Source organism: Xenopus laevis, chromosome 5L (assembly GCF_017654675.1).
Source record: "Xenopus laevis strain J_2021 chromosome 5L, Xenopus_laevis_v10.1, whole genome shotgun sequence".
In the NCBI taxonomy this organism is placed as follows: domain Eukaryota; kingdom Metazoa; phylum Chordata; class Amphibia; order Anura; family Pipidae; genus Xenopus; species Xenopus laevis.
The window spans coordinates 92,267,329-92,825,553 of record NC_054379.1 but is presented as its reverse complement, the minus strand read 5'-3'; the positions used below and the strand labels follow the sequence as shown (position 1 = coordinate 92,825,553).

Below are 558,225 nucleotides of genomic sequence, written 5' to 3'. Positions count from 1 at the left end.
AAAATTAGTTACATTAGACATGTCTCACTGTTCTCATGATTAAATGAGCTTCCACAGATCTGGACAGTATAGATGAAGTGTAGAGTCTCTTTCTTAATCTTCAGGTTTCTTAGATCGGATGGCATTGTCTTAGAAATTCAATTATCAGAACAGGCAAATCTGCCCAGCATTAACAGAGATTGAGGTTGTGAAGGCTTTCATATTCGACGAAAGATGCTCTTGCATTCACAGCACATCCTTATGTATACTGAATGAACATCGCGTTCATCTAGTTATAAAAAATGTTCTTCTGCGCTGTGCGGAATAGTAAGGCATTCTTCAGATAAATCAACACAGAAGATTTGTTCTACTGTGAGAACAGTAATTGGTAAGTAACCTAAAAGGAGTTCTACTATTTCTCTTGCAAATATCAATGATCAGTGAATCATGGTTATGTAGTCGAGTTCCAGTACATCTTTACTATGTTTTGAATTATGTGTAACATAGGTCTAAAATGTTTCTTTCTTTATACTCTTGATGCTTGGAAGCCTGTTAAGACATGTGTATCTTACAAGAGACGTATTGCGTGATGGGCTGTATTTAATCCGAGCTGTTTATTATGTGTATAAGGTGATAGGAGCTACGCGCAAATACCAGAAAGCATACAATATGTCAACAATGAAGTGGCTTCTGAAGGGATGTCTTGTGCTATCTGAAATTTTAAAAATGAATTCCTTTTTCTTTACTAGGTAATAATAACGAACAGTAGCTTCGTCACTTGATGCTAGGACTAGAGGTATATATGTATTTAGGTATTTACAATGAAGCAAACCAGCTTATGGGTTTATGTTTGTGCTTACGATGATGTTTCCAAGAGTACGCATGGAACGCCCAATATTATGGATGATGGGATCGCAATTCTCTAAGGGGATAAGGATCTTATATAAGTACAGCCAAGGGATATCCTGCAGACTCCTGGATAAGAGTCTTGCTTGATAGACCTGTCTATTATAGCAGAAAGGTGCTAGAAATAAGCTTTTATCAACGTTTGTCCATAGACATTCGGATTCGCCGTCACCTCAGGCCATAAACGGCTATGGGTTTGACATAATTTCATACAATAACTTCAAACAGAGGTTCGCGTGAGAAGAAAAAGCCAATTCACTGGCGCTCCTACAGAAGTGAGTACGAGACTAGGAGCAGACTACTTGGCCGTTGTAGGTGCCAGTACGAGACATAAAGACGTAGTAGGCTGCGCTGGCGCACCGAAGTACATGTGGAATATAGAGGTAATGCATAAGGGGGGTGCGGGATGAAAGAGATAAGAAAGGGCAGGACTACCTTCACTCTTTGGTCCTGTTAAATGATTGTTAATTATCTATATCTAAGGGATAAGGGGATTCATATGGGATTGTCAGTGCTAATATATGGGTTTGTCAGAATCCTATTCAACACCTTCCTTTCTCTAAGTCGATGTTCATTTAGAAGAATTTGGGTAGGCGTGGAATTTAAAAATGGGTAGATAGTACATTAAGAACCCCCCCCTTATAATGTATAATGTATTCGAAAGAATAATTTTTTGGTTCATTAAAATTATTGACTGTGTATCCTAGTGCTTCTGCATCACGTATAAGAGTGGAAAGAGGAGAAAAACCATTCATCAGATAAGATCATGCCTCCGTGGTTCAAAGCACAATAAAAGTTCGGGTTTTAAGCATCAGAACTTTGACATTTTTGCCAAGTGGTATCAAAGTCCCATAATGCGGCCATGACGAATAGTTCATAATGTCAAGTGGAAACACATGTGATTTGGGAGACGTCAAGGGATGAAGCAAAACAGGGCTTGTAGACCATGATTTGGAGACTGCAACTTGACACAGCAGATTACGCTAAATGTGCCTAGAGATAGATAAGAAGTATGTGATTATCCTAGACGGGAAAACTTTCCAAGTGGAACTGTTCCAAAAAAGAGCTGTAACAAAGCTTAAGCGATTAGAAATGTCAAAAGAGCGTACGTACAGAATCACACTAAAATACATAATTCTCAAAGCACATTGTTACGTGGTCAGAAAAGATTCGCCAATGCAACGCTGTGTCCTATGCGCACACAGGCGATCAACGAGGAAATGAATTAAGCGGTGTGAGGTCATTTCGTTCCTTGGTATTCACGGTCTGTTCGCAGTGTCAAGGTACGCGTGATTTTCTAAGAGATATATCACACTTGAGTTGATCAACGAGATGCAGTTAGCGTCCTATGCTAGAACTTGGTCATCGACTGTTGGCCGAACTTTGTCTATCAGATCGAGGAATCGCGATAGAATGATAGAAGGAGAGGTGGCTTGTAAGTATGCTTGGTGGAGTGTCTAGAGAGAATTAATGGAGATTTGATATCAAGTGGCTGTGGATGATTTCTCAATCTAGTATTAACGAAGGCACGGACAGTAGAGAAACTGTTGGAGCAGTCAGACGAGTGGAGAGGCAGGTAAGTTGGCACGCAGGAGGACAGATGAATGACAGCAGTTACAAACTAAGTCGAGTTCTCTGAGCAGCTATGTTGAGTTTACAAACAACCGTTCTTTTTGCTGTGCTTATAGATTATGTGTACTCTTAATCTGGTATTTGGTTCCCTTTAAAACTAACATATTATTGAATCCAGTAGGAGATGTGGAGAAAAGCCTGAACCTCAATCCAGTGAAATAACATGTGGTTGAGTATCAGAGCAGGCGATGTGGAAGAATGTAAGAGTTTTCAGATTCTATTGTAACGCATATTAAAGATAGTAACATATACCCATCCGAATTAGATGTAGTTTGCAAACTTAATTGCAGACGCTTGCGAGTAATCTGCACTCAGGGTTGCTCCCAAAGATGTCACTGTAGTGGGATGTCAAGGAATGATGATTAAAGAAGAATGTAAATATGAGTCTATTTGTTCCTTGGAGTTTTAGCGTGTTTGGACCTTAAAGACAGAACAGAAAAATGCAGTGAGTGAGGATCGGAGATGATATAACTAGGTGGGCGTGCGATGTGCACTGCGGTTTCATGTGTGTGACCTTGTGCAGGATACAATTGTTTGCGATGATTTCCAAGGGATATATAGATAGTAAGTCAGCGGTTTGTGTCGGATTGTATAATACACATTTTCGTATTTATGTAGTGTCGAGATTAAATTCCTTCGATCGAAGAGCGATAGTCGAGAGGTTATTTAGGTCATTCGACCTCGATAGTACATAACACTTTCACTCATCGTATCAAGAATAAATTGTTGTTTAGGGAAGACTACTGGGGACTCATCCCCATAAGGTTATATTATGGCCTCTAGTGGGTTGTTTGCTAATGCACGGTGCGACTCGGGGTTGTTATATTTTAAACGAGGTATGGCGATTGTTAACATCGACTATCGATATGTCGATCGATCGATTTTTAATTCTAGATAGGTCGTAGTCGAGCTAGAATTCGAGGGTGCCGAAGTAGCCAAAAAATTCGAATTCGAAACTATTTTTCCCTATCTCTTCACATCCGAAGACAAAGTAAATGGGCCTCATAGTGTTTACTCACAGAACGCCTCTAAGACCATAGCCATGTGCTGCAATGTATTGTTATAGACGCCTTTATTTCCCAGGCGACAAGTAGATTGTCAGCGTGTACGTCGGCACCACAGTTGTCTAACTGTCTAACCATGAAGGAAGTGTGCCCTTGAAGCTCAGATCCACAGCAACATCTGTCTGCAGCTCCATCTTATTGGTCTGCACAAAAGGACAATTAACAGTTTGGGAAACCTTGTTGGGCTCTGTTTGCCACTATTTAAGACGTACTATAAGCTAGTACTTCTTCAGCAAATTGCTTTTTTCTTATTTAGCAAATGGTAATAAAGTTAGTTCATGATTATGGTTTGTAGCATCTGAGAGGCCATGATATTATGTGGGTAGGGTTAGTGTGTGGGGGTGCGTTGTACAAAGGGTGGTATGCTTAGTTGTTCTACAGTGGTTTCAATGTCACGTGTTTATAATTGATTTAATTTCTGTTCACGTACACTTGTGTATTTTATTAAGCAAGGAACCCCTGTTTTATAAATTATTGCGGATCATTAGAAAGTCATCTTGTGAGTCTATGCCCAGCCGTAAGTGCCTTTAATATTGGTCATCAGGAATCTCCTTCAATATATTTACAATATAGTGCTGGTACTATTTACCATAATAATATATGCTTATATATAGTGTCCTCCTATTTAGCAGGAAAAAGTGGTGATAACGAAGGGTATAAAATAGTAGGACTGCCGTCCTTCTCCCATCCTCATGATGGGTGGCAGTGATTTCGTGTTAGGGTAGGGCTTGGCGTGTGAAAACAAGGAAGCGTTGTGTCTGGTCTAATTGCTTCCAGGGCTTAAATGGGGTAAACCCTTGCAGTAAGCCCTTGCTGTTGGTGACTACGAACTAAAAAAAAGACATCGTTTCATAATGGACCTTGGCTTGCATTTAAGGTTTTCACCGGTATTCCTATAATTACGTTTACACAATACCTCATTTCGATATAAAATTATTCTCAGGATAGCAGGCGCGAGACACCCAAGTTCCTTTGTAAGAAACACTTGCTCAGTCTCTTTAAAAAGATACTAAAATGCTGACATTGGAGGTACTAGAACATTATGTAGTCTAGTCCAGTTCTGGTACTTAAGGGTTAATACCCACAAATTTATGCCTGTATATTATCCACCCTCTTTTAAGCTCTACGGTGTCTCTTACCACATTTATACTTATTTATTTATTTTAATGCTCCCTGTGTACACTGTAAGATTATAGAGCACTTAGTATCCTTGTGGCACTTTATAAATACATTTTATACATCATACATCAAATATACACATCGAACGAAAATCTGTGAAAATACAAAAACAGGGCGACATTGCATTATACGCTTTATACTGTATGTGTCAAATTGTAAAGTATATCCACTGATATGTCAATAAGGGGGAAGCCTGCTGGTGAAACACACAAGTCTTAAACAGACCCTAAGCACTTTGACATACTGTAACCCCTATGGATTCATGACAGACACAATTGCAGCCCCAACCTCACTCCACATTCTCCAGGCAGCAGTGCTTTATATAACATTACAGTCTCATCTTTGACCAAGTTTCATCTGTTGGAAGGTCACCTCAGAAATGCATTCAGACAATTGCATTAACTATAGACATTATATACATATGGGTGTTCTGAACTACATCTCTCAGAAGATGAGGGCTAAATTAGTGGAAAGCACATTGTTGAAGTGGGAGTTGAAACACTAGGGATGCAGGAGTTTTGACAGGGAGGGCTCATGTAGCACAATGCCGGAAGTTGTCCTATGATGGACACCGTACTACTACGGCCAGTCGAGATGCAGTTTATACCTAATATCTCATGCACAAGCGGCGGGCTTGATGTTTATGTCACCTCCGCTTCTATTGGCGCTATTGGCGCTTCGGATTGGTGGAGAAAGTTATCAATAGAAAGTTGTCCTATTGTTATATCGCTGCTATTAAATTAATTCAGCTCTAACTTCTGGTTTTTATGGGAAGGCATGGTGGCTGACCCGTAGCTGCAACACCAATGCTATGTCTGCATCTTGCAAGAGCCATTATAGGTGTCTAAGGGGCCAACCCCTCATGGTATCCCTGGTGATAGATATATACTGTACATAGGGCCATACACAGTATGGGTTCCCTTTTGCTTGTTTCAGTTTTAAATATGCCCTGTCTGCAAACCAACAAATATCTATAGTACATGGATATTGTTTGGCATAATGAAGCCGCCATAACTATCGATAGCAGCCCCAGCATGGCTTGCCTAGTACAGACAGGGGGCATTATTTTTTTTAAAAAAAATCACAGTTTCCCTTGAAGGAGAAGTAAACCCCTTATTAAAAAACCCTACCCTACATAGACCCCCTCTCCCTCCTCCCCTCCCCCAGCCTATCTGAAGACCTGAAGAAGAAGATGGCGCCCGTGAACTCCGATGTCGTGAATCTGCACCGAGCGGTCAGTAAAAAGTTAGGGGCATTTGCCTGGGGTAGCAGCTAGGCTGGGGGCGAGGAGGGAGGGGAGGTTTATGTAGTGTAGGAGTTTTTTATAAGGGGTTTACTTCTCCTTTAACTGGTGTGCAGGCTCTATTAGGCTGCATCTGCTGTGAGGGAAACATTTTTGGGTGACAGACACCCTTTAATTACCCCAACCCATATCCTCCTTTTTGAATTTGGCCTGATGAAGGCGCCTGTGTGCTCTGAAAGCTTGCAATTTTATTCAGTTAGCCAATGGAAAGGTATTACAAAAACTTTACATTTCTGCAAAGTATTGAAAAAGTCTTTATTTCTGGTGAACTGAAAAAGGGGTGGTTCACCTTCAAATTAACTTTTAGTGTGTTATAGAATGGTTAATTCTAAGCAACTTTTCAATTGGTTTTAATTTTTCTTTTGTATAGTTTTAAATGATTTGCCTTATTCTTCTGACTCCAGTAGCGTCACTAGAGGGGGCCGGGCCCTGGTGCGTGACGCGCAGCCGGGCCCCGCCCCCTCCGTACGGCCGCATTTGTCAGCGTGAGTGAGCTGCCGGGGAGCCCTGAGGGGGTGCGGGCCCTGGCCCACTTGCACCCCCTGCCCCCCCGGTAGTTCTGCCACTGGACTCTTTCCAAATGGGGGTCCACTGACTCCATCTAAAAAACAAATGCTCTGTAAGGCTACACATTTATAGTTATTACTACTTTTTTATTACTCATCTTTATATTAAGACCCTCTCCTAATCATATTCCAGTCTCTCATTCAGATCAATGCATGGTTTCTAGAATAATTTTGACCCTAGCAACCAGATTGCTGGACTTCAATCTGGGGAGTTCCTGAATAAAAAGCTAAATATCTCAAAAACACAAATGAAAATCCAATTGCAACTTTTCAATTGGCCTTAATTTATTTTCTTTTTATGGCTTTTGAATTATTTGCCTTCTCTTTTGACACTTTCAGATGGGGTCACTGACGCCATGTAAAAACAATGGTCTCAGAATATCACTCTCTACATCATACTAAACGTTAATTTAAAGGTGAAGTAACACGAAAAAAGTATAGGTTTATATATGGTGGGGATCAAAAACATTTGTTTAATAAATATGCAATTACAGCACAGAGGGAGCAGAGTGGGTACTTACCAGGCCAGAATTGAGGCCACAGAATCTGCTCCCCCTTGTTACAGTGATGATACAGTAATTAACATTATGTATATATTAATACAGGCAGGCAATGTTTTCTTTATTCAAAAAATCAATGACTCAGGGTAATTCACCAGAAAAGTAATGTCAGAAAAATCCAAAATAATGTAGACAGTTTATGGGTGACTGTGTGGAGATACATTATGTAATTTGCCAAAAATGCTTTAGCAGTTACACACAGCACAATGAGGACTATCATTTGTCATTATATCAGTCCTTATCATGCACTGTTCATTATAGTTATAGTGTACTTGGATACATTTCTAAAGAATTCCTTTATTGATTTGTATCTGTGAGTGACAAAACAGCACAAGTGCACATGTCCTAAAGGACATAAAAGCCTAGTGGGTATCAATTTGTTAGGCACACAAATTACATTTTCAATTTTTCTGCTGTGATTTGCTCATGAATAAATTTGACTGGCCTATGATTTTTTCTACATAAGCACAATGCTGCCATCTTACCCTGTTTTCCCAGTGATCCCTTGTACTTCAGTCAGGCTCACTAGAGTTGCACATAAGCAGTATACTAGAAGTAAAATTGGAAATGTATAGCAAGAGATGCCACATGCAGCCACATATTCTACAATGAAAACCTCATATGCATAGTGTGACTGTAAGAATGCCCTTTGGCAATGGAATTACAACGAAATTTCAAAATTTTCTTGGAAAAAAGGGTATTTATTAGCAGATTATGAATACATTGTTTGCACCAATGAATTATTTGTTTAATTTTGCATGGTTATTAAATATTTATTTAAAAAGTATTGCAGTCATGTAATTTTCCCCAAATAGTATAATTTTGCTATTAAAAAAAAAAAAATTGAGGGAATTTTACATAAACTTGAGCATGTTGTACACAAAAGTACATTTCAGTAACATATTTTTCGTTATTTTCCAACCACCCAAATTGAAATTGTAGAAGTGATTTAGATGGCAATGAAGCTATATCTTTTTTTTAATCAAATGATATTTGTTCTCCTTCTATTCTAGAATTTAGATGGGCTATTTAGTTACTGGTGAATGCTTGATGAGAAATCAAGGTTTCTAAAAAAAAAAAAAGAAAGTCAATTTGTAGATGTACTCCCCCCTTCATCTGACCTTCATGCCACATAGTCCTATGGTTTCACACTAACAGCACTGAATACTATACTATGAAATTATTTTAATATGTACTGGAGGAGAAAAAATAATTTTAATGCAATAAAAATAATAAATAAGTAGAGTACAAGTACAATGGTGGTAAAATTTGCAGAAAGCTCAATTTCTGCCCGTGCTTTAGAAAAAACAGCTTTCAGTAAGCCTTAATGTATTTTGAAGCATTTTATTCAGCTTCTGGAAAAATACAAGAAGATAAAACCCCGTGCTAACCTGTATGTGTAGTGACAAAAATGAATAAAATCCACTTGTCTCTTTTCAAACAGGGCTGTGTCTTGCTTTTCTGTCCCACGTGTCCCATTCTAACCTGTAAATTCACAAATGGGGCAGCTGCAGGCTCCCCCGTGGAACACCTGTCATAAGCCTAATTGTAAAACCAGTAATATTCCCTGCTTTTAAAGCTACAATGACTCTAAAACAGCATGTCCGATATGTGCAAGGGGTATACAATTGATTGGACCTAAGATGTTAATGCATTAAAGCTTCCATATTACTGGGGGGGGGGTCCTTCGTCTACACTCTAATATAGTAAAAGGTCCCCCAGCAGGGGCAGTAGTTTGTGCTGCTTTAAAAGACAAGAGTTTTGTGAGGAACCAGTCCTCACTGGGTTTGAAGTGTCTCAGCCAGGTGCATGTTTTGGGGCTGCATGAGAGGCCAAGCATCTGGCCCTTGGTGGTTCTGAAGAAGGCGATACAGTTGTTTCAGATGAGCAACAATGTTGTCTTTGATGTCAGGGACAGAGATTTGCAGACGGATGCTTCCACTGTCAAAGGAACGGGTGCTGTCCCCACTAAACATCTCAAGTATCATACGTGCTACAACTGGTATTATCTGTGAAGAAATATAAAAAAAAATATTTAGAATAAAGTAAGAGTTATTATGTGTGTCACTGGGACATGTAGTTGCTTCAGATTTCCCATATGCCCAGTTTAGCTCAAGAAATAACTAGATAGATGTTTTGTAATTAAAGCAATGCTAAAAGTATGTTCAGCTCAAGTCGTATTCATTGAACTTATGTTGAACATCTGGATATACTGTCACTGTTATGCATCTGGGCCCCCAAAAATTCTCCTGTTATCCTCTGCCAAAATAGCAAAATTTACATGAGATTGTATAAAATGCATGGATTCGTAAATTTAAAATACCTAATTAATTGCCCTACCACCATCTTTGCATTCAAAAGGACACATATTTAAGCATCCATTTAGGACTGCTTCCATAAGTTGCCGTTACATTACCCTGTCTAATAATGTACACGTAGTACATGTACAGTATGAACTTTTGAGTAGCACACCTGAACAATAATGAGCTTTCTTCTCTGGATTTGTCATCTGGCCACTCCTCTCCGAAGCATAAGTAGATTTCACATGGTGGCTGCTTTGTAGGAGCCCCCTCTGATGACAAATAAGTTCTACATACAAGAATAAATCAATAAAACAATTCAGTCACAAACAGAATTAGCAGATAAAACATTGTGTGTAAAAAAGATATGCTTCTGACTAAATTTTGGTTAGGCTTGGTTGCACATAAGTCCCATGCCAAGGAGGGCTTGAATACTGGGCTTGCTATGCATCTGCTATTCATTTTTCTATTTGTATGGTTCCCATTGAGACTTGTATAAGAAAAATAGAATTAGCACTTTGAAGGGAAGGAATCATTTGGGACAAACACAATTCAGTACTTTTCTTGCACCTAAATTAGCGTTGCTATAAACTAAATGCAAGTGATATTTTGTTGCGGTCATTTGTGATGTGTATATTGGCAAAAGTCAGATAATCAACTGCCACATAGAAAAGTTTTTCCAGAGGGATGAATGCTGTGACTCTGCCTCTCAGACAGTGTCTGTACCTTATTGGCCTGTGTAAGGGGGGCCTCCAAAAAGCTTGTCTTACAGACAGATTTTCAGCTGAATACTGAAAATCCCTACTGGTGATGGTTGATGAAACCTTCTCCTAAAGGGTCTCCTTAGGACGCCACTGGCCTGGGGCCCAAATGATCAAATTATCCTGATTTGGCCCAGTGTGTTGGTGGCCTAATTGTGACCTCGTCAAATGAGCGGGTCCAGTAGTGTATTGCCTTAGATTAACTCAGTTTGCACCATAAATCCTAAGGTTCAATTACTTTTTCCTTGCACCAAAGGTACAATAAAAATGTATCTCTTTTTATAGAAATAGTGGTGCACTTCTGCATATTACATAAACTTTTACAAAACACAGAGCAGAAGCCACTGTCTTGATATACACCTAAATCAGGCCAGGACTAGCAATCTGTGAGACCTGGTAAATGCCAGAGAGACTGCTGTACTATTTAGTGGGCGGGTGGGGGCTGTTTGGGCCTCTGTCTATAGTACCCACACAAACTCATGACAAAACAGTTTGTACTCAGGAAAATTAAGTATATCTATAAGCACATGGTATCATTCCAGTGCCCCAAATTATAAATTAGCTCAATACTCCATAGAGCAAATAATTCAAGTAATGCCTTTTACACTAAGTAACAGACTTTTGGTGATCTCCATTAGAAGGGAGATAGATCCGAGTTAATTTACAATTCAGTTTGTAACTAATGATAAAATGAATGGCAGGAAACATTATAAAAATAGGTAGACTTAAAAGACTGCTGAAGAATGGTATGAAAGCAGAAACGGCTGGACAGTGGGATTGAACCTGTCCTTATAGGAATTGACGAAATAAGACATGGCTATGGCTGTAATAAGTACTTACTTTTAGTAGGAATGCTTAAAAACAAATCAAACTTGGATAGGAGTATAAATGAAACTTAAATTGTTAATAATTTGACCATATCATCTTTTTTCTATCCAGAACAGGCTATACTAGACTTGCTAAACAAGAAGAAAAATACAGAATATTTATCACAAACTCTTTTAGGTCTTCACACTTGTATTGAGACAGAATACTTACCACTAAGGAAAGTCTCCAGACAGAAAAGTTTAACTCTCTTCTGCCTTTCAATAAGGTTTGGGGTAGTCGGAGATGGTGAGCAGGGCCCACTCCAGTAGACTTTACACTGACACAGTCTGATTGCATATATGGCATGCCCACTGACTTCTAATATCAGACCCCTGTCCATGACATCAAGAAGACGACTAGTAAAGAGCTTCTGTTTTTCATTTACAATTTGTTCTGTCCCAGGGAAGCGAACTTGTTCAAGGGTGATGGGTCCAAACAGCTCTTCCTATAAAACTATATAATGAAGACCATTTAAAAGTTGCTTAGATTTGCCCACTCCATAAAATACTAAAAGTTAACTTAAAGGTGAACCACCCCTTTAAATTCTCAAGCGCAACCCTCCCCCCCCCGTAACCCACACAGGGTGTAACTTCACAGTAAATACATTTTTTCCAGGCCCCATCTACACCATATGCGTACAATGCCCCCATTCTTACACACCATGCAGTGTGATCTTCCCCCATTCTTACACACCATGCAGTGTGATCTTCTTTCGGCGCATGCGCAGTTGTCGCAAGCTGGGAAATTGCTCCAACTGCGCATGCGCCACTACGCCAGTCTCATTGTCAGAATATTGAAGACCCGAAAGATGGCTGCCGTAAACGCCAATTCATGAATCTGCACTGAGGGGTAAGTAAAAAGTTAGGGGCATTTGCCCAGGGTAGCAGCTGGGGGGGGGAGGTGGGAGATAATTATTTACTACAAACCAACCACCATTTTTATTTCAGTTAAGTATATTTGGGTTACCCCAGCCAGTGGAGATTGCAGGCCTCTGGAAAAGCCTCCCACTAACATCTAGTGATACAAAACAAGATTTCACAAATTAAAAAAACATAATTATTTATAAACTTAGGATACACCTGTAGTATCACATCAGAAATGTATATTCCATTAGAAATCCAATTCTTTAAAAAGTGGACATGGGCTATAAAAAGTTCAGAGAAATGCTTTATGTGCTTCATATTTTTCCCTAATCCCCAGGTCTCCCTTTTTATTTGATAAAATTGGGGAGCCATAGTCTGTGTTCCATCAGTCCTCTCTGTCTCTTAATTTTATTTACCTTTCTTTTTCTTTTCCAGCATCCACTTTCCAGTAAATCCTTCCCCATATTGCGTTACAAACATGATTTCATTCTTATTTAAAGCAACATCAGACATAAATAATTGGCGACCATAAACCCACCAGCACTGTTTCAGTGAACTGCCAGGTGACTTCCAGCAAAAAACCTATGAAAATGGATCACTAAAACGCGACTCACATTTGCATATCGATCATTAAACATCTCAATATGAGATATTTATATTATTGAGATGTTTAATGATTGATATGCAAATGTGCATTTTAGTGATGTTGTTAACACATCAGTCTCTATGTGTTCTTTCCCACCTTGTTTGGGTATTTATGGCATTTTTACAAACAATCAAACACTTTGAGAAAGGCCTCGGAGGAGGCCGAAACATTAGTCTCGTATGTAACCATTAAACTTTTTAACTTTCTACATAAGACCTGAGAGTGCGGACCGTTCTTGCTGACTACATATTGTAATTTTGGATACTGCACCCAGGCAAGCTGAAATATATTTTCGAGAGTGCTGGCTATTTTGTGGAATAGATAGATAGATAGATAGATAGATAGATAGATAGATAGATATGTGTGTTGGAACTATACAATTGTCACTGGTGTGACCTTTTTTCTGAAAAAACATGCACATGGAAATATTTTTACGCGTTTTTCTTAAATAATCCATCATAGGCAAGAAAAAGAGTTGCACGCAATTGTCTCCATATTGATGTCTAGGTCATGCTGAAAGTTAATTTAAAAGGCGAACAGCCCCTTTAACTATCATAAAAAACACTCACACTAAAAAGTAATAATCTCATACCCTTCCAGCTTGATCCAAAGCAAAAACACTTGCAGGCTGGCCGCCATTCTCTTTAAAGGACCAGTAACATCAAAAACAAAATGTTTAAAAATTCGTTAGTGCACAACGAAAATAAACACCAAGACAAATAAATCTTTTAAAAAGCAAAGCCTTTATTAAGAAATAACTTACAGAAAATCCACTTCCTGTCCTCTTCAGAAACGGCGAAAAGACGACCATCCACACTGCAGCAATCGATTTCTCCTTCCTGGATATTCACTGACAGGCATCTTCCTCCTCCCGGCGTCCAGCAACAGCTGTGTCTCTCCTTCCCCATGGATCGACTTCCCTCCTTCGCTCTCCTCACCAGCAGCTGCAGCGCCGCCGACCCCGCCGAACGTTCTGCCCGGGCTGTTCCTGTAGCCGCTGCCGGCGACCCCACTAAGCAGAACTGCACCAAGGCTTCAGTCACAGAGGGACTCGGAGCTGCACAATGAGGAGCGCAGGTAAGTGGGAGCTACAGCCAAGGGGAAGCGGGTTAAAGCTTGGCTCCTAGGAGTTAATTCTCAGTGTGAGCGGAGGCAGGGGACGGAGCTCTTTACACATACTGTTCTTTGCCGGTATTGCTCCCATCCCAGCAGCTCCACGTATCTTTCACTGACAGCAACGAGCAGGCAACTTAGCTCAGTCTGGGGACTTTGGCAGCCGGTTTTGTATTTCTCTCTGCGGGGACCCTCAATGCGACTAATTATCCTAGAAGAAGCAGACAATCAAATACACACGCTAGGATTGTTTGCCGTTCTCCGCATTGTATGAAGCGATGGGAAGGATTTCACACGCAGACAAGTATTTTACACTGGACTGTCTGTTTCTTAGAGCTCCGTCCCTGCCTCCGCTCACACCGACTCCTACTAAATCACTACCCACTCTGTGCCCCGCAGCTGCTGGTGAGGAGAGCAAAGGAGGGAAGTCGATCCATGGGGAAGGAGAGACACAGCTGTTGCTGGACGCCGGGAGGAGGAAGATGCCTGTCAGTGAATATCCAGGAAGGAGAAATCGATTGCTTGCAGTGTGGATGGTCGCCTTTTCGCCGTTTCTGAAGAGGACAGGAAGTGGATTTTCTGTAAGTTATTTCTTAATAAAGGCTTTGCTTTTTAAAGATTTATTGTCTTGGTGTTTATTTTTCGTTGTGCACTAACGAATTTTTAAACATTTTTTTTTTGATGTTACTGGTCCTTTAAGATGCTCAGGAGCTGCCTTATGTTCCAAAAAGCCCCCTGAAACAAGAACTTTCTTCAGGTTTAGCTGTCTGCAAGACAAAAAATATAAGACACCGTTTGGGTCATGTAACAATCTGAACAAACTTTTCATGTAGAAAAAATATATATAAAAATAGGCAAGAATGTCTTGCTTTGATGCAAGCTTTTTGCACTGATACTCGGACAGAAGGTAAATATCTCCCCTTTCACTGACACAAACTGTAGCGCCATCACTTGCTGACACAAGAGTTATGTTTATATCTTTATGATGAAGTGCGGATACTTGGCGAGGACAACTTACAAATTTTTCTCCATTAGGATCTTGCAAGTATCCTACAAAGCAAGAAATTAAAAATCTCAGCATGAGCACCAAAGTTCACTATTTAATAAAATAAATGCATACGGTATGTATGACAGAGATATTAGTTAGTTAGGTTGGGGGAAAGAAAAGGTATATTTTAATACTTACTTTATACACTTTACATTTACTTTAAATGTCCATTTAAACATGTTATTCATCTTGAATAATATTGGAAGTTTTGGGGGTTATTAACTAAAATCCAAATATATCTCATAATTTAAATAAAAAAAGCTTGTCCAAACTCCCATCCTCAATTTTGCCTTATTTATGAATAAAATAACTGAAATAAAACAAATCGGTAAAAAACAAAATAAAATCGCACAAAACCCTGAATGATATGATTATTTTTCTGACTTTTTTCTCAGAATCACTTATTTCTCCGTGTTTTTGCCCCAAAACCCTGAATTTATCGGATTACCCAGAGCAAAGCTATCTTCCAATTGGGGATATGGACATTTCCCATCGACTTATACAGGACGTCAACAGGTCTGAGATAGCAGATTTTCAGATTCTGTCTTTTTACAGCATAGGGGTAAAATAAATCTTGAAAAAGTTGCGTTTTTTGCCACGAAAAAATTCAAGTTTTTGCCCCAGAAAGCCCGACCAGATAAATTTGAGGTTTAGTTAATAACCCCATTAACGTTGTGGGGGTATTAAGGGAGCCAAATCTGTGACACTAGCCTAAACCAGGACTGTTGTCTTGGAGACTAGCAGACTCTCTTGGAGACTAGCAGACTCAAGATGACCCTACCAAATGATTTCTATGGCCTCCAGGTTCGAACAAATATGAAAAACAGTTGCATCACTTGGAAATAGCAGGACAGCAGTAGTCTAATAAATGCAAAGACCTTAAGAGCGCAGTCACAAAAAAAAAAAGGGGCAACAAAAACCATGAATTTTGGAAAAGCTAATTTTAGTGCCTTGAGGGCTGCCCTACAGAGCATTGATTGGGGCATTAGGTTTTCAGCTAAAAACACAGAACAGAAATGGTTGTCCTTTAAAATGATATTAAATCATTACTGTTCTCAATTTATTCCCTTAAGGACTAAACTTAGAAGCTCTAAGAATCATCCTGTGTGGCTTAATACAGAAGTAAAGAAGTTAATGGGAAAGAAGAGAAAGGCATTTAAAAACTACAAATCTGTAGGGACAGAAGCTGCATTTAATGAATATAAACACTGTAATAAATGTTGTAAATCAGCAATCCGGAAGGCTAAGAAAAGAAACGAAGAGTTAATTGCGGTGGAGGTGAAAACTAACCCTAAAAAGTTTTTTAAATATATTAATAGTAAAAAGATGCAGGTTGAGAGTGTTGCTCCATTAAATAATGGTACCAGTATGGTTGTAACAGATACAGTTAAGGCAAATGTGTTAAATCAGTTCTTTTCTTCAGTGTATACAATAGAGGAGTCTGTGTTCACAGGCTCACTTTATAACTGCCCGAATGGTTCAGCTCAATCTAGTCAGTGGCTGACTCAGGATATGATTCAAAAAGCTTTAATACAAATTAATGTAAACAAGGCTCCAGGGCCTGATGGCATACACCCCCGGGTTCTAAGAGAGCTTAGTTCAGTTTTAGACCAGCCCTTATAGCCCTTATTTCTGATTTTCTCAGATTCACTGTCATCTGGTATGGTGCCTATGGATTGGAGAAAAGCTGATGTTATTCCAATATTTAAAAAGGGATTACGATCTCAGCCTGGCAATTATAGGCCAGTAAGCTTGACATCTGTGGTGGGCAAATTATTTGAAGGCTTGTTAAGGGATCACATTCAAAATTTTGTCCTAATGAATGGCATTATGAGCAACAATCAGCATGGCTTTATAAAGGATAGGTCATGTCAGACGAATTTGATTGCACTTTATGATGTGGTAAGTAAGATTCTGGATAGTGGGGGGGCAGTAGATGTGATCTATTTGGATTTTGCCAAAGCGTTTGATACTGTGCCCCACAAACGACTGCTTTCTAAACTAAGGTCTGTTGGGCTTAATGAAGTCGTTTGCACGTGGATAGGAAACTGGCTACAGGATCGGGTACAGAGGGTGGTTGTTAATGGGACATTCTCTACTTGGAGTAAGGTTCTTAGTGGGGTCCCCCAGGGATCAGTATTGGGTCCACTTTTATTTAACTTGTTCATTAATGACTTAGGGGAGGGTGTTGTAAGTAATGTATCAGTGTTTGCAGATGACACAAAATTATCCAACCCAATTAATTCCATCCAGGATGTGGCATCCTTGCAACAGGATCTTGACAAACTGGCAATCTGGGCAGCTAAGTGGCAAATGAGATTCAATGTTGATAAATGTAAAGTCATGCACCTGGGATGTAAAAATACCCAAGCCACTTATACCCTTAATGGGACTGCACTAGGCAAATCCATTCTGGAAAAGGACCTTGGAGTCCTTGTAGATGATAAACTTGGCTGTAGCAAGCAATGCTAGTCGGCAGCATCAAGGGCAAATAAGGTCTTGAGCTGTATTAAAAGGGGCATAGAATCACGGGAGGAGGGGGTCATTCTTCCACTGTATAGAGCACTTGTAAGGCCCCATCTAGAATATGCCGTACAGTTTTGGTCTCCATCACTCAAACAGGACATTATTGTATTAGAGAGGGTACAGAGAAGGGCAACTAAGATGGTAAAAGGTATTGAAAATCTTAGCTATGAGGAAAGACTGGCCAAATTGGGGATGTTCACGCTGGAAAAGAGGCGCTTAAGGGGTGATATGATAACTATGTATAAATATATAAGGGGATCATATAATAATCTCTCTAATGCTTTATTTACCAGTAGGTCTTTCCAGCTGACACAAGGTCACCCATTCCGATTAGAAGAAAAGAGGTTCCGCCTAAATATTCGGAAGGGGTTTTTTACAGTGAGAGCTGTGAAGATGTGGAATTCTCTCCCTGAATCAGTTGTACAGGCTGATTCATTAGATAGCTTTAAGAACGGGTTGGATGGCTTTTTAGCAAGTAAGGGAATGCAGGGTTATGGGAGATAGCTCATAGTACAAGTTGATCCAGGGACTAGTCCGATTGCCATTTTGGAGAAAGGAAGGAATTTTCCCCCCTCTAAGGCAAATTGGAGAGGCTTCAGATGGGTTTTTTTTCCTTCCTCTGGATCAACTGGCAGATAGTTAATAAAAAAAAAAAGGATGAACTCGATGGACATGTGTCTTTTTTCAACCTTACTTACTATGTTAAAAAATGAAGTGTTCTTTTGAAACTTGGGGTTTTTTATAAACAGAACAGTGTTTTATATTTAAACAGTTAATTAAAGCAAAATGTAGCACATATCAAATACCAAATCGATTTTAACATTGTGACATAGTATAAAAACCTGTAAAATAATATATTTACCTAACTGGCCACCATTCAATCCCACTGTATAAACAGCATCTTTAGTCCACAGAACTGTGGGAAACCTTCCAGCAGCGACCCCTAACACAGTCTTTCCCTTCATGGTTTTGGCCTGAATCTGCAATTAAATTAATAATACTTTAATAATCACTTGGAAGTAATCCAGACAGCAAGACACTTTAGTAGTCCCAATATTCAAACTGACTCATTCAGTTTAACGTATCACTGTAATGGAATAGTTTTATAATAAATCAATCCTAAAAGTAGCTTAGCAATACATTTAAAATGAAAAGAATTTCCTAAATGTAATCTTTTTTTTTCTTTTAAGTTTGTAGCCTGCCACACTCTTCTCTTGTACGAAAAACATAACTGGTCTTAAATGGTAACTTTTATAAAAGTATTGCAGTATTTTAAGTTATAACTGTAACTATAGAGGTCCGTGGCTCTTTATTTATTGTTTCCCTGGTCTCTCTCTCTCCCAGGCAGTAATATAGGAAGGGTTAACTATAGCAATGTGGATCAGTACATATAAAATGAAATATTTGGTCATGATATTCTTATAATTTTGAACAGGTTAGCTTTCCTTTCCTATAAGTGTCATTGGCATTTTGCTACACTATACACATATAAATAGAATTATGTACTCTTTGTCATGTGACAAGAGATTACTGAGCACTGTTTATAGGCAATAGAATCTGAAGTCAGGCAATAGGCAATGTGCGCACCATGAGGCATATAATCATCTATGAATAGCTTCCGCTTTAAGAATGTTCTCATTGCATTTGTTGCAGTCGGTGAGTGACTTCTGTAGACCTCACTCACTGGAAATGAAACCGGGTGGACTTCCATGTAATTGTGTCCGATTTGCATCAAAATTAATTTTGGTTAATTGTATGCAGTTGCACCAGGAACAGCAAAATTGCATCAGACTCATGACCCCTTTGTGACTGCAATGATGCTGAAGTTCCAGGAAAAATAATATGGGGATTGTGCTCAAAATTGCACTTTGCTCACTGCACTAGTTTATGTAAATGAGCCCTACAATCTTGCATACGTAATGCAATCTCCATATAGATTTATTTTTTTTGGAATTCTAGACAAATGTAACACTTTCTTGGATTTACTACAGGTATTGGCTCAAAAGCTTAGAAAGAAGTTTCCACAAAGGATTTTATTTCATTTCTAGGAGGAGGATTTACAGCCAAACATTTTAACAAAATATGCTAAACGAATGCAAAGTTATATATGCTTCATAATTTGGGTTAGGAAGAAAGTTGTAGCATATATAAGACCATTATAGACGTATTAATTTCACATTACCATTCACCTTACTCGTCTATTCAATATTCACATACCTGCCTTGGAACATTTGAATTTGGAGGGGGGTATTTAGTCCAAATGTGTAAACATATCCATCTTCCGTTAGAACTACTGTGTGATCCTTTGCTCCAGCGACCTGAGTACATGGATGACCACGAAGACCTTCCACCAGCCTAGGAACCTTGAAAATAAACACACATTTTGTAGCTAAAAATATTATAATTTCACATTTCAATAATGTCAGAAGCTTTTAATAAGACATGCGGCAGAAAATTAAAGGATATTTTTATAAGACTGAATATGGAACTGTATTGAAAAAAAAGAAAAACATCTCATTGGACCCAAATTACAAGAATACAATACTTTAATTGTCCAAAACAAAAATCCACCTTTGAATATTGCAGCCCTGTTACATGAGTTTCTTTAAAGGAGCTATGTATTCATCTGCAATTTTAAATGAATAGTGACAATGTTCCACATTTATCAAGAAAGCATCACTATCAATTTAATAAACTATCCAGCTGCCTCCTTGCAGACCTCTTCTCCCCCGGCTTCTTGTTATGGACTGGTGTTAATGTCGGACCCAGCTTCTGTCCACAATATCTAGTATAAGCAATACTAAAACAACTGGACTTGCTGAGTAATCACTGAAGACATTTCACTACTCATTCAAGCAGCTTCTTCAGTTCAACTGACTAGTTCTCGGCATATAAACTATTCCACTAATCCAATCACAATGGCACATTGTGACTCTTCAGAGAGGTGACATCTGAAACTGATTCTGTGGGGTTACTGTGATAGGTTTACCAAGGTATCCTAGAACAGGTGCTACTTGTAAGAGTTGCATGAATGAATGTGTGAAGTGTTCTGAAACCGCCGGGGTACAGATGTTACAACAGCATTGTATGTATCAGACAGGTGGTGTCGAAGGCCCCCTCTCTGAAGAGTTACAATGTGCCATCGTGATTGGATTAGTGGAAGAGTTTATATGCCGAGGATTTCCAACACCAGTCAGTTGAAGAAGAAGTTGCTCGGATGAGTAGTGAAACGTCTTCAATGATTACTCAGCAAGGCTAGTTGTTTTAGAATTACATATACTAGATATACCATGACCTGGATGAATGAAAATCTTCAGAGTCATTATGTCCACAATGTTTCACTAATGGACAGGAATTCCTTTTAGTGAACTGAAGGAGGTGGTGGCAGCTTTTTCAGCTAGCCCTAATAAGCAGGGCTAAAACAACTTCATGCCATAGCTTGTAAAAAAAAACATCATTCCTGAAATAAAAATAAATCCTTCAAGAGCAATGAAACACAATATTGTCAGTGTTTTGTTACGGCTAAATGCAAGAAAATACCCTGCCATAGGAAATACTGAGAATTGCCTATGTGAAAAATGCATTTGCATGCTTATTTGAGCGATAACGCGATTTGAGTGTTTTGGCAGAGTGAATTCCCAGCATTGTCTATGGCAGAATATCTTCTGGTAAGAAGTTTCTGTAACAAAATGCTGAGCGACAAATAGCACCATGTGTCATTGCCCTAAATACATTATGTCCAGAAATTCTATGTAGACCATACTGTTGATGCAGGTAAAAAATATTTAAATATTTTACTCTTCTGCAGCACTTTCATTCACAGACTGAAAATGTAAGTCATTACTTCTCCTGGGCTGGAATTTGTTAGAGCTGCCTGGCCCAGTTTGACTATGAACATGCTGGTGTGACCAAGATGAAGCAGAGCGAACATAGAAGACTGCTCACCACAGTTTTATGACAAGCCCTTTGACATCAGACTGTTAGTACCCTATGTTCTGAAGGTTTAGATTTCGTTGTATCAATATACCAGTGGAAAAACTAAAATACCGGTATGCTCTGGACCTGGAGTTTCCATAATTAGGATCTTCATGCCTTGAATCTACTAGAAATCTACTAGAAAATCATTTAAACATTAAATAAATCCAAAAGGCTGGTTTTGCTTCCAATAAGGATTAATTATATCTTAGTTGGGATCAAGTACAAGGTACTGTAATCATTTTTAAAAAATTGGATTATTTCATTATAATGGAGTCTATGGGAGCCGGCCATTCTGTAATTTGGAGTTTACTGGATAACTGGTTTCCTGATAACGGATCCCATACTGGTACTTGAAGTGAACTTTTCTTTGAAAGTGCTGTTTTTTAAAATTGTATGAAAAGACAGAAATTTCCTTTTGTTTATGAATTCTTCATAGTGCAAGGGACTTTATCCTTTCTAATGTACAACAGTCCGATACATACTTGATAAAATACAAATTTAACTGAACTTACAAGCTTGCAACCTTTATTCTGCCCTTGACAGCAAGCACATGTGCAGGACAGCATCTGGCCTGTACGATTGACAGCTATTACACGTTCATAAAGAGCAAAGGGTGAAAGTGATGCACTGATGGAGAAAACCCAGGTAATGAAGGCACTGGGAGGGTGCATTAAGAGAAGCACTGGGAGGATACATTTAGAGAAGCCCAATGCACTTATACACTTAAACAAGAGAAAAGTACTCAACTACTTACAGTACATTACTAGAGCAGGTGAAGCAGGTAAATATCACAAACATTGTGGAGCATTACCAATAATATACTATAAACTCTTCTAATCTGGTAATAATGATAAAGTCAGCATACCAAGCATGTTCATCTCCATGTCCAAGACGACCTCCTTGTCCATGTCCGCATGTGTAAACTTGTCCTTTCTGAGACAGGAAGACTGAATGAAATTTGCAAAGTACCATCTGAAAAGAAGGAATGTCACAAAAATAAATACCAAAAACATAACAGAAGGCATATGTCTAACTAGGGGTAGCAGTTTAACTGGTTGAAGTGGTTTGTCCAATTTCATTTTCTTCGACAAAAATATATTGTTTTCATATGACATTTTGCCTATTTATAAAAACTTTGCGAATTATATTTTAGCAAAATATCACCGATATCACTATGTTGGATCATAATGAAATTCCATAATTTCCAATTAAAATTTAGCATTTTCCGCTTAATTCTGTGCAGAACTGGGGCTGAATTAATCTAAACAGTTTAATATGCTTTTGGAATTATCTAAACCTATTTAACATTTTCTCATTTTTATTTCAGATTTACAGCACGTTGAATAATTTCAGTATTTAAGATGTCTGGTGCAGCCCCAATTCTTAAAGGCGTCTTAACATCATTATCAAGTAACAATGGCTTATAAGTAATTAGGGATGCACCAAATCCACTATTTTTGATTCGACCAAACCCCCGAATCTTTTGAGAAAGATTCGGACGAATAGCGGACCGAATCCTTATTTGCATACAAATTAGTGGTGGGAAGGGGAAAACATTGTTTACTTTCTTGTTTTGTGACAAAATGTCACACAATTTCCCTCCCAGCCCCTAATTTGCATATGCAAGTTAGGATTCGGTTAGGCCAGGCAGAAGGATTCGCCAAATCCGAATCCTGCTGAAAAAGGCCAAATCCTGGCTGAACCGAATGCTGGATTCGGTGCATCCCTATAAGTAAAACATCAAGCATACTGGTTGTAATTATGAATTAAAATGCAAACCACTGACATTGAAAGAACACAATTGACTTGTTTATCGGCTACAATTTTGCACCAGGGACAGGACAAAAGGCAGAAAGTGTCCAGCAGTTACTACAACTTAATGGATGTGCAAGGGAATCATTCCCATGAGAAAACTGTACATGTTTCCTAAGCAATCTTTGCTAGGCCCTTAGGAAACATTACTGAGGTCTATAGCAAGAGCTGATCTTTAAGTACCAGTGAGATTTCCCTTTCTAAGGTACAGTTGGCTCTGATAGGGCCTTGCTACTACCAAAACACAGCCCCCTTTTGAATAAGTAAAAAAAAAAAATGAATGGGCAGACAAAATGTTGAATTCAAGTGGAGTGCAAACTTATTTAAGGCACAGTACAGCACCTAGTTTTAATACGGCTCTTGCTAAACATGCTTTTTGCCTGTTTCTTTAATTAAGAAATATTAATGGTTTTTGTTATTTCTTGCACTCAACAAATCAAAATTGGATAGTGAAAATTAAATCACATTTTACTAGCAAGAGCACAATCAAATCAAGAGTCCACTGAGAAACCTCTACATAGAGCGCTTCTCTTATTACACAGCCTAATGCTGCCCAATTGCCCATAGAAGGGCCGACAAAAATTGCCAACTCGTACATGGCAGAGCAATAGTGGGAAGCACTTAGTCAACAAACAAAATGTTTGAGAGAAAGCTACTAATAGAGACCAAGGGAGGTTGGACATACGTAAATGCCATTAAGCCAAAATGTCTTTGTATCACACCATTTCAGAACTTACTCGGTTCCACACATATGTTTATATCTTTGGTTATGCTGCTCTAGTTTTGTTTGCATTTTTTATGCAAAAATAAATAACAACACACTAAGAAAATAACATCTGCTGATTCGGTCCCTCTACAATAAGTCAGCTTATTGGCCTGTGTATTGGTCCAACAGCAGATCTGTCCAAAAGAGATCAGTCTGAAAATCAGCCAGATTTCAATTTGGCAGGTGTTGATGAAGTTCTCAGATGATGGAGGTAGGCCCTCAGTGTATGATTAGCCCGAGTTGGCCCAGCATGCAGATGGCCAAATGAGCATATCTGGCTGTGTATGCCCACCTTAACAAGCTGCAGCTGGGGGATGGAGGAGTTTTGCTTATACACAGTAGTAATGTGCAGACTGACCACTGGATGGGCAGGTTTAGGTGAAATTTTGCCAACCATTGCGGGTTAGGGTTGGTTGCGGGTCAGACTGGGAAAGTACACACTGTATGTCCTTTGCTCATGAAGATTCCCTGTCTTTTAAACAGAGGTGGGCACAGACATAGCATACAAAGTACGGGTTGAGCGTGGGTAAATGGCTACAATGGCAACATTTTGCAGTTATTGTTGGGTACAGAGATTTTCCTGAGCTGCTCATCACTAATACACAGAGCTTTCTAGTGGACCGCTGATTTGTATGTACCCCTATGAGTCAGGAAGCTACTTTACTATCTATTTCAGATTTTACACTACTTAGCGCAAGAAATAACAAAACTCGTATATATTTACAAATTATAACAGGTAAAAATCATGGTCAGCAAAAGCCCTATCCAGGTTATTAATGATGAAAACAGGGTATACTAAACCTTTAGTAAAAACTAAAATCATTTACACAAACACACATACTGATAGCATGTGTTTGACCAGCATTACCTGCTTGATATACACTCCAGAACGAGGAAACATTTCCACTAGCTCGGGATGGTGCTTGCTTTGTTGAGTACCATGTCCCAAAGTGAAATTGACATTGTCCCCCCATGTATAAAGCTCAGTGGGATCTTAAACAAAAGGAATAAGAAAAGAATAATGATTTTAGATACCTTAGGAAAGATAATTATAAAATGAGATTTTGTTCTTACTGTAAAATCTTTTTTTTCTTCAGACAATTGGAGGACCCAGGAACCGCCAATGAGCAAAAAAACTGGCAGAGTGTACAGGTTTTGTTTTTACTTTATTGGCTCTACCCCTCCCAGCCACCCCTCAGTCTCAATTACAAAAATAACTCAGATAATCACAACTGAAAAAGGCAATTGATCAAAAAGAGGAATTTACTACATCAAATTTCTTACAGGATATTGGTAGACTTCTACTTACAGCTGGGGTAAAGGCAGAATGAGGGTAGAATAATTTTCTGGTTAAAGAGGAATGTCACAAGAATGTGCAGGCAGGCGCACCTATTATTTCATAGTACATGGCCTGAAATATACCCCCAAGAATATGGCCAACATATTGATAGCTGAACTGTCAGAGGTACACAGGAAAGATGGAGAGTTGGCTCTTTACCAGTGTACTGTACAATTACTTGCCAGTGTCTGGATCCTGCGGTTGGATGCTTTTCCTCTACTGATTGCTTCCGGGTCAACCCATATCCAAAGGGGGAATTCTATTTTTTCTCAGCAGGTTACATATTCACTATAACAAGGGATACAAAGACTTTCTAAACTTTTTCAACCTCAAGGTTGTTCCTGTAGCAATTGTGCTTCACTGTAGGGCTGATGGCATATCGGTTTATTCCCTATGAAGGATACTTCTGCAAAAAACAAGCTTTCCCTGCACAGGGTTTCCTCTTCCCCTGCTGTTATGTCAATCTGCTGAGCCGGGGAGGAGTGGAGCAACATCCAACAAACCCACATGTTATTAAAACTATTCAGCAGACAACAGATTACAGAAGCCTCCTGCATAGGGAGTTAAACTCTGGAGCCTAGACCTGCAGTTATCTTCGATCAGACTCTTTTTTCGCAAAAATCGATTTACTAAAATAAGTAAAAGTAAGAAACGTGATCAGTGAAGGGGTATTCGTAAAAAAAAAATGCACTGCCATGTTTCTAAACTCTCCCAGGTGTCCCTCAGCAGTTTCCGACCCTTGCGTATGCAGGAAGATTTAGGGTAATTGTACACATAACTGTTTGTGCCAAGAAGATGGTGGCAAAGTGCCTGAAAGCACCTATATTGTATTAAAATGTGATGGCCTGCCAGCAAGCAATAGTTACAGTGAGATGCAGTAGTCTGCATTTCTAGGTAACTAACGCCTGACAAGCTCCTTGCATATTCACTATAATTCAAGTCACCGTTGATTTCTGGTACAATAAAAGTGTGTTGCACCTGTAGGACCATCCAGGTGTCCCAGTTTAATGTGAATATCAAACTTGATATTTTTGTAATATAAGGAGTGCTTGGAAGTACTACACTATCATTGTTTTATTTGGGGAATACCTTTGAGGTATCTGGCAAAGTATGTTTAGAAAACTCAAAAGGAAAGCAATGTAACTTGTGTAGGGGTGCGGTGAACATGTAATGATTGGATTATTAATTATACAAGCACAAGGCACACTAGTGTTTACATCCAGCTACCTACTGAAAGTTGTACTGAGTACATCAATAAGTGAATAATATTCTGTTTTTAAACTTGGAGGTTAGGGCAAGAAAGTAGAAAAATTATAAATCGTACCACTAGTTTTGAAACAATGTGGGGAGGTCTGTCTTTCATTACCAGATCCAACGGAGTATATCCATCTTTATCTTGAATGTAAAGGTTACTGCCATGCTATGAGAATAAAGAAAAGCGACACTTAAAACCAAATTTGTTTTTATACAAGAACATGTAACATTCCGACATTCATAGATTGATATTTTTTAAAAAAAAAGTATTTGGAAATATACACAGTATTTATAATGCAATGCAAGTTGCTGTCAAACAGGAATTACTTTTATACACATGGTGTTTGTACCTGCAATGAAGGTGCTGAATGTGGAACTAACAAATTGGCATATTTAATACCTTACTGTGGCTATTAAATGCTATTAATGATACATTTTCAAATGTTCACTTTGCTCTTCATAACTTTAATTCTTTTATATACAGTCTGATGTAAGTCTCCACTATTTGAAAACTGCCTAGGTTAAAATATTAATCTTTCCCACCTATAAAACTGAAGTGCCATGCAAATCCTGATGGCCTGTTTATTCAAGTTGAAGTTAATACAAGTCAGAATATATACAACAGCAAAAAAACTTGGGTTTACCTGCTCTGCAGGGGCAAGGCTTCAAAATGCTAGTGACCCAGACTTTACCAACCTATGTATGCTATAGTGAATTTCATTAAACCTGATTTGCTAAACCGTTTAAAGGAACAGTAACATCAAAAAATGAAAGCGTTTTAAAGTAATCATAATATACTGTAATGCACTGGTAAAACTGTTCTGTTTGCTTCACAAACACTACTATAGTTCATATAAAAATACTGCTGTGTACCAATGGCAGAAATTGAAAAAAGGCTATATGGGACAGGTTAAATAGTGGATAACAGATAATGGTGGTAGAACATAATTGTGTTATCTGCTACCTGCTGTGTAACCTGAGCCTTTTGTTCTATGAATGACTGCCCCCCATTGCTTCACAGCATCTTATTTATATAAACAATAGTAGTGTTTCTGAAGCAAACACAACAGTTTTACTACTGCGGGGCAACACTGCATTATATTTGTATTACTTTAAAACACATTTTTTGATGTTACTGTTTCTTTAATTAGAACAGAAAAAGTTCCATGTGTCTAATATTACTCACCTTTAAAAGGGATAACGCACAATCGATATGTCCATAGAAAATGCTTCTGTGTAATGCTGTCCATCCTGATTCTTTGTCTTTGACAGCCAAGTCAACACCTTTTCCTGTAATTAACCAATCAAGTACATTTTTCTTCCCACAGGATGCCGCAATATGAGTAGCATTCCGCCCAAAGTCATCTTTGAGTGTAACAGCATTACAGCAATAAGAAGAAAGGAAGACCTTTATGTGTTGCTCACTTGCTCTAGTCACCACAGAAATAACATCCAAAGCATGCTGGAGAGAGCGACTACGTGTAGTGCACTCGGGCCATACTCTTTCCATTTCTTTTCAAGCTGACAATTCTTCTTGGCAAATGTCACTACAGTGGATGTGGATTCCAAAAAACAGCCCGCATACCACAGAAAACTCATACCATGATATCCATTATAGGTTTTTGTGCTATATGAATAGATTTGGCACTTCAATACACTTAATCATAATATTAGAAAATAAATCCCTTACAACCCACCTCCACGAGTTTATAAGTAAATGTTTGTGCAATATATTCTTGTTATGTTAAAGGCATAAGTCCAGCAGCAATATATAGAAGGATGTAGAGGGAGGGACAGCCCTCCACTCAAACTTCTGTCCTTTCAGATCTCCATGATTGCAAATATATCTGGGTAAAGAACAAAAAAAGAGAAACACAGCTTATATACAAGAGTATACTGCAAAAAAAAAAATTAACATAATTGTTAAAAGCCATTATTTTATTACATTCACTGCTCTAGTGTGTGGTAAAAAAAACCTCACATTTAAATGTAATCACACAATCAAGATATTGCACAGAGAGTGTGACTCCATTTTATCCAATTGATTAATTTTCTTAATTATTTCATTTTTCTCTGTAATAATAAAACAGTAGCTTGTACGTAATCCAAACTAAGATACAATGAATCATTATTGGAAGCAAAACCAGCCTATTGGGGGTATTTAATGTTTACATGATTTTCAGATAGACTTAAGGTATGAAGATCCAAGTTATGGAAAGATCCGTTATAGGGAAAATCCCAGGTCCCGAGAATTCTGGATAACAGGTCTCATACCTGTACTTAAATGGTTAAGGGAGTTGCAGTTGTTAAATGGCACACAAGCACATCTACCATAGGGACAGACACTCCTATGACAGTCCTGTGTAGCAAAGGCCAGAGAGAACAAGAGACCACAATTGGAGTTAGGGAAGCTGTGTATATCGCCTATTTATTACAGAACTAAATAAAAACATTTTTAGTGCTTTAGAAAAAATTACAGCATTTTCAAAGTAGGCTTCTTATAAAATATACATTACTAAGAAACAGCCAGCTTGTGATGATTTAACTAATTACACACAACTAAGGTGGATTAACACTGAATACCAGGACTAAGAGGATTTTGCTGAACAGCAATTTCTCCCATTAAACCGTAAGGAATGAATCAGTGTGCTATGCTTATGAATAAGAGCATGACACAAAGTTGATTTAATATGTTTATGTTCAAATAAGTATGAATTTTTACCCGATACTATGGGTGGTGATGTTAGTTAGCATATTCTTCATACACAATATCCTTCTTACAGAATATCCTTCGTAAAAAAGAATATGTTCATGTTTATATCGCTGCTCAGTTTCAGTAACATTTATACCAACGGTACTACTGTCCTGGAAGCTTATTTAGGAAATCTGAAGTTGAGATTAAATTAAGTTATAAATAATCCAAAATCAAGCTTCACCCCTAGAGTCCTGAATTGGGTATCTGTGGAATACCCACAAAGTGTTTAAGTGTTGGGCAGAAAGACTAAAGATCCCTGACCATGCTGGAGTTCCAAGAGGTACCCTGCTTTAGTACCCAGGCTGATTGCGGTATTTCATGTAGAGCAAAATGAACACCTCTTGAACACACAAAACAAATGAAAGTGTGATCTGTATGATCTAAACCATAATGCCTCAATATGATAAAAATGTATATAAAGAATAGGTACATTTCCTACAAGCCAGCGACAAACTAATCAACTCACAGGAACCCTCAAATTAGTGGTAGCAATTTTGCCCCAAGAAGACTAAACCAATTTCTAAATTAAAGGTTTACGTTACATTTAACACTGAAATACAGTAAAAAATATAGATTGTAAGTTGTCACATGTGATTCTTATAACAAATGCAGTACTATGTAACTCTACGAGGCAGATTTATTGTCTATACTGTCAAATTCAACTAGGGAATTATTCAAACTCGATTACATTTTTTTTAAAAAATTGGAAATTTAGAGATATCAAACTCTGGCCCTTTAAGAATTCAAATTTGACTATTAGTCACCTAAAACCTGCCGAATTACTGTTAAAGTCAATGGAAGAGGTCCAGGGTCAATTTGGAGATGTTTGCAGCCTTTTCGGAGAAAAAAAACTCTAATTGAGTTTAATCAAATTCGATTATTGTTTTTAAATCGTTTAAATTTATCCCAGTTTTATTAATTCGATTTTTAGAAATCAATTTCGACTACTCGAATTTCGAATTTATGGGAGTTTATGGGAGTTTTGAAAAACTCACATGAATTCAATATTCCACCCTTGATAAATGTGCCTCCCGTGTTTTATGTATATGTATCTTTGTTGATTTGTTGCAGTGATTGCCCCCCATGTCTTATATAGATACATACAGTACACACAGTTGATATGTACATATTTTTTGATTATCACCTAACACGTATCTCAAACTGTTTTGTGTTGATACCATATGAATTTCTTTCTGACTCACAGTTTGGCAGGCTGTTAGCCAAACTCTTATTCCACTGCTGCACAATTTAACTGTAGATACAGTAAAGATAAAAAAGAAAAAGAAAAAAAGACATTAGGCCATCAAGTTCAACCTATGTGAAACCTTGCTATCCATAATGATTCAGAGAAGGTTAAAAAAAAAAAACAGTCAGGAACCATCCCCAATTTGCTTCACAGAGGTAAAACCAATACCTGGATCAACTTGTATTAACCCTTTGCCTGCCAACGATACATGTGCCACATTTTATGCAAAGTAACAGGTTTAAAGTTACACTATGGGGGAAAAGGCATTGCCTAGCAACACACTTTTCCTAAACCATCCTTAACCTGGGAATCCACCGGCAGGGAAAACAGGATTTTTGATACTCACCGTTAAATCCGTTTCTCTGTAGTCAAAAGGGGGACACAGGGACGATGGGGTTAAGCTCCATCCTCCAGGAGGCAGGACACTTAAATAAAAATTAAAGGGGGCGTGCCCTATTGTGCTTAACCCTGCACACTGTGCTCTAGCCTTCAGTTTGTCCCAAAGACTTTGCAACCAGAACAATAAGAACAGTAACCATAAGCCGAGGTAAACCAGGAACTATCCTGGAACGAACAATGGTTAAGCTCGTTCTAATGGGCGGGAAGCCCTGTGTCCCCCTTTTGACTACAGAGAAACGGATTTAACGGTGAGTATCAAAAATCCTGTTTTCTCTGTCGTCTTAGGGGGACACAGGGACGATGGGGACTTAACAAAGCAGTCCCAGAACCGCAGGGTGGGAACGAGCTTAAATAGACCCAATAGTGAAAGGTAGACTGTAACACTCTTGACCGAGGGAAGCCTGGGCTGAGGAGGGAGTGTTGAGTCTGTAATCTTGCAGGTATGTACAACCAGGCAGCTGCCTTGTAGCTGTGGCCCAGTGGGTCAGAATGTATCACGCCCAAGAAGATCCCACTGCTTAAATGGGCTCGGATACCTTCTAGTAGAGACCTTAGTTCGAAAATATGTCTGATAAGCGATAATCGGATGTACTTGGCAAAGGAATCATGGAAGTTGCCTGACCTCTTCGAGGTCCCGCTGGTAAGAAGAGAGAGCGAATTGCGGAAGAACGTAACCGTTTCCTGTATCCCCGGAGTGCTCGGATTTCGTTGTTTGTAGAAGTTGGGCGCAGCGATGGCACTAAAATCTCCTGATTAATATGAGATGGAAGAATGAAGGAACTGTACGTACTATTTGCTTTATCTTTGTGAACCGGAGAAGCTGGATTATGGAACGGTGCCCTCAGCTCAGACACTCTCCTGGTTGATGAAATGTCATCAAAAATGCCACCTTGCAGATGAGCCATTTACAAAGATTGAGTTCAGATATTCAAATGCTGGGTCCAGTAAGACTTAGGTACGAGATAAGATCCTAACCTGTGGCAGGTGGGCGAAAAAGGACCGAGCTACAAGTGCTACTCCTTGCAGAAATGCACAATGCATCTTTCACCGCTAACAGAGGCTGGTGAGATAGATACCCGTAACCTTAGAGAGCTAGCTGTAAACTCCGCTGCAAAAATAATGATACCCTTGGAATGTGGAGTTCCAGGAAGGACAAGTCAGCCTCTTCACATCAGTTAATGTACAAGTGCTACATCTTGTAATAGGCTCTCGAGAAGTAGATTTGAGTGCCATGAGTATTGCATATATGAATTCTTCTGCTTGCCCTTGTCTTCACCAGCTGTACGCAGACATCCCGTCAAGGCGAATAGACCCGGAGTGAGGTACATTGGACCTTGCCACAGGAAATTCAGTACTGCCCTCTCGTCAGATAGGTTGTACCTAGGCCCGTACTGCAATCCGCAACACGTTGTGTCTGGAGCCTGTATAGAACTACTACTAATGCCGTGGAGATAACGGTCTGATTTTCTAGCGGACCCGAGGTAGTATAGTGAGAAGAGGGAGGATTGCGTTGGATCAAACTCCCCCTCGAAGTGTCATGGCATCCAATCTAGATGCCAATGTGTCTAGGCAGCCAGTGAGAATCCTGGAAGTCGTCTGTTGGCATTGAAACCCGTTAGATATATCTGAGGCTGTCCCCAGAGATTCGCAGGTTCCGTGAATGCTTCTGGGTAAAGCACCGCTTCACCTGGATATACCTGGTTTTGTCTGAGGAAGTTTGCTACAATGTCGGGCATTCGTAGCATGTGTATAGCTGATAGTCTTACAAGCTTTCTTCCACCCAAACTCAGGCTTTGTCCACTGCTGCTAGTGCTTCTCTGCTGCCCGTTTCTCCTTGTGAATTTATGTAGGCTACAATGGTGACATCTTCGCTGTAGACATACACCAGTTTTGCTTGTAACCGATGTGCCCATATGTTTAGTGCTAGTTTTACAGCTCGTAACGGCAAGGTATTGATTGTCAGCATGAGCTCGTCTGCGCGGACAGGTTGCTCTATATTGCATTCCGGTCTTGCAGACTGGCACATGTGGGTATCACATTCCATTTGAAGTCTCCCAAGACTGCCCTATGGTTAGGTTGTTTGGCTGTAACCATTACTGGAGAGCCGTCCTAGTAGAAACAGGTTGATGATTCTGGACAGAGGATCCCCTTTTTCATGGTGATTCATTTTGTCTGAAGAGGACGCAAGTGTATCTATGCGAATGGAACCGCTTCTGTGGTCAAGACCATTGGCCCCAGCTCTCTCATTACGAAGAGACTTGTTGGTCTCTGAATGGAAAAAACAGTGAAAACGATTTGACCTCTGACCCTGTCCTGTTTGTCCCATGGGAAACATAGCGACTGTGTAAATGTGTTGTGGACATGGTATCTGGGAGCTGGGTTGTAAGTTGGATTCTTTACTGCTTGATAGCCCACTGGACTTCCTGAAGTATCAGCATGGTTCGGATCCCGAGCCTTCCTGGCCTTGTCTTCCGACCTGGTCTTGAGTAAAGATCGTCCAGGTGTGGGTGACAGAACTCCCCTGCAGTCGCAAGGTTTCTGCAGATCCTGCCATCAGAATACGAAGAGAGTCAAAACTGTAGTGCTACCAACCGGTAGTGGCGATTCGCGAGGAAAATCGAATATACCTCTGGTGAGGTGGCCATATGGGAACGTGCAGATAAACCCCCTGGATGTCTACTGACATCATTAGTTGCATTGAATCAGTTATTGTAGGGTTTCCATTTTGGAACGCATGAGCTTGTTCAATTGTTTGAAGCCAAACCACAGTTGGGAACTATGAAGCGTTGGTTTTACACCACCAGATTTCTTCGGCTGTGGTACCTGTACAATAGTTCTAGACTGCTCCATCCTGGCAATAAGTTTAAAGAGGGGGTGTTGGGGTGCGATGGCCCTCCTGGCAAATGAACTTCCGGGAGGGGGTGGGGTTTAGGGATGTGACGTCTAGGAGTTATCCTTCTGTCACCCTTTGTTGACTCATGCAACCAAGGAATGAAGGCTTCGACCTTCTAGATGGTCGGTTGTTATCGAAGTAACTTGCCCCATATCTCTTCCCCCGATTTTGAAGGAGATGCCCCGTCGTGAAGTAGTCTTGTTCTCTGAGTACTTGAATGCACCTTGGCCACAACAATTTTGACGCTTAGCCGATCCTGGAAATCTGGATCTAGGTTGGGCCAGGAGGGTAGTTCGCCTGTAAATTGAGCAATGATTTTCGCAAGTTCTTCTCCACATAACCATTGCCCTAGGACTGAAAATGACAGATGTCTTTGAACGGGGGTCTGCTTGAGCAGTTTTTGATGCACAGGTTCTTCCCACAGCAACAGACAGAACCAAATGCGGGCCATTTTTGAGAAGTATCTAAGGAGGTAACACATAGATAAATCAATGCATCTGCTGTTTCCTGAGTGGCTTACAGATCACTTCTCAGTACTCCCTTCTCAGAAATCCTTCATTATCGATCCAGGTTTGAATGGCTATGGACACCCAGCAGATGCCAGACATAGTTGTAGTGCTGACACGAAGATAATTTGCTCTTAACAGCATTTTTACCGTTTAACTGCCGGGTCCCTGATGCTGCCGCCTTTAGTTATTGGCACGTGGTAATTTTGACAGTCTAGATTCCGGATTATCTATACCGAGCCTTCGTATTGCCAAGGGATCTGGCTACTTGCCTACCAGTTCCTTTGGAAATGGATATTACAACTTCATTTTAGCTCGGAATTTTCTCTCAGGAGCATTACATTCCTCTTGCAGTAGACTGTTTATGAGAGACTTAGAATCTCAAACACACCTTCCTGATTCCGTCAATTTCATATTGACTCTCTCTTTCCTTACTCGCATCATGAATTTATACTTCCCTACCAGAATTATTGGAAGGTGAAAGTTTTTCCCCCACAGGGAAAATGCCCAGTCAGGAATTGACCTGACTGATAATTACAGTGAAGTCATCCTAGGGTTAGTTCATGTGCTACCCGATGACTAATGACTGCCAGTCTTTTCCTAAATTTACAGCAAAAACAGGCAATCCTTGTCGTGATGCTAAGGAATTAGGGAGGTGACTTGCCAAAAGAATCTTATGGTGATACAACATAGCTGCCTCCCGGTTCCTGTTTATAGTCTTTAGTGGCATACCTTGATTGGTACTGCTACTGGACTGGGGTTGTTATCTGAAGCAGATTTGGCCCCTTGCCCCACTGAACAGCACCGCACATGCAATAAACCACCCGTGCTGTGGGGGGTACTCTCTCTCCTCCCCCGGCTTAGCTGTAGCCCACTGGCCTACCTGCTGTCATTTGTGGGCCCCTGCTGGTGATCATGCATGCATGAGTTGAATAACTGATGCTGGTACAGGAGAGCCTTAGGCACTGCGGATTTGACCTTTTTGCACCGCCAGAACGTGCTCGGTATCTTTGTGGCAGTAGCTGCATAGCCAAAACACCACCATGCAGCTCGCAGCCGATGTGCACCGCTAGTATTACAAAATGGCCGCTGGAACGCATTTGTGTTCCAGCAGCGCGTGCGGCAATGCAAATGGCGCCGGACTCTCAGACCCTCCAGAGTACAGGACCTCACCTCAGCCTCCTGGCGATATGAATGCTAGCAGCGCATTCGGTTACCGACCGGTAATTATGCAGGAAGCAGCCGCTCTGCGCCGCTATTATTTCAAAATGGCCGATGGAACGCATATGCGTTCCAGCGGCGCGCGGCAATGCATAATGGCGCGGGACTCTAAGTCCCTCCTGAATGAAGACGCTCACCTCTGCCTCCTCTCCTGGCGATATGAATGCTCGCAGCGCATTCGGTTACTGACCGGCATGATGCAGGAAGCCATCCAGGAGAGGTAATAGCCGGCACTGAGGGACCAATTGAGCGCTATTCCGAGGAAGGGAGGAGACAGAAATGTTGGTCCTCCGTCACCTGAAGTGAGGTTTAACCCGCAACCAGGGGAAAACTCTTCGGAGGTGGGTTAGGAGGGAGGGAATTCTGCAGCAGAATAGCACCGCTGGAGCCCTCTGCCCATAATTACTAAGGGCTACCACCGGCCAGACCCTCTACCCTCCAGTGAGGCGCAGGCAACGTCTGGATGGTCGTTATAGCCTTCAAGGCTAGGATTTGACCCCGGTGTGCTACTCCATGTTGGGGGCTTACTGTAGAAGAGACAGGTAACCCTGCTCTTAGTATCACCCCAGGTGTCAGACAGGGCTGACCGTAGAATCATATATTCCTAGATAGAGTGCGTAGTCCAACCTCCTGGTAGCAGGACACTTAAAAAACTGAAGGCTAGAGCACAGTGTGCAGGGTTAAGCCCAATAGGGCACGCCCCCTTTAATTTTTATTTAAGTGTCCTGCCTCCTGGAGGATGGAGCTTAACCCCATCGTCCCTGTGTCCCCCTAAGACGACAGAGAAAGAGATGTGTTAATTTCAGCATACTTATATTTTCTCTCTTGCAAAAAAGGCAACCAACTCTATCTTTACTCTATCTAATGAATCTGCCGGTACAACCACTTCAAGGAGAGAAGCTTCACAGCTCTCACCATAATAAGAAGGAAAAAACCTATACACACCTTGAGACATTTCTACTTGTTAATAGGGGATTCAAAACTGCTCTACATATTCTAAAGGGATTGTTTTTGATCACTAGATATTATGCTAGTTCAGAATTTCCCCACAAACTCCATAGACTTTTAAAGTTATTCAAAGTTGTAAAACAGTGCCTGGGCAAGACATTGTGAAATAATTCACATTCATTTATATGGTATTGTATTTCACTTTCTTTCAATGTGAATTGGATACAAATATCACAAGAAGAATGTGTATCACAAATATATTATGTAGAACACTACAAAGTCAAGGTGTGCCATTAAAAATACAAGTTATTTCAGCAAAAGAAAGGTAAATTAACAAAATCCTCCTTAACAGTTAACTTTTAGTATGTCCAATTCTAAAAAAAACTTTTCAATTGGACTACATTATTTATTTATAGCTTTTGAATGATTTGCCTTTTTCTAATGATTTTTTCCAGCTTTCAAAACGGGGGGTTACTGTCCTCATCTAAAAACAAATGCTCTGTAAGGCTACAAATGTATTTCTACCGTTACTTTTTATTACTCCCGTTTCTAATCAGGACCTCTCCTATTCCAGTCTCTTCACCAAATGAATGCATGGTTGTTAGGGTAATTGGACCATAGCAACCAGATAGCCAAAACTGCAAACTGGAGAGCAAATTGTCTAAGAACATCACTATCTGCATCATACTAAAAGTTAACTCTACGAAGGTAAACAATCCCTTTAAGCAGCAGAAACTCCAGAAGTTTTGAGACCTTATTTCCTATTACCATTTAGGTGTGGAAATGAATTTGTTTCAGAATATTGTAGGCCTGAACCACTGTCACAAAAAAGTTTATATCAAAAACGATATAAGTCCCAAGGCCTCTTCAAGTAAAAAATATTAATTTATTGTTATTCATATTAAAACAGTAGCTAGTACATACTACCCCACATACCCCGCGTTTCGCACCCTCCGGCGCTTAGTCATAGGATACACCTATGACTAAGCGCCGGAGGGTGCAAAACGCGTAAGGTGGGGTATGTGGGGTAGTATGTACTAGCTACTGTTTTAATATGAATAACAATAAATTAATATTTTTTACTTGAAGAGGCCTTGGGACTTATATCGTTTTTGATATAAACTTTTTTGTAGTTGAATGCCTTTCTGAACTGGGGCGAGTCCCTTGGGCCTGGCTGATTAACTATATGGACTCCCGATTTTGAATTGAAATATCTGAACCACTGTCACCCTAATCAAGACTTGGGGTTAATAGAAATCTGTGGGACACATTGTGGCAGTTTACAACACTCAATCATCCACCAGATACTCCAACATTCGGCATTACAAACAACAAGAGAGTATAGGCCTTCGAGATATGGCCAGACAAATATCACTGAACTACAGACAAATATCATTGATCTACAACTCCCATGATTAAGCCTCGAAAGCTAATGCTGGCTGCTGTACCTAGTAAAAAGCCAATCCCGTGCATATAACTCTCTCACAGACAGTTTCCATTAGATAAATGCCCATTTCTCCTGTTCAAGATGGCACACCCCCTTGACAAAGCTGCCACCCAGAATGACAGCTGCTAAGGCTCTGCTTTGTCAGCGCGAGTGAAACCCAGAATGATATAGATGCTCTCACCAGTCGCTAGTTGAAGAGACAAAAGCTTGGTTGGCACGTAAAATCTACAAAGACCACCTCGGCCATTAGGCTACAGTAAGAACATAGTAACACTGCCGGCAGTCGTAGCGTTAGCTCCGAGAGCATCTTGTCCATTGGCAGTAAGCTGCACTGTGATTGGCGGAGAACTGACAACACTACAGTGTCCATTTTAGGACATGTTCCTGCATAACTAATATGCCGCATGCGCTCTCCCTATGTCGAACCTATTGCCTGCACGTGTCCACACTCTGCGGGTTCCTATTGGCTATTACATGCTGGGGGTGCAGCCAAATAATGCAAGAGGCAAAACGGAGGAAAACAGATGAAATACACCCAGCGTTAAAGCTGCTAAGGAAAACGGATAGAACACAGTTGAGATTTTGTGGAGGAGGGTTAATGCTCTGGATTCCGCAACTGAGATGAATGACGGCTGGAGTATAGAGAAGGAGGCATGGAGTATAGTGGATGTAAGGGAGTGCATGAAGTATGTAGCAGGAGGTGATGCCATAGATGAGGGATAAATTATTGGAAAGCACGTTGTGGAAGTTGAATCATTAGGGATTAGAGATGTCGCGAACTGTTCGCCGGCGAACTTGTTCGCCGGCGAACATCGGGTGTTCGCGCTCGCCGGAAGTTCGCGAACGTCGCGCGACGTTCGCCATTTTGGGTTCGCCATTGTTGGCGCTTTTTTTTGCCCTCTCACCCCAGACCAGCAGGTACATGGCAGCCAATCAGGAAGCTCTCCCCTGGACCACTCCCCTTCCCTATAAAAACCGAAGCCCTGCAGCGTTTTTTCACTCTGCCTGTGTGTGCTGAAGAGATAGTGTAGGGAGAGAGCTGCTGCCTGTTAGTGATTTCAGGGACAGTTGAAAGTTTGCTGGCTAGTAATCGTTTTGATACTGCTCTGTTATTGGAGGGACAGAAGTCTGCAGGGGTTTGAGGGACATTTAAGCTTAGGTAGCTTTGCTGGCTAGTAATCTACCTTCTACTGCAGTGCTCTGTATGTAGCTGCTGTGGGCAGCTGTCCTGCTTCTGATCTCATCTGCTGACTGCTGCAATAACAGTAGTCCTTGTAAGGACTGCTTTTATTTATTTTTTTGTTGTTTTACTACTACTACTACTACTACTATAAGAGCCCAGTGCTATTAGTCTAGCAGTGTTGGGGAGTGGGACTGGTGTGCTAATCTGCTGCTCCTAGTAGTTCAGCAGCACCAACTTTAATTTTTTTTTTTAATATTCATTTTTTTTTTATTTTACTTTTTTTTATTTTACTACCGCTGTAGTAGTGTATAAGTTGACCTTTTAGGCATTATTTGCCCTGTAGGCATTTTTTGCCCAGTGTGTTATTCAACCAACTGCCATCTAGCTGTGTGACCTTGTTCACATTCTGTCTAAATATCCATAATATTACCGTCTCCAGAAAAAACACCGGAGTGACTTTTTTCAAGCAGCCATAATATATTTTACGTAATCCGTATCCACCGCTGTAGTAGTGTATACGTTGACCTTGTAGGCATTATTTGCACAGTGTTTTCTTCAACCCGCCATCTAGCTGTGTGAGCTTGTTCACATTTTGTCTAAATATTGATAATATTATCGTCTCTAGAAAAACCACTTGAGTTACTTTTTTTCAAGCAGCATTCATATATTTTACGTAATCCGTATCCACCGCTGTAGTAGTGTATACGTTGACCTTGTAGGCATTATTTGCACACTGTTTTCTTCAACCCGCCATCTAGCTGTGTGACCTTGTTCACATTCTGTCTAAATATCCATAATATTACCGTCTCCAGAAAAAACACCGGAGTGACTTTTTTCAAGCAGCCATAATATATTTTACGTAATCCGTATCCACCGCTGTAGTAGTGTATACGTTGACCTTGTAGGCATTATTTTCACACTGTTTTCTTCAACCCGCCATCTAGCTGTGTGAGCTTGTTCACATTTTGTCTAAATATTGATAATATTATCGTCTCTAGAAAAACCACTTGAGTTACTTTTTTTCAAGCAGCATTCATATATTTTACGTAATCCGTATCCACCGCTGTAGTAGTGTATACGTTGACCTTGTAGGCATTATTTGCACACTGTTTTCTTCAACCCGCCATCTAGCTGTGTGACCTTGTTCACATTCTGTCTAAATATCCATAATATTACCGTCTCCAGAAAAAACACCGGAGTGACTTTTTTCAAGCAGCCATAATATATTTTACGTAATCCGTATCCACCGCTGTAGTAGTGTATACGTTGACCTTGTAGGCATTATTTGCACAGTGTTTTCTTCAACCCGCCATCTAGCTGTGTGAGCTTGTTCACATTTTGTCTAAATATTGATAATATTATCGTCTCTAGAAAAACCACTTGAGTTACTTTTTTTCAAGCAGCATTCATATATTTTACGTAATCCGTATCCACCACTGTAGTAGTGTATACGTTGACCTTTTAGGCATTATTTGCACACTGTTTTCTTCAAACTGCCATCTAGCTGTGTGTATTATCGTTTCCAGAAAAACCAACTGAGTTTTTGTTGTTGTTGTTTTTTTAAAAATAATGCCAGGCAAAGGCAGGCCGCCACGCAGAGGCCGTGCTAGGGGCCGTGCTGCTATGCAATCCTGTGGCCCTAGCAAATTGCCCAGTTTTAAAAAGCCAATGACCCTGAACTCCCAAAATGCTGAAGAGGTAGTTGACTGGCTTACACAGCACACCCCATCCTCTACCGTTTCTAACTTTACCACAACATCCTCCTCATCCTCCACTGCTATGGCCACCCCACGTAACACTTCCTCCACCACCGGTGCCCCTTCTTCACTGGAGTCAGAGGAGTTATTTTCCCATGAGTTTCTTGAACTGAGTAATGCGCAACCATTATTGCCAGAAGAAGATGAAGGAGATGAGGACCTTACACCAGATTTAATTCTGGCAGAGAACACGATAGAGATGGACATAATGAGTGATGAGGAGGAGGTCCCCGCTGCTGCTTCCTTCTGTGATGTGTCAGAAGAAATTGATGCATCTGAGGAGAATGATGATGAGGAGATTGATGTTTTGTGGGTGCCTAGTAGAAGAGAGCAAGAGGAGGGTAGTTCAGATGGAGAGACGGAGAGTCAGAGAGGCAGTAGGAGAATAAGACTTAGAAGAAGCAGGGAGGACAGCCCGCAGGGATCAGTAGGGCAACAACATGTATCGGCACCTGTGTTCAGCCGGCCAACGCACCCGCCATTGCCGCCAATGCCGCCAACTTCTACTGTTACCGCCAGATCGCACACTTCCAAAAAGTCAGCAGTGTGGGATTTTTTTAATGTGTGTGCCTCTGACAAAAGCATTGTAATTTGCAATGAGTGCAGTCAGAAACTGAGCCTTGGTAAGCCCAACAGCCACATAGGTACAACTTCTATGCGAAGGCACATGAGCGGCAAGCACAAAGCACTTTGGGAGCAACACCTCAAAGGCAACAGGCAAACTAAAAGCCACACTCCTTCTGGTCCAGCATCTTACTGCTCTACCTCTGCTCTCCTTGACCCGTCTGAACCACCCTCCACTCCGCCTTCCACCTTGACCACCTGTTCCCATTCCCAGTCATCTGCCACCAGCCAAGTTTCTGTGAAGGCCATGTTTGAGCGTAAGAAGCCAATGTCTGACTGTCACCCCCTTGCCCGGCGTCTGACAGCTGGCTTGTCTGCACTCTTAGCCCGCCAGCTTTTACCATACCAGCTGGTGGACTCTGAGGCCTTCCGCAAATTTGTAGCAATTGGGACACCGCAGTGGAAGGTACCCAGCCGCAATTTTTTTTCTAAAAAGGGAATACCACACCTGTACCAACATGTGCAGAGCCAAGTTACCGCATCTCTGTCACTTAGTGTTGGGCCAAAGGTCCATATGACTACTGACGCATGGTCCTCCAAGCATGGTCAGGGCAGGTATGTCACCTACACTGCCCACTGGGTGAACTTGGTAATGGCTGGGAAGCAGGGAATGGGTAGCTCAACAACAACAGTGGAGTTGGTGTCACCGCCACGGATTGCACGCGGTTCTGCCACCACCTCTACTCCTCCATCGCTCTCTACCTCGTCTTCTTCCTCTTCTTCTTCTTACTCTGCTGCTGGGTCCTCCTTCTCCTCCTCCACACCTGTGCACCCCCAGCTCCCCCTAGGCTATTCGACGTGCCAGGTACGCCGTTGTCACGCTGTCTTGGGGATGACGTGCCTGGAAAGCAAAAACCATACCGGATCTGTACTCCTGTCATCTCTGCAGTCACAGGCCGATCGGTGGCTGACCCCACACCAACTGCAGATCGGAAAAGTGGTGTGTGACAATGGAAGCAATCTGTTGGCAGCGTTGAGACTGGGCAATTTAACACATGTGCCCTGCATGGCACATGTGTTAAATTTAATAGTCCAACGTTTTGTCTCCAAGTACCCAGGATTCCAGGACGTTCTCACCCAGTCCAGAAAGGTGTCGGCCCATTTCAGACGTTCCTACACAGCCATGGCACGCCTTGCTGACATTCAGCAGCGCTACAACATGCCAGTCAGGCGTTTGATTTCTGACAGCCAGACTCGCTGGAATTCAACGCTCCTTATGTTGGAACGTCTGCTGCAACAACAAAGGGCCGTCAACGAGTACCTTTTTGAACTGGGTGGTAGGACTGGATCTGCAGAGCTGGGGATTTTTTTCCCCCGTTACTGGGTGCTTATGCGCGATGCCTGCAGGCTCATGCGACCTTTTGAAGAGGTGACAAATATGGTCAGTCGCACCGAAGGCACCATCAGCGACCTAATACCCTTCGCTTTCTTCCTGGAGCGTGCCGTGCGACGAGTGACAGATGAGGCTGTAGACCAGCGTGACGAGGAGCTGGAAGCGCGCGATTTCTGGTCGGAATCACCAGAACGAACCCAGGCACCTGCTGCAACGCAGGGAGAGGTGCCAGAAGTGGAGTCAGAGGAGGAAGGTGGCTTTGTGGAGGAGGAGGAGGAGGACCAACAGGAGCAGGCTTCCCAGGGGGCTAGTGGTGACCTTTTGGGGACCCCTGGTCTTGTACGTGGCTGGGGGGAGGAGACCGTGGATGATGCAGTCCTTGATAATGAGGAAGCGGAGATGGATAGCTCTGCATCCAACCTTGTGAGAATGGGGTCTTTCATGCTGTCATGCCTGTTGAAGGACCCCCGTATCAAGAGGCTTAAGGAGAAGGACCTGTACTGGGTCGCAACGCTACTAGACCCTCGGTACAAGCATAAAGTGTCAGAAATGTTACCAACATACCACAAGTCCGAAAAGATGCGGCATTTACAAACCAGCCTGCAAAACATGTTGTACAATGCTTTTAAGGGTGATGTCACTTCAGGAACTCATCAACATTCCAGGGGCAGAGGTGCCAGTAATCCTGCCACGAGCGCACCTGCAAGGACAAAGCCCTTTGGCCAGTCTGTAACGTCAGACATGCAAATGTTTTTCTGTCCAAGGCAGCGCCACAACCCTTCTGGATCCACCCTCAAAGAACGCCTCGACCGGCAGGTAGCGGACTACCTGGCATTAACTGCAGATATCGACACTCTGAGGAGCGATGAACCCCTGGACTACTGGGTGTGCAGGCTTGATCTGTGGCCAGAGCTGTCACAATTTGCCATGAACCTCTTGTCTTGCCCAGCCTCAAGTGTGCTCTCAGAAAGGACCTTCAGTGCAGCAGGAGGGATTGTAACTGAGAAGAGAACTCGCCTAGGTCACAAAAGTGTCGATTACCTGACCTTTATTAAAATGAATGAGGGGTGGATCTCGGAGGGTTACTGCACGCCGGAAGACTTGTTCTGACTTCTATGCAGCTGTCCTTCTCTTCAAGCCTCATGACTCCACACACAGCTGTCCTTTAGCGTCCTCCTCCCTCCGCCACCGTTACAAACTAGGGTGCAAACCCTACTGGTTTAATTTTTTCTGGCCTCTGTGCTTCAGTGGCTGCAACCAAAAAAACTGGGCAAACAATGTCTACAAGGTCAACGTATGGCAAAAAATGACTATTTTCAGCATTTATATGGCATATTTTTTCTGGCAACTGTGCTTCAGTGGCTGCGACCAAAAAAATGCATATTTTCAGCATTTATATGGCATAATTTTTCTGGCCTCTGTGCTTCAGTGGCTGCAACCAAAAAAATTTATATTTTCAGCATTTATATGGCATAATTTTTCTGGCCTCTGTGCTTCAGTGGCTGCAACCAAAAAAATTTATATTTTCAGCATTTATATGGCATAATTTTTCTGGCAACTGTGCTTCAGTGGCTGCGACCAAAAAAATGACTATTTTCAGCATTTATATGGCATATTTTTCTGGCCTCTGTGCTTCAGTGGCTGCGGCCAAAAAAACTGGGCAAACAATGCCTACAAGGTCAACGACGTTGACCTTGTAGGCATTGTTTGCCCAGTTTTTTTGGCCGCAGCCACTGAAGCACAGAGGCCAGAAAAAATATGCCATATAAATGCTGAAAATAGTCATTTTTTGCCATACGTTGACTCAACGTATATGGCAAAAAATGACTATTTTCAGCATTTATATGGCATATTTTTTCTGGCAACTGTGCTTCAGTGGCTGCGACCAAAAAAACTGGGCAAACAATGCCTACAAGGTCAACGTATGGCAAAAAATGACTATTTTCAGCATTTATATGGCATATTTTTTCTGGCAACTGTGCTTCAGTGGCTGCAACCAAAAAAACTGGGCAAACAATGTCTACAAGGTCAACGTATGGCGAAAAATTACTATTTTCAGCATTTATATGGCATATTTTTTCTGGCAACTGTGCTTCAGTGGCTGCGTCCAAAAAAACTGGGCAAACAATGCCTACAAGGTCAACGTATGGCAGTTGTTTAAAGAGAACAGTAGATTACTAGCCAGCAAAGCTACCTAAGCTAAAATGTCCCTCAAATCCCTGCAGACTTCTGTCCCTCCAATACAGAGCAGTATCAAGCAGATTACTAGCCAGCAAACTTACTATCATCTGTCCCTGAAATCACTAACAGCTCTCCCCCTACACTATCTCTTCCAAGCACACACAGGCAGATTTTTCAGATACATTTTTGCCCTTGATCCCCCTCTGGCATGCCACTGTCCAGGTCGTTGCACCCTTTAAACAACTTTAAAATCATTTTTCTGGCCAGAAATTTTTTTTTTAGATGTTAAAGTTCGCCTTCCCATTGAAGTCTATGGGGTTCGCGAACCGTTCGCGAACCGCTCGCATTTTTGCGCAAGTTCGCGAATATGTTCGCGAACTTTTTTTCCGACGTTCGCTACATCCCTATTAGGGATGCAGGAGTTTTGACAAAGGGAGAACGCATGTAGCACAATGACGGAAGTTGTCCTACAATGGACACCGTACATTCAACCTTTGTACTGGCAACGCGCCCCTACAGGCTGCCTTATGTGCTTCAACCAGGAAATCGTCAGGCCAGTTTGGCTTCATGTTCAGACGGAGGATATTCAGGCACGCTGTGTCAGTGAGTGTGCTCTGAACAAGCATGGGGCTACACTTAACACGAGCACTCCGCAACTTTAACCTTGAAAATCGGGCTCATGGGCTTATTGGCAAGGAGAAGCCAAGGCCTGCACCCTCCCACCCGAAAACAGAGGATGCACTGAGGGCAACCAAAACACGTGAGTAATGGGGGGGGGGAGATGTTTACTCACAGCAGCCTAATATTGGCATTCTCACTGCTTTTGTGTTTTTTTTTTTTTATGAGCAGAATTTTTTTTATATTATATATTCTAAAACATTTACTAGATGGGATGTGAGAGAAATGCATGGTGGGAATTGTAGTTCTTCACTTCAGTGGTTAGAGGTCACGACTCGTGAAGCCTCTCCAATTTGCCTGAGAGGGAGAAAAAATTCCTTCCTGACTTCTAAATGGCAATCGTTTGCAAATGCAACAAATGGGATCCTTTATTGCTGATTTTTTTGAATAATATTTATTTGGGGTGCATTTCTGTTTTAATCAGATCACCCAGACATTGAAGATAAAATCCGTAACAAAGATAATCTGCTTCTGACAAGGCTGAAAGAAGTTTATGTTGACTCCAGTGACCCATCTTCTGAGGTAAAGTTATTTAAGCCTTCTTTTTTTTTTAACTCCAGCCAAAAGATGGATTTCTTTTGTTTTGTTTTACTATACTTCAGAACCAAATTCTCTTCCAATATAAAGTCCATGCTGTGTGCGTGTATATTATATATGTGCAGTATATTGTTGCTCCCTCAATTTAAATAAGGGACAGCAGCACAGAGCATGTGCAGTGAAACAGCAGAAAATAAGTTGGGGAGCAAGCGGGGCATCTTTGAATTCACAAATCTACACTGCTAAAGGGCTGGGGTTGCCTTGGGCTGGTACAGAGTTTTTAAAAAATAATGTGCAGCATTTTAGTCTACTTCTTTGTAGGACAGTGCAGTTATTTAGTAACGGCAGCACCAGACTGGGGTATCTGGAAAGTAATTATATTCACTGGAGGTGCCTAACACCCCCCCCCCATCTGAGTGATTAATCCTTTCCTTCTACTTTAAGCTTTAGTTTTTCTGTTAAAGAAGAAACATGAAGTAATAAACAGCATGTTGTACAATGTGTAAAGGAATTAGTGTAGCTATATCATTGTGATTATAATGACTTCTCAGCAAGCACCATAGAGCGAACCTCTTCTCATCAGGTAAGTCATTAGAATCACTGGGGGTGCCTAAAATTAGTAAATGGCATGTTATGAATTATGTAGAGGGATTTATGTAAGTATATCAGTTATATGCCCCTTTTAACTGTGCATTGAAAATCTGATCAGTACTTCTGATGGAACTGCCCTGAAGTAGCTGTGTGAATTTAGAAAACAAGCTCACGCCTTGAATGTATTGAGAAAAACCCTGGAACTCGAGTGTATTTGCTTGGTAAAACAAGTAAGCCAACAATTGTTACATTTATAAAGAAATGTGATATTGATATATTTTTTAACCATTTAAATAGGTACAAACCAAAGAGAGTGCATCTGCGCAAGAAGAGCTTAGACTTCCAAAACTTAATGTGAATCGAGAGTCCCTTATGGATCTGGATGTAGAGAGTATTCCTAAAGGAAAGATTTCTGTGCTTGAGGCACTGACACTTCTCAACAACTATAAAAATTCTCCAGAAACCTGGACTGCTAAGAAAATATCAGAAGACTACCACTTAGACTCCAAGAATACCCAGGCACTGCTGGAATACTTTATACCTTTCAATGTGAAAATCATTCCACCCAAAGACAAGAAGCAAATTACAGACTCCTAGAACCCTGGAACTTAATAGCAGAAGGCAATTATTTATATTTATTTGAGAACTTTGATCTGATGAATATTTTGTTTTCTTTAACCCTTCTTATCTGTGATTTCTTGCATTAAAGTCTTTGTGGTATGTGGATAGTCTGTCCCAGTGTACTCACCTTTCTGCATTCCATGCAAACTAGACTTCTTGCATCCCTTCTTATATATTTAATCTTATACTATATGACACAAAGCAAAAGAGAGATCAGTTATGTACTTGCTTACCACTTTGTACGTTGGGTCCGGGTGCTCAAGCCCCACACCTTCAACTTAGGGAGCCATACATGGAACACACAGAAAAACAGGCTGGCACTTTCCAGGCCACAAACAGGAGTAAAGTCAAAGCAGCTCAGTTGAGTGAAAAACGTACTAGTTTATTTGTATCAGTACATAATTGTAAAAAGATTTAAACATTTTGTGCCTCAGGAGCGAAATCAATCATAGGCTTATCTTATACCATCTCAAGATATTTCCCAATATTGATATTGTGGTCAATATTTTTGCGTAGATTATAGGGCTTAAGTTCCATAAACTAACAAATCAACACATTTTCAAATGTGTTCTATAGAACATGAGATCATCTGAATTGTAAGTTATCCTATCCACTGAATACGTAATAAAATATCCTACAAGAGGTTCTGTTTGGCAGTACACCTGACTTTTACTCAACCAAAAATTGTTTCCAAACCAGGAATTCAAAAATAAGCAACAACTTTGAGGCCACTGGGAGTATTCTTCAGAAGCAGGCTTCATGGCATCTGGCAAAATGCATGTGGCCACTCATATTTTATTTAGAACTGTTGTGTCCCCTTGCTTTAACCCTTTAGATCTTAATGCCCATCTGTCACTCAGGGGCTTCATTATCTTAGCTAATTCTTTACAGGTGCTCATCTTCAATGAGAAGAGACAATACTGAGCACAATTATAGAATATCTCTGAGACAGGTGCCTTACTTTCATTACTGCAATATTCATTATTAATTATATTTATTTCATATCACTGAAAAAGTTCTAAACTGTGGTATAACAGGGTTTCTTAAAGAAATTATACACTTCTCCAAATGCTACTGCTAATGAATTATTATAGATGTTACAGGTAATGGTGTTGTACCATGTTAGCTAGTCAGAGTTATCGAGTAAAAGTTTTGTATGAAACATTACAAAAGTTGTATTACGATGATATTTTCATTGGCTAACTATGATTAACAGTAGCATATGGATATTCCTTAACAGTTTTTAAACATGTCGGCACTTGGTCTGGGACAATAATTTGTAGGGATGCACCGAATCCAGGATTCGATTCGGGATTCTGCCTTTTTCAGCAGGATTTGGATTCAGCCGAATCCTTCTGCCCGCCAATCCGAATCCTAATTTGCGTATGCAAATTAGGGGTGGGGAGGGAAATCTAATGACTTTTTGTCACAAAACAAGGAAGTAAAAAATGGTTTCCCCTTCCCACCCCTAATTTGCATATGCAAATTAGGATTCGGTTCGGTATTCTGCCGAATCTTTCGTAAAGGATTCGGGGGTTCAGCCCTAATAATTTAGTTACAAGTTGCCCTACAGGAACTCTTTGTGGGTCTTGATAATAAGTCACTTCTGCTTGAAAAAAAACATATATATTTGCACTCAGATCACAGTGAAAATAATGGATAAAAATATAACACCCAGGGGACTCGGGCAAATTCATTAAGATTCGTAGTTGCGCCAGCATCCGCTTCGCTAGGCGTATTTTAGCCAGCGCTACGTTAATTCACTAAAATCCGAAGTTGCGCTCAGGGGAAGCGTAAGGTTGCGAAGTTGCGCTAGCGTTAATTCGCAAAGCAAAGTTACGCTAGCGATGCTTAATTTGCATGTGGCGCCAAATTGAAGTTATAATGGAGGTATAAGTAGCATCACTACACAAGCCTGGGAAACCTTCAAAACAGCAAATAAAATTTTTATTTTGCCCTACACATGTGCCCACTGTATATTTAAGGTGCCAAGAGTTAGGAAATGTAGGGGGGAAGGAGGGTAGCCCCAAAAAAAATTTCGATCTTTTTCAGCCTATCACCCATAGTAGTTACGTCCGTTGCGCAAATTCGCCAGACGTAATGGTGCGAAGTAACACTAGCGAATTTACGCCAGCGTCCGTTAGTGAATCGGCGAATTAACGAAAATGCGCATTCACGCTGGCGTTAGGTGCTTCGTCTTTTAGTGAATTTGCCCCTCAGTGGGAGAAAGTGCTGGCAATCTTTCTATTGAGATGCTTCTGCAGAGACGGCTAATAACAGGAGTAGCACCTTGTTACATTTTCTGATCCCTCCAAGCAGCATTGCAGTACAAAACCAAATACAATCATTTTGTTGCTTAGTTTGCAAGCACTTTCCTTTTCATAATAAAGGCTGCAAAGGATAAAATGAATATTTATTTTGTAGAGAAACTCATCACAACAGAGTAATCGTTTTAAACAAAGCTATTGTCTATTGTGGGGACCCCAACCTTTTTTACTCGTGAGCCATATTTAGATTTAAAAAGAGTTGGGGAGCAATGCATATATATATATATATATATATATATATATATATATATAGATATAGATACTGTATATAGTATGTATTATCGCTGATAAACTCTATCTCAAATTTGAAATAAATCTGCCCCCATGCCTGGCTAACTGGCTCTTATATCACACTGGTTGGAAGTACCTTTGCTTGGGTTGACTGTGACCTGCATAACTCAAATGTGTTGGGAGATCTTTATTTGGAGAAAACCTTATGGTGCACAGACATTTTGGGGCAGATTTATCAGATTTGGAAGTGCAAAAAACTTTGAAATTAGACCATCGAATAGGCTAGTTTGATATTCGAAGCAGAATTCGTAGGATTTTTAACATTGTACGATCATACTTCGAATAATACGATTTAATCGTACGATCGTACGATTTCACTTTGACTTCTAAAAACTTAGCCAAATGTTGGCTATATGTTCTAGGATGTCCCCATATGCTAACATAGCAATTCAGCAGGTTTAAGGTGGCAAAGTGTCGACATTTTTTAAAGAGACAGTACATAAAATTATCATATGGTCGAATAGATGAAGCATTTTCACTTCAAATGAAAGTCGAAGTACCCAAAAAATACTATGAAATTCAACGTTTTTCCATTCAAATATTCACTTCGAATTCACTTCGACCCTTAGTAAATCTGAGCCTTTGAATTGCACTTTTGGAGCGTTTAAGAAAAAGATAAAGAACCAGTAGTTGTAATCTGTATGTAAAAAAGTGTCTCTGTTATTTATTTATATTAAGGAATATGTTAAAATCTTTATAGCTAATCTACAAAAAATTTTTTAAAAAAAGCAAGATATCTGCCAAAGTTTCTTAATGGAATATGTTAAAAGTGTGTTTGCAAATTCTCTAATTTCCTTGCTTTTATTTTTTTGGTTTATCTTTTTGCTTCCAAATTGTTAAATTTTATATGTTATTCAGCATCAGATGTTAAACAGGAACAAGGAAAACATTACAGGCCACTTTAGTATCAAGTAATTACATTTTTATTTCAGAATGCACAAAATGCATGGTTTCATTTCTCTTTGTAGAATCAAATCTTTGCCCAAACACCATAGGCTTTACAGATGGGAAAAAGATCAAAGAAGTGAATGCAAGGGATATATTTTATTAAAAAATGTTTTTCAAACACCTTGTTTTTTTAAATAATGAAATTATACAGTATCTTGGTATTCTGCAGATCAGGGTCCCATAAATAGAAATATCAGGCTTCAGGTTTCCTACAATAGCTAAATGTGGACAGATAGAAAAAAACTCCAGTTAACATGACTGATTCCCTTTGGTACATGTAGCAATGGCATTTGTTGTCTCCTGCTGGGAACTTTTAGTACTGTCATGTGCAGTGTGACTTTTATAAAGCTGTTTAGGTACATCTTCAAATGTGCAACCTAAAAAAATTGTAGTATCATTATGTTTCAAGTTTCAAAAAATGAGTTTATTTTACAATATGAATTTGCATATTGATTGTCACTATTTGGATATGATGTTTTCTGAAATGGGGAAGTACAATATAACCTTATGAATCATTGTAATTACATATAAGGTTATGAGTGTTCCTTTTCTTTTGGAAGCATAAGGTAATAAAGCTCTTGTTTTTAAACATAAATTACCGAGTGCAGTTTTATGAGGTAATATTTTTCAGATTAAATATACATTCCTCTCAGATGTCATGTAGGACCGCTAACCTTTCCCATAAGCAGTAAAATGTGGTACTACTGGTCTGTATAATTGATTAAATCATACATTTTCAGCTTTAAAGAACATCTATTTAATATTGGTCATTTACACAGTATAGGGACGGAAAATATGCGAAATATGGATGGAAATCAACATGTTTTGTGGCCACTTGCACCCAGCCCTGCACCATTCTACATTCTCTTACAGACATGAATGTTCCATATGAATATGTCACTACCTGCATTTGGCTGTACTGTATTCATGAGTGGCAAGTGGAGGCTCTGCCAATCCCCTAACCTGGTGGGTGCAAATTTGCAAAACCCTTAGAATTGTCAGGGCCCACTTTAAACATCCCTATAATGCTTGCGTGTTAGTGATCTTAGTCACTGATCTAACCTTTATCGCCCTAGAAAAACTATGCCACTAGAGTGGTATTATTTACAACACCTTACATCTCACTCTCAGTCACTAGGGTCAAGTGGCCAGAAGGTTACCTGAATTCTTTATTCATGTCTCCACTTCCTCCTTCTAGGTAGGCAGAAATAAATAATAATGGCAGTCTGAACTGAAACCTTTTCAGAAAAGCCTGTTTATATTGAATACTAAACATAATAAAAAAAGCATTTTGTGTTCATTTGCTGACCCATAGGATTACCTGACATCTCCCTGAGAACTAAACTCAACAACACTGCCCAGTCTTCACAAGCAATTGCTGAGTTTTCTAACTCTGGATGAAAGTGAATGTTTCACCACTGCCTTCTATAGGAAATATTGTTTTCCTAATTTATTTTTCTATGATCCCATCTGATGTAGTGATATAAGATTTATCATTTTATACCAGGATCTCAGGATTAGCTGTAAACAAATAATAATAATTATTCCTCAGATATGTTTTCCTATTCTACTATGCTCTGTTAATCTGCATCTGGGCTGCAGTGTACATGTGCTGTAACATTCAGGTGCAGCAAAATGGCAGTTGGTCACATGGTATGCGCACTTCCTGTTATATACCCATCATCCCTTGCAAAGTAACAGTTGGTTGCAACGACCCTTGGTTGTCTTTGGTGCTGCACCAGCATTTGGAGATTTTGGAGATTTGAGCGACTTCCAAAGCGATTTTTTTTACAGTGAGAAGAAAAGAACTTATCCAGGATGGACTCTACAATCAATATGATCAAGCAAATAAGATCTCAGCTTGAGGAGGACAGCAGGATGGAAACACATGAGAGGGTTAAGAGAAAGAGGGAGCAAAGCCCAGAGATAAACAACAAAAGACCCCACCAAAAGACAGAGCGAGCAAGGGAGAGGAGAAGGAGGAAGAGGGAGAGGAGGAGACAGAGGCTCTTGTATGAGAAGAATGAAGAGCAAAGGTGGAAAAGACCAAGAAGCAGCGACAGGGATGAAGCAGAAGGTAAAAAGGATCAGACTATCCCATAACATAGTGTAACTGTCTCTAACTGTCTCTTCAAGCTTGTTACCTATACCCATGGCTATTAGCCACAGGACATCATATTTTGACCTCATTGGCAAAGGCAAATTCCCAGCCTGACTGTAACATGGTATTTAATGTATTAGATACAGTGACATTGGAGCACAATCACTCTAAGGGAAAGCTCTCACTGGTCCATAACTGACATAAAAAAACAGTTGCAAATGCCTAGCATTAAACCTAGCATTAAACAGTTTGCCTCCTCCAGTTATCCACTTGTGTTTGTCTGACTATATATCTATCAATACCTATTTATCACTCTAGCCAACAAATCCTGATCCTTCCTATGAATCTCTCATTCAGTCTCACTACAGTGTTGTTCCCTAAGGAGCTGCAATGCCAATTTCAGTCCTTCTAATGGTTACCATAGTGTCTAGTATAATCCTATGTATGTGCAACACTGATGGGGGAAATTAAAATGTAATATAAGCTTTATCATACTGGAATAAGAATCAATTAAATGCTGCATTGTTTCTGAAATAATTAAGTTTATATTCACTATCCCTCTCTCAGCATCTGTTTCTATTTATTCTGTCTTCATACAGCAGTTCGGTTCAGATATTCATTGACAGTTAGATCCAATATATCTTATAGGGGGGGGCTTCCTTTCCTAGCAAATGTATTAGAGCTCACTCAAATAACTGATTCCAGTACAAACACTAAAAAAATAACTGCCTTTTGCACAAATTCTGCATGTAGAGATACAGGATTTCTAGTGATTTTAATAGAGTGAGCTCTAATACATTTTCTAGGCAAAAAGGACCCCCCCCCATAAGATACGTTGGATCTAACTGAATATCTGACAACCAACTCCTGCATGAAGAAAGACTAAAGAGAAACAGATGCTGAGAGAGGGATAGTGAAGATTAACTTGATTATTAAAGAAATGGTACAGAATTTTTAATTGATTGTATTTAGAAAGTTTCTAATTTCAGTATGCTGAAGCTTGTATTAAATTTTCATTTTCACGATAGTTCCCCTTGAAGCAAACCCGTGCCTCTCCTATCATTTGTAGTATAACCCCTAGATTGTAAGCTCATATGGGCAAGATGTTCTGACCTAATGTCTCCCTTTATGCTTGTTCTATCCTTTGCCATTGCTTTTGTTATGCTGTTTGGGTTCACCTGAGCCAATAGTATGGTGGTGCCGCATATGTTGGTGCTTTATAAGTAAGTGATAATAATTATACAGATTCTGCTGGGGTTGAGCACTGTAATGGTTAAATTGAGCTCAGGAGAGGTGGGTTAGGAGAATAAAATATGATCAGCCAGCTAGAGTTTCTATGGGAACCAGCAATGCTATCTCTTCATTGGCTGTTAGACTGGAGGCTGTGTTAACTAATCTGAGCTGAGAATAAATGAGCATGCTCGTGAGCCAAATGTTAGGCACCCCCAAGTGATTGTATTGACTTACCTGACACCCCAGGCCTGTGCTCCTATCAGCAGAAAAGTGCACTGGCCCAAGGTTCTTCTAGTGAGCACCATGGAGCGATCATCTTCCTACTTCTTCACTCTTTAAATCTCCTGGTGCAGATGCATGCGCAGTAGAACAAAATAGCTGGCTTTTTTCTACTGTGCATGCGCACCTGCGAGAAGAAAGAAGAAGCCGGAAGAGGATCGTTCCATGGTGCTCGCTGGAAGAATCCCGGGCCGTTGCAGGTTTCTGCTGATAGGAGCACTGGCCCAGGGTGTCAGGTAAGTAAATACAATCACTTGGGGATTCCTAACATTTGGCACCCCCAAGTGGAATATGACATTTCTTCTCCTTTCAGTTATCACTATGTTGTATAATTTTAAATTATGACCAGACCTTTTATATACCACATCCACCTGTTCCTTGGTGAGGAAAAAGAGGCATTTGTGTATATTTCCTTAAATTTTGTTTTCAGTTTCTTATTAATAGATCCTCAGTATTATGGCCAGCGCCGGGCCAACCCGGGAAGGGGCCCTAGGCTGCCTGGCCGGGCATAACGCCCACAGACGTACAAGCGGAAAGTCCAAATGTGCGGAACCCCTACTTCCGGTTCTGATTATGGCCATAAGATACGTATTACATATTTATAATATAAATTATTAACAGAATTTCTTTTCTAACAGAAGGAGAAAGTTCCTGGAAGAGACCACACATCGACAAAGAAAGATGTGATCCACTGGACATTTCCAGCTACAATTTCCATCAGGAGCTGGGCAATGGATCATTTGGCAATGTGAGCAATACATGCATGTTTTACTTATCTGCCATTAAATAAAGTACCTATAGTTAACAGTCAAAAACAAAGGCCCAGGGTTTGATCATCTATTTTTTTCTACAAATACTAGAACTTACTTTGCCCCATAAGTCTTTAGAACCCCAAAGGGGCCTACGTTTTTAGCCTGACTGGAACCCTTCTATGTGGGTGTGCCTGTGTGTTTTTTTTAGAAATGCATCTAAGTTGCTTCCAGTTTAGTGAAACTGGTCCTTTGCCCTTTATCCATTCTTGGGTATCCCCTACCTATAAAGTGGCCTGTGATTGTGGAATTAATTTTACCCCCTTTATGGCAGCCCTGGATCTAAATCAGAAGTCAGACAGAAATGCCTATTGATAGGAACTCAGGATGGCAGGCCTTATTTATTATTTATGTGGAGCAAAGCAGTTGGCAGAGGATCTCTGTTGCTTATTGAATTAAATATTCTGTATATCATTTTTATGATATTAAATATTTTATTGTATAAAATCCGAATGTGAGAATCAAATACTTTAAATTATTTGCACATTGTGATGGTTTTCTATAATTTATCCCTTCTCTTTTTTTAGGTTATGTTAGCATCATTGCCCGACAGAAAGAAACCAGTGGCACTTAAGATCCTTAAGAAAGAGAACATCAAGCTTAAAGAAAGATATGAGACTGAAGTGAAGGTGATGAAGCTGGCTTGGAAATGTCCTTTCCTGTGCAACATTCATGCAGCATTCCAAACACAGGTACAATTAAGTGTCATATTGCAGTGAGGTGTGTTGATGTAGTGGCCTCTTGCCAAGAGAACATACAATTTGCTTTAGAGGGGAATATCCCTATGCGAGTCTCACAGGGCCCAGCAAATTTATACCTGAGTTCAGATTGAGAGGAGACATAGTTACTGCCGCAGTTGTCTTAAATGACTGTTTTTATTCGAATACATGAAAAAGAACTAAAAGTGTTTGCTGACTAGAAAATATTCTATAGTTCACCTTGGCAGTGTATCTACCGATCATTACAAATGAGGTATTGGATCTCTTATCCAAAAAAACGGTTATCCAGAAAGCGCAATATTGCAGGAACGCCATCTCCAAATAATGCATTTAAATCAAATAATTGAAAAATTAAAAAATAATTTCCTTTTTTGCTGTAATAATACAACAGTACCTTGTGCTTGATGGAAACTACGTAACATGAATCCATAGTGGTGGCAAAACAATCCTATTCGTTTTTCTTTTTAATGTTCAAGTTATTATTTAGTAGAGATAAAGAATGTTGATCCAAATTACGAAAAGATTCCTTATCTGGGAAACCCCAAGAACTATATTTGCATAATGCATCACTCCTCACACAGGAGTAGGTCCGACTTGTGGTTCCAAAGATAATTTGTCTGATTCTGTTGTACCTGCCCTATTATGGCTGAGCTACACAGCAGGGTTGGAGGTTGATCTGGTCCTGGTTCCAGGGCAAATGCTCATAGTTGGTGATCAGCACCAGGGTGCAGAATTGAAGCAGAAGAACGTTGCAGTCACCATGGTACTCAGCTATGCCTAAGGAGTATAGGGGTGAAGGGCTGCACTTGGAATGTGGTTGCAGCAGTTCAGGAGAGGGGCCTGGGGAGGGGATGTATGGTCACTAATTGAATTTAGTTTTCTTTTAATATTGTTGTGCAGTGGTACCTATGTAACATGTGCTTTCTTTTTCTAATTCTATCCAGCTGCATGCCTTCATTGTGATGGAATATGCAAGTGGAGGAAGCCTACAAGATCTTCTCAACAACAGAGGCTATCTGGACATGGACTCCGTACTGTAAGTGACATACAGCCTGGGGAGGTGCTTTTCTTCATGTAGCAGCCATACATTAAATGTGTAGTAAACACAGTATGGCAACAACATTTTGCCAGAGTGTAGCAGCAACACAAACACTGTACCAGTCCCTGACACACACACCACCTTGTCACCAGTCCAGGTAATCCTTGTGGATGCCTTGGCAGAAGCACATTCCAGAGTTAAAACTAAACTTAGATGCTAAAAGCCAAACTTTTTTCACTAATGCACATGCAAACAGCACAGGGCAGCAGCAGGGATCCCAGGGACAGAAAGCAAGATGGCAACATGACACTCACTTACATTGTCCTATGGCTGATGTGTTTTTTATTATGATCATAATTCATGATTATAATCACTGGAGGATGCTTATAAAATTGGCACCCCAGTAATTAAGCCTTTCCTTGTCCTTTAAAGGTGTAAGGTAAAGAATATATATCCACTATGTGCATTTTTTGCTAATTTTTTTCAAAGGTACTACGCAGCTGAGATGGTGTGCGGCCTGCAATTTCTGCACTCTGAAGGAATCATCCATCGGTAAGAACAGTTTTCTATATGATCTCTCTGTAATATGTTTAATAGTTGATATTATTGGGGGCCTTGTATTACAAATCCATTGCAGGATGCAAAGTGCAAAAAATCTGGTGCAATCTACAATATTTTTTGCACTTTGCATCCTGCCATAGGAGGGAGCTGTCATCCGTTTGCCCTCACGCATAACCTTTGTACATTTTGTTTCCACAAATGGCCATTAGATTTTTATTCTATGTAGAATTGAAACCGCACATGTTCTGCCATACAAACAGAATTATGCAGTGACACCTGTACTTTACTTTACAGAGACTTCAAACCGGAAAACATTCTGTTCAGCAACAAGGGACACATCAAGATTGCTGACTTTGGATTGGCTGCTGAGAACGTATTTGGCAACAAAACCATCTCAGGATCAATTGGGACATTGCACAACATGGCCCCAGAGGTGAGAGACTTATTACTGATATATGTAATGCACAAAATTTTACAGTATGGAAAGCAATGGAGGCACATTCCATATAATGTTTTTCAGTGGTCAATAATCTGCATCTTAACCTGACATATTGGAGGTCAAACATTTATTCTTCTTCAAATAATAATAATAAATAATAATTTCTTCAGCTGTTATGTATTTAAAAGTATCTCTTTGAATCCCAGCATCATTATTAACCCTTGAATCACTTGTAAAAACAAAGACTCTTAGCTAGTTGTAGCACCTATATAGTTCTACCTTTTCTGCACACTGAGAACTGAGTTTCTGTTTTTCTTGGGAGCTTGGACCACAGATTGATCACAGAACCCTTAAACGCCAAAATGTCATCAAGGCATAAACACAAACAAATGTTTGTAAACTGGAATTTCTGTATTTGATGGGGAATAATCTGTTCTTTGTATTTCAGATGGTCCAGTGTCACATCTACAATTCAGCAGTAGACTGGTGGGCTTTTGGGATTGTCTTGAGCAAAATGGCCACTGGAAGATCACCTTTTTATGAAGGCCGTAAAGCAGAGAAATGCATCCATTTTATCCTCAATTGCCAGCCCAGCTATTCAGAACAGCTCAGTACAGAACTGCAAGATCTTCTGGAAAAGGTGGGTGCCAGTGCATCTGATTAGGATATATATGGCATATATATGGACTGTAGTTTTGGTTTCTATTAGTAGCAGTAAGTCACTGTTTTTGTTCCCTTAGCTCCTAAAGAAGAAGCCATACCAGCGGCTTGGGTTCAAGGGGGATATAAGGATACACCCCTTTTTCAAATCCATCAACTGGATCAAAGTAGAAAGACAAAATGTCGAACCACCTTTCCAGCCAGAACCTGTAAGTATATGACTGAAATATTGTGAAACCATGGATTACAAGCTACACTCTTTAGTTTATCTAACAGTTCAGCACACTAAATATCCAAGAGTCTTCACTTAACCCAGCAATATTTCTGTATTAATGTGCCTGTATAACAGGAATAGCTCTAGGAGTTAACTCCTTCATGTACATTTTATGTTATAAAGACTGCAACCTCAGTGTACAGTTAGGGGCCAAGCTATGCAAAAATGCCTTATAATATCACATATCACTACATAATGCATCTAAATTCCAGGAGTATTTACAAAGCTGCATATTAATTTTAACTGACTGCAAAGCAAGGAGTAATATAAAGTGGGCATTTGGATAATTCTCTGTAAAAAACTGTGTACTCCAGAATTTCTTTCTGATGCATTTGTCTCCCTTTCATTTAAATAGGTTATAATAAATGATAGAAAAACCCACATATTAATAAATACTGTGGATAGATCTTTTCAGTTGATGATTTCAACATTCACAAAATCATATCATAAAATCAGTTGTAAGTACAAATACACAACTTATAATTATGAGATTTATTGCCTGTATTTCCAGCTTGATAAATAGGTCTCCTGATGTTATGGCAGCAGAGAGTTTTAGTGCAATATTACATGCATTCTTTAGACATGCCATTTGTTTAACATTTTCATTTTAGAACACAACATTTTGAGTAAAAAAAGGCTGAAATCCAAGAAAGTTGTTCAAAAACTCACACACTTACACAATGTACATATAGCACAGCTTCCAAGATATTCTTTTCTAATGTTAGAATACTGCACATATGCAAGCCTAAGCTTGTGCTAGAGATTCAAGGGAAATAAAAGTAAGATGCTGGCATGGTGTTTCCACAGCGTTTACTTGTTCTTCACATTAAAACATTTTAAAGGAACAGTAACTCCAAAATATTAAAGTGTATTAATGGAATGGCAATATGGGGCTGTGTTGATAAAACTGGTGTATTTATTAAAAAGACACAACTATAGTTTACATAAACAAGCTGCTGTGTAGCTATGGGGGCAGCCATTCAAGCATATGATACACAGTAGATAGAAGATAGTTACTGAAGAATCTGATTGTATACTACATAGCTTATCTGTTATCTGCTGTTTGACCTGTGCCTTATAACCTTTTTCAGTTTTGAATGGCTGCCCCTATGGCTAAAAGGCAGCATATTTATAGAAACTATAGTTGAGTATCTGAAGTAAACACACCCGTTGTACCAGTGCAGTAAAGCAATACATTATATTTTCATTGCTTTAAAACACAATTTTTTGGTGTTAATGTTCCTTTAAGAAACACAAATATTGCACAAACATCACCTTAATTTTACAAACACACAGATAGATAGATAGATAGATAGATAGATAGATAGATATACACTTATCAACTGAAGTCAAATATGTAAAAAGAAAAGTAACAGCTTTATATTTCTTTCAAGCAACCAAATCCTGATGTGAGCATTCCAGCAAGTGCCTTAGAGGTCCTCAACATTGACACCGCCTCAACTTACAGCTACAGTCTGCAGGATTTCACATATCTGAGTCGCAGCTGGCAGGCATAAGCCCACTCACTACAACTGTGGGAGAGGATACATCAACTCGAAGTTCAGTTCCCATCCAACTGGAAAACATCTTAATTTGTTCAAAAGCACACCAGTCTGCTGTATGAATTCACAGATCCATTTGCAGCTCTACCATCAGCTTCACCTGATGCATCGTTGCTACATAAAGATCAGCAGCCAACTCCACAAGTCATCAGTCCCACCATCAAATCCATCTCTGGAACTACCATCAAGTCCATCTTGCATTTCCATCAAAGCTACTTCATCACCTATACTTCCATCTCCAGGTGAAAACATTGGGTCTGGCCTACCATCAGTTGTATCTCTGTATGGACTTACTAAGCTACCCTCTCTAACCCTCATATAAATGTGTAAATGTGTAAGTATTTTTAAATGGTGGTAAGTATTTTAAATTGATTAAAAGAGCTGGGATCCTTTGGTTATATAAGTTTTGGCTAAATGATATAACTAAAGGGCTCTTATAAAACAGATAGTATCAAATCAAACTAGACTTAGGGTAATAGTAGAAATGTAAATTCAGAGGATAGTTACAAGAGGATAATAAGGTAAAACTAAGATAGGCTGGAAATATAAATAATATCAAATATATAACTAATAAGAAATAATATAAATATATCATAAATAAATATCAATACATAAATAAATATATATATATACAGTATATATATATATATATATATATATATATATATATATAATATCAAGTATAACAGTAGCAAATATATTATTAGCTAGCAGGAAATAGATTAATTAAAATAAAGATCTAACAGCAGAAAATGATACTATAATACTGAATATGATAAGATATTAGAAGATTAAATAGGATAGTTCACAAAATAAAATAAGATGTTGGAAGATCACATAAGGTATAACAAACATAATATAAAATATGGTAACACATGATAGGATAGGCTAAAGGCTTAGATGTTAGAAATTAAAATACAAGAGAAGAGGAGAAAATGCTAGACTATATAATAAGAAAGTATAGTATGATAAAATAAAAAGAATATAATAAAATTGCCTATTAGGACAAAACAGAATAGATAAACTGTCAAATATAAGAATATGCAGAAGGGTGTAAAATAACATATAATTCTTAAGAAAATAATAAAGATGTTAGAAGAAGCCATAAGATAATATGATCAAATAAACATAATATGATAGAGTTTAAAGTAGGACTAACTGTTTTATAGATTTAAATTAAAATGTTAGTGGAATACATAGGATATATAAATTGAGCAGAATTTGTTCCAGGAATAATAGGGAGGATTTTTTTCCCTGACAGAAACAAACTATTGAGTTGTTTCCATTGGGTTTTTTGCCTTCCCCTGGACCATATGTTACTAGAAGTCAGGTTAGCACAGCAGATAGTATAATAGGAAATAATAAGATGGTTAGAGTAGTTAGGGACCTGCTCAGTGAGCCTACCTTGACGTGGTGGCAGGCTTGATATCTTTTAGCCAAATCTAGTCTATGGGCTTCTTCACCTTCCAAATACTTTTTTTTTTAAAATTTTGATCTGCTTTCCAAAGAATCTGTTCCCCTTCTACTACAGAGAGCAGAATAACTGTAAGCAGAGCGAAACTAAGGGTAGGCAGAAGAGGCACACACCTTGAGGGGTACTAGGCACATACCTCAAATGCAGCCCTTGTCCCTACACCACCCGCAATTCAGATTTCCCAATCTTATCAGCAACTAATGGGCACACCCACTTGTTCATGTGCACACCAGCTTATTCACACATGTGCACATGGGGGGGGGCAAGGTGGCTGGTTGGGTTGCCTCAGGCAAATTTTTGAAGGAAACCTACAGAAATCTATATATTTAGTACTGTTCGACTGATATTTCTTTCACATCATAAACAATCAAATCCCGGTTCAGAAGCTTGCCACTCTCCAGCTGACACTGAACTATGCATGTCAGCACCATCAGATCCTGCTGTTGGTAGATGCTGAGTATTGTAGTTTAGCAAGAGGTGGTATTGATTAATGCATTACACAGAAGGCTCTCTGTTTAGCGGGAAGGCATGCCACGGTTATTATTAATAAACACTTCTTGTTCACTCTTCTCTTCCCATATATCAGCCAGGCACAACACCTGTCAGTACTGTACAGTAACAAACCTCCAGTGTCACAAACAACACCACATTCCTTCTGAAATGGCAATGAAGTGATGATTCAATTACTCCCACACCGGCCATAAATCAACATATCTGAGGAAGTTTTACAAACTGGATTATGTTAAACTATCAGATCAAGCAGCAGAACTGACACCAAAAGAGAAAATATACTTGCTGTGTTCCTGCTTGTTGAGTAATTCATTTTCCCCACTCACCAGGCTCAACACATACCTACACCTGTTAACCATAACCATTACTAGCAATTAACTACTACTGCCAGCATCTACTTACAGCCCAAGGTTTGCATGGCATTCCCATATTAAACTGCACACTATCGAATTCTTCAATGGTTCTGCATTTCTAAAATAGTTACAATTCCCGTACTACGTGGACTCCTATCAATACCAAAATGTAACTTCATTTCTGACTTTGTGCTTCACATAAATACAGATGAAATACCCTTTTTAAAGGAAAACTATACCCCCAAAATGAATACTTAAGAAACAGATAGTTTATATCAAATTGAATGACATATTAAAGAATCTTACCAAACTGGAATATATATTTACATAAATATTGCCCTTTTACATCTCTTGCCTTGAACCACCATTTCGTGACTCTATCTGTGCTGCCTCAGAGATCACCTGACCAGAAATACTACAACACTAACTGTAACAGGAAGAAGTGAGGAAGCAAAAGGCAGAACTCTGTTAATTGGCTCATGTGACCTTACATGTGGTTTGTATGTGTGCACAGTGAATCGTACGATCTCAGGGGGCGGCCCTTAGTTTTTTAAAATGGCAATTTTCTATTTATGATTACCCAATGGCACATACTACTAAAAAAGTATATTATTATGATAATGGTTCATTTACATGAAGCAGGGTTTTACACATGAGCTGTTTTACATAGTATCTTTTAATAGAGACCTACATTGTTTGGGTGGTATAGTTTTCCTTTAATAGTGTGTTGTCTTGTGAAAAAACATGTGTGCTCCATAATGGAAATCCAGCCAACTCGGCAATAGCTGAATTAATCCCAAACTCATTGTCATGTAGTTGAAAACAAAATTCCAGGAGTTGATAGGTACTGTTTGCAACAGCTGATTGATTACATGAATAACTTTTCAGCTTGTGATAACTGAATATATTTCTTTTGCATTGCCCATCGAGTCTTGTCCCTGTTACTGAATTATAACTTCCATTATTCCTAACCTCCAACAATTTCCAATCTAAAGTAGGTTGCATTCCAGAGCATATCTCTGACTCACTCCATGTTGATTTTTATCTAAATCTATCTACCCTTCCAGCCAACCCATATAGACTGTACACTATACAAGTCATTGGATCGTACTTGTGCTGCTATGCTATAAGATTACTTACTCCCTTTTGTATTTCTGCTCTGAGAAAAGGGCTACATTCATTGGTTGGTTCGACATAAATCAAAATTTGACACAATGACATTTTGAACTCTGCTGTAAAGCTGGAGCCTTCACACACTGAGGAGCATCAGACAGTTGAAGGCATGTACCATTTTGTATCACAGTAAGCTCAATTTTAGCAGGAATCTTGAATTTTATATTATATGAATAGTACATTAGAATGTCTCACTGTTCTCTGATTATGAGCTCTCCACAGGACTGGAAGTAAAAAGTGTAGTTCTTCTTAATCTTCAGGATTTCCTTCAGCAGTGGAGGCATGTCTAGAAATCAATTACAGAACAGCAATCAGCATTAACAGAGATTGTGTGTGAAGGCTTTCATATGACAAAATGCTTTTTATTACAGCACATTTCCTATCACTATGAATGGCTTTCATCTATTATAAAAATGTTCTTTCTGCTGTGCGGAATATCAGGCATTCTTCACTAAATCAACAGCATGGGATTCTACTGAGAACAGTAAGGAAGAACCTAAAAAGGCATTCTCTATTTTATTGCAAATACAAACAGGCAAATGTATCAGCAGCCAGTACATACTATGTTTTCAATATGTGTAACTTAATTCTAAAATATTTCTTCTTTATATCTTGATCTTGGAACACTGTTCAGAGATGGTACTATAGCAAGAGACATATTGCTGAACTGCATTTAACCAGCATGTTTATTTGTATAGGTATGGGATCCGTAATCCAGAAACCCATTATGCACAAAGCTCCGAGTTATAGAAAGGATGTCTTGTATATCTAAATTTTTAAAAATGACTTCCTTTTTCTCTGTAATAATAAAACAGTACCTTGTACTTGATCCAAACTAAGGTATAATTATTATATATTATTGGAAGCAAACCCAGCCTATTGGGTTTATTTTATGTTTACATGATTTTCAAGTAGACGATCCAATTTATGGAAATGACGATCCAATTTATGGAAAGATCCATTATCAGGAAAACCCTGAGCATTCTGGATAACAGGTCCCATACCTGAACTATATACGCAGAAGGTGCTAATAACTTATCCAGTTGTCCCTACTGAATTGCAGCCTCAGCCATAACACTTTGGTTGATTTTCCATGACAATAACTCCAAACAACGATTTACTGCCTCCTACCATAATACTATAGAGACTGGACAGACTGGCCCATTATGATTTACACACTATACTACCTGCATGCAGCACCAATACATGGAATATAGAGTAACAGGGGTAAAGCATAGAAAGGGCCAATACGCTTTACTTTTGGTCTTAAATGATTTAATATGTATAAAGGATAAAGGGGATTCATATGATTTTCAGCTAAAATATTGTCAGAATCCAACACCTTTCTCTAATTGATGTTCATTAGAAGAATTTGTAGTCGTATTTAAAATGTATAGTACAAGAACCCCCCTTTAATGTATAATGTATTAAAATATTTTTTGGTCAGTAAAATTATTGATTTTCCTAGTGCTTCTGATAAAGTATAAGTGGAAAGAGGAGAAAAACCATTCATCAGATAAAGAATCACTGCCCCTGGTCAAAGCACAATAAAAAGTTCTGGTTTTAAGGCTCAGACTTTGACATTTTTGCCAAGTAGGATCAAAGTCCCATAATGCAGCCTGACCAAATCATAATTCAATGGAACACACACTTGTGATTTGGAGACTTCAAAAGAATGAAGCACAACAACATTGTACCTATTTGAACACTTGACCACCTGGCATTAACCTAAATTTTGGGATAAATGAATTTCTGGAGTGGAAAACTTCCAAGTGAAACTTCCCAAAAAGAGATTGCACAAGGTCTTGCGGTGAATTCCAAAAATAGTGCCACAACCCTAAAAATACATAATTTTAAACAATGTACCTTATCAGAATAGATTCTCCCCTGCACTGTACTATGCACAGCTCAACAGGAAATAATAAGGGTATTAACGGTCTGTCTCAGATCAATACGCAGATGAATTTCTAAAATAATCAATTTTGAATCAACAGAGACACCACCTGGTCATTTTGGCCAACTGTCTACAATCAGGAACAAACTAATGATAAAAGAAAGTGGCTTTAATGTTGCTCTGCTAAGAAAATTAAGTTTGAAATCATCGGATATTTCTCTAATCAGTATTAAGCAGAGCACACATCACAACACCTTCTTTTTCTCAGATATGTTCTTTCCTGAATTTGGTTCCCTTAAAACTAACATATATTGACATTGCTAACTCACAACTCTCAAAGTGAAAAACAATGTGGTTGAGTAATCATGGCAGGTTCTGAGAATGAAGATCTTTATTCTAGAAACACATTATAAGTTAAACTGATATACCCCCAATGATGTGTTGCACTATTGCACCTCGATCATTTGACAGGGTTGATCCCAAATGCATGATGGGATGCAAGGAAAATCACAAGAAAATAAATATTTAAGCTATGTCCCTCATTTTATGTGTTTACTTTAAAACAGAACAAAAAAGCCAGTGATGAGCATGGAAAATAACTAGTCCATCTGCAGTCACTGCTTTCAATTTGACCTTTTGCAGACAAGTGTTTGGATGATTTCAAGGAATAATAGAAGGAATAATCGTTCGATCGAACGATTAAATCCTTCGGATCGAACGATTCGAAGGATTTTAATCCATCGATCGAAGTATATTCCTTCGATCAGAAAATTGTTAGGAAGCCTATGGGGACCCTCCCCATAGGCTAATATTGGCCTCAGTAGGTTTTAGGTGGCGAACTAGGGGGTTGAAGATTATTTTAAAGAGACAGTACTTCGACTATCGAATAGTCGAACGATTTTTAGTCGAAGGTCGTAGTCGAAGTAGCCCATTCGATGGTCGAAGTAGCCAAAAAAAACATTCGAAATTCAAACTATTTTTCCTCTATTCCTTCACTCGAACAAAGTAAATGGGCCCCATAGTGTTTACCACAAAATGAGACTAGCAGTCTGCATGTTTTTCCTTATTTCCAGGCGAACAATGATTTCACCGTCACACCGCAAGTTTGTACCTGTCTCACATGGAAGGAAGTGGCCCTTGAGCTCAGACACACAGCAACATCTGTCTGCAGCTCCATCTATTGGTCTGCACAAAAAGAACAATAACAGTTTTGGAAACCTTGTAGGCTCTGTTGGCCACATTTAAGACTGTAAAGACTAGTATTTCAGAAAGTTGCTTTTCTTATTTAGCTAAATGAAAAATAATAATATTAGATTACACTAGAGCCATGACTATATTGTAAATAATATCTTTACAAATTATGCTTATTGATCTCAGTTATAATCAGTGCTTAATTATGTTATTTCTGTCACGTGAAACTTGTGTATTATATTAAGCAATGAACCCCTGTTATAAAATATGCGGATATTAGAAGTCACCTTGAAGTTCTATGCCCTGTATGCCTTTATATGGTCACGGAACTCTCCTTATATTTTACATAAGTGGGTACATTATTTACCATATAATATATCTTATATAATAGTGTTCCCCCCTATACAAAAAAAAGTGGTGAACGAGCAAAAAAACTGAGCCGGCAGGGGAAAAAAATGTAGGTGCCCCCCCCTCTCCCATCCTATTAGTGCTGTTTTTGTTGGTAGGGCGTGGCGTGTCTGAAAACAAAGCAGGCTGTTGTGCTGGTCTATGCTTCCATGTCTTAATGTTTTACCTTTGCATAAGGCCTTGCACACACACACAAAAAAACGTTACATAATTGTCTTGGCTTGATTTAGGTTTTTCCACCAGATCCCTAATTAAGTTACACAATAACCCCATTTCAAAATAAATTATTCAGTAGCAGCAGAAGACCCAAGTTCCTTTGTAAGAAACACTTGCTCAGTCTCTTTAAAAAGATACTAAAATGCTGACATTGGAGGTACTAGAACATTATGTAGTCTAGTCCAGTTCTGGTACTTAAGGGTTAATACCCACAAATTTATGCCTGTATATTATCCACCCTCTTTTAAGCTCTACGGTGTCTCTTACCACATTTATACTTATTTATTTATTTTAATGCTCCCTGTGTACACTGTAAGATTATAGAGCACTTAGTATCCTTGTGGCACTTTATAAATACATTTATACATCATACATCAAATATACACATCGAACGAAAATCTGTGAAAATACAAAAACAGGGCGACATTGCATTATACGCTTTATACTGTATGTGTCAAATTGTAAAGTATATCCACTGATATGTCAATAAGGGGGGAAGCCTGCTGGTGAAACACACAAGTCTTAAACAGACCCCTAAGCACTTTGACATACTGTAACCCCTATGGATTCATGACAGACACAATTGCAGCCCCAACCTCACTCCACATTCTCCAGGCAGCAGTGCTTTATATAACATTACAGTCTCATCTTTGACCAAGTTTCATCTGTTGGAAGGTCACCTCAGAAATGCATTCAGACAATTGCATTAACTATAGACATTATATACATATGGGTGTTCTGAACTACATCTCTCAGAAGATGAGGGCTAAATTAGTGGAAAGCACATTGTTGAAGTGGGAGTTGAAACACTAGGGATGCAGGAGTTTTGACAGGGAGGGCTCATGTAGCACAATGCCGGAAGTTGTCCTATGATGGACACCGTACTACTATGGCCAGTCGAGATGCAGTTTATACCTAATATCTCACGCACAAGCGGCGGGCTTGATGTTTATGTCACCTCCGCTTCTATTGGCGCTATTGGCGCTTCGGATTGGTGGAGAAAGTTATCAATAGAAAGTTGTCCTATTGTTATATCGCTGCTATTAAATTAATTCAGCTCTAACTTCTGGGTTTTTATGGGAAGGCATGGTGGCTGACCCGTAGCCGCAACACCAATGCTATGTCTGCATCTTGCAAGAGCCATTATAGGTGTCTAAGGGGCCAACCCCTCATGGTTTCCCTGGTGATAGATATATACTGTACATAGGGCCATACACAGTATGGGTTCCCTTTTGCTTGTTTCAGTTTTAAATATGCCCTGTCTGCAAACCAACAAATATCTATAGTACATGGATATTGTTTGGCATAATGAAGCCGCCATAACTATCGATAGCAGCCCCAGCATGGCTTGCCTAGTACAGACAGGGGGCATTCTTTTTAAAAAAAAAAATCACAGTTTCCCTTGAAGGAGAAGTAAACCCCTTATTAAAAAACCCCTACCCTACATAGACCCCCTCTCCCTCCTCCCCTCCCCCAGCCTATCTGAAGACCTGAAGAAGAAGATGGCGCCCGTGAACTCCGATGTCGTGAATCTGCACCGAGCGGTCAGTAAAAAGTTAGGGGCATTTGCCCGGGGTAGCAGCTAGGCTGGGGGGCGAGGAGGGAGGGGAGGTTTATGTAGTGTAGGAGTTTTTTAATAAGGGGTTTACTTCTCCTTTAACTGGTGTGCAGGCTCTATTAGGCTGCATCTGCTGTGAGGGAAACATTTTTGGGTGACAGACACCCTTTAATTACCCCCAACCCATATCCTCCTTTTTTGAATTTGCCTGATGAAGGCGCCTGTGTGCTCTGAAAGCTTGCAATTTTTATTCAGTTAGCCAATGAAAGGTATTACAAAACTTTACATTTTCTGCAAAGTAATTGAAAAAAGTCTTTATTTCTGGTGAACTGAAAAAGGGGTGGTTCACCTTCAAATTAACTTTTAGTGTGTTATAGAATGGTTAATTCTAAGCAACTTTTCAATTGGTTTTAATTTTTTCTTTTGTATAGTTTTTAAATGATTTGCCTTATTCTTCTGACTCCAGTAGCGTCACTAGAGGGGGCGGGCCCTGGTGCGTGACGCGCAGCCGGGCCCCGCCCCCTCCGTACGGCCGCATTTGTCAGCGTGAGTGAGCTGCCGGGGAGCCCTGAGGGGGTGCGGGCCCTGGCCCACTTGCACCCTCTGCCCCCCCGGTAGTTCTGCCACTGACTCTTTCCAAATGGGGGTCACTGACTCCATCTAAAAACAAATGCTCTGTAAGGCTACACATTTATAGTTATTACTACTTTTTTATTACTCATCTTTATATTAAGACCCTCTCCTAATCATATTCCAGTCTCTCATTCAGATCAATGCATGGTTTCTAGAATAATTTGGACCCTAGCAACCAGATTGCTGGACTTCAATCTGGGGAGTTCCTGAATAAAAAGCTAAATATCTCAAAAAACACAAATGAAAATCAATTGCAACTTTTCAATTGGCCTTAATTTATTTTCTTTTTTATGGCTTTTGAATTATTTGCCTTCTTCTTTTGACACTTTCAGATGGGGTCACTGACGCCATGTAAAAACAATTGTCTCAGAATATCACTCTCTACATCATACTAAACGTTAATTTAAAGGTGAAGTAACACGAAAAAAGTATAGGTTTATATATGGTGGGGATCAAAAACATTTGTTTAATAAATATGCAATTACAGCACAGAGGGAGCAGAGTGGGTACTTACCAGGCCAGAATTGAGGCCACAGAATCTGCTCCCCCTTGTTACAGTGATGATACAGTAATTAACATTATGTATATATTAATACAGGCAGGCAATGTTTTCTTTATTCAAAAAAATCAATGACTCAGGGTAATTCACCAGAAAAGTAATGTCAGAAAAATCCAAAATAGTGTAGACAGTTATGGGTGACTGTGTGGAGATACATTATGTAATTTGCCAAAAATGCTTTAGCAGTTACACACAGCACAATGAGGACTATCATTTGTCATTATATCAGTCATTATCATGCACTGTTCATTATAGTTATAGTGTACTTGGATACATTTCTAAAGAATTCCTTTATTGATTTGTATCTGTGAGTGACAAAACAGCACAAGTGCACATGTCCTAAAGGACATAAAAGCCTAGTGGGTATCAATTTGTTAGGCACACAAATTACATTTTCAATTTTTCTGCTGTGATTTGCTCATGAATAAATTTGACTGGCCTATGATTTTTTCTACATAAGCACAATGCTGCCATCTTACCCTGTTTTCCCAGAGATCCCTTGTACTTCAGTCAGGCTCACTAGAGTTGCACATAAGCAGTATACTAGAAGTAAAATTGGAAATGAATAGCAAGAGATGCCACATGCAGCCACATATTCTACAATGAAAACCTCATATGCATAGTGTGACTGTAAGAATGCCCTTTGGCAATGGAATTACAACGAAATTTCAAAATTTTCTTGGAAAAAAGGGTATTTATTAGCAGATTATGAATACATTGTTTGCACCAATGAATTATTTGTTTAATTTTGCATGGTTATTAAATATTTATTTAAAAAGTATTGCAGTCATGTAATTTTCCCCAAATAGTATAATTTTGCTATTAAAAAAAAAAAAATTGAGGGAATTTTACATAAACTTGAGCATGTTGTACACAAAAGTACATTTCAGTAACATATTTTTCGTTATTTTCCAACCACCAAATTGAAATTGTAGAAGTGATTTAGATGGCAATGAAGCTATATCTTTTTTTTAATCAAATGATATTTGTTCTCCTTCTATTCTAGAATTTAGATGGGCTATTTAGTTACTGGTGAATGCTTGATGAGAAATCAAGGTTTCTAAAAAAAAAAAGTCAATTTGTAGATGTACTCCCCCCTTCATCTGACCTTCATGCCACATAGTCCTATGGTTTCACACTAACAGCACTGAATACTATACTATGAAATTATTTTAATATGTTACTGGAGGAGAAAAAATAATTTTAATGCAATAAAAATAATAAATAAGTAGAGTACAAGTACAATGGTGGTAAAATTTGCAGAAAGCTCAATTTCTGCCCGTGCTTTAGAAAAAACAGCGTTCAGTAAGCCTTAATGTATTTTGAAGCATTTTATTCAGCTTCTGGAAAAATACAAGAAGATAAAACCCCGTGCTAACCTGTATGTGTAGTGACAAAAATGAATAAAATCCACTTGTCTCTTTTCAAACAGGGCTGTGTCTTGCTTTTCTGTCCCACGTGTCCCATTCTAACCTGTAAATTCACAAATGGGGCAGCTGCAGGCTCCCCCGTGGAACACCTGTCATAAGCCTAATTGTAAAACCAGTAATATTCCCTGCTTTTAAAGCTACAATGACTCTAAAACAGCATGTCCGATATGTGCAAGGGGTATACAATTGATTGGACCTAAGATGTTAATGCATTAAAGCTTCCATATTACTGGGGGGGGGGTCCTTCGTCTACACTCTAATATAGTAAAAGGTCCCCCAGCAGGGGCAGTAGTTTGTGCTGCTTTAAAAAGACAAGAGTTTTGTAAGGAACCAGTCCTCACTGGGTTTGAAGTGTCTCAGCCAGGTGCATGTTTTGGGGCTGCATGAGAGGCCAAGCATCTGGCCCTTGGTGGTTCTGAAGAAGGCGATACAGTTGTTTCAGATGAGCAACAATGTTGTCTTTGATGTCAGGGACAGAGATTTGCAGACGGATGCTTCCACTGTCAAAGGAACGGGTGCTGTCCCCACTAAACATCTCAAGTATCATACGTGCTACAACTGGTATTATCTGTGAAGAAATATAAAAAAAAATATTTAGAATAAAGTAAGAGTTATTATGTGTGTCACTGGGACATGTAGTTGCTTCAGATTTCCCATATGCCCAGTTTAGCTCAAGAAATAACTAGATAGATGTTTTGTAATTAAAGCAATGCTAAAAGTATGTTCAGCTCAAGTCGTATTCATTGAACTTATGTTGAACATCTGGATATACTGTCACTGTTATGCATCTGGGCCCCCAAAAATTCTCCTGTTATCCTCTGCCAAAATAGCAAAATTTACATGAGATTGTATAAAATGCATGGATTCGTAAATTTAAAATACCTAATTAATTGCCCTACCACCATCTTTGCATTCAAAAGGACACATATTTAAGCATCCATTTAGGACTGCTTTCCATAAGTTGCCGTTACATTACCCTGTCTAATAATGTACACGTAGTACATGTACAGTATGAACTTTTGAGTAGCACACCTGAACAATGATGAGCTTTCTTTCTCTGGATTTGTCATCTGGCCACTCCTCTCCGAAGCATAAGTAGATTTCACATGGTGGCTGCTTTGTAGGAGCCCCCCTCTGATGACAAATAAGTTCTACATACAAGAATAAATCAATAAAACAATTCAGTCACAAACAGAATTAGCAGATAAAACATTGTGTGTAAAAAAGATATGCTTCTGACTAAATTTTGGTTAGGCTTGGTTGCACATAAGTCCCATGCCAAGGAGGGCTTGAATACTGGGCTTGCTATGCATCTGCTATTCATTTTTCTATTTGTATGGTTCCCATTGAGACTTGTATAAGAAAAATAGAATTAGCACTTTGAAGGGAAGGAATCATTTGGGACAAACACAATTCAGTACTTTTCTTGCACCTAAATTAGCGTTGCTATAAACTAAATGCAAGTGATATTTTGTTGCGGTCATTTGTGATGTGTATATTGGCAAAAGTCAGATAATCAACTGCCACATAGAAAAGTTTTTCCAGAGGGATGAATGCTGCGACTCTGCCTCTCCAGACAGTGTCTGTACCTTATTGGCCTGTGTAAGGGGGGCCTCCAAAAAGCTTGTCTTACAGACAGATTTTCAGCTGAATACTGAAAATCCCTACTGGTGATGGTTGATGAAACCTTCTCCTAAAGGGTCTCCTTAGGACGCCACTGGCCTGGGGCCCAAATGATCAAATTATCCTGATTTGGACCAGTGTGTTGGTGGCCTAATTGTGACCTCGTCAAATGAGCGGGTCCAGTAGTGTATTGCCTTAGATTAACTCAGTTTGCACCATAAATCCTAAGGTTCAATTACTTTTTCCTTGCACCAAAGGTACAATAAAAATGTATCTCTTTTTATAGAAATAGTGGTGCACTTCTGCATATTACATAAACTTTTACAAAACACAGAGCAGAAGCCACTGTCTTGATATACACCTAAATCAGGCCAGGACTAGCAATCTGTGAGACCTGGTAAATGCCAGAGAGACTGCTGTACTATTTAGTGGGCGGGTGGGGGCTGTTTGGGCCTCTGTCTATAGTACCCACACAAACTCATGACAAAACAGTTTGTACTCAGGAAAATTAAGTATATCTATAAGCACATGGTATCATTCCAGTGCCCCAAATTATAAATTAGCTCAATACTCCATAGAGCAAATAATTCAAGTAATGCCTTTTCCACTAAGTAACAGACTTTTGGTGATCTCCATTAGAAGGGAGATAGATCCGAGTTAATTTACAATTCAGTTTGTAACTAATGATAAAATGAATGGCAGGAAACATTATAAAAATAGGTAGACTTAAAAGACTGCTGAAGAATGGTATGAAAGCAGAAACGGCTGGACAGTGGGATTGAACCTGTCCTTATAGGAATTGACGAAATAAGACATGGCTATGGCTGTAATAAGTACTTACTTTTAGTAGGAATGCTTAAAAACAAATCAAACTTGGATATGAGTATAAATGAAACTTAAATTGTTAATAATTTGACCATATCATCTTTTTTCTATCCAGAACAGGCTATACTAGACTTGCTAAACAAGAAGAAAAATACAGAATATTTATCACAAACTCTTTTAGGTCTTTACACTTGTATTGAGACAGAATACTTACTACTAAGGAAAGTCTCCAGACAGAAAAGTTTAACTCTCTTCTGCCTTTCAATAAGGTTTGGGGTAGTCGGAGATGGTGAGCAGGGCCCACTCCAGTAGACTTTACACTGACACAGTCTGATTGCATATATGGCATGCCCACTGACTTCTAATATCAGACCCCTGTCCATGACATCAAGAAGACGACTAGTAAAGAGCTTCTGTTTTTCATTTACAATTTGTTCTGTCCCAGGGAAGCGAACTTGTTCAAGGGTGATGGGTCCAAACAGCTCTTCCTATAAAAACTATATAATGAAGACCATTTAAAAAGTTGCTTAGATTTGCCCACTCCATAAAATACTAAAAGTTAACTTAAAGGTGAACCACCCCTTTAAATTCTCAAGCGCAACCCTCCCCCCCCCCCCCGTAACCCACACAGGGTGTAACTTCACAGTAAATACATTTTTTCCAGGCCCCATCTACACCATATGCGTACAATGCCCCCATTCTTACACACCATGCAGTGTGATCTTCTTTCGGCGCATGCGCAGTTGTCGCAAGCTGGGAAATTGCTCCAACTGCGCATGCGCCACTACGCCAGTCTCATTGTCAGAATATTGAAGACCCGAAAGATGGCTGCCGTAAACGCCAATTCATGAATCTGCACTGAGGGGTAAGTAAAAAGTTAGGGGCATTTGCCCAGGGTAGCAGCTGGGGGGGGGGAGGTGGGAGATAATTATTTACTACAAACCAACCACCATTTTTATTTCAGTTAAGTATATTTGGGTTACCCCAGCCAGTGGAGATTGCAGGCCTCTGGAAAAGCCTCCCACTAACATCTAGTGATACAAAACAAGATTTCACAAATTAAAAAAACATAATTATTTATAAACTTAGGATACACCTGTAGTATCACATCAGAAATGTATATTCCATTAGAAATCCAATTCTTTAAAAAGTGGACATGGGCTATAAAAAGTTCAGAGAAATGCTTTATGTGCTTCATATTTTTCCCTAATCCCCAGGTCTCCCTTTTTATTTGATAAAATTGGGGAGCCATAGTCTGTGTTCCATCAGTCCTCTCTGTCTCTTAATTTTATTTACCTTTCTTTTTCTTTTCCAGCATCCACTTTCCAGTAAATCCTTCCCCATATTGCGTTACAAACATGATTTTATTCTTATTTAAAGCAACATCAGACATAAATAATTGGCGACCATAAACCCACCAGCACTGTTTCAGTGAACTGCCAGGTGACTTCCAGCAAAAAACCTATGAAAATGGATCACTAAAACGCGACTCACATTTGCATATCGATCATTAAACATCTCAATATGAGATATTTATATTATTGAGATGTTTAATGATTGATATGCAAATGTGCATTTTAGTGATGTTGTTAACACATCAGTCTCTATGTGTTCTTTCCCACCTTGTTTGGGTATTTATGGCATTTTTACAAACAATCAAACACTTTGAGAAAGGCCTCGGAGGAGGCCGAAACATTAGTCTCGTATGTAACCATTAAACTTTTTAACTTTCTACATAAGACCTGAGAGTGCGGACCGTTCTTGCTGACTACATATTGTAATTTTGGATACTGCACCCAGGCAAGCTGAAATATATTTTCGAGAGTGCTGGCTATTTTGTGGAATAGATAGATAGATAGATAGATAGATAGATAGATAGATAGATAGATAGATAGATAGATATGTGTGTTGGAACTATACAATTGTCACTGGTGTGACCTTTTATCTGAAAAAACATGCACATGGAAATATTTTTACGCGTTTTTCTTAAATAAGCCATCATAGGCAAGAAAAAGAGTTGCACGCAATTGTCTCCATATTGATGTCTAGGTCATGCTGAAAGTTAATTTAAAAGGCGAACAGCCCCTTTAACTATCATAAAAACCACTCACACTAAAAAGTAATAATCTCATACCCTTCCAGCTTGATCCAAAGCAAAAACACTTGCAGGCTGGCCGCCATTCTCTTTAAAGGACCAGTAACATCAAAAAAAAATGTTTAAAAATTCGTTAGTGCACAACGAAAAATAAACACCAAGACAAATAAATCTTTTAAAAAGCAAAGCCTTTATTAAGAAATAACTTACAGAAAATCCACTTCCTGTCCTCTTCAGAAACGGCGAAAAGGCGACCATCCACACTGCAGCAATCGATTTCTCCTTCCTGGATATTCACTGACAGGCATCTTCCTCCTCCCGGCGTCCAGCAACAGCTGTGTCTCTCCTTCCCCATGGATCGACTTCCCTCCTTCGCTCTCCTCACCAGCAGCTGCAGCGCCGCCGACCCCGCCGAACGTTCTGCCCGGGCTGTTCCTGTAGCCGCTGCCGGCGACCCCACTAAGCAGAACTGCACCAAGGCTTCAGTCACAGAGGGACTCGGAGCTGCACAATGAGGAGCGCAGGTAAGTGGGAGCTACAGCCAAGGGGAAGCGGGTTAAAGCTTGGCTCCTAGGAGTTAATTCTCAGTGTGAGCGGAGGCAGGGGACGGAGCTCTTTACACATACTGTTCTTTGCCGGTATTGCTCCCATCCCAGCAGCTCCACGTATCTTTCACTGACAGCAACGAGCAGGGCAACTTAGCTCAGTCTGGGGACTTTGGCAGCCGGTTTTGTATTTCTCTCTGCGGGGACCCTCAATGCGACTAATTATCCTAGAAGAAGCAGACAATCAAATACACACGCTAGGATTGTTTGCCGTTCTCCGCATTGTATGAAGCGATGGGAAGGATTTCACACGCAGACAAGTATTTTACACTGGACTGTCTGTTTCTTAGAGCTCCGTCCCTGCCTCCGCTCACAACGACTCCTACTAAATCACTACCCACTCTGTGCCCCGCAGCTGCTGGTGAGGAGAGCAAAGGAGGGAAGTCGATCCATGGGGAAGGAGAGACACAGCTGTTGCTGGACGCCGGGAGGAGGAAGATGCCTTGTCAGTGAATATCCAGGAAGGAGAAATCGATTGCTGCAGTGTGGATGGTCGCCTTTCGCCGTTTCTGAAGAGGACAGGAAGTGGATTTTCTGTAAGTTATTTCTTAATAAAGGCTTTGCTTTTTAAAAGATTTATTTGTCTTGGTGTTTATTTTCGTTGTGCACTAACGAATTTTTAAACATTTTTTTTGATGTTACTGGTCCTTTAAGATGCTCAGGAGCTGCCTTATGTTCCAAAAAGCCCCCTGAAACAAGAACTTTCTTCAGGTTTAGCTGTCTGCAAGACAAAAAATATAAGACACCGTTTGGGTCATGTAACAATCTGAACAAACTTTTCATGTAGAAAAAATATATATAAAAATAGGCAAGAATGTCTTGCTTTGATGCAAGCTTTTTGCACTGATACTCGGACAGAAGGTAAATATCTCCCCTTTCACTGACACAAACTGTAGCGCCATCACTTGCTGACACAAGAGTTATGTTTATATCTTTATGATGAAGTGCGGATACTTGGCGAGGACAACTTACAAATTTTTCTCCATTAGGATCTTGCAAGTATCCTACAAAGCAAGAAATTAAAAATCTCAGCATGAGCACCAAAGTTCACTATTTAATAAAATAAATGCATACGGTATGTATGACAGAGATATTAGTTAGTTAGGTTGGGGGAAAGAAAAGGTATATTTTAATACTTACTTTATACACTTTACATTTACTTTAAATGTCCATTTAAACATGTTATTCATCTTGAATAATATTGGAAGTTTTGGGGGTTATTAACTAAAATCCAAATATATCTCATAATTTAAATAAAAAAAGCTTGTCCAAACTCCCATCCTCAATTTTGCCTTATTTATGAATAAAATAACTGAAATAAAACAAATCGGTAAAAAACAAAATAAAATCGCACAAAACCCTGAATGATATGATTATTTTTCTGACTTTTTTTCTCAGAATCACTTATTTCTCCGTGTTTTTGCCCCAAAACCCTGAATTTATCGGATTACCCAGAGCAAAGCTATCTTCCAATTGGGATATGGACATTTCCCATCGACTTATACAGGACGTCAACAGGTCTGAGATAGCAGATTTTCAGATTCTGTCTTTTTACAGCATAGGGGTAAAATAAATCTTGAAAAAGTTGCGTTTTTTGCCACGAAAAATTCAAGTTTTTGCCCCAGAAAGCCCAACCAGATAAATTTGAGGTTTAGTTAATAACCCCATTAACGTTGTGGGGGTATTAAGGGAGCCAAATCTGTGACACTAGCCTAAACCAGGACTGTTGTCTTGGAGACTAGCAGACTCAAGATGACCCTACCAAATGATTTCTATGGCCTCCAGGTTCGAACAAATATGAAAAACAGTTGCATCACTTGGAAATAGCAGGACAGCAGTAGTCTAATAAATGCAAAGACCTTAAGAGCGCAGTCACAAAAAAAAAAAGGGGCAACAAAAACCATGAATTTTGGAAAAGCTAATTTTAGTGCCTTGAGGGCTGCCCTACAGAGCATTGATTGGGGCATTAGGTTTTCAGCTAAAAACACAGAACAGAAATGGTTGTCCTTTAAAATGATATTAAATCATTACTGTTCTCAATTTATTCCCTTAAGGACTAAACTTAGAAGCTCTAAGAATCATCCTGTGTGGCTTAATACAGAAGTAAAGAAGTTAATGGGAAAGAAGAGAAAGGCATTTAAAAACTACAAATCTGTAGGGACAGAAGCTGCATTTAATGAATATAAACACTGTAATAAATGTTGTAAATCAGCAATCCGGAAGGCTAAGAAAAGAAACGAAGAGTTAATTGCGGTGGAGGTGAAAACTAACCCTAAAAAGTTTTTTTAAATATATTAATAGTAAAAAGATGCAGGTTGAGAGTGTTTGCTCCATTAAATAATGTACCAGTATGGTTGTAACAGATACAGATAAGGCAAATGTGTTAAATCAGTTCTTTTCTTCAGTGTATACAATAGAGGAGTCTGGGTTCACAGGCTCACTTAACTGCACGAATGGTTCAGCTCAATCTAGTCAGTGGCTGACTCAGGATATGATTCAAAAAGCTTTAATACAAATTAATGTAAACAAGGCTCCAGGGCCTGATGGCATACACCCCCGGGTTCTAAGAGAGCTTAGTTCAGTTTTAGACCAGCCCTTATAGCCCTTATTTCTGATTTTCTCAGATTCACTGTCATCTGGTATGGTGCCTATGGATTGGAGAAAAGCTGATGTTATTCCAATATTTAAAAAGGGATTACGATCTCAGCCTGGCAATTATAGGCCAGTAAGCTTGACATCTGTGGTGGGCAAATTATTTGAAGGCTTGTTAAGGGATCACATTCAAAATTTTGTCCTAATGAATGGCATTATGAGCAACAATCAGCATGGCTTTATAAAGGATAGGTCATGTCAGACGAATTTGATTGCACTTTATGATGTGGTAAGTAAGATTCTGGATAGTGGGGGGGCAGTAGATGTGATCTATTGGATTTTGCCAAAGCGTTTGATACTGTGCCCCACAAACGACTGCTTTCTAAACTAAGGTCTGTTGGGCTTAATGAAGTCGTTTGCACGTGGATAGGAAACTGGCTACAGGATCGGGTACAGAGGGTGGTTGTTAATGGGACATTCTCTACTTGGAGTAAGGTTCTTAGTGGGGTCCCCCAGGGCTCAGTATTGGGTCCACTTTTATTTAACTTGTTCATTAATGACTTAGGGAGGGTGTTGTAAGTAATGTATCAGTGTTTGCAGATGACACAAAATTATCCAACCCAATTAATTCCATCCAGGATGTGGCATCCTTGCAACAGGATCTTGACAAACTGGCAATCTGGGCAGCTAAGTGGCAAATGAGATTCAATGTTGATAAATGTAAAGTCATGCACCTGGGATGTAAAAATACCCAAGCCACTTATACCCTTAATGGGACTGCACTAGGCAAATCCATTCTGGAAAAGGACCTTGGAGTCCTTGTAGATGATAAACTTGGCTGTAGCAAGCAATGCTAGTCGGCAGCATCAAGGGCAAATAAGGTCTTGAGCTGTATTAAAAGGGGCATAGAATCACGGGAGGAGGGGGTCATTCTTCCACTGTATAGAGCACTTGTAAGGCCCCATCTAGAATATGCCGTACAGTTTTGGTCTCCATCACTCAAACAGGACATTATTGTATTAGAGAGGGTACAGAGAAGGGCAACTAAGCTGGTAAAAGGTATTGAAAATCTTAGCTATGAGGAAAGACTGGCCAAATTGGGGATGTTCACGCTGGAAAAGAGGCGCTTAAGGGGTGATATGATGACTATGTATAAATATATAAGGGGATCATATAATAATCTCTCTAATGCTTTATTTACCAGTAGGTCTTTCCAGCTGACACAAGGTCACCCATTCCGATTAGAAGAAAAGAGGTTCCGCCTAAATATTCGGAAGGGGTTTTTTACAGTGAGAGCTGTGAAGATGTGGAATTCTCTCCCTGAATCAGTTGTACAGGCTGATTCATTAGATAGCTTTAAGAACGGGTTGGATGGCTTTTTAGCAAGTAAGGGAATACAGGGTTATGGGAGATAGCTCATAGTACAAGTTGATCCAGGGACTAGTCCGATTGCCATTTTGGAGAAAGGAAGGAATTTTCCCCCCTCTAAGGCAAATTGGAGAGGCTTCAGATGGGTTTTTTTTCCTTCCTCTGGATCAACTGGCAGATAGTTAATAAAAAAAAAAGGATGAACTCGATTGACATGTGTCTTTTTTCAACCTTACTTACTATGTTAAAAATGAAGTGTTCTTTTGAAACTTGGGGTTTTTTATAAACAGAACAGTGTTTTATATTTAAACAGTTAATTAAAGCAAATGTAGCGCATATCAAATACCAAATCGATTTTAACATTGTGACATAGTATAAAAACCTGTAAAATAATATATTTACCTAACTGGCCACCATTCAATCCCACTGTATAAACAGCATCTTTAGTCCACAGAACTGTGGGAAACCTTCCAGCAGCGACCCCTAACACAGTCTTTCCCTTCATGGTTTTGGCCTGAATCTGCAATTAAATTAATAATACTTTAATAATCACTTGGAAGTAATCCAGACAGCAAGACACTTTAGTAGTCCCAATATTCAAACTGACTCATTCAGTTTAACGTATCACTGTAATGGAATAGTTTTATAATAAATCAATCCTAAAAGTAGCTTAGCAATACATTTAAAATGAAAAGAATTTCCTAAATGTAATCTTTTTTTTTCTTTTAAGTTTGTAGCCTGCCACACTCTTCTCTTGTACGAAAAACATAACTGGTCTTAAATGGTAACTTTTATAAAAGTATTGCAGTATTTTAAGTTATAACTGTAACTATAGAGGTCCGTGGCTCTTTATTTATTGTTTCCCTGGTCTCTCTCTCCCAGGCAGTAATATAGGAAGGGTTAACTATAGCAATGTGGATCAGTACATATAAAATGAAATATTTGGTCATGATATTCTTATAATTTTGAACAGGTTAGCTTTCCTTTCCTATAAGTGTCATTGGCATTTTGCTACACTATACACATATAAATAGCATTATGTACTCTTTGTCATGTGACAAGAGATTACTGAGCACTATTTATAGGCAATAGAATCTGAAGTCAGGCAATAGGCAATGTTGCGCACCATGAGGCATATAATCATCTATGAATAGCTTCCGCTTTAAGAATGTTCTCATTGCATTTGTTGCAGTCGGTGAGTGACTTCTGTAGACCTCACTCACTGGAAATGAAACCGGGTGGACTTCCATGTACTTGTGTCCGATTTGCATCAAAATTAATTTTGGTTAATTATATGCAGTTGCATCAGGAACAGCAAAATTGCATCAGACTCATGACCCCTTTGTGACTGCAATGATGCTGAAGTTCCAGGAAAAAATAATATGGGGATTGTGCTCAAAATTGCCATGCTCACTGCACTAGTTTATGTAAATGAGCCCTACAATCTTGCATACGTAATGCAATCTCCATATAGATTTATTTTTTTCGGAATTCTAGACAAATGTAACACTTTCTTGGATTTACTACAGGTATTGGCTCAAAAGCTTAGAAAGAAGTTTCCACAAAGGATTTTATTTCATTTCTAGGAGGAGGATTTACAGCCAAACATTTTAACAAAATATGCTAAACGAATGCAAAGTTATATATGCTTCATAATTTGGGTTAGGAAGAAAGTTGTAGCATATATAAGACCATTATAGACGTATTAATTTCACATTACCATTCACCTTACTCGTCTATTCAATATTCACATACCTGCCTTGGAACATTTGAATTTGGAGGGGGCGGCTGAATTCCAAGTTGATTGAAATGTATTTAGTCCAAATGTGTAAACATATCCATCTTCCGTTAGAACTACTGTGTGATCCTTTGCTCCAGCGACCTGAGTACATGGATGACCACGAAGACCTTCCACCAGCCTAGGAACCTTGAAATAAACCACACATATTGTGGCTAAAAAATATTATAATTTCACATTTCAATAATGTCAGAAGCTTTTAATAAGACATGCGGCAGAAAATTAAAGGATATTTTTATAAGACTGAATATGGAACTGTATTGAAAAAAAGAAAAAACATCTCATTGGACCCAAATTAACAGAATACAATACTTTAATTGTCCAAAACAAAAATCCACCTTTGAATATTGCAGCCCTGTTACATGAGTTTCTTTAAAGGAGCTATGTATTCATCTGCAATTTTAAAATGAATAGTGACAATGTTCCACATTTATCAAGAAAGCATCACTATCAATTTAATAAACTATCCAGCTGCCTCCTTGCAGACCTCTTCTCCCCGGCTTCTTGTTATGGACTGGTGTTAATGTCGGACCCAGCTTCTGTCCACAATATCTAGTACAATACTAAAACAACTGGACTTGCTGAGTAATCATTGAAGACATTTCACTACTCATTCAAGCAGCTTCTTCAGTTCAACTGACTAGTTCCCGGCATATAAACTATTCCACTAATTCAATCACAATGGCACATTGTGACTCTTCAGAGAGGTGACATCTGAAAATGATTCTGTGGGGTTACTGTGATAGGTTTTACCAAGGTATCCTAGAACAGGTGCTACTTGTAAGAGTTGCATGAATGGATGTGTGAAGTGTTCTGAAACCGCCGGGGTACAGATGTTACAACAGCATTGTATGTAGCAGACAGGTGGTGTCGAAGGCCCCCTCTCTGAAGAGTTACAATGTGCCATCGTGATTGGATTAGTGGAAGAGTTTATATGCCGAGGATTTCCAACACCAGTCAGTTGAAGAAGAAGTTGCCGGATGAGTAGTGAAACGTCTTCAATGATTACTCAGCAAGGCTAGTTGTTTAGAATTACATATACTAGATATACCATGACCTGGATGAATGAAAATCTTCAGAGTCATTATGTCCACAATGTTCACTAATGGACAGGAATTCCTTTAAGTGAACTGAAGGAGGTGGTGGCAGGTTTTTTCAGCTAGCCCTAATAAGCAGGGCTAAAACAACTTCATGCCATAGCTTGTAAAAAAAAACATCATTCCTGAAATAAAAATAAATCCTTCAAGAGCAATGAAACACAATATTGTCAGTGTTTTGTTACGGCTAAATGCAAGAAAATACCCTGCCATAGGAAATACTGAGAATTGCCTATGTGAAAAATGCAATTTGCATGCTTATTTGAGCGATAACGCGATTTGAGTGTTTTGGCAGAGTGAATTCCCAGCATTGTCTATGGCAGAATATCTTCTGGTAAGAAGTTTCTGTAACAAAATGCTGAGCGACAAATAGCACCATGTGTCATTGCCCTAAATACATTATGTCCAGAAATTTTATGTAGACCATACTGTTGATGCAGGTAAAAAATATTTAAATATTTTTACTCTTCTGCAGCACTTTCATTCACAGACTGAAAATGTAAGTCATTACTTCTCCTGGGCTGGAATTTCTTAGAGCTGCCTGGCCCAGTTTGACTATGAACATGCTGGTGTGACCAAGATGAAGCAGAGGCGAACATAGAAGACTGCTCACCACAGTTTTATGACAAGCCCTTTGACATCAGACTGTTTAGATTTCGTTGTATCAATATACCAGTGGAAAAACTAAAATAACCGGTATGCTCTGGACCTGGAGTTTCCATAATTAGGATCTTCATGCCTTGAATCAACTAGAAATCTACTAGAAAATCATTTAACATTAAATAAATCCAAAAGGCTGGTTTTGCTTCCAATAAGGATTAATTATATCTTAGTTGGGATCAAGTGACTTAGAAAAAATTACAGCATTTTCAAAGTAGGCTTCTTATAAAATATACATTACTAAGAAACAGCCAGCTTGTGATGATTTAACTAATTACCACACAACTAAGGTGGATTAACACTGAATACCAGGACTAAGAGGATTTTGCTGAACAGCAATTTCTCCCATTAAAACGTAAGGAATGAATCAGTGTGCTATGCTTATGAATAAGAGCATGACACAAAGTTGATTTTAATATGTTTATGTCAAATAATATGAATTTTTACCCGATACTATGGTGTGATGTTAGTTAGCATATTCTTCATACACAATATCCTTCTTACAGAATATCCTTCGTAAAAAAGAATATGTTCATGTTTATATCGCTGCTCAGTTTCAGTAACATTTATACCAACGGACTACTGTCCTGGAAGCTTATTTAGGAAATCTGAAGTTGAGATTAAATTAAGTTATAAATAATCCAAAATCAAGCTTCACCCCTAGAGTCCTGAATTGGGTATCTGTGGAATACCCACAAAGTGTTTAAGTGTTGGGCAGAAAGACTAAAAGATCCCTGACCATGCTGGAGTTCCAAGAGGTACCCTGCTTTAGTACCCAGGCTGATTGCGGTATTTCATGTAGAGCAAAATGAACACCTCTTGAACACACAGAACAAATGAAAGTGTGATCTGTATGATCTAAACCATAATGCCTCAATATGATAAAAATGTATATAAAGAATAGGTACATTTCCTACAAGCCAGCGACAAAACTAATCAAACTCAACAGGAACCATCAAATTAGTGTAGCAATTTTGCCCCAAGAAGACTAAACCAATTTCTAAATTAAAGGTTTACGTTACATTTAACACTGAAATACAGTAAAAAATATAGATTGTAAGTTGTCACATGTGATTCTTATAAAAATGCGGTACTATGTAACTCTACGAGGCAGATTTATTGTCTATACTGTCAAAATTCAACTAGGGAATTATCCAAACTCGATTACATTTTTTTTTAAAAAATTGGAAATTTAGAGATATCAAACTCTGGCCCTTTAAGAATTCAAATTTGACTATTAGTCACCTAAAACCTGCCGAATTACTGTTAAAGTCAATGGAAGAGTCCAGGGTCAATTTGGAGATGTTTGCAGCCTTTCGGAGAAAAAAACTCTAATTGAGTTTAATCAAATTCGATTATTGTTTTTAAATCGTTTAAATTTATCCCAGTTTTATTAATTCGATTTTTAGAAAATCAATTTCGACTACTCGAATTTCGAATTTATGGGAGTTTATGGGAGTTCTGAAAAAACTCACATGAATTCAATATTCCACCCTTGATAAATGTGCCTCCCGTGTTTTATGTATATGTATCTTGTTGATTTGTTGCAGTGATTGCCCCCCATGTCTTATATAGATACATACAGTACACACAGTTGATATGTACATATTTTTTTGATTATCACCTAACACGTATCTCAAACTGTTTTGTGTGATACCATATGAATTTCTTTCTGACTCGCAGTTTCGCAGGCTGTTAGCCAAAACTCTTATTCCACTGCTGCACAATTAACTGTAGATACAGTAAAGATAAAAAGAAAAAAAAAAAAAGACATTAGGCCATCAAGTTCAACCTATGTGAAACCTTGCTATCCCATAATGATTCAGAGAAGGTTAAAAAAAAAAACAGTCAGGAACCATCCCCAATTTGCTTCACAGAGGTAAAACCAATACCTGGATCAACTTGTATTAACCCTTTGCCTGCCAACGATACATGTGCCACATTTTATGCAAAGTAACAGGTTTAAAGTTACACTATGGGGGAAAAGGCATTGCCTAGCAAAACACTTTTCCTAAACCATCCTTAACCTGGAATCCACCGGCAGGGAAAACAGGATTTTTGATACTCACGTTAAATCCGTTTCTCTGTAGTCAAAAGGGGGACACAGGGACGATGGGGTTAAGCTCCATCCTCCAGGAGGCAGGACACTTAAATAAAAATTAAAGGGGGCGTGCCCTATTGGGCTTAACCCTGCACACTGTGCTCTAGCCTTCAGTTTGTCCCAAAGACTTTGCAACCAGAACAATAAGAACAGTAACCATAAGCCGAGGTAAACCAGGAACTATCCTGGAACGAACAATGGTTAAGCTCGTTCTAATGGGCGGGAAGCCCTGTGTCCCCCTTTTGACTACAGAGAAACGGATTTAACGGTGAGTATCAAAAATCCTGTTTTCTCTGTCGTCTTAGGGGGACACAGGGACGATGGGGACTTAACAAAGCAGTCCCAGAACCGCAGGGTTGGAACGAGCTTAAATAGACCCAATAGTGAAAGGTAGACTGTAACACTCTTGACCGAGGGAAGCCTGGGCTGAGGAGGGAGTGTTGAGTCTGTAATCTTGCAGGTATGTACAACCAGGCAGCTGCCTTGTAGCTGTGGCCCAGTGGGTCAGAATGTATCACGCCCAAGAAGATCCCACTGCTTAAATGGGCTCGGATACCTTCTAGTAGAGACCTTAGTTCGAAAATATGTCTGATAAGCGATAATCGGATGTACTTGGCAAAGGAATCATGGAAGTTGCCTGACCTCTTCGAGGTCCCGCTGGTAAGAAGAGAGAGCGAATTGCGGAAGAACGTAACCGTTTCCTGTATCCCCGGAGTGCTCGGATTTCGTTGTTTGTAGAAGTTGGGCGCAGCGATGGCACTAAAATCTCCTGATTAATATGAGATGGAAGAATGAAGGAACTGTACGTACTATTTGCTTTATCTTTGTGAACCGGAGAAGCTGGATTATGGAACGGTGCCCTCAGCTCAGACACTCTCCTGGTTGATGAAATGTCATCAAAAATGCCACCTTGCAGATGAGCCATTTACAAAGATTGAGTTCAGATATTCAAATGCTGGGTCCAGTAAGACTTAGGTACGAGATAAGATCCTAACCTGTGGCAGGTGGGCGAAAAAGGACCGAGCTACAAGTGCTACTCCTTGCAGAAATGCACAATGCATCTTTCACCGCTAACAGAGGCTGGTGAGATAGATACCCGTAACCTTAGAGAGCTAGCTGTAAACTCCACTGCAAAAATAATGATACCCTTGGAATGTGGAGTTCCAGGAAGGACAAGTCAGCCTCTTCACATCAGTTAATGTACAAGTGCTACATCTTGTAATAGGCTCTCGAGAAGTAGATTTGAGTGCCATGAGTATTGCATATATGAATTCTTCTGCTTGCCCTTGTCTTCACCAGCTGTACGCAGACATCCCGTCAAGGCGAATAGACCCGGAGTGAGGTACATTGGACCTTGCCACAGGAAATTCAGTACTGCCCTCTCGTCAGATAGTTGTACCTAGGCCCGTACTGCAATCCGCAACACGTTGTGTCTGGAGCCTGTATAGAACTACTACTAATGCCGTGGAGATAACGGTCTGATTTTCTAGCGGACCCGAGGTAGTATAGTGAGAAGAGGAGGATTGCGTTGGATCAAACTCCCCCTCGAAGTGTCATGGCATCCAATCTAGATGCCAATGTGGGCAGCCAGTGAGAATCCTGGAAGTCGTCTGTTGGCATTGAAACCCGTTAGATATATCTGAGGCTGTCCCCAGAGATTCGCAGGTTCCGTGAATGCTTCTGGGTAAAGCACCGCTTCACCTGGATATACCTGGTTTTGTCTGAGGAAGTTTGCTACAATGTCGGGCATTCGTAGCATGTGTATAGCTGATAGTCTTACAAGCTTTCTTCCACCCAAGCTCAGGCTTTGTCCACTGCTGCTAGTGCTTCTCTGCTGCCCGTTTCTCCTTGTGAATTTATGTAGGCTACAATGGTGACGTCTTCGCTGTAGACATACACCAGTTTTGCTTGTAACCGATGTGCCCATATGTTTAGTGCTAGTTTTACAGCTCGTAACGGCAAGGTATTGATTGTCAGCATGAGCTCGTCTGCGCGGACAGGTTGCTCTATATTGCATTCCGGTCTTGCAGACTGGCACATGTGGGTATCACATTCCATTTGAAGTCTCCCAAGACTGCCCTATGGTTAGGTTGTTTGGCTGTAACCATTACTGGAGAGCCGTCCTAGTAGAAACAGGTTGATGATTCTGGACAGAGGATCCCCTTTTTCATGGTGATTCATTTTGTCTGAAGAGGACGCAAGTGTATCTATGCGAATGGAACCGCTTCTGTGGTCAAGACCATTGGCCCCAGCTCTCTCATTACGAAGAGACTTGTTGGTCTCTGAATGGAAAAAACAGTGAAAACGATTTGACCTCTGACCCTGTCCTGTTTGTCCCATGGGAAACATAGCGACTGTGTAAATGTGTTGTGGACATGGTATCTGGGAGCTGGGTTGTAAGTTGGATTCTTTACTGCTTGATAGCCCACTGGACTTCCTGAAGTATCAGCATGGTTCGGATCCCGAGCCTTCCTGGCCTTGTCTTCCGACCTGGTCTTGAGTAAAGATCGTCCAGGTGTGGGTGACAGAACTCCCCTGCAGTCGCAAGGTTTCTGCAGATCCTGCCATCAGAATACGAAGAGAGTCAAAACTGTAGCGCTACCAACCGGTAGTGGCGATTCGCGAGGAAAATCGAATATACCTCTGGTGAGGTGGCCATATGGGAACGTGCAGATAAACCCCCTGGATGTCTACTGACATCATTAGTTGCATTGAATCAGTTATTGTAGGGTTTCCATTTTGGAACGCATGAGCTTGTTCAATTGTTTGAAGCCAAACCACAGTTGGGAACTATGAAGCGTTGGTTTTACACCACCAGATTTCTTCGGCTGTGGTACCTGTACAATAGTTCTAGACTGCTCCATCCTGGCAATAAGTTTAAAAGAGGGGTGTTGGGGTGCGATGGCCCTCCTGGCAAATGAACTTCCGGGAGGGGGTGGGGTTTAGGGATGTGACGTCTAGGAGTTATCCTTCTGTCACCCTTTGTTGACTCATGCAACCAAGGAATGAAGGCTTCGACCTTCTAGATGGTCGGTTGTTATCGAAGTAACTTGCCCCATATCTCTTCCCCCGATTTTGAAGGAGATGCCCCGTCGTGAAGTAGTCTTGTTCTCTGAGTACTTGAATGCACCTTGGCCACAACAATTTTGACGCTTAGCCGATCCTGGAAATCTGGATCTAGGTTGGGCCAGGAGGGTAGTTCGCCTGTAAATTGAGCAATGATTTTCGCAAGTTCTTCTCCACATAACCATTGCCCTAGGACTGAAAATGACAGATGTCTTTGAACGGGGGTCTGCTTGAGCAGTTTTTGATGCACAGGTTCTTCCCACAGCAACAGACAGAACCAAATGCGGGCCATTTTTGAGAAGTATCTAAGGAGGTAACACATAGATAAATCAATGCATCTGCTGTTTCCTGAGTGGCTTACAGATCACTTCTCAGTACTCCCTTCTCAGAAATCCTTCATTATCGATCCAGGTTTGAATGGCTATGGACACCCAGCAGATGCCAGACATAGTTGTAGTGCTGACACGAAGATAATTTGCTCTTAACAGCATTTTTACCGTTTAACTGCCGGTCCCTGATGCTGCCGCCTTTAGTTATTGGCACGTGGTAATTTTGACAGTCTAGATTCCGGATTATCTATACCGAGCCTTCGTATTGCCAAGGGATCTGGCTACTTGCCTACCAGTTCCTTTGGAAATGGATATTACAACTTCATTTTAGCTCGGAATTTTCTCTCAGGAGCATTACATTCCTCTTGCAGTAGACTGTTTATGAGAGACTTAGAATCTCAAACACACCTTCCTGATTCCGTCAATTTCATATTGACTCTCTCTTTCCTTACTCGCATCATGAATTTATACTTCCCTACCAGAATTATTGGAAGGTGAAAGTTTTCCCCCACAGGGAAAATGCCCAGTCAGGAATTGACCTGACTGATAATTACAGTGAAGTCATCCTAGGGTTAGTTCATGTGCTACCCGATGACTAATGACTGCCAGTCTTTTCCTAAATTTACAGCAAAAAACAGGCAATCCTTGTCGTGATGCTAAGGAATTAGGGAGGTGACTTGCCAAAAGAATCTTATGGTGATACAACATAGCTGCCTCCCGGTTCCTGTTTATAGTCTTTAGTGGCATACCTTGATTGGTACTGCTACTGGACTGGGGTTGTTATCTGAAGCAGATTTGGCCCCTTGCCCCACTGAACAGCACCGCACATGCAATAAACCACCCGTGCTGTGGGGGTACTCTCTCTCCTCCCCCGGCTTAGCTGTAGCCCACTGGCCTACCTGCTGTCATTTGTGGGCCCCTGCTGGTGATCATGCATGCATGAGTTGAATAACTGATGCTGGTACAGGAGAGCCTTAGGCACTGCGGATTTGACCTTTTTGCACCGCCAGAACGTGCTCGGTATCTTTGTGGCAGTAGCTGCATAGCCAAAACACCACCATGCAGTTCACAGCCGATGTGCACCGCTAGTATTACAAAATGGCCGCTGGAACGCATTTGTGTTCCAGCAGCGCGTGCGGCAATGCAAATGGCGCCGGACTCTCAGACCCTCCAGAGTACAGGACCTCACCTCAGCCTCCTGGCGATATGAATGCTAGCAGCGCATTCGGTTACCGACCGGTAATTATGCAGGAAGCAGCCGCTCTGCGCCGCTATTATTTCAAAATGGCCGATGGAACGCATATGCGTTCCAGCGGCGCGCGGCAATGCATAATGGCGCGGGACTCTAAGTCCCTCCTGAATGAAGACGCTCACCTCTGCCTCCTCTCCTGGCGATATGAATGCTCGCAGCGCATTCGGTTACTGACCGGCATGATGCAGGAAGCCATCCAGGAGAGGTAATAGCCGGCACTGAGGGACCAATTGAGCGCTATTCCGAGGAAGGGAGGAGACAGAAATGTTGGTCCTCCGTCACCTGAAGTGAGGTTTAACCCGCAACCAGGGGAAAACTCTTCGGAGGTGGGTTAGGAGGGAGGGAATTCTGCAGCAGAATAGCACCGCTGGAGCCCTCTGCCCATAATTACTAAGGGCTACCACCGGCCAGACCCTCTACCCTCCAGTGAGGCGCAGGCAACGTCTGGATGGTCGTTATAGCCTTCAAGGCTAGGATTTGACCCCGGTGTGCTACTCCATGTTGGGGGCTTACTGTAGAAGAGACAGGTAACTCTGCTCTTAGTATCACCCCAGGTGTCAGACAGGGCTGACCGTAGAATCATATATTCCTAGATAGAGTGCGTAGTCCAACCTCCTGGTAGCAGGACACTTAAAAAACTGAAGGCTAGAGCACAGTGTGCAGGGTTAAGCCCAATAGGGCACGCCCCCTTTAATTTTTATTTAAGTGTCCTGCCTCCTGGAGGATGGAGCTTAACCCCATCGTCCCTGTGTCCCCCTAAGACGACAGAGAAAGAGATGTGTTAATTTCAGCATACTTGTATTTTCTCTCTTGCAAAAAAGGCAACCAACTCTATCTTTACTCTATCTAATGAATCTGCCGGTACAACCACTTCAAGGAGAGAAGCTTCACAGCTCTCACCATAATAAGAAGGAAAAAACCTATACACACCTTGAGACATTTCTACTTGTTAATAGGGGATTCAAAACTGCTCTACATATTCTAAAGGGATTGTTTTTGATCACTAGATATTATGCTAGTTCAGAATTTCCCCACAAACTCCATAGACTTTTAAAGTTTTCAAAGTTGTAAAATCACATGTGCACTGACATTGTGAAATTAATTCAACTTTTCAATTGGACTACATTATTTATTTATAGCTTTTGAATGATTGTAGCTTTCACTACTGTCTTCTAAAAACAAATGTGTAATTGTTCTAATCAAATTCCATCAAATGATAGTAAATAGTGCAAACTGGAGAGCAAATTGTCTAAGAACATCACTATCTGCATCATACTAAAAGTTAACTCTACGAAGGTAAACAATCCCTTTAAGCAGCAGAAACTCCAGAAGTTTTGAGACCTTATTTCCTATTACCATTTAGGTGTGGAAATGAATTTGTTTCAGAATATTGTAGGCCTGAACCACTGTCACAAAAAGTTTATATCAAAAACGATATAAGTCCCAAGGCCTCTTCAAGTAAAAAATATTAATTTATTGTTATTCATATTAAAACAGTAGCTAGTACATACTACCCCACATACCCCACCTTACGCGTTTCGCACCCTCCGGCGCTTAGTCATAGGATACACCTATGACTAAGCGCCGGAGGGTGCAAAACGCGTAAGGTGGGGTATGTGGGGTAGTATGTACTAGCTACTGTTTTAATATGAATAACAATAAATTAATATTTTTTACTTGAAGAGGCCTTGGGACTTATATCGTTTTTGATATAAACTTTTTTGTAGTTGAATGCCTTTCTGAACTGGGGCGAGTCCCTTGGGCCTGGCTGATTAACTATATGGACTCCCGATTTTGAATTGAAATATCTGAACCACTGTCACCCTAATCAAGACTTGGGGTTAATAGAAATCTGTGGGACACATTGTGGCAGTTTACAACACTCAATCATCCACCAGATACTCCAACATTCGGCATTACAAACAACAAGAGAGTATAGGCCTTCGAGATATGGCCAGACAAATATCACTGAACTACAGACAAATATCATTGATCTACAACTCCCATGATTAAGCCTCGAAAGCTAATGCTGGCTGCTGTACCTAGCAAAAAGCCAATCCCGTGCATATAACTCTCTCACAGACAGTTTCCATTAGATAAATGCCCATTTCTCCTGTTCAAGATGGCACACCCCCTTCACAAAGCTGCCACCCAGAATGACAGCTGCTACGGCTCTGCTTTGTCAGCGCGAGTGAAACCCAGAATGATATAGATGCTCTCACCAGTCGCTAGTTGAAGAGACAAAAGCTTGGTTGGCACGTAAAATCTACAAAGACCACCTCGGCCATTAGGCTACAGTAAGAACATAGTAACACTGCCGGCAGTCGTAGCGTTAGCTCCGAGAGCATCTTGTCCATTGGCAGTAAGCTGCACTGTGATTGGCGGAGAACTGACAACACTACAGTGTCCATTTTAGGACATGTTCCTGCATAACTAATATGCCGCATGCGCTCTCCCTCTGTCGAACCTATTGCCTGCACGTGTCCACACTCTGCGGATTCCTATTGGCTATTACATGCTGGGGGTGCAGCCAAATAATGCAAGAGGCAAAACTGAGGAAAACAGATGAAATACACCCAGCGTTAAAGCTGCTAAGGAAAACGGATAGAACACAGTTGAGATTTTGTGGAGGAGGGTTAATTCTCTGGATTCCGCAACTGAGATGAATGACGGCTGGAGTATAGAGAAGGAGGCATGGAGTATAGTGGATGTAAGGGAGTGCATGAAGTATGTAGCAGGAGGTGATGCCATAGATGAGGGATAAGTTATTGGAAAGCACGTTGTGGAAGTTGAATCATTAGGGATGCAGGAGTTTTGACAAAGGGAGAACGCATGTAGCACAATGACGGAAGTTGTCCTACAATGGACACCGTACATTCAACCTTTGTACTGGCAACGCGCCCCTACAGGCTGCCTTATGTGCTTCAACCAGGAAATCGTCAGGCCAGTTTGGCTTCATGTTCAGACGGAGGATATTCAGGCACGCTGTGTCAGTGAGTGTGCTCTGAACAAGCATGGGGCTACACTTAACACGAGCACTCCGCAACTTTAACCTTGAAAATCGGGCTCATGGGCTTATTGGCAAGGAGAAGCCAAGGCCTGCACCCTCCCACCCGAAAACAGAGGATGCACTGAGGGCAACCAAAACACGTGAGTAATGGGGGGGGGGAGATGTTTACTCACAGCAGCCTAATTCTGGCATTCTCACTGCTTTTGTGTTTTTTTTTTTTTTTATGAGCAGAATTTTTTTTTATATTATATATTCTAAAACATTTACTAGATGGGATGTGAGAGAAATGCATGGTGGGAATTGTAGTTCTTCACTTCAGTGGTTAGAGGTCACGACTCGTGAAGCCTCTCCAATTTGCCTGAGAGGGAGAAAAAATTCCTTCCTGACTTCTAAATGGCAATCGTTTGCAAATGCAACAAATGGGATCCTTTATTGCTGATTTTTTTGAATAATATTTATTTGGGGTGCATTTCTGTTTTAATCAGATCACCCAGACATTGAAGATAAAATCCGTAACAAAGATAATCTGCTTCTGGACAAGGCTGAAAGAAGTTTATGTTGACTCAGTGACCCATCTTCTGAGGTAAAGTTATTTAAGCCTTCTTTTTTTTTTAACATCCAGCCAAAAGATGGATTTCTTTTGTTTTGTTTTACTATACTTCAGAACCAAATTCTCTTCAATATAAAGTCCATGCTGTGTGCGTGTATATTATATATGTGCCAGTATATTGTTGCTCCCTCAATTTAATAAGGGACAGCAGCACAGAGCATGTGCAGTGAAACAGCAGAAAATAAGTTGGGGAGCAAGCGGGGCATCTTTGAATTCACAAATCTACACTGCTAAAGGGCTGGGGTTGCCTTGGGCTGGTACAGAGTTTTTAAAAATAATGGTGCAGCATTTTAGTCTACTTCTTTGTAGGACAGTGCAGTTATTTAGTAACGGCAGCACCAGACTGGGGTATCTGGAAAGTAATTATATTCACTGGAGGTGCCTAACACCCCCCCCCCCATCTGAGTGATTAATCCTTTCCTTCTACTTTAAGCTTTAGTTTTTCTGTTAAAGAAGAAACATGAAGTAATAAACAGCATGTTGTACAATGTGTAAAGGAATTAGTGTTAGCTATATCATTGTGATTATAATGAGCTTCTCAGCAAGGCACCATAGAGCGAACCTCTTCTCATCAGGTAAGTCATTAGAATCACTGGGGGTGCCTAAAATTAGTAAATGGCATGTTTATGAATTATGTAGAGGGATTTATGTAAGTATATCAGTTATATGCCCCTTTTAACTGTGCATTGAAAATCTGATCAGTACTTCTGATGGAACTGCCCTGAAGTAGCTGTGTGAATTTAGAAAACAAGCTCACGCCTTGAATGTATTGAGAAAAACCCTGGAACTCGAGTGTATTTGCTTGGTAAAACAAGTAAGCCAACAATTGTTACATTTATAAAGAAATGTGATATTGATATATTTTTAACCATTTAAATAGGTACAAACCAAGAGAGTGCATCTGCGCAAGAAGAGCTTAGACTTCCAAAAACTCACTGTGAATCGAGAGTCCCTTATGGATCTGGATGTAGAGAGTATTCCTAAAGGAAAGATTTCTGTGCTTGAGGCACTGACACTTCTCAACAACTATAAAAATTCTCCAGAAACCTGGGACTGCTAAGAAAATATCAGAAGACTACCACTTAGACTCCAAGAATACCCAGGCACTGCTGGAATACTTTATACCTTTCAATGTGAAAATCATTCCACCCAAAGACAAGAAGCAAATTACAGACTCCTAGAACCCTGGAACTTAATAGCAGAAGGCAATTTATTTATATTTATTTGAGAACTCTGATCTGATGAATATTTTGTTTTCTTTAACCCTTCTTATCTGTGATTTCTTGCATTAAAGTCTTTGTGGTATGTGGGATAGTCTGTCCCAGTGTACTCACCTTTCTGCATTCTATGCAAACTAGACTTCTTGCATCCCTTTCTTATATATTTAATCTTATACTATATGACACAAAGCAAAAGAGAGATCAGTTATGTACTTGCTTACCACTTTGTACGTTGGGTCCGGGTGCTCAAGCCCCACACCTTCAACTTAGGGAGCCATACATGGAACACACAGAAAAACAGGCTGGCACTTTCCAGGCCACAAACAGGAGTAAAGTCAAAGCAGCTCAGTTGAGTGAAAAACGTACTAGTTTATTTGTATCAGTACATAATTGTAAAAAGATTTAAACATTTTGTGCCTCAGGAGCGAAATCAATCATAGACTTATCTTATACCATCTCAAGATATTTCCCAATATTGATATTGTGGTCAATATTTTTGCGTAGATTATAGGGCTTAAGTTCCATAAACTAACAAATCAACACATTTTCAAATGTGTTCTATAGAACATGAGATCATCTGAATTGTAAGTTATCCTATCCACTGAATACGTAATAAAATATCCTACAAGAGGTTCTGTTTGGCAGTACACCTGACTTTTACTCAACCAAAAATTGTTTCCAAACCAGGAATTCAAAAATAAGCAACAACTTTGAGGCCACTGGGAGTATTCTTCAGAAGCAGGCTTCATAGCATCTGGCAAAAATGCCTGTGGCCACTCATATTTTATTTAGAACTGTTGTGTCCCCTTGCTTTAACCCTTTAGATCTTAATGCCCATCTGTCACTCAGGGGCTTCATTATCTTAGCTAATTCTTTACAGGTGCTCATCTTCAATGAGAAGAGACAATACTGAGCACAATTATAGAATATCTCTGAGGACAGGTGCCTTTACTTTCATTACTGCAATATTCATTATTAATTATATTTATTTCATATCACTGAAAAAGTTCTAAACTGTGGTATAACAGGGTTTCTTAAAGAAATTATACACTTCTCCAAATGCTACTGCTAATGAATTATTATAGATGTTACAGGTAATGGTGTTGTACCATGTTAGCTAGTCAGAGTTATCGAGTAAAAGTTTTGTATGAAACATTACAAAAGTTGTATTACGATGATATTTTCATTGGGCTAACTATGATTAACAGTAGCATATGGATATTCCTTAACAGTTTTTAAACATGTCGGCACTTGGTCTGGGACAATAATTTGTAGGGATGCACCGAATCCAGGATTCGATTCGGGATTCTGCCTTTTTCAGCAGGATTCGGATTCAGCCGAATCCTTCTGCCCGCCAATCCGAATCCTAATTTGCGTATGCAAATTAGGGGTGGGAGGGAAATCTAATGACTTTTTGTCACAAAACAAGGAAGTAAAAAAATGGTTTCCCCTTCCCACCCCTAATTTGCATATGCAAATTAGGATTCTGTTCGGTATTCTGCCGAATCTTTCGTAAAGGATTCGGGGGTTCAGCCCTAATAATTTAGTTACAAGTTGCCCTACAGGAACTCTTTGTGGGTCTTGATAATAAGTCGCTTCTGCTTGAAAAAAAACATATATATTTGCACTCAGATCACAGTGAAAATAATGGATAAAAATATAACACCCAGGGGACTCGGGCAAATTCATTAAGATTCGTAGTTGCGCCAGCATCCGCTTCGCTAGGCGTATTTTAGCCAGCGCTACGTTAATTCACTAAAATCCGAAGTTGCGCTCAGGGGAAGCGTAAGTTGCGAAGTTTGCGCTAGCGTTAATTCGCAAAGCCAAAGTTACGCTAGCGATGCTTAATTTGCATGTGGCGCCAAATTGAAGTTATAATGGAGGTATATGTAGCATCACTACACAAGCCTGGGAAACCTTCAAAACAGCAAATTAAAATTTTTATTTTGCCCTACACATGTGCCCACTGGTATATTTAAGGTGCCAAGAGTTAGGAAATGTAGGGGGGAAGGAGGGTAGCCCAAAAAAATTTCGATCTTTTTCAGCCTATCACCCATAGTAGTTACGTCCGTTGCGCAAATTCGCCAGACGTAATGGTGCGAAGTAACACTAGCGAATTTACGCCAGCGTCCGTTAGTGAATTCGGCGAATTAACGAAAATGCGCATTCACGCTGGCGTTAGGTGCTTCCGTCTTTTAGTGAATTTGCCCCTCAGTGGGAGAAAGTGCTGGCAATTCTTTCTATTGAGATGCTTCTGCACAGAACGGCTAATAACAGGAGTAGCACCTTGTTACATTTTCTGATCCCTCCAAGCAGCATTGCAGTACAAAAACAAATACAATCATTTTGTTGCTTAGTTTGCAGCACTTTCCTTTTCATAATAAAGGCTGCAAAGGATAAATGAAATATTTATTTGTAGAGAAACTCATCACAACAGAGTAATCGTTTTAAAACAAAGCTATTGTCTATTGTGGGGGAACCCAACCTTTTTTACTCGTGAGCCATATTTAGATTTAAAAAGAGTTGGGGAGGCAATGCATAATATATATAGATATAGATACTGTATATAGTATGTATTATCGCTGATAAACTCTATCTCAAATTTGAAATAAATCTGCCCCCATGCCTGGCTAACTGGCTCTTATATCACACTGGTTGGAAGTACCTTTGCTTGGGATTGACTGTTGACCTGCATAACTCAAATGTGTTGGGAGATCTTTATTTGGAGAAAACCTTATGGTGCACAGACATTTTGGGGCAGATTTATCAGATTTGGAAGTGCAAAAAACTTTGAAATTAGACCATCGAATAGGCTTGTTTGATATTCGAAGTAGAATTCGTAGGATTTTTAACATTGTACGATCATACTTCGAATAATACGATTTAATCGTGACGATCGTACGATTTCACTTTGAACTTCTAAAAACTTAGCCAAATGTTGGCTATATGTTCTAGGATGTCCCCATAGGCTAACATAGCAATTCAGCAGGTTTAAGGTGGCAAAGTGTCGACATTTTTTTAAGAGACAGTACATAAAATTATCGAATGGTCGAATAGATGAAGCATTTTTCACTTCAAATCAAAGTCGAAGTACCCAAAAAATACTATGAAATTCAACGTTTTTCCATTCAAATATTCACTTCGAATTCACTTCGACCCTTAGTAAATCTGAGCCTTTGAATTGCACTTTTGGAGCGTTTAAGAAAAAGATAAAGAACCAGTAGTTGTAATCTGTATGTAAAAAAGTGTCTCTGTTATTTATTATATTAAGGAATATGTTAAAATCTTTATAGGCTAATCTACAAAAAAAATTAAAAAAAAGCAAGATATCTGCCAAAGTTTCTTAATGGAATATGTTAAAAAGTGTGTTTGCAAATTCTCTAATTTCCTTTTATTTTTTGGTTTATCTTTTTGCTTCCAAATTGTTAAATTTGATATGTTATTCAGCATCAGATGTTAAACAGGAACAAGGAAAAACATTACAGGCCACTTTAGTATCAAGTAAATTACATTTTCATTTCAGAATGCACAAAATGCATGGTTTCATTTCTCTTTGTAGAATCAAATCTTTGCCCAAACACCATAGGCTTTACAGATGGGAAAAAGAATCAAAGAAGTGAATGCAAAGGGATATATTTTATTAAAAAATGTTTTTCAACACCTTGTTTTTTAAATAATGAAATTATACAGTATCTTGGTATTCTGCAAGATCAGGGTCCCATAAATAGAAATATCAGGCTTCAGGTTTCCTACAATAACTAAATGTGGACAGATAGAAAAAAAACTCCAGTCAACATGAACTGATTCAGCCAGAGACTAACCCCTACCCCTTTGGTACATGTAGCAATGGCATCTGTTGTCTCCTGCTGGGAACTTTTAGTACTGTCATGTGCAGTGTGACTTTTATAAAGCTGGTTTAGGTACATCTTCCAATATGCAACCTAAAAAATTGTAGTATCATTATGTTTCAGTTTCAAAAAAAATGGGTTTATTTTACAATATGAATTTGCATATTGCATTGTCACTATTTGGATATGATGTTTCTGAAATGGGGAAGTACAATATAACCTTATGAATCATTGTAATTACATATAAGGTTATGAATGTTCCTTTTCTTTTGGAAGCATTAGGTAATAAAGCTCTTGTTTTTTAAACATAAATTACCGAGTGCAGTTTTATGAGGTAATGTTTTTCAGATTAAATATACATTCCTCTCAGATGTCATGTAGGACCGCTAACCTTTCCCATAAGAAGTAAAATGTGGTACTACTGGTCTGTATAATTGATTAAATCATTACATTTTCAGCTTTAAAGAACATCTATTTAATATTGGTCATTTACACAGTATAGGGACGGAAAAATATGCAAAATATGGATGGAAATCAACATGTTTTGTGGCCACTTGCACCCAGCCCTGCACCATTCTACATTGTCTTACAGACATGAATGTTCCCTAATGAATATGTCACTACCTGCAATTTGGCTGTACTGTATTCATGAGTGGCAAGTGGGAGGCTCTGCCAATCCCCTAAACCTGGTGGGTGCAAATTTGCAAAACCCTTAGAATGTCAGGGGCCCACTTTAAACATCCTATAATGCTCGCATGTTAGTGATCTTAGTCACTGACCTAACCTTTATCGCCCTAGAAAAACTATGCCACTAGAGTGGTATTATTTACAACACCTTACATCTCACTCTCAGTCACTAGGGTCAAGTGGCCAGACAGGTTACCTGAATTCTTTATTCATGTCTCCACTTCCTCCTTCTAGGTAGGCAGAAATAAATAATAATGGCAGTCTGAACTGAAACCTTTTCAGAAAAGCCTGTTTATATTGAATACTAAACATAATAAAAAAGATTTGTGTTCATTTGCTGACCCATAGGATTACCTGACATCTCCTGAGAACTAAACTCAACAACACTGCCCAAGTCTCACAAGCAATTGCTGAGTTTTCTAACTCTGGATGAAAGTGAATGTTTCACCACTGCCTTCTATAGGAAATACTATAGGAAATATTGTTTTCCTAATTTATTTTTCTATGATCCCATCTGATGTAGTGATATAAGAATTTATCATTTTATACCAGGATCTCAGGATTAGCTGTAAACAAATAATAATAATTATTCCTCAGATATGTTTTCCTATTCTAACTATGCTCTGTTAAATCTGCATCTGGGCTGCAGTGTACATGTGCTGTAACATTCAGGTGCAGCAAAATGGCAGTTGGTCACATGGTATGCGCACTTCCTGTTATATACCCATCATCCCTTGCAAAGTAACAGTTGGTTGCAACGACCCTTGGTTGTCTTTGGTGCTGCACCAGCATTTGGAGATTTTGGAGATTTGAGCGACTTCCAAAGCGATTTTTTTTACAGTGAGAAGAAAAGAACTTATCCAGGGATGGACTCTACAATCAATATGATCAAGCAAATAAGATCTCAGCTTGAGGAGGACAGCAGGATGGAAACACGTGAGAGGGTTAAGAGAAAGAAGGGAGCAAAGCCCAGAGATAAACAACAAAAACCCCACAAAAAGACAGAGCGAGCCAAGAGAGAGGAGAAGGAGGAAGAGGGAGAGGAGGAGACAGAGGCCTCTTGTATGAGAAGAAGGAAGAGCAAAGGTGGAAAAGACCAAGAAGCAGCCGACAGGGAATGAAGCAGAAGGTAAAAAGGATCAGACTATCCCATAACAGAGTGTAACTGTCTCTAACTGTCTCTTCAAGCTTGTTACCTATACCCATGGCTATTAGCCACAGGACATCATATTTTGACCTCATTGGCAAAGGCAAATTCCCAGCCTGACTGTAACATGGTATTTAATGTATTAGATACAGTGACATTGGAGCACAATCACTCTAAGGGAAAGCTGTCACTGGTCCATAACTGACATAAAAAACAGTTGCAAATGCCTAGCATTAAACCTAGCATTAAACAGTTTGCCTCCTCCAGTTATCCACTTGTGTCTGTCTGACTATATATCTATCATACCTATTCATCACTCTAGCCAACAAATCCTGATCCTTTCCTATGAATCCCTCATTTATTCTCACTACTGTGTTGTTCCCTAAGGAGCTGTGTGCCCATTTCAGTCCTTCTAATGGTTACCATAGTGTTCTAGTAGATCCTATGTATGTCAACACTGATGGGGGAAATTAAAATGTAATTAAGCTTTATCAATACTGGAATACGAATACAATTAAATGCTGAATTGTTTCTGAAATAATTAAGTTTATATTCACTATCCTCTCTCAGCATCTGTTTCTATTTATTCTGTCTTCATACAGCAGTTCGGTTCAGATATTCATTGACAGTTAGATCCAATATATCTTATAGGGGGGGGGGCTTCCTTTCCTAGCAAATGTATTAGAGCTCACTCAAATAAACTGATTCCAGTACAAACACTAAAAAAATAACTGCCTTTGCAACAATTCTGCATGTAGAGATACAGGATTTCTAGTGATTTTAATAGAGTGAGCTCTAATACATTTTCTAGGCAAAAAGACCCCCCCCATAAGATACGTTGGATCTAACTGAATATCTGACAACCAACTCCTGCATGAAGAAAGACTAAAGGAGAAACAGATGCTGAGAGAGGGATAGTGAAGATTAACTTGATTATTAAAGAAATGGTACAGAATTTTTAATTGATTGTATTTAGAAAGTTTCTAATTTCAGTATGCTGAAGCTTGTATTAAATTTTCAATTTTCACTATAGTTCCCCTTGAAGCAAAACCCGTGCCTCTCCTATCATTTGTAGTATAACCCCTAGATTGTAAGCTCATATGGGCAAGATGTTTCTGACCTAATGTCTCCCTTTATGCTTGTTCTATCCTTTGCCATTGCTTTTGTTATGTGTTTGGGTTCACCTGAGCCAATAGTATGGTGGTGCCGCATATGTTGGTGCTTTAAAGTAAGTGATAATAATTATACAGATTCTGCTGGGTTTGAGCACTGTAATGGTTAAATTGAGCTCAGGAGAGGTGGGTTAGGAGAATAAAATATGATCAGCCAGCTAGAGTTTCTATGGGAACCAGCAATGCTATCTCTTCATTGGCTGTTAGACTGGAGCTGTGTTAAACTAATCTGAGCTGAGAATAACATGAGCATGCTCGTGAGCCAAATGTTAGGCACCCCCAAGTGATTGTATTGACTTACCTGACACCCAGGCCTGTGCTCCTATCAGCAGAAAAGTGCACTGGCCCAAGGTTCTTCTAGTGAGCACCATGGAGCGATCATCTTCCTACTTCTTCACTCTTTAAATCTCCTGGTGCAGATGCATGCGCAGTAGAACAAAATAGCTGGCTTTTTTGTTAAAGCTCAACCTTTCGATCTACTGTGCACGCGCACCTGCGAGAAGAAAGAAGAAGCCGGAAGAGGATCGTTCCATGGTGCTCGCTGGAAGAATCCCGGGCTGTTGCAGGTTTCTGCTGATAGGAGCACTGGCCCAGGGTGTCAGGTAATTAAATACAATCACTTGGGGATTCCTAACATTTGGCACCCCAAGTGGGAATATGACATTTCTTCTCCTTTCAGTTATCACTATGTTGTATAATTTTAGATTATGACCAGACCTTTTATATACCACATCCCACCTGTTCCTTGGTGAGGAAAAAGAGGCATTTGTGTATATTTCCTTAAATTTTGTTTTCAGTTTCTTATTAATAGATTCCTCAGTATTATGGCCATTTCGCCGGGCCAACGCCGGGAAGGGGCCCGTAGGCTGCCTGGCCGGGCTAACGCCCACGACCGTACGAGCGGAAAGTCCAAAATGGTGCGGAACCCTAACTTCCGGTTCCTGATTATGGCCATAAAAGATACGTATTAACAATATTTATAATATAAATTATTAACAGAATTTCTTTTTAAACAGAAGGATGAAGTTCCTGGAGAGGACCCCCACATCGACAACGAAAGATGTGATCCACTGGACATTTCCAGCTACATTTCCATCACGAGCTGGGCAATGGATCATTTGGCAATGTGAGCAATACATGCATGTTTTACTTATCTGCCATTAAATAAAGTACCTATAGTTAACAGTCAAAAACAAAGGCCCAGGGTTTGATCATCTATTTTTTTCTACAAATACTGGTGTAAAGGCCATACAGGGTTGTCACTAGAACTTACTTTGCCCCATAAGTCTTTAGAAACCCAAAGGGGCCTACGTTTTTAGCCTGACTGGAACCCTTCTATGTGGGTGTGCCTGTGTGTTTTTTTTAGAAATGCATCTAAGTTGCTTCCAGTTTAGTGAAACTGGTCTTTGTCCTTTATCCATTCTTGGGTAAGTCCTACCTCTAAAGTGGCCTGTGATTGTGGAATTAATTTTACCCCCTTTATGGCAGCCCTGGATCTAATCAGAAGTCAGACAGAAATGCCCTATTGATAGAGAACTCAGGATGGCAGGCGCCTTATTTTATTATTTATGTGGAGCAAAGCAGTTGGCAGAGGATCTCTGTTGCTTATTGAATTAAATATTCTGTATATCATTTTTATGATATTAAATATTTTATTGTATAAAATCCGAATGTGAGAATCAAATACTTTAAATTATTTGCACATTGTGATGGTTTTCTATCATTTATCCCTTCTCTTTTTTAGGTTATGTTAGCATCATTGCCCAACAGAAAGAACCAGTGGCAATTAAAATCCTTAAGAAAGAGAACATCAAGCTTAAAGAAAGATATGAGACCGAAGTGGAAGGTGATGAAGCTGGCTTGGAAATGCCCTTTCCTGTGCAACATCCATGCAGCATTCCAAACACAGGTACAATTAAGTGTTATATTGCAGTGAGGTGTGTTGATGTAGTGGCCTCTTGCCAAGAGAACATACAATTTGCTTTAGAGGGGAATATCCCTATGCGAGTCTCACAGGGCCCAGCAAATTTATACCTGAGTTCAGATTGAGAGGAGGCCTAGTTACTGCCGCAGTTGTCTTAAATTACTGTTTTTATTCGAATACATGAAAAAGAACTAAAAGTGTTTGCTGACTAGAAAATATTCTATAGTTCACCTTGGCATTGTATCCACCCATCATTACAAATGAGGTATTGGATCTCTTATCCAAAAAAACGGTTATCCAGAAAGCGGAATATTGCAGGAACGCCATCTCCAAATAATGCATTTTAATCAAATAATTGAAAAATTAAAAAATAATTTCCTTTTTTGCTGTAATCATACAACAGTACCTTGTGCTTGATGGAAACTACGTAACATAAATCCATAGTGGTGGCAAAACAATCCTATTCGTTTTTCTTTTAAATGTTCAAGTTATTATTTAGTAGAGATAAAGAATGTTGATCCAAATTACAGAAAGATTCCTTATCTGGGAAACCCCAAGAACTATATTTGCATAATGCATCACTCCTCACACAGGAGTAGGTCCGACTTGTGGTTCCACAGATAATTTGTCTGATTCTGCTGTACCTGCCCTATTATGGCTGAGCTACACAGCAGGGTTGGAGGTTGATCTGGTCCTGGTTCCAGAGCACATGCTCATAGTTGGTGATCAGCACCAAGGAGCAGAATTGAAGCAGAAGAACGTTGCAGTCACCATGGTACTCAGCTATGCCTAAGGAGTATAGGGGTGCAGGGCTGCACTTGGAATGTGGTTGCAGCAGTTCAGGAGAGGGGCCTGGGGAGGGGATGTATGGTCACTAATTGAATTCAGTTTTCTTTTAATATTGTTGTGCAGTGGTATCTATGTAACAGGAGATTTCTTTTTCTAATTCTATCCAGCTGCATGCCTTCATTGTGATGGAATATGCAAGTGGAGGAAGCCTACAAGATCTTCTAAACAACAGAGGCTATCTGGACATGGACTCCGTACTGTAAGTGACATACAGCCTGGGGAGGTGCTTTTCTTCATGTAGCAGCCATACATTAAATGTGTAGTAAACACAGTATGGCAACAACATTTTGCCAGAGTGTAGCAGCAACACAAACACTGTACCAGTCCCTGACACACACCACCTTGTCACCAGTCCAGGTAATCCTTGTGGATGCCTTGGCACATGCACATTCCAGAGTTAAAACTAAACTTAGATGCCAAACTCTTTTCACTAATGCACATGCAAACAGCACAGGGCAGCAGTAGGGATCCCCGGGACAGAAAGCAAGATGGCAACATGACACTCACTAACATTGTCCTTTGGCTGATGTGATTTTTATTATGATCATAATTCATGATTATAATCACTGGAGGATGCTTATAAAATTGGCACCCCAGTAATTAAACCTTTCCTTGTCCTTTAAAGGTGTAAGGTAAAGAATATATATCCACTATGTGCATTTTTTGCTTATTTTTTTCAAAGGTACTATGCAGCTGAGATGGTGTGCGGCCTGCAATTTCTGCACTCTGAAGGAATTATCCATCGGTAAGAAGTTACAGTTTTCTATGTGATCTTTCTGTAATATGTTTAATAGTTGATATTATTGGGGGCCTTGTATTACAAATCCATTGCAGGATGCAAAGTACAAAAAATCTGGTGCAATCTACAATATTTTTTGCACTTTGCATCCTGCCATAGGAGGGAGCTGTCATCCGTTTGCCCTCATGCATAACCTTTGTACATTTTGTTTCCACAAATGGCCATTAGATTTTTATTCTATGTAGAGTTGAAACCGCACATGTTCTGCTATACAAACAGAATTATGCAGTGACACCTGTACTTTACTTTACAGAGACTTCAAACCGGAAAACATTCTGTTCAGCAGCAAGGGACACATCAAGATTGCTGACTTTGGATTGGCTGCTGAGAACGTATTTGGCAACAAAACCATCTCAGGATCAATTGGGACATTGCACAACATGGCCCCAGAGGTGAGAGACTTATTACTGATATATGTAATGCACAGAATTTTACAGTATGGAAAGCAATGGAGGCACATTCCATATAATGTTTTTCAGTGGTCAATAATCTACATCTTAACCTGACAGATTGGAGGTCAAACATTTATTCTTCTTCAAATAATAATAATAATAATTTCTTCAGCTGTTATGTTTTTAAAAGTATCTCTTTGAATCCCAGCATCATTATTAACCCTTGAATCACTTGTAAAAACAAAGGCTCTTAGCTAGTTGTAGCACCTATATAGTTCTACCTTTTCTGCACACTGAGAACTGAGTTTCTGTTTTTCTTGGGAGAACTTGGACCACAGATTGATCACAGAACCCTTGAACGCCAAAATTTCATCAAGGCATAAACACAAACAAATGTTTGTAAACGGGAATTTCTGTATTTGATGGGGAATGATCTGTTCTTTGTATTTCAGATGATCCAGTGTCAAATCTACAATTCAGCAGTAGACTGGTGGGCTTTTGGGATTGTCTTGTGCAAAATGGCCACTGGAAGATCACCTTTTTATGAAGGCCGTAAAGCAGAGAAATGCATCCATTTTATCCTCAATTGCCAGCCCAGCTATTCAGAACAGCTCAGTAGAGAACTGCAAGATCTTCTGGAAAAGGTGGGTGCCAGTGCATCTGATTAGGATATATATATGGCATTTATATGGACTGTAGTTTTGGTTTCTATTAGTAGCAGTAAGTCACTTTTTTTGTTCCCTTAGCTCCTAAAGAAGAAGCCATACAAGCGGCTTGGGTTCAAGGGGGATATAAGGAGACACCCCTTTTTCAAATCCATCAACTGGATCAAAGTAGAAATACAAAATGTTGAACCACCTTTCCAGCCAGAACCTGTAAGTATATGACTGAAATATTGTGAAACCATGGATTACAAGCTACACTCTTTAGTTTATCTAACAGTTCAGCATACTAAATATCCAAGAGTCTTCACTTAACCCAGCAATATTTCTGTATTAATGTGCCTGTATAACAGGAATAGCTCTAGGAGTTAACTCCTTCATGTACATTTTATGTTATAAAGACTGCAACCACAGTGCACAGTTAGGGGCCAAGCTATGCAAAAATGCCTTATAATATCACATATCACTCCATAATGCATCTAAATTCCAGGAATATTTACAAAGCTGCATATTAATTTTAACTGACTGCAAAGCAAGGAGTAAAATAAAGTGGGCATTTGGATAATTCTCTGTAAAAAACTGTGTACTCCAGAATTTCTTTCTGATGCATTTGTCTCCCTTTTCATTTAAATGGGTTATAATAAATGATAGAAAAACCCACATATTTATAAATACCGTGGATAGATCTTTTCAGTTGATGATTTCAACATTCATAAAATCATACATATCATAAATCAGTTTGTAAGTACAAATACACAACTTTATAATTGGATTTATTTCCTGTATTTCATTACGCTTGATAAATAGGTTCTCCTGATGTTATGGCAGAGAGAGGTTTTAAAGGTGGCAATATTAAATGCATTCTTTTAGACATGCATTTGTTTAACATTTTCATTTTAAGAACACACTTTTTGAGTAAAAAACAGGTTGAAAATCCAAGAAAGTTGTTCAAACTCAGACACTTACACGCAATGTACATATAGCACAAGCTTCCTAAGATATTCTTTTCTAATGTTAGAATACTGCACATCTGCAAGCCCTAAGCCTGTGCTAGTAGATTTCAAGGGAAATAAAAGTAAGAATGCTGGCATCGTGTTTCCACAGCGTTTACTTTGTTCTTGGTATATACTGTGTGTACATGTCGTGTGAGATAGTGACGACAATGACTCTCTAGTTATAATGCTGATCTATGTCAGTATCGTTGGAAGTGAATGGCAAATATGGGCTCTCGCTCGATGAAGGCCATGTAGATATCGTTTTAGTAGTGTATGAGACGAACCGACAGTTTAGATATAGTGACGATGGTAGCGTTGTGTTAGACAGCTGTAAGTTGTATATCAATGATGGTAGAAGCGGATATCTCACCGACGCTCAACGATGTGATCAGTATTAACACAGTAGACCAGCAGATAGTTACTTGACTACGAATTTGATTGTGGATGATAAGTAAGCAGTATTGTTAGCTCTCCTCGTTGTTGTGTGTTATAGAGAGGGCACATATGTGATAGAGATACGTTGATTCGTCGCGATCTCTTTCTCGAGATATAAGAGAAGGTATGTACTACGCTATAGAGGAGTCTGTAGTGCGTGCGATTTGCTCTAGGTTCTGTGATTCGTTTCGTGGGATTCCAGTGCCAGCATATTTTTGGTGTTAATAGGTTAAAAATGAGCAGACGGAGGTCCCTGCCAGATGCACTCACTTAAGTTTACGCAAAGGCAGTCGTAGCTCTCTGCTACTATGTGTGTGCACTCATAGAGCAGATGGATCACTGAATTACGACTGCGTTTTATGATATCATATGAGATAGTGTGTGTAGGAGGTGATGGAGTGTGTGTGGATCGCTGTCGTCATAGCATAACTGTTTACTAGAGCAGGTCTCCAGCAGCCTTAGAGGTCTCAACATTGGGAACCCTGTAGCCTCATACGTGTAGATGTGTGGTGGCGTTAGACGCAGATTTCCATGATGACTCCTCTGCAGTCTTAGTAGTACTAGATGCGATGGGCGTACTAGATGTGGTGTGGGATGTGGTGAGATGGGTGCATATGCCCAGTGAGAGTAGTAGTTTCTCGCGATTGATATATCAGCGATTGGAAAACAATCTTAATTTGTTCAAAAGGCACACGAGCCGTCTGCTGTATGAATTCACAGATCCATTTGGCAGCTCTACGCATCAGGCTTCTACCTGATGCATCGTTGCCTACTAAAGATCAGCCGCCAACTCCAACAAGTCATGCAGTCCCAGTCGGCATCAAATCCATCTCTGGAACTACCATCAAGTCACTTGCATTTTCCAATCAAAGCTACTTCATCACTATAACTTCCGCATTCCATGGTGAAAACTTGGGTCTGAGCCTACGCATCAGTTTGTATTCTGTATGGCTTACTAGCTACACCCTGCCTACCTCATTATAAATGTGGTATAGAGGAGTGATGTAAGTATTTTAAATGGTGGTAAGGTATTTAATTTGATTAACACACACGCAGCCTGGCATCCGCTTTGGTGTATATAGGTTTTGGCTAAATGATCATAACTAAAGGGCTCTTTATAAAACAGATAGTAGACGAAATCAACTAGACTTTAGGTAAATAGTAGAGAATGTAAAGCAGAGGATAGTACAAGAGGATAATAAAGGTATAACTAAGAAATAGGCAGGAATATAGAATAATAGTATCATGTATAAACTAAATAACGAACACTCAGTAGTGATGGTCGTATAAAGTGATGCTTTAGTGTGTCATTAAAGATTGGATTAGTCAGAATACATAGAAGTACCGTAGTAGGGTATATCAAGTATAAGACAGTAGCAAAATATATTATGTAGCTTAGCGCCACGTGTGTGTGTGAAGATTGTAGTTTATAATACTGAATATGATAGGAATATTAGAAGATTAAATAGAATGTCACAAAATAAACAAGATGTTGAGATCACATAGGTATAACAACATAATAAGAAATATGGTCCACATGAAAGGATAGCTAAAGGCTTAGATGTTAGAAATTAAAATACAAGAGAAGATAGGAGAAAATGCTAGACTATATAATAAGAAAGTATAGTATGATAAGAATAAAAAGAAATTAATAATATTGTATTAGGACAAACAGAATAGATAAACTGTCAAATATAAGAATAATGCGTAGGGTGTTAATAACATATAATTCTTAAGTAAAATAATAAGATGTTAGAGAGAAGCCATAAGATAATATGATGCAAATAACATAATATGATAGAGTTTTAAATGTAGGACTAACTGTTTTATCAGATTTAAATTAAAACTGTTTAGTCGGAATACATAGGAATATAGATTGGAGCGAGTTTGTTCCAGTCAAAGAATATAGGGGAAGGAATTTTGTTCGCAGGAATAATAGGGAGGATTTTTTCCCTGACAGTTAACAAACTATTGAGTTGTTTCGGTTTTGGGTTTTTTTGCCTTCCCCTGGACATATGTTACTAGAAGTCCAGGTTAGCAGCAGCAGATAGTATAATAGGAAAATAATAAGATGGTTAGAGTAGTTAGGAGACCTGCTCAGTGAGCCTACCTTGACGTGGTGGCAGGCTTGATATCTTTTAGGGCGCAAATCTAGTCTATGGGCTTTCTTCACCTTCCAAACACTTTTTTTTTTTAAATTTTGATTTGCTTTCCAAAGAATCTGTTCCCTTCTACTATACAAGATGAGAATAACTGGTAAGCAGAGCCGAAACTAAGGGTGGCAGAAGAGGCACACACATCTGAGGGGTACTAAAGGCAACATACACTCAAATGCAGCCTTGTCCCTCAACCACTCCGCAATTCAGATTTCCAATCTTTATCAGCAATTTTATGGGCACACCATTGTTCATGTGCACACCAGCTTAATTCACACATGTGCACATGGGGGGGGGGCAAGGTGGCTGGTTGGGTTCTCAGCAAATTTTTGAAGGAAAACCTAATACTATATAGTTTAGTATGTTCGAACTGATATTTCTTTTCACACATCATAAACGACTAGGAGGTGAATCAATCTCGGTTCAGAAAGGCTTGCCACTCTCAGCTGACACATGACTATGCGCATGTCCAGCACCATCAGATCCTGCTGTTGTAGATGCTGAGTATTGTACGTTTAGGAAGAAGGTGGTATTGATTAATTGGCATTACACAGGAAGGCTCTCTGTTTAGCGGAAGGCAGCCATGGTTATTATTAATAAACACTTTTGTTCACTCTTCTCTTCCCATATATCAGCCAGGCCACACGCTGTAGTACTGTACAGTAACAAACCTCCAGTGTCCACAAACAACACCACATTCTTCTGAAATGCGCAATGAAGTTGGATCGATTCAATTACTCCACACCAGCCATACAACTCAACATATCTGAAGAAATTTTTACCATAACTGGATTATGTTAATCAGATCAAGCAGCAGAATTAAACTGCACACTATCGAAATTCTACACTGTTCTGCATTTCTTAAATATTACAATTCCGTACTACGTTGGACTCCTATCAATACAAAATGCAACTTCATTTCTGACTTTGTGGCTTCACATACACATACAGAAGAAATACCCTTTTAATAGTGGTGTTGTCTTGTGGAAAAAACATGTGTGCTCCATAATGGAAATCCAGCCAACTCAGCAATAGCTGAATTAATCCAAAGTCATTGTCGTAGTTGAAAACAATTAAATTTCCAGGAGTTGATAGGTTACTGAGTTTGCAACAGCTGATTGATTACAATGAATAACTTTCAGCTTGTGATGAACTGATATTTATTTCTTTTGCATTGCCCATCGAGTCTTTGTCCTGTTACTGGAATATAATTCCATTATTCCTAACCAACAATTTCAATCTAAAGTAGGTGCAGGTCCAGAGCATATCTCTGACTCACTCCAATGTTGAATTTTTATCTAAATCTATCTACGCTTGCCAGCCACCCATATAGACTGTACTCATACAAGTCATGGGATCGTACTTGTGGTCTGCTATGCTATAAGATCACTTACTCCCCTTTTGTATTTCTGCTCACAGAAAAGGGCTACATTCATAGTTGGTGTCACATAAATCAAAATTTGACATAATGCATATTTTGAACTCTGCGTAAAGCTGGAGCCTTCACACACGAGGAGCATCAGACACGTTGAAGGCATGTACCATTTTGTTATTCAACAGCATGCTCGATTTTAAGCAGAATCTTGAATTTATAATTATATGAATAGTGAACATTAGAATGGTCTACTGTTCTCTTTAAGTTGTGTACTACGCCCAGCCATGTGGAAACGACGTATCTGCAGGCCTCTGCGGACAAAGCCTCCCCACTAACATCAGTGAGTACAAAACAAGATTCACAAATTAAAAAAACATAATTATTTATAAACTATAGGATACCACCTGTAGTATCACATGCAGAAATGTATATTCCAGTTAGAAATCCACAATTCTTTAAAAAGTGGACATGGCTATAAAAAGTCAGAGAAATGCTTTATGTGCTTCATATTTTTCCCTCAATCCCCACGGGTCTCCCTTTTTATTTGATAAAAATTGCGGAAGCCACTTTAATAGTCTGTGTTTCCATCAGTGCAGCTCTCTGTCTCTTAATTCTTATTTACCTACTTACACTTTCTTTTTCCGAGCATATCCACTTTCCAGTAAACCTTTCCCCATATCTGCGTTTACAAACATGATTTTATTCTTATTTAACGCAGCACAACACTCAGACCATAAATTAATTGGCGACCATAAACCCACCAGACACTCAGTTTCAGTAGAACTGGGCCAGAGTGACTTCCAGCCCAAAAAAACCTATGAAAATGGATCACTAAAACGCGGACTCACATCTTGCACGTATCGATCATTAAAACATCTCAACTATGAGATATTTATTATTATGAGAGTTTAATGATGAATATGCAAAATGTGCATTTTAGTGATGTTGTAACACATCAGTCTCTATGTGTTTCTTACTCCACCTTGTTTGGGTATTTATGGCATTTTACAAACAAATCAAACACTTGAAGAAAAGGCCTCGGAGGAAAAGCGCCGCGAAAACATTAGCTCTCGCTACTCGTAACCATTAGAACTTCTCTTAACTTCTACATTAAGACCTGACGAGTGCGGACCGATTCTTGCTGACTACATATTGTAATTTTGGATACTGCACCCAGGCAAGCTGAAATATATTTCGAGAGTGCTGGCTATTTTGTGGAATAGATAGATAGATAGATAGATAGATAGATAGATAGATAGATAGATAATAGATAGATATGTGTGTTGGAACTATACAATTGTCACTGGTGTGACCTTTTTTCTGAAAAAACATGCACATGGAAATATTTTTACGCGTTTTTCTTAAATAAGCCATCATAGGCAAGAAAAAGAGTTGCACGCAATTGTCTCCATATTGATGTCTAGGTCATGCTGAAAGTTAATTTAAAAGGCGAACAGCCCCTTTAACTATCATAAAAAACACTCACACTAAAAGTAATAATCTCATACCCTTCCAGCTTGATCCAAAGCAAAAACACTTGCAGGCTGGCCGCCATTCTCTTTAAAGGACCAGTAACATCAAAAAAAAATGTTTAAAAATTCGTTAGTGCACAACGAAAAATAAACACCAAGACAAATAAATCTTTTAAAAAGCAAAGCCTTTATTAAGAAATAACTTACAGAAAATCCACTTCCTGTCCTCTCAGAAACGGCGAAAAGACGACCATCCACACTGCAGCAATCGATTTCTCCTTCCTGGATATTCACTGACAGGCATTCTCCTCCTCCCGGCGTCCAGCAACAGCTGTTGTCTCTCCTTCCCCATGGATCGACTTCCCTCCTTCGCTCTCCTCACCAGCAGCTGCAGCGCCGCCGACCCGCGAACGTTCTGCCCGGGCTGTTCCTGTAGCCGCTGCCGGCGACCCCACTAAGCAGAACTGCACCAAGGCTTCAGTCACAGAGGGACTCGGAGCTGCACAATGAGGAGCGCAGGTAAGTGGAGCTACAGCCAAGGGGAAGCGGGTTAAAGCTTGGCTCCTAGGATGTTAATTCTCAGTGTGAGCGGAGGCAGGGGACGGAGCTCTTTACACATACTGTTCTTTGCCGGTATTGCTCCCATCCCAGCAGCTCCACGTATCTTTCACTGACAGCAACGAGCAGGCAACTTAGCTCAGTCTGGGGACTTTGGCAGCCGGTTTTGTATTTCTCTCTGCGGGGACCCTCAATGCGACTAATTATCCTAGAAGAAGCAGACAATCAAATACACACGCTAGGATTGTTTGCCGTTCTCCGCATTGTATGAAGCGATGGGAAGGATTTCACACGCAGACAAGTATTTTACACTGGACTGTCTGTTTCTTAGAGCTCCGTCCCTGCCTCCGCTCACAACGACTCCTACTAAATCACTACCCACTCTGTGCCCCGCAGCTGCTGGTGAGGAGAGCAAAGGAGGGAAGTCGATCCATGGGGAAGGAGAGACACAGCTGTTGCTGGACGCCGGGAGGAGGAAGATGCCTGTCAGTGAATATCCAGGAAGGAGAAATCGATTGCTGCAGTGTGGATGGTCGCCTTTTCGCCGTTTCTGAAGAGGACAGGAAGTGGATTTTCTGTAAGTTATTTCTTAATAAAGGCTTTGCTTTTTTAAAAGATTTATTTGTCTTGGTGTTTATTTTTCGTTGTGCACTAACGAATTTTTAAACATTTTTTTTTGATGTTACTGGTCCTTTAAGATGCTCAGGAGCTGCCTTATGTTCCAAAAAGCCCCCTGAAACAAGAACTTTCTTCAGGTTTAGCTGTCTGCAAGACAAAAAATATAAGACACCGTTTGGGTCATGTAACAATCTGAACAAACTTTCATGTAGAAAAAATATATATAAAAATAGGCAAGAATGTCTTGCTTTGATGCAAGCTTTTTGCACTGATACTCGGACAGAAGGTAAATATCTCCCCTTTCACTGACACAAACTGTAGCGCCATCACTTGCTGACACAAGAGTTATGTTTATATCTTTATGATGAAGTTGCGGATACTTGGCGAGGACAACTTACAAATTTTCTCCATTAGGATCTTGCAAGTATCCTACAAAGCAAGAAATTAAAAATCTCAGCATGAGCACCAAAGTTCACTATTTAATAAAATAAATGCATACGGTATGTATGACAGAGATATTAGTTAGTTAGGTTGGGGGAAAGAAAAGGTATATTTTAATACTTACTTTATACACTTTACATTTACTTTAAATGTCCATTTAAACATGTTATTCATCTTGAATAATATTGGAAGTTTTGGGGGTTATTAACTAAAATCCAAATATATCTCATAATTAAATAAAAAAAGCTTGTCCAAACTCCCATCCTCAATTTTGCCTTATTTATGAATAAAATAACTGAAATAAAACAAATCGGTAAAAAACAAAATAAAATCGCACAAAACCCTGAATGATATGATTATTTTTCTGACTTTTTTTCTCAGAATCACTTATTTCTCCGTGTTTTTGCCCCAAAACCCTGAATTTATCGGATTACCCAGAGCAAAGCTATCTTCCAATTGGGATATGGACATTTCCCATCGACTTATACAGGACGTCAACAGGTCTGAGATAGCAGATTTTCAGATTCTGTCTTTTTACAGCATAGGGGTAAAATAAATCTTGAAAAAGTTGCGTTTTTTTGCCACGAAAAATTCAAGTTTTTGCCCCAGAAAGCCCAACCAGATAAATTTGAGTTTAGTTAATAACCCCATTAACGTTGTGGGGGTATTAAGGGAGCCCAAATCTGTGACACTAGCCTAAAACCAGGACTGTTGTCTTGGAGACTAGCAGACTCAAGATGACCCTACCAAATGATTTCTATGGCCTCCAGGTTCGAACAAATATGAAAAACAGTTGCATCACTTGGAAATAGCAGGACAGCAGTAGTCTAATAAATGCAAAGACCTTAAGAGCGCAGTCACAAAAAAAAAAGGGGCAACAAAAACCATGAATTTTGGAAAAAGCTAATTTTAGTGCCTTGAGGGCTGCCCTACAGAGCATTGATTGGGGCATTAGGTTTTCAGCTAAAAACACAGAACAGAAATGGTTGTCCTTTAAAATGATATTAAATCATTACTGTTCTCAATTTATTCCCTTAAGGACTAAACTTAGAAGCTCTAAGAATCATCCTGTGTGGCTTAATACAGAAGTAAAGAAGTTAATGGGAAAGAAGAGAAAGGCATTTAAAAACTACAAATCTGTAGGGACAGAAGCTGCATTTAATGAATATAAACACTGTAATAAATGTTGTAAATCAGCAATCCGGAAGGCTAAGAAAAGAAACGAAGAGTTAATTGCGGTGGAGGTGAAAACTAACCCTAAAAAGTTTTTTTAAATATATTAATAGTAAAAAGATGCAGGTTGAGAGTGTTGCTCCATTAAATAATGGTACCAGTATGGTTGTAACAGATACAGATAGGCAAATGTGTTAAATCAGTTCTTTTCTTCAGTGTATACAATAGAGGAGTCTGGGTTCACAGGCTCACTTAACTGCACGAATGGTTCAGCTCAATCTAGTCAGTGGCTGACTCAGGATATGATTCAAAAAGCTTTAATACAAATTAATGTAAACAAGGCTCCAGGGCCTGATGGCATACACCCCCGGGTTCTAAGAGAGCTTAGTTCAGTTTTAGACCAGCCCTTATAGCCCTTATTTCTGATTTTCTCAGATTCACTGTCATCTGGTATGGTGCCTATGGATTGGAGAAAAGCTGATGTTATTCCAATATTTAAAAAGGGATTACGATCTCAGCCTGGCAATTATAGGCCAGTAAGCTTGACATCTGTGGTGGGCAAAATTATTTGAAGGCTTGTTAAGGGATCACATTCAAAATTTTGTCCTAATGAATGGCATTATGAGCAACAATCAGCATGGCTTTATAAAGGATAGGTCATGTCAGACGAATTTGATTGCACTTTATGATGTGGTAAGTAAGATTCTGGATAGTGGGGGGCAGTAGATGTGATCTATTTGGATTTTGCCAAAGCGTTTGATACTGTGCCCCACAAACGACTGCTTTCTAAACTAAGGTCTGTTGGGCTTAATGAAGTCGTTTGCACGTGGATAGGAAACTGGCTACAGGATCGGGTACAGAGGGTGGTTGTTAATGGGACATTCTCTACTTGGAGTAAGGTTCTTAGTGGGGTCCCCCAGGGCTCAGTATTGGGTCCACTTTTATTTAACTTGTTCATTAATGACTTAGGGGAGGGTGTTGTAAGTAATGTATCAGTGTTTGCAGATGACACAAAATTATCCAACCCAATTAATTCCATCCAGGATGTGGCATCCTTGCAACAGGATCTTGACAAACTGGCAATCTGGGCAGCTAAGTGGCAAATGAGATTCAATGTTGATAAATGTAAAGTCATGCACCTGGGATGTAAAAATACCCAAGCCACTTATACCCTTAATGGGACTGCACTAGGCAAATCCATTCTGGAAAAGGACCTTGGAGTCCTTGTAGATGATAAACTTGGCTGTAGCAAGCAATGCTAGTCGGCAGCATCAAGGGCAAATAAGGTCTTGAGCTGTATTAAAAGGGGCATAGAATCACGGGAGGAGGGGGTCATTCTTCCACTGTATAGAGCACTTGTAAGGCCCCATCTAGAATATGCCGTACAGTTTTGGTCTCCATCACTCAAACAGGACATTATTGTATTAGAGAGGGTACAGAGAAGGGCAACTAAGCTGGTAAAAGGTATTGAAAATCTTAGCTATGAGGAAAGACTGGCCAAATTGGGGATGTTCACGCTGGAAAAGAGGCGCTTAAGGGGGTGATATGATGACTATGTATAAATATATAAGGGGATCATATAATAATCTCTCTAATGCTTTATTTACCAGTAGGTCTTTCCAGCTGACACAAGGTCACCCATCCGATTAGAAGAAAAGAGGTTCCGCCTAAATATTCGGAAGGGGTTTTTTACAGTGAGAGCTGTGAAGATGTGGAATTCTCTCCCTGAATCAGTTGTACAGGCTGATTCATTAGATAGCTTTAAGAACGGGTTGGATGGCTTTTTAGCAAGTAAGGGAATACAGGGTTATGGGAGATAGCTCATAGTACAAGTTGATCCAGGGACTAGTCCGATTGCCATTTTGGAGAAAGGAAGGAATTTTCCCCCCTCTAAGGCAAATTGGAGAGGCTTCAGATGGGTTTTTTTTCCTTCCTCTGGATCAACTGGCAGATAGTTAATAAAAAAAAAAAGGATGAACTCGATTGACATGTGTCTTTTTTCAACCTTACTTACTATGTTAAAAAATGAAGTGTTCTTTTGAAACTTGGGGTTTTTTATAAACAGAACAGTGTTTATATTTAAACAGTTAATTAAAGCAAAATGTAGCGCATATCAAATACCAAATCGATTTTAACATTGTGACATAGTATAAAAACCTGTAAATAATATATTTACCTAACTGGCCACCATTCAATCCCACTGTATAAACAGCATCTTTAGTCCACAGAACTGTGGGAAACCTTCCAGCAGCGACCCCTAACACAGTCTTTCCCTTCATGGTTTTGGCCTGAATCTGCAATTAAATTAATAATACTTTAATAATCACTTGGAAGTAATCCAGACAGCAAGACACTTTAGTAGTCCCAATATTCAAACTGACTCATTCAGTTAACGTATCACTGTAATGGAATAGTTTTATAATAAATCAATCCTAAAAGTAGCTTAGCAATACATTTAAAATGAAAAGAATTTCCTAAATGTAATCTTTTTTTTTCTTTTAAGTTTGTAGCCTGCCACACTCTTCTCTTGTACGAAAAACATAACTGGTCTTAAATGGTAACTTTTATAAAAGTATTGCAGTATTTTAAGTTATAACTGTAACTATAGAGGTCCGTGGCTCTTTATTTATTGTTTCCCTGGTCTCTCTCTCCCAGGCAGTAATATAGGAAGGGTTAACTATAGCAATGTGGATCAGTACATATAAAATGAAATATTTGGTCATGATATTCTTATAATTTTGAACAGGTTAGCTTTCCTTTCCTATAAGTGTCATTGGCATTTTGCTACACTATACACATATAAATAGCATTATGTACTCTTTGTCATGTGACAAGAGATTACTGAGCACTATTTATAGGCAATAGAATCTGAAGTCAGGCAATAGGCAATGTGCGCACCATGAGGCATATAATCATCTATGAATAGCTTCCGCTTTAAGAATGTTCTCATTGCATTTGTTGCAGTCGGTGAGTGACTTCTGTAGACCTCACTCACTGGAAATGAAACCGGGTGGACTTCCATGTACTTGTGTCCGATTTGCATCAAAATTAATTTTGGTTAATTATATGCAGTTGCATCAGGAACAGCAAAATTGCATCAGACTCATGACCCCTTTGTGACTGCAATGATGCTGAAGTTCCAGGAAAAATAATATGGGGATTGTGCTCAAAATTGCATGCTCACTGCACTAGTTTATGTAAATGAGCCCTACAATCTTGCATACGTAATGCAATCTCCATATAGATTTATTTTTTTCGGAATTCTAGACAAATGTAACACTTTCTTGGATTTACTACAGGTATTGGCTCAAAAGCTTAGAAAGAAGTTTCCACAAAGGATTTTATTTCATTTCTAGGAGGAGGATTTACAGCCAAACATTTTAACAAAATATGCTAAACGAATGCAAAGTTATATATGCTTCATAATTTGGGTTAGGAAGAAAGTTGTAGCATATATAAGACCATTATAGACGTATTAATTTCACATTACCATTCACCTTACTCGTCTATTCAATATTCACATACCTGCCTTGGAACATTTGAATTTGGAGGGGGCGGCTGAATTCCAAGTTGATGAAATGTATTTAGTCCAAATGTGTAAACATATCCATCTTCCGTTAGAACTACTGTGTGATCCTTTGCTCCAGCGACCTGAGTACATGGATGACCACGAAGACCTTCCACCAGCCTAGGAACCTTGAAAATAAACACACATATTGTGGCTAAAAATATTATAATTTCACATTTCAATAATGTCAGAAGCTTTTAATAAGACATGCGGCAGAAAATTAAAGGATATTTTTATAAGACTGAATATGGAACTGTATTGAAAAAAAAGAAAAACATCTCATTGGACCCAAATTACAAGAATACAATACTTTAATTGTCCAAAACAAAAATCCACCTTTGAATATTGCAGCCCTGTTACATGAGTTTCTTTAAAGGAGCTATGTATTCATCTGCAATTTTAAATGAATAGTGACAATGTTCCACATTTATCAAGAAAGCATCACTATCAATTTAATAAACTATCCAGCTGCCTCCTTGCAGACCTCTTCTCCCCGGCTTCTTGTTATGGACTGGTGTTAATGTCGGACCCAGCTTCTGTCCACAATATCTAGTACAATACTAAAACAACTGGACTTGCTGAGTAATCATTGAAGACATTTCACTACTCATTCAAGCAGCTTCTTCAGTTCAACTGACTAGTTCCCGGCATATAAACTATTCCACTAATTCAATCACAATGGCACATTGTGACTCTTCAGAGAGGTGACATCTGAAAATGATTCTGTGGGGTTACTGTGATAGGTTTACCAAGGTATCCTAGAACAGGTGCTACTTGTAAGAGTTGCATGAATGGATGTGTGAAGTGTTCTGAAACCGCCGGGGTACAGATGTTACAACAGCATTGTATGTAGCAGACAGGTGGTGTCGAAGGCCCCCTCTCTGAAGAGTTACAATGTGCCATCGTGATTGGATTAGTGGAAGAGTTTATATGCCGAGGATTTCCAACACCAGTCAGTTGAAGAAGAAGTTGCTCGGATGAGTAGTGAAACGTCTTCAATGATTACTCAGCAAGGCTAGTTGTTTTAGAATTACATATACTAGATATACCATGACCTGGATGAATGAAAATCTTCAGAGTCATTATGTCCACAATGTTTCACTAATGGACAGGAATTCCTTTAAGTGAACTGAAGGAGGTGGTGGCAGGTTTTTCAGCTAGCCCTAATAAGCAGGGCTAAAACAACTTCATGCCATAGCTTGTAAAAAAAAACATCATTCCTGAAATAAAAATAAATCCTTCAAGAGCAATGAAACACAATATTGTCAGTGTTTTGTTACGGCTAAATGCAAGAAAATACCCTGCCATAGGAAATACTGAGAATTGCCTATGTGAAAAATGCATTTGCATGCTTATTTGAGCGATAACGCGATTTGAGTGTTTTGGCAGAGTGAATTCCCAGCATTGTCTATGGCAGAATATCTTCTGGTAAGAAGTTTCTGTAACAAAATGCTGAGCGACAAATAGCACCATGTGTCATTGCCCTAAATACATTATGTCCAGAAATTCTATGTAGACCATACTGTTGATGCAGGTAAAAAATATTTAAATATTTTACTCTTCTGCAGCACTTTCATTCACAGACTGAAAATGTAAGTCATTACTTCTCCTGGGCTGGAATTTCTTAGAGCTGCCTGGCCCAGTTTGACTATGAACATGCTGGTGTGACCAAGATGAAGCAGAGCGAACATAGAAGACTGCTCACCACAGTTTTATGACAAGCCCTTTGACATCAGACTGTTTAGATTTCGTTGTATCAATATACCAGTGGAAAAACTAAAATACCGGTATGCTCTGGACCTGGAGTTTCCATAATTAGGATCTTCATGCCTTGAATCAACTAGAAATCTACTAGAAAATCATTTAAACATTAAATAAATCCAAAAGGCTGGTTTTGCTTCCAATAAGGATTAATTATATCTTAGTTGGGATCAAGTACAAGGTACTGTAATCATTTTTAAAAAATTGGATTATTTCATTATAATGGAGTCTATGGGAGCCGGCCATTCCGTAATTTGGAGCTTACTGGATAACTGGTTTCCTGATAACGGATCCCATACTGGTACTTGAAGTGAACTTTTCTTTGAAAGTGCTGTTTTTTAAAATTGTATGAAAAGACAGAAATTTCCTTTTGTTTATGAATTCTTCATAGTGCAAGGGACTTTATCCTTTCTAATGTACAACAGTCCGATACATACTTGATAAAATACAAATTTAACTGAACTTACAAGCTTGCAACCTTTATTCTGCCCTTGACATCAAGCACATGTGCAGGACAGCATCTGGCCTGTACGATTGACAGCTATTACACATTCATAAAGAGCAAAGGATGGAAGTGATGCACTGATGGAGAAAACCCAGGTGATGAAGGCACTGGGAGGGTGCATTAAGAGAAGCACTGGGAGGATACATTTAGAGAAGCCCAATGCACTTATACACTTAAACAAGAGAAAAGTACTCAACTACTTACAGTACATTACTAGAGCAGATGAAGTAGGTAAATATCACAAACATTGTGGAGCATTACCAACAATATACTATAAACTCTTCTAATCTGGTAATAATGATAAAGTCAGCATACCAAGCATGTAAATTCATCTCCATGTCCAAGACGACCTCCTTGTCCATGTCCGCATGTGTAAACTTGTCCTTTCTGAGACAGGAAGACTGAATGAAATTTGCAAAGTACCATCTGAAAAGAAGGAATGTCACAAAAATAAACACCAAAAACATAACAGAAGGCATATTTCTAACTAGGGGTAGCAGTTTAACTGGTTGAAGTGGTTTGTCCAATTTCATTTTCTTCGACAAAAATATATTGTTTTCATATGACATTTTGCCTATTTATAAAAACTTTGCGAATTATATTTTAGCAAAATATCACCGATATCACTATGTTGGATCATAATAAAATTCCATAATTTCCAATTAAAATTTAGCATTTTCCGATTAATTCTGTGCAGAACTGGGGCTGAATTAATCTAAACAGTTTAATATGCTTTTGGAATTATCTAAACCTATTTAACATTTTCTCATTTTTATTTCAGATTTACAGCACGTTGAATAATTTCAGTATTTAAGATGTCTGGTGCAGCCCCAATTCTTAAAGGCGTCTTAACATCATTATCAAGTAACAATGGCTTATAAGTAATTAGGGATGCACCAAATCCACTATTTTGGATTCGACCAAACCCCCGAATCCTTTGAGAAAGATTCGGACGAATAGCGGACCGAATCCTAATTTGCATACAAATTAGTGGTGGGAAGGGGAAAACATTGTTTACTTTCTTGTTTTGTGACAAAACAATTTCCCTCCCAGCCCCTAATTTGCATATGCAAGTTAGGATTCGGTTAGGCCAGGCAGAAGGATTCGCCAAATCCGAATCCTGCTGAAAAAGGCCAAATCCTGGCTGAACCGAATGCTGGATTCGGTGCATCCCTATAAGTAAAACATCAAGCATACTGGTTGTAATTATGAATTAAAATGCAAACCACTGACATTGAAAGAACACAATTGACTTGTTTATGGGCTACAATTTTGCACCAGGGACAGGACAAAAGGCAGAAAGTGTCCAGCAGTTACTACAACTTAATGGATGTGCAAGGGAATCATTCCCATGAGAAAACTGTACATGTTTCCTAAGCAATCTTTGCTAGGCCCTTAGGAAACATTACTGAGGTCTATAGCAAGAGCTGATCTTTAAGTACCAGTGAGATTTCCCTTTCTAAGGTACAGTTGGCTCTGATAGGGCCTTGCTACTACCAAAACACAGCCCCCTTTTGAATAAGTAAAAAAAAAAATGAATGGGCAGACAAAATGGTGAATTCAAGTGGAGTGCAAACTTATTTAAGGCACAGTACAGCACCTAGTTTTAATATGGCTCTTGCTAAACATGCTTTTGCCTGTTTCTTTAATTAAGAAATATTAATGGTTTTTGTTATTTCTTGCACTCAACAAATCAAAATTGGATAGTGAAAATTAAGTCACATTTTACTAGCAAAAGCACAATCAAATCAAGAGTCCACTGAGAAACCTCTACATAGAGCGCTTCTCTTATTACACAGCCTAATGCTGCCCATAGAAGGGCCGACAAAAATTGCCAACTCGTACATGGCAGAGCAATAGTAGGAAGCACTTAGTCAACAAACAAAATGTTTGAGAGAAAGCTACTAATAGAGACCAAGGGAGGTTGGACATACGTAAATGCCATTAAGCCCAAATGTCTTTGTATCACACCATTTCAGAACTTACTCGGTTCCACACATATGTTTATATCTTTGGTTATGCTGCTCTAGTTTTGTTTGCATTTTTATATGCAAAAATAAATAACAACACACTAAGAAAATAACATCTGCTGATTCGGTCCCTCTAGAATAAGTCAGCTTATTGGCCTGTGTATTGGTCCAACAGCAGATCTGTCCAAAAGAGATCAGTCTGAAAATCAGCCAGATTTCATTTTGGCAGGTGTTGATGAAGTTCTCAGATGATGGAGGTAGGCCCTCAGTGTATGATTAGCCCGAGTTGGCCCAGCATGCAGATGGCCAAATGAGCATATCTGGCTGTGTATGAACAAGCTGCAGCTGGGGGATGGAGGAGTTTTGCTTATACACAGTAGTAATGTGCAGACTGACCACTGGATGGGCAGGTTTAGGTGAAATTTTGCCAACCATTGCGGGTTAGGGTTGGTTGCGGGTCAGACTGGGAAAGTACACACTGTATGTCCTTTGCTCATGAAGATTCCCTGTCTTTTAAACAGAGGTGGGCACAGACATAGCATACAAAGTACGGGTTGAGCGTGGGTAAATGGCTACAATGGCAACATTTTGCAGTTATTGTTGGGGTACAGAGATTTTCCTGAGCTGCTCATCACTAATACACAGAGCTTTCTAGTGGACCGCTGATTTGTATGTACCCCTATGAGTCAGGAAGCTACTTTACTATCTATTTCAGATTTTACACTACTTAGCGCAAGAAATAACAAAACTCGTATATATTTACAAATTATAACAGGTAAAAATCATGGTCAGCAAAAGCCCTATCCTGGTTATTAATGATGAAAACAGGGTATACTAAACCTTTAGTAAAAACTAAAATCATTTACACAAACACACATACTGATAGCATGTGTTTGACCAGCATTACCTGCTTGATATACACTCCAGAACGAGGAAACATTTCCACTAGCTCGGGATGGTGCTTGCTTTGTTGAGTACCATGTCCCAAAGTGAAATTGACATTGTCCCCCCATGTATAAAGCTCAGTGGGATCTTAAACAAAAGGAATAAGAAAAGAATAATGATTTTAGATACCTTAGGAAAGACAATTATAAAATGAGATTTTGTTCTTACTGTAAAATCTTTTTTTTCTTCAGACAATTGGAGGACCCAGGAACTACCAATGAGCAAAAAAACTGGCAGAGTGTACAGGTTTTGTTTTTACTTTATTGGCTCTACCCCTCCCAGCCACCCCTCAGTCTCAATTACAAAAACAACTCAGATAATCACAACTGAAAAAGGCAATTGATCAAAAAGAGGAATTGACTACATCAAATTTCTTACAGGATATTGGTAGACTTCTACTTACAGCTGGGGTAAAGGCAGAATGAGGGTAGAATAATTTTCTGGTTAAAGAGGAATGTCACACGAATGTGCAGGCAGGCGCACCTATTATTTCATAGTACATGGCCTGAAATATACCCCCAAGAATATGGCCAACATATTGATAGCTGAACTGTCAGAGGTACACAGGAAAGATGGAGAGTTGGCTCTTTACCAGTGTACTGTACAATTACTTGCCAGTGTCTGGATCCTGCGGTTGGATGCTTTTCCTCTACTGATTGCTTCCGGGTCAACCCATATCCAAAGGGGGATTTCTATTTTGTCTTAAAACCACTAACTGGTATTGATGTGTTTGTGTATGGTTTGTTACTTACTTTCACAGTAAACTAGCTCACCATGTCATCTCCATACAGTGGCTGTCTATGTAACATATCTGAAGCAGCTCTTCTTATCTATAAATGCAAGATACTTGAGGCATATGCATTAAGATGATAAATGGTTTCTCAGCAGGTTACATATTCACTATAACAAGGGATACAAAGACTTTCTAAACTTTTTCAACCTCAAGGTTGTTCCTGTAGCAATTGTGCTTCACTGTAGGGCTGATGGCATATTGGTTTATTCCCTATGAAGGATACTTCTGCAAAAAACAAGCTTTCCCTGCACAGGGTTTCCTCTTCCCCTGCTGTTATGTCAATCTGCTGAGCAGGGGAGGAGTGGAGCAACATCCAACAAACCCACATGTTATTAAAACTATTCAGCAGACAACAGATTACAGAAGCCTCCTGCATAGGGAGTTAAACTCTGGAGCCTAGACCTGCAGTTATCTTCGATCAGACTCTTTTTTTGCAAAAATCGATTTACTAAAATAAGTAAAAGTAAGAAACGTGATCAGTGAAGGGGTATTCGTAAAAAAAAAATGCACTGCCATGTTTCTAAACTCTCCCAGGTGTCCCTCAGCAGTTTCCGACCCTTGCGTATGCAGGAAGATTTAGGGTAATTGCACACATAACTGTTTGTGCCAAGAAGATGGTGGCAAAGTGCCTGAAAGCACCTATATTGTATTAAAATGTGATGGCCTGCCAGCAAGCAATAGTTACAGTGAGATGCAGTAGTCTGCATTTCTAGGTAACTAACGCCTGACAAGCTCCTTGCATATTCACTATAATTCAAGTCACCGTTGATTTCTGGTACAATAAAAGTGTGTTGCACCGGTAGGACCATCCAGGTGTCCCAGTTTAATGTGAATATCAAACTTGATATTTTTGTAATATAAGGAGTGCTTGGAAGTACTACACTATCATTGTTTTATTTGGGGAATACCTTTGAGGTATCTGGCAAAGTATGTTTAGAAAACTCAAAAGGAAAGCAATGTAACTTGTGTAGGGGTGCGGTGAACATGTAATGATTGGATTATTAATTATACAAGCACAAGGCACACTAGTGTTTACATCCAGCTACCTACTGAAAGTTGTACTGAGTACATCAATAAGTGAATAATATTCTGTTTTTAAACTTGGAGGTTAGGGCAAGAAAGTAGAAAAATTATAAATCGTACCACTAGTTTTGAAAACAATGTGGGGAGGTCTGTCTTTCATTACCAGATCCAACGGAGTATATCCATCTTTATCTTGAATGTAAAGGTTACTGCCATGCTATGAGAATAAAGAAAAGCGACACTTAAAACCAAATTTGCTATGAGAATAAAGAAAAGCGACACTTAAAACCAAATTTGTTTTTATACAAGAAACATGTAACATTCTGACATTCATAGATTGATATTTTTTTTAAAAAAAAGTATTTGGAAATATACACAGTATTTATAATGCAATGCAAGTTGCTGTCAAACAGGAATTACTTTTATACACATGGTGTTTATACCTGCAATGAAGGTGCTGAATGTGGAACTAACAAATTGGCATATTTAATACCTTACTGTGGGCTATTAAATGCTATTAATGATACATTTTCAAATGTTCACTTTGCTCTTCATAACTTTAATTCTTTTATATACAGTCTAATGTAAGTCTCCACTATTTGAAAACTGCCTAGGTTAAAATATTAATCTTTCCCACCTATAAAACTGAAGTGCCATGCAAATCCTGATGGCCTGTTTATTCAAGTTGAAGTTAATACAAGTCAGAATATATACAACAGCAAAAAAACTTGGGTTTACCTGCTCTGCAGGGGCAAGGCTTCAAAATGCTAGTGACCCAGACTTTACCAACCTATGTATGCTATAGTGAATTTCATTAAACCTGATTTGCTAAACCGTTTAAAGGAACAGTAACATCAAAAAATGAAAGCGTTTTAAAGTAATCATAATATACTGTAATGCACTGGTAAAACTGTTCTGTTTGCTTCATAAACACTACTATAGTTCATATAAAAATACTGCTGTGTACCAATGGCAGAAATTGAAAAAAGGCTATATGGGACAGGTTAAATAGTGGATAACAGATAATGGTGGTAGAACATAATTGTGTTATCTGCTACCTGCTGTGTAACCTGAGCCTTTTGTTCTATGAATGACTGCCCCCCATTGCTTCACAGCATCTTATTTATATAAACAATAGTAGTGTTTCTGAAGCAAACACAACAGTTTTACTACTGCGGGGCAACACTGCATTATATTTGTATTACTTTAAAACACATTTTTTGATGTTACTGTTTCTTTAATTAGAACAGAAAAAGTTCCATGTGTCTAATATTACTCACCTTTAAAAGGGATAATGTACAATCGATATGTCCATAGAAAATGCTTCTGTGTAATGCTGTCCATCCTGATTCTTTGTCAAGTCAACACCTTTTCCTGTAATTAACCAATCAAGTACATTTTTCTTCCCACAGGATGCCGCAATATGAGTAGCATTCCGCCCAAAGTCATCTTTGAGTGTAATAGCATTACAGCAATAAGAAGAAAGGAAGACCTTTATGTGTTGCTCACTTGCTCTAGTCACCACAGAAATAACATCCAAAGCATGCTGGAGAGAGCGACTACGTGTAGTGCACTCGGGCCATACTCTTTCCATTTCTTTTCAAGCTGACAATTCTTCTTGGCAAATGTCACTACAGTGGATGTGGATTCCAAAAAACAGCCCGCATACCACAGAAAACTCATACCATGATATCCATTATAGGTTTTTGTGCTATATGAATAGATTTGGCACTTCAATACACTTAATCATAATATTAGAAAATAAATCCCTTACAACCCACCTCCACGAGTTTATAAGTAAATGTTTGTGCAATATATTCTTGTTATGTTAAAGGCATAAGTCCAGCAGCAATATATAGAAGGATGTAGAGGGAGGGACAGCCCTCCACTCAAACTTCTGTCCTTTCAGATCTCCATGATTGCAAATATATCTGGGTAAAGAACAAAAAAAGAGAAACACAGCTTATATACAAGAGTATACTGCAAAAAAAAAAATTAACATAATTGTTAAAAGCCATTATTTTATTACATTCACTGCTCTAGTGTGTGGTAAAAAAAACCTCACATTTAAATGTAATCACACAATCAAGATATTGCACAGAGAGTGTGACTCCATTTTATCCAATTGATTAATTTTTTTAATTATTTCATTTTTCTCTGTAATAATAAAACAGTAGCTTGTACGTAATCCAAACTAAGATACAATGAATCATTATTGGAAGCAAAACCAGCCTATTGGGGGTATTTAATGTTTACATGATTTTCAGATAGACTTAAGGTATGAAGATCCAAGTTATGGAAAGATCCGTTATAGGGAAAATCCCAGGTCCCGAGAATTCTGGATAACAGGTCTCATACCTGTACTTAAATGGTTAAGGGAGTTGCAGTTGTTAAATGGCACACAAGCACATCTACCATAGGGACAGACACTCCTATGACAGTCCTGTGTAGCAAAGGCCAGAGAGAACAAGAGACCACAATTGGAGTTAGGGAAGCTGTGTATATCACCTATTTATTACAGAACTAAATACTAAACACATTTTTAGTGCTTTAGAAAAAATTACAGCATTTTCAAAGTAGGCTTCTTATGAAATATACATTACTAAGAAACAGCCAGCTTGTGATGATTTAACTATTTACACACAACTAAGGTGGATTAACACTGAATACCAGGACTAAGAGGATTTTGCTAAACAGCAATTTCTCCCATTAAAACCGTAAGGAATGAATCAGTGTGCTATGCTTATGAATAAGAGCATGACACAAAGTTGATTTAATATGTTTATGTTCAAATAAGTATGAATTTTTACCCGATACTATGGGTGGTGATGTTAGTTAGCATATTCTTCTTACACAATATCTTTCTTACAGAATATCCTTCGTAAAAAAGAATATGTTCATGTTTATATCGCTGCTCAGTTTCAGTAACATTTATACCAACGGTACTACTGTCCTGGAAGCTTATTTAGGAAATCTGAAGTTGAGATTAAATTAAGTTATAAATAATCCAAAATCAAGCTTCACCCCTAGAGTCCTGAATTGGGTATCTGTGGAATACCCACAAAGTGTTTAAGTGTTGGGCAGAAAGACTAAAGATCCCTGACCATGCTGGAGTTCCAAGAGGTACCCTGCTTTAGTACCCAGGCTGATTGCGGTATTTCATTTAGAGCAAAATGAACACCTCTTGAACACACAAAACAAATGAAAGTGTGATCTGTATGATCTAAACCATAATGCCTCAATATGATAAAAATGTATATAAAGAATAGGTACATTTCCTACAAGCCAGCGACAAACTAATCAACTCACAGGAACCCTCAAATTAGTGGTAGCAATTTTGCCCCAAGAAGACTGAACCAATTTCTAAATTAAAGGTTTACATTACATTTAACACTGAAATACAGTAAAAAATATAGATTGTAAGTTGTCACACGTGATTCTTATAACAAATGCGGTACTATGTAACGCTACGAGGCAGATTTATTGTCTATACTGTCAAATTCAACTAGGGAATTATCCAAACTCGATTACATTTTTTTTAAAAAATTGGAAATTTAGAGATATCAAACTCTGGCCCTTTAAGAATTCAAATTCGACTATTAGTCACCTAAAACCTGCCGAATTACTGTTAAAGTCAATGGAAGAGGTCCAGGGTCAATTTGGAGATGTTTGCAGCCTTTTCGGAGAAAAAAAACTCTAATTGAGTTTAATCAAATTCGATTATTGTTTTTAAATCGTTTAAATTTATCCCAGTTTTATTAATTCGATTTTTAGAAATCAATTTCGACTACTCGAATTTCTAATTTATGGGAGTTTATGGGAGTTTTGAAAAACTCACATGAATTCAATATTCCACCCTTGATAAATGTGCCTCCCGTGTTTTATGTATATGTATCTTTGTAATTCTATATATTGATTTGTTGCAGGGATTGCCCCCAATGTCTTATATAGATACATACAGTACACACAGTTGATATGTACATATTTTTTGATTATCACCTAACACGTATCTCAAACTGTTTTGTGTTGATACCATATGAATTTCTTTCTGACTCACAGTTTGGCAGGCTGTTAGCCAAACTCTTATTCCACTGCTGCACAATTTAACTGTAGATACAGTAAAGATAAAAAAGAAAAAGAAAAAAAGACATTAGGCCATCAAGTTCAACCTATGTGAAACCTTGCTATCCATAATGATTCAGAGAAGGTTAAAAAAAAAAAACAGTCAGGAACCATCCCCAATTTGCTTCACAGAGGTAAAACCAATACCTGGATCAACTTGTATTAACCCTTTGCCTGCCAACGATACATGTGCCACATTTTATGCAAAGTAACAGGTTTAAAGTGACACTATGGGGGAAAAGGCATTGCCTAGCAACACACTTTTCCTAAACCATCCTTAACCTGGGAATCCACCGGCAGGGAAAGAGATGTGTTAATTTCAGCATACTTGTATTTTCTCTCTTGCAAAAAAGGCAACCAACTCTATCTTTACTCTATCTAATGAATCTGCCGGTACAACCACTTCAAGGAGAGAAGCTTCACAGCTCTCACCTTAATAAGAAGGAAAAAACCTATACACACCTTGAGACATTTCTACTTGTTAATAGGGGATTCAAAACTGCTCTACATATTCTAAAGGGATTGTTTTTGATCACTAGATATTATGCTAGTTCAGAATTTCCCCACAAACTCCATAGACTTTTAAAGTTATTCAAAGTTGTAAAACAGTGCCTGGGCAAGACATTGTGAAATAATTCACATTCATTTATATGGTATTGTATTTCACTTTCTTTCAATGTGAATTGGATACAAATATCACAAGAAGAATGTGTATCACAAATATATTATGTAGAACACTACAAAGTCAAGGTGTGCCATTAAAAATACAAGTTATTTCAGCAAAAGAAAGGTAAATTAACAAAATCCTCCTTAACAGTTAACTTTTAGTATGTCCAATTCTAAAAAAAACTTTTCAATTGGACTACATTATTTATTTATAGCTTTTGAATGATTTGCCTTTTTCTAATGATTTTTTCCAGCTTTCAAAACGGGGGGTTACTGTCCTCATCTAAAAACAAATGCTCTGTAAGGCTACAAATGTATTTCTACCGTTACTTTTTATTACTCCCGTTTCTAATCAGGACCTCTCCTATTCCAGTCTCTTCACCAAATGAATGCATGGTTGTTAGGGTAATTGGACCATAGCAACCAGATAGCCAAAACTGCAAACTGGAGAGCAAATTGTCTAAGAACATCACTATCTGCATCATACTAAAAGTTAACTCTACGAAGGTAAACAATCCCTTTAAGCAGCAGAAACTCCAGAAGTTTTGAGACCTTATTTCCTATTACCATTTAGGTGTGGAAATGAATTTGTTTCAGAATATTGTAGGCCTGAACCACTGTCACAAAAAAGTTTATATCAAAAACGATATAAGTCCCAAGGCCTCTTCAAGTAAAAAATATTAATTTATTGTTATTCATATTAAAACAGTAGCTAGTACATACTACCCCACATACCCCGCGTTTCGCACCCTCCGGCGCTTAGTCATAGGATACACCTATGACTAAGCGCCGGAGGGTGCAAAACGCGTAAGGTGGGGTATGTGGGGTAGTATGTACTAGCTACTGTTTTAATATGAATAACAATAAATTAATATTTTTTACTTGAAGAGGCCTTGGGACTTATATCGTTTTTGATATAAACTTTTTTGTAGTTGAATGCCTTTCTGAACTGGGGCGAGTCCCTTGGGCCTGGCTGATTAACTATATGGACTCCCGATTTTGAATTGAAATATCTGAACCACTGTCACCCTAATCAAGACTTGGGGTTAATAGAAATCTGTGGGACAGTTTACAACACTCAATCATCCACCAGATACTCCAACATTCGGCATTACAAACAACAAGAGAGTATAGGCCTTCGAGATATGGTTAGACAAATATCACTGAACTACAGACAAATATCATTGATCTACAACTCCCATGATTAAGCCTCGAAAGCTAATGCTGGCTGCTGTACCTAGTAAAAAGCCAATCCCGTGCATATAACTCTCTCACAGATAGTTTCCATTAGATAAATGCCCATTTCTCCTGTTCAAGATGGCACACCCCCTTCACAAAGCTGCCACCCAGAATGACAGCTGCTAAGGAACAGAATATGTTTCTCAAAATGAACAGAAACTTCACGTAACAGTACAAATTGTTACTAAATATAGAATTACATAACATGCTAATGATGGAAATCCTTTAACATTAAGCTACTAATAGCGTCACACCTATTTAAAGACACCAGCTGCATGAAATTACTGTTGATACACGCAGGGCATTTCCTTGACTCTACACAACCAGTTGTTGGCAACAAACTGTAGGAAAAACTGCATTACCTTAGAGAACCTGCAGCTCTACAAAGCAAAAAGCAGTTATGTGTTAATTGGTTCAAAGGGAATATGCTATACACATGAAGCCTTTTTTTTCTGTGAAAGGGGTTGTTCACTGTTAAATTAACATTTAGTAAGACGAAAAGAGTAATATTCTATGACATTTTGCAATTGGTTTTAATTTTTTTATTATTTGTGGCTTTTGAGTTATTTCGATTTTTATTCAGTGGCTGTCTAGTTTACAATTGCAGCAATCTGATTGCTAACATGCAAATTACGCTAACAACCATGCATTGCTGCAATATGAATAGGGCCGGAATAGAAAGAGGGATAATAAAAAGTAGCAGTAACAATACATTTGTAGCCTTACAGCGCATTTATTATTTAGGTGGGTCAGTGACTCCCATTTGAAAGCTAGAAAGAGTCAGAAGAAAAAGGCAAATAATTCAAAATGAAAAAAACTATAAAAAAAAATAAAATAATGAAGACCAATTGAAAAGTTGCTTAGAATTGGCCTTTCAATAACATGCTAAAAGTTAACTTACAGGTGAACCACCCCTTTGATGCAAAACGGCAATGATAAAATCAATTATTTTACAAAATGAAATGCTTAAAGCAAATTAGTGTCATAATCATCTATCTTTATTGCATAAACTAACTTTGTGATGGCTGAAATTGTACTACAGGTATGGGACCTATTATCCAGAATGCTTGGGACCTGGGGCTTTCCGGATAATGGGTCTTTCCGTAATTTGGATCTTCCCATGTAAACATTAAATACACCCAATAAGCTGGTTTTGCTTCCAATAAGGATTGAGTATATCTTAGTTGGGATCAAGTACAAGGTATTGTTTTATTATTACAGAGAAAAAGGAAATAATTTAGTAAAATTTGGATTATTTGATTATAATGTAGTCTATGGGAGACGGCCTTTCCGTAATTTGGAACTTTCTGGATAACGGTTTCCGGATAATGGATCCCATACCTGTACTTACTAAATACACACGGAAAACAATACTTCAATAAAATAAAGAGTGAGGAATCAGTGTCTTTGTTTTCTTATACTAGGGGTGTACAGAAACATTGCATGTCACTCAGCAACACATATTTAAAGATGTACAGGGAAACCTCAGCTAGGTTTTCCTGCATTTTACACTGTTTTTGTGGTCCCAACAATAAATATTGTACAATATAATGCACAATATAATTGCATTTCCATGATTTTACATATTACAACATTTGACACAATGTTGAAAAAACTTGTGGAGTGAAGGTGCAACTGTAGAACATACTCCTCCTAGCTATTGCAAATTTTAAGCAGTCCCTCAGTAAGCTATAGATGAAGGAAAGGGTTGCTTAAAACAGGAATATATTGCTAAAGCACATTTTGGAAGGTTGTGCCCTATGCCCCATTTTAAAGAATCCTTTATCATGCACTGGTACAGAGACAAGCTAACTTTTAAAGGAGAAACAAACCCTTTATTAAAACAATAACCCTACCCTACATAGACCCCACAGCCTAGCTGTTACCCCAGGCAAATGCCCCTAACTTTTTACTTACCCCCTTGGTGCAGATTCAGGGATCAGAGTTCACGACAGCCATCTTCCAGGTCTTCGTGTCTTCTTCTGACACTTCTGCAATTTCTGTAAATTTTGGCGCACAGTTGTCGCAAGCTGGGAAATTGCTCCAACTGCGCATGCGCCACTACGCCAGTCTCATTGTCAGAATACTGAAGACCCGAAAGATGGCTGCCGTAAACTCTATGCCTGAATCTGCACCGAGGGGTAAGTAAAAAGTTAGGGGTATTTGCCCAGGGTAGCAGCTGGGGGGGGGGGAGGTGGGAGATAATTATTTACTACAAACCAACCACCATTTTTATTTCAGTTAAGTATATTTGGGTTACCCCAGCCAGTGGAGATGGCATGCCTCTGGAAAAGCCTCCCACTAGCATCTAGTGATACAAAACAAGATTTTATAAATTACAATTATTTATAAACTTAGGATGCATCTGTAGTATAACATCAGAAATGTATATTCCATTAGAAATCCAATTCTTTAAAAAGTGGACATGGGCTATAAAAAGTTCAGAGAAATGCTTTATGTGCTTCATATTTTTCCCTAATCCCCAGGTCCCCCTTTTTATTTGATAAAATTGGGGAGCCATAGTCTGTGTTCCATCAGTCCTCTCTGTCTCTTAATTTTATTTACCTTTCTTTTTCTTTTCCAGCATCCACTTTCCAGTAAACCCTTCCCCATCTTGTGTTACAAACATGATTTCATTCTTATTTAAAGCAACATCAGACATAAATAATTGGCGACCATAAACCCACCAGCACTGTTTCAGTGAACTGCCAGGTGACTTCCAGCAAAAAACCTATGAAAATGGATAATAAAAGTTAGAGAATAAAACTAAATGTATCATTTACTAATACCATTTCGAGTTCCTTCACAATTGAATTCTTCGGATATATATAATAAACCACCTGTGATTTCCAGCTTTTGTTGAGTTATTTGATTGATTTACATGGTATATTTAGATATGGTCTTCTTTCAACTATATATATATATATATATATATATATATATATATATATATATATATATATATATATATATATATATATATATATATATATATATATATATATATAGTCAGCAAGAACGGTCCACACTCTCAGGTCTTATGTAGAAAGTAAAAAAGTTTTATTGTTACATACGAGACTAACGTATCGGCCTCCTCCGAGGCCTTTCTCAAAGTGTTTGATTGTTTGTAAAAATGCCATAAATACCCAAACAAGGCAGGAAAGAACAGAGACTGACAGTCTTTATGATAGTTAAAGGGGCTGTTCGCCTTTTAAATTAACTTTCAGCATGACCTAGACATCAATATGGAGACAATTGCGTGCAACTCTTTTTCTTGCCTATGATGGCTTATTTAAGAAAAACGCGTAAAAATATTTCCATGTGCATGTTTTTTCAGAAAAAAGGTCACACCAGTGACAATTGTATAGTTCCAACACACATATCTATCTATCTATCTATCTATCTATCTATCTATTCCACAAAATAGCCAGCACTCTCGAAAATATATTTCAGCTTGCCTGGGTGCAGTATCCAAAATTACAATATGTAGTCAGCAAGAACGGTCCACACTCTCAGGTCTTATGTAGAAAGTAAAAAAGTTTTATTGTTACATACGAGACTAACGTATCGGCCTCCTCCGAGGCCTTTCTCAAAGTGTTTGATTGTTTGTAAAAATGCCATAAATACCCAAACAAGGCAGGAAAGAACAGAGACTGACGTGTTAACAACATCACTAAAACGCGACTCACATTTGCATATCAATCATTAAACATCTCAATATGAGATATTTATATTATTGAGATGTTTAATGATTGATATGCAAATGTGCGTTTTATTGATTTTGTTAACACGTCAGTCTCTATGTGTTCTTTCCCGCTGAGAAAAACATGTACATGGAAATATTTTGATGCGTTTTCTTAAATAATCCATCATAGGCAAGAAAAAGAGTTGCACGCAATTGTCTCCATATTGATGTCTAGGTCATGCTTAAAGTCAATTTAAAAGGCGAACAGCCCCTTTAACTATCATAAAAAAACACTCAAACACTAAAAAGTAATAATCTCATACCCTTCCAGCTTGATCCAAAGCAAAAACACTTGCAGGCTGGCCACCATTCTCTTTAAGATGCTCAGGAGCTGCCTTATGTTCCAAAAAGCCCCCTGAAACAAGAACTTTCTTCAGGTTTAGCTGTCTGCAAGACAAAATATATAAGACACAGTTTGGGTCATGTAACAATCTAAACAAACTTTTCATGTAGAAAAAATATATATAAAAATAGGCAAGAATGTCTTACTTTGATGCAAGCTTTTTGCACTGATACTCGGACAGAAGGTAAATATCTCCCCTTTCACTGACACAAACTGTAGCGCCATCCCTTGCTGACACAAGAGTTATGTTTATATCTTTATGATGAAGTGCGGATACTTGGCGAGGACAACTTACAAATTTTTCTCCATTAGGATCTTGCAAGTATCCTGCAAAGCAAGAAATTAAAAATCTCAGCATGAGCACCAAAGTTCACTGTTTAATAAAATAAATGCATACGGTATGTATGACAGAGATATTAGTTAGTTAGGTTGGGGGAAAGAAAAGGTATTTTTTAATACCTACTTTATACACTTTACATTTACTTTAAATGTCCATTTAAACATGTTATTCATCTTGAATAATATTGGAAGTTTTGGGGGTTATTAACTAAAATCCGAATATATATCATAATTTAAATAAAAAAAGCTTGTCCAAACTCCCATCCTCAATTTTGCCTTATTTATGAATAAAATAACTGGAATAAAACAAATCGGTAAAAAACAAAATAAAATCGCACAAAACCCTGAATGATAGGATTATTTTTCTGACTTTTTTCTCAGAATCACTTATTTCTCCGTGTTTTTTCCCCAAAACCCTGAATTTATCGGATTACCCAGAGCAAAGCCATCTTCCAATTGGGATATGGACATTTCCCATCAACTTATACAGGACATCAACAGGTCTGAGATAGCAGATTTTCAGATTCTGTCTTTTTACAGCATAGGGGTAAAATAAATCTTGAAAAAGTTGCGTTTTTGCCCCAGAAAGCCCGACCAGATAAATTTGAGGTTTAGTAAATAACCCCATTAACGTTGTGGGGGTATTTAGGGAGCCAAATCTGTTACACTAGCCTAAACCAGGACTGTTGTCTTGGAGACTAGCAGACTCAAGATGACCCTACCAAATGATTTTTATGGCCTCCAGGTTCAAACAAATATGAAAAACAGTTGCATCACTTGGAAATAGCAGGACAGCAGTAGTCTAATAAATGCAAAGACCTTAAGAGCGCAGTCACAAAATGAACTGTTCTTTTGAAACTTGGGTTGCTTTATAAACAGAACAGTGTTTTATATTTAAACAGTTAATTAAAGCAAAATGTAGCGCATATCAAATACCAAATCGATTTTAACATTGTGACATAGTATAAAAACCTGTAAAATAACATATTTACCGTATATACTCGCGTATAAGCCGAGTTTTTCAGCACCCAAAACAAGCTGAAAAACGCTGCCTCGGCTTATACGCGGGTCAGTTAAAAAAACGCGATTCTGACACGTTCCTATAAAAATCATAGGAACGTGTCAGTATGAAGAAATGCTGCACATAAAATATTTCCTGCAAAGGCCCCCCCCGCAAATCCACCCCCAGCCCTGCGCACCTTTCTCAGCCGAATCGGTTCCTGCACTGACTGATCTTCCGGGTTGCTTCACTGACGCAGGGCTGGGGGCGGAGCGATCCATATCCCAATTGGAAGATAGCTTTGCTCTGGGTAATCCGATAAATTCAGGGTTTTGGGGCAAAAACACGGAGAAATAAGTGATTCTGAGAAAAAAGTCAGAAAAATATATCAGGAAATATTTTATGTGCAGCATTTTCTTCATACTGACACGCCCCCAGCCCTGCGTCAGTGAAGCAACCTGGAAGATCAGTCAGTGCAGGAACCGATTCGGCTGAGAAAGGTGCGCAGGGCTGGGGGCGGATTTGCGGGGGGGGGACCTTTGCAGGAAATATTTTATGTGCAGCATTTTCTTCATACTGACACGTTCCTATGATTTTTATAGGAACGTGTCAGAATCGCTTTAAGCATACTTAAGGGAGCCGGCAGTGGAGTCCCTTACCTGTACCTCACTAACATGGAGATCTCTGTACAGGACCTGCAGGTGAGGAGGGGGAGGGGAGTCACGTGACTCTGAGAGCTGTCACTGAAGTGTTGTTTCAGTGAGCACAGCACACAGAAGTGAGACACAGAGAGTCTTTAGCTTTATTTCTCACCCTAGGCTTATACGCGAGTCAATAAGTTTTCCCAGTTTTTGTAGGTAAAATTAGGTACCTCGGCTTATACACGGGTCGGCTTATACACGAGTATATACGGTACCTAACTGGCCACCATTCAATCCCACTGTATAAACAGCATCTTTAGTCCACAGAACTGTGTGAAACCTTCCAGCAGCAACCCCTAACACAGTCTTTCCCTTCATGGTTTTGGCCTGAATCTGCAATTAAATTAATAATACTTTAATAATCACTTGGAAGTAATCCAGACAGCAAGACACTTTAGTAGTCCCAATATTCAAACTGACTCATTCAGTTTAACGTATCACTGTAATGGAATAGTTTCATAATAATGATAATCATAATAAATCAATCCTAAAAGTAGCTTAGCAATAAAAATGAAAACCATTTCCTAAATGTAATCTTTTTTTTTTCTTTTAAGTTTATAGCCTGCCACACTCTTCTCTTGTACGAAAAACATAACTGGTCTTAAATGGTAACTTTTATAAAAGTATTTATTATTTAAAGTTATTTTAAGTTATAACTGTAACTCTTCATTTATTGTTTCCCTGGTCTCTCTCCCAGGCAGTGATATAGGAAGGGTTAACTATAGCAATGTGGAGCAGTACATATAAAATGAAATATTTGGTCATGATATTCTTATAATTTTGAACAGGTTATCTTTCCTTTCCTATAAGTGTCATTGGCATTTTGCTACACTATACACATATAAATAGAATTATGTACTCTTTGTAACACAAATTTCACTGAGTCATGTGACAAGAGATTATTGAGCACTGTTTATAGGCAATGGAATCTGAAGTTAAGGCAATGTGCGCACCATGAGGCATATAAACATTTATGAATAGCTTCCGCTTTAAGAATGTTCTCATTGCATTTATTGCAGTCGGTGAGTGACTTCTGTAGACCTCACTCACTGGAAATGAAACCGGGTGGACTTCCATGTAATTGTGTCCGATTTGCATCAAAATTAATTTTGGTTGGTTGGGGGGGCGGAGTTTGCCTGCTGAACCGGATGGACGCGTACTGCTAGTGCTCCGTCCTTGAGGAGAATGTTATAAGGGAAAAATAGCTTTCTGATTCCCCCAACAGCTGTATAACACGATCGCTTGGCTCTATGTCAATGAGGGGGACCAGACAGGCGCAAAAACAGCAGCAGAAGGCAGTTACCGCTTTCTTTACTCCAGCCGCAGTCAAGTCTCCACACGCGGCTGCAGGGCCCGGCGCCATCTTGGAACCGCTGCGCAGCAAAAAGTCTACATCGCCGTCTGCTATGTCTGCTAAACCTCCAGAGCACGCACCTGCCACGGCGGCCCAGATAAAAGAAATGCTCCTGGATATGGAGCACACGCTGCAGAGCGGCATTAAGCAGCTATCTGATGATCTCAGGAAAGAGATCAGAGACTTGGGTGATCGCACGGCGCACATGGAGGAGAAAATGGGTGAGTTTGCCGATGCCCATAATGACTTAGCAGACTCCCATACTAAAACACGCTCCGACCTTGATCGCATGTCGGATAAAGTGACTGACCTAGAAGATAGGTCCCGCAGAAATAATTTGCGCTTCAGGGGCATACCGGAAACTGTACTCCCTAGGGATTTGGAGGCCCATATCACTGAGTTACTTCGGGTGATCTTGCCAGATCTACATGCACTGGAAATGGCTATTGATCGTATCCATAGGGTTCCAAAACCCAGAACAGCCCCTGATAACGTTCCCAGGGATGTCCTTGCCAGGTTCGTGTTTTATCAGACGAAAGACAAGCTGCTTTCTCTTGCTCGGAAGAAGGAAAATTGGCCGAAGCAATACCAACATCTTGAAGTGTATATGGACTTGGCTCTTGCCACTCTGCTCAAACGCAAGGCCTTCGCAGAGATCACGAGAATTTTACGATTTTATTCACTAAATTGCAGAGGTTTGAACTCCCCTAATAAACTAAATCAGCTTTTGCACGATGCCTACAAGGCGAAGGCCGATGTTCTCTTCTGCCAAGAAACTCATTTCTGTCACTCAGCTCCCCCTAAATTCTCCTCTAAGCGTTTCCCTCATTCCTATCATGCTTACGCTAAAAATAAGTCTAAAGGGGTTTCTATTCTCATCTCATCCAAATTACCGTTCCAGTTCAGAGGTGTGCATGCTGACCCCGCGGGTAGATATTTGCTGCTGAACTGTGTAATAGGAAATACATCGTATTCATTGGTTAACATTTACGCCCCGAATGAACACCAATCCAACTTTCTAGCAAAAATTCTCCCAAAACTCCTTCAGTATAAAATTGGAAAATGTATAATTGCCGGGGACTTTAACATGGTCTCGGACCCTAACGTTGATATTGTTAAGGGTCAGAGGGGCCCTATATCTCAGACACAGAGGAAACAATGTAGAACGTTTAGCAATCTCCTACATACCCACGGCTTAATAGATGTGTGGAGAGCGAAGAACCCACTTGCTAGAGACTACACTTATTTCTCCCCTCGCTTTGGTACCCACACTAGAATAGATGCGTTCTTTGCTGACCCTCAAACCACTACGCAAATCGTAAATGCCTGGATAGGGTTGAGAACTTGGTCTGACCATGCCCCTATTGGTATGGAGATTCCTGACTCTAATTCCCCCTCCGATAAATTACCATGGCGTCTGAACGATAGTCTGCTCCTCAAAGATGACAATAAAGCTTACATTGAACAAGTTATACAGCAGTATTTCACTTTAAATTCTAACGGTGAAGTAGGCCCCCAGACAGTATGGTTGGCACATAAGGTGGTTTTGCGGGGGGAGTTTATTTCCCTTGCTAAACGACTTAGAGTGTCCAGAGACGATTCTCAGTTGCAACTTGAAACCAAATTAGCATCTCTGGAGAAGCGGACTATCCATCAGACTGGTCCCTTGCAGTCCCAAGAAATTAAGGAAATCCGACAAAAACTCAATGACATTATTGCAGCTAAAACAGCCTATCGGCTGAAATTACTCTTTTACTCCAAGGGCAATAAAGCTGATAGATTATTGGCATCGCAACTGCGGAAACAACAAGCTCAGACTAGGATAAGTCATATAACAACTCCACATGGCAAACAAACTGACCCTAAAGTTATTGCTAATGAGTTTGCCGCATATTATGCTGAACTGTATAACCTTAAAGATTCTACCACTACACCGCAACCGACCTTGAGTATTATCCGAGAATATTTAGACAGCATTAACCTCCCTCAACCCACGCCCTCTCAGCGTGATATTTTGAATTCACCAATCTCAAGTGATGAGGTAAAGGCTGTAATTAAGACCCTGAAACTGAATAAAGCCCCGGGCCCAGATGGGTTCACTAACGCCTATTACAAAATATTTTCCCCTATACTCTCCCCCTATCTGCTTCAAGTATTCCAAAATATCATGGATACGGGGGGCATAACTCCAGAATATCTCCAGGCCCATATTGTTACCATTCCTAAGCCTGGAAAGCCCCCCGATCAGTGCCAAAGCTATCGCCCTATAGCGCTCCTGAACACTGATCTTAAATTGTATGCTAAACTCCTGGCACAACGACTTAACCAGATTCTCCCCTCCCTTATCGACCCGAATCAAGTTGGGTTTGTACTTCACAGACAAGGTTCAGATAGCACACGCAGATTCCATAATATTATCCATATATTAAAACAGCAGAAAACCCCAGCGCTCTTGCTATCTCTGGATGCAGAGAAGGCGTTCGACAGGGTCAACTGGGCTTACATGGAGGAGACTCTTCGGCAATACCAGTTGGGTCCAACCTTCCTCAAAGCTGTGCTCCCCCTGTACACTACTCCTACGGCTAAGATATGCACGGCAGGGGCCCTCTCGAACGCCTTCTCTATCACCAATGGCACGAGGCAAGGCTGCCCATTGTCTCCCCTCATTTTTGCACTAATGGTAGAACCGCTTGCTCAGAGGATTAGAGAAAATGTAGACATAGCTGGAATTTCGTGTGGTATGGCCCAACATAAAATCGGACTCTTTGCAGACGACATTCTGTTAAGCCTTGGGAATGTTGCAGTGTCACTACCCAATTTGTTTAGGGAACTAGCAACTTTCCAATCTGTCTCCTGGTATAAAATCAACCAGTCCAAGACTCAGGCACTTCCCTTTCACATTCCATACCCTAGCCTACAAGGCTACAAACATTGTTACAATTTGATTGGAGAGACACATATCTTACCTATCTTGGCCTCAAAATTCCTAAAGATCCGGTAGATATCTATAAGTTGAACCATCAACCCCTGCTGAAATTGATTGAAGCAGAATGTTTCAAATGGAAGTCTGAATCTATCTCATGGATGGGACGAATAATTTCTATAAAAATGAACATTCTGCCGAAAATATTATATTTATTCAGGACGCTACACATAGTACTGCCACCTAGGTTCTGTCCGACCATACAAAACATCATAAATAAATTTATTTGGGCGAATAAGCCCTCTAGGGTAGCTTTCAGTTGTGCTCAGTTTCCCAGAAACTCGGGTGGCTTGGGATTCCCTAACATAAGAATGTATTATAATGCTACGATGTTGGAAACTGTGATTCGTTTACACTCCCCGCGCGGGGTTAGAAATTGGGTGGATATCGAGTCTAATTTTGTTGGGGATCATAATCTGTTACAACTTTTCTGGCTTCCTAAGAGACTCCGACCACTTATTACTGGCATGTTGCCGACAACTCGGACTCTGTTACATATCTGGGATACCATGACCAAAAAACTTAACCTTACCTCTTTTCCATCGCCTCTGACTCCCATTGCAGCCTTGCACCGTTTGATCCCTAACATCAACCTCCAAACATGGATCACTAACGGTATCACTGATATTGGACATTTGTACTTTGCGAACTCCTTGCGGAGATTTGAGGATTTAGCTGAAAAATACGGCTTACCACTCTCTCATTATTACACTTACCTTCAGGTAACTCATTTCCTCAAGTCTCATCTCCCGAATGTGAACATCCTACGTCCTATGACTAGAATGGAATACCTTGCAGCAAAGCATGGGACGGTAAAGCCCTTATCTCAGATTGCTACCAACAGCAGCTCCAATTACCAGATGACTTCCTCTTTCCGTATATGCAAAAGTGGGAGGATGATCTCCAAACTCACTTTGCCCCTGGTATTTGGCAGCATTCCATATCGGCCCCCAAAGGTGCGACTAACTGCACAAACCACATCGAAACACATCTGAAAGTGCGTCACCGCTGGTACCTTACTCCGCAAAAGATCGCAAAAATACATACCCAATACTCCCCTTTGTGTTGGAGGCAATGTGGGGAAGTTTGTACATATATTCATATGTGGTGGCACTGTCCGTCAGTTCAACCGTTCTGGTCTGCCGTCTTTTCCTTACTAAACAACAGATTGGGCTACACCTTGCCCTGCCTTCCCCAAATAGGGCTCCTACAAATATATCCTGTGAACCCTCCTAACCTTAACAGGAAACTCTTGTTCCACATTTTCAATACTGCAGTTACGTTAATAGCGAAATCCTGGAAACAAAAGGAGACTCCGAATATACAGCACTTACTCCAACAATTGGAATTCAGGGAACATATGGAGAGAATGATTGCAGGAACGTTAGAGTCCAAACTCAAATGTAGCAAAATTTGGGATCCGTGGCATCCTCCAAGACTCTTGTGAGGTTCTGCCCTCTGCCATTGTTACTTCTGGGGGCAGTTCGATTATGGGGATAGGGCCATGTACCCTGCTACCTTGCCTAATATGCCAAATATGCCATGTACTATCTAAGGTTTTTCTTTCATTCCATGATGCCTTATTATTGCTTTATTTTACTTTCTCTTCTTTTTACTTTTCTTTCTTCTTTCACGTACCAAACAGTTTGCATATTGCTTGTATTTCGTTGTGCTTCCATTATGTACCATCGAGTCACGTGTTTGTTCTGTACTCGTTTACTACATAATAAACATGCAAGTTTCAAAAAAAAAAAAAAATTAATTTTGGTTAATTGTATGCAGTTGCATCAGGAACAGCAAAATTGCATCAGACTCATGACCCCTTTGTGACTGCAATGATGCTGAAGTTCCAGGAAAAATAATATGGGGATTGTGCTCAAAATTGCACTTTGCTCACTGCACTAGTTTAATGTAAATGAGCCCTAAAATCTTGCATACGTAATGCAATCTCCATATAGATATATTTTTTTCGGAATTCTAGATAAATGTAACACTTTCTTGGATTTACTACAGGTATTGGCTCAAAACCTTAGAACTAAGTTTCCACAAAGGATTTTATTTAATTTCTAGGAGGAGGATTTACAGCCAAACATTTTAACAAAATATGCTAAACGAATGCAAAGTTATATATGCTTCATAATTTGGGTTAGGAAGAAAGTTGTAGTATATATAAGACCATTATAGACGTATTCATTTCACATTACCATTCAGCTTACTCGTCTATTCAATATTCACATACCTGCCTTGGAACATTTGAATTTGGAGGGGGCGGCTGAATTCCAAGTTGATGAAATGTATTTAGTCCAAATGTGTAAACATATCCATCTTCCGTTAGAACTACTGTGTGATCCTTTGCTCCAGCGACCTGAGTACATGGATGACCACGAAGACCTTCCACCAGCCTAGGAACCTTGAAAATAAACACACATTTTGTAGCTAAAAATATTATAATTTCACATTTCAATAATGTCAGAAGCTTTTAATAAGACATGTGGCAGAAAATTAAAGGATATTTTTATAAGACTGAATATGGAACTGTATTGAAAAAAAAAGAAAAACATCTCATTGAACCCAAATTACAAGAATACAATACTTTAATTGTCCAAAACAAAAATCCACCTTTGACTATTGCAGCCCTGTCACGTGAGTTTCTTTAAAGGAGCTATGTATTCAACTGCAATTTTAAATGAATAGTAACAGTGTTCCACATTTATCAAGAAAGCATCAATTTAATAAACCATCCAGCTGCCTCCTTGCAGACCTCTTCTCCCCCGGCTTCTTGTTATGGACTGGTGTTAATGTCGGACCCAGCTTCTGTCCACAATATCTAGTATAAGCAATACTAAAGCAACTGGACTTGCTGAGTTATCATTGAAGACATTTCACTACTTATTCAAGCCAGGGGTACAGATGTTACAACAGCATTGTATGTAGCACACAGGTGGTGTCGAAGGCCCCCTCTCTGAAGAGTTACAATGTGCCATCGTGATTGGATTAGTGGAAGAGTTTATATGCTGAGGATTTCCAACACAAGCCAGTTGAACAGCTGCTCGGATGAGTAGTGAAACATCTTCAATGATTACTCAGCAAGTCTAGTTGTTTTAGAATTACATATACTAAATATACCATGACCTGGATGAAGATGAATGAAAATCTTCAGAGTCATTATGTCCACAATGTTTCACTAATGGACAGGAATTCCTTTTAGTGAACTGAAGGAGGTGGTGGCAGGTTTTTCAGCTAGCCCTAATAAGCAGGGCTAAAACAACTTCATGCCATAGCTTGTAAAAAAAAAAAAAAAAAAAAACCCATCATTCCTGAAATAAAAATAAATCCTTCAAGAGCAATAACACACAATACTGTTTGTCCCTCAGTGTTTTGTTACGGCTGAATGCAAGAAAATACCCTGCCATAGGAAATACTGAGAATTGCCTATGTGAAAAATGCATTTGCATGCTTATTTGAGCGTTTTGGCAGAGTGAATTCCCAGCATTGTCTACAGCAGAATATCTTCTGGTAAGAAGTTTCTGTAACAAAATGCTGAGCGACAAATAGCACCATGTGTAATTGCCCTAAATACATTATGTCCAGTTGTGAAATTCTATGTAGACCATACTGTTGATGCAGGTAAAAAATATTTAAATATTTTACTCTTCTGCAGCACTTTCATTCACAGACTGAAAATTTAAGTCATTACTTCTCCTGGGCTGGAATTTGTTAGAGCTGCCTGGCCCAGCTTGACTATGAACATGCTGGTGTGACCAAGATGAAGCAGAGCGAACATAGAAGACTGCTCAACACAGTTTTATGACAAGCCCTTTGACATCAGAGTGTTAGTACCCTATGTTCTGAAGGTTTAGATTTCGTTGTATCAATATGTACCAGTGAAAAACTAAAATACCGGTATGCTCTGGAACTGGAGTTTCCATAATTAGGATCTTCATGCCTTGAATCTACTAGAAATCTACTAGAAAATCATTTAAACATTAAATAAATCCAAAAGGCTGGTTTTGCTTCCAATAAGGATTAATTATATCTTAGTTGGGATCAAGTACAAGGTACTGTAATCATTTTTAAAAAATTGGATTATTTCATTATAATGGAGTCTATGGGAGCCGGCCATTCCGTAATTTGGAGCTTACTGGATAACTGGTTTCCTGATAACGGATCCCATAATGGTACTTGAAGTGAACTTTAGTTTGAAAGTGCTGTTTTTTAAAATTGTATGAAAAGACAGAAATTTCCTTTTGTTTATGAATTCTTCATAGTGCAAGGGACTTTATCCTTTCTAATGTACAACAGTCCGATACATCCTTGTTAAAGTACAAATTTAACTGAACTTACAAGCTTGCAACCTTTATTCTGCCCTTGACAGCAAGCACATGTGCAGGACAGCATCTGGCCTGTACGATTGACAGCTATTACACGTTCATAAAGAGCAAAGGATGGAAGTGATGCACTGATGGAGAAAACCCAGGTGATGAAGGCACTGGGAGGGTGCATTAAGAGAAGCCCAATGCACTTATACACTTATTGTTTTGATATGACATTTTGCATATTTATAAAAACATTGGGAATTATATTTTAGCAAAATATCACCGATATCACTATGTTGGATCATAATGAAATTCCATAATTTCCTATTAAGAATGATTCATTCTGTGCAAAAGTGGGGCTGAATTAATCTAAACAGTTTAATATAAGGGATGCACCAAATCCACTATTTGGGATTCGGCCGAATCCCCGAATCCTTGGTGAAAGATTCAGCCGAATACCGAATCGAATCCTAAATTGCATATGCAAATTAGGGACAGGAAAGGAAAAAGTGTAAAAAAATTCTTCTTTTGTGTTGAAAAATCACCTGATTTCCCTACCCGTCCCTAATTTACATATGCAAATTAGGATTTGGATTGGCCAAGCACAAGGATTCGGCCGAATCCTGCTGAAAAAGGCCGAATCCCGAACCGGATCCTGGATTTGGTGCATCCCTATTTAATATGCTTTTGAAATTATCTAAACCTATTTAACATTTTCTCATTTCAGACTTAAATACTGAAATTATTCAAAGTGCTGTAAGATGTCTGGTGCAGCCCCAATTCTTAAAGTCGTCTTAACATCATTATCAAGTAACAATGGCTTATAAGTAATAAGGGATGCACCGAATCCACTATTTTGTATTCGACCGAACCACCGAATCCTTTGCGAAAGATTCGGCCGAATAGCGAACCTAATCATAATTTGCATATGCAAATTAGTGGTGGGAAGGGGAAAACATTTTTTACTTTCTTGTCTTGTGACAAAATGTCACACGATTTCTCTCCCCGCTCCTAATTTGCATATGCAAATTAAAATTTGGTTCGGCCAGGCAGAAAGATTTGCCCAAATCCGAATCCTGCTAAAAAAGGCCGAATCCTGGCTGAGACCGAATCCTGGTTTCGGTGCATCCCTATACGTAATACATCAAGCATACTGGTTGTAAGAACTGACACTGAAAGAACACAATTGACTTGTTTATGGGCTACAATTTTGCACCAGGGACAGGACAAAAGGCAAAAAGTGTTCAGCAGTTACTACAACTTTATGGATGTGCAAGGGTTTACAGAATCATTCCCATGAGAAAACTGTAAAGGTTTCCTTAGCAATCGTTGCTAGGCCCTTTTTTACATTCAGCTACCTACTGAAAGTTGTACTGAGTACATAAATAAGTGAAAAATATTCTGTTTTTAAACTTGGAGGTTAGGGCAAGAAAGTAGAGTAATAATATATCGTACCACTAGTTTTGAAAACAATGTGTGGAGGTCTGTCTTTCATTACCAGATCCAACGGAGTATATCCATCTTTATCTTGAATGTAAAGGTTACTGCCATGCTATGAGAAGAAAAGCGACACTTAAAACCAAATTTGTTTTTATACAAGAAACTGAGATGTAACATTCTGACATTTATAGATTGATATTTAAAAAAAAAAAATAAGTATTTGGAAATATACACAGTATTTATAATGCAATACAAGTTGCTGTCAAACAGGAATTACCTTTATACACAAGGTTTGTACCTGTAATGAAGGTGCTGAATGTGGAACTAAAAAATTAGCATATTTAACAGCTTACTGTGGCTATTAAATGCAAATTTCTAACGTACAAAAAAATTATACATTTTCAAATGTTCACTTCATTATACATTTTCAAATGTTCTTAGCCAAAAAACATGCTGTCCCAAGCATTCTGCACAATAGATCCAATAGTTGTATAACACCTAAATGAGAAGATCCTGGCACAATAACTTAACGAAACATAAAGCTCAAATTGGAAAAGCCCGGGCAAGACTTTGCGAAATTATTCACATTCATTTATATGGGATTGTATTTCACTTTCATTCAATGTGAATTGGATACAGATATCATAAGAAGAATGAGCATCACAAATATATTATGAAGAACACTACAAAGTCAAAGTGTGCCATTAAAAATACAAGTTATTTCAGCAAAAGAAAGGTAAATTAACAAATTTAACAGTTAACTTTTAGTATGTCCAATTCTAAAAAACCTTTCAATTGGACTACATTATTTATTTATTTTTATAGTTTTTGAATGATTTGCCTTTTTCTAATGACTTTTTCCAGATTTCAAAAAAAGGGGGGTTACTACTATCCTCATCTAAAAACAAATGCTCTGTAAGGCTACAAATGTATTTCTATTGTTACTTTTTATTACTCCCGTTTCTAATCAGGACCTCTCCTATTCCAGTCTCTTCACCAAATGAATGCATGGTTGTTAGGGTAATTGGACCATAGCAACCAGATAGCCAAAACTGCACACTGGAGAGCAAATTGTCTCAGAACTATCTGCATCATACTAAAAGTTAACTCTATGAAGGTAAACAATCCCTTTAAGCAGCAGAAACTCCATAAGTTTTGAGACCTTATTTCCTATTACCATTTAGGTGTGGAAATGAATTAGTTTCAGAACATTGTAGGCCTGAACCACTGTCACCCTAATCAAGACTTGGGGTTAATACAAATCAGTGGGACACATTGTGGCAGTTTACAACACTCAATCATCCACCAGATACCCCAACATTCGGCATTACAAACAACAAGAGAGTATAGGCCTTCGAGATATGGCCAGACAAATATCATTGAACTACAACTCCCATGATTAAGCCTCGAAAGCGAATGCTGGCTGCAGTACCTAGTAAAAAGCCAATCCCGTGCATATAACTCTCTCACAGATAGTTTCCATTAGATAAATGCCCATTTCTCCTGTTCAAGATGGCACACCCCCTTCACAAAGCTGCCACCCAGAATGACAGCTGCTAAGGCTCTGCTTTGTCAGCGCGAGTGAAACCCAGAATGATATAGATGCTCTCACCAGTCGCTAGTCGAAGAGACAAAAGCTTGGTTGGCACGTAAAATCTACAAAGACCACCTCGGCCATTAGGCTACAGTAAGAACATAGTAACACTGCCGGCAGTCGTAGCGTTAGCTCCGAGAGCAACTTGTCCATTGACATAAGCTGCACTGTGATTGGCGGAGAACTGACAACACTACAGTGTCCATTTTAGGACATGTTCCTGCATAACTAATATTCCGCATGCGCTCTCCCTCTGTCGAACCTATTGCCTGCACATGTCCACACTCTGCGGGTTCCCATTGGCTATTACATGCTGGGGGTGGAGCCAAATAATGCAAGAGGCAAAACGGAGGAACACAGATGAAATACACTCAGTGTTAAAGCTGCTAAGGAAAACGGATAGAACATAGTTGAGATTTTGTGGAGGAGGGTTAATGCTCTGGATTCCGCAACTGAGATGAATGACGGCTGGAGTATAGAGAAGGAGGCATGGAGTATAGTGGATGAAAGGGAGTGCATGAAGTATGGAGCAGGAGGTGATGCCATAGATGAGGGATAAGTTATTGGAAAGCACATTGTGGAAGTTGAAACATTAGGGATGCGGAGTTTTGATAAAGGGAGAACGCAGGTAGCGCAATGACGGAAGTTGTCCTACAATGGACACCGTACATTCAGCCTTAGTACTGGCAACGCGCCCCTACCGACTGCCTTACGTGCTTCAGACAGGAAATCGTCAGGCCAGTTTGGTTTCATGTTCTGACGGAGCATAGCCAGGCACGCTGTGTCAGTGAGTGTGCTAATTAACAAGCATGGGGCTAAACTTAACACGAGCACTACGCAACTTTAACCTTGAAAATCGGGCTCATGGGCTTATTGGCAAGGAGAAGCCAAGGCCTGCACCCTCCCACCCGAAAACAGAGGATGCACTGAGGGCAACCAAAACACGTGAGTAATGGGGGGACATGTTTACTCACAGCAGCCTAATATTGGCATTCTCACTGCTTTTGTGGTTTTTTATGAGTATAATATATATATATAAACATTTACTAGATGGGCTGCTGTTAATGTCCTCTTCCACTCTGTATGACAATGTTACCTGAAGTGTGAGAGAAATGCATGCTGGGAATTGTAGTTCTTCATTGGTTAGAGGTCACGACTCGAGGGGTTTGTTCTCTAGTGTGAAATTATTCAGGCATCTAGCAAAGTAACTTATGTTTATTATTAGTAGATCATTCCTGTTCTAAAGCTGGCGCTATTAAGCTTTCATTGCTGGTGCTATTAAGATAATTCAGATAAGGTTATGATGGGTGTCCCCGTCACCACTGTGGGCTCTATGGCCAATTGCAGCTCTTGTGTTTGTATTTGGCCAGGAAAGAGCAGTTTTAGTCCTATGCAATCTACCTGGCTGCAGATTGAGTCAAGTACAAATTGGCGCAAACGATCTCCCTGCTTATAAAAGCTTAAGCAGCCCTTTATTAGGTAATTCCATGAATAATTTAGTATTTAGCTTTTAATATGATGTAACATAGTAATTAAGTTTGAAAAAACACGTCCTTAAAGTTCAACATTTTTTTTTTAAATCTGCCTGCCAGTTGATCCAGAGGAAGGCAAAAAACCCATCTGAAGCCTCTCCAATTTGCCTCAGAGGGGAAAAAAATCCTTCCTGACTCCAAAATGGCAATCGGACTAGTCCCTGGATCAACTTGTACTATGAGCTATCTTCCATAACCCTGTATTCCCTCACTTGCTAAAAAGCCATCCAACCCCTTCTTAAAGCGATCTAATGTATCAGCCTGTACAACTGATTCAGGGAGACAATTCCACATCTTCACAGCTCTCACTGTAAAAAACCCCTTCCGAATATTTAGGCGGAACCTCTTTTCTTCTAATGGGAATGGGTGACCTCGTGTCAGATGGAAAGACCTACTGGTAAATAAAGCATTAGAGAGATTATTATATGATCCCCTTATATATTTATACATAGTTATCATATCACCCCTTAAGCGCCTCTTCTCCAGCATGAACATCCCCAATTTGGCCAGTCTATCCTCATAGCTAAGATTTTCCATAGCTGTCACCAGCTTAGTTGCCCTTCTCTGTACCCTCTCTAATACAATAATGTCCTGTTTGAGTGATGGAGAACAAAACTGTACGGCATATTCTAGATGGGGCCTTACAAGTGCTCTATACAGTGGAAGAATGACCCCCTCCTCCTGTGAATCTATGCCCCTTTTAATACAGCTCAAGATCTTATTTGCCCTTGATGCTGCTGACTGGCATTGCTTGCTACAGCCAAGTTTATCATCTACAAGGACTCCAAGGTCCTTTTCCATAATGGACTTGCTTAGTGCAGTCCCATTAAGGGTATAAGTGGCTTGGATATTTTTATATCCCAGGTGCATGACTTTACATTTATCAACATTGAATCTCATTTGCCACTTAGCTGCTCAGATTGGCAGGTTGTCAGGTTCGTGTTGCAAGGATGCCTCATCATGGATGCTATAAAATAGCATCCAGAATATGAATAAGTAGGCATTCATATTCTAACACTATTTGCAATTGGTCTTCATTTTGTATTTTAATTATTTTTATAGTTTTTTATTTTTTATCCAGCAGCCTTTCAGTATTGACAATCAGCAGCTATCTTGTTGCTACGGCCTGGTTTATCCTAGTAACCAGGCAGTGGTTTGAATAAGAGACTAGAAGAAGAATATAAAGATAAGTGTAAAGTAACAATAAAATTGTAACCTCACAGAGCTGTTAGTTTTTGGCTGCTCTGCTCGGTGATCCCCATGTGACAGCTGAAAAAGAGGATAGAGAAGACCAATAATTCATAAACTATTTTAAAATGAAGATCAGTTGAAAAGTTGCTATGAGTTTGGTATTTTATAGCATACTAAAAGTTTACCCAGTAGGTTTTGTTTCCCTTCTAATAAGACTGACACCTGCAGACATTAAGTATCGTATAAAGGGGCTCATATATTGTGCTAGTAGTGTGTTTACATATGTAACAAATGGAATCCTTTATTGCTGATTTTCTTGTATAATATTTATTTGGGGTGCATTTTTTATTTTAATCAGATCACCCAGACATTGAAGATAAAATCCGTAACAAAGATAATCTGCTTCTGACAAGGCTGAAAGAAGTTTATGTTGACTCCAGTGACCCATCTTCTGAGGTAAAGTTATTTAAGCCTTTTTTTTTTTTTTTTTTTTTAACTCCAGCCAACAGATTTTTTTTTTTTTTGTTTTGTTTAACTATACTTCAGAACAAAATTCTCTTCCAATATAAACTCCATGCTATGTGTGTGTATATTATATATGTGCAGTATATTGTTGCTCCCATAAATTTAATTAAGTGACAGCAGCACAGAGCATGTGCAGTGAATCAGCAGAACATAAGATGGGGAGCTACCGGGGCATCTTTGAATTCACAAATCTTCACTGCTAAAGGGCTGGGGTTGCCTTGGGCTGGTACAGAGTTTTCGAAAAAATAATGTGCAGCATTTTAGCCTACTTCTTTGTAGGACAGTGCAGTTATCTACGAACGGCAGCACCAGACTGGGGTATCAGGTAAGTGTTTATACTCACTGGAGATGCCTACCCCCCCCCCCCCATCTGAGTGATTAATCATTTCCTTCTACTTTGCTTTAGCTTTTCTGTTAAAGAAGAAACCTGGAGTAATAAACAGCATGTTGTACAATGTGTAAAGGAATTAGTGCAGCTACATCATTGTGATTATAATGACTTCTCAGCAAGCACCATAGAGCGATCCTCTTCTTCTGCCTCTTTCCTGAACGGCTCCTGGCCAACGTGCAGTAGAATGAAAAAGTCGACATACTGCGCATGTGCAACCACGTGATGGAGGAAGACGATAGCTCCATGGTGCTCCCTGAAAGTATCTCAAGTCATTGCAATTTACTACTAACAGAGCCCATGATATCAGGTAAGTCATTAGAATCACTGGGGGTGCCTAAAATTAGTAAATGGCATGTTATGGAATATGTAGAGGGATTTATGTAAGTATATCAGTTAAATGCCCCTTTTAACTGTGCATTGAAAATCTGATCGGTTCTTCTGATGAACTGCCCTGAAGTAGCTGTGTAAGTTCAGAAAACAAGCTCATGCCTTGAATGTTTTGAGAAAAACCCTGGAACTTGAGTGTATTTGCTTGGTAAAACATTAAGCCAACAATTGTTACATTTATAAAGAAATGTGATATTAATATATTTTTAACCATTTAAATAGGTACAAACCAAAGAGAGTGCATCTGCGCAAGAAGAGCTAAGACTTCCAAAACTCATTGTGAATCGAGAGTCCCTTATGGATCTGGATGTAGAGAGTATTCCTAAAGGAAAGATTTCTGTGCTTGAGGCACTGACACTTCTCAACAACCATAAAAATTCTCCAGAAATCTGGACTGCTAAGAAAATATCAGAAGACTACCACTTAGACTCCAAGAATACCCAGGCACTGCTGGAATACTTTATACCTTTCAACGTGAAAATCATTCCACCCAAAGACAAGAAGCAAATTACAGACTCGTAGAACACCGGAACTTAATAGCAGAAGGCAATTATTTATATTTATTTGAGAACTCTGATCTGATGAATATTTTGTTTTCTTTAACCCTTCTTATCTGTGATTTCTTGCATTAAAGTCTTTGTGGTAATTGGATAGTCTGTCCCAGTGTACTGACCTTACTGCATTCCATGCAAACTAGACTTCTTGCATCCCTTCTTATATATTTAATCTTATACCATATGACACAAACCAATAGAGAGATCCGTTATGTACTTGCTTACCACTTTGTACATTGGGTCCGGGTGCTCAAGCCCCACACCTTCAACTTCGGGAGCCATACATGGAACACAGAAAAACAGGCTGGCACTTTCCAGGCCACAAACATGAGTAAAGTCAAAGCAGCTCAGTTGAGTAAAAAACATTCTAGTTTATTTGTATCAGTACATAATTGTAAAAAGATTTAAACATTTTGTGCCTCAGCAGTGAAATTAATCATAGGCTTATCTTATACCATCTCAAGACATTTCCCAATATTGATATTCTGGTCAATATTTTTACGTAAATTATGGGGCTTAAGTTTCATAAACTAACAAATCAACACATTTTCAACTGTGTTCTGTAGAACATGAGAGATCATCTGAATTGTAAGTTATTCTATCCACTGAATACTTAATAAAATAGCCTAGAAGAGGATCTGTTTGGCAGTACACCTGACTTTTAATCAACCAAAAATTGCTTCCAAACCAGGAATTCAAAAATAAGCACCAACTTTGAGGCCACTGGGAGTATTCTTCAGAAGCAGGCTTCATAGCATCTGGCAAAATGCCTGTGGCCACTCATATTTTATTTAGAACTGTTGTGTCCCCTTGCTTTAACCCTTTAGATCTTAATGCCCATCTGTCACTCAGGGGCTTCATTATCTTAGCTAATTCTTTACAGGTGCTCATCTTCAATGAGAAGAGACAATACCGAGCACAATTATAGGATATCTCTGAGACAGGTGCCTTACTTTCATTACTGCAATATTCATTATTAATTATATTTATTTCATATGACTGAAAAAGTTCTAAACTGTGGTATAACAGGGTTTCTTAAAGAAATTATACACTTCTCCATATGCTACTGCTAATGAATTATTATAGATGTTACAGGTAATGGTGTTGTACCATGTTAGCTAGTCAGAGTTATCGAGTAAAAGTTTTGTATGAAACATTACAAAAGTTGTATTACAATGATACTTTAATTGGCTAACTATGATTAACAGTAGCATATGGATATTCCTTAACCATGTTTAAACATGTCCCAGTTGGGGCCTGTGCTAGTAATTTAATTTTCATTTCAGAATGCACAAAATGCATGGTTTCATTTCTCTTTGTAGAATCAAATCTTTGCCCAAACACCATAGGCTTTACAGACGGAAAAAGATCAAAGTGAATGCAAGGGATATATTTTATTAAAAAATGTTTTTCAAACACCTTGTTTTTTTTTCAAATTATACAGTATCTTGGTATTCTGCAGATCAGGGTCCCATAAATAGAAATATCAGGCTTCAGGTTTCCTACACTAACTAAATGTGGACAAAAAGAAAAAAACTCCAGTCAACATGACTGATTCAGCCATGTAGCAATGCCATTTGTTGTCTCCTGCTGGGAACTTTTAGTGCTGTCATGTGCCGTGTGACTTTTATAAAGCTGTTTAGGTACATCTTCAAATATGCAACCTAAAAAAATTGTAGTATCATTTTGTTTCAAAAAAACAGTTTATTGTACAATATGAATTTGCATATTGATTGTCGCTATTTGGATATGATGTTTTCTGAAATGGGGAAGTGCAATATAGCCTTATGAATCATTGTAATTACATATAAGGTTATGAATGTTCCTTTTCTTTTGGAAGCATTAGGTAATAAAGCTCTTGTTTTTAAACATAAATTACCGAGTGCAGTTTTATGAGGTAATATTTTTCAGATTAAATATACATTCCTCTCAGATGTCATGTAGGACCGCTAACCTTTCCCATAAGCAGTAAAATGTGGTACTACTGGTCTGTATAATTGATTAAAGCATACATTTTCAGCTTTAAAGAACATCTGTTTAATATTGGTCATTTACACAGTAAAAGGATGGAAAATATGCGAAATATGGACGGAAATCAACATGTTTTGTGGCCACTTGCACCCAGCCCTGCACCATTCTACATTGTCTTACAGACCTGAATGTTCCCTATGAATATGTCACTACCTGCATTTGGCTGTACTGTATTCATGAGTGGCAAGTGGAGGCTCTGCCAATCCCCTAACCTGGTGGGTGCAAATTTGCAAAACCCTTAGAATCTTCAGGGCCCACTTTAAACATCCTATAATGCTCGCGTGTTAGTGATCTTAGTAACTGACCTAACCTTTATCGCCCTAGAAAAACTTATGCCACTAGAGTGATATTATTTACAACACCTTACATCTCACTCTCAGTCACTAGGGTCAAGTGGCCAGAAGGTTACCTGAATTCTTTATTCATGTCTCCACTTCCTCCTTCTAGGTAGGCAGAAATAAATAATAATGGCAGTCTGAACTGAAACCTTTTCAGTTGCTCAGTGAACAGAAAAGCCTGTTTATATTGAATACTAAACATAATAAAAAAGCATTTTGTGTATATTTGCTGACCCATAGGATTACCTGACATCTCCCTGAGAACTAAACTCAACAACACTGCCCAGTCTTCACAAGCAATTGCTGAGTTTTCTAATTCTGGATGAAAGTGAATGTTTCACCACTGCCTACTATAGGAAATACTATAGGAAATATTGTTTTCCTAATTTATTTTTCTATGATCCCATCTGATGTAGTGATAATAATGATTTTCCTCAGATATGTTTTCCTATTATACTATGCTCTATTAATCTGCATCTGGCCTGCAGTGTACATGTGCTGTAACATTCAGGTGCAGCAAAATGGCAGTTGGTCACATGGTATGCGCACTTCCTGTTATATACCCATGATCCCTTGCAAAGTAACAGTTGGTTGCAACGACCCTTGGTTGTCTTTGGTGCTGCACCAGCATTTGGAGATTTTGGAGATTTCAGCGACTTCCAAAGCGATTTTTTTTACAGTGAGAAGAAAAGAACTTATCCAGGATGGACTCTACAATCAATATGATCAAGCAAATAAGATCTCAGCTTGAGGAGGACAGCAGGATGGAAACACATGAGAGGGTTAAGAGAAAGAGGGAGCAAAGCCCAGAGATAAACAACAAAAGACCCCACCAAAAGACAGAGCGAACAAGGGAGAGGAGAAGGAGGAAGAGGGAGAGGAGGAGACAGAGGCTCTTGTATGAGAAGAATGAAGAGCAAAGGTGGAAAAGACCAAGAAGCAGCGACAGGGATGAAGCAGAAGGTAAAAAGGATCAGACTATCCCATAACATAGTGTAACTGTCTCTAACTGTCTCTTCAAGCTTGTTACCTATACCCATGGCTATTAGCCACAGGACATCATATTTTGACCTCATTAGCAAAGGCAAATTCCCAGCCTGACTGTAACATGGTATTTAATGTATTAGATACAGTGACATTGGAGCACAATCACTCTAAGGGAAAGCTGTCACTGGTCCATAACTGACATAAAAAACAGTTGCAAATGCCTAGCATTAAACCTAGCATTAAACAGTTTGCCTCCTCCAGTTATCCACTTGTGTCTGTCTGACTATATATCTATCAATACCTATTTATCACTCTAGCCAACAAATCCTGATCCTTCCTATGAATCCCTCATTCAGTCTCACTCCTGTGTTGTTCCCTAAGGAGCTGTGATGCCCATTTCAGTCCTTCTAATGGTTACCATAGTGTCTAGTATAATCCTATGTATGTGAAGGGGGAAATTAAAATGTAATATAAGCTTTATCATACTGGAATAAGAATCAATTAAATGCTGCATTGTTTCTGAAACAATTAAGTTTATATTCACTATCCCTCTCTCAGCATATCTTTCTATTTATTCTGTCTTCATACAGCAGTTCAGTTCAGATATTCATTGACAGTTAGATCCAATATATCTTATGGGGGGGGGCTTCCTTTCCTAGCAAATGTATTAGAGTTCACTCAAATAACTGATTCCAGTACAAACACTAAAAAAATAACTGCCTTTTGCACAAATTCTGCATGTAGAGATACAGGATTTCTAGTGATTTTACTAGAATGAGCTCTAAGACATTTTCTAGGCAAAAGGAGCCCCCCCCCCGTTGGATCTAACTGAATATCTGACAACCAACTTCTGCATAAAGAAAGACTAAAGAGAAACAGATGCTGAGAGAGGGATAGTGAAGATTAACTTGATTATTAAAGAAATGGTACAGAATTTTTAATTGATTGTATTTAGAAAGTTTCTAATTTCAGTATGCTGAAGCTTGTATTAAATTTTCATTTTCACGATAGTTCCCCTTGAAGCAAACCCGTGCCTCTCCTATCATTTGTAGTATAACCTCTAGATTGTAAGCTCATATGGGCAAGATGTTCTGACCTAATGTCTCCCTTTATGCTTGTTCTATCCTTTGCCATTGCTTTTGTTATGCTGTTTGGCCAATAGTATGGTGGTACCGCATATGTTGGTGCTTTATAAGTAAGTGATAATAATTATACAGATTCTTCTGGGGTTGAGCACTGTAATGGTTAAATTGAGCTCAGGAGGTTAGGAGAATAAAATATGATCAGCCAGCTAGAGTTTCTATGGGAACCAGCAATGCTATCTCTTCATTGGCTGTTAGACTGGAGGCTGTGTTAACCAATCTGAGCTGAGAATAAATGAGCATGCTCGTGAGCCAAATGTTAGGCACCCCCAAGTGATTGTATTGACTTACCTGACACCCCAGGCCTGTGCTCCTATCAGCAGAAAACTGCACTGGCCCAAGGTTCTTCTAGTGAGCACCATGGAGCGATCATCTTCCTACTTCTTCACTCTTTAAATCTCCTGGTGCAGATGCATGTGCAGTAGAACGAAATAGCTGGCTTTTTTGTTAAAGCTCAACCTTTCGATCTACTGTGAATGCGCACCTGCGAGAAGAAGCCGGAAGAGGATTGTTCCGTGGTGCTCGCTGGAAGAATCCCGGGCCGTTGCAGGTTTCTGCTGATAGGAGCACTGGCCCAGGGTGTCAGGTAAGTAAATACAATCACTTGGGGATAACTAACATTTGGCACCCCCAAGTGGAATATGACATTTCTTCTCCTTTCAGTTATCACTATATTGTATAATTTTAAATTATGACCAGACCTTTTATAGTATATACCACATCCACCTGTTCCTTGGTGAGGAAAAAGAGGCATTTGTGTATATTTCCTTAAATTTTGTTTTCAGTTTCTTATTAATAGATCCTCAGTATTATGGCCAGCGCCAGGCCAACCCGGGAAGGGGCCCTAGGCTGCCTGGCCGGGCATAACGCCCACAGACGCACAAGCGGAAAGTCCGAATGTGCGCATGTGCGGAACCCCTACTTCCGGTTCTAATTATGGCCATAAGATACGTATTACATATTTACAATATAAATTATTAACAGAATTTCTTTTCTAACAGAAGGAGAAAGTGCCTGGAAGAGACCACACATGGATGAAGAAAGATGTGATCCACTGGACATTTCCAGCTACAATTTCCATCACGAGCTGGGCAATGGATCATTTGGCAATGTGAGCAATACATGCATGTTTTACTTATCTGCCATTAAATAAAGTACCTATAGTTAACAGTCAAAAACAAAGGCCCAGGGTTTGATCATCTATTTTTTTCTACAAATACTGGTGTAAAGGCCATACAGGGTTGTCACTAGAACTTACTTTGCCCCATAAGTCTTTAGAACCCCAAAGGGGCCTAAGTTTTTAGCCTGACTGGAACCCTTCTATGTGGGTGTGCCTGTGTGTTTTTTTTAAAAATGCATCTAAGTTGCTTCCAGTTTAGTGAAACTGGTCCTTTGCCCTTTATCCATTCTTGGGTATCCCCTACCTCTAAAGTGGCCTGTGATTGTGGAATTAATTTTACCCCCTTTATGGCAGCCCTGGATCTAAATCAGAAGTCAGACAGAAATGCCTATTGATAGGAACTCAGGATGGCAGGCCTTATTTATTATTTATGTGGAGCAAATCAGTTGGCAGAGGATCTCTGTTGCTTATTGAATTAAATATTCTGTATATCATTTTTATGATATTAAATATTTTATTGTATAAAATCCGAATGTGAGAATCAAATACTTTAAATTATTTGCACATTGTGATGGTTTTCTATCATTTATCCCTTCTCTTTTTTAGGTTATGTTAGCATCATTGCCCAACAGAAAAAAACCAGTGGCAATTAAGATCCTTAAGAAAGAGAACATCGCACTTAAAGAAAGATATGAGACTGAAGTGAAGGTGATGAAGCTGGCTTGGAAATGTCCTTTCGTGTGCAACATCCATGCAGCATTCCAAACACAGGTACAATTAAGTGTCATATTGCAGTGAGGTGTGTTGATGTAGTGGCCTCTTGCCAAGAGAACATACAATTTGCTTTAGAGGGGAATATCCCTATGCGAGTCTCACAGCAAATTTATACCTGAGTTCAGATTGAGAGGAGGCCTACTTACTGCCGCAGTTGTCTTAAATTACTGTTTTTATTCGAATACATGAAAAAGAACTAAAAGTGTTTGCTGACTAGAAAATTCAATAGTTCATCTTGGCATTGTATCTACCCATCATTACAAATGAGGTATTGGGTCTCTTATCCAAAAAAACGGTTATCCAGAAAGCACAATATTGCAGGAACGACATCTCCAAATAATGCATTTTAATCAAATAATTGAAAAATTAAAAAAGAATTTCCTTTTTTGCTGTAATAATACAACAGTACCTTGTGCTTGATGGAAACTACGTAACATGAATCCATAGTGGTGGCAAAACAATCCTATTCGTTTTTCTTTTTAATGTTCAAGTTATTATTTAGTAGAGATAAAGAATGTTGATCCAAATTACGGAAAGATTCCTTATCTGGGAAGCCCCAAGAACTATATTTGCATAATGCATCACTCCTCACACAGGAGTAGGTCCGACTTATGGTTCCAAAGATAATTTGTCTGATTCTGCTGTACCTGCCCTATTATGGCTGAGCTACACAGCAGGGTTGGAGGTTGATCTGGTCCTGGTTCCAGGGCAAATGCTCATAGTTGGTGATCAGCACCAGGGAGCAGAATTGAAGCAGAAGAACGTTACAGTCACCATGGTACTCAGCTATGCCTAAGGAGTATAGGGGTGCAGGGCTGCACTTGGAATGTGTTTGCAGCAGTGCAGGAGAGGGGCCTCGGGAGGGGATGTATGGTCACTAATTGAATTTTTTCTTTTAATATTGTTGTGCAGTGGTATCTATGTAACAGGTGCTTTCTTTTTCTAATTCTATCCAGCTGCATGCCTTCATTGTGATGGAATATGCAAGTGGAGGAAGCCTACAAGATCATCTCAACAACAGAGGCTATCTGGACATGGACTCCGTACTGTAAGTGACATACAGCCTGGGGAGGTGTTTTTCTTCATGTAGCAGCCATACATTAAATGTGTAGTAAACACAGAATGGCAACAACATTTTGCCAGAGTGTAGCAGCAACACAAACACTGTACCAGTCCCTGACACACACCACCTTGTCACCAGTCCAGGGAATCCTTGTGGATGCCTTGGCACATGCACATTCCAGAGTTAAAACTAAACTTAGACACTAAAAACCAAACTTTTTTCACTAATGCACATGCAAACAGCACAGGGCAGCAGCAGGGATCCCAGGGACAGAAAGCAAGATGGCAACATGGCACTCACTAGCATTGTCCTTTGGCTGATGTGTTTTTTATTATGTTCATAATTCATGATTATAATCACTGGAGGATGCTTATAAAATTGGCACCCCAGTAATTAAGCCTTTCCTTGTCCTTTAAAGGTGTAAGGTAAAGAATATATATCCACTATGTGCATTTTTTGCTAATTTTTTTCAAAGGTTCTACGCAGCTGAGATGGTGTGCGGCCTGCAGTTTCTGCACTCTGAAGGAACCATCCATCGGTAAGAACAGTTTTCTATGTGATCTTTCTGTAATATGTTTAATAGTTGATATTATTGGGGTCCTTGTATTGCAAATCCATTGCAGGATGCAAAGTGCAAAAAATCTGGTGCAATCTACAATGTTTTTAGCACTTTGCATCCTGCCATAGGAGGGAGCTGTCATCCGTTTGCCCTCACACAGAACCTTTTTACATTTTGTTTCCACAAATGGCCATTAGATTTTTATTCTATGTAGAATTGAAACCGCATAGGTTCTGCCATACAAACAGAATTGTGCAGTGACACCTGTACTTTACTTTACAGAGACTTCAAACCGGAAAACATTCTGTTCAGCAACAAGGGACACATCAAGATTGCTGACTTTGGATTGGCTGCTGAGAACGTATTTGGCAACAAAACCATCTCAGGATCAATTGGGACATTGCACAACATGGCCCCAGAGGTGAGAGACTTATTACTGATATATGTAATGCACAGAATTTTACAGTATGGAAAGCAGTGGAGGCACATTCCATATAATGTTTTTCAGTGGTCAATAATCTACATCTTAACCTGACAGATTGGAGGTCAAACATTTATTCTTCTTCAAATAATAATAATAAATAATAATTTCTCTTTTATCCCTTTGAATCCCAGCATCATTATTAACCCTTGAATCACTTGTAAAAACAAAGGCTCTTAGCTAGTTGTAGCACCTATATAGTTCTACCTTTTCTGCACACTGAGAACTGAGTTTCTGTTTTTCTTGGGAGAACTTGGACCACAGATTGATCACAGAACCCTTGAACGCCAAAATCTCATCAAGGCATAAACACAAACGAGTGTTTGTAAACTGGAATTTCTGTATTTGATGGGGAATGATCTGTTCTTTGTATTTCAGATGATCCAGTGTCACATCTACAATTCAGCAGTAGACTGGTGGGCTTTTGGGATTGTCTTGTGCAAAATGGCCACTGGAAGATCACCTTTTTATGAAGGCAGTAAAGCAGAGAAATGCATCCATTTTATCCTCAATTGCCAGCCCAGCTATTCAGAACAGCTCAGTACAGAACTGCAAGATCTTCTGGAAAAGGTGGGTGCCAGTGCATCTGATTAGGATATATATGGCATATATATGGACTGTAGTTTTGGTTTCTATTAGTAGCAGTAAGTCACTGTTTTTGTTCCCTTAGCTCCTAAAGAAGAAGCCATACAAGCGGCTTGGGTTCAAGGGGGATATAAGGAGACACCCCTTTTTCAAATCCATCAACTGGATCAAAGTAGAAAGACAAAATGTTGAACCACCTTTCCAGCCAGAACCTGTAAGTATATGACTGAAATATTGTGAAACCATGTATTACAAGCTACACTCTTTAGTTTATCTAACAGTTCAGCACACTAAATATCCAAGAGTCTTCACTTAACCCAGCAATATTTCTGTATTAATGTGCCTGTATAACAGGAATAGCTCTAGGAGTTAACTCATGTACATTTTATGTTATAAAGACTGCAACCTCAGTGTACAGTTAGGGGCCAAGCTATGCAAAAATGCCTTATAATATCACATATCACTACATAATGCATCTAAATTCCAGGAGTATTAACAAAGCTGCATGTTAATTTTAACTGACTGCAAAGCAAGGAGTAAAATAAAGTGGGCATTTGGATAATTCTCTGTAAAAAACTGTGTACTCCAGAATTTCTTTCTGATGCATTTGTCTCCCTTTTCATTTAAATGGGTTATAATAAATGATAGAAAAACCCACATATTTATAAATACAGTGGATAGATCTTTTAAGTTGATGATTTCAACATTCATAAAATCATATCATAAAATCAGTTGTAAGTACAAATACACAACTTATAATTATGAGATTTATTTCCTGTATTTCCATTACAGCTTGATAAATAGGTCTCCTGATGTTATGGCAGCAGAGAGTTTTAGTGCAATATTAAATGCATTCTTTAGACATGCCATTTGTTTAACATTTTCATTTTAGAACACAACATTTTGAGTAAAAAAAGGTTGAAATCCAAGAAAGTTGTTCAAAAACTCACACACTTACACAATGTACATATAGCACAGCTTCCAAGATATTCTTTTCTAATAAAAGAATACTGCACATATGCAAGCCTAAGCCTGTGCTAGAGATTCAAGGGAAATAAAAGTAAGATGCTGGCATGGTGTTTCCACAGCGTTTACTTGTTCTTCACATTAAAACACTTTAAAGGAACAGTAACTCCAAAATATTAAAGTGTATTAACGGAATGGCAATATGGGGTTGTGTTGTCCTGCACTGATAAAATTGGTGTATTTATTAAAAAGACACAACTATAGTTTACATAAACAAGCTGCTGTGTAGCTATGGGGGCAGCCATTCAAGCATACTTCATAGCTTATCTGTTATCTGCTGTTTGACCTGTGCCTTTTCTCCTTTTTCAGTTTTGAATGGCTGCCCCTATGGCTAAAAGGCAGCATATTTATAGAAACTATAGTTGAGTATCTGAAGTAAACACACCCGTTGTACCAGTGCAGTAAAGCAGTGCATTATATTTTCATTGCTTTAAAACACAATTTTTTGGTGTTAATGTTCCTTTAAGAAACACAAATATTGAAGTGCATCACCTTAATTTTACAAACACACATAGATAGATAGATAGATAGATAGATAGATAGATAGATAGATAGATAGATAGATATACACTTATCAACTGAAGTCATATATGTAAAAAGAAAAGTAACAGATTTATATTTTTTTCAAGCAACCAAATCCTGACGTGAGCATTCCAGCAAGTGCCTTAGAGGTCCTCAACATTGACAAGGCCTCAACTCACAGCTACATTCTTCAGGATTTCACATATCTGAGTCCCAGCTGGCAGGCATAAGCCCACTCACTACAACTGTGGGAGAGGATACATCAACTCGAAGTTCAGTTCCCATCCAACTGGAAAACATCTTAATTTGTTCAAAAGCACACCCGTCTGCTGTATGAATTCACAGGTCGATTTGCAGCTCTACCATCAGCTTCACCTGATGCATCGTTGCTACATAAAGATCAGCAGCCAACTCCACAAGTCATCAGTCCCACCATGAAATCCATCTTTGGAACTACCATCAAGTCCATCTTGCATTTCCATCAAAGCTACTTCATCACCTTTACTTCCATCTCCATCTGTGAAAATCACCAGAACTACCATCAGCTTCGACTGTCCCTTCAACGGATTACTGGCTCTACTTCTTCAGGTGAAAACATTGGGTCTGGCCTACCATCAGTTGTATCTCTGTATGGACTTACTAAGCTACCCTCTCTAACCCTGATATAAATGTGTAAGTATTTTTAAATGGTGGTAAGTATTTTAAATTGATTAAAAGAGCTGGGATCCTTTGGTTATATAAGTTTTGGCTAAATGATATAACTAAAGGGCTCTTATAAAACAGATAGTATAAAATCAAACTAGACTTAGGGTAATAGTAGAAATATAAATGCAGAGGATAGTTACAAAAGGATAATAAGGTAAAACTAAGGCTGGAATTTAAATAATATCAAATATATAACTAATAAGAAATAATATAAATATATCATAAATAAATATCAATACATAAATATATCAATACATAAATATATATATATATAATATCAAGTATAACCGTAGCATATATATTATTAGCAAGCAGGAAATAGATTAATTAAAATAAAAAAGATTTAAATGCAGAAAATGATACTATAATACTGAATATGATAGGATATTAGAAGATTAAATAGGATAGTTCACAAAATAAAACAAGATTTTGGAAGATCACATATGGTATAACAAACATAATATAAAATATGGTAACACATGATAGGATAGGCTAAAGGCTTAGATGTTAGCAATACAAGAGAAGAGGAGAAAATGCTAGACTATATAATAAGAAAGTATAGTATGATAAAATAAAAAGAATATAATAAAATTGCCTATTAGGACAAAACAGAATAGATAAACTGTCAAATATAAGAATATGCAGTAGGGTGTAAAATAACATATAATTCTTAAGAAAATAATAAAGATGTTAGAAGAAGCCATAAGATAATATGATCAAATAAACATAATATGATAGAGTTTAACGTAGGACTAACCGTTTAATGAATGTGAATTAAAATGTTAGTGGAATACATAGGATATATAAATTGAGCAGAATTTGTTCCAGGAATAATAGGAAGGATTTTTTTCCCTGACAGAAACAAACTATTTAGTTGTTTCCGTTGGGTTTTTTGCCTTCCCCTGGACCATATGTTACTAGAAGTCAGGTTAGCACAGCAGATAGTATAATAGGAAATAATAAGATGGTTAGAGTAGTTAGGGACCTGCTCAGTGAGCCTACCTTGACGTGGTGGCAGGCTTGATATCTTTTAGCCAAATCTAGTCTATGGGCTTCTTCACCTTCCAAACACTTTTTTTTTTTTTACATTTTGATCTGCTTTCCAGAGAATCTGTTCCCCTTCTACTACAGAGAGCAGAATTACTGTAAGCAGAGCCGAAACTAAGGGTAGGCAGAAGAGGCACACACATTGAGGGGTACTAGGCACATACCTCAAATGCAGCCCTTGTCCCTACACCACCCGCAATTCAGATTTCCCAATCTTATCAGCAACTAATGGGCACACCCACTTGTTCATGTGCACACCAGCTTATTCACACATGTGCACATGGGGGGGGCAAGGTGGCTGGTTGGGTTGCCTCAGGCAAATTTTTGAAGGAAACCTACAGAAATCTATATATTTAGTACTGTTCGACTGATATTTCTTTCACATCATAAACAATCAAATCTCGGTTCAGAAGCTTGCCACTCTCCAGCTGACACTGAACTATGCATGTCAGCACCATCAGATCCTGCTGTTGGTAGATGCTGAGTATTGTAGTTTAGCATGAGGTGGTATTGATTAATGCATTACACAGAAGGCCCTCTGTTTAGCGGGAAGGCATGCCACGGTTATTATTAATAAACACTTCTTGTTCACTCTTCTCCTCCCATATATCAGCCAGGCACAACACCTGTCACTACTGTACAGTAACAAACCTCCAGTGTCACAAACAACACCACATTCCTTCTGAAATGGCAATGAAGTGATGATTCAATTACTCCCACACCAGCCATAAATCAACATATCTGAGGAAGTTTTACAAAATAGATTATGTTAAACTATCAGATCAAGCAGCAGAACTGACACCAAAAGAGAAAATATACTTGCTGTGTTCCTGCTCGTTGAGTAATTCATTTTCCCCACTCACCAGGCTCAACACATACCTACACCTGTTAACTATTACTAGCAATTAACTACTACTGCCAGCATCTACTTACAGCCCAAGGTTTGCATGGAATTCCTAAATTAAACTGCACACTATCGAATTCTTCAATGGTTCTGCATTTCTAAAATAGTTACAATTCCCGTACTACGTGGACTCCTTTCAATACCAAAATGCAACTTCATTTCTGACTTTGTGCTTCACATAAATACAGATGAAATTCCCTTTTTAAGGGCTCTTACACACGAGCGGTTGAAGCTGCGCTCCCCTGCTTTCCGTTTTTCTGCGTTCAGCCGCAGGGGAGCACAGGAACAGACGCATTGTATTTTTTCCAATGGGGCTGTACTCACACAGGCGCGTGTAGGTGCTGAACGCAGGAAAAATGCAGCATGTTGCGTCTCAACCCGCGTTTGGCGCCTACACGCGCCTGTGTGAGTACAGCCCCATTGGAAAAATGTAATGCGTCTATTCCTGCTCTCCCCTGCGGATGAACGCAGAAAAATGGAACGCAGGGGAGCGCAGCTTCAACTGCTCGTGTGTAAGAGCCAGGGCCCGGAACTAGGGGTAGGCAGAAGAGGCACCTGCCTAGGGCGCAATGAAAGGGGGGCGCTGGGCAGGTACCTGACTTTTACCTACCCCTAGTCCATGTTCGCTGCTCCTCCCACTCCTCCCCACCTCCCTCCCCTCAAGCGCTTTACCCCATCTCCTCAGTCACTTTCCTCGCCTCTCACCACGCTTTGCTCTGCCTCCCTGCCTCCAGCGCTGTGACACTCTCCCCTCCGGCGTTGTGAGCATGTATGCGCACAATGGTTTCAGGAGCGCGCACGTCCGCGTGAGCGATCGCCGAGAGGAGCATGGAGGAGATCGTGAAGGGAAGCATGTTGGGGAGCGCGGTGGCCACCCGGGTCGCCTAGGACGCCCGGTTGGCTTGGCCCGCCACTGGTAAGAGCCCTAATAGTGTGTTGTCTTGTGAAAAAACATGTGTGTTCTATAATGGAAATCCAGGCAACTCAGCAAGGGCTGATCCTAAACTCATTGTCATGTAGTTGAAAACAAAATTCCAGGAGTTGATAGGTACTGTTTGGAACAGCTGATTGATTACATGAATAACTTTTCAGCTAAATCTATCTAAAGCTATCTACCCTTCCAGCCAACCCATATAGACTGTACTCATACAAGTCATAGGATCGTACTTGTGCTGCTATGCTATAAGATTACTTACTCCCTTTTGTATTTCTGCTCCCAGAAAAGGGCTACATTCATAGTTGGTTCCACATAAATCAAAATTTGACACAATGACATTTTGAACTCTGCTGTAAAGCTGGAGCCTTCACACACTGAGGAGCATCAGACAGTTGAAGGCATGTACCATTTTGTATCACAGCATGCTCAATTTTAGCAGGAATCTTGAATTTTATATTATATGAATAGTACATTAGAATGTCTCACTGTTCTCTGATTATGAGCTCTCCACATGACAATGTGTAGTTCTTCAGGATTTCCTTCAGCAGTGGAGGCATGTCTAGAAATCAATTACAGAACAGCAATCAGCATTAACAGAGATTGTGTGTGAAGGTTTTCATATGACAAAATGATTTTTATTACAGCACATTTCCTATCACTATGAATGGCTTTCATCTATTATAAAAATGTTCTTTCTGCTGTGCGGAATATCAGGCATTCTTCACTAAATCAACAACATGGGATTCTACTGAGAACAGTAAGTTAGAACCTAAAAAGGCATTCTCTATTTTATTGCAAATACAAACAGGCAAATGTATCAGCAGCCAGTACATACTATTTTTTCAATATGTGTAACTTAATTCTAAAATATTTCTTCTTTATATCTTGATCTTGGAACACTGTTCAGAGATGGTACTATAGCAAGAGACATATTGCTGAACTGCATTTAACCAGCATGTTTATTTGTACAGGTATAGGATCCGTAATCCAGAAACCCATTATGCACAAAGCTCCGAGTTATAGAAAGGATGTCTTGTATATTCAATTTTTTAAAAATGACTTCCTTTTTCTCTGTAATAATAAAACAGTACCTTGTACTTGATCCAAACTAAGGTATAATTATTATATATTATTGGAAGCAACCCCAGCCTATTGGGTTTATTTTATGTTTACATGATTTTCAAGTAGACTAAAGGTATGATGATCCAATTTATGGAAAGATCCGTTATCAGGAAAACCCTGAGCATTCTAGATAACAGGTCCCATACCTGTACTATATGCGCAGAAGGTGCTAATAACTGATCCAGTTGTCCCTACTGAATTGCAGCCTCAGCCATAACACTTTGGTTGACTTTCCATGACAATAACTCCAAACAATGATTTACTGCCTCCCACCATAATACTATAGAGACTGGACAGACTGGCCCATTATGATTTACACACTATACTACCTGCATGCAGCACCAATACATGGAATATAGAGTAACAGGGGTAAAGCATAGAAAGGGCCAATACGCTTTACTTTTGGTCTTAAATGATTTAATATGTATAAAGGATAAAGGGGATTCATATGATTTTCAGCTAAAATATTGTCAGAATCAGCTGATTAACAACACCTTTCTCTAATCGATGTTCATTAGAAGAATTTGTAGTCGTATTTAAAATGTATAGTACAAGAACCCCCCTTTAATGTATAATGTATTAAAATATTTTTTGGTCAGTAAAATTATTGATTTTCCTAGTGCTTCTGATAAAGTATAAGTGGAAAGAGGAGAAAAACCATTCATCAGATAAAGAATCACTGCCCCTGGTCAAAGCACAATAAAAAGTTCTGGTTTTAAGGCTCAAACTTTGAAATTTTTGCCAAGTAGGATCAAAGTCCCATAATGCAGCCTGACCAAATCATAATTCAATGGAACACACACTTGTGATTTGGAGACTTCAAAAGAATGAAGCACAACAACATTGTACCTATTTGAACACTTGACCACCTGGCATTAACCTAAATTTAGGGATAAATTAATTTCTGGAGTGAAGTGAAGGTCTTGCGGTGAATTCCAAAAATAGTGCCACAACCCTAAAAATACATAATTTTATACAATGTACCTTATCAGAATAGATTCTCCAATGCACTGTACTATGCACAGCTCAACAGGAAATAATAAGGGTATTAACGGTCTGTCTCAGATCAATACGCAGATGAATTTCAGACTATTTTAAACTAAAATAATCAATTTTGTATCAACAGAGACACCACCTGGTCATTTTGGCCAACTGTCTACAATCAGGAACAAACTAATGATAAAAGAAAGTTGCTTTAATGTTGCTCTGCTAAGAAAATTACGTTTGAAATCATCGGATATTTCTCTAATCAATATTAAGCAGAGCACACATCACAACACCTTCTTTTTCTCAGATATGTTCTTTCCTGAATTTGGTTCCCTTAAAACTAACATATATTGACATTGCTAACTCACAACTCTCAAAGTGAAAAACAATGTGGTTGAGTAATCAAGGCAGGTACTGAGAATGAAGATCTTTATTCTAGAAACACATTATAAGTTAAACTGATATACCCCCAATGATGTGTTGCACTATTGCACCTAGATCATTTGACAGGGTTGATCCCAAATGCATGATGGGATGCAAGGAAAATCACAAGAGAAGAATATATGGCTAAATGGCTATTGGCTAAATAAATATTATAGCTATGTCCCTCATTTTATGTGTTTACTTTAAAACAGAACAAAAAAGCCAGTGATGAGCATGGAAAATAACTAGTCCATCTGCAGTCACTGCTTTTATTTTGACCTTTTGCAGACATGTGTTTGGATGATTTCAAGGAATAATAGAAGGAATAATCGTTTGATCGAACGATTAAATTCTTCGAATCGAACGATTCGAAGGATTTTAATCCATCAATCGAAGGATATTCCTTCCATTAGAAAATTGTTAGGAAACCTATGGGGACCTTCCCCATAGGCTAATATTGGCCTCGGTAGGTTTTAGGTGGCGAACTAGGGGGTTGAAGAATATTTTAAAGAGACAGTACTTCGACTATTGAATGGTCGAATAGTCTAACTATTTTTAGTTCGAATCGGTCGATTCGAAGTCGAAGGTCGTAGTCGAAGTAGCCCATTCGATGGTCGAAGTAACCAAAAAAAACATTCGAAATTCAAACTATTTTTCCTCTATTCCTTCACTCGAACGAAGTAAATGGGCCCCATAGTGTTTACCACAAAATGAGACTAGCAGTCTGCATGTTTTTCCTGATTTCCAGGCGAACAATGATTTCACCGTCACACCACAAGTTTGTACCTGTCTCACATGAAGGAAGTGGCCCTTGAGCTCAGACACACAGTAACATCTGTCTGCAGCTCCATCTATTGGTCTGTACAAAAAGAAGAACAATAACAGTTTTGGAAACCTTGTAGGCTCAGTTGGCCACATTTAAGACTGTAAAGACTAGTATTTCAGAAAGTTACTTTTCTTATTTAGCTAAATGAAAAATAATAATATTAGATTACACTAGAGCCATGACTATATTGTAAATAATATCTTTACAAATTATGCTTATTGTTCTCAGTTTTAATCAGTGCTTAATTATGTTATTTCTGTCACGTGAAACTTGTGTATTATATTAAGCAATGAACCCGTTATAAAATATGCGGATATTAGAAGTCACCTTGAAGTTCTATGACCTGTATGCCTTTATATGGTCACGGAACTCTCCTTATATTTTACATAAGTGGGTACATTATTTACCATATAATATATCTTATATAATAGTGTTCCCCCCTATACAAAAAAAAGTGGTGAACGAGCAAAAAAACTGAGCCGGCAGGGGAATAAAATGTAGGTGCCTCCCCCTCTCCCATCCTAATAGTGCTGTTTTTGTTGGTAGGGCTTGGCGTGTCTGAAATCAAAGCAGGCTGTTGTGCTGGTCTATGCTTCCATGTCTTAATGTTTTACCTTTGCATAAGGCCTTGCACACACACACACACACACAAAAACGTTACATAATTGTCTTGGCTTGATTTAGGTTTTTCCACCACATCATTAATTAAGTCACACAATAACCCCATTTCAAAATAAATTATTCAGTAGCAGCAGAAGACCCAAGTTCCTTTGTAAGAAACACTTGCTCAGTCTCTTTAAAAAGATACTAAAATGCTGACATTGGAGGTACTAGAACATCATGTAGTCTAGTCCAGTTCTGGTACTTAAGGGTTAATGCCCACAAATTTATGCCTGTGTATTATCCACCCTCTTTTAAGCTCTACGGGGGAGACGCCTTTTTCCTACTGTGTCTCTTACCACATTTATACTTATTTATTTATTTTAATGTTCCCTGTGTACACTGTAAGATTATACAGCACTTAGTATCCTTGTGGCACTTTATAAATACATTTATACATCATACATCAAATATACACATCGAATGAAAATCTGTGAAAATACAAAAACAGGGCGACATTGCATTATACGCTTTATACTGTATGTGTCAAATAGTAAAGTATATCCACTGATATGTCAATAAGGGGGGAAGCCTGCTGGTGAAACACACAAGTCTTAAACAGACCCCTAAGCACTTTGACATACTGTAACCCCTATGGATTCATGACAGACACAATTGCAGCCCCAACCTCACTCCACATTCTCCAGGTCTCCAGGCAGCAGTGCTTTATATAACATTACAGTCTCATCTTTGACCAAGTTTCATCTGTTGGAAGGTCACCGCAGAAATGCATTCAGGCAATTGCATTAACTATAGACATTATATACATATGGGTGTTCTGAACTACATCTCTCAGAAGATGAGGGCTAAATTAGTGGAAAGCACATTGTTGAAGTGGGAGTTGAAACACTAGGGATGCAGGAGTTTTGACAGGGAGGGCTCATGTAGCACAATGACGGAAGTTGTCCTATGATGGACACCGTACTACTATGGCCAGTCGAGATGCAGTTTATACCTAATATCTCACGCACAAGCGGCGGGCTTGATGTTTATGTCACCTCCGCTTCTATTGGCGCTATTGGCGCTTCGGATTGGTGGAGAAAGTTATCAATAGAAAGTTGTCCTATTGTTATATCGCTGCTATTAAATTAATTCAGCTCTAACTTCTGGGTTTTTATGGGAAGGCATGGTGGCTGACCCGTAGCCGCAACACCAATGCTATGTCTGCATCTTGCAAGAGCCATTATAGGTGTGTAAGGGGCCAACCCCTCATGGTATCCATGGTGATAGATATATACTGTACATAGGGCCATACACAGCATGGGTTCCCTTTTGCTTGTTTCAGCTCATTTGTACCAACAGCCTAAAATTATGGAAAAAGGATAATGTGAAATAGACGTGCAGTTCATTCACTTCCTAATCAGCAGATGCACCATACATTGGCAGTTTACAGTTTTAAATATGCCCTGTCTGCAAACCAACAAATATCTATAGTACATGGATATTGTTTGGCATAATGAAGCCGCCATAACTATCGATAGCAGCCCCAGCATGGCTTGCCTAGTACAGACAGGGGGCAAATCACAGTTTAATTGAAGGAGAAGTAAACCCCTTATTAAAAAAAACCCTACCCTACATAGACCCCCTCTCCCTCCTCCCCTCCCCCAGCCTATCTGAAGACCTGAAGAAGAAGATGGCGCCCGTGAACTCCGATGTCGTGAATCTGCACCGAGCGGTCAGTAAAAAGTTAGGGGCATTTGCCCGGGGTAGCAGCTAGGCTGGGGGGCGAGGAGGGAGGGGAGGTTTATGTACTGTAGGAGTTTTTTAATAAGGGGTTTACTTCTCCTTTAACTGGTGTGCAGGCTCTATTAGGCTGCATCTGCTGTGGGGGAAACATTTTTGGGTGACAGATTACCCCCAACCCATATCCTCCTTTTTTGAATTTGCCTGATGAAGGCGCCTGTGTGCTCTGAAAGCTTGCAATTTTTACTTATTCAGTTAGCCAATGAAAGGTATTACAAAACTTTACATTTTCTGCAAAGTAATTGAAAAAAGTCTTTATTTCTGGTGAACTGAAAAAGGGGTGGTTCACCTTCAAATTAACTTTTAGTGTGTTATAGAATGGTTAATTCTAAGCAACTTTTCAATTGGTTTTAATTTTTTCTTTTGTATAGTTTTTAAATGATTTGCCTTATTCTTCTGACTCCAGTAGCGTCACTAGAGGGGGCGGGCCCTGGTGTGTGACGCGCAGGCCCCGCCCCCTCCGTACGGCCGCATTTGTCAGCGTGAGTGAGCTGCCGGGGAGCCCTGAGGGGGTGCAGGCCGTGGCCCGCTTGCACCCCCTGCCCCCCCCGGTAGTTCTGCCACTGTCTGACTCTTTCCAAATGGGGGTCACTGACTCCATCTAAAAACAAATGCTCTGTAAGGCTACACATTTATAGTTATTACTACTTTTTATTACTAATCTTTATATTAAGACCCTCTCCTAATCATATTCCAGTCTCTCATTCAGATCAATGCATGGTTTCTAGAATAATTTGAACCCTAGCAACTAGATTGCTGGACTTCAATCTGAATAAAATCTGAATAAAAAGCTAAATATCTCAAAAAACACAAATGAAAATCAATTGCAACTTTTCAATTGGCCTTCATTTTTTTTCTTTTTTATGGCTTTTTGAATTATTTGCCTTCTTCTTTTGACACTTTCAGATGGGGTCACTGACGCCATGTAAAAACAATTGTCTCAGAATATCACTCTCTACATCATACTAAACATTAATTTAAAGGTGAAGTAACACGAAAAAAGTATAGGTTTATATATGGTGGGGATCAAAAACATTTGTTTAATAAATATGCAATTACAGCACAGAGGGAGCAGAGTGGGTACTTACCAGGCCAGAATTGAGGCCACAGAATCTGCTCCCCCTTGTTACAGTGATGATACAGTAATTAACATTATGTATATATTAATACAGGCAGGCAATGTTTTCTTTATTCAAAAAAATCAATGACTCAGGGTAATTCACCAGAAAAGTAATGTCAGAAAAATCCAAAATAGTGTATTCTTACTATTAAAAGCAAAGACAGTTATGGGTGACTGTGTGGAGATACATTATGTAATTTGCCAAAAATGCTTTAGCAGTTACACACAGCACAATGAGGACTATCATTTGTCATTATATCAGTCCTTATCATGCACTGTTCATTATAGTTATAGTGTACTTGGATACATTTCTAAAGAATTCCTTTATTGATTTGTATCTGTGAGTGACAAAACAGCACAAGTGCACATGTCCTAAAGGACATAAAAGCCTAGTGGGTATCAATTTGTTAGGCACACAAATTACATTTTCAATTTTTCTGCTGTGATTTGCTCATGAATAAATTTGACTGGCCTATGATTTTTTCTACATAAGCACAATGCTGCCATCTTACCCTGTTTTCCAAGAGATCCCTTGTACTTCAGTCAGGCTCACTAGAGTTGCACATAAGCAGTATACTAGAAGTAAAATTGGAAATGAATAGCAAGAGATGCCACATGCAGCCACATATTCTACAATGAAAACCTCATATCCATAGTGTGACTGTAAGAATGCCCTTTGGCAATGCAATTACAATGAAATTTCAAACATTTTCTTGGAAAAAAGGGTATTTATTAGCAGATTATGAATACATTGTTTGCACCAATGAATTATTTGTTTAATTTTGCATGGTTATTAAATATTTATTTAAAAAGTATTGCAGTCATGTAATTTTCCCCAAATAGTATAATTTTGCTATTAAAAAAAAAAAATTGAGGGAATTTTACATAAACTTGAGCATGTTGTACACAAAAGTAAATTTCAGTAACATATTTTTCGTTATTTTCCAACCACCAAATTGAAATTGTAGAAGTGATTTAGATGGCAATGAAGCTATATCTTTTTTTTAATCAAATGATATTTGTTCTCCTTCTATTCTAGAATTTAGATGGGCTATTTAGTTACTGGTGAATGCTTGATGAGAAATCAAGGTTTCTAAAAAAAAAAAAAGTGAATTTGTAGATGTACTCCCCCCTTCATCTGACCTTCATGCCACATAGTCCTATGGTTTCACACTAACAGCACTGAATACTATACTATGAAATTATTTTAATATGTTACTGGAGAAGAAAAAATAAATTTAATGCAATAAAAATAATAAATAAGTAGAGTACAAGTACAATGGTGGTAAAATTTGCAGAAAGCTAAATTTCTGCTCATGCTATAGAAAAAACAGCTTTCAGTAAGCCTTAATGTATTGTGAAGCATTTTATTCAGCTTCTGGAAAAATACAAGAAGATAAAACCCCATGCTAACCTGTATGTCTAGTGACAAAAATGAATAAAATCCACTTGTCTGTTTTCAAACAGGGCTGTGTCTTGCTTTTCTGTCCCACGTGTCCCATTCTAACCTGTAAATTCACAAATGGGGCAGCTGCAGGCTCCCCTGTGGAACCAGTAATATTCGCTGCTTTTAAAGCTACAATGACTCTAAAACAGCATGTCCGATATGTGCAAGGGGTATACAATTGATTGGACCTAGGATGTTAATGCATTAAAGCTTCCATATTACTGGGGGGGTCCTTCGTCTACACTCTAATATAGTAAAAGGTCCCCCAGCAGGGGCAGTAGTTTGTGCTGCTTTAAAAAGACAAAAGTTTTGTGAGGAACCAGTCCTCACTGGGTTTGAAGTGTCTCAGCCAGGTGCATGTTTTGGGGCTGCATGAGAGGCCAAGCATCTGGCCCTTGGTGGTTCTGAAGAAGGCGATACAGTTGTTTCAGATGAGCAACAATGTTGTCTTTGATGTCAGGGACAGAGATTTGCAGACGGATGCTTCCACTGTCAAAGGAACGGGTGCTGTCCCCACTAAACATCTCAAGTATCATACGTGCTACAACTGGTATTATCTGTGAAGAAATGTAAAAAAGAAATGTAAAAAAAAAATATTTAGAATAAAGTAAGAGTTATTATGTGTCACTGGGACATGTAGTTGCTTCAGATTTCCCATTTGCCCAGTTTAGCTCAAGAAATAACTAGATAGATGTTTTGTAATTAAAGCAATGCTAAAAGTATGTTCAGCACCAGTCGTATTCATTGAACGTATGTTGAACATCTGGATATACTGTCACTGTTATGCATCTGGGCCCCCAAAAATTCTCCTGTTATCCTCTGCCAAAATAGCAAAATTTACATGAGATTGTATAAAATGCATGGATTCGTAAATTTAAAATACCTAATTTATTGCCTTACCACCATCTTGGCATTCAAAAGGACACATATTTAAGCATCCATTTAGGACTGCTTTCCATAAGTTGCCGTTACATTACCCTGTCTAATAATGTACACGTAGTACATGCACAGTATGAACTTTTGAGTAGCACACCTGAACAATAATGAGCTTTCTTTCTCTGGATTTGTCATCTGGCCACTCCTCTCCGAAGCATAAGTAGATTTCACATGGTGGCTGCTTTGTAGGAGCCCCCCTCTGATGACAAATAAGTTCTACATACAAGAATAAATCAATAAAACAATTCAGTCACAAACAGAATTAGCAGATAAAACATTGTGTGTAAAAAATATATGCTTCTGACTAAATTTTGGTTAGGCTTGGTTGCACATAAGTCCCATGCCAAGGAGGGCTTGAATACTGGGCTTGCTATGCATCACCTATTCATTTTTCTATTTGTATGGTTCCCATTGAGACTTGAACAAGAAAAATAGAATTGGCACTTTGAAGGGAAGGAATAATTTGGGACAAACACAATTCAGTACTTTTCTTGCACCTAAATTAGCGATGCTATAAACTAAATGCAAGTGATATTTTGCAGTCATTTGTGATGTGTATATTGGCAAAAGTCAGATAATCAACTGCCACATAGAAAAGTTTTTCCAGAGGGATGAATGCTGTGACTCTGCCCCTCCAGACAAATTTTCAGCTGAATACTGAAAATCCCTACTGGTGATGGTTGATGCAACCTTCTCCTAAAGGGTCTCCTTAGGACGCCACTGGCCTGGGGCCCAAATGATCAAATTATCCTGATTTGGCCCAGTGTGTTGGTGGCCTAATTGTGACCTCGTCAAATGAGCGGGTCCAGTAGTGTATTGCCTTAGATTAACTCAGTTTGCACCATAAATCCTAAGGTTCAAATACTTTTTCCTTGCACCAAAGGTACACTAAAAATGTATCTCTTTTTATAGAAATAGTGGTGCACTTCTGCATATTACATAAACTTTTTACAAAACACAGAGCAGAAGCCACTGTCTTGATATACACCTAAATCAGGCCAGGACTAGCAATCTGTGAGACCTGGCAAATGCCAGAGAGACTGCTGTACTATTTAGTGGGTGGGTGGGGTCTGTTTGGGCCTCATGACAAAACAGTTTGTACTCAGGAAAATTAAGTATATCTATAAGTACATGGTATCATTCCAGTGCCCCAAATTATAAATTATCTCAATACTCCATAGAGCAAATAATTCAAGTAATGCCTTTTCCACTAAGTAACAGACTTTTGGTGATCTCCATTAGAAGGGAGATAGATCCGAGTTAATTTACAATTCAGTTTGTAACTAATGATAAAATGAATGGCAGGAAACATTATAAAAATATGTAGACTTAAAAGACTGCTGAAGAATGGTATGAAAGCAGAAACGGCTGGACGGTGGGATTGAACCTGTCCCTATAGGAATTGACGAAATAAGACATGGCTATGGCTGTAATAAGTACTTACTTTTAGTAGGAATGCTTAAAAACAAATCAAACTTGGATATGAGTATAAATGAAACTTAAATTGTTAATAATTTGACCATATCATCTTTTTCTATCCAGAACAGGCTATACTAGATTTGGTAAACAAGAAAAAAAATACAGAATATTTATCACAAACTCTTTCAGGTCTTCACACTTGTATTGAGACAGAATACTTACCACTAAGGAAAGTCTCCAGACAGAAAAGTTTAACTCTCTTCTGCCTTTCAATAAGGTTTGGGGTAGTCGGAGATGGTGAGCAGGGCCCACTCCAGTAGACTTTACACTGGCACAGTCTGATTGCATATATGGCATGCCCACTGACTTCTAATATCAGACCCCTGTCCATGACATCAAGAAGACGACTAGTAAAGAGCTTCTGTTTATCATTTACAATTTGTTCTGTCCCAGGGAAGCGAACTTGTTCAAGGGTGATGGGTCCAAACAGCTCTTCCTGATTGGGCATTGGTCCCAGGTCGCCATAGAAAAGTCGGCAGCCTTGAGGATTACTGACTATAGTCGCCTGACCCATCTCTTTGCCCCGATAATAGAACTGGATTTCTAAGTCAGTCACTAAGCACAAAAATAAGTTTATATATCAATTAAAAATGGAATAGCAGATACATGACTATGTGCAGTGTATTTTCTTCTAAGTTTTAAAGGAGGGAGAACTATTCTACAGCTCAGAGTGTATCTAACAGCTGTAAAGGATACCTGGTTAAGCACAATTTAGACATTTTTGCTATAGACTGTAAGCATATGTAATCTTGTATTAAAAAGCAGGCTTTATCAACTTAATTTCATATAACTGGGTTTTCTACAAGCATTTTCTTGGTATTTTGTGCTGTTAAATTCTGGGTTTTAAACAATCTTATGTTCTGATCCTGGCTATATGTTTCTAAATCTTGCAAGTGTATTACACACAGACAAGCAGATCAACAAATGTGAGCACCTTAAAGGGCTGTTCACTTTTTTAGTATGATGTAGAGAGTGATATTATGAGACAATTTGCAACTGGTTTTATTTTTTTATTATTTGTGGGTATTAAGTTATTTAGCTTTATATTCAGCAGCTCTCCAGTTTGCAGTATCAGCAATCTGATTGCTAGGGTCCAAATGACCCTAGCAACCATGGACTGATTTGAATATGAGAAGGGGAGGCCTGAATAGAAAGATGAGTAATACAAAGTAGCAATAACAAATATATCTGTAGCCTTACAGGGCATTTGTCTTTAGATGGAGTCAGTGACCCCCATTTGAAAGCTGGAGTCAGAAGAAAAAGGCAAATAATTTAAAATCTATAAAAACCACCCCTCAAGCGCCCCCCCCCCGTAACCCACACAGGGTGTAACTTCACAGCAAATACATTTTTCCCAGACCCCATCTACACCATATGCGTACAATGCCCCCATTCTTACACATCATGCAGTGTGATCTTCAAGACTACCCTTTGCTTTCCTATCTTTATGCAGCGAATGTACGTATACCTAATATTTTGAGTACAAGCTATTACAACACACAATAATATTTAACGTAATAATCACTGGGTCTTTAAGTAAACCAGACCTGAAGACATCAGGCATCTATATATGTAGATTAAAACAATGTAGCTATGCTTTAAACATGACATACTTAGTAGGGAACTGATCCACATCTCGGGAGAACTGAAAAAGTCAGCAGGGCCTGATGTTGGGGGCACTTCCATCTCCTGAGGCTCAGTCTTTGGCCATGTTTGCTCAGGGGTGCAGCTGCCTGTACTAGATGATCCCATGGGTGAGTCTGCTGCAAAATATAAAATCATAGTTAAGCCATTAGCTATTTTTCACACGGAAACGTGATTTATTTTAATTAGGCTTAACAAAATGACAGTAAGGCCTGCTGGAGGGCCAATGTTAACTTATACGCCAGAATCATTCTAAGGCGCAAGGGGAAAGCCACTAGATGATGGAAAACAATTCAATTACTATGAAAATAATATTACGTATAAAGCACTAACATATACTATAGAAAATAACACTGATAAGGATCCTCTTTGTCAGAGTTTACAATAAAGAGAAGAGAGAGGGAGGCTAAATGGTTCCAATTTCTTGGCATGAAAATGCAATGGAAAATATTGTCACAAACATTTTTAAACAGGAATCTGACTTTCCAAATCCATCTGGTGATAGACTTAAGTCAAATTTGCACTAATTTTGGCCATGGCTTATAACTCAGAATTGGTGAACGTTTTAAGCAAAAAGAAAAAACCTGAGAGACCAGAAATATACTTTAGAAAGTGGCTGGAGAAACCTTTTCATGGAGCTTCACATTTTGTAAATGGAAAACACTGGGGTGATGCCATTTCTACTTGGAAATACACATTCTGCTTTAGTAAATAAGCCCCAAAAGCTTTCTAAATATTGCTATGCAATACACACTATTTATGGACTGAGTAATTAGTGCATTTACATTCAATTTATATTTAATTCATCTGCATGTATAAGCAGAACATATAACTGTACAGTTATTGCAATCATAATTACTTACCTTAAATATTGTCTTTTCTTCTTCCTGCTGGGGGCTATGCCTTGTTGCATGTTTCCATGGGATCTGGAACCTTTTTGCCTCTCTGTTCAACCAGACGAGACCAGGGTAGATTCCACTATCCACCTGGGCCACCAGCCATGGTTTTAGCCGAACGCGTCGCGGTTGCAAAGCCATGACCTACAGCAATGCAAAATGACAAATAAATCTCTCCATTTTTATCCTAAAGGACAAGGAAAGGCAAATTCACTGGTTGGTGTTTTTTCCTCGGGCCAATGCCCCTTTTCAGAAATGAATGCACTTGTCGAGGAAAACACTAACAGAGGGTCAATCCACCATTTTACTTCTAGCTCTCTTGCATCCCCTAAAAAGAGCATCATCCTTGGAAAAAATTAACAAAGCACCACACTGCCATTTTACATGTTATCCTTATCAGTAAAATGGCAGAGCATTGCTTTTGTAATTTTTTTTACCGCACATGCAATTTATTCGTTAAAGGATTACGAGCCTGGGAAAAAAGCATAGCAAAAAATCCAGCTTTCCTTTAAAGAAAACAGATGTACACCAAAGACTTACCATTATATATGTAAAGCAATACTTTTCTAATGTTCATCAGGTGCTACTTTTAGAAATATTAAAAAAATCATTACCATTCATGATTACATTTTTACTTTCTGTTCTGCATGAGGAGGGAAACCTACATTTAACAGGAACAGCCCTGTTTTATAGCCAAGAAAAGCCTATTAATAGGCTTACGCACATTTCTAGTTATCATCTTTGCAAGTTAGCATGCCTGTATTTAGTTCTGTTTTTCAGCTTTGTCATCATGTAGATATTTAGAATTCCTGAACATGGAATGACAGAGTCATTAATCAGCATAGTAGCCAACTCATCTACATAATATACAGGAGTATGCAGAGACTATTACTGTGTACAATATCTGTTTTATTACGGCTAACCTATCAAACAATATTGAATAAGATCACTGTAGATTAGTTTTTGAATGATTTCCCTTTTCTTTCTAATAATAAAACAGTACTTGATTGGAACTAAGCTGCATAAATCCTGCAGTGTGGTCTGCACCAGCTGGGTTATTTTTTTAGGAGCCCTCAGTGGCTTTCATATTTTATGTACATTAATACAGGACTCCATGTTCAAAAGTCTATGTCCACAGGATTCCCATATTAATGGAACCCACGCTCCCTTACCTATCTAGGCCTCCAGATCACCAAGGATACCTCGAACTGGGCAGAACTCAATTTGAAACAAGTGATAGGAAAGATTAAAAGAGACCTACATATGTGGAAGGATAAACCTCTATCATGGTTTGGGAGGATGAACATCGTAAAAATGAATATCATGCCTAGAATCCTATACATTTTCCAAACACTCCTATTACAAATAGGAGAATCACTATTGAACCAACTACAAAATATGATAAAACACTTTATATGGCAGGACAAAAAAGCCAGAATTAGTTACAAAACACTAACTAAATCTAAACGCCAGGGAGGTATAGCACTACCTGATTGCCGGACATATTACTATGCCTCAGTCTTGTTGAAAATAATAGACTGGTCACATTACGCAAACATAAAGCTTAAATAAGCTAAATAGAACAACAATCAGCATATACATATCTCCTACATCTACCCTGGATAGATAATATATACTGTATAGAAGACTGAAACACTCTGACCATCCACTATTATCCAACACTATTACAATATGGGATAAATGTCGCAAATAATATTCACTCTCAACTTACCCGTTGCCCTTAATCCCATTAATAAATAACCCTGCCTTTCCTCCCGGTCTACAACCCATCAACCTACATGACTGGCTAATAGAAGGGAACCTCCAACTTCTTCACTTCATGGAAAATAAATCACTCATACCTAAAGATAAAATACTAAACTTTAAGCAGATAGATCACCTAAAATTCACACAAATAGCCCACTATTTTCACAGCCTAGGAGGATCACAAACGTTAGGGCGATACCTTACCAAATTCGAACTGACGTGCACACTACCAGACCCACCAAGACATGTTGATTCCCTTTTATAGAAAATGCTCCAATTACCAACTAACTGGGAGTCAGTACCATTTATCAAGAGGTCGTCTTATGATCTAAATATTCAGTTCAAGGAGATGCAGATTGAACAAATACTCTCTAAAATGCTCAAAAGCTCGAGATGCTGCCGAATACAAGAATTAAACTATAAAATTCTCACAAGGTGGTACTATACGCCTTCCAAGTTACAACAAATATACAAAACTTCAAATGGCATTTGTTGGCGTTGTAATAGGGAAAAAGGCACCATATACCACATTTTCTGGACATGCGACCTCAAACGACCTTTCTGGGAAGAGGTATGCTCACTGTCTAGTGCAATTCTCAGAACCCCCATTCCAGCTGACCCCCAGCAAGTGCTGTTATTCCACAATCCACAGCCAGTAGCAACGTTCACCTCTAGCCTAGAACCACAATTACTAAATGCGGCAAAACTTTTAATTCCAATTCACTGGAAAACCACCTATACCCCTACCATAAAAGACTGGTTCAATAAAATTACGGAAATTTGCAAATTTGAGGACGTCATCCTCCAGCCCTGATCAGTTCGTACGTTTTACTGCTATCTGGATTCGATGGTTTTTGTTTAAAGAAACAGATGTATATAAGGAGCGAGTTCGCTGACACCCCGCTGTACCCACCTAATTCCTTTCTATCTTATTCCTCTTCACCCATCCCCACCCCTACTGAGTTCCCCACAGTATTCTAGCCCCTTACGTAGAGGTCTGAAAGAAAACTTAAATAGAATTACCTCAACATATGGTTTATTTACAGATGCAGCTATGGTAGCTGACAAATGTTTCAACCCTTTCTGTCCTTGCTTGCAGGCCTGGACTGGCAATCTGTGGGTTCTGGCAAATGCCAGAGGGGCTTTGTACTTGGAATGACAGGGCCTATTTTGACTCCCAGTCCAGGCCTGCTTGCTTGTATCTGTATTTATAGGGCATGTTAAAGTTGTTAATGAAACATGTCACAATTTCATGCATCTAAGACTTTGTATTCTTAACAGTTTACAATAAAGCTTTTTTGAAAAAAAAAAGTGTATTCATTTGAACTGATTATTATTAATTTTACCCATCTCATTAAGTCTTAATTGTTCTTTGTGTGTAAATTGCTCAGTACATAATCTGACATGTGACTAACCCCATTTTATACTTACAGGGTATCATCTTTCTATGCAGTTGATCCACATGTCAAATGATAAAACTGTTGCAACTAATAGCCACTAATGAGATACAAGAGGAGAGACGTGCAAAAGCCTCATGTGTCAGCATCTGTCCCAGGATCCAGCTATGGAGCATTTTTTATCTATTTTAGATTTCCGTGACAAAGTTTTAGGCAGAACTAATGACTGGATTTCCCTGCATCAACAGATCTTATCCAGTAAGTCCTATGTAACTGCATATATCTAAACATAATGTAACCGATTTTAAATTATGAACTATAAACTACATGAACAATTTGCTACCCAACATGAAACGTTGTCAGAAGGGGACACTTCATGTCGTGTTTCCTTCCAACAAAAGACAATTGCTTCTAATTCAAAACACTGTCGGAGGCAGACACATCAAACCACCCAAATAGATCGTATTACATTTTTCATTACATTATAAAATTTGTAAAATACGGTGCTGTTTTAGGACAAGATTTTAACAAATCTCTTATCTAATGAGAGATAAAGGAATGACCATTTTATTACAACTTATCTCAGGACTTTCCTTAAAGGGGACTTATTACGAAAATTTAAATTTAATATAAGCTTCACCATACTGAAATAAGACATTTTCTAAATACCATCAAGTAAATATTCTGCATTGTTTCTGAAATAATTAACTTTATCTTCACTATTCCTCTCTCAGCATCTGTTTCTCTTCATCCTCTCTTCATGCAGCAGTTGGGTGTCAGATATTCATGGACAGTCAGATCCAATATATCTTAAAGGGGGGCTTCCTTTCCCAGCAGATGTATTAGAGCTCATTCAAATAACTGATTCCAGTAGGAACAAAATCTAACAAAATAACTGACTTTTGCACAAATTTTGCACGTAGAGAGACATGATGTCTGGTAATTTAATAGAATGAGCTCTAATACATCTTCTAGGCAAAAGGAGCCCCCGTATAAGATATATTGGATCTAACTGTTAATAATTATCTGACACCCAACTCCTGCATGAGAGTGGAATAGTGAACATAAACTTGATTATTTCAGAAGCGGTACAGAATTTTTGATTGATTGTATTTAGAAAGTTTCTTATTTCAGTATGTTGAAGCTTATATTAAATTTAAATTTTTGCAATAGTTCCCCTTTAATTGTATATCGATGATACTTCAACTGTAGTGTAATCTGCAGAGGGATATAACACAATGTAGTACATTCCAGTAGAACAGAATATGTTTCTCAAAATGAACAGAAACTTCACGTAACAGTACAAATTGTTACCAAATATAGAATTACATAACATGCTAATGATGGAAATCCTTTAACATTAAGCTACTAATAGCGTCACACCTATTTAAAGACACCAGCTGCATGAAATTACTGTTGATACACGCAGGGCATTTCCCTGACTCTACACAACCAGTTGTTGGCAACAAACTGTAGGAAAAACTATATTACCTTAGAGAACCTGCAGCTCTACAAAGCTACAAGCAGTTATGTGTTAATTGGTTCAAAGGGAATATGCTATTCACATGAAGCCTTTTTTTTTTTCTTTGAAAGGGGTTGTTCACTTTTAAATTAACATTTAGGGGCTGATTCACTAAGCTCGAGTGAAGGATTCGAATGAAAAATACTTCGAATTTCGAAGTATTTTTTGGGTACTTCGACCATCGAATTGGTTAAATTCGTTCGAAGTCGAACGAAATCGAACGAATCGAACGAAAAATCGTTCGACTATTCGACCATTCGATAGTCGAAGTACTTCCCCTTTAAAAAAAACTTCGACCCCCTACTTCGGCAGCTAAAAGCTACCGAAGTCAATGTTAGCCTATGGGGAAGGTCCCCATAGGCTTGCCTGTGATTTTTTGATCGAAGGATTTTCCTTCGATCGTTGGATTAAAATCCTTCGAATCGTTCGATTCGAAGGATTTAATCGTTCGATCGGACGGAAAATCCTTCGATCGATCGATCGCAGGATCAGCGCTAAATCCTTCGACTTCGATATTCGAAGTCGAAGGATTTCAATCCGAGGGTCGAATTTCGAAGTATTTTTAACTTCGAAATTCGACCCTTAGTGAATCGGCCCCTTAGTAAGATGAAGAGAGTAATATTCTATGACATTTTGCAATTGGTTTTAATTTTTTATTATTTGTGGCTTTTGAGTTATTTCGATTTTTATTCAGCGGCTCTCTAGTTTACAATTGCAACAATCTGATTGCTAACATGCAAATTACCCTAACAACCATGCATTGCTGCAATATGAATAGGGCCTGAATAGAAAGAGGAATAATAAAAAGTAGCAGTAACCATACATTTGTAGCCTTGCAACGCATTTATTATTTAGGTGGGTCAGTGACTCCCATTTGAAAGCTAGAAAGAGTGAGAAGAAGAAGGCAAATAATTCAAAATGACAAAAACTATAAAAAAATAAAATAACGAAGACCAATTGAAAAGTTGCTTAGAATTGGCCATTCAATAACATGCTAAAAGTTAACTTACAGGTGAACCACCCCTTTGATGCAAAACGGCAATGATAAAATCAATTATTTTACAAAATGAAATGCTTAAAGCAAATTAGAGTCATAATCATCTATCTTTATTGCATAAACTAACTTTGTGATGGCAGAAATTGTACTACTTACTTAATACACAAGGAAAACAATACTTCAATAAAATAAAGAGTGAGGAATCAGTGTCTTTGTTTTAATTCCTACAGCAACGTTCATTCCAGTGTCCTGATACGAGGGGTGTACAGAAACATTGCATGTCACTCAGCAACACATATTTTTTTTTTTTAAATTCGGGTAGTTTATTGAGTGTATAAAAATAGCAGTTTACAAAATAGAGTCAAAACAAGGAAGAACAATGTATCACAGGTTACATGTCTTAGATAAAAAACATTGCAGAAAATATAACATCTCTACTAGGCACAACAGTTCACATCTGTATTATTACATCTGTCACCTTCCCTGAAACCTGACAGTTTAAACTGCTAGAAGTTCAGCAACACATATTTAAAGACGTACAGGGAAACCTCAACTTTAGGTTTCCCTGCATTTTACACTGTTTTTGTGGTCCCAACAATAAATAATGCACAATATAATTGCATTTCCATGATTTTACATTTTACGACATTGTTGAAAAAACTTGAGGAGTGGAGGTGCTACTGTAGAACATACTCCTCCTAGCTATTGCAAATTTTGAGCAGTCCCTCAGTAAGCTATAGATGAAGAAAAGGGTTGCTTAAAACAGGAATATATTGCTAAAGCACATTTTGGAAGGTTGTGCCCTATGCCCCATTTTAAAGAATCCTTTATCATGCACTGGTACAGAGACAAGCTACCTTTTAAAGGAGAAACAAACCTTTTATTAAAACAAAAACCCTACCCTACATAGACCCCCCCCAGCCGAGCTGTTACCCCAGGCAAATGCCCCTAACTTTTTACTTACCCCCGTGGTGCAGATTCAGGGATCAGATTTCACGACAGCCATCTTCCAGGTCTTCGTGTCTTCTTCTGGCACTTCTGCAATTTCCGTAAATTTCGGCGCATGCGCAGTTGTCGCAAGATGGGAAATTGCTCCTACTGCGCATGCGCCACTACGCAAGTCTCAGTGTCAGAATACTGAAGACCCGAAAGATGGCTGCCGTAAACTCCAATGCCTGAATCTGCACGAGGGGTAAGTAAAAAGTTAGGGGCATTTGCCCAGGGTAGCAGCTGGGGGGGGGGGAGGTGGGAGATAATTATTTACTACAAACCAACCACCATGTTTATTTCAGTTAAGTATATTTGGGTTACCCCAGCCAGTGGAGATGGCAGGCCTCTGGAAAAGCCTCCCACTAACATCTAGTGATACAAAACAAGATTTTACAAATGAAAAAAACATAATTATTTATAAACTTTTAGGATACATCTGTAGTATCACATCAGAAATGTATATTCCATTAGAAATCCAATTCTTTAAAAAGTGGACATGGGCTATAAAAATTTCAGAGAAATGCTTTATGTGCTTCATATTTTTCCCTAATCCCCAGGTCCCCCTTTTTATTTGATAAAATTGGGGAGCCATAGTCTGTGTTCCATCAGTCCTCTCTGTCTCTTAATTTTATTTACCTTTCTTTTTCTTTTCCAGCATCCACTTTCCAGTAAATCCTTCCCATCTTGTGTTACAAACATGATTTCATTCTTATTTAAAGCAACATCAGACATAAATAATTGGCGACCATAAACCCACCAGCACTGTTTCAGTGAACTGCCAGGTGACTTCCAGCAAAAAACCTATGAAAATGGATAATAAAAATTAGAGAATTAAACGAAAATGTATCATTTACGAATACCATTTTGAGTTCCTTCACAATCGAATTCTTCGGATATATATATTATTATTATTATTATTATTATTAACATGTATTTATATAGCGCCAACATATTGCGTAGCACTGTAAAGTAAATGTGATTATACAACTACATCACATGAATTACATATATAGAATATATGGAGTAACAAACATCACAGTCAATACAGGTACAAAAAGGTGAGGAAGGCCCTATGCATAGGCATACAGTCTAAAGGGAAGGGAGTAATACACAAGGTGTGGGAGTGGACAAGATCGAATTGAGTGGGTGAGAAACGTGGTATTGTATGTGGTGTTGCGTTTGGTAGTTAAGCAGAGTGAGGGTAGGCTTCTCGAAAGAAGTGCGTTTTCAGAGATTTTTTGAAAGCAGAAAGGTTGGGAGAAAGTCGGACAGACCGTGGAAGAGCGTTCCAGAGGAGGGGTGCAGCCCTTGCAAAGTCTTGAATGCGAGCATGTGAGGAGGTAATGAGAGAAGAGTTGAGTAGCAGGTCAGTAGAGGAGCGTAGTAAGCGAGTGGGTGAGTATATAGAGATGAGTTCAGAGATGTAGGGTGGAGCAGAGTTGTGAAGTGCTTTGAAAGTCAGTGTCATTAATTTGAATTTGATTCTGAAAGGTAACGGAAGCCAGTGCAGGGATTGACAGAATGGCGAGGCAGAGGATTATAAACCACCTGTAATTTCCAGCTTTTGTTGAGTTATTTGATTGATTTACATGGTATATTTAGATATGGTCTTCTTCCAACTGGCTTTTCACAACAATATTATATATATATCTTGCTATCTTGAACTAAAACGCAACTCACATTTGCATAGCAATCATTATGAGATATTTATATTATTGAGATGTTTAATGATTGATATGCAAATTTTAGTGATGTTGTTAACACGTCAGTCTCTATGTGTTCTTTCCCGCCTTGTTTGGGTATTTATGGCATTTTTACAAACAATTAGAGAAAGGTCTCGTATGTAACAATAAAACTTTTTTACTTTCTACATAAGACCTGAAAGTGCGGACCGTTCTTGCTGACTACAGGCACGCTGAAATATATTTTCGAGAGTGCTGGCTATTTTGTGGAATATGTATATATATCTATATCTATATATATCTATATCTATATCTATATATATATATATATACTAATCCAGAAAGCATGAGTGCACACTGGGATTTTAATTAAAAATCAAATATTTATTAAGTTACATTAAAACTGTTCAATGTTTCGGTCCACCTCTAGGACCATTATCAAGACACTGAACGTTTTACAATGTAAACTTTAAGTAGAAAAAAGGAAGAGACACTCCCCTTATCACAAACCCCAAATATAATCATATGTTCATAATCATATCCTTCACTGTGAAGGAAGAGACAAAAGAATAAATTATTATATAAAGTTAAAAACACATTGCAACTTAAATAGTTAATGGACTTCAGAAACTGATAACATCAGGAAACATTTCTAACAAAGTATCAATTTTAGTTCATATACTAGAACAGCAACAAGAGTAACGATTTTCAAACTCTATGTATGCACAATGGCAACCATAGAGGCTTAGCAGTAGGGCTATGTGGGGATCACCTTTGTTTTAAAAAACAGGTTAAGGGACAATTCTCATTAAGGCCAAGTGGGGACAGGGTATTTAATTTTTTAATCCAAAATACCTCCTTTTGTAGTAGAATGTTGGATCGATCACCCCCCCCCCCGCCTCAAAGGAGGAATGTGATCAATGCCTATATATTTGAAAGTAGGCAATCTGTGTCCCTGTTCAAGAAAATGTTTAGCTACTGGTTTCATGGTTCTGCCGTCGCGGAAGGCCGTGTTTATTGCGGATCGGTGTGCGTCCATCCTAAGCCTCAATGTCAAATCGGTTTTCCCTACATACGATAGGCCACATGGGCAAGTAATCAGGTAAATCACATGTGTTGTATTACAGGTAATGTGGTGTCTTATAGTAAATCGTTTACCCGTATGTGGATGTAAAAAAGACTGCCCGGGGGACATAAATCTGCAAGAGGTACACCTAGGGCATCTGTAGCATCCAGGCTTGGCGTTAGAGAGCCAGGTGCGCGTAAGATTATGATAGCAATGTACTGGGTCACTTTTAACAAGTAGATCCCTTAAATTAGTACCTCTTTTATAGCAGACTAACGGGGGGTCAGAAAAAATCCTGGCCAAATCAGCGTCAGATTGTATTATATTCCATTGTTTTTTAATAAAGTTGCCCACATTTTTGGTATGTTGATTATATTTAGTACTGAAGACCACCCCGGATTGATTCTCCCTTGTTCTCACAGGTTCAACCTGGTGTTTCCTCGCTATCGCCAGAGCCTCATTTAACACCCTATAGGAATAGCCCCTCTCTTTAAACCTATTCCACATCAGCTAACCGAGATGTGGAACCATACAATTGTCACTGGTGTGAACTTTTTTCTGAGAAAAACATGCACATGGAAATATTTTGACACGTTTTCTTAAATAAGCCATCATAGGCGAGAAAAAGAGTTGCACGCAATTGTCTCCATATTGATGTCTAGGTCATGCTTAAAGTTAATTTAAAAATTTTAACTTTCATAAAAAACACTCAAACACTAAAAAGTAATAATCTCATACCCTTCCAGCTTGATCCAAAGCAAAAACACTTGCAGGCTGGCCACCATTCTCTTTAAGATGCTCAGGTGGAGCTGCCTTGTGTTCCAAAAAGCCCCCTGAAACAAGAACTTTCTTCAGGGTTAGCTGTCTGCAAGAAAAAAAATATAAGACACAGTTTGGGTCATGTAACAATCTAAACAAACTTTCATGTAGAAAAAATATATACAAAAATAGGCATGTCTTACTTTGATGCAAGCTTTTTGCACTGATACTCGGACAGAAGGTAAATATCTCCCCTTTCACTGACACAAACTGTAGCGCCATCACTTGCTGACACAAGAGTTATGTTTATATCTTTATGATGAAGTGCGGATACTTGGCGAGGACAACTTACAAATTTTTCTCCATTAGGATCTTGCAAGTATACTACAAAGCAAGAAATTAAAAATCTCAGCATGAGCACCAAAGTTCACTATTTAATCAAATAAATGCATACGGTATGTATGACAGAGATATTAGTTAGTTAGGTTAGGGAAAGAATACTTAATACTTACTTTATACACTTTACATTTACTTTAAATGTCCATTTAAACATGTTATTCATCTTGAATAATTCTGGAAGTTTTCGGGGTTATGTACTAAAATCTGAATATATCTCATAATTTAAATAAAAAAAGCTTGTCCAAACTCCCATCCTCAATTTTGCCTTATTTACGAATAAAATAACTGGAATAAAACAAATCGGTAAAAAATACAATAAAATCGCACAAAACCCTGAATGATATGATTTTTTCGGACTTTTTTCTCAGAATCACTTATTTATCCGTTTTTTTTGCCCCAAAACCCTGAATTTATCGGATTACCCAGAGCAAAGCTATCTTCCAATTGGGATATGGACATTTCCCATCGACTTATACAGGAAGTCAACAGGTCTGAGATAGCAGATTTTCAGATTCTGTCTTTTTACAGCATAGGGGTAAAATAAATCTTGAAAAAGTCGCGTTTTTTGCCACGAAAAATGCACGTTTTTGCCCCAGAAAGCTCGACCAGATAAATTTGAGGTTTAGTAAATAACCCCATTAACGTTATGAGGGTATTTAGGGAGCCAAATCTGTTACACTAGCCTAAAGCAGGACTGTTGTCTTGGAGACTAGCTGACTCAAGATGACCCTACCAAATGATTTCTATGGCCTCCAGGTTCGAACAAATATGAAAAACAGTTGCATCACTTGGAAATAGCAGGACAGCAGTAGTCTAATAAATGCAAAGACCTTAAGAGCGCAGTCACAAAATGAAGTGTTCTTTTGAAACTTGGGTTGCTTTATAAACAGAACAGTGTTTTATATTTAAACAGTTAATTAAAGCAAAATGTAGCACATATCAAATACCAAATTGATTTTAACATTGTGACATAGTATAAAAACCTGTAAAATAATATATTTACCTAACGGGCCACCATTCAATCCCACTGTATAAACAGCATCTTTAATCCACAGAACAGTGTGAAACCTTCCAGCAGCGACCCCTAACACAGTCTTTCCCTTCATGGTTTTGGCCTGAATCTGCAATTAAATTAATAATACTTTAATAATCACTTGGAAGTAATCCAGACAGCAAGACACTTTAGTAGTCCCAATATTCAAACTGACTCATTCAGTTTAACGTATCACTGTAATGGAATAGTTTCATAATAATGATAATCATAATAAATCAATCCTAAAAGTAGCTTAGCAATACATTTAAAATGAAAAGCATTTCCTAAATGTAATCTTTTTTTTTCTTTTAAGTTTGTAGCCTGCCACACTCTTCTCTTGTACAAAAAACATAACTGGTCTTAAATGGTAACCTTTATAAAAGTATTGAAGTATTTTAAGTTATAACTGTAATTTTGAACAGGTTAGCTTTCCTTACTTATAAGTGTCATTGGCATTTTGCTACACTATACACATATAAATAGCATTATGTACTCTTTGTAACACAAATTTCACGGAGTCATGTGACAAGAGATTATTGAGCACTGTTTATAGGCAATGGAATCTGAAGTTAAGGCAATGTGCGCACCATGAGGCATATAAACATCTATGAATAGCTTCCGCTTTCAGTATGTTCTCATTGCATTTATTGCAGTGGTGAGTGACTTCTGTAGACCTCACTCACTGGAAATGAAACCGGGTGGACTTCCATGCAATTGTGTCCGATTCGCATCAAAATTAATTTTGGTTACTTATATGCAGTTGCATCAGGAACAGCAAAATTGCATCAGACTCATGACCCCTTTGTGACTGCAATGATGCTGAAGTTCCAGGGAAAAAAATATGTGGATTGTGTTCAAAATTGCACTTTGCTCACTGCACTAGTTTATGTAAATGAGCCCTAAAATCTTGCATACGTAATGAATCGAATCCTAATTTGCATATGCAAATTAGGGACAGGAAAGGAAAAAGTGTAAAAAATTCTTCTTTTCTGTTGAAAAATCACGTGATTTCCCTACCCGTCCCTAATTTACATATGCCAATTAGGATTCGGATTGGCCAAGCACAAGGATTCGGTGAATCCTGCTGAAAAAGGCCAAATCCCGAACCGGATCCTGGATTCGGTGCATCCGTATTTAATATGCTTTTGGAATTATCTAAACCTATTTAACATTTTCTCATTTCAGACTTAAATACTGAAATTCAAAGTGCTGTAAGATGTCTGGTGCAGCCCCAATTCTTAAAGTCGTCTTAACATCATTATCAAGTAACAATGGCTTATAAGTAATAAGGGATGCACCGAATCCACTATTTTGTATTCGACCGAGCCCCCTAATCCTTTGCGAAAGATTCGGCCGAATAGCGAACCTAATCATAATTTGCATATGCAAATTAGTGGTGGGAAGGGGAAAACATTTTTTACTTACGATTTCTCTCCCTGCTCCTAATTTGCATATGCAAATTAAAATATTGTTCGGCCAGGCAGAAAGATTTGCCCAAATCCGAATCCTGCTGAAAAAGGCAGAATCCTGGCTGAAACCGAATCCTGGATTCGGTGCATCCCTATACGTAATACATCAAGCATACTGGTTGTAAGAACTGACATTGAAAGAACACAATTGACTTGTTTATGGGCTACAATTTTGCACCAGGGACAGGACAAAAGGCAAAAAGTGTCCAGCAGTTACTACAACTTTATGGATGTGCAAGGGTTTACAGAATCATTCCCATGAGAAAACTGTACATGTTTCCTTAGCAATCGTTGCTAGGCCCTTTTTTACATCCAGCTACCTACTGAAAGTTTTAAGGAGTACATAAATAAGTGAATAATATTGTGTTTTTAAAATTGGAGGTTAGGGCAAGAAAGTAGAGTAATAATATATCGTACCACTAGTTTTGAAAACAATGTGGGGAGGTCTGTCTTTCATTACCAGATCCAATGGAGTATATCCATCTTTATCTTGAATGTAAAGGTTACTGCCATGCTATGCGAAGAAAAGCGACACTTAAAACCAAATTTGTTTTTATACAAGAAACTGAGATGTAACATTCTGACATTTATAGATTGATATTTAATCTATGAATGCATGGTTGTTAGGGTAATTGGACCATAGCAACCAGATAGCCAAAATTGCAAACTGGAGAGCAAATTGTCTAAGAACATCACTATCTGCATCATACTAAAAGTTAACTCTACGAAGGTAAACAATCCCTTTAAGCAGCAGAAACTCCAGAAGTTTTAAGACCTTGTTTCCTATTACCATTTAGGTGTGGAAATGAATTAGTTTCAGAACATTGTAGGCCTAAACCACTGTCACCCTAATCAAGACTTGGGGTTAATAGAAATCTGTGGGACACATTGTGGCAGTTTACAACACTCAATCATCCACCAGATACCTCAACATTCGGCATTACAAACAACAAGAGAGCATAGGCCTTCGAGATATGGCCAGACAAATATAATTGAACTACAACTCCCATGATTAAGCCTCGAAAGCGAATGCTGGCTGCTGTATGCTGTGCATATATACGGAACGCATTTTAGGACATCCTGCTGCGAAATACATCTCCTTCATGCGATGTCCTATGTTTTCGGAATGGTGCATCTGTTGCTTTTACCGTCAGTCATCGTCCAAATCTGCAATCGCACCTGCGTCCTCTACCCTTCATTCTCAGCCTTCATACGAACTGCGCCCTCAGTCTTCCCCCTCAGCCCTCCACCCTCGCTCACCACTTCAGAAAGTTATGAATAAGACTGTCGGCTGAAAAGAGAGATCTGCGGGGGAGTACTGAGCAGGGAGGGCGGAGGGACGAGGACTAAAAGGAAGAGGACTGAGGGCGGAAGGCAGAGGATTGAGGGCGGAAGGAAGAGGATTGAGGGTGGAGGATGGAGGATTGAGGGTGGAGGATGGAGGGCTGATGGCGGAGTTGGTAAGACTGAAGGTTGAGAAGGGAGGGTAGAGGACGGAGGTGCGATTGCAGATTTCAACGATGACTGACGGTAAAAGCAACCGATGCGCCATTCCAAAGACATAGGACATCGCAAGAAGGAGAAGTATTTCGCTGCAGCATGTCCTAAAATGCGTTCCGTATGAATGACGGCTGGAGTATAGAGAAGGAGGCATTGAGTATAGTGGATGAAAGGGAGTGCATGAAGTATGGAGCAGGAGGTGATGCCATAGATGAGGGATAAGTTATTGGAAAGCACATTGTGGAAGTTGAAACATTAGGGATGCAGGCGTTTTGACAAAGGGAGAACGCATTTGGCACAAAGACGGAAGTTGTCCTACAATGGACACCGTACATTCAGCCTTAGTACTGGCAACGCGCCCCTACCGGCTGCCTTACGTGCTTCAACCAGGAAATCGTCAGGCCAGTTTGGTTTCATGTTCAGACGGAGCATAGCCAGGCACGCTGTGTCAGTGAGTGTGCTAATGAACAAACATGGTGCTAAACTTAACACGGGCACTCCGCAACTTTAACCTTGAAAATCGGGCTCGTGGGCTTATTGGCAAGGAGAAGCCAAGGCCTGCACCCTCCCACCCGAAAACAGAGGATGCACTGAGGGCAACCAAAACACGTGAGTTATGGGGGGGACATGTTTACTCACAGCAGCCTAATATTGGCATTCTCACTGCTTTTGTGTTTTTTTTATTAGCAGAATTTGTTTTTCTATATTATATATTCTAAAACATTTACTAGATGGGCTGCTGCTAATGTCCTCTTCCACTCTGTATGACAATGTTACCTGAAGTGTGAGAGAAATGCATGCTGGGAATTGTAGTTCTTCATTGGTTAGAGGTCACGACTCGAGGGGTTTGTTCTCTAATGTGAAATTATTCAGGCATCTAGCAAAGTAATTTATGTTTATTATTAGTAGATCATTCCTGTTCTAAAGCTGGCGCTATTAAGCTTTCATTGCTGGTGCTATTAAGATAATTCAGATAAGGTTATGATGGGTGTCCCCGTCACCACTGTGGGCTCTATGGCCAATTGCAGCTCTTGTGTTTGTATTTGGCCAGGAAAGAGCAGTTTTAGTCCTATGCAATCTACCTGGCTGCAGATTGAGTCAAGTATCAATTGGCGTAAACAATCTCCCTGCGTATAAAAGCGTAAGCCGCCCTTTATTAGGTAATTCCATGGATAATTTACTTTTTTGTAATTAGCTTTTAGTATGATGTAATATAGTAAGTAAGGTTGAAAAAAGACACATGTCCATCAAGTTCAACCTTTTCTTTTTTTAATCTGCCTACCAGTTGATGCAGAGGAAGGCAAAAAACCCATCTGAAGCCTCTCCAATTTGCCTCAGAGGGGGGGAAAAAATTCCTTCCTGACTCCTAAATGGCAATCGTTTACAAATGTAACAAATGGGATCCTTTATTGCTGATTTTCTTGAATAATATTTATTTGGGGTGCATTTCTGTTTTAATCAGATCACCCAGACATTGAAGATAAAATCCGTAACAAAGATAATCTGCTTCTGACAAGGCTGAAAGAAGTTTATGTTGACTCCAGTGACCCATCTTCTGAGGTAAAGTTATTTAAGCCTTTTTTTTTTTTTTTTTACTCCAGCCAACAGATTTTTTTTTTTTTGTTTTGTTTAACTATACTTCAGAACCAAATTCTCTTCCAATATAAACTCCATGCTATGTGTGTGTATATTATATATGTGCAGTATATTGTTGCTCCTTAAGTTTAATTAAGTGACAGCAGCACAGAGCATGTGCAGTGAATCAGCAGAACATAAGATGGGGAGCTACCGGGGCATCTTTGAATTCACAAATCTTCACTGCTAAAGGGCTGGGGTTGCCTTGGGCTGGTACAGAGTTTTCGAAAAAATAATGTGCAGCATTTTAGCCTACTTCTTTGTAGGACAGTGCAGTTATCTACGAACGGCAGCACCAGACTGGGGTATCAGGTAAGTGTTTATACTCACTGGAGATGCCTAACACCCCCCCCCCCATCTGAGTGATTAATCATTTCCTTCTACTTTAAGCTTTAGTTTTTCTGTTAAAGAAGAAACCTGGAGTAATAAACAGCATGTTGTACAATGTGTAAAGGAATTAGTGTAGCTACATCATTGTGATTATAATGACTTCTCAGCAAGCACCATAGAGCGATCCTCTTCTTCTGCCTCTTTCCTGAACGGCCCCTGGCCAACGTGCAGTAGAGTGAAAAAGTCGACATACTGCGCATGTGCAACCACGTGATGGAGGAAGACGATGGCTCCATGGTCCTCCCTGAAAGTATCTCAAGTCATTGCAATTTACTACTAACAGAGCCCATGATATCAGGTAAGTCATTAGAATCACTGGGGGTGCCTAAAATTAGTAAATGGCATGTTATGGAATATGTAGAGGGATTTATGTAAGTATATCAGTTATATGCCCCTTTTAACTGTGCATTGAAAATCTAATCAGTACTTCTGATGGAACTGCCCTGAAGTAGCTGTGTGAGTTCAGAAAACAAGCTCACACCTTGAATGTTTTGAGAAAAACCCTGGAACTTGAGTGTATTTGCTTGGTAAAACAAGTAAGCCAACAATTGTTGCATTTATAAAGAAATGTGATAATATATTTTTAACCATTTAAATAGGTACAAACCAAAGAGAGTGCATCTGCGCAAGAAGAGCTTAGACTTCCAAAACTCACTGTGAATCGAGAGTCCCTTATGGATCTGGATGTAGAGAGTATTCCTAAAGGAAAGATTTCTGTGCTTGAGGCACTGACACTTCTCAACAACCATAAAAATTCTCCAGAAACCTGGACTGCCAGAAGACTACCACTTAGACTCCAAGAAGACCCAGGCACTGCTGGAATACTTTATACCTTTCAACGTGAAAATGATTCCACCCAAAGACAAGAAGCAAATTACAGACTCGTAGAACACCGGAACTTAATAGCTGAAGGCAATTATTTATATTTATTTGAGAACTCTAATCTGATGAATATTTTGTTTTCTTTAACCCTTCTTATCTGTGATTTCTTGCATTAAAGTCTTTGTGGTAATTGGATAGTCTGTCCCAGTGTACTCACCTTTCTGCATTCCATGCAAACTAGACTTCTTGCATCCCTTCTTATATATTTAATCTTATACTATATGACACAAACCAATAGAGAGATCAGTTATGTACTTGCTTACCACTTTGTACGTTGGGTGCTCAAGCCGCACACCTTGAACTTCGGGAGCCATACATGGAACACACAGAAAAACAGGCTGGCACTTTCCAGGCCACAAACAGGAGTAAAGTCAAAGCAGCTCAGTTGAGTGAAAAACGTACTAGTTTATTTGTATCAGTACATAATTGTAAAAAGATTTAAACATTTTGTGCCTCAGGAGCGAAATTAATCATAGGCTTATCTTATATCATCTCAAGACATTTCCCAATATTGTGGTCAATATTTTTGCGTAGATTATAGGGCTTAAGTTCCATAAACTAACAAATCAACACATTTTCAACTTTGTTCTGTAGAACATGAGAGATCATCTGAATTGTAAGTTATCCTATCCACTGAATACTTAATAAAATAGCCTACAAGAGGTTCTGTTTGGCAGTACACCTGACTTTTACTCAACCAAAAATTGTTTCCAAACCAGGAATTCAAAAATAGGCACCAGCTTTGAGGCCACTGGGAGTATTCTTCAGAAGCAGGCTTCATGGCATCTGGCAAAATGCCTGTGGACACTCATATTTTATTTAGAACTGTTGTGTCCCCTTGCTTTAACCCTTTAGATCTTAATGCCCATCTGTCACTCGGGCTTCATTATCTTAGCTAATTCTTTACAGGTGCTCATCTTCAATGAGAAGAGACAATACTGAGCACAATTATAGAATATCTCTGAGACAGGTGCCTTACTTTCATTACTGCAATATTCATTATTAATTATATTTATTTCATATCACTGAAAAAGTTCTAAACTGTGGTATAACGGGGTTTCTTAAAGAAATTATACACCTCCAAATGCTACTGCTAATGAATTATTATAGATGTTACAGGTAATAGATGTTACAGGTAATGGTGTTGTACCATGTTAGCCAGTCAGAGTTATCGAGTAAAAGTTTTGTATGAAACATTACAAAAGTTGTATTACGATGATATTTTCATTGGCTAACTATGATTAACAGTAGCATATGGATATTCCTTAACAGTTTTTATACATGTCGGCACTTGGTCTGGGACAATAATTTGTAGGGATGCACCGAATCCAGGATTCGATTCGGGATTCTGCCTTTTACAGCAGGATTCGGATTCAGCCGAATCCTAATTTGCTTATGCAAATTAGGGGTGGGGAGGGAAATCTAATGACTTTTTGTCACAAAACAAGGAAGTTAAAAATGGTTTCCCCTTCCCACCCCTAATTTGCATATGCAAATTAGGATTCGGTTCGGTATTCTGCCGAATCTTTCGTAAAGGATTCGGGGGTTCAGCCCTAATAATTTAGTTACAAGTTGCCCTACAGGAACTCTTTATGGGTCTTGATAATAAGTCACTTCTGCTTGAAAAAAAACATATATATTTGCACTCAGATCACAGTGAAAATAATGGATAAAAATATAACACCCAGGGGACTCGGGCAAATTCATTAAGATTCGTAGTTGCGCCAGGATCCGCTTCGCTGCACTTCGCTAGGCGTATTTTCGCCAGCGCTACGTTAATTCTCTAAAATCCGAAGTTGCGCTCAGGGGAAGCGTAAGGTTGCGAAGTTGCGCTAGCGTTAATTCGCAAAGCAAAGTTACGCTAGCGATGCTTAATTTGCATGTGGCGCCAAATTGAAGTTATAATGGAGGTATATGTAGCATCACTACACAAGCCTGGGAAACCTTCAAAACAGCAAATAGATTATTTATTTTGCCCTACACATGTGCCCACTGTATATTTAAGGTGCCAAGAGTTAGGAAATGTAGGGGGGAAGGAGAGTAGCCCCAAAAAAAATTTCGATCTTTTTCAGCCTATCACCCATAGTAGTTACGTCCGTTGCGCAAATTCACCGGACGTAATGGTGCGAAGTAACACTAGCAAATTTACGCCAGCGTCCGTTAACGAACGGCGAATTAACGAAAATGCGCATTCACGCTGGCGTTAGGTGCTTCGTCTTTTAGTGAATTTGCCCCTCAGTGGGAGAAAGTGCTGGCAATCTTTCTATTGAGATGCTTCTGCACAGACGGCTAATAACAGGAGTAGCACCTTGTTACATTTTCTGATCCCTCCAAGCAGCATTGCAGTACAAATACAATCATTTTGTTGCTTAGTTTGCAAGCACTTTCCTTTTCATAATAAAGGCTGCAAAGGATAAAATGAATATTTATTTTGTAGAGAAACTCATCACAACAGAGTAATCGTTTTAAACAAAGCTATTGTCTATTGTGGGGACCCCAACCTTTTTTACTCGTGAGCCATATTTAGATTTAAAAAGAGTTGGGGAGCAATGCATATATATATATATATATATATATATATATATATATATATATATATATAGATATAGATATAGATACTGTATATAGTATGTATTATCGCTGATAAACTCTATCTCAAATTTGAAATAAATCTGCCCCCATGCCTGGCTAACTGGCTCTTATATCACACTGGTTGGAAGTACCTTTGCTTGGGTTGACTGTGACCTGCATAACTCAAATGTGTTGGGAGATCTTTATTTGGAGAAAACCTTATGGTGCACAGACATTTTGGGGCAGATTTATCAGATTTGGAAGTGCAAAAAACTTTGAAATTAGACCATCGAATAGGCTTGTTTGATATTCGAAGTAGAATTCGTAGGATTTTTAACATTGTACGATCATACTTCGAATAATACGATTTAATCGTACGATCGTACGATTTCACTTTGACTTCTAAAAACTTAGCCAAATGTTGGCTATATGTTCTAGGATGTCCCCATAGGCTAACATAGCAATTCAGCAGGTTTAAGGTGGCAAAGTGTCGACATTTTTTAAAGAGACAGTACATAAAATTATCGAATGGTCGAATAGATGAAGCATTTTCACTTCAAATCAAAGTCGAAGTACCCAAAAAATACTATGAAATTCAACGTTTTTCCATTCAAATATTCACTTCGACCCTTAGTAAATCTGAGCCTTTGAATTGCACTCTTGGAGCGTTTAAGAAAAAGATAAAGAACCAGTAGTTGTAATCTGTATGTAAAAAAGTGTCTCTGTTATTTATTTATATTAAGGAATATGTTAAAATCTTTATAGCTAATCTACAAAAATTTTTTGAAAAAAAGCAAGATATCTGCCAAAGTTTCTTAATGGAATATGTTAAAAGTGTGTTTGCAAATTCTCTAATTTCCTTGCTTTTATTTTTTTGGTTTATATTTTTGCTTCCAAATTGTTAAATTTGATATGTTATTCAGCATCAGATGTTAAACAGGAACAAGGAAAACATTACAGGCCACTTTAGTATTAAGTAATTTAATTTTCATTTCAGAATGCACAAAATGCATGGTTTCATTTCTCTTTGTAGAATCAAATCTTTGCCCAAACACCATAGGCTTTACAGATGGGGAAAAAGATCAAAGAAGTGAATGCAAGGGATATATTTTATTAAAAAATGTTTTTCAAACACCTTGTTTTTTTAAATAATGAAATTATACAGTATCTTGGTATTCTGCAGATCAGGGTCCCATAAATAGAAATATCAGGCTTCAGGTTTCCTACAATAGCTAAATGTGGACAGATAGAAAAAAACTCCAGTCAACATGACTGATTCAGCCAGAGACTAACCCCTACCCCTTTGGTACATGTAGCAATGGCATTTGTTGTCTCTTGCTGGGAACTTTTAGTGCTGTCATGTGCAGTGTGACTTTTATAAAGCTGTTTAGGTACATCTTCCAATATGCAACCTAAAAAAATTGTAGTATCATTATGTTTCAAGTTTCAAAAAAATGGGTTTATTTTACAATATGAATTTGCATATTGATTGTCACTATTTGGATATGATGTTTTCTGAAATGGGGAAGTACAATATAACCTTATGAATCATTGTAATTACATATAAGGTTATGAATGTTCCTTTTCTTTTGGAAACATTAGGTAATAAAGCTCTTGTTTTTAAACATAAATTACCGAGTGCAGTTTTATGAGGTAATGTTTTTCAGATTAAATATACATTCCTCTCAGATGTCATGTAGGACCGCTAACCTTTCCCATAAGCAGTAAAATGTGGTACTACTGGTCTGTATAATTGATTAAATCATACATTTTCAGCTTTAAAGAACATCTATTTAATATTGGTCATTTACACAGTATAGGGACGGAAAATATGCAAAATATGGATGGAAATCAACATGTTTTGTGGCCACTTGCACCCAGCCCTGCACCATTCTACATTGTCTTACAGACATGAATGTTCCCTATGAATATGTCACTACCTGCATTTGGCTGTACTGTATTCATGAGTGGCAAGTGGAGGCTCTGCCAATCCCCTAACCTGGTGGGTGCAAATTTGCAAAACCCTTAGAATTGTCAGGGCCCACTTTAAACATCCCTATAATGCTCGCATGTTAGTGATCTTAGTCACTGACCTAACCTTTATCGCCCTAGAAAAACTATGCCACTAGAGTGGTATTATTTACAACACCTTACATCTCACTCTCAGTCACTAGGGTCAAGTGGCCAGAAGGTTACCTGAATTCTTTATTCATGTCTCCACTTCCTCCTTCTAGGTAGGCAGAAATAAATAATAATGGCAGTCTGAACTGAAACCTTTTCAGAAAAGCCTGTTTATATTGAATACTAAACATAATAAAAAAAGCATTTTGTGTTCATTTGCTGACCCATAGGATTACCTGACATCTCCCTGAGAACTAAACTCAACAACACTGCCCAGTCTTCACAAGCAATTGCTGAGTTTTCTAACTCTGGATGAAAGTGAATGTTTCACCAGTGTAACACTGCCTTCTATAGGAAATATTGTTTTCCTAATTTATTTTTCTATGATCCCATCTGATGTAGTGATATAAGATTTATCATTTTATACCAGGATCTCAGGATTAGCTGTAAACAAATAATAATAATTATTCCTCAGATATGTTTTCCTATTCTACTATGCTCTGTTAATCTGCATCTGGGCTGCAGTGTACATGTGCTGTAACATTCAGGTGCAGCAAAATGGCAGTTGGTCACATGGTATGCGCACTTCCTGTTATATACCCATCATCCCTTGCAAAGTAACAGTTGGTTGCAACGACCCTTGGTTGTCTTTGGTGCTGCACCAGCATTTGGAGATTTTGGAGATTTGAGCGACTTCCAAAGCGATTTTTTTTACAGTGAGAAGAAAAGAACTTATCCAGGATGGACTCTACAATCAATATGATCAAGCAAATAAGATCTCAGCTTGAGGAGGACAGCAGGATGGAAACACGTGAGAGGGTTAAGAGAAAGAGGGAGCAAAGCCCAGAGATAAACAACAAAAGACCCCACCAAAAGACAGAGCGAGCAAGAGAGAGGAGAAGGAGGAAGAGGGAGAGGAGGAGACAGAGGCTCTTGTATGAGAAGAAGGAAGAGCAAAGGTGGAAAAGACCAAGAAGCAGCGACAGGGATGAAGCAGAAGGTAAAAAGGATCAGACTATCCCATAACATAGTGTAACTGTCTCTAACTGTCTCTTTAAGCTTGTTACCTATACCCATGGCTATTAGCCACAGGACATCATATTTTGACCTCATTGGCAAAGGCAAATTCCCAGCCTGACTGTAACATGGTATTTAATGTATTAGATACAGTGACATTGGAGCACAATCACTCTAAGGGAAAGCTGTCACTGGTCCATAACTGACATAAAAAACAGTTGCAAATGCCTAGCATTAAACCTAGCATTAAACAGTTTGCCTCCTCCAGTTATCCACTTGTGTCTGTCTGACTATATATCTATCAATACCTATTCATCACTCTAGCCAACAAATCCTGATCCTTCCTATGAATCCCTCATTTATTCTCACTACTGTGTTGTTCCCTAAGGAGCTGTGATGCCCATTTCAGTCCTTCTAATGGTTACCATAGTGTCTAGTATAATCCTATGTATGTACAACACTGATGGGGGAAATTAAAATGTAATATAAGCTTTATCATACTGGAATAAGAATCAATTAAATGCTGAATTGTTTCTGAAATAATTAAGTTTATATTCACTATCCCTCTCTCAGCATCTGTTTCTATTTATTCTGTCTTCATACAGCAGTTCGGTTCAGATATTCATTGACAGTTAGATCCAATATATCTTATAGGGGGGGGCTTCCTTTCCTAGCAAATGTATTAGAGCTCACTCAAATAACTGATTCCAGTACAAACACTAAAAAAATAACTGCCTTTTGCACAAATTCTGCATGTAGAGATACAGGATTTCTAGTGATTTAATAGAGTGAGCTCTAATACATTTTCTAGGCAAAAAGGACCCCCCCCCATAAGATACGTTGGATCTAACTGAATATCTGACAACCAACTCCTGCATGAAGAAAGACTAAAGAGAAACAGATGCTGAGAGAGGGATAGTGAAGATTAACTTGATTATTAAAGAAATGGTACAGAATTTTTAATTGATTGTATTTAGAAAGTTTCTAATTTCAGTATGCTGAAGCTTGTATTAAATTTTCATTTTCACGATAGTTCCCCTTGAAGCAAACCCGTGCCTCTCCTATCATTTGTAGTATAACCCCTAGATTGTAAGCTCATATGGGCAAGATGTTCTGACCTAATGTCTCCCTTTATGCTTGTTCTATCCTTTGCCATTGCTTTTGTTATGCTGTTTGGGTTCACCTGAGCCAATAGTATGGTGGTGCCGCATATGTTGGTGCTTTATAAGTAAGTGATAATAATTATACAGATTCTGCTGGGGTTGAGCACTGTAATGGTTAAATTGAGCTCAGGAGAGGTGGGTTAGGAGAATAAAATATGATCAGCCAGCTAGAGTTTCTATGGGAACCAGCAATGCTATCTCTTCATTGGCTGTTAGACTGGAGGCTGTGTTAACTAATCTGAGCTGAGAATAAATGAGCATGCTCGTGAGCCAAATGTTAGGCACCCCCAAGTGATTGTATTGACTTACCTGACACCCCAGGCCTGTGCTCCTATCAGCAGAAAACTGCACTGGCCCAAGGTTCTTCTAGTGAGCACCATGGAGCGATCATCTTCCTACTTCTTCACTCTTTAAATCTCCTGGTGCAGATGCATGCGCAGTAGAACAAAATAGCTGGCTTTTTTCTACTGTGCATGCGCACCTGCGAGAAGAAAGAAGAAGCCGGAAGAGGATCGTTCCATGGTGCTTGCTGGAAGAATCCCGGGCCGTTGCAGGTTTCTGCTGATAGGAGCACTGGCCCAGGGTGTCAGGTAAGTAAATACAATCACTTGGGGATTCCTAACATTTGGCACCCCCAAGTGGAATATGACATTTCTTCTCCTTTCAGTTATCACTATGTTGTATAATTTTAAATTATGACCAGACCTTTTATATACCACATCCACCTGTTCCTTGGTGAGGAAAAAGAGGCATTTGTGTATATTTCCTTAAATTTTGTTTTCAGTTTCTTATTAATAGATCCTCAGTATTATGGCCAGCGCCGGGCCAACCCGGGAAGGGGCCCTAGGCTGCCTGGCCGGGCATAACGCCCACAGACGCACAAGCGGAAAGTCCAAATGTGCGGAACCCCTACTTCCGGTTCTGATTATGGCCATAAGATACGTATTACATATTTATAATATAAATTATTAACAGAATTTCTTTTCTAACAGAAGGAGAAAGTTCCTGGAAGAGACCACACATGGACGAAGAAAGATGTGATCCACTGGACATTTCCAGCTACAATTTCCATCAGGAGCTGGGCAATGGATCATTTGGCAATGTGAGCAATACATGCATGTTTTACTTATCTGCCATTAAATAAAGTACCTATAGTTAACAGTCAAAAACAAAGGCCCAGGGTTTGATCATCTATTTTTTTCTACAAATACTGGTGTAAAGGCCATACAGGGTTGTCACTAGAACTTACTTTGCCCCATAAGTCTTTAGAACCCCAAAGGGGCCTACGTTTTTAGCCTGACTGGAACCCTTCTATGTGGGTGTGCCTGTGTGTTTTTTTTAGAAATGCATCTAAGTTGCTTCCAGTTTAGTGAAACTGGTCCTTTGCCCTTTATCCATTCTTGGGTATCCCCTACCTATAAAGTGGCCTGTGATTGTGGAATTAATTTTACCCCCTTTATGGCAGCCCTGGATCTAAATCAGAAGTCAGACAGAAATGCCTATTGATAGGAACTCAGGATGGCAGGCCTTATTTATTATTTATGTGGAGCAAAGCAGTTGGCAGAGGATCTCTGTTGCTTATTGAATTAAATATTCTGTATATCATTTTTATGATATTAAATATTTTATTGTATAAAATCCGAATGTGAGAATCAAATACTTTAAATTATTTGCACATTGTGATGGTTTTCTATAATTTATCCCTTCTCTTTTTTTAGGTTATGTTAGCATCATTGCCCGACAGAAAGAAACCAGTGGCACTTAAGATCCTTAAGAAAGAGAACATCAAGCTTAAAGAAAGATATGAGACCGAAGTGAAGGTGATGAAGCTGGCTTGGAAATGTCCTTTCCTGTGCAACATTCATGCAGCATTCCAAACACAGGTACAATTAAGTGTCATATTGCAGTGAGGTGTGTTGATGTAGTGGCCTCTTGCCAAGAGAACATACAATTTGCTTTAGAGGGGAATATCCCTATGCGAGTCTCACAGGGCCCAGCAAATTTATACCTGAGTTCAGATTGAGAGGAGACATAGTTACTGCCGCAGTTGTCTTAAATGACTGTTTTTATTCGAATACATGAAAAAGAACTAAAAGTGTTTGCTGACTAGAAAATATTCTATAGTTCACCTTGGCAGTGTATCTACCGATCATTACAAATGAGGTATTGGATCTCTTATCCAAAAAAACGGTTATCCAGAAAGCGCAATATTGCAGGAACGCCATCTCCAAATAATGCATTTAAATCAAATAATTGAAAAATTAAAAAATAATTTCCTTTTTTGCTGTAATAATACAACAGTACCTTGTGCTTGATGGAAACTACGTAACATGAATCCATAGTGGTGGCAAAACAATCCTATTCGTTTTTCTTTTTAATGTTCAAGTTATTATTTAGTAGAGATAAAGAATGTTGATCCAAATTACGAAAAGATTCCTTATCTGGGAAACCCCAAGAACTATATTTGCATAATGCATCACTCCTCACACAGGAGTAGGTCCGACTTGTGGTTCCAAAGATAATTTGTCTGATTCTGTTGTACCTGCCCTATTATGGCTGAGCTACACAGCAGGGTTGGAGGTTGATCTGGTCCTGGTTCCAGGGCAAATGCTCATAGTTGGTGATCAGCACCAGGGTGCAGAATTGAAGCAGAAGAACGTTGCAGTCACCATGGTACTCAGCTATGCCTAAGGAGTATAGGGGTGAAGGGCTGCACTTGGAATGTGGTTGCAGCAGTTCAGGAGAGGGGCCTGGGGAGGGGATGTATGGTCACTAATTGAATTTAGTTTTCTTTTAATATTGTTGTGCAGTGGTACCTATGTAACATGTGCTTTCTTTTTCTAATTCTATCCAGCTGCATGCCTTCATTGTGATGGAATATGCAAGTGGAGGAAGCCTACAAGATCTTCTCAACAACAGAGGCTATCTGGACATGGACTCCGTACTGTAAGTGACATACAGCCTGGGGAGGTGCTTTTCTTCATGTAGCAGCCATACATTAAATGTGTAGTAAACACAGTATGGCAACAACATTTTGCCAGAGTGTAGCAGCAACACAAACACTGTACCAGTCCCTGACACACACACCACCTTGTCACCAGTCCAGGTAATCCTTGTGGATGCCTTGGCAGAAGCACATTCCAGAGTTAAAACTAAACTTAGATGCTAAAAGCCAAACTTTTTTCACTAATGCACATGCAAACAGCACAGGGCAGCAGCAGGGATCCCAGGGACAGAAAGCAAGATGGCAACATGACACTCACTTACATTGTCCTATGGCTGATGTGTTTTTTATTATGATCATAATTCATGATTATAATCACTGGAGGATGCTTATAAAATTGGCACCCCAGTAATTAAGCCTTTCCTTGTCCTTTAAAGGTGTAAGGTAAAGAATATATATCCACTATGTGCATTTTTTGCTAATTTTTTTCAAAGGTACTACGCAGCTGAGATGGTGTGCGGCCTGCAATTTCTGCACTCTGAAGGAATCATCCATCGGTAAGAACAGTTTTCTATATGATCTCTCTGTAATATGTTTAATAGTTGATATTATTGGGGGCCTTGTATTACAAATCCATTGCAGGATGCAAAGTGCAAAAAATCTGGTGCAATCTACAATATTTTTTGCACTTTGCATCCTGCCATAGGAGGGAGCTGTCATCCGTTTGCCCTCACGCATAACCTTTGTACATTTTGTTTCCACAAATGGCCATTAGATTTTTATTCTATGTAGAATTGAAACCGCACATGTTCTGCCATACAAACAGAATTATGCAGTGACACCTGTACTTTACTTTACAGAGACTTCAAACCGGAAAACATTCTGTTCAGCAACAAGGGACACATCAAGATTGCTGACTTTGGATTGGCTGCTGAGAACGTATTTGGCAACAAAACCATCTCAGGATCAATTGGGACATTGCACAACATGGCCCCAGAGGTGAGAGACTTATTACTGATATATGTAATGCACAAAATTTTACAGTATGGAAAGCAATGGAGGCACATTCCATATAATGTTTTTCAGTGGTCAATAATCTGCATCTTAACCTGACATATTGGAGGTCAAACATTTATTCTTCTTCAAATAATAATAATAAATAATAATTTCTTCAGCTGTTATGTATTTAAAAGTATCTCTTTGAATCCCAGCATCATTATTAACCCTTGAATCACTTGTAAAAACAAAGACTCTTAGCTAGTTGTAGCACCTATATAGTTCTACCTTTTCTGCACACTGAGAACTGAGTTTCTGTTTTTCTTGGGAGCTTGGACCACAGATTGATCACAGAACCCTTAAACGCCAAAATTTCATCAAGGCATAAACACAAACAAATGTTTGTAAACTGGAATTTCTGTATTTGATGGGGAATAATCTGTTCTTTGTATTTCAGATGGTCCAGTGTCACATCTACAATTCAGCAGTAGACTGGTGGGCTTTTGGGATTGTCTTGAGCAAAATGGCCACTGGAAGATCACCTTTTTATGAAGGCCGTAAAGCAGAGAAATGCATCCATTTTATCCTCAATTGCCAGCCCAGCTATTCAGAACAGCTCAGTACAGAACTGCAAGATCTTCTGGAAAAGGTGGGTGCCAGTGCATCTGATTAGGATATATATATGGCATTTATATGGACTGTAGTTTTGGTTTCTATTAGTAGCAGTAAGTCACTGTTTTTGTTCCCTTAGCTCCTAAAGAAGAAGCCATACCAGCGGCTTGGGTTCAAGGGGGATATAAGGATACACCCCTTTTTCAAATCCATCAACTGGATCAAAGTAGAAAGACAAAATGTCGAACCACCTTTCCAGCCAGAACCTGTAAGTATATGACTGAAATATTGTGAAACCATGGATTACAAGCTACACTCTTTAGTTTATCTAACAGTTCAGCACACTAAATATCCAAGAGTCTTCACTTAACCCAGCAATATTTCTGTATTAATGTGCCTGTATAACAGGAATAGCTCTAGGAGTTAACTCCTTCATGTACATTTTATGTTATAAAGACTGCAACCTCAGTGTACAGTTAGGGGCCAAGCTATGCAAAAATGCCTTATAATATCACATATCACTACATAATGCATCTAAATTCCAGGAGTATTTACAAAGCTGCATATTAATTTTAACTGACTGCAAAGCAAGGAGTAATATAAAGTGGGCATTTGGATAATTCTCTGTAAAAAACTGTGTACTCCAGAATTTCTTTCTGATGCATTTGTCTCCCTTTCATTTAAATAGGTTATAATAAATGATAGAAAAACCCACATATTAATAAATACTGTGGATAGATCTTTTCAGTTGATGATTTCAACATTCACAAAATCATATCATAAAATCAGTTGTAAGTACAAATACACAACTTATAATTATGAGATTTATTGCCTGTATTTCCAGCTTGATAAATAGGTCTCCTGATGTTATGGCAGCAGAGAGTTTTAGTGCAATATTACATGCATTCTTTAGACATGTCATTTGTTTAACATTTTCATTTTAGAATACAACATTTTGAGTAAAAAAAGGCTGAAATCCAAGAAAGTTGTTCAAAAACTCACACACTTACACAATGTACATATAGCACAGCTTCCAAGATATTCTTTTCTAATGTTAGAATACTGCACATATGCAAGCCTAAGCTTGTGCTAGAGATTCAAGGGAAATAAAAGTAAGATGCTGGCATGGTGTTTCCACAGCGTTTACTTGTTCTTCACATTAAAACATTTTAAAGGAACAGTAACTCCAAAATATTAAAGTGTATTAATGGAATGGCAATATGGGGCTGTGTTGATAAAACTGGTGTATTTATTAAAAAGACACAACTATAGTTTACATAAACAAGCTGCTGTGTAGCTATGGGGGCAGCCATTCAAGCACATGATACACAGTAGATAGCAGATAGTTACTGAAGAATCTGATTGTATACTACATAGCTTATCTGTTATCTGCTGTTTGACCTGTGCCTTATAACCTTTTTCAGTTTTGAATGGCTGCCCCTATGGCTAAAAGGCAGCATATTTATAGAAACTATAGTTGAGTATCTGAAGTAAACACACCCGTTGTACCAGTGCAGTAAAGCAATACATTATATTTTCATTGCTTTAAAACACAATTTTTTGGTGTTAATGTTCCTTTAAGAAACACAAATATTGCACAAACATCACCTTAATTTTACAAACACACAGATAGATAGATAGATAGATAGATAGATAGATAGATAGATAGATAGATAGATAGATAGATATACACTTATCAACTGAAGTCAAATATGTAAAAAGAAAAGTAACAGCTTTATATTTCTTTCAAGCAACCAAATCCTGACGTGAGCATTCCAGCAAGTGCCTTAGAGGTCCTCAACATTGACACCGCCTCAACTCACAGCTACAGTCTTCAGGACTTCACATATCTGAGTCCCAGCTGGCAGGCATAAGCCCACTCACTACAACTGTGGGAGAGGATACATCAACTCGAAGTTCAGTTCCCATCCAACTGGAAAACATCTTAATTTGTTCAAAAGCACACCAGTCTGCTGTATGAATTCACAGATCCATTTGCAGCTCTACCATCAGCTTCACCTGATGCATCGTTGCTACATAAAGATCAGCAGCCAACTCCACAAGTCATCAGTCCCACCATCAAATCCATCTCTGGAACTACCATCAAGTCCATCTTGCATTTCCATCAAAGCTACTTCATCACCTATACTTCCATCTCCAGGTGAAAACATTGGGTCTGGCCTACCATCAGTTGTATCTCTGTATGGACTTACTAAGCTACCCTCTCTAACCCTCATATAAATGTGTAAATGTGTAAGTATTTTTAAATGGTGGTAAGTATTTTAAATTGATTAAAAGAGCTGGGATCCTTTGGTTATATAAGTTTTGGCTAAATGATATAACTAAAGGGCTCTTATAAAACAGATAGTATCAAATCAAACTAGACTTAGGGTAATAGTAGAAATGTAAATTCAGAGGATAGTTACAAGAGGATAATAAGGTAAAACTAACATAGGCTGGAAATATAAATAATATCAAATATATAACTAATAAGAAATAATATAAATATATCATAAATAAATATCAATACATAAATAAATATATATATATACAGTATATATATATATATATATATATATATATATAATATCAAGTATAACAGTAGCAAATATATTATTAGCTAGCAGGAAATAGATTAATTAAAATAAAGATCTAACAGCAGAAAATGATACTATAATACTGAATATGATAAGATATTAGAAGATTAAATAGGATAGTTCACAAAATAAAATAAGATGTTGGAAGATCACATAAGGTATAACAAACATAATATAAAATATGGTAACACATGATAGGATAGGCTAAAGGCTTAGATGTTAGAAATTAAAATACAAGAGAAGAGGAGAAAATGCTAGACTATATAATAAGAAAGTATAGTATGATAAAATAAAAAGAATATAATAAAATTGCCTATTAGGACAAAACAGAATAGATAAACTGTCAAATATAAGAATATGCAGAAGGGTGTAAAATAACATATAATTCTTAAGAAAATAATAAAGATGTTAGAAGAAGCCATAAGATAATATGATCAAATAAACATAATATGATAGAGTTTAAAGTAGGACTAACTGTTTTATAGATTTAAATTAAAATGTTAGTGGAATACATAGGATATATAAATTGAGCAGAATTTGTTCCAGGAATAATAGGGAGGATTTTTTTCCCTGACAGAAACAAACTATTGAGTTGTTTCCATTGGGTTTTTTGCCTTCCCCTGGACCATATGTTACTAGAAGTCAGGTTAGCACAGCAGATAGTATAATAGGAAAATAATAAGATGGTTAGAGTAGTTAGGGACCTGCTCAGTGAGCCTACCTTGACGTGGTGGCAGGCTTGATATCTTTTAGCCAAATCTAGTCTATGGGCTTCTTCACCTTCCAAACACTTTTTTTTTAAAATTTTGATCTGCTTTCCAAAGAATCTGTTCCCCTTCTACTACAGAGAGCAGAATAACTGTAAGCAGAGCGAAACTAAGGGTAGGCAGAAGAGGCACACACCTTGAGGGGTACTAGGCACATACCTCAAATGCAGCCCTTGTCCCTACACCACCCGCAATTCAGATTTCCCAATCTTATCAGCAACTAATGGGCACACCCACTTGTTCATGTGCACACCAGCTTATTCACACATGTGCACATGGGGGGGGCAAGGTGGCTGGTTGGGTTGCCTCAGGCAAATTTTTGAAGGAAACCTACAGAAATCTATATATTTAGTACTGTTCGACTGATATTTCTTTCACATCATAAACGATCAAATCCCGGTTCAGAAGCTTGCCACTCTCCAGCTGACACTGAACTATGCATGTCAGCACCATCAGATCCTGCTGTTGGTAGATGCTGAGTATTGTAGTTTAGCAAGAGGTGGTATTGATTAATGCATTACACAGAAGGCTCTCTGTTTAGCGGGAAGGCATGCCACGGTTATTATTAATAAACACTTCTTGTTCACTCTTCTCCTCCCATATATCAGCCAGGCACAACACCTGTCAGTACTGTACAGTAACAAACCTCCAGTGTCACAAACAACACCACATTCCTTCTGAAATGGCAATGAAGTGATGATTCAATTACTCCCACACCGGCCATAAATCAACATATCTGAGGAAGTTTTACAAACTGGATTATGTTAAACTATCAGATCAAGCAGCAGAACTGACACCAAAAGAGAAAATATACTTGCTGTGTTCCTGCTCGTTGAGTAATTCATTTTCCCCACTCACCAGGCTCAACACATACCTACACCTGTTAACCATAACCATTACTAGCAATTAACTACTACTGCCAGCATCTACTTACAGCCCAAGGTTTGCATGGCATTCCCATATTAAACTGCACACTATCGAATTCTTCAATGGTTCTGCATTTCTAAAATAGTTACAATTCCCGTACTACGTGGACTCCTATCAATACCAAAATGCAACTTCATTTCTGACTTTGTGCTTCACATAAATACAGATGAAATACCCTTTTTAAAGGAAAACTATACCCCCAAAATGAATACTTAAGAAACAGATAGTTTATATCAAATTGAATGACATATTAAAGAATCTTACCAAACTGGAATATATATTTACATAAATATTGCCCTTTTACATCTCTTGCCTTGAACCACCATTTCGTGACTCTATCTGTGCTGCCTCAGAGATCACCTGACCAGAAATACTACAACACTAACTGTAACAGGAAGAAGTGAGGAAGCAAAAGGCAGAACTCTGTTAATTGGCTCATGTGACCTTACATGTGGTTTGTATGTGTGCACAGTGAATCGTACGATCTCAGGGGGCGGCCCTTAGTTTTTTAAAATGGCAATTTTCTATTTATGATTACCCAATGGCACATACTACTAAAAAAGTATATTATTATGATAATGGTTCATTTACATGAAGCAGGGTTTTACACATGAGCTGTTTTACATAGTATCTTTTAATAGAGACCTACATTGTTTGGGTGGTATAGTTTTCCTTTAATAGTGTGTTGTCTTGTGAAAAAACATGTGTGCTCCATAATGGAAATCCAGCCAACTCGGCAATAGCTGAATTAATCCCAAACTCATTGTCATGTAGTTGAAAACAAAATTCCAGGAGTTGATAGGTACTGTTTGCAACAGCTGATTGATTACATGAATAACTTTTCAGCTTGTGATAACTGAATATATTTCTTTTGCATTGCCCATCGAGTCTTGTCCCTGTTACTGAATTATAACTTCCATTATTCCTAACCTCCAACAATTTCCAATCTAAAGTAGGTTGCATTCCAGAGCATATCTCTGACTCACTCCATGTTGATTTTTATCTAAATCTATCTACCCTTCCAGCCAACCCATATAGACTGTACTCATACAAGTCATTGGATCCTACTTGTGCTGCTATGCTATAAGATTACTTACTCCCTTTTGTATTTCTGCTCTGAGAAAAGGGCTACATTCATTGGTTGGTTCGACATAAATCAAAATTTGACACAATGACATTTTGAACTCTGCTGTAAAGCTGGAGCCTTCACACACTGAGGAGCATCAGACAGTTGAAGGCATGTACCATTTTGTATCACAGTAAGCTCAATTTTAGCAGGAATCTTGAATTTTATATTATATGAATAGTACATTAGAATGTCTCACTGTTCTCTGATTATGAGCTCTCCACAGGACTGGAAGTAAAAAGTGTAGTTCTTCTTAATCTTCAGGATTTCCTTCAGCAGTGGAGGCATGTCTAGAAATCAATTACAGAACAGCAATCAGCATTAACAGAGATTGTGTGTGAAGGCTTTCATATGACAAAATGCTTTTTATTACAGCACATTTCCTATCACTATGAATGGCTTTCATCTATTATAAAAATGTTCTTTCTGCTGTGCGGAATATCAGGCATTCTTCACTAAATCAACAACATGGGATTCTACTGAGAACAGTAAGGAAGAACCTAAAAAGGCATTCTCTATTTTATTGCAAATACAAACAGGCAAATGTATCAGCAGCCAGTACATACTATGTTTTCAATATGTGTAACTTAATTCTAAAATATTTCTTCTTTATATCTTGATCTTGGAACACTGTTCAGAGATGGTACTATAGCAAGAGACATATTGCTGAACTGCATTTAACCAGCATGTTTATTTGTATAGGTATGGGATCCGTAATCCAGAAACCCATTATGCACAAAGCTCCGAGTTATAGAAAGGATGTCTTGTATATCTAAATTTTTAAAAATGACTTCCTTTTTCTCTGTAATAATAAAACAGTACCTTGTACTTGATCCAAACTAAGGTATAATTATTATATATTATTGGAAGCAAACCCAGCCTATTGGGTTTATTTTATGTTTACATGATTTTCAAGTAGACGATCCAATTTATGGAAATGACGATCCAATTTATGGAAAGATCCATTATCAGGAAAACCCTGAGCATTCTGGATAACAGGTCCCATACCTGAACTATATACGCAGAAGGTGCTAATAACTTATCCAGTTGTCCCTACTGAATTGCAGCCTCAGCCATAACACTTTGGTTGATTTTCCATGACAATAACTCCAAACAACGATTTACTGCCTCCTACCATAATACTATAGAGACTGGACAGACTGGCCCATTATGATTTACACACTATACTACCTGCATGCAGCACCAATACATGGAATATAGAGTAACAGGGGTAAAGCATAGAAAGGGCCAATACGCTTTACTTTTGGTCTTAAATGATTTAATATGTATAAAGGATAAAGGGGATTCATATGATTTTCAGCTAAAATATTGTCAGAATCCAACACCTTTCTCTAATTGATGTTCATTAGAAGAATTTGTAGTCGTATTTAAAATGTATAGTACAAGAACCCCCCTTTAATGTATAATGTATTAAAATATTTTTTGGTCAGTAAAATTATTGATTTTCCTAGTGCTTCTCATAAAGTATAAGTGGAAAGAGGAGAAAAACCATTCATCAGATAAAGAATCACTGCCCCTGGTCAAAGCACAATAAAAAGTTCTGGTTTTAAGGCTCAGACTTTGACATTTTTGCCAAGTAGGATCAAAGTCCCATAATGCAGCCTGACCAAATCATAATTCAATGGAACACACACTTGTGATTTGGAGACTTCAAAAGAATGAAGCACAACAACATTGTACCTATTTGAACACTTGACCACCTGGCATTAACCTAAATTTTGGGATAAATGAATTTCTGGAGTGGAAAACTTCCAAGTGAAACTTCCCAAAAAGAGATTGCACAAGGTCTTGCGGTGAATTCCAAAAATAGTGCCACAACCCTAAAAATACATAATTTTAAACAATGTACCTTATCAGAATAGATTCTCCAATGCACTGTACTATGCACAGCTCAACAGGAAATAATAAGGGTATTAACGGTCTGTCTCAGATCAATACGCAGATGAATTTCTAAAATAATCAATTTTGAATCAACAGAGACACCACCTGGTCATTTTGGCCAACTGTCTACAATCAGGAACAAACTAATGATAAAAGAAAGTGGCTTTAATGTTGCTCTGCTAAGAAAATTAAGTTTGAAATCATCGGATATTTCTCTAATCAGTATTAAGCAGAGCACACATCACAACACCTTCTTTTTCTCAGATATGTTCTTTCCTGAATTTGGTTCCCTTAAAACTAACATATATTGACATTGCTAACTCACAACTCTCAAAGTGAAAAACAATGTGGTTGAGTAATCATGGCAGGTTCTGAGAATGAAGATCTTTATTCTAGAAACACATTATAAGTTAAACTGATATACCCCCAATGATGTGTTGCACTATTGCACCTCGATCATTTGACAGGGTTGATCCCAAATGCATGATGGGATGCAAGGAAAATCACAAGAAAATAAATATTTAAGCTATGTCCCTCATTTTATGTGTTTACTTTAAAACAGAACAAAAAAGCCAGTGATGAGCATGGAAAATAACTAGTCCATCTGCAGTCACTGCTTTCAATTTGACCTTTTGCAGACAAGTGTTTGGATGATTTCAAGGAATAATAGAAGGAATAATCGTTCGATCGAACGATTAAATCCTTCGGATCGAACGATTCGAAGGATTTTAATCCATCGATCGAAGTATATTCCTTCGATCAGAAAATTGTTAGGAAGCCTATGGGGACCCTCCCCATAGGCTAATATTGGCCTCAGTAGGTTTTAGGTGGCGAACTAGGGGGTTGAAGATTATTTTAAAGAGACAGTACTTCGACTATCGAATAGTCGAACGATTTTTAGTCGAAGGTCGTAGTCGAAGTAGCCCATTCGATGGTCGAAGTAGCCAAAAAAAACATTCGAAATTCAAACTATTTTTCCTCTATTCCTTCACTCGAACAAAGTAAATGGGCCCCATAGTGTTTACCACAAAATGAGACTAGCAGTCTGCATGTTTTTCCTTATTTCCAGGCGAACAATGATTTCACCGTCACACCGCAAGTTTGTACCTGTCTCACATGAAGGAAGTGGCCCTTGAGCTCAGACACACAGCAACATCTGTCTGCAGCTCCATCTATTGGTCTGCACAAAAAGAACAATAACAGTTTTGGAAACCTTGTAGGCTCTGTTGGCCACATTTAAGACTGTAAAGACTAGTATTTCAGAAAGTTGCTTTTCTTATTTAGCTAAATGAAAAATAATAATATTAGATTACACTAGAGCCATGACTATATTGTAAATAATATCTTTACAAATTATGCTTATTGATCTCAGTTTTAATCAGTGCTTAATTATGTTATTTCTGTCACGTGAAACTTGTGTATTATATTAAGCAATGAACCCCTGTTATAAAATATGCGGATATTAGAAGTCACCTTGAAGTTCTATGCCCTGTATGCCTTTATATGGTCACGGAACTCTCCTTATATTTTACATAAGTGGGTACATTATTTACCATATAATATATCTTATATAATAGTGTTCCCCCCTATACAAAAAAAAGTGGTGAACGAGCAAAAAAACTGAGCCGGCAGGGGAAAAAAATGTAGGTGCCCCCCCCTCTCCCATCCTATTAGTGCTGTTTTTGTTGGTAGGGCGTGGCGTGTCTGAAAACAAAGCAGGCTGTTGTGCTGGTCTATGCTTCCATGTCTTAATGTTTTACCTTTGCATAAGGCCTTGCACACACACACAAAAAAACGTTACATAATTGTCTTGGCTTGATTTAGGTTTTTCCACCAGATCCCTAATTAAGTTACACAATAACCCCATTTCAAAATAAATTATTCAGTAGCAGCAGAAGACCCAAGTTCCTTTGTAAGAAACACTTGCTCAGTCTCTTTAAAAAGATACTAAAATGCTGACATTGGAGGTACTAGAACATTATGTAGTCTAGTCCAGTTCTGGTACTTAAGGGTTAATACCCACAAATTTATGCCTGTATATTATCCACCCTCTTTTAAGCTCTACGGTGTCTCTTACCACATTTATACTTATTTATTTATTTTAATGCTCCCTGTGTACACTGTAAGATTATAGAGCACTTAGTATCCTTGTGGCACTTTATAAATACATTTATACATCATACATCAAATATACACATCGAACGAAAATCTGTGAAAATACAAAAACAGGGCGACATTGCATTATACGCTTTATACTGTATGTGTCAAATTGTAAAGTATATCCACTGATATGTCAATAAGGGGGTAAGCCTGCTGGTGAAACACACAAGTCTTAAACAGACCCCTAAGCACTTTGACATACTGTAACCCCTATGGATTCATGACAGACACAATTGCAGCCCCAACCTCACTCCACATTCTCCAGGCAGCAGTGCTTTATATAACATTACAGTCTCATCTTTGACCAAGTTTCATCTGTTGGAAGGTCACCTCAGAAATGCATTCAGACAATTGCATTAACTATAGACATTATATACATATGGGTGTTCTGAACTACATCTCTCAGAAGATGAGGGCTAAATTAGTGGAAAGCACATTGTTGAAGTGGGAGTTGAAACACTAGGGATGCAGGAGTTTTGACAGGGAGGGCTCATGTAGCACAATGCCGGAAGTTGTCCTATGATGGACACCGTACTACTATGGCCAGTCGAGATGCAGTTTATACCTAATATCTCACGCACAAGCGGCGGGCTTGATGTTTATGTCACCTCCGCTTCTATTGGCGCTATTGGTGCTTCGGATTGGTGGAGAAAGTTATCAATAGAAAGTTGTCCTATTGTTATATCGCTGCTATTAAATTAATTCAGCTCTAACTTCTGGGTTTTTATGGGAAGGCATGGTGGCTGACCCGTAGCTGCAACACCAATGCTATGTCTGCATCTTGCAAGAGCCATTATAGGTGTGTAAGGGGCCAACCCCTCATGGTATCCCTGGTGATAGATATATACTGTACATAGGGCCATACACAGTATGGGTTCCCTTTTGCTTGTTTCAGTTTTAAATATGCCCTGTCTGCAAACCAACAAATATCTATAGTACATGGATATTGTTTGGCATAATGAAGCCGCCATAACTATCGATAGCAGCCCCAGCATGGCTTGCCTAGTACAGACAGGGGGCATTATTTTTTTTAAAAAAAATCACAGTTTCCCTTGAAGGAGAAGTAAACCCCTTATTAAAAAAACCCTACCCTACATAGACCCCCTCTCCCTCCTCCCCTCCCCCAGCCTATCTGAAGACCTGAAGAAGAAGATGGCGCCCGTGAACTCCGATGTCGTGAATCTGCACCGAGCGGTCAGTAAAAAGTTAGGGGCATTTGCCTGGGGTAGCAGCTAGGCTGGGGGGCGAGGAGGGAGGGGAGGTTTATGTAGTGTAGGAGTTTTTTAATAAGGGGTTTACTTCTCCTTTAACTGGTGTGCAGGCTCTATTAGGCTGCATCTGCTGTGAGGGAAACATTTTTGGGTGACAGACACCCTTTAATTACCCCCAACCCATATCCTCCTTTTTTGAATTTGCCTGATGAAGGCGCCTGTGTGCTCTGAAAGCTTGCAATTTTTATTCAGTTAGCCAATGAAAGGTATTACAAAACTTTACATTTTCTGCAAAGTAATTGAAAAAAGTCTTTATTTCTGGTGAACTGAAAAAGGGGTGGTTCACCTTCAAATTAACTTTTAGTGTGTTATAGAATGGTTAATTCTAAGCAACTTTTCAATTGGTTTTAATTTTTTCTTTTGTATAGTTTTTAAATGATTTGCCTTATTCTTCTGACTCCAGTAGCGTCACTAGAGGGGGCGGGCCCTGGTGCGTGACGCGCAGCCGGGCCCCGCCCCCTCCGTACGGCCGCATTTGTCAGCGTGAGTGAGCTGCCGGGGAGCCCTGAGGGGGTGCGGGCCCTGGCCCACTTGCACCCTCTGCCCCCCCGGTAGTTCTGCCACTGACTCTTTCCAAATGGGGGTCACTGACTCCATCTAAAAACAAATGCTCTGTAAGGCTACACATTTATAGTTATTACTACTTTTTTATTACTCATCTTTATATTAAGACCCTCTCCTAATCATATTCCAGTCTCTCATTCAGATCAATGCATGGTTTCTAGAATAATTTGGACCCTAGCAACCAGATTGCTGGACTTCAATCTGGGGAGTTCCTGAATAAAAAGCTAAATATCTCAAAAAACACAAATGAAAATCAATTGCAACTTTTCAATTGGCCTTAATTTATTTTCTTTTTTATGGCTTTTGAATTATTTGCCTTCTTCTTTTGACACTTTCAGATGGGGTCACTGACGCCATGTAAAAACAATTGTCTCAGAATATCACTCTCTACATCATACTAAACGTTAATTTAAAGGTGAAGTAACACGAAAAAAGTATAGGTTTATATATGGTGGGGATCAAAAACATTTGTTTAATAAATATGCAATTACAGCACAGAGGGAGCAGAGTGGGTACTTACCAGGCCAGAATTGAGGCCACAGAATCTGCTCCCCCTTGTTACAGTGATGATACAGTAATTAACATTATGTATATATTAATACAGGCAGGCAATGTTTTCTTTATTCAAAAAAATCAATGACTCAGGGTAATTCACCAGAAAAGTAATGTCAGAAAAATCCAAAATAGTGTAGACAGTTATGGGTGACTGTGTGGAGATACATTATGTAATTTGCCAAAAATGCTTTAGCAGTTACACACAGCACAATGAGGACTATCATTTGTCATTATATCAGTCCTTATCATGCACTGTTCATTATAGTTATAGTGTACTTGGATACATTTCTAAAGAATTCCTTTATTGATTTGTATCTGTGAGTGACAAAACAGCACAAGTGCACATGTCCTAAAGGACATAAAAGCCTAGTGGGTATCAATTTGTTAGGCACACAAATTACATTTTCAATTTTTCTGCTGTGATTTGCTCATGAATAAATTTGACTGGCCTATGATTTTTTCTACATAAGCACAATGCTGCCATCTTACCCTGTTTTCCCAGAGATCCCTTGTACTTCAGTCAGGCTCACTAGAGTTGCACATAAGCAGTATACTAGAAGTAAAATTGGAAATGAATAGCAAGAGATGCCACATGCAGCCACATATTCTACAATGAAAACCTCATATGCATAGTGTGACTGTAAGAATGCCCTTTGGCAATGGAATTACAACGAAATTTCAAAATTTTCTTGGAAAAAAGGGTATTTATTAGCAGATTATGAATACATTGTTTGCACCAATGAATTATTTGTTTAATTTTGCATGGTTATTAAATATTTATTTAAAAAGTATTGCAGTCATGTAATTTTCCCCAAATAGTATAATTTTGCTATTAAAAAAAAAAAATTGAGGGAATTTTACATAAACTTGAGCATGTTGTACACAAAAGTACATTTCAGTAACATATTTTTCGTTATTTTCCAACCACCAAATTGAAATTGTAGAAGTGATTTAGATGGCAATGAAGCTATATCTTTTTTTTAATCAAATGATATTTGTTCTCCTTCTATTCTAGAATTTAGATGGGCTATTTAGTTACTGGTGAATGCTTGATGAGAAATCAAGGTTTCTAAAAAAAAAAAAGTCAATTTGTAGATGTACTCCCCCCTTCATCTGACCTTCATGCCACATAGTCCTATGGTTTCACACTAACAGCACTGAATACTATACTATGAAATTATTTTAATATGTTACTGGAGGAGAAAAAATAATTTTAATGCAATAAAAATAATAAATAAGTAGAGTACAAGTACAATGGTGGTAAAATTTGCAGAAAGCTCAATTTCTGCCCGTGCTTTAGAAAAAACAGCTTTCAGTAAGCCTTAATGTATTTTGAAGCATTTTATTCAGCTTCTGGAAAAATACAAGAAGATAAAACCCCGTGCTAACCTGTATGTGTAGTGACAAAAATGAATAAAATCCACTTGTCTCTTTTCAAACAGGGCTGTGTCTTGCTTTTCTGTCCCACGTGTCCCATTCTAACCTGTAAATTCACAAATGGGGCAGCTGCAGGCTCCCCCGTGGAACACCTGTCATAAGCCTAATTGTAAAACCAGTAATATTCCCTGCTTTTAAAGCTACAATGACTCTAAAACAGCATGTCCGATATGTGCAAGGGGTATACAATTGATTGGACCTAAGATGTTAATGCATTAAAGCTTCCATATTACTGGGGGGGGGTCCTTCGTCTACACTCTAATATAGTAAAAGGTCCCCCAGCAGGGGCAGTAGTTTGTGCTGCTTTAAAAAGACAAGAGTTTTGTAAGGAACCAGTCCTCACTGGGTTTGAAGTGTCTCAGCCAGGTGCATGTTTTGGGGCTGCATGAGAGGCCAAGCATCTGGCCCTTGGTGGTTCTGAAGAAGGCGATACAGTTGTTTCAGATGAGCAACAATGTTGTCTTTGATGTCAGGGACAGAGATTTGCAGACGGATGCTTCCACTGTCAAAGGAACGGGTGCTGTCCCCACTAAACATCTCAAGTATCATACGTGCTACAACTGGTATTATCTGTGAAGAAATATAAAAAAAATTTTTTAGAATAAAGTAAGAGTTATTATGTGTGTCACTGGGACATGTAGTTGCTTCAGATTTCCCATATGCCCAGTTTAGCTCAAGAAATAACTAGATAGATGTTTTGTAATTAAAGCAATGCTAAAAGTATGTTCAGCTCAAGTCGTATTCATTGAACTTATGTTGAACATCTGGATATACTGTCACTGTTATGCATCTGGGCCCCCAAAAATTCTCCTGTTATCCTCTGCCAAAATAGCAAAATTTACATGAGATTGTATAAAATGCATGGATTCGTAAATTTAAAATACCTAATTAATTGCCCTACCACCATCTTTGCATTCAAAAGGACACATATTTAAGCATCCATTTAGGACTGCTTTCCATAAGTTGCCGTTACATTACCCTGTCTAATAATGTACACGTAGTACATGTACAGTATGAACTTTTGAGTAGCACACCTGAACAATAATGAGCTTTCTTTCTCTGGATTTGTCATCTGGCCACTCCTCTCCGAAGCATAAGTAGATTTCACATGGTGGCTGCTTTGTAGGAGCCCCCCTCTGATGACAAATAAGTTCTACATACAAGAATAAATCAATAAAACAATTCAGTCACAAACAGAATTAGCAGATAAAACATTGTGTGTAAAAAATATATGCTTCTGACTAAATTTTGGTTAGGCTTGGTTGCACATAAGTCCCATGCCAAGGAGGGCTTGAATACTGGGCTTGCTATGCATCTGCTATTCATTTTTCTATTTGTATGGTTCCCATTGAGACTTGTATAAGAAAAATAGAATTAGCACTTTGAAGGGAAGGAATCATTTGGGACAAACACAATTCAGTACTTTTCTTGCACCTAAATTAGCGTTGCTATAAACTAAATGCAAGTGATATTTTGTTGCGGTCATTTGTGATGTGTATATTGGCAAAAGTCAGATAATCAACTGCCACATAGAAAAGTTTTTCCAGAGGGATGAATGCTGCGACTCTGCCTCTCCAGACAGTGTCTGTACCTTATTGGCCTGTGTAAGGGGGGCCTCCAAAAAGCTTGTCTTACAGACAGATTTTCAGCTGAATACTGAAAATCCCTACTGGTGATGGTTGATGAAACCTTCTCCTAAAGGGTCTCCTTAGGACGCCACTGGCCTGGGGCCCAAATGATCAAATTATCCTGATTTGGACCAGTGTGTTGGTGGCCTAATTGTGACCTCGTCAAATGAGCGGGTCCAGAAGTGTATTGCCTTAGATTAACTCAGTTTGCACCATAAATCCTAAGGTTCAATTACTTTTTCCTTGCACCAAAGGTACAATAAAAATGTATCTCTTTTTATAGAAATAGTGGTGCACTTCTGCATATTACATAAACTTTTACAAAACACAGAGCAGAAGCCACTGTCTTGATATACACCTAAATCAGGCCAGGACTAGCAATCTGTGAGACCTGGCAAATGCCAGAGAGACTGCTGTACTATTTAGTGGGCGGGTGGGGGCTGTTTGGGCCTCTGTCTATAGTACCCACACAAACTCATGACAAAACAGTTTGTACTCAGGAAAATTAAGTATATCTATAAGCACATGGTATCATTCCAGTGCCCCAAATTATAAATTATCTCAATACTCCATAGAGCAAATAATTCAAGTAATGCCTTTTACACTAAGTAACAGACTTTTGGTGATCTCCATTAGAAGGGAGATAGATCCGAGTTAATTTACAATTCAGTTTGTAACTAATGATAAAATGAATGGCAGGAAACATTATAAAAATAGGTAGACTTAAAAGACTGCTGAAGAATGGTATGAAAGCAGAAACGGCTGGACAGTGGGATTGAACCTGTCCTTATAGGAATTGACGAAATAAGACATGGCTATGGCTGTAATAAGTACTTACTTTTAGTAGGAATGCTTAAAAACAAATCAAACTTGGATATGAGTATAAATGAAACTTAAATTGTTAATAATTTGACCATATCATCTTTTTTCTATCCAGAACAGGCTATACTAGACTTGCTAAACAAGAAGAAAAATACAGAATATTTATCACAAACTCTTTCAGGTCTTCACACTTGTATTGAGACAGAATACTTACCACTAAGGAAAGTCTCCAGACAGAAAAGTTTAACTCTCTTCTGCCTTTCAATAAGGTTTGGGGTAGTCGGAGATGGTGAGCAGGGCCCACTCCAGTAGACTTTACACTGGCACAGTCTGATTGCATATATGGCATGCCCACTGACTTCTAATATCAGACCCCTGTCCATGACATCAAGAAGACGACTAGTAAAGAGCTTCTGTTTTTCATTTACAATTTGTTCTGTCCCAGGGAAGCGAACTTGTTCAAGGGTGATGGGTCCAAACAGCTCTTCCTATAAAAACTATATAATGAAGACCATTTAAAAAGTTGCTTAGATTTGCCCACTCCATAAAATACTAAAAGTTAACTTAAAGGTGAACCACCCCTTTAAATTCTCAAGCGCAACCCTCCCCCCCCCCGTAACCCACACAGGGTGTAACTTCACAGTAAATACATTTTTTCCAGGCCCCATCTACACCATATGCGTACAATGCCCCCATTCTTACACACCATGCAGTGTGATCTTCTTTCGGCGCATGCGCAGTTGTCGCAAGCTGGGAAATTGCTCCAACTGCGCATGCGCCACTACGCCAGTCTCATTGTCAGAATATTGAAGACCCGAAAGATGGCTGCCGTAAACGCCAATTCATGAATCTGCACTGAGGGGTAAGTAAAAAGTTAGGGGCATTTGCCCAGGGTAGCAGCTGGGGGGGGGGGAGGTGGGAGATAATTATTTACTACAAACCAACCACCATTTTTATTTCAGTTAAGTATATTTGGGTTACCCCAGCCAGTGGAGATTGCAGGCCTCTGGAAAAGCCTCCCACTAACATCTAGTGATACAAAACAAGATTTCACAAATTAAAAAAACATAATTATTTATAAACTTAGGATACACCTGTAGTATCACATCAGAAATGTATATTCCATTAGAAATCCAATTCTTTAAAAAGTGGACATGGGCTATAAAAAGTTCAGAGAAATGCTTTATGTGCTTCATATTTTTCCCTAATCCCCAGGTCTCCCTTTTTATTTGATAAAATTGGGGAGCCATAGTCTGTGTTCCATCAGTCCTCTCTGTCTCTTAATTTTATTTACCTTTCTTTTTCTTTTCCAGCATCCACTTTCCAGTAAATCCTTCCCCATATTGCGTTACAAACATGATTTTATTCTTATTTAAAGCAACATCAGACATAAATAATTGGCGACCATAAACCCACCAGCACTGTTTCAGTGAACTGCCAGGTGACTTCCAGCAAAAAACCTATGAAAATGGATCACTAAAACGCGACTCACATTTGCATATCGATCATTAAACATCTCAATATGAGATATTTATATTATTGAGATGTTTAATGATTGATATGCAAATGTGCATTTTAGTGATGTTGTTAACACATCAGTCTCTATGTGTTCTTTCCCACCTTGTTTGGGTATTTATGGCATTTTTACAAACAATCAAACACTTTGAGAAAGGCCTCGGAGGAGGCCGAAACATTAGTCTCGTATGTAACCATTAAACTTTTTAACTTTCTACATAAGACCTGAGAGTGCGGACCGTTCTTGCTGACTACATATTGTAATTTTGGATACTGCACCCAGGCAAGCTGAAATATATTTTCGAGAGTGCTGGCTATTTTGTGGAATAGATAGATAGATAGATAGATAGATAGATATGTGTGTTGGAACTATACAATTGTCACTGGTGTGACCTTTTTTCTGAAAAAACATGCACATGGAAATATTTTTACGCGTTTTTCTTAAATAAGCCATCATAGGCAAGAAAAAGAGTTGCACGCAATTGTCTCCATATTGATGTCTAGGTCATGCTGAAAGTTAATTTAAAAGGCGAACAGCCCCTTTAACTATCATAAAAACACTCACACTAAAAAGTAATAATCTCATACCCTTCCAGCTTGTTCCAAAGCAAAAACACTTGCAGGCTGGCCGCCATTCTCTTTAAAGGACCAGTAACATCAAAAAAAAATGTTTAAAAATTCGTTAGTGCACAACGAAAAATAAACACCAAGACAAATAAATCTTTTAAAAAGCAAAGCCTTTATTAAGAAATAACTTACAGAAAATCCACTTCCTGTCCTCTTCAGAAACGGCGAAAAGACGACCATCCACACTGCAGCAATCGATTTCTCCTTCCTGGATATTCACTGACAGGCATCTTCCTCCTCCCGGCGTCCAGCAACAGCTGTGTCTCTCCTTCCCCATGGATCGACTTCCCTCCTTCGCTCTCCTCACCAGCAGCTGCAGCGCCGCCGACCCCGCCGAACGTTCTGCCCGGGCTGTTCCTGTAGCCGCTGCCGGCGACCCCACTAAGCAGAACTGCACCAAGGCTTCAGTCACAGAGGGACTCGGAGCTGCACAATGAGGAGCGCAGGTAAGTGGGAGCTACAGCCAAGGGGAAGCGGGTTAAAGCTTGGCTCCTAGGAGTTAATTCTCAGTGTGAGCGGAGGCAGGGGACGGAGCTCTTTACACATACTGTTCTTTGCCGGTATTGCTCCCATCCCAGCAGCTCCACGTATCTTTCACTGACAGCAACGAGCAGGCAACTTAGCTCAGTCTGGGGACTTTGGCAGCCGGTTTTGTATTTCTCTCTGCGGGGACCCTCAATGCGACTAATTATCCTAGAAGAAGCAGACAATCAAATACACACGCTAGGATTGTTTGCCGTTCTCCGCATTGTATGAAGCGATGGGAAGGATTTCACACGCAGACAAGTATTTTACACTGGACTGTCTGTTTCTTAGAGCTCCGTCCCTGCCTCCGCTCACACCGACTCCTACTAAATCACTACCCACTCTGTGCCCCGCAGCTGCTGGTGAGGAGAGCAAAGGAGGGAAGTCGATCCATGGGGAAGGAGAGACACAGCTGTTGCTGGACGCCGGGAGGAGGAAGATGCCTGTCAGTGAATATCCAGGAAGGAGAAATCGATTGCTGCAGTGTGGATGGTCGCCTTTTCGCCGTTTCTGAAGAGGACAGGAAGTGGATTTTCTGTAAGTTATTTCTTAATAAAGGCTTTGCTTTTTAAAAGATTTATTTGTCTTGGTGTTTATTTTTCGTTGTGCACTAACGAATTTTTAAACATTTTTTTTTGATGTTACTGGTCCTTTAAGATGCTCAGGAGCTGCCTTATGTTCCAAAAAGCCCCCTGAAACAAGAACTTTCTTCAGGTTTAGCTGTCTGCAAGACAAAAAATATAAGACACCGTTTGGGTCATGTAACAATCTGAACAAACTTTTCATGTAGAAAAAATATATATAAAAATAGGCAAGAATGTCTTGCTTTGATGCAAGCTTTTTGCACTGATACTCGGACAGAAGGTAAATATCTCCCCTTTCACTGACACAAACTGTAGCGCCATCACTTGCTGACACAAGAGTTATGTTTATATCTTTATGATGAAGTGCGGATACTTGGCGAGGACAACTTACAAATTTTTCTCCATTAGGATCTTGCAAGTATCCTACAAAGCAAGAAATTAAAAATCTCAGCATGAGCACCAAAGTTCACTATTTAATAAAATAAATGCATACGGTATGTATGACAGAGATATTAGTTAGTTAGGTTGGGGGAAAGAAAAGGTATATTTTAATACTTACTTTATACACTTTACATTTACTTTAAATGTCCATTTAAACATGTTATTCATCTTGAATAATATTGGAAGTTTTGGGGGTTATTAACTAAAATCCAAATATATCTCATAATTTAAATAAAAAAAGCTTGTCCATCTCCCATCCTCAATTTTGCCTTATTTATGAATAAAATAACTGAAATAAAACAAATCGGTAAAAAACAAAATAAAATCGCACAAAACCCTGAATGATATGATTATTTTTCTGACTTTTTTTCTCAGAATCACTTATTTCTCCGTGTTTTTGCCCCAAAACCCTGAATTTATCGGATTACCCAGAGCAAAGCTATCTTCCAATTGGGATATGGACATTTCCCATCGACTTATACAGGACGTCAACAGGTCTGAGATAGCAGATTTTCAGATTCTGTCTTTTTACAGCATAGGGGTAAAATAAATCTTGAAAAAGTTGCGTTTTTTGCCACGAAAAATTCAAGTTTTTGCCCCAGAAAGCCCGACCAGATAAATTTGAGGTTTAGTTAATAACCCCATTAACGTTGTGGGGGTATTAAGGGAGCCAAATCTGTGACACTAGCCTAAACCAGGACTGTTGTCTTGGAGACTAGCAGACTCTCTTGGAGACTAGCAGACTCAAGATGACCCTACCAAATGATTTCTATGGCCTCCAGGTTCGAACAAATATGAAAAACAGTTGCATCACTTGGAAATAGCAGGACAGCAGTAGTCTAATAAATGCAAAGACCTTAAGAGCGCAGTCACAAAAAAGAAAAGGGGCAACAAAAACCATGAATTTTGGAAAAGCTAATTTTAGTGCCTTGAGGGCTGCCCTACAGAGCATTGATTGGGGCATTAGGTTTTCAGCTAAAAACACAGAACAGAAATGGTTGTCCTTTAAAATGATATTAAATCATTACTGTTCTCAATTTATTCCCTTAAGGACTAAACTTAGAAGCTCTAAGAATCATCCTGTGTGGCTTATACAGAAGTAAAGAAGTTAATGGGAAAGAAGAGAAAGGCATTTAAAAACTACAAATCTGTAGGGACAGAAGCTGCATTTAATGAATATAAACACTGTAATAAATGTTGTAAATCAGCAATCCGGAAGGCTAAGAAAAGAAACGAAGAGTTAATTGCGGTGGAGGTGAAAACTAACCCTAAAAAGTTTTTTAAATATATTAATAGTAAAAAGATGCAGGTTGAGAGTGTTGCTCCATTAAATAATGGTACCAGTATGGTTGTAACAGATACAGTTAAGGCAAATGTGTTAAATCAGTTCTTTTCTTCAGTGTATACAATAGAGGAGTCTGTGTTCACAGGCTCACTTTATAACTGCCCGAATGGTTCAGCTCAATCTAGTCAGTGGCTGACTCAGGATATGATTCAAAAAGCTTTAATACAAATTAATGTAAACAAGGCTCCAGGGCCTGATGGCATACACCCCTGGGTTCTAAGAGAGCTTAGTTCAGTTTTAGACCAGCCCTTATAGCCCTTATTTCTGATTTTCTCAGATTCACTGTCATCTGGTATGGTGCCTATGGATTGGAGAAAAGCTGATGTTATTCCAATATTTAAAAAGGGATTACGATCTCAGCCTGGCAATTATAGGCCAGTAAGCTTGACATCTGTGGTGGGCAAATTATTTGAAGGCTTGTTAAGGGATCACATTCAAAATTTTGTCCTAATGAATGGCATTATGAGCAACAATCAGCATGGCTTTATAAAGGATAGGTCATGTCAGACGAATTTGATTGCACTTTATGATGTGGTAAGTAAGATTCTGGATAGTGGGGGGGCAGTAGATGTGATCTATTTGGATTTTGCCAAAGCGTTTGATACTGTGCCCCACAAACGACTGCTTTCTAAACTAAGGTCTGTTGGGCTTAATGAAGTCGTTTGCACGTGGATAGGAAACTGGCTACAGGATCGGGTACAGAGGGTGGTTGTTAATGGGACATTCTCTACTTGGAGTAAGGTTCTTAGTGGGGTCCCCCAGGGATCAGTATTGGGTCCACTTTTATTTAACTTGTTCATTAATGACTTAGGGGAGGGTGTTGTAAGTAATGTATCAGTGTTTGCAGATGACACAAAATTATCCAACCCAATTAATTCCATCCAGGATGTGGCATCCTTGCAACAGGATCTTGACAAACTGGCAATCTGGGCAGCTAAGTGGCAAATGAGATTCAATGTTGATAAATGTAAAGTCATGCACCTGGGATGTAAAAATACCCAAGCCACTTATACCCTTAATGGGACTGCACTAGGCAAATCCATTCTGGAAAAGGACCTTGGAGTCCTTGTAGATGATAAACTTGGCTGTAGCAAGCAATGCTAGTCGGCAGCATCAAGGGCAAATAAGGTCTTGAGCTGTATTAAAAGGGGCATAGAATCACGGGAGGACGGGGGTCATTCTTCCACTGTATAGAGCACTTGTAAGGCCCCATCTAGAATATGCCGTACAGTTTTGGTCTCCATCACTCAAACAGGACATTATTGTATTAGAGAGGGTACAGAGAAGGGCAACTAAGCTGGTAAAAGGTATTGAAAATCTTAGCTATGAGGAAAGACTGGCCAAATTGGGGATGTTCACGCTGGAAAAGAGGCGCTTAAGGGGTGATATGATGACTATGTATAAATATATAAGGGGATCATATAATAATCTCTCTAATGCTTTATTTACCAGTAGGTCTTTCCAGCTGACACAAGGTCACCCATTCCGATTAGAAGAAAAGAGGTTCCACCTAAATATTCGGAAGGGGTTTTTTACAGTGAGAGCTGTGAAGATGTGGAATTCTCTCCCTGAATCAGTTGTACAGGCTGATTCATTAGATAGCTTTAAGAACGGGTTGGATGGCTTTTTAGCAAGTAAGGGAATGCAGGGTTATGGGAGATAGCTCATAGTACAAGTTGATCCAGGGACTAGTCCGATTGCCATTTTGGAGAAAGGAAGGAATTTTCCCCCCTCTAAGGCAAATTGGAGAGGCTTCAGATGGGTTTTTTTTCCTTCCTCTGGATCAACTGGCAGATAGTTAATAAAAAAAAAAAAAGGATGAACTCGATGGACATGTGTCTTTTTTCAACCTTACTTACTATGTTAAAAAATGAAGTGTTCTTTTGAAACTTGGGGTTTTTTATAAACAGAACAGTGTTTTATATTTAAACAGTTAATTAAAGCAAAATGTAGCGCATATCAAATACCAAATCGATTTTAACATTGTGACATAGTATAAAAACCTGTAAAATAATATATTTACCTAACTGGCCACCATTCAATCCCACTGTATAAACAGCATCTTTAGTCCACAGAACTGTGGGAAACCTTCCAGCAGCGACCCCTAACACAGTCTTTCCCTTCATGGTTTTGGCCTGAATCTGCAATTAAATTAATAATACTTTAATAATCACTTGGAAGTAATCCAGACAGCAAGACACTTTAGTAGTCCCAATATTCAAACTGACTCATTCAGTTTAACGTATCACTGTAATGGAATAGTTTTATAATAAATCAATCCTAAAAGTAGCTTAGCAATACATTTAAAATGAAAAGAATTTCCTAAATGTAATCTTTTTTTTTCTTTTAAGTTTGTAGCCTGCCACACTCTTCTCTTGTACGAAAAACATAACTGGTCTTAAATGGTAACTTTTATAAAAGTATTGCAGTATTTTAAGTTATAACTGTAACTATAGAGGTCCGTGGCTCTTTATTTATTGTTTCCCTGGTCTCTCTCTCTCCCAGGCAGTAATATAGGAAGGGTTAACTATAGCAATGTGGATCAGTACATATAAAATGAAATATTTGGTCATGATATTCTTATAATTTTGAACAGGTTAGCTTTCCTTTCCTATAAGTGTCATTGGCATTTTGCTACACTATACACATATAAATAGAATTATGTACTCTTTGTCATGTGACAAGAGATTACTGAGCACTGTTTATAGGCAATAGAATCTGAAGTCAGGCAATAGGCAATGTGCGCACCATGAGGCATATAATCATCTATGAATAGCTTCCGCTTTAAGAATGTTCTCATTGCATTTGTTGCAGTCGGTGAGTGACTTCTGTAGACCTCACTCACTGGAAATGAAACCGGGTGGACTTCCATGTAATTGTGTCCGATTTGCATCAAAATTAATTTTGGTTAATTGTATGCAGTTGCACCAGGAACAGCAAAATTGCATCAGACTCATGACCCCTTTGTGACTGCAATGATGCTGAAGTTCCAGGAAAAATAATATGGGGATTGTGCTCAAAATTGCACTTTGCTCACTGCACTAGTTTATGTAAATGAGCCCTACAATCTTGCATACGTAATGCAATCTCCATATAGATTTATTTTTTTTGGAATTCTAGACAAATGTAACACTTTCTTGGATTTACTACAGGTATTGGCTCAAAAGCTTAGAAAGAAGTTTCCACAAAGGATTTTATTTCATTTCTAGGAGGAGGATTTACAGCCAAACATTTTAACAAAATATGCTAAACGAATGCAAAGTTATATATGCTTCATAATTTGGGTTAGGAAGAAAGTTGTAGTAAATATAAGACCATTATAGACGTATTCATTTCACATTACCATTCAGCTTACTCGTCTATTCAATATTCACATACCTGCCTTGGAACATTTGAATTTGGAGGGGGCGGCTGAATTCCAAGTTGATGAAATGTATTTAGTCCAAATGTGTAAACATATCCATCTTCCGTTAGAACTACTGTGTGATCCTTTGCTCCAGCGACCTGAGTACATGGATGACCACGAAGACCTTCCACCAGCCTAGGAACCTTGAAAATAAACACACATTTTGTAGCTAAAAATATTATAATTTCACATTTCAATAATGTCAGAAGCTTTTAATAAGACATGCGGCAGAAAATTAAAGGATATTTTTATAAGACTGAATATGGAACTGTATTGAAAAAAAAGAAAAACATCTCATTGGACCCAAATTACAAGAATACAATACTTTAATTGTCCAAAACAAAAATCCACCTTTGAATATTGCAGCCCTGTTACATGAGTTTCTTTAAAGGAGCTATGTATTCATCTGCAATTTTAAATGAATAGTGACAATGTTCCACATTTATCAAGAAAGCATCACTATCAATTTAATAAACTATCCAGCTGCCTCCTTGCAGACCTCTTCTCCCCGGCTTCTTGTTATGGACTGGTGTTAATGTCGGACCCAGCTTCTGTCCACAATATCTAGTATAAGCAATACTAAAATAACTGGACTTGCTGAGTAATCACTGAAGACATTTCACTACTCATTCAAGCAGCTTCTTCAGTTCAACTGACTAGTTCTCGGCATATAAACTATTCCACTAATCCAATCACAATGGCACATTGTGACTCTTCAGAGAGGTGACATCTGAAACTGATTCTGTGGGGTTACTGTGATAGGTTTACCAAGGTATCCTAGAACAGGTGCTACTTGTAAGAGTTGCATGAATGAATGTGTGAAGTGTTCTGAAACCGCCGGGGTACAGATGTTATAACAGCATTGTATGTATCAGACAGGTGGTGTCGAAGGCCCCCTCTCTGAAGAGTTACAATGTGCCATCGTGATTGGATTAGTGGAAGAGTTTATATGCCGAGGATTTCCAACACCAGTCAGTTGAAGAAGAAGTTGCTCGGATGAGTAGTGAAACGTCTTCAATGATTACTCAGCAAGGCTAGTTGTTTTAGAATTACATATACTAGATATACCATGACCTGGATGAATGAAAATCTTCAGAGTCATTATGTCCACAATGTTTCACTAATGGACAGGAATTCCTTTTAGTGAACTGAAGGAGGTGGTGGCAGGTTTTTCAGCTAGCCCTAATAAGCAGGGCTTAAACAACTTCATGCCATAGCTTGTAAAAAAAAACATCATTCCTGAAATAAAAATAAATCCTTCAAGAGCAATGAAACACAATATTGTCAGTGTTTTGTTACGGCTAAATGCAAGAAAATACCCTGCCATAGGAAATACTGAGAATTGCCTATGTGAAAAATGCATTTGCATGCTTATTTGAGCGATAACGCGATTTGAGTGTTTTGGCAGAGTGAATTCCCAGCATTGTCTATGGCAGAATATCTTCTGGTAAGAAGTTTCTGTAACAAAATGCTGAGCGACAAATAGCACCATGTGTCATTGCCCTAAATACATTATGTCCAGAAATTCTATGTAGACCATACTGTTGATGCAGGTAAAAAATATTTAAATATTTTACTCTTCTGCAGCACTTTCATTCACAGACTGAAAATGTAAGTCATTACTTCTCCTGGGCTGGAATTTGTTAGAGCTGCCTGGCCCAGTTTGACTATGAACATGCTGGTGTGACCAAGATGAAGCAGAGCGAACATAGAAGACTGCTCACCACAGTTTTATGACAAGCCCTTTGACATCAGACTGTTAGTACCCTATGTTCTGAAGGTTTAGATTTCGTTGTATCAATATACCAGTGGAAAAACTAAAATACCGGTATGCTCTGGACCTGGAGTTTCCATAATTAGGATCTTCATGCCTTGAATCAACTAGAAATCTACTAGAAAATCATTTAAACATTAAATAAATCCAAAAGGCTGGTTTTGCTTCCAATAAGGATTAATTATATCTTAGTTGGGATCAAGTACAAGGTACTGTAATCATTTTTAAAAAATTGGATTATTTCATTATAATGGAGTCTATGGGAGCCGGCCATTCCGTAATTTGGAGCTTACTGGATAACTGGTTTCCTGATAACGGATCCCATACTGGTACTTGAAGTGAACTTTTCTTTGAAAGTGCTGTTTTTTAAAATTGTATGAAAAGACAGAAATTTCCTTTTGTTTATGAATTCTTCATAGTGCAAGGGACTTTATCCTTTCTAATGTACAACAGTCCGATACATACTTGATAAAATACAAATTTAACTGAACTTACAAGCTTGCAACCTTTATTCTGCCCTTGACAGCAAGCACATGTGCAGGACAGCATCTGGCCTGTACGATTGACAGCTATTACACGTTCATAAAGAGCAAAGGGTGAAAGTGATGCACTGATGGAGAAAACCCAGGTAATGAAGGCACTGGGAGGGTGCATTAAGAGAAGCACTGGGAGGATACATTTAGAGAAGCCCAATGCACTTATACACTTAAACAAGAGAAAAGTACTCAACTACTTACAGTACATTACTAGAGCAGGTGAAGCAGGTAAATATCACAAACATTGTGGAGCATTACCAATAATATACTATAAACTCTTCTAATCTGGTAATAATGATAAAGTCAGCATACCAAGCATGTTCATCTCCATGTCCAAGACGACCTCCTTGTCCATGTCCGCATGTGTAAACTTGTCCTTTCTGAGACAGGAAGACTGAATGAAATTTGCAAAGTACCATCTGAAAAGAAGGAATGTCACAAAAATAAATACCAAAAACATAACAGAAGGCATATGTCTAACTAGGGGTAGCAGTTTAACTGGTTGAAGTGGTTTGTCCAATTTCATTTTCTTCGACAAAAATATATTGTTTTCATATGACACTTTGCCTATTTATAAAAACTTTGCGAATTATATTTTAGCAAAATATCACCGATATCACTATGTTGGATCATAATGAAATTCCATAATTTCCAATTAAAATTTAGCATTTTCCGCTTAATTCTGTGCAGAACTGGGGCTGAATTAATCTAAACAGTTTAATATGCTTTTGGAATTATCTAAACCTATTTAACATTTTCTCATTTTTATTTCAGATTTACAGCACGTTGAATAATTTCAGTATTTAAGATGTCTGGTGCAGCCCCAATTCTTAAAGGCGTCTTAACATCATTATCAAGTAACAATGGCTTATAAGTAATTAGGGATGCACCAAATCCACTATTTTTGATTCGACCAAACCCCCGAATCTTTTGAGAAAGATTCGGACGAATAGCGGACCGAATCCTTATTTGCATACAAATTAGTGGTGGGAAGGGGAAAACAGTGTTTACTTTCTTGTTTTGTGACAAAATGTCACACAATTTCCCTCCCAGCCCCTAATTTGCATATGCAAGTTAGGATTCGGTTAGGCCAGGCAGAAGGATTCGCCAAATCCGAATCCTGCTGAAAAAGGCCAAATCCTCTCTGAACCGAATGCTGGATTCGGTGCATCCCTATAAGTAAAACATCAAGCATACTGGTTGTAATTATGAATTAAAATGCAAACCACTGACATTGAAAGAACACAATTGACTTGTTTATCGGCTACAATTTTGCACCAGGGACAGGACAAAAGGCAGAAAGTGTCCAGCAGTTACTACAACTTAATGGATGTGCAAGGGAATCATTCCCATGAGAAAACTGTACATGTTTCCTAAGCAATCTTTGCTAGGCCCTTAGGAAACATTACTGAGGTCTATAGCAAGAGCTGATCTTTAAGTACCAGTGAGATTTCCCTTTCTAAGGTACAGTTGGCTCTGATAGGGCCTTGCTACTACCAAAACACAGCCCCCTTTTGAATAAGTAAAAAAAAAAAATGAATGGGCAGACAAAATGTTGAATTCAAGTGGAGTGCAAACTTATTTAAGGCACAGTACAGCACCTAGTTTTAATACGGCTCTTGCTAAACATGCTTTTTGCCTGTTTCTTTAATTAAGAAATATTAATGGTTTTTGTTATTTCTTGCACTCAACAAATCAAAATTGGATAGTGAAAATTAAATCACATTTTACTAGCAAGAGCACAATCAAATCAAGAGTCCACTGAGAAACCTCTACATAGAGCGCTTCTCTTATTACACAGCCTAATGCTGCCCATAGAAGGGCCGACAAAAATTGCCAACTCGTACATGGCAGAGCAATAGTGGGAAGCACTTAGTCAACAAACAAAATGTTTGAGAGAAAGCTACTAATAGAGACCAAGGGAGGTTGGACATACGTAAATGCCATTAAGCCAAAATGTCTTTGTATCACACCATTTCAGAACTTACTCGGTTCCACACATATGTTTATATCTTTGGTTATGCTGCTCTAGTTTTGTTTGCATTTTTTATGCAAAAATAAATAACAACACACTAAGAAAATAACATCTGCTGATTCGGTCCCTCTACAATAAGTCAGCTTATTGGCCTGTGTATTGGTCCAACAGCAGATCTGTCCAAAAGAGATCAGTCTGAAAATCAGCCAGATTTCAATTTGGCAGGTGTTGATGAAGTTCTCAGATGATGGAGGTAGGCCCTCAGTGTATGATTAGCCCGAGTTGGCCCAGCATGCAGATGGCCAAATGAGCATATCTGGCTGTGTATGCCCACCTTAACAAGCTGCAGCTGGGGGATGGAGGAGTTTTGCTTATACACAGTAGTAATGTGCAGACTGACCACTGGATGGGCAGGTTTAGGTGAAATTTTGCCAACCATTGCGGGTTAGGGTTGGTTGCGGGTCAGACTGGGAAAGTACACACTGTATGTCCTTTGCTCATGAAGATTCCCTGTCTTTTAAACAGAGGTGGGCACAGACATAGCATACAAAGTACGGGTTGAGCGTGGGTAAATGGCTACAATGGCAACATTTTGCAGTTATTGTTGGGTACAGAGATTTTCCTGAGCTGCTCATCACTAATACACAGAGCTTTCTAGTGGACCGCTGATTTGTATGTACCCCTATGAGTCAGGAAGCTACTTTACTATCTATTTCAGATTTTACACTACTTAGCGCAAGAAATAACAAAACTCGTATATATTTACAAATTATAACAGGTAAAAATCATGGTCAGCAAAAGCCCTATCCAGGTTATTAATGATGAAAACAGGGTATACTAAACCTTTAGTAAAAACTAAAATCATTTACACAAACACACATACTGATAGCATGTGTTTGACCAGCATTACCTGCTTGATATACACTCCAGAACGAGGAAACATTTCCACTAGCTCGGGATGGTGCTTGCTTTGTTGAGTACCATGTCCCAAAGTGAAATTGACATTGTCCCCCCATGTATAAAGCTCAGTGGGATCTTAAACAAAAGGAATAAGAAAAGAATAATGATTTTAGATACCTTAGGAAAGATAATTATAAAATGAGATTTTGTTCTTACTGTAAAATCTTTTTTTTCTTCAGACAATTGGAGGACCCAGGAACCGCCAATGAGCAAAAAAACTGGCAGAGTGTACAGGTTTTATTTTTACTTTATTGGCTCTACCCCTCCCAGCCACCCCTCAGTCTCAATTACAAAAATAACTCAGATAATCACAACTGAAAAAGGCAATTGATCAAAAAGAGGAATTTACTACATCAAATTTCTTACAGGATATTGGTAGACTTCTACTTACAGCTGGGGTAAAGGCAGAATGAGGGTAGAATAATTTTCTGGTTAAAGAGGAATGTCACACGAATGTGCAGGCAGGCGCACCTATTATTTCATAGTACATGGCCTGAAATATACCCCCAAGAATATGGCCAACATATTGATAGCTGAACTGTCAGAGGTACACAGGAAAGATGGAGAGTTGGCTCTTTACCAGTGTACTGTACAATTACTTGCCAGTGTCTGGATCCTGCGGTTGGATGCTTTTCCTCTACTGATTGCTTCCGGGTCAACCCATATCCAAAGGGGGAATTCTATTTTGTCTTAAAACCACTAACTGGTATTGATGTGTTTGTGTATGGTTTGTTACTTAATTTCACAGTAAACTAACTCACCATGTCATCTCCATACAGTGGCTGTCTATGTAACATATCTGAAGCAGCTCTTCTTATCTATAAATGCAAGATACTTGAGGCATATGCATTAAGATGATAAATGGTTTCTCAGCAGGTTACATATTCACTATAACAAGGGATACAAAGACTTTCTAAACTTTTTCAACCTCAAGGTTGTTCCTGTAGCAATTGTGCTTCACTGTAGGGCTGATGGCATATCGGTTTATTCCCTATGAAGGATACTTCTGCAAAAAACAAGCTTTCCCTGCACAGGGTTTCCTCTTCCCCTGCTGTTATGTCAATCTGCTGAGCCGGGGAGGAGTGGAGCAACATCCAACAAACCCACATGTTATTAAAACTATTCAGCAGACAACAGATTACAGAAGCCTCCTGCATAGGGAGTTAAACTCTGGAGCCTAGACCTGCAGTTATCTTCGATCAGACTCTTTTTTCGCAAAAATCGATTTACTAAAATAAGTAAAAGTAAGATACGTGAGCAGTGAAGGGGTATTCGTAAAAAAAAAATGCACTGCCATGTTTCTAAACTCTCCCAGGTGTCCCTCAGCAGTTTCCGACCCTTGCGTATGCAGGAAGATTTAGGGTAATTGTACACATAACTGTTTGTGCCAAGAAGATGGTGGCAAAGTGCCTGAAAGCACCTATATTGTATTAAAATGTGATGGCCTGCCAGCAAGCAATAGTTACAGTGAGATGCAGTAGTCTGCATTTCTAGGTAACTAACGCCTGACAAGCTCCTTGCATATTCACTATAATTCAAGTCACCGTTGATTTCTGGTACAATAAAAGTGTGTTGCACCTGTAGGACCATCCAGGTGTCCCAGTTTAATGTGAATATCAAACTTGATATTTTTGTAATATAAGGAGTGCTTGGAAGTACTACACTATCATTGTTTTATTTGGGGAATACCTTTGAGGTATCTGGCAAAGTATGTTTAGAAAGCTCAAAAGGAAAGCAATGTAACTTGTGTAGGGGTGTGGTGAACATGTAATGATTGGATTATTAATTATACAAGCACAAGGCACACTAGTGTTTACATCCAGCTACCTACTGAAAGTTGTACTGAGTACATCAATAAGTGAATAATATTCTGTTTTTAAACTTGGAGGTTAGGGCAAGAAAGTAGAAAAATTATAAATCGTACCACTAGTTTTGAAAACAATGTGGGGAGGTCTGTCTTTCATTACCAGATCCAACGGAGTATATCCATCTTTATCTTGAATGTAAAGGTTACTGCCATGCTATGAGAATAAAGAAAAGCGACACTTAAAACCAAATTTGTTTTTATACAAGAAACATGTAACATTCCGACATTCATAGATTGATATTTTTTTTAAAAAAAAAGTATTTGGAAATATACAAAGTATTTATAATGCAATGCAAGTTGCTGTCAAACAGGAATTACTTTTATACACATGGTGTTTGTACCTGCAATGAAGGTGCTGAATGTGGAACTAACAAATTGGCATATTTAATACCTTACTGTGGCTATTAAATGCTATTAATGATACATTTTCAAATGTTCACTTTGCTCTTCATAACTTTAATTCTTTTATATACAGTCTGATGTAAGTCTCCACTATTTGAAAACTGCCTAGGTTAAAATATTAATCTTTCCCACCTATAAAACTGAAGTGCCATGCAAATCCTGATGGCCTGTTTATTCAAGTTGAAGTTAATACAAGTCAGAATATATACAACAGCAAAAAAACTTGGGTTTACCTGCTCTGCAGGGGCAAGGCTTCAAAATGCTAGTGACCCAGACTTTACCAACCTATGTATGCTATAGTGAATTTCATTAAACCTGATTTGCTAAACCGTTTAAAGGAACAGTAACATCAAAAAATGAAAGCGTTTTAAAGTAATCATAATATACTGTAATGCACTGGTAAAACTGTTCTGTTTGCTTCACAAACACTACTATAGTTCATATAAAAATACTGCTGTGTACCAATGGCAGAAATTGAAAAAAGGCTATATGGGACAGGTTAAATAGTGGATAACAGATAATGGTGGTAGAACATAATTGTGTTATCTGCTACCTGCTGTGTAACCTGAGCCTTTTGTTCTATGAATGACTGCCCCCCATTGCTTCACAGCATCTTATTTATATAAACAATAGTAGTGTTTCTGAAGCAAACACAACAGTTTTACTACTGCGGGGCAACACTGCATTATATTTGTATTACTTTAAAACACATTTTTTGATGTTACTGTTTCTTTAATTAGAACAGAAAAAGTTCCATGTGTCTAATATTACTCACCTTTAAAAGGGATAACGCACAATCGATATGTCCATAGAAAATGCTTCTGTGTAATGCAGTCCATCCTGATTCTTTGTCTTTGACAGCCAAGTCAACACCTTTTCCTGTAATTAACCAATCAAGTACATTTTTCTTCCCACAGGATGCCGCAATATGAGTAGCATTCCGCCCAAAGTCATCTTTGAGTGTAATAGCATTACAGCAATAAGAAGAAAGGAAGACCTTTATGTGTTGCTCACTTGCTCTAGTCACCACAGAAATAACATCCAAAGCATGCTGGAGAGAGCGACAACGTGTAGTGCACTCGGGCCATACTCTTTCCATTTCTTTTCAAGCTGACAATTCTTCTTGGCAAATGTCACTACAGTGGATGTGGATTCCAAAAAACAGCCCGCATACCACAGAAAACTCATACCATGATATCCATTATAGGTTTTTTTGCTATATGAATAGATTTGGCACTTCAATACACTTAATAATAATATTAGAAAATAAATCCCTTACAACCCACCTCCACGAGTTTATAAGTAAATGTTTGTGCAATATATTCTTGTTATGTTAAAGGCATAAGTCCAGCAGCAATATATAGAAGGATGTAGAGGGAGGGACAGCCCTCCACTCAAACTTCTGTCCTTTCAGATCTCCATGATTGCAAATATATCTGGGTAAAGAACAAAAAAAGAGAAACACAGCTTATATACAAGAGTATACTGCAAAAAAAAAAATTAACATAATTGTTAAAAGCCATTATTTTATTACATTCACTGCTCTAGTGTGTGGTAAAAAAACCTCACATTTAAATGTAATCACACAATCAAGATATTGCACAGAGAGTGTGACTCCATTTTATCCAATTGATTAATTTTCTTAATTATTTCATTTTTCTCTGTAATAATAAAACAGTAGCTTGTACGTAATCCAAACTAAGATACAATGAATCATTATTGGAAGCAAAACCAGCCTATTGGGGGTATTTAATGTTTACATGATTTTCAGATAGACTTAAGGTATGAAGATCCAAGTTATGGAAAGATCCGTTATAGGGAAAATCCCAGGTCCCGAGAATTCTGGATAACAGGTCTCATACCTGTACTTAAATGGTTAAGGGAGTTGCAGTTGTTAAATGGCACACAAGCACATCTACCATAGGGACAGACACTCCTATGACAGTCCTGTGTAGCAAAGGCCAGAGAGAACAAGAGACCACAATTGGAGTTAGGGAAGCTGTGTATATCGCCTATTTATTACAGAACTAAATAAAAACATTTTTAGTGCTTTAGAAAAAATTACAGCATTTTCAAAGTAGGCTTCTTATAAAATATACATTACTAAGAAACAGCCAGCTTGTGATGATTTAACTAATTACACACAACTAAGGTGGATTAACACTGAATACCAGGACTAAGAGGATTTTGCTGAACAGCAATTTCTCCCATTAAAACCGTAAGGAATGAATCAGTGTGCTATGCTTATGAATAAGAGCATGACACAAAGTTGATTTAATATGTTTATGTTCAAATAAGTATGAATTTTTACCCGATACTATGGGTGGTGATGTTAGTTAGCATATTCTTCATACACAATATCCTTCTTACAGAATATCCTTCGTAAAAAAGAATATGTTCATGTTTATATCGCTGCTCAGTTTCAGTAACATTTATACCAACGGTACTACTGTCCTGGAAGCTTATTTAGGAAATCTGAAGTTGAGATTAAATTAAGTTATAAATAATCCAAAATCAAGCTTCACCCCTAGAGTCCTGAATTGGGTATCTGTGGAATACCCACAAAGTGTTTAAGTGTTGGGCAGAAAGACTAAAGATCCCTGACCATGCTGGAGTTCCAAGAGGTACCCTGCTTTAGTACCCAGGCTGATTGCGGTATTTCATGTAGAGCAAAATGAACACCTCTTGAACACACAGAACAAATGAAAGTGTGATCTGTATGATCTAAACCATAATGCCTCAATATGATAAAAATGTATATAAAGAATAGGTACATTTCCTACAAGCCAGCGACAAACTAATCAACTCACAGGAACCATCAAATTAGTGGTAGCAATTTTGCCCCAAGAAGACTAAACCAATTTCTAAATTAAAGGTTTACGTTACATTTAACACTGAAATACAGTAAAAAATATAGATTGTAAGTTGTCACATGTGATTCTTATAACAAATGCGGTACTATGTAACTCTACGAGGCAGATTTATTGTCTATACTGTCAAATTCAACTAGGGAATTATCCAAACTCGATTACATTTTTTTTAAAAAATTGGAAATTTAGAGATATCAAACTCTGGCCCTTTAAGAATTCAAATTTGACTATTAGTCACCTAAAACCTGCCGAATTACTGTTAAAGTCAATGGAAGAGGTCCAGGGTCAATTTGGAGATGTTTGCAGCCTTTTCGGAGAAAAAAAACTCTAATTGAGTTTAATCAAATTCGATTATTGTTTTTAAATCGTTTAAATTTATCCCAGTTTTATTAATTCGATTTTTAGAAATCAATTTCGACTACTCGAATTTCGAATTTATGGGAGTTTATGGGAGTTCTGAAAAACTCACATGAATTCAATATTCCACCCTTGATAAATGTGCCTCCCGTGTTTTATGTATATGTATCTTTGTTGATTTGTTGCAGTGATTGCCCCCCATGTCTTATATAGATACATACAGTACACACAGTTGATATGTACATATTTTTTGATTATCACCTAACACGTATCTCAAACTGTTTTGTGTTGATACCATATGAATTTCTTTCTGACTCGCAGTTTCGCAGGCTGTTAGCCAAACTCTTATTCCACTGCTGCACAATTTAACTGTAGATACAGTAAAGATAAAAAAGAAAAAAAAAAAAAGACATTAGGCCATCAAGTTCAACCTATGTGAAACCTTGCTATCCATAATGATTCAGAGAAGGTTAAAAAAAAACAGTCAGGAACCATCCCCAATTTGCTTCACAGAGGTAAAACCAATACCTGGATCAACTTGTATTAACCCTTTGCCTGCCAACGATACATGTGCCACATTTTATGCAAAGTAACAGGTTTAAAGTTACACTATGGGGGAAAAGGCATTGCCTAGCAAAACACTTTTCCTAAACCATCCTTAACCTGGGAATCCACCGGCAGGGAAAACAGGATTTTTGATACTCACCGTTAAATCCGTTTCTCTGTAGTCAAAAGGGGGACACAGGGACGATGGGGTTAAGCTCCATCCTCCAGGAGGCAGGACACTTAAATAAAAATTAAAGGGGGCGTGCCCTATTGGGCTTAACCCTGCACACTGTGCTCTAGCCTTCAGTTTGTCCCAAAGACTTTGCAACCAGAACAATAAGAACAGTAACCATAAGCCGAGGTAAACCAGGAACTATCCTGGAACGAACAATGGTTAAGCTCGTTCTAATGGGCGGGAAGCCCTGTGTCCCCCTTTTGACTACAGAGAAACGGATTTAACGGTGAGTATCAAAAATCCTGTTTTCTCTGTCGTCTTAGGGGGACACAGGGACGATGGGGACTTAACAAAGCAGTCCCAGAACCGCAGGGTGGGAACGAGCTTAAATAGACCCAATAGTGAAAGGTAGACTGTAACACTCTTGACCGAGGGAAGCCTGGGCTGAGGAGGGAGTGTTGAGTCTGTAATCTTGCAGGTATGTACAACCAGGCAGCTGCCTTGTAGCTGTGGCCCAGTGGGTCAGAATGTATCACGCCCAAGAAGATCCCACTGCTTAAATGGGCTCGGATACCTTCTAGTAGAGACCTTAGTTCGAAAATATGTCTGATAAGCGATAATCGGATGTACTTGGCAAAGGAATCATGGAAGTTGCCTGACCTCTTCGAGGTCCCGCTGGTAAGAAGAGAGAGCGAATTGCGGAAGAACGTAACCGTTTCCTGTATCCCCGGAGTGCTCGGATTTCGTTGTTTGTAGAAGTTGGGCGCAGCGATGGCACTAAAATCTCCTGATTAATATGAGATGGAAGAATGAAGGAACTGTACGTACTATTTGCTTTATCTTTGTGAACCGGAGAAGCTGGATTATGGAACGGTGCCCTCAGCTCAGACACTCTCCTGGTTGATGAAATGTCATCAAAAATGCCACCTTGCAGATGAGCCATTTACAAAGATTGAGTTCAGATATTCAAATGCTGGGTCCAGTAAGACTTAGGTACGAGATAAGATCCTAACCTGTGGCAGGTGGGCGAAAAAGGACCGAGCTACAAGTGCTACTCCTTGCAGAAATGCACAATGCATCTTTCACCGCTAACAGAGGCTGGTGAGATAGATACCCGTAACCTTAGAGAGCTAGCTGTAAACTCCACTGCAAAAATAATGATACCCTTGGAATGTGGAGTTCCAGGAAGGACAAGTCAGCCTCTTCACATCAGTTAATGTACAAGTGCTACATCTTGTAATAGGCTCTCGAGAAGTAGATTTGAGTGCCATGAGTATTGCATATATGAATTCTTCTGCTTGCCCTTGTCTTCACCAGCTGTACGCAGACATCCCGTCAAGGCGAATAGACCCGGAGTGAGGTACATTGGACCTTGCCACAGGAAATTCAGTACTGCCCTCTCGTCAGATAGGTTGTACCTAGGCCCGTACTGCAATCCGCAACACGTTGTGTCTGGAGCCTGTATAGAACTACTACTAATGCCGTGGAGATAACGGTCTGATTTTCTAGCGGACCCGAGGTAGTATAGTGAGAAGAGGGAGGATTGCGTTGGATCAAACTCCCCCTCGAAGTGTCATGGCATCCAATCTAGATGCCAATGTGGGCAGCCAGTGAGAATCCTGGAAGTCGTCTGTTGGCATTGAAACCCGTTAGATATATCTGAGGCTGTCCCCAGAGATTCGCAGGTTCCGTGAATGCTTCTGGGTAAAGCACCGCTTCACCTGGATATACCTGGTTTTGTCTGAGGAAGTTTGCTACAATGTCGGGCATTCGTAGCATGTGTATAGCTGATAGTCTTACAAGCTTTCTTCCACCCAAGCTCAGGCTTTGTCCACTGCTGCTAGTGCTTCTCTGCTGCCCGTTTCTCCTTGTGAATTTATGTAGGCTACAATGGTGACGTCTTCGCTGTAGACATACACCAGTTTTGCTTGTAACCGATGTGCCCATATGTTTAGTGCTAGTTTTACAGCTCGTAACGGCAAGGTATTGATTGTCAGCATGAGCTCGTCTGCGCGGACAGGTTGCTCTATATTGCATTCCGGTCTTGCAGACTGGCACATGTGGGTATCACATTCCATTTGAAGTCTCCCAAGACTGCCCTATGGTTAGGTTGTTTGGCTGTAACCATTACTGGAGAGCCGTCCTAGTAGAAACAGGTTGATGATTCTGGACAGAGGATCCCCTTTTTCATGGTGATTCATTTTGTCTGAAGAGGACGCAAGTGTATCTATGCGAATGGAACCGCTTCTGTGGTCAAGACCATTGGCCCCAGCTCTCTCATTACGAAGAGACTTGTTGGTCTCTGAATGGAAAAAACAGTGAAAACGATTTGACCTCTGACCCTGTCCTGTTTGTCCCATGGGAAACATAGCGACTGTGTAAATGTGTTGTGGACATGGTATCTGGGAGCTGGGTTGTAAGTTGGATTCTTTACTGCTTGATAGCCCACTGGACTTCCTGAAGTATCAGCATGGTTCGGATCCCGAGCCTTCCTGGCCTTGTCTTCCGACCTGGTCTTGAGTAAAGATCGTCCAGGTGTGGGTGACAGAACTCCCCTGCAGTCGCAAGGTTTCTGCAGATCCTGCCATCAGAATACGAAGAGAGTCAAAACTGTAGCGCTACCAACCGGTAGTGGCGATTCGCGAGGAAAATCGAATATACCTCTGGTGAGGTGGCCATATGGGAACGTGCAGATAAACCCCCTGGATGTCTACTGACATCATTAGTTGCATTGAATCAGTTATTGTAGGGTTTCCATTTTGGAACGCATGAGCTTGTTCAATTGTTTGAAGCCAAACCACAGTTGGGAACTATGAAGCGTTGGTTTTACACCACCAGATTTCTTCGGCTGTGGTACCTGTACAATAGTTCTAGACTGCTCCATCCTGGCAATAAGTTTAAAGAGGGGGTGTTGGGGTGCGATGGCCCTCCTGGCAAATGAACTTCCGGGAGGGGGTGGGGTTTAGGGATGTGACGTCTAGGAGTTATCCTTCTGTCACCCTTTGTTGACTCATGCAACCAAGGAATGAAGGCTTCGACCTTCTAGATGGTCGGTTGTTATCGAAGTAACTTGCCCCATATCTCTTCCCCCGATTTTGAAGGAGATGCCCCGTCGTGAAGTAGTCTTGTTCTCTGAGTACTTGAATGCACCTTGGCCACAACAATTTTGACGCTTAGCCGATCCTGGAAATCTGGATCTAGGTTGGGCCAGGAGGGTAGTTCGCCTGTAAATTGAGCAATGATTTTCGCAAGTTCTTCTCCACATAACCATTGCCCTAGGACTGAAAATGACAGATGTCTTTGAACGGGGGTCTGCTTGAGCAGTTTTTGATGCACAGGTTCTTCCCACAGCAACAGACAGAACCAAATGCGGGCCATTTTTGAGAAGTATCTAAGGAGGTAACACATAGATAAATCAATGCATCTGCTGTTTCCTGAGTGGCTTACAGATCACTTCTCAGTACTCCCTTCTCAGAAATCCTTCATTATCGATCCAGGTTTGAATGGCTATGGACACCCAGCAGATGCCAGACATAGTTGTAGTGCTGACACGAAGATAATTTGCTCTTAACAGCATTTTTACCGTTTAACTGCCGGGTCCCTGATGCTGCCGCCTTTAGTTATTGGCACGTGGTAATTTTGACAGTCTAGATTCCGGATTATCTATACCGAGCCTTCGTATTGCCAAGGGATCTGGCTACTTGCCTACCAGTTCCTTTGGAAATGGATATTACAACTTCATTTTAGCTCGGAATTTTCTCTCAGGAGCATTACATTCCTCTTGCAGTAGACTGTTTATGAGAGACTTAGAATCTCAAACACACCTTCCTGATTCCGTCAATTTCATATTGACTCTCTCTTTCCTTACTCGCATCATGAATTTATACTTCCCTACCAGAATTATTGGAAGGTGAAAGTTTTTCCCCCACAGGGAAAATGCCCAGTCAGGAATTGACCTGACTGATAATTACAGTGAAGTCATCCTAGGGTTAGTTCATGTGCTACCCGATGACTAATGACTGCCAGTCTTTTCCTAAATTTACAGCAAAAACAGGCAATCCTTGTCGTGATGCTAAGGAATTAGGGAGGTGACTTGCCAAAAGAATCTTATGGTGATACAACATAGCTGCCTCCCGGTTCCTGTTTATAGTCTTTAGTGGCATACCTTGATTGGTACTGCTACTGGACTGGGGTTGTTATCTGAAGCAGATTTGGCCCCTTGCCCCACTGAACAGCACCGCACATGCAATAAACCACCCGTGCTGTGGGGGGTACTCTCTCTCCTCCCCCGGCTTAGCTGTAGCCCACTGGCCTACCTGCTGTCATTTGTGGGCCCCTGCTGGTGATCATGCATGCATGAGTTGAATAACTGATGCTGGTACAGGAGAGCCTTAGGCACTGCGGATTTGACCTTTTTGCACCGCCAGAACGTGCTCGGTATCTTTGTGGCAGTAGCTGCATAGCCAAAACACCACCATGCAGTTCACAGCCGATGTGCACCGCTAGTATTACAAAATGGCCGCTGGAACGCATTTGTGTTCCAGCAGCGCGTGCGGCAATGCAAATGGCGCCGGACTCTCAGACCCTCCAGAGTACAGGACCTCACCTCAGCCTCCTGGCGATATGAATGCTAGCAGCGCATTCGGTTACCGACCGGTAATTATGCAGGAAGCAGCCGCTCTGCGCCGCTATTATTTCAAAATGGCCGATGGAACGCATATGCGTTCCAGCGGCGCGCGGCAATGCATAATGGCGCGGGACTCTAAGTCCCTCCTGAATGAAGACGCTCACCTCTGCCTCCTCTCCTGGCGATATGAATGCTCGCAGCGCATTCGGTTACTGACCGGCATGATGCAGGAAGCCATCCAGGAGAGGTAATAGCCGGCACTGAGGGACCAATTGAGCGCTATTCCGAGGAAGGGAGGAGACAGAAATGTTGGTCCTCCGTCACCTGAAGTGAGGTTTAACCCGCAACCAGGGGAAAACTCTTCGGAGGTGGGTTAGGAGGGAGGGAATTCTGCAGCAGAATAGCACCGCTGGAGCCCTCTGCCCATAATTACTAAGGGCTACCACCGGCCAGACCCTCTACCCTCCAGTGAGGCGCAGGCAACGTCTGGATGGTCGTTATAGCCTTCAAGGCTAGGATTTGACCCCGGTGTGCTACTCCATGTTGGGGGCTTACTGTAGAAGAGACAGGTAACTCTGCTCTTAGTATCACCCCAGGTGTCAGACAGGGCTGACCGTAGAATCATATATTCCTAGATAGAGTGCGTAGTCCAACCTCCTGGTAGCAGGACACTTAAAAAACTGAAGGCTAGAGCACAGTGTGCAGGGTTAAGCCCAATAGGGCACGCCCCCTTTAATTTTTATTTAAGTGTCCTGCCTCCTGGAGGATGGAGCTTAACCCCATCGTCCCTGTGTCCCCCTAAGACGACAGAGAAAGAGATGTGTTAATTTCAGCATACTTGTATTTTCTCTCTTGCAAAAAAGGCAACCAACTCTATCTTTACTCTATCTAATGAATCTGCCGGTACAACCACTTCAAGGAGAGAAGCTTCACAGCTCTCACCATAATAAGAAGGAAAAAACCTATACACACCTTGAGACATTTCTACTTGTTAATAGGGGATTCAAAACTGCTCTACATATTCTAAAGGGATTGTTTTTGATCACTAGATATTATGCTAGTTCAGAATTTCCCCACAAACTCCATAGACTTTTAAAGTTATTCAAAGTTGTAAAACAGTGCCTGGGCAAGACATTGTGAAATAATTCACATTCATTTATATGGTATTGTATTTCACTTTCTTTCAATGTGAATTGGATACAAATATCACAAGAAGAATGTGTATCACAAATATATTATGTAGAACACTACAAAGTCAAGGTGTGCCATTAAAAATACAAGTTATTTCAGCAAAAGAAAGGTAAATTAACAAAATCCTCCTTAACAGTTAACTTTTAGTATGTCCAATTCTAAAAAAAACTTTTCAATTGGACTACATTATTTATTTATAGCTTTTGAATGATTTGCCTTTTTCTAATGATTTTTTCCAGCTTTCAAAACGGGGGGTTACTGTCCTCATCTAAAAACAAATGCTCTGTAAGGCTACAAATGTATTTCTACCGTTACTTTTTATTACTCCCGTTTCTAATCAGGACCTCTCCTATTCCAGTCTCTTCACCAAATGAATGCATGGTTGTTAGGGTAATTGGACCATAGCAACCAGATAGCCAAAACTGCAAACTGGAGAGCAAATTGTCTAAGAACATCACTATCTGCATCATACTAAAAGTTAACTCTACGAAGGTAAACAATCCCTTTAAGCAGCAGAAACTCCAGAAGTTTTGAGACCTTATTTCCTATTACCATTTAGGTGTGGAAATGAATTTGTTTCAGAATATTGTAGGCCTGAACCACTGTCACAAAAAAGTTTATATCAAAAACGATATAAGTCCCAAGGCCTCTTCAAGTAAAAAATATTAATTTATTGTTATTCATATTAAAACAGTAGCTAGTACATACTACCCCACATACCCCACCTTACGCGTTTCGCACCCTCCGGCGCTTAGTCATAGGATACACCTATGACTAAGCGCCGGAGGGTGCAAAACGCGTAAGGTGGGGTATGTGGGGTAGTATGTACTAGCTACTGTTTTAATATGAATAACAATAAATTAATATTTTTTACTTGAAGAGGCCTTGGGACTTATATCGTTTTTGATATAAACTTTTTTGTAGTTGAATGCCTTTCTGAACTGGGGCGAGTCCCTTGGGCCTGGCTGATTAACTATATGGACTCCCGATTTTGAATTGAAATATCTGAACCACTGTCACCCTAATCAAGACTTGGGGTTAATAGAAATCTGTGGGACACATTGTGGCAGTTTACAACACTCAATCATCCACCAGATACTCCAACATTCGGCATTACAAACAACAAGAGAGTATAGGCCTTCGAGATATGGCCAGACAAATATCACTGAACTACAGACAAATATCATTGATCTACAACTCCCATGATTAAGCCTCGAAAGCTAATGCTGGCTGCTGTACCTAGCAAAAAGCCAATCCCGTGCATATAACTCTCTCACAGACAGTTTCCATTAGATAAATGCCCATTTCTCCTGTTCAAGATGGCACACCCCCTTCACAAAGCTGCCACCCAGAATGACAGCTGCTACGGCTCTGCTTTGTCAGCGCGAGTGAAACCCAGAATGATATAGATGCTCTCACCAGTCGCTAGTTGAAGAGACAAAAGCTTGGTTGGCACGTAAAATCTACAAAGACCACCTCGGCCATTAGGCTACAGTAAGAACATAGTAACACTGCCGGCAGTCGTAGCGTTAGCTCCGAGAGCATCTTGTCCATTGGCAGTAAGCTGCACTGTGATTGGCGGAGAACTGACAACACTACAGTGTCCATTTTAGGACATGTTCCTGCATAACTAATATGCCGCATGCGCTCTCCCTCTGTCGAACCTATTGCCTGCACGTGTCCACACTCTGCGGATTCCTATTGGCTATTACATGCTGGGGGTGCAGCCAAATAATGCAAGAGGCAAAACTGAGGAAAACAGATGAAATACACCCAGCGTTAAAGCTGCTAAGGAAAACGGATAGAACACAGTTGAGATTTTGTGGAGGAGGGTTAATTCTCTGGATTCCGCAACTGAGATGAATGACGGCTGGAGTATAGAGAAGGAGGCATGGAGTATAGTGGATGTAAGGGAGTGCATGAAGTATGTAGCAGGAGGTGATGCCATAGATGAGGGATAAGTTATTGGAAAGCACGTTGTGGAAGTTGAATCATTAGGGATGCAGGAGTTTTGACAAAGGGAGAACGCATGTAGCACAATGACGGAAGTTGTCCTACAATGGACACCGTACATTCAACCTTTGTACTGGCAACGCGCCCCTACAGGCTGCCTTATGTGCTTCAACCAGGAAATCGTCAGGCCAGTTTGGCTTCATGTTCAGACGGAGGATATTCAGGCACGCTGTGTCAGTGAGTGTGCTCTGAACAAGCATGGGGCTACACTTAACACGAGCACTCCGCAACTTTAACCTTGAAAATCGGGCTCATGGGCTTATTGGCAAGGAGAAGCCAAGGCCTGCACCCTCCCACCCGAAAACAGAGGATGCACTGAGGGCAACCAAAACACGTGAGTAATGGGGGGGGGGAGATGTTTACTCACAGCAGCCTAATTCTGGCATTCTCACTGCTTTTGTGTTTTTTTTTTTTTTTATGAGCAGAATTTTTTTTTATATTATATATTCTAAAACATTTACTAGATGGGATGTGAGAGAAATGCATGGTGGGAATTGTAGTTCTTCACTTCAGTGGTTAGAGGTCACGACTCGTGAAGCCTCTCCAATTTGCCTGAGAGGGAGAAAAAATTCCTTCCTGACTTCTAAATGGCAATCGTTTGCAAATGCAACAAATGGGATCCTTTATTGCTGATTTTTTTGAATAATATTTATTTGGGGTGCATTTCTGTTTTAATCAGATCACCCAGACATTGAAGATAAAATCCGTAACAAAGATAATCTGCTTCTGACAAGGCTGAAAGAAGTTTATGTTGACTCCAGTGACCCATCTTCTGAGGTAAAGTTATTTAAGCCTTCTTTTTTTTTTTAACTCCAGCCAAAAGATGGATTTCTTTTGTTTTGTTTTACTATACTTCAGAACCAAATTCTCTTCCAATATAAAGTCCATGCTGTGTGCGTGTATATTATATATGTGCAGTATATTGTTGCTCCCTCAATTTAAATAAGGGACAGCAGCACAGAGCATGTGCAGTGAAACAGCAGAAAATAAGTTGGGGAGCAAGCGGGGCATCTTTGAATTCACAAATCTACACTGCTAAAGGGCTGGGGTTGCCTTGGGCTGGTACAGAGTTTTTAAAAAATAATGTGCAGCATTTTAGTCTACTTCTTTGTAGGACAGTGCAGTTATTTAGTAACGGCAGCACCAGACTGGGGTATCTGGAAAGTAATTATATTCACTGGAGGTGCCTAACACCCCCCCCCCCCATCTGAGTGATTAATCCTTTCCTTCTACTTTAAGCTTTAGTTTTTCTGTTAAAGAAGAAACATGAAGTAATAAACAGCATGTTGTACAATGTGTAAAGGAATTAGTGTAGCTATATCATTGTGATTATAATGACTTCTCAGCAAGCACCATAGAGCGAACCTCTTCTCATCAGGTAAGTCATTAGAATCACTGGGGGTGCCTAAAATTAGTAAATGGCATGTTATGAATTATGTAGAGGGATTTATGTAAGTATATCAGTTATATGCCCCTTTTAACTGTGCATTGAAAATCTGATCAGTACTTCTGATGGAACTGCCCTGAAGTAGCTGTGTGAATTTAGAAAACAAGCTCACGCCTTGAATGTATTGAGAAAAACCCTGGAACTCGAGTGTATTTGCTTGGTAAAACAAGTAAGCCAACAATTGTTACATTTATAAAGAAATGTGATATTGATATATTTTTTAACCATTTAAATAGGTACAAACCAAAGAGAGTGCATCTGCGCAAGAAGAGCTTAGACTTCCAAAACTCACTGTGAATCGAGAGTCCCTTATGGATCTGGATGTAGAGAGTATTCCTAAAGGAAAGATTTCTGTGCTTGAGGCACTGACACTTCTCAACAACTATAAAAATTCTCCAGAAACCTGGACTGCTAAGAAAATATCAGAAGACTACCACTTAGACTCCAAGAATACCCAGGCACTGCTGGAATACTTTATACCTTTCAATGTGAAAATCATTCCACCCAAAGACAAGAAGCAAATTACAGACTCCTAGAACCCTGGAACTTAATAGCAGAAGGCAATTTATTTATATTTATTTGAGAACTCTGATCTGATGAATATTTTGTTTTCTTTAACCCTTCTTATCTGTGATTTCTTGCATTAAAGTCTTTGTGGTATGTGGATAGTCTGTCCCAGTGTACTCACCTTTCTGCATTCTATGCAAACTAGACTTCTTGCATCCCTTCTTATATATTTAATCTTATACTATATGACACAAAGCAAAAGAGAGATCAGTTATGTACTTGCTTACCACTTTGTACGTTGGGTCCGGGTGCTCAAGCCCCACACCTTCAACTTAGGGAGCCATACATGGAACACACAGAAAAACAGGCTGGCACTTTCCAGGCCACAAACAGGAGTAAAGTCAAAGCAGCTCAGTTGAGTGAAAAACGTACTAGTTTATTTGTATCAGTACATAATTGTAAAAAGATTTAAACATTTTGTGCCTCAGGAGCGAAATCAATCATAGACTTATCTTATACCATCTCAAGATATTTCCCAATATTGATATTGTGGTCAATATTTTTGCGTAGATTATAGGGCTTAAGTTCCATAAACTAACAAATCAACACATTTTCAAATGTGTTCTATAGAACATGAGATCATCTGAATTGTAAGTTATCCTATCCACTGAATACGTAATAAAATATCCTACAAGAGGTTCTGTTTGGCAGTACACCTGACTTTTACTCAACCAAAAATTGTTTCCAAACCAGGAATTCAAAAATAAGCAACAACTTTGAGGCCACTGGGAGTATTCTTCAGAAGCAGGCTTCATAGCATCTGGCAAAATGCCTGTGGCCACTCATATTTTATTTAGAACTGTTGTGTCCCCTTGCTTTAACCCTTTAGATCTTAATGCCCATCTGTCACTCAGGGGCTTCATTATCTTAGCTAATTCTTTACAGGTGCTCATCTTCAATGAGAAGAGACAATACTGAGCACAATTATAGAATATCTCTGAGACAGGTGCCTTACTTTCATTACTGCAATATTCATTATTAATTATATTTATTTCATATCACTGAAAAAGTTCTAAACTGTGGTATAACAGGGTTTCTTAAAGAAATTATACACTTCTCCAAATGCTACTGCTAATGAATTATTATAGATGTTACAGGTAATGGTGTTGTACCATGTTAGCTAGTCAGAGTTATCGAGTAAAAGTTTTGTATGAAACATTACAAAAGTTGTATTACGATGATATTTTCATTGGCTAACTATGATTAACAGTAGCATATGGATATTCCTTAACAGTTTTTAAACATGTCGGCACTTGGTCTGGGACAATAATTTGTAGGGATGCACCGAATCCAGGATTCGATTCGGGATTCTGCCTTTTTCAGCAGGATTCGGATTCAGCCGAATCCTTCTGCCCGCCAATCCGAATCCTAATTTGCGTATGCAAATTAGGGGTGGGGAGGGAAATCTAATGACTTTTTGTCACAAAACAAGGAAGTAAAAAATGGTTTCCCCTTCCCACCCCTAATTTGCATATGCAAATTAGGATTCTGTTCGGTATTCTGCCGAATCTTTCGTAAAGGATTCGGGGGTTCAGCCCTAATAATTTAGTTACAAGTTGCCCTACAGGAACTCTTTGTGGGTCTTGATAATAAGTCGCTTCTGCTTGAAAAAAAAACATATATATTTGCACTCAGATCACAGTGAAAATAATGGATAAAAATATAACACCCAGGGGACTCGGGCAAATTCATTAAGATTCGTAGTTGCGCCAGCATCCGCTTCGCTAGGCGTATTTTAGCCAGCGCTACGTTAATTCACTAAAATCCGAAGTTGCGCTCAGGGGAAGCGTAAGGTTGCGAAGTTGCGCTAGCGTTAATTCGCAAAGCAAAGTTACGCTAGCGATGCTTAATTTGCATGTGGCGCCAAATTGAAGTTATAATGGAGGTATATGTAGCATCACTACACAAGCCTGGGAAACCTTCAAAACAGCAAATAAAATTTTTATTTTGCCCTACACATGTGCCCACTGTATATTTAAGGTGCCAAGAGTTAGGAAATGTAGGGGGGAAGGAGGGTAGCCCCAAAAAAAATTTCGATCTTTTTCAGCCTATCACCCATAGTAGTTACGTCCGTTGCGCAAATTCGCCAGACGTAATGGTGCGAAGTAACACTAGCGAATTTACGCCAGCGTCCGTTAGTGAATCGGCGAATTAACGAAAATGCGCATTCACGCTGGCGTTAGGTGCTTCGTCTTTTAGTGAATTTGCCCCTCAGTGGGAGAAAGTGCTGGCAATCTTTCTATTGAGATGCTTCTGCACAGACGGCTAATAACAGGAGTAGCACCTTGTTACATTTTCTGATCCCTCCAAGCAGCATTGCAGTACAAAAACAAATACAATCATTTTGTTGCTTAGTTTGCAAGCACTTTCCTTTTCATAATAAAGGCTGCAAAGGATAAAATGAATATTTATTTTGTAGAGAAACTCATCACAACAGAGTAATCGTTTTAAACAAAGCTATTGTCTATTGTGGGGAACCCAACCTTTTTTACTCGTGAGCCATATTTAGATTTAAAAAGAGTTGGGGAGCAATGCATATATATATATAGATATAGATACTGTATATAGTATGTATTATCGCTGATAAACTCTATCTCAAATTTGAAATAAATCTGCCCCCATGCCTGGCTAACTGGCTCTTATATCACACTGGTTGGAAGTACCTTTGCTTGGGTTGACTGTGACCTGCATAACTCAAATGTGTTGGGAGATCTTTATTTGGAGAAAACCTTATGGTGCACAGACATTTTGGGGCAGATTTATCAGATTTGGAAGTGCAAAAAACTTTGAAATTAGACCATCGAATAGGCTTGTTTGATATTCGAAGTAGAATTCGTAGGATTTTTAACATTGTACGATCATACTTCGAATAATACGATTTAATCGTACGATCGTACGATTTCACTTTGACTTCTAAAAACTTAGCCAAATGTTGGCTATATGTTCTAGGATGTCCCCATAGGCTAACATAGCAATTCAGCAGGTTTAAGGTGGCAAAGTGTCGACATTTTTTAAAGAGACAGTACATAAAATTATCGAATGGTCGAATAGATGAAGCATTTTCACTTCAAATCAAAGTCGAAGTACCCAAAAAATACTATGAAATTCAACGTTTTTCCATTCAAATATTCACTTCGAATTCACTTCGACCCTTAGTAAATCTGAGCCTTTGAATTGCACTTTTGGAGCGTTTAAGAAAAAGATAAAGAACCAGTAGTTGTAATCTGTATGTAAAAAAGTGTCTCTGTTATTTATTTATATTAAGGAATATGTTAAAATCTTTATAGCTAATCTACAAAAAAAATTTAAAAAAAAGCAAGATATCTGCCAAAGTTTCTTAATGGAATATGTTAAAAGTGTGTTTGCAAATTCTCTAATTTCCTTTTATTTTTTTGGTTTATCTTTTTGCTTCCAAATTGTTAAATTTGATATGTTATTCAGCATCAGATGTTAAACAGGAACAAGGAAAACATTACAGGCCACTTTAGTATCAAGTAATTACATTTTCATTTCAGAATGCACAAAATGCATGGTTTCATTTCTCTTTGTAGAATCAAATCTTTGCCCAAACACCATAGGCTTTACAGATGGGAAAAAGATCAAAGAAGTGAATGCAAGGGATATATTTTATTAAAAAATGTTTTTCAAACACCTTGTTTTTTTAAATAATGAAATTATACAGTATCTTGGTATTCTGCAGATCAGGGTCCCATAAATAGAAATATCAGGCTTCAGGTTTCCTACAATAACTAAATGTGGACAGATAGAAAAAAACTCCAGTCAACATGACTGATTCAGCCAGAGACTAACCCCTACCCCTTTGGTACATGTAGCAATGGCATCTGTTGTCTCCTGCTGGGAACTTTTAGTACTGTCATGTGCAGTGTGACTTTTATAAAGCTGTTTAGGTACATCTTCCAATATGCAACCTAAAAAAATTGTAGTATCATTATGTTTCAAGTTTCAAAAAAAATGGGTTTATTTTACAATATGAATTTGCATATTGATTGTCACTATTTGGATATGATGTTTTCTGAAATGGGGAAGTACAATATAACCTTATGAATCATTGTAATTACATATAAGGTTATGAATGTTCCTTTTCTTTTGGAAGCATTAGGTAATAAAGCTCTTGTTTTTAAACATAAATTACCGAGTGCAGTTTTATGAGGTAATGTTTTTCAGATTAAATATACATTCCTCTCAGATGTCATGTAGGACCGCTAACCTTTCCCATAAGAAGTAAAATGTGGTACTACTGGTCTGTATAATTGATTAAATCATACATTTTCAGCTTTAAAGAACATCTATTTAATATTGGTCATTTACACAGTATAGGGACGGAAAATATGCAAAATATGGATGGAAATCAACATGTTTTGTGGCCACTTGCACCCAGCCCTGCACCATTCTACATTGTCTTACAGACATGAATGTTCCCTATGAATATGTCACTACCTGCATTTGGCTGTACTGTATTCATGAGTGGCAAGTGGAGGCTCTGCCAATCCCCTAACCTGGTGGGTGCAAATTTGCAAAACCCTTAGAATTGTCAGGGCCCACTTTAAACATCCCTATAATGCTCGCATGTTAGTGATCTTAGTCACTGACCTAACCTTTATCGCCCTAGAAAAACTATGCCACTAGAGTGGTATTATTTACAACACCTTACATCTCACTCTCAGTCACTAGGGTCAAGTGGCCAGAAGGTTACCTGAATTCTTTATTCATGTCTCCACTTCCTCCTTCTAGGTAGGCAGAAATAAATAATAATGGCAGTCTGAACTGAAACCTTTTCAGAAAAGCCTGTTTATATTGAATACTAAACATAATAAAAAAGCATTTTGTGTTCATTTGCTGACCCATAGGATTACCTGACATCTCCCTGAGAACTAAACTCAACAACACTGCCCAGTCTTCACAAGCAATTGCTGAGTTTTCTAACTCTGGATGAAAGTGAATGTTTCACCACTGCCTTCTATAGGAAATACTATAGGAAATATTGTTTTCCTAATTTATTTTTCTATGATCCCATCTGATGTAGTGATATAAGATTTATCATTTTATACCAGGATCTCAGGATTAGCTGTAAACAAATAATAATAATTATTCCTCAGATATGTTTTCCTATTCTACTATGCTCTGTTAATCTGCATCTGGGCTGCAGTGTACATGTGCTGTAACATTCAGGTGCAGCAAAATGGCAGTTGGTCACATGGTATGCGCACTTCCTGTTATATACCCATCATCCCTTGCAAAGTAACAGTTGGTTGCAACGACCCTTGGTTGTCTTTGGTGCTGCACCAGCATTTGGAGATTTTGGAGATTTGAGCGACTTCCAAAGCGATTTTTTTTACAGTGAGAAGAAAAGAACTTATCCAGGATGGACTCTACAATCAATATGATCAAGCAAATAAGATCTCAGCTTGAGGAGGACAGCAGGATGGAAACACGTGAGAGGGTTAAGAGAAAGAGGGAGCAAAGCCCAGAGATAAACAACAAAAGACCCCACCAAAAGACAGAGCGAGCAAGAGAGAGGAGAAGGAGGAAGAGGGAGAGGAGGAGACAGAGGCTCTTGTATGAGAAGAAGGAAGAGCAAAGGTGGAAAAGACCAAGAAGCAGCGACAGGGATGAAGCAGAAGGTAAAAAGGATCAGACTATCCCATAACAGAGTGTAACTGTCTCTAACTGTCTCTTCAAGCTTGTTACCTATACCCATGGCTATTAGCCACAGGACATCATATTTTGACCTCATTGGCAAAGGCAAATTCCCAGCCTGACTGTAACATGGTATTTAATGTATTAGATACAGTGACATTGGAGCACAATCACTCTAAGGGAAAGCTGTCACTGGTCCATAACTGACATAAAAAACAGTTGCAAATGCCTAGCATTAAACCTAGCATTAAACAGTTTGCCTCCTCCAGTTATCCACTTGTGTCTGTCTGACTATATATCTATCAATACCTATTCATCACTCTAGCCAACAAATCCTGATCCTTCCTATGAATCCCTCATTTATTCTCACTACTGTGTTGTTCCCTAAGGAGCTGTGATGCCCATTTCAGTCCTTCTAATGGTTACCATAGTGTCTAGTAGAATCCTATGTATGTACAACACTGATGGGGGAAATTAAAATGTAATATAAGCTTTATCATACTGGAATACGAATCAATTAAATGCTGAATTGTTTCTGAAATAATTAAGTTTATATTCACTATCCCTCTCTCAGCATCTGTTTCTATTTATTCTGTCTTCATACAGCAGTTCGGTTCAGATATTCATTGACAGTTAGATCCAATATATCTTATAGGGGGGGGGGCTTCCTTTCCTAGCAAATGTATTAGAGCTCACTCAAATAACTGATTCCAGTACAAACACTAAAAAAATAACTGCCTTTTGCACAAATTCTGCATGTAGAGATACAGGATTTCTAGTGATTTTAATAGAGTGAGCTCTAATACATTTTCTAGGCAAAAAGGACCCCCCCCATAAGATACGTTGGATCTAACTGAATATCTGACAACCAACTCCTGCATGAAGAAAGACTAAAGAGAAACAGATGCTGAGAGAGGGATAGTGAAGATTAACTTGATTATTAAAGAAATGGTACAGAATTTTTAATTGATTGTATTTAGAAAGTTTCTAATTTCAGTATGCTGAAGCTTGTATTAAATTTTCATTTTCACTATAGTTCCCCTTGAAGCAAACCCGTGCCTCTCCTATCATTTGTAGTATAACCCCTAGATTGTAAGCTCATATGGGCAAGATGTTCTGACCTAATGTCTCCCTTTATGCTTGTTCTATCCTTTGCCATTGCTTTTGTTATGCTGTTTGGGTTCACCTGAGCCAATAGTATGGTGGTGCCGCATATGTTGGTGCTTTATAAGTAAGTGATAATAATTATACAGATTCTGCTGGGTTTGAGCACTGTAATGGTTAAATTGAGCTCAGGAGAGGTGGGTTAGGAGAATAAAATATGATCAGCCAGCTAGAGTTTCTATGGGAACCAGCAATGCTATCTCTTCATTGGCTGTTAGACTGGAGGCTGTGTTAACTAATCTGAGCTGAGAATAAATGAGCATGCTCGTGAGCCAAATGTTAGGCACCCCCAAGTGATTGTATTGACTTACCTGACACCCCAGGCCTGTGCTCCTATCAGCAGAAAAGTGCACTGGCCCAAGGTTCTTCTAGTGAGCACCATGGAGCGATCATCTTCCTACTTCTTCACTCTTTAAATCTCCTGGTGCAGATGCATGCGCAGTAGAACAAAATAGCTGGCTTTTTTGTTAAAGCTCAACCTTTCGATCTACTGTGCACGCGCACCTGCGAGAAGAAAGAAGAAGCCGGAAGAGGATCGTTCCATGGTGCTCGCTGGAAGAATCCCGGGCTGTTGCAGGTTTCTGCTGATAGGAGCACTGGCCCAGGGTGTCAGGTAATTAAATACAATCACTTGGGGATTCCTAACATTTGGCACCCCCAAGTGGAATATGACATTTCTTCTCCTTTCAGTTATCACTATGTTGTATAATTTTAGATTATGACCAGACCTTTTATATACCACATCCACCTGTTCCTTGGTGAGGAAAAAGAGGCATTTGTGTATATTTCCTTAAATTTTGTTTTCAGTTTCTTATTAATAGATCCTCAGTATTATGGCCATCGCCGGGCCAACCCGGGAAGGGGCCCTAGGCTGCCTGGCCGGGCATAACGCCCACAGACGTACAAGCGGAAAGTCCAAATGTGCGGAACCCCTACTTCCGGTTCTGATTATGGCCATAAGATACGTATTACATATTTATAATATAAATTATTAACAGAATTTCTTTTCTAACAGAAGGAGAAAGTTCCTGGAAGAGACCACACATCGACAAAGAAAGATGTGATCCACTGGACATTTCCAGCTACAATTTCCATCACGAGCTGGGCAATGGATCATTTGGCAATGTGAGCAATACATGCATGTTTTACTTATCTGCCATTAAATAAAGTACCTATAGTTAACAGTCAAAAACAAAGGCCCAGGGTTTGATCATCTATTTTTTTCTACAAATACTGGTGTAAAGGCCATACAGGGTTGTCACTAGAACTTACTTTGCCCCATAAGTCTTTAGAAACCCAAAGGGGCCTACGTTTTTAGCCTGACTGGAACCCTTCTATGTGGGTGTGCCTGTGTGTTTTTTTTAGAAATGCATCTAAGTTGCTTCCAGTTTAGTGAAACTGGTCTTTGTCCTTTATCCATTCTTGGGTAAGTCCTACCTCTAAAGTGGCCTGTGATTGTGGAATTAATTTTACCCCCTTTATGGCAGCCCTGGATCTAAATCAGAAGTCAGACAGAAATGCCTATTGATAGGAACTCAGGATGGCAGGCCTTATTTATTATTTATGTGGAGCAAAGCAGTTGGCAGAGGATCTCTGTTGCTTATTGAATTAAATATTCTGTATATCATTTTTATGATATTAAATATTTTATTGTATAAAATCCGAATGTGAGAATCAAATACTTTAAATTATTTGCACATTGTGATGGTTTTCTATCATTTATCCCTTCTCTTTTTTAGGTTATGTTAGCATCATTGCCCAACAGAAAGAAACCAGTGGCAATTAAAATCCTTAAGAAAGAGAACATCAAGCTTAAAGAAAGATATGAGACCGAAGTGAAGGTGATGAAGCTGGCTTGGAAATGCCCTTTCCTGTGCAACATCCATGCAGCATTCCAAACACAGGTACAATTAAGTGTTATATTGCAGTGAGGTGTGTTGATGTAGTGGCCTCTTGCCAAGAGAACATACAATTTGCTTTAGAGGGGAATATCCCTATGCGAGTCTCACAGGGCCCAGCAAATTTATACCTGAGTTCAGATTGAGAGGAGGCCTAGTTACTGCCGCAGTTGTCTTAAATTACTGTTTTTATTCGAATACATGAAAAAGAACTAAAAGTGTTTGCTGACTAGAAAATATTCTATAGTTCACCTTGGCATTGTATCCACCCATCATTACAAATGAGGTATTGGATCTCTTATCCAAAAAAACGGTTATCCAGAAAGCGGAATATTGCAGGAACGCCATCTCCAAATAATGCATTTTAATCAAATAATTGAAAAATTAAAAAATAATTTCCTTTTTTGCTGTAATCATACAACAGTACCTTGTGCTTGATGGAAACTACGTAACATAAATCCATAGTGGTGGCAAAACAATCCTATTCGTTTTTCTTTTAAATGTTCAAGTTATTATTTAGTAGAGATAAAGAATGTTGATCCAAATTACAGAAAGATTCCTTATCTGGGAAACCCCAAGAACTATATTTGCATAATGCATCACTCCTCACACAGGAGTAGGTCCGACTTGTGGTTCCACAGATAATTTGTCTGATTCTGCTGTACCTGCCCTATTATGGCTGAGCTACACAGCAGGGTTGGAGGTTGATCTGGTCCTGGTTCCAGAGCACATGCTCATAGTTGGTGATCAGCACCAAGGAGCAGAATTGAAGCAGAAGAACGTTGCAGTCACCATGGTACTCAGCTATGCCTAAGGAGTATAGGGGTGCAGGGCTGCACTTGGAATGTGGTTGCAGCAGTTCAGGAGAGGGGCCTGGGGAGGGGATGTATGGTCACTAATTGAATTCAGTTTTCTTTTAATATTGTTGTGCAGTGGTATCTATGTAACAGGAGATTTCTTTTTCTAATTCTATCCAGCTGCATGCCTTCATTGTGATGGAATATGCAAGTGGAGGAAGCCTACAAGATCTTCTAAACAACAGAGGCTATCTGGACATGGACTCCGTACTGTAAGTGACATACAGCCTGGGGAGGTGCTTTTCTTCATGTAGCAGCCATACATTAAATGTGTAGTAAACACAGTATGGCAACAACATTTTGCCAGAGTGTAGCAGCAACACAAACACTGTACCAGTCCCTGACACACACCACCTTGTCACCAGTCCAGGTAATCCTTGTGGATGCCTTGGCACATGCACATTCCAGAGTTAAAACTAAACTTAGATGCCAAACTCTTTTCACTAATGCACATGCAAACAGCACAGGGCAGCAGTAGGGATCCCCGGGACAGAAAGCAAGATGGCAACATGACACTCACTAACATTGTCCTTTGGCTGATGTGATTTTTATTATGATCATAATTCATGATTATAATCACTGGAGGATGCTTATAAAATTGGCACCCCAGTAATTAAACCTTTCCTTGTCCTTTAAAGGTGTAAGGTAAAGAATATATATCCACTATGTGCATTTTTTGCTTATTTTTTTCAAAGGTACTATGCAGCTGAGATGGTGTGCGGCCTGCAATTTCTGCACTCTGAAGGAATTATCCATCGGTAAGAAGTTACAGTTTTCTATGTGATCTTTCTGTAATATGTTTAATAGTTGATATTATTGGGGGCCTTGTATTACAAATCCATTGCAGGATGCAAAGTACAAAAAATCTGGTGCAATCTACAATATTTTTTGCACTTTGCATCCTGCCATAGGAGGGAGCTGTCATCCGTTTGCCCTCATGCATAACCTTTGTACATTTTGTTTCCACAAATGGCCATTAGATTTTTATTCTATGTAGAGTTGAAACCGCACATGTTCTGCTATACAAACAGAATTATGCAGTGACACCTGTACTTTACTTTACAGAGACTTCAAACCGGAAAACATTCTGTTCAGCAGCAAGGGACACATCAAGATTGCTGACTTTGGATTGGCTGCTGAGAACGTATTTGGCAACAAAACCATCTCAGGATCAATTGGGACATTGCACAACATGGCCCCAGAGGTGAGAGACTTATTACTGATATATGTAATGCACAGAATTTTACAGTATGGAAAGCAATGGAGGCACATTCCATATAATGTTTTTCAGTGGTCAATAATCTACATCTTAACCTGACAGATTGGAGGTCAAACATTTATTCTTCTTCAAATAATAATAATAATAATTTCTTCAGCTGTTATGTTTTTAAAAGTATCTCTTTGAATCCCAGCATCATTATTAACCCTTGAATCACTTGTAAAAACAAAGGCTCTTAGCTAGTTGTAGCACCTATATAGTTCTACCTTTTCTGCACACTGAGAACTGAGTTTCTGTTTTTCTTGGGAGAACTTGGACCACAGATTGATCACAGAACCCTTGAACGCCAAAATTTCATCAAGGCATAAACACAAACAAATGTTTGTAAACGGGAATTTCTGTATTTGATGGGGAATGATCTGTTCTTTGTATTTCAGATGATCCAGTGTCAAATCTACAATTCAGCAGTAGACTGGTGGGCTTTTGGGATTGTCTTGTGCAAAATGGCCACTGGAAGATCACCTTTTTATGAAGGCCGTAAAGCAGAGAAATGCATCCATTTTATCCTCAATTGCCAGCCCAGCTATTCAGAACAGCTCAGTAGAGAACTGCAAGATCTTCTGGAAAAGGTGGGTGCCAGTGCATCTGATTAGGATATATATATGGCATTTATATGGACTGTAGTTTTGGTTTCTATTAGTAGCAGTAAGTCACTTTTTTTGTTCCCTTAGCTCCTAAAGAAGAAGCCATACAAGCGGCTTGGGTTCAAGGGGGATATAAGGAGACACCCCTTTTTCAAATCCATCAACTGGATCAAAGTAGAAATACAAAATGTTGAACCACCTTTCCAGCCAGAACCTGTAAGTATATGACTGAAATATTGTGAAACCATGGATTACAAGCTACACTCTTTAGTTTATCTAACAGTTCAGCATACTAAATATCCAAGAGTCTTCACTTAACCCAGCAATATTTCTGTATTAATGTGCCTGTATAACAGGAATAGCTCTAGGAGTTAACTCCTTCATGTACATTTTATGTTATAAAGACTGCAACCACAGTGCACAGTTAGGGGCCAAGCTATGCAAAAATGCCTTATAATATCACATATCACTCCATAATGCATCTAAATTCCAGGAATATTTACAAAGCTGCATATTAATTTTAACTGACTGCAAAGCAAGGAGTAAAATAAAGTGGGCATTTGGATAATTCTCTGTAAAAAAACTGTGTACTCCAGAATTTCTTTCTGATGCATTTGTCTCCCTTTTCATTTAAATGGGTTATAATAAATGATAGAAAAACCCACATATTTATAAATACCGTGGATAGATCTTTTCAGTTGATGATTTCAACATTCATAAAATCATATCATAAAATCAGTTGTAAGTACAAATACACAACTTATAATTGAGATTTATTTCCTGTATTTCCATTACAGCTTGATAAATAGGTCTCCTGATGTTATGGCAGCAGAGAGTTTTAGTGCAATATTAAATGCATTCTTTAGACATGCCATTTGTTTAACATTTTCATTTTAGAACACAACATTTTGAGTAAAAAAAGGTTGAAATCCAAGAAAGTTGTTCAAAAACTCATACACTTACACAATGTACATATAGCACAGCTTCCAAGATATTCTTTTCTAATGTTAGAATACTGCACATATGCAAGCCTAAGCCTGTGCTAGAGATTCAAGGGAAATAAAAGTAAGATGCTGGCATGGTGTTTCCACAGCGTTTACTTGTTCTTCACATTAAAACACTTTAAAGGAACAGTAACTCCAAAATATTAAAGTGTATTAATGGAATGGCAATATGGGGCTGTGTTGATAAAACTGGTGTATTTATTAAAAAGACACAACTATAGTTTACATAAACAAGCTGCTGTGTAGCTATGGGGGCAGCCATTCAAGCACATGATACACAGTAGACAGCAGATAGTTACTGAAGAATCTGATTGTATACTACATACAGTAGTTTATATGTTGTCTGCTGTTTGACCTGTGCCTTTTCTCATTTTTCAGTTTTGAATGGCTGCCCCTATGGCTAAAAGGCATCATATTTATAAAAACTATAGTTGAGTATCTGAAGTAAACACACCCGTTGTACCAGTGCAGCAATTTTTTGGTGTTAATGTTCCTTTAAAAAACACAAATATTGAAGTGCATCACCTTAATTTTACAAACACACACATAGATAGATAATAGATAGATATACACTTATCAACTGAAGTCAAATATGTAAAAAGAAAAGTAACAGCTTTTTATTTCTTTCAAGCAACCAAATCCTGACGTGAGCATTCCAGCAAGTGCCTTAGAGGTCCTCAACATTGACACCGCCTCAACTCACAGCTACAGTCTTCAGGATTTCACATATCTGAGTCGCAGCTGGCAGGCATAAGCCCACTTACTACAACTGTGGGAAAGGATACATCAACTCGAAGTTCAGTTCCCATCCAACTGGAAAACATCTTAATTTGTTCAAAAGCACACCCGTCTGCTGTATGAATTCACAGATCCATTTGCAGCTCTACCATCAGCTTCACCTGATGCATCGTTGCTACATAAAGATCAGCAGCCAACTCCACAAGTCATCAGTCCCACCATCAAATCCATCTCTGGAACTACCATCAAGTCCATCTTGCATTTCCATCAAAGCTACTTCATCACCTATACTTCCATCTCCAGGTGAAAACATTGGGTCTGGCCTACCATCAGTTGTATCTCTGTATGGACTTACTAAGCTACCCTCTCTAACCCTCATATAAATGTGTAAGAGGAGCTGATGTAAGTATGTTTAAATGGTGGTAAGTATTTTAAATTGATTAAAAGAGCTGGCATCCTTTGGTTATATAAGTTTTGGCTAAATGATATAACTAAAGGGCTCTTATAAAACAGATAGTATAAAATCAAACTAGACTTAGGGTAATAGTAGAAATGTAAATGCAGAGGATAGTTACAAGAGGATAATAAGGTAATACTAAGATAGGCAGGAAATATAAATAATATCAAATGTATAACTAATAAGAAATAATATAAATATATCATAAATAAATATCAATACATAAATATATATATATCAAGTATAACAGTAGCAAATATATTATTAGCTAGCAGGAAATAGATTAATTTAAATTAAAAAAAGATCTAACAGCAGAAAATGATACTATAATACTGAATATGATAGGATATTAGAAGATTAAATAGAATAGTTCACAAAATAAAACAAGATGTTGGAAGATCACATAAGGTATAACAAACATAATATAAAATATGGTAACACATGAAAGGATAGGCTAAAGGCTTAGATGTTAGAAATTAAAATACAAGAGAAGAGGAGAAAATGCTAGACTATATAATAAGAAAGTATAGTATGATAAAATAAAAAGAATATAATAAAATTGCCTATTAGGACAAAACAGAATAGATAAACTGTCAAATATAAGAATATGCAGTAGGGTGTAAAATAACATATAATTCTTAAGAAAATAATAAAGATGTTAGAAGAAGCCATAAGATAATATGATCAAATAAACATAATATGATAGAGTTTAAAGTAGGACTAACTGTTTTATAGATTTAAATTAAAATGTTAGTGGAATACATAGGACATATAGATGGAGCAGAGTTTGTTCCAGAATAATAGGAAGGATTTTGTTCCAGGAATAATAGGGAGGATTTTTTCCCTGACAGTAACAAACTATTGAGTTGTTTCCGTTGGGTTTTTTGCCTTCCCCTGGACCATATGTTACTAGAAGTCAGGTTAGCACAGCAGATAGTATAATAGGAAATAATAAGATGGTTAGAGTAGTTAGGGACCTGCTCAGTGAGCCTACCTTGACGTGGTGGCAGGCTTGATATCTTTTAGCCAAATCTAGTCTATGGGCTTCTTCACCTTCCAAACACTTTTTTTTTTAAAATTTTGATCTGCTTTCCAAAGAATCTGTTCCCCTTCTACTACAGAGAGCAGAATAACTGTAAGCAGAGCCGAAACTAAGGGTAGGCAGAAGAGGCACACACATTGAGGGGTACTAGGCACATACCTCAAATGCAGCCCTTGTCCCTACACCACCCGCAATTCAGATTTCCCAATCTTATCAGCAATTTATGGGCACACCCACTTGTTCATGTGCACACCAGCTTATTCACACATGTGCACATGGGGGGGGGGGCAAGGTGGCTGGTTGGGTTGCCTCAGGCAAATTTTTGAAGGAAACCTACAGAAATCTATATATTTAGTACTGTTCGACTGATATTTCTTTCACATCATAAACGATCAAATCTCGGTTCAGAAGCTTGCCACTCTCCAGCTGACACTGAACTATGCATGTCAGCACCATCAGATCCTGCTGTTGGTAGATGCTGAGTATTGTAGTTTAGCAAGAGGTGGTATTGATTAATGCATTACACAGAAGGCTCTCTGTTTAGCGGGAAGGCATGCCATGGTTATTATTAATAAACACTTCTTGTTCACTCTTCTCTTCCCATATATCAGCCAGGCACAACACCTGTCAGTACTGTACAGTAACAAACCTCCAGTGTCACAAACAACACCACATTCCTTCTGAAATGGCAATGAAGTGATGATTCAATTACTCCCACACCAGCCATAAATCAACATATCTGAAGAAATTTTACAAACTGGATTATGTTAATCAGATCAAGCAGCAGAATTAAACTGCACACTATCGAATTCTACACTGGTTCTGCATTTCTAAAATAGTTACAATTCCCGTACTACGTGGACTCCTATCAATACCAAAATGCAACTTCATTTCTGACTTTGTGCTTCACATAAATACAGATGAAATACCCTTTTTAATAGTGTGTTGTCTTGTGAAAAAACATGTGTGCTCCATAATGGAAATCCAGCCAACTCAGCAATAGCTGAATTAATCCCAAACTCATTGTCATGTAGTTGAAAACAAAATTCCAGGAGTTGATAGGTACTGTTTGCAACAGCTGATTGATTACATGAATAACTTTTCAGCTTGTGATAACTGAATTTATTTCTTTTGCATTGCCCATCGAGTCTTGTCCCTGTTACTGAATTATAACTTCCATTATTCCTAACCAACAATTTCCAATCTAAAGTAGGTTGCATTCCAGAGCATATCTCTGACTCACTCCATGTTGATTTTTATCTAAATCTATCTACCCTTCCAGCCAACCCATATAGACTGTACTCATACAAGTCATAGGATCGTACTTGTGCTGCTATGCTATAAGATCACTTACTCCCTTTTGTATTTCTGCTCCCAGAAAAGGGCTACATTCATAGTTGGTTCCACATAAATCAAAATTTGACATAATGACATTTTGAACTCTGCTGTAAAGCTGGAGCCTTCACACACCGAGGAGCATCAGACAGTTGAAGGCATGTACCATTTTGTATCACAGCATGCTCGATTTTAGCAGGAATCTTGAATTTTATATTATATGAATAGTACATTAGAATGTCTCACTGTTCTCTGATTATGAGCTCTCCACATGACAATGTGTAGTTCTTCAGGATTTCCTTCAGCAGTGGAGGCATGTCTAGAAATCAATTACAGAACAGCAATCAGCATTAACAGAGATTGTGTGTGAAGGCTTTCATATGACAAAATGCTTTTTATTACAGCACATTTCCTATCACTATGAATGGCTTTCATCTATTATAAAAATGTTCTTTCTGCTGTGCGGAATATCAGGCATTCTTCACTAAATCAACAACATGGGATTCTACTGAGAACAGTAAGGAAGAACCTAAAAAGGCATTCTCTATTTTATTGCAAATATAAACAGGCAAATGTATCAGCAGCCAGTACATACTATGTTTTCAATATGTGTAACTTAATTCTAAAATATTTCTTCTTTATATCTTGATCTTGGAACACTAAATTTTTAAAATTGACTTCCTTTTTCTCTGTAATAATATACCTTAGTTTGGATAAAGTACAAGGTACAGTTTTAATTATTATATATTATTGGAAGCAACCCCAGCCTATTGGGTTTATTTTATGTTTACATGATTTTCAAGTAGACTAATGGTATGACGATCCGATTTATGGAAAGATCCGTTATCAGGAAAACCCTGAGCATTCTAGATAACAGGTCCCATACCTGTACTATATGCGCAGAAGGTGCTAATAACTTATCCAGTTGTCCCTACTGAATTGCAGCCTCAGCCATAACACTTTGGTTGACTTTCCATGACAATAACTCCAAACAACGATTTACTGCCTCCTACCATAATACTATAGAGACTGGACAGACTGGCCCATTATGATTTACACACTATACTACCTGCATGCAGCACCAATACATGGAATATAGAGTAACAGGGGTAAAGCATAGAAAGGGCCAATACGCTTTACTTTTGGTCTTAAATGATTTAATATGTATAAAGGATAAAGGGGATTCATAGGATTTTCAGCTAAAATATTGTCAGAATCAGCTGATTAACAACACCTTTCTCTAATCGATGTTCATTAGAAGAATTTGTAGTCGTATTTAAAATGTATAGTACAAGAACCCCCCTTTAATGTATAATGTATTAAAATATTTTTTGGTCAGTAAAATTATTGATTTTCCTAGTGCTTCTGATAAAGTATAAGTGGAAAGAGGAGAAAAACCATTCATCAGATAAAGAATCACTGCCCCTGGTCAAAGTACAATAAAAAGTTCTGGTTTTAAGGCTCAGACTTTGACATTTTTGCCAAGTAGGATCAAAGTCCCATAATGCAGCCTGACCAAATCATAATTCAATGGAACACACACTTGTGATTTGGAGACTTCAAAAGAATGAAGCACAACAACATTGTACCTATCTGAACACTTGACCACCTGCCATTAACCTAAATTTTGGGATAAATGAATTTCTGGAGTGGAAAACTTCCAAGTGAAACTTCCCAACAAGAGATTGTACAAGGTCTTGCGGTGAATTCCCAAAGTAGTGCCACAACCCTAAACATACAATGTACCTTATCAGAATAGATTCTCCAATGCACTGTACTATGCACAGCTCAACAGGAAATAATAAGGGTATTAACGGTCTGTCTCAGATCAATACGCAGATGAATTTCAGACTATTTTAAACTAAAATAATCAATATGTATCAACAGAGACACCACCTGGTCATTTTGGCCAACTGTCTACAATCAGGAACAAACTAATGATAAAAGAAAGTGGCTTTAATGTTGCTCTGCTAAGAAAATTAAGTTTGAAATCATCGGATATTTCTCTAATCAGTATTAAGCAGAGCACACATCACAACACCTTCTTTTTCTCAGATATGTTCTTTCCTGAATTTGGTTCCCTTAATACTAACATATATTGACATTGCTAACTCACAACTCTCAAAGTGAAAAACAATGTGGTTGAGTAATCAAGGCAGTTACTGAGAATGAAGATCTTTATTCTAGAAACACTTTATAAGTTAAACTGATATACCCCCAATGATGTGTTGCACTATTGCACCTAGATCATTTGACAGGGTTGATCCCAAATGCATGATGGGATGCAAGGAAAATCACAAGAGAAGAATATATGGCTAAATGGCTATTGGCTAAATAAATATTATAGCTATTTCCCTCATTTTATGTGTTTACTTTAAAACAGAACAAAAAAGCCAGTGATGAGCATGGAAAATAACTAGTCCATCTGCAGTCACTGCTTTTAATTTGAAATTTTGCAGACAAGTGTTTGGATGATTTCAAATACTGACACTTTAATAGAGCATAGAAAGGACTAAAAAAGAGGAGATTATGGGGCAGATTCACTAAGGGGGCCGATTCACTAAGCTCGAGTGAAGGATTCGAATGAAAAAAATTCGAATTTCGAAGTATTTTTTGGGTACTTCGACCATCGAATTGGTTAAATTCGTTCGAATACGAACGAAATCGAACGAATCGAACGAAAAATCGTTCGACTATTCGACCATTCGATAGTCGAAGTACTTACCCTTTAAAAAAAACTTCGACCCCCTACTTCGGCAGATAAAACCTACCGAAGTCAATGTTAGCCTATGGGGAAGGTCCCCATAGGCTTGCTAAACTTTTTTTGATCGAAGGATTTTCCTTCGATCGTTGGATTAAAATCCTTCGAATCGTTCGATTCGAAGGATTTAATCGTTCGAAAAATCCATCGATCGAACGAACGTTTAGCGCTAAATCCTTCGACTTCGATATTCGAAGTCGAAGGATTTCAATTCGAGGGTCGAATTTCGAAGTATTTTTAACTTCGAAATTCGACCCTTAGTGAATCTGCCCCTTAGGGTCGAATTTCGAAGTTAAAAATACTTCGAAATTCGACCCTCGAATTGAAATCCTTCGACTTCGAATATCGAAGTCGAAGGATTTAGCGCTAATCCTGCGATCGATCGATCGAAGGATTTTTCGTTCGATCGAACGATTAAATCCTTCGAATCGAACGATTCGAACGATTTTAATCCAACGATCGAAGGAAAATCCTTCGATCAAAAAAAGGTTAGCAAGCCTATGGGGACCTTCCCCATAGGCTAACATTGACTTCGGTAGGTTTTATCTGCCGAAGTAGGGGGTCGAAGTTTTTTTTAAAGGGAAAGTACTTCGACTATCGAATGGTCGAATAGTCGAACGATTTTTACTTCGAATCGTACGATTTCGTTCGAATTCGAACGAATTTAACCAATTCGATGGTCGAAGTACCCAAAAAATACTTCGAAATTCGAATTTTTTTCATTCGAATCCTTCACTCGAAGTTAGTGAATCTGCCCCTTAATTTAGGACAAAAGTGTTCTCTCATTCTGACAGTACCTGTACTGTTAGCAGCTTCCACTTTCAGCCGCATGTGTAACCCTTCTCCAGCAATCTGCTGCACTAAACGGCAAGATGTAGGAAGCAGCTTCACATCAGCTGGGATAGAGAACCTCTCGCACCGCTCAGAAGTTTGAATCTGCAAAGATGACGGGCCCAGAGACACATCAACAGGAAAGCCTTTTAAGCCGCTGATTTAAAAAAAGACATTAATTTACTATTACTTGCAGTATTTTCCTCTATATTCATTAGGTCATCTCCTGAACATATAATGCAAGAAATCTACAATCATCTCAAAATCCATTGACAAAACGAATAAAACATTGGTATTTTGGCACCGGACATTGTGTACCAAGTTACAGGCTATGCATATTGCCATTAAACGAGTGGTTCACCTTTAAGTAAACTTTTAGTATGTTACAGAATGGGCAATTCTAAGCAACTATTGGATTGGTCGACATTATTTTTTTTTATAGTTTTTTTAAATGATTTGCCTTTTTCTGCTCACTCTTACAGGTGCGGGTCACTGACCCCATCTAAAAAAATGTAATTATAAGGCTTCACATTTTTTACATTTTACATTTTTGCTACTTTTTATAACTCATCTTTCTATTTAGGCCCTCTCATATTCATATTCCAGTCCCTTGTTCAAAGGCAGTGACAGTAATTTGGACCTTAGCAACCAGATCGCTGAAATTGCAAATTGGAGGGATGCTGATTAAAAAGCTAAATAACTCAAAACACACAAATAATATAAAATTAAAATTAATAGCAAAATGTCTCCAATTATCACTCTCTACATCATTCTGAAATGAACACAAAGATGAACAACCCCTGTAATACATATGAGAAAGAGCTACCATCTTGTTTGCCTGGCAAGCAAGGTATTAGTACAAAGCTGAAATCAAGGAATAATCACAAGGTGTGCGGTCAGGTCTTTGCTGAGACAATCAATATGGCCCTCTTCACACACAGGTATACATGAAAATATGCAAAGAATAATCTGTTCATATACTGACTATTTCAGACAAAATAAACAGAAGAGAAACAAAAAAGTGATAGAGTGTATTTTTTTCTTCTTACTAATTCTACAATGAATTGGCATAAATGTGTTTGGATAGAAGGCAAACAGTAAACAAACCTGAGACTCTTGATTTATTTTTTTTAATAGCAAAGTATGCATGGATCCAGTAAAGGGCAAAGAGTCACAATACTATTGTACATTGCTGCTGATTTTATTTTTTTATTATTCAGGTAACATGTAGACATTTAGACACGTTAATTGGCTGTGATAACTGTAGTCTTACTACTCAAGTAGCCTTACACTGAGTTCAAGCTGCCAAAATCTAACATGTTCTCATAGTGTTTACCACAAAATGAGACTAGCAGTCTGCATGTTTTTCCTTATTTCCAGGCGAACAATAATGTCACACCGCAAGTTTGTCCCTGTCTCACATGGAAGGAAGTGGCCCTTGAGCTCGGATATACAGCAACATCTGTCTGCAGCTCCATCTATTGGTCTGCACAAAAAGAAGAACAATAATAGTTTTGGAAACCTTGTAGGCTCTATTGGCAACATTTTTGTCATGTCATGTAAGACTAGTATTTCAGAAAGTTACTTTTCTTATTTAACTAAATGAAAAATAATAATATTAGATTACACTAGAGTCATGACTTTATTGTAAATAATATCTTTACAAATGATGCTTATTGATATCAGTTATAATCAGTGCTTAATTATGTTATTTCTGTCACGTGAAACTTGTGTTTTATATTAAGCAATGAACCCCTGTTATAAAATGTGCGGATATTAGAAGTCATCTTGAAGTTCTATGCCCTGTATGCCTTTATATGGTCATGGAACTCTCCTTATATTTATCACGGTCGGCACCCAACACCAGAACAAACACCAGGCACCCTGGTCTCGGCTCGTGCTTCACCAGTAGTGTGACCGCCTTTGGGCCTCGGGAGGAGCCCTCAGCTTACTTGGATGCCACCTGGACTTAAACGAGAGGTGCAAGATGAGGGTTCTGGATAGGCAGAGGGGCACGACAGTAAAGCAAAGTCTTTGGACAGAAGATCGCAGTACAAGGCGTTTAGGCAAAAGAGTAGTCAGATCAGGCCGGGTCGAGGCAGGCAGAGAATAAACGTTATCAGACAGGCAAGGGTCAAACCAGGAAGTCAATCAGAGGGTTAATCAGAGGCGGTAGTCGGTAATCAGGCAAGGGTCAGAATCCAGAAGTCAGAATAGTCAAATAGCCAGGCAGGGGTCAAAAACAGGAATCAAACAGGTTCAGAATATAGCACAAGGCTCAGAAGCACCAGGAAACAAAATCCTATCACGGGCAAGGTCCCACAGCCCTAATGAGCTTTAAATAGTCTTTGAATTGCGCGCCATTGTAGTGATGTCAGCGCGCCTGCGCCTTTAAATTACACCAGAGCGCGCGCCCTAAGATGCCGGCGCCTGCGGCCTACAGGAAGCCGCTCGTCGAGGCGGGTGTCCCCGCCGAGGGGGCGGCAGGCGTCCCTGCCGTCCCCCCCCTAGACCACCAGGTACGTTCGTTACATTACCCCCCTCTCTAGGGGGGGCCACTGGACCCCCAGGCTTACCGGGAAATTTAGCATGGTATTGCTTCTTGAGGCGGTCAGCCTCGATGTCCTCTACTGAGACCCAAGAGTTCTCCTCAGGACCAAAGCCCTTCCACTTAGTGAGATACCGAAGTTTACCTCGTACGAGGCGGGAATCTAGGAACTCCTGGATCTCAAATTCAGGCTGACCTTCAACCAATACTGGGGGAGGAACAGACAAATGACGAACATGAGTGGCAGGTTTCAAGAGGGAGACATGAAAAGAATTAGAAATTTTACAATTAGCAGGTAACTGAAGACGAACAGAGGATGGGTTAATTATTGCAGTGATGGGGTATGGACCTATAAACCTGGGACCCAATTTGGGAGAGGGAACCTTCAGCTTGATGTTCTTTGTAGACAAACATACTAAGTCCCCCACCTTGTACTGGGGTGCTTCTCTACGGGATTTATCAGCAGCTCTTTTCTGAGCAAGGGAAGCTGCGGACAAAGAATAGTGCACCCGAGACCAAATTTCAGAAAATTTAACGACAGAGGAATTAGCAGAGGGTACAGGGGAATTAGAGCCAGAAAAAGAAAACCCTTTGGGATGTAACCCATTGACAATAAAGAATGGAGATTCTCTTGAGGAGGAATGGGTAGCATTATTGTATGCGAATTCCGCCCAGGGTAACAGTTCGGACCATGTAGACTGATTATCGGACACATAGCATCTAAGATATTGTTCTAGGGACTGGTTTACCCTTTCGGTTTGACCATTTGTTTGGGGGTGATATGCAGTGGAAAAGGATAACTCAATCCCCCAGAAAGCACGCCAAAACTTCGAGACAAACTGAACCCCCCTGTCAGAAACAATATTTTCAGGAAAACCATGTAACTTAAAAATGTGAGTAATGAACAGATCAGCCAAGGTTTTAGCAGAAGGGAGGTGTGGAAGGGGAATAAAATGACCCATCTTACTGAACCTATCCACCACCACCCAAATCACAGTCTTCCCTTGGGAAGAGGGCAAATCTACAATGAAGTCCATCGAAAGATGGGTCCAAGGTTTCACAGGAATTGGTAAAGGCATTAACAGACCCTGGGAAGAGTTATGAGATGATTTTGACCGTTGGCAGATTGGACAGGAGTTAACAAAGGCCTTTACATCCTGTTTGAAGGAGGACCACCAGACATAACGGGATAACAGAGACACCGTGAACCTCCTTCAATACTTGTTCCCTTAACTCCTGTGGAACGAACAGCATCCCAGAGGGAGTATCCACCGGAGCAGATGATTGTACAGGGGACAATAAAGAGGAAAGGTCAGATTCAAGTGCTGCTACGATTACCTCCCTGGGGATGATGGGGATGCACTCGCTAGACTCAGAGGGATCGGACTCGAAGCTTCTAGAGAGTGCATCCGCTTTGGTATTCTTGGAACCAGGCCTAAACGTTAAAGAAAAATTGAACCTGGAGAAAAACAGTGCCCATCTAGCCTGCCTAGGATTTAGTCGTTTGGCCGACTCAATGTACAGAAGATTTTTATGATCAGTATAAACCGTGATCATGTGTTTAGCTCCCTCCAGCAGATGCCGCCATTCCCCAAAGGCCCATTTAACAGCCAACAATTCTCTATTCCCAATATCATAGTTGATCTCAGCAGGAGAAAATTTCTTAGAGAAGAATGCGCAGGGATGCACCTTGTTGGTTGTTGGATGCCTTTGGGAAAGGACTGCCCCTGCCCCAACTTCAGAAGCATCTACCTCTACTATAAAAGGAAGCGCAGTGTCGGGGTGTCGAAGAATGGGGGCAGAACTGAATTCCTTCTTGAGGAAGTCAAAAGCTTGTACCACTTCAGGAGGCCAGATGCTGGGGTCAGCACCCTTCTTAGTCAAATCAGTAATGGGGGCCACAATTAAGGAAAAATTTTTAATAAACTGACGATAGTAATTTGCAAACCCCAGGAACCTTTGGGTAGCACGTAATGATTGGGGTTGGGTCCAATCCAGTACAGCTCTGACCTTGCCTGGATCCATTTTAAGACCCTTGCTGGAAATATTAAACCCTAGAAACTGAACGGAAGTAACCTCAAAGATACATTTCTCCAGTTTTGCATAAAGATTATTCTCCCTGAGTCTGCACAAGACTTGATGAACATGATTTCTATGTTCACCCAAGTTAGAGGAGAAAATCAAGATATCGTCAAGATAGACCACTACGAATATCCCCAGCAGGTCCCGAAAGATGTCGTTGACAAATTCTTGGAACACGGCGGGTGCGTTACAGAGACCAAAGGGCATTACAAGATATTCGTAGTGGCCGTCCCTGGTGTTAAATGCAGTTTTCCACTCATCCCCTTCCCTAATACGTATGAGATTATAGGCGCCCCTAAGATCTAGCTTAGAATAGATTTTAGCACCCTTAACCTGGTCAAACAATTCAGAAATTAACGGGAGGGGATAGCGTTTTTTTATGGTGATCTTATTGAGACCCCTATAATCTATACAGGGGCGTAGACCACCATCTTTCTTTCCAACAAAGAAAAAACCCGCCCCTGCAGGGGAACTAGAAGGCCTAATGAACCCTCTTTCAAGGTTGTCCTTAATATACTCTTTCATTGCCTGGGCCTCTGGCAAGGAAAGAGGGTATGTTCTACCCCGAGGGGGAATAGACCCAGGAATTAGATCTATAGAGCAATCATACTGCCTGTGTGGAGGTAGGGTTTCTGCAGCTTTCTTAGAAAACACGTCAGCATATTCAGCATATGCTGCAGGTAAACCTTCTAAAGAAGTGGTTGCCACCACCTGAGGAATACATGAACCACCACACTTAAGACCCCATTGCAGAATCTTCCCCGATACCCAGTCAATATGAGGATTATGGGTCTGAAGCCAAGGTAACCCCAAAATAAGAGGAGAAGACGCTCCCTTAATGATAAAAAGGGCTAACCTCTCACTGTGATGATTATCAGAGCACATGGAAAGGAACACAGATTTTTTAGTTACCAGGCCTGACCCTAAGGGTTTTTTATCAACTGCCAAAATCCTCATCGGAGGAATTAGGGGGATTAAGGGAATACCAAATTTTGCCGCAAAGGTGGCATCCAGAAAATTTCCCTCCGCCCCTGAATCCACAAAAGCGGACACCCTGACAGAGCCCGTAGGCCAGGTGGGTTTAACAGGTATCAAAATCCTAGAGGTAGACTGGGGAGAGGAAACTTCTGCACCCAAATGGAGCTCCCCTTCTCCATTTAGGCTTGGAAGTTTCCCGGCCTCTTAGGACATAAATTCAGGAAATGACCCTTTTCCCCACAGTAAATGCAAAGACCAAGGGAACGCCTGCGGGCTTTTTCCTCAGGGGTTAGATGGGATATGCCCAATTGCATGGGTTCCTCCAGAGGTTGAACCATGGAAGGGTTAGGGGACTTAACATTGGACACCATATAAGAAAAGTTATACTTAACATTGGTAAACCCAGAATGCATAGGAGAACCCCTTTCACCCCTTCTTTCCCTCTGCCTCCTATCTACCTGGATGGCAAGTGACATGAGATCATCCAGGTTGGAAGATAAAGGGTAATTTACCAAGCTATCTTTGACAGAATCAGACAGCCCAATATGGAACTGGCTGCGAAGAGCCATGTCGTTCCACCCAGTCTCCACTGCCCACCGGCGGAACTCGGTGCAATACACCTCCGCATCCCGTTTCCCCTGACGCAATTTACGAATCGCGGAGTCGGCAGAAGATGCATGATCCGGGTCATCATAAAGTACAGCCATGGTTTTAAAAAACGAATCAAGGGAAAAACGGGCAGGATCTGAGAGGGGCAATCTGAGAGCCCAAACTTGGGGATCACCCTGTAATAGGGTTATTACGAACCTCACTTTTTCCTCGCCAGTAGTGAATGAGTGGGGGAAAAAGCTGAGGTATAATTTACATGCCTCTTGGAACACGAAAAATTTTGACCTGTCCCCATTGAATTTATCAGGAAACACAATTTTGGGTTCATGGGTTTTGGATACATTACCCAACAGAGCAGGAGAACCCACAGGAGTGGCCACAGGAGGGGTGACTACTGGAGCTGGAGACTGAACAGAAGCATCCAGTCGACGGGTCAAATTGTGGAAACCTTGCATCAGATAATCTTGCCTCTGCTCATGTTCTTCCAGGCGCTGTAACAGGGTGGTAAGTAGCGCTTCAGTGGTGGAAGGAGCAGCGGCAGCTCGACCTTCTTCGTCCATCTTAGGCCCGTGATAATGTCACGGTCGGCACCCAACACCAGAACAAACACCAGGCACCCTGGTCTCGGCTCGTGCTTCACCAGTAGTGTGACCGCCTTTGGGCCTCGGGAGGAGCCTTCGGCTTACTTGGATGCCACCTGGACTTAAACGAGAGGTGCAAGATGAGAGTTCTGGATAGGCAGAGGGGCACGACAGTAAAGCAAAGTCTTTGGACAGAAGATCGCAGTACAAGGCGTTTAGGCAAAAGAGTAGTCAGATCAGGCCGGGTCGAGGCAGGCAGAGAATAAACATTATCAGACAGGCAAGGGTCAAACCAGGAAGTCAATCAGAGGGTTAATCAGAGGCGGTAGTTGGTAATCAGGCAAGGGTTAGAATCCAGAAGTCAGAATAGTCAAATAGCCAGGCAGGGGTCAAAAACAGGAATCAAACAGGTTCAGAATATAGCACAAGGCTCAGAAGCACCAGGAAACAAAATCCTATCACGGGCAAGGTCCCACAGCCCTAATGAGCTTTAAATAGTGTTTGAATTGCGCGCTGACGTCACTACGTCAGCGCGCCTGCGCCTTTAAATTACACCAGAGCGCGCCGCGCACGCCCTAAGATGCTGGCACCTGCGGCCTACAGGAAGCCACTCGTCGAGGCGGGCGTCCCCGCCGAGGGGGCGGCAGGCGTCCCTGCCGTCCCCCCCTAGACCACCAGGTACGTTCGTTACAATATTTTACATAAGTGTGTACATTATTCACCATATAATATATATTATATAATAGTGTTCCCCCCTATACAAAAAAAAGTGGTGAACGAGCAAAAAAACTGAGCCGGCAGGGGAAAAAAATGTAGGTGCCCCCCCTCTCCCATCCTATTAGTGCTGTTTTTGTTGGTAGGGCTTGGCGTGTCTGAAAACAAAGCCGGCTGTTGTGCTGGTCTATGCTTCCATGTCTTCGCGCGCGCACGCACGCACACACACACACGTTACATAATTGTCTTGGCTTGATTTAGGTTTTTCCACCACGTCCCTAATTAAGTCACACAATAATCCCATTTCAAAATATTCAGTAGCAGCAGAAGACGCAAGTCCCTTTGTAAGAAACACTTGCTCAATCTCTTTAAAAAGATACTAAAATGCTAACATTGGAGGTACTAGAACATTATGTAGTCTAGTCCAGTTCTGGTACTTAAGGGTTAATGCCCAAAAATTGTGCATGTCTGCCCTCCAATTTATGCCTGTATATTATCCACCCACTTGTAAGCTCTACGGGGGAGACGCCTCCTTCCTACTGTGTCTCTTACCACATTTATACTTATTTATTTATTTTAATGTTCCCTATGTACACTGTAAGATTATACAGCACTTAGTATCCTTGTGGCACTTTATAAATACATTTATACATCATACATCAAATATACACATCGAACGAAAATCTGTGAAAATACAAAAACAGGGCGCCGTTGCATTTTGATGTCCTTTATACTGGATGTGTCAAATAGTAAAGTATATCCACTGATATGTCAATAAGGGGGTAAGCCTGCTGGTGAAACACACAAGTCTTAAACAGACCCCTAAGCACTTTGACATACTGTAACCCCTATGGATTCATGACAGACACAATTGCAGCCCCAACCTCACTCCACATTCTCCAGGTCTCCAGGCAGCAGTGCTTTATATAACATTACAGTCTCATCTTTGACCAAGTTTCATCTGTTGGAAGGTCACCTCAGAAATGCATTCAGACAATTGCATTAACCATAGACATTATATACATATGGGTGTTCTGAACTACATCTCTCAGAAGATGAGGGCTAAATTAGTGGAAAGCACATTGTTGAAGTGGGAGTTGAAACACTAGCGATGCAGGAGTTTTGACAGGGAGGGCTCATGTAGCACAATGCCGGAAGTTGTCCTATGATGGACACCGTACTACTATGGCCAGTCGCGGTGCAGTTTATTCCTAATATCTCACGCACAAGCGGCGGGCTTGATGTTTATGTCACCTCCGCTTCTATTGGCGCAGGAAGGAATATAAAAACTTTCTTCGGATTGGTGAAGAAAGTTATCAATAGAAAGTTGTCCTATTGTTATATCGCTGCTATTAAATTAATTCAGCTCTAACTTCTGGGTTTTTATGGGAAGGCATGGTGGCTGACCCGTAGCTGCAACACCAATGCGATGTCTGTAAGATTTAAGGGGCCAACCCCTCATGGTATCCATGGTGATGGATATATACTGTATGTAGGGCCGTACACAGTATGGGTTCCCTTTTGCGTTTCAGCTCATTTGTACCAACAGCCTAAAATTATGGAAAAAGATAACTTGAAATAGACGTGCAGTTCATTCACTTGATAATCAGCAGATGCACCATACATTGGCAGTTTACAGTTTTAAATATGCCCTGTCTGCAAACCAACAAATATCTATAGTACATGGATATTGTTTGGCATCATCAAGCCGCATACACGTACTGACCATCATACAAAATTATTTTATTGGTACCTGTATGACCAGATTTTAGAATCTTAGTTTTTGCTGCAAAGCGTGCATAATTAGTAATACTTATTCATAAAGCACCAATGTGCATAATGTTTCACTCAACACACTCATTATGCACATACATGGGACCTCACAAGCATGTGCATAACTATCCATAGCAGCCCCAGCATTGCTTGCCTAGTACAGACAGGGGACATTCTTTTAAAAAAAAAAATCAAAGTTTCCCTTAAAGGAAAAATAAACCCCTTATTAAAAAAACCCTACCCTACATCTCCCTCCTCCTCCCCCCCAGCCTATCTGAAGACCGAAGAATATGGCACCCGTGAACTCCAATGCTGTGAATCTGCATTGAGCAGTCAGTAAAAAGTTAGGGGCATTTGCCCGGGGTAGCAGCTAGGCTGGAGGGGAGGAGGGAGGGAAGGTTTATATAGTGTAGGAGTTTTTTTAATAAGGGGTTTACTTCTCCTTTAACTGGTGCGCATGCTCTATTAGGCTGCATCTGCTGTGGGGGAAACATTTTGGGGTGACAGACACCCTTTAATTACCCCCAACCCATATCCTCCTTTTTTTTGTATTTTGCCTGACGAAGGCACCCGTGTGCTCTGAAAGCTTGCAATTTTTACTTATTCAGTTAGCCAATAAAAGGTATTACAAAACTTTACATTTTCTGCAAAGTAATTGAAAAAAAGTCTTTATTTCTGGTGAACTGAAAAAGGGGTGGTTCACCTTCAAATTAACTTTTAGTGTGTTATAGAATGGCTAATTCTAAGCAACTTTTCAATTGGTTTTCATTTTTTCTTTTGCATAGTTTTTAAATGATTTTCCTTATTCTGCTGACTCTTTCCAGCTTTCAAATGGGTGTCACTGACCCCATCTAAAAACAAATGCCCTGTAAGGCTACACATTTATAGTTATTACTTTTTATTACTCATCTTTCTATTCAGACCCGCTCCTATTCATATTCCAGTCTCTCGTTCAAATTAATGCATGCTTTGTAGAGTAATTTGGACCCTAGTAACCAGGTTGCTGAACTTCAATCTGGGGAGTTCCTGAATAAAAAGCTAAATATCTCAAAAAACACAAATCAAAATCAATTGCAACTTTTCGACTGGCCTTCATTTTTTTCTTTTTTATGGCTTTTGAATCATTTGCCTTCTTCTTTTGACACTTTCAGATGGGGTCACTGACGCCATGTAAAAACAAATGCTCTATAAGGCTACACATTTATCATTATTGCTACTTTTTAATACTCCTCTTTCTATTTGGGCTCATGTCTATTCATATTGTATTCTCTTATTTAAATTGGTGCAATCAGATTGCTGAAATTGCAAACTGGAGAGCTGCTGAATAAAGGAATTTAAAAACCACGGATAATAAAAACCAATTTCAAGTTGTCTCAGAATAACACTCTCTACATCATACTAAGGGGCTGATTCACTATGGGTCGAATATCGAGGGTTAATTAACCCTCGATATTCGACTAGGAATTGAAATCCTTCGACTTCGAATATCGAAGTCGAAGGATTTAGCGCAGAAAATTTGATCGAACGATAAAATCCTTTGAAACGAACGATTTGAAGGATTTTAATCCAACGATCGAAGGAATATCCTTTGATCAAAAAAACTTAGGCAAGCCTATGGGGACCTTCCCCATAGGCTAACATTGACTTCGGTAGCTTTTAGCTGCCGAAGTAGGGGGTCGAAGTTTTTTTTAAAGAGACAGTACTTCGACTATCAAATAGTCGAACGATTTTTAGTTCGAATCCTTCACTCGAAGTTAGTGAATCAGCCCCTAAATGTTAATTTAAAGGTGAAGAACCCCTTAAAAGGACTAGTAACACGAAAAAAGTATAGGTTTATATATGGTAGGGATCAAACACATTTGTTTAATAAATATGCAATTACAGCACAGAGGGAGCAGAGTGGGTACTTACCAGGCCAGAATTGAGGCCACAGAATCTGCTCCCCCTTGTTAAAGTGATGATTAGAACATTATGTATATACTAGACATTAAGCCCGTTAAATTAACAGGCGCTAGAACATATGTAACGACAGTCCGTGGGGCACATGCACAGTAGCGCAATCCCACCGACACAGGTACTGGACGCAGAGACACTTCAACTTTATTATATAGGATTAATACAGGCAGGCAATGTTTTCTTTATTCAGAAAAATCAATGACTCAGGGTAATTCACCAGAAAAGTAAGGTCAGAAAAATCCAAAATAGTGTATTCTTACTATTAAAAGCAAAGACAGTTATGGGTGACTGTGTGGAGATACATTATGTAATTTGTCAAAAATGCTTTAGCAGTTACACACAGCACAATGAGGACTATCATTTGTCATTATATCAGTCCTTATCATGCACTGTTCATTATAGTTATAGTGTACTTGGATACATTTCTAAAGAATTCCTTTATTGATTTGTATCTGTGAGTGACAAAACAGCACAAGTGCACATGCCCTAAAGGACATAAAAGCCTAGTGGGTACCAATTTGTTAGGCACACAAATTACATTTTTCTACTGTGATTTGCTCATGAATAAATTTGACTGGCCTATGATTTTTTCTACATAAGCACAATGCTGCCATCTTACCCTGTTTTCCCAGAGATCCCTTGTACTTCAGTCAGGCTCACTAGAGTTGCACATAAGCAGTATACTAGAAGTAAAATTGGAAATGTATAGCAAGAGATGCCACATGCAGCCACATATTCTACAATGAAAACCTGTACAGGGGCCCATTTACTTAGTTCGAGTAAAGGAATAGAGGAAAAATAGTTTGAATTTCGAATGGTCGAATATGGCTACTTCGACCATCGAATGGGCTACTTCAACCTTCGACTACGACCTTCGAATCGAACGATTCTAACTAAAAATCGTTCGACTTTCCGACCATTCGATAGTCGAAGTACTGAAAATTCTTCGACCCCCTAGTTCGCCACCTAAAACCTACCGAGGCCAATGTTAGCCTATGTGGAAGGTCCCCATAGGCTTCCTAACAATTTTCTGATCAAAGGAATATCCTTCGATCGATGAATTAAAATCCTTGAATCGTTCGATTCGAAGGATTTAATCATTCGATCGAATGATTATTCCTTCGATCGTTCGATCGTAGAAATAGCGGTAAATCCTTCGACTTCGATATTCGAAGTCGAAGGATTTTACTTTGACGGTTGAATATCGAGGGTTAATTAACCATCGATATTCGACCCTAGGTAAATGTGCCCCATAGTGTCACTGTAAGAATGCCCTGTGGCAATGCAATTTCAACCAAATTTCAAACATTTTCTTGGAAAAAAGGGTATTTATTAGCAGATTATGAATACATTGTTTGCACCAATGAATTATTTGTTTAATTTTGCATGGTTATTAAATATTTATTTAAAAAGTATTGCAGTCATGTAATTTTCCCCAAATAGTATAATTTTGCTATTAAAAAAAAAGATTAAGGGAATTTTACATAAACTTGAGCATGTTGTACACAAAAGTAAATTTCAGTAACATATTTTTCGTTATTTTCCAACCACCAAATTGAAATTGTAGAAGTGATTTAGATGGCAATGAAGCTATATCTTTTTTTTAATAAAATGATATTTGTTCTCCTTCTATTCTAGAATTTAGATGGGCTATTTAGTTACTGGTGAATGCTTGATGAGAAATCAAGGTTTCTAAAAAAAAAAAAAAGTCAATTTGTAGATGTACTCCCCCCTTCATCTGACCTTCATGCCACATAGTCCTATGGTTTCACACTAACAGCACTGAATACTATACTATTATTTTAATATGTTACTGGAGGAGAAAAAATAATTTTAATGCAATAAAAATAATAAATAAGTAGAGTACAAGTACAATGGTGGGAAAATTTGCAGAAAGCTCAATTTCTGCCTGTGCTTTAGAAAAAACAGCTTTCAGTAAGCCTTAATGTATTTTGAAGCATTTTCTTCAGCTTCTGGAAAAATAAAAGAAGATAAAACCCCGTGCTAACCTGTATGTGTAGTGACAAAAATGAATAAAATCCACTTGTCTCTTTTCAAACAGGGCTGTGCTTTTCTGTCCCACGTGTCCCATTCTAACCTATACGTTCACAAATGGGGCAGCTGCAGGCTCCCCTGTGGAACACCTGTCATAAGCCTGATTGTAAAACCAGTAATATTCCCTGTTTTTAAAGCTACAATGACTCTAAAACAACATGTCAGGTATGTGCAAGGGGTATACAATTGATTGGACCTAGGATGTTAATGCATTAAAGCTTCCATATTACTGGGGGGGGGGTCCTTCTTCTACACTATAATATAGTAAAAGGTCCCCCAGGGGGACAGTAGTTTGTGCTTCTTTAAAAAGACAAGAGTTTTGTGAGGAACCAGTCCTCACTGGGTTTGAAGTGTCTCAGCCAGGTGCATGTTTTGGGGCTGCATGAGAGGCCAAGCATCTGGCCCTTGGTAGTTCTGAAGAAGGCGATACAGTTGTTTCAGATGAGCAACAATGTTGTCTTTGATGTCAGGGACAGAGATTTGCAAACGGATTCTTCCACTGTCAAAGGAACGGATGCTGTCCCCACTAAACATCTCAAGTATCATACGTGCTACAACTGGTATTATCTGTGAAGAAATGTAAAAAAAAAATATAGAATAAAGTAAGAGTTATTATGTGTGTGTCACTGGGACATGCAGTTGCTTCAGATTTCCCATTTGCCCAGTTTAGCTCAAGAAATAACTAGATAGATGTTTTGTAATTAAAGCAATGCTAAAAGTATGTTCAGCTCAAGTCGTATTCATTGAACGTATGTTGAACATCTGTCACTGTTACGCATCTGGGCCCCCAAAAATTCTCCTGTTATAATCTGCCAAAATAGCAAAATTTACAGGAGATTGTATAAGATGCATGGATTCGTAAATTTAAAATACCTAATTAATTGCCCTACCACCATCTTTGCATTCAAAAGGACACATATTTAAGCATCCATTTAGGACTGCTTTCCATAAGTTGCCTTTACATTACCCTGTCTAATAATGTACACGTAGTACATGCACAGTATGAACTTTTGAGTAGCACACCTGAACAATGATGAGCTTTCTTTCTCTGGATTTGTCATCTGGCCACTCCTCTCCGAAGCATAAGTAGATTTCACATGGTGGCTGCTTTGTAGGAGCCCCCCTCTGATGACAAATAAGTTCTACATACAAGAATAAATCAATAAAACAATTCAGTCACAATATCAGTTTTTTATAACAGAATTAGCAGATAAAACATTGTGTGTAAAAAATATATGCCTCTTGACTACATTTTGGTTAGGCTTGGTTGCGCATAAGTCCCATGCCAAGGAGGGCTTGAATACTGGGCTTGCTATGCATCTGCTATTCATTTTTCTATTTGTATGGTTCCCATTGAGACTTGAACAAGAAAAATAGAATCAGCACTTTGAAGGGAAGGAATAATTTGGGACAAACACAATTCAGTACTTTTCTTGCACCTAAATTAGCGTTGTTATAAACTAAATGCAAGTGATATTTTGTTGCGGTCATTTGTGATGTGTATATTGGCAAAAGTCAGATAATCAACTGCCACATAGAAAAGTTTTTCCAGAGGGATGAATGCTGTGACTCTGCCTCTCCAGACAGTGTCTGTACCTTATTGGCCTGTGTAAGGGGGGCCTCCAAAAAGCTTGTTTTACAGACAAATTTTCAGCTGAATACTGAAAATCCCTACTGGTGATGGTTGATGAAACTTTCTCCTAAAGGGTCTCCTTAGGACGCCATTGGCCTGGGGCCCAAATGATCAAATTATCCTGATTTGGCCCAGTGTGTTGGTGGCCTAATTGTGACCTTGTCAAATGAGCGGGTCCAGTAGTGTATTGCCTTAGATTAACTCAGTTTGCACCATAAATCCTAAGGTTCAATTACTTTTTCCTTGCACCAAAGGTACAATAAAAATGTATCTCTTTTTATAGAAATAGTGGTGCACTTCTGCATATTACATAAACTTTTACAAAACACAGAGCAGAAGCCACTGTCTTGATATACACCTAAATCAGGCCAGGACTAGCAATCTGTGAGACCTGGCAAATACCAGAGAGACTGCTGTACTATTTAGTGGGCGGGTGGGGGCTGTTTGGGCCTCTGTCTATAGTACCCACACAAACTCATGACAAAACAGTTTGTACTCAGGAAAATTAAGTATATCTATAAGCACATGGTATCATTCCAGTGCCCCAAATGATAAATTAGCTCAATACTCCATAGAGCAAATAATTCAAGTAATGCCTTTTCCACTAAGTAACAGACTTTTGGTGATCTCCATTAGAAGGGAGATAGATCCGAGTTAATTTACAATTCAGTTTGTAACTAATGATAAAATGAATGGCAGGAAATTTTATAAAAATAAGTAGACTTAAAAGACTGCTGAAGAATGGTATGAAAGCAGAAACGGCAGGACGGTGGGATTGAACCTGTCCCTATAGGAATTGACGAAATAAGACATGGCTATGGCCGTAATAAGTACTTACTTTTAGTAGGAATGCTTAAAAACAAATCAAACTTGGATAGGAGTATAAATGAAACTTAAATTGTTAATAATTTGAACATATCATCTTTTTCTATCCAGAACAGGCTATACTAGACTTGGTAAACAAGAAAAAAAAGAATATTTATCACAAACTCTTTCAGGTCTTCACACTTGTATTGAGACAGAATACTTACCACTAAGGAAAGTCTCCAGACAGAAAAGTTTAACTCTCTTCTGCCTTTCAATAAGGTTTGGGGTAGTCGGAGATGGTGAGCAGGGCCCACTCCAGTAGACTTTACACTGGCACAGTCTGATTGCATATATGGCATGCCCACTGACTTCTAATATCAGACCCCTGTCCATGACATCAAGAAGACGACTAGTAAAGAGCTTCTGTTTTTCATTTACAATTTGTTCTGTCCCAGGGAAGCGAACTTGTTCAAGGGTGATGGGTCCAAACAGCTCTTCCTGATTGGGCATTGGTCCCAGGTCGCCATAGAAAAGTCGGCAGCCTTGAGGATTACTGACTATAGTCGCCTGACCCATCTCTTTGCCCCGATAATAGAACTGGATTTCTAAGTCAGTCACTAAGCACAAAAATAAGTTTATATATCAATTAAAAATGGTATAGCAGATACATGACTATGTGCAGTGTATTTTCTTCTAAGTTTTAAAGGAGGGAGAACTATTCTACAGCTCAGAGTGTATCTAACAGCTGTAAAGGATACCTGGTTAAGCACAATTTAGACATTTTTGCTATAGACTGTAAGCATATGTAATCTTGTATTAAAAAGCGGGCTTTATCAATTTAATTTCATAGGCCTGAATAGAAAGATGAGTAATACAAAGTAGCAATAACCAATATATCTGTAGCCTTACAGGGCATTTGTCTTTAGATGGAGTCAGTGACCCCCATTTGAAAAGGCAAATAGTTTAAAATCTATAAAAACCACCCCTCAAGCGCCCCCCCCCCCGTAACTCACACGGGGTGTAACTTCACAGCAAATACATTTTTCCCAGACCCCATCTACACCATATGCGTACAATGCCCCCATTCTTACACATCATGCAGTGTGTTCTTCAAGACTACCCTTTGCTTTCCTATCTTTATGCAGTGAATGTACGTATACCTAATATTTTGAGTACAAGCTATTACAACACACAATGCTATTTAACGTAATAATCACTGGGTCTTTAAGTAAACCAGACCTGAAGACATCAGGCATCTATATATGTAGATTAAAACAATGTATCTATGCTTTAAACATTACATACTTGGTAGGGAACTGATCCACATCTCGGGAGAACTGAAAAAGTCAGCAGGGCCTGATGTTGGGGGCACTTCCATCTCCTGAGGCTCAGTCTTTGGCCATGTTTGCTCAGGGGTGCAGCTGCCTGTACTAGATGATCCCATGGGTGAGTCTGCTGCAAAATATAAAATAATAGTTAAGCCATTAGCTATTTTTCACTCGGAAACGTGATTTATTTTAATTAGGCTTAACAAAATGACAGTAAGGCCTGCTGGAGGGCCAATGTTAACTTATACGCCAGAATCATTCTAAGGCGCAAGGGGAAAGCCACTAGATGATGGAAAACAATTCAATTACTATGAAAATAATATTACTTATAAAGCACTAACATATACTATAGAAAATAACACTGATAAGGATCCTCTTTGTCAGAGTTTACAATAAAGAGAAGAGAGAGGGAGGCTAAACGGTTGCAATTTCTTGGCATGAAAATGCAATGGAAAATATTGTCAAACATTTTTATACAGGAATCTGACTTTCCAAATCCATCTGGTGATAGACTTAAGTCAAATTTGCACTAATTTTGGCCATGGCTTATAACTCAGAATTGGTGAACGTTTTAAGCAAAAAGAAAAAACCTGAGAGACCAGAAATATACTTTAGAAAGTGGCTGGAGAAACCTTTTCATGGAGCTTCACATTTTGTAAATGGAAAACACTGGGGTGATGCCATTTCTACTTGGAAATACACATTCTGCTTTAGTAAATAAGCCCCAAAAGCTTTCTAAATATCGCTATGCAATACACACTATTTATGGACTGAGTAATTATAGTTCATTTACATTCAATTTATATTTAATTCATCTGCATGTATAAGCAGAACATATAACTGTACAGTTATTGCAATCATAATTACTTACCTTAAATATTGTCTTTTCTTCTTCCTGCTGGGGGCTATGTCTTGTTGCATGTTTCCATGGGATCTGGAACCTTTTTGCCTCTCTGTTCAACCAGACGAGACCAGGGTACATTCCACTATCCACCTGGGCCACCAGCCATGGTTTTAGCCGAACGCGTTGCGGTTGCAAAGCCATGACCTACAGCAATGCAAAATGACAAATAAATCTCTCCATTTTTATCCCAAAGGACAAGGAAAGGCAAATTCACTGGTGGGTGTTTTTTCCTCGGGCCAATGCCCCTTTTCAGAAATGAATGCACTTGTCGAGGAAAACACTAACAGAGGGTCAATCCACCATTTTACTTCTAGCTCTCTTGCATCCCCTAAAAAGAGCATCATCCTTGGAAAAAATTAACAAAGCACCACACTGCCATTTTACATGTTATCCTTATCAGTAAAACGGCAGAACATTGCTTTTGTAATTTTTTTTACCGCACATGCAATTTATTCGTTAAAGGATTACGAGCCTGGGAAAAAAGCATAGCGAAAAATCCAGCTTTCCTTTAAAGAAAACAGATGTACACCAAAGACTTACCATTATATATGTAAAGCAATACTTTTCTAATGTTCATCAGGTGCTACTTTTAGAAATATTAAAAAAATCATTACCATTCATGATTACATTTTTACTTTCTGTTCTGCATGAGGAGGGAAACCTACATTTAACAGGAACAGCCCTGTTTTATAGCCAAGAAAAGCCTATTAATAGGCTTACGCACATTTCTAGTTATCATCTTTGCAAGTTACCATGCCTGTATTTAGTTCTGTATTTCAGCTTTGTCATCATGCAGATATTTAGAATTCCTGAACATGGAATGACAGAGTCATTAATCAGCATAGTAGCCAACTCATCTACATAATATACAGGCGTATGCAGACTATTACTGTGCACAATATCTGTTTTATTACGGCTAACCTATCAAACAATATTGAATAAGATCACTGAGGATTCGTTTTTGAATGATTTCCCTTTTCTTTCTAATAATAAAACAGTACTTGATTGGAACTAAGCTGCATAAATCCTGCAGTGTGGTCTGCACCAGCTGGGTTATTTTTTAGGAGCCCTCAGTGGCTTTCATATTTTATGTACATTAATACAGGACTCCATGTTCAAAAGTCTATGTCCACAGGATTCCCATATAAATGGAACCCACGCTCCCTTACCTATCTAGGCCTCCAGATCACCAAGGATACCTCGAACTGGGCAGAACTCAATTTGAAACAAGTGATAGGAAAGATTAAAAGAGACCTACATATGTGGAAGGATAAACCTATATCATGGTTTGGGAGGATGAACATCGTAAAAATGAATATCATGCCTAGAATCCTATACATTTTCCAAACACTCCTATTACAAATAGGAGAATCCCTATTGAACCAACTACAAAATATGATAAAACACTTTATATGGCAGGACAAAAAAGCCAGAATTAGTTACAAAACACTAACTACATCTAAACGCCAGGGAGGTATAGCACTACATGATTGCCGGACATATTACTATGCCTCAGTCTTGTTGAAAATAATAGACTGGTCACATTACGCAAACATAAAGCTTAAATAAGCTAAATAGAACAACAATCAGCATATACATATCTCCTACATCTACCCTGGATAGATAATATATACTGTATAGAAGACTGAAACACTCTGACCATCCACTATTATTACAATATGGGATAAATGTCGCAAATAATATTCACTCTCAACTTACCCGTTGCCCTTAATCCCATTAATAAATAACCCTGCCTTTCCTCCTGGTCTACAACCCATCAACCTACATGACTGGCTAATATAAGGGAACCTCCAACTTCTTCACTTCATGGAAAATAAATCACTCATACCTAAAGATAAAATACTAAACTTTAAGCAGATAGATCACCTAAAATTCACACAAATAGCCCACTATTTTCACAGCCTAGGAGGATCACAAACTTTAGGGCGATACCTTACCAAATTCGAACTGACGTGCACACTACCAGACCCACCAAGACATGTTGATTCCCTTTTATAGAAAATGCTCCAATTACCAACTAACTGTGAGTCAGTACCATTTATCAAGAGGTCGTCTTATGATCTAAATATTCAGTTCAAGGAGATGCAGATTGAACAAATACTCTCTAAAATGCTCAAAAGCTCGAGATGCTGCCGAATACAAGAATTAAACTATAAAATACTCACAAGGTGGTACTATACGCCTTCCAAGTTACAACACATATACAAAACTTCAAATGGCATTTGTTGGCGTTGTAATAGGGAAAAAGGCACCTTATACCACATTTTCTGGACATGCGACCTCAAACGACCTTTCTGGGAAGAGGTATGCTCACTGTCTAGTGCAATTCTCAGAACCCCCATTCCTGCTGACCCCCAGCAAGTGCTGTTATTCCACAATCCACAGCCAGTAGCAACGTTCACCTCTAGCCTAGAACCACAATTACTAAATGCGGCAAAACTTTTAATTCCACTTCACTGGAAAACCACCTATACCCCTACCATAAAAGACTGGTTCAATAAAATTACGGAAATTTGCAAATTTGAGGACATGTCATCCTCCAGCCCTGATCAGTTCGTACGTTTTACTGCTATCTGGATTAGATGGTTTTTGTTTAAAGAAACAGATGTATATAAGGAGCGAGTTCGCTGACACCCCGCTGTACCCACCTAATTCCTTTCTATCTTACTCCTCTTCACCCATCCCCACCCCTACTGAGTTCCCCACAGTATTCTAGCCCCTTACGTAGAGGTCTGAAAGAAAACTTAATAGAATTACCTCAACATATGGTTTATTTACAGATGCAGCTATGGTAGCTGACAAACGTTTCAACCCTTTCTGTCCTTGCTTGCAGGCCTGGACTGGCAATCTGTGGGTTCTGGCAAATGCCAGAGGGGCTTTGTACTTGGAATGACAGGGCCTATTTTGACTCCCAGTCCAGGCCTGCTTGCTTGTATCTGTATTTATAGGGCATGTTAAAGTTGTTAATGAAACATGTCACAATTTCATGTTATACGGAACTGAAAATGCATCTAAGACTTTGTATTCTTAACAGTTTACAATAAAGCTTTTTTGAAAAAAAAAGTGTATTCATTTGAACTGATTATTATTAATTTTACCCATCTCATTAAGTCTTAATTGTTCTTTGTGTGTAAATTGCTCAGTACATAATCTGACATGTGACTAACCCCATTTTATACTTACAGGGTATCATCTTTCTATGCAGTTGATCTACATGTCAAATGATAAAACTGTTGCAACTAATAGCCACTAATGAGATACAAGAGGAGAGACGTGCAAAACCCTCATGTGTCAACATCTGTCCCAGGATCCAGCTATGGAGCATTTTTATCTATTTTAGATTTCCGTGACAAAGTTTTAGGCAGAACTAATGACTGGATTTCCCTGCATCAACAGATCTTATCCAGTAAATCCTATGTAACTGCATATATCTAAACATAATGTAACTGATTTTAAATTATGAACTATAAACTACATGAACAATTTGCTACCCAACATGAAACGTTCTCAGAAGGGGACACTTCATGCCGTGTTTCCTTGCAACAAAAGACAATTGCTTCTAATTCAAAACACTGTCGGAGGCAGACACATCAAACCACCCAAATAGATCGTATTACATTTTTCATTACATTATAAAATTTGTAAAATACGGTGCTGTTTTAGGACAAGATTTTAACAAATCTCTTATCTAATGAGAGATAAAGGAATGACCATTTTATTACAACTTATCTCAGGACTTTCCTTAAAGGGGACTTATTACGAAAATTTAAATTTAATATAAGCTTCACCATACTGAAATAAGAAATTTTCTAAATACCATCAAGTAAATATTCTGCATTGTTTCTGAAATAATCAAGTTTATCTTCACTATTCCTCTCTCAGCATCTGTTTCTCTTCATCCTCTCTTCATGCAGCAGTTGGGTGTCAGATATTCATGGACAGTCAGATCCAATATATCTTAAAGGGGGGCTTCCTTTCCCAGCAGATGTACAGTATTAGAGCTCATTCAAATAACTGATTCCAGTAGGAACAAAATCTAACAAAATAACTAACTTTTGCACAAATTTTGCATGTATAGAGACATGATGTCTGGTGATTTAATAGAATGAGCTCTAATACATCTTCTAGGCAAAAGGAGCCCCCGCATAAGATATATTGGATCTAACTGTTAATAATTATCTGACACCCAACTCCTGCATGAGAGTGGAATAGTGAACATAAACTTGATTATTTCAGAAGCGGTACAGAATTTTTGATTGATTGTATTTAGAAAGTTTCTTATTTCAGTATGTTGAAGCTTATATTAAATTTTAATTTTTGCAATAGTTCCCCTTTAATTGTATATCGATGATACTTCAACTGTAGTGTAATCTGCAGAGGGATATAACACAATGTAGTACATTCCAGTAGAACAGAATATGTTTCTCAAAATGAACAGAAACTTCACGTAACAGTACAAATTGTTACTAAATATAGAATTACATAACATGCTAATGATGGAAATCCTTTAACATTAAGCTATTAATAGCGTCACACCTATTTAAAGACACCAGCTGCATGAAATTACTGTTGATACACGCAGGGCATTTCCCTGACTCTACACAACCAGTTGTTGGCAACAAACTGTAGGAAAAACTATATTACCTTAGAGAACCTGCAGCTCTACAAAGCTACAAGCAGTTATGTGTTAATTGGTTCAAAGGGAATATGCTATACACATGAAGCCTTTTTTTTTTCTTTGAAAGGGGTTGTTCACTTTTAAATTAACATTTAGTAAGATGAAGAGAGTAATATTCTATGACATTTTGCAATTGGTTTTAATTTTTTATTATTTGTGGCTTTTGAGTTATTTAGATTTTTATTCAGCGGCTCTCTAGTTTACAATTGCAACAATCTGATTGCTAACATGCAAATTACCCTAACAACCATGCATTGCTGCAATATGAATAGGGCTATAAAAAAATAAAATAATGAAGACCAATTGAAAAGTTGCTTAGAATTGGCCATTCAATAACATGCTAAAAGTTAACTTACAGGTGAACCACCCCTTTGATGCAAAACGGCAATGATAAAAGCAATTATTTTACAAAATGAAATGCTTAAAGCAAATTAGAGTCATAATCATCTATCTTTATTGCATAAACTAACTTTGTGATGGCAGAAATTGTACTACTTACTTAATACACAAGGAAAACAATACTTCAATAAAATAAAGAGTGAGGAATCAGTGTCTTTGTTTTAATTCCTACAGCACCGTTCATTCCAGTGTCCTGATACGAGGGGTGTACAGAAACATTGCATGTCACTCAGCAACACATATTTTTTTTTTTTAAATTCGGGTAGTTTATTGAGTGTATAAAAATAGCAGTTTACAAAATAGAGTCAAAACAAGGAAGAACAATGTATCACAGGTTACATGTCATAGATAAAAAACATTGCAGAAAATATAACATCACTACTAGGCACAACAGTTCACATCTGTATTATTACATCTGTCACCTTCCCTGAAACCTGACAGATTAAACTGCTAGAAGTTCAGCAACACATATTTAAAGACGTACAGGGAAACCTCAACTTTAGGTTTCCCTGCATTTTACACTGTTTTTGTGGTCCCAACAATAAATAATGCACAATATAATTGCATTTCCATGATTTTACATTTTACGACATTGTTGAAAAAACTTGAGGAGTGGAGGTGCTACTGTAGAACATACTCCTCCTAGCTATTGCAAATTTTGAGCAGTCCCTCAGTAAGCTATAGATGAAGAAAAGGGTTGCTTAAAACAGGAATATATTGCTAAAGCACATTTTGGAAGGTTGTGCCCTATGCCCCATTTTAAAGAATCCTTTATCATGCACTGGTACAGAGACAAGCTACCTTTTAAAGGAGAAACAAACCTTTTATTAAAACAAAAACCCTACCCTACATAGACCCCCCAGCCGAGCTGTTACCCCAGGCAAATGCCCCTAACTTTTTACTTACCCCCGTGGTGCAGATTCAGGGATCAGATTTCACGACAGCCATCTTCCAGGTCTTCGTGTCTTCTTCTGGCACTTCTGCAATTTCCGTAAATTTCGGCGCATGTGCAGTTGTCGCAAGATGGGAAATTGCTCCAACTGCGCATGCGCCACTACGCAAGTCTCAGTGTCAGAATACTGAAGACCCGAAAGATGGCTGCCGTAAACTCCAATGCCTGAATCTGCACGAGGGGTAAGTAAAAAGTTAGGGGCATTTGCCCAGGGTAGCAGCTGGGTGGGGGGGAGGTGGGAGATAATTATTTACTACAAACCAACCACCATGTTTATTTCAGTTAAGTATATTTGGGTTACCCCAGCCAGTGGAGATGGCAGGCCTCTGGAAAAGCCTCCCACTAACAAGATTTTACAAATGAAAAAAACATAATTATTTATAAACTTTTAGGATACATCTGTAGTATCACATCAGAAATGTATATTCCATTAGAAATCCAATTCTTTAAAAAGTGGACATGGGCTATAAAAATTTCAGAGAAATGCTTTATGTGCTTCATATTTTTCCCTAATCCCCAGGTCCCCCTTTTTATTTGATAAAATTGCGGAGCCATAGTCTGTGTTCCATCAGTCCTCTCTGTCTCTTAATTTTATTTACCTTTCTTTTTCTTTTCCAGCATCCACTTTCCAGTAAATCCTTCCCATCTTGTGTTACAAACATGATTTCATTCTTATTTAAAGCAACTTCAGACATAAATAATAGGCGACCATAAACCCACCAGCACTGTTTCAGTGAACTGCCAGGTGACTTCCAGCAAAAAACCTATGAAAATGGATAATAAAAATTAGAGAATAAAACGAAAATGTATCATTTACGAATACCATTTTGAGTTCCTTCACAATCGAATTCTTCGGATATATATATTATAAACCACCTGTAATTTTCAGCTTTTGTTGAGTTATTTGATTGATTTACATGGTATATTTAGATATGGTCTTCTTCCAACTGGCTTTTCACAACAATATTATATATATATCTTGCCGACTATATATATATATATATATATATATATATATATATATATATATATATATATATATATATATATATATATAATATAGTACAAACACCTGCACTCTGTCCTCTTTTTTCTCCAAGCCGGGTGCTCGGTCAAAGTCTTTATATATGCATAGAATGGACCAGCACACCGTTTTCTTCAATCAAACGTGTTTATTCAATACACACTGTGCATCCAACGTTTCGGCCCGCATCCGGGCCTTTATCAAGGATAAAGTGACAGTGATAGTGATCAGCCTTTTATACCCATAATCCCCCTCGTTAGTCATGTCATGATGACCTCATCACAATGCTCAATTTACACTCCAATTACACATGTGTTAAAAATGTCGCACAGGAAAAACATCTTTTCAAGTTATAATGTGCTTGTAATTACCACCTAACTGTTATATATTTAATAAGTGCCACAATTTCTCAAAAATAAAATCTTTCATTTCTAATTGCAATGCGTCCTCATTATTTGCAATAAACCTCTTTGTGTAAAAGTGAATATAAAACATTAAGTGTACCTTTACATTACTGCCAGTAGATGTCACCATAGTGCTGAAAAATGAATATGTGCTTTGATCCACTGAAGTGAATTAAAATTGTTACAAGTTATTTTCTTTAACTCCAGAAACGGCAAACACACAGATACAGCACCTGCAAATTAAGATAAACGTTATCTCAACCAGTTGAAACATATGTGTTTATGAAGGAAACAACTCCTATGTATCCTTCCAATAGAAACAAATCTTTGTTCATTTATTCTGGTCTCTCTTCTAAATCTGATCTCTAGGCACTGATAAAAAAGGGAAATTTATATGCTGCTACGTTAGAAAGCAACCCAATGACTGCTGTCCATTTAATCCCCTTGGCGCTACACAGCCCAGTTCATAAATCCAGTATGCCTCCCTTTTTAAGAGCATATTATCATAGTCCCCTCCTCTTGCTCTCTTGGGGATCTGCTCTATGGGCATGCACCTAAATGCTGCTGGACTATGCCTGGCCTCCGCCCAGTGTTTAGCTACTGGCTGCTGTGAAATGTCTTGTTTTCTGCCTTTTTCTCTCTTGCTTTTCTCAGGATCCAGGGCTGCTCTAATGCTGGACCTGTGCATCGACATTCTCTCCTTGAATGGTCTGATCGTTTTACCACAGTAAATGAGCCCACAGGGACACTTTACAATGTAGACCACCATAGCGGTATCACAGGTCATTCGTTGCCTGATCTTATACCGCTTCCCTGTGTGTGGATGGGTAAAATATGTGCCCTGTATTAAAGAACTACACAGTATGCAGCCCATGCATTTATATACACCCGGACGTTGTGTAAGAAAATGTTGGGTATTGGATCTTTGGTATTTATTCACAGGGTCAGAGGGGCTCAATATTTCTTTCAGATTGCTACCCCTTCTAAAACTGAATCTGGGCTTCTCAGGTAACTTTTTGGTTAGTGCGTCATCAGTCTTTAGAATGGGCCAATGTTTTAATACACTACTTTTCACAGCTGCACTATTCACCCCATATTTACTCACGTAGTATAGGTCATTACTCTCACCCCCACCTCTGATGACCTGCTTGTGTTCCTGTTCCCGTATGATCTCCTCTCTATCCAAAGAGAGAGCCCAGTTTTTAGTCTCCAAAAGCAATTTTTCGGGGTATCCCCTCTCTAGGAACTTGTTATACATATCTGTGAGATCCTCCCGCCTCTTACTATCGTCACTATCAATGCGCACCACCCTAAGCATCTGTGACTTGGGCAGTGAGTTCAAGAGATGCCTAGGGTGGTTGCTATGGTAGTGGGTCAGCGTATTCCTGTCTGTAGGCTTTCTGTATATACACGTCTGCAACTGATCATTTTCCTTATAAATTTCAACGTCCAAAAACTCTATTTTCTGTAGACTGTACTTGGCCGTGAATTTTACGGGGCTCTCTAAATCATTCAAAACCTTTATGAATTCATCCAACTCACCAGTGGGGCCTAACCATATGTAGAAGATGTCGTCTATATATCTCCTGTAGAACGCCCCAAACTGTCTGAACAGGGGATGGCTCAATATATGGTCGGATTCAAATTTATACATAAATGCATTCGCATACGCTGGGGCTACCTTCGACCCCATTGCTGTACCAGTAAGTTGTACAAAGTATTCATTCTCAAATTTGAAGTAATTTTTGTATAAAATAAATCTGAGTAGATCCAACATAAGTTCTACTGGCGGGCCTTCATACATTGCATTGTCGGTAACTAATTCCCGCACCGCCTCCACACCTGCATCATGTGGGATGCAGGTGTAGAGGCTCTGCACGTCCATAGTCACCAACAACATGTCAGTACAAGGGCAATGTATGCTCCGAATCACCTTAAGAAAATCACTCGTGTCCTTCAAATAACTTGACATACCCTGTACACATGGCTGCAATGCAGAATCCACATAAGATGCAATCCCCTCATTTAAAGACCCATTTGAAGAAATTATGGGGCGCCCTGGTGGTGTATATAGGCTCTTATGAATTTTAGGCAGTGTATATATAACTGGGCGTATAGGGCAAGTTGGCAAAAAGTATTCATACATGCTTTCCGTAATCCATTCCTTATTTAAAGCAGTTTGTAACAACACATTTAATTCTCTATGAAAATTTTCAGTGGGATCAAAAGACAATCTCTTGTATTTAGTGATATCAGCTAGCTGGGATAGGAGTTCACATTTGTAATAGGAGTAGTCCATGACCACAATCCCCCCTCCCTTATCCGCAGTCTTGACAATGATATCCTTATTTTGTTTGTTTCAAGACTGCCCTTATCCGCAGTCTTGACAATGATATCCTTATTTTGTTTAAGGGACAACGGTAGAAACCGCTTCAATATAATATAGTACAAACACCTGCACTCTGTCCTCTTTTTTCTCCAAGCCGGGTGCTCGGTCAAAGTCTTTATATATGCATAGAATGGACCAGCACACCGTTTTCTTCAATCAAACGTGTTTATTCAATACACACTGTGCATCCAACGTTTCGGCCCGCATCCGGGCCTTTATCAAGGATAAAGTGACAGTGATAGTGATCAGCCTTTTATACCCATAATCCCCCTCGTTAGTCATGTCATGATGACCTCATCACAATGCTCAATTTACTATATTTATTATAATGTGCTTGTAATTACCACCTAACTGTTATATATTTAATATATCAGCTCCCAGATTACATAAGTTTAAACTCACGAGTGTGTATGATCCTATAAGTACCAATGCCTCCATCAAGACTTTTAATCGTATGCTGGACACAGACACTGCATTCCATTATAACAAGCAGCAGAAATGGAGGGGCAATCTGACTATGGCGGAGAAGGGGGCTATTAAGTCCCTTAAACAAAATAAGGATATCATTGTCAAGACTGCGGATAAGGGAGGGGGGATTGTGGTCATGGACTACTCCTATTACAAATGTGAACTCCTATCCCAGCTAGCTGATATCACTAAATACAAGAGATTGTCTTTTGATCCCACTGAAAATTTTCATAGAGAATTAAATGTGTTGTTACAAACTGCTTTAAATAAGGAATGGATTACGGAAAGCATGTATGAATACTTTTTGCCAACTTGCCCTATACGCCCAGTTATATATACACTGCCTAAAATTCATAAGAGCCTATATACACCACCAGGGCGCCCCATAATTTCTTCAAATGGGTCTTTAAATGAGGGGATTGCATCTTATGTGGATTCTGCATTGCAGCCATGTGTACAGGGTATGTCAAGTTATTTGAAGGACACGAGTGATTTTCTTAAGGTGATTCGGAGCATACATTGCCCTTGTACTGACATGTTGTTGGTGACTATGGACGTGCAGAGCCTCTACACCTGCATCCCACATGATGCAGGTGTGGAGGCGGTGCGGGAATTAGTTACCGACAATGCAATGTATGAAGGCCCGCCAGTAGAACTTATGTTGGATCTACTCAGATTTATTTTATACAAAAATTACTTCAAATTTGAGAATGAATACTTTGTACAACTTACTGGTACAGCAATGGGGTCGAAGGTAGCCCCAGCGTATGCGAATGCATTTATGTATAAATTTGAATCCGACCATATATTGAGCCATCCCCTGTTCAGACAGTTTGGGGCGTTCTACAGGAGATATATAGACGACATCTTCTACATATGGTTAGGCCCCACTGGTGAGTTGGATGAATTCATAAAGGTTTTGAATGATTTAGAGAGCCCCGTAAAATTCACGGCCAAGTACAGTCTACAGAAAATAGAGTTTTTGGACGTTGAAATTTATAAGGAAAATGATCAGTTGCAGACGTGTATATACAGAAAGCCTACAGACAGGAATACGCTGACCCACTACCATAGCAACCACCCTAGGCATCTCTTGAACTCACTGCCCAAGTCACAGATGCTTAGGGTGGTGCGCATTGATAGTGACGATAGTAAGAGGCGGGAGGATCTCACAGATATGTATAACAAGTTCCTAGAGAGGGGATACCCCGAAAAATTGCTTTTGGAGACTAAAAACTGGGCTCTCTCTTTGGATAGAGAGGAGATCATACGGGAACAGGAACACAAGCAGGTCATCAGAGGTGGGGGTGAGAGTAATGACCTATACTACGTGAGTAAATATGGGGTGAATAGTGCAGCTGTGAAAAGTAGTGTATTAAAACATTGGCCCATTCTAAAGACTGATGACGCACTAACCAAAAGTTACCTGAGAAGCCCAGATTCAGTTTTAGAAGGGGTAGCAATCTGAAAGAAATATTGAGCCCCTCTGACCCTGTGAATAAATACCAAAGATCCAATACCCAACATTTTCTTACACAACGTCCGGGTGTATATAAATGCATGGGCTGCATACTGTGTAGTTCTTTAATACAGGGCACATATTTTACCCATCCACACACAGGGAAGCGGTATAAGATCAGGCAACGAATGACCTGTGATACCGCTATGGTGGTCTACATTGTAAAGTGTCCCTGTGGGCTCATTTACTGTGGTAAAACGATCAGACCATTCAAGGAGAGAATGTCGATGCACAGGTCCAGCATTAGAGCAGCCCTGGATCCTGAGAAAAGCAAGAGAGAAAAAGGCAGAAAACAAGACATTTCACAGCAGCCAGTAGCTAAACACTGGGCGGAGGCCAGGCATAGTCCAGCAGCATTTAGGTGCATGCCCATAGAGCAGATCCCCAAGAGAGCAAGAGGAGGGGACTATGATAATATGCTCTTAAAAAGGGAGGCATACTGGATTTATGAACTGGGCTGTGTAGCGCCAAGGGGATTAAATGGACAGCAGTCATTGGGTTGCTTTCTAACGTAGCAGCATATAAATTTCCCTTTTTTATCAGTGCCTAGAGATCAGATTTAGAAGAGAGACCAGAATAAATGAACAAAGATTTGTTTCTATTGGAAGGATACATAGGAGTTGTTTCCTTCATAAACACATATGTTTCAACTGGTTGAGATAACGTTTATCTTAATTTGCAGGTGCTGTATCTGTGTGTTTGCCGTTTCTGGAGTTAAAGAAAATAACTTGTAACAATTTTAATTCACTTCAGTGGATCAAAGCACATATTCATTTTTCAGCACTATGGTGACATCTACTGGCAGTAATGTAAAGGTACACTTAATGTTTTATATTCACTTTTACACAAAGAGGTTTATTGCAAATAATGAGGACGCATTGCAATTAGAAATGAAAGATTTTATTTTTGAGAAATTGTGGCACTTATTAAATATATAACAGTTAGGTGGTAATTACAAGCACATTATAACTTGAAAAGATGTTTTTCCTGTGCGACATTTTTAACACATGTGTAATTGGAGTGTAAATTGAGCATTGTGATGAGGTCATCATGACATGACTAACGAGGGGGATTATGGGTATAAAAGGCTGATCACTATCACTGTCACTTTATCCTTGATAAAGGCCCGGATGCGGGCCGAAACGTTGGATGCACAGTGTGTATTGAATAAACACGTTTGATTGAAGAAAACGGTGTGCTGGTCCATTCTATGCATATATATATATATATATATATATAGTCAGCAAGAACTAAAACGCGACTCACATTTGCATAGCAATCATTATGAGATATTTATATTATTGAGATGTTTAATGATTGATATGCAAATGTGAGTCGCGTTTTAGTGATGTTGTTAACACGTCAGTCTCTATGTGTTCTTTCCCGCCTTGTTTGGGTATTTATGGCATTTTTACAAACAATCAGAGAAAGGCCTCGGAGGAGGCCGAAACGTTAGTCTCGTATGTAACAATAAAACTTTTTTACTTTCTACATAAGACCTGAAAGTGCGGACCATTCTTGCTGACTACAGGCAAGCTGAAATATATTTTCGAGAGTGCTGGCTATTTTGTGGAATATATATATATATATATATATATATATATATATATATATATATATATATATATATATATATATATATATATATATATATAACTAATCCAGAAAGCATGAGTGCACACTGGGATTTTAATTAAAAATCAAATATTTATTAAGTTACATTAAAACTGTTCAATGTTTCGGTCCACCTCTAGGACCATTATCAAGACACTGAATGTTTTACAATGTAAACTTTAAGTAGAAAAAAGGAAGAGACACTCACCCAATCACAAACCCCAAATATAATCATATGTTCATAATCATATCCTTCACTGTGAAGGAAGAGACAAAAGAATAAATTATTATATAAAGTTAAAAACACATTGCAACTTAAATAGTTAATGGACTTCAGAAACTGATAACATCAAGAAACATTTCTAACAAAGTATCAATTTTAGTTCATATACTAGAACAGCAACAAGAGTAACGATTTTCAAACTCTATGTATGCACAATGGCAACCTTGTATAGAGGCTTAGCAGTAGGGCTATGTGGGGATCACCTTTGTTTTAAAAAACAGGTTAAGGGACAATTCTCATTAAGGCCAAGTGGGGACAGGGTATTTAATTTTTTAATCCAAAATACCTCCTTTTGTAGTAGAATGTTGGATCGATCATCCCCCCGCCTCAAAGGAGGAATGTGATCAATGCCTATATATTTGAAAGTAGGCAATCTGTGTCCCTGTTCAAGAAAATGTTTAGCTACTGGTTTCATGGTTCTGCCGTCGCGGAAGGCCGTGTTTATTGCGGATCGGTGTGCGTCCATCCTAAGCCTCAATGTCAAAACGGTTTTCCCTACATACGATAGGCCACATGGGCAAGTAATCAGGTAAATCACATGTGTTGTATTACAGGTAATGTGGTGTCTTATAGTAAATCGTTTACCCGTATGTGGATGTAAAAAAGACTGCCCGGGGGACATAAATCTGCAAGAGGTACACCTAGGGCATCTGTAGCATCCAGGCTTGGCGTTAGAGAGCCAGGTGCGCGTAAGATTATGATAGCAATGTACTGGGTCACTTTTAACAAGTAGATCCCTTAAATTAGTACCTCTTTTATAGCAGACTAACGGGGGGTCAGAAAAAATCCTGGCCAAATCAGCGTCAGATTGTATTATATTCCATTGTTTTTTAATAAAGTTGCCCACATTTTTGGTATGTTGATTATATTTAGTACTGAAGACCACCCAGGATTGATTCTCCCTTGTTCTCACAGGTTCAACCTGGCGTTTCCTCGCTATCGCCAGAGCCTCATTTAACACCCTATAGGAATAGCCCCTCTCTTTAAACCTATATATAACCGTACAATTGTCACTGGTGTGACCTTTTTTCTGAGAAAAACATGCACATGGAAATATTTTGACACGTTTTCTTAAATAAGCCATCATAGGCAAGAAAAAGAGTTGCACGCAATTGTCTCCATATTGATGTCTAGGTCATGCTTAAAGTTAATTTAAAAATTTCAACTTTCATAAAAAACACTCAAACACTAAAAAGTAATAATCTCATACCCTTCCAGCTTGATCCAAAGCAAAAACACTTGCAGGCTGGCCGCCATTCTCTTTAAGATGCTCAGGAGCTGCCTTGTGTTCCAAAAAGCCCCCTGAAACAAGAACTTTCTTCAGGTTTAGCTGTCTGCAAGACAAAAAATATAAGACACAGTTTGGGTCATGTAACAATCTGAACAAACTTTCATGTAGAAAAAATATATACAAAAATAGGCATGTCTTACTTTGATGCAAGCTTTTTGCACTGATACTCGGACAGAAGGTAAATATCTCCCCTTTCACTGACACAAACTGTAGCGCCATCACTTGCTGACACAAGAGTTATGTTTATATCTTTATGATGAAGTGCGGATACTTGGCGAGGACAACTTACAAATTTTTCTCCATTAGGATCTTGCAAGTATCCTGCAAAGCAAGAAATTAAAAATCTCAGCATGAGCACCAAAGTTCACTATTTAATAAAATAAATGCATACGGTATGTATGACAGAGATATTAGTTAGTTAGGTTAGGGAAAGAAAAGGTATTTTTTTAATACTTACTTTATACACTTTACATTTACTTTAAATGTCCATTTAAACATGTTATTCATCTTGAATAATTCTGGAAGTTTTGGGGGTTATGTACTAAAATCTGAATATATCTCATAATTTAAATAAAAAAAGCTTGTCCAAACTCCCATCCTCAATTTTGCCTTATTTACGAATAAAATAACTGGAATAAAACAAATCGGTAAAAAATACAATAAAATCGCACAAAACCCTGAATGATATGATTTTTTCTGACTTTTTTCTCAGAATCACTTATTTTTCCGTGTTTTTGCCCCAAAACCCTGAATTTATCGGATTACAAAGAGCAAAGCTATCTTCCAATTGGGATATGGACATTTCCCATCGACTTATACAGGAAGTCAACAGGTCTGAGATAGCAGATTTTCAGATTCTGTCTTTTTACAGCATAGGGGTAAAATAAATCTTGAAAAAGTTGCGTTTTTTGCCACGAAAAATGAAAGTTTTTGCCCCAGAAAGCCCGACCAGATAAATTTGAGGTTTAGTAAATAACCCCATTAACGTTATGAGGGTATTTAGGGAGCCAAATCTGTTACACTAGCCTAAACCAGGACTGTTGTCTTGGAGACTAGCTGACTCAAGATGACGCTACCAAATGATTTCTATGGCCTCCAGGTTCGAACAAATATGAAAAACAGTTGCATCACTTGGAAATAGCAGGACAGCAGTAGTCTAATAAATGCAAAGACCTTAAGAGCGCAGTCACAAAATGAAGTGTTCTTTTGAAACTTGGGTTGCTTTATAAACAGAACAGTGTTTTATATTTAAACAGTTAATTAAAGCAAAATGTAGCACATATCAAATACCAAATCGATTTTAACATTGTGACATAGTATAAAAACCTGTAAAATAATATATTTACCTAACGGGCCACCATTCAATCCCACTGTATAAACAGCATCTTTAATCCACAGAACAGTGTGAAACCTTCCAGCAGCGACCCCTAACACAGTCTTTCCCTTCATGGTTTTGACCTGAATCTGCAATTACATTAATAATACTTTAATAATCACTTGGAAGTAATCCAGACAGCAAGACACTTTAGTAGTCCCAATATTCAAACTGACTCATTCAGTTTAACGTATCACTGTAATGGAATAGTTTCATAATAATGATAATCATAATAAATCAATCCTAAAAGTAGCTTAGCAATACATTTAAAATGAAAAGCATTTCCTAAAGTTAAGTTTGTAGCCTGCCACACTCTTCTCTTGTACAAAAAACATAACTGGTCTTAAATGGTAACCTTTATAAAAGTATTGAAGTATTTTAAGTTATAACTGTAACTATAGAGGTCCGTGGCTCTTCATTTATTGTTTCCCTGGTCTCTCTCCCAGGCAGTAATATAGGAAGGGTTAACTATAGCAATGTGGAGCAGTACATATAAAATGAAATATTTGGTCATGATATTCTTATAATTTTGAACAGGTTAGCTTTCCTTACCTTTAAGTGTCATTGGCATTTTGCTACACTATACACATATAAATAGAATTATGTACTCTTTGTAACACAAATTTCAGTCATGTGACAAGAGATTATTGAGCACTGTTTATAGGCAATGGAATCTGAAGTTAAGGCAATGTGCGCACCATTAGGCATATAAACATCTATGAATAGCTTCCGCTTTCAGTATGTTCTCATTGCATTTATTGCAGTGGTCTTCTGTAGACCTCACTCACTGGAAATGAAACCAGGTGGACTTCCATGTAATTGTGTCCGATTCGCATCAAAATTAATTTTGGTTAATTATATGCAGTTGCATCAGGAACAGCAAAATTGCATCAGACTCATGACCCCTTTGTGACTGCAATGATGCTGAAGTTCCAGGAAAAAAAATATGTGGATTGTGTTCAAAATTGCACTTTGCTCACTGCACTAGTTTATGTAAATGAGCCCTAAAATCTTGCATATGTAATGCAATCTCCATATAGATCGCAATTCTAGACAAATATAACACTTTCTTGGATTTACTACAGGTATTGGCTCAAAATCTTAGAACGAAGTTTCCACAAAGGATTTTATTTCATTTCTAGGAGGAGGATTTACAGCCAAACATTTTAACAAAATATGCTAAACGAATGCAAAGTTATATATGCTTCATAATTTGGGTTAGGAAGAAAGTTGTAGTAAATATAAGACCATTATAGACGTATTCATTTCACATTACCATTCAGCTTACTCGTCTATTCAATATTCACATACCGCCTTGGAACATTTGAATTTGGAGGGGGCGGCTGAATTCCAAGTTGATGAAATATATTTAGTCCAAATGTGTAAACATATCCATCTTCCGTTAGAACTACTGTGTGATCCTTTGCTCCAGCGACCTGAGTACATGGATGACCACGAAGACCTTCCACCAGCCTAGGAACCTTGAAAATAAACACACATATTGTGGCTAAAAATATTATAATTTCACATTTCATTAATGTCAGAAGCTTTTAATAATGTGTACAAGAACGGATCTGCACACACGCTGATTAATGCAGTCGGGGAATATCCCCTTTTATTCAGCCACCAAACAACATGATGTTTAGTGGCTGAATAAAAGGGGATATTCCCCGACTGCATTAATCAGCGTGTGCGGATCCGTTTCTTATATACATTGGTTGCTAAGGGACACGGCCAGGTCAACGGAAGGAACGCACCACCAACTGCAGGATTGGTGAACTACAGGTGTGCGGTAGGAGAATTACATTGTAGAAGCTTTTAATAAGACATGTGGCAGAAAATTAAAGGATATTTTTATAAGACTGAATATGGAACTGTATTGAAAAAAAAAGAAAAACATCTCATTGAACCCAAATTACAAGAATACAATACGGTAATTTAATTGTCCAAAACAAAAATCCACCTTTGAATATTGCAACCCTGTCACATGAGTTTCTTTAAAGGAGCTATGTATTCAACTGCAATTTTAAATGAATAGTGACAATGTTCCACATTTATCAGGAAAGCATCACTATCAATTTAATAAACTATCCAGCTGCCTCCTTGCAGACCTCTTCTCCCCCGGCTTCTTGTTATGGACTGGTGTTAATGTCGGACCCAGCTTCTGTCCACAATATCTAGTACAATACTAAAACAACTGGACTTGCTGAGTAATCATTGAAGACATTTCACTACTCATTCAAGCAGCTTCTTCAGTTCAACTGACTAGTGTGGGAAGTTCTCGGCATATAAACTATTCCACTAATCCAATCGCAATGGCACATTGTAACTCTTCAGAGAGGTGACATCTGAAACTCACAGGGGTGTGATTCTGTGGGGTTACTGTGATAGGCTTACCAAGGTATCCTAGAACAGGTGTTACTTGTGAGAGTTGCATGAATGGATGTGTGAAGTGTTCTGAAACCGCCGGGGTACAGATGTTACAACAGCATTGTATGTAGCAGACAGGTGGTGTCGAAGGCCCCCTCTCTGAAGAGTTACAATGTGCCATCATGATTGCATTAGTAGAAGAGTTTATATGCCGAGGATTTCCAACACCAGTCAGTTGAACAGCTGCTCGGATGAGTAGTGAAACTTCTTCAATGATTACTCAGCAAGTCTAGTTGTTTTAGAATTACATATACTAGATATACCATGACCTGGATGAATGAAAATCTTCAGAGTCATTATGTCCACAATGTTTCACTAATGGACAGGAATTCCTTTTAGTGAACTGAAGGAGGTGGTGGCAGCTTTTTCAGCTAGCCCTAATAAGCAGGGCTAAAACAACTTCATGCCATAGCTTGTAAAAAAAAAGCATCATTCCTGAAATAAAAATAAATCCTTCAAGAGCAATGACACACAAAACTGTTTGTCACTCAGTTTTTTTTAACGGCTAAATGCAAGAAAATAACTTGCCATAGGCATTACAGAGAATTGCCTATGTGAAAAATGTATTAGCATGCTTATCTGAGCGATAACACGATTTGAGTGTTTTGGCAGAGTGAATTCCCAGCATTGTCTATGGCAGAATATCTTCTGGTAAGAAATTTCTGCAACAAAATGCTGAGCGACAAATAGCACCATGTGTCATTGCCCTAAATACATTATGTCCAGTTGTGAAATTCTATGTAGACTATACTGTTGATCCAGGTAAAAGATATTTAAATATTTTTGTCTTCTGCAGCACTTTCATTCACAGACTGAAAATGTAAGTCATTACTTCTCCTGGGCTGGAATTTGTTAGAGCTGCCTGGCCCAGTTTGACTATGAACATGCTGGTGTGACCAAGATGAAGCAGAGCGAACATAGAAGACTGCTCACCACAGTTTTATGACAAGCCCTTTGACATCAGTCTGTTAGTACCCCTATGTTCTGAAGGTTTAGATTTCGTTGTATCAAGATGTACCAGTGAAAAACTAAAATACCAGTATGGGACCTGTTATCCAGAAAGCTCTGGACCTGGAGATTCCATAATTAGGATCTTCGTGCCTTAAATCTACTAGAAAATTATTTAAACATTAAATAAATCCAAAAGGCTGGTTTTGCTTCCAATAAGGATTAATTATATATTAGTTGGGATCAAGTACAAGGTACTGTAATCATTTTTAAAAAATTGTATTATTTCATTATAATGGAGTCTGTGGGAGCCGGCCATTCCGTAATTTGGAGCTTACTGGATAACTGGTTTCCTGATAAAGGATCCCATACTGGTACTTGAAGTGAACTTTTCTTTGAAAGTGCTGTTTTTTTAAAAAAAATTGCATGAAAAGACAGAAATTTCCTTTTGTTTATGAATTCTTCATAGTGCAAGGGACTTTATCCTTTCTAATGTACAACAGTCCGATACATACTTGATAAAATACAAATTTAACTCAACTTACAAGCTTGCAACCTTTATTCTGCCCTTGACAGCAAGCACATGTGCAGGACAGCATCTGGCCTGTACGATTGACAGCTATTACACATTCATAAAGAGCAAAGGATGGAAGTGATGCACTGATGGAGAAAACCCAGGTGATGAAGGCACTGGGAGGGTGCATTAAGAGAAGCACTGGGAGGATACATTTAGAGAAGCCCAATGCACTTATACACTTTAACAAGAGAAAAGTACTCAACTATTTACAGTACATTACTAGAGCAGATGAAGCAGGTAAATATCACAAACATTGTGGAGCATTATATATACTATAAACGCTTGTAATCTGGTAATAATGATAAAGTCAGCATACCAAGCATGTAAGTTCATCTCCATGTCCAAGACGACCTCCTTGTCCATGTCCGCATGTGTAAACTTGTCCTTTCTGAGACAGGAAGACTGAGTGAAATTTGCAAAGTACCATCTGAAAAGAAGGAATGTCACAAAAATAAACACCAAAAAGATAACAGAAGGCATATTTCTAACTAGGGGTAGCAGTTCAACTGGTTGAAGTGGTTTGTCCAATTTCATTTTCTTCGACAAAAATATATTGTTTTCATATGACATTTTGCCTATTTATAAAAACATTGGGAATTATATTTTAGCAAAATATCACCGATATCACTATGTTGGATCATAATGAAATTCCATAATTTCCTATTAAGAATGATTCATTCTGTGCAAAAGTGGGGCTGAATTAATCTAAACAGTTTAATATAAGGGATGCACCAAATCCACTATTTGGGATTCGCCGAATCCCCGAATCCTTGGTGAAAGATTCAGCCGAATACCGAATCGAATCCTAATTTGCATATGCAAATTAGGGACAGGAAAGGAAAAAGTGTAAAAAATTCTTCTTTTCTGTTGAAAAATCACGTGATTTCCCTACCCGTCCCTAATTTACATATGCCAATTAGGATTCGGATTGGCCAAGCACAAGGATTCGGTGAATCCTGCTGAAAAAGGCCGAATCCCGAACCGGATCCTGGATTCGGTGCATCCGTATTTAATATGCTTTTGGAATTATCTAAACCTATTTAACATTTTCTCATTTCAGACTTAAATACTGAAATTCAAAGTGCTGTAAGATGTCTGGTGCAGCCCCAATTCTTAAAGTCGTCTTAACATCATTATCAAGTAACAATGGCTTATAAGTAATAAGGGATGCACCGAATCCACTATTTTGTATTCGACCGAGCCCCCTAATCCTTTGCGAAAGATTCGGCCGAATAGCGAACCTAATTATAATTTGCATATGCAAATTAGTGGTGGGAAGGGGAAAACATTTTTTACTTACGATTTCTCTCCCTGCTCCTAATTTGCATATGCAAATTAAAATTTGGTTCGGCCAGGCAGAAAGATTTGCCCAAATCCGAATCCTGCTGAAAAAGGCCGAATCCTGGCTGAAACCGAATCCTGGATTCGGTGCATCCCTATACGTAATACATCAAGCATACTGGTTGTAAGAACTGACATTGAAAGAACACAATTGACTTGTTTATGGGCTACAATTTTGCACCAGGGACAGGACAAAAGGCAAAAAGTGTCCAGCAGTTACTACAACTTTATGGATGTGCAAGGGTTTACAGAATCATTCCCATGAGAAAACTGTACATGTTTCCTTAGCAATCGTTGCTAGGCCCTTTTTTACATCCAGCTACCTACTGAAAGTTTTACGGAGTGCATAAATAAGTGAATAATATTGTGTTTTTAAAATTGGAGGTTAGGGCAAGAAAGTAGAGTAATAATATATCGTACCACTAGTTTTGAAAACAATGTGGGGAGGTCTGTCTTTCATTACCAGATCCAATGGAGTATATCATCTTTATCTTGAATGTAAAGGTTACTGCCATGCTATGAGAAGAAAAGCGACACTTAAAACCAAATTTGTTTTTATACAAGAAACTGAGATGTAACATTCTGACATTTATAGATTGATATTTAATCTATGAATGCATGGTTGTTAGGGTAATTGGACCATAGCAACCAGATAGCCAAAATTGCAAACTGGAGAGCAAATTGTCTAAGAACATCACTATCTGCATCATACTAAAAGTTAACTCTACGAAGGTAAACAATCCCTTTAAGCAGCAGAAACTCCAGAAGTTTTAAGACCTTGTTTCCTATTACCATTTAGGTGTGGAAATGAATTAGTTTCAGAACATTGTAGGCCTAAACCACTGTCACCCTAATCAAGACTTGGGGTTAATAGAAATCTGTGGGACACATTGTGGCAGTTTACAACACTCAATCATCCACCAGATACCTCAACATTCGGCATTACAAACAACAAGAGAGCATAGGCCTTCGAGATATGGCCAGACAAATATAATTGAACTACAACTCCCATGATTAAGCCTCGAAAGCGAATGCTGGCTGCTGTATGCTGTGCATATATACGGAACGCATTTTAGGACATCCTGCTGCGAAATACATCTCCTTCATGCGATGTCCTATGTTTTCGGATTGGTGCATCTGTTGCTTTTACCGTCAGTCATCGTCCAAATCTGCAATCGCACCTGCGTCCTCTACCCTTCATTCTCAGCCGTCATATGAACTGCGCCCTCAGTCTTCCCCCTCAGCCCTCCACCCTCGCTCACCACTTCAGAAAGTTATGAATAAGACTGTCGGCTGAAAAGAGAGATCTGCGGGGGAGTACTGAGCAGGGAGGGCGGAGGGACGAAGACTAAAAGGAAGAGGACTGAGGGCGGAAGGCAGAGGATTGAGGGCGGAAGGAAGAGGATTGAGGGTGGAGGATGGAGGATTGAGGGTGGAGGATGGAGGGCTGATGGCGGAGTTGGTAAGACTGAAGGTTGAGAAGGGAGGGTAGAGGACGGAGGTGCGATTGCAGATTTCAACGATGACTGACGGTAAAAGCAACCGATGCGCCATTCCAAAGACATAGGACATCGCAAGAAGGAGAAGTATTTCGCTGCAGCATGTCCTAAAATGCGTTCCGTATGAATGACGGCTGGAGTATAGAGAAGGAGGCATTGAGTATAGTGGATGAAAGGGAGTGCATGAAGTATGGAGCAGGAGGTGATGCCATAGATGAGGGATAAGTTATTGGAAAGCACATTGTGGAAGTTGAAACATTAGGGATGCAGGCGTTTTGACAAAGGGAGAACGCATTTGGCACAAAGACGGAAGTTGTCCTACAATGGACACTGTACATTCAGCCTTAGTACTGGCAACGCGCCCCTACAGGCTGCCTTACGTGCTTCAACCAGGAAATCGTCAGGCCAGTTTGGTTTCATGTTCAGACGGAGCATAGCCAGGCACGCTGTGTCAGTGAGTGTGCTAATGAACAAACATGGTGCTAAACTTAACACGAGCACTACGCAACTTTAACCTTGAAAATCGGGCTCATGGGCTTATTGGCAAGGAGAAGCCAAGGCCTGCACCCTCCCATCCGAAAACAGAGGATGCACTGAGGGCAACCAAAACACGTGAGTTATGGGGGGGACATGTTTACTCACAGCAGCCTAATATTGGCATTCTCACTGCTTTTGTGTTTTTTTATTAGCAGAATTTGTTTTTCTATATTATATATTCTTAAACATTTACTAGATGGGCTGCTGCTAATGTCCTCTTCCACTCTGTATGACAATGTTACCTGAAGTGTGAGAGAAATGCATGCTGGGAATTGTAGTTCTTCATTGGTTAGAGGTCACGACTCGAGGGGTTTGTTCTCTAATGTGAAATTATTCAGGCATCTAGCAAAGTAATTTATGTTTATTATTAGTAGATCATTCCTGTTCTAAAGCTGGCGCTATTAAGCTTTCATTGCTGGTGCTATAAAGATAATTCAGATAAGGTTATGATAGGTGTCCCCGTCACCACTGTGGGCTCTATGGCCAATTGCAGCTCTTGTGTTTGTATTTGGCCAGGAAAGAGCAGTTTTAGTCCTATGCAATCTACCTGGCTGCAGATTGAGTCAAGTACCAATTGGCGTAAACAATCTCCCTGCGTATAAAAGCGTAAGCCGCCCTTTATTAGGTAATTCCATGGATAATTTACTTTTTTGTAATTAGCTTTTAGTATGATGTAATATAGTAAGTAAGGTTGAAAAAAGACACATGTCCATCAAGTTCAACCTTTTCTTTTTTTAATCTGCCTACCAGTTGATGCAGAGGAAGGCAAAAAACCCATCTGAAGCCTCTCCAATTTGCCTCAGAGGGGGGGAAAAAATTCCTTCCTGACTCCTAAATGGCAATCGTTTAGAAATGTAACAAATGGGATCCTTTATTGCTGATTTTCTTGAATAATATTTATTTGGGGTGCATTTCTGTTTTAATCAGATCACCCAGACATTGAAGATAAAATCCGTAACAAAGATAATCTGCTTCTGACAAGGCTGAAAGAAGTTTATGTTGACTCCAGTGACCCATCTTCTGAGGTAAAGTTATTTAAGCCTTTTTTTTTTTTTTTACTCCAGCCAACAGATTTTTTTTTTTGTTTTGTTTAACTATACTTCAGAACCAAATTCTCTTCCAATATAGACTCCATGCTATGTGTGTGTATATTATATATGTGCAGTATATTGTTGCTCCTTAAGTTTAATTAAGTAACAGCAGCACAGAGCATGTGCAGTGAATCAGCAGAACATAAGATGGGGAGCTACCGGGGCATCTTTGAATTCACAAATCTTCACTGCTAAAGGGCTGGGGGGGCTGGTACAGAGTTTTCGAAAAAATAATGTGCAGCATTTTAGCCTACTTCTTTGTAGGACAGTGCAATTATCTACGAACGGCAGCACCAGACTGGGGTATCAGGTAAGTGTTTATACTCACTGGAGATGCCTAACACCCCCCCCCCCATCTGAGTGATTAATCATTTCCTTCTACTTTAAGCTTTAGTTTTTCTGTTAAAGAAGAAACCTGGAGTAATAAACAGCATGTTGTACAATGTGTAAAGGAATTAGTGTAGCTACATCATTGTGATTATAATGACTTCTCAGCAAGCACCATAGAGCGATCCTCTTCTTCTGCCTCTTTCCTGAACGGCCCCTGGCCAACGTGCAGTAGAGTGAAAAAGTCGACATACTGCGCATGTGCAACCACGTGATGGAGGAAGACGATGGCTCCATGGTGCTCCCTGAAAGTATCTCAAGTCATTGCAATTTACTACTAACAGAGCCCATGATATCAGGTAAGTCATTAGAATCACTGGGGGTGCCTAAAATTAGTAAATGGCATGTTATGGAATATGTAGAGGGATTTATGTAAGTATATCAGTTATATGCCCCTTTTAACTGTGCATTGAAAATCTAATCAGTACTTCTGATGGAACTGCCCTGAAGTAGCTGTGTGAGTTCAGAAAACAAGCTCACGCCTTGAATGTTTTGAGAAAAACCCTGGAACTTGAGTGTATTTGCTTGGTAAAACAAGTAAGCCAACAATTGTTGCATTTATAAAGAAATGTGATATTAATATATTTTTAACCATTTAAATAGGTACAAACCAAAGAGAGTGCATCTGCGCAAGAAGAGCTAAGACTTCCAAAACTCACTGTGAATCGAGAGACCCTTATGGATCTGGATGTAGAGAGTATTCCTAAAGGAAAGATTTCTGTGCTTGAGGCACTGACACTTCTCAACAACCATAAAAATTCTCCAGAAACCTGGACTGCTAAGAAAATATCAGAAGACTACCACTTAGACTCCAAGAAGACCCAGGCACTGCTGGAATACTTTATACCTTTCAACGTGAAAATGATTCCACCCAAAGACAAGAAGCAAATTACAGACTCGTAGAACACCGGAACTTAATAGCTGAAGGCAATTATTTATATTTATTTGAGAACTCTGATCTGATGAATATTTTGTTTTCTTTAACTCTTCTTATCTGTGATTTCTTGCATTAAAGTCTTTGTGGTAATTGGATAGTCTGTCCCAGTGTACTCACTTTACTGCATTCCATAAAAACTAGACTTCTTGCATCCCTTCTTATATATTTAATCTTATACCATATGACACAAACCAATAGAGAGATCAGTTATGTACTTGCTTACCACTTTGTACGTTGGGTGCTCAAGCCCCACACCTTGAACTTCGGGAGCCATACATGGAACACACAGAAAAACAGGCTGGCACTTTCCAGGCCACAAACAGGAGTAAAGTCAAAGCAGCTCAGTTGAGTAAAAAACATTCTAGTTTATTTGTATCAGTACATAATTGTAAAAAGATTTAAACATTTTGTGCCTCAGCAGCGAAATTAATCATAGGCTTATCTTATACCATCTCAAGACATTTCCCAATATTGATATTCTGGTCAATATTTTTACGTAAATTATGGGACTTAAGTACCATAAACTAACAAATCAACAGATTTTCAACTGTGTTCTGTAGAACATGAGAGATCATCTGAATTGTAAGTTATCCTATCCACTGAATACTTAATAAAATTGCCTACAAGAGGTTCTGTTTGGCAGTACACCTGACTTTTACTCAACCAAAAATTGTTTCCAAACCAGGAATTCAAAAATAAGCACCAACGTTGAGGCCACTGGGAGTATTCTTCAGAAGCAGGCTTCATGGCATCTGGCAAAATGCCTGTGGCCACTCATATTTTATTTAGAACTGTTGTGTCCCCTTGCTTTAACCCTTTAGATCTTAATGCCCATCTGTCACTCAGGGGCTTCATTATCTTAGCTAATTCTTTACAGGTGCTCATCTTCAATGAGAAGAGACAATACCGAGCACAATTATAGGATATCTCTGAGACAGGTGCCTTACTTTCATTACTGCAATATTCATTATTAATTATATTTATTTCATATGACTGAAAAAGTTCTAAACTGTGGTGTAACAGGGTTTCTTAAAGAATTTATACACTTCTCCATATGCTACTGCTAATGAATTATTATAGATGTTACAGGTAATGGTGTTGTACCATGTTAGCTAGTCAGAGTTATCGAGTAAAAGTTTTGTATGAAACATTACAAAAGTTGTATTACAATGATATTTTAATTGGCTAACTATGATTAACAGTAGCATATGGATATTCCTTAACCATGTTTAAACATGTCCCAGTTGGGCCTGTGCTAGTAATTACATTTTCATTTCAGAATGCACAAAATGCATGGTTTCATTCATCTCTTTGTAGAATCAAATCTTTGCCCAAACACCATAGGCTTTACAGACGGAAAAAGATCAAAGTGAATGCAAGGGATATATTTTATTAAAATATGTTTTTCAAACACCTTGTTTTTTTCAAATTATACAGTATCTTGGTATTCTGCAGATCAGGGTCCCATATATAGAAATATCAGGCTTCAGGTTTCCTACAATAACTAAATGTGGACAAATAGAAAAAAACTCCAGTCAACATGACTGATTCAGCCAGAGACTAACCCCTACCCCTTTGGTACATGTAGCAATGCCATCTGTTGTCTCCTGCTGGGAACTTTTAGTGCTGTCACGTGCAGTGTGACTTTTATAAAGCTGTTTAGGTACATCTTCAAATATGCAACCTAAAAAAATTGTAGTATCATTATGTTTCAAGTTTCAAAAAATGAGTTTATTTTACAATATGAATTTGCATATTGATTGTCGCTATTTGGATATGATGTTTTCTGAAATGGGGAAGTGCAATATAACCTTATGAATCATTGTAATTACATATAAGGTTATGAATGTTCCTTTTCTTTTGGAAGCATTAGGTAATAAAGCTCTTGTTTTTAAACAGAAATTACCGAGTGCAGTTTTATGAGGTAATATTTTTCAGATTAAATATACATTCCTCTCAGATGTCATGTAGGACCGCTAACCTTTCCCATAAGAAGTAAAATGTGGTACTACTGGTCTGTATAACTGATTAAAGCATACATTTTCAGCTTTAAAGAACATCTATTTAATATTGGTCATTTACACAGTAAAAGGACGGAAAATATGCGAAATATGGATGGAAATCAACATGTTTTGTGGCCACTTGCACCCAGCCCTGCACCATTCTACATTGTCTTACAGACCTGAATGTTCCCTATGAATATGTCACTACCTGCATTTGGCTGTACTGTATTCATGAGTGGCAAGTGGAGGCTCTCCCACCTCTGCCAATCCCCTAACCTGGTGGGTGCAAAACCCTTAGAATCTTCAGGGCCCACTTTAAACATCTCTATAATGCTCGCGTGTTAGTGATCGTAGTCACTGACCTAACCTTTATCGCCCTAGAAAAACTATGCCACTAGAGTGGTATTATTTACAACACCTTACATCTCACTCTCAGTCACTAGGGTCAAGTGGCCAGAAGGTTACCTGAATTCTTTATTCATGTCTCCACTTCCTCCTTCTAGGTAGGCAGAAATAAATAATAATGGCAGTCTGAACTGAAACCTTTTCAGTTGCTCAGTGAACAGAACAGCCTGTTTATATTGAATACTAAACATAATAGAAAAGCATTTTTGTGTTCATTTGCTGACCCATAGGATTACCTGACATCTCCCTGAGAACTAAACTCGACAACACTGCCCAGTCTTCACAAGCAATTGCTGAGTTTTCTAACTCTGGATGAAAGTGAATGTTTCACCACTGCCTACTATAGGAAATACTATAGGAAATATTGTTTTCCTAATTTATTTTTCTATGATCCCATCTGATGTAGTGATAATAATGATTTTCCTCAGATATGGCTTCCTATTATACTATGCTCTATTAATCTGCATCTGGCCTGCAGTGTACATGTGCTGTAACATTCAGGTGCAGCAAAATGGCAGTTGGTCACATGGTATGCGCACTTCCTGTTATATACCCATGATCCCTTGCAAAGTAACAGTTGGTTGCAACGAGCCTGGTTGTCTTTGGTGCTGCACCAGCATTTTGCGATTTTGGAGATTTGAGCGACTTCCAAAGCGATTTTTTTTACAGTGAGAAGAAAAGAACTTATCCAGGATGGACTCTACAATCAATATGATCAAGCAAATAAGATCTCAGCTTGAGGAGGACAGCAGGATGGAAACACATGAGAGGGTTAAGAGAAAGAGGGAGCAAAGCCCAGAGACAAACAACAAAAGACCCCACCAAAAGACAGAGCGAGCAAGGGAGAGGAGAAGGAGGAAGAGGGAGAGGAGGAGACAGAGGCTCTTGTATGAGAAGAAGGAAGAGCAAAGGTGGAAAAGACCAAGAAGCAGCGACAGGGATGAATCAGAAGGTAAAAAGGATCAGACTATCCCATAACATAGTGTAACTGTCTCTAACTGTCTCTTCAAGCTTGTTACCTATACCCCTTTCTATTAGCCACAGGACATCATATTTTGACCTCATTGGCAAAGGCTAATTCCCAGCCTGACTGTAACATGGTATTTAATGTATTAGATACAGTGACATTGGAGCACAATCACTCTAAGGGAAAGCTGTCACTGGTCCATAACTGACATAAAAAAAAAACAGTTGCAAATGCCTAGCATTAAACCTAGCATTAAACAGTTTGCCTCCTCCAGTTATCCACTTGTGTCTGTCTGACTATATATCTATCAATACCTATTTATCACTCTAGCCAACAAATCCTGATCCTTCCTGTGAATCCCTCATTCAGTCTCACTCCTGTGTTGTTCCCTAAGGAGCTGTGATGCCCATTTCAGTCCTTCTAATGGTTACCATAGTGTCTAGTATAATCCTATGTATGTGCAACACTGAAGGGGGAAATTAAAATGTAATATAAGCTTTATCATACTGGAATAAGAATCAATTAAATGCTGCATTGTTTCTGAAATAATTAGGTTTATATTCACTATCCCTCTCTCAGCATCTGTTTATATTTATTCTGTCTTCATACAGCAGTTCGGTTCAGATATTCATTGACAGTTAGATCCAATATATCTTATAGGGGGGGCTTCCTTTCCTAGCAAATGTATTAGAGTTCACTCAAATAACTGATTCCAGTACAAACACTAAAAAAATAACTGCCTTTTGCACAAATTCTGCATGTAGAGATACAGGATTTCTAGTGATTTAATAGAGTGAGCTCTAATACATTTTCTAGGCAAAAGGAGCCCCCCCCATAAGATACGTTGGATCTAACTGAATATCTGACAACCAACTCCTGCATGAAGAAAGACTAAAGAGAAACAGATGCTGAGAGAGGAATAGTGAAGATTAACTTGATTATTAAAGAAATGGTACAGAATTTTTAATTGATTGTATTTAGAAAGTTTCTAATTTCAGTATGCTGAAGCTTGTATTAAATTTTCATTTTCACGATAGTTCCCCTTGAAGCAAACCCGTGCCTCTCCTATTATTTGTAGTATAACCCCTAGATTGTAAGCTCATATGGGCAAGATGTTCTGAACTAATGTCTCCCTTTATGCTTGTTCTATCCTTTGCCATTGCTTTTGTTATGCTGTTTGGGTTCACCTGAGCCAATAGTATGGTGGTACCACATATGTTGGTGCTTTATAAGTAAGTGATAATAATTATACAGATTCTGCTGAGGTTGAGCACTATAATGGTTAAATTGAGCTCAGGAGAGGTGGTTAAGAGAATAAAATATGATCAGCCAGCTAGAGTTTCTATGGGAACCAGCAATGCTATCTCTTCATTGGCTGTTAGACTGGAGGCTGTGTTAACCAATCTGAGCTGAGAATAAATGAGCATGCTCATGAGCCAAATGTTAGGCACCAGCAAGTGATTGTATTGACTTACCTGACACCCCAGGCCTGTGCTCCTATCAGCAGAAAACTGCACTGGCCCAAGGTTCTTCTAGTGAGCACCACGGAACGATCATCTTCCTACTTCTTCACTCTTCAAATCTCCTGGTGCAGATGCTTGCGCAGTAGAACGAAATAGCTGGCTTTTTTGTTAAAGCTCAACCTTTCAATCTACTGTGCACGCGCACCTGCGAGAAGAAAGAAGAAGCCGGAAGAGGATTGTTCCGTGGTGCTCGCTGGAAGAATCCCGGGCCGTTGCAGGTTTCTGCTGATAGGAGCACTGGCCCAGGGTGTCAGGTAAGTAAATACAATCACTTGGGGATTCCTAACATTTGGCACCCCCAAGTGGAATATGACATTTCTTCTCCTTTCAGTTATCACTATATTGTATAATTTTGAATTATGACCAGACCTTTTATATACCACATCCACCTGTTCCTTGGTGAGGAAAAAGAGGCATTTGTGTATATTTCCTTAAATTTTGTTTTCAGTTTCTTATTAATAGATCCTCAGTATTATGGCCAGCGCCGGGCCAACCCGGGAAGGGGCCCTAGGCTGCCTGGCCGGGCATAACGCCCACAGACGCACAAGCGGAAAGTCCGAATGTGCGCATGTGCGGAACCCCTACTTCCGGTTCTGATTATGGCCATAAGATACGTATTACATATTTACAATATAAATTATTAACAGAATTTCTTTTCTAACAGAAGGAGAAAGTGCCTGGAAGAGACCACACATGGACGAAGAAAGATGTGATCCACTGGACATTTCCAGCTACAATTTCCATCACGAGCTGGGCAATGGATCATTTGGCAATGTAAGCAATACATGCATGTTTTACTTATCTGCCATTAAATAAAGTACCTATACTTAACAGTCAAAAACAAAGGCCCAAGGTTTGATCATCTATTTTTTTCTACAAATACTGGTGTAAAGGCCATACAGGGTTGTCACTAGAACTTACTATGCCCCACAAGTCTTTAGAAACCCAAAGGGGCCTACGTTTTTAGCCTGACTGGAACCCTTCTATGTGGGTGTGCCTGTGTGTTTTTTTTAAAAATGCATCTAAGTTGCTTCCAGTTTAGTGAAACTGGTCCTTTGTCCTTTATCCATTCTTGGGTAAGCCCTACCTCTAAAGTGGCCTGTGATTGTGGAATTAATTTTACCCCCTTTATGGCAGCCCTGGATCTAAATCAGAAGTCAGACAGAAATGCCTATTGATAGGAACTCAGGATGGCAGGCCTTATTTATTATTTATGTGGAGCAAAGCAGTTGGCAGAGGATCTCTGTTGCTTATTGAATTAAATATTCTGTATATCATTTTTATGATATTAAATATTTTATTGTATAAAATCTGAATGTGAGAATCAAATACTTTAAATTATTTGCACATTGTGATGGTTTTCTATCATTTATCCCTTCTCTTTTTTAGGTTATGTTAGCATCATTGCCCAACAGAAAGAAACCAGTGGCAATTAAAATCCTTAAGAAAGAGAACATCAAGCTTAAAGAAAGATATGAGACCGAAGTGAAGGTGATGAAGCTGGCTTGGAAATGCCCTTTCCTGTGCAACATCCATGCAGCATTCCAAACACAGGTACAATTAAGTGTCATATTGCAGTGAGGTGTGTTGATGTAGTGGCCTCTTGCCAAGAGAACATACAATTTGCTTTAGAGGGGAATATCCCTATGCGAGTCTCACAGGGCCCAGCAAATTTATACCTGAGTTCAGATTGAGAGGAGGCCTAGTTACTGCCGCAGTTGTCTTAAATTACTGTTTTTATTCGAATACATGAAAAAGAACTAAAAGTGTTTGCTGACTAGAAAATATTCTATAGTTCACCTTGGCATTGTATCTACCCATCATTACAAATGAGGTATTGGATCTCTTATCCAAAAAAACGGTTATCCAGAAAGCGGAATATTGCAGGAACGCCATCTCCAAATAATGCATTTTAATCAAATAATTGAAAAATTAAAAAATAATTTCCTTTTTTGCTGTAATCATACAACAGTACCTTGTGCTTGATGGAAACTACGTAACATAAATCCATAGTGGTGGCAAAACAATCCTATTCGTTTTTCTTTTTAATGTTCAAGTTATTATTTAGTAGAGATAAAGAATGTTGATCCAAATTACAGAAAGATTCCTTATCTGGGAAACCCCAAGAACTATATTTGCATAATGCATCACTCCTCACACAGGAGTAGGTCCGACTTGTGGTTCCAAAGATAATTTGTCTGATTCTGCTGTACCTGCCCTATTATGGCTGAGCTACACAGCAGGGTTGGAGGTTGATCTGGTCCTGGTTCCAGAGCACATGCTCATAGTTGGTGATCAGCACCAAGGAGCAGAATTGAAGCAGAAGAACGTTGCAGTCACCATGGTACTCAGCTATGCCTAAGGAGTATAGGGGTGCAGGGCTGCACTTGGAATGTGGTTGCAGCAGTTCAGGAGAGGGGCCTGGGGAGGGGATGTATGGTCACTAATTGAATTTAGTTTTCTTTTAATATTGTTGTGCAGTGGTATCTATGTAACAGGAGCTTTCTTTTTCTAATTCTATCCAGCTGCATGCCTTCATTGTGATGGAATATGCAAGTGGAGGAAGCCTACAAGATCTTCTAAACAACAGAGGCTATCTGGACATGGACTCCGTACTGTAAGTGACATACAGCCTGGGGAGGTGCTTTTCTTCATGTAGCAGCCATACATTAAATGTGTAGTAAACACAGTATGGCAACAACATTTTGCCAGAGTGTAGCAGCAACACAAACACTGTACCAGTCCCTGACACACACCACCTTGTCACCAGTCCAGGTAATCCTTGTGGATGCCTTGGCACATGCACATTCCAGAGTTAAAACTAAACTTAGATGCCAAACTCTTTTCACTAATGCACATGCAAACAGCACAGGGCAGCAGTAGGGATCCCCGGGACAGAAAGAAAGATGGCAACATGACACTCACTAACATTGTCCTTTGGCTGATGTGATTTTTATTATGATCATAATTCATGATTATAATCACTGGAGGATGCTTATAAAATTGGCACCCCAGTAATTAAACCTTTCCTTGTCCTTTAAAGGTGTAAGGTAAAGAATATATATCCACTATGTGCATTTTTTGCTAATTTTTTTCAAAGGTACTACGCAGCTGAGATGGTGTGCGGCCTGCAATTTCTGCACTCTGAAGGAATTATCCATCGGTAAGAAGTTACAGTTTTCTATGTGATCTTTCTGTAATATGTTTAATAGTTGATATTATTGGGGGCCTTGTATTACAAATCCATTGCAGGATGCAAAGTGCAAAAAATCTGGTGCAATCTACAATATTTTTTGCACTTTGCATCCTGCCATAGGAGGGAGCTGTCATCCGTTTGCCCTCATGCATAACCTTTGTACATTTTGTTTCCACAAATGGCCATTAGATTTTTATTCTATGTAGAATTGAAACCACACATGTTCTGCTATACAAACAGAATTATGCAGTGACACCTGTACTTTACTTTACAGAGACTTCAAACCGGAAAACATTCTGTTCAGCAACAAGGGACACATCAAGATTGCTGACTTTGGATTGGCTGCTGAGAACGTATTTGGCAACAAAACCATCTCAGGATCAATTGGGACATTGCACAACATGGCCCCAGAGGTGAGAGACTTATTACTGATATATGTAATGCACAGAATTTTACAGTATGGAAAGCAATGGAGGCACATTCCATATAATGTTTTTCAGTGGTCAATAATCTACATCTTAACTTGACAGATTGGAGGTCAAACATTTATTCTTCTTCAAATAATAATAATAATAATTTCTTCAGCTGTTATGTTTTTAAAAGTATCTCTTTGAATCCCAGCTTCATTATTAACCCTTGAATCACTTGTAAAAACAAAGGCTCTTAGCTAGTTGTAGCACCTATATAGTTCTACCTTTTCTGCACACTGAGAACTGAGTTTCTGTTTTTCTTGTGAGAACTTGGACCACAGATTGATCACAGAACCCTTGAACGCCAAAATTTCATCAAGGCATAAACACAAACAAATGTTTGTAAACGGGAATTTCTGTATTTGATGGGGAATGATCTGTTCTTTGTATTTCAGATGATCCAGTGTCAAATCTACAATTCAGCAGTAGACTGGTGGGCTTTTGGGATTGTCTTGTGCAAAATGGCCACTGGAAGATCACCTTTTTATGAAGGCCGTAAAGCAGAGAAATGCATCCATTTTATCCTCAATTGCCAGCCCAGCTATTCAGAACAGCTCAGTACAGAACTGCAAGATCTTCTGGAAAAGGTGGGTGCCAGTGCATCTGATTAGGATATATATATGGCATATATATGGACTGTAGTTTTGGTTTCTATTAGTAGCAGTAAGTCACTTTTTTTGTTCCCTTAGCTCCTAAAGAAGAAGCCATACCAGCGGCTTGGGTTCAAGGGGGATATAAGGAGACACCCCTTTTTCAAATCCATCAACTGGATCAAAGTAGAAATACAAAATGTTGAACCACCTTTCCAGCCAGAACCTGTAAGTATATGACTGAAATATTGTGAAACCATGGATTACAAGCTACACTCTTTAGTTTATCTAACAGTTCAGCACACTAAATATCCAAGAGTCTTCACTTAACCCAGCAATATTTCTGTATTAATGTGCCTGTATAACAGGAATAGCTCTAGGAGTTAACTCATGTACATTTTATGTTATAAAGACTGCAACCACAGTGTACAGTTAGGGGCCAAGCTATGCAAAAATGCCTTATAATATCACATATCACTCCATAATGCATCTAAATTCCAGGAATATTTACAAAGCTGCATGTTAATTTTAACTGACTGCAAAGCAAGGAGTAAAATAAAGTGGGCATTTGGATAATTCTCTGTAAAAAAACTGTGTACTCCAGAATTTCTTTCTGATGCATTTGTCTCCCTTTTCATTTAAATGGGTTATAATAAATGATAGAAAAACCCACATATTTATAAATACCGTGGATAGATCTTTTCAGTTGATGATTTCAACATTCATAAAATCATATCATAAAATCAGTTGTAAGTACAAATACACAACTTATAATTGAGATTTATTTCCTGTATTTCCATTACAGCTTGATAAATAGGTCTCCTGATGTTATGGCAGCAGAGAGTTTTAGTGCAATATTAAATGCATTCTTTAGACATGCCATTTGTTTAACATTTTCATTTTAGAACACAACATTTTGAGTAAAAAAAGGTTGAAATCCAAGAAAGTTGTTCAAAAACTCATACACTTACACAATGTACATATAGCACAGCTTCCAAGATATTCTTTTCTAATGTTAGAATACTGCACATATGCAAGCCTAAGCCTGTGCTAGAGATTCAAGGGAAATAAAAGTAAGATGCTGGCATGGTGTTTCCACAGCGTTTACTTGTTCTTCACATTAAAACACTTTAAAGGAACAGTAACTCCAAAATATTAAAGTGTATTAATGGAATGGCAATATGGGGCTGTGTTGATAAAACTGGTGTATTTATTAAAAAGACACAACTATAGTTTACATAAACAAGCTGCTGTGTAGCTATGGGGGCAGCCATTCAAGCACATGATACACAGTAGACAGCAGATAGTTACTGAAGAATCTGATTGTATACTACATACAGTAGTTTATCTGTTGTCTGCTGTTTGACCTGTGCCTTTTCTCATTTTTCAGTTTTGAATGGCTGCCCCTATGGCTAAAAGGCATCATATTTATAAAAACTATAGTTGAGTAAACACACCCGTTGTACCAGTGCAGCAATTTTTTGGTGTTAATGTTCCTTTAAGAAACACAAATATTGAAGTGCATCACCTTAATTTTACAAACACACACATAGATAGATAGATAATAGATAGATATACACTTATCAACTGAAGTCATATATGTAAAAAGAAAAGTAACAGATTTATATTTTTTTCAAGCAACCAAATCCTGATGTGAGCATTCCAGCAAGTGCCTTAGAGGTCCTCAACATTGACACCGCCTCAACTCACAGCTACAGTCTTCAGGATTTCACATATCTGAGTCCCAGCTGGCAGGCATAAGCCCACTTACTACAACTGTGGGAAAGGATACATCAACTCGAAGTTCAGTTCCCATCCAACTGGAAAACATCTTAATTTGTTCAAAAGCACACCCGTCTGCTGTATGAATTCACAGATCCATTTGCAGCTCTACCATCAGCTTCACCTGATGCATCGTTGCTACATAAAGATCAGCAGCCAACTCCACAAGTCATCAGTCCCACCATCAAATCCATCTCTGGAACTACCATCAAGTCCATCTTGCATTTCCATCAAAGCTACTTCATCACCTATACTTCCATCTCCAGGTGAAAACATTGGGTCTGGCCTACCATCAGTTGTATCTCTGTATGGACTTACTAAGCTACCCTCTCTAACCCTCATATAAATGTGTAAGAGGAGCTGATGTAAGTATGTTTAAATGGTGGTAAGTATTTTAAATTGATTAAAAGAGCTGGGATCCTTTGGTTATATAAGTTTTGGCTAAATGATATAACTAAAGGGCTCTTATAAAACAGATTAGTATAAAATCAAACTAGACTTAGGGTGATAGTAGAAATGTAAATGCAGAGGATAGTTACAAGAGGATAATAAGGTAATACTAAGATAGGCAGGAAATATAAATAATATCAAATGTATAACTAATAAGAAATAATATAAATATATCATAAATAAATATCAATACATAAATATATATATATCAAGTATAACAGTAGCAAATATATTATTAGCTAGCAGGAAATAGATTAATTTAAATAAAAAAAAAGATCTAACAGCAGAAAATGATACTATAATACTGAATATGATAGGATATTAGAAGATTAAATAGGATAGTTCACAAAATAAAACAAGATGTTGGAAGATCACATAAGTTATAACAAACATAATATAAAATATGGTAACACATGATAGGATAGGCTAAAGGCTTAGATGTTAGAAATTAAAATACAAGAGAAGAGGAGAAAATGCTAGACTATATAATAAGAAAGTATAGTATGATAAAATAAAAAGAATATAATAAAATTGCCTATTAGGACAAAACAGAATAGATAAACTGTCAAATATAAGAATATGCAGTAGGGTGTAAAATAACATATAATTCTTAAGAAAATAATAAAGATGTCAGAAGAAGCCATAAGATAATATGATCAAATAAACATAATATGATAGAGTTTAAAGTAGGACTAACTGTTTTATAGATTTAAATTAAAATGTTAATGGAATACATAGGACATATAGATGGAGCAGAGTTTGTTCCAGAATAATAGGAAGGATTTTGTTCCAGGAATAATAGGGAGGATTTTTTCCCTGACAGTAACAAACTATTGAGTTGTTTCCGTTGGGTTTTTTGCCTTCCCCTGGACCATATGTTACTAGAAGTCAGGTTAGCACAGCAGATAGTATAATAGGAAATAATAAGATGGTTAGAGTAGTTAGGGACCTGCTCAGTGAGCCTACCTTGACGTGGTGGCAGGCTTGATATCTTTTAGCCAAATCTAGTCTATGGGCTTCTTCACCTTCTAAACACTTTTTTTTTTTTAAATTTTGATCTGCTTTCCAGAGAATCTGTTCCCCTTCTACTACAGAGAGCAGAATTACTGTAAGCAGAGCCGGAACTAAGGGTAGGCAGAAGAGGCACACACATTGAGGGGTACTAGGCACATACCTCAAATGCAGCCCTTGTCCCTACACCACCCGCAATTCAGATTTCCCAATCTTATAAGCAACTAGTGGGCACACCCACTTGTTCATGTGCACACCAGCTTATTCACACATGTGCACATGGGGGGGGGGCAAGGTGGCTGGTTGGGTTGCCTCAGGCAAATTTTTGAAGGAAACCTACAGAAATCTATATATTTAGTACTGTTCGACTGATATTTCTTTCACATCATAAACGATCAAATCTCGGTTCAGAAGCTTGCCACTCTCCAGCTGACACTGAACTATGCATGTCAGCACCATCAGATCCTGCTGTTGGTAGATGCTGAGTATTGTAGTTTAGCAAGAGGTGGTATTGATTAATGCATTACACAGAAGGCCCTCTGTTTAGCGGGAAGGCATGCCACGGTTATTATTAATAAACACTTCTTGTTCACTCTTCTCTTCCCATATATCAGCCAGGCACAACACCTGTCAGTACTGTACAGTAACAAACCTCCAGTGTCACAAACAACACCACATTCCTTCTGAAATGCCAATGAAGTGATGATTCAATTACTCCCACACTGGCCATAAATCAACATATCTGAGGAAGTTTTACAAACTGGATTATGTTAATCAGATCAAGCAGCAGAATTAAACTGCACACTATCGAATTCTACACTGGTTCTGCATTTCTAAAATAGTTATAATTCCCGTACTACGTGGACTCCTATCAATACCAAAATGCAACTTCATTTCTGACTTTGTGCTTCACATAAATACAGATGAAATACCCTTTTTAATAGTGTGTTGTCTTGTGAAAAAACATGTGTGCTCCATAATGGAAATCCAGCCAACTCGGCAATAGCTGAATTAATCCCAAACTCATTGTCATGTAGTTGAAAACAAAATTCCAGGAGTTGATAGGTACTGTTTGCAACAGCTGATTGATTACATGAATAACTTTTCAGCTTGTGATAACTGAATTTATTTCTTTTGCATTGCCCATCGAGTCTTGTCCCTGTTACTGAATTATAACTTCCATTATTCCTAACCAACAATTTCCAATCTAAAGTAGGTTGCATTCCAGAGCATATCTCTGACTCACTCCATGTTGATTTTTATCTAAATCTATCTACCCTTCCAGCCAACCCATATAGACTGTACTCATACAAGTCATAGGATCCTACTAGTGCTGCTATGCTATAAGATCACTTACTCCCTTTTGTATTTCTGCTCCCAGAAAAGGGCTACATTCATAGTTGGTTCCACATAAATCAAAATTTGACACAATGACATTTTGAACTCTGCTGTAAAGCTGGAGCCTTCACACACTGAGGAGCATCAGACAGTTGAAGGCATGTACCATTTTGTATCACAGCATGCTCAATTTTAGCAGGAATCTTGAATTTTATATTATATGAATAGTACATTAGAATGTCTCACTGTTCTCTGATTATGAGCTCTCCACATGACAATGTGTAGTTCTTCAGGATTTCCTTCAGCAGTGGAGGCATGTCTAGAAATCAATTACAGAACAGCAATCAGCATTAACAGAGATTGTGTGTGAAGGCTTTCATATGACAAAATGCTTTTTATTACAGCACATTTCCTATCACTATGAATGGCTTTCATCTATTATAAAAATGTTCTTTCTGCTGTGCGGAATATCAGGCATTCTTCACTAAATCAACAACATGGGATTCTACTGAGAACAGTAAGGAAGAACCTAAAAAGGCATTCTCTATTTTATTGCAAATACAAACAGGCAAATGTATCAGCAGCCAGTACATACTATGTTTTCAATATGTGTAACTTAATTCTAAAATATTTCTTCTTTATATCTTGATCTTGGAACACTGTTCAGAGATGGTACTATAGCAAGAGACATATTGCTGAACTGCATTTAACCAGCATGTTTAATTGTATAGGTATGGGATCCGTAATCCAGAAACCCATTATCCACAAAGCTCCGAGTTATAGAAAGGATGTCTTGTATATCTAAATTTTTAAAAATGACTTCCTTTTTCTCTGTAATAATAAAACACAGTACCTTGTACTTGATCCAAACTAAGGTATAATTATTATATATTATTGGAAGCAAACCCAGCCTATTGGGTTTATTTTATGTTTACATGATTTTCAAGTAGACTAAAGGTATGACGATCCAATTTATGGAAAGATCCGTTATCAGGAAAACCCTGAGCATTCTGGATAACAGGTCCCATACCTGTACTATATGCGCAGAAGGTGCTAATAACTTATCCAGTTGTCCCTACTGAATTGCAGCCTCAGCCATAACACTTTGGTTTACTTTCCATGACAATAACTCCAAACAACGATTTACTGCCTCCCACCATAATACTATAGAGACTGGACAGACTGGCCCATTATGATTTACACACTATACTACCTGCATGCAGCACCAATACATGGAATATAGAGTAACAGGGGTAAAGCATAGAAAGGGCCAATACGCTTTACTTTTGGTCTTAAATGATTTAATATGTATAAAGGATAAAGGGGATTCATATGATTTTCAGCTAAAATATTGTCAGAATCAGCTGATTAACAACACCTTTCTCTAATTGATGTTCACTAGAAGAATTTGTAGTCGTATTTAAAATGTATAGTACAAGAACCCCCCTTTAATGTATAATGTATTAAAATATTTTTTGGTCAGTAAAATTATTGATTTTCCTAGTGCTTCTGATAAAGTATAAGTGGAAAGAGGAGAAAAACCATTCATCAGATAAAGAATCACTGCCCCTGGTCAAAGTACAATAAAAAGTTCTGGTTTTAAGGCTCAGACTTTGACATTTTTGCCAAGTAGGATCAAAGTCCCATAATGCAGCCTGACCAAATCATAATTCAATGGAACACACACTTGTGATTTGGAGACTTCAAAAGAATGAAGCACAACAACATTGTACCTATTTGAACACTTGACCACCTGGCATTAACCTAAATTTTGGGATAAATGAATTTCTGGAGTGGAAAACTTTCAAGTGAAACTTCCCAACAAGAGATTGTACAAGGTCTTGCGGTGAATTCCCAAAGTAGTGCCACAACCCTAAACATACAATGTACCTTATCAGAATAGATTCTCCAATGCACTGTACTATGCACAGCTCAACAGGAAATAATAAGGGTATTAACGGTCTGTCTCAGATCAATACGCAGATGAATTTCAGACTATTTTAAACTAAAATAATCAATTTTGTATCAACAGAGACACCACCTGGTCATTTTGGCCAACTGTCTACAATCAGGAACAAACTAATGATAAAAGAAAGTGGCTTTAATGTTGCTCTGCTAAGAAAATTAAGTTTGAAATCATCGGATATTTCTCTAATCAGTATTAAGCAGAGCACACATCACAACACCTTCTTTTTCTCAGATATGTTCTTTTCTGAATTTGGTTCCCTTAATACTAACATATATTGACATTGCTAACTCACAACTCTCAAAGTGAAAAACAATGTGGTTGAGTAATCAAGGCAGGTACTGAGAATGAAGATCTTTATTCTAGAAACACATTATAAGTTAAACTGATATACCCCCAATGATGTGTTGCACTATTGCACCTAGATCATTTGACAGGGTTGATCCCAAATGCATGATGGGATGCAAGGAAAATCACAAGAGAAGAATATATGGCTAAATGGCTATTGGCTAAATAAATATTATAGCTATTTCCCTCATTTTATGTGTTTACTTTAAAACAGAACAAAAAAGCCAGTGATGAGCATGGAAAATAACTAGTCCATCTGCAGTCACTGCTTTTAATTTGAAATTTTGCAGACAAGTGTTTGGATGATTTCAAATACTGACACTTTAATAGAGCATAAAAAGGACTAAAAAAGAGGAGATTATATTTAGGACAAAAGTGTTCTCTCATTCTGACAGTACCTGTACTGTTCAACAGTATGGTAGAGTGCTTCCACCCCTGATCATGTACCCTTTGTGGTACCAGGTGCTACACCGGAGAACCCACTCCTGCCGTGTGGGTCATGTAGATACATAGAAGAAATTCCAGTGGCACACTGAATGCTGAAAAAAGTGTTTAGTTTATTCACCCAAATACATACAGACAAGTGCAACGTTTCGGACCACTCGGGCCCTTTGTCAAGCCTGGTGTAACAATCATGTAATCAACCTTTTAAAGTGTGAGTACCTGTACTGTTAGCAGCTTCCACTTTCAGCCGCATGTGTAACCCTTCTCCAGCAATCTGCTGCACTAAACGGCAAGATGTAGGAAGCAGCTTCACATCAGCTGGGATAGAGAACCTCTCGCACTGCTCAGAAGTTTGAATCTGCAAAGATGACGGGCCCAGAGACACATCAACAGGAAAGCCTTTTAAGCCGCTGATTTAAAAAAAGACATTAATTTACTATTACTTGCAGTATTTTCCTCTATATTCATTAGGTCATCTCCTGAACATATAATGCAAGAAATCTACAATCATCTCAAAATCCATTGACAAAACGAATAAAACATTGGTATTTTGGCACCGGACATTGTGTACTAAGTTACAGGCTATGCATATTGCCATTAAACGAGTGGTTCACCTTTAAGTAAACTTTTAGTATGTTACAGAATGGGCAATTCTAAGCAACTATTGGATTGGTCGACATTATTTTTTTTTTTATAGTTTTTTTAAATGATTTGCCTTTTTCTGCTCACTCTTACAGGTGCGGGTCACTGACCACATCTAAAAAAATGTAATTGTAAGGCTTCACATTTTTTACATTTTACATTTTTGCTACTTTTTATAACTCATCTTTCTATTTAGGCCCTCTCATATTCATATTCCAGTCCCTTGTTCAAAGGCAGTGACAGTAATTTGGACCTTAGCAACCAGATCGCTGAAATTGCAAATTGGAGGGATGCTGATTAAAAAGCTAAATAACTCAAAACCCACAAATAATATAAAATTAAAATTAATTGCAAAATGTCTCCAATTATCACTCTCTACATCATTCTGAAATGAACACAAAGATGAACAACCCCTGTAATACATGAGAAAGAGCTACCATCTTGTTTGCCTGGCAAGCAAGGTATTAGTACAAAGCTGAAATCAAGGAATAATCACAAGGTGTGCGGTCAGGTCTTTGCTGAGACAATCAATATGGCCCTCTTCACACACAGGTATTCATGAAAATATGCAAAGAATAATCTGTTCATATACTGACTATTTCAGACAAAATAAACAGAAGAGAAACAAAAAAGTGATAGAGTGTATTTTTTTCTTCTTACTAATTCTACAATGAATTGGCATAAATGTGTTTGGATAGAAGGCAAACAGTAAACAAACCTGAGACTCTTGATTTATTTTTTTTAATAGCAAAGTATGCATGGATCCAGTAAAGGGCAAAGAGTCACAATACTATTGTACATTGCTGCTGATTTTATTTTTTTATTATTCAGGTAACATGTAGACATTTAGACACGTTAATTGGCTGTGATAACTGTAGTCTTACTACTCAAGTAGCCTTACACTGAGTTCAAGCTGCCAAAATCTAACATGTTCTCATAGTGTTTACCACAAAATGAGACTAGCAGTCTGCATGTTTTTCCTTATTTCCAGGCGAACAATAATGTCACACCGCAAGTTTGTCCCTGTCTCACATGGAAGGAAGTGGCCCTTGAGCTTGGATATACAGCAACATCTGTCTGCAGCTCCATCTATTGGTCTGCACAAAAAGAACAACAATAATAGTTTTGGAAACCTTGTAGGCTCTATTGGCAACATTTTTGTCATGTCATGTAAGACTAGTATTTCAGAAAGTTACTTTTCTTATTTAACTAAATGAAAAATAATAATATTAGATTACACTAGAGTCATGACTTTATTGTAAATAATATCTTTACAAATGATGCTTATTGATATCAGTTATAATCAGTGCTTAATTATGTTATTTCTGTCACGTGAAACTTGTGTTTTATATTAAGCAATGAACCCCTGTTATAAAATATGCGGATATTAGAAGTCATCTTGAAGTTCTATGCCCTGTATGCCTTTATATGGTCATGGAACTCTCCTTATATTTGTCACGGTCGGCACCCAACACCAGAACAAACACCAGGCACCCTGGTCTCGGCTCGTGCTTCACCAGTAGTGTGACCGCCTTTGGGCCTCGGGAGGAGCCCTCAGCTTACTTGGATGCCACCTGGACTTAAACGAGAGGTGCAAGATGAGGGTTCTGGATAGGCAGAGGAGCACGACAGTAAAGCAAGGTCTTTGGACAGAAGATCGCAGTACAAGGCGTTTAGGCAAAAGTGTAGTCAGATCAGGCCGGGTCGAGGCAGGCAGAGAATAAACGTTATCAGACAGGCAAGGGTCAAACCAGGAAGTCAATCAGAGGGTTAATCAGAGGCGGTAGTCGGTAATCAGGCAAGGGTCAGAATCCAGAAGTCAGAATAGTCAAATAGCCAGGCAGGGGTCAAAAACAGGAATCAAACAGGTTCAGAATATAGCACAAGGCTCAGAAGCACCAGGAAACAAAATCCTATCACGGGCAAGGTCCCACAGCCCTAATGAGCTTTAAATAGTCTTTGAATTGCGCGCCATTGTAGTGATGTCAGCGCGCCTGCGCCTTTAAATTACACCAGAGCGCGCGCCCTAAGATGCCGGCGCCTGCGGCCTACAGGAAGCCGCTCGTCGAGGCGGGCGTCCCCGCCGAGGGGGCTGCAGGCGTCCCTGCCGCCCCCCCCCTAGACCACCAGGTACGTTCGTTACATTACCCCCCTCTCTAGGGGGGGCCACTGGACCCCCAGGCTTACCGGGAAATTTAGCATGGTATTGCTTCTTGAGGCGGTCAGCCTCGATGTCCTCTACTGAGACCCAAGAGTTCTCCTCAGGACCAAAGCCCTTCCACTTAGTGAGATATTGAAGTTTACCTCGTACGAGGCGGGAATCTAGGAACTCCTGGATCTCAAATTCAGGCTGACCTTCAACCAATACTGGGGGAGGAACAGACAAATGACGAACATGAGTGGCAGGTTTCAAGAGGGAGACATGAAAAGAATTAGAAATTTTACAATTAGCAGGTAACTGAAGACGAACAGAGGATGGGTTAATTATTGCAGTGATGGGGTATGGACCTATAAACCTGGGACCCAATTTGGGAGAGGGAACCTTCAGCTTGATGTTCTTTGTAGACAACCATACTAAGTCCCCCACCTTGTACTGGGGTGCTTCTCTACGGGATTTATCAGCAGCTCTTTTCTGAGCAAGGGAAGCTGCGGACAAAGAATAGTGCACCCGAGACCAAATTTCAGAAAATTTAACGACAGAGGAATTAGCAGAGGGTACAGGGGAATTAGAGCCAGAAAAAGAAAACCCTTTGGGATGTAACCCATTGACAATAAAGAATGGAGATTCTCTTGAGGAGGAATGGGTAGCATTATTGTATGCGAATTCCGCCCAGGGTAACAGTTCGGACCATGTAGACTGATTATCGGACACATAGCATCTAAGATATTGTTCTAGGGACTGGTTTACCCTTTCGGTTTGACCATTTGTTTGGGGGTGATATGCAGTGGAAAAGGATAACTCAATCCCCCAGAAAGCACGCCAAAACTTCGAGACAAACTGAACCCCCCTGTCAGAAACAATATTTTCAGGAAAACCATGTAACTTAAAAATGTGAGTAATGAACAGATCAGCCAAGGTTTTAGCAGAAGGGAGGTGTGGAAGGGGAATAAAATGACCCATCTTACTGAACCTATCCACCACCACCCAAATCACAGTCTTCCCTTGGGAAGAGTGCAAATCTACAATGAAGTCCATCGAAAGATGGGTCCAAGGTTTCACAGGAATTGGTAAAGGCATTAACAGACCCTGGGAAGAGTTATGAGATGATTTTGACCGTTGGCAGATTGGACAGGAGTTAACAAAGGCCTTTACATCCTGTTTGAAGGAGGACCACCAGACATAACGGGATAACAGAGACACCGTGAACCTCCTTCAATACTTGTTCCCTTAACTCCTGTGGAAAGAACAGCATCCCAGAGGGAGTATCCACCGGAGCAGATGATTGTACAGGGGACAATAAAGAGGAAAGGTCAGATTCAAGTGCTGCTACGATTACCTCCCTGGGGATGATGGGGATGCACTCGCTAGACTCAGAGGGATCGGACTCGAAGCTTCTAGAGAGTGCATCTGCTTTGGTATTCTTAGAACCAGGCCTAAACGTTAAAGAAAAATTGAACCTGGAGAAAAACAGTGCCCATCTAGCCTGCCTAGGATTTAGTCGTTTGGCCGACTCAATGTACAGAAGATTTTTATGATCAGTATAAACCGTGATCATGTGTTTAGCTCCCTCCAGCAGATGCCGCCATTCCCCAAAGGCCCATTTAACAGCCAACAATTCTCTATTCCCAATATCATAGTTGATCTCAGCAGGAGAAAATTTCTTAGAGAAGAATGCGCAGGGATGCACCTTGTTGGTTGTTGGATGCCTTTGGGAAAGGACTGCCCCTGCCCCAACTTCAGAAGCATCTACCTCTACTATAAAAGGAAGCGCAGTGTCGGGGTGTCGAAGAATGGGGGCAGAACTGAATTCCTTCTTGAGGAAGTCAAAAGCTTGTACCACTTCAGGAGGCCAGATGCTGGGGTCAGCACCCTTCTTAGTCAAATCAGTAATGGGGGCCACAATTAAGGAAAATTTTTTAATAAACTGACGATAGTAATTTGCAAACCCCAGGAACCTTTGGGTAGAACGTAATGATTGGGGTTGGTTCCAATCCAGTACAGCTCTGACCTTGCCTGGATCCATTTTAAGACCCTTGCTGGAAATATTAAACCCTAGAAACTGAACGGAAGTAACCTCAAAGATACATTTCTCCAGTTTTGCATAAAGATTATGCTCCCTGAGTCTGCACAAGACTTGATGAACATGATTTCTATGTTCACCCAAGTTAGAGGAGAAAATCAAGATATCGTCAAGATAGACCACTACGAATATCCCCAGCAGGTCCCGAAAGATGTCGTTGACAAATTCTTGGAACACGGCGGGTGCGTTACAGAGACCAAAGGGCATTACAAGATATTCGTAGTGGCCGTCCCTGGTGTTAAATGCAGTTTTCCACTCATCCCCTTCCCTAATACGTATGAGATTATAGGCGCCCCTAAGATCTAGCTTAGAATAGATCTTAGCACCCTTAACCTGGTCAAACAATTCAGAAATTAACGGGAGGGGATAGCGTTTTTTTATGGTGATCTTATTGAGACCCCTATAATCTATACAGGGGCGTAGACCACCATCTTTCTTTCCAACAAAGAAAAAACCCGCCCCTGCAGGGGAACTAGAAGGCCTAATGAACCCTCTTTCAAGGTTGTCCTTAATATACTCTTTCATTGCCTGGGCCTCTGGCAAGGAAAGAGGGTATGTTCTACCCCAAGGGGGAATAGACCCAGGAATTAGATCTATAGAGCAATCATACTGCCTGTGTGGAGGTAGGGTTTCTGCAGCTTTCTTAGAAAACACGTCAGCATATTCAGCATATGCTGCAGGTAAACCTTCTAAAGAAGTGGTTGCCACCACCTGAGGAATACATGAACCACCACACTTAAGACCCCATTGCAGAATCTTCCCCGATACCCAGTCAATATGAGGATTATGGGTCTGAAGCCAAGGTAACCCCAAAATAAGAGGAGAAGACGCTCCCTTAATGATAAAAAGGGCTAACCTCTCACTGTGATGATTATCAGAGCACATGGAAAGGAACACAGATTTTTTAGTTACCAGGCCTGACCCTAAGGGTTTTTTATCAACTGCCAAAATCCTCATCGGAGGAATTAGGGGGATTAAGGGAATACCAAATTTTGCCGCAAAGGTGGTATCCAGAAAATTTCCCTCCGCCCCTGAATCCACAAAAGCGGACACCCTGACAGAGCCCGTAGGCCAGGTGGGTTTAACAGGTATCAAAATCCTAGAGGTAGACTGGGGAGAGGAAACTTCTGCACCCAAATGGAGCTCCCCTTCTCCATTTAGGCTTGGAAGTTTCCTGGCCTCTTAGGACATAAATTCAGGAAATGACCCTTTTCCCCACAGTAAATGCAAAGACCAAGGGAACGCCTGTGGGCTTTTTCCTCAGGGGTTAGATGGGATATGCCCAATTGCATGGGTTCCTCCAGAGGTTGAACCATGGAAGGGTTAGGGGACTTAACATTGGACACCATATAAGAAAAGTTATACTTAACATTGGTAAACCCAGAATGCATAGGAGAACCCCTTTCACCCCTTCTTTCCCTCTGCCTCCTATCTACCTGGATGGCAAGTGACATGAGATCATCCAGGTTGGAAGATAAAGGGTAATTTACCAAGCTATCTTTGACAGAATCAGACAGCCCAATATGGAACTGGCTGCGAAGAGCCATGTTGTTCCACCCAGTCTCCACTGCCCACCGGCGGAACTCGGTGCAATACACCTCCGCATCCCGTTTCCCCTGACGCAATTTACGAATCGCGGAGTCGGCAGAAGATGCATGATCCGGGTCATCATAAAGTACAGCCATGGTTTTAAAAAACGAATCAAGGGAAAAACGGGCAGGATCTGAGAGGGGCAATCTGAGAGCCCAAACTTGAGGATCACCCTGTAATAGGGTTATTACGAACCTCACTTTTTCCTCGCCAGTAGTGAATGAGTGGGGGAAAAAGCTGAGGTATAATTTACATGCCTCTTGGAACACGAAAAATTTTGACCTGTCCCCATTGAATTTATCAGGAAACACAATTTTGGGTTCATGGGTTTTGGATACATTACCCAACAGAGCAGGAGAACCCACAGGAGTGGCCACAGGAGGGGTGACTACTGGAGCTGGAGACTGAACAGAAGCATCCAGTCGACGGGTCAAATTGTGGAAACCTTGCATCAGGTAATCTTGCCTCTGCTCATGTTCTTCCAGGCGCTGTAACAGGGTGGTAAGTAGCGCTTCAGTGGTGGAAGGAGCAGCGGCAGCTCGACCTTCTTCGTCCATCTTAGGCCCGTGATAATGTCACGGTCGGCACCCAACACCAGAACAAACACCAGGCACCCTGGTCTCGGCTCGTGCTTCACCAGTAGTGTGACCGCCTTTGGGCCTCGGGAGGAGCCTTCGGCTTACTTGGATGCCACCTGGACTTAAACGAGAGGTGCAAGATGAGGGTTCTGGATAGGCAGAGGGGCATGACAGTAAAGCAAAGTCTTTGGACAGAAGATCGCAGTACAAGGCGTTTAGGCAAAAGAGTAGTCAGATCAGGCCGGGTCGAGGCAGGCAGAGAATAAACATTATCAGACAGGCAAGGGTCAAACCAGGAAGTCAATCAGAGGGTTAATCAGAGGCGGTAGTCGGTAATCAGGCAAGGGTTAGAATCCAGAAGTCAGAATAGTCAAATAGCCAGGCAGGGGTCAAAAACAGGAATCAAACAGGTTCAGAATATAGCACAAGGCTCAGAAGCACCAGGAAACAAAATCCTATCACGGGCAAGGTCCCACAGCCCTAATGAGCTTTAAATAGCTGTTGTGCGGGTCTATGCTTCCATGTCTTCGCGCGCGCACGCACGCACACACACACACACACGTTACATAATTGTCTTGGCTTGATTTAGGTTTTTCCACCACGTCCCTAATTAAGTCACACAATAATCCCATTTCAAAATATTCAGTAGCAGCAGAAGACGCAAGTCCCTTTGTAAGAAACACTTGCTCAATCTCTTTAAAAAGATACTAAAATGCTAACATTGGAGGTACTAGAACATTATGTAGTCTAGTCCAGTTCTGGTACTTAAGGGTTAATGCCCAAAAATTGTGCATGTCTGCCCTCCAATTTATGCCTGTATATTATCCACCCACTTGTAAGCTCTACGGGGGAGACGCCTCCTTCCTACTGTGTCTCTTACCACATTTATACTTATTTATTTATTTTAATGTTCGCTATGTACACTGTAAGATTATACAGCACTTAGTATCCTTGTGGCACTTTATAAATACATTTATACATCATACATCAAATATACACATCGAACGAAAATCTGTGAAAATACAAAAACAGGGCGCCGTTGCATTTTGATGTCCTTTATACTGGATGTGTCAAATTGTAAAGTATATCCACTGATATGTCAATAAGGGGGTAAGCCTGCTGGTGAAACACACAAGTCTTAAACAGACCCCTAAGCACTTTGACATACTGTAACCCCTATGGATTCATGACAGACACAATTGCAGCCCCAACCTCACTCCACATTCTCCAGGTCTCCAGGCAGCAGTGCTTTATATAACATTACAGTCTCATCTTTGACCAAGTTTCATCTGTTGGAAGGTCACCTCAGAAATGCATTCAGACAATTGCATTAACCATAGACATTATATACATATGGGTGTTCTGAACTACATCTCTCAGAAGATGAGGGCTAAATTAGTGGAAAGCACATTGTTGAAGTGGGAGTTGAAACACTAGCGATGCAGGAGTTTTGACAGGGAGGGCTCATGTAGCACAATGCCGGAAGTTGTCCTATGATGGACACCGTACTACTATGGCCAGTCGCGGTGCAGTTTATTCCTAATATCTCACGTACAAGCGGCGGGCTTGATGTTTATGTCACCTCCGCTTCTATTGGCGCAGGAAGGAATATAAAAACTTTCTTCGGATTGGTGGAGAAAGTTATCAATAGAAAGTTGTCCTATTGTTATATCGCTGCTATTAAATTAATTCAGCTCTAACTTCTGGGTTTTTATGGGAAGGCATGGTGGCTGACCCGTAGCTGCAACACCAATGCGATGTCTGTAAGATTTAAGGGGCCAACCCCTCATGGTATCCATGGTGATGGATATATACTGTATGTAGGGCCGTACACAGTATGGGTTCCCTTTTGCTTGTTTCAGCTCATTTGTACCAACAGCCTAAAATTATGGAAAAAGATAACTTGAAATAGACGTGCAGTTCATTCACTTGATAATCAGCAGATGCACCATACATTGGCAGTTTACAGTTTTAAATATGCCCTGTCTGCAAACCAACAAATATCTATAGTACATGGATATTGTTTGGCATCATCAAGCCGCATACACGTACTGACCATCATACAAAATTATTTTATTGGTACCTGTATGACCAGATTTTAGAATCTTAGTTTTTGCTGCAAAGCGTGCATAATTAGTAATACTTATTCATAAAGCACCAATGTGCATAATGTTTCACTCAACACACTCATTATGCACATACATGGGACCTCACAAGCATGTGCATAACTATCCATAGCAGCCCCAGCATTGCTTGCCTAGTACAGACAGGGGACATTCTTTTAAAAAAAAAAATCAAAGTTTCCCTTAAAGGAAAAATAAACCCCTTATTAAAAAAACCCTACCCTACATAGACCCCATCTCCCTCCTCCTCCCCCCCAGCCTATCTGAAGACCGAAGAATATGGCACCCGTGAACTCCAATGCTGTGAATCTGCATTGAGCAGTCAGTAAAAAGTTAGGGGCATTTGCCTGGGGTAGCAGCTAGGCTGGAGGGGAGGAGGGAGGGAAGGTTTATATAGTGTAGGAGTTTTTTAATAAGGGGTTTACTTCTCCTTTAACTGGTGCGCATGCTCTATTAGGCTGCATCTGCTGTGGGGGAAACATTTTGGGGTGACAGACACCCTTTAATTACCCCCAACCCATATCCTCCTTTTTTTTGTATTTTGCCTGACGAAGGCACCCGTGTGCTCTGAAAGCTTGCAATTTTTACTTATTCAGTTAGCCAATAAAAGGTATTACAAAACTTTACATTTTCTGCAAAGTAATTGAAAAAAAGTCTTTATTTCTGGTGAACTGAAAAGGGGTGGTTCACCTTCAAATTAACTTTTAGTGTGTTATAGAATGGCTAATTCTAAGCAACTTTTCAATTGGTTTTCATTTTTTCTTTTGCATAGTTTTTAAATGATTTTCCTTATTCTTCTGACTCTTTCCAGCTTTCAAATGGGGGTCACTGACCCCATCTAAAAACAAATGCCCTGTAAGGCTACACATTTATAGTTATTACTTTTTATTACTCATCTTTCTATTCAGACCCGCTCCTATTCATATTCCAGTCTCTCGTTCAAATTAATGCATGCTTTGTAGAGTAATTTGGACCCTAGTAACCAGGTTGCTGAACTTCAATCTGGGGAGTTCCTGAATAAAAAGCTAAATATCTCAAAAAACACAAATCAAAATCAATTGCAACTTTTCGACTGGCCTTCATTTTTTTTCTTTTTTATGGCTTTTGAATCATTTGCCTTCTTCTTTTGACACTTTCAGATGGGGTCACTGACGCCATGTAAAAACAAATGCTCTATAAGGCTACACATTTATCATTATTGCTACTTTTTAATACTCCTCTTTCTATTTGGGCTCATGTCTATTCATATTGTATTCTCTTATTTAAATTGGTGCAATCAGATTGCTGAAATTGCAAACTGGAGAGCTGCTGAATAAAGGAATTTAAAAACCACGGATAATAAAAACCAATTTCAAGTTGTCTCAGAATAACACTCTCTACATCATACTAAGGGGCTGATTCACTATGGGTCGAATATAGAGGGTTAATTAACCCTCGATATTCGACTAGGAATTGAAATCCTTCGACTTCGAATATCGAAGTCGAAGGATTTAGCGCAGAAAATTCGATCGAACGATAAAATCCTTTGAAACTAACGATTCGAAGGATTTTAATCCAACGATCGAAGGAATATCCTTTGATCAAAAAAACTTAGGCAAGCCTATGGGGACCTTCCCCATAGGCTAACATTGACTTCGGTAGCTTTTAGCTGCCGAAGTAGGGGGTCGAAGTTTTTTTTAAAGAGACAGTACTTCGACTATCAAATAGTCGAACGATTTTTAGTTCGAATCCTTCACTCGAAGTTAGTGAATCAGCCCCTAAATGTTAATTTAAAGGTGAAGAACCCCTTAAAAGGACTAGTAACACGAAAAAAGTATAAGTTTATATATGGTAGGGATCAAACACATTTGTTTAATAAATATGCAATTACAGCACAGAGGGAGCAGAGTGGGTACTTACCAGGCCAGAATTGAGGCCACAGAATCTGCTCCCCCTTGTTAAAGTGATGATTAGAACATTATGTATATACTAGACATTAAGCCCGTTAAATTAACAGGCGCTAGAACATATGTAACGACAGTCCGTGGGGCACATGCGCAGTAGCGCAATCCCACCGACACAGGTACTGGACGCAGAGACACTTCAACTTTATTATATAGGATTAATACAGGCAGGCAATGTTTTCTTTATTCAGAAAAATCAATGACTCAGGGTAATTCACCAGAAAAGTAATGTCAGAAAAATCCAAAATAGTGTATTCTTACTATTAAAAGCAAAGACAGTTATGGGTGACTGTGTGGAGATACATTATGTAATTTGCCAAAAATGCTTTAGCAGTTACACACAGCACAATGAGGACTATCATTTGTCATTATATCAGTCCTTATCATGCACTGTTCATTATAGTTATAGTGTACTTGGATACATTTCTAAAGAATTCCTTTATTGATTTGTATCTGTGAGTGACAAAACAGCACAAGTGCACATGCCCTAAAGGACATAAAAGCCTAGTGGGTACCAATTTGTTAGGCACACAAATTACATTTTTCTACTGTGATTTGCTCATGAATAAATTTGACTGGCCTATGATTTTTTCTACATAAGCACAATGCTGCCATCTTACCCTGTTTTCCCAGAGATCCCTTGTACCTCAGTCAGGCTCACTAGAGTTGCACATAAGCAGTATACTAGAAGTAAAATTGGAAATGTATAGCAAGAGATGCCACATGCAGCCACATATTCTACAATGAAAACCTGTACAGGGGCCCATTTACTTAGTTCGAGTAAAGGAATAGAGGAAAATAGTTTGAATTTCGAATGGTCGAATATGGCTACTTCGACCATCGAATGGGCTACTTCAACCTTCGACTACGACCTTCGAATCGAACGATTCTAACTAAAAATCGTTCGACTTTCCGACCATTCGATAGTCGAAGTACTGAAAATTCTTCGACCCCCTAGTTCGCCACCTAAAACCTACCGAGGCCAATGTTAGCCTATGTGGAAGGTCCCCATAGGCTTCCTAACAATTTTCTGATCGAAGGAATATCCTTCGATCGATGAATTAAAATCCTTGAATCGTTCAATTCGAAGGATTTAATCGTTCGATCGAATGATTATTCCTTCGATCGTTCGATCGTAGAAATAGCGGTAAATCCTTCGACTTCGATATTCGAAGTCGAAGGATTTTACTTTGACGGTTGAATATCGAGGGTTAATTAACCATCGATATTTGACCCTAGGTAAATGTGCCCCATAGTGTCACTGTAAGAATGCCCTGTGGCAATGCAATTTCAACCAAATTTCAAACATTTTCTTGGAAAAAAGGGTATTTATTAGCAGATTATGAATACATTGTTTGCACCAATGAATTATTTGTTTAATTTTGCATGGTTATTAAATATTTATTTAAAAAGTATTGCAGTCATGTAATTTTCCCCAAATAGTATAATTTTGCTATTAAAAAAAAAGATTAAGGGAATTTTACATAAACTTGAGCATGTTGTACACAAAAGTAAATTTCAGTAACATATTTTTCGTTCTTTTCCAACCACCAAATTGAAATTGTAGAAGTGATTTAGATGGCAATGAAGCTATATCTTTTTTTTAATCAAATGATATTTGTTCTCCTTCTATTCTAGAATTTAGATGGGCTATTTAGTTACTGGTGAATGCTTGATGAGAAATCAAGGTTTCTAAAAAAAAAAGTCAATTTGTAGATGTACTCCCCCCTTCATCTGACCTTCATGCCACATAGTCCTATGGTTTCACACTAACAGCACTGAATACTATACTATTATTTTAATATGTTACTGGAGGAGAAAAAATAATTTTAATGCAATAAAAATAATAAATAAGTAGAGTACAAGTACAATGGTGGGAAAATTTGCAGAAAGCTCAATTTCTGCCTGTGCTTTAGAAAAAACAGCTTTCAGTAAGCCTTAATGTATTGTGAAGCATTTTCTTCAGCTTCTGGAAAAATAAAAGAAGATAAAACCCCGTGCTAACCTGTATGTGTAGTGACAAAAATGAATAAAATCCACTTGTCTCTTTTCAAACAGGGCTGTGCTTTTCTGTCCCACGTGTCCCATTCTAACCTATACGTTCACAAATGGGGCAGCTGCAGGCTCCCCTGTGGAACACCTGTCATAAGCCTGATTGTAAAACCAGTAATATTCCCTGTTTGTAAAGCTACAATGACTCTAAAACAACATGTCAGATATGTGCAAGGGGTATACAATTGATTGGACCTAGGATGTTAATGCATTAAAGCTTCCATATTACTGGGGGGGGGGGTCCTTCTTCTACACTCTAATATAGTAAAAGGTCCCCCAGGGGGACAGTAGTTTGTGCTTCTTTAAAAAGACAAGAGTTTTGTGAGGAACCAGTCCTCACTGGGTTTGAAGTGTCTCAGCCAGGTGCATGTTTTGGGGCTGCATGAGAGGCCAAGCATCTGGCCCTTGGTAGTTCTGAAGAAGGCGATACAGTTGTTTCAGATGAGCAACAATGTTGTCTTTGATGTCAGGGACAGAGATTTGCAAACGGATTCTTCCACTGTCAAAGGAACGGATGCTGTCCCCACTAAAAATCTCAAGTATCATACGTGCTACAACTGGTATTATCTGTGAAGAAATGTAAAAAAAAAAATATAGAATAAAGTAAGAGTTATTATGTGTGTGTCACTGGGACATGCAGTTGCTTCAGATTTCCCATTTGCCCAGTTTAGCTCAAGAAATAACTAGATAGATGTTTTGTAATTAAAGCAATGCTAAAAGTATGTTCAGCTCAAGTCGTATTCATTGAACGTATGTTGAACATCTGTCACTGTTATGCATCTGGGCCCCCAAAAATTCTCCTGTTATAATCTGCCAAAATAGCAAAATTTACAGGAGATTGTATAAGATGCATGGATTCGTAAATTTAAAATACCTAATTAATTGCCCTACCACCATCTTTGCATTCAAAAGGACACATATTTAAGCATCCATTTAGGACTGCTTTCCATAAGTTGCCTTTACATTACCCTGTCTAATAATGTACACGTAGTACATGCACAGTATGAACTTTTGAGTAGCACACCTGAACAATGATGAGCTTTCTTTCTCTGGATTTGTCATCTGGCCACTCCTCTCCGAAGCATAAGTAGATTTCACATGGTGGCTGCTTTGTAGGAGCCCCCTTCTGATGACAAGTTCTACATACAAGAATAAATCAATAAAACAATTCAGTCACAATATCAGTTTTTTATAACAGAATTAGCAGATAAAACATTGTGTGTAAAAAATATATGCCTCTTGACTACATTTTGGTTAGGCTTGGTTGCACATAAGTCCCATGCCAAGGAGGGCTTGAATACTGGGCTTGCTAAGCATCTGCTATTCATTTTTCTATTTGTATGGTTCCCATTGAGACTTGAACAAGAAAAATAGAATCAGCACTTTGAAGGGAAGGAATCATTTGGGACAAACACAATTCAGTACTTTTCTTGCACCTAAATTAGCGTTGTTATAAACTAAATGCAAGTGATATTTTGTTGCGGTCATTTGTGATGTGTATATTGGCAAAAGTCAGATAATCAACTGCCACATAGAAAAGTTTTTCCAGAGGGATGAATGCTGTGACTCTGCCTCTCCAGACAGTGTCTGTACCTTATTGGCCTGTGTAAGGGGGCCTCCAAAAAGCTTGTCTTACAGACAAATTTTCAGCTGAATACTGAAAATCCCTACTGGTGATGGTTGATGAAACCTTCTCCTAAAGGGTCTCCTTAGGACGCCACTGGCCTGGGGCCCAAATGATCAAATTATCCTGATTTGGCCCAGTGTGTTGGTGGCCTAATTGTGACCTCGTCAAATGAGCGGGTCCAGTAGTGTATTGCCTTAGATTAACTCAGTTTGCACCATAAATCCTAAGGTTCAAATACTTTTTCCTTGCACCAAAGGTACACTAAAAATGTATCTCTTTTTATAGAAATAGTGGTGCACTTCTGCATATTACATAAACTTTGACAAAACACAGAGCAGAAGCCACTGTCTTGATATACACCTAAATCAGGCCAGGACTAGCAATCTGTGAGACCTGGCAAATGCCAGAGAGACTGCTGTACTATTTAGTGGGCGGGTGGGGGCTGTTTGGGCATCTGTCTATAGTACCCACACAAACTCATGACAAAACAGTTTGTACTCAGGAAAATTAAGTATATCTATAAGCACATGGTATCATTCCAGTGCCCCAAATTATAAATTAGCTCAATACTCCATAGAGCAAATAATTCAAGTAATGCCTTTTCCACTAAGTAACAGACTTTTGGTGATCTCCATTAGAAGGGAGATAGATCCGAGTTAATTTACAATTCAGTTTGTAACTAATGATAAAATGAATGGCAGGAAATTTTATAAAAATAGGTAGACTTAAAAGACTGCTGAAGAATGGTACGAAAGCAGAAACGACTGGACAGTGGGATTGAACCTGTCCCTATAGGAATTGACGAAATAAGACATGGCTATGGCTGTAATAATAGGATTTATTTACTCACCGTTAAATCCGTTTCTCTGATGTCGACAGGGGGACACAGGAGACCGATGGGGTAAAGCACCATCCTTCAGGAGGCAGGACACTTGATTGACATATGAAAAGAGGGCGTGCCAGGACTCGGGCTTTACCCCTAGCACTTCCTCTTTTAACTCAGTTGGTACCAAATAACTGGCCACCAGGCAAAAAGAACAAAAAAAACAAGGTAGAACAGGTTTACCATTTAACTTATAACTACGTACAAGCATGAACCGCGTGGGATGTCCTGTGTCCCCCTGTCGACATCAGAGAAACGGACTTAACGGTGAGTAAATAAATCCTATTTTCTCTGACGTCTCCGGGGGACACAGGAGACCGATGGGGACTTACCAAAGCAGCCCCACAAAATAGCAGGGAGGGCAACAGATTTGTGAATGCTTGCCTTTTAGGCTTGCACCACTGCATGTAGAACTTTGCGGCCAAATACCGCCTCCACCGATGCAAATGTATCTAGGCGGTAGAATTTTGTAAAAGTATGAATTGTGGACCAGGTCGCTGCCTTGCAGATCTGTTCCACTGAAGCAGAGTTTCGCCAGGCCCAAGAGGCTCCCATTGCTCTCGTTGAATGTGCTCTGATTTGAAAAGGTGGAGTCTTTCCTTTCGCTATATATGCTCTCCCAATGGCTTCTCTAATCCATCTAGAAATGGTGGACTTGGATGCTGGTTGACCTGCTCGTGGCCCCGATGGAATCACAAAAAGAATCTGATCGTCTGATTTCTTTAGTACGTGTGGTATACATCCTCAGTGCTCTAACTACATCTAGTCCATGCAGTCTTTTCTCCTTAGGGTTCTTGTGATCCGTACAAAAAGACGGTACAACTATTTCTTGGTTGATATGGAAGGAAGATACCACCTTGGGAAGAAATGAAGACTTAGTCCGAAGCACCGCTTTGTCTTTGTGAAATACTAGGAATTCGGGGTCACATGAAAGTGCTGCTAGCTCTGACACTCTGCGTGCGGATGATATTGCTACCAAGAAGACTACCTTCCAAGTAAGCCATTGCAGGTCAAGTGAAGAAATAGGTTCAAACGGAGGATCCACAAGTGCTGTGAGCACCACGTTTAGATCCCAGGTAGGTGTTGGCCGTTGACGTGGTGGAGCTATGTGAGCTACTCCTTGCAAAAATTCTTGAACTGTGTTATCCCAGGCAATCTTATTCTGAAAAAGCAGTGACAGAGCTGAAATTTGTACTTTGAGAGAATTCAGCTGCAGTCCCATATCGAGACCTTTTTGTAGGAAGGACAAGATAGATGGTATGGAAAATATCTCAAAATCGATGCCTGTATCTTGACACCATAACCAGTAACTCCTCCAGATTCTGTGATAAATTCGCACCGAAACTGGTTTTCTGGCTTGCAGTAATGTAGCAATTACTTCCTCAGAAAAACCCTTCTTTCTCCAGATGGACTCCTCAATAGCCATGCCGTTAAATTGAAGAGCATTGGATTGGGGTGGTGAATGGGACCTTGTAGTAGAAGATCCCCCCTGCGAGGTAGAGGGATATATGCGTCTGCCGACAGATCTTGAAGGTCGTGAAACCAAGTCCTTCTTGGCCAGAAGGGGGCGATTACAATTGCCAGGAAGTCTGAGTGGCGGATCTTCTTGAGGACTCTGGGTAACATGGGAATCGGTGGGAACACATATGCCAGATCGAACCTCCACGACTGGGTCATGGCGTCTATCCCGTCTGCTAGTGGATCCCTGTACCGAGCAAAAAACTGGTTGACCTTGCGATTTGTTCTTGACGCCATGAGGTCTATTTGTGGGATTCCCCACTTTTGTATTAGTTCCTCGAATATTTCGGGATGCAGTTCCCACTCCCCTGGGTCTATTTGGTGTCGGCTGAGGAAGTCCGCCTGGATGTTGGATACTCCCGGAATGTGGATGGCTGACAACTGTACTAGGTTTTTCTCCGCCCAATGAACAATCATTTCTGCCTCTTTTAGGGCCCCCTTGCTTCTGGTGCCTCCTTGACGGTTTATATATGCCACAGCTGTGGCATTGTCGCATTGTATTCTGTCCGCCTGTGCCTTTAGTTCCGACGCCCAATTGTGTAGAGCCAGTCGGATTGCCCTCAGTTCCAACAGATTTATTGGCATCTTGGTTTCTTCTAGTGACCACTTCCCTTGTGCTGTGCATTTTTTCCATGTCGCCCCCCATCCGGATAGGCTGGCATCTGTTGTCAGGATAGTCCAGTCTGGAGTGGCCCATGATTGGCCTTCGGTCAGTGTATTCGGACGTAGCCACCACTTCAGAGAGGATATGGTCTTGTGGGACAGAGGAAAGGTTTGCATCAGTGATCCCCTCTTCCACCAGCGCAGAATTTCTGACTGTAAGGGTCGCAGATGAATTTGGGCAAATGGAACTGCCTCTATAGTCGACACCATCGAACCTAGAACCTTCATGGCCTGATGTATAGTTGGACGGTGAGATTGATATAAAGTTGGATACTTGTTTCTTCAACTTGATCTGCTTGTCCCGTGGCAGAAACACTCTCTGTGCTGTAGTGTCGAATTCCAACCCCAGATACATCATCCGATGGGATGGATGTATCTGTGATTTCTTCCAATTGATCCACCAACCAAATTGCTGGATTATCTCTGTCGCTCGCTTCAGGGCCGCTTGTGCTTGTTCTATTGAATTGGCCCTGATGAGAAGATCGTCCAGGTATGGAGTCACTGAAATTCCCTGGAGTCTCATTGACGCTGTTGTGACTGCCATCAACTTTGTGAATACCCTTGGGGCTGACGACAGTCCGAAGGGTAGTGCCACAAATTGGTAGTGTTGGTTGCGGAACGCAAACCTCAGGTAGCGTTGATGGGCCGGCCAAATTGGGACATGTAGGTAAGCGTCTTTGATGTCCAGAGACATAAGCAATTGATTTGGTTCCATACCCCTGATGACTGATCGCAACGTCTCCATCTTGAACTTTGCGGCTCTGATAAATTTGTTCAAGTCCTTGAGGTCTAGAACAGGCCGAAAAGTCCCTTCCTTTTTCGGAACCACAAACATATTGGAGTAGAACCCATAAAATTTCTGTTGCGGGGGTACTGGGATTATTACTCCTGTTCTTTGAAGGGTCGTCACACAGTTGTAGAAAGCTTGTGCTTTGATCGGATCTGTGGGTATTGTAGACATGAAGAACTTTCTGGGGGGTATGGCCCAAAAGTCGAGGTGATATCCTTCTGTAATTATCTCGCTTATCCAGGATTCGGAAGTGTGTTGAACCCACGTTTCCCGGAAAAGTTGTAATCTGCCCCCTATTGCCCCCTGCTGCCCCAAGGGGCTCGCCCCATCATGCCGAATTGGACTTGTCCTGGGGGGCTTGTTCTGAGATTTATTGGGTCTCCAACTTGGTCTGGTTGCTTTGTCGGAGAATCGTTTGCGAAAATTGTTTCTGCGTGGAGAGGTTGAACGTCTTGTTGCTCTATTACTTTGGCCACGAAAAAATTTTCCCCTACGGAAAGTATTCGCTGAGCGTGACTTCGACTGGGGGAGGAAGGTACTTTTGCCCCCTGTGGCCTGAGAAATTATTTTCTCTAATTCCTCTCCAAATAGACGTTGGCCTTTAAACGGCAGTGCAATTAATGACTTCTTAGAACTGAGGTCAGTTGACCAGTTTTTGAGCCATAGTGCTCGGCGAGCGGCAACCGCTAGGGCGGATGAACGTGCTGTCAGTTGTGCTGCGTCAAGTGCAGCTTCGCTAATATATGCGCTGGCTTCTGCCATGTCTCGTGCTATGTCCATGAGACTTGCCCTGGAGGTCCCATCTTGAAGACCTGACAATATGGATGTGGACCAGGCTTCCATAGCTCTGCCGACCCATGCTGCGGCTAACGCGGGACGAATTGCCGACCCTGCTGTTGAGAATACCGCTTTAAGGAATCCTTCCATTATTTTATCGGTCGGGTCTTTAAAGGCAGCTGCGTCTGTAACCGGCAGTGTGGTATTCCTGGACAATCTAGAAACTGGTGCATCCACCACAGGTGGTATTGCCCACTTATCTACTGTTTCTTTTGGAAATGGATACAACTTAGCAAACTTTTTGTTTGGTTGAAACTTTTTGTCTGGAGTGTCCCACTCATCTTGTATTACTGCTGTTAGTTGATCATGTGAAGGAAATTCAATTGTAGTTTTGCGTTGTCTCTTAAACAGGCCTTTGGACTGTGTTTGCTGGTCTGTAGGTGGATCTATTTTCAAAGTAGTAATAACTGCTTTAATAATGGCTTCCACATCATGGTGTATCTCCTTATCCATCTCCCCTTCCTCTTCATCCTCAGACTGAGAAGAAGAGGAAAAAATTTCTCCCTCTTGTTCAGACTCTGATTCTGATGGTTGTAGAGTTAATGACACTGGTGTACGAGATTGTATGTGTTTAGCAGATCTCTTACGTTTCTCCCCAGCCCCTTCCTGGATTTTTGACATAGACTTCTCAATAGTCTCGACTATAGAACTGGCAATAGAGTCGGCAAGAGAGGGTAACTGCTGGAGAGAGGCTAGTGACTGAGACAATTGTAAAGCCCATGAGGGAGCTGCTATCTCTGACTGAGCCCTAGTTTCAGAACTCTGAGCATTCGCATCCTGAGGAAAAACTTGTCCCTCTTGATTAGAAGGGAGCTCTAAGGATACTGGCGGAGCCTCTGACTCCAGTAAACATGACCTACAAAGCGGGTCTGTTTGTCCCAAGGGAAATTTAGCCTGACATTTATTACACGCCAAATATGTAACCTGTGCCAGCCCTGCTGCTAGTGCAGCACGTCCCCCTCCACTCCGAGTAAATAGTCCCCCTTTCCTACCTTCAGCCATACTAGAAGTGCTAGGGGTGAAGTCGGAGTGTGGACACCAGAGTATTACTGATGTTCGGCAGGTCTGTGCGCCGCTAGTGAGAAAGCTGCTCTGCTTCTCCGCACTTCAGTGATCTAAAATGGCCGCCGCTTGAAGCTGAATTCAGATTCGCGCCTTCTGTACCAAGATGGCCGCCAATGGGACTCACAGGTGCGCGAGACTTGCGCTCCCTACCCCTCCTCACTGCTACCGCGTTGTTCCAGCACTCTTGTCCGCCGAAAACAGGCGAGCGGCCTGGCACAAGAGGAGTTGCGGCTTCAATTACACTGTGCGCGCGCGCACCCACACACACTTAGTGACCCGCATTAAGATAACGGGCAATGCGTAACGTCAGGAGAAAATCTCCTCTTACCTTAACCGCATGTGTCTCCCGGCCAGAGTCCCTGTACCCCCCTCAGGGGGCAGGTTAAGATCTGGAAGGCCGCTCCCTAAAGGTGAGCTCTTGGCCCCGGGCTGCAGTATTCCCACGTCGGGGGTTAACTATTCTGGGTGTAGGTGACCCTAACCCAAGTCTGGCCCCGGGTGTCAGTGCTAACCACTGACCGGAGCTTCTCTAGTTGTGTCTCTCTAGAGACCGATGGGTCCATCCTCCTGTGGACAGGACACTTGAAAAACTGAGTTAAAAGAGGAAGTGCTAGGGGTAAAGCCCGAGTCCTGGCACGCCCTCTTTTCATATGTCAATCAAGTGTCCTGCCTCCTGAAGGATGGTGCTTTACCCCATCGGTCTCCTGTGTCCCCCGGAGACGTCAGAGAAAAGTACTTACTTTTAGTAGGAATGCTTAAAAACAAATCAAACTTGGATAGGAGTATAAATGAAACTTAAATTGTTAATAATTTGACCATATCATCTTTTTCTATCCAGAACAGGCTATACTAGACTTGGTAAACAAGAAAAAAAAGAATATTTATCACAAACTCTTTCAGGTCTTCACACATGTATTGAGAGAGAATACTTACCACTAAGGAAAGTCTCCAGACAGAAAAGTTTAACTCTCTTCTGCCTTTCAATAAGGTTTGGGGTAGTCGGAGATGGTGAGCAGGGCCCACTCCAGTAGACTTTACACTGGCACAGTCTGATTGCATATATGGCATGCCCACTGACTTCTAATATCAGACCCCTGTCCATGACATCAAGAAGACGACTAGTAAAGAGCTTCTGTTTTTCATTTACAATTTGTTCTGTCCCAGGGAAGCGAACTTGTTCAAGGGTGATGGGTCCAAACAGCTCTTCCTGATTGGGCATTGGTCCCAGGTCGCCATAGAAAAGTCGGCAGCCTTGAGGATTACTGACTATAGTCGCCTGACCCATCTCTTTGCCCCGATAATAGAACTGGATTTCTAAGTCAGTCACTGAGCACAAAAATAAGTTTATATATCAATTAAAAATGGTATAGCAGATACATGACTATGTGCAGTGTATTTTCTTCTACGTTTTAAAGGAGGGAGAACTATTCTGCAGCTCAGAGTGTATCTAACAGCTGTAAAGGATACCTGGTTAAGCACAATTTAGACATTTTTGCTATAGACTGTAAGCATATGTAATCTTGTATTAAAAAGCGGGCTTTATCAATTTAATTTCATATAAATGTGTTTTCTACAAGCATTTTCTTGGTATTTTGTGCTGTTAACTTCTGGATTTTAAACAATCTTATGTTCTGATCCTGGCTATATGTTTCTAAATCTTGCAAGTGTATTACACACAAACAAGCAGATCAACAAATGTGAGCACCTTAAAGGGCTGTTCACTTTTAAATTAATGTTTAGTATGATGTAGAGAGTGATATTATGAGACAATTTGCAACTGGTTTTATTTTTTTATTATTTGTGGGTATTAAGTTATTTAGCTTTATATTCAGCAGCTCTCCAGTTTGCAGTATCAGCAATCTGATTGCTAGGGTCCAAATGACCCTAGCAACCATGGACTGATTTGAATAAGAGATTGGAATATGAGAAGGAGAGGCCTGAATAGAAAGATGAGTAATACAAAGTAGCAATAGCAAATATATCTGTAGCCTTACAGGGCATTTGTGTTTAGATGGAGTCAGTGACCCCCATTTGAAAGCTGGAGTCAGAAGAAAAAGGCAAATAATTTAAAATCTATAAAAACCACCCCTCAAGCGCCCCCCCCCCGTAACCCACACGGGGTGTAACTTCACAGCAAATACATTTTTCCCAGACCCCATCTACACCATATGCGTACAATGTCCCCATTCTTACACATCATGCAGTGTGATCTTCAAGACTACCCTTTGCTTTCCTATCTTTATGCAGTGAATGTACGTATACCTAATATTTTGAGTACAAGCTATTACAACACACAATAATATTTAACGTAATAATCACTGGGTCTTTAAGTAAACCAGACCTGAAGACATCAGGCATCTATATATGTAGATTAAAACAATGTATCTATGCTTTAAACATTACATACTTGGTAGGGAACTGATCCACATCTCGGGAGAACTGAAAAAGTCAGCAGGGCCTGATGTTGGGGGCACTTCCATCTCCTGAGGCTCAGTCTTTGGCCATGTTTGCTCAGGGGTGCAGTTGCCTGTACTAGATGATCCCATGGGTGAGTCTGCTGCAAAATATAAAATCATAGTTAAGCCATTAGCTATTTTTCACTCGGAAACGTGATTTATTTTAATTAGGCTTAACAAAATGACAGTAAGGCCTGCTGGAGGGCCAATGTTAACTTATACGCCAGAATCATTCTAAGGCGCAAGGGGAAAGCCACTAGATGATGGAAAACAATTCAATTACTATGAAAATAATATTACGTATAAAGCACTAACATATACTATAGAAAATAACACTGATAAGGATCCTCTTTGTCAGAGTTTACAATAAAGAGAAGAGAGAGGGAGGCTAAATGGTTCCAATTTCTTGGCATGAAAATGCAATGGAAAATATTGTCAAACATTTTTATACAGGAATCTGACTTTCCAAATCCATCTGGTGATAGACTTAAGTCAAATTTGCACTAATTTTGGCCATGGCTTATAACTCAGAATTGGTGAACGTTTTAAGCAAAAAGAAAAAACCCGAGAGACCAGAAATATACTTTAGAAAGTGGCTGGAGAAACCTTTTCATGGAGCTTCACATTTTGTAAATGGAAAACACTGGGGTGATGCCATTTCTACTTGGAAATACACATTCTGCTTTAGTAAATAAGCCCCAAAAGCTTTCTAAATATTGCTATGCAATACACACTATTTATGGACGGAGTAATTATAGTGCATTTACATTCAATTTATATTTAATTCATCTGCATGTATAAGCAGAACATATAACTGTACAGTTATTGCAATCATAATTACTTACCTTAAATATTGTCTTTTCTTCTTCCTGCTGGGGGCTATGTCTTGTTGCATGTTTCCATGGGATCTGGAACCTTTTTGCCTCTCTGTTCAACCAGACGAGACCAGGGTACATTCCACTATCCACCTGGGCCACCAGCCATGGTTTAAGCCGAACGCGTCGCGGTTGCAAAGCCATGACCTACAGCAATGCAAAATGACAAATAAATCTCTCCATTTTTATCCTAAAGGACAAGGAAAGGCAAATTCACTGGTGGGTGTTTTTTCCTCGGGCCAATGCCCCTTTTCAGAAATGAATGCACTTGTCGAGGAAAACACTAACAGAGGGTCAATCCACCATTTTACTTAGCTCTCGTGCATCCTCTAAAAAGAGCATCATCATTGGAAAAAATTAACAAAGCACCACACTGCCATTTTACATGTTATCCTTATCAGTAAAATGGCAGAGCATTGCTTTTTTAATTTATTTTACCCCACATGTAATTTTTTCGTTAAAGGATCACGAGAAGCATAGTGAAAAATCCAGCTTTCCTTTAAAGAAAACATATGTACACCAAAGACTTACCCTTATATGTAAAGCAATACTTTTCTAATGTTCATCAGGTGCTACTTTTAGAAATATTAAAAAAATCATTACCATTCATGATTACATTTTTACTTTCTGTTCTGCATGAGGAGGGAAACCTACATTTAACAGGAACAGCCCTGTTTTATAGCTAAGAAAAGCCTATTAATAGGCTTACGCACATTTCTAGTTATCATCTTTGCAAGTTAGCATGCCTGTATTTAGTTCTGTATTTCAGCTTTGTCATCATGCAGATATTTAGAATTCCTGAACATGGAATGACAGAGTCATTAATCAGCATAGTAGCCAACTCATCTACATAATATACAGGAGTATGCAGAGACTATTACTGTGTACAATATCTGTTTTATTACGGCTAACCTATCAAACAATATTGAATAAGATCACTGTAGATTAGTTTTTGAATGATTTCCCTTTTCTTTCTAATAATAAAACAGTACTTGATTGGAACTAAGCTGCATAAATCCTGCAGTGTGGTCTGCACCAGCTGGGTTATTTTTAGGAGCCCTCAGTGGCTTTCATATTTTATGTACATTAATACAGGACTCCATGTTCAAAAGTCTATGTCCACAGGATTCCCATATAAATGGAACCCACGCTCCCTTACCTATCTAGGCCTCCAGATCACCAAGGATACCTCGAACTGGGCAGAACTCAATTTGAAACAAGTGATAGGAAAGATTAAAAGAGACCTACATATGTGGAAGGATAAACCTCTATGATGGTTTGGGAGGATGAACATCGTAAAAATGAATATCATGCCTAGAATCCTATACATTTTCCAAACACTCCTATTACAAATAGGAGAATCACTATTAAACCAACTACAAAATATGATAAAACACTTTATATGGCAGGACAAAAAAGCCAAAATTAGTTACAAAACACTAACTAAATCTAAACGCCAGGGAGGTATAGCACTACCTGATTGCCGGACATATTACTATGCCTCAGTCTTGTTGAAAATAATAGACTGGTCACATTACGCAAACATAAATCTTAAATAAGCTAAATAGAACAACAATCAGCATATACATATCTCCTACATCTACCCTGGATAGATAATATATACTGTATAGAAGACTGAAACACTCTGACCATCCACTATTATCCAACACTATTACAATATGGGATAAATGTCGCAAATAATATACACTCTCAATTTACCCGTTGCCCTTAATCCCATTAATAAATAACCCTGCCTTTCCTCCCGGTCTACAACCCATCAACCTACATGACTGGCTAATAGAAGGGAACCTCCAACTTCTTCACTTCATGGAAAATAAATCACTCATACCTAAAGATAAAATACTAAACTTTAAGCAGATAGATCACCTAAAATTCACACAAATAGCCCACTATTTTCACAGCCTAGGAGGATCACAAACGTTAGGGCGATACCTTACCAAATTCGAACTGACGTGCACACTACCAGACCCACCAAGACATGTTGATTCCCTTTTATAGAAAATGCTCCAATTACCAACTAACTGGGAGTCAGTACCATTTATCAAGAGGTCGTCTTATGATCTAAATATTCAGTTCAAGGAGATGCAGATTGAACAAATACTCTCTAAAATGCTCAAAAGCTCGAGATGCTGCCGAATACAAGAATTAAACTATAAAATACTCACAAGGTGGTACTATACGCCTTCCAAGTTACAACACATATACAAAACTTCAAATGGCATTTGTTGGCGTTGTAATAGGGAAAAAGGCACCTTATACCACATTTTCTGGACATGCGACCTCAAACGACCTTTCTGGGAAGAGGTATGCTCACTGTCTAGTGCAATTCTCAGAACCCCCATTCCAGCTGACCCCCAGCAAGTGCTGTTATTCCACAATCCACAGCCAGTAGCAACGTTCACCTCTAGCCTAGAACCACAATTACTAAATGCGGCAAAACTTTTAATTCCACTTCACTGGAAAACCACCTATACCCCTACCATAAAAGACTGGTTCAATAAAATTACGGAAATTTGCAAATTTGAGGACATGTCATCCTCCAGCCCTGATCAGTTCGTACGTTTTACTGCTATCTGGATTAGATGGTTTTTGTTTAAAGAAACAGATGTATATAAGGAGCGAGTTCGCTGACACCCCGCTGTACCCACCTAATTCCTTTCTATCTTACTCCTCTTCACCCATCCCCACCCCTACTGAGTTCCCCACAGTATTCTAGCCCCTTACGTAGAGGTCTGAAAGAAAACTTAATAGAATTACCTCAACATATGGTTTATTTACAGATGCAGCTATGGTAGCTGACAAACGTTTCAACCCTTTCTGTCCTTGCTTGCAGGCCTGGACTGGCAATCTGTGGGTTCTGGCAAATGCCAGAGGGGCTTTGTACTTGGAATGACAGGGCCTATTTTGACTCCCAGTCCAGGCCTGCTTGCTTGTATCTGTATTTATAGGGCATGTTAAAGTTGTTAATGAAACATGTCACAATTTCATGTTATACGGAACTGAAAATGCATCTACGACTTTGTATTCTTAACAGTTTACAATAAAGCTTTTTTGAAAAAAAAGTGTATTCATTTGAACTGATTATTATTAATTTTACCCATCTCATTAAGTCTTAATTGTTCTTTGTGTGTAAATTGCTCAGTACATAATCTGACATGTGACTAACCCCATTTTATACTTACAGGGTATCATCTTTCTATGCAGTTGATCTACATGTCAAATGATAAAACTGTTGCAACTAATAGCCACTAATGAGATACAAGAGGAGAGACGTGCAAAAGCCTCATGTGTCAGCATCTGTCCCAGGATCCTATGGAGCATTTTTTATCTATTTTAGATTTCCGTGACAAAGTTTTAGGCAGAACTAATGACTGGATTTCCCTGCATCAACAGATCTTATCCAGTAAATCCTATGTAACTGCATATATCTAAACATAATGTAACTGATTTTAAATTATGAACTATAAACTACATGAACAATTTGCTACCCAACATGAAACGTTGTCAGAAGGGGACACTTCATGTCGTGTTTCCTTCCAACAAAAGACAATTGCTTCTAATTCAAAACACTGTCGGAGGCAGACACATCAAACCACCCAAATAGATCGTATTACATTTTTCATTACATTATAAAATTTGTAAAATATGGTGCTGTTTTAGGACAAGATTTTAACAAATCTCTTATCTAATGAGAGATAAAGGAATGACCATTTTATTACAACTTATCTCAGGACTTTCCTTAAAGGGGACTTATTACGAAAATTTAAATTTAATATAAGCTTCACCATACTGAAATAAGAAATTTTCTAAATACCATCAAGTAAATATTCTGCATTGTTTCTGAAATAATCAAGTTTATCTTCACTATTCCTCTCTCAGCATCTGTTTCTCTTCATCCTCTCTTCATGCAGCAGTTGGGTGTCAGATATTCATGGACAGTCAGATCCAATATATCTTAAAGGGGGGCTTCCTTTCCCAGCAGATGTATTCGAGCTCATTCAAATAACTGATTCCAGTAGGAACAAAATCTAACAAAATAACTGACTTTTGCACAAATTTTGCATGTAGAGAGACATGATGTCTGGTGATTTAATAGAATGAGCTCTAATACATCTTCTAGGCAAAAGGAGCCCCCGTATAAGATATATTGGATCTAACTGTTAATAATTATCTGACACCCAACTCCTGCATGAGAGTGGAATAGTGAACATAAACTTGATTATTTCAGAAGCGGTACAGAATTTTTGATTGATTGTATTTAGAAAGTTTCTTATTTCAGTATGTTGAAGCTTATATTAAATTTTAATTTTTGCAATAGTTCCCCTTTAATTGTATATCGATGATACTTCAACTGTAGTGTAATCTGCAGAGGGATATAACACAATGTAGTACATTCCAGTAGAACAGAATATGTTTCTCAAAATGAACAGAAACTTCACGTAACAGTACAAATTGTTACTAAATATAGAATTACATAACATGCTAATGATGGAAATCCTTTAACATTAAGCTACTAATAGCGTCACACCTATTTAAAGACACCAGCTGCATGAAATTACTGTTGATACACGCAGGGCATTTCCCTGACTCTACACAACCAGTTGTTGGCAACAAACTGTAGGAAAAAACAGGATTTTTTATACTTACTGTTAAATCTGTTTCTCTGTGATCAATAGGGGGACACAGGGACGATGGGGTTAAGCTCCACCCTCCAGGAGGCAGGACACTTACTAATAAAATTGTGGGCGTGCCTAACCGGCTTAACCCCCACACTCCAGCTTATCCAATCAGTTTGTCACAAAAAATGCTGTAACAAGATATCGTAATAAACAAAATAATAATCAACATAATAACCCACGTAGAAGGTAAATCAGGGAATTATCCCGTAATGACCAAATGGTTAACAACAAAAGAAATCTTTAGGGCGGGACGCCCTGTGTCCCCCTATTGATCACAGAGAAACAGATTTAACGGTAAGTATAAAAAATCCTGTTTTCTCTGTCATCATAGGGGGACACAGGGACGATGGGGACTTAACAAAGCAGCCCCCAAAAACAGCAGGGCGGGAAAAAAAGAATTAACCATTACTTCAGCACGGAATGAAGCACCTTGCGCCCAAAGGATGCTTCAGCTGAAGAAAAAATATCAACTTTATAGAATTTTGTAAAAGTATGTACAGAGGACCAGGTAGCCGCCCTGCAGATCTGGTCCAATGAGGCCGAATTGGCCAAGCCCAGGAAGCTCCGATTGCTCTTGTGGAATGAGCTCGAATTCCCTCCGGTGGAGTCTTCCCTTTGGACATGTATGCTTGTCTGATGGTCTCCTTGATCCATCTAGAAATGGTAGCTTTAGATGCAGGATGACCTTTTCTGGGCCCTGATGGTAATACAAAGAGAGATTGAGATCGTCGAAAAGACTTTGACTTTTCAATATACCATCGTAAGGCTCTAACTACATCTATATTGTGTAGCCGACGTTCTTTATCATTCTTTGGTTCTGGACAGAGAGAGGGAACAACAATGTCTTGGTTGATGTGAAATGACGAAACCACCTTAGGAAGGAAAGATGGGACTGTGCGTAGAACTCCCTTATCCTTGTGAAATACTAGAAAAGACGGATCTGCCGATAGTGCACTCAGTTCTGACACTCTTCTAGTGGATGTAATTGCCATTAAGAACACTACCTTCCAGGTAAGCCAAGTATCTGAAATAGATCCCATCGGTTCGAACGGTGGATCAAGAAGGGCCTCGAGAACAACATTTAAAATCCATGCTGGAACTGGAGGCTGATACGGAGGAACTATATGTGCCACTCCTTGTAGAAATGTACGTACTGTATCATTCAAGGCTAGTTTGGACTGAAATAGGATTGACAGAGCTGATACTTGCACTTTCAGAGAGCTGAGTTTTAGACCTCGCCGGAGCCCGCGCTGCAGGAAAGACAGAACTCTCGGGATGCTAAGTTCGTGAAAGGATAGATTGAACTCCTCGCACCAACTCCGATAGGACTGCCAGACTCTGTAGTATGACTTTGAAGATGAAGACTTACGAGCTCTCAACAATGTGGCAATAACTTCTTCTGTTAACCCTTGTTTTCGCCAGATGTCTGCCTCAACAGCCATCCCGTCAAAGCGAACAGTCCTGGGTTGTGATGAGAGACGGGCCCTTGGAACAGAAGATCCGGCCTGTTCTCGAGACGTATCGGTTGTGCTATTGACATTTCCTGAAGGTCGTAAAACCAAGTCCTTCGAGGCCAGTATGGAGCCACTACTATTACCGTGATACTGGATTGCCTGATCTTCTTGAGGACTCGTGGAAGCATGGGTAGTGGAGGGAATATGTATGCTAGGTTGAACTGCCAATTCTGTGTCATGGCATCGACCCCTGCCGCCAGACTCTCTCGGTAACGAGCAAAGAATCGAGGCACCTTTGTGTTGTTTCTAGTCTAGTCTAGTCTTGCAAACACGTCTGGGTGAAGTTCCCATTCTCCCGGGTCTAGACAAATTCTGCTGAGATAGTCTGCTTTGGTATTTAGAACTCCTGGGATATGAATCGCGGACAGCTGTACTTCGTTGGTTTCCGCCCAACTGAGAATTTGTTGAGCTTCCATCAGTGCCGCTTTGCTGCGAGTACCTCCCTGGCGGTTTATGTATGCCACTGCGGTAGCATTGTCGCTCTGTAACCGAACCGGACTTGCCTGTAATAACTCTGTCCATTCGGACAGAGCTAGCCTTATCGCCCTCAGTTCTAAGATGTTGATGGGAAGTTTGGACTCCCCTGGAGACCATTGGCCTTGGGCAGACAAGTTGTCCCAGGTTGCTCCCCAACCTCTCAGACTGGCATCTGTGGAAATTATCTTCCAATCTAGCGTCGCCCAGGATTGACCCTTGGAGAGATTGGTCGGTCGCAGCCACCACTGGATGGCTACTCTTGTCGACTGGGATAAATTGAGCTTGCGAGTGAGAGCTCCTCCTTTCCACGATGTTAGAATGTTTGCTTGCAATGATCGTAAGTGAATCTGTGCAAATGGAACGGCTTCTATGGTAGCCACCATGAGTCCCAGCACTCTCATTCCTAGATGAACAGTTGGACTCCGATCTCAGAGGAGTAGACGGACTTGATTCCTGACCTTCATTTGCTTGTCCAACGGAAGATGCACCATTTGTGTGATGGTATTGAACTCGAGACCCAGAAATGTCATGTGATGACTGGGTCGCAAATTGGACTTCGACCAATTTATGGTCCAGCCGAAACTCTGCAGAAGACTGATTGCTTTGCTCCGATCTTCCTCTGCCTTCGTCTCTGATCTGGCTTTCAGAAGCAGATCGTCCAGATAAGGAGTGACTGAAATCCCTTGTAGACGTAATGCTGCAGCCGATACTGCCATTAGTTTTGTGAACACTCTGGGGGCTGAAGAGAGTCCGAACGGCAGAGCCACAAACTGGTAGTGTTGATTCCTGAATGCAAATCGAAGGAAGGAGTGATGTGGCGGCTAGATTGGTACATGGAGGTACGCATATTTTGGAATAGAATCCGGAAAATCTCTCTGAATGTGGCACTGGAACAATTACTCCAGTTTGTTCTAAGTTTGTGATGCAATTTAGAAAGGCAGTAGCTTTGTCTGGGTCTGCAGGTACCCTGGACATGATGAATCTTTTGCAAGGAATGGCTGAGAAATCTATGTGGTAACCTTCGGAAATGATTTCGTTCACCCATATGTCTGACGCATGGTTGTTCCACACCTCCCGGAATCGGAGCAACTTGCCCCCAATGCGCTCCCCCGACTCCGGAGGGGGTGCCCCGTCAGGCTGAAGAAGATTTATCTGCTGCGGGCTTGACACTAGGTCGATTGGTTTTCCAATGCATGCGACTTTTGTCGCTTGTTTTAGCTCGAAAGTGTGACCTCTGTGGTGAATTGTTTCTTCGTGTGTATCGCCTACTTGAGCCACGAAAAAACCTTCCCCGTCTGGAAGAAGTAGTTGTACTACTTTTGGCCTGTGGAAGAAAAGTGCTTTTTCCTCCCGTAGCCTGAGAAATAATCTTTTCGAGCTCCTCACCAAACAGACGCTGTCCCTTGAATGGAAGAGATGTCAAGGACTTCTTAGAACTCAGATCTGCTGACCAATTTTTCAGCCATAGTGTTCTACGTGCTGCCACAGAAAGAGCGGATGTACGTGCCGTGACTTGAACTGTGTCTAGTGCGGTGTCGCACAAATAAGCCGATGCCTCTGCTATCGCACTGGCTGATGATAACAGGTCGGATCTGGAAACTGCATTCTGGATGTCCTTGACAAGTGATTCGGACCACGCTTGAATTGCTCTGGCCACCCAAGCCGAGGCCAAGCATGGGCGAAGAGCTGACCCAGACGAAGAATAAATTGACCTAAGAAAACCTTCCAATCTTCGGTCGGATGGGTCTTTAAAGGACGCCGCATCTGTGACCGGCAATGTAGTAGACTTGGCCAATCTTGATACCGGTGCATCTACTGCTGGGGGATTAATCCATTTTTCCACCAGCTCTTTAGAAAATGGATAAGACTTAGAAAATTTTCTAGTAGTTTGAAATTTTCTTTCTGGAACACTCCACTCTTCTTGTATTATGTGAAGAAGGTGCTCATGAGAAGGAAAACAAACTTCGGATTTCTGCTTCCTCTTGAATAACCCCAAGTCATCTTGGGACTTGGGTGATTGTGATATCTTTAACACATCCATAACACCTTTAATAATACCCTCCACATCATGCTGACTATCATGATCTCTTTGGTCCTCCACAGTTTCTTCCTCCTCACCCGACGATATTTCAGAAGGAAGTAATTCTCCCTCAGAATGTGAGGATGCCTGCTCAGCTGCAGACTCGTCAGATAAAAAATGAGCAGAAGTAGTGGCCACTTTAGTTTCTTCAGACCGCTTACGCTTAGAGCTAGTCTTTTGGTCAAGTCTGGCTAACACTCTTCCTAAATTGTCAGCAATAGAGGGAAGACCCTGCAAGGAAGCAAGGGACTGTGTTAATTGAATGGCCCGCAATGGTGCTGGAACATCAGTATCCGAGCTGGGCCCCTGACTTTGAGAAAAACTCTCCCTTGAAGGATTCTCTGGCTGAGCCGCTGGTGGACTTGAAACATCTTCTGAAATGAGCGCAGTACTCTGCCCCACTAAACAGGATTTACAGAGCGGCTCCCCCTGCCCTCAAGGCAGCTTAACATAGCAATTGGCACAGGCAAAAAATTTAATCTGCGCTGTTTTGGCAGCCTTCCCCCCCGCCCTGGTGAATAACCCCTCTGGCCTACCTTCTGCCATGGAAGATTGAATAAGTAGGAGTGTGGAGTAAGCCACCAACCGCTTACAAAATCTGCTATAATCGTGCAGGAGCGGAGAAAGTGGACCGCTCGGTGCGCAGCAGAAGTACGAGGTGCGCAAGATGGCCGCTGGAACGCATACGCAGCATGCGCACGAGGTACGCAAGATGGCCGCCGGAACGCATACGCAGCATGCGTTCCAGCGCAGCATGATCCGGCCCTCTCCCCCCTCAGCCGTCTCCCTCACTTAGCCAGAAGACGCAACGAGCGCACTGTTCCCCCGCAAGAAAAGCGGAATGGAGAGAGAGAGCCTGGCAAGTATTAGAGAACGTCCTGCACCCTTTTGCGCTCAGTAAGGAGAGGGAGAAGGGGGGAACTGGGGGAGGGCTTCCGCCATTAACCCAGAGTAACGCTAGGGGGGAGGCTGCCAAGCCAGAATTGAGAGGTGAGCTGTTATGCCCAAGGCAGATACTCACCTCATGCCCATCCCGGCCACACCGTCTGCCATCGACCAAGCTTAGCAGGAATATGCCTGGGTGGTCGTTATAGCCTTTAGCGGCTAGGAAATGACCCCGGTGAGCGGAGAATACTGGGACTGTACTAAGGGACAAATATATGCTGCCCAGAGTAAGAACCCAGGAAGGAAATAGTCACAATCGACTAAAAATATCCATGTCGCTGGACGTCCATCCTCCTGGTAGCAGGACACTTAAAAAACTGATTGGATAAACTGGAGTGTGGGGGTTAAGACGGTTAGGCACGCCCACAATTTTATTAGTAAGTGTCCTGCCTCCTGGAGGGTGGAGCTTAACCCCATCGTCCCTGTGTCCCCCTATGATGACAGAGAAACTATATTACCTTAGAGAACCTGCAGCTCTACAGAGCTACAAGCAGTTATGTGTTAATTGGTTCAAAGGGAATATGCTATACACATGAAGCCTTTTTTTTTTCTTTGAAAGGGGTTGTTCACTTTTAAATTAACATTTAGTAAGATGAAGAGAGTAACATTCTATGACATTTTGCAATTGGTTTTAATTTTTTATTATTTGTGGCTTTTGAGTTATTTCGATTTTTATTCAGCGGCTCTCTAGTTTACAATTGCAACAATCTGATTGCTAACATGCAAATTACCCTAACAACCATGCATTGCTGCAATATGAATAGGGCCTGAATAGAAAGAGGAATAATAAAAAGTAGCAGTAACAATACATTTGTAGCCTTACAACGCATTTATTATTTAGGTGGGTCAGTGACTCCCATTTGAAAGCTAGAAAGAGTGAGAAGAAGAAGGCAAATAATTCAAAATGACAAAAACTATAAAAAAATAAAATAATGAAGACCAATTGAAAAGTTGCTTAGAATTGGCCATTCAATAACATGCTAAAAGTTAACTTACAGGTGAACCACCCCTTTGATGCAAAACGGCAATGATAAAATCAATTATTTTACAAAATGAAATGCTTAAAGCAAATTAGAGTCATAATCATCTATCTTTATTGCATAAACTAACTTTGTGATGGCAGAAATTGTACTACTTACTTAATACACAAGGAAAACAATACTTCAATAAAATAAAGAGTGAGGAATCAGTGTCTTTGTTTTAATTCCTACAGCACCGTTCATTCCAGTGTCCTGATACGAGGGGTGTACAGAAACATTGCATGTCACTCAGCAACACATATTTTTTTTTTTTAAATTCGGGTAGTTTATTGAGTGTATAAAAATAGCAGTTTACAAAATAGAGTCAAAACAAGGAAGAACAATGTATCACAGGTTACATGTCTTAGATAAAAAACATTGCAGAAAATATAACATCACTACTAGGCACAACAGTTCACATCTGTATTATTACATCTGTCACCTTCCCTGAAACCTGACAGATTAAACTGCTAGAAGTTCAGCAACACATATTTAAAGACGTACAGGGAAACCTCAACTTTAGGTTTCCCTGCATTTTACACTGTTTTTGTGGTCCCAACAATAAATAATGCACAATATAATTGCATTTCCATGATTTTACATTTTACGACATTGTTGAAAAAACTTGAGGAGTGGAGGTGCTACTGTAGAACATACTCCTCCTAGCTATTGCAAATTTTGAGCAGTCCCTCAGTAAGCTATAGATGAAGAAAAGGGTTGCTTAAAACAGGAATATATTGCTAAAGCGCATTTTGGAAGGTTGTGCCCTATGCCCCATTTTAAAGAATCCTTTATCATGCACTGGTACAGAGACAAGCTACCTTTTAAAGGAGAAACAAACCTTTTATTAAAACAAAAACCCTACCCTACATAGACCCCCCCCAGCCGAGCTGTTACCCCAGGCAAATGCCCCTAACTTTTTACTTACCCCCGTGGTGCAGATTCAGGGATCAGATTTCACGACTAGAGATGTCGCAAACTGTTCGCCGGCGAACTTGTTCGCGCGAACATCGGGTGTTCGCGCTCGCCGGAAGTTCGCGAACGTCGCGCGACGTTCGCCATTTTGGGTTCGCCATTGTTGGCGCTTTTTTTTGCCCTCTCATCCCAGACCAGCAGGTACATGGCAGCCAATCAGGAAGCTCTCCCCTGGACCACTCCCCTTCCCTATAAAAACCGAAGCCCTGCAGCGTTTTTTCACTCTGCCTGTGTGTGCTGAAGAGATAGTGTAGGGAGAGAGCTGCTGCCTGTTAGTGATTTCAGGGACAGTTGAAAGTTTGCTGGCTAGTAATCGTTTTGATACTGCTCTGTTATTGGAGGGACAGAAGTCTGCAGGGGTTTGAGGGACATTTAAGCTTAGGTAGCTTTGCTGGCTAGTAATCTACCTTCTACTGCAGTGCTCTGTATGTAGCTGCAGTGGGCAGCTGTCCTGCTTCTGATCTCATCTGCTGACTGCTGCAATAACAGTAGTCCTTGTAAGGACTGCTTTTATTTATTTTTTTGTTGTTTTACTACTACTACTACTACTACTACTACTACTACTACTACTATAAGAGCCCAGTGCTATTAGTCTAGCAGTGTTGGGGAGTGGGACTGGTGTGCTAATCTGCTGCTCCTAGTAGTTCAGCAGCACCAACTTTAATTTTTTTTTTTAATATTCATTTTTTTTTTATTTTACTTTTTTTTATTTTACTACCGCTGTAGTAGTGTATAAGTTGACCTTTTAGGCATTATTTGCCCTGTAGGCATTATTTGCACACTGTTTTCTTCAACCCGCCATCGAGCTGTGTGACCTTGTTCACATTCTGTCTAAATATCCATAATATTACCGTCTCCAGAAAAACACCGGAGTGACTTTTTTCAAGCAGCCATAATATATTTTACGTAATCCGTATCCACCGCTGTAGTAGTGTATACGTTGACCTTGTAGGCATTGTTTGCCCAGTTTTTTTGGCCGCAGCCACTGAAGCACAGAGGCCAGAAAAAATATGCCATATAAATGCTGAAAATAGTAATTTTTTGCCATACGTTGACTCAACGTATATGGCAAAAAATGACTATTTTCAGCATTTATATGGCATATTTTTTCTGGCAACTGTGCTTCAGTGGCTGCGACCAAAAAAATGCATATTTTCTGCATTTATATGGCATAATTTTTCTGGCCTCTGTGCTTCAGTGGCTGCAACCAAAAAAATTTATATTTTCAGCATTTATATGGCATAATTTTTCTGGCAACTGTGCTTCAGTGGCTGCGACCAAAAAAATGCATATTTTCTGCATTTATATGGCATAATTTTTCTGGCCTCTGTGCTTCAGTGGCTGCAACCAAAAAAATTTATATTTTCAGCATTTATATGGCATAATTTTTCTGGCAACTGTGCTTCAGTGGCTGCGTCCAAAAAAACTGGGCAAACAATGTCTACAAGGTCAACGTATGGCGAAAAATTACTATTTTCAGCATTTATATGGCATATTTTTTCTGGCAACTGTGCTTCAGTGGCTGCGTCCAAAAAAACTGGGCAAACAATGCCTACAAGGTCAACGTATGGCAGTTGTTTAAAGAGAACAGTAGATTACTAGCCAGCAAAGCTACCTAAGCTAAAATGTCCCTCAAATCCCTGCAGACTTCTGTCCCTCCAATACAGAGCAGTATCAAGCAGATTACTAGCCAGCAAGCTTACTATCATCTGTCCCTGAAATCACTAACAGCTCTCCCCCTACACTATCTCTTCCAAGCACACACAGGCAGATTTTTCAGATACATTTTTGCCCTTGATCCCCCTCTGGCATGCCACTGTCCAGGTCGTTGCACCCTTTAAACAACTTTAAAATCATTTTTCTGGCCAGAAATGTCTTTTCTAGATGTTAAAGTTCGCCTTCCCATTGAAGTCTATGGGGTTCGCGAACCGTTCGCGAACCGCTCGCATTTTTGCGCAAGTTCGCGAATATGTTCGCGAACTTTTTTTCCGACGTTCGCTACATCCCTATTCACGACAGCCATCTTCCAGGTCTTCGTGTCTTCTTCTGGCACTTCTGCAATTTCCGTAAATTTCGGCGCATGCGCAGTTGTCGCAAGATGGGAAATTGCTCCTACTGCGCATGCGCCACTACACAAGTCTCAGTGTCAGAATACTGAAGACCCGAAAGATGGCTGCCGTAAACTCCAATGCCTGAATCTGCACGAGGGGTAAGTAAAAAGTTAGGGGCATTTGCCCAGGGTAGCAGCTGGGGGGGGGGTGGTGGGAGATAATTATTTACTACAAACCAACCACCATGTTTATTTCAGTTAAGTATATTTGGGTTACCCCAGCCAGTGGAGATGGCAGGCCTCTGGAAAAGCCTCCCACTAACATCTAGTGATACAAAACAAGATTTTACAAATGAAAAAAACATAATTATTTATAAACTTTTAGGATACATCTGTAGTATCACATCAGAAATGTATATTCCATTAGAAATCCAATTCTTTAAAAAGTGGACATGGGCTATAAAAATTTCAGAGAAATGCTTTATGTGCTTCATATTTTTCCCTAATCCCCAGGTCCCCCTTTTTATTTGATAAAATTGGGGAGCCATAGTCTGTGTTCCATCAGTCCTCTCTGTCTCTTAATTTTATTTACCTTTCTTTTTCTTTTCCAGCATCCACTTTCCAGTAAATCCTTCCCATCTTGTGTTACAAACATGATTTCATTCTTATTTAAAGCAACATCAGACATAAATAATTGGCGACCATAAACCCACCAACACTGTTTCAGTGAACTGCCAGGTGACTTCCAGCAAAAAACCTATGAAAATGGATAATAAAAATTAGAGAATTAAACGAAAATGTATCATTTACGAATACCATTTTGAGTTCCTTCACAATCGAATTCTTCGGATATATATATTATTATTATTATTATTATTATTAACATGTATTTATATAGCGCCAACATATTGCGTAGCACTGTAAAGTAAATGTGATTATACAACTACATCACATGAATTACATATATAGAATATATGGAGTAACAAACATCACAGTCAATACAGGTACAAAAAGGTGAGGAAGGCCCTATGCATAGGCATACAGTCTAAAGGGAAGGGAGTAATACACAAGGTGTGGGAGTGGACAAGATCGAATTGAGTGGGTGAGAAACGTGGTATTGTATGTGGTGTTGCGTTTGGTAGTTAAGCAGAGTGAGGGTAGGCTTCTCGAAAGAAGTGCGTTTTCAGAGATTTTTTGAAAGCAGAAAGGTTGGGAGAAAGTCGGACAGACCGTGGAAGAGCGTTCCAGAGGAGGGGTGCAGCCCTTGCAAAGTCTTGAATGCGAGCATGTGAGGAGGTAATGAGAGAAGAGTTGAGTAGCAGGTCAGTAGAGGAGCGTAGTAAGCGAGTGGGTGAGTATATAGAGATGAGTTCAGAGATGTAGGGTGGAGCAGAGTTGTGAAGTGCTTTGAAAGTCAGTGTCATTAATTTGAATTTGATTCTGAAAGGTAACGGAAGCCAGTGCAGGGATTGACAGAATGGCGAGGCAGAGGATTATAAACCACCTGTAATTTCCAGCTTTTGTTGAGTTATTTGATTGATTTACATGGTATATTTAGATATGGTCTTCTTCCAACTGGCTTTTCACAACAATATTATATATATATCTTGCTATCTTGAACTAAAACGCAACTCACATTTGCATAGCAATCATTATGAGATATTTATATTATTGAGATGTTTAATGATTGATATGCAAATTTTAGTGATGTTGTTAACACGTCAGTCTCTATGTGTTCTTTCCCGCCTTGTTTGGGTATTTATGGCATTTTTACAAACAATCAGAGAAAGGTCTCGTATGTAACAATAAAACTTTTTTACTTTCTACATAAGACCTGAAAGTGCGGACCGTTCTTGCTGACTACAGGCAAGCTGAAATATATTTTCGAGAGTGCTGGCTATTTTGTGGAATATATATATATATCTATATATATCTATATCTATATCTATATCTATATATATATATATATATATATATATATATATATATATATATATATATATATATATACTAATCCAGAAAGCATGAGTGCACACTGGGATTTTAATTAAAAATCAAATATTTATTAAGTTACATTAAAACTGTTCAATGTTTCGGTCCACCTCTCATCAAGACACTGAATGTTTTACAATGTAAACTTTAAGTAGAAAAAAGGAAGAGACACTCACCCAATCACAAACCCCAAATATAATCATATGTTCATAATCATATCCTTCACTGTGAAGGAAGAGACAAAAGAATAAATTATTATATAAAGTTAAAAACACATTGCAACTTAAATAGTTAATGGACTTCAGAAACTGATAACATCAGGAAACATTTCTAACAAAGTATCAATTTTAGTTCATATACTAGAACAGCAACAAGAGTAACAATTTTCAAACTCTATGTATGCACAATGGCAACCTTGTATAGAGGCTTAGCAGTAGGGCTATGTGGGGATCACCTTTGTTTTAAAAAACAGGTTAAGGGACAATTCTCATTAAGGCCAAGTGGGGACAGGGTATTTAATTTTTTAATCCAAAATACCTCCTTTTGTAGTAGAATGTTGGATCAATCACCCCCCCGCCTCAAAGGAGGAATGTGATCAATGCCTATATATTTGAAAGTAGGCAATCTGTGTCCCTGTTCAAGAAAATGTTTAGCTACTGGTTTCATGGTTCTGCCGTCGCGGAAGGCCGTGTTTATTGCGGATCGGTGTGCGTCCATCCTAAGCCTCAATGTCAAATCGGTTTTCCCTACATACGATAGGCCACATGGGCAAGTAATCAGGTAAATCACATGTGTTGTATTACAGGTAATGTGGTGTCTTATAGTAAATCGTTTACCCGTATGTGGATGTAAAAAAGACTGCCCGGGGGACATAAATCTGCAAGAGGTACACCTAGGGCATCTGTAGCATCCAGGCTTGGCGTTAGAGAGCCAGGTGCGCGTAAGATTATGATAGCAATGTACTGGGTCACTTTTAACAAGTAGATCCCTTAAATTAGTACCCCTTTTATAGCAGACTAACGGGGGGTCAGAAAAAATCCTGGCCAAATCAGCGTCAGATTGTATTATATTCCATTGTTTTTTAATAAAGTTGCCCACATTTTTGGTATGTTGATTATATTTAGTACTGAAGACCACCCCGGATTGATTCTCCCTTGTTCTCACAGGTTCAACCTGGCGTTTCCTCGCTATTGCCAGAGCCTCATTTAACACCCTATAGGAATAGCCCCTCTCTTTAAACCTATTCCACATCAGCTAACCGAGATGTGGAACCATACAATTGTCACTGGTGTGACCTTTTTTCTGAGAAAAACATGCACATGGAAATATTTTGACACGTTTTCTTAAATAAGCCATCATAGGCAAGAAAAAGAGTTGCACGCAATTGTCTCCATATTGATGTCTAGGTCATGCTTAAAGTTAATTTAAAAATTTTAACTTTCATAAAAAACACTCAAACACTAAAAAGTAATAATCTCATACCCTTCCAGCTTGATCCAAAGCAAAAACACTTGCAGGCTGGCCACCATTCTCTTTAAGATGCTCAGGTGGAGCTGCCTTGTGTTCCAAAAAGCCCCCTGAAACAAGAACTTTCTTCAGGGTTAGCTGTCTGCAAGACAAAAAATATAAGACACAGTTTGGGTCATGTAACAATCTGAACAAACTTTCATGTAGAAAAAATATATACAAAAATAGGCATGTCTTACTTTGATGCAAGCTTTTTGCACTGATACTCGGACAGAAGGTAAATATCTCCCCTTTCACTGACACAAACTGTAGCGCCATCACTTGCTGACACAAGAGTTATGTTTATATCTTTATGATGAAGTGCGGATACTTGGCGAGGACAACTTACAAATTTTTCTCCATTAGGATCTTGCAAGTATCCTACAAAGCAAGAAATTAAAAATCTCAGCATGAGCACCAAAGTTCACTATTTAATCAAATAAATGCATACGGTATGTATGACAGAGATATTAGTTAGTTAGGTTAGGGAAAGAAAAGGTATTTTTTTAATACTTACTTTATACACTTTACATTTACTTTAAATGTCCATTTAAACATGTTATTCATCTTGAATAATTCTGGAAGTTTTGGGGTTATGTACTAAAATCTGAATATATCTCATAATTTAAATAAAAAAAGCTTGTCCAAACTCCCATCCTCAATTTTGCCTTATTTACGAATAAAATAACTGGAATAAAACAAATCGGTAAAAAATACAATAAAATCGCACAAAACCCTGAATGATATGATTTTTTCTGACTTTTTTCTCAGAATCACTTATTTATCCGTGTTTTTGCCCCAAAACCCTGAATTTATCGGATTACCCAGAGCAAAGCTATCTTCCAATTGGGATATGGACATTTCCCATCGACTTATACAGGAAGTCAACAGGTCTGAGATAGCAGATTTTCAGATTCTGTCTTTTTACAGCATAGGGGTAAAATAAATCTTGAAAAAGTTGCGTTTTTTGCCACGAAAAATGCAAGTTTTTGCCCCCAGAAAGCCGACCAGATAAATTTGAGGTTTAGTAAATAACCCCATTAACGTTATGAGGGTATTTAGGGAGCCAAATCTGTTACACTAGCCTAAACCAGGACTGTTGTCTTGGAGACTAGCACACTCAAGATGACCCTACCAAATGATTTCTATGGCCTCCAGGTTCGAACAAATATGAAAAACAGTTGCATCACTTGGAAATAGCAGGACAGCAGTAGTCTAATAAATGCAAAGACCTTAAGAGCGCAGTCACAAAATGAAGTGTTCTTTTGAAACTTGGGTTGCTTTATAAACAGAACAGTGTTTTATATTTAAACAGTTTAATTAAAGCAAAATGTAGCACATATCAAATACCAAATCGATTTTAACATTGTGACATAGTATAAAAACCTGTAAAATAATATATTTACCTAACGGGCCACCATTCAATCCCACTGTATAAACAGCATCTTTAATCCACAGAACTGTGGGAAACCTTCCAGCAGCGACCCCTAACACAGTCTTTCCCTTCATGGTTTTGGCCTGAATCTGCAATTAAATTAATAATACTTTAATAATCACTTGGAAGTAATCCAGACAGCAAGACACTTTAGTAGTCCCAATATTCAAACTGACTCATTCAGTTTAACGTATCACTGTAATGGAATAGTTTCATAATAATGATAATCATAATAAATCAATCCTAAAAGTAGCTTAGCAATACATTTAAAATGAAAAGCATTTCCTAAAGTTAAGTTTGTAGCCTGCCACACTCTTCTCTTGTACAAAAAACATAACTGGTCTTAAATGGTAACCTTTATAAAAGTATTGCAGTATTTTAAGTTATAACTGTAACTATAGAGGTCCGTGGCTCTTCATTTATTGTTTCCCTGGTCTCTCTCCCAGGCAGTAATATAGGAAGGGTTAACTATAGCAATGGGGAGCAGTACATATAAAATGAAATATTTGGTCATGATATTCTTATAATTTTGAACAGGTTAGCTTTCCTTACCTATAAGTGTCATTGGCATTTTGCTACACTATACACATATAAATAGAATTATGTACTCTTTGTAACACAAATTTCAGTCATGTGACAAGAGATTATTGAGCACTGTTTATAGGCAATGGAATCTGAAGTTAAGGCAATGTGCGCACCATGAGGCATATAAACATCTATGAATAGCTTCCACTTTCAGTATGTTCTCATTGCATTTATTGCAGTGGTGAGTGACTTCTGTAGACCTCACTCACTGGAAATGAAACCGGGTGGACTTCCATGCAATTGTGTCCGATTCGCATCAAAATTAATTTTGGTTAATTATATGCAGTTGCATCAGGAACAGCAAAATTGCATCAGACTCATGACCCCCTTTGTGACTGCAATGATGCTGAAGTTCCAGGAAAAAAAATATGTGGATTGTGTTCAAAATTGCACTTTGCTCACTGCACTAGTTTATGTAAATGAGCCCTAAAATCTTGCATACGTAATGCAATCTCCATATAGATCGCAATTCTAGACAAATGTAACACTTTCTTGGATTTACTACAGGTATTGGCTCAAAATCTTAGAACGAAGTTTCCACAAAGGATTTTATTTCATTTCTAGGAGGAGGATTTACAGCCAAACATTTTAACAAAATATGCTAAACGAATGCAAAGTTATATATGCTTCATAATTTGGGTTAGGAAGAAAGTTGTAGTAAATATAAGACCATTATAGACGTATTCATTTCACATTACCATTCAGCTTACTCGTCTATTCAATATTCACATACCTGCCTTGGAACATTTGAATTTGGAGGGGGCGGCTGAATTCCAAGTTGATGAAATATATTTAGTCCAAATGTGTAAACATATCCATCTTCCGTTAGAACTACTGTGTGATCCTTTGCTCCAGCGACCTGAGTACATGGATGACCACGAAGACCTTCCACCAGCCTAGGAACCTTGAAAATAAACACACATATTGTGGCTAAAAATATTATAATTTCACATTTCAATAATGTCAGAAGCTTTTAATAATGTGTACAAGAAACGGATCTGCACACACGCTGATTAATGCAGTCGGGGAATATCCCCTTTTATTCAGCCACCAAACAACATGATGTTTAGTGGCTGAATAAAAGGGGATATTCCCCGACTGCATTAATCAGCGTGTGCGGATCCGTTTCTTATATACATTGGTTGCTAAGGGACACGGCCGGGTCAACGGAAGGAACGCACCACCAACTGCAGGATTGGTGAACTACAGGTGTGCGGTAGGAGAATTACATTGTAGAAGCTTTTAATAAGACATGTGGCAGAAAATTAAAGGATATTTTTATAAGACTGAATATGGAACTGTATTGAAAAAAAAGAAAAACATCTCATTGAACCCAAATTACAAGAATACAATACGGTAATTTAATTGTCCAAAACAAAAATCCACCTTTGAATATTGCAACCCTGTCACATGAGTTTCTTTAAAGGAGCTATGTATTCAACTGCAATTTTAAATGAATAGTGACAATGTTCCACATTTATCAGGAAAGCATCACTATCAATTTAATAAACTATCCAGCTGCCTCCTTGCAGACCTCTTCTCCCCCGGCTTCTTGTTATGGACTGGTGTTAATGTCGGACCCAGCTTCTGTCCACAATATCTAGTACAATACTAAAACAACTGGACTTGCTGAGTAATCATTGAAGACATTTCACTACTCATTCAAGCAGCTTCTTCAGTTCAACTGACTAGTGTGGGAAATTCTCGGCATATAAACTATTCCACTACTCCAATCGCAATGGCACATTGTAACTCTTCAGAGAGGTGACATCTGAAACTCACAGGGGTGTGATTCTGTGGGGTTACTGTGATAGGCTTACCAAGGTATCCTAGAACAGGTGTTACTTGTGAGAGTTGCACGAATGAATGTGTGAAGTGTTCTGAAACCGCCGGGGTACAGATGTTACAACAGCATTGTATGTATGAGACAGGTGGTGTCGAAGGCCCCCTCTCTGAAGAGTTACAATGTGCCATCGTGATTGGATTAGTGGAAGAGTTTATATGCTGAGGATTTCCAACACCAGTCAGTTGAACAGCTGCTCGGATGAGTAGTGAAACGTCTTCAATGATTACTCAGCAAGGCAAGTTGTTTTAGAATTACATATACTAGATATACCATGACCTGGATGAATGAAAATCTTCAGAGTCATTATGTCCACAATGTTTCACTAATGGACAGGAATTCCTTTAAGTGAACTGAAGGAGGTGGTGGCAGCTTTTTCAGCTAGCCCTAATAAGCAGGGCTAAAACAACTTCATGCCATAGCTTGTAAAAAAAAAGCATCATTCCTGAAATAAAAATAAATCCTTCAAGAGCAATGACACACAAAACTGTTTGTCACTCAGTTTTTTTTAACGGCTAAATGCAAGAAAATAACTTGCCATAGGCATTACAGAGAATTGCCTATGTGAAAAATGTATTAGCATGCTTATCTGAGCGATAACGCGATTTGAGTGTTTTGGCAGAGTGAATTCCCAGCATTGTCTATGGCAGAATATCTTCTGGTAAGAAATTTCTGTAACAAAATGCTGAGCGACAAATAGCACCATGTGTCATTGCCCTAAATACATTATGTCCAGTTGTGAAATTCTATGTAGACTATACTGTTGATCCAGGTAAAATATATTTAAATATTTTTGTCTTCTGCAGCACTTTCATTCACAGACTGAAAATGTAAGTCATTACTTCTCCTGGGCTGGAATTTGTTAGAGCTGCCTGGCCCAGTTTGACTATGAACATGCTGGTGTGACCAAGATGAAGCAGAGCGAACATAGAAGACTGCTCACCACAGTTTTATGACAAGCCCTTTGACATCAGTCTGTTAGTACCCTATGTTCTGAAGGTTTAGATTTCGTTGTATCAAGATGTACCAGTGAAAAACTAAAATACCAGTATAGGACCTGTTATCCAGAAAGCTTTGGACCTGGAGATTCCATAATTAGGATCTTCGTGCCTTAAATCTACTAGAAAATTATTTAAACATTAAATAAATCCAAAAGGCTGGTTTTGCTTCCAATAAGGATTAATTATATATTAGTTGGGATCAAGTACAAGGTACTGTAATCATTTTTAAAAAAATGTATTATTTCATTATAATGGAGTCTGTGGGAGCCGGCCATTCCGTAATTTGGAGCTTACTGGATAACTGGTTTCCTGATAAAGGATCCCATACTGGTACTTGAAGTGAACTTTTCTTTGAAAGTGCTGTTTTTTTAAAAAAAATTGCATGAAAAGACAGAAATTTCCTTTTGTTTATGAATTCTTCATAGTGCAAGGGACTTTATCCTTTCTAATGTACAACAGTCCGATACATACTTGATAAAATACAAATTTAACTCAACTTACAAGCTTGCAACCTTTATTCTGCCCTTGACAGCAAGCACATGTGCAGGACAGCATCTGGCCTGTACGATTGACAGCTATTACACATTCATAAAGAGCAAAGGATGGAAGTGATGCACTGATGGAGAAAACCCAGGTGATGAAGGCACTGGAGGGTGCATTAAGAGAAGCACTGGGAGGATACATTTAGAGAAGCCCAATGCACTTATACACTTTAACAAGAGAAAAGTACTCAACTATTTACAGTACATTACTAGAGCAGATGAAGCAGGTAAATATCACAAACATTGTGGAGCATTACCAACAATATACTATAAACGCTTGTAATCTGGTAATAATGATAAAGTCAGCATACCAAGCATGTAAGTTCATCTCCATGTCCAAGGCGACCTCCTTGTCCATGTCCGCATGTGTAAACTTGTCCTTTCTGAGACAGGAAGACTGAGTGAAATTTGCAAAGTACCATCTGAAAAGAAGGAATGTCACAAAAATAAACACCAAAAAGATAACAGAAGGCATATTTCTAACTAGGGGTAGCAGTTCAACTGGTTGAAGTGGTTTGTCCAATTTCATTTTCTTCGACAAAAATATATTGTTTTCATATGACATTTTGCCTATTTATAAAAACATTGGGAATTATATTTTAGCAAAATATCACCGATATCACTATGTTGGATCATAATGAAATTCCATAATTTCCTATTAAGAATGATTCATTCTGTGCAAAAGTGGGGCTGAATTAATCTAAACAGTTTAATATAAGGGATGCACCAAATCCACTATTTGGGATTCGGCCGAATCCCCGAATCCTTGGTGAAAGATTCAGCCGAATACCGAATCGAATTTGCATATGCAAATTAGGGACAGGAAAGGAAAAAGTGTAAAAAATTCTTCTTTTCTGTTGAAAAATCACGTGATTTCCCTACCCGTCCCTAATTTACATATGCCAATTAGGATTCGGATTGGCCAAGCACAAGGATTCGGTGAATCCTGCTGAAAAAGGCCGAATCCCGAACCGGATCCTGGATTCGGTGCATCCCTATTTAATATGCTTTTGGAATTATCTAAACCTATTTAACATTTTCTCATTTCAGACTTAAATACTGAAATTCAAAGTGCTGTAAGATGTCTGGTGCAGCCCCAATTCTTAAAGTCGTTTTAACATCATTATCAAGTAACAATGGCTTATAAGTAATAAGGGATGCACCGAATCCACTATTTTGTATTCGACCGAGCCCCCTAATCCTTTGCGAAAGATTCGGCCGAATAGCGAACCTAATCATAATTTGCATATGCAAATTAGTGGTGGGAAGGGGAAAACATTTTTTACTTACGATTTCTCTCCCTGCTCCTAATTTGCATATGCAAATTAAAATTTGGTTCGGCCAGGCAGAAAGATTTGCCCAAATCCGAATCCTGCTGAAAAAGGCCGAATCCTGGCTGAAACCGAATCCTGGATTCGGTGCATCCCTATACGTAATACATCAAGCATACTGGTTGTAAGAACTGACATTGAAAGAACACAATTGACTTGTTTATGGGCTACAATTTTGCACCAGGGACAGGACAAAAGGCAAAAAGTGTCCAGCAGTTACTACAACTTTATGGATGTGCAAGGGTTTACAGAATCATTCCCATGAGAAAACTGTACATGTTTCCTTAGCAATTGTTGCTAGGCCCTTTTTTACATCCAGCTACCTACTGAAAGTTTTACGGAGTACATAAATAAGTGAATAATATTGTGTTTTTAAAATTGGAGGTTAGGGCAAGAAAGTAGAGTAATAATATATCGTACCACTAGTTTTGAAAACAATGTGGGGAGGTCTGTCTTTCATTACCAGATCCAATGGAGTATATCATCTTTATCTTGAATGTAAAGGTTACTGCCATGCTATGCGAAGAAAAGCGACACTTAAAACCAAATTTGTTTTTATACAAGAAACTGAGATGTAACATTCTGACATTTATAGATTGATATTTAATCTATGAATGCATGGTTGTTAGGGTAATTGGACCATAGCAACCAGATAGCCAAAACTGCAAACTGGAGATTGTCTAAGAACATCACTATCTGCATCATACTAAAAGTTAACTCTACGAAGGTAAACAATCCCTTTAAGCAGCAGAAACTCCAGAAGTTTTGAGACCTTATTTCCTATTACCATTTAGGTGTGGAAATGAATTAGTTTCAGAACATTGTAGGCCTAAACCACTGTCACCCTAATCAAGACTTGGGGTTAATAGAAATCTGTGGGACACATTGTGGCAGTTTACAACACTCAATCATCCACCAGATACCTCAACATTCGGCATTACAAACAACAAGAGAGCATAGGCCTTCGAGATATGGCCAGACAAATATAATTGAACTACAACTCCCATGATTAAGCCTCGAAAGCGAATGCTGGCTGCTGTATGCTGTGCATATAACTCTCTCACAGACAGTTTCCATTAGATAAATGCCCATTTCTCCTGTTCAAGATGGCACACCCCCTTCACAAAGCTGCCACCCAGAATGACAGCTGCTACGGCTCTGCTTTGTCAGCGCGAGTGAAACCCAGAATGATATAGATGCTCTCACCAGTCGCTAGTTGAAGAGACAAAAGCTTGGTTGGCACGTAAAATCTACAAAGACCACCTCGGCCATTAGGCTACAGTAAGAACATAGTAACACTGCCGGCAGTCGTACCGTTAGCTCCGAGAGCAACTTGTCCATTGGCAGTAAGCTGCACTGTGATTGGCGGAGAACTGACAACACTACAGTGTCCATTTTAGGACATGTTCCTGCATAACTAATATGCCGCATGCACTCTCACTCTATCAAACCTACTGCCGGCAAGTGTCCACACTCTGCGGGTTCCTATTGGCTATTACATGCTGGGGGTGGAGCCAAATAATGCAAGAGGCAAAACGGAGGAAAACAGATGATTATAAGTTAAATCTGCTAAGGAAAACGGATAGAACACAGTTGAGATTTTGTGAAGGAGGGTTAATGCTCTGGATTCCGCAACTGAGATGAATGACGGCTGGAGTATAGAGAAGGAGGCATGGAGTATAGTGGATGAAAGGGAGTGCATGAAGTATGGAGCAGGAGGTGATGCCATAGATGAGGGATAAGTTATTGGAAAGCACATTGTGGAAGTTGAAACATTAGGGATGCAGGCGTTTTGACAAAGGGAGAACGCATTTGGCACAAAGACGGAAGTTGTCCTACAATGGACACCGTACATTCAGCCTTAGTACTGGCAACGCGCCCCTACCGGCTGCCTTACGTGCTTCAACCAGGAAATCGTCAGGCCAGTTTGGTTTCATGTTCAGACGGAGCATAGCCAGGCACGCTGTGTCAGTGAGTGTGCTAAAGAACAAACATGGTGCTAAATTTAACACGAGCACTACGCAACTTTAACCTTGAAAATCGGGCTCATGGGCTTATTGGCAAGGAGAAGCCAAGGCCTGCACCCTCCCACCCGAAAACAGAGGATGCACTGAGGGCAACCAAAACACGTGAGTAATGGGGGGGACATGTTTACTCACAGCAGCCTAATATTGGCATTCTCACTGCTTTTGTGTTTTTTTATTAGCAGAATTTGTTTTTCTATATTATATATTCTAAAACATTTACTAGATGGGCTGCTGCTAATGTCCTCTTCCACTCTGTATGACAATGTTACCTGAAGTGTGAGAGAAATGCATGCTGGGAATTGTAGTTCTTCATTGGTTAGAGGTCACGACTCGAGGGGTTTGTTCTCTAATGTGAAATTATTCAGGCATCTAGCAAAGTAATTTATGTTTATTATTAGTAGATCATTCCTGTTCTAAAGCTGGCGCTATTAAGCTTTCATTGCTGGTGCTATAAAGATAATTCAGATAAGGTTATGATGGGTGTCCCCGTCACGTCACCACTGTGGGCTCTATGGCCAATTGCAGCTCTTGTGTTTGTATTTGGCCAGGAAAGAGCAGTTTTAGTCCTATGCAATCTACCTGGCTGCAGATTGAGTCAAGTATCAATTGGCGTAAACAATCTCCCTGCGTATAAAAGCGTAAACCGCCCTTTATTAGGTAATTCCATGGATAATTTACTTTTTTGTAATTAGCTTTTAGTATGATGTAATATAGTAAGTAAGGTTGAAAAAAGACACATGTCCATCAAGTTCAACCTTTTCTTTTTTTAATCTGCCTACCAGTTGATGCAGAGAAAGGCAAAAAACCCATCTGAAGCCTCTCCAATTTGCCTCAGAGGGGGGGAAAAAATTCCTTCCTGACTCCTAAATGGCAATCGTTTACAAATGTAACAAATGGGATCCTTTATTGCTGATTTTCTTGAATAATATTTATTTGGGGTGCATTTCTGTTTTAATCAGATCACCCAGACATTGAAGATAAAATCCGTAACAAAGATAATCTGCTTCTGACAAGGCTGAAAGAAGTTTATGTTGACTCCAGTGACCCATCTTCTGAGGTAAAGTTATTTAAGCCTTTTTTTTTTTTTTTTTTTTTTACTCCAGCCAACAGATTTTATTTTTTTTTTGTTTAGCTATACTTCAGAACCAAATTCTCTTCCAATATAGACTCCATGCTATGTGTGTGTATATTATATATGTGCAGTATATTGTTGCTCCTTAAGTTTAATTAAGTGACAGCAGCACAGAGCATGTGCAGTGAATCAGCAGAACATAAGATGGGGAGCTACCAGGGCATCTTTGAATTCACAAATCTTCACTGCTAAAGGGCTGGGGTTGCCTTGGGCTGGTACAGAGTTTTCGAAAAAATAATGTGCAGCATTTTAGCCTACTTCTTTGTAGGACAGTGCAGTTATCTACGAACGGCAGCACCAGACTGGGGTATCAGGTAAGTGTTTATACTCACTGGAGATGCCTAACATCCCCCCCCCCATCTGAGTGATTAATCATTTCCTTCTACTTTAAGCTTTAGTTTTTCTGTTTAAAAAGAAACCTGGAGTAATAAACAGCATGTTGTACAATGTGTAAAGGAATTAGTGTAGCTACATCATTGTGATTATAATGACTTCTCAGCAAGCACCATAGAGCGATCCTCTTCATCTGCCTCTTTCCTGAACGGCCCCTGGCCAACGTGCAGTAGAATGAAAAAGTCGACATACTGCGCATGTGCAACCACGTGATGGAGGAAGACGATGGCTCCATGGTGCTCCCTGAAAGTATCTCAGGTCATTGCAATTTACTACTAACAGAGCCCATGATATCAGGTAAGTCATTAGAATCACTGGGAGTGCCTAGAATTAGTAAATGGCATGTTATGGAATATGTAGAGGGATTTATGTAAGTATATCGGTTATATGCCCCTTTTTAACTGTGCATTGAAAATCTGATCAGTACTTCTGATGAACTGCCCTGAAGTAGCTGTGTGAGTTCAGAAAACAAGCTCATGCCTTGAATGTTTTGAGAAAAACCCTGGAACTTGAGTGTATTTGCTTGGTAAAACAAGTAAGCCAACAATTGTTGCATTTATAAAGAAATGTGATATTAATATATTTTTAACCATTTAAATAGGTACAAACCAAAGAGAGTGCATCTGCGCAAGAAGAGCTTAGACTTCCAAAACTCACTGTGAATCGAGAGTCCCTTATGGATCTGGATGTAGAGAGTATTCCTAAAGGAAAGATTTCTGTGCTTGAGGCACTGACACTTCTCAACAACTATAAAAATTCTCCAGAAACCTGGACTGCTAAGAAAATATCAGAAGACTACCACTTAGACTCCAAGAAGAACCAGGCACTGCTGGAATACTTTATACCTTTCAACGTGAAAATGATTCCACCCAAAGACAAGAAGCAAATTACAGACTCGTAGAACACCGGAACTTAATAGCTGAAGGCAATTATTTATATTTATTTGAGAACTCTGATCTGATGAATATTTTGTTTTCTTTAACCCTTCTTATCTGTGATTTCTTGCATTAAAGTCTTTGTGGTAATTGGATAGTCTGTCCCAGTGTACTCACTTTACTGCATTCCATAAAAACTAGTCTTCTTGCATCCCTTCTTATATATTTAATCTTATACCATATGACACAAACCAATAGAGAGATCAGTTATGTACTTGCTTACCGCTTTGTACGTTGGGTGCTCAAGCCCCACACCTTCAACTTAGGGAGCCATACATGGAACACACAGAAAAACAGGCTGGCACTTTCCAGGCCACAAACAGGAGTAAAGTCAAAGCAGCTCAGTTGAGTAAAAAACATTCTAGTTTATTTGTATCAGTACATAATTGTAAAAAGATTTAAACATTTTGTGCCTCAGCAGCGAAATTAATCATAGGCTTATCTTATACCATCTCAAGACATTTCCCAATATTGATATTCTGGTCAATATTTTTACGTAAATTATGGGACTTAAGTTCCATAAACTAACAAATCAACAGATTTTCAACTGTGTTCTGTAGAACATGAGATAGAGTCCTGCAGCGGGTCGGGTACCCGCGGGTACCCGCGGGTTACCCGCAAAAACCTGCGGTACCTGGCGGGTTGTGCTGAGAAGTTCCAGGTGCGGGTATACCCGCGGGGCGGTGATTCTGAGGGTGTGCAGGTCCTGGGTCGGGCCGCGGATCTTCTCATTAACGATATTTGCACCTTTTTCTGGTCACGCCGTGTCCCGATGACGTCACTTCCGGTTTACAATGAATGTACTTCCTGTTTTACTTCTTTTTTCCTTATCATATCGACTTCTGATGATGTCACTTCCGGTTTCTAATGACAGCACTTCCTGATTCTTGATGGTCAGCGGGTCGCGGGTCCGGGTTGCGGATAAGGTACTTGCGGGTCGGGTAGGGTAGCGGGTCCAAGCGGGTAAGAATGCGGGTTGCGGGTCCGGGTTGCGGGTGCGGGTTGCGGGTACGGGTCGGGTACGGGTCCCAAAAAATGGACCCGCGCAGGACTCTAACATGAGAGATCATCTGAATTGTAAGTTATCCTATCCACTGAATACTTAATAAAATTGCCTACAAGAGGTTCTGTTTGGCAGTACACCTGACTTTTACTCAACCAAAAATTGTTTCCAAACCAGGAATTCAAAAATAAGCACCAACTTTGAGGCCACTGGGAGTATTCTTCAGAAGCAGGCTTCATGGCATCTGGCAAAATGCCTGTGGACACTCATATTTTATTTAGAACTGTTGTGTCCCCTTGCTTTAACCCTTTAGATCTTAATGCCCATCTGTCACTCAGGGGCTTCATTATCTTAGCTAATTCTTTACAGGTGCTCATCTTCAATGAGAAGAGACAATACTGAGCACAATTATAGAATATCTCTGAGACAGGTGCCTTACTTTCATTACTGCAATATTCATTATTAATTATATTTATTTCATATCACTGAAAAAGTTCTAAACTCTGGTGTAACAGGGTTTCTTAAAGAAATTATACACTTCTCCATATGCTACTGCTAATGAATTATTATAGATGTTACAGGTAATGGTGTTGTACCATGTTAGCTAGTCAGAGTTATCTAGTAAAAGTTTTGTATGAAACATTACAAAAGTTGTATTACAATGATATTTTAATTGGCTAACTATGATTAACAGTAGCATATGGATATTCCTTAACCATGTTTAAACATGTCCCAGTTGGGCCTGTGCTAGTAATTACATTTTCATTTCAGAATGCACAAAATGCATGGTTTCATTCATCTCTTTGTAGAATCAAATCTTTGCCCAAACACCATAGGCTTTACAGACGGAAAAAGATCAAAGTGAATGCAAGGGATATATTTTATTAAAATATGTTTTTCAAACACCTTGTTTTTTTCAAATTATACAGTATCTTGGTATTCTGCAGATCAGGGTCCCATATATAGAAATATCAGGCTTCAGGTTTCCTACAATAACTAAATGTGGACAAATAGAAAAAAACTCCAGTCAACATGACTGATTCAGCCAGAGACTAACCCCTACCCCTTTGGTACATGTAGCACTGCTATCTGTTGTCTCCTGCTGGGAACTTTTAGTGCTGTCACGTGCAGTGTGACTTTTATAAAGCTGTTTAGGTACATCTTCAAATATGCAACCTAAAAAAATTGTAGTATCATTATGTTTCAAGTTTCAAAAAATGAGTTTATTTTACAATATGAATTTGCATATTGATTGTCGCTATTTGGATATGATGTTTTCTGAAATGGGGAAGTGCAATATAACCTTATGAATCATTGTAATTACATATAAGGTTATGAATGTTGCTTTTCTTTTGGAAGCATTAGGTAATAAAGCTCTTGTTTTTAAACATAAATTACCGAGTGCAGTTTTATGAGGTAATATTTTTCAGATTAAATATACATTCCTCTCAGATGTCATGTAGGGCCGCTAACCTTTCCCATAAGCAGTAAAATGTGGTACTACTGGTCTAATTGATTAAAGCATACATTTTCAGCTTTAAAGAACATCTATTTAATATTGGTCATTTACACAGTAAAAGGACGGAAAATATGCGAAATATGGATGGAAATCAACATGTTTTGTGGCCACTTGCACCCAGCCCTGCACCATTCTACATTGTCTTACAGACCTGAATGTTCCCTATGAATATGTCACTACCTGCATTTGGCTGTACTGTATTCATGAGTGGCAAGTGGAGGCTCTCCCACCTCTGCCAATCCCCTAACCTGGTGGGTGCAAAACCCTTAGAATCTTCAGGGCCCACTTTAAACATCCCTATAATGCTCGCGTGTTAGTGATCGTAGTCACTGACCTAACCTTTATCGCCCTAGAAAAACTATGCCACTAGAGTGGTATTATTTACAACACCTTACATCTCAATCTCAGTCACTAGGGTCAAGTGGCCAGAAGGTTACCTGAATTCTTTATTCATGTCTCCACTTCCTCCTTCTAGGTAGGCAGAAATAAATAATAATGGCAGTCTGAACTGAACCTTTTCAGTTGCTCAGTGAACAGAACAGCCTGTTTATATTGAATACTAAACATAATAGAAAAGCATTTTTGTGTTCATTTGCTGACCCATAGGATTACCTGACATCTCCCTGAGAACTAAACTCGACAACACTGCCCAGTCTTCACAAGCAATTGCTGAGTTTTCTAACTCTGGATGAAAGTGAATGTTTCACCACTGCCTACTATAGGAAATACTATAGGAAATATTGTTTTCCTAATTTATTTTTCTATGATCCCATCTGATGTAGTGATAATAATGATTTTCCTCAGATATGGTTTCCTATTATACTATGCTCTATTAATCTGCATCTGGCCTGCAGTGTACATGTGCTGTAACATTCAGGTGCAGCAAAATGGCAGTTGGTCACATGGTATGCGCACTTCCTGTTATATACCCATGATCCCTTGCAAAGTAACAGTTGGTTGCAACGAGCCTGGTTGTCTTTGGTGCTGCACCAGCATTTTGCGATTTTGGAGATTTGAGCGACTTCCAAAGCGATTTTTTTTACAGTGAGAAGAAAAGAACTTATCCAGGATGGACTCTACAATCAATATGATCAAGCAAATAAGATCTCAGCTTGAGGAGGACAGCAGGATGGAAACACATGAGAGGGTTAAGAGAAAGAGGGAGCAAAGCCCAGAGACAAACAACAAAAGACCCCACCAAAAGACAGAGCGAGCAAGGGAGAGGAGAAGGAGGAAGAGGGAGAGGAGGAGACAGAGGCTCTTGTATGAGAAGAATGAAGAGCAAAGGTGGAAAAGACCAAGAAGCAGCGACAGGGATGAAGCAGAAGGTAAAAAGGATCAGACTATCCCATAACATAGTGTAACTGTCTCTTCAAGCTTGTTACCTATACCCCTTTCTATTAGCCACAGGACATCATATTTTGACCTCATTGGCAAAGGCTAATTCCCAGCCTGACTGTAACATGGTATTTAATGTATTAGATACAGTGACATTGGAGCACAATCACTCTAAGGGAAAGCTGTCACTGGTCCATAACTGACATAAAAAAAAACAGTTGCAAATGCCTAGCATTAAACCTAGCATTAAACAGTTTGCCTCCTCCAGTTATCCACTTGTGTCTGTCTGACTATATATCTATCAATACCTATTTATCACTCTAGCCAACAAATCCTGATCCTTCCTATGAATCCCTCATTCAGTCTCACTCCTGTGTTGTTCCCTAAGGAGCTGTGATGCCCATTTCAGTCCTTCTAATGGTTACCATAGTGTCTAGTATAATCCTATGTATGTGCAACACTGAAGGGGGAAATTAAAATGTAATATAAGCTTTATCATACTGGAATAAGAATCAATTAAATGCTGCATTGTTTCTGAAATAATTAGGTTTATATTCACTATCCCTCTCTCAGCATCTGTTTATATTTATTCTGTCTTCATACAGCAGTTCGGTTCAGATATTCATTGACAGTTAGATCCAATATATCTTATAGGGGGGCTTCCTTTCCTAGCAAATGTATTAGAGTTCACTCAAATAACTGATTCCAGTACAAACACTAAAAAATAACTGCCTTTTGCACAAATTCTGCATGTAGAGATACAGGATTTCTAGTGATTTAATAGAGTGAGCTCTAATACATTTTCTAGGCAAAAGGAGCCCCCCCCATAAGATACGTTGGATCTAACTGAATATCTGACAACCAACTCCTGCATGAAGAAAGACTAAAGAGAAACAGATGCTGAGAGAGAATAGTGAAGATTAACTTGATTATTAAAGAAATGGTACAGAATTTTTAATTGATTGTATTTAGAAAGTTTCTAATTTCAGTATGCTGAAGCTTGTATTAAATTTTCATTTTCACGATAGTTCCCCTTGAAGCAAACCCGTGCCTCTCCTATCATTTGTAGTATAACCCCTAGATTGTAAGCTCATATGGGCAAGATGTTCTGACCTAATGTCTCCCTTTATGCTTGTTCTATCCTTTGCCATTGCTTTTGTTATGCTGTTTGGGTTCACCTGAGCCAATAGTATGGTGGTACCACATATGTTGGTGCTTTATAAGTAAGTGATAATAATTATACAGATTCTGCTGAGGTTGAGCACTATAATGGTTAAATTGAGCTCAGGAGAGGTGGTTAAGAGAATAAAATATGATCAGCCAGCTAGAGTTTCTATGGAACCAGCAATGCTATCTCTTCATTGGCTGTTAGACTGGAGGCTGTGTTAACCAATCTGAGCTGAGAATAAATGAGCATGCTCATGAGCCAAATGTTAGGCACCAGCAAGTGATTGTATTGACTTACCTGACACGTGCTGCACCAGCATTTTGCGATTTTGGAGATTTGAGCGACTTCCAAAGCGATTTTTTTTACAGTGAGAAGAAAAGAACTTATCCAGGATGGACTCTACAATCAATATGATCAAGCAAATAAGATCTCAGCTTGAGGAGGACAGCAGGATGGAAACACATGAGAGGGTTAAGAGAAAGAGGGAGCAAAGCCCAGAGACAAAACAACAAAAGACCCCACCAAAAGACAGAGCGAGCAAGGGAGAGGAGAAGGAGGAAGAGGGAGAGGAGGAGACAGAGGCTCTTGTATGAGAAGAAGGAAGAGCAAAGGTGGAAAAGACCAAGAAGCAGCGACAGGGATGAAGCAGAAGGTAAAAAGGATCAGACTATCCCATAACATAGTGTAACTGTCTCTAACTGTCTCTTCAAGCTTGTTACCTATACCCCTTTCTATTAGCCACAGGACATCATATTTTGACCTCATTGGCAAAGGCTAATTCCCAGCCTGACTGTAACATGGTATTTAATGTATTAGATACAGTGAACATTGGAAGCAAATCACTCTAAGGGAAAGCTGTCACTGGTCCATAACTGACATAAAAAAAACCCGTTTGCTAAATGCCTAGCATTAAACCTAGCATTAAACAGTTTGCCTCCTCCAGATAATCCACTTGTGTCTGTCTGACTATATATCTATCAATACCTATTTATCACTCTAAGCCAACAAATCCTGATCCTTCCTATGAATCCCTCATCAGTCTCACTCCTGTGTTGTTCCCTTAAGGAAGCTGTGATGCCCATTTCAGTCCTTCTAATGGTTACCATAGTGTCTAGTATAATCCTATGTATGTGCAACACTGAAGGGGGACAATTAAAATGTAATATAAGCTTATCATACTGGAATAAGAATCAATTAAATGCTGCATTGTTTCTGAAATAATTAGGTTATATCACTATCCCTTCTCTCAGCATCTGTTATATTTATTCTGTCTTCATACAGCAGTTCGGTTCAGATATTCATTGACAGTTAGATCCAATATATCTTATAGGGGGGCTTTCTTTCCTAGCAAATGTATTAGAGTTCACTCAAATACTGATTCCAGTACAAACACTAAAAAAAATAACTGCCTTTGCACAAATTCTGCATGTAGAGATACAGGATTTCTAGTGATTTAATAGAGTGAGCTCTAATACATTTCTAGGCAAAAGGAGCCCCCCCATAAGATACGTTGGATCTAACTGAATATCTGACAACCAACTCCTGCATGAAGAAAGACTAAAGAGAAACAGATGCTGAGAGAGGAATAGTGAAGATTAACTTGATTATTAAAGAAATGGTACAGAATTTTTAATTGATTGTATTTAGAAAGTTTCTAATTTCAGTATGCTGAAGCTTGTATTAAATTTTCATTTTCACGATAGTTCCCCTTGAAGCAAACCCGTGCCTCTCCTATCATTTGTAGTATAACCCCTAGATTGTAAGCTCATATGGGCAAGATGTTCTGACCTAATGTCTCCCTTTATGCTTGTTCTATCCTTTGCCATTGCTTTTGTTATGCTGTTTGGGTTCACCTGAGCCAATAGTATGGTGGTACCACATATGTTGGTGCTTTATAAGTAAGTGATAATAATTATACAGATTCTGCTGAGGTTGAGCACTATAATGGTTAAATTGAGCTCAGGAGAGGTGGTTAAGAGAATAAAATATGATCAGCCAGCTAGAGTTTCTATGGGAACCAGCAATGCTATCTCTTCATTGGCTGTTAGACTGGAGGCTGTGTTAACCAATCTGAGCTGAGAATAAATGAGCATGCTCATGAGCCAAATGTTAGGCACCAGCAAGTGATTGTATTGACTTACCTGACACCCCAGGCCTGTGCTCCTAACTGGCCCAAGGTTCTTCTAGTGAGCACCACGGAACGATCATCTTCCTACTTCTTCACTCTTCAAATCTCCTGGTGCAGATGCTTGCGCAGTAGAACGAAATAGCTGGCTTTTTTGTTAAAGCTCAACCTTTCGATCTACTGTGCACGCGCACCTGCGAGAAGAAAGAAGAAGCCAGAAGAGGATTGTTCCGTGGTGCTCGCTGGAAGAATCCCGGGCCGTTGCAGGTTTCTGCTGATAGGAGCACTGGCCCAGGGTGTCAGGTAAGTAAATACAATCACTTGGGGATTGGCACCCCCAAGTGGAATATGACATTTCTTCTCCTTTCAGTTATCACTATATTGTATAATTTTAAATTATGACCAGACCTTTTATATACCACATCCACCTGTTCCTTGGTGAGGAAAAAGAGGCATTTGTGTATATTTCCTTAAATTTTGTTTTCAGTTTCTTATTAATAGATCCTCAGTATTATGGCCAGCCCCGGGCCAACCCGGGAAGGGGCCCTAGGCTGCCTGGCCGGGCATAACGCCCACAGACGCACAAGCGGAAAGTCCGAATGTGCGCATGTGCGGAACCCCTACTTCCGGTTCTGATTATGGCCATAAGATACGTATTACATATTTACAATATAAATTATTAACAGAATTTCTTTTCTAACAGAAGGAGAAAGTGCCTGGAAGAGACCACACATGGATGAAGAAAGATGTGATCCACTGGACATTTCCAGCTACAATTTCCATCAGGAGCTGGGCAATGGATCATTTGGCAATGTGAGCAATACATGCATGTTTTACTTATCTGCCATTAAATAAAGTACCTATAGTTAACAGTCAAAAACAAAGGCCCTGGGTTTGATCATCTATTTTTTCTACAAATACTGGTTTAAAGGCCATACAGGGTTGTCACTAGAACTTACTTTGCCCCATAAGTCTTTAGAACCCCAAAGGGGCCTACGTTTTTAGCCTGACTGGAACCCTTCTATGTGGGTGTGCCTGTGTGTGTTTTTTTAAAAATGCATCTAAGTTGCTTCCAGTTTAGTGAAACTGGTCCTTTGTCCTTTATCCATTCTTGGGTATCCCCTACCTCTAAAGTGGCCTGTGATTGTGGAATTAATTTTACCCCCTTTATGGCAGCCCTGGATCTAAATCAGAAGTCAGACAGAAATGCCTATTGATAGGAACTCAGGATGGCAGGCCTTATTTATTATTTATGTGGAGCAAAGCAGTTGGCAGAGGATCTCTGTTGCTTATTGAATTAAATACTCTGTATATCATTTTTATGATATTAAATATTTTATTGTATAAAATCTGAATGTGAGAATCAAATACTTTAAATTATTTGCACATTGTGATGGTTTTCTATCATTTATCCCTTCTCTTTTTTAGGTTATGTTAGCATCATTGCCCAACAGAAAGAAACCTGTGGCATTTAAAATCCTTAAGAAAGAGAACATCAAGCTTAAAGACAGATATGAGACCGAAGTGAAGGTGATGAAGCTGGCTTGGAAATGCCCTTTCCTGTGTAACATCCATGCAGCATTCCAAACACAGGTACAATTAAGTGTCATATTGCAGTGAGGTGTGTTGATGTAGTGGCCTCTTGCCAAGAGAACATACAATTTGCTTTAGAGGGGAATATCCCTATGCGAGTCTCACAGGGCCCAGCAAATTTATACCAGAGTTCAGATTGAGAGGAGGCCTAGTTACTGCCGCAGTTGTCTTAAATTACTGTTTTTATTCGAATACATGAAAAAGAACTAAAAGTGTTTGCTGACTAGAAAATATTCTATAGTTCACCTTGGCATTGTATCTACCCATCATTACAAATGAGGTATTGGATCTCTTATCCAAAAAAACGGTTATCCAGAAAGCGCAATATTGCAGGAACGCCATCTCCAAATAATGCATTTTAATCAAATAATTGAAAAATTAAAAAATAATTTCCTTTTTTGCTGTAATCATACAACAGTACCTTGTGCTTGATGGAAACTACGTAACATAAATCCATAGTGGTGGCAAAACAATCCTATTCGTTTTTCTTTTTAATGTTCAAGTTATAATTTAGTAGAGATAAAGAATGTTGATCCAAATTACAGAAAGATTCCTTATCTGGGAAACCCCAAGAACTATATTTGCATAATGCATCACTCCTCACACAGGAGTAGGTCCGACTTGTGGTTCCAAAGATAATTTGTCTGATTCTGCTGTACCTGCCCTATTATGGCTGAGCTACACAGCAGGGTTGGAGGTTGATCTGGTCCTGGTTCCAGAGCACATGCTCATAGTTGGTGATCAGCACCAAGGAGCATAATTGAAGCAGAAGGACGTTGCAGTCACCATGGTACTCAGCTATGCCTAAGGAGTATAGGGGTGCAGGGCTGCACTTGGAATGTGGTTGCAGCAGTTCAGGAGAGGGGCCTGGGGAGGGGATGTATGGTCACTAATTGAATTTAGTTTTCTTTTAATATTGTTGTGCAGTGGTATCTATGTAACAGGTGCTTTCTTTTTCTAATTCTATCCAGCTGCATGCCTTCATTGTGATGGAATATGCAAGTGGAGGATGCCTACAAGATCTTCTAAACAACAGAGGCTATCTGGACATGGACTCCGTACTGTAAGTGACATACAGCCTGGGGAGGTGCTTTTCTTCATGTAGCAGCCATACATTAAATGTGTAGTAAACACAGTATGGCAGCAACATTTTGCCAGAGTGTAGCAGCAACACAAACACTGTACCAGTCCCTGACACACACCACCTTGTCACCAGTCCAGGTAATCCTTGTGGATGCCTTGGCACATGCACATTCCAGAGTTAAAACTAAACTTAGATGCCAAACTCTTTTCACTAATGCACATGCAAACAGCACAGGGCAGCAGTAGGGATCCCCGGGACAGAAAGAAAGATGGCAACATGACACTCACTTACATTGTCCTTTGGCTGATGTGATTTTTATTATGATCATAATTCATGATTATAATCACTGGAGGATGCTTATAAAATTGGCACCCCAGTAATTAAACCTTTCCTTGTCCTTTAAAGGTGTAAGGTAAAGAATATATATCCACTATGTGCATTTTTTGCTAATTTTTTTCAAAGGTACTACGCAGCTGAGATGGTGTGCGGCCTGCAATTTCTGCACTCTGAAGGAATTATCCATCGGTAAGAACAGTTTTCTATGTGATCTTTCTGTAATATGTTTAATAGTTGATATTATTGGGGGCCTTGTATTACAAATCCATTGCAGGATGCAAAGTGCAAAAAATCTGGTGCAATCTACAATATTTTTTGCACGTAGCATCCTGCCATAGGAGGGAGCTGTCATCCGTTTGCCCTCACGCATAACCTTTGTACATTTTGTTTCCACAAATGGCCATTAGATTTTTATTCTATGTAGAATTGAAACCGCACATGTTCTGCTATACAAACAAAATTATGCAGTGACACCTGTACTTTACTTTACAGAGACTTCAAACCGGAAAACATTCTGTTCAGCAACAAGGGACACATCAAGATTGCTGACTTTGGATTGGCTGCTGAGAACGTATTTGGCAACAAAACCATCTCAGGATCAATTGGGACATTGCACAACATGGCCCCAGAGGTGAGAGACTTATTACTGATATATGTAATGCACAGAATTTTACAGTATGGAAAGCAATGGAGGCACATTCCATATAATGTTTTTCAGTGGTCAATAATCTACATCTTAACCTGACAGATTGGAGGTCAAACATTTATTCTTCTTCAAATAATAATAATAATAATAATTTCTTCAGCTGTTATGTTTTTAAAAGTATCTCTTTGAATCCCAGCATCATTATTAACCCTTGAATCACTTGTAAAAACAAAGGCTCTTAGCTAGTTGTAGCACCTATATAGTTCTACCTTTTCTGCACACTGAGAACTGAGTTTCTGTTTTTCTTGGGAGAACTTGGACCACAGATTGATCAGAACCCTTGAACACCAAAATTTCATCAAGGCATAAACACAAACAAATGTTTGTAAACGGGAATTTCTGTATTTGATGGGGAATGATCTGTTCTTTGTATTTCAGATGATCCAGTGTCAAATCTACAATTCAGCAGTAGACTGGTGGGCTTTTGGGATTGTCTTGTGCAAAATGGCCACTGGAAGATCACCTTTTTATGAAGGCCGTAAAGCAGAGAAATGCATCCATTTTATCCTCAATTGCCAGCCCAGCTATTCAGAACAGCTCAGTACAGAACTGCAAGATCTTCTGGAAAAGGTGGGTGCCAGTGCATCTGATTAGGATATATATATAGCATTTATATGGACTGTAGTTTTGGTTTCTATTAGTAGCAGTAAGTCACTTTTTTTGTTCCCTTAGCTCCTAAAGAAGAAGCCATACAAGCGGCTTGGGTTCAAGGGGGATATAAGGAGACACCCCTTTTTCAAATCCATCAACTGGATCAAAGTAGAAATACAAAATGTTGAACCACCTTTCCAGCCAGAACCTGTAAGTATATGACTGAAATATTGTGAAACCATGGATTACAAGCTACACTCTTTAGTTTATCTAACAGTTCAGCATACTAAATATCCAAGAGTCTTCACTTAACCCAGCAATATTTCTGTATTAATGTGACTGTATAACAGGAATAGCTCTAGGAGTTAACTCCTTCATGTACATTTTATGCTATAAAGACTGCAACCTCAGTGTACAGTTAGGTGCCAAGCTATGCAAAAATGCCTTATAATATTACATATCACTACATAATGCATCTAAATTCCAGGAGTATTTACAAAGCTGCATATTAATTTTAACTGACTGCAAAGCAAGGAGTAAAATAAAGTGGGCATTTGGATAATTCTCTGTAAAAAACTGTGTACTCCAGAATTTCTTTCTGATGCATTTGTCTCCCTTTTCATTTAAATGGGTTGTGATAAATGATAGAAAAACCCACATATTTATAAATACCGTGGATAGATCTTTTCAGTTGATTTCAACATTCATAAAATCATATCATAAAATCAGTTGTAAGTACAAATACACAACTTATAATTGAGATTTATTTCCTGTATTTCCATTACAGCTTGATAAATAGGTCTCCTGTTGTTATGGCAGCAGAGAGTTTTAGTGCAATATTAAATGCATTCTTTAGACATGCCATTTGTTTAACATTTTCATTTTAGAACACAACATTTTGAGTAAAAAAAGGTTGAAATCCAAGAAAGTTGTTCAAAAACTCATACACTTACACAATGTACATATAGCACAGCTTCCAAGATATTCTTTTCTAATGTTAGAATACTGCACATATGCAAGCCTAAGCCTGTGCTAGAGATTCAAGGGAAATAAAAGTAAGATGCTGGCATGGTGTTTCCACAGCTTTTACTTGTTCTTCACATTAAAACACTTTAAAGGAACAGTAACTCCAAAATATTAAAGTGTATTAATGGAATGGCAATATGGGGCTGTGTTGATAAAACTGGTGTATTTATTAAAAAGACACAACTATAGTTTACATAAACAAGCTGCTGTGTAGCTATGGGGGCAGCCATTCAAGCACATGATACACAGTAGACAGCAGATAGTTACTGAAGAATCTGATTGTATACTACATACAGTAGTTTATCTGTTGTCTGCTGTTTGACCTGTGCCTTTTCTCATTTTTCAGTTTTGAATGGCTGCCCCTATGGCTAAAAGGCAGCATATTTATAAAAACTATAGTTGAGTATCTGAAGTAAACACACCCGTTGTACCAGTGCAGCAATTTTTTGGTGTTAATGTTCCTTTAAGAAACACAAATATTGAAGTGCATCACCTTAATTTTACAAACACACACATAGATAGATAGATAATAGATAGATATACACTTATCAACTGAAGTCATATATGTAAAAAGAAAAGTAACAGATTTATATTTTTTTCAAGCAACCAAATCCTGATGTGAGCATTCCAGCAAGTGCCTTAGAGGTCCTCAACATTGACACCGCCTCAACTCACAGCTACAGTCTTCAGGATTTCACATATCTGAGTCCCAGCTGGCAGGCATAAGCCCACTTACTACAACTGTGGGAAAGGATACATCAACTCGAAGTTCAGTTCCCATCCAACTGGAAAACATCTTAATTTGTTCAAAAGCACACCCGTCTGCTGTATGAATTCACAGATCCATTTGCAGCTCTACCATCAGCTTCACCTGATGCATCGTTGCTACATAAAGATCAGCAGCCAACTCCACAAGTCATCAGTCCCACCATCAAATCCATCTCTGGAACTACCATCAAGTCCATCTTGCATTTCCATCAAAGCTACTTCATCACCTATACTTCCATCTCCAGGTGAAAACATTGGGTCTGGCCTACCATCAGTTGTATCTCTGTATGGACTTACTAAGCTACCCTCTCTAACCCTCATATAAATGTGTAAGAGGAGCTGATGTAAGTATGTTTAAATGGTGGTAAGTATTTTAAATTGATTAAAAGAGCTGGGATCCTTTGGTTATATAAGTTTTGGCTAAATGATATAACTAAAGGGCTCTTATAAAACAGATTAGTATAAAATCAAACTAGACTTAGGGTAATAGTAGAAATGTAAATGCAGAGGATAGTTACAAGAGGATAATAAGGTAATACTAAGATAGGCAGGAAATATAAATAATATCAAATGTATAACTAATAAGAAATAATATAAATATATCATAAATAAATATCAATACATAAATATATATATATCAAGTATAACAGTAGCAAATATATTATTAGCTAGCAGGAAATAGATTAATTTAAATAAAAAAAAGATCTAACAGCAGAAAATGATACTATAATACTGAATATGATAGGATATTAGAAGATTAAATAGGATAGTTCACAAAATAAAACAAGATGTTGGAAGATCACATAAGTTATAACAAACATAATATAAAATATGGTAACACATGATAGGATAGGCTAAAGGCTTAGATGTTAGAAATTAAAATACAAGAGAAGAGGAGAAAATGCTAGACTATATAATAAGAAAGTATAGTATGATAAAATAAAAAGAATATAATAAAATTGCCTATTAGGACAAAACAGAATAGATAAACTGTCAAATATAAGAATATGCAGTAGGGTGTAAAATAACATATAATTCTTAAGAAAATAATAAAGATGTTAGAAGAAGCCATAAGATAATATGATCAAATAAACATAATATGATAGAGTTTAAAGTAGGACTAACTGTTTTATAGATTTAAATTAAAATGTTAGTGGAATACATAGGACATATAGATGGAGCAGAGTTTGTTCCAGAATAATAGGAAGGATTTTGTTCCAGGAATAATAGGGAGGATTTTTTCCCTGACAGTAACAAACTATTGAGTTGTTTCCGTTGGGTTTTTTGCCTTCCCCTGGACCATATGTTACTAGAAGTCAGGTTAGCACAGCAGATAGTATAATAGGAAATAATAAGATGGTTAGAGTAGTTAGGGACCTGCTCAGTGAGCCTACCTTGACGTGGTGGCAGGCTTGATATCTTTTAGCCAAATCTAGTCTATGGGCTTCTTCACCTTCCAAACACTTTTTTTTTTTTAAATTTTGATCTGCTTTCCAGAGAATCTGTTCCCCTTCTACTACAGAGAGCAGAATTACTGTAAGCAGAGCCGGAACTAAGGGTAGGCAGAAGAGGCACACACATTGAGGGGTACTAGGCACATACCTCAAATGCAGCCCTTGTCCCTACACCACCCGCAATTCAGATTTCACAATCTTATCAGCAACTAGTGGGCACACCCACTTGTTCATGTGCACACCAGCTTATTCACACATGTGCACATGGGGGGCGGCAAGGTGGCTGGTTGGGTTGCCTCAGGCAAATTTTTGAAGGAAACCTACAGAAATCTATATATTTAGTACTGTTCGACTGATATTTCTTTCACATCATAAACGATCAAATCTCGGTTCAGAAGCTTGCCACTCTCCAGCTGACACTGAACTATGCATGTCAGCACCATCAGATCCTGCTGTTGGTAGATGCTGAGTATTGTAGTTTAGCATGAGGTGGTATTGATTAATGCATTACACAGAAGGCCCTCTGTTTAGCGGGAAGGCATGCCATGGTTATTATTAATAAACACTTCTTGTTCACTCTTCTCTTCCCATATATCAGCCAGGCACAACACCTGTCAGTACTGTACAGTAACAAACCTCCAGTGTCACAAACAACACCACATTCCTTCTGAAATGGCAATGAAGTGATGATTCAATTACTCCCACACTGGCCATAAATCAACATATCTGAGGAAGTTTTACAAACTGGATTATGTTAATCAGATCAAGCAGCAGAATTAAACTGCACACTATCGAATTCTACACTGGTTCTGCATTTCTAAAATAGTTACAATTCCCGTACTACGTGGACTCCTATCAATACCAAAATGCAACTTCATTTCTGACTTTGTGCTTCACATAAATACAGATGAAATACCCTTTTTAATAGTGTGTTGTCTTGTGAAAAAACATGTGTGCTCCATAATGGAAATCCAGCCAACTCAGCAATAGCTGAATTAATCCCAAACTCATTGTCATGTAGTTGAAAACAAAATTCCAGGAGTTGATAGGTACTGTTTGCAACAGCTGATTGATTACATGAATAAATTTTCAGCTTGTGATAACTGAATTTATTTCTTTTGCATTGCCCATCGAGTCTTGTCCCTGTTACTGAATTATAACTTCCATTATTCCTAACCAACAATTTCCAATCTAAAGTAGGTTGCATTCCAGAGCATATCTCTGACTCACTCCATGTTGATTTTTATCTAAATCTATCTACCCTTCCAGCCAACCCATATAGACTGTACTCATACAAGTCATAGGATCCTACTAGTGCTGCTATGCTATAAGATTACCGTACTTACTCCCTTTTGTATTTCTGCTCCCAGAAAAGGGCTACATTCATAGTTGGTTCCACATAAATCAAAATTTGACACAATGACATTTTGAACTCTGCTGTAAAGCTGGAGCCTTCACACACCGAGGAGCATCAGACAGTTGAAGGCATGTACCATTTTGTATCACAGTAAGCTCAATTTTAGCAGGAATCTTGAATTTTATATTATATGAATAGTACATTAGAATGTCTCACTGTTCTCTGATTATGAGCTCTCCACATGACAATGTGTAGTTCTTCAGGATTTCTTTCAGCAGTGGAGGCATGTCTAGAAATCAATTACAGAACAGCAATCAGCATTAACAGAGATTGTGTGTGAAGGCTTTCATATGACAAAATGCTTTTTATTACAGCACATTTCCTATCACTATGAATGGCTTTCATCTATTATAAAAATGTTCTTTCTGCTGTGCGGAATATCAGGCATTCTTCACTAAATCAACAACATGGGATTCTACTGAGAACAGTAAGGAAGAACCTAAAAAGGCATTCTCTATTTTATTGCAAATATAAACAGGCAAATGTATCAGCAGCCAGTACATACTATGTTTTCAATATGTGTAACTTAATTCTAAAATATTTCTTCTTTATATCTTGATCTTGGAACACTAAATTTTTAAAATTGACTTCCTTTTTCTCTGTAATAATAAAACTGTACCTTGTACTTTATCCAAACTAAGGTATAATTATTATATATTATTGGAAGCAACCCCAGCCTATTGGGTTTATTTTATGTTTACATGATTTTCAAGTAGACTAATGGTATGACGATCCGATTTATGGAAAGATCCGTTATCAGGAAAACCCTGAGCATTCTAGATAACAGGTCCCATACCTGTACTATATGCGCAGAAGGTGCTAATAACTTATCCAGTTGTCCCTACTGAATTGCAGCCTCAGCCATAACACTTTGACTTTCCATGACAATAACTCCAAACAACGATTTACTGCCTCCTACCATAATACTATAGAGACTGGACAGACTGGCCCATTATGATTTACACACTATACTACCTGCATGCAGCACCAATACATGGAATATAGAGTAACAGGGGTAAAGCATAGAAAGGGCCAATATGCTTTACTTTTGGTCTTAAATGATTTAATATGTATAAAGGATAAAGGGGATTCATATGATTTTCAGCTAAAATATTGTCAGAATCAGCTGATTAACAACACCTTTCTCTAATCGATGTTCATTAGAAGAATTTGTAGTCGTATTTAAAATGTATAGTACAAGAACCCCCCTTTAATGTATAATGTATTAAAATATTTTTTGGTCAGTAAAATTATTGATTTTCCTAGTGCTTCTGATAAAGTATAAGTGGAAAGAGGAGAAAAACCATTCATCAGATAAAGAATCACTGCCCCTGGTCAAAGTACAATAAAAAGTTCTGGTTTTAAGGCTCAGACTTTGACATTTTTGCCAAGTAGGATCAAAGTCCCATAATGCAGCCTGACCAAATCATAATTCAATGGAACACACACTTGTGATTTGGAGACTTCAAAAGAATGAAGCACAACAACATTGTACCTATCTGAACACTTGACCACCTGGCATTAACCTAAATTTAGGGATAAATGAATTTCTGGAGTGGAAAACTTCCAAGTGAAACTTCCCAACAAGAGATTGTACAAGGTCTTGCGGTGAATTCCAAAAATAGTGCCACAACCCTAAAAATACATAATTTTATACAATGTACCTTATCAGAATAGATTCTCCAATGCACTGTACTATGCACAGCTCAACAGGAAATAATAAGGGTATTAACGGTCTGTCTCAGATCAATACGCAGATGAATTTCAGACTATTTTAAACTAAAATAATCAATTTTGTATCAACAGAGACACCACCTGGTCATTTTGGCCAACTGTCTACAATCAGGAACAAACTAATGATAAAAGAAAGTGGCTTTAATGTTGCTCTGCTAAGAAAATTAAGTTTGAAATCATCGGATATTTCTCTAATCAGTATTAAGCAGAGCACACATCACAACACCTTCTTTTTCTCAGATATGTTCTTTCCTGAATTTGGTTCCCTTAATACTAACATATATTGACATTGCTAACTCACAACTCTCAAAGTGAAAAACAATGTGGTTGAGTAATCAAGGCAGGTTCTGAGAATGAAGATCTTTATTCTAGAAACACATTATAAGTTAAACTGATATACCCCCAATGATGTGTTGCACTATTGCACCTAGATCATTTGACAGGGTTGATCCCAAATGCATGATGGGATGCAAGGAAAATCACAAGAGAAGAATATATGGCTAAATGGCTATTGGCTAAATAAATATTATAGCTATTTCCCTCATTTTATGTGTTTACTTTAAAACAGAACAAAAAAGCCAGTGATGAGCATGGAAAATAACTAGTCCATCTGCAGTCACTGCTTTTAATTTGAAATTTTGCAGACAAGTGTTTGGATGATTTCAAATACTGACACTTTAATAGAGCATAAAAAGGACTAAAAAAGAGGAGATTATATTTAGGACAAAAGTGTTCTCTCATTCTGACAGTACCTGTACTGTTAGCAGCTTCCACTTTCAGCCGCATGTGTAACCCTTCTCCAGCAATCTGCTGCACTAAACGGCAAGATGTAGGAAGCAGCTTCACATCAGCTGGGATAGAGAACCTCTCGCACTGCTCAGAAGTTTGAATCTGCAAAGATGACGGGCCCAGAGACACATCAACAGGAAAGCCTTTTAAGCCGCTGATTTAAAAAAAGACATTAATTTACTATTACTTGCAGTATTTTCCTCTATATTCTTTAGGTCATCTCCTGAACATATAATGCAAGAAATCTACAATCATCTCAAAATCCATTGACAAAACGAATAAAACATTGGTATTTTGGCACCGGACATTGTGTACTAAGTTACAGGCTATGCATATTGCCATTAAATGAGTGGTTCACCTTTAAGTAAACTTTTAGTATGTTACAGAATGGGCAATTCTAAGCAACTATTGGATTGGTCGACATTATTTTTTTTTTATAGTTTTTTTAAATGATTTGCCTTTTTCTGCTCACTCTTACAGGTGCGGGTCACTGACCACATCTAAAAAAATGTAATTATAAGGCTTCACATTTTTTACATTTTACATTTTTGCTACTTTTTATAACTCATCTTTCTATTTAGGCCCTCTCATATTCATATTCCAGTCCCTTGTTCAAAGGCAGTGACAGTAATTTGGACCTTAGCAACCAGATCGCTGAAATTGCAAATTGGAGGGATGCTGATTAAAAAGCTAAATAACTCAAAACCCACAAATAATATAAAATTAAAATTAATTGCAAAATGTCTCCAATTATCACTCTCTACATCATTCTGAAATAAACACAAAGATGAACAACCCCTGTAATACATGAGAAAGAGCTACCATCTTGTTTGCCTGGCAAGCAAGGTATTAGTACAAAGCTGAAATCAAGGAATAATCACAAGGTGTGCGGTCAGGTCTCATATACTGACTATTTCAGACAAAATAAACAGAAGAGAAACAAAAAAGTGATAGAGTGTATTTTTTTCTTCTTACTAATTCTACAATGAATTGGCATAAATGTGTTTGGATAGAAGGTAAATAGTAAACAAACCTGAGACTCTTGATTTATTTTTTTTAATAGCAAAGTATGCATGGATCCAGTAAAGGGCAAAGAGTCACAATACTATTGTACATTGCTGCTGATTTTATTTTTTTATTATTCAGGTAACATGTAGACATTTAGACACGTTAATTGGCTGTGATAACTGTAGTCTTACTACTCAAGTAGCCTTACACTGAGTTCAAGCTGCCAAAATCTAACATGTTCTCATAGTGTTTACCACAAAATGAGACTAGCAGTCTGCATGTTTTTCCTTATTTCCAGGCGAACAATAATGTCACACCGCAAGTTTGTCCCTGTCTCACATGGAAGGAAGTGGCCCTTGAGCTCGGATATACAGCAACATCTGTCTGCAGCTCCATCTATTGGTCTGCACAAAAAGAACAACAATAATAGTTTTGGAAACCTTGTAGGCTCTATTGGCAACATTTTTGGCATGTCATGTAAGACTAGTATTTCAGAAAGTTACTTTTCTTATTTAACTAAATGAAAAATAATAATATTAGATTACACTAGAGTCATGACTTTATTGTAAATAATATCTTTACAAATGATGCTTATTGATATCAGTTATAATCAGTGCTTAATTATGTTATTTCTGTCACGTGAAACTTGTGTTTTATATTAAGCAATGAACCCCTGTTATAAAATATGCGGATATTAGAAGTCATCTTGAAGTTCTATGCCCTGTATGCCTTTATATGGTCATGGAACTCTCCTTATATTTATCATGGTCGGCACCCAACACCAGAACAAACACCAGGCACCCTGGTCTCGGCTCGTGCTTCACCAGTAGTGTGACCGCCTTTGGGCCTCGGGAGGAGCCCTCAGCTTACTTGGATGCCACCTGGACTTAAACGAGAGGTGCAAGATGAGGGTTCTGGATAGGCAGAGGGGCACGACAGTAAAGCAAAGTCTTTGGACAGAAGATCGCAGTACAAGGCGTTTAGGCAAAAGAGTAGTCAGATCAGGCCGGGTCGAGGCAGGCAGAGAATAAACGTTATCAGACAGGCAAGGGTCAAACCAGGAAGTCAATCAGAGGGTTAATCAGAGGCGGTAGTCGGTAATCAGGCAAGGGTCAGAATCCAGAAGTCAGAATAGTCAAATAGCCAGGCAGGGGTCAAAAACAGGAATCAAACAGGTTCAGAATATAGCACAAGGCTCAGAAGCACCAGGAAACAAAATCCTATCACGGGCAAGGTCCCACAGCCCTAATGAGCTTTAAATAGTGTTTGAATTGCGCGCCATTGTAGTGATGTCAGCGCGCCTTTAAATTACACCAGAGCGCGCGCCCTAAGATGCCGGCGCCTGCGGCCTACAGGAAGCCGCTCGTCGAGGCGGGTGTCCCCGCCGAGGGGGCGGCAGGCGTCCCTGCCGTCCCCCCCCTAGACCACCAGGTACGTTCGTTACATTACCCCCCTCTCTAGGGGGGGCCACTGGACCCCCAGGCTTACCGGGAAATTTAGCATGGTATTGCTTCTTGAGGTGGTCAGCCTCGATGTCCTCTACTGAGACCCAAGAGTTCTCCTCAGGACCAAAGCCCTTCCACTTAGTGAGATATTGAAGTTTACCTCGTACGAGGCGGGAATCTAGGAACTCCTGGATCTCAAATTCAGGCTGATCTTCAACCAATACTGGGGGAGGAACAGACAAATGACGAACATGAGTGGCAGGTTTCAAGAGGGAGACATGAAAAGAATTAGAAATTTTACAATTAGCAGGTAACTGAAGACGAACAGAGGATGGGTTAATTATTGCAGTGATGGGGTATGGACCTATAAACCTGGGACCCAATTTGGGAGAGGGAACCTTCAGCTTGATGTTCTTTGTAGACAACCATACTAAGTCCCCCACCTTGTACTGGGGTGCTTCTCTACGGGATTTATCAGCAGCTCTTTTCTGAGCAAGGGAAGCTGCGGACAAAGAATAGTGCACCCGAGACCAAATTTCAGAAAATTTAACGACAGAGGAATTAGCAGAGGGTACGGGGGAATTAGAGCCAGAAAAAGAAAACCCTTTGGGATGTAACCCATTGACAATAAAGAATGGAGATTCTCTTGAGGAGGAATGGGTAGCATTATTGTATGCGAATTCCGCCCAGGGTAACAGTTCGGACCATGTAGACTGATTATCGGACACATAGCATCTAAGATATTGTTCTAGGGACTGGTTTACCCTTTCGGTTTGACCATTTGTTTGGGGGTGATATGCAGTGGAAAAGGATAACTCAATCCCCCAGAAAGCACGCCAAAACTTCGAGACAAACTGAACCCCCCTGTCAGAAACAATATTTTCAGGAAAACCATGTAACTTAAAAATGTGAGTAATGAACAGATCAGCCAAGGTTTTAGCAGAAGGGAGGTGTGGAAGGGGAATAAAATGACCCATCTTACTGAACCTATCCACCACCACCCAAATCACAGTCTTCCCTTGGGAAGAGGGCAAATCTACAATGAAGTCCATCGAAAGATGGGTCCAAGGTTTCACAGGAATTGGTAAAGGCATTAACAGACCCTGGGAAGAGTTATGAGATGATTTTGACCGTTGGCAGATTGGACAGGAGTTAACAAAGGCCTTTACATCCTGTTTGAAGGAGGACCACCAGACATAACTGGATAACAGAGACACCGTGAACCTCCTTCAATACTTGTTCCCTTAACTCCTGTGGAACGAACAGCATCCCAGAGGGAGTATCCACCGGAGCAGATGATTGTACAGGGGACAATAAAGAGGAAAGGTCAGATTCAAGTGCTGCTACGATTACCTCCCTGGGGATGATGGGGATGCACTCGCTAGACTCAGAGGGATCGGACTCGAAGCTTCTAGAGAGTGCATCTGCTTTGGTATTCTTGGAACCAGGCCTAAACGTTAAAGAAAAATTGAACCTGGAGAAAAACAGTGCCCATCTAGCCTGCCTAGGATTTAGTCGTTTGGCCGACTCAATGTACAGAAGATTTTTATGATCAGTATAAACCGTGATCATGTGTTTAGCTCCCTCCAGCAGATGCCGCCATTCCCCAAAGGCCCATTTAACAGCCAACAATTCTCTATTCCCAATATCATAGTTGATCTCAGCAGGAGAAAATTTCTTAGAGAAGAATGCGCAGGGATGCACCTTGTTGGTTGTTGGATGCCTTTGGGAAAGGACTGCCCCTGCCCCAACTTCAGAAGCATCTACCTCTACTATAAAAGGAAGCGCAGTGTCGGGGTGTCGAAGAATGGGGGCAGAACTGAATTCCTTCTTGAGGAAGTCAAAAGCTTGTACCACTTCAGGAGGCCAGATGCTGGGGTCAGCACCCTTCTTAGTCAAATCAGTAATGGGGGCCACAATTAAGGAACATTTTTTAATAAACTGACGATAGTAATTTGCAAACCCCAGGAACCTTTGGGTAGCACGTAATGATTGGGGTTGGGTCCAATCCAGTACAGCTCTGACCTTGCCTGGATCCATTTTAAGACCCTTGCTGGAAATATTAAACCCTAGAAACTGAACGGAAGTAACCTCAAAGATACATTTCTCCAGTTTTGCATAAAGATTATTCTCCCTGAGTCTGCACAAGACTTGATGAACATGATTTCTATGTTCACCCAAGTTAGAGGAGAAAATCAAGATATCGTCAAGATAGACCACTACGAATATCCCCAGCAGGTCCCGAAAGATGTCGTTGACAAATTCTTGGAACACGGCGGGTGCGTTACAGAGACCAAAGGGCATTACAAGATATTCGTAGTGGCCGTCCCTGGTGTTAAATGCAGTTTTCCACTCATCCCCTTCCCTAATACGTATGAGATTATAGGCGCCCCTAAGATCTAGCTTAGAATAGATCTTAGCACCCTTAACCTGGTCAAACAATTCAGAAATTAACGGGAGGGGATAGCGTTTTTTTATGGTGATCTTATTGAGACCCCTATAATCTATACAGGGGCGTAGACCACCATCTTTCTTTCCAACAAAGAAAAAACCCGCCCCTGCAGGGGAACTAGAAGGCCTAATGAACCCTCTTTCAAGGTTGTCCTTAATATACTCTTTCATTGCCTGGGCCTCTGGCAAGGAAAGAGGGTATGTTCTACCCCGAGGGGGAATAGACCCAGGAATTAGATCTATAGAGCAATCATACTGCCTGTGTGGAGGTAGGGTTTCTGCAGCTTTCTTAGAAAACACGTCAGCATATTCAGCATACGCTGCAGGTAAACCTTCTAAAGAAGTGGTTGCCACCACCTGAGGAATACATGAACCACCACACTTAAGACCCCATTGCAGAATCTTCCCCGATACCCAGTCAATATGAGGATTATGGGTCTGAAGCCAAGGTAACCCCAAAATAAGAGGAGAAGACGCTCCCTTAATGATAAAAAGGGCTAACCTCTCACTGTGATGATTATCAGAGCACATGGAAAGGAACACAGATTTTTTAGTTACCAGGCCTGACCCTAAGGGTTTTTTATCAACTGCCAAAATCCTCATCGGAGGAATTAGGGGGATTAAGGGAATACCAAATTTTGCCGCAAAGGTGGCATCCAGAAAATTTCCCTCCGCCCCTGAATCCACAAAAGCGGACACCCTGACAGAGCCCGTAGGCCAGGTGGGTTTAACAGGTATCAAAATCCTAGAGGTAGACTGGGGAGAGGAAACTTCTGCACCCAAATGGAGCTCCCCTTCTCCATTTAGGCTTGGAAGTTTCCCGGCCTCTTAGGACATAAATTCAGGAAATGACCCTTTTCCCCACAGTAAATGCAAAGACCAAGGGAACGCCTGCGGGCTTTTTCCTCAGGGGTTAGATGGGATATGCCCAATTGCATGGGTTCCTCCAGAGGTTGAACCATGGAAGGGTTAGGGGACTTAACATTGGACACCATATAAGAAAAGTTATACTTAACATTGGTAAACCCAGAATGCATAGGAGAACCCCTTTCACCCCTTCTTTCCCTCTGCCTCCTATCTACCTGGATGGCAAGTGACATGAGATCATCCAGGTTGGAAGATAAAGGGTAATTTACCAAGCTATCTTTGACAGAATCAGACAGCCCAATATGGAACTGGCTGCGAAGAGCCATGTCGTTCCACCCAGTCTCCACTGCCCACCGGCGGAACTCGGTGCAATACACCTCCGCATCCCGTTTCCCCTGACGCAATTTACGAATCGCGGAGTCGGCAGAAGATGCATGATCCGGGTCATCATAAAGTACAGCCATGGTTTTAAAAAACGAATCAAGGGAAAAACGGGCAGGATCTGAGAGGGGCAATCTGAGAGCCCAAACTTGGGGATCACCCTGTAATAGGGTTATTACGAACCTCACTTTTTCCTCGCCAGTAGTGAATGAGTGGGGGAAAAAGCTGAGGTATAATTTACATGCCTCTTGGAACACGAAAAATTTTGACCTGTCCCCATTGAATTTATCAGGAAACACAATTTTGGGTTCATGGGTTTTGGATACATTACCCAACAGAGCAGGAGAACCCGCAGGAGTGGCCACAGGAGGGGTGACTACTGGAGCTGGAGACTGAACAGAAGCATCCAGTCGACGGGTCAAATTGTGGAAACCTTGCATCAGGTAATCTTGCCTCTGCTCATGTTCTTCCAGGCGCTGTAACAGGGTGGTAAGTAGCGCTTCAGTGGTGGAAGGAGCAGCGGCAGCTCGACCTTCTTCGTCCATCTTAGGCCCGTGATAATGTCACGGTCGGCACCCAACACCAGAACAAACACCAGGCACCCTGGTCTCGGCTCGTGCTTCACCAGTAGTGTGACCGCCTTTGGGCCTCGGGAGGAGCCTTCGGCTTACTTGGATGCCACCTGGACTTAAACGAGAGGTGCAAGATGAGGGTTCTGGATAGGCAGAGGGGCACGACAGTAAAGCAAAGTCTTTGGACAGAAGATCGCAGTACAAGGCGTTTAGGCAAAAGAGTAGTCAGATCAGGCCGGGTCGAGGCAGGCAGAGAATAAACATTATCAGACAGGCAAGGGTCAAACCAGGAAGTCAATCAGAGGGTTAATCAGAGGCGGTAGTTGGTAATCAGGCAAGGGTTAGAATCCAGAAGTCAGAATAGTCAAATAGCCAGGCAGGGGTCAAAAACAGGAATCAAACAGGTTCAGAATATAGCACAAGGCTCAGAAGCACCAGGAAACAAAATCCTATCACGGGCAAGGTCCCACAGCCCTAATGAGCTTTAAATAGTGTTTGAATTGCGCGCTGACGTCACTACGTCAGCGCGCCTGCGCCTTTAAATTACACCAGAGCGCGCCGCGCGCGCCCTAAGATGCCGGCACCTGCGGCCTACAGGAAGCCACTCGTCGAGGCGGGCGTCCCCGCCGAGGGGGCGTCCGGCGTCCCTGCCGTCCCTCCCTTAGAAAACCAGGTACGTTCGTTACAATATTTTACATAAGTGTGTACATTATTCACCATATAATATATATTATATAATAGTGTTCCCCCCTATACAAAAAAAAGTGGTGAACGAGCAAAAAAACTGAGCCGGCAGGGGAAAAAAATGTAGGTGCCCCCCCTCTCCCATCCTATTAGTGCTGTTTTTGTTGGTAGGGCTTGGCGTGTCTGAAAACAAAGCCGGCTGTTGTGCGGGTCTATGCTTCCATGTCTTCGCGCGCGCACGCACGCACACACACACACACACGTTACATAATTGTCTTGGCTTGATTTAGGTTTTTCCACCACGTCCCTAATTAAGTCACACAATAATCCCATTTCAAAATATTCAGTAGCAGCAGAAGACGCAAGTCCCTTTGTAAGAAACACTTGCTCAATCTCTTTAAAAAGATACTAAAATGCTAACATTGGAGGTACTAGAACATTATGTAGTCTAGTCCAGTTCTGGTACTTAAGGGTTAATGCCCAAAAATTGTGCATGTCTGCCCTCCAATTTATGCCTGTATATTATCCACCCACTTGTAAGCTCTACGGGGGAGACGCCTCCTTCCTACTGTGTCTCTTACCACATTTATACTTATTTATTTATTTTAATGTTCCCTATGTACACTGTAAGATTATACAGCACTTAGTATCCTTGTGGCACTTTATAAATACATTTATACATCATACATCAAATATACACATCGAACGAAAATCTGTGAAAATACAAAAACAGGGCGCCGTTGCATTTTCATGTCCTTTATACTGGATGTGTCAAATAGTAAAGTATATCCACTGATATGTCAATAAGGGGGGAAGCCTGCTGGTGAAACACACAAGTCTTAAACAGACCCCTAAGCACTTTGACATACTGTAACCCCTATGGATTCATGACAGACACAATTGCAGCCCCAACCTCACTCCACATTCTCCAGGTCTCCAGGCAGCAGTGCTTTATATAACATTACAGTCTCATCTTTGACCAAGTTTCATCTGTTGGAAGGTCACTGCAGAAATGCATTCAGACAATTGAATTAACCATAGACATTATATACATATGGGTGTTCTGAACTACATCTCTCAGAAGATGAGGGCTAAATTAGTGGAAAGCACATTGTTGAAGTGGAAGTTGAAACACTAGCGATGCAGGAGTTTTGACAGGGAGGGCTCATGTAGCACAATGCCGGAAGTTGTCCTATGATGGACACCGTACTACTATGGCCAGTCGCGGTGCAGTTTATTCCTAATATCTCACGCACAAGCGGCGGGCTTGATGTTTATGTCACCTCCGCTTCTATTGGCGCAGGAAGGAATATAAAAACTTTCTTCGGATTGGTGGAGAAAGTTATCAATAGAAAGTTGTCCTATTGTTATATCGCTGCTATTAAATTAATTCAGCTCTAACTTCTGGGTTTTTATGGGAAGGCATGGTGGCTGACCCGTAGCCGCAACACCAATGCGATGTCTGTAAGATTTAAGGGGCCAACCCCTCATGATATCCATGGTGATGGATATATACTGTATGTAGGGCCGTACACAGTATGGGTTCCCTTTTGCGTTTCAGCTCATTTGTACCTAAAATTATGGAAAAAGATAACTTGAAATAGACGTGCAGTTCATTCACTTGATAATCAGCAGATGCACCATACATTGGCAGTTTACAGTTTTAAATATGCCCTGTCTGCAAACCAACAAATATCTATAGTACATGGATATTGTTTGGCATCATGAAGCCGCATACACGTACTGACCATCATACAAAATTATTTTATTGGTACCTGTATGACCAGATTTTAAAATCTTAGTTTTTGCTGCAAAGCGTGCATAATTAGTAATACTTATTCATAAAGCACCAATGTGCATAATGTTTCACTCAACACACTCATTATGCACATACATGGGACCTCACAAGCATGTGCATAACTATCCATAGCAGCCCCAGCATTGCTTGCCTAGTACAGACAGGGGACATTCTTTTAAAAAAAAAATCAAAGTTTCCCTTAAAGGAAAAATAAACCCCTTATTAAAAAACCCCTACCCTACATAGACCCCATCTCCCTCCTCCTCCCCCCCAGCCTATCTGAAGACCGAAGAATATGGCACCCGTGAACTCCAATGCTGTGAATCTGCATTGAGCAGTCAGTAAAAAGTTAGGGGCATTTGCCCGGGGTAGCAGCTAGGCTGGAGGGGAGGAGGGAGGGAAGGTTTATATAGTGTAGGAGTTTTTTAATAAGGGGTTTACTTCTCCTTTAACTGGTGCGCATGCTCTATTAGGCTGCATCTGCTGTGGGGGAAACATTTTGGGGTGACAGACACCCTTTAATTACCCCCAACCCATATCCTCCTTTTTTTTGTATTTTGCCTGACGAAGGCACCCGTGTGCTCTGAAAGCTTGCAATTTTTACTTATTCAGTTAGCCAATAAAAGGTATTACAAAACTTTACATTTCTGCAAAGTAATTGAAAAAAAGTCTTTATTTCTGGTGAACTGAAAAAGGGGTGGTTCACCTTCAAATTAACTTTTAGTGTGTTATAGATTGGCTAATTCTAAGCAACTTTTCAATTGGTTTTCATTTTTTCTTTTGCATAGTTTTTAAATGATTTTCCTTATTCTTCTGACTCTTCCCAGCTTTCAAATGGGTGTCACTGACCCCATCTAAAAACAAATGCCCTGTAAGGCTACACATTTATAGTTATTACTTTTTATTACTCATCTTTCTATTCAGACCCGCTCCTATTCATATTCCAGTCTCTCGTTCAAATTAATGCATGCTTTGTAGAGTAATTTGGACCCTAGTAACCAGGTTGCTGAACTTCAATCTGGGGAGTTCCTGAATAAAAAGCGAAATATCTCAAAAAACACAAATCAAAATCAATTGCAACTTTTCGACTGGCCTTCATTTTTTTTCTTTTTTATGGCTTTTGAATCATTTGCCTTCTTCTTTTGACACTTTCAGATGGGGTCACTGACGCCATGTAAAAACAAATGCTCTATAAGGCTACACATTTATCATTATTGCTACTTTTTAATACTCCTCTTTCTATTTGGGCTCATGTCTATTCATATTGTATTCTCTTATTTAAATTGGTGCAATCAGATTGCTGAAATTGCAAACTGGAGAGCTGCTGAATAAAGGAATTTAAAAACCACGGATAATAAAAACCAATTTCAAGTTGTCTCAGAATAACAGTCTCTACATCATACTAAGGGGCTGATTCACTATGGGTCGAATATAGAGGGTTAATTAACCCTCGATATTCGACTAGGAATTGAAATCCTTCGACTTCGAATATCGAAGTCGAAGGATTTAGCGCAGAAAATTTGATCGAACGATAAAATCCTTTGAAACGAACGATTTGAAGGATTTTAATCCAACGATCGAAGGAATATCCTTTGATCAAAAAAACTTAGGCAAGCCTATGGGGACCTTCCCCACAGGCTAACATTGACTTCGGTAGCTTTTAGCTGCCGAAGTAGGGGGTCGAAGTTTTTTTTAAAGAGACAGTACTTCGACTATCAAATAGTCGAACGATTTTTAGTTCGAATCCTTCACTCGAAGTTAGTGAATCAGCCCCTAAATGTTAATTTAAAGGTGAAGAACCCCTTAAAAGGACTAGTAACACGAAAAAAGTATAGGTTTATATATGGTGGGGATCAAACATATTTGTTTAATAAATATGCAATTACAGCACAGAGGGAGCAGAGTGGGTACTTACCAGGCCAGAATTGAGGCCACAGAATCTGCTCCCCCTTGTTAAAGTGATGATTAGAACATTATGTATATACTAGACATTAAGCCCGTTAAATTAACAGGCGCTAGAACATATGTAACGACAGTCCGTGGGGCACATGCGCAGTAGCGCAATCCCACCGACACAGGTACTGGACGCAGAGACACTTCAACTTTATTATATAGGATTAATACAGGCAGGCAATGTTTTCTTTATTCAGAAAAATCAATGACTCAGGGTAATTCACCAGAAAAGTAATGTCAGAAAAATCCAAAATAGTGTATTCTTACTATTAAAAGCAAAGACAGTTATGGGTGACTGTGTGGAGATACATTATGTAATTTGCCAAAAATGCTTTAGCAGTTACACACAGCACAATGAGGACTATCATTTGTCATTATATCAGTCCTTATCATGCACTGTTCATTATAGTTATAGTGTACTTGGATACATTTCTAAAGAATTCCTTTATTGATTTGTATCTGTGAGTGACAAAACAGCACAAGTGCACATGCCCTAAAGGACATAAAAGCCTAGTGGGTACCAATTTGTTAGGCACACAAATTACATTTTTCTACTGTGATTTGCTCATGAATAAATTTGACTGGCCTATGATTTTTTTTACATAAGCACAATGCTGCCATCTTACCCTGTTTTCCCAGAGATCCCTTGTACTTCAGTCAGGCTCACTAGAGTTGCACATAAGCAGTATACTAGAAGTAAAATTGGAAATGTATAGCAAGAGATGCCACATGCAGCCACATATTCTACAATGAAAACCTGTACAGGGGCCCATTTACTTAGTTCGAGTAAAGGAATAGAGGAAAAATAGTTTGAATTTCGAATGGTCGAATATGGCTACTTCGACCATCGAATGGGCTACTTCAACCTTCGACTACGACCTTCGAATCGAACGATTCTAACTAAAAATCGTTCGACTTTCCGACCATTCGATAGTCGAAGTACTGAAAATTCTTCGACCCCCTAGTTCGCCACCTAAAATCTACCGAGGCCAATGTTAGCCTATGTGGAAGGTCCCCATAGGCTTCCTAACAATTTTCTGATCGAAGGAATATCCTTCGATCGATGAATTAAAATCCTTGAATCGTTCAATTCGAAGGATTTAATCGTTCGATTCGAAGGATTTAATCGTTCGATTCGAAGGATTTAATCGTTCGATCTAATGATTATTCCTTCGATCGTTCGATCGTAGAAATAGCGGTAAATCCTTCGACTTCGATATTCGAAGTCGAAGGATTTTACTTTGACGGTTGAATATCGAGGGTTAATTAACCATCGATATTCGACCCTAGGTAAATGTGCCCCATAGTGTCACTGTAAGAATGCCCTGTGGCAATGCAATTTCAACCAAATTTCAAACATTTTCTTGGAAAAAAGGGTATTTATTAGCAGATTATGAATACATTGTTTGCACCAATGAATTATTTGTTTAATTTTGCATGGTTATTAAATATTTATTTAAAAAGTATTGCAGTCATGTAATTTTCCCCAAATAGTATAATTTTGCTATTAAAAAAAAAGATTAAGGGAATTTTACATAAACTTGAGCATGTTGTACACAAAAGTAAACTTCAGTAACATATTTTTCGTTCTTTTCCAACCACCAAATTGAAATTGTAGAAGTGATTTAGATGGCAATGAAGCTATATCTTTTTTTATCAAATGATATTTGTTCTCCTTCTATTCTAGAATTTAGATGGGCTATTTAGTTACTGGTGAATGCTTGATGAGAAATCAAGGTTTCTAAAAAAAAAATAAAAAGTCAATTTGTAGATGTACTCCCCCCTTCATCTGACCTTCATGCCACATAGTCCTATGGTTTCACACTAACAGCACTGAATACTATACTATTATTTTAATATGTTACTGGAGGAGAAAAAATAATTTTAATGCAATAAAAATAAATAAGTAGAGTACAAGTACAATGGTGGGAAAATTTGCAGAAAGCTCAATTTCTGCCTGTGCTTTAGAAAAAACAGCTTTCAGTAAGCCTTAATGTATTGTGAAGCATTTTCTTCAGCTTCTGGAAAAATAAAAGAAGATAAAACCCCGTGCTAACCTGTATGTGTAGTGACAAAAATGAATAAAATCCACTTGTCTCTTTTCAAACAGGGCTGTGCTTTTCTGTCCCACGTGTCCCATTCTAACCTATACGTTCACAAATGGGGCAGCTGCAGGCTCCCCTGTGGAACACCTGTCATAAGCCTAATTGTAAAACCAGTAATATTCCCTGTTTTTAAAGCTACAATGACTCTAAAACAACATGTCAGATATGTGCAAGGGGTATACAATTGATTGGACCTAGGATGTTAATGCATTAAAGCTTCCATATTACTGGGGGGGGGGGGATCCTTCTTCTACACTCTAATATAGTAAAAGCTCCCCCAGCAGGGGCAGTAGTTTGTGCTGCTTTAAAAAGACAAGAGTTTTGTGAGGAACCAGTCCTCACTGGGTTTGAAGTGTCTCAGCCAGGTGCATGTTTTGGGGCTGCATGAGAGGCCAAGCATCTGGCCCTTGGTAGTTCTGAAGAAGGCGATACAGTTGTTTCAGATGAGCAACAATGTTGTCTTTGATGTCAGGGACAGAGATTTGCAAACGGACTAAACATCTCAAGTATCATACGTGCTACAACTGGTATTATCTGTGAAGAAATGTAAAAAAAAAAAAAAATAGAATAAAGTAAGAGTTATTATGTGTGTGTCACTGGGACATGTAGTTGCTTCAGATTTCCCATTTGCCCAGTTTAGCTCAAGAAATAACTAGATAGATGTTTTGTAATTAAAGCAATGCTAAAAGTATGTTCAGCTCAAGTCGTATTCATTGAACTTATGTTGAACATCTGTCACTGTTATGCATCTGGGCCCCCAAAAATTCTCCTGTTATAATCTGCCAAAATAGCAAAATTTACAGGAGATTGTATAAGATGCATGGATTCGTAAATTTAAAATACCTAATTAATTGCCCTACCACCATCTTTGCATTCAAAAGGAGACATATTTAAGCATCCATTTAGGACTGCTTTCCATAAGTTGCCGTTACATTACCCTGTCTAATAATGTACACGTAGTACATGCACAGTATGAACTTTTGAGTAGCACACCTGAACAATGATGAGCTTTCTTTCTCTGGATTTGTCATCTGGCCACTCCTCTCCGAAGCATAAGTAGATTTCACATGGTGGCTGCTTTGTAGGAGCCCCCTTCTGATGACAAATAAGTTCTACATACAAGAATAAATCAATAAAACAATTCAGTCACAATATCAGTTTTTTATAACAGAATTAGCAGATAAAACATTGTGTGTAAAAAATATATGCCTCTGACTACATTTTGGTTAGGCTTGGTTGCACATAAGTCCCATGCCAAGGAGGGCTTGAATACTGGGCTTGCTATGCATCTGCTATTCATTTTTCTATTTGTATGGTTCCCATTGAGACTTGAACAAGAAAAATAGAATCAGCACTTTGAAGGGAAGGAATAATTTGGGACAAACACAATTCAGTACTTTTCTTGCACCTAAATTAGCGTTGTTATAAACTAAATGCAAGTGATATTTTGTTGCGGTCATTTGTGATGTGTATATTGGCAAAAGTCAGATAATCAACTGCCACATAGAAAAGTTTTTCCAGAGGGATGAATGCTGTGACTCTGCCTCTCCAGACAGTGTCTGTACCTTATTGGCCTGTGTAAGGGGGGCCTCCAAAAAGCTTGTCTTACAGACAAATTTTCAGCTGAATACTGAAAATCCCTACTGGTGATGGTTGATGCAACCTTCTCCTAAAGGGTCTCCTTAGGACGCCACTGGCCTGGGGCCCAAATGATCAAATTATCCTGATTTGGCCCAGTGTGTTGGTGGCCTAATTGTGACCTCGTCAAATGAGCGGGTCCAGTAGTGTATTGCCTTAGATTAACTCAGTTTGCACCATAAATCCTAAGGTTCAAATACTTTTTCCTTGCACCAAAGGTACAATAAAAATGTATCTCTTTTTATAGACATAGTGGTGCACTTCTGCATATTACATAAACTTTGACAAAACACAGAGCAGAAGCCACTGTCTTGATATACACCTAAATCAGGCCAGGACTAGCAATCTGTGAGACCTGGCAAATGCCAGAGAGACTGCTGTACTATTTAGTGGGCGGGTGGGGGCTGTTTGGGCCTCTGTCTATAGTACCCACACAAACTCATGACAAAACAGTTTGTACTCAGGAAAATTAAGTATATCTATAAGCACATGGTATCATTCCAGTGCCCCAAATTATAAATTAGCTCAATACTCCATAGAGCAAATAATTCAAGTAATGCCTTTTCCACTAAGTAACAGACTTTTGGTGATCTCCATTAGAAGGGAGATAGATCCGAGTTAATTTACAATTCAGTTTGTAACTAATGATAAAATGAATGGCAGGAAATTTTATAAAAATAGGTAGACTTAAAAGACTGCTGAAGAATGGTATGAAAGCAGAAACGACTGGACAGTGGGATTGAACCTGTCCCTATAGGAATTGATGAAATAAGACATGGCTATGGCCGTAATAAGTACTTACTTTTAGTAGGAATGCTTAAAAACAAATCAAACTTGGATAGGAGTATAAATGAAACTTAAATTGTTAATAATTTGACCATATCATCTTTTTCTATCCAGAACAGGCTATACTAGACTTGGTAAACAAGAAAAAAAAGAATATTTATCACAAACTCTTTCAGGTCTTCACACTTGTATTGAGACAGAATACTTACCACTAAGGAAAGTCTCCAGACAGAAAAGTTTAACTCTCTTCTGCCTTTCAATAAGGTTTGGGGTAGTCGGAGATGGTGAGCAGGGCCCACTCCAGTAGACTTTACACTGGCACAGTCTGATTGCATATATGGCATGCCCACTGACTTCTAATATCAGACCCCTGTCCATGACATCAAGAAGACGACTAGTAAAGAGCTTCTGTTTTTCATTTACAATTTGTTCTGTCCCAGGGAAGCGAACTTGTTCAAGGGTGATGGGTCCAAACAGCTCTTCCTGATTGGGCATTGGTCCCAGGTCGCCATAGAAAAGTCGGCAGCCTTGAGGATTACTGACTATAGTCGTCTGACCCATCTCTTTCCCCCGATAATAGAACTGGATTTCTAAGTCAGTCACTAAGCACAAAAATAAGTTTATACATCAATTAAAAATGGTATAGCAGATACATGACTATGTGCAGTGTATTTTCTTCTAAGTTTTAAAGGAGGGAGAACTATTCTGCAGCTCAGAGTGTATCTAACAGCTGTAAAAGATACCTGGTTAAGCACAATTTAGACATTTTTGCTACGGACTGTAAGCATATGTAATCTTGTATTAAAAAGCGGGCTTTATCAATTTAATTTCATATAAATGTGTTTTCTACAAGCATTTTCTTGGTATTTTGTGCTGTTAACTTCTGAATTTTAAACAATCTTATGTTCTGATCCTGGCTATATGTTTCTAAATCTTGCAAGTGTATTACACACAAACAAGCAGATCAACAAATGTGAGCACCTTAAAGGGCTGTTCACTTTTAAATTAATGTTTAGTATGATGTAGAGAGTGATATTATGAGACAATTTGCAACTGGTTTTATTTTTTTATTATTTGTGGGTATTAAGTTATTTAGCTTTATATTCAGCAGCTCTCCAGTTTGCAGTATCAGCAATCTGATTGCTAGGGTCCAAATGACCCTAGCAACCATGGACTGATTTGAATAAGAGATTGGAATATGAGAAGGAGAGGCCTGAATAGAAAGATGAGTAATACAAAGTAGCAATAACAAATATATCTGTAGCCTTACAGGGCATTTGTCTTTAGATGGAGTCAGTGACCCCCATTTGAAAGCTGGAAAAAGGCAAATAATTTAAAATCTATAAAAACCACCCCTCAAGCGCCCCCCCCCCCGTAACCCACACGGGGTGTAACTTCACAGCAAATACATTTTTCCCAGACCCCATCTACACCATATGCGTACAATGCCCCCATTCTTACACATCATGCAGTGTTCTTCAAGACTACCCTTTGCTTTCCTATCTTTATGCAGTGAATGTACGTATACCTAATATTTTGAGTACAAGCTATTACAACACACAATAATTAACGTAATAATCACTGGGTCTTTAAGTAAACCAGACCTGAAGACATCAGGCATCTATATATGTAGATTAAAACAATGTAGCTATGCTTTAAACATGACATACTTGGTAGGTGTCAGGATAAGCCCAGGATCGATCCCTGGTTTCCTGGGTTCTGGACACGGCACCTTGCCAGATGAGCCACCAGGGGCTCTTGGGGCTCATCATGAACTCTTGTTGTTACTTATGCTATCTGCCTGTTCACAGTTTGTTCTTCTGTTCCTCCCTATTCTCCACCCACCTCGTTTACCCTCATGTGTTCCCCATTCCCAATTACCTGCCCTTTATTAACCCCGCCCTGAGATTTGCTCAGGGCTGAGTCATAAATGTTTCTGTGCTGTTGTATCCTGGATCCTGTGCCCTAAATGCTTTGGACTTTGATTACCTTGTTCCTGAAATCCTTGTTTCCTGTGTGAGTACCCCATTACCTCGTATCCCGTGGAACCCCTGTTTTGACTTTGGCCTGACCCTATCTTCACCTTGCCCTTCTTGCCTTTGTTTACCCTTTTGTTGCTATTAAATCATCGTTTCAACCCTGCCCATGCCTCCATGCCTTGGCTACACCCCAGGGCTTCCCCCATATCCGCTCCCCAGGGAGTGGCTCTCCTCGATCACCCTGGTTCCCAGCGGTGATCATTACAGTATGACTCAGCCAAACAGGAAGCCCTTGGAAAAGCCCTCCATGCTTTCCTTTACCGGTGTGGAACTACAACTCCCTTGGGGTGGGGAGAATGAGGCAAAAGTCAGCTCCCATTTCTCTGATGATGTTTGGCAGGATTTTGTATCTGATGATGACTGGGAGGATTCTGTCTTTGATGAGGATTGGGAGGATTTAGACTTGGATGTAGCTGAACTTCAAACTGCTATCAGGCCTGTGTCTGTTAAATCGCTTCCAGTCCTTTGGCCCTTGTCTCCTCCACAACCTTCTATTCCCGGGCCTGCTACCCCTCAGCAACTGCTTCCCCAGCAGCGTCGGCTGCCCACTGTACCTGAGGGGGTTTCCCAGCAGCCTCAGCTGCCCGAGGCTCCAACTAAGCTTCCCCATCGACTGGCTCCCCAGAGTCTGCCTCCTGTACTTGTGCCGGCTTATGTGACCCTAGAAGAGGGGCTTCTGCCTTGTCCTGTGCCTCCAGAAGTGGGGCTTCTGTCTTGTTCTGTGCCTCCAAAAATGGGGCTTCTGCCGTGCCTTGTACCCCCAAGAGAGGAGGCTTCACAGCAGCATCGGCTGCCCACGGCTCCTGAGGTTTCCCAGCAGCCTCGGCTACCCAAGTGTCCAGCTAGACCTTCCCGACGACTGGCTCCCAACTGGCTGTCTGCTGTGCCGGCTTCCCAGCCTGTCCTGTCTGCTGTGCCGGTCCCCCAGCAGCCGCCTCCTGCTCCAGTGCCGGTCCCCCAGCAGCCGCCTCCTGTTCCAGTGCCGGTCCCCCAGCAGCCGCCTCCTGTTCCAGTGCCGGTCCCCCAGCAGCCGCCTCCTGTTCCAGTGCCGGTCCCCCAGCAGCCGCCTCCTGTTCCAGTGCCGGTCCCCCAGCAGCCGCCTCCTGCTCCAGTGCCGGTCCCCCAGCAGCCGCCTCCTGTTCCAGTGCCGGTCCCCCAGCAGCCGCCTCCTGTTCCAGTGCCGGTCCCCCAGCAGCCGCCTCCTGTTCCAGTGCCGGTCCCCCAGCAGCCGCCTCCTGTTCCAGTGCCGGTCCCCCAGCAGCCGCCTCCTGTTCCAGTGCCGGTCCCCCAGCAGCCGCCTCCTGTTCCAGTGCCGGTCCCCCAGCAGCCGCCTCCTGTTCCAGTGCCGGTCCCCCAGCAGCCGCCTCCTGTTCCAGTGCCGGTCCCCAGCAGCCGCCTCCTGTTCCAGTGCCGGTCCCCCAGCAGCCGCCTCCTGTTCCAGTGCCGGTCCCCCAGCAGCTGCCTCCTGTTCCAGTGCCGGTCCCCCAGCAGCTGCCTCCTGTTCCAGTGCCGGTCCCCCAGCAGCTGCCTCCTGTTCCAGTGCCGGTCCCCCAGCAGCTGCCTCCTGTTCCAGTGCCGGTCCCCCAGCAGCTGCCTCCTGTTCCAGTGCCGGTCCCCCAGCAGCTGCCTCCTGTTCCAGTGCCGGTCCCCCAGCAGCTGCCTCCTGTTCCAGTGCCGGTCCCCCAGCAGCTGCCTCCTGCTCCAGTGCCGGTCCCCCAGCAGCTGCCTCCTGTTCCAGTGCCGGCTCCCCGAAAGCTGCCTCCTGCTCCAGTGCCGGCTCCCCGAAAGCTGCCTCCTGTTTCAGTGTCGGTTCCCCAGCCGCTTCCAGCCTGTGTGCCAGCAGCCCAGCCGCTTCCAGCCTGTGTGCCAGCAGCCCAGCCGCTTCCAGCCTGTGTGCCAGCAGCCCAGCCGCTTCCAGCCTGTGTGCCAGCAGCCCAGCCGCTTCCAGCCTGTGTGCCAGCAGCCCAGCCGCTTCCAGCCTGTGTGCCAGTGGTCCCGTCTGCAGTTCCTGTGCCAGTGGTCTCGTCTGCATCTCCTGTGCCAGTGGTCTCGTCTGCATCTCCTGTGCCAGCAGCCTTCCCGGTCTCAGACGTGGCTCCAGGCGGTCCTCTGGTCCCAGACGTGGCTCCAGGCGGTCCTCCGGTCCCAGACGTGGCTCCAGGCGGTCCTCCGGTCCCAGACGTGGCTCCAGGCGGTCCTCCGGTCCCAGACGTGGCTCCAGGCGGTCCTCCGGTCCCAGACGTGGCTCCAGGCGGTCCTCCGGTCCCAGACGTGGCTCCAGGCGGTCCTCCGGTCCCAGACGTGGCTCCAGGCGGTCCTCCGGTCCCAGACGTGGCTCCAGGCGGTCCTCCGGTCCCAGACGTGGCTCCAGGCGGTCCTCCGGTCCCAGACGTGGCTCCAGGCGGTCCTCGGTCCAGACGTGGCTCCAGGCGGTCCTCCGGTCCCAGACGTGGCTCCAGGCGGTCCTCCGGTCCCAGACGTGGCTCCAGGCGGTCCTCCGGTCCCAGACGTGGCTCCAGGCGGTCCTCCGGTCCCAGACGTGGCTCCAGGCGGTCCTCCGGTCCCAGACGTGGCTCCAGGCGGTCCTCCGGTCCCAGACGTGGCTCCAGGCGGTCCTCCGGTCCCAGACGTGGCTCCAGGCGGTCCTCCGGTCCCAGACGTGGCTCCAGGCGGTCCTCCGGTCCCAGACGTGGGCTCCAGGCGGTCCTCCGGTCCCAGACGTGGCTCCAGGCGGTCCTCCGGTCCCAGACGTGGCTCCAGGCGGTCCTCCGGTCCCAGGCGGCGCTCCAGGCGGTCCTCCGGTCCCAGCGGCGCTCCAGGCGGTCCTCCGGTCCCAGGCGGCGCTCCAGGCGGTCCTCCGGTCCCAGGCGGCGCTCCAGGCGGTCCTCCGGTCCCAGGCGGCGCTCCAGGCGGTCCTCCGGTCCCAGGCGGCGCTCCAGGCGGTCCTCCGGTCCCAGGCGGCGCTCCAGCCTTTGACCCTGGCGGCGCTCCAGCCTTTGACCCTGGCGGCTCTCCAGCCTTTGACCCTGGCGGCGCTCCAGCCTTTGACCCTGGCGGCGCTCCAGCCTTTGACCCTGGCGGCGCTCCAGCCTTTGACCCTGGCGGCGCTCCAGCCTTTGACCCTGGCGGCTCTCCAGCCTTTGACCCTGGCGGCTCTCCAGCCTTTGACCCTGGCGGCTCTCCAGCCTTTGACCCTGGCGGCTCTCCAGCCTTTGACCCTGGCGGCTCTCCAGCCTTTGACCCTGGCGGCTCTCCAGCCTTTGACCCTGGCGGCTCTCCAGCCTTTGACCCTGGCGGCTCTCCAGCCTTTGACCCTGGCGGCTCTCCAGCCTTTGACCCTGGCGGCTCTCCAGCCTTTGACCCTGGCGGCTCTCCAGCCTTTGACCCTGGCGGCTCTCCAGCCTTTGACCCTGGCGGCTCTCCAGCCTTTGACCCTGGCGGCTCTCCAGCCTTTGACCCTGGCGGCTCTCCAGCCTTTGACCCTGGCGGCTCTCCAGCCTTTGACCCTGGCGGCTCTCCAGCCTTTGACCCTGGCGGCTCTCCAGCCTTTGACCCTGGCGGCTCTCCAGCCTTTGACCCTGGCGGCTCTCCAGCCTTTGACCCTGGCGGCTCTCCAGCCTTTGACCCTGGCGGCTCTCCAGCCTTTGACCCTGGCGGCTCTCCAGCCTTTGACCCTGGCGGCTCTCCAGCCTTTGACCCTGGCGGCTCTCCAGCCTTTGACCCTGGCGGCTCTCCAGCCTTTGACCCTGGCGGCTCTCCAGCCTTTGACCCTGGCGGCTCTCCAGCCTTTGACCCTGGCGGCTCTCCAGCCTTTGACCCTGGCGGCTCTCCAGCCTTTGACCCTGGCGGCTCTCCAGCCTTTGACCCTGGCGGCTCTCCAGCCTTTGACCCTGGCGGCTCTCCAGCCTTTGACCCTGGCGGCTCTCCAGCCTTGGATCCTGATGGTCCTTCTGCCTCTGATCCTAGCAAGACTTTTTGTCCCCCATCTCCAGTCATTGGACTAAAAAGGATGGGGGTCTTTCGTTTGGGTCGCCCAGAGGTCGACCATTAAGGGGGGGTACTGTCAGGATAAGCCCAGGATCGATCCCTGGTTTCCTGGGTTCTGGACACAGCACCTTGCCAGATGAGCCACCAGGGGCTCCTGGGGCTCATCATGAACTCTTGTTGTTACTTATGCTATCTGCCTGTTCACAGTTTGTTCTTCTGTTCCTCCCTATTCTCCACCCACCTCGTTTACCCTCATGTGTTCCCCATTCCCAATTACCTGCCCTTTATTAACCCCGCCCTGAGCTTTGCTCAGGCCTGAGTCATAAATGTTTCTGTGCTGTTGTATCCTGGATCCTGTGCCCTAAATGCTTTGGACTTTGATTACCTTGTTCCTGAAATCCTTGTTTCCTGTGTGAGTACCCCATTACCTCGTATCCCGTGGAACCCCTGTTTTGACTTTGGCCTGACCCTATCTTCACCTTGCCCTTCTTGCCTTTGTTTACCCTTTTGTTGCTATTAAATCATCGTTTCAACCCTGCCCATGCCTCCTACCATCTTTGGCTACACCCCAGGGCTTCCCCCATATCCGCTCCCCAGGGAGTGGCTCTCCTCGATCACCCTGGTTCCCAGCGGTGATCATTACAGTAGGGAACTGATCCACATCTCGGGAGAACTGAAAAAGTCAGCAGGGCCTGATATTGGGGGCACTTCCATCTCCTGAGGCTCAGTCTTTGGCCATGTTTGCTCAGGGGTGCAGCTGCCTGTACTAGATGATCCCATGGGTGAGTCTGCTGCAAAATATAAAATCATAGTTAAGCCATTAGCTATTTTTCACACGGAAACGTGATTTATTTTAATTAGGCTTAACAAAATGACAGTAAGGCCTGCTGGAGGGCCAATGTTAACTTATACGCCAGAATCATTCTAAGGCGCAAGGGGAAAGCCACTAGATGATGGAAAACAATTCAATTACTATGAAAATAATATTACGTATAAAGCACTAACATATACTATAGAAAATAACACTGATAAGGATCCTCTTTGTCAGAGTTTACAATAAAGAGAAGAGAGAGGGAGGCTAAATGGTTCCAATTTCTTGGCATGAAAATGCAATGGAAAATATTGTCACAAACATTTTTATACAGGAATCTGACTTTCCAAATCCATCTGGTAATAGAGTTAAGTCAAATTTGCACTAATTTTGGCCATGGCTTATAACTCAGAATTGGTGAACGTTTTAAGCAAAAAGAAAAAACCTGAGAGACCAGAAATATACTTTAGAAAGTGGCTGGAGAAACCTTTTCATGGAGCTTCACATTTTGTAAATGGAAAACACTGGGGTGATGCCATTTCTACTTGGAAATACACATTCTGCTTTAGTAAATAAGCCCCAAAAGCTTTCTAAATATCGCTATGCAATACACACTATTTATGGACTGAGTAATTATAGTGCATTTACATTCAATTTATATTTAATTCATCTGCATGTATAAGCAGAACATATAACTGTACAGTTATTGCAATCATAATTACTTACCTTAAATATTGTCTTTTCTTCTTCCTGCTGGGGGCTATGTCTTGTTGCATGTTTCCATGGGATCTGGAACCTTTTTGCCTCTCTGTTCAACCAGACGAGACCAGGGTACATTCCGCTATCCACCTGGGCCACCAGCCATGGTTTAAGCCGAACGCGTCGCGGTTGCAAAGCCATGACCTACAGCAATGCAAAATGACAAATAAATCTCTCCATTTTTATCCTAAAGGACAAGGAAAGGCAAATTCACTGGTGGGTGTTTTTTCCTCGGGCCACTGCCCCTTTTCAGAAATGAATGCACTTGTCGAGGAAAACACTAACAGAGGGTCAATCCACCATTTTACTTCTAGCTCTCTTGCATCCCCTAAAAAGAGCATCATCCTTGGAAAAAATTAACAAAGCACTGCCATTTTACATGTTATCCTTATCAGTAAAATGGCAGAGCATTGCTTTTGTAATTTTTTTTACCGCACATGCAATTTATTCGTTAAAGGTTTACGAGCCTGGGAAAAAAGCATAGCGAAAAATCCAGCTTTCCTTTAAAGAAAACAGATGTACACCAAAGACTTACCATTATATATGTAAAGCAATACTTTTCTAATGTTCATCAGGTGCTACTTTTAGAAATATTAAAAAAATCATTACCATTCATGATTACATTTTTACTTTCTGTTCTGCATGAGGAGGGAAACCTACATTTAACAGGAACAGCCCTGTTTTATAGCCAAGAAAAGCCTATTAATAGGCTTACGCACATTTCTCGTTATCATCTTTGCAAGTTAGCATGCCTGTATTTAGTTCTGTATTTCAGCTTTGTCATCATGCAGATATTTAGAATTCCTGAACATGGAATGACAGAGTCATTAATCAGCATAGTAGCCAACTCATCTACATAATATACAGGAGTATGCAGAGACTATTACTGTGCACAATATCTGTTTTATTACGGCTAACCTATCAAACAATATTGAATAAGATCACTGTAGATTAGTTTTTGAATGATTTCCCTTTTCTTTCTAATAATAAAACAGTACTTGATTGGAACTAAGCTGCATAAATCCTGCAGTGTGGTCTGCACCAGCTCTGTTATTTTTTTAGGAGCCCTCAGTGGCTTTCATATTTTATGTACATTAATACAGGACTCCATGTTCAAAAGTCTATGTCCACAGGATTCCCATATAAATGGAACCCACGCTCCCTTACCTATCTAGGCCTCCAGATCACCAAGGATACCTCGAACTGGGCAGAACTCAATTTGAAACAAGTGATAGGAAAGATTAAAAGAGACCTACATATGTGGAAGGATAAACCTCTATCATGGTTTGGGAGGATGAACATCGTAAAAATGAATATCATGCCTAGAATCCTATACATTTTCCAAACACTCCTATTACAAATAGGAGAATCACTATTGAACCAACTACAAAATATGATAAAACACTTTATATGGCAGGACAAAAAAGCCAGAATTAGTTACAAAACACTAACTACATCTAAACGCCAGGGAGGTATAGCACTACCTGATTGCCGGACATATTACTATGCCTCAGTCTTGTTGAAAATAATAGACTGGTCACATTACGCAAACATAAAGCTTAAATAAGCTAAATAGAACAACAATCAGCATATACATATCTCCTACATCTACCCTGGATAGATAATATATACTGTATAGAAGACTGAAACACTCTGACCATCCACTATTATTACAATATGGGATAAATGTCGCAAATAATATTCACTCTCAACTTACCCGTTGCCCTTAATCCCATTAATAAATAACCCTGCCTTTCCTCCTGGTCTACAACCCATCAACCTACATGACTGGCTAATAGAAGGGAACCTCCAACTTCTTCACTTCATGGAAAATAAATCACTCATACCTAAAGATAAAATACTAAACTTTAAGCAGATAGATCACCTAAAATTCACACAAATAGCCCACTATTTTCACAGCCTAGGAGGATCACAAACGTTAGGGCGATACCTTACCAAATTCGAACTGACGTGCACACTACCAGACCCACCAAGACATGTTGATTCCCTTTTATAGAAAATGCTCCAATTACCAACTAACTGGGAGTCAGTACCATTTATCAAGAGGTCGTCTTATGATCTAAATATTCAGTTCAAGGAGATGCAGATTGAACAAATACTCTCTAAAATGCTCAAAAGCTCGAGATGCTGCCGAATACAAGAATTAAACTATAAAATACTCACACGGTGGTACTATACGCCTTCCAAGTTACAACACATATACAAAACTTCAAATGGCATTTGTTGGCGTTGTAATAGGGAAAAAGGCACCTTATACCACATTTTCTGGACATGCGACCTCAAACGACCTTTCTGGGAAGAGGTATGCTCACTGTCTAGTGCAATTCTCAGAACCCCCATTCCTGCTGACCCCCAGCAAGTGCTGTTATTCCACAATCCACAGCCAGTAGCAACGTTCACCTCTAGCCTAGAACCACAATTACTAAATGCGGCAAAACTTTTAATTCCACTTCACTGGAAAACCACCTATACCCCTACCATAAAAGACTGGTTCAATAAAATTACGGAAATTTGCAAATTTGAAGACGTCATCCTCCAGCCCTGATCAGTTCGTACGTTTTACTGCTATCTGGATTAGATGGTTTTTGTTTAAAGAAACAGATGTATATAAGGAGCGAGTTCGCCGACACCCCGCTGTACCCACCTAATTCCTTTCTATCTTACTCCTCTTCACCCATCCCCACCCCTACTGAGTTCCCCACAGTATTCTAGCCCCTTACGTAGAGGTCTGAAAGAAAACTTAATAGAATTACCTCAACATATGGTTTATTTACAGATGCAGCTATGGTAGCTGACAAACGTTTCAACCCTTTCTGTCCTTGCTTGCAGGCCTGGACTGGCAATCTGTGGGTTCTGGCAAATGCCAGAGGGGCTTTGTACTTGGAATGACAGGGCCTATTTTGACTCCCAGTCCAGGCCTGCTTGCTTGTATCTGTATTTATAGGGCATGTTAAAGTTGTTAATGAAACATGTCACAATTTCATGTTATACGGAACTGAAAATGCATCTAAGACTTTGTATTCTTAACAGTTTACAATAAAGCTTTTTTGAAAAAAAAAGTGTATTCATTTGAACTGATTATTATTAATTTTACCCATCTCATTAAGTCTTAATTGTTCTTTGTGTGTAAATTGCTCAGTACATAATCTGACATGTGACTAACCCCATTTTATACTTACAGGGTATCATCTTTCTATGCAGTTGATCTACATGTCAAATGATAAAACTGTTGCAACTAATAGCCACTAATGAGATACAAGAGGAGAGACGTGCAAAAGCCTCATGTGTCAACATCTGTCCCAGGATCCAGCTATGGAGCATTTTTATCTATTTTAGATTTCCGTGACAAAGTTTTAGGCAGAACTAATGACTGGATTTCCCTGCATCAACAGATCTTATCCAGTAAATCCTATGTAACTGCATATATCTAAACATAATGTAACTGATTTTAAATTATGAACTATAAACTACATGAAAAATTTGCTACCCAACATGAAACGTTGTCAGAAGGGGACACTTCATGCCGTGTTTCCTTCCAACCAAAAGACAATTGCTTCTAATTCAAAACACTGTCGGAGGCAGACACATCAAACCACCCAAATAGATCGTATTACATTTTTCATTACATTATAAAATTTGTAAAATACGGTGCTGTTTTAGGACAAGATTTTAACAAATCTCTTATCTAATGAGAGATAAAGGAATGACCATTTTATTACAACTTATCTCAGGACTTTCCTTAAAGGGGACTTATTACGAAAATTTAAATTTAATATAAGCTTCACCATACTGAAATAAGAAATTTTCTAAATACCATCAAGTAAATATTCTGCATTGTTTCTGAAATAATCAACTTTATCTTCACTATTCCTCTCTCAGCATCTGTTTCTCTTCATCCTCTCTTCATGCAGCAGTTGGGTGTCAGATATTCATGGACAGTCAGATCCAATATATCTTAAAGGGGGGCTTCCTTTCCCAGCAGATGTATTCGAGCTCATTCAAATAACTGATTCCAGTAGGAACAAAATCTAACAAAATAACTGACTTTTGCACAAATTTTGCATGTAGAGAGACATGATGTCTGGTGATTTAATAGAATGAGCTCTAATACATCTTCTAGGCAAAAGGAGCCCCCGCATAAGATATATTGGATCTAACTGTTAATAATTATCTGACACCCAACTCCTGCATGAGAGTGGAATAGTGAACATAAACTTGATTATTTCAGAGCGGTACAGAATTTTTGATTGATTGTATTTAGAAAGTTTCTTATTTCAGTATGTTGAAGCTTATATTAAATTTTAATTTTTGCAATAGTTCCCCTTTAATTGTATATCGATGATACTTCAACTGTAGTGTAATCTGCAGAGGGATATAACACAATGTAGTACATTCCAGTAGAACAGAATATGTTTCTCAAAATGAACAGAAACTTCACGTAACAGTACAAATTGTTACTAAATATAGAATTACATAACATGCTAATGATGGAAATCCTTTAACATTAAGCTACTAATAGCGTCACACCTATTTAAAGACACCAGCTGCATGAAATTACTGTTGATACACGCAGGGCATTTCCCTGACTCTACACAACCAGTTGTTGGCAACAAACTGTAGGAAAAACTATATTACCTTAGAGAACCTGCAGCTCTACAAAGCTACAAGCAGTTATGTGTTAATTGGTTCAAAGGGAATATGCTATACACATGAAGCCTTTTTTTTTCTTTGAAAGGGGTTGTTCACTTTTAAATTAACATTTAGTAAGATGAAGAGAGTAATATTCTATGACATTTTGCAATTGGTTTTAATTTTTTATTATTTGTGGCTTTTGAGTTATTTAGATTTTTATTCAGCGGCTCTCTAGTTTGCAACAATCTGATTGCTAACATGCAAATTACCCTAACAACCATGCATTGCTGCAATATGAATAGGGCTATAAAAAAATAAAATAATGAAGACCAATTGAAAAGTTGCTTAGAATTGGCCATTCAATAACATGCTAAAAGTTAACTTACAGGTGAACCACCCCTTTGATGCAAAACGGCAATGATAAAATCAATTATTTTACAAAATGAAATGCTTAAAGCAAATTAGAGTCATAATCATCTATCTTTATTGCATAAACTAACTTTGTGATGGCAGAAATTGTACTACTTACTTCATACACAAGGAAAACAATACTTCAATAAAATAAAGAGTGAGGAATCAGTGTCTTTGTTTTAATTCCTACAGCACCGTTCATTCCAGTGTCCTGATACGAGGGGTGTACAGAAACATTGCATGTCACTCAGCAACACATATTTTTTTTTTTTTTTTAAATTCGGGTAGTTTATTGAGTGTATAAAAATAGCAGTTTACAAAATAGAGTCAAAACAAGGAAGAACAATGTATCACAGGTTACATGTCATAGATAAAAAACACTGCAGAAAATATAACATCACTACTAGGCACAACAGTTCACATCTGTATTATTACATCTGTCACCTTCCCTGAAACCTGACAGATTAAACTGCTAGAAGTTCAGCAACACATATTTAAAGACGTACAGGGAAACCTCAACTTTAGGTTTCCCTGCATTTTACACTGTTTTTGTGGTCCCAACAATAAATAATGCACAATATAATTGCATTTCCATGATTTTACATTTTACAACATTGTTGAAAAAACTTGAGGAGTGGAGGTGCTACTGTAGAACATACTCCTCCTAGCTATTGCAAATTTTGAGCAGTCCCTCAGTAAGCTATAGATGAAGAAAAGGGTTGCTTAAAACAGGAATATATTGCTAAAGCACATTTTGGAAGGTTGTGCCCTATGCCCCATTTTAAAGAATCCTTTATCATGCACTGGTACAGAGACAAGCTACCTTTTAAAGGAGAAACAAACCTTTTATTAAAACAAAAACCCTACCCTACATAGACCCCCCCCAGCCGAGCTGTTACCCCAGGCAAATGCCCCTAACTTTTTACTTACCCCCGTGGTGCAGATTCAGGGATCAGATTTCACGACAGCCATCTTCCAGGTCTTCGTGTCTTCTTCTGGCACTTCTGCAATTTCCGTAAATTTCGGCGCATGCGCAGTTGTCGCAAGATGGGAAATTGCTCCAACTGCGCATGCGCCACTACGCAAGTCTCAGTGTCAGAATACTGAAGACCCGAAAGATGGCTGCCGTAAACTCCAATGCCTGAATCTGCACGAGGGGTAAGTAAAAAGTTAGGGGCATTTGCCCAGGGTAGCAGCTGGGGGGGGGAGGGGGGAGGTGGGAGATAATTATTTACTACAAACCAACCACCATGTTTATTTCAGTTAAGTATATTTGGGTTACCCCAGCCAGTGGAGATGGCAGGCCTCTGGAAAAGCCTCCCACTAACATCTAGTGATACAAAACAAGATTTTACAAATGAAAAAAACATAATTATTTATAAACTTTTAGGATACATCTGTAGTATCACATCAGAAATGTATATTCCATTAGAAATCCAATTCTTTAAAAAGTGGACATGGGCTATAAAAATTTCAGAGAAATGCTTTATGTGCTTCATATTTTTCCCTAATCCCCAGGTCCCCCTTTTTATTTGATAAAATTGGGGAGCCATAGTCTGTGTTCCATCAGTCCTCTCTGTCTCTTAATTTTATTTACATTTCTTTTTCTTTTCCAGCATCCACTTTCCAGTAAATCCTTCCCATCTTGTGTTACAAACATGATTTCATTCTTATTTAAAGCAACTTCAGACATAAATAATTGGCGACCATAAACCCACCAGCACTGTTTCAGTGAACTGCCAGGTGACTTCCAGCAAAAAACCTATGAAAATGGATAATAAAAATTAGAGAATAAAACGAAAATGTATCATTTACGAATACCATTTTGAGTTCCTTCACAATCGAATTCTTCGGATATAGATATTATAAACCATCTGTAATTTTCAGCTTTTGTTGAGTTATTTGATTGATTTACATGGTATATTTAGATATGGTCTTCTTCCAACTGGCTTTTCACAACAATATTATATATATATATATAGTCAGCAAGAACTAAAACGCGACTCACATTTGCATAGCAATCATTATGAGATATTTATATTATTGAGATGTTTAATGATTGATATGCAAATGTGAGTCGCGTTTTAGTGATGTTGTTAACACGTCAGTCTCTATGTGTTCTTTCCCGCCTTGTTTGGGTATTTATGGCATTTTTACAAACAATCAGAGAAAGGCCTCGGAGGAGGCCGAAACGTTAGTCTCGTATGTAACAATAAAACTTTTTTACTTTCTACATAAGACCTGAAAGTGCGGACCATTCTTGCTGACTACAGGCAAGCTGAAATATATTTTCGAGAGTGCTGGCTATTTTGTGGAATATATATATATATATATATATATATATATATATATATATATATATATATATATATATATATATAACTAATCCAGAAAGCATGAGTGCACACTGGGATTTTAATTAAAAATCAAATATTTATTAAGTTACATTAAAACTGTTCAATGTTTCGGTCCACCTCTAGGACCATTATCAAGACACTGAATGTTTTACAATGTAAACTTTAAGTAGAAAAAAGGAAGAGACACTCACCCAATCACAAACCCCAAATATAATCATATGTTCATAATCATATCCTTCACTGTGAAGGAAGAGACAAAAGAATAAATTATTATATAAAGTTAAAAACACATTGCAACTTAAATAGTTAATGGACTTCAGAAACTGATAACATCAGGAAACATTTCTAACAAAGTATCAATTTTAGTTCATATACTAGAACAGCAACAAGAGTAACGATTTTCAAACTCTATGTATGCACAATGGCAACCTTGTATAGAGGCTTAGCAGTAGGGCTATGTGGGGATCACCTTTGTTTTAAAAAACAGGTTAAGGGACAATTCTCATTAAGGCCAAGTGGGGACAGGGTATTTAATTTTTTAATCCAAAATACCTCCTTTTGTAGTAGAATGTTGGATCGATCATCCCCCCGCCTCAAAGGAGGAATGTGATCAATGCCTATATATTTGAAAGTAGGCAATCTGTGTCCCTGTTCAAGAAAATGTTTAGCTACTGGTTTCATGGTTCTGCCGTCGCGGAAGGCCGTGTTTATTGCGGATCGGTGTGCGTCCATCCTAAGCCTCAATGTCAAAACGGTTTTCCCTACATACGATAGGCCACATGGGCAAGTAATCAGGTAAATCACATGTGTTGTATTACAGGTAATATGGTGTCTTATAGTAAATCGTTTACCCGTATGTGGATGTAAAAAAGACTGCCCGGGGGACATAAATCTGCAAGAGGTACACCTAGGGCATCTGTAGCATCCAGGCTTGGCGTTAGAGAGCCAGGTGCGCGTAGGATTATGATAGCAATGTACTGGGTCACTTTTAACAAGTAGATGCCTTAAATTAGTACCCCTTTCATAGCAGACTAACGGGGGGTCAGAAAAAATCCTGGCCAAATCAGCGTCAGATTGTATTATATTCCATTGTTTTTTAATCAAGTTGCCCACATTTCTGGTATGTTGATTATATTTAGTACTGAAGACCACCCCGGATTGATTCTCCCTTGTTCTCACAGGTTCAACCTGGCGTTTCCTCGCTATCGCCAGAGCCTCATTTAACACCCTATAGGAATAGCCCCTCTCTTTAAACCTATTCCACATCAGCTAACCGAGATGTGGAACCATACAATTGTCACTGGTGTGACCTTTTTTCTGAGAAAAACATGCACATGGAAATATTTTGACACGTTTTCTTAAATAAGCCATCATAGGCAAGAAAAAGAGTTGCACGCAATTGTCTCCATATTGATGTCTAGGTCATGCTTAAAGTTAATTTAAAAATTTAAACTTTCATAAAAAACACTCAAACACTAAAAAGTAATAATCTCATACCCTTCCAGCTTGATCCAAAGCAAAAACACTTGCAGGCTGGCCGCCATTCTCTTTAAGATGCTCAGGTCTCAGGAGCTGCCTTGTGTTCCAAAAAGCCCCCTGAAACAAGAACTTTCTTCAGGGTTAGCTGTCTGCAAGACAAAAAATATAAGACACAGTTTGGGTCATGTAAGAATCTGAACAAACTTTCATGTAGAAAAAATATATACAAAAATAGGCATGTCTTACTTTGATGCAAGCTTTTTGCACTGATACTCGGACAGAAGGTAAATATCTCCCCTTTCACTGACACAAACTGTAGCGCCATCACTTGCTGACACAAGAGTTATGTTTATATCTTTATGATGAAGTGCGGATACTTGGCGAGGACAACTTACAAATTTTTCTCCATTAGGATCTTGCAAGTATCCTACAAAGCAAGAAATTAAAAATCTCAGCATGAGCACCAAAGTTCACTATTTAATAAAATAAATGCATACGGTATGTATGACAGAGATATTAGTTAGTTAGGTTAGGGAAAGAAAAGGTATTTTTTTAATACTTACTTTATACACTTTACATTTACTTTAAATGTCCATTTAAACATGTTATTCATCTTGAATAATTCTGGAAGTTTTGGGGGTTATGTACTAAAATCTGAATATATCTCATAATTTAAATAAAAAAAGCTTGTCCAAACTCCCATCCTCAATTTTGCCTTATTTACGAATAAAATAACTGGAATAAAACAAATCGGTAAAAAATACAATAAAATCGCACAAAACCCTGAATGATATGATTTTTTCTGACTTTTTTCTCAGAATCACTTATTTATCCGTGTTTTTGCCCCAAAACCCTGAATTTATCGGATTACCCAGAGCAAAGCTATCTTCCAATTGGGATATGGACATTTCCCATCGACTTATACAGGAAGTCAACAGGTCTGAGATAGCAGATTTTCAGATTCTGTCTTTTTACAGCATAGGGGTAAAATAAATCTTGAAAAAGTTGCGTTTTTTGCCACGAAAAATGCAAGTTTTTGCCCCAGAAAGCCGACCAGATAAATTTGAGGTTTAGTAAATAACCCCATTAACGTTATGAGGGTATTTAGGGAGCCAAATCTGTTACACTAGCCTAAACCAGGACTGTTGTCTTGGAGACTAGCACACTCAAGATGACCCTACCAAATGATTTCTATGGCCTCCAGGTTCGAACAAATATGAAAAACAGTTGCATCACTTGGAAATAGCAGGACAGCAGTAGTCTAATAAATGCAAAGACCTTAAGAGCGCAGTCACAAAATGAAGTGTTCTTTTGAAACTTGGGTTGCTTTATAAACAGAACAGTGTTTTATATTTAAACAGTTAATTAAAGCAAAATGTAGCACATATCAAATACCAAATCGATTTTAACATTGTGACATAGTATAAAAACCTGTAAAATAATATATTTACCTAACGGGCCACCATTCAATCCCACTGTATAAACAGCATCTTTAATCCACAGAACAGTGTGAAACCTTCCAGCAGCGACCCCTAACACAGTCTTTCCCTTTATGGTTTTGGCCTGAATCTGCAATTAAATTAATAATACTTTAATAATCACTTGGAAGTAATCCAGACAGCAAGACACTTTAGTAGTCCCAATATTCAAACTGACTCATTCAGTTTAACGTATCACTGTAATGGAATAGTTTCATAATAATGATAATCATAATAAATCAATCCTAAAAGTAGCTTAGCAATACATTTAAAATGAAAAGCATTTCCTAAATGTAATCTTTTTTTTTCTTTTAAGTTTGTAGCCTGCCACACTCTTCTCTTGTACAAAAAACATAACTGGTCTTAAATGGTAACCTTTATAAAAGTATTGAAGTATTTTAAGTTATAACTGTAACTATAGAGGTCCGTGGCTCTTCATTTATTGTTTCCCTGGTCTCTCTCCCAGGCAGTAATATAGGAAGGGTTAACTATAGCAATGGGGAGCAGTACATATAAAATGAAATATTTGGTCATGATATTCTTATAATTTTGAACAGGTTAGCTTTCCTTACCTATAAGTGTCATTGGCATTTTGACAAGTCATGTGACAAGAGATTATTGAGCACTGTTTATAGGCAATGGAATCTGAAGTTAAGGCAATGTGCACACCATGAGGCATATAAACATCTATGAATAGCTTCCGCTTTCAGTATGTTCTCATTGCATTTATTGCAGTGGTGAGTGACTTCTGTAGACCTCACTCACTGGAAATGAAACCGGGTGGACTTCCATGCAATTGTGTCCGATTCGCATCAAAATTAATTTTGGTTAATTATATGCAGTTGCATCAGGAACAGCAAAATTGCATCAGACTCATGACCCCTTTGTGACTGCAATGATGCTGAAGTTCCAGGAAAAAAAATATGTGGATTGTGTTCAAAATTGCACTTTGCTCACTACACTAGTTTATGTAAATGAGCCCTAAAATCTTGCATATGTAATGCAATCTCCATATAGATATATTTTTTTTCGCAATTCTAGACAAATGTAACACTTTTTTGGATTTACTACAGGTATTGGCTCAAAATCTTAGAACGAAGTTTCCACAAAGGATTTTATTTCATTTCTAGGAGGAGGATTTACAGCCAAACATTTTAACAAAATATGCTAAACGAATGCAAAGTTATATATGCTTCATAATTTGGGTTAGGAAGAAAGTTGTAGTAAATATAAGACCATTATAGACGTATTCATTTCACATTACCATTCAGCTTACTCGTCTATTCAATATTCACATACCTGCCTTGGAACATTTGAATTTGGAGGGGGCGGCTGAATTCCAAATTGATGAAATGTATTTAGTCCAAATGTGTAAACATATCCATCTTCCGTTAGAACTACTGTGTGATCCTTTGCTCCAGCGACCTGAGTACATGGATGACCACGAAGACCTTCCACCAGCCTAGGAACCTTGAAAATAAACACACATATTGTGGCTAAAAATATTATAATTTCACATTTCAATAATGTCAGAAGCTTAAACGGATCTGCACACACGCTGATTAATGCAGTCGGGGAATATCCCCTTTTATTCAGCCACCAAACAACATGATGTTTAGTGGCTGAATAAAAGGGGATATTCCCCGACTGCATTAATCAGCGTGTGCGGATCCGTTTCTTATATACATTGGTTGCTAAGGGACACGGCCAGGTCAACGGAAGGAACGCACCACCAACTGCAGGATTGGTGAACTACAGGTGTGCGGTAGGAGAATTACATTGTAGAAGCTTTTAATAAGACATGTGGCAGAAAATTAAAGGATATTTTTATAAGACTGAATATGGAACTGTATTGAAAAAAAAAGAAAAACATCTCATTGAACCCAAATTACAAGAATACAATACGGTAATTTAATTGTCCAAAACAAAAATCCACCTTTGAATATTGCAACCCTGTCACATGAGTTTCTTTAAAGGAGCTATGTATTCAACTGCAATTTTAAATGAATAGTGACAATGTTCCACATTTATCAGGAAAGCATCACTATCAATTTAATAAACTATCCAGCTGCCTCCTTGCAGACCTCTTCTCCCCCGGCTTCTTGTTATGGACTGGTGTTAATGTCGGACCCAGCTTCTGTCCACAATATCTAGTACAATACTAAAACAACTGGACTTGCTGAGTAATCATTGAAGACATTTCACTACTCATTCAAGCAGCTTCTTCAGTTCAACTGACTAGTGTGGGAAGTTCTCGGCATATAAACTATTCCACTAATCCAATCGCAATGGCACATTGTAACTCTTCAGAGAGGTGACATCTGAAACTCACAGGGGTGTGATTCTGTGGGGTTACTGTGATAGGCTTACCAAGGTATCCTAGAACAGGTGTTACTTGTGAGAGTTGCATGAATGGGTGTGTGAAGTGTTCTGAAACCGCCGGGGTACAGATGTTACAACAGCATTGTATGTATGAGACAGGTGGTGTCGAAGGCCCCCTCTCTGAAGAGTTACAATGTGAAATTGTGATTGGATTAGTGGAAGAGTTTATATGCCGAGGATTTCCAACACCAGTCAGTTGAACAGCTGCTCGGATGAGTAGTGAAACGTCTTCAATGATTACTCAGCAAGTCTAGTTGTTTTAGAATTACATATACTAGATATACCATGACCTGGATGAATGAAAATCTTCAGAGTCATTATGTCCACAATGTTTCACTAATGGACAGGAATTCCTTTTAGTGAACTGAAGGAGGTGGTGGCAGCTTTTTCAGCTAGCCCTAATAAGCAGGGCTAAAACAACTTCATGCCATAGCTTGTAAAAAAAAGCATCATTCCTGAAATAAAAATAAATCCTTCAAGAGCAATGACACACAAAACTGTTTGTCACTCAGTTTTTTTTAACGGCTAAATGCAAGAAAATAACTTGCCATAGGCATTACAGAGAATTGCCTATGTGAAAAATGTATTAGCATGCTTATCTGAGCGATAACACGATTTGAGTGTTTTGGCAGAGTGAATTCCCAGCATTGTCTATGGCAGAATATCTTCTGGTAAGAAATTTCTGTAACAAAATGCTGAGCGACAAATAGCACCATGTGTCATTGCCCTAAATACATTATGTCCAGTTGTGAAATTCTATGTAGACTATACTGTTGATAAAATATATTTAAATATTTTTGTCTTCTGCAGCACTTTCATTCACAGACTGAAAATGTAAGTCATTACTTCTCCTGGGCTGGAATTTGTTAGAGCTGCCTGGCCCAGTTTGACTATGAACATGCTGGTGTGACCAAGATGAAGCAGAGCGAACATAGAAGACTGCTCACCACAGTTTTATGACAAGCCCTTTGACATCAGTCTGTTAGTACCCTATGTTCTGAAGGTTTAGATTTCGTTGTATCAAGATGTACCAGTGAAAAACTAAAATACCAGTATGGGACCTGTTATCCAGAAAGCTCTGGACCTGGAGATTCCATAATTAGGATCTTCGTGCCTTAAATCTACTAGAAAATTATTTAAACATTAAATAAATCCAAAAGGCTGGTTTTGCTTCCAATAAGGATTAATTATATATTAGTTGGGATCAAGTACAAGGTACTGTAATCATTTTTAAAAAAATGTATTATTTCATTATAATGGAGTCTGTGGGAGCCGGCCATTCCGTAATTTGGAGCTTACTGGATAACTGGTTTCCTGATAAAGGATCCCATACTGGTACTTGAAGTGAACTTTTCTTTGAAAGTGCTGTTTTTTTAAAAAAAATTGCATGAAAAGACAGAAATTTCCTTTTGTTTAATGAATTCTTCATAGTGCAAGGGACTTTATCCTTTCTAATGTACAACAGTCCGATACATACTTGATAAAATACAAATTTAACTCAACTTACAAGCTTGCAACCTTTATTCTGCCCTTGACAGCAAGCACATGTGCAGGACAGCATCTGGCCTGTACGATTGACAGCTATTACACATTCATAAAGAGCAAAAGATGGAAGTGATGCACTGATGGAGAAAACCCAGGTGATGAAGGCACTGGGAGGGTGCATTAAGAGAAGCACTGGGAGGATACATTTAGAGAAGCCCAATGCACTTATACACTTTAACAAGAGAAAAGTACTCAACTATTTACAGTACATTACTAGAGCAGGTGAAGCAGGTAAATATCACAAACATTGTGGAGCATTACCAACAATATACTATAAACGCTTGTAATCTGGTAATAATGATAAAGTCAGCATACCAAGCATGTAAGTTCATCTCCATGACCAAGACGACCTCCTTGTCCATGTCCGCATGTGTAAACTTGTCCTTTCTGAGACAGGAAGACTGAGTGAAATTTGCAAAGTACCATCTGAAAAGAAGGAATGTCACAAAAATAAACACCAAAAAGATAACAGAAGGCATATTTCTAACTAGGGGTAGCAGTTCAACTGGTTGAAGTGGTTTGTCCAATTTCATTTTCTTCGACAAAAATATATTGTTTTCATATGACATTTTGCCTATTTATAAAAACATTGGGAATTATATTTTAGCAAAATATCACCGATATCACTATGTTGGATCATAATGAAATTCCATAATTTCCTATTAAGAATGATTCATTCTGTGCAAAAGTGGGGCTGAATTAATCTAAACAGTTTAATATAAGGGATGCACCAAATCCACTATTTGGGATTCGGCCGAATCCCCGAATCCTTGGTGAAAGATTCAGCCGAATACCGAATCGAATCCTAATTTGCATATGCAAATTAGGGACAGGAAAGGAAAAAGTGTAAAAAATTCTTCTTTTCTGTTGAAAAAATCACGTGATTTCCCTACCCGTCCCTAATTTACATATGCCAATTAGGATTCGGATTGGCCAAGCATAAGGATTCGGTGAATCTGCTGAAAAAGGCCGAATCCCGAACCGGATCCTGGATTCGGTGCATCCGTATTTAATATGCTTTTGGAATTATCTAAACCTATTTAACATTTTCTCATTTCAGACTTAAATACTGAAATTCAAAGTGCTGTAAGATGTCTGGTGCAGCCCCAATTCTTAAAGTCGTCTTAACATCATTATCAAGTAACAATGGCTTATAAGTAATAAGGGATGCACCGAATCCACTATTTTGTATTCGACCGAGCCCCCTAATCCTTTGCGAAAGATTCGGACGAATAGCGAACCTAATCATAATTTGCATATGCAAATTAGTGGTGGGAAGGGGAAAACATTTTTTACTTACGATTTCTCTCCCTGCTCCTAATTTGCATATGCAAATTAAAAATTTGGTTCGGCCAGGCAGAAAGATTTTGCCCAAATCCGAATCCTGCTGAAAAAATGCCGAATCCTGGCTGAAACCGAATCCTGGATTCGGTGCATCCTATACGTAATACATCAGCATACTGGTTGTAAGAACTGACATTGAAAGAACACAATTGACTTGTTTATGGGCTACAATTTTGCACCAGGGACAGGACAAAAGGCAAAAAGTGTCCAGCAGTTACTACAACTTTATGGATGTGCAAGGGTTTACAGAATCATCCCATGAGAAAACTGTACATGTTTCCTTAAGCAATCGTTGCTAGGGCCCTTTTTTACATCCAGCTACCTACTGAAAGTTTTACGGAGTACATAAATAGTGAATAATATTGTGTTTTTAAAATTGGAGGTTATGGCAAGAAAGTAGAGTAATAATATTCGTACCACTAGTTTGAAAACAATGTGGGGAGGTTCTGTCTTTCATTACCAGATCCAATGGAGTATATCCATCTTTATCTTGAATGTAAAGGTTACTGCCATGCTATGAGAAGAAAAGCGACACTTAAAACCAAATTTGTTTTTATACAAGAAACTGAGATGTAACATTCTGACATTTATAGATTGATATTTAATCTATGAATGCATGGTTGTTAGGGTAATTGGACCATAGCAACCAGATAGCCAAAATTGCAAACTGGAGAGCAAATTGTCTAAGAACATCACTATCTGCATCATACTAAAAGTTAACTCTAAGAAGGTAAACAATCCCTTTAAGCAGCAGAAACTCCAGAAGTTTTAAGACCTTGTTTCCTATTACCATTTAGGTGTGGAAATGAATTAGTTTCAGAACATTGTAGGCCTAAACCACTGTCACCCTAATCAAGACTTGGGGTTAATAGAAATCTGTGGGACACATTGTGGCAGTTTACAACACTCAATCATCCACCAGATCCCTCAACCTTCGGCATTACAAACAACAAGAGAGCATAGGCCTTCGAGATATGGCCAGACAAATATCATTGAACTACAACTCCCATGATTAAGCCTCGAAAGCGAATGCTGGCTGCTGTATGCTGTGCATATAACTCTCTCACAGACAGTTTTCCATTAGATTAAATGCCGCATTTCTCCTGTTCGAAGAATGGCACACTCCCTTCACAAAGCTGCCACCCAAAATGACAGCTGCCTAAAGCTCTGCGTTGTCAGCGCGAACGTGACACCCAGATGATATAGATGCTTCTCACCAGTGCTAGTTGAAGAGACAAAAAGCTGGCTTGACACGTAAAATTACAAAAGACCACCTCGGCAATTAGGCTAACAGTAGAACATAGTACACACTTGCCGGCAGTCGTAAGCGTTAGCTCCGAGACATACTTGTCCATTGGCAGTAAGCTGCACTGTGATTGTGCGGAGAACTGGACACACTTTACAGTGTCCATTTTAGGAAAAACCTGTTCCTGCATAACTAAATATGCCGCATGCGCTCTCCCCTCTATCAAATCCTACTGCCGGCAGTGTGCAACGTCTGCGGGTTCCTATTGGCTATTACATGCGTGGGGTCGGAGCCAAATAATGCAAGAGGCAAAACGGAAGGCAAAACGATGATATTAGATAAACTGCTGAGGAAAACGGTAGAACACAGTTGAGATTTTTGAAGGAGGGTTATGCTCTGGATTCCGCAACTGAGATGAATGACGGTGGAGTATAGAGAAGGAGGCATGGAGTATAGTGGATGAAACGGAGTGCATGAGTATGGAGCAGGAAGGGAGCCACTAGATGAGGGATAATTTATTGAACGCACAATTGTGGAAGTTGAAACATTAGGGATGCAGGCGTTTTGATCAAAGGGAGAACGCATTTGGCACAAGAACGGAAGTTGTCCACAATGGACACCGTACATCAGCCTTCAGTACTGGCAACGGCGCCCTACCGCTGCCCTTACGTGCTTCATCAACAAGATCGTTCAGCGCCAGTTTGGTTCATGTTCAGACGGAGGCAATATAGCCAGGCACGCTTGTGTCAGTGAGTGTGCTAAAGAACAAATGGTGGCCTAAATTAACACGAGCACTACGCCTTTAACCTTGGAATCGGGCTCATGGCTTATTGGAGAGGAGAAGTCCAAGGCCTGCACCCTCCACCCGAAAATCAGAGGTGCACTGAGGGCAACCAAAACACGTGAGTATAATGGGGGGACATGTTTACTCACAGCAGCTACTATTGGCATTCTCACTGCTTTTGTGTTTTTTTATAGCAAGAAATTTGTTTTTCTATATTATTATTCTAAAACATTTACTAGATGGGCTGCTGCTAATCGTCCTCTTCCACTCTGTAGTACAATGTTACCTGAAGTGTGAGAGAAATGCATGCTGGGAATGTAGTTCTTCATTGGTTTAGAGTCACGACTCGAGGGTTTTGTTCCTAATGTGAAATTATTCAGGCATCTTAGCAAGTAATTTTATGTTGTATTATTAGTAGAACTTCATTCCTGTTCTAAAGCTGGCGCTTTAAGTTTCATTGCTGGTGCTATAACAGATAAATTCAGATAAGGTTACTGAATGGGTGCCCTGTCACCACTGTGGCTCTATGGCCAAATGCGCTCTTGTTTTTGTATTTGGCCAGGAAAGAGCAGTTTTAAGTCCTCTGCAATCTACCTGGCTGCAGATTGAGTCAAGTATCAATTGGCGTAAACAATCTCCTGCTGTATAAACGCGTAAGCCCCCTTTTATTAGGTAATTCCATGGATAATACTTTTTTGTAATTAGCTTTTATAATGATGTAATATAGTAGTAAGGTTGAAAAAAAACAATGTCCATCAAGTTCAACCTTTTCTTTTTTTTAATCTGCCTACCAGTTGATGCAGAGGAAGGCAAAAAACCGCATCTGAAGCCTCTCCAATTTCTCAGAGGGGGGGAAAAAATTCTTCTGACTCCTAAATCGGCAATCGTTACAAATGTAACACATGGGACCTTCTATTGCTGATTTCTTGAATAATTTTATTTGGGGTGCATTCTGTTTTAATCAATCACCCAGACATTGAAGATAATCCGTAACAAAGATAACTGCTTCTGACAAGGCATGAAAGAAGTTTATTTGACTCCCAGTGACCATCTCTGAGGTAAAGTTATTTAAGCCTTTTTTTTTTTTTTTTTATCTCAGCCACAGATTTTTTTTTTTTGTTTTGTTTTAACTATACTTCAGAACCAGAATTCTTTCCCAATTAGACTCATGCTATGTTTGTATATTATATATGTGCAGTAATATTGTTGCTCCTTAAGTTTAATTAAAGGGACAGCAGCACAGAGCATGTGCAGTGAATCAGCAGAACATAAGATGGGGACTACGGTGCTCTTTGAATTCACAAATCTCACTGGCTAAAGGGTGGGGTTGCCTGGGCTGGTACAGAGTTTTCGAAAAAATAATGTGCAGCATTTTAGCCTACTTCTTTGTAAGGACGTGCAATTATCTACGAACGGCAGCCCAGACCTGGGTTATCAGGTAAGTGTTTATACTCACTGGAGATGCTAACACCCCCCCCCCCGCCATCTGAAGTGATTAATCAATTTCTATACTTTAAAGCTTTGTTTTCTGTTAAGAAGAAACCTGGAGGTAAATAAAACACATGTTGTACAATGTGTAAAGGAATAAGTGTAGCTACATCATTGTGTTATAATGACTTCTCAGCAAGCACCATAGAGCGAATCCTCTTCTTCTGCCTCTTTCCTGAACGGCCCCTGGCCAACGTGCAGATGAGTGAAAAAGTCGACATAACAATGCGCATGTCGCAACCCGTGATGGAGGAAGACGATGGCTCCATGGTGCTCCCTGAAGTATTCAAGTCATTGCAAATTTACTAACTTAACAGAGCCCATGAATATCAGGTAAGTGCATTAGAATCGACTGGGGGTGCCTAAATTAGTAATGGCATGTATGGAATATGTAGAGGGACTTTATTAAGTTATCAGTTATTTGCCGCCTTTTAACTGTGCATTGAAATCTTAATCAGTACTTCTGATGGAACCTGCCTGAAGTAGCTCGTGAGTTCAGAAAACAAGCCACGCCTTGAATGTTTTGCGAAAAACGCCTGGAATTGAAGTGTATTTGTCTTGTAAAACAAGTAAGCAACAATTGTTGCATATAAAGAAATGTGATATATATATTTTAACCATTTAAATCGGTTTCACAGAAACCAAATAGAGTGCATCTGCGCAAGAAGAGGCTTAGACTTCCAAACACTCAACTGTGAACTCGAGAGACCGCTTATGGATCTGGATGTGAGAGAATTCCTAAGGACAAGATTTTCTGTGTCTTAAGGCACTGACACTTCTCACAAACCATAAAAATTCTCGTCAGAACCTGGACTGCTAAGAAAATATCAGAAGACTACCACTTAGACTTCCAAGAAGACCAGGCACTGCTGGAATACTTTATACCTTTTCACGTGAAAATGATCCACCCAAAGACAAGAAGCAAATTACAGACTCGTAGAACACCGGAACTTAATAGCTGAAGGCAATTATTTATTTTTTGAGAACTCTGATCTGATGATATTTTGTTTTTTTAACCCTTCTATCTGTGATTTCTTGCTTAAATCTTTGGTGGTATTGTAGTCTGTCCCAGTGTACTCACTTTACTGCATCCATAAAAACTAGTCTTCTTGCATCCCTTCTTATATATTTAATCTATACCCATAACTGACAAACCAATACGAGAGATCAGTTATGTTACTGCTTACCACTTTTGTATGTTGGGTGCTCAAGCCCACACTTGACTTCGGGAGCATACATTGAACACACAGAAAAACAGGCCTGGCACTTCCAGGCCACAAACAGAGTAAAGTTCCAAAGCAGCTCAGTTTGAGTAAAAAACATCTAGTTATACGTGTTCATTTCACACTTACCATTAGCTTACTCGTCTATTCAATATTCAGATCCTGCCTTGGGTAAATTTGAATTTGGAGGGGGCGGCTGAAATTACCAAGTTGATGAAATGTTATTTAGTCCAACATGTTGTAAGAAACATATCATCTTCGTGTTAAAGAACTACTCGTGTGAATCCTTTGCTCCCGCGACTGAGTATACTGGATTGACCGACGAAGCACTTCAACCAGCCTAGGGAACCATTGAAAATAGAATACACATTTCTGGTAGCTAAAATAATATAATGTTCAAGCATTTTCAAATAATGTCAGAAGCTTTTAATAAGAACATGGCGGCAGAAAATTAAAAGGATTTTTTTTTATAAGACTGAACTATGGAACTGTATTGGAAAAAAAAAGAAAAACTCTTCATTGGACTCAAATTACAGAATACAAATACTTTAATTTGTCCAAACAAAAATATCGCAACCTTTGAATATTGCAGCCCTGTTACATGGAGTTTCTTTAAAAGGAGCTATGTATTCATGACACTGCAATTTTAAAATGAGATAGTGACAATGTTCCACATTTATCAAGAAAGCATGCACTCCATCAAGTGTTAATAAACGTGATCCAGGCTGCCTCCTTGCAGACCTTCTTCTTCCCCGGCTGTCTTGTATATGGACTGGTGTTAATTCGGACCAGCCTTCCATGTCCACACTGAATATCTAGTATATGTAGCAATACGTAAAATACTGAGATCTTGCGTCTGAGTAAATCAGTGACGAGATGTTCACTACTGGCATCTACATAAGCGTTCTTCAGGGGTTCAACTGACTGAGTTCTCAAGGCATACGTAAACTATTCGCACTATGACAATCACAATGGGCACATTGTGACTCTCAGAGAGGCTCGACATCTTCTGAAACTGATTTCGTGGGGTTACTGTGATAGGATTTACCAAGGTAATCACTTAGTAACAGGTGCTTACTATGTAAAGAGTTGCATGAATGAATGTGTGTAAGTGTTTCTACCGCCGGGGTAAGATGTTATAACCAGCATTGTATGTAATCTAGCAAGCGTGGTGTCGAAGCCCCCTCTCTGAAAGATAGTTACAATGTGCCATCGTGATTGGATTAGTGGAGAGGAGTTTATAGATGCGAGGATTTTCCAACCCAGTCAGTTGAAGAAGAAGTTGCTCGATGAGTAGCTCGAAACGTCCTTCAATGATTACTCAGGCAAGGCTAGCAGTTGTTTTAGAATTACACTATCTAGATATACCATAGAGCACTGGAATGAATGAAAATCTTCAGAGTCATATTCCAGAATTGTTTCACTAATGGACAGGAATTTCCTTTTAGTAACTGAAGGAGGTGGTGGCAGGTTTTTCAGCTGAGCCCTAATAAGCCAGGGCTTATAACAATCTTCCATGCCATAAGCTTGTCAAAAAAAAACATCATTCTGCTAATCAAAATAATCCTTCAATGAGCAATGAACACCAATATTGTCAGTGTTTTTGTTTACGGCTAAATGCAGAAAAACTACCCTGCCCATAGGAATACCTGACGCACTTCGCCTATGTGAAAAATGCATTTGCATGCTTATTTGAGCGATAACGCGATTTGAGTGTTTTGGCAGAGTGAATTCCCAGCATTGTCTATGGCAGAATATCTTCTGGTAAGAAGTTTCTGTAACAAAATGCTGAGCGACAAATAGCACCATGTGTCATTGCCCTAAATACATTATGTCCAGAAATTCTATGTAGACCATACTGTTGATGCAGGTAAAAAAATATTTAAATATTTTACTCTTCTGCAGCACTTTCATTCACAGACTGAAAATGTAAGTCATTACTTCTCCTGGGCTGGAATTTCTTAGAGCTGCCTGGCCCAGTTTGACTATGAACATGCTGGTGTGACCAAGATGAAGCAGAGCGAACATAGAAGACTGCTCACCACAGTTTTATGACAAGCCCTTTGACATCAGACTGTTTAGATTTCGTTGTATCAATATACCAGTGGAAAAACTAAAATACCGGTATGCTCTGGACCTGGAGTTTCCATAATTAGGATCTTCATGCCTTGAATCAACTAGAAATCTACTAGAAAATCATTTAAACATTAAATAAATCCAAAAGGCTGGTTTTGCTTCCAATAAGGATTAATTATATCTTAGTTGGGATCAAGTACAAGGTACTGTAATCATTTTTAAAAAATTGGATTATTTCATTATAATGGAGTCTATGGGAGCCGGCCATTCCGTAATTTGGAGCTTACTGGATAACTGGTTTCCTGATAACGGATCCCATACTGGTACTTGAAGTGAACTTTTCTTTGAAAGTGCTGTTTTTTAAAATTGTATGAAAAGACAGAAATTTCCTTTTGTTTATGAATTCTTCATAGTGCAAGGGACTTTATCCTTTCTAATGTACAACAGTCCGATACATACTTGATAAAATACAAATTTAACTGAACTTACAAGCTTGCAACCTTTATTCTGCCCTTGACATCAAGCACATGTGCAGGACAGCATCTGGCCTGTACGATTGACAGCTATTACACATTCATAAAGAGCAAAGGATGGAAGTGATGCACTGATGGAGAAAACCCAGGTGATGAAGGCACTGGGAGGGTGCATTAAGAGAAGCACTGGGAGGATACATTTAGAGAAGCCCAATGCACTTATACACTTAAACAAGAGAAAAGTACTCAACTACTTACAGTACATTACTAGAGCAGATGAAGTAGGTAAATATCACAAACATTGTGGAGCATTACCAACAATATACTATAAACTCTTCTAATCTGGTAATAATGATAAAGTCAGCATACCAAGCATGTAAATTCATCTCCATGTCCAAGACGACCTCCTTGTCCATGTCCGCATGTGTAAACTTGTCCTTTCTGAGACAGGAAGACTGAATGAAATTTGCAAAGTACCATCTGAAAAGAAGGAATGTCACAAAAATAAACACCAAAAACATAACAGAAGGCATATTTCTAACTAGGGGTAGCAGTTTAACTGGTTGAAGTGGTTTGTCCAATTTCATTTTCTTCGACAAAAATATATTGTTTTCATATGACATTTTGCCTATTTATAAAAACTTTGCGAATTATATTTTAGCAAAATATCACCGATATCACTATGTTGGATCATAATAAAATTCCATAATTTCCAATTAAAATTTAGCATTTTCCGATTAATTCTGTGCAGAACTGGGGCTGAATTAATCTAAACAGTTTAATATGCTTTTGGAATTATCTAAACCTATTTAACATTTTCTCATTTTTATTTCAGATTTACAGCACGTTGAATAATTTCAGTATTTAAGATGTCTGGTGCAGCCCCAATTCTTAAAGGCGTCTTAACATCATTATCAAGTAACAATGGCTTATAAGTAATTAGGGATGCACCAAATCCACTATTTTGGATTCGACCAAACCCCCGAATCCTTTGAGAAAGATTCGGACGAATAGCGGACCGAATCCTAATTTGCATACAAATTAGTGGTGGGAAGGGGAAAACATTGTTTACTTTCTTGTTTTGTGACAAAACAATTTCCCTCCCAGCCCCTAATTTGCATATGCAAGTTAGGATTCGGTTAGGCCAGGCAGAAGGATTCGCCAAATCCGAATCCTGCTGAAAAAGGCCAAATCCTGGCTGAACCGAATGCTGGATTCGGTGCATCCCTATAAGTAAAACATCAAGCATACTGGTTGTAATTATGAATTAAAATGCAAACCACTGACATTGAAAGAACACAATTGACTTGTTTATGGGCTACAATTTTGCACCAGGGACAGGACAAAAGGCAGAAAGTGTCCAGCAGTTACTACAACTTAATGGATGTGCAAGGGAATCATTCCCATGAGAAAACTGTACATGTTTCCTAAGCAATCTTTGCTAGGCCCTTAGGAAACATTACTGAGGTCTATAGCAAGAGCTGATCTTTAAGTACCAGTGAGATTTCCCTTTCTAAGGTACAGTTGGCTCTGATAGGGCCTTGCTACTACCAAAACACAGCCCCCTTTTGAATAAGTAAAAAAAAAAATGAATGGGCAGACAAAATGGTGAATTCAAGTGGAGTGCAAACTTATTTAAGGCACAGTACAGCACCTAGTTTTAATATGGCTCTTGCTAAACATGCTTTTTGCCTGTTTCTTTAATTAAGAAATATTAATGGTTTTTGTTATTTCTTGCACTCAACAAATCAAAATTGGATAGTGAAAATTAAGTCACATTTTACTAGCAAAAGCACAATCAAATCAAGAGTCCACTGAGAAACCTCTACATAGAGCGCTTCTCTTATTACACAGCCTAATGCTGCCCATAGAAGGGCCGACAAAAATTGCCAACTCGTACATGGCAGAGCAATAGTAGGAAGCACTTAGTCAACAAACAAAATGTTTGAGAGAAAGCTACTAATAGAGACCAAGGGAGGTTGGACATACGTAAATGCCATTAAGCCCAAATGTCTTTGTATCACACCATTTCAGAACTTACTCGGTTCCACACATATGTTTATATCTTTGGTTATGCTGCTCTAGTTTTGTTTGCATTTTTATATGCAAAATAAATAACAACACACTAAGAAAATAACATCTGCTGATTCGGTCCCTCTAGAATAAGTCAGCTTATTGGCCTGTGTATTGGTCCAACAGCAGATCTGTCCAAAAGAGATCAGTCTGAAAATCAGCCAGATTTCATTTTGGCAGGTGTTGATGAAGTTCTCAGATGATGGAGGTAGGCCCTCAGTGTATGATTAGCCCGAGTTGGCCCAGCATGCAGATGGCCAAATGAGCATATCTGGCTGTGTATGAACAAGCTGCAGCTGGGGGATGGAGGAGTTTTGCTTATACACAGTAGTAATGTGCAGACTGACCACTGGATGGGCAGGTTTAGGTGAAATTTTGCCAACCATTGCGGGTTAGGGTTGGTTGCGGGTCAGACTGGGAAAGTACACACTGTATGTCCTTTGCTCATGAAGATTCCCTGTCTTTTAAACAGAGGGCACAGACATAGCATACAAAGTACGGGTTGAGCGTGGGTAAATGGCTACAATGGCAACATTTTGCAGTTATTGTTGGGTACAGAGATTTTCCTGAGCTGCTCATCACTAATACACAGAGCTTTCTAGTGGACCGCTGATTTGTATGTACCCCTATGAGTCAGGAAGCTACTTTACTATCTATTTCAGATTTTACACTACTTAGCGCAAGAAATAACAAAACTCGTATATATTTACAAATTATAACAGGTAAAAATCATGGTCAGCAAAAGCCCTATCCTGGTTATTAATGATGAAAACAGGGTATACTAAACCTTTAGTAAAAACTAAAATCATTTACACAAACACACATACTGATAGCATGTGTTTGACCAGCATTACCTGCTTGATATACACTCCAGAACGAGGAAACATTTCCACTAGCTCGGGATGGTGCTTGCTTTGTTGAGTACCATGTCCCAAAGTGAAATTGACATTGTCCCCCCATGTATAAAGCTCAGTGGGATCTTAAACAAAAGGAATAAGAAAAGAATAATGATTTTAGATACCTTAGGAAAGACAATTATAAAATGAGATTTTGTTCTTACTGTAAAAATCTTTTTTTTCTTCAGACAATTGGAGGACCCAGGAACTACCAATGAGCAAAAAAACTGGCAGAGTGTACAGGTTTTGTTTTTACTTTATTGGCTCTACCCCTCCCAGCCACCCCTCAGTCTCAATTACAAAAACAACTCAGATAATCACAACTGAAAAAGGCAATTGATCAAAAAGAGGAATTGACTAACATCAAATTTCTTACAGGATATTGGTAGACTTCTACTTACAGCTGGGGTAAAGGCAGAATGAGGGTAGAATAATTTTCTGGTTAAAGAGGAATGTCACCGAATGTGCAGGCAGGCGCACCTATATTTCATAGTAACATGGCCGAATATACCCCCAAGATATGGCCAACATATTGAATAGCTGAACTGTCAGAGGTACACAGGAAAGATGGAGAGTTGGCTCTTTACCAGTGTACTGTACAATTACTTGCCAGTGTCTGGATCCTGCGGTTGGATGCTTTTCCTCTACTGATTGCTTCCGGGTCAACCCATATCCAAAGGGGGATTTCTATTTTGTCTTAAAAACCACTAACTGGTATTGATGTGTTGTGTATGGTTTGTTACTTACTTTCACAGTAAACTAGCTCACCATGTCATCTCCATACAGTGGCTGTCTATGTAACATATCTGAAGCAGCTCTTCTTATCTATAAATGCAAGATACTTGAGGCATATGCATTTAAGATGAATAAATGGTTTCTCAGCAGGTTACATATTCACTATAACAAGGGATACAAAGACTTTCTAAACTTTTTCAACCTCAAGGTTGTTCCTGTAAGCAATTGTTGCTTCACTGTAGGGGCTGATGGCATATTGGTTTATTCCCTATGAAGGATACTTCTGCAAAAAACAAGCTTTCCCTGCACAGGGTTTCCTCTTCCCCTGCTGTTATGTCAATCTGCTGAGCAGGGAGGAGTGGAGCAACATCCAACAAACCCACATGTTATTAAAACTATTCAGCAGACAACAGATTACAGAAGCCTCCTGCATAGGGAGTTAAACTCTGGAGCCTAGACCTGCAGTTATCTTCGATCAGACTCTTTTTTTTGCAAAAATCGATTTACTAAAATAAGTAAAAGTAAGAAACGTGATCAGTGAAGGGGTATTCGTAAAAAAAAAATGCACTGCCATGTTTCTAAACTCTCCCAGGTGTCCTCAGCAGTTTCCGACCCTTGCGTATGCAGGAAGATTTAGGGTAATTGCACACATAACTGTTTGTGCCAAGAAGATGGTGGCAAAGTGCCTGAAAGCACCTATATTGTATTAAAATGTGATGGCCTGCCAGCAAGCAATAGTTACAGTGAGATGCAGTAGTCTGCATTTCTAGGTAACTAACGCCTGACAAGCTCCTTGCATATTCACTATAATTCAAGTCACCGTTGATTTCTGGTACATAAAAGTGTGTTGCACCGGTAGGACCATCCAGGTGTCCCAGTTTAATGTGAATATCAAACTTGATATTTTTGTAATATAAGGAGTGCTTGGAAGTACTACACTATCATTGTTTTATTTGGGGAATACCTTTGAGGTATCTGGCAAAGTATGTTTAGAAAACTCAAAAGGAAAGCAATGTAACTTGTGTAGGGGTGCGGTGAACATGTAATGATTGGATTATTAATTATACAAGCACAAGGCACACTAGTGTTTACATCCAGCTACCTACTGAAAGTTGTACTGAGTACATCAATAAGTGAATAATATTCTGTTTTTAAACTTGGAGGTTAGGGCAAGAAAGTAGAAAAATTATAAATCGTACCACTAGTTTTGAAAACAATGTGGGGAGGTCTGTCTTTCATTACCAGATCCAACGGAGTATATCCATCTTTATCTTGAATGTAAAGGTTACTGCCATGCTATGAGAATAAAGAAAAGCGACACTTAAAACCAAATTTGCTATGAGAATAAAGAAAAGCGACACTTAAACCAAATTTGTTTTTATACAAGAAACATGTAACATTCTGACATTCATAGATTGATATTTTTTTTAAAAAAAAGTATTTGGAAATATACACAGTATTTATAATGCAATGCAAGTTGCTGTCAAACAGGAATTACTTTTATACACATGGTGTTTATACCTGCAATGAAGGTGCTGAATGTGGAACTAACAAATTGGCATATTTAATACCTTACTGTGGCTATTAAATGCTATTAAATGATACATTTTCAAATGTTCACTTTGCTCTTCATAACTTTAATTCTTTTATATACAGTCTAATGTAAGTCTCCACTATTTGAAAACTGCCTAGGTTAAAATATTAATCTTTCCCACCTATAAAACTGAAGTGCCATGCAAATCCTGATGGCCTGTTTATTCAAGTTGAAGTTAATACAAGTCAGAATATATACAACAGCAAAAAAACTTGGGTTTACCTGCTCTGCAGGGGCAAGGCTTCAAATGCTAGTGACCCAGACTTTACCAACCTATGTATGCTATAGTGAATTTCATTAAACCTGATTTGCTAAACCGTTTAAGGAACAGTAACATCAAAAATGAAAGCGTTTTAAAGTAATCATAATATACTGTAATGCACTGGGTAAAACTGTTCTGTTTGCTTCATAAACACTACTATAGTTCATATAAAAATACTGCTGTGTACCAATGGCAGAAATTGAAAAAAGGCTATATGGGACAGGTTAATAGTGGATAACAGATAATGGTGGTAGAACATAATTGTGTTATCTGCTACCTGCTGTGTAACCTGAGCCTTTTGTTCTATGAATGACTGCCCCCCATTGCTTCACAGCATCTTATTTTATATAAACAATAGTAGTGTTTCTGAAAGCAAACACAACAGTTTTTACTACTGCGGGGCAACACTGCATTATATTGTATTACTTTAAAACACATTTTTTTGATGTTACTGTTTCTTTAATTAGAACAGAAAAGTTCCATGTGTCTAATATTACTCACCTTTAAAAGGGATAATGTACAATCGATATGTCCATAGAAAATGCTTCTGTGTAATGCTGTCCATCCTGATTCTTTGTCAAGTCAACACCTTTTCCTGTAATTAACCAATCAAGTACATTTTTCTTCCCACAGGATTGCCGCAATATGAGTAGCATTCCGCCCAAAGTCATCTTTTGAGTTGTAAATAGCATTACAGCAATAAGAAGAAAGGAAGACCTTTATGTGTTGGCTCACTTGCTCTAGTCACCACAGAAATAACATCCAAAGCATGCTGGAGAGAGCGACTACGTGTAGTGCACTCGGGCCATACTCTTTCCATTTCTTTTCAAGCTGACAATTCTTCTTGGCAAATGTCACTACAGTGGATGTGGATTCCAAAAAACAGCCCCGCATACCACAGAAAACTCATACCATGATATCCATTATAGGTTTTTGTGCTATATGAATAGATTTGGCACTTCAATACACTTAATCATAATATTAGAAAATAAATCCCTTACAAACCCACCTCCACGAGTTTATAAGTAAATGTTTGTGCAATATATTCTTGTTATGTTAAAGGCATAAGTCCAGCAGCAATATATAGAAGGATGTAGAGGGGAGGGACAGCCCTCCACTCAAACTTCTGTCCTTTCAGATCTCCATGATTGCAAAATATATCTGGGTAAAGAACAAAAAAAAGAGAAACACAGCTTATATACAAGAGTATACTGCAAAAAAAAAAATTAACATAATTGTTAAAAGCCATTATTTTATTTACATTCACTGCTCTAGTGTGTGGTAAAAAAAACCTCACATTTAAATGTAATCACACAATCAAGATATTGCACAGAGAGTGTGACTCCATTTTATCCAATTGATTAATTTTTTTAATTATTTCATTTTTCTCTGTAATAATAAAACAGTAGCTTGTACGTAATCCAAACTAAGATACAATGAATCATTATTGGAAGCAAAACCAGCCTATTGGGGGTATTTAATGTTTACATGATTTTCAGATAGACTTAAGGTATGAAGATCCAAGTTTATGGAAAGATCGTTATAGGGAAAATCCCAGGGTCCCGAGAATTCTGGATAACAGGTCTCATACCTGTACTTAAATGGTTAAGGGAGTTGCAGTTGTTAAATGGCACACAAGCCACCATCTACCATAGGGACAGACACTCCTATGACAGTCCTGTGTAGCAAAGGCCAGAGAGAACAAGGCAGACCACAATTGGAGTTAGGGAAGCTGTGTATATCACACTATTTATTACAGAACTAAATACTAAACACATTTTAGTGCTTTAGAAAAAATTACAGCATTTTCAAAGTAGGCTTCTTATGAAATATACATTACTAAGAAACAGCCAGCTTGTGATGATTTAACTATTTACACACAACTAAGGTGGATTAACCACTGAATACCAGACTAAGAGGATTTTGCTAAACAGCAATTTCTCCCATTAAAACCGTAAGGAATGAATCAGTGTGCTATGCTTATGAATAAGAGCATGACACAAAGTTGATTTAATATGTTTATGTTCAAATAAGTATGAATTTTTACCCGATACTATGGGTGGTGATGTTAGTTAGCATATTCTTCTTACACAATATCTTTCTTACAGAATATCCTCGTAAAAAAGAATATGTTCATGTTTATATCGCTGCTCAGTTTCAGTAACATTTATACCAACGGTACTACTGTCCTGGAAGCTTATTTAGGAAATCTGAAGTTGAGATTAAATTAAGTTATAAATAATCCAAAATCAAGCTTCACCCCTAGAGTCCTGAATTGGGTATCTGTGGAATACCCACAAAGTGTTTAAGTGTTGGGGCAGAAAGACTAAAGATCCCTGACCATGCTGGAGTTCCAAGAGGTACCCTGCTTTAGTACCCAGGCTGATTGCGGTATTTCATTTAGAGCAAAATGAACACCTCTTGAACACACAAAACAAATTGAAAGTGTGATCTGTATGATCTAAACCATAATGCCTCAATATGATAAAAATGTATATAAAGAATAGGTACATTTCCTACAAGCCAGCCGACAAACTAATCAACTCACAGGAACCCTCAAATTAGTGGTAGCAATTTTGCCCCAAGAAGACTGAACCAATTTCTAAATTAAAGGTTTACATTACATTTAACACTGAAATACAGTAAAAAATATAGATTGTAAGTTGTCACACGTGATTCTTATAACAAATGCGGTACTATGTAACGCTACGAGGCAGATTTATTGTCTATACTGTCAAATTCAACTAGGGAATTATCCAAACTCGATTACATTTTTTTTAAAAAAATTGGAAATTTAGAGATATCAAACTCTGGCCCTTTAAGAATTCAAATTCGACTATTAGTCACCTAAAACCTGCCGAATTACTGTTAAAGTCAATGGAAGAGGTCCAGGGTCAATTTGGAGATGTTTGCAGCCTTTTCGGAGAAAAAAAACTCTAATTGAGTTTAATCAAATTCGATTATTGTTTTTAAATCGTTTAAATTTATCCCAGTTTTATTAATTCGATTTTTTAGAAATCAATTTCGACTACTCGAATTTCTAATTTATGGGAGTTTATGGGAGTTTTGAAAAACTCACATGAATTCAATATTCCACCCTTGATAAATGTGCCTCCCGTGTTTTTATGTATATGTATCTTTGTAATTCTATATATTGATTTGTTGCAGGGATTGCCCCCAATGTCTTATATAGATACATACAGTACACACAGTTGATATGTACATATTTTTTGATTATCACCTAACACGTATCTCAAACTGTTTGTGTTGATACCATATGAATTTCTTTCTGACTCACAGTTTGGCAGGCTGTTAGCCAAACTCTTATTCCACTGCTGCACAATTTAACTGTAGATACAGTAAAGATAAAAAAGAAAAAGAAAAAAAGACATTAGGCCATCAAGTTCAACCTATGTGAAAACCTTGCTATCCATAATGATTCAGAGAAGGTTAAAAAAAAAAACAGTCAGGAACCATCCCCAATTTGCTTCACAGAGGTAAAACCAATACCTGGATCAACTTGTATTAACCCTTTGCCTGCCAACGATACATGTGCCACATTTTATGCAAAGTAACAGGTTTAAAGTGACACTATGGGGGAAAAGGCATTGCCTAGCAACACACTTTTCCTAAACCATCCTTAACCTGGGAATCCACCGGCAGGGAAAGAGATGTGTTAATTTCAGCATACTTGTATTTTCTCTCTTGCAAAAAAGGCAACCAACTCTATCTTTACTCTATCTAATGAATCTGCCGTACAACCACTTCAAGGAGAGAAGCTTCACAGCTCTCACCTTAATAAGAAGGAAAAAACCTATACACACCTTGAGACATTTCTACTTGTTAATAGGGGATTCAAAACTGCTCTACATATTCTAAAGGGATTGTTTTTGATCACTAGATATTATGCTAGTTCAGAATTTCCCCACAAACTCCATAGACTTTTAAAGTTATTCAAAGTTGTAAAACAGTGCCTGGGCAAGACATTGTGAAATAATTCACATTCATTTATATGGTATTGTATTTCACTTTCTTTCAATGTGAATTGGATACAAATATCACAAGAAGAATGTGTATCACAAATATATTATGTAGAACACTACAAAGTCAAGGTGTGCCATTAAAATACAAGTTATTTCAGCAAAAGAAAGGTAAATTAACAAAATCCTCCTTAACAGTTAACTTTTAGTATGTCCAATTCTTAAAAAAAACTTTTCAATTGGACTACATTATTTATTTATAGCTTTTGAATGATTTGCCTTTTTCTAATGATTTTTCCAGCTTTCAAAACGGGGGGTTACTGTCCTCATCTAAAAACAAATGCTCTGTAAGGCTACAAATGTATTTCTACCGTTACTTTTTATTACTCCCGTTTCTAATCAGGACCTCTCCTATTCCAGTCTCTTCACCAAATGAATGCATGGTTGTTAGGGTAATTGGACCATAGCAACCAGATAGCCAAAACTGCAAACTGGAGAGCAAATTGTCTAAGAACATCACTATCTGCATCATACTAAAAGTTAACTCTACGAAGGTAAACAATCCCTTTAAGCAGCAGAAACTCCAGAAGTTTTGAGACCTTATTTCCTATTACCATTTAGGTGTGGAAATGAATTTGTTTCAGAATATTGTAGCCTGAACCACTGTCACAAAAAAGTTTATATCAAAAACGATATAAGTCCCAAGGCCTCTTCAAGTAAAAATATTAATTTATTGTTATTCATATTAAAACAGTAGCTAGTACATACTACCCCACATACCCCGCGTTTCGCACCCTCCGGCGCTTAGTCATAGGATACACCTATGACTAAGCGCCGGAGGGTGCAAAACGCGTAAGGTGGGGTATGTGGGGTAGTATGTACTAGCTACTGTTTTAATATGAATAACAATAAATTAATATTTTTTACTTGAAGAGGCCTTGGGACTTATATCGTTTTTGATATAAACTTTTTTGTAGTTGAATGCCTTTCTGAACTGGGGCGAGTCCCTTGGGCCTGGCTGATTAACTATATGGACTCCCGATTTTGAATTGAAATATCTGAACCACTGTCACCCTAATCAAGACTTGGGGTTAATAGAAATCTGTGGGACAGTTTACAACACTCAATCATCCACCAGATACTCCAACATTCGGCATTACAAACAACAAGAGAGTTATAGGCCTTCGAGATATGGTTAGACAAATATCACTGAACTACAGACAAATATCATTGATCTACAACTCCCATGATTAAGCCTCGAAAGCTAATGCTGGCTGCTGTACCTAGTAAAAAGCCAATCCCGTGCATATAACTCTCTCACAGATAGTTTCCATTAGATAAATGCCCATTTCTCCTGTTCAAGATGGCACACCCCCTTCACAAAGCTGCCACCCAGAATGACAGCTGCTAAGGAACAGAATATGTTTCTCAAAATGAACAGAAACTTCACGTAACAGTACAAATTGTTACTAAATATAGAATTACATAACATGCTAATGATGGAAATCCTTTAACATTAAGCTACTAATAGCGTCACACCTATTTAAAGACACCAGCTGCATGAAATTACTGTTGATACACGCAGGGCATTTCCTTGACTCTACACAACCAGTTGTTGGCAACAAACTGTAGGAAAAACTGCATTACCTTAGAGAACCTGCAGCTCTACAAAGCAAAAGCAGTTATGTGTTAATTGGTTCAAAGGGAATATGCTATACACATGAAGCCTTTTTTTTCTGTGAAAGGGGTTGTTCACTGTTAAATTAACATTTAGTAAGACGAAAAGAGTAATATTCTATGACATTTTGCAATTGGTTTTAATTTTTTTATTATTTGTGGCTTTTGAAGTTATTTCGATTTTTATTCAGTGGCTGTCTAGTTTACAATTGCAGCAATCTGATTGCTAACATGCAAATTACGCTAACAACCATGCATTGCTGCAATATGAATAGGGCCGGAATAGAAAGAGGGATAATAAAAAGTAGCAGTAACAATACATTTGTAGCCTTACAGCGCATTTATTATTTAGGTGGGTCAGTGACTCCATTTGAAAGCTAGAAAGAGTCAGAAGAAAAAGGCAAATAATTTCAAAATGAAAAAACTATAAAAAAAATAAAATAATGAAGACCAATTGAAAAGTTGCTTAGAATTGGCCTTTCAATAACATGCTAAAGTTAACTTACAGGTGAACCACCCCTTTGATGCAAAACGGCAATGATAAAATCAATTATTTTACAAAATGAAATGCTTAAAGCAAATTAGTGTCATAATCATCTATCTTTATTGCATAAACTAACTTTGTGATGGCTGAAATTGTACTACAGGTATGGGACCTATTATCCAGAATGCTTGGGACCTGGGGCTTTCCGGATAATGGGTCTTTCCGTAATTTGGATCTCCATGTAAACATTAAATACACCCAATAAGCTGGTTTGCTTCAATAAGGATTGAGTATATCTTAGTTGGGATCAAGTACAAGGTATTGTTTTATTATTACAGAGAAAAAGGAAATAATTTAGTAAAATTTGGATTATTTGATTATAATGTAGTCTATGGGAGACGGCCTTTCCGTAATTTGGAACTTTCTGGATAACGGTTTTCCGGATAATGGATCCCATACCTGTACTTACTAAATACACACGGAAAACAATACTTCAATAAAATAAAGAGTGAGGAATCAGTGTCTTTGTTTTCTTATACTAGGGGTGTACAGAAACATTGCATGTCACTCAGCAACACATATTTAAAGATGTACAGGGAAACCTCAGCTAGGTTTTCCTGCATTTTACACTGTTTTTGTGGTCCCAACAATAAATATTGTACAATATAATGCACAATATAATTGCATTTCCATGATTTTACATATTACAACATTTGACACAATGTTGAAAAAACTTGTGGAGTGAAGGTGCAACTGTAGAACATACTCCTCCTAGCTATTGCAAATTTTAAGCAGTCCCTCAGTAAGCTATAGATGAAGGAAAGGGTTGCTTAAAACAGGAATATATTGCTAAAGCACATTTTGGAAGGTTGTGCCCTATGCCCCATTTTTAAAGAATCCTTTATCATGCACTGGTACAGAGACAAGCTAACTTTTAAAGGAGAAACAAACCCTTTATTAAAACAATAACCCTACCCTACATAGACCCCACAGCCTAGCTGTTACCCCAGGCAAATGCCCCTAACTTTTTACTTACCCCCTTGGTGCAGATTCAGGGATCAGAGTTCACGACAGCCATCTTCCAGGTCTTCGTGTCTTCTTCTGACACTTCTGCAATTTCTGTAAATTTTGGCGCACAGTTGTCGCAAGCTGGGAAATTGCTCCAACTGCGCATGCGCCACTACGCCAGTCTCATTGTCAGAATACTGAAGACCCGAAAGATGGCTGCCGTAAACTCTATGCCTGAATCTGCACCGAGGGGTAAGTAAAAGTTAGGGGTATTTGCCCAGGGTAGCAGCTGGGGGGGGGGGAGGTGGGAGATAATTATTTACTACAAACCAACCAACCATTTTTATTTCAGTTAAGTATATTTGGGTTACCCCAGCCAGTGGAGATGGCATGCCTCTGGAAAAGCCTCCCACTAGCATCTAGTGATACAAAACAAGATTTTATAAATTACAATTATTTATAAACTTAGGATGCATCTGTAGTATAACATCAGAAATGTATATTCCATTAGAAATCCAATTCTTTAAAAAGTGGACATGGGCTATAAAAAGTTCAGAGAAATGCTTTATGTGCTTCATATTTTTCCCTAATCCCCCAGGTCCCCCTTTTTATTTGATAAAATTGGGGAGCCATAGTCTGTGTTCCATCAGTCCTCTCTGTCTCTTTAATTTTATTTACCTTCTTTTTCTTTTCCAGCATCCACTTTCCAGTAAACCCTTCCCCATCTTGTGTTACAAACATGATTTCATTCTTATTATAAAGCAACATCAGACATAAATAATTGGCGACCATAAACCCACCAGCACTGTTTCAGTGAACTGCCAGGTGACTTCCAGCAAAAAACCTATGAAAATGGATAATAAAAGTTAGAGAATAAAACTAAATGTATCATTTACTAATACCATTTCGAGTTCCTTCACAATTGAATTCTTCGGATATATATAATAAACCACCTGTGATTTCCAGCTTTTGTTGAGTTATTTGATTGATTTACATGGTATATTTAGATATGGTCTTCTTTCAACTATATATATATATATTATATTATATATATATATATATATATATATATATTATATTATATATATAATATTATATATATATATATATATATATATATATAGTCAGCAAGAACGGTCCACACTCTCAGGTCTTATGTAGAAAGTAAAAAAGTTTTATTGTTACATACGAGACTAACGTATCGGCCTCCTCCGAGCCTTTCTCAAAGTGTTTGATTGTTTGTAAAAATGCCATAAATACCCAAACAAGGCAGGAAAGAACAGAGACTGACAGTCTTTATGATAGTTTTAAAGGGGCTGTTCGCCTTTTAAATTAACTTTCAGCATGACCTAGACATCAAATATGAGACCAATTGCGTGCAACTCTTTTTCTTGCCTATGATGGCTTATTTAAGAAAAACGCGTAAAATATTTCCATGTGCATGTTTTTTCAGAAAAAAGGTCACACCAGTGACAATTGTATAGTTCCAACACACATATCTATCTATCTATCTATCTATCTATCTATCTATTCCACAAAATAGCCAGCCACTCTCGAAAATATATTTCAGCTTGCCTGGGTGCAGTATCCAAAATTACAATATGTAGTCAGCAAGAACGGTCCACACTCTCAGGTCTTATGTAGAAAAGTAAAAAAGTTTTATTGTTACATACGAGACTAACGTATCGGCCTCCTCCGAGGCCTTTCTCAAAGTGTTGATTGTTTGTAAAAATGCCCATAAATACCCAAACAAGGCAGGAAAGAACAGAGACTGACGTGTTAACAACATCACTAAAACGCGACTCACATTTGCATATCAATCATTAAACATCTCAATATGAGATATTTATATTATTGAGATGTTTAATGATTTGATATGCAAATGTGCGTTTTATTGATTTTTGTTAACACGTCAGTCTCTATGTGTTCTTTCCCGCTGAGAAAAACATGTACATGGAAATATTTTGATGCGTTTTCTTAAATAATCCATCATAGGCAAAAAAAGAGTTGCACGCAATTGTCTCCATATTGATGTCTAGGTCATGCTTAAAGTCAATTTAAAAGGCGAACAGCCCCTTTAACTATCATAAAAAAACACTCAAACACTAAAAAGTAATAATCTCATACCCTTCCAGCTTGATCCAAAGCAAAAACACTTGCAGGCTGGCCACCATTCTCTTTAAGATGCTCAGGAGCTGCCTTATGTTCCAAAAAGCCCCCTGAAACAAGAACTTTCTTCAGGTTTAGCTGTCTGCAAGACAAAATATATAAGACACAGTTTGGGTCATGTAACAATCTAAACAACTTTTCATGTAGAAAAATATATATAAAATAGGCAAGAATGTCTTACTTTGATGCAAGCTTTTTTGCATGATACTCGGACAGAAGGTAAATATCTCCCCTTTCACTGACACAAACTGTAGCGCCATCCCTTGCTGACACAAGAGTTATGTTTATATCTTTATGATGATAGTGGCGGATACTTGGCCGAGGACAACTTACAAATTTTTCTCCATTAGGATCTTGCAAGTATCCTGCAAAGCAAGAAATTAAAAATCTCAGCATGAGCACCAAAGTTCACTGTTTAATAAAATAAATGCATACGGTATGTATGACAGAGATATTAGTTAGTTAGGTTGGGGGAAAGAAAAGGTATTTTTTAATACCTACTTTATACACTTTACATTTACTTTAAATGTCCATTTAAACATGTTATTCATCTTGAATAATATTGGAAGTTTTGGGGGTTATTAACTAAAATCCGAATATATATCATAATTTAAATAAAAAAAGCTTGTCCAAACTCCCATCCTCAATTTTGCCTTATTTATGAATAAAATAACTGGAATAAAACAAATCGGTAAAAAACAAAATAAAATCGCACAAAACCCTGAATGATAGGATTATTTTTCTGACTTTTTTCTCAGAATCACTTATTTCTCCGTGTTTTTTCCCCAAAACCCTGAATTTATCGGATTACCCAGAGCAAAGCCATCTTCCAATTGGGATATGGACATTTCCCATCAACTTATACAGGACATCAACAGGTCTGAGATAGCAGATTTTCAGATTCTGTCTTTTTACAGCATAGGGGTAAAATAAATCTTGAAAAAGTTGCGTTTTTGCCCCAGAAAGCCCGACCAGATAAATTTGAGGTTTAGTAAATAACCCCATTAACGTTGTGGGGGTATTTAGGGAGCCAAATCTGTTACACTAGCCTAAACCAGGACTGTTGTCTTGGAGACTAGCAGACTCAAGATGACCCTACCAAATGATTTTTTATGGCCTCCAGGTTCAAACAAATATGAAAAACAGTTGCATCACTTGGAAATAGCAGGACAGCAGTAGTCTAATAAATGCAAAGACCTTAAGAGCGCAGTCACAAAATGAACTGTTCTTTTGAAACTTGGGTTGCTTTATAAACAGAACAGTGTTTTATATTTAAACAGTTAATTAAAGCAAAATGTAGCGCATATCAAATACCAAATCGATTTTAACATTGTGACATAGTATAAAAACCTGTAAAATAACATATTTACCGTATATACTCGCGTATAAGCCGAGTTTTTCAGCACCCAAAACAAGCTGAAAAACGCTGCCTCGGCTTATACGCGGGTCAGTTAAAAAAACGCGATTCTGACACGTTCCTATAAAAATCATAGGAACGTGTCAGTATGAAGAAATGCTGCACATAAAATATTTCCTGCAAAGGCCCCCCCCGCAAATCCACCCCCAGCCCTGCGCACCTTTCTCAGCCGAATCGGTTCCTGCACTGACTGATCTTCCGGGTTGCTTCACTGACGCAGGGCTGGGGGCGGAGCGATCCATATCCCAATTGGAAGATAGCTTTGCTCTGGGTAATCCGATAAATTCAGGGTTTTGGGGCAAAAACACGGAGAAATAAGTGATTCTGAGAAAAAAGTCAGAAAAATATATCAGGAAATATTTTATGTGCAGCATTTTCTTCATACTGACACGCCCCCAGCCCTGCGTCAGTGAAGCAACCTGGAAGATCAGTCAGTGCAGGAACCGATTCGGCTGAGAAAGGTGCGCAGGGCTGGGGGCGGATTTGCGGGGGGGGGACCTTTGCAGGAAATATTTTATGTGCAGCATTTTCTTCATACTGACACGTTCCTATGATTTTTATAGGAACGTGTCAGAATCGCTTTAAGCATACTTAAGGGAGCCGGCAGTGGAGTCCCTTACCTGTACCTCACTAACATGGAGATCTCTGTACAGGACCTGCAGGTGAGGAGGGGGAGGGGAGTCACGTGACTCTGAGAGCTGTCACTGAAGTGTTGTTTCAGTGAGCACAGCACACAGAAGTGAGACACAGAGAGTCTTTAGCTTTATTTCTCACCCTAGGCTTATACGCGAGTCAATAAGTTTTCCCAGTTTTTGTAGGTAAAATTAGGTACCTCGGCTTATACACGGGTCGGCCTTATACACGAGTATATACCGGTACCTAACTGGCCACCATTCAATCCCACTGTATAAACAGCATCTTTAGTCCACAGAACTGTGTGAAACCTTCCAGCAGCAACCCCTAACACAGTCTTTCCCTTCATGGTTTTGGCCTGAATCTGCAATTAAATTAATAATACTTTAATAATCACTTGGAAGTAATCCAGACAGCAAGACACTTTAGTAGTCCCAATATTCAAACTGACTCATTCAGTTTAACGTATCACTGTAATGGAATAGTTTCATAATAATGATAATCATAATAAATCAATCCTAAAAGTAGCTTAGCAATAAAAATGAAAACCATTTCCTAAATGTAATCTTTTTTTTTTCTTTTAAGTTTATAGCCTGCCACACTCTTCTCTTGTACGAAAAACATAACTGGTCTTAAATGGTAACTTTTATAAAAGTATTTATTATTTAAAGTTATTTTAAGTTATAACTGTAACTCTTCATTTATTGTTTCCCTGGTCTCTCTCCCAGGCAGTGATATAGGAAGGGTTAACTATAGCAATGTGGAGCAGTACATATAAAATGAAATATTTGGTCATGATATTCTTATAATTTTGAACAGGTTATCTTTCCTTTCCTATAAGTGTCATTGGCATTTTGCTACACTATACACATATAAATAGAATTATGTACTCTTTGTAACACAAATTTCACTGAGTCATGTGACAAGAGATTATTGAGCACTGTTTATAGGCAATGGAATCTGAAGTTAAGGCAATGTGCGCACCATGAGGCATATAAACATTTATGAATAGCTTCCGCTTTAAGAATGTTCTCATTGCATTTATTGCAGTCGGTGAGTGACTTCTGTAGACCTCACTCACTGGAAATGAAACCGGGTGGACTTCCATGTAATTGTGTCCGATTTGCATCAAAATTAATTTTGGTTGGTTGGGGGGGCGGAGTTTGCCTGCTGAACCGGATGGACGCGTACTGCTAGTGCTCCGTCCTTGAGGAGAATGTTATAAGGGAAAAATAGCTTTCTGATTCCCCCAACAGCTGTATAACACGATCGCTTGGCTCTATGTCAATGAGGGGGACCAGACAGGCGCAAAAACAGCAGCAGAAGGCAGTTACCGCTTTCTTTACTCCAGCCGCAGTCAAGTCTCCACACGCGGCTGCAGGGCCCGGCGCCATCTTGGAACCGCTGCGCAGCAAAAAGTCTACATCGCCGTCTGCTATGTCTGCTAAACCTCCAGAGCACGCACCTGCCACGGCGGCCCAGATAAAAGAAATGCTCCTGGATATGGAGCACACGCTGCAGAGCGGCATTAAGCAGCTATCTGATGATCTCAGGAAAGAGATCAGAGACTTGGGTGATCGCACGGCGCACATGGAGGAGAAAATGGGTGAGTTTGCCGATGCCCATAATGACTTAGCAGACTCCCATACTAAAACACGCTCCGACCTTGATCGCATGTCGGATAAAGTGACTGACCTAGAAGATAGGTCCCGCAGAAATAATTTGCGCTTCAGGGGCATACCGGAAACTGTACTCCCTAGGGATTTGGAGGCCCATATCACTGAGTTACTTCGGGTGATCTTGCCAGATCTACATGCACTGGAAATGGCTATTGATCGTATCCATAGGGTTCCAAAACCCAGAACAGCCCCTGATAACGTTCCCAGGGATGTCCTTGCCAGGTTCGTGTTTTATCAGACGAAAGACAAGCTGCTTTCTCTTGCTCGGAAGAAGGAAAATTGGCCGAAGCAATACCAACATCTTGAAGTGTATATGGACTTGGCTCTTGCCACTCTGCTCAAACGCAAGGCCTTCGCAGAGATCACGAGAATTTTACGATTTTATTCACTAAATTGCAGAGGTTTGAACTCCCCTAATAAACTAAATCAGCTTTTGCACGATGCCTACAAGGCGAAGGCCGATGTTCTCTTCTGCCAAGAAACTCATTTCTGTCACTCAGCTCCCCCTAAATTCTCCTCTAAGCGTTTCCCTCATTCCTATCATGCTTACGCTAAAAATAAGTCTAAAGGGGTTTCTATTCTCATCTCATCCAAATTACCGTTCCAGTTCAGAGGTGTGCATGCTGACCCCGCGGGTAGATATTTGCTGCTGAACTGTGTAATAGGAAATACATCGTATTCATTGGTTAACATTTACGCCCGAATGAACACCAATCCAACTTTCTAGCAAAAATTCTCCCCAAAACTCCTTCAGTATAAAATTGGAAAATGTATAATTGCCGGGGACTTTAACATGGTCTCGGACCCTAACGTTGATATTGTTTAAGGGTCAGAGGGGCCCTATATCTCAGACACAGAGGAAACAATGTAGGAACGTTTAGCAATCTCCTACATACCCACGGCTTAATAGATGTGTGGAGAGCGAAGAACCCCACTTGCTAGAGACTACACTTATTTCTCCCCTCGCTTTGGTACCCACACTAGAATAGATGCGTTCTTTGCTGACCCTCAAAACCACTACGCAAATCGTAAATGCCTGGATAGGGTTTGAGAACTTGGTCTGACCATGCCCCTATTGGTATGGAGATTCCTGACTCTAATTCCCCCTCCGAATAAATTACCATGGCGTCTGAACGATAGTCTGCTCCTCAAAAGATGACAATAAAGCTTACATTGAACAAGTTATACAGCAGTATTTCACTTTAAATTCTAACGGTGAAGTAGGCCCCCAGACAGTATGGTTGGCACATAAGGTGGTTTTGCGGGGGAGTTTATTTCCCTTGCTAAACGACTTAGAGTGTCCAGAGACGATTCTCAGTTGCAACTTGAACCAAATTAGCATCTCTGGAGAAGCGGACTATCCATCAGACTGGTCCCTTGCCAGTCCCAAGAAATTAAGGAAATCCGACAAAAAACTCAATGATTATTGCAGCTAAAACAGCTATCGGTCTGAAATTACTCTTTTACTCCAAGGGCAATAAAGCTGATAGATTATTGGCCATCTGCAACCTGGCGGAAACAACAAGCTCAGATAGGATAAGTCATATAACAACTCCACATGGCAAACAACTGACCTAAAGTTATTGGCTAATGAGTTTGCGCATATTATGCTGAACTGTATAACCTTAAAGATTCTACCACTACACCGCAACCGACCTTGAGTATTATCCGAGAATATTTAGACAGCATTAACCTCCCTCAACCCACGCCCTCTCAGCGTGATATTTTGAATTCACCAATCTCAAGTGATGAGGTAAAGGCTGTAATTAAGACCCTGAAACTGAATAAAGCCCCGGGCCCAGATGGGTTCACTAACGCCTATTACAAAATATTTTCCCCTATACTCTCCCCCTATCTGCTTCAAGTATTCCAAAATATCATGGATACGGGGGGCATAACTCCAGAATATCTCCAGGCCCATATTGTTACCATTCCTAAGCCTGGAAAGCCCCCCGATCAGTGCCAAAGCTATCGCCCTATAGCGCTCCTGAACACTGATCTTAAATTGTATGCTAAACTCCTGGCACAACGACTTAACCAGATTCTCCCCTCCCTTATCGACCCGAATCAAGTTGGGTTTGTACTTCACAGACAAGGTTCAGATAGCACACGCAGATTCCATAATATTATCCATATATTAAAACAGCAGAAAACCCCAGCGCTCTTGCTATCTCTGGATGCAGAGAAGGCGTTCGACAGGGTCAACTGGGCTTACATGGAGGAGACTCTTCGGCAATACCAGTTGGGTCCAACCTTCCTCAAAGCTGTGCTCCCCCTGTACACTACTCCTACGGCTAAGATATGCACGGCAGGGGCCCTCTCGAACGCCTTCTCTATCACCAATGGCACGAGGCAAGGCTGCCCATTGTCTCCCCTCATTTTTGCACTAATGGTAGAACCGCTTGCTCAGAGGATTAGAGAAAATGTAGACATAGCTGGAATTTCGTGTGGTATGGCCCAACATAAAATCGGACTCTTTGCAGACGACATTCTGTTAAGCCTTGGGAATGTTGCAGTGTCACTACCCAATTTGTTTAGGGAACTAGCAACTTTCCAATCTGTCTCCTGGTATAAAATCAACCAGTCCAAGACTCAGGCACTTCCCTTTCACATTCCATACCCTAGCCTACAAGGCTACAAACATTGTTACAATTTTGATTGGAGAGACACATATCTTACCTATCTTGGCCTCAAAATTCCTAAAGATCCGGTAGATATCTATAAGTTGAACCATCAACCCCTGCTGAAATTGATTGAAGCAGAATGTTTCAAATGGAAGTCTGAATCTATCTCATGGATGGGACGAATAATTTCTATAAAAATGAACATTCTGCCGAAAATATTATATTTATTCAGGACGCTACACATAGTACTGCCACCTAGGTTCTGTCCGACCATACAAAACATCATAAATAAATTTATTTGGGCGAATAAGCCCTCTAGGGTAGCTTTCAGTTGTGCTCAGTTTCCCAGAAACTCGGGTGGCTTGGGATTCCCTAACATAAGAATGTATTATAATGCTACGATGTTGGAAACTGTGATTCGTTTACACTCCCCGCGCGGGGTTAGAAATTGGGTGGATATCGAGTCTAATTTTGTTGGGGATCATAATCTGTTACAACTTTTCTGGCTTCCTAAGAGACTCCGACCACTTATTACTGGCATGTTGCCGACAACTCGGACTCTGTTACATATCTGGGATACCATGACCAAAAAACTTAACCTTACCTCTTTTCCATCGCCTCTGACTCCCATTGCAGCCTTGCACCGTTTGATCCCTAACATCAACCTCCAAACATGGATCACTAACGGTATCACTGATATTGGACATTTGTACTTTGCGAACTCCTTGCGGAGATTTGAGGATTTAGCTGAAAAATACGGCTTACCACTCTCTCATTATTACACTTACCTTCAGGTAACTCATTTCCTCAAGTCTCATCTCCCGAATGTGAACATCCTACGTCCTATGACTAGAATGGAATACCTTTGCAGCAAAGCATGGGACGGTAAAGCCCTTATCTCAGATTGCTACCAACAGCAGCTCCAATTACCAGATGACTTCCTCTTTCCGTATATGCAAAAGTGGGAGGATGATCTCCAAACTCACTTTGCCCCTGGTATTTGGCAGCATTCCATATCGGCCCCCAAAGGTGCGACTAACTGCACAAACCACATCGAAACACATCTGAAAGTGCGTCACCGCTGGTACCTTACTCCGCAAAAGATCGCAAAAATACATACCCAATACTCCCCTTTGTGTTGGAGGCAATGTGGGGAAGTTTGTACATATATTCATATGTGGTGGCACTGTCCGTCAGTTCAACCGTTCTGGTCTGCCGTCTTTTCCTTACTAAACAACAGATTGGGCTACACCTTGCCCTGCCTTCCCCAAATAGGGCTCCTACAAATATATCCTGTGAACCCTCCTAACCTTAACAGGAAACTCTTGTTCCACATTTTCAATACTGCAGTTACGTTAATAGCGAAATCCTGGAAACAAAAGGAGACTCCGAATATACAGCACTTACTCCAACAATTGGAATTCAGGGAACATATGGAGAGAATGATTGCAGGAACGTTAGAGTCCAAACTCAAATGTAGCAAAATTTGGGATCCGTGGCATCCTCCAAGACTCTTGTGAGGTTCTGCCCTCTGCCATTGTTACTTCTGGGGGCAGTTCGATTATGGGGATAGGGCCATGTACCCTGCTACCTTGCCTAATATGCCAAATATGCCATGTACTATCTAAGGTTTTTCTTTCATTCCATGATGCCTTATTATTGCTTTATTTTACTTTCTCTTCTTTTTACTTTTCTTTCTTCTTTCACGTACCAAACAGTTTGCATATTGCTTGTATTTCGTTGTGCTTCCATTATGTACCATCGAGTCACGTGTTTGTTCTGTACTCGTTTACTACATAATAAACATGCAAGTTTCAAAAAAAAAAAAAAATTAATTTTGGTTAATTGTATGCAGTTGCATCAGGAACAGCAAAATTGCATCAGACTCATGACCCCTTTGTGACTGCAATGATGCTGAAGTTCCAGGAAAAATAATATGGGGATTGTGCTCAAAATTGCACTTTGCTCACTGCACTAGTTTAATGTAAATGAGCCCTAAAATCTTGCATACGTAATGCAATCTCCATATAGATATATTTTTTTCGGAATTCTAGATAAATGTAACACTTTCTTGGATTTACTACAGGTATTGGCTCAAAACCTTAGAACTAAGTTTCCACAAAGGATTTTATTTAATTTCTAGGAGGAGGATTTACAGCCAAACATTTTAACAAAATATGCTAAACGAATGCAAAGTTATATATGCTTCATAATTTGGGTTAGGAAGAAAGTTGTAGTATATATAAGACCATTATAGACGTATTCATTTCACATTACCATTCAGCTTACTCGTCTATTCAATATTCACATACCTGCCTTGGAACATTTGAATTTGGAGGGGGCGGCTGAATTCCAAGTTGATGAAATGTATTTAGTCCAAATGTGTAAACATATCCATCTTCCGTTAGAACTACTGTGTGATCCTTTGCTCCAGCGACCTGAGTACATGGATGACCACGAAGACCTTCCACCAGCCTAGGAACCTTGAAAATAAACACACATTTTGTAGCTAAAAATATTATAATTTCACATTTCAATAATGTCAGAAGCTTTTAATAAGACATGTGGCAGAAAATTAAAGGATATTTTTATAAGACTGAATATGGAACTGTATTGAAAAAAAAAGAAAAACATCTCATTGAACCCAAATTACAAGAATACAATACTTTAATTGTCCAAAACAAAAATCCACCTTTGACTATTGCAGCCCTGTCACGTGAGTTTCTTTAAAGGAGCTATGTATTCAACTGCAATTTTAAATGAATAGTAACAGTGTTCCACATTTATCAAGAAAGCATCAATTTAATAAACCATCCAGCTGCCTCCTTGCAGACCTCTTCTCCCCCGGCTTCTTGTTATGGACTGGTGTTAATGTCGGACCCAGCTTCTGTCCACAATATCTAGTATAAGCAATACTAAAGCAACTGGACTTGCTGAGTTATCATTGAAGACATTTCACTACTTATTCAAGCCAGGGGTACAGATGTTACAACAGCATTGTATGTAGCACACAGGTGGTGTCGAAGGCCCCCTCTCTGAAGAGTTACAATGTGCCATCGTGATTGGATTAGTGGAAGAGTTTATATGCTGAGGATTTCCAACACAAGCCAGTTGAACAGCTGCTCGGATGAGTAGTGAAACATCTTCAATGATTACTCAGCAAGTCTAGTTGTTTTAGAATTACATATACTAAATATACCATGACCTGGATGAAGATGAATGAAAATCTTCAGAGTCATTATGTCCACAATGTTTCACTAATGGACAGGAATTCCTTTTAGTGAACTGAAGGAGGTGGTGGCAGGTTTTTCAGCTAGCCCTAATAAGCAGGGCTAAAACAACTTCATGCCATAGCTTGTAAAAAAAAAAAAAAAAAAAAACCCATCATTCCTGAAATAAAAATAAATCCTTCAAGAGCAATAACACACAATACTGTTTGTCCCTCAGTGTTTTGTTACGGCTGAATGCAAGAAAATACCCTGCCATAGGAAATACTGAGAATTGCCTATGTGAAAAATGCATTTGCATGCTTATTTGAGCGTTTTGGCAGAGTGAATTCCCAGCATTGTCTACAGCAGAATATCTTCTGGTAAGAAGTTTCTGTAACAAAATGCTGAGCGACAAATAGCACCATGTGTAATTGCCCTAAATACATTATGTCCAGTTGTGAAATTCTATGTAGACCATACTGTTGATGCAGGTAAAAAATATTTAAATATTTTACTCTTCTGCAGCACTTTCATTCACAGACTGAAAATTTAAGTCATTACTTCTCCTGGGCTGGAATTTGTTAGAGCTGCCTGGCCCAGCTTGACTATGAACATGCTGGTGTGACCAAGATGAAGCAGAGCGAACATAGAAGACTGCTCAACACAGTTTTATGACAAGCCCTTTGACATCAGAGTGTTAGTACCCTATGTTCTGAAGGTTTAGATTTCGTTGTATCAATATGTACCAGTGAAAAACTAAAATACCGGTATGCTCTGGAACTGGAGTTTCCATAATTAGGATCTTCATGCCTTGAATCTACTAGAAATCTACTAGAAAATCATTTAAACATTAAATAAATCCAAAAGGCTGGTTTTGCTTCCAATAAGGATTAATTATATCTTAGTTGGGATCAAGTACAAGGTACTGTAATCATTTTTAAAAAATTGGATTATTTCATTATAATGGAGTCTATGGGAGCCGGCCATTCCGTAATTTGGAGCTTACTGGATAACTGGTTTCCTGATAACGGATCCCATAATGGTACTTGAAGTGAACTTTAGTTTGAAAGTGCTGTTTTTTAAAATTGTATGAAAAGACAGAAATTTCCTTTTGTTTATGAATTCTTCATAGTGCAAGGGACTTTATCCTTTCTAATGTACAACAGTCCGATACATCCTTGTTAAAGTACAAATTTAACTGAACTTACAAGCTTGCAACCTTTATTCTGCCCTTGACAGCAAGCACATGTGCAGGACAGCATCTGGCCTGTACGATTGACAGCTATTCATAAAGAGCAAAGGATGATGAAATGGAACCCAGGATGAAGGCACACATTGAGAAGCCCAATGCACTTATACACTTATTGTTTTGATATGACATTTTGCATATTTATAAAAACATTGGGAATTATATTTTAGCAAAATATCACCGATATCACTATGTTGGATCATAATGAAATTCCATAATTTCCTATTAAGAATGATTCATTCTGTGCAAAAGTGGGGCTGAATTAATCTAAACAGTTTAATATAAGGGATGCACCAAATCCACTATTTGGGATTCGGCCGAATCCCCGAATCCTTGGTGAAAGATTCAGCCGAATACCGAATCGAATCCTAAATTGCATATGCAAATTAGGGACAGGAAAGGAAAAAGTGTAAAAAAATTCTTCTTTTGTGTTGAAAAATCACCTGATTTCCCTACCCGTCCCTAATTTACATATGCAAATTAGGATTTGGATTGGCCAAGCACAAGGATTCGGCCGAATCCTGCTGAAAAAGGCCGAATCCCGAACCGGATCCTGGATTTGGTGCATCCCTATTTAATATGCTTTTGAAATTATCTAAACCTATTTAACATTTTCTCATTTCAGACTTAAATACTGAAATTATTCAAAGTGCTGTAAGATGTCTGGTGCAGCCCCAATTCTTAAAGTCGTCTTAACATCATTATCAAGTAACAATGGCTTATAAGTAATAAGGGATGCACCGAATCCACTATTTTGTATTCGACCGAACCACCGAATCCTTTGCGAAAGATTCGGCCGAATAGCGAACCTAATCATAATTTGCATATGCAAATTAGTGGTGGGAAGGGGAAAACATTTTTTACTTTCTTGTCTTGTGACAAAATGTCACACGATTTCTCTCCCCGCTCCTAATTTGCATATGCAAATTAAAATTTGGTTCGGCCAGGCAGAAAGATTTGCCCAAATCCGAATCCTGCTAAAAAAGGCCGAATCCTGGCTGAGACCGAATCCTGGTTTCGGTGCATCCCTATACGTAATACATCAAGCATACTGGTTGTAAGAACTGACACTGAAAGAACACAATTGACTTGTTTATGGGCTACAATTTTGCACCAGGGACAGGACAAAAGGCAAAAAGTGTTCAGCAGTTACTACAACTTTATGGATGTGCAAGGGTTTACAGAATCATTCCCATGAGAAAACTGTAAAGGTTTCCTTAGCAATCGTTGCTAGGCCCTTTTTTACATTCAGCTACCTACTGAAAGTTGTACTGAGTACATAAATAAGTGAAAAATATTCTGTTTTTAAAATTGGAGGTTAGGGCAAGAAAGTTAGAGTAATAAATATCGTACCACAGTTTTGAAAACAAATGTGGGAGTGTCTTCATTACCAGTCAAAAGTATATCCATCTTTATCTTATGTAAATTACTGCATTGCTATGAAGAAGAAAGCCACTAAAACCAAATTTTTTTTATACAAGAACTTGGATGTAACATTCCATAATTGATATGATGAATGCATGGTTGTTAGGGTAATTGGACCATAGCAACCAGATAGCCAAAACTGCACACTGGAGAGCAAATTGTCTCAGAACTATCTGCATCATACTAAAAGTTAACTCTATGAAGGTAAACAATCCCTTTAAGCAGCAGAAACTCCATAAGTTTTGAGACCTTATTTCCTATTACCATTTAGGTGTGGAAATGAATTAGTTTCAGAACATTGTAGGCCTGAACCACTGTCACCCTAATCAAGACTTGGGGTTAATACAAATCAGTGGGACACATTGTGGCAGTTTACAACACTCAATCATCCACCAGATACCCCAACATTCGGCATTACAAACAACAAGAGAGTATAGGCCTTCGAGATATGGCCAGACAAATATCATTGAACTACAACTCCCATGATTAAGCCTCGAAAGCGAATGCTGGCTGCAGTACCTAGTAAAAAGCCAATCCCGTGCATATAACTCTCTCACAGATAGTTTCCATTAGATAAATGCCCATTTCTCCTGTTCAAGATGGCACACCCCCTTCACAAAGCTGCCACCCAGAATGACAGCTGCTAAGGCTCTGCTTTGTCAGCGCGAGTGAAACCCAGAATGATATAGATGCTCTCACCAGTCGCTAGTCGAAGAGACAAAAGCTTGGTTGGCACGTAAAATCTACAAAGACCACCTCGGCCATTAGGCTACAGTAAGAACATAGTAACACTGCCGGCAGTCGTAGCGTTAGCTCCGAGAGCAACTTGTCCATTGACATAAGCTGCACTGTGATTGGCGGAGAACTGACAACACTACAGTGTCCATTTTAGGACATGTTCCTGCATAACTAATATTCCGCATGCGCTCTCCCTCTGTCGAACCTATTGCCTGCACATGTCCACACTCTGCGGGTTCCCATTGGCTATTACATGCTGGGGGTGGAGCCAAATAATGCAAGAGGCAAAACGGAGGAACACAGATGAAATACACTCAGTGTTAAAGCTGCTAAGGAAAACGGATAGAACATAGTTGAGATTTTGTGGAGGAGGGTTAATGCTCTGGATTCCGCAACTGAGATGAATGACGGCTGGAGTATAGAGAAGGAGGCATGGAGTATAGTGGATGAAAGGGAGTGCATGAAGTATGGAGCAGGAGGTGATGCCATAGATGAGGGATAAGTTATTGGAAAGCACATTGTGGAAGTTGAAACATTAGGGATGCGGAGTTTTGATAAAGGGAGAACGCAGGTAGCGCAATGACGGAAGTTGTCCTACAATGGACACCGTACATTCAGCCTTAGTACTGGCAACGCGCCCCTACCGACTGCCTTACGTGCTTCAGACAGGAAATCGTCAGGCCAGTTTGGTTTCATGTTCTGACGGAGCATAGCCAGGCACGCTGTGTCAGTGAGTGTGCTAATTAACAAGCATGGGGCTAAACTTAACACGAGCACTACGCAACTTTAACCTTGAAAATCGGGCTCATGGGCTTATTGGCAAGGAGAAGCCAAGGCCTGCACCCTCCCACCCGAAAACAGAGGATGCACTGAGGGCAACCAAAACACGTGAGTAATGGGGGGACATGTTTACTCACAGCAGCCTAATATTGGCATTCTCACTGCTTTTGTGGTTTTTTATGAGTATAATATATATATATAAACATTTACTAGATGGGCTGCTGTTAATGTCCTCTTCCACTCTGTATGACAATGTTACCTGAAGTGTGAGAGAAATGCATGCTGGGAATTGTAGTTCTTCATTGGTTAGAGGTCACGACTCGAGGGGTTTGTTCTCTAGTGTGAAATTATTCAGGCATCTAGCAAAGTAACTTATGTTTATTATTAGTAGATCATTCCTGTTCTAAAGCTGGCGCTATTAAGCTTTCATTGCTGGTGCTATAAGATAATTCAGATAAGGTTATGATGGGTGTCCCGTCACCACTGTGGGCTCTATGGCCAATTGCAGCCTTGTTTTGATTGCCAGGAAAGAGCATTTTAGTCCCTATGCAATCTTACCTGGCTGCAGATTGAGTCAAGTATCAATTGTGGTACAATCTCCCTCGTATAAAAGCGTAAGCCCCCTTTATTAGTAATTCCATGGATAATTTACTAATTAGCTTTTAGTATATGAATATAGTAATAAGCTTAAAAAACACATGTTCCATCAAGTTCAACCTTTTTCTTTTTTTAATTGCCTACCAGTTGATCCAGAGGTAGGCAAAAAACCATCTGAAGACCTCCTGCCTAGAGGAGGGGAAAAAATTCTCCTGATCCTAAATGGCAATCGTTTACATATGTAACAAATGGAATCCTTTATTGCTGATTTCTTGTATAATATTTATTTGGGGTGCATTTTTATTTTAATCAGATCACCCAGACATTGAAGATAAAATCCGTAACAAAGATAATCTGCTTCTGACAAGGCTGAAAGAAGTTTATGTTGACTCCAGTGACCCATCTTCTGAGGTAAAGTTATTTAAGCCTTTTTTTTTTTTTTTTTTTAACTCCAGCCAACAGATTTTTTTTTTTTGTTTTGTTTAACTATACTTCAGAACAAAATTCTCTTCCAATATAAACTCCATGCTATGTGTGTGTATATTATATATGTGCAGTATATTGTTGCTCCCATAAATTTAATTAAGTGACAGCAGCACAGAGCATGTGCAGTGAATCAGCAGAACATAAGATGGGGAGCTACCGGGGCATCTTTGAATTCACAAATCTTCACTGCTAAAGGGCTGGGGTTGCCTTGGGCTGGTACAGAGTTTTCGAAAAAATAATGTGCAGCATTTTAGCCTACTTCTTTGTAGGACAGTGCAGTTATCTACGAACGGCAGCACCAGACTGGGGTATCAGGTAAGTGTTTATACTCACTGGAGATGCCTACCCCCCCCCCCCCATCTGAGTGATTAATCATTTCCTTCTACTTTGCTTTAGCTTTTCTGTTAAAGAAGAAACCTGGAGTAATAAACAGCATGTTGTACAATGTGTAAAGGAATTAGTGCAGCTACATCATTGTGATTATAATGACTTCTCAGCAAGCACCATAGAGCGATCCTCTTCTTCTGCCTCTTTCCTGAACGGCTCCTGGCCAACGTGCAGTAGAATGAAAAAGTCGACATACTGCGCATGTGCAACCACGTGATGGAGGAAGACGATAGCTCCATGGTGCTCCCTGAAAGTATCTCAAGTCATTGCAATTTACTACTAACAGAGCCCATGATATCAGGTAAGTCATTAGAATCACTGGGGGTGCCTAAAATTAGTAAATGGCATGTTATGGAATATGTAGAGGGATTTATGTAAGTATATCAGTTAAATGCCCCTTTTAACTGTGCATTGAAAATCTGATCGGTTCTTCTGATGAACTGCCCTGAAGTAGCTGTGTAAGTTCAGAAAACAAGCTCATGCCTTGAATGTTTTGAGAAAAACCCTGGAACTTGAGTGTATTTGCTTGGTAAAACATTAAGCCAACAATTGTTACATTTATAAAGAAATGTGATATTAATATATTTTTAACCATTTAAATAGGTACAAACCAAAGAGAGTGCATCTGCGCAAGAAGAGCTAAGACTTCCAAAACTCATTGTGAATCGAGAGTCCCTTATGGATCTGGATGTAGAGAGTATTCCTAAAGGAAAGATTTCTGTGCTTGAGGCACTGACACTTCTCAACAACCATAAAAATTCTCCAGAAATCTGGACTGCTAAGAAAATATCAGAAGACTACCACTTAGACTCCAAGAATACCCAGGCACTGCTGGAATACTTTATACCTTTCAACGTGAAAATCATTCCACCCAAAGACAAGAAGCAAATTACAGACTCGTAGAACACCGGAACTTAATAGCAGAAGGCAATTATTTATATTTATTTGAGAACTCTGATCTGATGAATATTTTGTTTTCTTTAACCCTTCTTATCTGTGATTTCTTGCATTAAAGTCTTTGTGGTAATTGGATAGTCTGTCCCAGTGTACTGACCTTACTGCATTCCATGCAAACTAGACTTCTTGCATCCCTTCTTATATATTTAATCTTATACCATATGACACAAACCAATAGAGAGATCCGTTATGTACTTGCTTACCACTTTGTACATTGGGTCCGGGTGCTCAAGCCCCACACCTTCAACTTCGGGAGCCATACATGGAACACAGAAAAACAGGCTGGCACTTTCCAGGCCACAAACATGAGTAAAGTCAAAGCAGCTCAGTTGAGTAAAAAACATTCTAGTTTATTTGTATCAGTACATAATTGTAAAAAGATTTAAACATTTTGTGCCTCAGCAGTGAAATTAATCATAGGCTTATCTTATACCATCTCAAGACATTTCCCAATATTGATATTCTGGTCAATATTTTTACGTAAATTATGGGGCTTAAGTTTCATAAACTAACAAATCAACACATTTTCAACTGTGTTCTGTAGAACATGAGAGATCATCTGAATTGTAAGTTATTCTATCCACTGAATACTTAATAAAATAGCCTAGAAGAGGATCTGTTTGGCAGTACACCTGACTTTTAATCAACCAAAAATTGCTTCCAAACCAGGAATTCAAAAATAAGCACCAACTTTGAGGCCACTGGGAGTATTCTTCAGAAGCAGGCTTCATAGCATCTGGCAAAATGCCTGTGGCCACTCATATTTTATTTAGAACTGTTGTGTCCCCTTGCTTTAACCCTTTAGATCTTAATGCCCATCTGTCACTCAGGGGCTTCATTATCTTAGCTAATTCTTTACAGGTGCTCATCTTCAATGAGAAGAGACAATACCGAGCACAATTATAGGATATCTCTGAGACAGGTGCCTTACTTTCATTACTGCAATATTCATTATTAATTATATTTATTTCATATGACTGAAAAAGTTCTAAACTGTGGTATAACAGGGTTTCTTAAAGAAATTATACACTTCTCCATATGCTACTGCTAATGAATTATTATAGATGTTACAGGTAATGGTGTTGTACCATGTTAGCTAGTCAGAGTTATCGAGTAAAAGTTTTGTATGAAACATTACAAAAGTTGTATTACAATGATACTTTAATTGGCTAACTATGATTAACAGTAGCATATGGATATTCCTTAACCATGTTTAAACATGTCCCAGTTGGGGCCTGTGCTAGTAATTTAATTTTCATTTCAGAATGCACAAAATGCATGGTTTCATTTCTCTTTGTAGAATCAAATCTTTGCCCAAACACCATAGGCTTTACAGACGGAAAAAGATCAAAGTGAATGCAAGGGATATATTTTATTAAAAAATGTTTTTCAAACACCTTGTTTTTTTTTCAAATTATACAGTATCTTGGTATTCTGCAGATCAGGGTCCCATAAATAGAAATATCAGGCTTCAGGTTTCCTACACTAACTAAATGTGGACAAAAAGAAAAAAACTCCAGTCAACATGACTGATTCAGCCATGTAGCAATGCCATTTGTTGTCTCCTGCTGGGAACTTTTAGTGCTGTCATGTGCCGTGTGACTTTTATAAAGCTGTTTAGGTACATCTTCAAATATGCAACCTAAAAAAATTGTAGTATCATTTTGTTTCAAAAAAACAGTTTATTGTACAATATGAATTTGCATATTGATTGTCGCTATTTGGATATGATGTTTTCTGAAATGGGGAAGTGCAATATAGCCTTATGAATCATTGTAATTACATATAAGGTTATGAATGTTCCTTTTCTTTTGGAAGCATTAGGTAATAAAGCTCTTGTTTTTAAACATAAATTACCGAGTGCAGTTTTATGAGGTAATATTTTTCAGATTAAATATACATTCCTCTCAGATGTCATGTAGGACCGCTAACCTTTCCCATAAGCAGTAAAATGTGGTACTACTGGTCTGTATAATTGATTAAAGCATACATTTTCAGCTTTAAAGAACATCTGTTTAATATTGGTCATTTACACAGTAAAAGGATGGAAAATATGCGAAATATGGACGGAAATCAACATGTTTTGTGGCCACTTGCACCCAGCCCTGCACCATTCTACATTGTCTTACAGACCTGAATGTTCCCTATGAATATGTCACTACCTGCATTTGGCTGTACTGTATTCGTGAGTGGCAAGTGGAGGCTCTCCCACCTCTGCCAATCCCCTAACTGGTGGGTGCAAAACCCTTAGAATCTTCAGGGCCCACTTTAAACATCCCTATAATGCTCGCGTGTTAGTGATCTTAGTCACTGACCTAACCTTTATCGCCCTTAGAAAAAACTATGCCACTAGAGTGGTATTATTTACAACACCTTACATCTCAATCTCAGTCACTAGGGTCAAAGTGGCCAGAAGGTTACCTGAATTCTTTATTCATGTCTCACTTCCTCCTTCTAGGTAGCAGAAATAAATAATAATGGCAGTCTGAACTGAAACCTTTTCAGTTGCTCAGTGAACAGAACAGCCTGTTTATATTGAATACTAAACATAATAGAAAAGCATTTTTGTGTTCATTTGCTGACCCATAGGATTACCTGACATCTCCCTGAGAACTAAACTCGACAACACTGCCCAGTCTTCACAAGCAATTGCTGAGTTTTCTAACTCTGGATGAAAGTGAATGTTTCACCACTGCCTACTATAGGAATACTATAGGAAATATTGTTTTCCTAATTTATTTTTCTATGATCCCATCTGATGTAGTGATAATAATGATTTTCCTCAGATATGTTTCCTATTATACTATGCTCTATTAATCTGCATCTGGCCTGCAGTGTACATGTGCTGTAACATTCAGGTGCAGCAAAATGGCAGTTGGTCACATGGTATGCGCACTTCCTGTTATATACCCATTGATCCCTTGCAAAGTAACAGTTGGTTGCAACGAGCCTGGTTGTCTTTGGTGCTGCACCAGCATTTTGCGATTTTGGAGATTTGAGGCGAACTTCCAAAGCGATTTTTTTTACAGTGAGAAGAAAAGAACTTATCCAGGATGGACTCTACAATCAATATGATCAAGCAAATAAGATCTCAGCTTGAGGAGGACAGCAGGATGGAAACACATGAGAGGGTTAAGAGAAAGAGGGAGCAAAGCCCAGAGATAAACAACAAAAGACCCACCAAAAGACAGAGCGAGCAAGGGAGAGGAGAAGGAGGAAGAGGGAGAGGAGGAGACAGAGGCTCTTGTATGAGAAGAAGGAAGAGCAAAGGTGGAAAAGACCAAGAAGCAGCGACAGGGATGAAGCAGAAGGTAAAAAGGCATCAGACTATCCCATAACATAGTGTAACTGTCTCTAACTGTCTCTTCAAGCTTGTTACCTATAACCCATGGCTATTAGCCACAGGACATCATATTTTGACCTCATTGGCAAAGGCTAATTCCCAGCCGACTGTAAACATGGTATTTAATGTATTAGATACAGTGACATTGGAGCACAATCACTCTAAGGGAAAGCTGTCACTGGTCCATAAACTGACATAAAAAAAAACAGTTTGCAAATGCCTAGCATTAAACCTAGCATTAAACAGTTTGCCTCCTCCAGTTATCCACTTGTGTCTGTCTGACTATATATCTATCAATACCTATTTATCACTCTAGCCAACAAATCCTGATCCTTCCTATGAATCCCTCATTCATTCTCACTACTGTGTTGTTCCCTAAGGAGCTGTGATGCCCATTTCAGTCCTTCTAATGGTTACCATAGTGTCTAGTATAATCCTATGTATGTGCAACACTGAAGGGGGAAATTAAAATGTAATATAAGCTTTATCATACTGGAATAAGAATCAATTAAATGCTGCATTGTTTCTGAAATAATTAGGGTTTATATTCACTATCCCTCTCTCAGCATCTGTTTATATTTATTCTGTCTTCATACAGCAGTTCGGTTCAGATATTCATTGACAGTTAGATCCAATATATCTTATAGGGGGGGCTTCCTTTCCTAGCAAATGTATTAGAGCTCACTCAAATAACTGATTCCAGTACAAACACTAAAAAAATAACTGCCTTTTGCACAAATTCTGCATGTAGAGATACAGGATTTCTAAGTGATTTAATAGAGTGAGCTCTAATACATTTTCTAGGCAAAAGGAGCCCCCCCCATAAAGATACGTTGGATCTAACTGAATATCTGACAACCAACTCCTGCATGAAGAAAGACTAAAGAGAAACAGATGCTGAGAGAGAATAGTGAAGATTAACTTGATTATTAAAGAAATGGTACAGAATTTTTAATTGATTGTATTTAGAAAGTTTCTAATTTCAGTATGCTGAAGCTTGTATTAAATTTTCATTTTCACGATAGTTCCCCCTTGAAGCAAACCCGTGCCTCTCCTATCATTTGTAGTATAACCCCTAGATTGTAAGCTCATATGGGCAAGATGTTCTGACCTAATGTCTCCCTTTATGCTTGTTCTATCCTTTGCCATTGCTTTTGTTATGCTGTTTGGGTTCACCTGAGCCAATAGTATGGTGGAACCACATATGTTGGTGCTTTATAAGTAAGTGATAATAATTATACAGATTCTGCTGAGGTTGAGCACTATAATGGTTAAATTGAGCTCAGGAGAGGTGGTTAAGAGCATAAAATATGATCAGCCAGCTAGAGTTTCTATGGGAACCAGCAATGCTATCTCTTCATTGGCTGTTAGACTGGAGGCTGTGTTAACCAATCTGAGCTGAGAATAAATGAGCATGCTCATGAGCCAAATGTTAGGCACCAGCAAGTGATTGTATTGACTTACCTGACACCCCAGGCCTGTGCTCCTATCAGCAGAAAACTGCACTGGCCCAAGGTTCTTCTAGTGAGCACCACGGAACGATCATCTTCCTACTTCTTCACTCTTCAAATCTCCTGGTGCAGATGCTTGCGCAGTAGAACGAAATAGCTGGCTTTTTTGTTAAAGCTCAACCTTTCGATCTACTGTGCACGCGCACCTGCCGAGAAGAAGCCGGAAGAGGATTGTTCCGTGGTGCTCGCGGGAAGAATCCCGGGCCGTTGCAGGTTTCTGCTGATAGGAGCACTGGCCCAGGGTGTCAGGTAAGTAAATACACTTGGGGATTCCTAACATTTGGCACCCCCAAGTGGAATATGACATTTCTTCTCCTTTCAGTTATCACTATATTGTATAATTTTAAATTATGACCAGACCTTTTATATACCACATCCACCTGTTCCTTGGTGAGGAAAAAGAGGCATTTGTGTATATTTCCTTAAATTTTGTTTTCAGTTTCTTATTAATAGATCCTCAGTATTATGGCCAGCCCCGGGCCAACCCGGGAAGGGGCCCTAGGCTGCCTGGCCGGCATAACGCCCACAGACGCACAAGCGGAAAGTCCGAATGTGCGCATGTGCGGAACCCCTACTTCCGGTTCTGATTATGGCCATAAGATACGTATTACATATTTACAATATAAATTATTAACAGAATTTCTTTTCTAACAGAAGGAGAAAGTGCCTGGAAGAGACCACACATGGATGAAGAAAGATGTGATCCACTGGACATTTCCAGCTACAATTTCCATCACGAGCTGGGCAATGGATCATTTGGCAATGTGAGCAATACATGCATGTTTTACTTATCTGCCATTAAATAAAGTACCTATAGTTAACAGTCAAAAACAAAGGCCCAAGGTTTGATCATCTATTTTTTTCTACAAATACTGGTGTAAAGGCCATACAGGGTTGTCACTAGAACTTACTTTGCCCCATAAGTCTTTAGAAACCCAAAGGGGCCTACGTTTTAGCCTGACTGGAACCCTTCTATGTGGGTGTGCCTGTGTGTTTTTTTAAAAATGCATCTAAGTTGCTTCCAGTTTAGTGAAACTGGTCCTTTGTCCTTTATCCATTCTTGGGTAAGCCCTACCTCTAAAGTGGCCTGTGATTGTGGAATTAATTTTACCCCCTTTATGGCAGCCCTGGATCTAAATCAGAAGTCAGACAGAAATGCCTATTGATAGGAACTCAGGATGGCAGGCCTTATTTATTATTTATGTGGAGCAAAGCAGTTGGCAGAGGATCTCTGTTGCTTATTGAATTAAATACTCTGTATATCATTTTTATGATATTAAATATTTTATTGTATAAAATCCGAATGTGAGAATCAAATACTTTAAATTATTTGCACATTGTGATGGTTTTCTATCATTTATCCCTTCTCTTTTTTAGGTTATGTTAGCATCATTGCCCAACAGAAAGAAACCAGTGGCAATTAAAATCCTTAAGAAGAGAACATCAAGCTTAAAGAAAGATATGAGACCGAAGTGAAGGTGATGAAGCTGGCTTGGAAATGCCCTTTCCTGTGCAACATCCATGCAGCATTCCAAACACAGGTACAATTAAGTGTCATATTGCAGTGAGGTGTGTTGATGTAGTGGCCTCTTGCCAAGAGAACATACAATTTGCTTTAGAGGGGAATATCCCTATGCGAGTCTCACAGGGCCCAGCAAATTTATACCAGAGTTCAGATTGAGAGGAGGCCTAGTTACTGCCGCAGTTGTCTTAAATTACTGTTTTTTATTCGAATACATGAAAAAGAACTAAAAGTGTTGCTGACTAGAAAATATTCTATAGTTCACCTTGGCATTGTATCTACCCATCATTACAAATGAGGTATTGGATCTCTTATCCAAAAAAACGGTTATCCAGAAAGCGCAATATTTGCAGGAACGCCATCTCCAAATAATGCATTTTAATCAAATAATTGAAAATTAAAAAATAATTTCCTTTTTTGCTGTAATCATACAACAGTACCTTGTGCTTGATGGAAACTACGTAACATAAATCCATAGTGGTGGCAAAACAATCCTATTCGTTTTTCTTTTTAATGTTCAAGTTATTATTTAGTAGAGATAAAGAATGTTGATCCAAATTACAGAAAGATTCCTTATCTGGGAAACCCCAAGAACTATATTTGCATAATGCATCACTCCTCACACAGGAGTAGGTCCGACTTGTGGTTCCAAAGATAATTTGTCTGATTCTGCTGTACCTGCCCTATTATGGCTGAGCTACACAGCAGGGTTGGAGGTTGATCTGGTCCTGGTTCCAGAGCACATGCTCATAGTTGGTGATCAGCACCAAGGAGCAGAATTGAAGCAGAAGGACGTTGCAGTCACCATGGTACTCAGCTATGCCTAAGGAGTATAGGGGTGCAGGGCTGCACTTGGAATGTGGTTGCAGTAGTTCAGGAGAGGGGCCTGGGGAGGGGATGTATGGTCACTAATTGAATTTAGTTTTCTTTTAATATTGTTGTGCAGTGGTATCTATGTAACAGGTGCTTTCTTTTTCTAATTCTATCCAGCTGCATGCCTTCATTGTGATGGAATATGCAAGTGGAGGAAGCCTTACAAGATCTTCTAAACAACAGAGGCTATCTGGACATGGACTCCGTACTGTAAGTGACATTACAGCCTGGGGAGGTGCTTTTCTTCATGTAGCAGCCATTACATTAAATGTGTAGTAAAACACAGTATGGCAGCAACATTTTGCCAGAGTGTAGCAGCAACACAAACACTGTACCAGTCCCTGACACACACCACCTTGTCACCAGTCCAGGTAATCCTTGTGGATGCCTTGGCACATGCACATTCCAGAGTTAAAACTAAACTTAGATGCCAAACTCTTTTCACTAATGCACATGCAAACAGCACAGGGCAGCAGTAGGGATCCCCGGGACAGAAAGCAAGATGGCAACATGACACTCACTAACATTGTCCTTTGGCTGATGTGATTTTTATTATGATCATAATCATGATTATAATCACTGGAGGATGCTTATAAAATTGGCACCCCAGTAATTAAACCTTTCCTTGTCCTTTAAAGGTGTAAGGTAAAGAATATATATCCACTATGTGCATTTTTTTTTTTCAAAGGTACTACGCAGCTGAGATGGTGTGCGGCCCTGCAATTTCTGCACTCTGAAGGAATTATCCATCGGTAAGAACAGTTTTCTATGTGATCTTTCTGTAATATGTTTAATAGTTGATATTATTGGGGGCCTTGTATTACAAATCCATTGCAGGATGCAAAGTGCAAAAAATCTGGTGCAATCTACAATATTTTTTGCACGTAGCATCCTGCCATAGGAGGGAGCTGTCATCCGTTTGCCCTCACGCATAACCTTTGTACATTTTGTTTCCACAAATGGCCATTAGATTTTTATTCTATGTAGAATTGAAACCGCACATGTTCTGCTATACAAACAGAATTATGCAGTGACACCTGTACTTTACTTTACAGAGACTTCAAACCGGAAAACATTCTGTTCAGCAACAAGGGACACATCAAGATTGCTGACTTTGGATTGGCTGCTGAGAACGTATTTGGCAACAAAACCATCTCAGGATCAATTGGGACATTGCACAACATGGCCCCAGAGGTGAGAGACTTATTACTGATATATGTAATGCACAGAATTTTACAGTATGGAAAGCAATGGAGGCACATTCCATATAATGTTTTTCAGTGGTCAATAATCTACATCTTAACCTGACAGATTGGAGGTTAAACATTTATTCTTCTTCAAATAATAATAATAATAATTTCTTCAGCTGTTATGTTTTTAAAAGTATCTCTTTGAATCCCAGCATCATTTTTAACCCTTGAATCACTTGTAAAAACAAAGGCTCTTAGCTAGTTGTAGCACCTATATAGTTCTACCTTTTCTGCACACTGAGAACTGAGTTTCTGTTTTTCTTGGGAGAACTTGGACCACAGATTGATCAGAACCCTTGAACGCCAAAATTTCATCAAGGCATAAACACAAACAAATGTTTGTAAACGGGAATTTCTGTATTTGATGGGGAATGATCTGTTCTTTGTATTTCAGATGATCCAGTGTCAAATCTACAATTCAGCAGTAGGACTGGTGGGCTTTTGGGATTGTCTTGTGCAAAATGGCCACTGGAAGATCACCTTTTTATGAAGGCCGTTAAAGCAGAGAAATGCATCCATTTTATCCTCAATTGCCAGCCCAGCTATTCAGAACAGCTCAGTACAGAACTGCAAGATCTTCTGGAAAAGGTGGGTGCCAGTGCATCTGATTAGGATATATATGGCATTTATATGGACTGTAGTTTTGGTTTCTATTAGTAGCAGTAAGTCACTTTTTTTGTTCCCTTAGCTCCTAAAGAAGAAGCCATACAAGCGGCTTGGGTTCAAGGGGGATATAAGGAGACACCCCTTTTTCAAATCCATCAACTGGATCAAAGTAGAAATACAAAATGTTGAACCACCTTTCCAGCCAGAACCTGTAAGTATATGACTGAAATATTGTGAAACCATGGATTACAAGCTACACTCTTTAGTTTATCTAACAGTTCAGCACACTAAATATCCAAGAGTCTTCACTTAACCCAGCAATATTTCTGTATTAATGTGCCTGTATAACAGGAATAGCTCTAGGAGTTAACTCCTTCATGTACATTTTATGCTATAAAGACTGCAACCTCAGTGTACAGTTAGGTGCCAAGCTATGCAAAAATGCCTTATAATATCACATATCACTACATAATGCATCTAAATTCCAGGAGTATTTACAAAGCTGCATATTAATTTTAACTGACTGCAAAGCAAGGAGTAAAATAAAATGGGCATTTGGATAATTCTCTGTAAAAAAACTGTGTACTCCAGAATTTCTTTCTGATGCATTTGTCTCCCTTTTCATTTAAATGGGTTATGATAAATGATAGAAAAAACCCACATATTTATAAATACCGTGGATAGATCTTTTCAGTTTGATTTCAACATTCATAAAATCATATCATAAAATCAGTTGTAAGTACAAATACACAACTTATAATTGAGATTTATTTCCTGTATTTCCATTACAGCTTGATAAATAGGTCTCCTGTTGTGATGGCAGCAGAGAGTTTTAGTGCAATATTAAATGCATTCTTTAGACATGCCATTTGTTTAACATTTTCATTTTAGAACACAACATTTTGAGTAAAAAAAGATTGAAATCCAAGAAAGTTGTTCAAAAACTCATACACTTACACAATGTACATATAGCACAGCTTCCAAGATATTCTTTTCTAATGTTAGAATACTGCACATATGCAAGCCTAAGCCTGTGCTAGAGATTCAAGGGAAATAAAAGTAAGATGCTGGCATGGTGTTTCCACAGCTTTTACTTGTTCTTCACATTAAAACACTTTAAAGGAACAGTAACTCCAAAATATTAAAGTGTATTAATGGAATGGCAATATGGGGGCTGTGTTGATAAAAACTGGTGTATTTATTAAAAAGACACAACTATAGTTTACATAAACAAGCTGCTGTGTAGCTATGGGGGCAGCCATTCAAGCACATGATACACAGTAGACAGCAGATAGTTACTGAAGAATCTGATTGTATACTACATACAGTAGTTTATCTGTTGTCTGCTGTTTGACCTGTGCCTTTTCTCATTTTTCAGTTTTGAATGGCTGCCCCTATGGCTAAAAGGCATCATATTTTTAAAAACTATAGTTGAGTATCTGAAGTAAACACACCCGTTGTACCAGTGCAGCAATTTTTTGGTGTTAATGTTCCTTTAAGAAACACAAATATTGAAGTGCATCACCTTAATTTTACAAACACACACATAGATAGATAGATAATATAGTGAATAAAGTACCCCCTCTTGTAAAATATAAGGATATTATAAGTTACCGAGGAGTTTCATGACCATATAAAAACACGAGGCCGAAGGCCGAGTGTTTTTATACAGGTCATGGAACTCCGAGGTAACTTATAATATCCTCATATTTTGCAATTGGGGGTACTTTATTTATTATAATACACAAATTTTAGTGAGTCATGTGACAGAAATTACATCACTATTCACCGTTTATAACTGATGACATCACTACTCACCGTTTATAAGGATATAATTTACAGGATATTCATGGCTTTTGTGTATTATAGATAGATATACACTTATCAACTGAAGTCATATATGTAAAAAGAAAAGTAACAGATTTATATTTTTTTCAAGCAACCAAATCCTGATGTGAGCATTCCAGCAAGTGCCTTAGAGGTCCTCAACATTGACACCGCCTCAACTCACAGCTACAGTCTTCAGGATTTCACATATCTGAGTCCCAGCTGGCAGGCATAAGCCCACTTACTACAACTGTGGGAAAGGATACATCAACTCGAAGTTCAGTTCCCATCCAACTGGAAAACATCTTAATTTGTTCAAAAGCACACCCGTCTGCTGTATGAATTCACAGATCCATTTGCAGCTCTACCATCAGCTTCACCTGATGCATCGTTGCTACATAAAGATCAGCAGCCAACTCCACAAGTCATCAGTCCCACCATCAAATCCATCTCTGGAACTACCATCAAGTCCATCTTGCATTTCCATCAAAGCTACTTCATCACCTATACTTCCATCTCCAGGTGAAAACATTGGGTCTGGCCTACCATCAGTTGTATCTCTGTATGGACTTACTAAGCTACCCTCTCTAACCCTCATATAAATGTGTAAGAGGAGCTGATGTAAGTATGTTTAAATGGTGGTAAGTATTTTAAATTGATTAAAAGAGCTGGGATCCTTTGGTTATATAAGTTTTGGCTAAATGATATAACTAAAGGGCTCTTATAAAACAGATTAGTATAAAATCAAACTAGACTTAGGGTAATAGTAGAAATGTAAATGCAGAGGATAGTTACAAGAGGATAATAAGGTAATACTAAGATAGGCAGGAAATATAAATAATATCAAATGTATAACTAATAAGAAATAATATAAATATATCATAAATAAATATCAATACATAAATATATATATATCAAGTATAACAGTAGCAAATATATTATTAGCTAGCAGGAAATAGATTAATTTAAATAAAAAAAAGATCTAACAGCAGAAAATGATACTATAATACTGAATATGATAGGATATTAGAAGATTAAATAGGATAGTTCACAAAATAAAACAAGATGTTGGAAGATCACATAAGTATAACAAACATAATATAAAATATGGTAACACATGATAGGATAGGCTAAAGGCTTAGATGTTAGAAATTAAAATACAAGAGAAGAGGAGAAAATGCTAGACTATATAATAAGAAAGTATAGTATGATAAAATAAAAAGAATATAATAAAATTGCCTATTAGGACAAAACAGAATAGATAAACTGTCAAATATAAGAATATGCAGTAGGGTGTAAAATAACATATAATTCTTAAGAAAATAATAAAGATGTTAGAAGAAGCCATAAGATAATATGATCAAATAAACATAATACGATAGAGTTTAAAGTAGGACTAACTGTTTTATAGATTTAAATTAAAATGTTAGTGGAATACATAGGACATATAGATGGAGCAGAGTTTGTTCCAGAATAATAGGAAGGATTTTGTTCCAGGAATAATAGGGAGGATTTTTTCCCTGACAGTAACAAACTATTGAGTTGTTTCCGTTGGGTTTTTTGCCTTCCCCTGGACCATATGTTACTAGAAGTCAGGTTAGCACAGCAGATAGTATAATAGGAAATAATAAGATGGTTAGAGTAGTTAGGGACCTGCTCAGTGAGCCTACCTTGACGTGGTGGCAGGCTTGATATCTTTTAGCCAAATCTAGTCTATGGGCTTCTTCACCTTCCAAACACTTTTTTTTTTTTTAAATTTTGATCTGCTTTCCAGAGAATCTGTTCCCCTTCTACTACAGAGAGCAGAATTACTGTAAGCAGAGCCGGAACTAAGGGTAGGCAGAAGAGGAACACACATTGAGGGGTACTAGGCACATACCTCAAATGCAGCCCTTGTCCCTACACCACCCGCAATTCAGATTTCCCAATCTTATCAGCAATTTATGGGCACACCCACTTGTTCATGTGCACACCAGCTTATTCACACATGTGCACATGGGGGGGGGGCAAGGTGGCTGGTTGGGTTGGCTCAGGCAAATTTTTGAAGGAAACCTACAGAAATCTATATATTTAGTACTGTTCGACTGATATTTCTTTCACATCATAAACGATCAAATCTCGGTTCAGAAGCTTGCCACTCTCCAGCTGACACTGAACTATGCATGTCAGCACCATCAGATCCTGCTGTTGGTAGATGCTGAGTATTGTAGTTTAGCAAGAGGTGGTATTGATTAATGCATTACACAGAAGGCCCTCTGTTTAGCGGGAAGGCATGCCATGGTTATTATTAATAAACACTTCTTGTTCACTCTTCTCTTCCCATATATCAGCCAGGCACAACACCTGTCAGTACTGTACAGTAACAAACCTCCAGTGTCACAAACAACACCACATTCCTTCTGAAATGGCAATGAAGTGATGATTCAATTACTCCCACACCAGCCATAAATCAACATATCTGAAGAAATTTTACAAACTGGATTATGTTAATCAGATCAAGCAGCAGAATTAAACTGCACACTATCGAATTCTACACTGGTTCTGCATTTCTAAAATAGTTACAATTCCCGTACTACGTGGACTCCTATCAATACCAAAATGCAACTTCATTTCTGACTTTGTGCTTCACATAAATACAGATGAAATACCCTTTTTAATAGTGTGTTGTCTTGTGAAAAAACATGTGTGCTCCATAATGGAAATCCAGCCAACTCAGCAATAGCTGAATTAATCCCAAACTCATTGTCATGTAGTTGAAAACAAAATTCCAGGAGTTGATAGGTACTGTTTGCAACAGCTGATTGATTACATGAATAACTTTTCAGCTTGTGATAACTGAATTTATTTCTTTTGCATTGCCCATCGAGTCTTGTCCCTGTTACTGAATTATAACTTCCATTATTCCTAACCAACAATTTCCAATCTAAAGTAGGTTGCATTCCAGAGCATATCTCTGACTCACTCCATGTTGATTTTTATCTAAATCTATCTACCCTTCCAGCCAACCCATATAGACTGTACTCATACAAGTCATAGGATCCTACTAGTGCTGCTATGCTATAAGATTACCGTACTTACTCCCTTTTGTATTTCTGCTCCCAGAAAAGGGCTACATTCATAGTTGGTTCCACATAAATCAAAATTTGACACAATGACATTTTGAACTCTGCTGTAAAGCTGGAGCCTTCACACACCGAGGAGCATCAGACAGTTGAAGGCATGTACCATTTTGTATCACAGTAAGCTCAATTTTAGCAGGAATCTTGAATTTTATATTATATGAATAGTACATTAGAATGTCTCACTGTTCTCTGATTATGAACTCTCCACATGACAATGTGTAGTTCTTCAGGATTTCCTTCAGCAGTGGAGGCATGTCTAGAAATCAATTACAGAACAGCAATCAGCATTAACAGAGATTGTGTGTGAAGGCTTTCATATGACAAAATGATTTTTATTACAGCACATTTCCTATCACTATGAATGGCTTTCATCTATTATAAAATGTTCTTTCTGCTGTGCGGAATATCAGGCATTCTTCACTAAATCAACAACATGGGATTCTACTGAGAACAGTAAGGAAGAACCTAAAAAGGCATTCTCTATTTTATTGCAAATACAAACAGGCAAATGTATCAGCAGCCAGTGCATACTATGTTTTCAATATGTGTAACTTAATTCTAAAATATTTCTTCTTTATATCTTGATCTTGGAACACTAAATTTTTAAAATTGACTTCCTTTTTCTCTGTAATAATAAAACTGTACCTTGTACTTTATCCAAACTAAGGTATAATTATTATATATTATTGGAAGCAACCCCAGCCTATTGGGTTTATTTTATGTTTACATGATTTTCAAGTAGCTTAAAGGTATGACGATCCGATTTATGGAAAGATCCGTTATCAGGAAAACCCTGAGCTTTCTGGATAACAGGTCCCATACCTGTACTATATGCGCAGAAGGTGCTAATAACTTATCCAGTTGTCCCTACTGAATTGCAGCCTCAGCCATAACACTTTGGTTGACTTTCCATGACAATAACTCCAAACAACGATTTACTGCCTCCTACCATAATACTATAGAGATTGGACAGACTGGCGCATTATGATTTACACACTATACTACCTGCATGCAGCACCAATACATGGAATATAGAGTAACAGGGGTAAAGCATAGAAAGGGCCAATATGCTTTACTTTTGGTCTTAAATGATTTAATATGTATAAAGGATAAAGGGGATTCATATGATTTTCAGCTAAAATATTGTCAGAATCAGCTGATTAACAACACCTTTCTCTAATCGATGTTCATTAGAAGAATTTGTAGTCGTATTTAAAATGTATAGTACAAGAACCCCCCTTTAATGTATAATGTATTAAAATATTTTTTGGTCAGTAAAATTATTGATTTTCCTAGTGCTTCTGATAAAGTATAAGTGGAAAGAGGAGAAAAAACCATTCATCAGATAAAGAATCACTGCCCCTGGTCAAAGTACAATAAAAAGTTCTGGTTTTAAGGCTCAGACTTTGACATTTTTGCCAAGTAGGATCAAAGTCCCATAATGCAGCCTGACCAAATCATAATTCAATGGAACACACACTTGTGATTTGGAGACTTCAAAAGAATGAAGCACAACAACATTGTACCTATTTGAACACTTGACCACCTGGCATTAACCTAAATTTTGGGATAAATGAATTTCTGGAGTGGAAAACTTCCAAGTGAAACTTCCCAACAAGAGATTGCACAAGGTCTTGCGGTGAATTCCCAAAGTAGTGCCACAACCCTAAACATACAATGTACCTTATCAGAATAGATTCTCCAATGCACTGTACTATGCACAGCTCAACAGGAAATAATAAGGGTATTAACGGTCTGTCTCAGATCAATACGCAGATGAATTTCAGACTATTTTAAACTAAAATAATCAATTTTGTATCAACAGAGACACAACCTGGTCATTTTGGCCAACTGTCTACAATCAGGAACAAACTAATGATAAAAGAAAGTCGCTTTAATGTTGCTCTGCTAAGAAAATTAAGTTTGAAATCATCGGATATTTCTCTAATCAGTATTAAGCAGAGCACACATCACAGCACCTTCTTTTTCTCAGATATGTTCTTTCCTGAATTTGGTTCCCTTAAAACTAACATATATTGACATTGCTAACTCACAACTCTCAAAGTGAAAAACAATGTGGTTGAGTAATCAAGGCAGGTTCTGAGAATGAAGATCTTTATTCTAGAAACACATTATAAGTTAAACTGATATACCCCCAATGATGTGTTGCACTATTGCACCTAGATCATTTGACAGGGTTGATCCCAAATGCATGATGGGATGCAAGGAAAATCACAAGAGAAGAATATATGGCTAAATGGCTATTGGCTAAATAAATATTATAGCTATTTCCCTCATTTTATGTGTTTACTTTAAAACAGAACAAAAAAGCCAGTGATGAGCATGGAAAATAACTAGTCCATCTGCAGTCACTTTTTTTATTTTGACCTTTTGCAGACAAGTGTTTGGATGATTTCAAGGAATAATAGAAGGAATAATCGTTTGATCGAACGATTAAATCCTTCGAATCGAACGTTTCGAAGGATTTTAATCCATCAATCGAAGGATATTCCTTCGATTAGAAAATTGTTCCCCATAGGCTAATATTGGCCTCGGTAGGTTTTAGGTGGCGAACTAGGGGGTCGAAGAATATTTTAAAGAGACTGTACTTCGACTATCGAATGGTCGAATATTCTAACGATTTTTAGTTCGAAACAGTCGATTCGAAGGTCGTAGTCGAAGTAGCCCATTCGATGGTCGAAGTAGCCAAAAAAACCATTCGAAATTCAAACTATTTTTCCTCTATTCCTTCACTCGAACAAAGTAAATGGGCCCCATAGTGTTTACCACAAAATGAGACTAGCAGTCTGCATGTTTTTCCTTATTTCCAGGCGAACAATGATTTCACCGTCACACCACAAGTTTGTACCTGTCTCACATGGAAGGAAGTGGCCCTTGAGCTCAGACACACAGTAACATCTGTCTGCAGCTCCATCTATTGGTCTGTACAAAAAGAAGAACAATAACAGTTTTGGAAACCTTGTAGGCTCAGTTGGCCACATTTAAGACTGTAAAGACTAGTATTTCAGAAAGTTACTTTTCTTATTTAGCTAAATGAAACATAATAATATTAGATTACACTAGAGCCATGACTATATTGTAAATAATATCTTTACAAATTATGCTTATTGTTCTCAGTTTTAATCAGTGCTTAATTATGTTATTTCTGTCACGTGAAACTTGTGTATTATATTAAGCAATGAACCCCTGTTATAAAATATGCGGATATTAGAAGCCACCTTGAAGTTCTATGCCCTGTATGCCTTTATATGGTCACGGAACTCTCCTTATATTTTACATAAGTGGGTACATTATTTACCATATAATATATCTTATATAATAGTGTTCCCCCCTATACAAAAAAAAGTGGTGAACGAGCAAAAAAACTGAGCCGGCAGGGGAATAAAATGTAGGTGCCCCCCCTCTCCCATCCTAATAGTGCTGTTTTTGTTGGTAGCGCTTGGCGTGTCTGAAAACAAAGCAGGCTGTAGTGCTGGTCTATGCTTCCATGTCTTAATGTTTTACCTTTGCATAAGGCCTTGCGCGCACACACACACACACACAAAAAATGTTACATAATTGTCTTTAGGTTTTTCCACCACATCCCTAATTAAGTCACACAATAACCCCATTTCAAAATAAATTATTCAGTAGCAGCAGAAGACCCAAGTTCCTTTGTAAGAAACACTTGCTCAGTCTCTTTAAAAAGATACTAAAATGCTGACATTGGAGGTACTAGAACATTATGTAGTCTAGTCCAGTTCTGGTACTTAAGGGTTAATGCCCACAAATTTATGCCTGTATATTATCCACCCTCTTTTAAGCTCTACGGGGGAGACGCCTTTTTCCTACTGTGTCTCTTACCATATTTATACTTATTTATTTATTTTAATGTTCCCTGTGTACACTGTAAGATTATAGAGCACTTAGTATCCTTGTGGTACTTTATAAATACATTTATACATCATACATCAAATATACACATCGAACAAAAATCTGTGAAAATACAAAAATAGGGCGCCATTGCATTTTTATATGCTTTATACTGTATGTGTCAAATAGTAAAGTATATCCACTGATATGTCAATAAGGGGGTAAGCCTGCTGGTGAAACACACAAGTCTTAAACAGACCCCTAAGCACTTTGACATACTGTAACCCCTATGGATTCATGACAGACACAATTGCAGCCCCAACCTCACTCCACATTCTCCAGGTCTCCAGGCAGCAGTGCTTTATATAACATTACAGTCTCATCTTTGACCAAGTTTCATCTGTTGGAAGGTCACCTCAGAAATGCATTCAGACAATTGCATTAACCATAGACATTATATACATATGGGTGTTCTGAACTACATCTCTCAGAAGATGAGGGCTAAATTAGTGGAAAGCACATTGTTTAAGTGGAAGTTGAAACACTAGGGATGCAGGAGTTTTGACAGGGAGGGCTCATGTAGCACAATGCCGGAAGTTGTCCTATGATGGACACCGTACTACTATGGCCAGTCGAGATGCAGTTTATACCTAATATCTCACGTACAAGCGGCGGGCTTGATGTTTATGTCACCTCCGCTTCTATTGGCGCTTCGGATTGGTGGAGAAAGTTATCAATAGAATGTTGTCCTATTGTTATATCGCTGCTAATAAAATAATTCAGCTCTAACTTCTGGGTTTTTATGGGAAGGCATGGTGGCTGACCCGTAGCCGCAACACCAATGCTATGTCTGCATCTTGCAAGAGCCATTATAGGTGTGTAAGGGGCCAACCCTTCATGGTATCCATGGTGATGGATATATACTGTACATAGGGCCATACACAGTATGGGTTCCCTTTTGCTTGTTTCAGCTCATTTGTACCAACAGCCTAAAATTATGGAAAAAGGATAATGTGAAATAGATGCAGATGCACCATACATTGGCAGTTTACAGTTTTAAATATGCCCTGTCTGCAAACCAACACATATCTATAGTACATGGATATTGTTTGGCATAATGAAGCCGCCATAACTATCGATAGCAGCCCCAGCATGGCTTGCCTAGTACAGACAGGGGGCATTCTTTTTTTAAAAAAAAATCACAGTTTCCCTTGAAGGAGAAGTAAACCCCTTATTAAAAACCCCTACCCTACATAGACCCCCTCTCCCTCCTCCCCTCCCCCAGCCTATCTGAAGACCTGACCATGTTGTGAATCTGCACTGGTCAGTAAAAAGTTAGGGGCATTTGCCCGGGGTAGCAGCTAGGCTGGGGGGGGGGAGGAGGGAGGGGAGGTTTATGTAGTGTAGGAGTTTTTTAATAAGGGGCTTACTTCTCCTTTAACTGGTGTGCAGGCTCTATTAGGCTGCATTTGCTGTGGGGGAAACATTTTTGGGTGACAGACACCCTTTAATTACCCCAACCCATATCCTCCTTTTTTTGTATTTTGCCTGACGAAGGCACCCGTGTGCTCTGAAAGCTTGCAATTTTTACTTATTCAGTTAGCCAATAAAAGGTATTACAAAACTTTACATTTTCTGCAAAGTAATTGAAAAAAGTCTTTATTTCTGGTGAACTGAAAAAGGGGTGGTTCACCTTCAAATTAACTTTTAGTGTGTTATAGAATGGCTAATTCTAAGCAACTTTTCAATTGGTTTTCATTTTTTCTTTTGTATAGTTTTTAAATGATTTCCCTTATTCTTCTGACTCCAGTAGCGTCACTAGAGGGGGGCGGGCCCTGGTGCGTGATGCGCAGCCGGGCCCCGCCCCCTCCGTACGGCCACATTTGTCAGCGTGCATGAGCTGCCGGAGGGCCCTGAGGGGGTGCGGGCCCTGGCCTGCTCACACCCCCTGCCCCCCCCCCGGTAGTTCTGCCACTGTCTGACGCTTTCCAGCTTTCAAATGGGAGTCACTGACTCCATCTAAAAACAAATGCTCTGTAAGGCTACACATTTATAGTTATTACTCATCTTTATATTAAGACCCTCTCCTAATCATATTCCAGTCTCTCATTCAGATCAATGCATGGTTTCTAGAGTAATTTGGACCCTAGCAACCAGATTGCTGAACTTCAATCTGGGGAGTTCCTGAATAAAAAGGTAAATATCTCAAAAAACTCAAATGAAAATCAATTGCAACTTTTCGATTGGCCTTCATTTTTTTTCTTTTTTATGGCTTTTGAATTATTTGCCTTCTTCTTTTGACACTTTCAGATGGGGTCACTGACGCCATGTAAAAATAATTGTCTCAGAATATCACTCTCTACATCATACTAAACGTTAATTTAAAGGTGAAGAACCCCTTAAAAGGACTAGTAACATGAAAAAAGTATAGGTTTATATATGGTGGGGATCAAAAACATTTGTTTAATAAATATGCAATTACAGCACAGAGGGAGCAGAGTGGGTACTTACCAGGCCAGAATTGAGGCCACAGAATCTGCTCCCCCTTGTTTGAGTGATGATTAGAACATTATGTATATATTAATACAGGCAGGCAATGTTTTCTTTATTCAAAAAAATCAATGACTCTGGGTAATTCACCAGAAAAGTAATGTCAGAAAAATCCAAAATAGTGTATTCTTACTATTAAAAGCAAAGACAGTTATGGGTATACGGGTATGGGTTAACCACAGTAGCAGTATATACTTGTATGTTATGCTGTTCAGTTTTATATATATTTAATTGGAACATTCCTGAGTATACTGACCTGTAAGTGAATGATGACATCATGCTGGTTAAAGTTTGTAAGAACTGTTTAATTGGTTTGTGTAAAAGAAAACAAAGATGCAATGCTATTATACAACTGTCTGACTGTATTGCTATAATTGCACAATAAAAGAATTGTTAAAAAAAAAAAAGACAGTTATGGGTGACTGTGTGGAGATACATTATGTAATTTGCCAAAAATGCTTTAGCAGTTACACACAGCACAATGAGGACTATCATTTGTCATTATATCAGTCCTTATCATGCACTGTTCATTATAGTTATAGTGTACTTGGATACATTTCTAAAGAATTCCTTTATTGATTTGTATCTGTGAGTGACAAAACAGCACAAGTGCACATGCCCTAAAAGACATAAAAGCCTAGTGGGTATCAATTTGTTAGGCACACAAATTACATTTTCAATTTTTCTACTGTGATTTGCTCATGAATGAATTTGACTGGCCTATGATTTTTTCTACATAAGCACAATGCTGCCATCTTACCCTGTTTTCCCAGAGATCCCTTGTACCTCAGTCAGGCTCACTAGAGTTGCACATAAGCAGTATACTAGAAGTAAAATTGGAAATGTATAGCAAGAGATGCCACATGCAGCCACATATTCTACAATGAAAACCTCATATGTATAGTGTGACTGTAAGAATGCCCTGTGGCAATGTAATTACAACGAAATTTCAAAATTTTCTTGGAAAAAAGGGTATTTATTAGCAGATTATGAATACATTGTTTGCACCAATGAATTATTTGTTTAATTTTGCATGGTTATTAAATATTTATTTAAAAGGTATTGCAGTCATGTAATATACCCCAAATAGTATAATTTTGCTATTAAAAAAAAAAAAAGGGGGAATTTTACATAAACTTGAGCATGTTGTACACAAAAGTAAATTTCAGTAACATATTTTTCGTTATTTTCCAACCACCAAATTGAAATTGTAGAAGTGATTTAGATGGCAATGAAGCTATATCTTTTTTTTAATCAAATGATATTTGTTCTCCTTCTATTCTAGAATTTAGATGGCCTATTTAGTTACTGGTGAATGCTTGATGAGAAACCAAGGTTTCTAAAAAAAGAAAGTCAATTTGTAGATGTACTCCCCCCTTCATCTGACCTTCATGCCACATAGTCCTATGGTTTCACACTAACAGCACTGAATACTATACTATGAAATTATTTTAATATGTTACTGGAGGAGAAAAAATAATTTTAATGCAATAAAAATAATAAATAAGTAGAGTACAAGTACAATGGTGGTAAAATTTGCAGAAAGCTCAATTTCTGCCCGTGCTTTAGAAAAAACAGCTTTCAGTAAGCCTTAATGTATTGTGAAGCATTTTATTCAGCTTCTGGAAAAATACAAGAAGATAAAACCCCGTGCTAACCTGTATGTGTAGTGACAAAAATGAATAAAATCCACTTGTCTCTTTTCAAACAGGGCTGTGCTTTTCTGTCCCACGTGTCCCATTCTAACCTGTAAATTCACAAATGGGGCAGCTGCAGGCTCCCCTGTGGAACACCTGTCATAAGCCTAATTGTAAAACCAGTAATATTCCCTGCTTTTAAAGCTACAATGACTCTAAAACAGCATGTCCGATATGTGCAAGGGGTATACAATTGATTGGACCTAAGATGTTAATGCATTAAAGCTTCCATATTACTGGGGGGGGGTCCTTCATCTACACTATAATATAGTAAAAGGTCCCCCAGCAGGGGCAGTAGTTTGTGCTGCTTTAAAAAGACAAGAGTTTTGTGAGGAACCAGTCCTCACTGGGTTTGAAGTGTCTCAGCCAGGTGCATGTTTTGGGGCTGCATGAGAGGCCAAGCATCTGGCCCTTGGTGGTTCTGAAGAAGGCGATACAGTTGTTTCAGGTGAGCAACAATGTTGTCTTTGATGTCAGGGACAGAGATTTGCAGACGGATGCTTCCACTGTCAAAGGAACGGGTGCTGTCCCCACTAAACATCTCAAGTATCATACGTGCTACAACTGGTATTATCTGTGAAGAAATGTAAAAAAAAATATTTAGAATAAAGCAAGAGTTATTATGTGTGTCACTGGGACATGTAGTTGCTTCAGATTTCCCATTTGCCCAGTTTAGCTCAAGAAATAACTAGATAGATGTTTTGTAATTAAAGCAATGCTAAAAGTATGTTCAGCTCAAGTCGTATTCATTGAACGTATGTTGAACATCTGGATATACTGTCACTGTTATGCATCTGGGCCCCCAAAAATTCTCCTGTTATCCTCTGCCAAAATAGCAAAATTTACATGAGATTGTATAAAATGCATGGATTCATAAATTTAAAATACCTAATTTATTGCCTTACCACCATCTTTGCATTCAAAAGGACACATTTTTAAGCATCCATTTAGGACTGCTTTCCATAAGTTGCCGTTACATTACCCTGTCTAATAATGTACACGTAGTACATGTACAGTATGAACTTTTGAGTAGTACACCTGAACAATGATGAGCTTTCTTTCTCTGGATTTGTCATCTGGCCACTCCTCTCCGAAGCATAAGTAGATTTCACATGGTGGCTGCTTTGTAGGAGCCCCCCTCTGATGACAAATAAGTTCTACATACAAGAATAAATCAATAAAACAATTCAGTCACAATATCAGTTTTTTATAACAGAATTAGCAGATAAAACATTGTGTGTAAAAAATATATGCTTCTGACTACATTTTGGTTAGGCTTGGTTGCACATAAGTCCCATGCCAAGGAGGGCTTGAATACTGGGCTTGCTATGCATCTGCTATTCATTTTTCTATTTGTATGGTTCCCATTGAGACTTGTATAAGAAAAATAGAATTAGCACTTTGAAGGGAAGGAATAATTTGGGACAAACACAATTCAGTACTTTTCTTGCACCTAAATTAGCGATGCTATAAACTAAATGCAAGTGATATTTTGCGGTCATTTGTGATGTGTATATTGGCAAAAGTCAGATAATCAACTGCCACATAGAAAAGTTTTTCCAGAGGGATGAATGCTGTGACTCTGCCCCTCCAGACAAATTTTCAGCTGAATACTGAAAATCCCTACTGGTGATGGTTGATGCAACCTTCTCCTAAAGGGTCTCCTTAGGACGCCACTGGCCTGGGGCCCAAATGATCAAATTATCCTGATTTGGCCCAGTGTGTTGGTGGCCTAATTGTGACCTCGTCAAATGAGCGGGTCCAGTAGTGTATTGCCTTAGATTAACTCAGTTTGCACCATAAATCCTAAGGTTCAATTACTTTTTCCTTGCACCAAAGGTACAATAAAAATGTATCTCTTTTTATAGAAATAGTGGTGCACTTCTGCATATTACATAAACTTTGACAAAACACAGAGCAGAAGCCACTGTCTTGATATACACCTAAATCAGGCCAGGACTAGCAATCTGTGAGTTCTGGCAAATACAGACTGCTGTACTATTTAGTGGGCAGGTGGGGGCTGTTTGGGCCTCTGTCTATAGTACCCACACAAACTCATGACAAAACAGTTTGTACTCAGGAAAATTAAGTATATCTATAAGCACATGGTATCATTCCAGTGCCCCAAATGATAAATTAGCTCAATACTCCATAGAGCAAATAATTCAAGTAATGCCTTTTCCACTAAGTAACAGACTTTTGGTGATCTCCATTAGAAGAGAGATAGATCCGAGTTAATTTACAATTCAGTTTGTAACTAATGATAAAATGAATGGCAGGAAACATTATAAAAATAGGTAGACTTAAAAGACTGCTGAAGAATGGTATGAAAGCAGAAACGGCTGGACAGTGGGATTGAACCTGTCCCTATAGGAATTGACGAAATAAGACATGGCTATGGCCGTAATAAGTACTTACTTTTAGTAGGAATGCTTAAAAACAAATCAAACTTGGTTATGAGTATAAATGAAACTTAAATTGTTAATAATTTGACCATATCATCTTTTTCTATCCAGAACAGGCTATACTAGACTTGCTAAACAAGAAAAAAAATACAGAATGTTTATCACAAACTCTTTCAGGTCTTCACACTTGTATTGAGACAGAATACTTACCACTAAGGAAAGTCTCCAGACAGAAAAGTTTAACTCTCTTCTGCCTTTCAATAAGGTTTGGGGTAGTCGGAGATGGTGAGCAGGGCCCACTCCAGTAGACTTTACACTGGCACAGTCTGATTGCATATATGGCATGCCCACTGACTTCTAATATCAGACCCCTGTCCATGACATCAAGAAGACGACTAGTAAAGAGCTTCTGTTTTTCATTTACAATTTGTTCTGTCCCAGGGAAGCGAACTTGTTCAAGGGTGATGGGTCCAAACAGCTCTTCCTGATTGGGCATTGGTCCCAGGTCGCCATAGAAAAGTCGGCAGCCTTGAGGGTTACTGACTATCGTCGCCTGACCCATCTCTTTCCCCCGATAATAGAACTGGATTTCTAAGTCAGTCACTAAGCACAAAAATAAGTTTATATATCAATTAAAAATGGAATAGCAGATACATGACTATGTGCAGTGTATTTTCTTCTAAGTTTTAAAGGAGGGAGAACTATTCTGCAGCTCAGAGTGTATCTAACAGCTGTAAAGGATACCTGGTTAAGCACAATTTAGACATTTTTGCTATAGACTGTAAGCATATGTAATCTTGTATTAAAAAGCAGGCTTTATCAACTTAATTTCATATATATGGGTTTTCTACAAGCATTTTCTTGGTATTTTGTGCTGTTAAATTCTGGGTTTTAAACAATCTTATGTTCTGATCCTGGCTATATGTTTCTAAATCTTGCAAGTGTATTACACACAGACAAGCAGATCAACAAATGTGAGCACCTTAAAGGGCTGTTCACTTTTTTAGTATGATGTAGAGCAGTGATCCCCAACCAATAGCTCGTGAGCAACATGTTGCTCTCCAACCCCTTGGGTGTTGCTCCCAGTGACCTCAAAGCAGGTGATTATTTTTTAATTCCAGGCTTGGAGGCAAGTTGTGGTTGTATAAAACCAAGTGCACTGCGAAACAGAGCCTCAATGTAGGTTGACAATCCACATAGTGGCTACCAAATGGCCAGTCACAGCCCTTATTTTGCATCCCAAGAACATTTTTCATGCTTGTGTTGCTCCCCAACCCATTTTACTTCTGAATGTTGCTCACGGGTTCAAAAGGTTGGGGATCCCTGATGTAGAGAGTGATATTATGAGACAATTTGCATCTGGTTTTAATTTTTTATTATTTGTGGGTATTTAGTTATTTAGCTTTATATTCAGCAGCTCTCCAGTTTGCAGTATCAGCAATCTGATTGCTAGGGTCCAAATTACCGTAGCAACCATGCACTGATTTGAATAAGAGATTGGAATATGAGAAGGAGAGGCTTGAATAGAAAGATGTGTAATACAAAGTAGCAATAACAAATATATCTGTAGCCTTACAGGGCATTTGTCTTTAGATGGAGTCAGTGACCCCCATTTGAAAGCTGGAGTCAGAAGAAAAAGGCAAATAATTTAAAATCTATTAAAAATATATAATGAAGACCATTTAAAAAGTTGCTTAGATTTGCCCACTCCATAAAATACTATAAGTTAACTTAAAGGTGAACCACCCCTTTAAATTCTCAAGCGCCCCCCCCCCCCGTAACCCACACGGGGTGTAACTTCACAGCAAATACATTTTTCCCAGACCCCATCTACACCATATGCGTACAATGCCCCCATTCTTACACATCATGCAGTGTGATTTTCAAGACTACCCTTTGCTTTCCTATCTTTATGCAGTGAATGTACGTATACCTAATATTTTGAGTACAAGCTATTACAACACACAATGCTATTTAACGTAATAACCACTGGGTCTTTAAGTAAACCAGACCTGAAGACATCAGGCATCTATACATGTAGACTAAAACAATGTATCTATGCTTTAAACATTACATACTTGGTAGGGAACTGATCCACATCTCGGGAGAACTGAAAAAGTCAGCAGGGCCTGATGTTGGGGGCACTTCCATCTCCTGAGGCTCAGTCTTTGGCCATGTTTGCTCAGGGGTGCAGCTGCCTGTACTAGATGATCCCATGGGTGAGTCTGCTGAAAAAAATAAAATCATAGTTAAAGGGGTTGTTCACCTTCCAAACACTTTTTTCAATTCAGTTGTTTTTAGATTCTTCCCCAGAAATAAAGACTTTTTTCAATTACTTTCCATTATTTATTTCGGAAGGTGAATGTTCGTGTCTCTGGTGTTTGAGTCTGGCAGCTCAGTAATTCAGGTGCAAACTCTAAACTGTTACAATTTTGCAACATTTACTTGATACATTTCTCAGCAGCATCTCTGGAGTATTAGCAACTATTGTATCAATTCTAACAGCTGCCTGTAATGAAACCCAGAGATTCTGCTCAGCAGGGACAAAGATAAGAAATGTATCAACTAAATGTATCAATTTAGAACAATTTACAGGATTGCACGACCCCCCCTCCCAGAGCTGCTTCAGAAGGAGAGAAATGACACTTTACACTTCAATATTAGAAAAAACGTCACACATAGAAAATAGAAAGTAATTAGAAAAAGTCGTTATTTCTGGTGATCTATCTGAAAACAACTAGTTGTTTGAAGGTGAACCACCCCTTTAAGCCATTTTTCACACGGAAACTTAATTTTTTTTAATTAGGCTTAACAAAATGTCAGTAAGGCCTGCTGGAGGGCCAATGTTAACTTATACGCCAGAATCATTCTGTGAAGCAGAACCAGCAATTATTTATTTTTGTACACTGACCAGGAGAATCTTTGCACACAAAACGGTTTCCCACCTGTATTCTTTTCCATTTGTTTTTATTGGAAATACTCTGCATATGGCAGATATTGTTGCTGACAGTAAACTCATATCCAATTGCAGATCCAGTTCCAAACAGATTAAATTCAAATTCACCAGTTTGCAGGACGATACAGCTACTGATATAGACTTGCACACACAGACATACAAACTAATGTTGACACACAAATGTGGATTCTTATTCAAACATGTTGACTCATGCAGACACTTAGCTATACAATACATAGAACATGGACACATATGTATGTTCTAGATAAACAGGAGGTCTGCAGGTTGTATAGTCGTTCCTTTTTGATTGGCTATCCTTCTCTGATTGTGCAGCCATATACTGTGTTTGCCGGATTGTTATTAATAGATGACTTCTTCAAGTGAATGCTATGACATAGTAGGGCTCATTTATAAACAAATTTGCACATGGGAAGTAACCCATAGCAACCAATCAGTGTCTGTCTTTTTTTAGCCACCTGAAGGTTGAACAATGAAAGCAAACATTTGATTGATTGCCAGGTGCAAATTTGCCCAGTGTTTATAAATGAGCCCCTGTGGCTCCATCCCAAAACATATAGAGACAGCGTAGCTGCCATCCTGTTGGCGCTGAATTGGCTGACCTAAGTAAAAAGAATGAATTGTATAATTATGTCATAGCAACAGGATTACCTAAGGCAAACCCAGAAAATAGCACATGTAACTTCATTCCAGAACCTTGGCAGACAGGTTGGTCAACATTATTATATTCTCAAAGAATGTGATCTCACATTCCTAGATTTAAATTGGTAGGCCCCGTGTCAGTATCAGTAAAGCAGCAAAGCAGAAACTGAGGGCACAAACTTTCAGGGACAACACCCTTTGAAAGCATTGTGCTTCGAAGAAATGCGTTGCCGGAAGTTTGAACCTTCGGTTTCTGCTTTGCAATAAAAACAGTAAGGTTATGGCCTGCTACAGCTGTGTGCCTTTTCCCTATATTTGTGGTGGATGTTAGCCTGGAGCAGCCTGATATTGAGGATACTGCAAGGTGGCCAATAGCAAATCAAGTTTAAAGTGGTGGTTCACCTTCATAATAAATTTGTATGAGTTTTTCGCTTTACTAAATAAACATCTTATCAATATACATGCATTACCGAATATATACGGTTTAGGAGATATAAACTCGCAAACATCCAGTGCACCACAATAAGACTTTTTGAAGGTCTTTCAGATCCCCTTCTTTATCCTCCTGTGCACCTTTCATCACACATTTGGGCACTGCCTACTTGAAGGTGAACCACCCCTTAGAATTAGTTCTAGGGAAAATACAGTTTGCTTTCTTATACTGAGAATAAGAATTCCATGTGTTTTCTCCCTTTATTTGTGGTCAATATTGGCCCAGAGAAGCCTGGGATTGAGGAGCACTAAATTAGGTGGTACTGGATAGTTTGATTGTATTCAAGTTTAGAAACAAAATCATACACACCACTGATATTCAGGCAGTTAAAGGGCTCCTGGATTGGTACATGATTCTGAGACTTATTTAGCTCACTCTCTTCAAATTCATCATCATCCCATGGTGCAGATCCTGCAGAACCTAGAAAAGTAATAAATATAAATTAATTACAGAGAAAGCATTTTTTATATATATATATATATATATATATATATATATATATATATATATATATATATATATATATATATATATATATATATATATATATATATATATATATATATATATGGTCTTTTCATTAAGGCCATGTGTATAGGTAGGATATGTGGTACAGTATTCTACATTTATATTTATATAACTGATGTGAAATATTCTGATAATCCTAATGATATGGCCAGTAGGCTATAGTTCCCATGGTTACACTGTAATGCAATTCAACTCTCCAGATCTCTCTATTAGGAATTTAATAATTAGAAAATCAAAGCTGGGGTGAAATGGCAATCGATGCAAGTGAGGTGTGTCTTGATAAGGGCCAAAATGTGCCCCATGCTTAGCAACACTCACGGAGAAAACACCATTTGTAAAATAAACCTTAGGGTATGCCACCTCTGTAGAGGTAGAAATGGGTTCTCTACAGTGATAAGTCATGCTTCACATCTGACAGATTCACATAGGTTTGGTGTATTCAAGGAGAATTACTTCCTGCCCAAATTTGCCAGATAAAAAGTTCCATGGAGGATGAATAATGGTCTGGGGATATTTTCAGTAGTTTGGGCAAGGGTATTTTGTTCTGGTAAAAGCAAAACTATGCTTCTTATTTGTGGCAACAGTTTGGGGAAGGCCCTCTCCTGTTTTTAAATGCCCCCCCCCCATACACAAAGCAAGGTCAGAGTTTGTTTGCATACATTGGAGCTGAAGAACTAACTGCAAAGAGTCAAGACCTTAACCTGTGGGATGAATTGAAATGCAAAATGCAATAACTTTCAGGCCAGCATCATTGCCTATTAGTAAGGTTGGAATCTTAGTAATATTCTTGGGTCTGAATTGAAGTAAATCCCCACAACAGTGTCCAACATTAGTGGAAAACCATCCCGGCAAAGTAGAGATGCTAATAACAACAAAGAAGTGATCTACTTCTTATTAAAGCACTGGACTTTGTAATGAAATATTGGACAGGCAGATGTCTGGATACTTTCGTCCATATAGTATATTTGTCTTCATTTACAACACTGCTGCTGCTTTCAGGCACATGTTAAATATTAAATAACCTTCACCACATTGTACTCAACATTACAACAAGCTCTTAGCTTCAAGTTTGTTAGATATTCCATAGTTACAGATTGAATTTTTTGGAATCTTCACGGAAAGGCAATTGGCCAAAGAATTAGGGTAGAAATTGTGTTTTTTATGCATTAGGTTTACTGTACCAGATTTAAAAGCCATGTATTCCTCTGGTATTGAAGATCATAACTCACAATGTAAACCCCCAATTGATGTTGTTATGTATGCATATTGTGCTTGGTCTACAGTTCCTTTAATGCATGTAGCCAAATTCTATTCAGCACACTTTGTGCATGCACTTTGTGCATGTCTTCTACAAAGGTAAGACTCAATCCATATTTAAAAAATAGTAATATAGCATGATCTATGTTTCATCGCCTTCAGACGAGTACAGTTCTTATCTACATTAGGAACATCATTCTTATTCATATTAAAGCAATAAATCTTTGTGGGTTTTTTTTTTATTTTAACATTTTTTAACTGGCCAGATTGACTACATTTCCTATCATTACACTGGACCATTATGTTTGTTGCTCACCTGGGTTGATGATAGATCCTTGAGACTGGGGGATGTCACACACCTCATAGATTTTCACTGGGTTCATAGGAACCTCTTTGGTCCCATCATACATAAGTTTAAACTCTCGGCTCTTATTCAGTGCACAGCGCAGTTGGGCCTTCCATTTGGCTGGGTCTGGTTCATCAGCTCCTTCTTGGTATTTGCTGGTCTCAACAGCCCAGGCCTGAACAAACACATAACTTGTTAACATCCTGACCTTTGTCGAAATAAAAAAAACTCAGAAGGTCTGCTTAACAGACAATTAAGGCGCAAAGGGAAAGCCACTAGATGATGGAAAACAATTCAATTACTATGAAAATAGTATTACGTATAAAGCACTAACATATGCTATAGAAAATCACACTGATAAGGATCCTCTTTGTGAGAGTTTACAATAAAGAGAAGAGAGAGGGAGGATAAATGGTTCCAATTTCTTGGTATGAAAATGCATTGGAAAATATTGTAAAATAACATTTTTTATACAGGAATCTGACTTTCCAAATCCATCTGGTGATAGAGTTAAATCAAATTTGCACTAATTTTGGCCATGGCTTATACCTCAGAATTGGTGAACATTTTAAGCAAAAAGAAAAAACCCTGAGAGACCAGAAATATACTTTAGAAAGTGGCTGGAGAAACCTTTTCATGGAGCTTCACATTTTGTAAATGGAAAACACTCGGGTGATGCCATTTCTACTTGGAAATACACATTCTGCTTTAGTAAATAAGCCCTTAAAGCTTTCTAAATATTGCTATGCAATACACACTATTTATGGACTGAGTAATTATAGTGCATTTACATTCAATTTATATTTAATTCATCTGCATGTATAAGCAGAACATATAACTGTACAGTTATTGCAATCATAATTACTTACCTTAAATATTGTCTTTTCTTCTTCCTGCTGGGGGCTATGCCTTGTTGCATGTTTCCATGGGATCTGGAACCTTTTTGCCTCTCTGTTCAACCAGACGAGACCAGGGTACATTCCACTATCCACCTGGGCCACCAGCCATGGTTTTAGCCGAACGCGTCGAGGTTGCAAAGCCATGACCTACAGCAATGCAAAATGACAAATAAATCTCTCCATTTTTATCCTAAAGGACAAGGAAAGGCTAATTCACTGGTGGGTGTTTTTTCCTCGGGCCAATGCCCCTTTTCAGAAATGAATGCACTTGTCGAGGAAAACACTAACAGAGGGTCAATCCACCATTTTACTTAGCTCTCGTGCATCCCCTAAAAAGAGCATCATCATTGGAAAAAAGTAACAAAGCACCACACTGCCATTTTACATGTTATCCTTATCAGTAAAATGGCAGAGCATTGCTTTTGTAATTTATTTTACCCCACATGTAATTTTTTCGTTAAAGGATCACGAGAAGCATAGTGAAAAATCCAGCTTTCCTTTAAAGAAAACATATGTACACCAAAGACTTACCCTTATATGTAAAGCAATACTTTTCTAATGTTCATCGGGTGTTACTTTTAGAAATATTAAAAAAATCATTACCATTCATGATTACATTTTTACTTTCTGTTCTGCATGAGGAGGGAAACCTACATTTAACAGGAACAGCCCTGTTTTATAGCCAAGAAAAGCCTATTAATAGGCTTACACACATTTCCAGTTATCATCTTTGCAAGTTAGCATGCCTGTATTTAGTTCTGTATTTCAGCTTTGTCATCATGCAGATATTTAGAATTCCTGAACATGGAATGACAGAGTCATTAATCAGCATAGTAGCCAACTCATCTACATAATATACAGGAGTATGCAGAGACTATTACTGTGCACAATATCTGTTTTATTACGGCTAACCTATCAAACAATATTGAATAAGATCACTGTAGATTAGTTTCTCAGAGGATTGCCATCTGCTACAGAGACCTAATTAAGGATGTAATTTTTTTTGACTGATTTCCCTTTTCTTTCTAATAATAAAACAGTACTTGCTTGGAACTAAGCTGCATAAATCCTGCAGTGTGGTCTGCACCAGCTTGGTTATTTTTTAGGAGCCCTCAGTGGCTTTCATATTTTATGTACATTAATACAGGACTCCATGTTCAAAAGTCTATGTCCACAGGATTCCCATATAAATGGAACCCACGCTCCCTTACCTATTTAGGCCTCCAGATCACCAAGGATACCTCGAACTGGGCAGAACTCAATTTGAAACAAGTGGTAGGAAAGATTAAAAGAGACCTACATATGTGGAAGGATAAACCTCTATCATGGTTTGGGAGGATGAACATCATAAAAATGAATATCATGCCTAGAATCCTATACATTTTCCAAACACTCCCATTACAAATAAGAGAATCACTATTGAACCAACTACAAAATATAATAAAACACTTTATATGGCAGGACAAAAAAGCCAGAATTAGTTACAAAACACTAACTAAATCTAAACGCCAGGGAGGTGTAGCACTACCTGGTTGCCAGACATATTACTATGCCTCAGTCTTGTTGAAAATAATAGACTGGTCACATTACGCAAACATAAAGCTTTGGGTAGAAATAGAACAACAATCTGCATATACATATCTCCTACATCTACCCTGGATAGATCATATATACTGTATAGAAGACTGAAACACTCTGACCATATTATCCAACACTATTACAATATGGGATAAATGTCGCACAAATTATTCACTCTCAACTTACCCGTTGCCCTTAATCCCATTAATAAATAACCCTGCCTTTCCTCCTGGTCTACAACCCATCAACCTACAAGACTAATAGAAGGGAACCTCCAACTTCTTCACTTCATGGAAAATAAATCACTCATACCTAAAGATAAAATACTAAACTTAACACAATTTAAGCAGATAGATCACCTAAAATTCGCACAAATAGCCCACTATTTTCACAGCCTAGGAGGATCACAAATGTTAGGCCGAGACATTACCAAATTCAAACTGACGTGCACACTACCAGACCCACCAAGACATGTTGTTTCCCTTTTATACAAAATGCTCCAATTACCAACTAACTGGGAGTCAGTACCATTTATCAAGATGTGGTCTGAAGATCTAAATATTCAGTTCGAGGAGATGCAGATTGAACAAATACTCTCTAAAATGCTCAAAAGCTCGAAATGCTGCCGAATACTAGAATTAAACTCACAAGGTGGTACTATACGCCTTCCAAGTTACAACACATCAAAACTTCAAATGGCATTTGTTGGCGTTGTAATAGGGAAAAAGGCACCTTATACCACATTTTCTGGACGTGTGACCTCATACGACCTATCTGGGAAGAGGTATGCTCACTGTCTAGTGCAGTTCTCAGAACCCCCATTCCAGCTGACCCCCAGCAAGTGCTGTTATTCCACAATTCACAGCCAGTAGCAACGTTCAACTCTAGCCTAGAACCACAATTACTAAATGCGGCAAAACTTTTAATTCCAATTCACTGGAAAACCACCTATACCCCTACCATAAAAGACTGGTTCAATAAAATTACGGAAATTTGCAAATTTGAGGACATGTCATCCTCCAGCCCTGATCAGTTCGTACGTTTTACTGCTATCTGGATTCGATGGTTTCTGTTTAAAGAAACAGATGTATATAAGGAGGGAGTTCGCTGACACCCCACTGTACCCACCTAATTCCTTTCTATCTTACTCCTCTTCACCCATCCCCACCCCTACTGAGTTCCCCACAGTATTCTAGCCCCTTACGTAGAGGTCTGGAACGAAACTTGATAGAATTACCTCAACATACCAGTATGGTTAATTTACAGATGCAGCTATGGTAGCTGACAAACGTTTCAACCCTTTCTGTCCTTGCTTGTATCTGTATTTAAAGGGCATGTTAAAGTTGTTAATGAAACATGTCACAATTTCATGTTATACGGAACTGAAAATGCATCTAAGACTTTGTATTGTTGACAGTTTAAAATAAAGCTTTGTTTTTAAAGTTCATTTGAACTGATTATTATTAATTTTACCCATCTCATTAAGTCTTAATTGTTCTTTGTTTGTAAATTGCTCAGTACATAATCTGACATGTGACTAACCCCATTTTATACTTACAGGGTATCATCTTTCTATCCAGTTGATCTACATGTCAAATGATAAAACTGTTGCAACTAATAGCCACTAATGAGATACAAGAGGAGAGACGTGCAAAAGCCTCATGTGTCAGCATCTGTCCCAGGATCCAGCTATGGAGCATTTTTATCTATTTTATATTTCCGTGACAAAGTTTTAGGCACAAATAATGACTGGATTTCCCTGCATCAACAGATCTTATCCAGTAAATCCTATGTAACTGCATATATCTAAACATAATGCAACTGATTTTAAATTATGAATTATAAACTACACGAACAATTTGCTACCCAATATGAAACGTTGTCAGAAGGGGACACTTCATGCCGTTTTTCCTTCCAACAAAAGACAATTGCTTCTAATTCAATACACTGTCGGAGGCAGACACATCAAACCACCCAAATAGATCGTATTACATTATAAAATTTGTAAAATACGGATTTTAACAATCTCTTATCTAATGATAGATAAAGGAATGACCATTTTATTACAACTTATCTCAGGACTTTCCTTAAAGGGGAATTATTGCGAAAATTAAAATTTAATATAAGCTTCATCATACTGAAATAAGAAATTTTCTAAATACCATCAATTAAATATTCTGCATCATTTCTGAAATAATCAAGTTTATCTTCACTATTCCTCTCTCAGCATCTGTTTCTCTTCATTCTCTCTTCATGCAGCAGTTCGGTGTCAGATATTCATGGACAGTCAGATCCAATATATCTTAAAGGAATAGTTCAGTGTGAAAATAAGAACTGGGTAAATAGATAGGCTGTGCAAAATAAAAAATGTATCTAATATAGTTAGTTAGCCAAAAATGTAATATATAAAGGCTGGAGTGAACAGATGTCTAATAAAACAGCCAGAATCCAACTTCCTGCTTTTCAGCTCTATAACTCTGATTTAGTCAGCGACTTGAAGGGGGGCCACATGGTACATTTCTGTTCAGTGAGTTTGTAATTGACCCTCAGCATTCAGCTCAGATTCAAAAGCAACAGTTATGACCCATGTGCCCCCCCTCAAATCTCTGTTTGGTTACTGCCTGGTAACCAGGGTAACCAGTCAGTGTAAACCAAGAGAGCTGAAAAGTAGTGATCTGACTGACATGTTATACATCAAATCACTCCAGCCTTTATACATTACATTTTTGGCTAACTAACTATATTAGAAACATTTTTTATTTTGCACAGCCTATCTATTTACCCAGTTTTTATTTTTACACTGAACAATTCCTTTAAAGGGTGGCTTCCTTTCCTAGCAGATGTATTAGAGCTCATTCAAATAACTCATTCCAGTACGAACAAAATCTAACAAAATAACTGACTTTTGCATGTAGAGATGATGATTTTAATTGAATGAGCTCTAATACATCTTCTAGGCAAAAGGAGCCCCCCCTATAAGATATATTGGATCTAACTGTTAATAATTATCTGACACCCAACTCCTGCATGAGTGAGGAATAGTGAAGATAAACTTGATTATTTCAGAAGCGGTACAGAATTTTTGATTGATTGTATTTAGAAAGTTTCTTATTTCAGTATGTTGAAGCTTATATTAAATTGTAATTTTCGCAATAGTTCCCCTTTAATTGTATATCGATGATACTTTAACTGTAGTGTAATCTGCAGAGGGATATAACACAATTGTAGTACATTCCAGTAGAACAGAATATGTTTCTCAAAATGAACAGAAACTTCACGTAACAGTACAAATTGTTACTAAATATAGAATTACATAACATGTTAATGATTGAAATCCTTTAACAATAAGCTACTAATAACGTCACACCTATTTAAAGACACCAGCTGCATGAAATTACTGTTGATACACGCAGGGCAATTCCCTGACTCTACACAACCAGTTGTTGGCAACAAACTGTAGGAAAAACTATATTACCTTAGAGAACCTGCAGCTCTACAAAGCTACAAGCAGTTATGTGTTAATTGGTTCAAAGGGAATATGCTATACACATGAAGCCTTTTTTTTTTCTTTGAAAGGGGTTGTTCACTTTTAAATTAACATTTAGTAAGATGTAGAGAGTAATATTCTGAGACATTTTGCAATTGGTTTTAATTTTTATTATTTGTGGCTTTTGAGTTATTTAGGTTTTTATTCAGTGGCTCTCTAGTTTACAATTGCAGCAATCTGATTGCTAACATGCAAAGTACCCTAACAACCATGCATTGCTGCAATATGAATAGGGCCTGAATAGAAAGAGGAATAATAAAAAGTAGCAGTAACAATATATTTGTAGCCTTACAGCGCATTTATTTTTTAGGTGGGTCAGTGACTCCCATTTGAAAGCTAGAAAGAGTGAGAAGAAGAAGGCAAATAATTCAAAATGACAAAAACTATAAAAAATAAAATAATGAAGACCAATTGAAAAGTTGCTTAGAATTGGCCATTCAATAACATGCTAAAAGTTAACTTACAGGTGAACCACCCCTTTGATGCAAAACGGCAATGATAAAATCAATTATTTTACAAAATGAAATGCTTAAAGCAAATTAGAGTCATAATCATCTATCTTTATTGCATAAACTAACTTTGTGATGGCAGAAATTGTATTACTTACTTAATACACAAGGAAAACAATACTTCAATAAAATAAAGAGTGAGGAATCAGTGTCTTTGTTTTCCAGTGTCCTCATACGAGGGGTGTACAGAAACATTGCATGTCACTCAGCAACACATATTTAAAGACGTACAGGGAAACCTTAATTTTAGGTTTTCCTGCATTTTACACTGTTTTTGTGGTCCCAACAATAAATAATGTACAATATAATGCACAATATAATTGCATTTCCATGATTTTACATTTTATAACATTTTACACAATGTTGAAAAAACATGTGGAGTGGAGGTGCTACTGTAGAACATACTCTAAAGTAGCAAATTTTGAGCAGTCCCTCAGTAAGCTATAGATGAAGAAAAGGGTTGCTTAAAACAGGAATATATTGCTAAAGCACATTTTGGAAGGTTGTGCCCTATGCCCCATTTTAAAGAATACTTTATCATGCACTGGTACAGAGACAAGCTACCTTTTAAAGTAGAAACAAACCTTTTATTAAAACAAAAACCCTACCCCCTACCCTACATAGACCCCCTCCCTCCCCCCCCAGCCTAGCTGTTACCCCAGGCAAATGCCCCTAACTTTTTACTTACCCCCTTGGTGCAGATTCAGGGATCAGAGTTCACGACAGCCATCTTCGAGGTCTTTGTATCTTCTTCTGGCACTTCTGCAATTTCTGTAAATTTCGCCGCATGCGCAGTTGTCGCAAGCTGGGAAATTGCTCCAACTGCGCATTCGCCACTACGCCAGTCTCATTGTCAGAATGAAGACCCGAAAGATGGCTGCCGTAAACTCCAATGCCTGAATCTGCACCGAGGGGCAAGTAAAAAGTTAGGGGCAATTGCCCAGGGTAGCAGCTAGGGGGGGGGGGGAGATGGGATAAATAGATAGGCTGTGCAAAATAAAAAATGTTTCTAATATAGTTAGTTAGCCAAATATGTAATGTATAAAAGCTGTAGTGACGGATGTGTAACATAAAAGCCAGAACTTTACTCTCTGTTTTTCAGCTCTCTTGATTTCCACGGATTGGTTATCAGGCGGTAACCAATCAGAGACTTGAGGGGGGGGGGCTGAATGGGTCATAACTATTTGCTTTTAAATCTGAACTGAATGCTGAGGATCAATTGCAAACTCACTGAACAGGTATGTACCATGTGGCCCCCCTTCAAGCTGACTAACTCAGAGTTAGAGAGCTGCAAAGCAGGAAGTAGTGTTCTGGCTATTATGTTAGATATCCAGTCACTCTAGCCTTTATAGATTACAATTTTGGCTAACTGTATTAGAAACATTTTTTATTTTGCACAGTCTGTTTCTCCAGTTTTTATTTTTACACTGAACTGTTCCTTTAAAAGTATAGATGCTCCCAATGTTTTCAAACCCTGCTTTCTGAATTTCTAGCAAATACATTTTCATCCCAAATCTCAACCCAAATGACCTTCAAAAATGGGATTTTGGGTATATCTAGCAGAATAAATAGGGATTCTCTCCAAATCCTACCAAGGGGGGGGGGCAGCCCCACATTTTAGGAACCACTCTAGGTGCTGTAGTATTGCTATTTCCATGATGAATGCTACTTATGTCCCATTTTTAGTGAAAATATAAAATGTCAAGAACTACTTAAAGCATCCTGGGCATTTCCTTTAAGGGGATGCGTTATAGTTGCAAAATTAAAGTGCCTGTTGGTTTTAAAAAAAGAGAAGATATCAGCAGGGTGTCAGTTTGTTTGTTGCAACTGTTTCAGATACACCGAATAACTGCATGGTCTGCTAACCAGAGACTCTTTACTTTCCATAGCATATCTCAAAACTTCACGATTACTGCTACCTGTAACACAAATGTATTTTTCTCTATAATAACCACTGAGAGTGCCCATGTATGTCTTTCCAGTTAGACTGCATCCTTGTGCTGTGTTTTATAAACACAAGACACATGCTTATACTCAGTTCAGTGCAAGAACCGAATCAAAGTGAATGTAAATGCATCACATATTTTAGACACAAGACTATTCGCCCTCCAGTAGAATTTAGAAACTAAAATCTCATTGTAGTGAAGGTGCTGGGAGTTGTAGTCCTGTGTGATAACAGGAATGTTGCTTAGCCAGGACACATTTTTCCATCTCTTAGAACCTGAACGCAATTAGGTGGTGATAATAAATCCAGTAACACTCCGATAAGCCACTGGCCTGATAAAGGGCTGGTACAGTCTGAAACTTTGCTTTGCTAGTGGCACAAATAAATATTTGATTCACTTATCGGAGTGCTGCTGGATTTATTATTACACTATGATACTTACCTTTGCAGAGAGGAACACAGCAGTGCACCCATCGCTTCAACAAGAGGATTAGTGTCTTATTGACTTTTACGTATAGAGTTCTTGTAGATGATAAACTTGGCTGTAGCAAGCAATGCCAGTCAGCAGCGTCAAGTGCAAATAAGATCTTGAGCTGTATTAAAAGGGGCATAGATTCACAGGAGGAGGGGGTCATTCTTCCACAATACAGAGAATTGGTAAGGCCCCATCTAGAATATGCCGTACAGTTTTGGTCTCATCACTCAAACAGGACATTATTGTATTAGAGAGGGTACAGAGAAGGTCAACTAAGCTAGTAAAAGATATGGAAAATCTTAGCTATGAGGAAAGACTGGCCAAATTGGGTTTGTTCAAACTGGAGAAGAGGAGCTTAGGTGGTGATATGATAACTGTGTATAAATATATAAGGGGATCATATAATAATCTCTCTAATGCTTTATTTACCAGTAGGTAACCAGCTAACACAAGGTCACCATTCAGATTAGAAGAAAAGAGGTTCCGCCTAAATATTCAGAAGGGTTTTTACAGTGAGAGCTGTGAAGATGTGGAATTCTCTCTCTGAATCAGTGGTACAGGCAGATACATTTGATAGCTTTAAGAAGGGGTTGGATGGCTTTTTAAAAAGCAAGTGAGGGAATACAGGGTTATGGGAGATAGCTCATAGTACAAGTTGATCCAGGGACTAGTCATTCCCATTTTGGAGTCAGGAAAGAATTTTTTCCCCCTGAGGCAAATCAGGCTTTAGATGTTTGTTTTTTTGTTTTTTTTTGCCTTCCTCTGGATCAACTGGCAGTTAGGCAGGTTAAAAAATGTTAAAAGGTTGAACTTGATGGAAGTGTGTCTTTTTTCAACCTAACTTACTATGTACTATGTGTATACTGCAATTACGTGGTGATGTTCATTGGACTATACAATATTTGTAATAAAAAATAAGAATAAAATAAGTTCATGCTGCATCCTTACATAAGATGTGTATCTCACTGGGTATGCTTAAATTTTAAAGTGCATTACCCAGAATACACTACATTCATATAAGGGTTCACCACATGAATGTATACAACACATTGAAGGTGTCTGCAGAGTGACAGCTGTCAAACTCACTATCAAGATGTAAACATTGAGATATACAGTACATTATTATAGGGCAGTATAACTCAAACCTGACTCCTAGCTCAAGGACAGCATGGGTTTGTTTAATAGATTCTATAGTATTTACTTTGTTAATGTTCCAGCTCTTGTTTGGAATTTAAAGTAAATTTAAATTGTTGTCTTGGTCACTAATATTAACACCAAGGATCTGTCTTGTATGCCAGGGACACGGGTGAATCGGACTTTGGACAAGGAAATGTTTAAAAAGAAATACATAGTATAAGGATCACTATAGTTTCTGGGGTCACTGAATAAAGGAAGAACATACATAAAATAAAAAAAAGCTAGGTGCTAAGTACTTTTGTACTGCTCCGCACAACACATAGGTGTCTCTTGCATGGTACCAGTGCCCAAAACTTTCAGGAACCTCTGGCTAAACAAAAAACAGTTTCCAATAAGGCATGCTAAAGGGAAACGTGTGGGTGGATTGCTTTCGGTTCAGCCCTGTATGATGTATTTTTTATACATTACCTTGTTATTCATTCTAGGGAGGTTTCAGTGAACTAAAATAAAGAAATGATCAGATGCTGAGTAAGAGAAGCCTACAAGCAGCACAAGGAGCAATGAGGGAGGCTGTAGGTGAGTGCAAACAGCAGTGATCCCTCCCAACAAGCAGCTCCCAGACCTTTCCAAGCAGGAAACACACAGCCTCCCCCCCACACACACACCCTTCTGTAACTCACCTCTGCCTGGGGCTCTGCAAGTTTTCTCTAGAGTCCTCTATGTCCGAGTGTAAAGTGCCAATATTGCCAAAGTGTGGGGAGGATCAGGTCTCCCCCTCACTCTTCCTCCTCCCACTGACTCCCGGCCTGATTGTCTCTCTCCCTTTTCCTGTCCGCCTGCCTGCCTGCCTGCCTCAGGTATTTGATGATGTCAGGCAGGCTCAAAGCTACTGACACACCTTGTGCTCTGTGCTGCCACCTACACTCCTGCTTTAGGTAGTGCATCATGAATCAGCACCTTGGGGACAAGGAGGGAAAATCCAGCTGACTGTATTGCTCCAGTGTACATGAGCCATGGTACTAGGGGTGGAAATATAAATATCTAAACATGTATAGTATATAAAACTTAATATTGGAATAGAAGTTTGGTTTCGATTACGTGTTAAGGTTTGTGGCCTTCACACCTTACTATGCATATATGAGTGTTGATAGATACAATAGACAGACAGACAGACATTTAGATTTATTGATTGATTGATTTAGAGTTTGTTAGAACTTTTTAAAAGAGGAATGCCTTTGCATTCGCAGGGCCCTCCCACCCCACCGGCCCAGGTCCACTTCCATATCCGCTCCCAGATCCTCAGGTTTCTTCCTGTCATAACCAGAGTCGGACTGGGACACCAGGGTTCCACCGAAAAAACCCTAGACCAGGGGCCCACAAAATGACCTTAGATCAGGGGCCCACTCTCAGTACTATTATAATTCCTCTCCTCACGCAACCTCTATTCTGCTAGTCTCTTTTCTTTACATGATATAATCTATTATTCAAACTCTTTGTTCTCATACAAATGACTGACACCTGGGCCCACCGGGAGTTTTCCTGGTATCCACAACCTTCCTTTTTCTGGTGGTCGTGGCAATAGTGCACATGGACGCAAACGTTCACACACGTAGCGGCGCAGCAGGGTGGGCTGGAGGGGTCCCTGGGACAGCAGCAACAGTGGGCCCCGAGCCCCCCGGTCCAGTGTCGGACTGGGGGGCCCGGGGCCCACCGGGACTTCTGTCCAGGGCCCCCCTTGCTGCGCCGCACCTTACCGTGCAGTGCGCTCCCTTCCTTCTGTGCGGTGTGCATGCGCAGACGGTGCGGTGCTGGCGCGCATGCGCAGACGGTGCGGCGCTGGCGCGCATGCGCAGACGGCGCGGCGCTCCGGCTTTTTTTTTATTTTACATAACACGATTGGGGTCTGGCCCGGCGGGGGCCCATGATGGGTCGGGGCCCACCGGGTTTTTTCCCGGTTTCCCGCCGGGCCAGTCCGACCCTGCCCCGGTCCGACCCGGCTTCTAACAGCGGCAGACTCTATAGCTGATCCCATGCTTGATGCAGGCCCAGACTGGCACTCAGTGGAGGGACGGCTGTGAGGGACGGCTGTGAGATGGGATAGACAGTCACTATTTATTAGACTGGTGGGGGAGGGGCTGTTTGAACCCTGGTGTACCTAAAATGTCAGGGCCTATTTTGAGTCCCAGTCCAGGCGTGGCTTGATGTCATGCACCGGCCTCTTGGTATCACAACCCACCACCTTGATGTTACACCTCCTCCCCCTTGCAGAATTGCACCAGCCAGGCATGGTGGGTTTTCATTAAGGCTTGGAGAGATCAAGCCTGCCCAAACCACTCTGCACCTGAAATAATAAAAAAAAAGGAGATAAACACATTTTAAAAAATCTGGGATAATATTTTCTTGTGCTGCATCAAGCGCAAGCATCTTCTGTGAGCCTGCAATAATCTATGCTGCTGGTTTCCCCTGTCAATGGTTAATAGCTGTGCAGCAATCCGATTAGCTGCAAAGTGAATTTTGAACTCCCTCTAGCCAATAACTGCATGGTTTAAATTTTGAGTGCAAGATAAGCAGCGTGGGTATATGTAAGTCTGACAGAAGATGCTTTGACTGCAGCTACACAAGGAGTAACACATAAGAGTAGGTTATGGGGGATATTGGTGGATTATGAAATAGAGATGAAAAAGGGCAAACAGAAGGAAGGAAATGGGATCAGAGAGGGTTACAGATAATAGAGTAGAAGTGAATGGGGGGTATGGGAAGGCAGATAAAAAACAGGGTGCTTGATACATAGGCAAAGGCAGGGCTGCTATGGAGGGGAGCCTGTGGAGATAGGGGGGCCTGAGAAAACCCAAATAGAGGGAGAACTATAGACTAAATAGGGAACTTCAGAAGTTCCATCCAGAGCTTTTCATCAAAGGTCAGTTATTTTTTCCACAAAAAAATTGAGATTTCAAGGGTATTTTTCGGGTTAAAAAAAAAATAAATTTTTCAACATTTATTATACTCCAAACCTGGAAATAGCTTGAACCTGGAAATACACCTTCTAAAACCTGTTGAGGTCATGTAGAAGTCAATGCCAGAGGTTCCTTGAACCATTTGAAGATGTTTGTAGCCTTCATGATATTTGAGTTTTTTCGGTGGGTTAAGTTGCAAAACGCTCTCAATTCAAGCAATTTGAGTTTTTTTCACCCGAAAATTTTCACTGATTTGAGTTTTTTACATTCAAGTTTTTTCTTAAAGGAACAGTTCAGTGTAAAAATAAAAACTGGGTAAAAAGATAGGCTGTGTAAAATAAAAAATTTTGTAATATAGTTAGTAAACTGTAATCTGTAATGGCTGGAGTGAACAGAACACAACTTCCTGCTTTTCAGCTCTCTAACTCTAAGTTAGTCAGTGACTTTAAAGGAGAACTAAAGCCTAACTAAAGAAGTAGGCTAGAAAAGTTGTACATTATGTTTTGAGCTTTGTACCAGTCCAAGGCAACCACCGCCCTATAGAGTTAAAGATCTTGCCTCCAAAGATGCCCCAGTAACTCCCCATCTTCTTTTCTGCTAATTCACTGCACATGCACTGTGCTGCTGTTACTTACTGAGCTTAGGGACGAACTCACAATATACTGTATAAATATACTGCATTTTAACCAATTACATTTTTAGGGTTTATTCTCCTTTAAGAAACCCAGAATCATTACAGGATTGCCAGCAGGGCTGTAACTAGGGGTAGGCAGAATAAGCACATGCCTAGGGCGCAAAAGCTAGGTGGCGCCAGGCATGTACCTTCTCTGACGCCTACCCTATGTCTGGTCCCCTCTCTCCGACTGTGTCTTCTATTTGATAATTTATTTGTGTTTCCGCGCATGTGCGAGCTGAGCACGTGTCGATTGGCGAAAATGGCAGTTTGCGCATTCGCACACCCAGACGGCAACGCGACTGGCTGGCCTGGCCCGGCTCTGATTGCCAGTACTGGTGTGTCTTGCTTGTCTAATACAAATAAAATTATTTATTATTCAATAAATTCAATCTTAAACAACAAATTGTCACTGAACTTACACATATTATAATACAGTTTTTCCATAGATATAACATGGTGTATGCTTAACTCAAGAAATGATCTTTGGGAAAAGGCTATTTTGCATGTGTGTGCAAGTAACCTTTCTTTTTACTTTATAGTCACCTCTCTGTTTCTCAGCTGAATTTAATAGATAAGATAAGGCAGAATTGTGTTCAAAGATATGCAGTACTGACCAGTTGTTACTAATCAAACTTTGGTGAGGCACACCATCTGCTATTTACTTGCGGTACACAGACACATGGTTCATGTGGACATATATTTTTTTACAAAAGCAATCTGAGGTCTCAAAGTATGCATAAAAAGAACATTGAGAATTATTGCACACCATGGGAATGAAAATGTCAATGAGTTGGAATTGCTTTGCACCAGTCATTGTTGCCTGCGCATGCCCATGTTTTGTGCAATAATCTCAGGTGTTTGGCAGCCATTTTGATCAAGACCCCTTGAATCATATAACCATTTGGTACTACATCAAACCTATTTTGAGCTATCTCCACGCCAATTGACTTTATAACATGTTTTCATATCTGCAACTTTGGGAGGGGAGGGGAAAGGAGGAGTGCATACTATACATTTTGGACAGCAATTGGAGGTCTGAAGTCTTAAATCCTTTGCTTTAAAAGCACATTATCACTAGGGAAAAAACAATTGCTTTCCAATTGCAAAGGTATTTAGTCTGGCATGTGTACCAAGTCACTGGGTCTCTCTATGGAGTTCCACCATATTCTACTTTATTAGACCTCTCATGTTGCCCGTCTCAAACGTGCTTATGTCTGAAGCAAAGTAAAAAACAAATTTCACAGAAATAATACTTTGCATAAATGGCAGGGTTTATTTTTACAATAAAATGTAAACATTGTTGTAATACCACATGTGTAGTTCCATCAAGTCATGGAATAGTGTACAAAAATTACTGTGAATACCATGTCAAACTTTTTAAAATAAATTTACCGGTAGGTTTTTTTTGTAGTTTCTTTAAAATATCCTTATAAAGCACTTTGTTGTCTGATTTGTTTTAAAGAAAAAGTGTTAGTGGCCAGGCCCACTAGACAAAGGATTAGCCTTTCTTATGGAATAGTTTCTCACAAAGGACTTAATTACATTTGTAAGTATTTACATATGTTAACAATCTCCATGTTGGGCTATGTTTCTTTGTAGAAAACCTCTTCACACATATAGTAGCCCTTGAAGACATAAAAAGCTTAACACTTCATGTTTAATTCTCTCTAGGCAGAGTAGTAGGAGTGAGTGTATTATCTAGTCTCTTGTGAGGTTTAACCCAAATATATTTGTTGCATACAAACAGAAGCTTCTCATAGATTCAGCTTGTCAATTAACATGCTCTGGGCTGGCAGCCCACATAACCCTCATACTACAATGTCAAAAAAGCAAAAAATTTATTTATGAAGGATGAATTTAGAGCATTTTCATTTGTCAGTGTTGGGACTAATAGCATTGACACCAAGACTAAAATCTAGCATTTATATGTGACATTATGACATTCTGCGGCTTTCAGAAATATGTATATGAAATGTGTTTATCTCTGAGTTGTAAATACATTTAAAACTGGAGCAACTGGTGGAAGCTTTTTTTTTTTTTTTCAATGCTTTACAGCACAGTGAGTGGCCATGAAGTGCCATGAATAGGAGGAGCCCAACAGTCATTAACTTCCCCCAGCTTCTGGGAAACAGATCATGCAATTGCATATTTAAGTGCTGTTAAGTAAAAAAAAAGTATTTTCAACTTATTTTTGATACATGATAATTGTTACATTTTATTTTGATATTTAATGACATGTCTAAGGTGTTTAAGGTTGCTCATCAGTTGTATTGTTTTCATTTAATCTCATCTTTTGGTAATAACATTAAGCCCACTACAATGTGGTTTAAATAAATCTACTGCATCCATGCTTTTTGAGAAAATTTGAATGTCTAGGTTGTCAGTGCGCTCATATAAGCGGGTCTACAGTCATAAAGTTTCTTATTAATTGATGTTGTAGTTTCCTTATAACTACTGTTGTTCAGGCAGCAGATGTGTAGTAATAAAGAAGTGTCACGCACAACACCATGTGTTCTGCAGCACTGTCATTACTATGAGTGTCTTTGAAGCCTCACATGAATGACACACAGGGAGATGTCACCTATGTTAAAACAAATTGCTGCAATTGCTGAGAAATCTCCCTGAAAATGCCACCAATTTGGCTTAAACACTAGAAAATTCTAAAGCAGGAATTTCACGATAATAGTCAGGAACCGGAACCACATGGGCCAGTCTTGCACTCTTTTACAGTTATTTTAGAGTAACCAAAGAACTGAAACTAGAGCCCCTTACAAATAGTTTGGTCTGCTACAGTTTGTAAGAAACCAGTCATTTTTTATAACACAGCTGTCATTATGAAGTCTTCAGCAGACAAAAATGCTAGGATGTAATATTGCCATTTAAATAATTTAGCGTGCTGTTTGGAACTATGGCATTGCATTTCAACCTTTCAGCTGTTATTTACAAAGTACAGGTATGGGACCTGTTATATAGAATGCTCAGGACCTGGGGTTTTCCAGATAAAGGATCTTTCTTGGATTTGGATCTTCATACCTCCTAGAAAGTCATGTAAACATTAAATAAACCCAATAGGCTGGTTTTGCTTCCAGTAAGGATTAATTATATCTTAGTTTAGATCAAGTACAAGCTACTGTTTTATTATTACAGAGAAAAGGGTAATCATTTTTAAACATTTGGATTATTTAGATAAAATGGAGTCTATGGGAGATCGTAATTCAGAGCTTTCTGGATTGTTTGCATTCATTAGGTTGGCAGATATATCAGGTTGGTGAACGTGTGGTTTTATGGCAGCTGCTGGCTACATTGAGTTGTGCAATAAACTCAGCTGGATTTTCCCTCCTTGTCCCCAAGGCTCTGATTCATGATGCACTACCTAAAATAGGAGTGTAGGTGGCAGCACAGAGCACAAGGTGTGTCAGTAGCTTTGAGCCTGCCTGACATCATCAAATACCTGAGGCAGGCAGGCAGGCAGGCAGGCAGGCGGACAGACAGGAAAAGGGAGAGAGACAATCAGGCCGGGAGTCAGTGGGAGGAGGAAGAGTGAGGGGGAGACCTGATCCTCCCCACACTTTGGCAATATTGGCACTTTACACTCGGACATAGAGGACTCTAGAGAAAACTTGCAGAGCCCCAGGCAGAGGTGAGTTACAGAAGGGAGTGTGTGTGGGGGGGAGGCTGTGTGTTTCCTGCTTGGAAAGGTCTGGGAGCTGCTTGTTGGGAGGGTTTGCTGCTGTTTGCACTCACCTACAGCCTCCCTCATTGCTCCTTGTGCTCTGGTTAATGCCCTCAGATTTATTCACAATATTCTGTAAAGTACAGATAATTATTATTGGCAGAATCAATAGCACAGTACAAATGGATGTGAGCTAGATAACTTATACATTGCAGACATTCTAATGAAGAGTAAACAACTGTTATATTTAATAATAAATGGGATATTTTTAGCAAAAAAAAGATAACAAGCCGTAGTTTTGCTTCACTAACATGAGAAGATTTCTCTCCCATTTTTAGGCTGCTGTTTTTAATTCAATCTCATTTGGGGGTTATATCAAGTTGATTATCAGCCTTAGGTTTTATTGTCACTGGCGCTTTAATAAAAGTCATGTCATGTGTCTCCATTACAAATGACACTAATGGAGACTCACAGGTAGATATTGTTTTAATTGTATTTGTATGCAGCATTGACTTTTAGTCTTAGAGAATCAAAACCTACAGGGGAGAAGGCCTAATATAATATATAGCTTATGCAGGGCACATGTTTAGGGTTATCCCACGCTTTAGCTTCATTACAGCAGATCAAAATTGCATGGGATGGAAGACATTTTCCCCACATATGAACAGTCTGTCACTGTAGGGGTCATCCAGAAAGTGTTTGTTATCTTACAGGAAGCTGCTTCTGGCCTCCTGTTGTACTCCTGGTGTGAAGCACAGCAGGACATTACGAATATTCTAATTAGCAGTGCTAAAGAAACTGGTTCTCATTCAGCCATTTAAAACCAGGACAGGGGTATCAAATATGCCTAATTTTGCAGAGTCATGATGTAGTCACTCCAACACAGTTTAGCTTGGGTTACAACTCTCTTAAATTGATACTAACACTAAAAAAAATATTTTGAAAATATTAATATACATTAAAAGTTATCTATAGGCCATGTTGATGAGTTTTCACTGATTGTTCTGCTTTTGTAAGTAATTGTCACTTGAAGATCCTAAACCTGACTGTTTTGCCAACCTGACTCTCAGTTAGAGTTTCTAATACTAACAGAATCCTGCTGCACAAATATGGCAGCCCACTCCTAGAGGAACAGGGTAGTAAGAAAGGTAATGTAAAAGCATCAGGCAAATATGTTTATGGCAAAATTATAAAGTTATGATAGATAATAAAAAAGGTTATTTTCTGATGTCAGTATCTCTTAATCTGCTTCATGCATTTGGGACATCATTTTACAAGGGTGAAAGTGAGCACTGTAATCTTGCTGTAGAAAGTATAGAAAACCTTTTCCTTTCAACCCCCCCTTCTCATTAGGGTAGAGATAGAAAGTGTGGTCATAGGTGTGAAAGTGCTTGTTTCCATTGTAGTGTTTTCTTATCTGTTCTCATGTCTGGAGACATCTGTAATCTGTTGCATAAATAACCAAACCACCCCCACCTCCCCACACACACACCATTCAGTTTCAGGTATATTATTTTCACTGGTAAAAATAGTCTGATATGCAGTGTAAACTGATAGTTATTTTAAGGAAAACGTGCACTTAATAAATGTCATCAACAGTTTCTTTTTGTTTTGATGAAAAGAAAGCCTTCAGCTACTACAGTCCTTTTCCAAGATCAGATTTCATGTCCAGTAGGTACAGTTCTCATGTGACAAAATATAAAGAACTCTAGACATTTCTCATCTCTTTTCCCTTTAATAATCTTGCTAACTGTAGTGTTCATAAGGCTGTGATCCATGTTCACCAATGCCCATTGTTTTTGGGTCTATACATATTCAAGTGTACATCATGGGTAAGAAACTGCCTTTTCTTCATGGGAAAGGTGTCTTGGCTTATGTAAAGCAAAAGTTGCTCTTGACATAGAAAATCAGTCAAATTCAGCTATTTTTAAAATTCAAGATATAATGCATTGGACTGTTGTTACATTTTCAGCTTTTACATTGATGCAGCTTTAGTTCTTCAGTAGGTGATAGTGGTTGCAATTACTGTGGCTAAATCTGTCATGCACACCAATCATTTATAAATTAGTGTCTGTTAACCTCTTCAGTGCCAGCAATGGCTATTTGATCTATGCCATGTAAATAAACGTGCATAGATCAAAGAGCCAACTGGAAATGTAGGTTCTCTGGGACTGGCACAAGGGTGCTGTGCCAATGAGATGAGCTGAGAAACTTGCCTCAAGTGGCAGTGCCCTACAGGTTGTCAGGGGTGGTAAAAATTTGCTCCTGGTAATTTTAAGAGGCAGATTTCCAGTTTTCAAATTGTGCTCTCTGCACTGACATTGAGATCCCCCCTGAACATCCTTCAGCGCTGAAAAGGTGATGGCTGGTGGAAAAGGGGGGCAGAAGGAAAGCCACGGTAAAGGGGGAAAGGATTGCCCCTGGACTGGCACTGTGGTCCTTTCATGTTGGCACATGATTCTAAATATTCTAGATTCTAAAGCTGGCAATACATTAATACATTTGAACTGGTCTGATTATTTCCCCCATGGCCCATTTCCTAATATGGGCCTATGCACACCCATTGACAGACTTTTTAACCTTTTCAACCAGATATCAGTTGTGCAGGCTGACATGAGACCTCCATAAAAGGGCCATACATCTCATGGCATGGTATGACCACCGTGATCCTCTCTGGGATAATCGTGGTGGACAAAGAGAGGCTAAGGAAAAAGTTTGGGACAGGTGATGCTAGGTGCTTGCCTTGGGTGCTTTCATGTTTTAGCTCAGCTCTGACCAGTGCATAGATACCCCCCTGCACAGTAGATTTCTGTTTATCCATGCACTAGAAATCTAGTTATTTATCTGCAAGGACCAAACATGGAGTAGCTTTAATGTCCCTGTTGGTATGTTGAGCTCAAGAAATAACAACAACTTTTTGTTATTAAAACTATAGGCAAAAGGTATGTTCGCTGAACTCATAAATCAAAATAAATGCATGTGCAGACTGGAACACATGGTTAAATTGTCTTTTTGCTTCATTGTAGGTCATGGCTATGCACCCCCGTCGTGTTCGGCTTAAACCATGGCTGGTGGCCCAGGTCGATAGCGGAATGTACCCTGGTCTCATCTGGTTAAACAGAGAAGCCAAAAGGTTCCAGATCCCCTGGAAACATGCCACAAGGCATAGCCCCCGTCAGGAAGAAGAAAACACAATATTTAAGGTAAAAATATGCTTACGGTAAACCTACTAATTACTGAGTTTTGTCACAAAAAATGCCCATATACACCACTGTATTTTAAAAAGAAAAGGTTTTCAGTGAAGCAAAATGGGACAGATTTACCAATCACTATTAGTGATCTATAAACTGATTTCATACACCAGCATATTATGCAGCAAATAGGATTTGAGAATCCAGCCATCAGCAACTGATGGAGAGTCATAGACTGCAAATTAGTGCAACAAGAATTGACCACTTCTCTTCATAGCAATTGTTACTGCTTTTTTGGCGGGTAAAATGTAAAAACAATATTGCAGCTGTTAGGGCATTCAAGGCTTACAAAAATGACTGTTTTCATCATTTTGAGATAAAAATAACATTCTAGTAATGTCTTTTTTCAGGCTTGGGCTGTTGAGACAGGCAAATACCAAGAAGGAGCTGATGAACCAGACCCAGCCAAGTGGAAGGCCCAACTGCGCTGTGCACTGAACAAGAGCAGAGAGTTTAAACTTATGTATGATGGCACCAAAGAGGTTCCTATGAACCCAGTCAAAATCTACGAGGTGTGCGACATCCCCCAGTCTCAAGGATCTATCATCAACCCAGGTGAGCCGATGCACAATGTTGCCCAGTGCATGGTACACTTCAGATGAGGAAGTGAAAAGGAGCCACAACTCCTTTGCTCCTTACTGAACATTAAAACTATAAAATGGTTGCCATAGCACTTTCTCTCTGTCCATTTGGCCTGCAGGCCAATTAGTCAGAGACCTTACCTGATCAACCTGTGTAAGTAATGTGCAGTAATGTTTTTAAATGCCTGTTTCTACAGCAACACTTGGTATTTTGACACATTTTTTATAGTAACTGTGAGGTTAAAAATTTACCATGTTTATGTCGGTGTGCTTTCCTGATTTTCCTTTGAGATGAGAGTGAGACTTGAACTGTGAGACAGCAAGGAAATAAATTAACTTTCACACATCTCTACTACAGTATAATGAGATGTCAAATCTTCAGCTAACATGTTAATGGAGGGCAGCTGTCTGGGTGAATGAAGCATAGGACTGTTACTTTTCTTGCACCAGCAACAGCTCTACAATAAAATCCTCAGCCAAGCAACTTGAATTACAGCCATACAGCGCAGTCTTGTTGCCATATTATGCAATAAATTCACAATATTACACACGTAGTGAAAACCTTGCTTGTATTTTATAAAGTAAAGTTTGTTTATAAAATATATACACAGTGACTGTTGGGACACTTACATTGCAATATATGCGTGTCATATTTTCTAAACTAGCATATTTTGCTTTGAGATTCCAGTTTTTAGCCATGTTTCAATAATCTTAGGAAAGATGGTGGGGTTGTATTTTTGTGAGGTATACATTTACAGACGAAGATCTACATCAAAATAGACATTAATTTGTGTGGCCAGAATTTAGCCTCTGGGTAGTTAAGCCAAATACACATTGCTGTATTTACAAATAGGCTGCCTTTGCAACCAAGAAGCCTTCTAGGTATATCAATAGGGTGTTTCTTTGATATTAAGATGATTGCTCACTTTTGGATAGTTAACTATGCCCTTAGGGGTGTACTGCTAAAGTCCTTTACAATAAGCTAAGAAACTTGATTTTCAGGTTTTTCTGCCTTCTGATTTTGTTTCATGTGTTTATGTAAAATGAGAATTACAAATAACCATAGTTAAATCACAATTTTTAGTGAAGATTTAATAGATCATATGCATTTTTTAAATAACCATAATTGTTAAATACATATTCAATGAGCAGTAACATGATTTCTACACTGTAATAGCATTTAAAGGGACAGTACAATGCTTAGCTTTACAGCAGCAGCCTCCAAACCACTACATCAAAATGTGATGCATGCAACTGCACTTCCTCCCCCACCAGGTCCATGGAGTGATTGTATATCTAACTGCATATAATATATGTTTTTTTTTCCTGCACATTGCTATTTCTGTGCTGCTGTGCAGAAATGTCTAGCAGCTACCATCTATTCATACACTTAAAGGAGAAGGAGAGGTAGCAATACAAAACTCCAGTAATACAGTATGTTATCAAAGAATACCCCAACAAGCTGCTAAATTTGTGTTTTCTCAAGCTTACTTAAGATATTCCCCTTTGAACCACTTTTGAGTCTCCGTAGTTTGCAGTCACCATTTTTAGCCCGAACCTGTTCTCTTCCTCCAAGTGCTTATTGATGTGCATGTGCAAAATATTTTTCTTTTACTATGTGCCTTATCAGGAAACATATAATTTATAAGTCAGGCTGTGAAGTGAACTGCGCATCCGATGGCCCTGGGTCATCTCTTACAACTAAGAATAGGAAGTTGAGTGATTCAGGTACAGGTACTCGGTTCTTTCACTAGACAATGCAGGAGCACAGAGCAGCGCTTTAGAGCTATTTTATTCCACATAATATGCCATATAAATACAAGAGTCCTCGGCACTCAACACATTATCAATATATTTAAGACAGAGACATTTTGTGCATACTGCTACTGAAAAATGCTTTACCCTGTAAACAAAACAGGGATTGTTTTTCCATATATTGCAATATGTTTAAGATGGCCAACTACGTCAAAGTCATCCCATATCTAGCCAGTCCTACACTCAATTTTCATCTGAAGAATTCTATTGCTTCACTACACACACATATCTCTCTCTCTCTCTCTCTCTCTCTCTCTCTCTCTCTCTCTCTCTCTCTCTCTCTCTCTCTCTCTCTCTCTCTCTCTCTCTCTCTCTCTCTCTCTCTCTCTCTCTCTCTCTCTCTCTCTCTCTCTCTCTCTCTCTCTCTCTCTCTCTCTCTCTCTCTCTCTCTCTCTCTCTCTCTCTCTCTCTCTCTCTCTCTCTCTCTCTCTCTCTCTCTCTCTCTATATATATATATATATATATATATATATATATATATATATATATATATATATATATATATATATCTCTATATATAGCAAGTTGTAGCAACACTTTTACTTCTCCTTCAAAAGATCTTATTGTCACTTGAGCGCTATATAGGGTTTTTTTTTTTATCAATTTTTGTGGCCATATATAGCCTTTGTCTGTCTGTCTTATTTTTGGAGGTTACATTGACTATCATAATTGACTGACGTATCTTCTTCAGGTTCCACAGGATCTGTACCATGGGATGATGATGATTTTGAAGCGGATGAACTAAATCAGTCCCAGAACCATGTACCAATCAGTGAGCCCTTTAACTGTCTAAATATTAATGGTGGGTATAAGTGTATTTGATAATACATTTTACCTTAAATCAGATTTACTAATATAAGCGTAAATTGCACTAGAACACTAGTTTCCAATTGTTTTCAGTTGTTCTCTAAAAGTGCCATTTGTAAGTATTAGACTTTAAAATTGGAATTAAGCTGGTATCTGTTTGCTAGTAAAAAAAAAATGCAAACATTTGGAAATCAGAATGGAAGATGAATAGTAAGAGGCTTCTGGCAACCAGACAGCATGTACTGTACATTTGCTTAAAAGAAGCAGAATATGACAGCAATTAACTGAGAAAAAAGTGAAGACCATTTAAAAAATTGCTTAGGATAGGTCAGTCTAGAAGGTACTAAAACGTAAAAATTAACTTCCCCTTTAACTTTTCAGGACTATTAAGTCTTATAAGTAAAACTTTTTTGCTGTGTTTTCCAACATATTCTATATGCTTCCATTGTCAGATATATAAATTGTTAATTGTTTATAAGAATGCTTCCCAGCCATAATATTTTTTTTTTATACTGCAAACAACTGTTTGCCAGTAGTGCATTGCAAATTATGCTGGAATGTGTGTTGGCACAGGTGAAATCTGTCAGCGGCTCACTGAAGGTGTATCGTGTTTGTAGCCATAAGGGAAAAACAACTGTAAGAAAAAATAATTTAAAAAAAGTATTTTTTTATAATAGTAAAGATCCCCCTTTAACTGTTACTGATAACTTGGAGTGGTACTTGGCATGCAAGATTTTATTTGCCTTGCCACACAAAAAATACATTAGTGACCTGGTTTTATCAAAACTGTGCCTTCTTTTATTTTTTTTCAGCAGACTCGCCCATCGGATCATCTAGTACAGGCAGCTGCACCCCTGAGCAAACATGGCCAAAGACTGAGCCTCAGGAGATGGAAGTGCCCCCAACATCAGGCCCTGCTGACTTTTTCAGTTCTCCCGAGATGTGGATCAGTTCCCTACCAAGTATGTAATGTTTAAAGCATAGCTACAGTATTTCATTTTAAATTCATAGATTTCTACTGACTTCAGGTTTGGGTTGATACCAAATCAGTGCTAAAACACATTCTTGGGTTAAGCAAGAGAGTATTAATTTGTTTCTGTTGCGTTGTTTCGAATAAACAGCCTCCTACTTTTTTCCCCTGCAGTGACTGACTTAGAAATCCAGTTTTACTACAGAGGGAAAGAGATGGGTCAGACAATGACAGTCAGTAATCCTCAAGGCTGCCGGCTTTTCTATGGCGACCTGGGACCAATGCCCAATCAGGAAGAGCTGTTTGGACCCGTCACCCTTGAACAAGTTCGCTTCCCTGGGACAGAACAAATTGTAAATGAAAAACAGAAGCTCTTTACTAGTCGTCTTCTTGATGTCATGGACAGGGGTCTAATATTAGAAGTCAGTGGGCATGCCATATATGCAATCAGACTGTGCCAGTGTAAAGTCTACTGGAGTGGGCCCTGCTCACCATCTCCGACTACCCCAAACCTTATTGAAAGGCAGAAGAGAGTTAAACTTTTCTGTCTGGAGACTTTCCTAAGTGGTAAGTTGCTGCTGCAGTAATAAGCTGCAACCAATGAGGTTGGAAATGCAGGCAAAAATGTAATTATGCCATAAGCACCAAATTAGCTGGCCCCAAAAGAAATGCTGTGGGTCCCGATGTCCAGTTACTACAACCGAATTAACATGGCATCTGCGCATATATTTTTTTTTTTGTCATATTTAATTAATCCGAGAACTATGTGAGATTGCAAAAACTTATTTTATATTATTCAGTTCATAAACCAGATAGATATTCAATGGTTTCTCTTTGGCATTGAAATTTTGTGTACCACTAGCCTTTCAAGAAATATGTTCACCCTATATACAGTATCTTTTATCATGGGCATGTTAATGTAAGCTATCTTGTTATTGTACTGATTTCAAATGATTTTGTCTCTAGATCTTATTTCACACCAAAAGGGGATCATTACAAAACAACCGCCCTATGAAATCTACTTGGGCTTCGGAGAGGAGTGGCCAGATGGCAAATCTAAAGAAAGAAAGCTCATAATTGTTCAGGTGTGCTAGTTATATGGTACTTTATACTAGACTTCTTATTAAATCAGTTCAACTAATCAAGCCAAGACAGGCAGTGTGCTGTTTGGGGTGAATGAATTGCTGAGTTATTGGTAATAGTTCCTTACTTATAAAAGCTTTACTTTATACAGGTATGCGATCCGTTATTCGGAAACCCGTTATCCAGAAAGCTCCAAATTATGGACAGGCCATCTCCCATAGACTCCATGGGATTATTTTATTAGCCTAATGGGATTATTTTATCCAAATAATCCAAATTTTAAAAAATGATTTCCTTTTTTCCTTTAATAAAACAGTACCTTGTACTTGATCCAAACAAAGATATAATTAATCCTTAATGGAAGCAAAATCAGCCTAATGGGTTTATTTCATGCTACATGATTTCTAGTAGAATTAAGGAATGAAGATCCAAATTACCGAAAGATCTGTTATCTGGAAAGCCTCAGGTCCAGAGCATTTTGGATAACGGGTCCCATACATGTACTGACATTTTAATCTGGATCCAAAGTCTTTCTCAAGGAAATATTTGATTTTTATAAAAGAAAAAAAAAAAATAACCTATGAGTAAATTATTTTTATCTTATGCAGCATAGTGCTGCCCACTGTGTATAGCTCAGTGTAAATAACATAAACGCTTGCAGATTGTGGTGGCTCTTTTTAAGTAAGGTGGTGGGGCGGTTGACTAATCATTATATCCATAAATATGCATGCAGTGGCATTGATATCTGGAGAATTACAACAATAGTGGCTAGAGACTTTTCTTCTGATGTTGACCCTAGGGTAGGGTTGCTTGTTGGCTCCTGAGAAGCCAAGGGATGGTGCTCAGAACTGAGCACTGTTAGACAGACGGCCCCTTTATCTAAGAAATCTAGTAATGCTATGAAATAATCTCCATGTGAAATATGCATTGTGCCAGATGAGCCTATATTTATTGAACAATTGATAATCTATCTTTAATAACTACATAAAACAACTGCATATATAGTACAAATAAATGTATGAAACAACTTCCCTTCAGCAGTGTACAGATGTACACATAGTTCTGACATTGGGAACTCATATTTCATGTGGTACTGCCACGTTTCCTTAGGAGCAGACTATGTATATTTAATTAATGCAGGTTTTTTTTGGAGATTTTTTCTCTTTATCTCCCTCTTCCTCAACAAATCTAAAAACATATGCAGAGTTGCTGATAATATTCTGACATTCAATGTGCCTGTTATTTTTCTTTCACAGATAATACCAATTGTAGCACGCATGATAATCGAGATGTTTACTGGAGATAGCACCCGTTCCTTTGACAGTGGAAGCATCCGTCTACAGATTTCCATCCCTGATATCAAAGACAACATTGTTTCTCACCTAAAACATCTGTATCGCCTTCTTCAGAACCATCAAGGCCCAGATGCTTGGCCTCTCATGCAGCCCCAAAACATGCACCTGGCACAGATGCTCCAAGCCCAGTGAGGACTGGTTTCTTTGTAGAAAAACATTTGTCTTTCAGTTGTTATATGTTTTAAAAGCAGACAGACTTCTATTCCATGCTTGGCACACCACTTAACTGTCACTTAAGAAAGTCTTGGGAAGCGATTTGATACCTGTAAAATATACATTTATTTATTGGTTAATGTCCCTTTGTTGGAAAATGGAATAGAAAGTTTGACCATCTAGGATGCATGAAAAAGTAAACATGGTTTTACTGTGAATTTGCTGTGAAGTCCAAAGTAGTCGATACTTGAGCTGTTTGAAGTCAGTATGTTGGACAACGATCTTTGGCAACTGTATTCTACCTCTTTCATATCTTAAAATGTAAAAGGGTTATTTAAAAACATTTTTACAAGTTGTACATGTAGTCTGTTGACCATATGAAGTTACAATATTAAAAGAAAAGTGCTAATTGTTAAGTAGATAAGGAGATAAATTTGCCCTTAATACTATATTACGCTGATAAGGTTTAAGGCTAAAGTACACTGCCAATACTGTAGTAGATATATACAGTTCTTTTTATATTTTTAACATGTTGGGTATGCGTTTACCTAGGTCATGAGGGTAAGTCATCAATAAGATCAAACAATGTGCATTTTTTGAGTGTAAATATGTAATGTGACAAGAAGGGATAGAGAATATTGGCAAGTCTTTACTGAGGGGCCGATTCACTAAATTCGAGTGAAGGATTCGAAGTAAAAAATTTCGAAGGTTTTTTTGGCTACTTCGACCATCGAATGGGCTACTTCGACCTACGACTACGACTTCGAATCGAAGGATTCGAACTAAAAATCGTTCGACTATTCGACCATTCGATAGTCGAAGTACTGTCTCTTTAAAAAAAACTTCGACCCCCTAGTTCGGCAGATAAAAGCTACCGAAGTCAATGTTAGCCTATGGGGAAGGTCCCCATAGGCTTGCCTAAGTTTTTTTGATCGAAGGATATTCCTTCGATCGTTGGATTTAAATCCTTCGAATCGTTCGATTCGAACGATTTAATCGTTCGATCGAAGGAATAATCCTTCGATCGTACGATCGTAGCATTTGCGCTAAATCCTTCGACTTCGATATGCGAAGTCGAAGGATTTCAATTCCTAGTCGAATATCGAGGGTTAATTAACCCTCGATATTCGACCCTTGATGAATCGGCCCCTGAATGTTCGCAGGGAGATGGCTTTTCTAAAACATGGATACAAATAACTGATCTTGCAGATTTTAGCACCCCTAAAATTTGACTTATTTATTATTTTTTATTGGATTATTTTTAGTTTTATAGTTTCCCAAATAAAATAAGAACACTGCAGTACGCATTTATCAATAGTCATGTTTATTGCTGTTTTTTATCGACACTATTGTTTTATATTGTTATCAGTTAAAAGAAGACTTTAGTTGGGAAAAAAATATATAGAAAAATAAAGAATATTTTGTGAGAAAGTTGTATTGAGCATCCAGTACAAACTTTGCCCTTGAAACACACAAAAAAATGTGATTCTGTTATGCTTTTACAAGGTGCAGAAATACAAAGAGACATTTATGATCACAAGGGCAGTTACGTGCCTGTAAGTGATGTGCGGGCCGACCCGATACCCGCGTGTCAGGTGGGTTCGGGCCGACATTGCACGCTTCTTGACGGGTGTGGGTTGAGCTCTTCTCCTGCTCTCCCTGCTCGCCGCACTTACGGGTTCTTCTTTTATAGACTCTGAGCCTGCTCGACCGGCCCCTTTTGTGATGTCATCAGCGGGGCGGGTCTATAAAGGCAACCCAAAGTGCAGGTGCGGGCCAAGGTTATGGTCGGGTGCGGGTCTTGGAAATCCTGACTCGCACATCACTATTTACCGCATAAGTCCCTGCGAGCAGTTGTGCATAACACCCCATTCATTAAAGGAATTGCATCACATGCGCTCTGTGCACTTTCGTATGGTTGCTCTTGCCACTGCCGCTGCCTGTATCCTGTTCAGAATCGAGTACTGCAGTGCCCAGTGAAGCAGAGAAACCCTAGAACTACCAGAACCTCTGAACGCACTTCCTGCATCAATAGGAACAGCACATATTTGCCAAAAGAATCAGACGCACTCCCACATCAAACACCAGAAATCAAACCAACTGTACTTAGAAAACTTTAAGCACTCTGCCAGGGAACAAACCACAGCTGAAAGGAGAACTAAACCCTAAAAATTAATATGGCTAAAACTTCTATGTTTTATATACTGAACTTATTGCACCAGCCTAGAGTTTCAGCTTCTCAAAAGCAGCATTGATACAGGACTTCAAACTTGTCACAGGGGGGGTCACCATCTTGGAAAGTGTCTGTCACACACACATGCTCAGTGGGCTCTGAGCAGCTGTTGAGAAGCTAAGCTTAGGGATCATTGTAAATTATCAAGCAGAAAATGAGGTCTGTCTATAATATAAGCTGATGCTACAGGCTGATTATTACATTTTGGTGCTAGTTGCACTAGTTTCTGTGCTGCCATGTAGTTGTTACCTGTTTTAATGACTAATCAGCCTTATACTCAAATCCCAAGATTGGAGTGCTGTCACAGGTCTGTATCACCGGGTTGGTGTCAGGTGCCTTCAGGTGTCGGGCTCAATACTGCCCAAAAAGCCCAAAAATTGTATATCACAAAACAAGAGACCTGCGGCACAACTGTTGCAATTGAATAAGTGATTAGTATTTATTCATCTCATAAAAAAACGGCAACGTTTCGGGCCTCCACTGTGCCCTTTATCAAGCCTTATACTGTGACATTTATATTCTATGTGTACTGTATATTATGAGTTGGTCCCTAAGCTCAGACAGTGACAGCAGCACAGAGCATGTGCAGTGAATCAGCAGAAAAGAAGACGGGCAGCTACTGGGGCATCGTTGGAGGCACAGATCTTCCTTGCTAAAGGGCTGTGGTTGCCTTGGGCTGGTACAGAAGCCCAAAACATAATGTACAATATTTCTAGACTACTTTAGTTTAACTTTCCTTGTGCTTTAACTCAATTCCCTTTCCACGCCTAGAGCACCAAGATATGGTCCTGTTTGATGATCTTAGTTCAGTTACTGGAAGCAATTGTCACCCTAGCCCCTGGGAAAACCCCAGGGCTAGACAGCCTCCCGACTGATTGTTACCTAAAATATGGGAAACAACTAGTGCCCCTCCTTCATTCCCCTTTTTAACAAAGTATTGGATGGAGAAAGCCAATCTCAGACTATTGGGCAAATTTACTAAAGGGTGAAGTAACTAACGCAGACAAAAATTCGCCAGCGAAGGAGATAGACTCTAGCAGTAGTTCACTCCCTAACGCCTGGCAAATTTACACTCTGGCAAATAGACGTAACTCCGCAAATTCACTAAGATGCGTATTTTACTGAAGGTTACCTCGTGCGCGAGACGCCTTCACCACCTCAGACCAGGCGAAGTGCAATAGATTAGATTAGATAGATAGATAGTTCCTAAAAAAATAGTTGAAACGCTAGCGTCTTTTCCTTTTTCTGGGTGACAGGCTGAAAAAAGAGCGTAACATTTTATTGGGGTAACTGACTTCCCCCAATTTCCTAACATATTGCACATAAACTATACACTGGGCTCATGTGTAGGGCAATATAACAACTTTATTTTATTTTTTTAAAGTTTCCCAGGCTTGTGTAGTGTAATGTATTGGCTGCAACATATACGTCCATTCAACTTTAACTTCCCACTGTATGCAAATTAGGCAACGCTAGCTCAACTTCGCTTTGCTTGGTGCAATAACGCTAGCGCAACTTCACCAGCATTTGGCGCCTTGGACGCAACTTTGGATTTTAGTGAATTAGCGTTGTCCTGGCGAAGTGTTGCGCTGTGATCGATGCCGTCGCTGACTAATTTTCGGAGGTTAGTGAAGCACTTATAATAACCCTTATTTTCAAACCCGGAAAAGACCACTAGCTTGTGCCTTCTACATGCCAATTTCACTACTCAACATAGATGTTAAAATCCTAGCCAAGATACTTTCCTGAAGGTTAAACCAAGTTATAGCCAAATTAGTGTCCCCAGATCAAACGGGCTTTATACCAGGCCGCGCCACCGATAGCATCCGTAGACTATATACTAATATGTCTATAAATCATAGCTCTGTTCTCTGACAATGAGAAGGCTTTTGACTCCATTGAGTGGAGCTTTGGGTATTGGTCCCAACTTTAGAAAAATGGTCTCGGCACTATATCATAATTATATAACCCTTGTATGAACAAACCAAAATATTTCATCCTCCTTTCAGCTCAGTAGAGGCAATAGGCAGGGGATCCTCCTTTCACCCCTGCTGTTTGCAATAGCAATGGAACAGTTTCCTTCTCTGTTAAAGAACACGCCAGGGGTTAAAGGTCTGAAATTGGGAACAGTTACAGAAAAGTTGTCAATGTATGCCGATGATACTATATTATTCCTAGAAAATCCATATAATACACTAGATTCAGCCCTCATGGTAATCAATCGTGACACTAATAACAATGGTCTAACCACCATCAATTGGTGCAAGTCTAGGATCTTCCCAATCGATACTTTCCCTTGAACAACCAGACATATCATGCCCCCCTACAATGGGCATCCTCCTTTAAATATCTTGCAGTCCACATCTTTAGAGACCTGAATAAATACATTGACCTTAACCTTATGCCGCTAACTTTACTTGGACAGATAAATCTCTTTAAAAGATTTACTCCCCAAATTTACCTATGTATTCCATCAAGTCCCCCTTCTTACCCATAGTAGGTAACTAAAATCCATGCTATCAATACTGTATTCTGCCTCTTCTCAGGACAGCATTAACTACCTTACAACACCCCTGATATGGGCAGTTTAGCAGCTGCCAATCTGTTCTACCATTACCTAACCACAAATCTTGTAACTGCCTGATGGTGGGCTACACCATCATCTGAGGCTCAAGTAGCAGGCTCATAAAAAAACCCTCAAAAACTTCCTCTACCAAGGAACTAAAGGACACCGAATTCTATCTCAATTAACAGTACAAGGCAACAGTACAAATCTGGAAAGCAGCCCTATCGATATTTCCTATAGATGACGCCCATGCTTCCAAACAGCTATGGGCCAAACATAATATTAAATACCTGGGTCACATAAAAGATAAGGGAGAAATATTCTCATTTGACATACTAAAAGCTAGATATAATTTACCTTATAAGATGTTCTTCTGCTTTATCCAACTTAGGTATTCTCCAAAAGCCCAATTTGACAACAGATACATTGATACCACTGGCTGCAGACTAGAAGAAATGGCATTCACCCCAGATCTAGCCAAGCCAGTATCCCAATTAGTCCTTTCTGCATAAACCTAATGCTCCAGTGTATTATAGGGATATGAGACTATGTGACCTGGGATGTGCCACACCTCACACTAGAGATATGGACTGATATCTTGGAAATGCACAATGTGATGTTAATCTGCTCTAAAGATAAAATGTTATAATTCTGATATTTACATAGATCTAACCCCTCACAGATTGTATCTGATGAACCTTGGGATACCTGACATATGCCCTAAATGCAATCACACACCAGATAATTATATCCAACTAGTCTGGGAATGCCATGGCATACAAACATTCTGGAAAATAGTGTCAGAAGAAGCAGTCAACTTTTGGCACTGATAATTTCTACATAATTACTAGACCCTTTAACACATCTACTAAACCAGGTAGAGGAGATCGCCCTAACCCAGTCAAAAGGGCCCTATGTGCTTTCTCTTTATTCAAGCCAAAAGCGACCTTAATTGGAAATCTAACCAACCCCCCCAAAAAAGGAATGGATAGATCTGGTCAATGCCTCTGTTCCCCTTTACCAATTTATGTATTCTAGTAGGAGTTGCCCCAAAAAGTTCAATAAATGATGGTCCCCGTGGATCTCCAAACACTTTCTGTCACTACTACTTCAAAGCGATACAAATCTGCAAAACAGACTCCCAACCCCCTTCAATTGATTTGAATAAGAGACTGGAATGTGAATAGGAAAGGGCCTGAATAGAAAGATATGTAAAAATCAGCAATAACAATACATTTGTAGCCTAGCCTTACAGAGCAATTGTTGTGACCCCCATTTAAAAGCTGGAAAGAGTCAGAAGAAGGCCAATAATTCAAAAGCTATAAAAAAAGTGAGACCAATTTAAAAGTTGCTTACAATTAGCCATTCTATGACATATTAAAGGCTAACTAAAAGGTGAACCACCCCTTTAAAAGAAGTATTTGTTTATCCTTTTCCATTCTATGGGGCAAATTTACTAAGCACCGAAAATACGCGAGCGATGCCTTCACTGCACATCGTCAGGCAAAGCTGCTAATTCACAAAAATCCGAAGTTGTGCTCAGGGAGGCGAAAGGTATCGAAGTTGCGCTAGCATTAATTCATCAAGCAAAGTGAAGTTACGCTAGCGATGCCTAATTTGCATACGGCGCCAAGTTAAAGTACAATGGATGTATATGTAGCAGCAATTACATTACACTACACAAGCCTGGGAAAGCTTTATAAAATTAGTTGTTATTTTGCCCTATACATGTGCTCACTGTATAGTTTAGGTGCCATATGTTAGGAAATGTAGGGGGAAAGGAGGGTGCCCCCAAACAAATTTACGATCTTTTTCAGCCTATCACCCTTAAAAAAGTAAAAGATGCCAGCGTTTTTTGGGACTTAGAAAAAAATTCAACTTTTTTTGAAGCAATCCCTATCTACTCTATTGCACTTCGCCTGGTCTGAGGTGGCGAAGGCAAGTCTGGCGCAATAGGTAATGTTCAGTAAAATGCGCAAATTGGTGAATTAGCGTAGTTGCGTCCCTTCGCCATAGTGCTACTTCGCCTGGCATAAGTTTGCGAAGTAGCACTAGAGTAAGTCCACTTCGCTAGCGAATTTACGCTAGCGCGAGTTAGTTAATCGGCGAAGTAATGAAATGATGTCACGCTGGCGAATTTGCGCTAGCGTTAGCCACTTTGCGCTTTAGTAAATTTGCCCCTAAGACTCTAACTCTAGAAACAATGAAGCAGAAGTCAGTTGTCCTCCAGGTCTGTTAATCAGCAGGCTACATTGCTACATTGTTGCAGAGTCAAGTGCAAATAATGTAAATAGCCTAACAGACACTGCTTTAAATTAGAATTCAATTTAAACATACCTTTAAAACCATGGCAAATGTTTATTAATGTAAAATGGAAACTGGCTTAAACTTCTATTTCCTTTAATTCTTTAAAAAAAATTTTTTTGGATGGTGGTATTTTGTTAATGGTGATATGTCTGATTTTTCAGCTTTATTAGATTAATATGTTAAGTCAAGGAGAGACTATTTAATAAGGAAATTTAATGCCACAATTATTTTTGGCGGGGCTTCAGCCTATAATTATAAGGAAGTTATTTCTTAAGGCTCATGGGATTTTAAACGTTTGTGAGTACTTGCCTACTACTCCCATAAGGTGTATATGGTTTGACCCCTGACTGGCCACATAAGAGATGGTGCTGTGGGAAAAAAAATCAAATTAAGTCTTTTAATTCGATTCGAGTCAATTCGATTTGAGTTTTTGGGTCGATTCAATTCGTCCGAGCTGAGAAAATTTGACTTTATAAATTAATTTCGCCTGGTCAAATTTCGAGTTTATGGGAGTTTTAAAAAACTCACATGAATTTGAAATTCGACCCTTGATAAATGTGCTTCAGAGTGTGATATCACCAAAGGGTGCACCATCTGATAGATGAATATTGCACTATATTATAATTCCCTCTATATTTGTCTCCTCCTGAACTATCTGAGCACTGGCTTTGGCCATACATAGACCTATTTAGGGATATCCCACAAAACAGTCCTCTTGTTCTGCCAGAAATTATCTAAGGATCATGGGTATCTGTGTTGCTCAATGACAAAGATTTATTTATATGTGTAGACACCCTAGAAACAATATTCCTGAATCAACAAACTGAAGAACTGCTAAATAAAAAGCTAAATAACTCAAAAAATAAAAAATGAAAACCAAATGCAAATTGTCTCAGAATAACACTTTCTACATCATGCTAAAATTAAAAGGTGAACAACCCCTTTAAAGCCAGTGAACATTTTTATTCTGTCCATACTTTTGAAAAATAGTGAAGGACCCCAACAGTTCCGTGTGAAAATAAAAACTGGATTAATAGATAGCTTGTCCAACATGTTTCTAATATAGTTAGTTAGACAAAAATGTAACATAGAAAGGCTGGAGTGACTGGACGTGTAAACAGAACAGAATGCAACTTCCTGCTTTTCGGCTCTCTAACTCTGAGTTAGTCAGCAACTTGAAGGTGGGCCACATGGGACATAACTGTTCAGTGAGTTTGCAATTTATCATTAGCATTCAGCTCAGATTCAAAAGCAACCGTTATGACTCATATGGCCCTTCCCCAAGTCACTGATTGGTTACTGCCTGGTAACCAGTCAGTGGAAACCAAGAGAGCTGAAAAGCAGGAAGTAGTGTTCTGGCTATTATGTTAGACATCCAGTCATTCCAGCCTTTATACATTACATTTTTGCCTAACTAACTATATTAGAAATAAAATGCCTCCGTAGCTTTCCTTCTCCTTTAAGTACTTTGTGCAGTGGAAACTTCTATTTAAAGTGTTCAAATTTAAAATGAAAAAAAGTATATTTTTCTAATAAACTTAGTTTAAATGAACTGCAAATAAGCTTTGGGGACAAAGGTGTCTTTCATCTCATGTGATATCAGTGATCTAATGGAATGTGCAGTTGTGGTTTATTATTGTTGTGAAGTGCCAGCAGCACCTGCCAAAACAAACTTTTGAAGCTTTTCTTATGCTCCAAAGAGGGTTGACAGTATTAGTAATCTGATTTTGATGCTAAAGGGGCAGGCTCTATCTACTGCTACACAATAGTAAAAATATAATGCAATATTCCTATACAGTTTGGATAGTGCCTTTTATTTGCTAGTTGCTAAAAAGTATTGCATAGCAACTACTGTATTTATTATGTGTTCATATGTGTATTTCGATTTGTTCTTCCTTTAGAAGTTACACTAAACTTGGGCATATCTGACTTCTAGTGGGCCCTCAGCAGCTGCTGGATCTCCTGTCTCAGTTGCTACACCCCTGAATTAGAGAGCAATAGCACATTCTGCAAAGCCTTACACAGTGACTGAATTCCTAGAGCTGCTTTCTCAGAAATGCTTCTGAAGCTCCCATGAAGGCAACTTCAAAACAAAGAAATGAAGAAAGCACTTTAAAGGCATTTAAAGTACTAGTAACACACACAAACACATGTATTGTAATTTTTTACTTATGCTTATATACCAATGCATTTTACAAGGCTACAGTGACATAACTATTAGGGATGCACCGAATCCAGGATTTGGTTCGGGATTCGGCCTTTTTCAGCAAGATTCGGATTCGGCCGAATCCTTGTGCCTGGCTGAACCGAATCCTAATTTGCATATGTAAATTAGAGGCGGATAGGGAAATCATGTGACTTTTCGTCACAAAAGAAGATTTTTTTCCCCACTTTTTCCTTCCCTGCAGGATTCGGTTCGGTGTTCGGTCAAATCTTTCATCAAGGATTCTGGGATTCGCCCAAATCCCAAATAGTGGATTCGGTGCATCCCTAATAACTATAGAGGAAGCAGACCACATGGGGGGGGCCTACTGCACCCAGAAATCTCCCCTCCACAACCACTCTCTTAAAGAAGAAACAAACCCTTAATAAAAAAAACCCTACCCCTCCCTCCCTCCCCAGCCTAGCTGCCCCCGCGCATCTGCAATTTTCTTGAGTTTTGGCGTAGGGATGCACTGAATCCACTATTTGGGATTCGGCTGAATCCCCGAATCCTTGATGAAAGATTCGGCCGAATACCGAACCAAATCCTAATTTACATATGGAAATTAGGGGCAGGGAAGGAAAAAGTGTGAAAAAAATCTTCTTTTGTGATGAAAAGTCACATGATTTACCTACCTGCCCCTAAAGGTGGGAGAGGTGGAGAGTAAGGGGTGGCTGTGTGCACCAGGCCTCGCTGAAGCTTTTTTTTTTGCAGGGGGGGGGGCTAGCCCAGTCCAAGGGTAAAACTTAAAATATAGAGTCATATGAGTATGTGCCCATTTGGCATGAAACACGTTAGGCTATACATGTCCTAATAAAGATTTTTTTACTTTTATTATAATTTATAATTTGTTACTTCATTACTATTATTGGGTCTCTTCTAATCTATATTTTAAGTTTTGAATACTTGATTACCCTTGGACTGGGTTTTTTTGTATGAGACCATATTGTTATTATTACTCTCTAAGTTTGTACTTTTTCGCTTGATTTTGGGAGCAGAGCTACATACCACTATTACTTTATTTAGCATAATTTATATGCAGCAGCTATAGCTAATAATTAAACTAATTTTTTTTTTTAAGTACAAATTTAAGTTTTCCCTCATAAGTAAAGGCTTGTGTGCTAGACAAATCTGGTGCACTTTGGAAATACTGTATGGATATAAGCTATGGGAAATATAAAGGTTTGTCAAATATAGCTTTTCACAGTGGCGGGCGATCATTACCTAACAGCTCGGCTTAGGAGCTAGCAGCTCTTCTATGTCACATTAAGAGGGTGTACGCTGCTGTTTCCATACATATTCATAATTTATAATGCATTACATAATTAAAAGACTGTCCTTTCCAGTCCTGAAAACCTTTCAATTACCTGTATCAGTCTTACCGTACAAAAAAGGTGTATAGGAAGCTCGATTATCACAAGTGACAAGATCAAAATGATAAAATGCATGAATCAGTTGCAGGCTCTAGAAGCAATTCTTGGTAACTCTAGATCAGCTAACAAAATCACACAGATCAAATTCAGCATCTGAACTACTGAGCCCAGATCAAGGTTTCTTCAAGAGAGTCTGTTATGGAAAGCAAAGTCATATAATACAGTACATGAAATACAAGATGATACCAGTGCAGGTTATGACCATGTCTTGGCATTACATGATACATCCTGAGAGTTTTTTTTACATGCTGTACCTAAAAGTGAATCAGTAACAGTAGACAATATGAAAAGGTCAAAGAAAATGAATCTGTCCTTCCTCTAGTTATTGATTATCATACCTTCAATAGGCCCAATAAAGTAAATGCTTTGTATGCAGAATAGTTACATTTATATTAAACAGCAGCTGAAACATTGTTTAACATCAATTTTATGGCTGTCCTTTGCTCTTCCTTTTTCTCCACTAGAGGGTGTTGAAGCACAGGAAACTTATATGAGTTCATGTTTTGCGTCCCCTGTAGTAAACCTTTTCAATTTAACTATCCCTTATAACAGTACTATAAATGAATTGCTGTTATGCAGATACTCCATAAGGTGCAACATAGCTTTGATCTCAGTGTCCTAACTAACAAAGCTGAGTCCTCAAGTTCTATTGATAATGATGTTTTCCAATGAATGGATGAAATGAATGCCCTCCATTTAGTTTTGACTTAACTTTTGCAATTTGCTATTTAAGGGATTTAGAGTGTATGCTATATGTCAAGCATAGAGAAAAAGGAGTAAACATGAAATAAATCTGCTCATATAACTACAGACAAATATGTAGAAATGTCAATTACATATACACTGTAAGTACAAAAGAATCTGGACATCTGCTTGTCCAACATCTTTTTCTGGAACCAAGGGTATTACCTTGGCTTTTCTGGGAAGGCTTTCTACTAGATTTTAGAACATGGTTGGGGGCATTTGATTCCATTCAGGCCACATGAATTTTAGTGTGGTTGAGCCCTTTTTTGGGGATCTGGTCTGGTCCCAGCCTACTTTCTGATTCACACCATAGGCAATATACCCACTATGCTGTTTGCTCCTGCACCTACACACAACCAACTTACTTTGGCCCACCCCCTGCACACACAGTTTTCAAAGTGCACACAAAAGATCATGATTGTACACAGCCACAAACATTTCGCACAGGTGTTCACTTGGGTTCATTTGTGTAACTACCTGTCAGCTGATCCTTTAACCACAGCGCTTTCCTCTTCATACCTCCCAATGGTCCTGTTTTTGGCAGGACAGTCCTGATTTTGACCTGCAGCCCCGGATTATTACTGAAATGTCCTGACTTTCTCTTTGATCTGCTGCACTGAACAGCCAAAAAAGATAACGTTTCTAAAACTTTAATAAACAAGAGGCTTTTAGCATAGATCTCAGAATACGTGGCAGCTGCATACTTACATTTGTAACTATGTAAGATAAGCAAAGATACTGACTTGCACCTCAGACCCTAAAACCCCTTCAAGCGTTCCATAGTCTGCCAAATTTTGTAAAATGGATGCGGTATTTAGGGTGTGGCTATAAAACGGGCGTGTTCAAAGACATTTTTGCAGCGCTCCTCAGGGCAAATCTTTTTATCCCTCTTTCTGTTTTCCAAATATTGGGAGGAAAGGTATGCTTTATTAAAGAATGCCAGTGTAGGAAGTTGGTCAATTTGGTCAATCCACTTAGGGGCAGATTTATCAAGGGTCGAACTTCGAAGTAATGGGAGTTTTTTTGAACTCCCATAACTTCGAAATTTGAATAAAAAAAGACCAATCGGAATTCATTAAACAAAATCTAAGTTTTTAAGTTTGGGTGAATAGGCCGTATTCGAATCGTTCAAATAAAAGTTTTAGCGCATTCGATCGAATTCGACACGTGGGGGCACATTTACTTAGCTCAAGTGAAGGATTAGAAGGAAAAATATTTCGAATTTCGAAGTATTTTTTTGGCTACTTCGACCATCGAATTGGCTACTTCGACCTTCGACTACAACTTTGAATCGAACAATTCAAACTAAAAATCGTTCAATTTTTATTCTATAGTCGAAGTACTGTCTCTTTAAAAAAAACTTCGACCACCTACTTCACCACCTAAAACCTACCGAGCACCAATGTTAGCCTATGGGAAAGGTCCCATAGGCTTTCTAGGCAATTTGTGATCGAAGGAAAATCGTTCGATCGATGGATTAAAATCCTTTGAATCGTTAGATTAGAAGGATTTAATCATTCGATCGAACGAATTGCGGTAAATCCTTCAACTTCGATATTCGAAGTCCAAGGATTTAACTTCGATGGTCGAATATCGAGGGTTAATTAACCCTCGATATTCGACCCATAGTAAATGTGCCCCTAAGTGTGTACAGTATATATATATATATCTGATAAAGAAATTGCAATGAAAGCAGGGCTTCTTATATATTGCAGTTTCTTTGTTATCAGCTTTGCTGTGTTGAGCCCTCTTAAATCTAAACAACTCTCACCTGCTCTATTGTCTATTAGCTATAAGATGGGTATGCAGAGGCAGATAAAGACAGTAAAGAAAATTTGTGACCAGATTGATTTAAATTACAACACATTTGATATTAATGACCTTAAAGATGGCCTGTATTTACAAGCAGGGCTGGAAGTCATTGTGATCACTTGTGGTAACTACGTTGACGAACCAGCTTACACTAGCGGTAATTTTAGCGAGCTGTGAATATTCTGTTTGAGAATATTCATACTATAAAATAGTCTTGTTTTATGGCGTTTATTATGGCATGATTCATGGCCAGATATGTATCTTCAAAACTGCTAAACTTTAT

General features: G+C 39.2%; 21 protein-coding genes, 7 long non-coding RNA genes and 7 pseudogenes across 44 annotated transcripts; 19 read left to right on the top strand and 16 right to left on the bottom strand.

The window, feature by feature from the left end:
• LOC121393741 overlaps nucleotides 1-12,560 on the bottom strand; it is a 57,046-nt pseudogene extending 44,486 nt beyond the window's left edge.
• Nucleotides 8,531-12,444, bottom strand: LOC121393915 (annotated as a pseudogene).
• Nucleotides 12,561-14,426: 1,866 nt separating the features above from the next.
• Nucleotides 14,427-38,212, bottom strand: LOC121393742 (inhibitor of Bruton tyrosine kinase-like). Of its 4 annotated transcripts, XR_005961306.1 has the most exons (8): nucleotides 38,059-38,212; nucleotides 27,649-28,309; nucleotides 26,533-26,628; nucleotides 24,738-24,862; nucleotides 22,157-22,263; nucleotides 19,531-19,676; nucleotides 18,176-18,293; nucleotides 14,612-14,789 (listed from the first exon to the last, which is right to left on the bottom strand). XR_005961306.1 is itself a non-coding variant. In XM_041563094.1 (5 exons), the coding sequence occupies exons 2-5, from the start codon at nucleotides 27,970-27,972 to the stop codon at nucleotides 14,771-14,773; spliced, it is 585 nt and encodes a 194-aa protein (XP_041419028.1). In that variant the 5' UTR covers nucleotides 27,973-28,309; nucleotides 38,059-38,212; the 3' UTR covers nucleotides 14,612-14,770. The 4 variants fall into 4 exon arrangements, 1 of the variants encoding a protein (XP_041419028.1); XR_005961305.1 differs by lacking the exons at nucleotides 14,612-14,789; nucleotides 22,157-22,263; nucleotides 24,738-24,862 and adding an exon at nucleotides 14,427-14,506; XR_005961304.1 differs by lacking the exons at nucleotides 22,157-22,263; nucleotides 24,738-24,862.
• A 7,246-nt stretch (nucleotides 38,213-45,458) lies between these two features.
• Nucleotides 45,459-47,481, top strand: LOC121393739 (NADH dehydrogenase [ubiquinone] 1 alpha subcomplex assembly factor 4-like). Its single transcript, XM_041563092.1, has 3 exons — nucleotides 45,459-45,715; nucleotides 46,058-46,155; nucleotides 47,059-47,481. Exons 1-3 carry the CDS (start codon nucleotides 45,580-45,582, stop codon nucleotides 47,356-47,358), a joined length of 534 nt encoding a protein of 177 aa, XP_041419026.1. The 5' UTR covers nucleotides 45,459-45,579; the 3' UTR covers nucleotides 47,359-47,481.
• An 8,027-nt stretch (nucleotides 47,482-55,508) lies between these two features.
• Nucleotides 55,509-61,233, top strand: LOC121393738 (protein kinase C delta type-like). The gene is made up of 5 exons (XM_041563091.1): nucleotides 55,509-57,680; nucleotides 57,984-58,122; nucleotides 58,577-58,768; nucleotides 58,869-58,997; nucleotides 60,457-61,233. The coding sequence occupies exons 1-5, from the start codon at nucleotides 57,634-57,636 to the stop codon at nucleotides 60,577-60,579; spliced, it is 630 nt and encodes a 209-aa protein (XP_041419025.1). The 5' UTR covers nucleotides 55,509-57,633; the 3' UTR covers nucleotides 60,580-61,233.
• A 10,034-nt stretch (nucleotides 61,234-71,267) lies between these two features.
• LOC121393914 (interferon regulatory factor 6-like) lies at nucleotides 71,268-74,959 on the bottom strand (the record flags this gene model as incomplete). The annotated part of the gene is made up of 3 exons (XM_041563761.1): nucleotides 71,268-72,591; nucleotides 73,056-73,174; nucleotides 74,686-74,959. Coding segments are annotated over 3 exons (624 nt in total), but the record flags the coding sequence as incomplete, so codon positions are not given.
• A 2,370-nt stretch (nucleotides 74,960-77,329) lies between these two features.
• Nucleotides 77,330-83,056, bottom strand: LOC121393913 (inhibitor of Bruton tyrosine kinase-like). The gene is made up of 5 exons (XM_041563760.1): nucleotides 82,887-83,056; nucleotides 81,534-81,651; nucleotides 77,995-78,175; nucleotides 77,814-77,892; nucleotides 77,330-77,338 (listed from the first exon to the last, which is right to left on the bottom strand). Exons 2-5 carry the CDS (start codon nucleotides 81,634-81,636, stop codon nucleotides 77,330-77,332), a joined length of 372 nt encoding a protein of 123 aa, XP_041419694.1. The 5' UTR covers nucleotides 81,637-81,651; nucleotides 82,887-83,056.
• An 11,235-nt stretch (nucleotides 83,057-94,291) lies between these two features.
• LOC121393912 lies at nucleotides 94,292-96,363 on the top strand (annotated as a pseudogene).
• Nucleotides 96,364-106,606: 10,243 nt separating this feature from the next.
• Nucleotides 106,607-107,699, top strand: LOC121393736. Its single transcript, XR_005961302.1, has 3 exons — nucleotides 106,607-106,646; nucleotides 106,954-107,092; nucleotides 107,545-107,699. It is a non-coding gene; the product is annotated as an uncharacterized LOC121393736 (long non-coding RNA).
• A 7,731-nt stretch (nucleotides 107,700-115,430) lies between these two features.
• Nucleotides 115,431-129,156, bottom strand: LOC121393727 (annotated as a pseudogene).
• A 193-nt stretch (nucleotides 129,157-129,349) lies between these two features.
• LOC108705643 lies at nucleotides 129,350-311,962 on the bottom strand. The gene is made up of 15 exons (XM_041563080.1): nucleotides 311,851-311,962; nucleotides 310,645-310,825; nucleotides 310,424-310,547; nucleotides 302,112-302,276; nucleotides 236,552-236,722; nucleotides 195,051-195,168; nucleotides 193,852-194,032; nucleotides 193,628-193,754; nucleotides 190,778-190,942; nucleotides 146,274-146,444; nucleotides 139,913-140,030; nucleotides 137,804-137,984; nucleotides 137,578-137,701; nucleotides 136,135-136,300; nucleotides 129,350-129,473 (listed from the first exon to the last, which is right to left on the bottom strand). Exons 1-15 carry the CDS (start codon nucleotides 311,951-311,953, stop codon nucleotides 129,448-129,450), a joined length of 2,121 nt encoding a protein of 706 aa, XP_041419014.1. The 5' UTR covers nucleotides 311,954-311,962; the 3' UTR covers nucleotides 129,350-129,447.
• On the top strand, nucleotides 151,712-156,061 carry LOC108705644 (NADH dehydrogenase [ubiquinone] 1 alpha subcomplex assembly factor 4). Its single transcript, XM_041563088.1, has 3 exons — nucleotides 151,712-152,329; nucleotides 154,466-154,563; nucleotides 155,633-156,061. The coding sequence occupies exons 1-3, from the start codon at nucleotides 152,194-152,196 to the stop codon at nucleotides 155,930-155,932; spliced, it is 534 nt and encodes a 177-aa protein (XP_041419022.1). The 5' UTR covers nucleotides 151,712-152,193; the 3' UTR covers nucleotides 155,933-156,061.
• Nucleotides 158,986-162,011, top strand: LOC121393733 (putative RNA-binding protein Luc7-like 1). The gene is made up of 2 exons (XM_041563089.1): nucleotides 158,986-159,296; nucleotides 161,464-162,011. The coding sequence occupies exons 1-2, from the start codon at nucleotides 159,038-159,040 to the stop codon at nucleotides 161,613-161,615; spliced, it is 411 nt and encodes a 136-aa protein (XP_041419023.1). The 5' UTR covers nucleotides 158,986-159,037; the 3' UTR covers nucleotides 161,616-162,011.
• Nucleotides 163,189-167,517, top strand: LOC108705821 (protein kinase C delta type-like). The gene is made up of 6 exons (XM_041563085.1): nucleotides 163,189-163,404; nucleotides 163,895-163,957; nucleotides 164,261-164,399; nucleotides 164,838-165,029; nucleotides 165,130-165,258; nucleotides 166,700-167,517. Exons 1-6 carry the CDS (start codon nucleotides 163,331-163,333, stop codon nucleotides 166,820-166,822), a joined length of 720 nt encoding a protein of 239 aa, XP_041419019.1. The 5' UTR covers nucleotides 163,189-163,330; the 3' UTR covers nucleotides 166,823-167,517.
• Nucleotides 177,775-183,542, bottom strand: LOC121393139 (interferon regulatory factor 6-like). Of its 2 annotated transcripts, none has more exons than XM_041563082.1 (5): nucleotides 183,436-183,542; nucleotides 182,542-182,691; nucleotides 181,091-181,483; nucleotides 179,547-179,665; nucleotides 177,775-179,070 (listed from the first exon to the last, which is right to left on the bottom strand). In XM_041563082.1, exons 2-5 carry the CDS (start codon nucleotides 182,678-182,680, stop codon nucleotides 178,840-178,842), a joined length of 882 nt encoding a protein of 293 aa, XP_041419016.1. In that variant the 5' UTR covers nucleotides 182,681-182,691; nucleotides 183,436-183,542; the 3' UTR covers nucleotides 177,775-178,839. The 2 variants fall into 2 exon arrangements, with proteins under 2 accessions (XP_041419016.1, XP_041419017.1); XM_041563083.1 differs by having other exon boundaries at nucleotides 182,542-182,688; nucleotides 183,436-183,539.
• LOC121393732 lies at nucleotides 198,174-201,086 on the top strand (annotated as a pseudogene).
• On the top strand, nucleotides 208,915-214,872 carry LOC121393729 (protein kinase C delta type-like). The gene is made up of 5 exons (XM_041563086.1): nucleotides 208,915-211,329; nucleotides 211,633-211,771; nucleotides 212,226-212,417; nucleotides 212,520-212,648; nucleotides 214,132-214,872. Exons 1-5 carry the CDS (start codon nucleotides 211,283-211,285, stop codon nucleotides 214,252-214,254), a joined length of 630 nt encoding a protein of 209 aa, XP_041419020.1. The 5' UTR covers nucleotides 208,915-211,282; the 3' UTR covers nucleotides 214,255-214,872.
• LOC121393734 lies at nucleotides 239,223-255,434 on the bottom strand. The gene is made up of 3 exons (XR_005961300.1): nucleotides 255,279-255,434; nucleotides 243,749-243,845; nucleotides 239,223-239,308 (listed from the first exon to the last, which is right to left on the bottom strand). It is a non-coding gene; the product is annotated as an uncharacterized LOC121393734 (long non-coding RNA).
• On the top strand, nucleotides 255,952-258,773 carry LOC121393730 (NADH dehydrogenase [ubiquinone] 1 alpha subcomplex assembly factor 4-like). Its single transcript, XM_041563087.1, has 3 exons — nucleotides 255,952-256,206; nucleotides 256,552-256,649; nucleotides 257,556-258,773. The coding sequence occupies exons 1-3, from the start codon at nucleotides 256,071-256,073 to the stop codon at nucleotides 257,853-257,855; spliced, it is 534 nt and encodes a 177-aa protein (XP_041419021.1). The 5' UTR covers nucleotides 255,952-256,070; the 3' UTR covers nucleotides 257,856-258,773.
• On the top strand, nucleotides 265,385-268,100 carry LOC121393737. The gene is made up of 3 exons (XR_005961303.1): nucleotides 265,385-265,833; nucleotides 266,448-266,612; nucleotides 267,584-268,100. It is a non-coding gene; the product is annotated as an uncharacterized LOC121393737 (long non-coding RNA).
• On the top strand, nucleotides 268,182-269,274 carry LOC121393735. Its single transcript, XR_005961301.1, has 3 exons — nucleotides 268,182-268,221; nucleotides 268,529-268,667; nucleotides 269,120-269,274. It is a non-coding gene; the product is annotated as an uncharacterized LOC121393735 (long non-coding RNA).
• LOC121393728 (interferon regulatory factor 6-like) lies at nucleotides 290,689-302,271 on the bottom strand. Its single transcript, XM_041563084.1, has 6 exons — nucleotides 302,233-302,271; nucleotides 295,430-295,606; nucleotides 294,536-294,682; nucleotides 293,455-293,847; nucleotides 291,814-291,932; nucleotides 290,689-291,357 (listed from the first exon to the last, which is right to left on the bottom strand). Exons 3-6 carry the CDS (start codon nucleotides 294,672-294,674, stop codon nucleotides 291,127-291,129), a joined length of 882 nt encoding a protein of 293 aa, XP_041419018.1. The 5' UTR covers nucleotides 294,675-294,682; nucleotides 295,430-295,606; nucleotides 302,233-302,271; the 3' UTR covers nucleotides 290,689-291,126.
• A 1,225-nt stretch (nucleotides 311,963-313,187) lies between the features above and the next one.
• On the bottom strand, nucleotides 313,188-318,350 carry LOC121393726. Of its 2 annotated transcripts, none has more exons than XR_005961299.1 (3): nucleotides 318,326-318,350; nucleotides 316,151-316,261; nucleotides 313,188-313,360 (listed from the first exon to the last, which is right to left on the bottom strand). It is a non-coding gene; the product is annotated as an uncharacterized LOC121393726 (long non-coding RNA). The 2 variants fall into 2 exon arrangements; XR_005961298.1 differs by lacking the exon at nucleotides 318,326-318,350 and adding an exon at nucleotides 317,596-317,702.
• A 432-nt stretch (nucleotides 318,351-318,782) lies between these two features.
• On the top strand, nucleotides 318,783-323,528 carry LOC121393725 (NADH dehydrogenase [ubiquinone] 1 alpha subcomplex assembly factor 4-like). 2 transcript variants are annotated; one of them, XM_041563079.1, is made up of 3 exons: nucleotides 318,783-318,876; nucleotides 320,139-320,236; nucleotides 321,293-323,528. In XM_041563079.1, exons 1-3 carry the CDS (start codon nucleotides 318,798-318,800, stop codon nucleotides 321,590-321,592), a joined length of 477 nt encoding a protein of 158 aa, XP_041419013.1. In that variant the 5' UTR covers nucleotides 318,783-318,797; the 3' UTR covers nucleotides 321,593-323,528. The 2 variants fall into 2 exon arrangements, with proteins under 2 accessions (XP_041419013.1, XP_041419012.1); XM_041563078.1 differs by lacking the exon at nucleotides 318,783-318,876 and adding an exon at nucleotides 319,032-319,286.
• Nucleotides 323,529-324,727: 1,199 nt separating this feature from the next.
• On the top strand, nucleotides 324,728-333,111 carry LOC121393911 (protein kinase C delta type-like). The gene is made up of 9 exons (XM_041563759.1): nucleotides 324,728-324,986; nucleotides 327,189-327,298; nucleotides 327,914-328,078; nucleotides 329,050-329,141; nucleotides 329,625-329,687; nucleotides 329,995-330,133; nucleotides 330,586-330,777; nucleotides 330,880-331,008; nucleotides 332,419-333,111. Exons 1-9 carry the CDS (start codon nucleotides 324,728-324,730, stop codon nucleotides 332,539-332,541), a joined length of 1,272 nt encoding a protein of 423 aa, XP_041419693.1. The 3' UTR covers nucleotides 332,542-333,111.
• An 18,632-nt stretch (nucleotides 333,112-351,743) lies between these two features.
• On the bottom strand, nucleotides 351,744-387,329 carry LOC121393724 (inhibitor of Bruton tyrosine kinase-like). Of its 6 annotated transcripts, XM_041563073.1 has the most exons (12): nucleotides 387,204-387,329; nucleotides 386,418-386,513; nucleotides 384,978-385,088; nucleotides 382,014-382,184; nucleotides 380,667-380,784; nucleotides 379,461-379,641; nucleotides 379,237-379,363; nucleotides 376,355-376,519; nucleotides 361,973-362,149; nucleotides 361,079-361,228; nucleotides 352,313-352,427; nucleotides 351,744-351,855 (listed from the first exon to the last, which is right to left on the bottom strand). In XM_041563073.1, the coding sequence occupies exons 3-11, from the start codon at nucleotides 385,086-385,088 to the stop codon at nucleotides 352,383-352,385; spliced, it is 1,245 nt and encodes a 414-aa protein (XP_041419007.1). In that variant the 5' UTR covers nucleotides 386,418-386,513; nucleotides 387,204-387,329; the 3' UTR covers nucleotides 351,744-351,855; nucleotides 352,313-352,382. The 6 variants fall into 6 exon arrangements, with proteins under 6 accessions (XP_041419007.1, XP_041419006.1, XP_041419008.1 ...); XM_041563072.1 differs by lacking the exon at nucleotides 386,418-386,513; XM_041563074.1 differs by lacking the exon at nucleotides 386,418-386,513 and having other exon boundaries at nucleotides 361,079-361,225.
• A 208-nt stretch (nucleotides 387,330-387,537) lies between these two features.
• Nucleotides 387,538-390,579, top strand: LOC121393138 (NADH dehydrogenase [ubiquinone] 1 alpha subcomplex assembly factor 4-like). Its single transcript, XM_041563071.1, has 3 exons — nucleotides 387,538-388,126; nucleotides 388,984-389,081; nucleotides 390,151-390,579. Exons 1-3 carry the CDS (start codon nucleotides 387,991-387,993, stop codon nucleotides 390,448-390,450), a joined length of 534 nt encoding a protein of 177 aa, XP_041419005.1. The 5' UTR covers nucleotides 387,538-387,990; the 3' UTR covers nucleotides 390,451-390,579.
• Nucleotides 390,580-400,000: 9,421 nt separating this feature from the next.
• LOC121393723 (protein kinase C delta type-like) lies at nucleotides 400,001-404,306 on the top strand. Its single transcript, XM_041563070.1, has 6 exons — nucleotides 400,001-400,293; nucleotides 400,777-400,839; nucleotides 401,143-401,281; nucleotides 401,735-401,926; nucleotides 402,029-402,157; nucleotides 403,577-404,306. Exons 1-6 carry the CDS (start codon nucleotides 400,220-400,222, stop codon nucleotides 403,697-403,699), a joined length of 720 nt encoding a protein of 239 aa, XP_041419004.1. The 5' UTR covers nucleotides 400,001-400,219; the 3' UTR covers nucleotides 403,700-404,306.
• A 17,347-nt stretch (nucleotides 404,307-421,653) lies between these two features.
• Nucleotides 421,654-432,560, bottom strand: LOC121393910 (annotated as a pseudogene).
• Nucleotides 432,561-438,931: 6,371 nt separating this feature from the next.
• LOC121393721 lies at nucleotides 438,932-461,781 on the bottom strand (annotated as a pseudogene).
• A 7,043-nt stretch (nucleotides 461,782-468,824) lies between these two features.
• LOC121393722 lies at nucleotides 468,825-470,492 on the bottom strand. Its single transcript, XR_005961297.1, has 3 exons — nucleotides 470,418-470,492; nucleotides 470,195-470,318; nucleotides 468,825-468,911 (listed from the first exon to the last, which is right to left on the bottom strand). It is a non-coding gene; the product is annotated as an uncharacterized LOC121393722 (long non-coding RNA).
• Nucleotides 470,493-483,480: 12,988 nt separating this feature from the next.
• LOC121393720 (NADH dehydrogenase [ubiquinone] 1 alpha subcomplex assembly factor 4-like) lies at nucleotides 483,481-486,492 on the top strand. The gene is made up of 3 exons (XM_041563069.1): nucleotides 483,481-484,098; nucleotides 484,901-484,998; nucleotides 486,064-486,492. The coding sequence occupies exons 1-3, from the start codon at nucleotides 483,963-483,965 to the stop codon at nucleotides 486,361-486,363; spliced, it is 534 nt and encodes a 177-aa protein (XP_041419003.1). The 5' UTR covers nucleotides 483,481-483,962; the 3' UTR covers nucleotides 486,364-486,492.
• Nucleotides 486,493-495,414: 8,922 nt separating this feature from the next.
• On the top strand, nucleotides 495,415-498,191 carry LOC121393719. Its single transcript, XR_005961296.1, has 3 exons — nucleotides 495,415-495,504; nucleotides 495,605-495,733; nucleotides 497,462-498,191. It is a non-coding gene; the product is annotated as an uncharacterized LOC121393719 (long non-coding RNA).
• An 8,987-nt stretch (nucleotides 498,192-507,178) lies between these two features.
• Nucleotides 507,179-528,199, bottom strand: LOC108716901 (interferon regulatory factor 6). 2 transcript variants are annotated; one of them, XM_041563066.1, is made up of 8 exons: nucleotides 528,007-528,199; nucleotides 518,106-518,282; nucleotides 517,207-517,411; nucleotides 515,415-515,525; nucleotides 513,075-513,224; nucleotides 511,207-511,599; nucleotides 509,630-509,748; nucleotides 507,179-509,165 (listed from the first exon to the last, which is right to left on the bottom strand). In XM_041563066.1, the coding sequence occupies exons 2-8, from the start codon at nucleotides 518,277-518,279 to the stop codon at nucleotides 508,935-508,937; spliced, it is 1,383 nt and encodes a 460-aa protein (XP_041419000.1). In that variant the 5' UTR covers nucleotides 518,280-518,282; nucleotides 528,007-528,199; the 3' UTR covers nucleotides 507,179-508,934. The 2 variants fall into 2 exon arrangements, with proteins under 2 accessions (XP_041419000.1, XP_041419001.1); XM_041563067.1 differs by having other exon boundaries at nucleotides 513,075-513,221; nucleotides 528,007-528,198.
• A 6,224-nt stretch (nucleotides 528,200-534,423) lies between these two features.
• Nucleotides 534,424-545,063, top strand: irf6.2.L (interferon regulatory factor 6, gene 2 L homeolog). 5 transcript variants are annotated; one of them, XM_041562096.1, is made up of 9 exons: nucleotides 534,425-534,596; nucleotides 537,222-537,353; nucleotides 537,656-537,832; nucleotides 538,231-538,435; nucleotides 540,968-541,078; nucleotides 541,896-542,045; nucleotides 542,228-542,620; nucleotides 543,020-543,138; nucleotides 544,393-545,063. In XM_041562096.1, the coding sequence occupies exons 3-9, from the start codon at nucleotides 537,659-537,661 to the stop codon at nucleotides 544,621-544,623; spliced, it is 1,383 nt and encodes a 460-aa protein (XP_041418030.1). In that variant the 5' UTR covers nucleotides 534,425-534,596; nucleotides 537,222-537,353; nucleotides 537,656-537,658; the 3' UTR covers nucleotides 544,624-545,063.
• Nucleotides 545,064-558,225: the final 13,162 nt, after the last annotated feature.

Excerpts from the sequence above, each read along its gene's own strand:
- LOC121393742 (XM_041563094.1), bottom strand. The coding sequence starts at position 27,972 with ATGGAAAGAGTATGGCCCGAGTGCACTACACGTAGTCGCTCTCTCCAG. Across the intron at positions 26,629-27,648 it reads GTGCGTTATCCCTTTTAAAG|CATGGCAGTAACCTTTACAT; the intron begins GTGAGTAATATT and ends TTATTCTCATAG. Across the intron at positions 19,677-26,532 it reads ACATTGTTTCAAAACTAGTG|GTTCCTAGGCTGGTGGAAGG; the intron begins GTACGATTTATA and ends TTTATTTTCAAG.
- LOC121393739 (XM_041563092.1), top strand. The coding sequence starts at position 45,580 with ATGGGGCTACACTTAACACGAGCACTCCGCAACTTTAACCTTGAAAAT. Across the intron at positions 45,716-46,057 it reads ACTGAGGGCAACCAAAACAC|ATCACCCAGACATTGAAGAT; the intron begins GTGAGTAATGGG and ends TGTTTTAATCAG. Across the intron at positions 46,156-47,058 it reads CCAGTGACCCATCTTCTGAG|GTACAAACCAAAGAGAGTGC; the intron begins GTAAAGTTATTT and ends CCATTTAAATAG.
- LOC121393738 (XM_041563091.1), top strand. The coding sequence starts at position 57,634 with ATGGTGTGCGGCCTGCAATTTCTGCACTCTGAAGGAATCATCCATCG. Across the intron at positions 58,123-58,576 it reads TGCACAACATGGCCCCAGAG|ATGGTCCAGTGTCACATCTA; the intron begins GTGAGAGACTTA and ends TTTGTATTTCAG. Across the intron at positions 58,998-60,456 it reads CACCTTTCCAGCCAGAACCT|CAACCAAATCCTGATGTGAG; the intron begins GTAAGTATATGA and ends ATTTCTTTCAAG.
- LOC121393913 (XM_041563760.1), bottom strand. The coding sequence starts at position 81,636 with ATGAAGGGAAAGACTGTGTTAGGGGTCGCTGCTGGAAGGTTTCCCACA. Across the intron at positions 78,176-81,533 it reads ATTGAATGGTGGCCAGTTAG|GATACTTGCAAGATCCTAAT; the intron begins GTAAATATATTA and ends CTTGCTTTGTAG. Across the intron at positions 77,893-77,994 it reads TGCAAAAAGCTTGCATCAAA|ACAGCTAAACCTGAAGAAAG; the intron begins GCAAGACATTCT and ends TTTGTCTTGCAG.
- LOC108705644 (XM_041563088.1), top strand. The coding sequence starts at position 152,194 with ATGGGGCTAAACTTAACACGAGCACTACGCAACTTTAACCTTGAAAAT. Across the intron at positions 152,330-154,465 it reads ACTGAGGGCAACCAAAACAC|ATCACCCAGACATTGAAGAT; the intron begins GTGAGTAATGGG and ends TATTTTAATCAG. Across the intron at positions 154,564-155,632 it reads CCAGTGACCCATCTTCTGAG|GTACAAACCAAAGAGAGTGC; the intron begins GTAAAGTTATTT and ends CCATTTAAATAG.
- LOC121393733 (XM_041563089.1), top strand. The coding sequence starts at position 159,038 with ATGGACTCTACAATCAATATGATCAAGCAAATAAGATCTCAGCTTGAG. Across the intron at positions 159,297-161,463 it reads CGACAGGGATGAAGCAGAAG|AAGGAGAAAGTGCCTGGAAG; the intron begins GTAAAAAGGATC and ends CTTTTCTAACAG.
- LOC108705821 (XM_041563085.1), top strand. The coding sequence starts at position 163,331 with ATGGAATATGCAAGTGGAGGAAGCCTACAAGATCATCTCAACAACAGA. Across the intron at positions 163,958-164,260 it reads TCTGAAGGAACCATCCATCG|AGACTTCAAACCGGAAAACA; the intron begins GTAAGAACAGTT and ends TTTACTTTACAG. Across the intron at positions 164,400-164,837 it reads TGCACAACATGGCCCCAGAG|ATGATCCAGTGTCACATCTA; the intron begins GTGAGAGACTTA and ends TTTGTATTTCAG.
- LOC121393139 (XM_041563082.1), bottom strand. The coding sequence starts at position 182,680 with ATGGGATCATCTAGTACAGGCAGCTGCACCCCTGAGCAAACATGGCCA. Across the intron at positions 181,484-182,541 it reads GTGGATCAGTTCCCTACTAA|TGACTGACTTAGAAATCCAG; the intron begins GTATGTCATGTT and ends TTTTGTGCTTAG. Across the intron at positions 179,666-181,090 it reads TCTGGAGACTTTCCTTAGTG|AACTTATTTGTCATCAGAGG; the intron begins GTAAGTATTCTG and ends TCTTGTATGTAG.
- LOC121393729 (XM_041563086.1), top strand. The coding sequence starts at position 211,283 with ATGGTGTGCGGCCTGCAATTTCTGCACTCTGAAGGAATCATCCATCG. Across the intron at positions 211,772-212,225 it reads TGCACAACATGGCCCCAGAG|ATGGTCCAGTGTCACATCTA; the intron begins GTGAGAGACTTA and ends TTTGTATTTCAG. Across the intron at positions 212,649-214,131 it reads CACCTTTCCAGCCAGAACCT|CAACCAAATCCTGACGTGAG; the intron begins GTAAGTATATGA and ends ATTTCTTTCAAG.
- LOC121393730 (XM_041563087.1), top strand. The coding sequence starts at position 256,071 with ATGGGGCTACACTTAACACGAGCACTCCGCAACTTTAACCTTGAAAAT. Across the intron at positions 256,207-256,551 it reads ACTGAGGGCAACCAAAACAC|ATCACCCAGACATTGAAGAT; the intron begins GTGAGTAATGGG and ends TGTTTTAATCAG. Across the intron at positions 256,650-257,555 it reads CCAGTGACCCATCTTCTGAG|GTACAAACCAAAGAGAGTGC; the intron begins GTAAAGTTATTT and ends CCATTTAAATAG.
- LOC121393728 (XM_041563084.1), bottom strand. The coding sequence starts at position 294,674 with ATGGGATCATCTAGTACAGGCAGCTGCACCCCTGAGCAAACATGGCCA. Across the intron at positions 293,848-294,535 it reads GTGGATCAGTTCCCTACCAA|TGACTGACTTAGAAATCCAG; the intron begins GTATGTAATGTT and ends TTTTGTGCTTAG. Across the intron at positions 291,933-293,454 it reads TCTGGAGACTTTCCTTAGTG|AACTTATTTGTCATCAGAGG; the intron begins GTAAGTATTCTG and ends TCTTGTATGTAG.
- LOC108705643 (XM_041563080.1), bottom strand. The coding sequence starts at position 311,953 with ATGAAGGGAAAGACTGTGTTAGGGGTCGCTGCTGGAAGGTTTCACACT. Across the intron at positions 146,445-190,777 it reads GCTGGAAAAGAAAAAGAAAG|GTTCCTAGGCTGGTGGAAGG; the intron begins GTAAATAAAATT and ends TTTATTTTCAAG. Across the intron at positions 137,702-137,803 it reads TGCAAAAAGCTTGCATCAAA|ACAGCTAAACCTGAAGAAAG; the intron begins GTAAGACATTCT and ends TTTGTCTTGCAG.
- LOC121393725 (XM_041563078.1), top strand. The coding sequence starts at position 319,151 with ATGGTGCTAAACTTAACACGAGCACTACGCAACTTTAACCTTGAAAAT. Across the intron at positions 319,287-320,138 it reads ACTGAGGGCAACCAAAACAC|ATCACCCAGACATTGAAGAT; the intron begins GTGAGTTATGGG and ends TGTTTTAATCAG. Across the intron at positions 320,237-321,292 it reads CCAGTGACCCATCTTCTGAG|GTACAAACCAAAGAGAGTGC; the intron begins GTAAAGTTATTT and ends CCATTTAAATAG.
- LOC121393911 (XM_041563759.1), top strand. The coding sequence starts at position 324,728 with ATGGACTCTACAATCAATATGATCAAGCAAATAAGATCTCAGCTTGAG. Across the intron at positions 324,987-327,188 it reads CGACAGGGATGAATCAGAAG|AAGGAGAAAGTGCCTGGAAG; the intron begins GTAAAAAGGATC and ends CTTTTCTAACAG. Across the intron at positions 329,142-329,624 it reads CTGGACATGGACTCCGTACT|GTACTACGCAGCTGAGATGG; the intron begins GTAAGTGACATA and ends TTTTTTTCAAAG.
- LOC121393724 (XM_041563073.1), bottom strand. The coding sequence starts at position 385,088 with ATGGTACTTTGCAAATTTCACTCAGTCTTCCTGTCTCAGAAAGGACAA. Across the intron at positions 380,785-382,013 it reads ATTCAAATGTTCCAAGGCAG|ATTCAGGCCAAAACCATGAA; the intron begins GTATGTGAATAT and ends ATTTAATTGCAG. Across the intron at positions 361,229-361,972 it reads AAGAAAAGACAATATTTAAG|CAGACTCACCCATGGGATCA; the intron begins GTAAGTAATTAT and ends TATATTTTGCAG.
- LOC121393138 (XM_041563071.1), top strand. The coding sequence starts at position 387,991 with ATGGTGCTAAATTTAACACGAGCACTACGCAACTTTAACCTTGAAAAT. Across the intron at positions 388,127-388,983 it reads ACTGAGGGCAACCAAAACAC|ATCACCCAGACATTGAAGAT; the intron begins GTGAGTAATGGG and ends TGTTTTAATCAG. Across the intron at positions 389,082-390,150 it reads CCAGTGACCCATCTTCTGAG|GTACAAACCAAAGAGAGTGC; the intron begins GTAAAGTTATTT and ends CCATTTAAATAG.
- LOC121393723 (XM_041563070.1), top strand. The coding sequence starts at position 400,220 with ATGGAATATGCAAGTGGAGGATGCCTACAAGATCTTCTAAACAACAGA. Across the intron at positions 401,927-402,028 it reads TGCAAGATCTTCTGGAAAAG|CTCCTAAAGAAGAAGCCATA; the intron begins GTGGGTGCCAGT and ends TTGTTCCCTTAG. Across the intron at positions 402,158-403,576 it reads CACCTTTCCAGCCAGAACCT|CAACCAAATCCTGATGTGAG; the intron begins GTAAGTATATGA and ends ATTTTTTTCAAG.
- LOC121393720 (XM_041563069.1), top strand. The coding sequence starts at position 483,963 with ATGGGGCTAAACTTAACACGAGCACTACGCAACTTTAACCTTGAAAAT. Across the intron at positions 484,099-484,900 it reads ACTGAGGGCAACCAAAACAC|ATCACCCAGACATTGAAGAT; the intron begins GTGAGTAATGGG and ends TATTTTAATCAG. Across the intron at positions 484,999-486,063 it reads CCAGTGACCCATCTTCTGAG|GTACAAACCAAAGAGAGTGC; the intron begins GTAAAGTTATTT and ends CCATTTAAATAG.
- LOC108716901 (XM_041563066.1), bottom strand. The coding sequence starts at position 518,279 with ATGGCTTTGCAACCTCGACGCGTTCGGCTAAAACCATGGCTGGTGGCC. Across the intron at positions 517,412-518,105 it reads AAGAAAAGACAATATTTAAG|GCCTGGGCTGTTGAGACCAG; the intron begins GTAAGTAATTAT and ends GTGTTTGTTCAG. Across the intron at positions 509,749-511,206 it reads TCTGGAGACTTTCCTTAGTG|AACTTATTTGTCATCAGAGG; the intron begins GTAAGTATTCTG and ends TCTTGTATGTAG.
- irf6.2.L (XM_018261698.2), top strand. The coding sequence starts at position 537,659 with ATGGCTATGCACCCCCGTCGTGTTCGGCTTAAACCATGGCTGGTGGCC. Across the intron at positions 541,079-541,895 it reads TAACTGTCTAAATATTAATG|CAGACTCGCCCATCGGATCA; the intron begins GTGGGTATAAGT and ends ATTTTTTTTCAG. Across the intron at positions 543,139-544,392 it reads GAAAGCTCATAATTGTTCAG|ATAATACCAATTGTAGCACG; the intron begins GTGTGCTAGTTA and ends TTTCTTTCACAG.